This window comes from Ochotona princeps, chromosome 1 (genome assembly GCF_030435755.1).
Source record: "Ochotona princeps isolate mOchPri1 chromosome 1, mOchPri1.hap1, whole genome shotgun sequence".
Classification (NCBI taxonomy): Eukaryota; Metazoa; Chordata; class Mammalia; order Lagomorpha; family Ochotonidae; genus Ochotona; species Ochotona princeps.
The window spans coordinates 8,477,749-9,054,464 of record NC_080832.1 but is presented as its reverse complement, the minus strand read 5'-3'; the positions used below and the strand labels follow the sequence as shown (position 1 = coordinate 9,054,464).

Genomic DNA, 576,716 nt, shown 5'->3' with positions numbered 1-576,716 from the left:
AGGCACAAGTGATGCTCACTCAATAATGATGAGATGTCAGGGATTATGGGAGATGGATGCGCCAAAGAGCTTACCGTCGAGTAGTATGTAAAATGTGTTCCGGATCACAACCGATGTTTTCAAATCAAAGTGATGTCTTTGAAAAAGTATTCAGCATGTGAAACTGATGCACATTTGAGATAAAAGAAAAGCGCTGTTAGTCTGATTTACGATCGGTTTAAAAGGAATCCTGTAACTGGGTTTGCACTGCGGCTAACACTGTAAATATGGTCACCAGAGCTGGAGCCGTGAGGGGAGGGTTAGAAAAGTCTTCTTGATTATTTATGACGTTATCTATTGGCCTGAATTCTAAAGAGTCAGATCAAAAAAATAATTCTTGGCAGAAGCGCCGAACACATTTCTATACAGCTACTCAAAAACCAAGAGATGGCTTGCAGACACAGGTGGATGGCTTCTCTGAGCTTTCATACCTAACCCCTCGTGGTTCTCACAACATCCCTGCAGGATGAAAGCTCTTCTTCACCACAGTGTCAGGTGAGGGTGAGCAAGATCAAGTGGTGTGCACTACACAAGTGATAGGGGACTAATATCCAGCATTTACAGAGTTTCAGAAACCCAGGGACAGGGGGAAAAAAAAAAAGAACAACCCTGTGAAAAAAATGGGCAAAGGAAATGAACAGATGTTTTTCAAAAGAACAGATTCAAATGGCTAACAGACATATGAAAAGATGCTCAGGCTCCCTAGCCATCAGAGAGATACAAATGAAAACTACATTGAGGTACCACTTAACTCCAGTGAGACTGGCCTACATTCAGAACTCGACTAGCAACACCTGCTGGCGTGGATGTGCGGAGAAAGGTACCCTCCTTCACTGCTGGTGGGAGTGTAGGCTAGTACAACCACTGTGGAAATCAGTATGGAGAGTGCTTGGAGAATTGCAAAGAAACCTGCCATATGACCCAGCTATCCCTCTCCTAAGAATACACCCAATAGAAATGAAACCTGCATATGAGAAGGGGATCTGTAATCCTATATTTGCAGCAGCACAATCTACAATAGCAAAGACATGGAAACAATCCAGATGTGCTTCCAAAGAAGAATGGTTAAAGAAACTGTGGTACATCTACTGCATGGAATATTACTCAGCTATTAAGAGGAATGAATTTATACTATTTACAACTAGGTGGTCCTAACTAAATACCATTTTGCTCAGTGAAATGAGTCAAACACAAATGAATAAATACCATATGTTCTCTCTCATATAAGAAAACCAGCATGGAAAGTGTAACTCAATAACCCAATCCATAATGGTTTTTTGTTTTTGTTTTTGTTTTGGGGAGGCTGCATCCCATGTGTTTTGATGTTTTCTATTTCAGCTTTATTTATTCCAAATACTTTCTTTTCTCTTGTCAAAATCATCACTGGCTCATGGATTACACGGTGGCATCATTTTTCCCAAGAGACTTTTGTGTTTCCTTGTTGTCACCCATATGTTGGTTACTCAGTGGTGCGTTATTCCATGGTGTTGTAATTTGTTGTGGTGGTGGTGGTGGTGGCCATTGTTCTAACGCATGTCAGTTGTTGACCTCGTTTCATGGCTTCTCATTTATGGAAATGTATAGTCTACCATATCCGGATGTGGGGGTACAATGCAACAAGCATTCCTGCTTCCCAACAAAAGATGAACTCCCAATGAAACTGTTGGAAATATGTAGACAATGGAATACTGGACTGACACTGTCTGTACCAACAATGTCAGGGCACACTTTAAAAAGAGACTGATGGAATTATGGCTCCTTATGAAGGACTATATTATTGTAGTAGTGTGGGGAAAACCTGTCAGGGGGTGGGAGTTTGGGTGGAGAAATCCCAAATAAAATTCAATTGAATAAAAATAGAATAAGTGATGTCTTCACTCACACAGCTGGGGAGCAGCACATCCGAGACAAAGATCTATGTGACCCCTTACACCTGTGTCACTGCCTTTGTCAGGGCAACACGGTGGCTGGGCCAAGAGCAAGCTGCTGAGAGATATTCCTGGACTGCACACTGCCACTGCAGTGGAGAGGAAGAAGAGCTCTGGGGCATAGACTTGTGCCAGACTCCCTGTTTTCACAGCAGCCTCTGTCCCCAAAGCTAGGCTCTCTTGGTCTCTGCAGATTAGGAGGGAGAGAAGGAACCACTGCCTCACAGTGAAACAGGGAGGGTCAGGAAGCATTCACGAGAACACTTGGAGCCAAGCCCCTGTTTTCCCACGCACCTGCTCTGCCAGGAGGCTGCTGGGATCTTGGTTCCTGAGCTTCCCTGGTTTGTGACGGGAAGCATCCTGCCAGCAGGCCTCCTCCTGATCAGCTCAGGCTTGGCTTTTCCTCTTCTGCATGGTCAGTGGCCAACAGCCACCCCACTCAGAGCCACCCCATTGTGACTGCTTATGGTGCGCATGCTCTCTTACTCTCTCTCTCTCTGTAGGGCTGTGGCATTTTTATTCCTTTATTGTGTTACTACAGTTTTCAGAGGAACCAGCTATAAACATGTTTGCTCAACCCATCATTCTTGATTGGCTCTTGTGAAACAAAAAATACATCTCAATGGACCAAATGCGCACCTAAGTTGTTGACGTGAGCTGAGAGCTCTGCACAAATTCTAACTTCAACATGGAAAACACTAGCGCCCACAAGCCTACCTGCAGGCATGTCCCCACCTGTAATCACACAATCCCTTTCGTCAAGCACGGAGAAAGAAGCAGAAGAGCCCGCTCCTGCCATCCTTGATTGCTCGCCTGCCCGATAACTAAGCCATCACAGGCAGCAAGAACTGGACTGTTTGTCACAAAAGTCCTGCCACCATTCTCTCAGCCCAAGACCATGAAGTGCTGCAGGCTGCTAAATTGTACCACTCAGAGCTCACGCCACTTTGCAACTTACAGTTCCAAACACAAACATAAAAACAGGAACAATATTTCATTTGAAAAGAGAACGGATGTGGTTTCTTGCCATAGTCCTCTAACACTGACGTCAGCTCCCACAGGTGTCTGGCATGGGTCTCTAGCTCACCTTGAGACAACTTCACTAATTCCTGACATTACCTGGAGGAGTAGTAGCTGCAGGTGATCCGGCTCCCTGGCTTCAGTGCTAAGTAACACATGAAAGTCCGCACAAGGCATGATTTCCTGGCCTTTACCCGCAACACTCACCAGAAAGCAAGCAAAATCTACACAACACCACTTTGCTTGCCCACCTTAGCAGGCTCCTGGAGAGCTATGCCTGAGAGGCCTTCGCCCCCTTACCACATGTCAGTTCTTCCTTTATCTGCAGTTACAGGATCTACTCCATTTCTCTCCCTGAAATAAATGTGCAACAACTACCACAAAGCATACGAATAGGACCGAAAGCTGTTCTGTGACTTTGTGAGAACATGCTTTCTCCTCCTAGGAGCTGAGACATGCTTGCTAATTTGCAGTGTTTTCACTGCAGAAAGAGAAAGCCCACATCCAGGCATGGTGGAGCAGGAAGAAAAAGCGACAAATAGGTGTTATTCCTGCGGCCAGCTCAGGTCCACAAAGAAGAGAGGAAAGACATTCCGCATCAGGTGCCACCGGAGAACTGCAAATTAAAACAACAATGAAGTGTCACTTCCACAGCTGTGAGAATGGCTGACATCCAGAACTCCACCAACGCCAAACACAGGCCAAGGTGTAGAGCCACAGGAACTCTCACTGACTGCTGGTGGGAACGCAAAATGGTACAGCCCCTTTGGAAGACAGCTTGGCAGGTTTTTACAAAGCTAAGCAAACTCTCACCACATGATCCAGCAGTCATGTTCCTCGCTGTTTACCCAAGTGAACTGAACACTTACACTCACACGAGAACCTGCAATATATATTTATAGCAGCTTTATTCATAGTTGCAAAAACTTTTAAGCAACCAAAATACCCTTCAGTAGGTGAATGGATAAATAAACTGTGATACATTCAGACAAGGGAATATTATTCAGCACTAAAAATAAGCCATCATGCCATAAAAACATAGAGAGGAACCTCAAATAAATTAATGTTAACTACATGAAGAGGGTCATCGGAAAAGGCTATAGAATGAATGATACCAAATACATGAATTTTCAAAAAAAAAAGCAAAATGATGAGTGTAATACATAGATCAAGGGCTGGCATGGTGATTTCGGTCTCTAGGGTTACTGAATCGTCTCCTCGGTGAATCATAAATGCAACATATTGGTGTAGGGCCCGGCGAGAAGGCAGTCTCTTCTAAGCTTAAATGTGTCCATGGGGGAAGGGTAGGAGAGACAATAAATGCTCTGGTGACTTCTGGCAATTCCACAACCCAGTAGGAATGACCAGAGAGCGTGTTTACTAGGCAAACAGGAGTAGTATTTTGGAAATGAGTCAAGCAGTTTTCTTTCTACCTTCGCTATCACAGCCCTGTCACCTACTCCATTGGATGAATTCTGACTGGAGCAAGGCTAGGATGTGTTACCAGAAGAGTGTTGCACACGTACACACACACACACACACGTGAGCTCTTCAGCAAGAAAATAATCTGCTAAGATGTGACTCTGTGTTCCTTAACTCCCAGAGCTAGCATGAGGGGCAGTTTGGTGACAGATACCAAAATTATGGGCTGAGAGATGCTGTGCCATCCTGGAACGCTTTGCAGCAGGAGGAAGTGAGCCCACGACAAAGTCTGGTAGAAGCTCAGGGCCTGCAGGTGGGTTGGAGGTTGTGGCTGAGGGCAGCAGGAGCCACGACTGCCAGGGACATCACTATAAACACCACACAGGCTGTTGCCCACTGCACCAGGGCATTGCCCTCTCACTGGAAATCAAGTCTTTGACGGCAAAGACACCGATTCTTCCAGCTGCCCTGAGCTTTATACACCCTGCCTTCCACCAACCCTGCCCTCCAGCCACCATGCCCTCCACCCAGCATGTCCTTCACCCACCCATGTACTGGACACTCTCTTCCAGAGAGAAGTTACAGGCCCGATGCGCTGCCCTGCTGCCTGAGGTCCTTGCCTTGCAGGCACCGGGATTCCAGGTGGGTGCTACCTCCTGTCCCCGCTCTTCCATTGGCTTCCAGCTCCCTGCTTGTGACCTCGGAAGGCAGTTGAGGATGGCCTAAAGCCTTGGGACCCTGGACCCATGTGAAAGACCCAGAAGAAGCTCCTGGCTCCTGGCTTCAGATCAGCTTAGCTCCAGCCATTGCAGCTACTTGGGGACTAAATCAGCAGATGGAAGATCTTTCTCTATATGTTTCATTTTCTCTGTGTATCTGCCTCTCCAACAAAAATAAGTAAATCTTTGAGGGAGAGAGAGAGAGAGAGAAGTTATAAAGGGAGGCTGAGAAATGATTACATGGGCCTGGTACAATAGCTTAGTGCCTAAAATCCCCTCCTTGAGCACGCTGGGATGCCATATGGGCACCGGTTCGAATCCCGGCAGCTCCACTTCCCATCCAGCTCCCTGCTTGTGGCCTGGGAAAGCAGTAGAGAACAGCCCAAAGCCTTGGGTCTCTACCTGCATGGGAGACCCCGAAGAAGCTCCTGGCTCCTGGCTTAGGATCAGCTCAGCCCCTGATATTGTGACCACTTGGAGAGTGAACCAGCAGATGGAAGATATTTTATATATCCATCTCTCTCTCTAAATCTGCACTTCCAATTTAAAAAAATCTTAAAAGGAAGTGACTGTGTAAAGTTTGTTCCCATTTAGGTTAAATAAAATGAACTCCTGAAAAAATATTTTCTCTACATATATACATACAGTATGTAAGTTCCTCAAAATACACATGAAGATGAAGAGCTCACACTCACAGGGCGTGGGGCCAGGACCCAGCTCAGGATGGGAAACTCCTTCAGAAGACACAGGCCTTTGAGCCTGGAATAGAATCAAAATTCCATTTACACATAGTCATCACGGAATTCTAAATACACATTCTCGGGCCACGAGCCAGCACCTTAGGCATTAGCAGTAGTTCCAGCAGTTTCTCTGCAGGAGAACCAACACCCACCTGCATACCTCCAACCCCAGACCTTCCCAACTCAACTTTGTCAACAACGAAAATGAGGTGTGAGCCACACGTGAAAGGTCTTGGGGACTGCCCAAATAGAGGACCCGCACTCTGCCTCTACCAGACATGAGCTCTAAAGGGCTTGGTCTGGATCTTCTCTGATTAGCTGCTGCATGAATGAAGGAGGCCAACAAGGAAGAAATGACAGATGTATAACTTGTTTACTCCTTAGCAGGAACCTGTCACGGTATCAAAGCATTAGGGGTCTTCCCTTGTTCCCTGCTCCTATACGTCTCAGGAGGAGAAATCAAATTATTTCTGCCTTCTTAAGGCGCTGACCCTGAGTAAGTACCTCACTTCCATCCAGCACCGACCCGGCCCGCTGCCAAGTGCACTGAGTCAAAAGTCCTTGCAAAGCTTAGAACCAGACAGGAAACGGTCAGCGGGGATGCACTTATACCTCACTGGGTGGGACACAAAGATTAGTTACTCCTCACTGGGGTATGGAAGATTTCTCTGCACACCCCTCCTAAACATGCTCACCTAAACTGTTGACATATATCCTGTTAGAATTATAGAGTTAGACCACCCGAAAAACAGCCAGGTTCAGCGAAATCATGCTTCAATGCTATAAACTGCTAAAGACTAAAATTAAAATAGGCATGAGACAGCTGAATAGCAATCTAAGCCATTTTAAGATGTATAGAATATGGTTGAATGTAAACCAAAATTGAAATGTCTATGAAGAAGTCACAGGTTGTGGTTGAGAACCTGCATTTTCCTATTAACATATTGGTTAATCAATACCATGTCAATTAATGCCATAATGTTGTAAATGGTTGGAAATATTATGTTGGGACTTTTAATTGATTGGGATGATACTCTGCCGCCTCTACCTTCAGACCAGAGATGGTCTCACCAAGAAGCCATTGAACTTACCAGGACAATAAGCTGCTGGACTTTATGCTTGGTAAATACCTCCAATGAAAGAATGTCAACTGAATTTGAACTATGGAAATGCAACAAGGTGGAGCAATCCACCGTGGGGGGAGGGTTTTTGGAGGGGCGGGGTGAATCCCAGTGCATAAAAAAATGTATCACATTATGCAATGTAATTAGTTTTAAAAAAAGGAAATGCAATAAAAATATATGTTAAAAAATTTCAAATTATCGAACTATCACCAAAAAACAAAAAACCACAAATAAAGCATTTTTCAACTTTGAAAAAAAAAAAAAGTCCTTGCAAAGTCACAACCATCTCCCCTCACCTGCAGCCTAGGTGCTCACTAAGTACTCATTGCCCAGAGGCCTCAGGTAACGCCCTTTCCTGACAGAATGTGCCTAACTAACCTCATCTCTGAGTACAAAGTGCCAACTGTGCTTGTCAAGTGCCATGGGAATGGTCCCCAAATATGAACTTGACCCTGAAGGACTCCTAAAAAGATCTGGAGATGATACAACTTCACCAACTACTCCTGTGCACACTGAATGAGGGGTGGTTTGTGTTGAAGCAGGTTTGGAAGAACACGAGGGGCTAGCAGTGTGCTGTCACAGGTCAAGTCACCACCTAAAACACCAGCATCCCATCTGAGCACCAGTTTAAGTCCTGGCTGCTCCACCTCCAATCCAGTTCCCTTCTAATGCACCTTGTCCTAGGTAGTGCCAGTGCTCAGGCCTCCGTACTCCAGGGAGACCAGGAAGAAGCTCCTGGCAGCTGGCTTCTGTCTGCCCCAGATACTGTGGCCATCTGTGGCATAAATCAGCAGATATAAGATCTCTCACTCTCTGTAACTCCACCTTTCAAATAAATAAAAATAAATCTTTACAAGAAAGACAGTAAGTGATGCTAAGTTGGTATTTGGCATCCACTTGCTCCCAGCGTAAAGAGTGTGTCTGTCTAACCTTGATTATGTCACACCTGCAGCAACTTGTGCCTGAGGAGCCCACATTCACAGCCTTGGTCTTCCCCCTCCAGCCACCAAAGGACGCTACTGGAAGAGGGGGAGAAAGAGACGAGGGTGGCATAACAGAACTGGGCACGGATTTAGGCTCAGTTCTGCCAGCAAGGGCAAAACTGTCAGGTGCAGAAGAAAGGGAAAGACAAAGCCACTCCTGCATGTGGAAAGCAAACGTGTGGCACTGGTGGCGACTTCATTGACCACACTCACTGTGATGCAAACGGGTAGCAGAGCGGGCAGCAGGCCAGCAGGAGCAGCAAGCACCCACCGCCCTCAGCACGTGTCAAATGCAGTTCACGTGGAGCAAAATTAATGCTGCAAACCGGAGACAAAGTTCACTTCTGAGCAAGTCTCTAATGGGCAATTACCTCTCCTCGTTGCTTTCACGCCATCTCCTTTTCCCCTCTAGCATTGAGGTAGAGTGGGCAATAGAGGGTACGAAGCTGACTGCCGTTGGATTTTGTCTGGCTCAGAAGGCAGCTTCTATGAATTTTCTGAGGTGTGTATAATTACAGGTGCAGTTAATGTGCTTCAAAGCTTAGGGGGAGGCAATTGCATATGAAAGATAACTTCCTAACAGACAGCTCTATTGTAGCCAGGTTGGCAGTGCAGAGCTACAAGACTGTGCACACCACACATGCCACACACACACACACACACACACACACAGAATATGCCCTCACCAAGCTTGGTCCTGGCAGAACACAGGGACCTCTGGAACAGTTAGACTGGGCATGCAGCTGGTTTCCCACCGTCGCACACAGAGCTAATGCTTGTCCTCAGGTCTTATAGAGTTCCCCGAGAAAGAGAAGAAGCCCAGACAGGCAGGTAACTGAGCCGTCTGGGTACCATGGGGAGGCACCTTCAGGGCAGAGCAGAAGCTCCCCTGGAGCCACCTTCAAGCAAAGAGGAAGAGGCGACTGCAGCAGCAGATGCTGCTCGAGGCAGTACAAAGCAGGCTGAGTCAGCCGGGCAGTGCCCCCACAACGTCCCACTCAAGTCCTAGGCAGAGCATTTAGGGACAGCTGCTGCTTGCTTCTCTCCAATGTCCCTTCTCCCTAGGGCCACATGAGCACATGAGGAGCACTCCGTTTGCCAGGAACCTGAGTGCAGGGGAAAGAATCTTGGATCCCATTAAGGAAAGTGATATTGGCTAGGCTCTTTCTGGGGGCCGGATACAGGGAGCCAGTCAACTGGGAGGCAGCAACAAGATGAAGGGGCAGGAAGAGTGAGACAGGAAAGCTGAAAGCACAGAAAACCAGTCCCCATGCGCACACACACACACACACACACACACGCACGCACGGGAGGGGTATCAAACAGCCACAGAGCAGAGACAAAGGCAGAGAAAGGTTTACTCAGATACAAACCAAAAGACACACAGGCAAAAGCCTCATCTTGAACTTCTTTCAGCCTTTAGACAGCAGGATGGCCGATGTTCTCTTTGTTTCTTTTTTAAGAGCAGGTCAGTAGTGTTTTGTGAATGTACATATGATTAATAATATCATCTCTGCATACTCACTTCATGTTCTGGGAAAAATGGACTTGGAAGAAACAACTGGCCAAGAAGTAGACTAAATGTGGTGGTTTATCATCAGTGTTTTCCAGTGATGGCTTTGTCCCCTCCTCCCCTCTACCCAATTTTGTATTTATTAGAAAGGCAGAATGGCAGAGAAGGAGATGGAGAGTGCTACCAGAAAAGCTCAGTGGATTCTTTCCTCAATTGCAGACAGAGTTTTATTTGCAAAGTGACCAGCTGAACATGAAAGAAGAGGCAAGCCGAAAGTACCTCTGAGGAGAGAAGCCAGAGATGGGGTGCTTCTTGAAAGGAGAGAGAGAGAGACATCGAAGGTTTAGAAGAGTCTTGGGATTTTAAACATTCCCTGACTCCTCCTTGTCTGGGCGGGAACCAGGAACCTGCAGGTAAGACATTCACCATTGGTGGTTTCTTAACCAGTTAGGGAGTGGCTGGGAAACTCTGTGCTACCCACCCGAAGGTGTGGGCAAGATTTCAACTGGCTTGGATGGTCTCAGAGAGGGAGAGAGATCCTCCATGTGCTGGGTCACTCCCCAATGTCCACAGCACACAAGCCTGAACCAGGCTGAAGCCAGCATCCAGAAGCTCCGACTGGGTCTCCCACATGGGTTCAGAGATCCAAGCACTTGGGCCAGCATCTGCTGCCTTCACCGGCACACCAACAGGGAGCCAGACCAGAAGCAGCATGGCCAGGACTCAAACTGCAACACAAGCAGCAGCTTGACCCACAGTGCCACCATGTCAGCCACACAATACCTATAAGCCTTATTTGAAATAATAACAATACATCTTTGGTCAAATATGTTTGGGACACTGGGCTAAGAGGAAGAATCCACAGTGAGCACCTGTCATGTTCATAACTTCAAAACAAGCAGAAGAAAAAATTCCAAGTTTATTTGCCAGTGGAATCCTAGACATAAGGTGATTTGAGATTACAAAGTATCCCAAGGAGCATACTTGTGGAAAATATCAACAGAAATTAATGAAATATGTCAAGACAGCTTTTAAATCCATCATGAGCAACTTGTAAGCATACATAATGACTGTATCCATATAAATATATGCATGTTAAGTGTATGTTGTATTGTTTTACAGAGGATATATATGTTTTATAAAGTACATACAAGTTTCAAGTTATATACTTGAAATTAATGTCATATATTATATGGTAAATTATAAGGAGCATAATTTGGAAAAAAATCAGAGAAAAGTTACAGCGTATGTCAAGATAGCTTTTGAATCAACAGTGTACAATTTTAAAACATTTATACAATGAGTTTATAGATATAAAAATATATGGATATCTAACACATAAGGTATATTTTATATGGAATATACTTTCATGATATATATGAGAACTTCAAACAACATGCATGAAATTTAAATTATATAAATTACATAAATGTATCATTTTATAGGCTATATTTTAAACCATATATTGAATTCCATATTAAGTTTATATGTCTTAAATGATATGATGGATAATGCAACTTAAATATTACATATCATGTATATGCAAATTTCAGCTATATGCTGGCTGCATGTCTGGACTAACCCTTCTGAAATCATTACTTTATCATGATATCTCATGATATCAATGTGCACAATGCCACTGGTACTAAAGCACATTCTAAAGTCAAACATAACTACTTCAGGAGATTCCACTTATAATAATACAATAATTTGGACAGAAGTGACTATCAACTAATGTGTCTTTGTACTTCTTACTTCTCTTCAACCTATTTGACATGGAAGGCAGCGCTGACATGTCAGAGGAGCCCATGACCAAGCTCTTTGTCTCTATTAAATGGAATAAACCTGAAAACCTTTGCCTTAAAAATATGTCTTCAGATGCAGATAATGCATAGCTGGACCTACAATAAGACCAACAAGTGCAATAAGAGCTAAAATTGACCTGGGAATTAGAAACCAGAGAGGTGAGGTTGTCTGCTGGGCTGGAGTCACCTGAATAAACCAGCCAACTGGGGTTTTAATGCCTCACAGGCACAGTCAGTGAGATCTCAAACCCAAATAAAACTGAGAACTATAACTATGCCCCGGGTGGAAACAGAGCCTCACATGCAGTAATTCTGAGCTCAAGCTCAGCGAATAGAATGATTCAACAGCAAACTAGACATGGTTGAGGAAGGGAACTGGTGAATTATAAGATGCTTCTGGGAAAATTAGCCAGAACTGATCACAGAGAAATAAAGAAATGAAAAATGTTTTAATCTGAGAAACACTGGGGGTGAAATGAGAATATCCAACAGAATTCTAAAGGAAGACACAGAGAGAAAAAATACAGAGGAAAAAGCAATGCACCAGAACTGAGGAAAGACAGAAATCACACGAACATCAGGCTTGGTGAATGAAAATCAGTGCACATTTAACACCTTGTAAGAGAAAAACTGCAGATACTACAAAGGAAAAGAAAAATACGGCTGAGGTATAAACACAACGGACCCACAAAAAAGCCACATGATGGACAACAGACTTTTCAACTATAATAATAGAAGCCAGAAAAGAGTGGGAAGTGCTTTCAGAGAGAAAAAGTTCTTTTAGATTTCTAAAGCAAAATAAACTCTCTGAATGAGAACATACAGATATTCTCAAAGTAAGATAGTCTTAATTAATAAACTTATACGTTGAAATATTAATAAAATATTACTTCAATAAGAAAACTTGAATATACAAAAATTGAAATGCAAGTTAAGCAAGGAAATTGGGAAATGTGTATTTATAAAGAATATATAACTACTATAAAGTGACATATGAGGTTGAAACAAGTAAAAGTAAAATACTGGACATCAGTATGAAAGATAAGAAAAGTAGCTAGAGGCTGGCTTTGTGACACAGCAGATGAACTTGTTACCTGTGACACCAGCATCCTATGCAAGTACCAGTATTCCCAGATTATCCACTCTCAAGCCAGATCCCTGCCAATGTGTCTGGGAAGGCAGAAGAAATTGGCCCAATTTCACCCACATGGGAGACCCAGATGGATTTCCAGGCTCCTGGCTTTCGCCTGGCCTAAAGCAGCCATTGTAGCCATTTGAGTAATTAACCAGTAACACAAAAGATCAATATATATCTGTATCTCCTCTCTCTCCCTCTAATATATGCATCTTTTTTAAAAAACTGTTTTAAAATAAATAAATAAAATTAGTTGAGATTAAAACAGCCTAAGGTATTAGCAAATATTTTTAGGATACATATAAATAATGTTTAATAATAAGAAATATTACACTTTCAGAATAATCAGAAAAACAGCAGAAACAGGATGCATAACTCCCGATTAAAATGAAGCACATTTTAATTGATCGGGATGATACTCTGCCAGCTCTACTTTCAGACCAGAGATGGTCTCCCCAGTAAGCCGTTGAACTTATCTGAACAATAAGATGCTGGACTCTATGTTTGGTATATGCTTGCAATGAAAGAATCTCAGGTGAACTTGAACTGTGGTAATGCAACAAGGTGGAGGAACCCATCATGGGGGGAGAGTTTGGGGAGGGGATGGGGGAATCCCAGTACCTATAAAACTGTGTCACATAACGCAATGTAATTAATAATAATAATAATAAAGAGAGAGAGAAAAATGAAGCACAGAAAGGAAAAAAATAAGAACACGAAATTAAACAACAAAAATAGAAGATAGGAAAATTAACATGCAGAGTAAGTGAAAATGAGAAAAGTTGATCATAGATCAACACATGTACAAACTACCAAGTAAAAGAAAAATTCCAGGATTACTTTTTAAACCCTGCATTTGGTACGTGTTTATTAGAAATATGCCTAAAATTATGCTATGACAGAAATTTACACAAAGCGTTAAAAAAATACATTCCCAAAAAAATACAAACCAAAATAAGTAAAATTGCTAGAATTATAAGGACAGATAGACAAATACAGAAACACTGTGGGATAGTCAAGCATACATCCCAAGGGCTTGGGAGACCCAGCAGAACAGGAAGTACCAAGGAGGTAGAAGGTCCATAGGGTAGGATGCAAAAGTCTGTTACCAAGGGGGGAACGTATGGGGATCCTGCAGAAAGTTCATAGAAATAACAGAATGGACAGGTAAGTTCACTTTGATAGAAAAACACATCTTAAATTCTGAAAGAAATACACACAATTCTCAAGTACATGGAAACCATTCTTTCCATATTCATGCTGGTGAACAATACAACCAGGTCATAAAAACTGTGGGATTTTGAGGAGCTTCTCCCTCTTTTAACAGCATGGCCAGATTCTCCCAAGGAGCATCATATTCTGTCAGAGACAGAGAACGACAATGCCAAGGAGGCCACCCAACACGACAAGAAGCACTTGAAGGTTTACAATGGACTCCTTCGCATCGAGCCAGTGGACATGAGGATTTTCAAGAATCTAAGATGAAATTTTATTTACACTCCAGAACAACGTTACAGGCTATGAGAAGAGTTTTCTCAAGAGCACTCTTTAGCAAAGTAGGCACAAGTCAAAATGAGAGAGATGTGAGAGGAGGATACAGAAACACGACTCAGAACAGCAGCCTTGCAGTCTTGGATTTGCGGTGTCGCTGGAAGCCAGTCAGGAACCACCTTCCTTTCGCTCATTTGCCTCCACACACCCGTTCCCTCCTCCTCTCTGCAGACCACTCTCCTGTGTGCAGCCTTCGGTCTACTGTGGCCCCAAGACCGCCCCTGTAGACTCTGAAGTTTGTGTGGCTGTCACGCTGGCAGAACTCTTATTTTCATAATTTTGAATTCCTGGACAAGAGTCAAGCTCTGCAGGACCTAAGTCCCTAGACAGCATGGAGCCAGGCGTCCACCCCTGCCCGCTCACCCAAGGTCAGGAAAAGTGGTAGATGCTAATGGTGCATGACCACTTAGCCCAAGCAACGCTGTAAGCAAAGACCTACTCTAGATGTTGAGTAATGCTCGTAGCTGTACTCAATTTCTAAGAAGTAAATAAGGATGTAATTTGCATTAAGACATTAAGATGGATAAATGAGAAGTTACTCAGTGAAGGAATCGTGGTCACTTTGATATTCATTCAAGGGTTTATCGGACACTTACCCAGTGCCAGGAACTGACCCAGGAAGTAATGAGACAAAAGGTGGAGACTCTGACTGCAGAGAACTCCCAATGCAGTGGCAGGTGCTATCCAGAAAAGCCATGCCCTTACCTCCTCAAGGAAAGGTGAAGATGAAGCCTTCCCAAGAACTTAGGACACATTGTGGTCCAAGGCACTCCAATTGTCCTTCCGAGTCCCCTTAAGATGAAAGCCACCCCACACTTGCGTGACACTCCATACACTCGCTACACCTGAGCCTATCTCTCCTCTCAGCAAACCACTTCTAGCAAGGCAGTTGAAAGCAAATCAAGCACCTCGTGTTGTGTTTGTTTTAACCAAGTTCATGGACCATCCGGTCACTTTTCTCGTACAGGGTGGACAGCTAGGGTTACCAGCATGCATAAGCAGAAACAGACAGGGTATCTTCAGCAACGTATTCATTTTTACTGCTCTGGCCATTTGTTCTGCAGGCATGGTGCTGCTGGGTTTGCACGGTAGCCTCTCTTTCTGGGTTGCTCAGAGAACACTGTAAATATATTGGCCCTGATGCACTACTAAGTTTCTACAAGGAAATAAAATATTATGTCCTGGTGGAAAAGTAAAACACTGTAAATTAACTCACTGCACAGCATTAGTGAGAGGAGAATTCTAAGCTCCCCCACTCTCAGACTCAGAAGCAGAAACCCACAGCCCAGTCCCTGGCGCTCTGCGACACAACTTCAGCGTCACTGGCTTCTAGCTGGCTCTGTGAAGGAAATGAGCTACTTAGCAAGATCAGAGTCAGAACAAAACCTGGGAAAGGTGAAGTTAAATTTATTTTTCTGGAAGCAGTCTGAAGGGCACACAGAGTGCTGGTGCTGTGGGGACAGTCAACTCCTCTCAGTCCCTCTTGTCAGTACCTCTGTATAGCCCTGGTCAGAACCCAGCTCCCGCAGGGCTGACTGAGGCTCCTGGCCACAGAGCCCCCTCCAAGGGATCTGGTTAAATTCTGAGTCTTTTTGATTGGTTGACAAGGGTCAAGGTGGTTAATGGAGCTGGAGAAGAAATACAAATTCACTGGGGCTTTGGGCGATCAGCCCATTATACTGTGAAATGCGATCTCTTCTGGCCCCTGATTGGAAGACCTCCAGGGCATATTTTGGTGTCAGCCAGCCCTGTCCAGGGACCTGAGATCAGCCAGAAAACAAGCCCTGAGCGAGGGCTCCACGGAACAGTCCCTGAGAATGACCCTCCCAGAGTGGGCAATTCTGACAATGACTCTGCTCCCACCATCCATTTCCTAAAACTGGTCGTTTTTCGAAAATATAAAGGGATCAGACTGGGAGCAGCATTACATCAAACACAGTCCATTGTGCTGTCTGATGACTGCTTTCTAGGTAGCATGGCCTGCGACTCTTTCACATCAGGTCCCCACTGCACATCGGCACTGGCTAGCTGTAAAACCTGGGGAAAATATTGTGGGGTTTTTTTTTAAGATTTATTTTTATCGTAAAGGCAAATTTACAAAGAGAAGACAGACAGAGAAAGATCTTTCTGGTTCACACTCCATGTAGCCACAAAAACCGGAGCTGAGCCAATCTAAAACCAGGAACCCCTCAGCTTCTTCTGGGTCTCCCACATGGTTGCAGGGTCTCAAGGCTTTGGGCTGTCCTCAATTGCTTTATCAGACCACAGCAAGGAGCAGGATGGGCAGTAGAGCAGTCAGGACACAAACTAGCATGCATATGGAACCCTCGTGGTGGCAAAGCAAAGACTTTAGCCACTAGCCACTACTCCAGACCTGAAAATAATGTATTTTATGTAAGCTTGTTTCCCCACATGTAATGTAAAGACTCTCAGATGCTTCCCAACACCTCCTGATTGTGAAGATTAAAGCAGGGAATGGCAACCACCACGGCAATCCTTGTTTGAAGCAAGGAATCCCCAACAAGTGCTAGAACTAGTGGAGAAGCAGCGATGAGAAAAAAGATATTTATACAGTCAGATGCAAGTCCCAGATCCACCTCCAATTCCAGATTTCCACTAATCCTCACCCTTGACGGCATCAAGCGAAGGGTCAAATCCTTGGGTCCCCACCTCCAAGGTGGGAGACGTGGATTACATTTGAGAATCCAGGCTTCAGCCTGTGCCACGCTAGTTATTGCATCCATTTATATACACAGCTTTCATGCATATGTCCAGAGAAATAAGAAAAGAGAGTCTTCAAAGAAGGGAGAGAGAAAATTCAGATAATTTTTCAAATCTCCTGGAAACTAAAATTTTAACTATAGATAATAGCTTCAAAAAGAATAAGACATATAGAAGCTTCATTTCACTGCATAGGAACATTTAGGCAGCAACAAACCTATACACTGAAATGTGTATACTACCAAAGGGAATTTTTAAATATATGAATAAATTGTAAGCTATCCTGTGTTCATGGATTGGAAGACTTAAGGTTGCTCAGCCATCTTTGCTACTCAAACAACGCATAGATTCAATGCAACCACCACCAAAATCCAAAAATAAACAAACTGCTTTTCAGAAATAGAAAATCCTATCATAAAATTCGCAGGGAGGCCAGCATTGGAGTGTATCAAGGAAAGCCACCACCTGGGACACCAGTGTGCCATGTGGGTTCCAGCTCAAGTCCCAGCTCTTCCATTTCAATACAACTTTCTGAGAATGGCCCAGAAGAAACACTGAAGGATGAGCCAAACCCTTGAGTCCCTGCTGCCCACACATGGAGACCCACAGGAAGCACATCGGGGATCTGGGATGGGTGGGAGCCTGGGTGGGGCTTTTCCCTTTGTTTCTCCCCTGAACTCAGATACAGTGGAAAAAATGATGATATTAGTGTGGAAACAATGGCATTACCCACTTTCCTGTAGCCCTTAACCCTTTGTACCGTAATTAACTAAGTAAGATTATTAAAAAAATTGACATGAAATGCAGAAAAATAACAAGTAGTCAAAGCAATCTTGGAAAAGGACAAGAGAGAGGATTCACATTTCCTGATTTTAAACCTTAACACAAAGTCAGATGAGAAGAGTGCTATTGGCATAAAGACAAACGCGGAAGAGAAAGTCCAGAACAAGCCACCACAAAAATGGTCGATAGATTATTTTTAAGAGTTTTTTAATTGGAAAGTCAGACATACAGAGAGGAAGAGACAGAGAGGAAAATCTTCCATTCATTGAATCACTCCACAAGCGGCTGCAATAGCTGGAGCTGAGCCAATCTGAAGCCAGGAGCCAGGAGCTTCTTCCATGTCTCCCACGTGGGTGCAGGGTCCAAAGGCTTTGGGCCATCCTCAACTGCTTTCCCAGGTCACAAGCAGGGAGCTGGATGGGAAGTGGGGCCTCCGGGATTAGAACCAGCACCCATATGGGATCCCGGAGTGTACAAAGTAAGGACTTTAGCTGCTAGGCTACCATGCCAGGCCCAGTTGATGAATTTTTGAGAAAGGTACCTAGACAGCTCAATGCAGAGAGGATGGTCACTTAACACACAAGAACAAGGCTAGACCCTACACCAGGCACTGCATGCAAAACTTCCTCAAAACAGATCAAGAGCTTTAAAAAACTTTAAAACTCTTAAAACACAGGGAGAAATCCCCATGAGATTGTACTTGGCAATGACTTTTTGGATATGACAACAAAGCACAAACAACAAAAGAAAAACCATACAAATTGGGTTTTGCCAAAATTAAAAACTTTTGTGCATCAAAGCATGCTATAAACAGAGAGAAATGGCAGCCCAAACACGAGAGAAAATGATTGCAAATCATGCGAGTGGTCTTCAAAACGTTCATGGAGATGTGTATTTTGAAAAAAAAATACGAATTTCAAAAATTCATAAGCTTAACTTTTCATTTCACTCTTTCTACAAACTTTTTGGAAGTGCCCTCGCTGTGTAAAAGAGAGTCACGCAGGACATATCACAAACCCCAACAACTCACAAATAACAAGCAACCGGCACAAAAGCAGGCAACAGACAGCCCCCCCAAACCTTAGGGAGACGCAGAGCCAAAGCACAGGATACCACTTCACAGCTAGCACGAGGATCCAGGGAAAACAGAAGTGCTGGTGACGATGTGAAGAAGCTGGGACCCTTGTGCAGTGCTGGTGGAAGGTACAATAATGCAGCTACTGTGTAAAGCTGCCTGATGCTTCCCCAAGCGCTAGCCATGGGGTTATCATGTGAACCAACAGTTGCGCTCCTCAAAAGGAAATGAAAGCAGTAGATGCCTGTGTTCATAGCAGCATGTTTCACCATAGCCAGCAGGTGGAAACAACCCAAATATCCATCAAAAATAAAACAACAAATAGCAGGGCTTATACAGAAAAAGGAATATTACTCAGCAATAAAAACTACTGAAATTGTGGTATATGCCCAACATGGATGAAATTTGAAAATACTGTGTTATGTAAAATCAGCCAGATGCAAAAGAACAAATTGTGTCTTGTTCTTTGAGGAGGTGCTAAAAAAAATAGCCATCTTCATAGAGACAAAAACTGGAACACAGGTTAGCAAGGACTTCAGGGTAGGGAGAACAGGAAGTTGGTGTTTGGGTACAAGGTTTCTATTTAGGCTGAGAAAAAAGCTCCAAAATAGATAGTTATTGACTGTACACTATTCTGGTTATCCTTGATGCCCCCGAATTGTATGCTCACAAGTGCATTGAAATGATAAATTGTTTTGTAGTTTTCACCACAGTAGAGGGTTAACAGACAAAATCACAGCCATCTTTAAGAGAACAAAAGACCTAAGTGGCAGAAACTAAGGAAAAAATAAGAAGCAAGAATTACTATGGGAGGGCAGTATCTGTTCTAGTACATGTTCTCACGCAAACAGGAACCAACAGAATGCAGGTTCAGGCAACACAAGCGGAGATCTAGATTGGGGCCAGTGGTGCAACGCAGCCTGTTAAGATACCACATGGAACACCAATTTTCCATGTGTACACAAGTTCAACTAGCAGCTTCTCTCCGTGCAAAGAAGCGGATGACGCAGCTCTCTGTGCAAAGAAGCAGATGACGGCCCACGTTCTAAAGCCCCTGCTGCACACACAGGAGATCTGGCTGGAGTTCCAGGCTCCTGGCTTCAGCCTGGTCCAGCCCTGGCCATTGCAGTCATTTGGGGAGTGAACCAGCAGATGAAAGATTTCAGTTTCCCCGCCCCTCTCTGTAAAGTACCATTCCAAGAAATACATGATGCTTTAAAAAGAAAAGAAATTTACTGTGGGAATTAACACATTCAAATAGGTTACCCCAAATTGAAGGACACAAATTTCTGCATTAAAAGAATCCACCAAACGCTGGCAAGCTGACTATAAATAGACACACTGCACCAAGGTTTGTCACTGAGAAACTTCAGATCCCGAAGGGCAAGGAGATTGAGGAGCTGAGGGATCCAGGGACAGAGTCTCCACGGAGCCCCTGGCAACGACGACAGAAACAGTGCTGGGGAGCTGAGCTGTGGGCTCCATGCTGCTCAGTGCCTGGCACACTCCACAGGGCCTCTCTGTAGAGAGCATGGATGAACAAGCGGTGGGGTAAGTTGTCAGCCGCCTTGGAACACACAGGAGTCACGGGAGAGGGGTCACCAACCCCACGAGGCTAGGTCACCTCAATACATATTTGGTTGAAAGGTAGCTAATGCAATGGATAGAATTTCAGTTAGTACCGACTAGGCAGTGGTATGAATAGAGGCATGATGGGCAAAAAGCAGTGGCAAGCCTAGAAACCCTAATCAGTCCACAACTGCTCAGGTGGGCAACAAGAGCACTGCCATACACCTGTGCCCTGGGCTGGTCACTGCAGAGGAAGGCAGAGCATAAAAACCAGACAGGTCACCCAGATCCTACCCAACCGGCTCAGGTTTCAATATCGTGTGTGTGTGTGTGTGTGTGTGTGTGTGTGTGTGTACACAAACTCCTGAATCAAACACCATGTAAGGACATCTGTGACTAATACATGGTTCTCAACCTGGGCATTTAGGTTCTAGAAAGGAACGGAGACATCCTTTTCCATGTGAGAACGCACCAGAGCCAGGAGGAGGAGCGACGGCAGACAAGGGTTGAGTAACAGCCTGGCATCCTTGGCACAGAACATAGATGATGGTAAGGACATACTGATTCCTAGAAGCAGAAAGCAAATTGGCTGCACTAAAGAAAGATCACCTGTAAGTCCCAGCATGGGCGGGGCCGTGGACTATGCCCAATTTCTGTTACAAAATATTCTGTAAACTGAGGAGAAAATAAAAGGCAGGGCCGTGGAGGGGGCAGGATGGACTCCCTTCGCTCTCCTGGCAGACTACAAGTGTGTTAGCTCCTTTACAGGGCTCAGCACACCAAAGGCGTTGGCACTGGTGTTTCTGAGAACCATACAGATCATAAAATGTGTACGCGCCACTCAGTCAGTGCCTTGCCTCGAGACACCAGCACCTCTTGACTGGGCTAGATCAACTGCCGTCTATTAGCTCAACAATTCTCATCCCATCAAAATGAAAATATAAACAGATTTTGCCATGACTAATGAGCTACTCTGCCCCATGGGACCATAATCTGCAGTTGCAAGCATCTAAATCCACATGAACAGGGTAAACCAAACCTCACTGCTCTGGCTAGTACTGACTTTGGGGATAATTAATGGGAATTTCTCAAATTGTCGGAATCTCTATTTAAATGATTTATAGGGAAGACCTTCAGAGTTGCCGGTACAATCGATCACATTGTAATGAAGTAACTTAGGTGTGTTTATGATCAATTGATAGAGACGATGGCACGTTGCGAGTGATAAAACTTTGCTCTCCTTTGGTTTCCCTACAGTTCCAACACTCTGCGATTGGAACAAGCAGGACGCCTCTCACCACGTGAGATCCGTGTTGCCTGGAGCCAACAGGAGTCTGATTTTGGGTGCTGGCCAGGCCCTTATGATTTACGACATTATTTCATAACAAATTGCTATAAGGACAACCATTGTTCACCCACAAGAGGCTGTGCATTAACTCATAAATTTTCGGAAGGAACAAGACAGTGTATGTGCTGGGAATGCTAGATAACTGTTTACTTTCCCCAACCCCCCATCCAACCTCTGGTTCTCCTAAAACAACTCGGGAAATTGGAGATGGAGCTTGAGAAAGGAAGAGTAATCCAAGCCAGTATTTGTGTGTCTCCACAAGAACAGGCCAGAAGGGAGAGCGTGTCCCACCTCTCTGGATCCTGCAGGAGATCGACACTAAGGCAACAGTTTGGAAGAAGCATACGCCGCTCACTTGCGTCCTAAGCCGAGGGAGCGCCAGGCCTGCGATGATAAGGGCTTGAGGTCCTCTAGACCCATCCACAGCCCAGCTTTCCCTCCATTAGCCTGGGCAACCACAGATGTTGCTAGAATCGTCTGCATGATTCTAAATCTCACATGTGCTGCTATGCTTCTTAGTCTGTTCATTTTCTTTTAAAATTTTATTATTATTGGAAAGCCGGATATACAGAGAGGAGGAGAGACAGAGAGGAAGATCTTCCATCCGATGATTCACTCCCCAAGTGAGCCGCAACGGGCCGATGCGCGCAGATCCGAAGCCGGGAACCAGAAACCTCTTCCAGGTCTCCCACACAGGTGCAGTGTCCCAAAGCCTTGAGCCGTCCTCGACTGCTTTCCCAGGCCACAAGCAGGGAGCTGGATGGGAAGTGGAGCTGCCGGGATTAGAACCGGCGCCCATATGGGATCCTGGGGCGTTCAAGGTGAGGACTTTAACCGCTAGGTCATGGCCGCCGGGCCCAGTCTGTTCATTTTGATTGCTGAATCATATTCCACATGCTGGTTATTTCATCTATTATGTATCTGTGTACAAGCTGATGGAAAATTAAAGTTATCTCCAGGTTTGGCTGGTGTGATTAAAACTGCTGTGAACATGTTAGTACGGACTCATGTCTTCATTCCTGGCGGGTGAATACCTAAGAGTGGAAATGCTTGATCCTGCAGCCTTGCATGTTCGGTTCTTCAAGACACTATTAAGCACATTTCCGAAGTAACTAGAAGCAGTCTATACTCCCAAAAGCCGCGTCCTACACAGCCTTGCCAGCTCTGGACCCTGACAGGTTTTTTTCTTTCATTTTCACAATCCAGTGGGCAAACAATGACGGCTAATCCCAGAAATCCTCTTTTGGTTGCCTGTTTTTGTTGGCAGATCCACTTGCCTTCTTTTGAAAATGTTCAAATATTTTGTTTTGGGCTGTTCTTTGGTATTTCAATCATAAAGGATTTCTATACTCTTCATGACAACATTTTCTTAGTTAGACTTCTAGAAAATATTTTCTTCTTGGTACTCTTCATGGTAACTTTGTGGGAGAGAACAATTTTAATTTTGGCCAAGTTTATTATTTTTCTTGAATGCTTCTGATTTTTTAGGTAATAAAATTCCCACCAGGCTTTTTTTTTAAATTTTACTTCTTTTTACTATTATAATTTTATGATACAGTTCCATAGGCCCTGGGATTTCCCATATATCCCCCCTCCCCCCTCACTGAATTCCCTATATCATTACTGTAGTATAGTTCTTCATACACAGTCTTATGTCCATCATTGCGGGCATGGACAATGGGAGAGTCCAGCATCCTATTGTCAAGATATAGTAAACAGTTTCATTGGGAGTCCAACTTTAGAGTCCATCTTTGGAAACAGAGATGAATACTGCATTATATCCTCACATCTGGATATGGTAACCTCCATTACACAGTTACTGTACATCCCCTTAATTGAAAAACCACAATACAAAATCAACAACAGATAGAAAAATAAAAATTTACAATGCCATGAAGTTAAATAATATGCTGCTAGATATGACAGTCTCCATTACACAGTTACTAAACATCCATTTAAATGAAAAGCCACAAAACAAAATCAACAGCAGGAAGGAAAAAAAGAAATTAACAACACTATGAAGTTAAATAACATGCTACTGAATGTGACATGCTACTGACTAATGTGTTGCTGAAGAAATGAAAATCAAGAACCTTCTTGAAGAAAATGATGCTACTCTGTGATCTGTGAGTCACTGAATAATTTAATCAGAAGAAAATGTTTTTGTTTTTTCTTTTAAAGATTAATTTATTTTTATTACAAAGTCAGATATACAGAGAGGAGGAGAGACAGAGAGGAAGATCTTCTGTCCGATGTTTCACTCCCCAAGTGAGCGCAGCGGTCGGTTCTGTGCCAATCCGAAGCCAGGAACCAGGAACCTTCTTTCAGGTCTCCCACATAGGTGCAGTGTCCCAAAGCCTTGAGCCGTCCTCGACTGCTTTCCCAGGCCACAAGCAGAGAGCTGGATGGGAAGTGGAGCTGCCGGGATTAGAACCGGCGCCCATATTATGGATCCCGGGGCGTTCAAGGCAAGGACTTTAGCCACTAGGCCACGCTGCCGGGCCCAGAAGAAAATGTTTTGAAGAAATGAAACTAACAAAAAATTCAAACTCCATGAGATAAAGTTTCTACTAACCTTTGTTGGTGAAATGTATCTCCTGTAGGCAACAAATAGATGAATTTTGTTTTTTAATCCAGTCTACTAATCCATGACATTTCATAGATGAGTTTAGGCCATTTACATTCAGGTTTAATATGAATAGGTAGTAATTTGGTCCTGTCATTTTAGCAATGGGTTAATTTTTGATTTAGTTTTCTGTTGTTATTTTACTGGGATGTTCTTCGCATTTGCCTTTGGTTTTGTTGGGTGCTATTCCTTTTCTCTGTCAAGAGAGTATCTTCAGAGCATCATTTGTAGGGCAGGTTTGGAAGAAGCAAATTCTTTTAACTTTTCTTGACTGTGGAAGAATTGTATTTCATTTTCAAAGACAAAAGAAAGCTTTGCTGGGTACGTTATCCTAGGCAGACAATTTTTTGCTTTTAGAATCTGGAATATGTCATTCCATTCTCGTCTTGCCTGTAGAGTTTCCTGTAAGAGGTCTCCTGGAATTTAATTGATATTCCTTTATATGTCAATTGATTTTTTTCACATGCACATTTAAGGATCTTTTCCTTATGTTCAGTTGAAGAGAGCTTGATCATGTGTTGTGGTGGAGATCACTTTTGGTCAAGCCTGTTGGGAGTTCTGTGCCCCTCCTGGATCTTGTTTCCCAATTCTTTCTCCAGAGTAGGGAAATTTTCCTTTATTATTTTATTAAACACATTTATAAACTCAGCTTCTCTTTCTGCACCTTCTGGGACTCCCATAACTCTTAGATTTGGCCTCTTCATAGTGTCTTTCAATTCTTGAATACTTTTTTTGGTCTGATCCAGCTCTGCTTCCAGCTTGTTGTTTGTTTCCCCCTGATGACAGGAAATATCTTCCAATTCTGAGATTCTTTCTTCTGCTCCTTCATTCTATTTTGGAGACTCTCTACTCTACTTTGAATTTGCTCCACTGTATTCTTCATTTCTAATGTTTCAGTTTTCATTTGATTCATTTCCTGTGTGACATATTTCTTAAATTCCTTGAACATCTGCTTTACGTGCTTCCAGCTTATTGATAAGAAGTTTTATAACAAGAGTTTTGAATTGTGTATCCCCATTTTCTCAATGTCTTCTTCAGTTAACTCTGAGGTTGGCATAGGGTTTTGCTCCTTTGCAGGAGTTTTCGGTAATATTCATTGTTTCTCTGTCTTTTCTTTTGCTCCTGGTCATTGTACTTCTGGTTATCAGAGTCTTCTCCTTGGTGTACAGTTCTATTTTACTTATTGTGGTTGGCACATGACTCTTTGTCTGCAGTCACTTGTGCTGCCACCTCCAGTGAGTTCCAGGTCTGGGTTCTTATGTTAGATTTCCACCGTGGTCTCCACAGCCCCAGCTCCTGGCCCACCACTCTCCATCTCCTGTGATCCTATGTTGAGGTTGCACCGTTGTCTCTGCAACCTTTCTCCCACTTCTGGTTGGAGCAGATCCCAGGACTAAGGAGACACCAGGAGTCCTATTTAGCCAGGTTGTTAGTGGTGGTAACCTTGCAGGAATCTGTTGGATGTTAGGTCTGGGTGCCACACAGACCCATTTTGACCCGTACGATGTCATAGTTGGTATTATTTGCCTGCGGGACCAGTGCATTCATGGAACTCAGCGAGTTCTCTCGAGCTCAGCACATGTCATTTCACTGTTGTCCCTGCAGTCTTAAAGCTATTGCCACAGTGCGCAAAATGGCACCTGATATGCCACTAGTAGAGTTCTTGATCTGCTGGCAGTCAGGTCTGAGGGCTACCCAGACCTGTCTTGGGTGGAACCTGTAAAATGCCACATTGATGCAGTTCACTGAGTCAGAAATGAGCTCACTCCCAGCTCAGCGTATGCTCAGTCCTTTCTCTTGCCTTTGCCTCCTTATGCAAAATGGCACCTAATTCAGCTCTAGGGGGCTGACTGGGCTGTGAAATCCACACTGTTCTCATACTGCCCATCTGTGATCTGCTGCTCTGTCTCTGCTCCTGGTCAAATCAAATGGACCAGCAAGATGGGCGGTTCTTTGGGTTCACCTCTTGAGCTCCCAGTGAAAGTCACTTCCCACCTGGTTGCTGGTATAGTTCTGGCTGCTGGTGCAATTCGGTTCATCATTCACTGAATGCCACTGGGGCATCAGTCACTGCAACACCACACCGCTGTGTCTGCTGCTTTCCTGTGTCTGTCAGTCTCCAGGTGCTCCTCTGCTGTTGTTCTGTACTCTCCGATTTCCTGGTAAGTGCCCTCTCTGCTTCACCCTGGCTAACATTTCTCCATCTGTTTAAATGTATCCTTACCCTATTCCACCATCTTGATTCATCTCTGCTTCTGCTTTTTTGTGTCCTGAGATATCTTTGCTGTCCCAAAGAACACAAAGGATTTTCCTGTGTTTTGCCTGCTTTAGGAGTTTTTCTAGCTTGTTAAGCCCATGATCCACGTGGAGGCTCTGTGTTACTTGTGGTGCTATCTTCGGGTATGTTTCATCTGCTATGAAAGTGACCACTGAGTCAGGTGTAGCTTGGAAGTTATTCTCCCTCAGTTCTTTGCAGAGAGTCCATCTCCTGGCATCAGATACTGCAGATGAAAACTGCCCTCAGGCCCAGCACACTGGTGACTAAATCCTCACCTTGCAACTGCCGTGATCTCATGTAGGTGCCAGTTTGTGTCCATTTCCCACCCAGCTCCCTGCCTGTGGTCTAGGAAAGCAATAGAGAAAGGCCCAAAGCCTTAGGACCCTGCATCCAGATGAGAGACCCAGAAGAAGCTCCTGGCTCCTGGCTTCAGATTGGCTCAGCTCTGGCCATTGCAGCCACTTGGGGAGTGAACCAACGGATGGAAGAAATTTCTCTGTCTCTCCTTCTTTCTATCCATCTGACTTTCCAAGAAAAAAAAAATCTTTAAAAAAAAAAAGTAACCTTCCACCACCATCATTTTGCTCCTTTGTAAGCAGTCCGCACTTCTCTCTGATGCCTGTTAATTTCTGTCTTCTCCCTGGCCTTCCTGCAATTTCACAAAGATGTGTCTAGGCTTGGGAATTTTGCTGAGTAATTATCAAGACTCTGTTCTCACGCCAGACGTCATGTCCACCTTTAATTCCAGAAAAGTGTTAGCCATTTCTTTTGCATTTTTAAGATTTATTTTTTTATTGGGAAGTTAGCTTTGCAGAGAGAAGGAGAGACAAAGAGAAAAAGAGACACACAGAGAGAGAGATTCCAAATGCTGGTTTACTCAGGAGCCAGGAACCTGCTCTGGATCTCCCAGACGGGTGCAGGGCCCAGGGCTTTGGGCTGGCCTCCACTGCTTTCCCAGGCCACCAGTAGGGAACTGGATGGGAAGTGGAGGAGCTGGGACACAAACTGGTGCCCTTATGGGATCCCAGAGGTCATAAGGCCAGAACTTTAGCCACTGAGCCCAGTTTATTAGCCAAGCATTAGCATTTCTTTTCAAACCTCCTCTCCTGTGGTCTTTTAAAATATCTATTGTGTGAGGTCCTTCAAAAAGTTCATAGAAGCCAGAATTAAAAGGAAATTTATTTTGGCACACACAAAAATTTCAAACCCTATAGCTTTTTTTTTCCCCAAAAAAGCACTTTCAAGTAACTTTTTGGTACCATTGCATATGCATGGATTTCAAAATTTATGTACTAAAACAAATACCTTCTAAATCCATTTTCCATGGATTTTTGAAGCACCCTCATAACAGCTCGTAATTTCTCACCTTGCCTGCCATGTCTCTGTCTTTTCCTTTACAATTTCAGCTCTTTCTCAACATGCAATTCCAAGTGATTTGCACTTACATACATATCCCACCTTACATCTCAAGTTCTTCAACTATGCGAGTGAATCATTCCGTTTGTAAGGGATACTTGTTCATTGGGGTAACTATAATCATCATTTCCAAGATTTCTGGTTGTTGCTTGCATCACCTAATTTAGACACAATTATACACTTAATTCATGCTTGTCATTATTGTTGCTATATACTACTTGAGATCATAATTTATTTTAAAGTAATTTTCAAATTCTTCAATTTTGAGAGTTCATACTGCATGGGCCTTGCTACCTCACAGCCGTTCCACATTTCTTTGTTAAGTCACAGTTGTGTCATGAGTGGCGAAGTGCCCAGCCAATAGATGGTGACTGTCCTAACGCTGCTGGGTCCTTTTGTTCCCCTTTGCCAGACATTCGGCTTCTCAGGGACTCTGAAATCCTGGGAGCCCCAGCTCCGTCTAACAATATTCAAGGGAGATTCTACTTGGCAGGGCTTAAGTTCTCATGGAGAGGACAGGAGTCGCGATGGCTGGTACTGCAGCAGCCGTCTGACAGCCCAAGGCCACAGGCCCAACTCAACAGAGCAGAGATTATTTCTGCTTAGCTGCTGCCGAGCTGTCAGAGCACTCTGAGGCAGCTGGCTGCCAGTGTTCTTATAAATTATAAAGGCAATGTCTTTTACAAACATTTGCAGCTAAGCCCATTCCCAGTGGCCAGCACTGCACTGCAGTGGGTTAAGCTGCAACTTTCCACATTGGCATCCCACATCAGAGTGTGGGTTGGAGTCCCATAACTGCTTCTGATCCAGCCCTCTGCAGAGGCAGAGGATGCCCAAGTGCTTGGCCCCTGCTACCCACATGGGAGACCAGGACAAAGATACTGACTGGTGGTTTCAGCCTGGCCCAGCCCTGGCTGTTGCGGCCACTTGGGAAGTGAACCAGCAAGTGGAAGATATCTCTCACTGTCACTCTGTCTGTAACACTGCCTTTCAAAGAAATTCATAAGCCTTTCAAATCATTCCTGGCCAATACAGAGGGTTTTTTTTTCCGCTCCTCTGCCTAGGATGCACTTGCCCGCTCCCCAGAGGTCCTCAGCTCACAAGAACAACCTTGCCCTACTGGGTCATCCTTGCCCATGACCCGAAGCCAGGGCACAACTTGGAATACTTCCTAGTCACCTAGGTACTGCTCCATTTACCCTCTGTCTCAGGTGGGTAGCGTGCTACCTGCCAGAACCCCAGGTGAATGAGGGGTTTACCCAGCTTCCATTCACATGAGCAGGAGCCCTCTGCCCAAGCCAGCCAGCCTCATGAGAAGAGTCTAGAGTGACATTCAGCGCTTGCCAGCCTTGTTGTGCATTCCCACGGTAATCCAGAGCCCAAAGCAGCTGCCCTCTGCCCACCTCAGCCCTCAAGGCCCCAGCCCCAAGCAACAGCCTCCACCATGGGACTCCGCTGGATCGTGCCACACATCTTCCTCTTTGCTCTAGCACAGTAACAGCATTTCATGTAGCCCCTGATTACTGAGTACATGGAACAGGAGAAGTTTCTGCAGTCACACATTTTGACAACTTCCCTGAAATCTTTTCCAGGGCATTTTTCTTAATACTTATTTTATTGTCTTCAAACAGCAAGGCAGGGACCTCCCATCAATTCGGTCAGTTCCCAAATGCCTGCAACAGCCAGGCTGGACAAGGCCAAAGCCAGAAGCCAGTGACCCAATCTGGGTCTCCCACAGGGTGGCAGGGCTCCACCTCTCTAAGCTGTCACCTGCTGCCTCCTAGGCTGCACATTAATGAAAGCTGGAACCAGGGGCAAAGTCAGGATCCAAACCAGGCCCTCCACGAGGGACACAGGTGTCTCAAGTGTGTCCAAACCCTGCACCACAGGTTGCTCCCAATGCATTTTTTAAGTCGCAGTTATTTGTTTCTGCATGAAAATTGGAAACAGAAAAGCAATGCAAAACTATGGACTGAAGGCATAGTAACTGGCATCTTAATCACCAGATCAAACACCCAGTCAACACTGTGATGCATCTCTTAGTCTTTTTGTTGTTTTTGTTTTTTAAAAGGCCGAGACTGGAAGAGAGATCTCCCATCCACGGGTTTGCTCTCGAGTGCCCACAACAGCAGGTGCTGGGCCAGGCCAATTCAGGAGCCTGGAACTCCAGGTCTCCCCACTAAGTGACGCAAGCGCTTGCACCACCAGACACAGCCATCCCAATCAGCATCTCAATGACTACGCCAAACACCTGCTCATTTTCAGTTCTTTTTTGTACTCGTATCTACAGACATGCTGTTTACAAAATGGCAGAGCTAATGTAGTAGACATGGCTTTACTTTTCTTGTTTATTTTATGATATTTTCTTACAGATATCTTCCATTCAGCCATTATAATTTCCCTACTCCCCTATGATGGAGATTTTGTTGTTTTTAATTTACAGCTACTACACATAATGTTGCATTATAAATATTTCCGTATTTCCCTAGGATAAAGTCCTAGAAGTGGCATTGCTGAGACAAAAAGTATAAACACTTTAAATATATAATATATATACGTGTGTGTGTATGTGTATGTATTGCCAAAGTACTCTCCCAACAAATGTTCATCCTCATAAACTTTGAGTATAATAATGTTTTAAATTTGCCAATTTGATAGACAAAAATGTCTCAGTGTTCTTTCAATTTACATTTCCTTGATACTGCTAAGTTTGAACATTTTTCATATGTTAATTAGCCATTTGTCTTTCCTCCTGGTGCATTTTAAATAAGATTGTATTTACTTACAACTTCACAGAAACAGTTATTTCACAAATCAAATCAAGATATCTGTTATGCATAGTTAAGTATTTAAAGCAACCTCGTGTGGATATGTTCTCTATACTAGATATCTGTCTTTCACAGTTTGAAATACTGTCTTCATTTTACTTCAGGCCCATGTGCTAACTGGACTCAGATCATTTCTCAAGGGTGGAATGCAGACAACACACGCACGTAAGTGCAAGCATGTGCTGCGAGCCACAAACGTCACAAATAATTCATAGATAAACACAAGTATAGATGATTTTTTTGAATCATAAACTTCAATGTAATTAAATATTTTGATAACCCCCTAGATGTGTACAATTTTTCTTTGAAATTTATTGAATATTGAAGTTGACAACTCCCATCTGAAAGTGTTACCACTTTGTTTCATAAAACACAAATTAAACCTACAATATTAGCTTGGAATGAGCTGAAGTCAGGCGCTATGTGGCTGATTTAAAAAATAAATAAATAAACTCACCCCTTCAGTGACATTCACAGTGACGCCTGGTTGGGATGGTATGGGGGGATGGGCAGGGACCAGGGCCACTGGAAGGCAGCGGGGCCATGGAGGAAAAGCCCTTGGCCACAGAGGAGTGTCAGAGCACTGCATGATGCAGGGCAGCCTTTTCTAGGCTCCTGGGGCTGACTTGATGCAAGCTAAACAAGCGTTCTGTGTCTCATTGGGCAGGATAGGATAATGATCACTACCAGATCCAGGTAGGGATCCGGGCAGGTACCCTTGGGCTCGCTGTGTCTCCTATGTCATGCTCTGGAGTGACAGCAATAGTAACAGTGTCCATGTCCTTAAGGCAGGCGGATCACATCTCTGAATCAAGGCAGGCAGATTACAGTTTTTTATCACAAAACTGGGCCCTCACCTGAGCTGCTCTGATTGTGGGATACCAGCTTCTCGGATGGGACCTGCTTCCTAAAGTTCCCTGATTTCCAAATGTCAAGACACCTGTTTCTTTCAAAGTATGGGTCCACTACATCAGTGCCTGGGAGAATGCTTAGAGTCACGAGGGCCACAAATGTAATGGGTTTTAGAAGTCTTTCCAAGTGGGCAGGAAAACCCAGCTACATAAATCCAGTACTCAAGTCTGACAGTCCCACTTGCCAAATTCAGGCAGTAGCCATGTAATAACTCAGAATAGGAAAAAAAAATAGCTTGCTAATAATCCTTCCATACACAAAATTTGCCCATCTATAGCATTAACCAACTACAGTCAAAATAACATTGTATATGAAGTGGACAGTTGGCCGAGCAGTTGAGACCGTGGTTAGCATGTCCACATCCCATAGTGGAGGGCCTGGTTCAAGGCCCAGCTCTATTCCCACTTCTCTCCCTCTGCTAATGTGTACCCCGGGAGGCAGCAGATGATGGCTCAAGCAGTTAACTCCTGCCACCCCCATGGCCGCATCAAGTTCCTGACTCGCAACTTTGTTTTGGCCTGGCCCTGGCTGCTGTGGCCATTGGAGGAGTGAACCAGATGATGGAAGAACTCTGTCGCTCCCTCTCTCCTTATAACTCTACTTTTCAAATAATTTCTTTAAGCTTAAAAAAATGCTTTTTAAGTAAAGTATATGGGATGATGTTCTTAGATTAACCAGAGGTTGGGGCCCTCTTCTCTGCCAAGGGCCATTTGGGTATTTATAATATCATTCATAGGGCAAACAAAGTCATCAACCTGAATGTTAGCCTGCCACACATTTATTGAATTTCAAGCCCTGCTGGTAGCTGCTGTGGCCTGGCCAAAGCACGTGCATTCATGGACCTCATATGGCGTGCAGGCAGATATTTCCCCACCCCGTGACCCACACACTGTGCTGTTTATATGAGAAACTTGAATATTTGTGGATTTTAATACCCATGGAAGATCCTGGAACCAACTCCCATGGGCCAATGGAGAACTGGTTTAAAACAATCTGTTGCTATCTTTTCTTGTTTAATCTGAAAGGCCTAACGAGAGAGAGAGAGAGAGAGAGAGAGAGCGCATTCTACCTGCTTTTCCAGTCGCAATAGCAGGGAGCTGAGTCAGAAGGAGAGCAGCCAAGACTTGCACTGGCACTTCAGTGTGGGATGATAGTGATTTCATCCTCTATGCTACAGCATTGGCCCCTAAATTAACTAGGATTATACACAAATACACACACATACACACACACAGAGATACTTCAAAAAGTTCATGGAAAGTGGAAGTGAAAATGAATTGGTTAGGGTAAAAACTTGCTGAAATCCATGCATGGTTTTACCAAACAAACCATTTTCCACATATCTTTGGAATATCCCTTGTATTCATAGGTTTCAGAAATATTTGCCACAAGACAAATACATCTCTTTCTTGAAGATTTACTTATTTGATCTGAAAGTCAAAGTCACATAGAAAGAGGGAGAGTCTGAGAAACAAATTTTCCATCTACTGGTCCACTTCACAGGTGGCCTCAATGGCCAAACCCAAGAGCCAGGAGCTACACCACCCCTGGGTACCAAGAACATTTCAGACAGGCTAGAGCAAGCCAGGTCTGAACTGGCCGTGCACGCAAGGGGCCCAGGGCTGGGCTCACAGCATAGAATGAGTACAGGAGGTAGGGGGCTTAAGAAGCTCTGGTACACAGAGCCCAAAGTCTGAACATGAGCGCCAACCAGAAGGATGGCTTTATTTAAAGATCCAGACCCAGCCACTCCTAAAGAGCTGCTTCAGTTGGAGAATAGTGGGTGTTCCGAGGGAGTTCAGGTAGGCAGGCAGCTGGTATCAACAGAGACAGCCCAGATCAGGCCAGGAGTGCTGGGTCCTGCAGCTGCTGGGGATGGGACATGACTCAGGGCCTGGGGGTCCCCACATGCCCAAGGTCATCACTTGAGCATCAACGCCAGGGCTCCTCAGGGGCCCCTAGAGTGAGGACAATGAGTGGTTCAGAGGTGACACCTCCAGCATCCAGGCTCTGTAGGACACTGCATGATGTGCTCCACACCCAAGTCAGGCCTGATCTTTGCAGCTTGCATGGTGTCATGGAGGTGTTCCCTCTGAGCAGGCCTAGCCTGGGTCCTGACAGGTGGAGCAAGGCAGACCCTTCCTTTGCCCGAGCAAGCAACCTTACTGATGGGGTAGACAATTGGTTCTCCCAGAGGCTCTACACCAGCATCATAACCAGAAGGGAATGGAGGAGGGGAACCCCCAGCACACATAAGCTTGATGATGGAAGTGACCACAAAACTCATTTGAGGTCCCTGTGCTTGCTTTGCCTCCTAAAACCACCTTGTCGTCACCTGGTAAGAACAGGGCTAAATAACGGGGCTTCTGTGGCCTACCTCTGAAGCTAGGCATGACCCAGGCTTGTCCACTGCATCCTCTCTACCACAGGGCCTGGCATTCAGGAATTCCTACTCTGTGCGATGCTTCATTTGGCTCTTTATTCTCATCTTGCGCTTAGATGTTTTCACCTGCATGGATGGCAGCCACTGTTTGCTTCACCTCATAGGCTTCAACCACACAGAACTGACATCTGGCTTTTTAACTACAGTCAGATTCAACTGGAGTCTTGGTGCTCAAGATTTTGACAAGTTGGCTGCCCTTGCTTGACCTTGAATCTCTGTAAATGCAAGGTCTATTGGAAATCCGGAGTCGTCACTTTTCTCCCCTGGGCAATCAACGCTACAGTCACAAGGAACGCTCACGCCTGCCATGACGGTAGCTCTCAGAACACAATGCCACGTAACTCCGCTGAACAAAAAGGAAACACAAGAGGACACTCCCGGGGCTCCTCAGCGGCCACGAGCGTCCGAGGACACAGGGAGGTGATGGGTATTAGCAGCCTGGGCCAAAGCACGTTAGTCAACTGTGTTCTTACATGCCTCAACCCAGCTCTTTGGAAAATGAAAACAAAACCAAGCAATGCTCCATCTAACATCCTCACGGCAGTCTGTATTGAAGAAAATCTGCTGACTTGGTGACCTTCGCTTGGGCAGGGCAGGGGAGGGCGGGTGGCTGCACGGGGATCTCAGGCAGGTCCTGGCAGCCAGGCTTTCCAGGCCTCTTCACATTTTCTTCCAGACCTGCCATTTGGCCACTGCAGCCAGAACTGTCAGTTTGCAGGAATAATGGGCTGTGATGGGATGTCACAGGAAGTCAACAATCAATACGCGAAAAACTGGGTGGGGTGGAGGAACTCTTCACTGCTGACATGGCAGCACCAGGAACACAGTGGCCTTCTTCTGTTAGGAAAAAAAAAAGTCAAGAAATTCTGTGCTGTATTTCTCTTTCTGAGATTAGGATAGCTTTTGATCCCTGATGACTGAGCCGTCTGCCCCTCCAGCACTTTAAATCTGGCTATCCCAAAATACAGATTCTCGTTTCTAAATAAAGACTTTACAATGCGGTTAAAATGGTAATTTGTGTCATGCATTGTAGCTATGTCTAGCTGGAAGATGGAACTAGATGGGGATGTCTGCTGAAACAGAGGAATGGAGAGAAATGATGGGAAAGGGCCTGGGCCACCTCTTGGAGGGAAAGCTGGTTTAAACCCCAGTGTGGTGTGGCACGAGCCTGGCATTACAGCAACATTCAGCATCCCGCCGCCTCCACGAGGAGCTTGCCAGTTCGACCGCAGTTTACATCAAGGGCCAGAAATCTCATTGAAAACGCTTCTTACTAATCATTCAGGGGAACAGTGCTGTGGTGCTCAAGTCAGAATGCAAGAGCCCAATGTACCTCATGGATTGTTGTATTCAAATATCGTATCAGGCAGCGCCTCAAGGAAAGAACCTGACCACAAGCAAACGCAACACGGTGCGTGGGACAAAGCACCTGCTAAACGGGTTTGTTGTGCCTCTCTGTGTGAGTGATGCCTACACCAGGCATTCCGAAAGTAGCTTTTGGAATAATCGGATGGTTATTCCCAGTGACTTTCTACAACACAAGCGTTGCAGCAAAGCTCGGAGAGTAAGGTCTGGAATCGCATTCACTTTGTAAATACAAACCTACATACATCAAGTTTCCTTAATTCCACCTCTATTCATCTTTCTTGTTAAAATTTAAAAAAAAAAAAACTACTTACAGAGAACTAAGAGGGCAGAAAGTGTCTAAAGTTTTAGTAAAACGAGCGGAAGCCTTGCAAGACCCCGTCCCCACCTGTGCTCATCCTTACATCTCACATCCGAGCACCACAATCCTACAGCCCAGTGGCTGCCTTCACTTTCTCTAGAATAGAGGCTTACTAGGCACATGTGGTATTAATGATTAGATTCAAATAACATAACAAGTTCTTTGTTCTAAAGTCATCCTTTGAAAAGATGACATTGATACACTCTTCCTATTTCTCCCACTAATTACAATAAAAAAAAAAAACCCTGGACACGGCATGAATGTTATCTACATAAATTAAACAAAATAAAGCTGAATACTGGCGAGAAAGAGTCAGACTAGAGAGGGACCTGCGGATTCGACACAACGAAGCGCTGAGTTCCCTGAGTTTCCTTTTGTCTCATACAGCCCAGACTGGCAACCAAAGCAGCTAGCAACAATGAAAGGCCAATGGGTACTGACAAACACGGTCCCAACCAAAGCCTGCTGTCTCCATCACAGGACCAGAAAAGGGCCAGGGAGACTTCAACACACTCCACTCCAGCACAGAAAACATGACAGTGCCACCGGGGCCAGCCCTAGAGAAGCGGGAACCTGTCAAGCTGGCCCTAAGCAACCCAACTCCCTGCCCACATCAGGGCTGTGCCAAAGAAGACTGACAAGCGAGTCAGGGCATTCGTTCCCCCTCACCCTGCCCCCCGCCAATGATAAACACCCTCAAAACCAACTGACAGTCAGAGAACCTCAGCAAAAACACAACGCAATATGACGCAACACACACAGAACTGGCAGCTTAGGAGGGAACCACTTGTTCCACAAACAGAAGCCATTATACCTCACCTAATATGAAGGGATAATTTGAAGAGCTCTGTAACTATTCAAGGAATTTAATTCATAAATTTTAAATTCAATGAATACAGATAGCTCTTCACTGAAAAACTGTACTAAACATTTAAAGAATTAACACTCGTTCTACATAATCTCTACCAGAAAATAGTTTATTTTATGCAAGTACCAAAAAAGAAAATTATAGAAAAATCATATTAGCAAATTAGGGCAAGCATTTGGCCTACGGATAAAGGTTCCCACATCTCATAAGAGTCTGTTGTTGCAAAACCTATCTCCAGGGCCCAGTACCGTGGCATAGTAGATCAAGCCACCGTATGCAATTCCAGCATCCATTACGGGTGTAGATTCAAGTCCTGGCAGCTCCCAAGGAGAGCAGTGGAAGCTGACTCAAGCACGTGGGTTCCTGTCCACAGGTGGGAGGCCGTGATGGAGTTGTCAGCTCCTGGCTTTAGCCTGGCTTAACCCCAGATGATGGAAGTGAACCAGCAAATGGCAGCACAAGCTCACACTCCCCTCCTTCTCCCTACCTCCAGCCTTCCCTCCCGCTCTCTCTTTCTGTAACCTCTGCCTTTCAAATGAATACATAGATCTTTAAAAATAACAACCTATCTCCAGCTCCTGAATCCAACATTCCTCTTACTGCACACGCTCGGAGGCAGAGTGTTATTTTACATGGGAGAACTTCCCTGAGTTCCCAGCTCCCAACAATGGCTTGTACCAGCCCCAGCCAGTTTGGCAATTTGTGGAAAGAACCAGCAGATGGGAGCATTCTCTAATCACTGCCCCCACCCGGCACTCGACATCTCTATTTGAAAGGCAGAGCAACAAAAAGGGAAGGCGGGACAGAGCTTCCCCGCCCCTGGCTCACCCTCTGCTGGCCACCACGGCCCCTCTGCACTCCAGGACGGGTTCTCCCCAGCAGAAGTGCCTGGGGAAGGGTTGATTCTGAAGCTCAGTCTAAGCAGAACGTGAATCCCGGCCCCAGTTGCAGGGTGTCTTGCCACTCTGTATATGATTAAACATTTTCCCCACTCCTTGGAGTTCACAAGATTTACTGTTCAGGAGAATCAAGATGGCGGAATAGGGTAAGGACACGTTTAACGGACAGAAAAACATTTAATCAGGATGAAGCAGAGAGGACATATTTCAGGAAATATGAAAGGATAGAACAACAGCAGAGGGGCACCTGGAGACTGACAGACACAGGAAAGCAGCCAACACAACGGTGTGGTGTTGCAGTGACTGATGCCCCAATGGCATTCAGCTAACAGCAATCTGAACTCCACCAGCAGCTGAAACTCCACCAGCAACCAGGTGGGAAGTGACTTTCACTGGGAGCTCAAGAGGTAAACCCAGACAAAGAATTGTCCGTCCTGCCAGTCTGTTTGATTTGACCAGGAGCAGAGACAGAGCAACAGATCACAGACGGGCAGTACGAGAACAGCGTGGATTTCACAGCCCAGTCAGCCCCCTAGAGCTGAATCAGGTGCCATTTTGCATAAGGAGGCAAAAGTAAGGGAAAGCACTGAACCTACGCTGAGCTGGGAGTGAACTCATTTCTGACGCAGTGAACTGCATCAACGTGGCATTTTACAGGTTCCACCCAAGATAGGTCTGGGTAGCCCTCAGACCTGACTGCCAGCAGATCAAGAACTCTAGTAGTGGCATATCAGGTGCCATTTTGCGCACTGTGGCAATAGCTTTAGGACTGCAGGGGACAACAGTGAGATGACATGTGCTGAACTCGCGAGAACTCACTGAGTTCCGTGAATGCACTGATCCCGCAGGAAAATAATACCAACACTAGCATTGTATGGGTCAAAATAGGTCCATGTGGCACCCAGACCTAACAACCAACAGGTTCCAACAAGATCAGCACCACCAACAAGCTAATTAAATAGGACACCTGGTGTCCTCTAATCCTGGGACCTGCTCCAACCAGAAGTGGGAGAAAGGTTGCAGAGACAACGGTGCAGCCTCACCACGGTGTCACAGGAGGTGGAGAGTGGTGAGCTAGGAGCTGGGGCTGTGAAGACCACGGTGGAAATCTAACATAAGAACCCAGACCTGGAACTCACTGGAGGTGGTAGCACAAGTGACTGCAAACAAAGAGTTGTGTACCAACTGCAATAAGTAAAATCGAACTGTAGACCTGTGGGTGATGGAGCTTAGAAACCTGCCCCAAGGAGAAGACTCTGCTAACCAGAAGTACACTGACCAAGAGCAAAAGAAGAGACACAGGCACAAAGAATATTACCAAAAACTCTCCTCCAAAGGAGCAAAACCCTATGCCAATCTCAGAGTTAACTGAGGAAGACATTAAGAAAATGGGGAATACAGAATTTATAAAACTCATTTTAAAGCTTCTGATTAAAAACGAGAAACTCATGCGAGAGTTCAAAGGATTTAAGGAAGCAATAAAGCAAATCAAGGCTGATATATCAGAAATTAAAAACACAGTAGAGCAAATTAAAAGTACAATGGAGAGTCTCCAAAATAGAATGAAGGAGCAGAAGAAAGAATCTCAGAATTGGAAGATATTTTCTGTCACCAGGGGGAAACAAACAACAAGCTGGAAGCAGAGCTGGATCAGACCAAAAAAAGTATTCAAGAATTGAAAGACACTATGAAGAGGCCAAATCTAAGAGTTATGGGAGTCCCAGAAGGTGCAGAAAGAGAAGCTGAGTTTATAAATGTGTTTAATGAAATAATAAGGGAAATTTTCCCTAATCTGGAGAAAGAATTGGGAAACAAGATCCAGGAGGGGCACAGAACTCCCAACAGGCTTGATCAAAAGCAATCTTCACCACGACACATGATCTTCAAGCTCTCTTCAATCAAACATAAGGAAAAGATCCTTAAATGGGCACGTGAAAAAAATCAATTGACATATAAAGGAATATCAATTAAACTCACAGGAGATCTCTCATAGGAAACTCTACAGGCAAGACGAGAATGGAGTGACATTCCAGATTCTAAAAGAAAAAAATTGTTGGCCTAGGATAACATATCCAGCAAAGCTTTCTTTTGTCTTTGAAAATGAAATAAAATTCTTCCACAGTCAAGAAAAGTTAAAAGAATTTGATTCTTTCAAACCTGACCTACAAATGATACTTCAACATGTTCTCTTCACAAACCCAAAGGCAAATGCGAAGAACATCACAGTAAAATGACAACAGAAGACTAAACCAATGAACAACACATTCCTAAAATGACAGGACCAACGTACCATCCGTACATATTAAACCCTGAATGTAAATGGCTTAAGCTCAACCAAATGTCATAAATTAGTAGACTGGATTAAAAAACAAAACAACATCTGTTTATTGTCTAGAAAAGACACACTTCACCAACAAAAATCTGCAAAAACTATATTGCATGGGTTTTGTTGTTTTCTGTTAATTTCATCTCTTCAAAACACTTTCTTCTGATTAAATCATTCAATGACTCATAAATCATACAGTGGCATCATTTTCTTCAAGAAGGTTCTTGATTTTCATCTCTTCAGCTACACATTATTCATTTAATGGCATGTTATTTAACTTCATGGTATTGTTAATTTCTTTTTTCTCCCTGATGTTGATTTTGTTTTGAGGCTTTTCATTTAAGGGGATGTATAGTAGCTATATAATGGAGACTGTCACATCTAGTAACATGTCATTTAACTTCATGGCATTGTAAATTTCTATTTTTCTTTTTATTGTTGATTTTGTATTATGACTTTTCATTTAAGGGGATGTACAGTAGCTGTGAAATGGAGACTAACATATCCAGATGTGAGGATTCAATGTAGTATGCATTTCTACTTCCAGACAAAGATGGATTTACAATGAAACTGTTCAGTATAGCTTGACAATAGGATGCTGGACTCTCTGCCATTGTCCATGCCCGCCATGATGGACATATGACTGTGTATGAAGAACTATATGTTAGTAATGATATAGAGTAACTGGGCGGGGAAGGGAATTGGAGAGGGGATAAGGGAATATGGAACTGTATCATAAAATGATAACAATAATAAAGTATAAAAAAAATAAAGCTTTTTTAAAAATTTGAAAAAAATTAATTTACATCTTGCAATTAAAAAAAGAAAAAGATGATAGCTGAAAAAAAAAGATTTACTGTTTAGTCATGTAAGGCATATTGGTGTGTATGTTGTACATGCTCAAACAGTACTGAAGGGACAAGTAGCTGTTGGTACCATGGTCTAGAAGACCTGAAAGAACATATACACAGTCACACACACACACACAAACACTACACATATACACACAGTCACACACACACATACACACTACACATATACACACTCACACACATATACACAGTCACACACACACACACAGTCACACACATACACAAACACTACACATATACACACTCACACATATACACACTCACACACATACACAAACACTACACACATACACACAGTCACACACACACAAACACTACACACATACACACTCACACACACAAACACTACACACATACACACTCATACACATACACACACACTACACACATACACACTCACACACATACACACTCACACACATACACAAACACTACACACATACACACTCACACACATACACACAAACACTACACATATACACACTCACACACATACACACTCACACACGTACACAAACACTACACACATACACACTCACACACATACACACTCACACACATACACACAAACACTACACATATGCACACTCACACACATACACACACTACACACATACACACTCACACACATACACACTCACACACATACACACTCACACACATACACACTCACACACATACACACAAACACTACACATATACACACTCACACACATACACACTCACACACGTACACAAACACTACACACATACACACTCACACACATACACACTCACACACATACACACTCACACACATACACACAAACACTACACATATGCACACTCACACACATACACACTCACACACATACACACTCACACACATACACACTCACACACATACACACTCACACACATACACATACTCCAAACCTCAAAGTTAGAATTGGAAAAATTTATTTTTAATAATTAATGTAAGGAAAAGAAAATCGCAAAATGTCACAAACAAAAACAATTCTAGAAAATGAAGTAAGAGATGACACCAAACCGACATCAGGAATGTTGTCAACAACTCGCGCATCATGTTGTCATGCCTGCATTGGAACAGGGGACAAGGTCTTGGGACCCTGCAAGCCTAACGGAATCTCCTATATAAAACTGGGAGCCTGGAATATTTTTCCTGGACTATGAAACTGAATTTAGGAACTCGGTGCATTGGTTTGAGGAATCAGCAAGGAAGCCTACAGCTTAGGACAAGACACAGTGAAGATTCCGCCAGGGGTCACTGGAGCTCCCACAGCCGTACAGATGCTGTGGGGTTCACACCTGCATACCCAAACATCGAGAGAACGCAACCGAGAAATAGTACACACTCAGAGAAACACAAAGTGGGATTAGAAGAGGGAGATAGGTATGGAGTCTCAACTTGGCAAGTTAAAATTTCTAGCCACTGGTGTATATAGTTAACACCACTGAACTATACACTTAAAAATTAAGATGGTAAATTTGTGTTATGCATACAGCATAAAGTGAAAACACTGAGATCAAACCACTGTAATCCATTGGGATCCAGAATAGCAAGTGGAAAACAAAACAGCAACAAAGAGAAATTTATATCTAGAAAAAAAAAAAAAAACAGGAAGAGGGCTCATTCCTCCTGAAATGAGCTCACACGCAAAGATGGCAGACAGGAGTCAGCCATGATTAAATGATCAACAGAGGCAGCAAACGAACAGCTTTGTTCTCCAAGGGATAGAAAAGGTAGAGTAACATAAGACGGTACAAAGCAAATACTCCCGTCCAAAATATTACCTCAAAAGCATATTGAAAATTCAGAAACTAAGCATACTAGGACAAGAAGGAAGAGGTAGCACTAAAAAATAAAAGCCAACTCAACAGGCTAGAAATAGGCAAATAACTGATTCTAATTTTTTTAAATCACTGGTCAAATTGATATCATTAATGAATTCAGAGCAGAGAATAAAACATTTTATTTAGGCCATAACCTTTCCTCCAGCAATTACATGATTAATGGGCCATGATACAATACCCATTCTACAGTCAGACACAAAATAACATCAGACATCTTTCCTGTTCATGTTCAAATGATCAAACTGTGAGTCAAGCACATTTTTTTAGCCCTAGAGACACACTTAGAAATAATACCAACAATGGAGAGTTTGTTTTCCAGAAAACAAAATCATAGATAATTTCAGATGTTAACAAAAATAATGAAAAAAGAAAAACAATCTAGAGCAATGAGAGTCAGGAGAGTCTGGTGTCGGTAGGACCACGGTAGACGAGGTTATTCAGAAAAGGCATCTTGGTAGCACTGGCAGATAAGCTGAGCTTGGATGAGAAAGTGCCACCCAAGATAAGATCTTTGAGAAGACTATCTAAGGGGAAGAAAGCAAAGAAACAAATACCTTGGGGTGATCCCTTACACTAGCTTGAGCAGAAAGAAGGGTCAATAATGTTTACCTTCAGCCGTGCTATAGAAATGCCATGGTATACTTGGGCCAGATGAGGGTCCAAGTGCTTGGGTCCCTGCCACCCATGTGGGAAACCTGAATGGAATGACAGCGTCCATGAGATCCAGCCTCAGCTGTTGAGAGCATTTGGGAAGTGAGCCAGCAGATGGACAACAGATCACTCTGTCAGTCTCTCTCTCTCGCTCTCTCTCTCTCTCTGCCTTTCATATAAAACATTAAAATTAATAATAAAGGGGCTCAGCAGCGTGGCCTAGTGGCTAAGGTCCTCGCCTTGATCCCATATGGCCGCTGGTTCTAATCCCGGCAGCTCCACTTCCTCTCTATCTCTCCTCCTCCTCTCAGTATATCTGACTTTGTAATAAAAATAAAATAAATCTTTAAAAAAAATTAATAATAAAAAAATGCCAAGATTCACCTTGTTGCTTACATTGCCAGATCACTGTTGAGCATGCTGTGAAATACACTTCCCTGAGCCCTGGCAAATTATTCCTAAAACTCTTAGAGTCTCCCAAAGTGATGCCTTTTTATGTAAAAAAATGAGTTGATTGGTGTCCAGAAACACCAATAGTTTCAAAGTGGAAATTGGACATAGGAGAGACCAAGAGATGATCAGAATGTTAGGACATTTCAGACACTTTGCCCACTAACTTCCAGAAAGAAAAGAGGGGCTGAATGTTAAGATGACCACTAATGGCCAGTGATTTAACCAACCGTGACTACATACTGAGGTTTCCATAAAAACCCAAGAAGAAATGAGTTCCGAAAAGCTTCCAGAGAGCTGAAAACGAGGAAGTTCCTGGCAGGTGGCTACCTAGGAAAGGCATGGAGGCAAACCCTGCACTGCTTCCCATTACCCTACTCCACACACATCTTCCATCTAGCTAGCTATCTGCCTCCACTGCAATATCCTTTCAAATAAACCAGAGATGTCAATAAGGATTTAACCCAAGTTCTATCTAGCAAGTTAACTGAACCCAAGTAAGGGGCCATAGCAACATCAATGTGTGGTCAATTATGCTTACAACTGACATCTAGAGTGGAGGCAGTCTTGGGACTGAGCCCTCAACCCATGGGTTCTGACACTATCCCCAGGTAGACAGTGACAGAGTGACATTAGAGGACATGTCACTGTGTTCACTTCTGAACTGCTTGCTCTGTGTGTGTGTGTGTGTGTGTGTGTGTGTGCTGAGGGAGGGGAGGCCTGGCAAGGCCTGAGCACCAATGATGCCGGGTGAAGCCCTTGGGCTGCCCGGCAGTACACTCTGGGAACTTGGAGATGTGGACTTAGATTTGTTCTGAGGGGTGGCACAAGTGAGAGCAAGCAGGAACCTGAGGGTTCATGTCCAGTGAGGAATGACTTCTGAGGGCCTTCCACGCACAAGGCCACTGTACTTGCAAGGCTAGGTCATAGAATCCACCAGTGAGATCTGGAACCGGGAGAAAGGTAATATGAGGCTGATCCATGACACTAGGCAGCAGCTGAGTGAATTAGGTCTGTGGATAAAATCTGTAGGGGCATATGTGGGCTCACCCATGTGGAACAGCAATCTCATTTGGCACGGGCAAGATCTGTGGCTGGGAGCAGGCCTAGCTGGGGAGCTAAGGGGATGTCCTGGCTGGGTTGGGATTCCCACTGGGAACACACAAGCCAGAATGGGGGTAACAGACTGGGCTGGACATGGCTGCAGTCTCCCCTGGCATGTGTGGGGACTGGGTCTGGGAGTGCCAGACTGGGCTAGACTCCAGCACCCACTGGTACTCATGAGAGCCAGGGTGAGTATAAAACAGGCTAGGCTAGGTCTCGTCGCCAGCTGAACCACATGAGGAACTGTGTCTGGGCATGGACAGGTGTGACTGGGCTGCAACACCCAACAGTAAGAACCAGACTGGGTATGGGCCAGTTGGGCAAGGACACAGTTCCTAACAGAACAAAAGGTAGACAAAGTCAACCTGGGCCAATGACCCACCAGTGTGCGCAAAATCTGCCACAGGGAGGTGACCTGATAGAAAAGTTTCAGGATGCAGTCCCTGCAGGTGAGCACAAGAACCAAGGCAGAGAACAGTCCAAACCAGGCTAGGATACAGTACCCAGCAGCACTCATGTGGGTAAGGTCTGGGGGGTGGGCCAGACGGGGCCAGTTTATGACATCCACTGACAGACCTGAGAACAATGACAGGGTGCAGGAGGAGCCAAGTGGGGCCATAACCAGCCAGTTCACACTAGAGCCAGGAGAGAGGGCTGGCTGAGCCAGGCCAGGCTACAGCACACACCAGTAGAGCTGGAACTGGAAGCAGACTGAACCGAGCCAGGCTGAAGCACCCACTGGTGGATGTCAAAGTGAGGCAAACCATGCCAGTCTGAGGGTTGTGGGTGGCTGGAGCGAGGGTTGGGGGTGCCTGGCGGGTCCAGGTTGCCTGGCCTGGGTCCTTGGGCCCACCTATGTGGTGGGTGCCAGGTTCATGGGTCCCAGGGTTGGAGGTCCAGCATGGTCCAGGATGCCTGGCCTGGGTCCTTGGGCCTGCCTCATGGGTAGATGTCTGGTCCGTAAGCCCCAGCGGTGGCAGGGCCCAGTGGGGTCCAGGTTGCCCAGTTCAGGGTCCTTAGGCCTGAATGTGCAGGAGGTCTGGTGAGCAGCCCAGGTGCTTGGGTCTGCCTGTGAGAACTAGTCCTCCTCAGTGAGAAACAGAATAGTGGACAGCTGGCTCAGATCCACATAGAGGACATGGCAGCCCATTGTGGCCTCCAGAAGACATCTGTTACCATAGTAGAGAAAGAAGAACAGAACAGACTGACAACTACATTAGCCCAAATATGACCACAAGTATCAGTGGATGGAGACTCTAGACTATGTCAGCCAGAAGACATTGAAAGTGTTCTCTCATCCTTGGATTGGCAAGATCAACATTTCAGAATTATCGTGACCACCTGGGCAGAGCCCTCAGAGTATATACCATATCAGGACTCGGTCAATACTGGGTGGCCAATCCCCATTCCCAACGACTGAGGCGGTTGGGAGGCTGGGTGTGGCTTCTCCCCTTGTCTCACTCCTCCCCTCAGATACAGGAAAAAGAAATGGAAAACTTGGAAACAATGATCACACCCACTTTTCCCTGACCCCCAATCCCAACCCTGATCAATTATGTAAGTAAGCATCTCTAAAATAAAAATTATAAATAAACATATACATGTATATTCTTTCAGAGGTACATGAGTGACCTTTAGACTTCTTATAGCCTGTGTATAGAAACAAATGAATGAACGCTAAGTTTCTCTGACATCTGCTGCAGCCAAGTTTGGGCCAGGCTGAAAGCTGGGGCGAAGAGCTCAAGCCAAGTCCCCCATGTGGGTGGCAGAATCCAAGTACATGAGCTACGACCTGATGCCTCCTAGGGTATACAGAAGCAGAAAGCTGGATAGTTCTAAGCCGCAAGCATCCCACGCCATGACTTAGTCACTGCACCACAACATCTGTCCCTAGCCACATTGCTCCTTCAAGCCAAAGGAACCCTGGCTCCGTAAACGATCAGATGTAGACAGCTGTGCTCCCTCTGGTGTGGAAGCACCTTCCAAGATCCGGCTGGATGCCTTAAGCTTCAGACCACATCAAACCCCACAAACTATGATATTTTCCTGCACATACCCGCCTATGACTAAGTTTAACTTGTAAATTAGCAACAGTAAGAGTGAAAAAAGAAAAAAACTAGCAACAAAAGGTGTGTGCAGGTGGTCTCTTTCAAAATATCTCCTAGGGGCCAGCCGTGCAGTGAGTTAGGCTGTCGCCTAGAATACCTAATTCAAGACCTTGGGTGCTTCACTTCCCATATACCTCTGTTAGTGGCCTGAGGAAGCAGCAGACAGGCCAAGGACTTGGAACATGCGCTCACATAGAAGACCGAGAAGAATTGCTGGGCACCTGGCTTTGACCTGGCACAACCCTAGCTACTTAAGTCAATAAATGAAGTCTCTTCTGTCCTCTCTCTCCAACTCCTTCAAAGCAAATAAATAGTTTTTTAAAGATTTATTTTATTTTTATTGAAAAGGCAGATATACAGAGAAGAGGAGAGACAGAAATATTTTCCATCCGATGGTTCACTCCCCAAGTGAATGGCTAAGAGCTGAGCCAATCTGAAGCCAGGAACCTAGAGTTTCTTCCGGGTCTCCCACGCGGGTGCAGGGTCCCAGCGACGTGGGTCGTCCTCAACTGCTGTCCCAGGCCACAGCAGGGAGCTGGATGGGAAGCAGGGGCAGCTGGGATTAGAACCAGCACCCATATGGGATCCCGGAGCGTTCAAGGCTAGGTCTTTAGCCACTAGGTCATCACACTGTGCCCATCAATACATTTTTCTTAAAGCTATTTTAATATTCTGTACTTGCCCTTGTTCTGGTGACGATGTGAGATGATACAATAACTACATGATTATGTCATTAGAGGAAGCTGGGTGAACAACACAAGCCAAGTGACACAGTGTCAAGTGACCAGACCTCTGAAAGTCAGTGGGAAGGAGCATCACGTGCTTCAGGTGATCTGGGTCGTCAAGCCATGGTGACGTCACTAGCTGGATGTCAGGAGCAGATGATGTAGGTGACTGGATTTACTGAAGTGCTAAAGATTTAGTTGGAGGACGGAAATTGATGAGAAAAGGAAATCCCTAATCCTAGGGAATTATGTCATAAAATAATTCAAAAAAGAGAGAGATCTGTCTGACATTGTCTTTACCAACAATGTTGGGGCACACTTAAATAAGAGACTGACAGAATTATGATTCCTTATGAAGGACTACACTATTGTAGTAAAATGGGAAAATCTGACGGGGGTGGGAGTTTGGGGGAGAATCCCAGCCTATACAAAATTGTATCACATAATTCAAAATTCAAATTAAAAATATATTTTAAAAAAGAGAGAGATGAAGTTTGGTTTTATTTTTTGGTGTTGTTGTTGTTGTTTTGTTTTGTTTCATTTTGTTTTGTTTTGTTTTGCCAAAATCCTTTGGAAGGTCAAGCATGGCCACGAGCAGTTGTTGCCGCTTTCCATACCTTCAGTGCTGCAACATATGTCATACACTGTGGTGGTGACATGTGTGGCTTTAATGCCATGTTCCATCTAGGGCTTGCATTTCATAATTTTGTCCTTTACTGTCTGTGCACTTTTAACACTTTGGCAAATTTTGGTAACATCCAGACACTGATTCTGCTTCAGTTTCTTAATCATCTTCCTCCTCCTTTGTAGATGACTCAGCAAGCTTTTTCACTTCTCGCTGGTTAATGCTTCCTAAGGCCTTCAGTGCGATTTCCGTTTATGCTTTTTGAAAAGAAAAAAGTCCTATTTATTTTTATTTGAAAGGCAAATTTACAGAGAAAAGATAAAGTAAGAATGTTTCCCAAATGGCCACATGGCCAGAGATGAGCTGATCCAAAGCCAGGAGCTTCTTCCAGATCTCCTATACAGGTGCAGGGACTCAAGGACTTGAGCCATCCTCTACTGCTTTCCCAGGCCAAAAGCAGGAGCTGGATGGAAAGTAGAATAGCTAGGACGTGAACCAGTGTCCATATGGGATGTCGGCTTCACAGGGTAGAGAATTAGCCTGCTGAGTTCCAGCGTCGGCCCCATGTTCTTCTCTTTTTCATCAAGCACATCGACAAATGCTTCCCCACCAACTTGTCTTTCTGCATGAGGGATTTTCCAAACTTTTAAATCAAATCCCAGGAAGCCTTTGCAATGGTTCACAACTTCATTTCAGTTCTTCCATCAGGTAATTACAGCTTCTGGTTTGATTCATCCACTTCACCTCTGAGGAATGTTACTGCATCAGCAATGGTGAATGACTCTCAGCACAGCCTTCTATCAATTAGGGCCCGCATCGGCTGCTGCCTGAATGCCATCCAATGCCAGGTGGGTGTGTGTGGCCCGGACAAACTAAACGACGCCCTTGCAATGAGATGCTATTGGAGGTAAAACTGCAACATGACATTTTTCTTTCCATAGCAAAAGATTCAGAATGGCTAACTGTATTACCTGTTATTATTGAGCGTTAAATTCCTATTTTTCCTTCTCAGATATTTGTTAACTTCTGAGGTGAGATGATGGCTGCCACCCACGTTTTCTGATTGTGTTACCAGGGACCAGGTTGTTTGCTTTGAGGACACATCCATTCTTCACTCTTCACACCGCTGTTGTCTTCACCACTTGTCCAGGCAACATGGCCACACAGTGCCAGGCAGCCCATCCCTCTGTGTTTTACGTACCACTGCCTCCTTTGCACTTTCATGAACGTAATTTCTCAGGCGTCTTCCTCCAGAAGACTCAAGTTTCATGGCAATCAAAGACTTGTTTGGGGCGGGGCTGGGGGTGGGCAGCATTGTGGCACAGCAAGTTAAGCCACTGCTTACAGTGGTGACATCCAATTCACGAACCACCAGCTAGATTTCACCGCCATTCCACTTCCCATCTAGTTCCCACGAAGGAGAGCAGTGGAAGATGTCCTAAGAGTTTGGGTCCTTTCACCCATGTGGGAGACCAAGATGGAGTTCTTCGGCCTGATGCAGCCCCACATAGCATGGCCGTTTGGGGACTTCATTAGCACATGGAAACCTCTTTCTCTGTGTGTCACACCCCCTTTCAAATAAAACTAAAATAATTCTTTTTTTTTTAAGATTTTTATTATTATTGGAAAGCCAGGATATACAGAGAGGAGGAGAGACAGAGAGGAAGATCTTCCATCCGATGTTTCACTCCCCAAGTGAGCCGCAACGGGCCGATGCGCGCCGATCCGATGCCGGGAACCTGGAACCACTTCCAGGTCTCCCACGCTGGTGCAGGGTCCCAAAGCTTTGGGCCGGCCTCGACTGCTTTTCCAGGCCACAAGCAGGGAGCTGGATGGGAAGTGGAGCTGCCAGGATTAAAACCGGCACCCATATGGGATCCCGGGGCGTTCAAGGCAAGGACTTCAGCCGCTAGGTCACTCCCCTGGGCCCTAAAATAATTCTTAAAAAAAAAAACAAAAAACAAAAAAAAAACACCTGTTTGTGCGTGTGTCCTTCCTCCTGAATCACCTTCCTCAGCTCTTGCCAGAAATGTGGCAGCAGCTTCTTCATCAACAGATGCAACCCCTCCAGTAAATTTCAGATTTTTCAGCCCAAGCCCATTCCTGAATCTGCATAACTGTCCGTCACTTGCAGTAAATGCCTCAATACCACTCGTTTCCGAGAATGCCTTGCTGCAGTCTTCATGCAGGCTCAAGGCTTTCTGGCAAAACACATTGCCATCAATCAGAACCTGTTTCCTGTGCACGTCTTCCATTTGTGAATTTAATGCCTTTTCCATCTTAACTAAGCACTTACCACACAACCTGACTGTAACTCGTGCAGGCTGAGGTGTGACCAAGGAAAAACAGCAGGGATTTCTTTTTTGCTTCTGCACAATTCCATGGATAAAAGATTCATTCTTACAGGTCTTAGCAACCTCCATCTACAATTGTCCATCTTGACTTACTAACTCCAGAACTTTCATTTGAAAGAAACACTTCATGACCTCTCTTGGGCGTAGCTCAATGTCCAGCAATACTATTCTTATGCATTGAAGCCATTATTAAGTCAAATAGGGTAACCTGAACACAAGCACTACGGCACCTTCATGACCCACCTGCCAGCCAAAGGGACTTCCACGTGACTCTCAGGCAGGCAGCACATCCAGTGTGCACATGAGGATGGGAGGAGGGGATGCAGACCTGTTGTCACGTGACTCAAAAGGATACATACACACAGTGCTTGTTTTAAAAATTTTCCATTTCCTATTTTCAGACCATGATTGAACAAGGCTAATTGAAACTACACAAGGCCAAATTGTGGATAAGAAGGGGCTGGAACGTTGATTGTGATCCCATCAAATAGGCTGATGTCTTGCCATTTCACTGTAAAATTTTTCCATGTTGGAGAGGGGGGACTAACGTAATTCAGACTTGGATGATCACATCGCCTCTGTTGCAAGCACTCAGCCCTATTATTACAGTGCAAAAGCAGACAAAGACAATGTGTAACTAAATAGCCGTTGCTGTGTTCCAACACTACAGTCAAGAAAGCAGGCAGTGGTTTGACAAGCCCTGTTCTAACACAAGTCTTCCACGTGGACTACAGCCACAATGATGAGCCTTGGGTGGGTTTAGGAAAAAAAATGTTAGATCTTTCATTTTTGCTTTTTATTCTCAAAAAAAATACAAAGCAAATAAAGTTGACACTGATGCCCTCTTGCAAGTGCTTGTCAGAGGATGAAGTCACGTGATGCCGAAGGAGCTGCAAGGCAGGAAGGGGAAGCCAAAACACAGTGTGGGCAGGGGACCTTCAGTCTCCCCGCTCATCTTTAAGACATCCTAGTACACATGGGCCACATGCAACACTGATGATAGACAAGAAGCTCAAGAGACGTCCACAAGGAGACCTCAGAGAGAAGATAGTGCCACTAAATGCAAATGAATAGCAAAAATATGGCAGGACCAAACCTGTTGCACGGTCTTGTTGGTTATGTAAGACAAAAGTGAAAAAAAGTGAATCACATTTGAAAAGTGGTCAGCAACATTCAAATACATGTTAGTGATCTAGCTCTATGCAACAAATCACTCAAAACTCACAACAAAAATTAATAGTCAGACCCAGGTGGCTAAACCTTTGAATTGCACACCCAGAATCCCATATGGAATCATGTCCTGCCTGCTCCACTTACAATCCAGTTCCCTGTTTATGTCCTGGGAAAGCAACAGAAGACGACCCGATGCCTTGGGACCCTGCATCCACGTGGAAGACCTGGAAGAAGCTCTTGGCTCCCAGCTCCAGACCAGCTCAGCCCAGCAATTGCGGCCACTTGGGGAGAGAGCCAGCAGATAGAATTTTTTCCCTGTCTCTCCTTATCTTTGTAAATCTGCCTTTCCAAGAAAAATAAATGAGTCTTTCTTTAATTACTAGTCCTGGGGAAGACTGTTTCTGCAACGAGCATGTACAAACGTTTTCTTGCCATTCCTTGCACAGTGCAGGACAATACTAACTTACACAGCTGTTATGCTGTGTTGGGTATTTAAGTAGTCCAAAGATTACCGAAGGTGTTTAGGAAGCTTTGGGTAGCTGACATGCATCCTATATCATTTCATATGAAGAACTTTAGCATCCCTGGATGGATTTGGGCAGCAGAAAGCAGTTCTGCAGCAATGAAGTAGAAGTTGGTGTGTCACACAGTGATTTCGGTCACAACTTCAAAGTGTAGTTTTTCAGAATGATCTCAGCTGAGGGGTTCACAAGCAGCTATAGGCAAAATGTTGGCCACACGAGGATCATCTGAAGCCTTGGCTGGGCTGAAGGAGCTTTTTCCAAGATATTCACTCGGCTGGCTAGCAAGCTAGTGGCTGTTTGGGGAAAAAAGTCCTCCTTCTTCATTAGGTGGGCCTTCCCACGTTGTAAGAGCTTTCAACAGCACACACTGTTTGCCCCAGGTGGAGTGACCCAAGAGAGCAAGGCGAAAGTGCTTCGTCCTAACTTTAGAAGCCATGTACCACCACTTCCACCACATTCTCTTGGTCGCAGAACAGCAACCTCAGTACGGTGTGCGAAGCAACTAAACAAGGCTCGACTACCTAGTGGTAAGTGTCACTGGGGTGTGCTTGGGGGCTGGCTATCACAGTCCACTGACCCCTAACAACTCACATCGATCTACATACACAGCATGCTCACTCCCTCTCAAGTGCCCTGCAGATCTCATCCATACAGCCTCCAAATGCAGATGCTCATCATCTGTGTGAATACAGGTGCGAGGCCAAAGGCCAGGGGACGTTGCTCTACTGATACCCGGGCTCACAGACGTTTGCTGAGCTCAAAATTATTCCCACCACTACACTAGTCAGGCTTTGATGAGAGAGGGACAGGAAAGGAAAGGGAGAGCAGGAGAGACAAGGGAGAGGGAGAGACAGAGATGTTTTAAGGACTTGGTTCACACCATTATAGAAGCTGAGAAGTCTCATGACATGCCTCACGCAACCTACAGACACAAGTCCAGTGGTGAATTCAGTCCCTGCCATAAGGCCCAAGACCCAGGAGCATCAGTGGTGTGAGTCCCAGTCCAAAGGCAGGCAAGAACCAACATTCCAGCGCAAGAAGACAAACAAGAGCAAAATTTCCCTCACTCCACCTCTTGTGCTATGAAGCCTCCCCACTGAACCTGATAATCCGCCTTCTAGATTACAGTGACTCAAATGGGACCCTCCCTCCCAGAAGCCCCCACAGGAGCACTCAGAACAATGCTCAATCAGGTATCCAGGCATTCAATGTATCAACTAAGTCGACACCAAAAATGAATCATTACAACCATTAAAATAAGACAAAACAAGATACGGCTTAAATATTATTTATTTCACATTTCTCATACCTTTTAGTTTATATTGTGAACACATTTCAGGCTTTCTGTATTACAGGTATGCCTAAGAGCCTTTATATGCAATATATAAAAAACACACACACACACACATACTCCTATACGTGGTGTAAATGCAGTCCTATTGTTAATAGAATTGACAATGGCACAAGAACAAAACACACTAGGTGACAACTGGCATAAAAAGCCAGAAAGGTAGAAGGAAACTGTCCCCTCTGAGTTTCTATTTTCAGGGATGGCTAGGCAGGGCATCTATCTGGCGGTTGGTAAGTACCATCAAAATACAGTTACTAGTCTGGCTGCCTGATGGGAAGTGGCAGAGATGGCGTGGTTTTTGAGGGAAAGCAAATGTAAAAATCACATCAAGGAATAAGAGGCGGTAGCTGCGGCAAGCATTTAGCTTCTGCTGGAAGACAAACAGAATATTTATAATCAAGGACAAATTCCCCTTTCACAAACCAGTAAATACGTGACCCATTTACAAGACCAAAGCAACACATACTAAGAAGGAAGACTCTAAGGGGAAAAGCTTATTTTTTCTTGGGGGAAAAAAGTGTCATTTTTAAGGGGAAGGGAGAGTGTAGATACTTGGTACGAAGGCAGGCAGGCAGAGCAAGGAGAAGGGGAAAGGGGGAATTATCTGTGTCCACCATCCCACCTGCCAGTCACATCCACCAGTCAAGGCACTCCCTTCTCCCTTCCTGCTTCCTGTCAATGAAACTCTGTTTACAGAATCAAAGATCACAAGAGCCATCACAATCCATTTTCCGTTGCTACAACAGAATATCATGGGTTGACGCAGCTCATGGTTCTGAGGGGTGGGAGTTCAAGACTTAGCCACTACATCTGGTGGGGTCCCCTGTTCAGAGTCCCAGGGCAGTGTGGAGTTCAACCCTGTGACAGTTCAACCACCCACCTCATCCAGACTTCACAGATACCACAAGAACCCCACTGTTGTGAACTATGCATCTATCAAGCCACTGTGGACCAATGCAACACCTCAATGATATGGTCCCTCCAAAGGCTATCTTGCCACCAAGAAGGCTAACAGTACATCGCACAACTAGTAGGGGAAGCTACATGTTACCACAGAGAGGTGTATATAATCCAAAATGACTTAGGCAAGTTGTTGTTGCTAAGAATTACAATATATAAGTATAAGCCACAATATCTTCCACCTACTGATCCCTGCTTTTGAGCCAAGCCCTCTGCAGACATGATTTTCACACTATGTCATTTTACCTTCCCTATAAGCTTGGGAAGGAGGGAGATTTGCCTACAATTTCCATTACGGAACGTGAAACCCCAGCTTATGTAATTTGTCACAGGCTAAATCCAGTGGCAGAACAGACCCTGACTTCAGGGCTTGCCCTCTCAAATCCTTTGCCAGCGGTTCTCCAGCTTGGATTGATGTAAGAACTTCAGAAAACCCGGCACAAACTATACATCCCAGGCCCTACTTCAAAGATCCTGATTCAGCAGGCCTGAGGTTTACTCTAGGGATTTGTTGGGATTCTTTGGGGTTTTGATGGTTCATAATATAACCGAGGTGATGTTGATTCCAGTAGCCTAGCAGTCTTCTGGGTCACATAATTGTGTTACAAATTGGCATTCTTCAGGACTGGGGCAGCACAGTGCTTTAAATCATCACCTGAGATGCCAGCATCCTGTATCAGAGCACCAGTTGGAGTCCCAGCGGCTCTACTTCTAATCCAGCTCCCTGCTGATGTGCTTGGGAAGGTAGTGGAAGCTGGCTCTGCATAACCAAATAAGCCACAATGCATCTTAGTAGTTAAGGACAACTTTGCAAGTCTCTATCCTCCCTGATGTTGTGAAATGAGAAGCAAGATCTGAACCTACACTCAGACTTGCAAACTCTGAACACAAGAAGTGATAATTTGCATTGTTAAAATTATTCTCCAGTTTACTAAAATATTCTTTAAAGTGAGTCCTCTAGAAGAAGCACATCTGAATCCGGGAGCCAAAAACACCACTGCCCATAAACTGAACAGAAAACATTCGAATACTAAAGTCAACAACAGAAAAAACAAAGAAAAGAAAGAAAAAAATAAGAGAATACCCAGTGCCCAGAAAACACCTAGACAAGTGCCTGAAACGTAAGCTATTTTGACTTTCTGGGAGTTGTACCCCTTACCTGCTCTTGAGGCAGAGCTGACAACCAAGCAATTGTGCAAGAAAACACTTCAGGAAGCACTGACCGTGTTGCACTGAGCCTGACTGAAGGCTCTCTACCTAGGATGCATTCTGCACCGGCGTGGCATCATCACACACTACAGGGATGTGGTCCCCACTTGCTACCATCCCATGGAACACGTCTATTATGGATTTGTCCTGGGAAACACATCAAGAGTTCCTGGTACTCGGCCTTCTGAACAAGTTACTGCACAACTAACCTTGCTCCCTTGCAGCATGGTGCTACTCACTGTTTTGGCAACATACCTCCCATAAACACACTTATTATGGGAGCTAGCATAAGAGAGAAAGGCCATCTCTCGCTGCTAGTCAAGACCATTGATTTGGTAGTCATTGTCCAGTAGCAAAGCAGTAGAGATTCCAACGCAGGGGAGCCCGTGGTGCTGTGAAGGGGAGTCACTGAGGAGGGCTCTTGCCCTGAGCTCCTGTGTCGTCACCTCAGCTCTGCAGGAGAACAAGTGACATCTCTCAGCAAAGAACAGGAAGATTAGTGGGAGGGCCCCAACGTGCCATGTTGGTAAAGCCTAGTGGCTACATCCTTGTATTGCACACCCAGGTTCCCATATGGGATGATGTCCTGCCTGCCCCGCTTCCCATCCAGCTCCCTGCTTATGTTCTGGGAAAGCAGTAGAGAATGACCCAAAGCCTTGGGACCCTGAACCCATGTGGGTAAAGAGGCTCCAGGGATGACTAAATCAAGATTCTAGTTGGAAATGAAGAGACTGAAGTTTCACTTCTGGATAGCCAGCCTGAAAAACCAATTACATGCCAAGTGAAACAGCTCAAAGGGATGGCTCAGGAGCAAGGGCAGGATCTTGAGCAAAACAAGGCAGGAAGCCCCAAGAGGGTCAGTGGGACATGGGAATGTGAGAACAGACGGGAGCAGGGCCTCTGCACCCAAAGGAGGTGCAACCCCACCACAGATTGTCTACTTCTCACCCTCAATGTCACCAACCACCTGGCCCTGAGCCAGTCTCCCCATGCTTATAGACGGCTGCCATTGGATCGCTGCATCGCCACTCTTGTAAGGTCCCCTGTGCTTGCTAGAACCTGCCTTCTCCTCCCATCCAGACGGATGACAAATCTGCCACCATCTTTCCCATTCTCTACATCCTGGGTGAACCTGTCCAAAGGATGTGGGCTGGCATGGATGGACATTCAGAACTCCTGACAGGTGCTCCTGGGAAGCGTCAGCTTGAGCTGACAGAAAACAACAGACACATTTGGGGTAAGCTTCTGCGGGGAAAAGGGAGTTGGGAGGGACCGGCCAACTCCCCTGCTTCCAGGGACCTGCCCCCTTCCCTGGGCAGTCCTGGGACATGCGCATGATGGGAAACCATGCTGCAGACACAGTGGTATGTACAACTTTAATGTGTTCAACATAAGAACGCCAACATCATCAGGGTTGCCTTACTGTTGTGTGGTTCTTAGGACTACAGTTGTTTGTCACTTCAAGCAACACTAGCAAACTCATCTTAAACACTTTCTAAGCACCATGCATCATGCTAAGCCTTTCATGTCCACAACTTTATTTCTCATGTCAGCCCAAGGTGGTAGGCAACACAGAAATGCCTCTTTTGTAGGTTAAAAAAAAAATGAAGGCTGGAAAAAATTAAAACAACTCATGCCAACTCAGAGGGAGCAGCGACCTGCAGCTGCCCTGGCCTGTTCCACAACATAGCATAACCCGCGCATGCAGTGAGGCGCCCAGACACTGCGATGAGGTTACACCATGCTTCTGGATGTGATCGAAGAAAGTGACTGTGCAGCAAACATTGCGGTTAGACTGCTATTCAGAATGGCAAAAAGGTAAACTTTGGTGCTTGGAGAAGTGAAGGTCAGAGTGGTGGGCAATGCAGGATGCTGGAAACGAGGCGTTACCATCTCAGCAGCAGGCAATGGAGGTGCATGAGGAGGTTAACCACAGGAGCCAAGCCCAGTGGCCGGACAGCCTCCTGCAGAAGGCGAATCACAGAAACACTTGGCAAGCTTCAGCTCGACTGGCCCGACCTGTTTCCCTCCCCTCTGCACATCAGGATGGGGTGATGGAAAGCCTGCCATGTGTACCAGGTAACGTATTTATTGCTTCCAACAAATCCGTGGCTATTTTCCTCTAATTCTGAATCCGATGACTCGGGGCTTCTCTCTACCTTGGTATCGCCAGCATTCGAAAAAGATATAAGCGCTGCAACCTTTGTGCATGGCGCAAGGCTATTGTAAAAGCAAACTGACTCTCCTTGTCTGCTATATTTATGCTGTGCAGCAGAAAACCAATAAGTGCATGACCTTGTTCCACACGCAGATATGTTCTTTGAAAGGCTTCTCCTTTAAGGCAGCGAGTCAGCACTGTGAGAGAGAACAGAATGAAATTTCCTTTTCAGAAAGGTGCAAGACCAGTACCCTTCCCACCCCCCGCCACCCAGTCTTTTATTTTCTTGGTTTCACAAAACATACTTGTAAACGCATAATCCTTAATTCATGTGACAATATTGGCAAAACCATCATGCTCACAGCACTGCCTCCGGGGCTTGGCTTTCTTCTCTGGGGCAGGAGAAGGAGCCCAGCCCGAGCTCTGTGCAGTTCAGGCTCTTATCAGTGGTGTTCGAGGAGCCATATTTTTGGCTGTGCTCCTCTCGGACCTACCGACTATCTTAGACATGTGGATATATGGAAGGATAGAAAGACAAAAATGAGATGCCCGGTCAATAACATGCTTTCAAACCAACACTATAATTAAGAAAGCACTGGTTTGATTTTCCTCCTTCTACATAACTCTCATTTGGGGTTGAGCAAAGTCAAGACTGATTTATGCCACAGAACACTTTGAATAAAGCTTTCCAAGCAGAAAAGCACAGCCACAAAAGTTGCATTTAACTCCCAGAGCTGTTAATAAGTGCTCAGCTTCGTGCCACAGCCCCTGTGTGATGCATGGGTTTGAGCATGTGGTCAGCATGCTGGTTCCTCCGCATAGCAGATACGTCATGTGCCAGGCCTTCCAAGGGAGAGAAAGGAAGGAACAATATACCTGGTGGGACAAGGCCCCTCAATGAGTACTAGTGAGGACCACTGGTTCCCACTGCCTGAGCCTGCGCTTCAGTTTCAGCTAGAAAACTACCCTTCCCTCCCTCCACTCATGCTCCAGTCGAGAACAAAAGGAAATGACTTGGACTTGCTTCTTTTTCCCCAAGCATCTTGGAAAGCGCTAAAGAGAAGAGGGCTTTATTGCAAAAAGAACCACCCTGTATGGCTTTGATAAAGAGAGAGAGAGAAGAGAGAGAGAGAGAGAGAGAGAGAGAAAAGAGCCAGTGCCAAGCACAGCACTTGAAGGCTCTCTACAGGAAAGGGGTGTTCCACACTCGCTGCCGTGGGCAACAACAGATCTAGTCAGAAGCACTACACACACGCCCTCTGGGAGAAGGCAACTCCAACAAAGCTGGGGTTCTCCATTTCTCTTCTTCAATTCAACACAGAGCCCTACTGAGCATAAGATATTCTCACAGCTCTGTTGTCCTCCGAAAAGGAAAAGAAAACACAGGACTCATCACTCAGGCAAACCACGATTCCCAGTGAATCCCAAACACATCCAGCACTCTTCTCCCCACCTCGCAGGGCTGTGTGGCATGGAAGAGGTCTGCAGGTCAGAGCACCTGTGCCCCTGCAACATCTCTCCTCTTAAGCCCAGGACTGCAGAGCCAAATCCCCCCCGCACCTGCCCCTGGCCTCCTCCTGCACTGGGCCCTTCCACCTCCTCATTACAGAGACTCGGTCTGCAAAGACCCACAGGGGCATGGCAGGACCAGGGACTGCTGCTGTCCCTTCCCAAGGTGCACTGCATCCTCCAGGCTCTGGGGCCAAGGTCACCTGCACGGGGCCCTGTTCCTCCATCTCATGGGCTCCAGAAGCAGTGCTACTTTCAGGTGAGAATTGTAAACACTGGGAGAGGAGGCACAGTCTGGCTCACAGAGGTTTCTCTCTTGTGCTGGAAATCAGAAGACAAATGAGAGAGAAGGAAGAAGAATGCTGGGTAGTAGAAGGCCAAAGCAAAGACACTCAATCCCGCAGGATTGCCTTTATAAGCTCCCCAATGGATTTGCTGGGTTTTTTTCCAACATTGATTTATTTTTCTTGAAAAGACAGATTTACAGGAAAAGGAGACACAGAAAGAAAGATCTTCTGTCTACTGATTCACTCCCCAAGTGGCCACAACAGCCAGAGCTGAGCTGATCCAAACCCAGGAGCCAGAAGCTTTTTCCAGGACACCCATGTGGGTGCAGGGTCCCAAGGCTTTGAACCGTCCTCTGCTGCTTTTCCAGGCAACAAGAAGGGAGCTGGATGGGAAGTGGAACACAAACCAATGCTCACATGGGATCTTGGCATGCATAAGGCGAGGATTTAGCTGCTGGGCCATCATGCCAGGCTCAATGGGTCTGCTTTAAACATCACTCCACTCTGTCTCAGTTCTCTCTTGACAATCCACAAGCAATCTCATAACACTAGCTAATAATTATTAAGCACTCACTACAGACCAGGTACGCTTCTCAATGCTGGCCTGGCTTTTGTCCTTCATTTCTCTTAGCACCCTGCAACATCAAAGTTAGCATGATCCCCCCCCCCGACAAGGAAGCAGTCTCGGGGGTATAAACCCCACCCAATGTAACCCACCCAGCAAGGATCAGAGCCAGGTTTCACACCCACTCATCTGAACTCAACATCTACATTCCTAACTCATATGCCCATGCTATGCTTTCAGAAACTTCCAGAAGATTTCATAAATTGCTAAAATATGAAAATACAAGGCTGGATTCCATCGACACTATAAAGAGAAAATACTTCTCAGCGGTGTCCCTTACATAGCAGGTGCCAGCAGATAAGGAATATAGAAATTAAATTTGTGATCGTGCACCACAATTGGGCTAGTAAATCTCCCTCCTCTACCATCCACTCTGAGAAGGCTCCTGGAACGGTAGAAGCCACCACCAGCACGAGGACCCACACTAGCCAGTCCGGCTCCTCTCAGGACAGTTCTTGACCTCCTGTTGCTTCACTTCCACCAGCTCCTGGCAACGCCGGCCTCCTCCCTCAGACCTGCGTCCCTCCCTGACTGCAGTACCCGGGCCTTCCTGCAGGGGCTGCCTTCATTGCTTCCCTCACAACTGCAATTCCTCCTTTCCTCTTTCATTTCCTCCTGCCATTTCATTCCATCTTCCACACCTAAGCCCTTCTCTCTTCTATTTCCTTTGCCCCACACTCAGTCTTTTCTACTCTGCTAACCAACCAAGGCCATCCTCTCTTTTAATCAATACAGGAAATAAACAAATACGCATCACCCATTTCCCTCCCTGGAGCAAAGTTTGGGAAGCTGGCTGAGTCACAGGAGTCACATGAGGCCCTTGTGAACCACACAGATTCCCAAGCACTGCCCCTAGACCTGCAGGTTTAAGAGGAGACATGACCCTTCCCACCTCCACCATCAAGGGCTCCCTGGGTCTCCACGCCCACTGAACACATGGGCCACGCTCACCACCTGTCCTTGTCACTCGCTCTGGTTTATTCTAAAGCTCCCCCACCGTGAAGCTTTTGCATGTGGGTTTTATGCAATGAGGCCACACAGCAGAACTAATGACAGATCTGGGAGTTTCCTAACAGGCATAGTTCTGGCTCCAGGACTGGCTGCAAGAGAAAACAGCAGACTCTTTGAGGCAAGGAGGGCTCCAAGCAGTAGCAGCTCATTGGCTTGGGGTGTTAGCCTTGGGTCACCCTTGGGGCCTGGCTCCTCCTAGAACCTCCCTGGTCCTGGGCCAAGCTCTGTTCAGTTCCTCCTTCTACAGATCACGCATGTCATTGAGGGCTGCGGTTGCAAGACACAGCCATGACAATGGCCTGTCCTTGGGAGTTCTGTTCATCCTCACAGGTTCCACTTAGGTCTATACATTATTCCATGACTTAGAACAATGCCCAGCCTCTCAGTAAACACAAAAGCAAAAGTCTTCCATGGATTTCAGCACTAGCTCCCCAAATGCATGTGTTCAACTGCTACAGGAAATCCCCTATGCCTGTCACTCACACTGGTTCTGCTTCTCTGGTCAAATCCCTAACTGATGCAAGTATTAGTTCTGGCAGTGGTTTCAGAGGAAGAGAAATCTGAAGATGGGTTCTTTGACTTGGAACTAGTTCATCTACAACTGGATCAGATTAGATTTAGAGACATTAATGGTCCTGTCACCAGTGGCAAAGGGAATATTGGTAGCCTGTGGCACACAATGGCAAAATATCCACTAAATTGTCACTTGCAATCAGGCATCTAAAAGATAAGGCTTTGGGTGACCAAGTTCTTGCTGCTATAACACATTTGGTGAAAATAAAGAGTATAATGGAGTTGGTTGCTTAAAGGACTAGAGAAAGTAGCAAATGAAAGTGATGAGCTTGGAGCTTGTAACTTCCAGCTCAGGATCTGGGGAAAGGGCCACAAAATTTGTGGACTGTCCCCAGAGGACCTCTTGTATTGAACAGCTAAGATTTCTGACAATAAGCCCCTAAATGTCATGCTAAGGCATGCTGAATCACAAAGTACACTAGAGTCACAACCTTGCAGGATCTCTTACACAAAAACCAGGGCATTTGGGGTGGATGCTTGAAACCATGATAAAGACTCCGCTTGCAATGCCTGCATACTATACTAGAATGCCTGGGTTTAAATCCTGTCTCTGCTTCCAATCTGGCTCCCGAATATTGCACAGCCTGGAGACACTGGTAATGACTGAACTACTTGAGTCCCCTCTACCCATATGGGAGACCCAGATGGAATTCCGGGTTCTTAAGCCTGGCCCAACCCTGGCTGAAGTAGGCATTTGGAGAGTAAGTCAACAAATGAATCTCTATTTTTCTCCCTCTCTTTCAAATAAAATAAAGATAATATCAATATAAGTTGGGCACTGATTGGGTAACTGAGAACTGAGTGAGTTCCAACAAAGCCTTTTTTGTCAGTGGAAGTAGCACTTTCCCCTCACCCCAGCTTCCTCCTTCCCGTTCTTTCTGCTCCTGGGGAAAGCTGTCATGATCTCTACTGACCTAGCAAAGGGTAGCATCGATCCTTCCCATAGGCCTCTCACTGCTTCCAGAGCTATGGCCAGGCTCAAGCCCTGCCAGGCCCTGGGAGCGAAGCATCAGGTATGATCATCCACACCCAAAGAACACAAAGGCCTGTGAACTTTATCGACAGCATCTCGGGAAGCATTCACTAAATGGAACTAAGTATGGCCTGCAGTTGCCTCTGAATCTAATGAACTGTGACCTCACCTGATACACAGCCAAGTCACATTAGCCAAGCATCAGACAACCCTAGGAGCCACTGTCCACACCAAACAACAGTCAGACTGACTCTGGCCTTTGTGTGAGCTGTCTATCCATCATTTCCTTCTCTCTGGCTATAAATACAGCTTGCACGTGTGGTGGGACAGAGCATTCTGAATCACTTTTATCCAATTCCAGGATTGAAAATAAAAGCCAACTGCAGGGGAAGTCAGCCAACAGTTGTGATGTTCTCATGCCATAGGAAAGTGCCTAGTTCGAGTCTCAGCTCTGCTCCAAGCTCCAGCTTCCTACAAATGCACACCTTGCCTGGCACCAGCTTGAGCTCAAGCAGGTGAGTCCCTGCTGCCCACATGGGAAACTAAGATCGAGTTCCTGGCTCTCAGCTTTGGCCAAGCCCCGTTTCTGGCTGTTTCGGGATTTGGGGAATGGACCCAGCCAATGGAAGCTTACTCAGCTCTCACTCACTTCCTATCTTTCTCTACCTCTCAAATAAGCTATTTTTTGAGAAATCAGCTGAGACCTGCCAAATTAGCTTTGCTGTCATTTTTTTAACACACATGAAGAATGAATCCTATGTGTGTTGAATCAAAGTGGAAGAAATACATTGGATTGGACCAAATTGGATGATATGGGTGCACCAAGCAGACTGGAGTCAATGTGTGAATCTGAGCAGTCTCAAGTGACTTTAAAAGTCTGTGCATTTGGTTTTCTGAAATGGAGAGTCTAGGCAAGCTAGGGTGTCTGAATCAAAATGCATGACCATTTTGTAAATGACCTCCAGCGGCTTGGGGGATTAAAGGCATAGAGCTCACCTGTTCACCCATCCCCACCTGTATCTGCCAGCAGGTCTGAGGCTCCCACTTCACCAAGGCTGGAAGGAAGAATGACAGAGGGGAGCCAGGGCACCTGTGGTGAGCTGTAGGCCTGGATCAACAGTGGGAACTGCCTCTTAGGACAGGAGTGCCGGGTTGGCACAGTCACTGAAACGGGCAGCAGAGCCAAAGCAGCCATCAGAATGTCTGACCACAGAGGTCTTTGGTGTTTCCAGAAGGACCACGGCTGCCCCTCTGGCTAAAGGGTAGTGAATCCAAATCTAACTGGGATCCCCCAGCACAGGGCTGCAGAGCCTCAGCCCACTCCGAGATGCGAGCTGGTGCACAGAGTCCCTCGAATGAAAGCAGGCTGGGGCCCCTGGAGAAAAGTCACAGCCCCACAGCTAGCAGTGACAGACACAGCTCCACAAGTCCACTGTGACTGTACCTGCCTTTCCTGGACGTGTCCGATCCTGGCATCCCTGGCCCTGGGTGTTTCTGCTGCTTCTGCTCCTGTGACAATCCTCTTTTTCTTTCTAGGTCATAAGCTGAAAAAAAATCAATAAACATTTCCCCTGGTTCCTTTTCTCTACTCATTTCCTAAAACATTCACTTCCTTACTTCCAAATGCCAAATTCTCCTCCAGGTGGACTCTGAATGTCCCCATCACAACCCAGCTTTGGATATCGCCCCTGCTTCTCTATTGGTCACCACATTTTCATATCCATTACATAACACATTTCCAACCAGACTCCATGGCGAGAGAATGCCCCACACACCCCACAGCACTCCACTTGCCTGTGGTGCCTCCCGCCTCACGTGTTCACTTCTTCCATAAACACCACTAAACAGCTCCCACGTGCAAGGCCCTGCCAGGCAGAAGGAATTCCACCGGGAACAATGTGGTTGGGTTCCCTTGGGTGGCTTAGAACTTGGCCTGCTGAAATCCCAAGAGTCCCGCAGGCCTCACCCAGATGGTGCCACCTCCATGGGCTCCCCCTTCACAGTGTGGCAGAAGTGCCAGCCTGATCATGGTGCTCTCTCCCGTCCTCATGTCTGTCAAGGCCAGATGCTTGTCCGTCAGCACTCAGAGTCATTGTGACAGCTGTACTCCTTCTTAGAATGCCCACCCCCAGATTCCCTCAGGCAGCCACTCAGAAGTCATCTTCAGGGCCGACAGGGTGGCACCACAGGCATGCCATATGGATGCCAGTTCATGGCCCAGCTGCTCCACTTCCCAGCCAGCTTTCAGCTGTGATCTTGGAAAGCAGTGAAGGACGGCTCAAGTCCTTGGGACCCTGCAACTCACCTGGACACCTGGAAGAAGCTCCTGTCTCCTGGCCTCAGGTTGGTTCAGCTCCAGTCACTGCAGCCATTGGGGAGTGAACCAGAGGATGGGAAGTGAAGAGCGCTCTCGCTTTCTCTCTCCCCATCTCCCCGTTTCCTTCTCTCTGTAACTCTGCTGCTACAATAAACATAAACAAATCTTTCAAAAATTGTAATTTTTTTAAAAAAGTCATCTTCACAAAGGCCTGCCTCAGGCATCCCACCTAAAATATCTTCCAGCTTTTCCTGTTGCTTCATTTTCTCCTTTGAAATGATCAGGACACACAGAGAAATGTGTGTGTGTGTGTGTGAGAGAGAGAGAGAGAGAGAGAGAGAGAGAGAAGTGAGAAGAGAGGGAGATGCATCTTCAACAGACTTCACACCCTGGGAGAACAGGGCATGCTGCATGCTCAAACCATCTTTTAGAAAGCAGAATCGTCTTTGCTCTTAACTTCACAAAGAACAGAGAACTATGAAATTGTAGCTTATACGTTCTTTGGGCCACATCAAATTCTTAGAGAGGCTTTCTTCACACAATACTTATTACCACAAGCAGAAAGGGAAAGAGAAATGTACTTATCTGTTCAACTCACAGCTTTTGATGTGTGTGTGTGTGTGTGTGTGTGTGTGTGTGTGTGTGTGTGTGTGTGTTCTGGTTACATCTAAAACCACCACTGTCTTTTCCCCAAGCCCAGAGGAATCTACGGTGAGAACCTGACAAACATCTCTATGAATCCCCCTTTCCAAGAAACAACCTTGTATGCATCTTCCATACTTCCATATCTTCCAGGTGCCCGGAAATACTGACGTTGCCAACTATTGACCACAGTTATCCAGTAGGGCAGCTGCCTTCAACAGGGGCTGCCCCCGTCCCTCCCCACAGGACAGCCAAGTGCAGAACACCTTAGAGGCCAGCCCCAATGAACCCAGCACCACATGTGCCTGGCTGTAAGACAGGTGTCCCCGTGGCTCTACGAGGAAGGTGCCGTGAGGATGCAGCTCCCTCCTGACACCTGGAGTCTCAGGGGACTATATACTTCCATTCTCCCCTTCCCTGCAAGTCAGCATTTTTTTTTTGAAGCCCACTGGCTGGATCCAAGGGCTATTTGGAGTCTCAGCTGTCCTAAGCAGCAGTGGCAGCTTGCTCTTTCATGATGGATCATCTGAGGATGCAGCAGGCAGGAGTAAGGGTTACTCAATTCCTGCTTTTCTCCTAACAGGGTCCTGAGCAGCTACAAGCAAGTCTGATAGGAAGCCACCCTCAACCAACCCCCGCGAGACCAAACTCCGAGAGACCCCCCTGGGGGAAGAAAGCACCCACAGAGCTGGCCAGACCTGGTAAAGACAGCAAGCTGTATGATAAAGGCTCTGCAGGAAGTCGCCACAGCAGGCTCATGCCCTGTCCAGTCCCATAGTGTCAATTCGCCACAGGCATCAGGCCAACCCACACAGCTTCTCTGCAGCCTTGTGACACATTTCTGCAGGTGGTACCCACCTATGGCTTCCAGACAAACCACTCCGCATCCCTGGGCCTGCTGCAGGAGCTAGTGGCTCTAATCCTGGCTGCCTTCGGAACCAACTGGGGAACTTTAATACACTTCTTCCCAGGCCAATTAAGTTGAAACGGAGGGGGATGGGACGGCAAAGCCAGTACTTTTTTCAGCGCTACTCAGGGAACCCTAATGCTAGCCCACCCTGGGAACCACCACACTCCTGGGTGGCAGACCCCATAGGCCTCGACTGGTCCCCACCACGTGCTGGGGGCAGGAAGAGTCGGGTCAGTGGCTGGCATTGGCGGGACTGTGCTGTGAGGGGCATCCCTAGCAGTGGCCCAGACTGAAAGAAAGGCACAGGGGTAGACTCTCTCAGGCACGCCCAGCGTCTACAGCAAAAGGTCTCCACTGCCATCAAAATGGCCGTGCAGAGGCCAATGGTGTCCACTGAGAACGCAGCATCTAGGCTCTGCAGGCTCTGCCCAAGCCCTTTAACTCACCAGCAGTGCCCCAAGGGACTCAACCACACAGTGAAAGGAGCCTGCTCCCACACAGCCAGCCTCTGAGGCCCACCTACCTCCACAGCCTCTATCCACCCAGTCATCACACCTCAGTTAAGTACCTGCTGATTCACTGAGGCATTGTGCTGGGCACCTGCAGGATCAGTTAGTAAACAAATGCACCACAATGGAGAAGAAAGCATGGGGAACCGCAGAGGTGAGACTGCAAACAGGGGTTTAGGCTCAAGCCCCTCAACAAGGTGAAACCTGGGCAAGAACTTGAACCTGTCCCACTTAAACCTGCTCAGCAGCCCCCTGTGGAGGACCCAGAGGAGGTCCCTGGCTCCTGGCTTCAGCCTGGCCCAGCCCCTGCCTTTGTGGGCAGCTGGGAAGTGAACCAGTAAATGAACGACTCTGCCTCTCTGTCTCTCTGCCTCCCTGCCTCCCTGCCTCCCTGCCTCCCTGCCTCCCTGCCTCCTCTGCCTCCCTGCCTCCCTGCCTCCCTCCCTCTCTGCCTCCCTGCCTCCCTGCCTCCCTGCCTCTCTGCCTCCCTGCCTCCCTGCCTCCCTGCCTCTCTGCCTCTCTGCCTCCCTGCCTCCCTGCCTCCCTGCCTCTCTGCCTCCCTGCCTCTCTGCCTCCCTGCCTCCCTGCCTCTCCTCTTCCCCCAACGCCCAGCCAATGCCAACTTTGCCTTTCAAATAAATAAATTTTACTCAAAAAAATAATAATAAAGCTTAAGAAGGAAACACTTGGTCTGGCAATTAAAACCCCTGGTTAAGGGTCCAGCGCAGTGGCCTAGCAGCTAAAGTCCTCGCCTTGAACACACCGGGATTCCACATGGTCGCTGGTTCTTATCCCGGCTGCCCCGCTTCCCATCCAGCTCTCCGCTTGTGGCCTGGGAAAGTAGTCGAGGATGGCCTAAAGCCTTGGGATCCTGCATCTGCATGGGAGACCTGGAAGAGCTCCTGGCTTCGGATCAGCACAGCACCGGCCATTGCAGTCACTTGGAGAGTGAATCATCGGACAGAAGATCTTTCTGTCTGTCTCTCCTCCTCTCTGTATATCTGACTTTGTAATAAAAATAAATCTTTTTTTAAAAAAAAAAGGATTAAGGCATCTGTATCCCACATTGGAGGAGCCAGGTCAGACCCCTGGCTCACCCCCTGCCAGTGCAGACCCTCGGAGGCAGTGGTGAGGGCTCCAGTTCTCGGGTCCCCGCCACCCACGTGGGAGCCCTACACCGGGTCCCTGGCTCCTGGCTCTGGGCCCAGCCGTCAGGAGCATCTGAGGAGTGACTCAGCAGATAGGTGCTCTATGTGAGTCTCAAATAAATAAGACCTGTATTCAAATGATTCATTAAAAAAAAAAAAGCCTGGGGAGGAGAGGGGGCGCAGAAATAAGGCCAAAAGGAATGTCTGATGCTATCTGCTATACAAAACCTCCCTCTGTCATGCACATGTCCAAGAGGTTTTTGGTTCCAATTTCACATCAAATGGGTTTCACCTGATAGCATCACAGCAGTTTGACTTGAAAGAGACCTTCTAAACTACCGACTCTGAATCCCTCATTTTCTGGGCGAGGGGCCTGTGGCCCGAGAACCGGGATGCTCTGACGTGAGTGAATGGCAGGCACTCCTCCAGAAGGTCACACTGTGGCTGAATGAGCTGTCACTGCCATTTGGGATGCCAGGAGCTGTGGCGCCAGCCAGGGCCACCCCTCACCCACTCAGTGACTGCTCCCAGGAGGCTAACACTGAGGTGCAAGGTCCAGGGGGCCGAGGGGAAGCTCCCGTGCACCTGACTGCCCCAGGACCCCCATGGCTCTCCACCCCCATGGCTCTCCACCATGTCCCTCTAGCAGCCAGCGTTTGGCCAGATCAGTTTCTGGAACAGAGAGTCTTTTCAGCACACTGTGTGTTCTGCAATAAACCTGTTCGCAGCTGGTCTTCTGTCTTAGAGAAGCCATCATGGAAAGCTCAGTTTCGCATGAGCAGTGAATTCCTAACGCAACAGAAACCTACACACGCTCTTCTGCCTTCCTCCAGCGTGCCCTTTGTGACAAGTCGGTGATCAGCTGTGTTACCAAACCAACCACCAACCACAGTGAAACTCCAAACAGTAAGATCAGAACACATTTTCACCGTGAAACATTACAGGAACTTGAAAACCATGTAACCTTGGTTTGAACAACAAGCTGGCCTCTTACTTGGTTGCCAACTTGTTCAGGAGGAAATTTTTTTTTCATTTTCCAATTATAAAATATCATAACATTGACAGAACTTTCCCAAAGCTGCCCAGGGACTTGTTATTGGGTGTCGGCAGGAGAAGGCAAGGCTGCATTTTGAATTCTGACAACCTACAGTCCAGGGATGCCAGAAAGCACAGCGGTTTTTAGATGGAGAGTCTGCCTTGGAATTGAGCTCTGGTTTTTAATTCAGATAATGGGGGTACTTGGCAGGGGGAGCCCTGTGAAGTCTGCACAATTTGCCTCTGCGATGACGAGCTCTGTGACCTCAGAGTGATCCCCAAGAACGCTGGGACGTCACAGGGTCTGTCCTCCACACCAACTCTCACCAGAGCAGACGAAAGATGAGCAGACACTGAATACCGCGGCTGTGTCTCACTCTGTGCAAGGCTTACAACAGGAACCTCCAATAACAGCTGGACCAGGGAACAGGCAGAGATCTGAAGTGAGGCCTGTGGAGAGGCATCACAATACTGTTGAGGAGTGAGCACGACAAAAATTTGCAAACTTGGCCAATGAGAACACTGCACTGAGCTGAGCCTGGGACAACACTGTCGTCCCACGCGTGCGGACATCATTGCCAGACCATGTTTACTCTGAGACCCATCAGGCACCATGGAAGCTCCAGGATCTTCTCCACGCCCCATCAGCTACTCCACTGTGTTCCTGCTGCATGGTTTGTATTCTGGTGCTCAGGTTCAGGGTTAACCTGAAGTCCTTGGTCCCAGGGTTGGAAGCTCCTGACTTCTGGCTCCAACTTGAGGAAAGCTGGTGCTACAGAGAGTGGACTAGGGAGTCTTTCTTGCTCCGGAGAGACATATCATCCCAAGAACCCAGGAAGCCACAAGACGACCAGTGGACAGCCGAGCATCCCATGAGGGCTTTGGACAGAGAGCAGAGGAGAGACTCAGGCCCCACCGCCCCGGCCAAAAGCGACATGGAGCTTGCGAGGACATGGCCCTCACTGCAGGGGCCCTGCGTCAAACACGTGCACAGGAGACATACAGATCGATGTGATTCTCACGACAAAGCCACATAAGAACTAGAGCGCTCATCTGAACACAGTTTTCTGACAATTAAGGTGGTTGTCAGAGGTCATTTGAACTGAGCTTTTCAACAATTAAGGTACTTGTCAGAGGTACAAAAAAAAAAAAAAAAAAAAAAAAAAAACAGACATCAGGCTTCTAGTCCAACAGGGAAGTATCTTAAAGTCACAACCCCAGGGACAGCATTAAGCCACTGCTCATAACACTGACATCCAACATTGGCGCACCGGTTCAAGTCCTGGCTGCTGCTCCACTTGTGATCCAGCTCCCTGCTAATGTACCACAGCACACAGAGGAGGGAAGCCTGAGGACTCAGCTCCCTGTCACCTGCGTGGCAGACCCCCAGGATGGGGGCGTCATCCAGACCCAAACCTGGCCACCTGGGAGTGAACCAACAGATGGAGAATTAGATCTCTCTCGCTCTCTCTTGCCCTTCCTTTCCTTCTCTGTCGCTTTGCATTTCAGATACATGAAATAAATCATTTAAAAAAACCTAAACAGACTGGAGAATCAACACCTCCGCCAGAACACTGAGGTGGCAAACTGCTGACCCACTGGAGGACCCAAGGAGGAGAGAGCCACAGCCTCTCAGGGCACAAGCCTCCTGGGAGCAGCGTCAGGGCAGCTAGACCTCAGGGTGGAAAATTCCAGGGGAGCCTGGTCAGGTGAATCCCCCGCCTCTGAGAGCACTGCCAGGTCCTCACCGGGAACCTCAGAGGAAAATCTCCTGGGCTTCCAGCAGAGGGAGGAAAAGCAGAAGCAAAGATACCTGTGTCTGCGTGCCCCTGCCAGAGCCTAGAGGTGGGGGAAGGGACGCCGACTCTGGCTAGCTCAAAACCATCCTCTCCCCCAACCTGGGCGGGGGCCGGGGCGGAGCAGGGTGAAGAACAGAGCAAAAGGGGCTGGGAGAGGCAGTGTGTCACAACCAACTTAAACAACAAGGAAAAACTTGCACAGCTTACTATGTGGGGAAATAAAACCACTGATTAAATCAGCACCTGAACAAGTACCAGATAAGTCAGGGATGTTGGCAAGACAAAAATGGGTTAAAAAAAAAAAAACTATGATTAATAAAAGGGCCTTCAAGAAGCTCCTGAGAATGAAAAGATAGAAGTATATTTTAGTGCAAAGAGTTTTTCCATGCATGTTCCATGAGCTTTTTGAAAACCACACCAATGCTAAAGAATACAATGGGAAACGTAGACAGCGTGCAAGAACACGATGCACGATGGAAATCCTAAGGAAGAACTGCCGGAAAACGTTGGACATCAAAAGCGCTGTACCTAGAAGGCTTTTGGTGGACCCTCAAGTAGACTGCACATGGCTGAGAAAAGGGTGCAAAAACAGAAGCATCGCAGTGGGCCTCGCCGTACAGCAGGCTAAGCAGCCCCTAGGGAGATCCCAGCACCAGCTCAAGTCCCCCAGCTGCCCAGCTCTCCAGCCCAGGTCCTAGCTAGTGTGCCTGGGAAGCAGCCATGATGCTGTTTGTACTTGGGCCCCTCCCAACCATGGGGAAGAGCTGGGGGGAGCTCCAGTCGCCTGGGTTCAGCCTGGCTCCATCCTGGCCGTCAGGACATTTAAGGAGTGAATCCTCAGATGGAAGATTTCTCCCTGCCGCTCTGTGTGTGTGTGTGTGTGTGTGTCCCTCTCTGTGCATCGCTCAGAGCTTGCAAAGACAAAAGGGATAGGATCAAATATCCAGAAACTATAGTACAAGGACCAAAGGTGCTGTGACAGACACAAGAAGAGAAAAAGCAGGAGAGAAAAAGAGAGACGTCATTGTAATATCTGAAGCGATCACAGCTGGGAATTGCCCAAACTGATGACAGACACACCACAGCTGCCCAGGAGGTTCAGCAAACAGCAGAATGAATACATGAAGACAGAAAGAAGGACAAGCACCTCGTTTATTCAAAATAATAATAGTAACAGTAAAACTGATTATGGATGCTTTTGCATGTTTGCGTATCTACGCATTTATCCAGGAGTACCACCAATGACAGCTCTGAGAATTGCAGCAGGCTGGCCCTGGATGCGAGGCCGAGCCAGGCCTACAGAGGCACCCTGAGCTGTGACCTCACTGTTGCCGCAGATGCCTGACACCTGCCTGTGTTTTGACTGTAACGGGTCATGTGAAGTCAGGCATGGCATTATTTATTTATGGCCTAATGCCACTAATAAAATTGTTTCAGATTTTGGATTTCAAATTTAACATGCTTAATTTGTGTTTAAGACCTATTGAATCTGATACTGCTTCTTTGGATTTGATCTTTTGTTGCTATTTTTGTCTTATACGGGTTTTTGTTTGTTTTTGTTTTGGGGTTTTTTATTTTTATTTATTTATTTATTTTGCCTTTGGTGGTTTTAATTGAGCATTTTATGATTCCATTTTCGTGGGACATCAATAACGCTTCCCTTTTTAACTGGGTTGCCTTAGAGTTCAAAGTACATCTACAACTAATCCAAGTCCATTCTCAACACTGGACCAGGACAGCCACCGGAGTAGTGGCCAGGACGCTGCCTGTGACCCCTGCATCCCCCAGCAGAGAGCACGGCCTGAGTCCTGGCCCTACTCTCATCTTCAGCTCCCCCCTGACACGCACCTTGGCAGGAAGCAGGTGATGGGTCAACAGGCTATATCCCTGCTACCCACATGGGAGACCCAGGTTAAGTTTCTGGCTTGAAGGGTTTGGCTCAGTTCCACTTTGGCTGTTGGGAGACATTTGGAGAATAAACCAATAGTTGGGAGATAGCTCTCTCTGCCTTTCAAGAAAAGTCAATAAAAATTAAAACATTAGATAAGATTTTTTAATTCACAAATAGTGTATCTTACAGCAGTAAAATATTCCTAGCTTAGAGCAAAATACTCCTCTGACAAGAGTAACCCAGAAAGAAGACAAGAAGACACATAACTGCATTATCACCAATGACCAGAGGACCAACTGGCAGCTCCCGCATACAATAAGAGGATAATAAAGAAATAATATGAGCACTTCCTTCCTGCAAATTTCATAAACTAATTAAATTAGAGTTATATAAATTCTTTTTTAAATATACATTTTATTTATTTGAAAGGTAGAGTTACAGAGAGGGAGAACAAGATAGAAATCTTCCATCCACTGGTTCACTCCCCAATATGTGAAATTTAAAATTAAAGGGGCAGATCACAAGCAAATCTAGGCCGAAGGCTCAGGTGCTTTGTTCCCTGGGCTGTGTGGCTGTGGCCACCCAGCCCAGATCCTAGGAACCATCTGTGTGGTAGGTGTCGAATCCATTAGCCCCAGGGATGGGGGTCCAGCAGGGCCCAGGTCGCATGGCCCAGGGCCTCAGGCCTGTCCGTCCCGTGGGTGCTGGGTCTAAGAGCCCCACGGATGGGGGTTCTGGCAGGGCTCAGATCAGCTGGCTAGGTCCTCAGGTCTACCTGTATGGTGGCTGCTGGATCCATGAGCTCCAGGGGTAGGGGGTCTGGTGGGGTTTAGATCACCTGCCCCGAGTTCTTGGGCAATATGAGAACTGGTCCTCCTCAGTGTAAAGGATAGAGTGCTGGAAGGCAAACCATGGTGCACATAGAGGATATGGTAGCCCACTGAGGCCTACAGAGGACATCTGGTCCCATAGCAGAGAATGGAGAACAGAACATATGGACAACTACCCCAACCAAATGATGACAGCAACTCTACGGTTGACTGTGTCAGCTAACAGACATTGGAAAGGATTCCTTATCCAAAGATGGTGAGATCAACAGCACTTCAGAACTATAGTATCTATCTGGGCAGAACCCTTGGAGTATGTGCTACATTGTGACCGTAGGTTGATATTGAGCAGCTGTTCCCCATCCTCAGGTACTGGGATGGTTGGGAGGCTGGGTATGGCCTATCCCCTTATCTCCCCTTTACCCATAGAAATGGGAAGAAGAAACAGAAAGTTTGGAAACAACTTCTCCCTAACCCTAGAGCCTTCCCACCCTAATCAACTATATAAACATCATCTAAAATAACAAAAAAGAGTAAAAAAAAAGAAATTAAAAACACATCACCACTTACATTACCCTCCCCAAATATGAAATGCTTATGTATAAATACAATGAAAAAAAAAAAAAAGGTACAAGATCTGTACATGCCAGTTGTGGCTCGCAGGAACCCTGTGATGGTATAGAACATTGTGCATGTATTGGGGACTGGTTATACGGGAACTCTCTATAGTTTGGGCTTGAATTTTTTTTTTGTGAATCTAAAACTGCTCTAAAAATACAGAGTACCAATTTTCTAAAAACAAATAGATGTCAGCACTAGAATTTGATCTCAGGTAGACTCTACTCACACATCTCTGCTCATCTTGGTAAGAGCAACAATAGTCTTCTAAGATTAACGTTATCAAGTCTCCAGCACTTGATCGAACCCTATGAAACTGTTTCTTCAATACTGTCCTCGTAAGCATCCCAGTTTCAACCTACAATAGCCAGGGGGAATCACACAGAGATCACACATTGGAAGCTGCATTTCAAGGAGATATATACTGTAAGCAGGCAAAATCTGCTAAGAAAATCCTGTACTTCCACTAACCAGAACAATATTCCAATATTGACTGGTTGCCTATTGCTGTGCAAAAAAACACCCCAACACCTAGTGGCTTCAAACAGCAACAACTTATTGCTATGGCTCTGTGGGTTGGCCAGACAGTTCTTGTCCTTTCCTGGGCTGACCCACACAGGTGCTACCAGCTGCGGTTGATGGGCCAGATGGGGTCTGTGCTGTGGTGAGATGACCCCAAAGACTGGGCCTCTTTCTCTGTATGGTTTTATTTGGCATTTTTCACAGAACAATGATCTTTAAGCTCAAGGCAACAAAAACAAAAATCCAAGCCACATGGGCCTCAGAAACTGCACACTGTTACTTCTGTTACACGCCATTGCTAAGAACAAGACTAGAACACCAGCCTATACTCAAGAAAAGAAAATCAGACCCGATTTTTTAGCATCATCACACTGCCAAGAGGCATGAAGATCAGAAGGCATGTTTAACTGGGGAGCTGTTACTATCATTGAACACGTTAGTGCACCACCATCTTCTCTCGGGCCGCAGTGACTGACACCTGCTTCGCATGCAAACCCCCGAAGTCTTATTCAATCCAATTGCAGCGTCAGGCTTGGAGTACGTGGTCTTGTGCAGACCACTAAGTCCAGATTTAGATGAGGTTGCTTAAGCATGGCTGTTTGGTGCAGCAACTCTGAATCTGGGGATCTGTGGAGTTGAAAAGGCAATGCAAACACAGGGGTAAGAAAACTAGTAGAAATTCCCATTACAAAATGAAGGCAACAGGAGGCATAGAACCACGAACCCAACTGTGGCACTTCTGAAATCCAGCTGGCCACCTGGTCCACGCTTTGTCCTCAGGGGAGCAAGAAAGATCCTTCTCTGGGAACCAGCGCTGCTCCCCAAGGTTGGCTTGTTCCTGTTCTTCTCAGCTCTTGGCTCTGCCCCGGGCTTGCACCTTTACCCTCTGAGACATCCTTGGTTTGCCATCACAAATGGTCATGTTTGGAACGGCCACACTTTTCTCCATCTTTCTGGCCTTAGAAGCCTGGGAGCCCACAGGGCTCTTAAATTTCAGACTCTCTGCCTTCCTCTCAGTGCAAGTTAACAGTGCTCTCATAAATGCAGAAACTCCAAGTTTCCTGTGGGTTTTATGCGTTCTGCTCCATGCCCCCCAGGCACATCTGTACATGCCCTGTTCTACATGCCCCCACCCTGGACATGCCTGCTGCGGAACAGCAGCCTCAAGATTCTCACACACAGTTCGGATGTGTGTCTGTGAGTCTATGAGGCACCACTTTCGCTTCTTCTAAAACCCTGACAAAGGTCTTAAGGTCACAGCATTGGTTAAATGTTTACTTTGAAGCCTTTGCTTATTTGAAGAATCTTTTGTCAATGTGAAAGACTAAAAATGTTAGGCTTTTCTTTTTTAATGTTCTAATCCAATAAATCCTGGTTCTCCTATCAAACCTATAAATTTTAATGACAAACTAAACTTTTCTTCAATTTTTTTAGGGGGGTGCACTCATTTCTCTCTCCCCCTCAAAAAAAAAAAAAAAGCCAATGATCATTTTCACCAATTTGCCTGGAAAGCTAATTTAGCCAAGCTCGTTAGGTACACTTTCTGGGCACTAGGTAATGGCACTTATGAGTGTGCCCGGTGCCCAGGACACTCTCCACAGCTTCTTGCTGCTTTGCCAGGCTCTGCTCGGGAGTCAGTGCTTCCCTTGTGGCCCTGGCTGCCACCCCCTCCCCAAGCCAATGGCACATGGTTTAGAGTTTTCTTTGTTGACAACCATTTCCAGATACCAATTTCTGTAATGATTACTTATTACCATACCAAAAAATTCCCCCAAACTTTGTCATTTAAAATAACCACAATAGTACCTTCCATCCTCCCATCCAATTAGCAAGTATTTATTTTACGCACCAAAATAAGCTTATCTTCTAATTCCATTTTTCCACAAGCTCTTTGTATATAGTGCTTATGTGTAGATTTTTTTACTTTTGAGTTTGGAATCCTGATGGGCACTTTACCAGTTCATGTAAATAAACGGAGTTGAGCCATAACACTTTATGATCCTCAGCTAGAGAATACCTGTAGTCTGGCTGGCAAAAATAATGAATTCTTAGTGAGTTGAGAGTTGCCTCGAACTCCTGACGATAAAATGTTTCCCCTGAAATAAAATGATATAGCATAGGAATTTTTGTGGAAATTATGGGGTTTATGCAGTGAAAATTGATGAGGTTCCTCTGTCTTTAGTGTAACCTATAAAAAACTGAGTTCTAAGAGTGCAGGCCTCTGTCAAGTCACTCTGGTCAAAGTGACATCACAGTGAAAGCAGACAGTAACAGCCTATATTTTCCCATTATAGAGATCATTTTTATTGCAATGTGCAATTTAAATTAATTAAATTTTCACATGGATAACTTGGCATAAAATTATTTATTATCTAAGTGTCTGTACTCTGTGAAAAAAAAATTTTACAGAGGTTTGGGACAATATAAGCTATAGTTTCCTATCTACTTTTCAGTCATTATTTAAATTAGGAAATTTTTATACATTGGAGTGTAAAGTATTGCTTCTCAGATAGTGTTATTGAAACAAAATATAATTTTTATAATCTTTAAAATGTATAAAATGAATGATTAAAAATACATCAGAGCAGGCCCGGCGTAATGGCTCAGTGGCTAAATCTTCAACCTGCACGTGCTGGGAGCCCATGTGGGTGCCAGTTTGTGTCCCAGCTACTTTGTTTCCCATCCAGCTTTCTGCTTATGACCTGGAAAAGCAGTAGAGGATGGCCCAAAGCCTTTGGTACCCTGTACCAGCATGGGAAACCCAGAGAAAGTTTATGGCTCCTGGCTTCAGATTGGTTCAGCTCCGGCCATTGTGGCCATTTGAGAAATGAATCAGTGGATGAAAGATCTTTTTCTCTATAAACCTGATCTGCCATTCCGATGAAAATAAATAAATCTTTTTTAAAAAACACATCAGGGCAAGCATGATGCAACAGCAGGCTAAGCTGACACTGGGACGCCTGCATCCCGTATCAGAGCTTCCGGCCCGGCTGCTCTGCTTGTTATCCAGCTTCCTGATAAGGTGCACCCTGCAGGCGGCAGGTGAGTCAAACTCCTTGGTCCCTATCACCCGTGCAGGAGCCAGACGGAGTTTTAGACTCTACTTTCAGAGCAGCATAAGCACGCCTGCTGCAGGCATTTGAGGAATGAACCAGCACAAAACATGGAAGATTCCTCTCCCCACCCTTCTCTCCCTGCCGCTCTTCCCCAGGCCCAGAGCAAAAAGTTCACTTATTTATTTGAAAAAGTAACAAGGTATTTATTGGTTCACTCCTCAAATATCCGCAGTGGCTGGCTAGCCAGGACCCCGATCAGGGTCTCACACACGAGTGGCAGTAACACAATCACTTGCACCTGGAGCCTGCACTGGGGACACGAACCAGCCAGAAACTGAGCTACTCAATGTGGAGCGTGGGCATCTCCACCACTGGGCTCAATGCCTACTTCTGGGTTTGCATTTTTAAATGGTTGAAATGAAGCCAAAAGAATTATTACATTGGGGCCACATGAACATTATATACAATGCAAATTTCAATAAGTAATTTTATTGGAATAGAGCCAGGCTCATTTGCTTACATATCGTCAGTGACTTTTTTCTCATATTCAACAGAACTATGCAATTAAGACAGAAACCACAGCACCAACAAAGCTTAAAATATTTACTATCTTTACAGGAATAGTCTGCTGACCCTATGTAGTTTCCATAATATATTCAAAACTAACTTGATGTATCGAGACTATCAAGTTACACTGTGTGTCTTTTGGCATTGACTTGAGCATTATTTGGGAGTTTAAGAAAAGCTCTAGAATTTTATTCACATTTTGTAACAATACTACAGTGCTGTCTCCCCAGCATCTTCCACATACCCATCCAGCCCATATCCAAGGTCAACCAAAAACATGGTAGTTGAGATCCTGCTTGGGAGGCCAAAATCGCAAACCAAAGGGTCTGTGTTTCAGTTCTAGTCCCGCCCCAACTCCAGCTCCACACTAAGGCACACGCTGAGAAGGAGCATGTGACAGTTCAAGCACTTAGGGACCCAGACACCGGCCAGCCTGGCTCAGCCCTGGCTATTACAGGTGTTGGAAGCACCTGTGAGCAAATGGCAGCTCGCTCACTCACTCACTCTCTCTCTACTTTTTCAATAAATTTGATTAATTATTTTAAGTAAAAGAGGAGAATGTTGATTTCCAGGAGATAGAGGGAAAGAAGAGGAAGATGCTGGAGATGCAACATGGTTGCTGGCTGCCCAACAATGTAAATGTACTTAATGCCACTGAACAATATTCTTAAAATGGTTAAAATTATATATTTTACATTTTATATGTCACTGACATAAGAATATATAAAATGAAATTAAAATACTGCCACCAAAAACTAAATGAAAGCATCTTAGGACTTATTGGAACTCATAAGAGACTTTGGCCGGGTAACAGGATACAAAATTAATGAACACAAGTCAATGGCACTAGCGTATACAAATAATTCCATGGATGAGAAAGAAATTGTAAGTACAGTCCCCTTGAAAATAGAGGAGAGGAATCTTAAATACCTAAGAATTAAGCTAACTAAATATGTGGAAGACCTCTATGACGAAAACTATAAAACATTTAAAAAGGAAATAGAAGAAGACCTTGAAAAATGGAGAAACTTACCACGTTCCTGGATTAACATTATCAAAATTTCCATATTACCAAAAGTAATGTACAGATTCAATGCAATCCCAATCAAAATGCCAACAACATTCCTCTCAGAAATAGAAAAGATGAAACAAGAGTTCATTTGGAATCACAAAAGACCACGAATAACCAAAGCTATCCTGAATAAAAGAAATCAAGCTGAAAGAATCACAACTCCAGACCTCAAGACATACTACAGAGCAGTGGTCATCAAAACAGTCTGGTACTGGTACAGAAACAGAGAAGATCAATGGAACAGAACAGAAACACCAGAAGGGAGCCCACACATGTATAGACAACTAATCCTTGACAAGAAAACTGGAAACAATCCAGGGGAAAACCCTGGTCTATTCAACAAGTGCTGTTGGAACAACTGGATAGCAGCTTCCAGAATTAAAAAGCAAGACCCACACCTGTCACTTTATATGAAAATCAGCCCTAAATGGATCAAGGACCTAAATCTACACCCAGAAACTACCGAACTATTAAAAGAAAACATAGGAAGCACACTCCAAGATATAGGAATTGGGAAATCTTAGAAAGGATGCCAAAAGCACAGGCAAAGGCAAAATGAACAAGTGGGACTACATCAAACTGAAAAGCTTCTGTACAGCAAAGGAAGCAATTAACAAAGTGAAGAAGCAACCAACAGAATGGGAGAAAAATTTTGCACACTACACAAGTGATAGAGGACTAATATCCAGCACTTACAAAGAGTTTCAGAAACTCAGGGACAGAAAAAAAAAAAAACCCTATTAAAAAATAGGCAAAGGAAATGAACAGACCTTTTTCAAAAGAACAGATTCAAATGCCTAACAGACATAAGAAAAGATGCTCAGGCTCCCTAGCCATCAGAGAGATACAAATGAAAACTACATTAAGGTACCACTTAACTCCAGTGAGACTGGCCTACATTCAGAACTCGACTAGCAACACCTGCTGGCGTGGATGTGGGGAGAAAGGTACCCTCCTTCACTGCTGGTGGGAGTGTAGGCTAGTATAACCACTGTGGAAATCAGTATGGAGAGTGCTTGGAGAATTGCAAAGAAACCTGCCATATGACCCAGCTATCCCGCTCCTAGGAATATACCCAATAGAAATGAAACCTGCATATGAGAAGGGGATCTGTAATCCTATATTTGCAGCAGCACAATCTACAATAGCTAAGACATGGAAACAATCCTGATGTTCATCCAATGAGTAGTTAAAGAAACTGTGGTACATCTACTGCATGGAATATTACTCAGCTATTAAGAAGAATGAAATTGTACTATTTACAACTAGGTGGTCCCAACTAGAGACCATTATGCTCAGTGAAATGAGTCAAGTGCAAATGAACAAATACCGTATGTTTTTATATAAGGAAACCAGCATGGAAAGTGTAACTTCAATCATCAAATCCCTACTGGGTTTTTGTTCTTGTTTCTATTTTCTTGGGGGGCTGCATCCCATGTGTTTTTATGTTTTTTACTTCATCTTTATTTATTCCAAATACTTTCTTTTCTCTTGTCGAATTAATCGCTGGCTCATGGATTACACGGTGGCATCATTTCCCCAAAGAGACTTTTGTGTTTCCTTGTTGTCACCCATATGTTGGTTACTCAATGGCACGTTTTCCCGTGGTGCTGTAATCTGTTGTTTTGTTGTTGTTGTTGTTGCTGTTGTTCTAACTCATACCAGTTGTTGACCCTGTTTCATGGCTTCTCATTTATGGAAATACATAGTGATGGAGGACTGGGGTCTACCATATCCAGATGTGCGGGTATAATGCAACTTTCATCCCTGCTTCCAGATGAAAGATGGATTCCCAATGAAACTGTTGGAAATGTGTAGACAATGGGATGCTGGACTGTCTGACATTGCCTGTACCAGCAGTGTTCGGTACACTTAGATAAGAGACTGATGGAATTATGGCTCCTTATGAAGGACTATACCATTGTGGCAAAATGGGGAGAATCCCAGCTTGTACCACATAATTTCAAAAATTCAAAATAAAAAAAAGAATATCTACAGTTACAAAAGGTGGGCAATATTATAACATACAACCAACACCAATGACACCGAGATACAACCACTAAAGTAAAAGAGAAATTTAAAAAATCACAGTTCTAAAAAGGCAGCTGCTACAAGACAGATGAAAGTGCACCTGAGAAGCCATGAGATGCAGAAGCAGCCAGGCTGACATGCAGACAAGTGCGGCACTCCTACCTGGCAGTGCTGCTCAGAGCTTCAAAGGTCCCTGGCTCGGAGATGAGTCATTCAACTCACATCCTAAGAGAGTAAGGACCATCTCGAGCATCTCTGTGTCTAGGTGTCTTTAAGAAATGCATGGCAAGATCTTAACCTCCACTCGACTCAGAAGTCTTCCCCCTCTTGGCATGTTTTCCCAGGATGATTCTCCACCATTTTTCTCAGTCTGTTTTTTCCATTCTTTGACGGCTCCTTACAGCGTTCCCTCACCCCTGTTTCCCACCTGTGTTCCATCGGAGTGCCTCTGGCTTCTTCCAGCAAGCATGAAGCTGTCAGAAGCTCCTTTTCCTCACCAACATACCTGAGCCCCTTAGCACAGTGTGGCCTCACGGAAAAGTGCATGTTTGTTGACCGTACAAATGAACAAAGAGTCCAATGCAACACACAGACCACTTCCTGAAGAGGTCCCGATTTCAAAAGGTAGATTGTTCTGGGGACCCAATTGTCTAACTGGAATCCAGTAGTGGAAGCCACTGCAGAGTTGGCACCAATAAAATCAGAGATAGTGCAGTGAGGAGCTGCAATGCAACTTCAGTACCATGAGAAGCTACTACAATGCCCAAGTAGCATGTTCTAGAAAGCTGCTGTAACTACTGTATCCGGAATACAATGTTTAAAGGGCCTGCAAAGAGGAGCTGACCCATCTGTTCATGAAAAATGTTTTCCACTGGGCTTGCTGAATGTACGCACAAAGGTACTTCAAATAGTTCATGGACAAATGGCATGAGAAGTATAAGCTTATTTTGGTGCAAAAATACTGTTCCATAAAATATGAAAGATGCACAGTATGAAAAAAAATGTATAGACTGCACAAAAATGAACTCATACTTTTAATTCTATATGTTTAAGTACTTTCATATATTAATATATCAACCAAATTGATTGGCTTTGTCTTTTACCTATGTAAACAATTTGTTGTAAATGTAGAGAAAACGAGGAATTAAAGATATTGTCAGAACCTTTCCACCAAGGACAGAGGCTAATCCTGGGATGCACCAAGTCCCCTGCTCTGGGTTAGGTGTGGTTTGTACCCCAACAGCCCTGGTATCAGAAGCTTGGACCTCAGGTGGCAAAACTGAGAAGAGATGTGGGTCTTTAAGGGGTGGGGCCTTTGAGATGTCACAAGGTCCTGTATGTACCCCCCTCTAGAAAATTCTGAGGCTATTGTCAAAGGACCTATACCCTTAAACAAGTCAAGCTGACCCCTGGATCACTCTCAGCTGCCTGTCTGCCACACACTCCTAACACTGAGCCCCATCCAGCAGCACGCCCTCACTTAGGCCAACCCAATGCTGATGCCACGTCCTCGAACTGCCAGGAGCGCAGGTTCAACAACCAACCCAGCCTTAGGCATCTCACCATGGTCAGAAAAAAACAGAATAACAGCTCACCCACCTCTCATCTTCCATATTCCATGCACCCACCTTTCTCTTCTCCATCTCTGTCTCTACCTTTACATTGCCATCATTAATGTTTTCTTAAGTTATGGTATTCAGTTTTTAAAATAGGTTGCTAAAGTATATGATTTCTCTTTCAAAAATTCAAACTAAATACTAAATAAAGTTGCACCTTGCCTATACGAAAAAGGCAGCTGATTTTCTGCCCTAACTCCTTTTTCTTCAGACCTCAAGCCTGTGATGAAAGCAAAGCCTCCGGTAACCACTCCAGCCCTTTTAAGCAAATCTTATGGCACGGGAAAATCCAGCTCCAGATGAAAAACATTTAGTTTCAACTAAGCATCTAGGATGCTGACTGTATCACAAATGAAAACCTGTGTTTTCTGACTGGCCACTTATTGACATTAAATTCAATGATAAATCACTTCTTGACCTTTTGGCTAAGTTCAAGTGTAAATTCAATGAGCTATTCAACCTACTCATGTGAGTAGCTCCTAACCTGGTAGACGCTCATCCTAGCATTTTGAAAATCCCAGGAAAGGTAGAACTACCTAAAAAGAAATGCTGAAAATAAAATTCTCTATAAACAACATGCCATTCAAACCCTAGGCTTTTTTTCTCCTACCAGTATTTTTGTAGAAAATGAACAGTAGTTTCATTTAACAACAAACAGGTCAACAGTCATTACTCTAGGGTACAACCCTCAATGCACGAGCAGCCTCCCTTGCACAAGCAAAGTGTCTTTGGTCCCCCCCTTGGACCCTGAACCCCTAAAAAAGGGCTTACAGAATTCTTCAGCTTTGTGTTTCCAGCAACCAGCTTAACAGCCTCACGAATAAGGGCTGACAGCTATTGGATATGAGGAAGACTAACCATGCAAGAGGAAGGGGAAAAGCCGCTGGCTCAATTCATTTATGTTCGGCCGACAACAGGGTTTGGTACCTACTGTGAAAATTCAGATGACTGATAAAAGCTCCTGCTTGTTTGATATACTTACTACTGTTTCACCCCTCACAGCTCTGCAGATCAACTGTGCTTGGTTGGGCTGTTGGCCCATGAGATCTGACACACAATGGCTGTCAGAAAGCAGCTGCTGCTGGAGGCAGCAAAGGGTCAACACAACGGGACATCCAAGGTGGCTCAATGTGATCTCATGTCACCTGCTGGCCGGAAGCGTACCGTGGGAGGCAGGCATGCCCACTCCCATGTGACCTCACCTGTAAGATAATCAATCCCTCACCCGGGAGGGAATGTCCCGAAAGCGAGCACTGCAGGAGAGGAGGTGGAAGCAGCCAGGAGGCTGCAATCCGGTCCTGAAAGAAGCAGAGTGCCTCTTCCGCCCGGAGGACTACTCGGGGTGCACCCAAGGACAACCGTGCTCGGAGGTCTCCGGACAAAGGATCAGATACAGAGGCGTTCTGTGACGTGATTTTACACGGTATTTCACTTACATAGCATCGCACATATTTTATACAGTAGATAATTGATTATAGTACATATATACACATATATGTTGACATTTTTACTTAAATTATTTCATTCACAAAAGTGAATGCTGATGGACAGGCACAGGAATCTACATTTCACCAACAAGACATCTGAACGTCATCCAAGCAAAACCCCTCGACAGGAGCCTCCCAGCAACCCCCTTCCTCTCCAAAATCCAAGCGCCATTCACCAAGGCGTTCATGCAACTCTCTCCTACCGCCCACGTTCCAAGTTGGTTCTAAGGAAACACAAACTACAGCAGCTACAAGCCTCCCCTGCGAGCCCCGCCCTCGAGGATTTTATTATCTCATGAAAATGCTCACAGGGAACGCATTCATTTTGCCAGATTCTCTTGTGTCTAAACTACTGCAGTTAAACACAGTCCTGGGAAAACTCGAGGGAAGGTTTGCATGATCTGTCTATGTTCTTTAAGAGAGGCGGGGGGGGGGGGGGGGAAACGAGAATAAAGAAATTCAGGTTAAGAGCTAACACGCAGTAGCCCACCGGGGAGACCCTGAAGGCCACCGGAAGCCCCAGTCCACGCGCCCAGACTGCCTCGCCAAAATGAACTTCTCTTAAAGCAAAAACACGGAACCACCATCGATTCCTTCCCAAATAGCCACACAACAGGACGCCTATTTCTGTACTTGTGTCAGAGTAGGTTTCGAAAAGCCTTTTTTGCTTTCCCACTGCATTTACTGGATGCTCGTAAAACCCTCAACCATTTTATCACATTCTTGGTCACTTTCCCTACCTACAGGGCAATAATTTTCCACTCTGTAACCCAATCAATACACTATTTACCACTGTTAACTCCTCTTGGTACCATTCTCAACCTCATAGTTACCAATCTTTTTTTTTTTAATTGTAGCTTTTTAAAAACTTTTTAAAAACTGTCACTTAAGTCTGTGGAATCTCTCAAGGGCATTCAGTTTGTGCCATATTTAAGAATATACAGATATTCTCAGCTTCCACTGCTAAAAGCCCCAAGAGTGGAGTTTTAAGAACTTGCTTCACCGTTTACCTTATTTGTCCCCTAGCGATCCGCTCCCGCAGCCCTAGGCGTTCTGTATAATGCATGAGTGAGCCCCGCTCAGAAACAGAAATGCATTTTCCCTAAGTATTTATTATGTTGTTCCGAGCATACAGCTTTAAATTTGCCCGCTGTAGCTTGAAGCATTACACAAACTGTGGGTCTGCTGACTGCCTCTCTGGCAGCCACACACACAGAAAATAGATGGCTAAGGGTTTTTCCCCCTCCTCCTCCCTCTCTCCTTCCCTCTCCTCTTAAAAACACCATCGAGAACATTTTTTTTTTCATCTTGTGGCGTTTTTGCACCCACACGTATTGCTTTCCAAGACCTACGATCCTCTATCGATCCCCATTAAAATGCCTTTCTTTTCTGGGCCCCCTCTGCTGATCGAATTTCAGATGAGCCCCGGGATTCGCGGCTAACCTTCCGGCCCTGCCGGGCCCGCCGCGCCCGGGGATCAAAAGGCCTGACGCGTTCATTAAACACGCCCCGCGCCGGCCGCGAGCGCTAATGGAAGCTCGCTCTCGGCCTCGCCGTTTCTCCTCTCTCTTTCTGTCTGCACCCACCCCCAACACACACACCCCCAAAAAAGATGTTTTTCGCCTTTGATCGCCAGGGCGGGGTGAAGGGGGGAGGGAAGAGGGAAGATGAGAACAAAAGAGACCTATCTTCTCTGCCGGGCTGACGTCAGTTTGATTTTCCTGACAACTATTCGAGCGTGTGGGGCAGTTGGAGGGCGGCCCCCCGCCTCCCCCACCACCACACACACTTACAAACATCCCACTTTGGGGGAGAAAACCAGACTTTCCGCCGCCCCAGAGACGCGACCTGAAAATGGCCCTCCCGCCTGCTCGGCCAAGGGCATTCGAGGCGTATTTGTGTGGCACGCTCTTTACTGGGGCGGAAAACACGCGGCGGGGGAGGAGCGGGTGCAGCCGGGCGGGGACGGCCAGGAATGCGCCTTCCCGGCCGCGAGGCGCGGACGCGGCCAGAGAACATGGCTCCCCGCTCGCTCGCCCCGGGTCGGGCCTGCGGGGCGCGCGGGGTCCGGGCCCCGGCGCCTCCGGGCGGCTCCGGGCGGGGAGGCGGCGCGAGCGTTCCGGCCGAGCCGCGGGCGCGCCTGCGCGCTGCGCTCCCCGCGCCCCGGCCGCGGCGGCCTCGGCGGCGCCAGCCTCGGGCTCGGCGAGGGGCGGGCGGCAAAACCCGGGCCGGAGTCGGGTGCGGAGCGGGCGCAGCGCGGGAGGAGCGCGCACCGGAGCACCCAGCCTCTGCTCTCCCGGCGGGGCCTGCAGGCCGAGGTGTGGGGCGAGGAAGTGAAGCCAGTTAGGATCCCCGAAAGCCGCGGCCTTCAGTCGCCAGAAACCTTGAAAATCTATGAGTGAGCAAAACCATTTCTGGAAAAAAGTCATATTTTCCAGGCTTTCGTGAAATAGCCATTTACTTCTAAATCTGGAGGCGAGTGTGCATCTATTTCAGGGAGGAAAAATGTGGAAAGTAGACTGGGCTCCTGGAAACGCAGGCGGTGGTGGATTTGGACCTGCGCCTGGAGTGCACCCCGGGGCCCCTGCGCCACTTGCACGAGGCTAGTTTGGGGCCAGGATCGGCTAAGGCCCCTCTGGGGCAAAATCGGGAGCAGCATGAATCCTGGCTCAGGAGCTCGATTTGGAGGGAGGAAAAGAAAAACTCCCGCCTAGCACTCCCCTCCCACCGGGGCAGCTCTCATCTGGCCTCCAGGGGGGCAGCTTCCTAGGGGCTGGGCACCAAGGCCATTTGTTGGCTCTAACAGCCCCTGCTCCCCGGAGCACACCATGGGTGCTGGGTGGATTTTTGCCTGGGTCCAATCCCAGGGGAGAGAACGATCCAAAGCAAAGGGGTGGGGCCACGGAGAAGGAAGCCAGAAAGGCTGGCTTTGGCACCCCTGGCTGGGGCAGGGAGCAAGCAGCCAGGCTCCGGGCACCTCACAAGGTGTCCTGTGCAGCTATTCTAGAATACAGACATGCAGATTTAGAACACATACTGCAAGAGCGTCAACAGAAAGACAGCAAGTGTGAAAAAGGATGGTTTATAGGGAAATTTCAAGAGGAGGGGGGAACCCTGACCAAGGCTCTGGGGACAGAACAGCCTAACAGCATTTCCGGGAGTGTATGGAAGGAGGAGGGGGTGCGATGGAACCAAAGTTCTGATTCAAGGTTTCTGACGAAGACCCCGCCTCCTTGCCGATCTCCTGCAATGGCCCGGAACACCAGAAGAGACAGCATTATAGAGAAATGGAAATCAGAATAACAAGAAGACAGGATACACTGAAAACAGCCTTGGTGAAAACTACAAGACAAGTTCTAATAAATTGCAGCAGAAGCATTCAATAGAATATTACATAATCAGTTTTTTTAAAAGCCATGTCTTCATTGGAAAATGCTCATAAAATATTGATAAGTGGGCCCAGCATGATGGCTCAGTAGCTAAACCTTCCCCTTGCATATTCTGGGATCCCCTGTGGGTGCCAGTTGGTGTCCCAGCTGCTCCCCTTCCCATCCACCTCCCTGCTTATGACCTGAGAAAGCAGGAGAGGACAGCCCAAAGCCTTGGGACCCTGCACCCACGTGGGAGACCCAGATGAGGCTCCTGACTCCATTCTTCAAATCAGCTGAGCTCCAGCAGTCGTAGCCACTGGGGGAGTGAACCAGCAGATGGAGGGTCTTTCGATCTCCTTTTTCTCCCTGTAAATCTGCCTTTCCAATAAAATAATCTTTGAAAAATACACACTGCTTTGTGAAGAAGCAAAGTAAAGGCATGTACAGAGAGATGTTTGCAAAATGAGCAGTCACTCTCACTAGGCATTTCCTTGCTGGTGGCTCATCAGTCTCCTGCTTCCTTGACTCATGTGAGTGTTTACGAAAAGACAATGAAGACTATGCAATCCCAGCACAGGCACTCCGTGGAGAGAGCCAAGTTGTAATCTGCTGAGAGCGCCTGGGGTTCTTTTGTTGTGAAACTGAAGTGATGCCTGTGGCACTGGGAATTCTCAGCCATCGGACAGAAACATGCAGGTCAGACTGACCTGCGGGCTGCACAGGTATCTGCTTACACCCTGTGACATCTGGCCCAAGCTCCTGGAAGACCTTAGCAGGCGCTGGGCAGCCATGTGGAGGACGCCTATATCCAGTGTCAGCTGCCAGAGTTCAAGGCCTGCCCTGCTCCAATTCCAGCTTCGCAAAAATGCGTGCTAGGCAGCAGGTGGCTGCTCCAGTGCTGGAGCCCTGCCTCCCACAAGGGAGACCGGGATTGAGACCCAGGCCCTGGCTCTGGCCTCAGCCAGCCCTACATGTTGCGAGCATCTGGGGAGTGAACCAGAACATCTCTATCTGGATCCCTCTCAATAAACACATAAAAATTCTAAAATTTTTAAAGACAACTTTCCTAGCCTTCAATAATGGTCTCTGTGCAATAATAATAATAATACTATCTAGATACCAGGCTGCTGTGAGAATCAGAAATACCACCTACGGAAGGTTCAGGCCTCAGCAAGTGGAAACTCACAAGGGAGGGAAAGCACAAAATGCTTTTCTTATTAGATCCTTCCTCTGTCGCTGCGGTGGTCATGTCAGCTGCCCAGAAAGCTTCCTTCTGTGCTGCTCACATGGTGGGTTCATACTTTGGCACCTGCTGGAGGTTAGCAGTGACCATGTGATGGCTCTGGCTGCAGCAGGAGCAGCAGGAACATGCCACTGGCAGCCACTTTGCCATGTTCCCAGGATACCAGCAGTGCCCACATAGTATCTGCCCGAGTCCCAGCTTGTGGACAAGGCAGAGCCTCTAGGGACCTTGAGCTTGTGTGCATAAGAGAAGGAGGAAGCTTTACGCTCACAAGCTACTAAGATTCTGAGACTTCTGTTTAACTCCATCTGACTGACAGCCCCGCAGGAGCAGTGTGACTTTGAGACAGTCACCCACACTCAATGACCATCTCTTCCTCCTTGAAATGTGGCTGTTCCCATTCGCACTCCAGAAACTGAGTGGAGAGTATGAATGTCTCCAGTGCTCACACTACGGGGCTGTGTCATCCCAGCCTTCTGGCTTCTAACCCCAGCTATTAAATGAAGCAGGTCTCAAGGCCAGAAGAGGTCATCCATGCTCCCATCTGTCTTGCCACCATCAGGTATGCTCGTGCGACAGCAGTTGAAACAGATATTCACACCTGAATAAGAGAAACCAGTCAGTGAGAGCAGGACAATCTTTTTCAGTCTTTGAAGAAATGCCCAATGTTCCAATCCTGGTGGAGTTGGCAGCCATGGAGCCAAGGCGATGTGTCTCTGCTATGACAGGCGAGGGAATCCTCTACTTAACACTAGAAGGTTCCAAGCATTCTCAAGGTTCTAGAGGTGGCTAGAAAGATAGAACCTAGGGCCCGGCGGCGTGGCCTAGCGGCTAAAGTCCTCGCCTTGAACGCCCCGGGATCCCATATGGGCGCCGGTTCTAATCCTGGCAGCTCCACTTCCCATCCAGCTCCCTGCTTGTGGCCTGGGAAAGCAGTTGAGGACGGCCCAATGCATTGGGACACTGCACCCGCATGGGAGACCTGGAAGAGGTTCCTGGTTCCCGGCTTCGGATCGGCGCAGCACCGGCCCGTTGCGGCTCACTTGGGGAGTGAAACATCGGATGGAAGATCTTCCTCTCTGTCTCTCCTCCTCTCTGTATATCCGGCTTTCCAATAATAATAAAATCTTTAAAAAAAAAAAAAAAAGAAAGATAGAACCTACCAGTTTCTTCTGGCATATGTCGAAAGCATAGATGGTCTCTAAGCTAATAAGAGAGAAAAGGAAGGAAGACTGAAGGGAGAGAGGAAAAGAGAAAATGTTGTGTCTGGGTTTTCCAATCATCTGTGAGCTTCCCTGCTGTGACTAGGGAGGGAATAGCAGGTGGCAATAAGAAATCTGGTGTCCATAACAAGCATCCCACATGAGCCCCAGCTGCTCCACTTCCAATCCAGCTCCCTGCTAAGGCACCTGACAAAGCAGTGAAGGCTGACCTAACTGCTACACCAACATAGGAGACCTGGGAGAAGCTCCTGATTCCTGGTTTCACTCCAGCCCAGCCATCCCTGGCTGGTGTAACTATTTGGGAAATCAACCAGCAGAAGGAAGTGTGCCCTCTCTCGCACACTCTCTAGCCCTGATGTTCAAATAAATCAATAAATTTTTTGCTTAGGATGTCTGTATCCCATATGGAGTGCCTGGGTTCAAGCTCCGTGTCTACTTCCAATCCGCCTTCTACCCGTGTGCACCCTGGGAGGTGACAGGTGGTGGATCAAGTTCCTGGATCCCTGAACCCAGGTGGAAGAGCCAGACTGGCTTCCAAGCTCTTGGCTCCAGCATAGTCCAGTTTCACCTGGTATGGGCATTTGGGAGGCAAACCAGTGAATGGAAGATACATACACTTTTTTTAAAAATCTGGTGTTTAAGGCATAGGAACGCTTTGTTTCCATTGCTAAATAATCAGGATAGCTCACGATTGTGCCACAAAATGAACAGTCCTCTAAGCACATGTGGGCACCTCAGAGAATGCCGAGGGAGTGTGAAGAGGGGTGAGTAGGGGCGCAGCAGGGAGCGCTGCAGCACTGTCCCACTTTGGAGAGGGGTGTGAGTCCGAGGAAGTCTCAACAGTGCTCCCTGGCTGGATTCCGGTTCCTCAAGGATGCCACTCAATGGGGCACTCCGAACCCTCCTGACGGACTCTGGGTGAGTGGCACACAGGAGCAGAGGCATGAGTGGCGAACAGTCACATTCTCACATCCGCGGGTGCCTTACACCTGACCACCGTCGCCCCTTTCATCCTGACAATGCAAGATCAGCCAGGCCACAGAGACGTTTTGCCCCCACTATAGCTCTACTTGAACTCACTGAAAAGCATTCCGTCTTTCCAGAGATAGCAAGGAAGGCTGGGAATTCGCTCTGGGATCTACAGCCGCTGAGAGGAAGCTCATGGGCCCACAATCCAGAGGCCCTGTGGACGCGCCGTTCTTGCTTGCCCCACAGCCGGCCCTCACCCGCTCCTCCAGCTCCAACACCACACCCCAGCCATGCTAATGACCACATCAGGACAGTGGGCTCTGCGCGTGCCCTGCTCCACATCGCAGCCCAGCTCCTCTTCCTAAGCGCCACTTCCACCATGCCACATGCTCCCCGGAGTACAGCAGCCCCCCACCCCTGCCCGTAACTGTATAAGCGCTGTGCACTGAGCCCACCCTGTCAGTTCTTCATTTAGTCAGAAGTCCATGCCCAGGTTGCCTTCACCCTTGCTGACACGCCCTTCCTCCTTGCTATCACTCAAAATTTTACGCACAAACCCAGGAAGCGTCATATCCTCCGTGAAAATGCAGTCGACAACTCCACATGACAAAGGATCTTCCACATCCTGAATACCATGGCAGGGAGTCCACAGTTTTGACCCAGTTCCTCCGGCTGACCTCCCTAAGGGGCTCCCAGACAGGATATTTTGAAGGAGAACAATATGCCAATCTTCAAATACTTGCTTTTGAGTTCACTGTCCCTGTCCTACTTTCACACTGGCTCTGCGTCAAATGACACTCCACAAAGCAGCGGAGGATGGCCCAGTTCCTTGGGCCCCTGCACTGCTGCAGGAGACCAACCTAGAGGAAGGCCCTGGCCCCCCACTTGGAATCAGCTCTGCTCCAGCTGGTGTGACCATTTGGGTAGTGAACCAGCAGGTAGAAGATCTCTCTCTCTCTCTAACTCTGCTTTCCGAATTAAAATAAATCTTTCTTTTAAATCATCTGGACATCCACCAAGAAAAAAATACAAAATATTTGTGTGGGTGTAGAGAGGTGAACAGATGTAAGAACCAGGTGCCCATTCCCTACAGCTACGCTAAGAAGGTATCAAGAACCATGGGGCAACACAACCATACTGCACTCCAGACCCAGAGGCTGGGAGCTCAAAGCCAAGGTGCCCGCTAAGGTGGTTCCACTACGCTGTAAGGGCAAAGCTGTTGCAGGCCTGCTTTCTGGCAGCTGACGGCAATCTCCCCACATCCCTGCTTAATTCATCCCCCTTCACCAGCATTGCTTTCTGCGTCCAGTGTCTCCATTTTAGAAAGTGGATTGGAATCCATCCCCAATGACGTCATCTTAACGACAATAGGTCATTTGCCATGACCCGATTTCCAAACACGGCCACTTTGGGAAATGCTGGGAACTGAGGCCCCAAAGAACAAATCTACACAGGGCACGATTCGATATGGTTTAGGCCACAATCGTTTGAGAGTCTGGTGATTGTATGATTTAAAAAACAAAATCAAAGGAAGATGTAATAAAGTTCTCAGCTGACAGATTATTAGAGGCACTTTACAGACTTTTCTTTGAAGGGTAAAGAACATACTTCCATCTGCTGTTTCACTCCCCAAATGGCTCCGACAGCTGGAGTGGGGCCTGGCCAAGGCCTCAAGTCCGTCATTTGATCCAGACTGCCCGGAAGGGTGGCAGAGATCCAGGTACTAGAGCCATGACCTCCCGCTTCTCAAGCATCACACTAGCAGGAAACTGGATTAAAACCAAAGCCAGAGGGCCTGGCGTGCTAGCCTGGTGGCTAAAGTCCTTGCCTCGTATTAGTTTATGTCTCCTTCTCTCTGTAAATCTACCTTTCTGATATAAATAAATCCTAAAAAAAAAAAGCCAGGACTCACACCCAGTGTGGGATGCAGGCATCTTAGCCGCTGAGCCAGATGCCTACCCCTAATACATTTGTATTGTCAGTATATAATTATATATTTATATATAATATCAATAATATCATCAATATAATCATGATAAAGGGTTACCATGTAGTTTGGAACAAATAAATCAAGAATTCTAAAGACTAAAAGATATTTTTGTAGCAAAATATTTTATTTATAAAATATTTTATTTATAAAAACAAGAACTAAAAAATCTCATTTTCTAACAAATGAAAATAGAAATAAGTGATGCCATCTACGTGTCATTCCGATGAGTAATTCATCTGCTATCGTAAAATATTTGAAAAGCAAAAAGTATCATATTGTTGAAAAATGTTTCCAATGAAACTTCACTTTTTATGTTTAAATTATCAAAGTTTGAAATTCTTTCATGTTGTTTTGATTAGCTGTGTAACATTAGTCATTGAAAGCACACAGAACCTATGGTCCCAGGAGTCTTCACGTGTACACATTTTATTGCAATGGGATGTTCTAGAAGATCTTGTATGATGATAATATTACATCAGCATGAAACTCTGCAGGGGAAGTGGAACAGGAATACAATTTCCAGGAGAGAGCAGAGCGCACACTTTGCTTGCTGAAGAGCAGCCTGCTTGTGTACTTCCTCAACGGACGATGGTGGAAGTAAACTATGATGGCATTTAGATTCCATTTAGACACATTTAAAAGAGTGATGGCACAGCTTTATTTTAAAATGTCAATATTTACAAGATGCTAGAAATTACATTCTTTGCAACTATTTAAATTTATGATAAAATTATAGATATCCATTTTAAAATGTGCAATGAAGAGCATAATCTTCTAAACTATTTTTGGCTCCGTGAGCAAAAACATTGAAAACTGCTACTACGGCTTGGATATTAGCTCAAATGGTAAATGTCCCCCGAAAGGCCTCTGTGTTCTTGGTTTGATCCCCAAAGTCCTCTAACAGAGCGTAAACCTAACCCAACGATGGTGTCTGAAGGTGGGACCATTGGGATGTCACTCAACCACAAGATTGCTAGGGGGGGTAACCTCCTCATCAAGCCACACTGGCTTCCTAAGGACAGGTGCAGAAACACCCCCTCCCTCGGTGCTGCCCTGGACTGCCTGGGACTCTGCCAGCAGGAACAACATCAGTAGATGAGATGTGAGGGGAATGAGCCTCCTTCCTTCCTGGTCTGCCTTGGGTGTTTTGTTGTAAGGCAATGCTGTGAGAATCAACTTCCATGCTTCCACAGAGAGTGACACACTTGTGTTCTTGAGTTCTCTGCGTGCCTTAGAGAATATTCAGAATACAGGTTCCTGTAGTCCCTGGGATTCCAGGAACTAAATTCAATTCTTGACTAAGTGTCAGCATTTATACTCAGAACTGGAATGAAGGAACTGGATTCATGCTTTAAATCAATTCCTTTATGAGCTACAACATGGTGGCAGAAAAAGGAAGTGATATCAAAACCAGTATGCAATGCCACTTGACTGCTTTCAGGGTATGGGGGAGGGGAGAAGGGAATGCGGGAGGGTGGAAAGAAGGATCTTGGGATATTTGCACATCACGTTCATGTCGGTATTATACATAACAGTCAAGACGGGGGAACAGTTCATTCATCTACCAGCAAGACAGAGAAATGCACAGCCCAAGTAATAGCCGAACAACAGATTACTCTGCCCTGAAAAGGTAGGAGCTTCTGATGTGGACTCAAACACAACAGGCCTTGAAGCCATCAGGGAAACAAGTCACAGAGGTGCCTTGAATAGTCAAACTCAAAAACACAGAAGAGAGGGTGGGCAGCCACTAGCCGGGCCTGGCTGGTGAGGAAATGACAGGTTATTATCTCACACACACAGAGTTCCATCTTACAAGATGTCAAAAATCCTGGAGCTGGATGGTGGTGACAGATGCCCAAGGCAGATTCCCTAATGGCACCTTAACCATCAGAGGGATACATTCATGTATCTCTATTCTGCTTCAACTTTTTCAAGGAATGGTCTTTCAATTCAGAGAGACTGAAGTTCAAATCCAACATCAGCTAGATATGTGACTTCCACAGGTTATCTAAACTCCCTGAGCGTATTTCCTGCTGTCCACAGGAAGTAAAACCGCCCCACTTGAAAGAGTGTTATGACAACAAATTGTGATGGACCTGTTATGGCTGCTGTGTTACCAGGTCCTCCTTCAGGACTGAGGCACCCTGACCCCTGCCACCCTCAGTCACACAGCAATCCTGCAACAGCTCCCAGGAACTGCCCTGCCCAAACTCATCACAGCAATGTGTGGGTGCCAGCTCACAAGGACCTGGTCTTTGCCTATATGGAGAAAAAGGAAAAGACTCCTTGCTATCTCAGAGTCTCCAGGAAAAATATCTGGGACCACTAGGGTCGCTGTGGAGGTCACACTCCATCCCTCGCTGCCTGGCCCTGCCATGCACACACTCACAGTCCTGGGCAGACACGTGTCCTTCAATCAGCTGTCCACCTCAGAGTCCAGTACTTGAAAACCTGAGATGCCTATCACTTTCTTTTTTTAAGATTTATTTCTTTTTATCAGAGAGGCAGATAGATTTATGGAGAGCAGGAGAGACAAAGAACTTGCATCCATTGGTTCACTCCCCAAAATGGCCACAACGGCAAGAGCTGAGCTGATCCGATCCAAAGCCAGGAGCCAGGGGCGTCTGCCACACAGGTGCAAGGTCCCAGGGCCATCCTCTATTGTCTTCTCAGGCCGTAAGCAGGGAGCTGGATGGGAAGTGGAGCAGCCAGAACATGAACCAGTGTCCAAATGGGATCCCGGTGCATGCAAGGCAAGGATTTAGCCACTGAGCAATCACGCCAGGCCCACTTATCACTTTCTGCAAGGCCCCACTTGGCTTGGCCCATGGCTCTTCTGCCCTTCTCTGCTCTTCCCACCCCGGTCCAGCCACCCTGGCCTTGGATACTAAAGCTCCTTTCACCTTCTCACCTGCTGTTCCCTCTGCTCAGACACTTGTCCTCCAGGGCTTCAGCTGATCCACTTCATTCCTCTAGGTGACGTCCTCAGAGAGACCCGGGATGAAATCCTCTCTCTCTCTGTACCACAATCCCTCCTCTTAACCTGCTTTGTTATCATTGCCTCAAAAGATACATATAACAAACCCATTAGCTTTAAGCACTAGAATCTTCCTTAAGGTCAAGGACTTCCTATCCTTTGTGTCCTGTGGTCCTCCTAGCAGCTAGAATGCCTGGCACTTAATAGGCACTTAAGAAACAATTGGGAAGAGAATTTACAAATTCCACATAATGTGCAAACCTAGTGAACACCGTACATCAGACCGGTGGCTGACTGTCCATACTATGAGTCTATTTTATTCCTGGCTGACTGTCCATACTATGAGTCTATTTTATTCCTGGCCCAACTCTCCGAGTGAATGTCACACACACTCCTTTTGTATCCCTCTCTGTAGTGTTAGGCATAAAATCATTCAAGCTAATTCTTCAGCAGACTTGACTTCTTCTAAAGCCAATGATGAGAAAGAACAGAGACCATTTTTGTTCACACTGACTGCTTGGTTCTACTTCATTTGAATGGCCAAGATTCTATCACAGCACATCATGCGTCTATTAAAATCCATCCAGCTACGCTTGCAATGGGGGAATCTCAACTGAACTTGAGCTGTGGTTATGCAACAAGGTGGAGGAATCCACCATGGTGGGAGGGTTTGGGGAGGGGTGGGGAGAATCCAAGTATCTATGTAACTGTGTCACATAATACAATGTAATTAATGAAGTTAAATAATAAATAAATTTTAAAAAATAAAATAAAATAAATAAATCTTTAAAAAAAAAAAAATCCATCCAGCTCCCTGCTTGCGGCCTGGGAAAGCAGTCGAGGACGGCCCCAGAGCTTTAGGACCCTGCATCCACGTGGGAGACTTGTAAGAGGTTCCAGGTTCCCGGCTTCGGATCAGTGCAGCACCAGCCGTTGCAGTCACTTGGGGAGTGAATCATCGGACGAAAGATCTTCCTCTCTGTCTCTCCTCTCTGTATATCTGACTTTGTAATAAAAATAAATAAATCTTTATAAAAAAATTCATTATGATCAGACTCCATCCAGCACTTTTGAGCAGGAGAAGCTGGCAGAGGCTTCGCTCCAAAGTCGCCCTGGCTGCTTGCTGGGGCAGCTGCTGAGGCGCTACGTGACCTTTCTTAACTCTAATCAGCAGGCATTTTAAACTATCACCTCATCATCTTTTAGAAACTACCAAAGAGAGGGAATAGATGTGATTTCTGCCCCCAAATCACTCAGAGTTGAACCGTGTCAGAGCAGAGGGGAGTCCACATTACTCTGCACCTGTTCCCTAAGCTGCTCCCACAGTCCTAGGCGAGTTCCCCTTCTCTGCCTTCAGCTCCGCTGGCAGGCTGACCTGATGTTCCTGCTGCTTGACACCCATGCTCTTGGCTCTGTCCAGACAGTGCACTCCATGAGCCCTATAGGAGGCAGCAGCTCTTACCTAGCTCCTGCTTGGCCTAGTGCAGAAGCAAACCTGAACTACACCCGAAAGAGAAGGAAAGGCGTTGCGGCACACCAGCTTAAGCCGCAGCTTGGGAAGCCTGCAGGCCACATCAGAGTGTCTGTTCAAGTCCCAGATACTCTGCCTCTGATCCAGCTTCTAGAAAACACATCTGGGAGGCAGAGAATAATGACCTCAGCATACGTCATTTCCTGCCACCCCCATGAGTGAGCCACATGCAGGTCCTGGCCCCTGGCTGTGGCCTGCCCCAGCTCTGGTCAGGAGATTGAACCAGCAGATGAAAAATCAATCTCTCTCTCTCTCTCTCTCTCTCCTTCTTTTATCTCTCTCTCAAATTGAAAAAAAAATTAATGGAAGAATGAAATTAAATAACTTCTTTCATGCAAAATTTTCTTTCAATCTAAGCATAGTTTTCGGACAGTATGAATGCTCTAGGCACACTTTCTTTTCATCTTTAGTAATTTATTTGGAAGACATTCACAAGTTCACTCTCCAAATGCCTGCAGCAGCAGGCTGAGCTGCCCAGAGCAGACGAGAAAAACTCAACCCAGGTCCCCTGCATGACACAGGCCCCATGACTCAAGCCATCCCTGCTGCCTCGGTACACATGAGCAGGAAGCTGGATCAGCACCTCGGCACTAGGATGCAGAACAAACCATCTCAAGTAGCTGATTAACCTGCAGGCCAAATGTCCACCCCTCCCTGAAGCCTTCAGTCACACTCAGTGCCCTGTTCCCTCGCTGCCACGGATCTCTGTCTGGTGACATGAGCCTTCTGAATACTCAGTAGGAGTTGATGATAATTATTTCCTCACCAAAGTTTCTACGGGTGTTCAAAGCCTGGAAAAGGGAAGCCTCTTATTTAAAACGCTCCCAAAGCCGGGGAGGATGGCAAAGCCGGGGAGGATGGCAAAGCCGGGTGTGGGCTCAGGGCTAGATAAACTCACACTCAGGTTGAAGTTTAATCCGTGTCTTGATACTCTGAACTATCTGATACTATCCTCAATTCACATATAAAGAAAGAGGCTAAAGAGATTAAATAAGGCACCTTCAGACACACACACATAAATAATGGATCAGAATTTCAACTGTGATTCTTCGGGGTCCAACATCTAAGAACAAGCCACACTGTGATCTCGGGCTGGTGACTGACTTCCTTGGCCAACAGCTATCCTGCTGAATACTCCTGCTCTGCCCGAGACACTGTATCTCCACAAACAGATAGATGGATGAAAGTGTGCATGTTTACAAACAGAAAAAGACAACCATAAAAAACTGGGGGCCAGCATTGTGTACAATATGTAAAGCTGCCACCTGCCATCTGGTATTCCGTATCGCCGGCTCATGTCCCAACTATTCCACATCTGATCCAGCTCCCTGCTCATGGCCGGGGCGTGGGGCGTGGGGAGGGAGGGAAACAGTAGAACACAGCCAAAGTATTTGTGTCCCCGGCACCCCAAGGGAGCCCTGGCTGACTGCTGCCTGAGACTGCACCAACGGACACAAGATTTCTCTCCCCCTCTCTCTGCTTCTGGCCCCTCTTGTATTTCCTTCTTTCTATCACTGATTTTCAAATAAATAAATAAATATTTTTAAAAATTGAACTATCATATTAAAAAGAATTATCAGTCTAGAATAATTAAAATAATAAGTGGTGAAACATTAGAGTTCAGAAATAAATGTGGATCTATCACACATGAAAGTGCTCAAATCAGTTTCCAAATACTGCTGGTCCTATGAGCAGCACCAGAAAAGCTGGTCCACGAAACAGTTAGTGTGACGCCAAGAAAGTGTGTGCAAGCTGTCGGTTGTGACAGGAGATGACACAAGTCCTCCAGCTTCTACAGTGACCGCTGGGCAAAGCTTGGCTGGCTGTTTGAACTCTGGGATCTTTGCTGCACTGCATCTGCCGTGTCTGACCGTCTCCAACAACATCTTCACATTTTCAAAGTGCTCTGACTCCCTCATCAGTGCAGGGTCAGCTGGCGTGGCAGATGAAACAAACCCACACTTAGCAAATTCCTTGCCCAGCCATCTTAGGAGCAGACTCTAGCTGATCCCTCTCCACTCCTACCCTCACACCACACAATTTAACAACAGAGACCAAATCACACCACATGTGAACATAAGCGCCACCACTGTGTTCATGGCTGTATGTCGCTGTCCCGCAGCGATGGCCTTGGTGCACGGAGCCGATAATAACACGCCTGGACTCCGACTGATGGTCAATAGCCGAAGTTTATTAGTGGCATCAGACTGTATACACTGAGGCTCATAAGAGACAAGGGAGAAGGTATTGAGCTTATCAACAAAACCCATCAACTGTTTCTATACTCTTATCTGGAACTCCTTTTGTCTTGTATATTCTACCAAGTATTCTCACTCACATGCTGTCCACTCAACTGTTATACAAATGACATCCAATCAGGTATAGAAAAGTATCCATTTGCTTGTTATCATACAAATATCATCCAACCAATTGTAATCCTGTGCTCTCTGACCTTCTAGGGTCACAATGTCCTCTATAGCTGTATTCCCAGTCAGCCACAGCACACAAGCTGTACATGATGACTGTACTATTTGTGGACCAGTTTTTCCATGTGAAATGGTATTTGAAGTCACCAAAACTGCTTATGGCTTTCATGGAAATAACAACACCTTTCCTGTCCGCCCCCCCCAAATATGCCTCTTCCTTGTTAGCACCTTCCATGTAATAACCACCAGTAATCCAACTGCTCTTAAAAAAAAAAAAAAAAAACAGATTTTATTTATTTTTATTGGGAAGATTTACAGAAAGAAGGACAGAGAAAGGTCTTCCATCCACTGCTTCACTCCCTAGATGGCCTCAACAGCCAGAAGTGGGCCACACCAAAGCCAGGAGCCAGGAGCCAACAACTTCTTCCGGGTCTCCCACGTGGGTGCAGGACCCCACGGCTTTAGGCCATCCTCCATTGCTTTCCCAGGTCATAAGCAGGAAGCTGGATGGGAAGTAGAGCATCCAGGACATGAGTCAGTGCTTGCAAGGGGAGGATTAGCCAGCTGCACCATCATGCCAGGCCCTCTTTTTTTTTTGTTGTTAAGTTTTAGCTATTTGAAAGGTGCAGTTACAGAGAAAGGGGGATACACACACACACACACACACAGATTGGTGCACTTCCCAAGTGGTTGCAAATTCAGCATCCTGACATTCCACCCGGGTCTCCCACATGGATTACAGGGACCCACGCTCTTGAGCCAGTCTCTACTGCTCTCCTAGGCACATTAATAGGAAGCTGGATCAAAAATGGAGCAACCAGGACTTGAACCAGTGTCCAGATGGGATGCTGCTATTGTAGGTGGCAGCTTCACCAGCAGCACCACAGTGCTAGCCCTGGGTCAACTCTTCTTACTGAATTGCTCTTCCTTGAGTAAGTGGGTTCCGTTCTGTACCATTTAACAGGCAGCTATGTCTGTCTCTCCCTGACAAGAAGTAATGATATTTGTAAAAGCTGTTTGGTTCTCTTTGCTTTCCGGAGTCCTTTGCCCCAGTATAGCCAGGAGCTGCTCTTGGACAGGCTCTCGCCCAGGCAGGCGTAGGCAGCATAAGGAGGCATCTGTTACCCTTGGGGGTTTACAACCATGGCACTCCTGTGAAGGATTCACTCCTCATTCCTTTTTTAACCTGTGGCTTCCCAATTTAGCTTCCCCAGGACAGTCATCACTAAAACCATGATTCACCCCATGGTTTCCTCCCTGGCCAGGAAGAAACTGCAAACTGAACATTTTCATCACCATTATGTGTACAGGATGACTCATGGAGAACAGACTGCTTCGAGCATTAAATAAGCTGTTGTTTTCAATTGTCCACATCATCTGTTAAGGAAGAGAGGCACTTTACATGCTTAATGGGCTCCTCTCACCGTTTCAGAAAATGGGAAGGGCCTCGTGGGAAACTATCCGTGCTTCACTGGGCTCTGTGTGGAAAACAGAAGAAAAGAGAGATGTGGAGAAAGATGCAGTTTTCACCTGAGCCCATCCCCAATGCTCCATCCACTAGGTTCAGTTTAGTACACTTAAAACAAGGAAATGCATTATCTGGACAGCAGAGGGGCGTTTGGCCACGGTCAGCACTGCGGTGTAGGAGGTTGGTCTACTACCTCGGCCAGCCTTCGCCTGGGGTCAAGATGCTGCCCGTGCAGCTGACAAGCACCCTGGGAGGCAGCAGGTTAAGGCTCGACTGCTCAGGCTCCTGCCACCCACAGGAGGCCCGGATGGAGTTCCTGCCTCCTGGCCCGCCCCGCCATGGCCGCCATTTGGAAAGCAGGCCAGCAAATGAAACATTCTCCATCTCATTCTGTCAGATTTTTGTTCAATAAATTTTTTTTTAAAGTCAACTTTTTTAAAAAAAGATTTATTTCTCTTTATTGGAAAAGCAGATCAGATTTACAGTGAGAAGGAGAGACAGCAAGATCTTCCATCCACTGGTTCACTCTCCAAATGGCCGCAACAGCCTGAACTAAGCTGCTCCAAAGCCGGGAACCAAGGGATTCATCCAGGCCTCGCATGTGGGTGGCAAGTGCCCAGGTACCTGGATCATCTTCCACCTCCTCCCTAGGCCACAAGCAGGGAGCTGGATGGAAAGTGGAGCAGCTGGGACACGAACCAGCACTCATATGGGATGCCGGCACATGCAAAGCAAAGATTTAGCCACTGAGCCTTTGTGCCAGGCCCAAAAAACCCAACTTTCAAGAATCATCCAATAAGGGGCCTGGTGCGATAGCCTAGTGGCTAAATCCTCACCTTGCAAGCATCGGGATCCTGCTCCCTGCTTGTGAAGGCAGCAGAGGATGGCCCAGAGCTTCGGGACCTGGAAGGAGCTCCTAGCTTCTACCTTTGGACCAGCTCAGCCCTGGGGAAATGAACTAGCGGATCATTTTCTCTGTCTCTCCTCTCTGTAGATTTGACTTTCCAATAAAAATAAATCTTACCAAAAAGGAAAGCATGCAACAAAAAAAGAAAAGAATAAAGAAAACCAACCCATCAAAAACCATTGACTGAAGCCCGCTCCAGCTCTGAGCAGCCTGGGAGGCAGGCGAGCAGTCTCCACTCTCACCAAGTTGATTCTTTCAGTCGTCTGGCAAACAAACACACCGCCAAGAGGTGCCACCAATGGCAGGCGTGACATTTACGTTCGTGCTGATCAGGTTATGACTGTAACGCACTTCCACTTAAAATGGACACAAAAAGGCTTTGGAATAGTAACACACAGTTTGGCAACACACTATCGGACATTTCATCGTAATAAAGGGAAAGAACGAGAATTATTTCCTAAGAACTTACTCTACCCACCTACAAGTCCAACTACTTTCTTTTCTACCATCAGAGAGACTTCTAGAAAAGATGTCCTAATTTCACTGGAAGAACAAGGAAAGAAAGAACACAAATGTACAATTTAGCACATCCGGGGCCTTGATGCTGCAGTCAAGCACGCTTGCATTTTGACACTGTGGTGAGGGTGGGCTTTGCCAGGAGTTGAGCGGCATGGTAGCTGTAATTCAGTCGGGAAGCAGGCGTCGACCTGAACAAAACCTCTGATAGCAACAAGCCAAGTCGCTGGCATTGTCACAAGCCGTGATTTCGCCGTATTGATCGTCCCCAGTGATACATGAAGCTCTTTATTTGAGTCATTTGTATAGGTGTCATATCGGGTTAATTGCAAAGCAATAGGGTTTAATAATAATATAACAGTGCACCCATGTACATCGATTGCTAGAATTGTGAGATGTGAATTGCACTTGATCATGAGGTTGTGCTTCCTGATGCTACAAGACGAGTAAGTCCCAGGCTAATTGTGTACATTGAAGCCGCCTAGGGTGAACTTCAACTTACATGCCGCTTTGAATTGTTCCTGCAGATACTCTGTAGGTCTGGAATATGGCTGGTTCTCAATGGGGAAACCTTGACCCAGAATTGTTTTTAAAATGATAGCTCCTATGTGCAGTTAACAGAATGCCATTAAGATCCGTTCAAATGTAAACACAGAAAACGCAGGCTTTCCATTTGGCCATGCTTGCTTGCATATTTCATAGCTGCTGAAATTATATCATTTCCAAGTAAATTGTTTTTTCTTAGTTAATACATTAAATAAGGAATCTAAGCAAGATGGTTCTCTGGGCACAAATTTCCTTAAAAACAAGAATGCATGCCTAATAAAACAATCAATGACAGAGTTAATGATTTCATAACATCTGAAGAAACAACATACAGATTTTTGTAGCTATTTTTATCTTTCAAATTGATGAGTCTGAGGTACCAAATTAAGCTGTCTCCTACAGTGCTGGCATCTTGTATGAACACAGGTTCAAGACCCAGCTGCTCCACTTCCAAGCCAGCTCCCTGCTAATGTGCTTGGCAAAAAAGCGGAGGCTGGCCCACGTCCTGGGGTCCCTGCCCCCACACGGGAGATCTGGAAGAAGCCCCTGCCTCCTGACTTTGCCCTGGCTCAGCCCTGCTCATTGCAACCGTCTGAGGTATGAACCGGTGAATGGAAGAGCTCCATCTGGTTCTCCCTCTCTCTAACTCTGCCTTCCAAATAAATAAAATAAATCTTAAAATAAAATTGAAGCCTATTTTCTACTTATCCAGTTGCAGGCTCTTCTTTTCCAAAAAGGATGAAGCAAGAAAAAAAATCTATTTTCACGGGAAAATTCCACATCCAAATGTTAAAACAGAAAATATAAGGGGGAAAAATCAAGATAAATCTGAACAGAAAAATGTAAGAAGTGTTAGACAAGAGGGAGGGGGAGGCACAGACGAGGATCGGTGAGCAGCACAGTGACTCCTGCCCAGCACAACGCAGGCACTGAATGTCTTAAAGCGCTGATTCAACTAACCCCACAAAACAAAACAAAATGCAAAACAGTTGGTAACTGCTAAGATATACTGACGACTCTTCTATATGTCAAAATAGAAATGATATGTAATGCTTAGGCCAAACTTTGCTATAGGAATTTACATGAAAAAGTTGCGGTGACCATGTATATTTACTCGGTCCACTGTTTTTAAATGCCATAATAGTTCTAACAGTTTATTGATGTCATGTTCGAATTAGAGAAGTCCCTGAAAGAATCACTAACTTCATCCAAATGCAGAAAGAATATAAAATCACTTGCCCAAGCCAGGTCTGTGGGCACCAGGTACTTTTCATTTCCCTTCCAACCTGGTGATACTCTCTCCTTTCTCATCAACGCAAAGACTGTTTTTCCTAAATGAAAAACCAAACTCATTGTACCTTGTGTACTTACCTATGGAGACACTGGCTGTGTGTGTGAGTTCCCTCCAGGTCAGCCTTCTGTGGGAACACAGCACAATCTTTCCCAGCATCGTGTGCACGTGGCTGGCTCTTGGAGGGTGTGACCATGTGTTCGCAGCCACCGCAGGACAGGATGGACAGCTGAATCACCTGGCCGCAACGGCACGCAGAGAAAGAAGCTGCCTTTATCATGTGCAGATCCTTGCTTTAACTTCAATGGTGTAGTGATAACACTGCAGACGTGGCTCTCTGGGAATCCAGGAGCTTCGAAGAGAACAAATGCAACAAGAGAAAGAACTGCGTTCACAGAGCAAGTTCAACATGGCATTTTACAGTGTGACCAAGAACACCTCGGTCCCAGCCACACTCTTTGGCCTTGTGCTTGCCCATGTGGACACCAGACAATGGGTTTTCTCAGTCAAAGCAACACTGTAATTAAGTCAAAACAAGAATATGAAGAGCTGTAAGAATCAGCCAAAAAAATGCAGCATTAACACAATGAGGATGGCCTTACTATGCAAATATTTACACTACTCCTCATAAACACCTCAGTTTTATTTAGAATTGAGGCCCAAGAAAAGTCACAGATGCCAGAATAATCTCATCTAAGGATTCTTTGAGTAAACGGATGCTATTTACATTTTATGTGTTCTACAGGCAACTGTCTCTTTGTCCATACCCTTCTAGTCATCCTCTGGAGAAAGAAAATATTGGAACCCTATGTGCAAGGCCAGCATTGGGGCACAGTAATTCAAGCTGCTATTGAGACAGTAGCCTCCCACACGGTTTCTGGGTCAAGTCCAGCTGCTCCAGTTCTGATCCAGCTCCCTGCTACTGGGCCTAGGGAAAGCAGAAGGTGGTCCAAATCATTAGGCCCCTATGGCCACATGGGAGACCCAGAAGAAGCTTCTGACTCTTGGCTTCAGTCTCAGTCAACCCTGACCCCCCATTTGGGGAGTGAACCAGCAGAGGGAAGATATCTTTCTGTGTGTCTCTGTCCCTTTGTACCTCTGTTATGGTTTTTTTTTTTTAAAGATTTATTTATTTTTATTACAAAGTCAGATATACAGAGAGGAGGAGAGACAGAGAGGAAGATCTTCCGTCCAATGATTCACTCCCCAAGTGAGCACAACGGCTCGTGCTGTGCCGATCTGGAGCCAGGAGCCACGAACCTCCTCCAGGTCTCCCACATGGGTGCAGGATCCCAAAGCTTTGGTCCGTCCTCGACTGCTTTCCCAGGCCACAAGCAGGGAGCTGGATGGGAAGTGGAGCTGCCGGGATTAGAACCAGCGCCCATATGGGATCCCGGAGCGTTCAAGGTGAGGCCTTTAGCCAGGCCCTTGTACCTCTGTTTTGAATAAAACAAACGAATCTTAAGATAAAAACCTTCCTTGTCCTTAGATCATTCTATTCCCTTTGCTGAATGGATTTCGATCTCCTCACCATTGCAACAGCAGAGGAAAACCAGATACTTACAGTATCAGTGTAATCTCACCCAACTGCTGCAGCCTCCAAAACCCATGTCCTGTGGCCCAGGGCAGAGCCTGGCCTACACACGAGACTGCTGGCAGGAGTGGGGAGTAGAGTGGGAAGGACAGATCTTGCGGAATGTGACCTGGTAACCTCAACTGGGAATGGTTGGGAACAGTGCTGGGGTCTCTCTTGGGCTCAAGCTTCCTTCTTATAAAGGTTTGTACTTCTTATCTTGCCACAGAACAAACGGACCTGTGACTCTTGTTTCCTGCTCCAGATGTTCAGGTGCAGCGGCTGATTGCAGGTGACTGGGTCCATGGCATTTCCAGCAGTTGCAGATGCTTCTCCCTCGGGGACACCAGGCTCTTGGGTTGGTCTGTTGTGGAGGGAAAGGACTTTAGAACAAGAAGAACAGCTGGAGATGGGCGGGTAGGAGGTGACACACTGATGGCTTGGCCACCTTCCTTCCACGTCTGCGTTTTGTTCACACTGACCATCTCAGACCCAGAAGCAAGCACCTGCTCTAGTAATTACGCCCACTCACAGGACTATAGACGCGTCCCTGAAGATGAAGATCATATGGTAGCCGTGCTGTCAGCATTTCTGACCAGCCATTCATTATAAGCATCTACCCCATTCCCTAGGCTCTCAACCCAATGAGTCCCTTCAAGAAAGTTTAACTATTCCAGCATGGCATGCCTCTTCTGAACTAATCATTTTTATGATCCAAAAAAGTGAAAAATGAGAAGCCCTGGTTGATTCCCCAAATGACCTCAACTGCAAGGTGAGGGCCATGCTGAAGCCAGGAGCCAGGAGCTCCATTTCAGACAAGAGGAGGAGAGGCAGGAGCCCAAGGACTTAGGCTGTCTCCCCCTGCATTCCCAGGCATTGGGCAGGAAGCTGGATCGGAAATGCAGCAGCTGGGACTGGAACCTGCACCCTGCAATGGGATGCCAGCATCGCAAGCGGTTGCTTACACCTGTGCTTCCATGCCACTCCTCCCGGCTTTCTTAATTTCATTTTAGAGTTGCTTTGTGTGAGTTGACAGAAATACAAATAAATTGATCCTTATCCTTTAAAAAGTCTAAAGATAAAGTTAAATGATTAAAGAGATAATCCTTAGTGACTTTATTTCAGCAATTATAAATGACGATATAGATTAGAGAACAAGTTATCTAAAGATCGTCTTGTGACAAGTTTTGAAGTAATAAACCGGGACAGGAAGGTCAGAGTGGCGCTCAGCAGCCACAGCAGCCCTCTGCAGACACGGCCACGTGGCCTCTCACCTGCTTGTGTGCTTGTTCCTTCTCTGTATGCTTTATGTACAAAGTCATGCCACTCTCAAGTTTGGGCAGATCAAGTGTGACGCCTTCCTTCTGCCACCGCCACTACTGCAACATCACTGGCATGTTCCATATATGGTCATCTTGTTTGTGCTTGAATAATACTCATCTGGACATTTTAATTTTTAAAATTTCTATTTGTTTATCGGAAAGCCAGAAAGGCAGGAACCAAAAGAGAGAAACACAGCGAGATGTTCTCTCCACTGGTTCACTCCCCAAACGCTCACCAACAGCCAGGACTGAGCTGGGCCGGAGCCAGGAGCCAGGAGCTTCCTCCACATCTCCTTCCTGGGAGGCAGGGGTTCAAGTTCTTGAACCAACAACTGCTGGCTCAATACACTGCCAGAGGAAGTTGAGGCAGGACTCAACTCCAGACTCTCCAATGCACAACACAAGGCCCCCAAGCAGCACTTTGTTTTTTTAATTTTTATTTATTTGTTTTAAAGACACAATTACAGAGAAAGAACAGAAGCCAGAGAGAGGTTAAAAAAAAAAAAAAAAAAAAAAAAAAAAAAAAAAAAAAAAAAAACCTTTCATACGTTTGAGCCAAGCTGAAGTCAGAAGCCTGGAATTCCATCCAGGTCCCCCATATGGAGGGTAGGGGCCAAAGCAATCTCCACCCAGCTTGGGCTGCTTTCCCAGCAGTGTTGGCAGGAAGCTGGATTGAAAATGGAGCAGCTGGGACTTGAACCCCTGCTCATGTGGGATGTCAGCACTGCAGGTGGCATCCTAACCTCCTGAGCCACTACTCTCCCTCCTAACCCATGCAACACCTTAATCACTGCGGCCAGATGTCCACCTCCGAACTGAATATTTCTAACACTGATGCCGGCATTGTCAGAAAGTATATCCCTATAGTGAGCCAAAATTTGATTGAGTACCTCTAACTTCTACAATTTGTTGCACCTATATTCTCTAACAGAATTTTTTCTTAATCTCTTCTTTTTTTTCAATGTTTTCCATGGAAACCACGTATGTACAACTTTTGGTTTTTCTTTCCAATGGTTCTTTCAGGCATCTCAGGCGGTTCTCATTCTGAACACTGACTAGCCTTCCAGCACTGCTGCGTGCTGTCTATAACAAAGAGCAAAAGCAGCCTGGCTCGCGCTCTCCTGGATCTCAGAGTTAAGGCGGGGAAGCCGGGCATCTATCAGGTCACCACACTAACACGCGGTAAGAAAAGCTCAGCTGAGTGTATGCAGTCAACAACACACCTGGAGAGGACCTAAGAACATGTCTCAGCGCAAGAGACAAGAAAATTGAGACAAGAAGACACGGCAAGAAGGACAGGCAGGACAGAGAGACCGCCACCAGCACCTGCTGGCCTGGTCAGCGTTGGGGAAGTCCTGCAGGGGTAACTACATGGCTGCTGGCTTCACTGCTTCCAGGGCCCCTCCTCCTGGGGGGATTGCACTTGGTCTCCCTGGGAAACCCAGAAGGGATGCTGCAGAGGCTGCTTTAACCAAGGAAATGAGGACAGCAGTGAAGCCTCAAGGGCCACCCTGTGTGTCACCCTTGTCCCTTTTCCCTCGACACAGCGACATCTGACCGCCAGGGTTCCACAGTGAAGTTCCACGGAGACAGCCTCCAGAAGCGAGCAGGGAACGGTGCTTGGCTTCTGAAAGCTAATGAGCTGCCTGAGGTTGCTGTCCCAGCCCTGCCTAACCCCTAGCCTGACACACACAGCAGGGTTTATGGAGCCCCAGGGATCATGACTGGACCTATCAACAGCAAAGTGTAGCTCACAATTCTAGGTGGCAGGAAGCCCGATACCAAAGTGATGGCCTAGCAAGTGCCTGGTGAGGGCCCCTTGCTGGTCCCACGATGCCTGACTGCTCGCTGCTCCCCAGCGCAATGCAGAGGAAGTCAGGTATGTCTTCCTGCAAAGGGCACCAACAGCATTCTTGGGGTTCACACTCAAGAGCTAATTATCACCCAAAAGATTCCCATCTCCAAATCCTATCAAATTAGGGGTTGGGTTGTGGAGGAGGGGACACAGAAACACTCAGTGCAAAGCAGGGATGAAATACGTGTTTTGAAAAGATGAGTAACTTCTCTCCAGAAAGTAGACCAAAAGGAAACCACAGGTGGTTTTCGAAAGCAGCTTAGTCAGTTACACTACTGCAAGTACAGGATCATGGTAAATCGCTGCTGCAAAAGATGCAGCTATATCCCAGAAGCTATGCAGGACGAAAAATTTTCAGAGCAAAGCGATATGTTTGGTTTCCTTTGTAGAGAAAGGACTGTATTGGGGTGTGTGGCTTTGTCCCCAAGCACCCTCTGTGGTGGCAGTCTGGTGCAGTCAGCAGATAAGGGAACCCAGTGGAGGTCAGTGGGGGTCTCTGGTCACTGCAAGCATGTGGTAGTTTTCTTGTGGGCTCTGTGTGATCTGAGTTCCCACTAGAGGATGCTCCAAAAGGAGCAAGCCTGGCCCCACTTTGCTCCCTCTCTGTTCCTCTTCAAAAAGTGACCGCTTGGGCCCGGCGGCGTGGCCTAGCGGCTAAAGGCCTCGCCTTGAAAGCCCCGGGATCCCATATGGGCGCTGGTTCTAATCCTGGCAGCTCCACTTCCCATCCAGCTCCCTGCTTGTGGCCTGGGAAAGCAGTCAAGGACGGCCCAATGCATTGGGACCCTGCACCCGCATGGGAGACCCGGAGGAGGTTCCTGGCACCTGGTTCCAGATCGGCACAGCACCAGCCATTGCGGCTCACTTGGGAATCACTGGATGGAAGATCTTCCTCTCTGTCTCTCCTCCTCTCTGTATATCTGCCTTTCCAGTAAAAATAAATAAATCTTTAAAAAAAAAAAGTGACCGCTTCCTCCCGCCAGTGCAAATGCCAATCACTGCAGTTCCCCTCCAGAACTGACACCACAGGCTCCTGCCCTGGAACCTGCAAAATTTTTTTGAAGTTAGCTGCCCCACGTACTTCAGTGCAGTACTGCAATAAAGCATGCATGTGGAGGGTGATGCCAAGGCTTCTGGCTAGGTTCCGGGCACACGCTGATGACTTGGAGTGACGTAGGCAGAGGTCAGCACTGGAAGGAAAGGAGCTTGTAGTTAGGATAAGACGCATGGGATCTGAACTGTCTGCGAGACGGCCGGAAGATCATGAGCAGGCAGTGGGCCACAGGTCAAAGCCTCAAAGGCAGGGTCAGGGGACATACAAAGCCTTAGTTATCATTGATGAGACATGATAACTTGTGAGCGAGAGGGAGAGGTGTAGGGAAGGAAGAGACAGAGAGAAACGGAGAGATGGAGAATGATGTAACGATTAACACTGATGTACACAACAGTTTAACATCTGGGTGGTAAGCCCACTCGTGACATTGGCTTGAGGTAGACATTGTGGCACTGCTGGTTGTTTATGGCTTGGGGGGCCTTCAGTCCATATCAGAGTGCCAGCCTGGATCCCCGTTCCTCTACTTTGGACCTAACTTTCTGATAACACACTGGGGAGGCAGCGATGATGGCCCAGGTGAAGCCCCTGGTTCCTGGCTTCTCCCTGACCCCAAGCCAGTTATTGGGAGTATTTGAAGAGTGAACCAATAGATAGAAGTTCTATCACTGAGCCATTCAAACAGATGAATGATAAAAATAAATCTTTTCTTCTAAGATTCATTAATTTTAATCAGAGGGGCAGATTTATAGAGAAGGGAGACAGAGAGATAGATCTATTGGTTTATTCCCCAAATAGCTGCAACAGCTAGAACTCATCTGAAGCCAGGAGCCAAGAGCTTCTTCCGGGTCTCCCACATGGGTACAGGGACCCAAGGCTTTGGGCTGTCCTCAGCTGCTTTTCCAGGCCACAGGCAAGGAAGCTGGATGGGAAGTGGAGCAGCCAGGATACGAACTGACAACACCAATATGGGATCCCGAGGTGTGCAAGGCAAGGACTTTGGCCACTAGGCTATTGCGCCGGGCCCTTTTTGTCTTTTTACAAAACGCTTTGTTGGATGAATCCGCCTTTTGACCTACTATATAGACCTGACCTGTCCTTTCTACTCATTCCCACCGCCCCACATGCAATGACATCGCCTCACGAGCGCCAGCCTGCTGGAATCCCGTTCCTAACAGCCGATGCAGCCTGTCTCTGCCTGCGCAAGAAGCTGCAAAGGCTCTATTTCCCATTGCATGAAGCATAAAGCTCTCCACTAAGGACACAGTGTTTCCACAAGCAGTCCCCGTGACTCACTCCACTGCTGTAGCCCCTCCCCAAAACAAACACCCCACCTATGCTTGGATTTCAAACACAATTTTTACCAAAATAAGAATCTTCTGACTCCACTTTCCCATGAACTGCCTGAAGATCGCCTTGATTTGGCTCTTCTCCCGGCTTTGGTATCTACTTCGCCCGTCTGCAATGCCCCCGGCCACTCTCTCCACCTAACCAAACCCCACCCTTCTCAGGGCCCAGCAAGAAAAAGCTGAACATAAAACCACCTGCCTTCTCAAAGGAACCTACCAGGACAAAACTCACTTTGCAGAGATGTTTGCTGTGCATTACACTTTCCATGAGCTCTCTCCTTTAATACTAACTATAGTCCTTTGAAGTAAGTAAAATTTTTTTGCATGGCAAGTCAGATTTAGCTAATTCACAAAGGCAAGTTTTGAAAAAGCTTGGGAAAATGAAATTTAAGAAGCTCATTTTAGTGCCAAAACACCGGAATCCTATGCATGTCTTTTTAATAATACACAGTCTTCATCAACTCAACTATGCTGATGTAAAAACAAAAACAAAAAAACGCACCTATAACAGCACATGTCCCTAATAGATTCCTGCCACGCTGGCCGTCCTAATGCTTAGCAGAGGAATGGAGGAGCCCAGGTCCTCAGAGGAAAGCAGAAGAGATAGAATTCAAAGCCTGGCTTTCCAGCCTCCTCACTGTCTCGCCAAGGACAGGAAGGCTCTGCACCTTGCCAAACTTGTGTAACTGATACTGTCAATGTAGATTTCTGCTGAATTTCTTAGCAACTACAGTGCGTCTTCTATTCTGCCCTGCACTTGACGGTTTCTTCTTTATTTTGGTTTTCTCTCTACAGCTGGAATAAAGACCAGTGGTGTGTTCATCAGGGTTTAACAACCGATGCTCAATGCTTTCTGATTTCAGTGATTTGAATAATCCTACCACGGCCAATTTCAAAATATCAAAGTGTAGTCAACCAACCCAAAATCCCTGACAGTCCAACACTCAGTTCTTGCCACATAGTGCGAGCTCGCTGCAGCTCCTTCACTGTCTTTTCCTGGGTCATGTTTAGTCCCAAGCACACTGCTGAGCAAATAGGATACATGACCACATATCTGAAGCTTCCATTTACTTACTCTACTTCCTAAAATCCCACTGAAATGATGACACACCAAAAAATAATACATCCGTAAGACTCAATCAACAAGAAAGGGTGCCAACAGCCAATTTGGAAATTTGAAAAATTTATAAGCAGTTGGACTCCTGCTGATGGGTAAGCCAGGGAAGCCGGTAACTGGAAGCAACAAAGCGAGGGCTGCGGTGAGGATGCAGGTCGTTCTTAGGCTTCGCAGCTCAGCAGGTCAGGGAGCCGTGATGGACAAGGTACCTGACCAACCCTCTCTCATCTTCCTATTCTGTGTCTCATCTCCTCAGCCAGAGCTCTGAACTGCTTGTGGGGGGCTGGAGAAACAGCGCACCAGCGCTAGTTCCGACCTTCCACTCGGGGAAATGACCGCAGATCTAGTGTCCCGCTGAAGTCCGCTGTTTTCCCCTGCAGACCCAGGCCCTGGCGTCAGCCTGGCATGAAGCAGGCATTCAAAAATATCTGCTGAGTAAATAAATGAATCTTACAATGTGTGAACAATGTGACTCCTGAGCAACCTGGCAGGCCAAGCAACTGCACAGACATCCCGGGTTGTAAAAATCCAGCAAAGTGGAGGGAAATTTCCAAGTGACACAGACGAAAAGAAATGTCAAAGACAAGGACAACAGCCAGGCTGGGCAGCCCAGCATCTCTGCGGCCGGTGCTGCAGCCGTGAGGCAGCCCAGGCCAGTAAGACGCCAGCAGAAGGAGGGTTTTTGGGAAAGGTTGGTTTTTCTGACAAAGAGGCCACCCCTTCCATGGCTTTCTTCCCCTTCCCTACCCAAACCTCTGTGTCCCTAAGGCTGGAAGCTGAGCAGCTGACTCCCCAGAAGGGAGAAAGCTGCACCTGGAGGATGGAGGCAGGGAGGAAGATACGGGCACTTGAAGAGAAGGGCGTGGGAAACAGGATCTCTGTCCTGCTCTGTCTGCATCCAATCTCTTCTCATGCTAGGATAACAAAAACTTACTAAAGTGGTGCAGTATAGTAAGGTTGAGGTGTATCCCTAAATGAACTATTTTATGTCTAGAAACATGGGTGAGAAAAAGACCTACCTAAGAAACAGCAGGTTCAGGCCTGAGATACACCTCCATATGGCATCTGAATTTACAAACCTGGTTGATTTAGGTAACGAAAGTTGAGCCATTAAATGAAATTTAAAATCAAATCAGGACATTGACGATCTCCAGGATCCCAGCAGTAAAAAGGAACACTTACTCCACCCACGTTTCACAACCCCTAGGAAGAGAAAAACAAAAATAAGCTGAAAAAAAATTACAAGCCCTGACTGCGTGTTGTGGCGCAGCCAGTAGAGCCACATAGGATCAGGTCCCAGGGTTAAGTCCTGGGAAGGCACTTGGCAGGCAACAGGTAATGACCCAAGAGCCCGGATTCTGCCAGCCGTGTGGAAAGCACAGACGGAGCTCCTGACCCCTGACTTTGGCTGGCCCAGCCCCAGCTGTCAGGAACATTTGGAAAATGAAACAGTAGATGGAAGATCTCTCTCTATATATATACCATTCTGCCTTTCAAACAAATTAATTAATTAAATTGTTTTTTAATTACAAGGCCTATGGAAAAATAAACTGCCATGCAGTGGTATCTCAAATACAGTAAATGGGAGGATCAGCACTTAGACAACCTCATATAAACCTCATCGTCTTGGAAGGAGATCATGAAATAACTACAAAGTGACTACAGATATAAACACAGGCATATGAAGTACAAGGAAGACAAAATGTTTTTGAAAAAGAACTAAACTTGGTTTCTATAAATGAAAAACATGACTAAACTAAAAACTCATTGAGTAGGACCATGTCTAGACAAAGCAAAAGTGAAGAAAGAACTATGAATGAAAAGACAGGTTTGAGGAAATATTTCAGAATGCCGAGCACAAATGGTAAGTTGGAGTTATGACAAGTTGGTCAAGACGTTTGGAATACAGATGTAGAGGGCTCAGTATGTACCACCTAGATATTCTAGATAGAACAAAGAACAGAGAAAGGGGATAAAGTGATAATATTTCACAAAAATCACAGATGCGCATTTTCTAGAACTAAAGAAAAATAAATAAATCCTCTAATTTTAGAAGAATATGATGGCCTTACTACAAAAATTAAAATTTCACAAAATCTGGTATGCGACAGCGAAATGTAAGAACGTCAATGCCAAAGAGAAACCTCTCCAAAGCAATTAACGACAAAAGCATCGCTTCTAACAATAAACAAATACACAAAAATAAAAAATCTAGTTACACCATTGGCAAACTTGTCGCCAACAGTCACAACACACAGCTGTGAGAAATGAAAGACATCTTCTCTCAGTGCTCCAGGAAGAGTATGCCTCCTCATTTTATACCTAGCTAAATTTCCATTCAAACCTGACAGTGAAACAGATATTTCAAACCAACAACTTTGACAGTTACCATTCAACAACCATCTCATTAAAACAAACAAACAAAAAGACTCCAGAAGTATGGGATGAACCTAAATGTAGATTAAGAAAATCTGCAGCCAAGCTATCAAAACGAAGTAACAATTGACTGTCAAGATTATCAGGGCAAGCACTTGGCACGGTGGTAAACTTTCCACTTGCAGCGTGTCAGTGCAGGCCCTGATTCAGCTTTCTACTAGTACACAGCTTGGGAGGCAAAAAGTGATGCCTCAGATACTTGGATCCTTGTCAGCCACGTGGGGGACCTAGATGAAGCTTCAGCCTCCCAATGCCAGCATGTCCTAGCATAGCGATTGTGCACTTTTGAGCCGCCCATGATATACTCCTGTATAATTTCTAAAACTGAAGAGGAAAATGATGGCAGTAAAAAATTTTTAAATATTAATAATAAAATTTACAAATGAAGAGGATGAGAAAATACCCAGCAATACAAAATGTAAAATTTGTAGAGGCTGGTGTCATGGTGTGACAGTGGTACTGGTTCAAGTCCCAGCTGCTCCACTACTGATCCAGCTCCCTGCTAATAAGTCTGGGAAAGCAGCAGAGGACAACCCCAGTGCTCAGAACCCTGCACCCACATGGAGACCCAGACGAAGCTCCCAGCGCCTGGCTTGAGCTCCAGCTATTGCACACATTTGGGGAGTGAACCAGCACATGGAAGATCTCACTTTGTCTCTCCCTTTCTCTCTGTAACTGTGCCTTTCAAATAGATAAGGCTTCAGCAAAAAAATTACAAATAAAACTAAATTGAAAACCTAAAAAATCATATTGAATGATATATAAGTAAGAATTTACATGGATATTTCACAACACAAATCAATATCAATTATTTCAATGGACAAAGAATAAAAATCCAAAATATGAATGGGAGAATCAGTATGTTCAGAAAGTGACTGCCTTGAGAAGCGTAAAAGGGTTCCATGCAGCCTCACATTTTTTTCCAGTGCTGAGAAACAAGAAGAAGAATCAATGAGCCGTTCAATGCAACAAGAGCCATCGCAGACACATAGGCAACACAGCAAAACCGCCCTCTCAACAAATTAGAAAGCACAGAGAAAAAGATAAGGCATGAAAAAACACGAAATAAGACTCTGAATGATGATCGGAAAACAGTTCTGTCTTCCGTTACTGGTGTGGTATTAGCAGTCCACCTGCAGAGGCTTCCGGGAGAGAAAGTGGATTTGATTTGGAGCAGTAAAGATGGATAGTAAACTGAAGAAAGGATTGCGTGACGGAGGATTCTTTAAAATACTTGATTGCGTATTGTACAGACTCTAGAAAACTTGTAGTCTTGTAGTATTTGTTAGCTAAAATTGTTACAAATAATTCCACTAATTTAATTTTTTACAATCTTTTATCAGAGGCAAAACAGTACATAACATCACTAGTTTTCTGATTCGTTGGTCTGTAAATCTGGGGTAAAAAAAACCTGCAACTGATTTGGGGCAAGCGAAAGTCCCCTGGGGATGTTCCTGAACAAAAGTCTAAGCTAAGGAAGTCTGAGCAACCCTGATGCTGCTGTTCCAGGGGAAGGGAGGGGAGGAGCAAGAGGTCCTAGAAAGAGATCAGTACCAACTTGTTCCCCATCATTCCTCACTCAGGCAAAGACTTGGATGTGAAGAGAACTGGGATCAATGTCAAACGTCATTGTTTTCCACATTTCCTCCTCTCAATTTTTCAGATAGTTGGCCTGCCTCGTCTTGGCCAGAGTAAAAAGACGGTGGAATATAATTACATCTTTTTCAATTCAAGCTGGACATTGAGACAGGATCAGTGAGAAAATTAGCTCCTGGTTTTTACGGTTGAGTTTGGCAACTAAAAATAGTGCACCTATTCTCTTCTTGCAAGACAACGGAGCAAGATTTTAGCCCAGACACAAAGACCCGTAGGTGATACATCCTGGCCGATCCTACAGAAGCCCCTCACTGACACCGAGAGCCCCCCACTCCACCCAGAGGGTAACTGTGAATGTCACTCTTCCTCAAGACTTTTGGTAACTGACATATAATTTATACATTATAAAATGCACTTGCTTTAAATATACAATTCTATGACTCCTAATGAAACCTTACATGCATCTCAAGATACAGTGTTCGGTGGTACTTTAAGGGAAGTTAATATCTGGATAAACCTAAGAGTAGTGAAGCCGAGTAACTTCTTCTATTTCCATTTCTAGTATCTGGAATCTTGGAAATAGCACTCAAGATGGGAGCTAATGAGATGCGGGGTAGTGAACAGCACACTTCACCCCATCAACAAGAAGAGTTCTATTTTCCATCGCCACTTTAGATAAGGAACAGTAAATGCTATAAATCACTGCAAAGTGATGTGTATTTTTAAGTACACATCTTAACATTTATATGCTGAAAAGTGATTAATCATACTTTATTTTCCCTCAGAATTTTCTTACACTGCTGCATGAATAAGCCAATACATCTTATCTGTGGCCTATCTGAAAAATCTGGATTAACAGGCTCAGCGGAATTCCATTCAGACGAGGGCAGTCTGGGCTACAAATAGTTCTCTTTAAAGGGAAAATAACAACAAATATGAGAACACCTCACTCTAAAGCTCCTTTATTTTGGTTTAAACCTCTCTTAACAGGCTCTTTTCAAGTCTTCGGAGCATTATGAAATGATCCCACTATTGATTTTCTACGCTTAGTACTGGTGAAAACGGAGTGACTCGCAGCCCTAATGACTGCAGCCCACTCGCTCTCTAAGGGACAGGTACAAAGGCAGAGAAAGCACTTGGAGTTCGTCCCTACAACCATCCTCATAACTCAAATCACAGGGCCTGGAAATAGGACAGGTGGGAATAGGACGCGGAGGCAACCCATCTCTCTTACTTCCTCACGGCACTGCCACCATTCTGTCACTTCTCTTGTGAAATTTTGTAAGTATTAGTGTATTCTGCTATCCAGCATGAAGCTGCATGCCTCATTTCCACCTTTGAAATCCTAGTTCCCAAGTAATCATTTTTGAGGAAGCATTCCTCTATTTTCAGCTTCATTCTCCATGGACCATTGATTTGTGCTGTTGAGTCATTGAGTAACCAGAGGTTACAGGAAGAATTCGTCATGCCAGTTCCCATCTCAAAAAGAAAAGCCTTCAAGAAAAAAAACAAACCATTTTTTTTACATGGGTGAAAGAAATGAACAGGCCTTCACTTAAGAGGAAAAGAATAGTCTCATAAATTCAACCTCACAAATAATCAGAAAAAGTGCAAATTAAAGCCTTACAAAACACCATTTCACACCCCATGACATTAGCAAAAATTTGTAGTCTGACAATACTAAGTGTTGATGAGAATGCAAAACTATAGAAACCCTCGTACAAACTGGTGGGGTGAGGGGAGCAGATCTGAATAAAGTATCTTAAAAATCAAATTGTGTCACCTAGCAAAATTAACCTACAGACCCTGCACCCCAGGTACTCTAGAGCAGACACACATACACTCATACAATGCATTACATGTCAAGGGATATTAAGTTTGTGACAGTTTTCTTCAGTGTGATCATTCTGAAGCAATTCAGAGATGTTATGATGTGCACAACTTTAAAACAGTTCCGCAAACACATACACACGGAGAGAGAATCCCAAAGCAAGCGTGGTGAGACAGTAGGAGGAGCCAGGCAGGCTCTGGGGCCTGGGCCTGCAAGGCAGAATCATGGCTCTGCCACATATGGAGAGCAATCCCGATTACGTATTCAAGCGCTCTCAATGCAACCCGGAGTGGGAGCAACGGGGTGTGAACTTGGTAAGAGCTGTGAGCGTTAAAGAAAGTAATTCCCATCAACCACTAAGAGACGCACTGCTTTGTCCTGCATCTTCCTAAGTGCTGGTCATTGCCTCTGTCAGCCACCTTCTGCAGAGACTCAGCTGGGTGAGGTGCTTGGTTGGGTCACAGGACTGGCAGAGCAGGAGCTGCGGGGACACCTCTCCATCACTCTGTGGAAGCACACGCCCAGCGATGCGCGCACTGTGTGAGCTGTTTGTGCAACAGCGCACCGAAGACTACAACAGGTAACAAAATCATGTTACATTTCTCTAACAGAAGGCTATACAACTAGAGAAAGGAATAATAAAAGGTATTAACAGGAAACATATACAAATGTAAGGCTTTTATTTTATCCTGAAAGATTTTAGCTGCTCCAGCAACAAAAATACTACTTTAAGCCACTAAAACTCCAAAAGCAAGATGAATCAGTTCCGGTTCTTCCTACCACTACCCTGCCCCCAGATGAAGTCACCTAGCCACGGCTGCCTATGGCTTCCTAAGAAGATAGGCAGAGACCAGACCAGAAACCTCACCAGCACCTGCACCATGCTCCTGGACTCACCATAACCACGAGCCAAACAAGTCCCTTTTCTTTTAAACACAGGTTGTTTAAAAGAAATGTGTTTAAACACATTTCCTTATAGTAATGAAAAGCTAAGAGTATAAATACATACCATACTTGGTCACACGTGCACATATATGCCTATTATACAAATGAATGCATTCCTGTATACAGAAATAATGCATTTATTTGTGTAGGTACATAATTCCAGGTAATATAGGTGTTCATTGGAAGTCTTTAAAAAAAATGTTTTTAGTTGAGAGGCAGATTCCCACAGAAAAGAAGAAAGAGCGATCTTCCATCTGCTGGTTTACTCCCCAACTGGCTGCAATGGCTGGAGCTGAGCCCACCCGAAGCCCGGAGTGAGGAACATCTTCCAGACCTCCCATGTGGGTGCAGGGGCCCAAAACCTTGTACCATCTTCCCATTTCCCAGGCACATCCGCAGGGAGCTGGACTGAAAGTGGAGCAGCCAGGATTTGAACTGGGTGCATAGTGAATGTCCAGCACCACAGTCTGAGCACCACGCCCAACAATATATTCTTTGTATGTATGCATACATGGTAACTGTACTTACATACATGTCACATATCACACAATATGAACGGATGTTTACACATCAAAAAAAAGTTACAAGCAGCTTTCTCCCACTGGAAAGATGGAGCATGGACAAGATTTTCCCCACATCGCCAGATCAGATTTCCAGAGAGAGAAAGATTCCCCATCCACAGAGTCATTCCCCAAATTAACACAACAGTAAGAGCTGCGCCGATCCAAAGCCAGCACCAGGAGCTTCTTCCAGCTCTCCCACACACAGTCCCAAGGCTCTGGGCACTCCTCCAGTGCTTTCAGGCAAGTGCAGCAGCAGGACAAGAGTCCACATGATCTGCCCGCTCTTGCAGGGTGAGGGTTTCTCCACTGAGCCATTGCTCTGGGCCCAACATGTTTTATTTCTATAGAATAATCGTGAGACTGGTCATCAGGAATGCAATCTGGAAGCATCTAACAAAGCTGTATGTTTTATTCTTCACCTCGTGAAATGTCCTGCTCATGCGTTGAGTCTTCACATGCGGCCCATGCTTTGTTTCCAATAGAGAAAAATCCAGAAACAGGCCACATCCAATACGAGAAGCACGGCTCTCCAGGGCCCTGACACGCAGGCAGCACTTTTTAAAGGAAGGAGCCAGGCTTGCCGCGGCCACTGCGGTACATTACAAGCGGGCAGGGTGATCGGACAGGCCGGCCAACGGCTGAGATCCACGTGCGGAGTGACACGGCTTCTAGAAGGACTGAAGACACGCAGGAGTAAAGTGTACATAAGCAGGCGGTTTAGAAAGTGTGCTTCGTGTGCCGGAATGATAAATACAAAACCCAGAATGAACCTCACCGGTGGGATGTGAGGAAGCCAACAGGAAGAGGAAGGGAGGGAAGCGCACGGGGCGGCAGGGGGCTTCCCATACAGCTGCAACATTTTATCTCTGGGGCTGGGCGGTGGAGCACAGATGCTTACTATCGAATTCTCTGTGGGGCTGTTTTTTTTTTAGTAGGTATGCATGAAATGTTTCCTCCTAAAAATGTGCTATTCGCATAACGAAACAAAAATTCATAATTAAGGGTGTCTCTAGACATGTAATTAACTGAAGGTGCTACTCATGAACTTTGGAATGATTTTTTAAAAAATATTTTAGCCTTTTTCTTTCTGGCAGAAACTGGATTTCCCAACCAGAACGTTTAATTTCTTCCAAACAGAAACTACTTTAATGAGAATATTTAATTATAACTATTACTCAAGTTTAAAAAAAAAAAGCTATCTGCTTCGGAGAGAACACTGCACATACTACCTCTAAAAAAAAATATTTAAAAGATGGGGGCATTTGAAAAACAGGCGGGGACACTGACCCTATGGAAGGTGGCAGTCGTTTTACTCCCTCAACATAGACTCAATTGAGATGGAAAGCACGGCTCGTGGCCTGGGCCTGCAGGTCAGCACGCTCCCACTCGGGCACGTGGCGGAACAGTCGTCAGGTTTAACACGCAGGGGAAAAAAATACATTCAGCTGTTGCCCCGTTTTGCCCTTGTAGCTTCAAGTCAGGCGGCGCGCTGTGCTCGTCAGCGTTCCAAAACCCTATTTAAACCCTGCCCCAGAGAATTGAGGGGCGCCAGCGCCCCCCACTCCGCCGCTGGTCCACCGCTGCGAGGGCCCCAGCTCAGCAGGTGCCGGAAGCGCCCTCCCACCCCGGGCCTGGAAGGCTTGGAGCCGGGGGGCGGGTAGCATTCTCGTCCTTTCTGTCGCCCACCCACCACAATCCTGGGGTTAAACGCTCTAGTTTCAGAAAACAAAGCCAGTCTACGCCGTAACCGCAGGATGCCGGCAGTTCCGGCCGTGCCGGGGGACGTGGGATTACAGGGGCGGAAGAGGGCGTCCGAGAGGAGGGCTGAGGGGAAGAGAGGAAAGGCCGGTCGGGGCTCCGGGCCTGAAAGCTAATCCCGGCCTCGGAGGGCGGGCTCCTGGCGAGGGGCCTCTCCGCCCGCGGCCGGCCGAGCGCACCGGGGGCTCCCTCCGCGCCTCGAGGACACCACCTGACTGGCAACCTGACTGGCAACAACTTTGTTTACCCGCCGCGCGCCGGGGGGGTGGGGCGGGGGGTGGAGCACGCGCCAGCGCCGCGTTCTAGACGCTTCCTCCGCGGAGCGCCGCGCCGGTTGCTCAACCTCGAGCCTCGCCCCAGCCGGCGGGAGGAGGCGCTGGGGACGGCAGAAACTAGTTCATGTGTCAGGCACCCGAGGGCTGGGCCGCCGCGGCCCCGCGCCAGACGGCGGAGGAGCCTGTGCAAACCGCGGCAGCTGCCGGCGCTCCCCGAGCGTCCGTGTGCGTGTGTGATCGGCCCCTGTGAGGGTCGGGTGCGTGTGTGATCGGCCCCTGTGAGGGCCGGGGGCGTGTGTGATCGGCCCCTGTGAGGACCGGGGGGTCGCCAGGGCCCACACGGACACATGTGCACACACGGAGGGACGGCTAGAGAGGACCTGTAAGGAACAGGTGATTTGCAAACCATACACACACACACAAGTCAAAGACTTGTGAGCAACAAATGATTAAAAATCTTAACACACATGCACATGGCAGGTCATGTATGCGCACGCACATACACACGAACAGTCTCACACGTGCGCATCGCACAGAGTCCGTGGAAATAGCTACTGGATGCTCCACCTTTCCGTGGAAACTTCTTGGTAGCCGAATCACCCAAAGGCAGTCTAGATCCTGCTGACTGGACCCTTCTGGAAGAATCTGGAGCCTTTGACTTCCACACAGGAGGGCAAGTCCACTCCTCTGCTTTCGCTCAGCCAAAATTCCTCTCTTCCTGCCTTTTGGCCTGGCTTTGCCTGTGACTTTAAGGGTTTCATCTGCCATTAAAGATTACCACGTGGCCCTCCGGTCCCTCAGATGGGCATCTTAGTTTGAGAACAGCCTGCAACACGCCCTGCGACAAAGCTTGGTGCTCAGCAGGGCTGTGTCCCTAGTAAAGGAAAAAAAGACTTGTGGGAGTTAAGCTCTCCGAGTTACCTTCATTTGTAAAACAGAACGGGCGTCACCCTTGACCCACTGTTTTTCTCTCCCACCTTTCTCTTGAGCCATTTTTCATTTCCTCCTTCTCCGGCTTTCCCTTCCGCATCCTGCCACCCTGTTTTCTAGATTCTGGGAGGCCGGAGAGTAGGGAGGATTAAAGGCCTGTGTGCAGCGGGGAAAAGCTAGCCAGGAGAGTAGGACCCAGGCGAAGCTGAGCGGGGACTTCCGTGGCCCCCGCCGAGTTAATATGCTACAAGAACCAGCTAGGCCGGGTCTGGACACGCCTTTCTGTGGTGCAGCTCCCAGAGGATTTGTGTGTGTGTTTGTGTCACTTTAATTTGAGCGCTCATTGGTGCCCCTGAAGCCTGGCAGCACACCTGATCATAAACCTTCAGATGAGTTGAGTTCAAAGTTTAATTTTCAGCTTTTAAAGCCCTCAATAAATTAGGGCAAAGGTAGTTGGAGAGCAGCCTCCTGCCCTGGCGTTCCTCCGGGGCTGGCAAGGTTGGCTGAACCATCCGCTCTTGAGAAACCAGGTGTAACGAGACCAGGGAGGCAGGATCAGGGGTTGTTTGTGGAACCTCTTCTCTGTGGGCTATGCCAACCGTCTCCCAGGAGCAGGCCTGCACACTTGCCACCAGAGCTGCTTGGGTGTCTGCCTTTGTTTTGCAAGTCACCAACACAAAGCTTCCTAGCCAAGAATTCCTGGCTTGGGCCATGAATGCGGAAGTGGGCCAATTCAAGTTCTGGGCGGTGGGTTTGCTCGACCTCCTCTCGGTCCTGGCTGTGTTACCCGCACCTTGCTTCAGAGGTAGCCCAGAGGGACAGCTTCAGAGCATGCTGAAGATTAAAACAATAGAGTCAAAACAAGCACCCTGAACCAGTCTTTAAGTTGGGCCTAAAGAAAGCAGTTTATTCTCACTGTCCTCTCTTCTGTGATCTCATGGAACCATATTTTGCCCTGGCTCTGTAAGGCTTTTTCATTCCTGACAGAGCAGTTATTTCTTTTGAAGAAATTTAACCGTGACAGTATCTAGGCAGTCATTTGGCCTGGTAGTTAAGATGCCCACATCCTGGGCCTGGTATGACAGCCTAGTGGTTAAATCCTTGCCGTGCTTGTGCTGAGATCCCGTATGGGCACGGGTTCATGTCCCAGCTGCTCCACTTCCTATCCTGTTCCCTGCTTGTGTCCTGGGAAAGCAGTCAAGGATGGCACAAAGCCTTGGGACTCTGCACCCACATGTGAGATATGGAGGAAGCTCCTGGCTCCTGGCTTCGGATCAGCTCAGCTCTAGGTATTGCGACCATTTGGGGGAGTGATTCAGCAGACAGAAGATCTTTCTGGGCCCAGTGCAGTAGCCTACTGGCTAAAGTCCTTATCTTGCATGTGTGTGTGCACACACCTACCCACGCACACACGTGTTTTCAGAAAAAAAAAACAGTGAAATGTTTTCCAAAGATAAAGGACATCTTCACCGTTTCGCTTCCTAAAGGGACCTAAACCATGTGCAGGTGAGACCCAGGAGAACTAAACAAACATCAGTGAATGAGAATGCCTTGCTGTCAGCTCCGTGACGTTTCAGAGAAACTGAGGAATGGACTCAGAAATGAATTCCAGACAGTTGCAGAGGTGGGTCAGTGGCGTTTGTGGTAATGTCAGCGGCCCCCTCCCCAGGCCTGTCCCGGAGTGTGCTCTGCACAAGGCCAGGGAGTCCTCTGCCCTCACTCCCATTGAGTGGTCATTTGTTCAAGAGTATTTAGGAAACAGCTAGACTCCCCTCTGCTGCTCTCCTCCCGACGTGTCCACAGCAGCCTGGGTGGGGCCAGTCTGTAGCCACGAGGGGGAAGTCGGGTCCCTTCAGGTGGGAGGCAGAGACCCTGTCACGAAGCCATCACCTCTGCATCCTAGAAATGCATCAGCAAGCACTGGGGACAGGATTTAAACCTGCACACTCAGGTGGGACGTGGGCATCATAACCAGCGTCTCAGGCCAGTCACCCACCCTGAGTAATCATTTACGTAGGTTGTTATCTCACAAGTTCCCTAAGCATATTGTTGAAGAGTCAAATCTACCTACTTTTACAGAAAAATACAGACTTTTAAGAAACTGGCTTGAAAAAGATTTTTTGGTGGGCCAGAAAAATATGCCCTTTATTTCGCTTAGTCTCTCAGAAACATAGTAGACCCATGTAAATGGTCAGGGGACCCTGAGAAATTTTACCCTTGCTTCATTGCCAAGTCAGCATGGAAGGTCAGCGAGACTCCAGATAGGGCAGCCAGTACATTCATCCTTACTCACCAACATTGACACCTGTTCGGAAGAACTAAAATCAACTTTTAGTTTCTAAATTACGGTGCAAAAAATAATTTGTTAGAATGACCTAACCAAATTGCCATTCAAAGAATAAGAGAGAAAGAAGTTGGACTACAGGGAACTGTGAGGAATTCATGTAAGTTTCTGATTGTTCCTTTTCTCGAAATTCTTTATGGCGAAGATTAAATATGTCAAATAGCTATCCATTTTATTTATTGTTTAAAAGATTTATTTATTTTAATTGGAAAAGCAGATATACAGAGAAAGAGACAGAAAAATCTTCTATCTGCTGGTTCATTTCCCGTTAGCCACGATGGACGGAGCTAAGCCGATCCGAAGCCAGGAGCCAGGAGCTTCCTCTGTGTCTCACATGTCGGTGCAGTGTCCCAAGGCTTTAGGCCATCCTCCCCTGCTTTCCCAGGCAACAAGCAAAGAGCTGGATGGGAAGTGGAACAGCCGGGACGTGACCGGAACCTATATGGGATCTTGGTGCATGCACGGCAAGGATTTAGCCACTAGGTTAAAGTGGGCCCAGCTATCCATTGTATAATGATAACATTGCCAAACTTGTTTTATTAAACATATCCCTCCTCTTACAACTGTCTAAAGAGGATCTTCCCACTTAGCATTCTGTCAATCCAAAGTTACAACGATGCCACAACTTGAGAGTCTACTAATTTATCAAATATTGTTTATGTAGTTATTAAAGTATTATTTAGTAATTTGTATAGGGACTCAGCAAAATTTGTAGTGCGAGAAAAAATGTTTTTTCTAGGCTTGTAATTTTTTTTGCTGGAACAACTTTGACAATGAGATATCTTAAGTGTATTTTGAAAGTACAGCATTTAAGGGGCTGGTGTTGTGGCATAGTAATAAAAGCTGCCGCCTGCCATGCTGGCATCACATATTGATGTTGGCTCCTATCTGGTTGCTCCATTCTGATCCAGCTCCCAGCTAAAGGCTTGGGAAAAGAAGCAAAAGATGGCCCAAGTGTTTGGCCCCATGTCACCCAAACGTAAAACCCAGATGAAGCTCCTGAACCTGAAAATGGGAAAAAAAAAAATCCTAGATGCTGATCTTCTTATAAACCTAGAACACTAAACCCTGGGCTGGATGCAAAGACATGACAGTAGCCTGTCTTGGATATGTACAGTCAGATCACAGGAAGTTCGTGCGGTTTTTAAGCAATATGAAAATGCACTCCAATGCCATGTGCATGTGCTTTGTTCCCTATGTGATTCACGTTTCTTTAAGCATCAGAATGCACTGGTTTAAGCTAAGCTGGAGTTGTTTGTTTAGGAACCTATTGAGATTTCAGGAGAAATAATAGAGAGGAATTTGCTATGAACCAAATTGATGGACTAATTTCTGTTTGGTTTTTTGGCAGCTGTATTTCTGCAGGGAATATCGACTCCCATGATGTCAGCCGTGTGCACCTATTCATGTGTACAAGCTCATTGCATGCTTTTCCACATTAGGACATGTAAATGTCAGGGCAGCGACCGCAGCTTCAGCCTGGGAGATGAGCGCGTGGGTGGGCCGGTGTGGCCACCCAGCCAGGCCGACAGTGCCCCATGATGCCTCGCCTTTGGAGACTTACACAGCTTCCGGTATGGTTGGCCAACTGTGGGCTGCTTGTCTCTGTAAAAATGTCTAGGGTTACTTCAGGCTATGATAGTCTTTTTCTTTTTCCTCCTCCCTTCCCTTCTCTTCCCTTCCCTTCCCTTTTCTCTTCCTTCCTTCCTTTTTTCTTTCTTTCTTAGATTTATTTATTCTCATTAGGTATATTTACAGAGAGGAGAAAGAAAGACAAAGATCTTCCATCCACTGGTTTATTCCCCAAGTGACTGCACCAGCCAGAGCTGAACCAATCCGAAGCCAGGAGCCAGGAGCCAGGAGCTTCCTCCATGTCTCACATGTGGGTGCAGAGTTCCAAGGTTTTGCGCTGTCTTCCACTGCTTTCCCAGGCCACAAGCAGAGAGCTGGATGGGAAGTGGAGCAGCTGGGACACGAACCAGCGCCCATGTGGGATCCCAGCACTTGCAAGGCGAGGATTTAGCCACCGAGCCATTGCGCTGAGCCTGACATAGTATTTTCTATCCAGTTTATTCAGATCACGTTAACCAGAATGGTCTAGATTTTCAAATTGTACTATCCCTACAAAATTTTAAGTTTCCTCAGAATACAGCAAACAGGGAAAGAAAAGTGCTCTTTTTGTTTTACACTATCCTTGCACAGCCTACCTCACAGGCATGGTGTTAGCATCAAATACATTTTAGAATTGCAAAGGAGGTGACAGCCTGAAGACCTACTCTCATCCACTGATACTCTGGTCAAAGAACTTTGGCTTGCATGTCAGCATTGACACGAACATGCAAAGTGTGGGCCACCATCTCAACCCACTCCCATGAAAACAGGGCATTGGTGTTGTTTCTTTAGTGGTGTTATGCAAGTGGCATTTACAAGCCCCAAATCTGCTCGTTCTAAGGATGCAACTCGATGATTCCTTGTAAGCATATATGTGCATGCATCACCAAAATCCAGTTTTTGAACATTTCCATTACCCTAAAAAGTTCCTTAAAAAGTTCCTAAAAAGTTCCTTGATGCTCAGTTTATTAATCCCTGCTCTCATCCCCAGCTCCAGAAAATTACTGCTGTGCCTTCTGCCACCATAGGTGTGTCTTTCCCGGATGTTGCATACAAATGGAATCAAATGAATGCAGGCTTCACCTCTGGCGTCTGTGACTTAGTGTACAGTTTCAAATTCATGTTTGTTGTAACTTGTATCTGTCCTGGTTCCTCTCATTTCTAAATGGTATTTCATGGTATGACTGTGGCAACTTTTATTTGTTTGTTAACCAGCTTATGGATATTTTGACCGTTTTTGAGTTTTTGGTTGTAATGACCAATGTTGCTATAAGTTTCATACAGACACAAACACACACACATATATATGCATACACATATATTTGTTAGGATACGTGTTCTTATTTCTCTTAAATGGAAGTGAGTTGTTAGGCTTATGTTTTATATAAGTTTATGTTTCAATTTTTTTTAAGATTTATTTTCTTTGTTTGGGAGGCAGTAGCATACACACACAAGAGTTCAGCAGCATCTAGTAGTCGGTCCCCAGTACCATGCCAGAACAGGAACCTAGAACTCTGGGTCTCCCACGTGGGGCCAGGGGCCCAAGTACTTGCACCATCTTCTGCTGCTTCCCTGGGTCCATTAGTAGGCAGCTGGGTGGGAAGTAGAGCAGATGAGACTCAGAGTAGTGCTTCAGTGTGTGATGCCAGCGTCATAGGCAGTACTTCCCTGTCTGTGTCACAATGCCAGCTTCTTGCTCTAATGTTTAAGAAACTTGCCATCTGCCGTCCAAAGTGGTTGTACCGCTTTATTTTCTCACCAGCAACGTCGGCAGGCGCCAGACTCCTCACATCCTCCGAGACTTGATATTGTGTCTTTTTGACAATAGCCATCCTAGTGGGAATTTGTGTTTCCCTAATGACTACTAATGTCTTGCATGTTCTCACATACTTACCAGCCTTTACACTGATGCCTTGATAACCACAGAGGACTGGTTCCAGGACCCCCAAGGAGTCCAAAATCTGAGAAAAGAGCACAGTGACTGCGTATAGACCCTGCACATCCTCCTGTGTGCTTCTCTTGCTCACTTAAACTACCTAACACAATGTAAACTACAGAGACAAATATTACACTGTACTGTTTAGAGAATGATAATCAAAAACAAGGCTGCACCTGTTCAGTACAACTGTGATTTTTTTAAAAGTGTTTTTGACCTGAGGTTGGTTCTGTGGACATGGAGCCCAATGGATATGTCCCCAGCTTTGTGGTTTCTGACACTCATGAGGGAGACTTTGACTGACTCACAAGCTCCTGGTTTTAGACTCGCACACTGTGGCTGTTACACATATTTGGAGAGTGAACTAGAGAAAGATCATTCGAAAATCTATGAAAATAGAGGACTTGCTGTGGGTTATTTTGATTAAAACATCCAAATATTTTGCCTGTTATTAAAATTGTGTACATCACCTTACTATTATTACTTTTTTTTTTTTTGCTATGAATCACAACTTCACCTTGCAATGATGTATGACCTACTTTATTTTGTTGTCCTTCACTGTTGCTAAGGTTCTCGGGACAAGCACTGAGGCATGGTGAGATGTAAGGCCCGGCTTGGTCCATCTGGCACGCAGGATGGATCACTGTCTCCACTTGCATCAAGCTTGCTGCTCCTGTGCACCCAAAGGGCAGTAGGTGATGGCTCATGTACTTGGCATCAGATGGTGTTCCTGGCAGCTGGCTTCTGGCCCAGCCCCAGTTGCTGTGGGTTTTGGGGAAGTGAACCAGTGGGTGAAAGATCTCTCTTGCGCACTCTCCTTCAAAATCAATAAACGAGTAAGTAAACTGCTATATTGTTATTTAACATCTAATGTACATGTAATATCCTTTTTCAAATTTGATTTCTAAACCTCCCAACTGCACCACTGGGCTCAAAACTCTAATCACAGGGAAAATCACAGGATCTATGGAGTGCTTGTGTCAGAACTGGGCCTCCTCAGTTGCTGAAGCCTGTGCAGTGGACGGCATACCCAGACCATCGGTGGGGACAGGACAGAGCAATGAGGCCTACAGAGAGCATCTTGTACCATAGAGGGCAGAACAAATTGGACAACTCTCCCGGCCAAACTTTGACAGCAAGTATCTGGGTTAGTGGAGACTCTAAGGTGGACTATGTCAGCCAATGGACCTTGGAAGGATTTCCTCAACCTTGGAACAACGAAATCAACACCTCAGAACTACTGAAACTGCTTAAGCAGTTCCCTGAGAGCATTCTCCACATCAGACCCTAGGATGGCACCGAGTGGCGGGTACTGAGGAACTGACGGTTTATTTACTCAGGCTGCTAGGAGCAACCCTCTCCCCTTCTCTTCTCCCTTCCTCCAGATACAGGAAGAAAAAAAAATGGAAACCATTGTCTTACCCACTTTCCCCAATTCTTTGACTGTTCCCACTCTCATCGGTGATCCACATGAGTGTCCATCCTCTCAACTATGTAAAATCATCAAAAATAAACTAAAATTAAATTCAATTTAAAAGAGAACTTTTACCCTGTTCTTTAACATACTCACCCTAACAAGATATGTTCAAAATAATAGAACTTCAAAAAAAAAAAAAAGAAAAGAAAATAATACAACTTCAATAAGTATTTATTACATAATAAACTTCATCTTTAGGTAGATACTGTCAACACACATAGTGTGATCATTTAGTGAGTTGCAATGCATTTTGTTGTTTCTTGTGTATATAAAAGGTCTTAGTTTTGAAACTCTTCAAAATGATGAAGAAATGTCTCTGAACGAACATCAGAAAATCAGCAGGAATTTTAAGAAAATATTAATTGCATGCTAATTAGTATGCTCACAGTAAAGGCATCCCCGTGTTTTGAGGACCTCAGCCACAATAGCAGCAACATAGTTGTTTGCAAAAGCAGCTCTTACAGGGACGGACGGTGTGCAGTCAGCAACCTGCACCTGGCACTGCGGCTTTGGACCCAGAACAATGATTTCAGGCTATAAAAATAAACTTTCTTATGTGTAATCCTGAATGTCAAACAAAACCAGCTTTCCTTATTACTAGTAAATAACAGGGAGAAAAAAAAACTTTTAAGCCACACCTGGAAGAATGCCAAAGATATACACTTGAGAATATTTTAAGGTAATTAGCATTTTTGTCTCTGTGTCATTTAAAATAGGCTTTTGCCTGCTGCTCATTTTCTTTGGGTTACTGAGACCATTGTATGAATGAAGGGCTGTGAAAGGCCGTTTATATTGTGCAAACAGAGGCACAAACCAGAGAGGGCATGTTAATAAGGAAGGGGGCTTGTGAGTGCTCAATTATGAGCCCAGAACCTGTTTCTATTTTAGAGGGATAGAAAACACATCAATCTTGCTTTTAGAATATTTTCAATTAAAATGAACAGCACATGGCACATTAAGAACCAGCAAAGGCTGCGGCCACATGGAGTTTGAATAATTCGTATATGCCAACTTAGCATCACAACCGATATACATATAATGGACCGAAATATAATTTGAGATCCCAGAAGACCCAGGTCCCTGAGCTGCATAAGAAATTCGAAAGGAAAAATATATATATATATATATATACATATAAAACTGGACCATCTGTTTCCCTTTTCAACATGCAACCTTTAGAGTAGAAAATTTGGAAAGAGGATGCTGTTTAAAACCTGAATGTGGTACATATTCTCACAACATATCATTAACTTCCTCCCTCCTAAGCATAATCAATAGCGTCTGCAAGCCTAGTTCTGCATGTTAAAAACAAAGCACCGTATTAGCAGCATTCCCGTCTCCTCCCCGCACCAGACAATAGTGCGGAGATTACACTCAGGCCCTGGGCAGCGCCTCCCGTTGGACAGAAATAAGCACAGGGAAGCATTCGCTCCGCCCAGGCAATATGAGGGAGAGTCTAATGCTGGGGTGTGTCGGCAACTATACGCACGAGCCTAGTTTCGCCCCTGGTTTATCGCCTGCTTCTGATGGCCCAATATCATGTTTTTGATGCATACTTAGGAACACACTGCAAGATAACATTGCAAGCCTCCCTCTGCCCTTTGTGAAACATCTGTTTTAGAAATATAGTTAACCACATGGCCAGTGTGCATATAATGTTTTATTAAGTTTCATTTTATTTTTATTATAAAGGTAGATTTACAGAGAGAAAGAGAGACAGAAAGAGCTTCCATTGGCTGTTTCATTCCCCAAGTGACTGAAATGACCGTAACTGAGTTGATCCAAAGCTAGGTGCCACTTCTGGGTCTGCACATGGGTGTGCAGGGTCCCAAGGATATGGCTCATCCTTCACTGCTTTCACAGGTCATAAGCAGAGAGCTAGATGGGAAGTGGTCAGCAGGTACACGAACCGGTTCCCGTATGGGATACTGGCACTTCAAAGTGGAGGATTAGCCTGCTGAACCATGGCATCGGCCCTCAAATAATGTTTATATAATAAACATGCATTGAGAAAACACAGTAAGGGGTGACAAAACACAAAGGCCTTTAGTCCCCGGCGAGAAAAGCACTGTCCCTCAATGTTATTATATGAGCTGAATGCTGACTTCTGCAAACCAAGATCTTTGGACTTTTCCAAGTGATGTTAGTCCTCTGCTAAAATCTTTGTTGAAGTGCTCTTTAAAGGAAGGCAAGGAAATGAGTTGTAGGAGGCGTGGTGAGTCACTTGTCAATGCATCCATTTTTAAGCTCACTGGGGAGAAAGACTTGGAGTGATGGGATCGCTGGCTTTCTTTTGAATTTGTCTGCTACCACCTTGAATCTTTCTTCAAAGGAGATATGTACGGCTTGTATCTGAGATATATCTGTATATGTTTATTTAAGAGTTATTTATTCTTATTGGAAAATCCTACAAAGAGGAGAGACAGAGAGAAACATCTTCAGTCCGCTGGTTCATTCCTCATTGGCCACAATAGACGGAGCTGAGCTGATCTGCAGCCAGGACCCAGGTGCTTCTTTTTGGTTTCCCATGCAGGTGCAGGATCCCAAGGCTTTAGGCCGTCCTCCATGACTTTCCCAGACCACAAACAGGGAGCTGGAAGGGAAGTGGAGCAGGCGGGACACGAACCGGCACCCATACGGAATGCTAGTGCTTGAAGGGGGAGAATTAGCCAATTGAATCATTGTATCAGGCCCAAATTCATGTGTTTTGTGGGATAAATTCAAAACCATATCCAGCATAGGCATCCAACATTAGAGAAAGATCATCAAAACTTTTGTCATGGGCCTGGCACGGTAGCTTAGTGGTCCCACTTCCCATGCAGCTTCCTGCTTATGGCCTGGGAAAGCAGTTGAGGACTGCCCAAAGCCTTGGGACCCTGCAGCCTCATGGGAGACCCAGAAGAGGCTCCTGGCTCCTGGCTTTGGATGGACTCAGCTTTGGCCGTTGCGGCCACTTGGAGAGTAAACCAGTGGATGGAAGATCTTTTTCTCTGTCTCCTTCTCTCTGTAAATCTGACCTTCCAATAAAAATAAGTAAATCTTTATAAAAATTTGTCACATTGTATGTTCTGAGAAGGTATTTTGCATGCTAAGATCTAAAGAAGCCTCTTACTGTGAAAGTGAATTGCATGGACATCAGTGATTGCAATTGTCGTTAGCTCTGTCTCTATGTTCACGTCCGCGTTGTGACTCTCAGTTCTGCTTGTTGCCACCACAGGAGCGCTGTGCTCTGGCGTGTCCTGCAAGGCTCCTTTCTTGGTGAACAATGTCAACATCTTTTGACAGGTACGATGGATGCTCTGCTGCTCATGAGTCCCAAACTGTCCGAGATGGAAAGGTGAAGGCTACCCTGATGGGCCAATATGGGCTTTTCCAGAATAATGAAACAATTGCTCAAACCCAACATACACATTTCAATGCTATACCTTTCTATTAAACAGTGGAAAGTGTTGTGCGCTTCATTCTTTCCCACTCAAATATTGCAGAGTGCCAACTCTTAGGCTGTGTAGAAAGAAGCAGGAAATACAGTGGTCAGACATGAATCTAGAGTCAGACCACCCAGCTCTGATGTTTACACATTGTGTGAGTTAGGCAGGCTTTTTAAGCTGCCCTGGCTGGTCCTGCTTCTGTGACACTGGAGAGGGTAGTAGTGCCTGCTTTGTGGAGTTGAGATCGTTCTGGCAGTGGACATGACTCCCGCAGTATTCAGTAAGTGTTGGATGTTGTTCAACTTCTTCATCATCCCACAAGTTTCACCCTTCCTTTTCTTGTGAAGAGGCAATCACTTCCCTTAACTCAGAAGACTAGAAATGGATAGATTCTGGGACAGTTTGGAAATAGTCCTAAGAACCGTGCAGGGAGGGGAAGCCAGCATCGAGAGGCAGCGTGTTAAGTGACCACCAGCATTGCTGACTTCCCATATAAGAGATCCGATTCTAGTCCTTACTGCTCCACTTCTGATCCAGCATCCTGCTAATGTGCCTGGGAAAGCAGTGGAAGATGGCCCAGGTACTTAGGCCCCTGCCATCCACCTGGGAGACTCAATTGGAGTTCCTAACTTCAACTAGGACCAGCCCCAGGCATTGAGGCCTCTCTCTCTCTTTCTCTCCGTCCTTTCCCGTCACTCTCTCCTTCAAATAAACACATAACTCTTTCATCAATAATACTAAGAATACAGACAACAGCGTCCCCACACCTATGAGGACCCTGTTGTCCTCAGTCTATAATAACTACAATTCCTTTTCTGCCTCCTATTCTGCCAAAATTTCCATTTGGGTTCTACTCAAAATAAATGTAAAAACTCCAACCCAGCAATTGCAACCACCAGCTGATCATGGCGATGGACTGTGCTGGGCCCGGTGCTTGCTGGAACATGCGGGAATCTGATCTGGGAATACCTCAAAGTTTCTTTGGTGATCTCCCCAATCGGACTGCTGGACTCAGAACCCTAGCCAGGAGAGGACAGAGGACAGAACAGATCGATCAACCACCTCAACTAAATGTTGGGCAGCGAAATACTGGGCAAATGAAGACTCTATGATGGACTGTGACAATCAGTGGATTCTTCAATGACCTCATCGAGCTGGGAGTGGTGGGACTGGCAGCGATCCATAGCTAGAGAACTGTTAAAACCACTTGAGCAAGTATCTCAAAGCATGCCCCACATCCGGGACTTTGGGCGGGTGGGAAACTGGGTAGGGCTTCTCCCTCAATATCCCCCTTCACCTCAGATACATAAATAGTATAATAAAATATATAATAAAAAAATAAAATAAATAAATAAATGTAAAAACTGTTGGCCTGGGTGTGCATATTTCACACACATCCCAAAATTCTGTTTCCATCAACTATATCCTGCACACGGACAGTCTTTATACGAAGGTACCAGCTCATATATTTTGAAATGCAGAAAGAGACTTAGAGTATTGTTGATGACTAGCCCCTCCATATGCAAGGTTTATCAGTGTCCCAACTTTAATATGCATACATATAAAGGGAGACCATTTTTTGACCAATATGTCAAGTGTCAGCTCGGATGCAAAGCCATTGGCACCACTTGGTATGGATTCACAGCCAATAAATCCATTCTTGGTATGTCTTTTTAATCATGAGATAATTTTTTAATGACTAGTCAACCTTACTACAAATGAATAGAATTTTTGGCTCTTTCAACATTTTTTTTAAAGGCTTTTATTTGCATATTGTATCTACTGAGGTCAAATTCCCTATAAATATTACCTAATTTATTTTCATAACGTCTCTAAGAGATAGGATGAATTTGTCTTTAGTATTAGCATCTGTTGTTAGGAGCTTCACATTTATTTGTTGGAAATCACCAGGAATAAATCTCCTGCAGACACTAATGGAAGGTATAATAGGAAATAAATACAGGTATGTCTGCAAATGAAGATTTTTTTTCCATGTTTCATATCTGTTGACTAAAAAGATAAAAAGTGGAACAACTTATGATGATTGAATAGTAATAAAAAGCAGCATTTAATCTAAATCTCTCCTTCCCATGATTACAGCATGCTAAATATTACTCAATACTAGGGAGTCTGCTGATGAGCTATGTAAATGTTTTTCAATAAAATTAAAGACATTAGGTTTGGACTGCTAATATTCTGAAGGCTTTTAAGGAGTCTTCTTTTTAAAACTTCTCTGAAACTATGAACTTGAGACTGTCTCCTTGTCATCATAAACCTGGTGGAGTGGCTGTCATCATTCCACGTGGGTAGACCAGGCAGGGGCAGCCACGACACCATCCAAGTTCTTGGCATCTGTGAGTCCTGACTGTGAATGCTCTGGGTGTATTTTGCCTGCTGCTTTGTTGTGCTTGTCAAAGTTTGTTACTGAGACAAGACTAAGATCATCTTGCTTCGACAGTTGCAGGCTGACTTGGCATGACGCACCGTGAGGTGAGTCTAATTGCTGTTAATATTGGGAGGAAGAATAATCCCATTAAAAAGAAGAGCAGTTATAAAAAAAAAAGTACTTGGAGGCAAGTCTAGATTACATGATAAAAGGACAGCTTGATAAGGAAACCCATTGACCTGAAAGGAGACGGTGTTGGCCTCTTGTTTAGCAGGACAGCATTCACACGAAAACCAAGTGGAAGCAAGTTCTCTGATCCATTTATACACCTCACAATCCTATTGTAGTTTTTGTTAATAGAATATCCAAATGGCACTGTTGGGTAGGCAAATGGGAAAACCTTGTTCCTTAGGTATAGCTAACAAGCCAGAACTGCCTGTCAGGGTTGGAAGTTGGACACCCCAAACCATGATATCTCAAATGTGTCACGTTCCCCAGGAGCTCGGGCCACAACAGGGCCTCACCAAGCCACTCTGGGGTGAGCAGAGGACCTGCACTGGAGAAGCTCCCAGAAGATTCCTGCCCTGCTGACTCGGGATTTCCTTTGTGAAGCCAGGCTCCAGGCAGCGACTTTATCAAGAGCCCCACAGGAATACAGTGTGGCTTGTTTTGTCAAACTCAGGGATCAATAAAAGCTCATGGCCACACCAAGACTCTGTGATCTCACAGACGACCAGGGCCACCCCGGCGTTGCATGGGGCAGACCTCTAAGACAGTGCCACCACCCGGGAGTTTCTCCCTCTACCAATGCCAAGTTCACTGGTGCTGGGCTTATCACTTTGAGAAATTGAATGACATCAGTGAAACAAACCCCAAACCATTGCTCTGCAGATGGAAATGAAGAAAAAACAAATTGCAAAGACTCGAGGCAGGAATTTGTGTAGCCCTGAAGCCATCACTTGGCATTCCCACATCTCATTTGGAGTGCCTAGGTGTGACTCCCAGCTCTGCTTGCTCTTCCAGCGTCCTGCACACCCTGGGAGGTGACAGGGAACAGCTGAGATCCTGAAGTTCCTGCTCTTCCTCCCCCAACACTGAAGATCCAGAGTGAGTCCCAGGCTCCTGCCTGGTCTGGCCAGTTGCGGCAAGCATTTGAGGAGTGAAGCAGCAGATGGGAGATCTCTATTTGTCTGTCTGCCTTTCTAAAATAAATAAAACATGTTTTTGAAATGTCAAGGGTCTTGAAGGTCAGCCAGAGCTACCAGCAGAACAGATAGGTGCAAGTTGCCACCTGCACTAGCTGCATTCCATATGCTCTCTGATGTGTGTCTTGGCGGCTCCACTGCCAATCCAGCTCCCTGCTACTGGCCTGGGAAAGCAGTGGAGGATGGCTCAACTCCGTGGGCCCCTGCACCCGCACAGAGGACCTGGATGAGGCTTCCGGCTTCTAGCTTCAGCCCAGCTCAACTGCTGCAGCCATTTGGGGAGTGAACCAGCAGATGAAAATTCCTCTCTCTCTCTCTCTAACTCTGGTTCTCAAATAAATGCATAAATCTTTTTTTTTTAAAGGCAAAGTAAAAAGCAGAGTGGAAAGACTGGAAGTCTCCTGTCACCCTGGAGCTGGCACCTCCTTAGTGACCGCCTTGTGTCCCTTGATTCTTGTGGTCAGAGTTAGTGGGCAGCGGCAGGACCCAAGAAGACACTCTGCCCATCTGACAGACTCCCCTGCAGGAAGTCCAGTTGTCTCAGGAGGTGAAAGCTGGTGCCAGTGCTTCTGTCCAACAGCCTCCCACAGACAGGCGAGCGAGAACACGGTACGATGGCATGGTGCGTGCAGGGCATGCGCCTGGCTGCTGGGTACAATCTGGTGAGCTCATCTGACGCCCTCAGCGTGAGGTCTGGTGCGGTGGGCTCTTGAATGCATTAGTTTTAATCAAAGCTCAGATAGATGAATAAGAAGGAGAACATTGAGTTACTCTGCATAATTAAGGCTGCCTTTGAGTCAGGAGAGCTTCGGAGACTTGACTGCATGTTAAGCAGTCTGAATTTGGGGTGATCACAATCATTTATCACTTCTCTGGGACGTGTGCAGGAACAGCATAAGCCTAAAACACAGGCTTACTTGAACAAATGATAGGACAGCGAAACAGCCCTATCAACAGTGTGGGCATGAAAGGTGGTTGAACACATTGGTTACTTCCCACTTGGATTAGAAGCACCGAGGTGAGAGGTTTATTGTTTTCCAAGTTCTACACAAAAAGACTAGCTGTGTGTAAAGCTGTGAGTCTGGGTCACATTGCTGTTCTTAGATCTGAAACTAAGATCCTTGATCATTGTTTTGTGACACTAGTGAAGGCTGATTATTCTAAAAATAATTAACTTTGCCTCCCGTAAAAAAAGCCTTTTAAAAATTGGTTGTGACAAACTTAGTAACTACTAATTCAAGAATCTGTTTGGTCCTACTCTAAAAGACAAACTCACAGCGTGTCGGAGATGCCTCCAGCCCTCCTTGGCTGTGCTAGGTAAAATGACAGTGACAAGTTCCTTTCCACTACGATGAATGGGGTGAGGGACAAAGTCACAACAGGCTCCACCAATTTCAGAAACAAGGAAACCAACGCTGGGGCGTCTGGCGTTGCGGCACAGCTAGTCAGGCTGCAGCTCGTGATGCCGGCCAGTTCAAGTCCCTGCTTCACTTCCCATTCAGCTTCCTGCAAAGCAACAAATGATGGCTCAACTACCCATGTAGCAGAGCCAGATGGAGTTCCTGACTTCAGGCCCAGGCCTGAACCAGACTAGATTTGGCTGTTGCTTCCATCTGGGGAGAGAACCAGAGACGGAAAATCAATCCTTTCTCTCCGCCTTCTAAGTAAACAAATGTCTGTTAAAAAATCATAAGAAAAAAATTAAAAATCAAAAGGACAGCCACAACAGGCAGTAGGGGCTCATGGAGTTTTGGGATTCTTGGACAGAAAGATGGACAGGAAAGGGTCAGACCCAAAGCAGGTGATGAGACCTTGCACTTGATGGACACAGAGCTTGCAACCAGCTCAGCATCAGGTCCAGGGCCTCCAGGAGCGCAGAAGACTACTCACCAGAAGCAACAAGGAAGCTGGCTCTTCCTGAGCCCCAAAGAGGCAATGGAGGAGAAAAGCACCACCCGGGAGCTGATGGGTGGGGCCGTGGATCGAAACATCTGCAGGGATAGGATTTAGGAGGGTAGTCTAAGCACAGAAAAGTGGGTCCAGAGCCTTGGAACCCCTGGGGACAGAAGTGCTCCATGAGTTCCACATCCAAGGGTTAGCATTTGGTTGGATACCATGACCGGACATCACAGACCATGTGACTTAAATAATAGAAATCATTCATTGTTCCAGAAGTGAGGAAAGAGCAGCGAGTCGGCAGCCTTGGTGTTTCCTGAGGACTCTCAACTGTGTCAAAGAAGCTGTATTTCTGGTCTCTTTTCCTCTACGCTTGCACATCTCTGGGGTCTCTCTCGTTCTCTTTCTTTCTTTCCTTTTTATTTATTTATTTGTTTTTTATGATTTGTTAGCTTTTACTTAAAAAGCAGAGCTACAGAGAGAGAGCCTGTCTTCCATTTACTGGGTCACTCCCCAAATGGCCTCAATAGCTGGAGCTGAGCCAGTTTGAAACCAGGAACTTGGAGCTTCCTCCAGGCCTCCCGCATGGGTGCAGGGATCCAAAGACTTAAGCCATCTTCTGCTGCTTTCCCACACCAAGAGGGAGAGGGACCGGAAGTGGAGCAGCCACAGTTTGAGCCAGCTCCCAGATGGCCATGGCAGCCCCTCTTTCTCCTTTAACCCAACAGTCAACTGGAGTAGCAGCTCATTCTCAGGTTCTCCTTGTACCTTAAAAATAAATATGCTTTCTAAAGTAAGGACCTGTATCTTCTTATTAAAAAGGAGAGGTCCAGGTGTAAAATTCAAAATTCTGGCACCAAAATAACTTTCTTTTTCTATGGACTTTGCATATGCATGGAAAGAAACTTACTGGGAGGTGTAGGCCTGTGATTCTGGAGGCTGGCAGTCCCGTGATCTGCCACCTGTAAGCTGGAGACCCAAAAGGCCACAGCTGTGACCTGAGAAGGGCCTGAGGAGGGCCTGACAGCTGCAGAGAGCGCCTGCTGAGGTTCTAATCCATGGCTGCAGACCTGCGCAAACCAGGATCACCAAGGGCAGGACACTGGTACCCCAGCTCAAGCAGCCAGACGGAGGGAGGACAACCTTCCCCATCTTTTTGTCCCATTCAGGCCCTCAGTGCCTGAATGATGTCCACCTACGTTCAAGAGTGCAATATGCTTGATTCAATCCACCACCATCATGGAAGCAGTCTCATGGACACAAATAATGCATCCTGTGGCCCAAACTGTCACATAAAGTTAGCCATCCGGTGTTGTGGCATCATAGGTTAAGCCTTTGCCAGCAATGCTGCCATCCTATACAGGAATTCTGGTTTCAGTCCCAGCTGTTCTACTTCCTATCCACTTTCCTGTTGGGTCACTACATTACATGAGAAACCAGGACAAGCTCCTGGTTCTTTGCTTTGGCCTGACCAAAATATGTGATCGTTTGGGAAGTGACCCAGCACATGGAAAATCTCTCTCTCTCTCTCTTTCTCTGCCTTCCAAGTAAATAAACTAGTGGAAAGTAGGAGACCTGGTTTGGGTTCTTGGCTCCATGCGTGGCTTCCAGCCTATCCTGGCCTATTCCCTGTTGTACACATTTGAGGACTAAATCACTGGATGAGAGTTTATTATTGCTCTCTATTTCATTGTCTCTCTGCCTCCCAAATAAAGAAAATTAGAGACAAATTTTCTTTAATAGAATGCAAGAGTCCAAAATGCAAAGAGATACACTCATTCCCAAACAATAAAAGCAAATATTAGGATATGTCCAGTTTGAGAAAAAAACAATTTCCAAGTTTTCACAAAGGAAATCATGAACAGGGGCCATGTTGTGGCACAGCAGTTTAAGCTTCTTCTTCTTCTTCTTTAGATTTATTTATTTTTATTACAAAGTCAGATATACAGAGAGGAGGAGAGACAGAGAGGAAGATCTTGCATCTGATGATTCACTCCCCAAGTGATCACAACGGCCAGTGCTACGCCAATCTGTAGCCAGGAGACAGGAACTCTTCCGGGTCTCCAACGCGGGTGCAGGGTCCCAAGGCCTTGGGTCGTCCTTGACTGCTTTCCCAGGCCACAAGCAGGGAGCTGGATGGGAAGCAGGGCCACCGGGATTAGAACTGGCACCCATATGGGATCCCGGTGCGTGCAAGACAAGGACCTTAACCACTACGCCATCGCATCGGGCCCTAAGCTTCTAATTTTGATGCCAACACTGCATATTGGAGCTCCGGCTGCTCTACTTCAAGGCAACAGCTGCGGTTTGCCTAGGGAAACAGAGGATGGCCCGAGGCTCGGAGCTCTCTCCCCACGCGGGAGACAGATGGCTTCATTCTGGCCTACCCCAGCTATTTCAACCAGCCGGGAAGGTGAACCAGTGGATCAAATACTCTCCCTCTCTTACTCTGCCTCTCAAATAAAGAAATCATTTTAAGTCACAATAAACAACAAAGAATTGGTTTCATATATAGTACATTCTCTGGTCATACTGCAGAAAAAATATAAACTAACAAAAATAGTAGCTGTTAGGGAAGTGAAAATTGTTACGGTACCCATACAAAGAATGTGACAAACGCAAGCTAGTCAGATGGTCCCTGACCTGTCTTTTCAGCTTCGTGGTAGGTTTGCTTAGTTGTCACCTGTTCTGTACTGAAGGACATCTGTACTGAAGCGTGAATTGAAACTTAAATATTTCAATGCATACTGGAAAACAAATGTTGAGGTATTTCATACACGAGAATACTTCAAAAAGCTCACAGAAAATAAAATTTAAACATAAGCTTACTTTGGTGGAAGAAGTTTGAAATCCATGCATAGTTTTTCCATATGTATTTCCTAGGAACTTATCATGTATAGTTGCCCCTAATTATTTCTGATTTTCAAGAGCAAACGATTGTCATTGGCCTTGTAAATATTTCTGAGACTATTCTATGGGTTTGTTCTGATCTTGGTAGCCAAAGACTCTAGTTTGTAAAGTGCTTTCACATACATTTAGTGATCATTTAACTTACCCCTTTGTGGTGATGTAAATGAGACGCATTTGTGACATCTTTAGCTTAACTAGCATGCAAATCACTCAACAATATGCAAATGAACAAATACTGCTAGAGTCAGAAATTTCTTGCCAACTGATTTTTTTACTTCCTGTTACAGCATCCAGAGACCATCCCAGTGTGCCAGGTGAGCAGAATCGTACAGTGGAAAATTACTGGCGCGGAGGATTAAGAGCTTCAAGACAGTATTTTCCCACTAACATTAAGTGCCAGAAATACGTTCAAGTAGATTTCTTGTTTAATTAATATAAGCAAAAATCCCTCTGGGCCAGGTGTTCAGCCTGGCAGTTAGGATAGAGGCTGAGACGCCTGTACCCACATGAGAGTGCTCAGCTTTGATTCCTCCACCTGGCTCCTCACCCCAGTCTCCAGCCGACGCCGACCGAAGGAGGCAGAGGTGATGGCTGGAGTCCTTGGCTTCCTGCTGCCTACATGGCAGATCTGGACAGTGTTTCTAGCCCTTGGATCCTGCCTAGGCACTGGGGAACTAAACCAGCAGATGAGGGCACTCTGTTTTTCCCGCAGCTGAAAAACAGTAATAAGCATAGGCCAGTGTTGTGGTAGAGTGGACTAAGCCTCCACCTGTAGCGCCGGCATCCCATATGGATGCTGGTTCTAGTCCTGGGTGCTCCACTTCTGATCCGCCTCCCTGCTTATGGCCTGGGAAAGCAGCAGAAGATGACTCAAGTCTTTAAGGTCCTGTACCCATGTGGGAGATCTTAAAAGAAGCTCCTGGCTCACAAATTCAGACAGGCCCATATCTGGAAACTGAACCAGCAGAAGGAAAACATCTCTCTCTTTCTCTCTGCTTTCAAATAAAATTTTTTTTTGAATTTTTTTTTAAAAAATGATTTTGAAAAAAGGAAGAGGTCCCTCTGAATACCCTACAGTATTGATTGATGGAGCGTAGCACAGTGTGTTACAAGAGCTGTTTTCCTTCAAAAGCCTTAACTATGAAAATTAAGCAGACTTTTGCAAGTCGATATCATTTTTTTTTTAAATCTTCACTAGTTTGAGCATGCACCTGAAAATTTCGATGTTAAAGCCTGAAGTTTCTATGAAGGATTATGTTCATGTAGTTTCTCGAACAGGAGACACATCCGGGACAAATTTCATGCCTGGACACGTCTGTGGTGAGTTTTAGTTGCTCTTCCCGATAGCAGACAGAGAGTCGTAAGAAATGTGCTGCTTATACTTATTACAATAAGGTTTAATTGTTTTAAAAAAAAAAGGAAGGGAGGAAGGAAAAAAAGAAAGAGAAAGAAAGAAAGAAAGAAAGAAAGAAAGAAAGAAAGAAAGAAAGAAAGAAAGACAGAAAGAAGGAAAGAAAGAAAGAAAGAAAAAGATATTCCGCTGCTTTCGCCTTTATTTTGTGGCATATGTTACTGAAGCACCTGCTGTCATTTGCATCTTTGTTGAACTGGATGATTCTACGTGGAGCCAGCAGTGGCACAAACAGTTTCTGTCCCCAGGCTCCCACAGGACGTCCCATTAGCCCTGTGTCCTTCAAGATTTACTTGAGATCAGTGGGTTAAGTTCCAGGCCACACAAACCTTTACCCTCAAACCTCTTTTTTTTTTTTTTTTTTTTTTGGCCACCTCTCTTCTTTTCCCAGCCATCAGATCTGAGGTCATGGTCCCTGACTACTGCTCAGTTCACCTGGACAGTAAATTGTCACTTCCTCCAGGGCGCCCTCCAAGGGGAGCAGACTGACTGCTCGTCCTTCACCCCTCACCTGACAAGCAGGGCCTTTCTGCCACCAAGGCTTGTCCCACCTAATGCCAGCTTCTACAACGGCGGCCCTCCAACAGCAACCAGGACTCCATGCAGCAAGGATCACTACACATGAAAATAAATCCTTTAACAAACTACCAGTACTGACATTTCTTCCCCCCGAAGAGCCATCTTTGTCTTATGACCACACTAAAATGTTAAAATAGAGTCATTTTTTTAAGAAATATGATAATCTAGCAACAGAACAGGTATATTTTCAATCTGTTAACAGACACTGAGTAAATCTTCAATTTATTTTTGGGTGGATGGACCATTAGGATTAAATCCCTTTGGAGGTGAGGTTTCTAGTCTTTGTCTTTAATATTTTATTTATTTGAAAGAGAGAAACAGAGAGAGATCTTCTGTCTGCTGGTTCACTCCTCCAGTGCCTGCAAAGGCCAAGGCCATGTCAGGCCGGGCTGGGGCTCTGTCTGGGCCGCAGGGGTCCAAGCCCTTGGTCTCCTGTGTTTCACCAGCAGTTAGGAAGGAGCTGGACGGCGGTGAACAGCCAGGACTCAAGGCATGTTGATGTCTCATGGCCGGCCCTTGAACTGTGGCTTCTCAGTGAAGAACTAAGGGTTTTAGAGAGTGTCAGTATCTGTTGACTTTTATTTCCAATGTTTTTAAAAAATGTGTATGTTTATTTATTTATATCTACTTGAAAGGCGGGTGGGGGGTTGTGCAGTTCCCTCCCACAAGTGGCTTCTAGAAGCGGGATTACAAAGTACCCCACTTGTGGCTGACTGACATCTGCCCCTTAAACACTTTTTAATGCCATTCTTATCCAAATGAATCTCATCAGGAGCTCCAAAACGAGTCATTTAATGTCTGTATGTTCATGGTCTGTATACAGCATGACTTCAGGAAAAGCCTTGGACCAAAAGTTTGACTCATTTGATACATCCATTTTCCCTTTACTTAGTCAAAAGCAAAATACCTTGTCTTCCCAATAATAAAAGAGCATAACACTTCATAATAAATCTACTCCGAACTAGCAAATAAAATATTTTAAATGACCTTACTTCTTTTATACTTAGAAATAAATTGAAAGAGTAACCTAACGACATATTCCTTTCTCTGTCTTTAATTAGCTCACATTTTAATCTAGTCACTTCATTACTATGCCTGCAATTGCATACCATCTTTACTTTGAGGAATTATCTGCTATCTTAAGCCAGCCAATGAATTATAATTAATTAATGGATTTGAAATAAGCCAGGGGTGGGCGTTTGCTGCCTAGCGCTAAGAAGCTGCTTGGACTGCGGGGGGCTCCCACCCGCATCCCATAGCCAAATGCTTGAGTGGGGTCCCTGCTGGACTCCTGCTCCCAGTTTCCTGCTAACGTACCCTGGGAGGCAGCAGTCATCCCTGGGTTCAGAATGGCTCAGCTCTAGGCATGCGGAATGACCCAGTAGATGGGAGGTCTCCTGCCTCTCTCCCTTTCAAAGGAAAAGAACTTAACATGTCTAAAAAATTTTTTTAAAGTTGGAACCGACATTTTTGGTATAGCCATCCTCCCACACAGACACCTGTTTGTGTCCCAGGTTGCTCCCTTCTGATCAACTCCCTGCTAACGGCCTCGGGAAAACAGCAAAAAAAAAAAAAAAAAGGCTCAAGCACTTAGGGCCCTGCACCCACATGCGAGACACTACTTGTTCTCTCCAGCCTGGCCCACTGCTGAACGCTGTGGCCATCTGGGGATCAAGTCCACAGGTGGAACATCTCTTCTCTCTCTCTCCCTCCCTCTCTGCAATTCAGACTTTCGAAATAAATCATTTTTTTAAGTGAACCACTGGCAGAGCCCATCACAGTGCTACAGAAATGTCACTGACAGACTCAGAGCCCTGAGCTCACCAACACCTGAGTTTTAATCTGACTTCAGACTCTCCAAAGTGTTATTTCTGAGGAAATCTGAATGGGGAAATCATGCTGCTAGATGAGATACTAAATTCTTGGTTATATAAATAAAGATTCTTCATTTTTAAAGATTCTGACACTATGTTTATGATTTTGTTCCTAAAATCATATGAATTTAAGACTCTGGGATTTTATATAAAAATAACTACTTATGTTTACAAACCAACTTTCAGATTCCAAATCATTTTAGGTGCTCAACACTTTATTTTAAAAACTTAATTAGTGGGCCCAGTGCAGTAGCCTAGTGACTAAAGTCCTCGCCTTGCACATGCCAGGATCCCATATGAGCACTGGTTCGTGTCCTGGTGGTCCCATTTCCCATCCAGCTCCCTGCTTGTGGCCTGCGAAAGCAGTAGAGGATGGCCCAAAGCCTTGGGACCCAGTGCCCTCATGGGTAGACCCAGAAGTTCCTGGCTTCGGATCAGCTCAGCTCTGGCTGTTGCAGCCACTTGGGGAGTGAGCAAGCAGACAGATCTTCCTCTCTGTCTCTCTTCCTCTCTGTATATCTTGCTCCGCAATTAAAAACATATAAATCTTTAAAAAAACAAAAGTGTAATTACTATGTGAAAGGCAGAGAGGAAGAAAGTGGTTTCATATCTTCTGGTTCTGCAGCAACTAGGGCTGGATTGTGGAAGATAGGTGCCTGGGACTCGAACGGGGATTCTCTTGTGGGTGGCAGGGAGCCAAGAACTTGATCATCATCCACTGCTTTCCAGGGTTCACATGAGGAGGGAGCTGGAATTGGAAAGCGCTGCGACTCGACAGGGACAGCCCAAGTGGCTTCTAGAATGTTCTACCAGATGCCTGCCTTCCCACCCAGGCATTGACTTGGAAGTCTCAACAAGGATCAAGTCACAATGAGACAATTCGGGAGAGAGTATGGCTGAAGACTGGGATTACTGAATATATTTGCCAAAGAGGAAATTACAATGGGATGACAAAGAAAACTATTTGGCTAAGTTAAGATCAAGTTCTGAGCAAGGCTCGAGTCCCCCTAAAATGTCCTATCCCTGCTATTCTTAACTTGTTTTATTCCCAGGGTTTCATGAAATGTGAAGATGATTTTGGCCTTTCTTGTTCTTCCCTAAATTTCTTTTCTTTTTAAAATTCAAATCTGCTTTTGAGGTAGCAACTATGTACGAAAGTTACATTAGACAACAATCTTAAGGTTAAATGAAACAGAAGCAGGTATGGTCTTTGGAAAATGTTATTAAATCCAGTCTTCTTAAGGAGAGATTTATATAGAAATGATTCTAAATCAAATACATAATGGATAAAGGTGTTTATTGGTAAAATTAGGAATATTCTCATAAGAAAAATATTGATTATATTTTCTTGGAAAAACATTTCCATAAGTATGATAAGGCACGAATTACCTTCATATTCTACTGCTCTTGCTCATGTTAATAAAAAGGTAAACAATTCAATTTATTTATTTATTAAAGATTTTTTTTTTTTTTTATTACAAAGTCAGATATACTGAGAGTAGGAGAGATAGAGAGGAAGTGGAGCTGCCAGGATTAGAACCAGCGGCCATATGGGATCAAGGCGAGGAACTTAGCCACTAGGCTACGCTGCCAAGCCCAACAATTCAATTTAGAAACAACGGTTTTAGGAATAGGTGTTGGCCTGGCCAGTGAGAAGCTGCGAAAGGGGCCAGTGCAGGGGAGTGCCAGGCTCCTGCATCCCATATGGGTTTTGTTCAAGTCCTGGTAGCTCCACTTTTGATCCAGCTCCTTGCTGATGGACTTAAAAAGTAGTGGAGAATGGCCCAAGTCCTTGGACCCTTGCCACTCGGTGGGAGACCCAGAAGAGTCTCCTGGTTTTCGTCTTTGGATTGGCTCAACTCGGGTCATTGCAGCCATTTTGAGAGTGAACCAGCAGATGGAAAACATCTCTATCTGTCTGTAACTCTGACTTTCAAGTAAAATAATTAAAAGATAAAGCTGTCATGAATGCCTGCCTACCACCTTGAATAGTTTGAATTCCCTTCCCGGTTTCCTGATGATGTACATGGTATGAGACAACGGGTGATGGCCCAAGTACTGCAATCCCGGACACATGTGTGGGAGATCAGGTTGAGATCTAGTTTCTGACTGGGACCTGGCCTGGCCCCTGCAGCTGTGAGCTATTGAGGAATGCAAGAGTGGGTGGAAGACATCTCTCTCACTCTCTTGCACTCCCACTCTCTGTTTCTTTGCTTTATTAATCAATAAAGCTAATCAATCAATTAAAGAAATTATTTGCAAGAGGAAAGAACCATAGGCAAAATCCAAGCTCACTTACAATGGAAGCAATGAAAATTTCTGCAACCGCAAAATGAATGTTCCTCTTTTATAACAGCAGAGAGGAAAACATGTGTTGTGGGTTGGAAATGTGCCTCCTCAGGTACCATTCTAGGCGGGTAAATGGATACAACCTTTTAAGAGTGAGATTTGGCAGGATGTATTAAACTTTAACACACATACATTTTACTTTTAAATTTAAGGAACATATCCTTTGATCTTCCAACTCCATTTTGGAATTTATCTGACAGTTTTTTAAAAAAACACTTTGGAACTAGAAGAGTCCCCTGCCATCTTGTTTGTAAATAGCCAGAAATCAAAAAACCCATGCACAAGAATCTAGTCTCTTCTATGCGGTCATGTTGGAGTTTGCAGCAGGTGCGATGGTGCGGGCAGCAAAGCTCTATGTGCTTGTAGGAAAACCAGGAAGAGGTGTTTTGTGCAAAAACAGGAGTGTTGTAAAATGATTTATAATCTGTTCCTGCTGGTGTAAAATGCATATTTTCCTGGGATGTGAAAAAGCAAGAAGGACTTTTGCTTTGTATTTTTTCTGTCCTGTATCTTTTCAAGTTCTCTTGTTCCATTTCTTAACTTGCTGCTGTTGCCATGTATTGCTTTTGTTGTAATTTATGCCTAATGCTGAAAGTGTTTCTCGCAGGTAGCCAACATTTTACAGCAGTGTCTCTCAGGCGTCATGGAACCACACCAGGAGCGAGATGGGGAATCGGATTAGTCCCTTTCTTTGTCTTGTAGTATCCCTAGGGTCTCTAGTACTTGACTAAAGAGGTAAATTTGCCTCTGAGGTCAAAGAGGATGAGACAAGAAAATTGGCATCGCTGGATCTGAGGACCAAAGTGGACTTTAAGAAAGAGAAGTGAAATGTGCTTCCGGAAAAGTCTGTTCACACAAGGCACTTTTTCACTCCTTTCAAACTGTCTCAGTGAACTTCCATCAATTACAACTAAGGCAAGGCAGCGAGGAATAAAAGGCCCAAAATGAGGAAAATATTATGAAGCTTTCTTTTGTAGAGCAGATCCAATGCTAAAAAACTCTTTCAATTCCAAAACAGCGGCAGCAACATCAACCTAGAGTATTTTGCTCACATCCCGGAGACGTCAGTGACATGTTGAAAGAAAAAAAGGATTCATGTTGTAAGAAAGTTACTTTCACAGACTAAAAACGAACTGTGAAATACTTAGAAACAATTGTTTCAATGGGATTTTCTGTTATTGGACTCAAGCCACTGCTGGAAAAAAAGCTATGTGAAACAGAAGGAGAGAAATGAATTGTTCACATAGCTATTTTAATTATTTCTCTTATTTTTCTATTTGATTAAATGGTCTTGCAAGCCTCTTTGCAGATTAAAATTTATTTTAGTAGGCAATACCTTGGTTGACGCTGCTTTTCAATGAGGTGGAGAATGGATGAAACTGGCCTGTTCCTAATTGCTTTGTGTAGCTCTGCTTCCCCCTAATCTCACTGTAGTTTCTTAAGAAACGAGGCACTTACATATCCCAGGGGTTTCAGTGGAGATTTCTGCTGCACAGGGCAAGCAAGGAGTTTGCTGCATTAATCATTGAACAGCATCCATCATGCATCCACTTGGGCAGTTAAATTTCTGTTGAACAAAATACACAAGTACCTGGGGACTGTCTCCCTCTTCGTCAGTGGTATCGGTCAACAGCTGTCATGAAGGCCTTGTAAAAATAGATTTTCAGATGCAAACAAAGTCATTTTAATGTAGCGTGATGATGGGCACATAGTAGATAATATTCTACATAAAAAACATTGAGTAAATAAATTCCAAAATAAATTACTGCGTCAATTCCCTATGCAAAGTCTTCATTACTTCCTTATGACAAGCTTGTCTGTAAGAACTCTTTTTGAAGCATCACTTTTCATTTCAGAAGCTCTTGCAAGGACTCTAGCAGGTCCAAATTTCTGCTCGTATAAGATTGATCTTCCGATCCATGCTGCAAGGTTTTCTGACAATGCAGTCCTTTTCCCATTTCTGTTTCTCAAATGCTCAACCCTTCACTTTCTTGTCAGTGACGTGCAGTGTGAGTTGCCTTGGGGTCTGCTTTTCTCTGTCCCAGAGCCACTCCTGACACCTGAGGGGCTCCGCTCCCTCCCCTTCATAATTCCAGAACAATTCGCTTCTGTTCTGTCATCATCTGGCCTTCTAATCAACCTTATCGAATTCAAGCATGCTGCAGTTACTGATAGCAATAACATGACAGACAGCTTTCTTTTGCACACAGCTTCACTTCAACTCAATGCAACTGTCGTTAACTTGGGTGGACTACAAGCTTGTAAAAGGAGGGACCTCAGTAGCTTTCTCTTCCTCGCCAAAATGATTCGGCTGCACAAGGGGCTTCATGTTCTAGCCCTGTTTAAGGGTTTGATAACATCTCAGAACAAGATCAAAGTGACTTTATTTGAAATTGGCAAGTTATTCTCAAAGTCTGATGAAATTGATTTCAAAGTCTCAATGGCAATGGATTTGTTATTGGCTGCTTTGTTTAAACATCTAAGAAAGCATTCTAAAATTCATCTCAAGTGATGAGTTCATATTCACAAGAAAATAAGTGTTAAATTTGAGGAGGAAGATAAAAATGAGACACAAATGAAAGTACTAGTGGGAAATGTAGGCAAATATTTTATGTTTAAGAGGAGAGAGCTTTTTCTCGGAGGACAGCTTCACAGGCTGAGGTAAAGGAAGTAGACAACAGAAAAGGAAGGCTTCCAAAAAGAAATCAAGGGGAGAGAATTTTTGACAGATGATACCAAAAAGCAGACAGAAAGCAAAATCCTTATAACAATTTTAAATTCTGCACTAAGATGATATAAACTTAATCAGCAAGAATGACTTGGTCGGGGCCCGGCGCGTTAGCATAGTGGTTAAGGTCCTTGCCTTGCACGCCCCGGGATCCCATATGGGTGCCAGTTCTAGTCCCGGCAGCTCCACTTCCCATCCAGCTCCCTGCTTGTGGCCTGGGAAAGCAGTCAAGGACGGACCAAAGCTTTGGGACCCTGCCCCCATGTGGGAGACCTGGAAAGAAGCTCCTGGCTCCTGGCTTCAGATTGGCTCAGCCCCAGCTGTTGCGGCTGCTTGGGTAGTGAATCATTGGACAGAAGATCTTCCTCTCTGTCTTTCCTCCTCTCTATATATCTGACTTTCCAATAAAGATTTAAAAAAAAAAAAAGAAAGAAAGAAAAGAATGAATTGCCAGGGAAAAAATTTGTAATACATGGGCCTGGTGCAATGGCTCAGTGGCTAAACACTCGCCTTGCATGCACCAGGATCACTTATGGTCACTGGTTCATGTCCCAGCAGCCCCACTTCCCACCCAACTCCCTGCTTGTGCCCTGGGAAAGCAATTGAGGACAGCCCAAAGCCTTGAGACCCTGCACCTGTTTGGGAAACCCAGGAGAAGCTCCTGGCTCCTGGCTTCCAGTCGCCTCCTGGCTTAGTTCTGGCTGTTGCGGTTATTTGGGGAGTGAACCAGCTGATGGAAAATCTTCATCTCTCCTCCTCTCTGTAAATCTGCCTTTCCAATAAAAATACATCTTTTAAAAAGAAATACATAATTGGCAGGGAATTTGAGACATCAACATGTGGATGAAAAAACATAAATGACAAGTCAGTGCAGGTGGGTGCTCGGCTCGCCCTTCTCATGCCACCGGAGGCCATGCTGCACCAAAGGCCTGCCTCCCGCCCAGCTCCTCCGCCTCCTATCCAGCTGCCTGTGGCCGAGCACCCTGCAGAGCCCCAGAAAGTAGCACAAGTGCCTGCGTTCCTGCCACCCACCTGGGAGATGCCTGGCTTTGGCCTGGCACAGCCCTGGCTGTTACGGGCATTTCTGAAGTGAAACAACACATAGACGATCTCCGTCTCTATTTTTCAATAAATGGGAATAAATAATTAATATTTTATTGGGTATCCAGATGTGAAGATACAGTGCAGTAATGCATCTCTACTTCCAAATCAAAAACAGACTCCCAGTGAAACTGCAAAGCATATCTTGACAATAGGATGCTGGGCTCTCTCTGCCATTGTCCATGCCTACAAATTCAGGATACACTTAAATAGCAGATTGATGGACTTGTGACTGTTTATGAAGGATTATACTATTGTAATGACATCGGGGAAATCAGCGTCTGGGACAGAGTTGGGGAGGGAGAAAGGGAAATTCCAGACCCTATGACACAGTATCATAAAATAATAAAATAAATAAATTCAATTTAAAAAGATAAAAAACAAATAACTCAATCGTGTTTCTTTCTGTACTTCTCATCCAAAAAATGTAATCATATTTTTGGTGTACTTCTTTTAAAAAACAAGTTTTTACTTCTTTTTTACAGACACACACACACACACACACACACACACAAAGCTCTCCCATCCACTGGTTCACTCCTTGGATGGCTGCATTCGGCCAGCACAGAGACAGGCCAAAGTCAGGAAACAGGAACTCTATCCAGGTCTCCTACATGGTGACAGGAATCCAAGGACACGGGTCATCTTCTGTTGCTTTTCCCAGGACATTAACAGGCTGCTGGATCAGAAAGGGAACAGCTGGGCCCTGACTGGTGTCTCACGTGGTGGCTTAACTTGCTATACCACAACACCAGACCCTGATCTATTTCATGGTCAATGAATGGAAAACAGAGTAGCTAGTGCTGCATTTACACTTTCCTTTTTAGAAAGGCATAAAGTGAAGAAATCTTACAGTCAAACTTGATGATACATCTCAAAAGTTTTCTCAAGTCTCTACCTTTGACTTATACACCCCTTTACAGGAAGCAGGGAAATGCATGCATATAGAAATAATTACAGCAGATGGTCTTTATAGCAAAGTATTTGAGGAACATTCATTATTTGGGAAATCCACAAATAATTATAGTTTAAATAAGGTAGACGTTTTTCCCTTGACTTTTCCCAAGTCCCCAGATAAGCACTTCATAGAGAATATAGCAAGTTCATGACCAGCAGTGGTTCTAGTTCCTTCTGTCTTGTGTCTATAATCTTTTGAACCTGCAGATTCTACCTTGTAGAGCAAGAGCATTATTTTATTTCCAAACATCCTATTCATTCTCTAGCCCATAGGCAGAACAGAAAGAAGAAAGGCATAGCTTTTAAAGTTTATTTTCTGAAAGTTGCACGTAATATCTCAAATTAGTCACATGACCTCATCCAACTGCAAAGAGAACTGAGAACTAATGCTACTCCAGAAAACCACTGTCAACTGAAAGCCAGGATTCTTTTGCCCGCTAAGGAAGAAAAGAAAGCATAGGAGCAGACAGTTGGCCATCTCCACTCTCAGCCAAAATGTTGACCACAAAAACAAATTGTGGTAGAAACAGTGAAATACTATACAGCTGTTAAAGGAGGATGTGGATCCATAGCTACTGACATAATGATGGCTGCATAGCATATCACTGGACGTAAAAAGCAGTTCATGAACTTGTTTTTTATCTTGTTGACCTCTCAGATTTCATATATACACCAATCTTGCCATCTAATTTGACATGCTTTTTAGCTTCTAAAATGATAGAGTTTTGGTGTTTTAAAATTTCTGACTGTATTGCATTGCGTAAGAAGGACACCTTGGTCTTTGTGGATGTGTTTGCTGCGATTAGACCGTGGTCACTACTAAATTATCTGTTCTCTCTAATTATTCAGGGGAAGATTCTGCATGTGTCAAGTAGAATGAGCTTGTGCTGTTCAAGATATTTTATATTTTTAAACTGCTTGTTGTCTTACTATATTAGAGAGATGTATTTTAAAAAAAATACCTGTCCTGGAGCAAGTATTTGGCCTGGCAGATAAGACGTTATTAAGATGATTGTCCCCCAGATCATGGAGCAGGGTTGGATTTCCAGCCCTAACTCCCAGTTCCCATTTTCTGTCAGTGCTGACCCTGAGAGGCATCAGGTGACGGTTGAGGTAGCTAAGCTCCTAACATCCACTTGGGAGAATGACTGAACTCCTAGTTGCTGGCTCTCATCCTGGGCTCAACCCTGGCCATTGGAGACATCATGTGCAGTAAACCAGCTGTGCTTCCTGTCTCTGGCTCTCAGTCCAGCCCACCATGGACACGAAATGATGATCTCTTTCAGGACGCCTCTCATTTTTTTTTTTTGTCTTGATGCATTTTTGAGGCTTTGTTATTGCGTGCATGCAAGCTCAGGATTGTTACATTTTCTATTAAATTTTTTTTTTTTTTTAAAGATTTATTTTATTTTTATTACAAAGTCAGATATACTGAGAGGAGGAGAGATAGAGAGGAAGTGGAGCTGCCGGGATTAGAACCAGCGGCCATATGGGATCAAGGCAAAGACCTTAGCCACTAGGCCACACTGCCAAGCCCCATTTTCTATTAAATTATGATCATCTTCATGCCAAATATGATGGTCTTAACTTCCATGTCATGTAGTCAATATTGCCTTGCTACCTTTATCTCGTTAGTATTTTTCTGAAAAATTTTTCCATGGTTTACTTCAACTTAGACACAATGTTATATTATGTTCCTGGAGAGTATAAGCTACATCTATAGATTTTGTATTTCAACTCAGATAACATTCTTTGTAACAGATAAATCTAATATTCATATTTAGTAAGATTACTGATGTTAGATTTATTTCTACTACTTTATTTTATGATTCCTAGTTATCATATATTTTTTTCTTATAAGTTGCTCTTTTTCCCCTTGCTATCTACTGGATTGCTTTAGTTTATTCTTTTCCCCCTCCAGTATTTTGAAATAGGTGTATTTTCCTTCTAGAAGTTACTCAGGTTTTGAATTTGCCAAACTCCACTTACTGCCTGGAGTTGAGCCATCACTCTCTGCTGTTTCATGTGCTGCGTTAGCTTCCATCAGACTCACAGGGTAGCCCATATACAGTCTCTCATTCTTCTGTTGACTTTGGAATCTGCATGGAATAAAAATGGGAAAAGCAGAAAGTTTAGAGTTGAAAATCAAAATATCATACCAACTTTATCTCAAATGAGAGTGACTCAAGAGATTTTTAGTTTGTGGCCAGATGGGCTCACCAATGCTTGATTCTCAAGTTGATGGACTCATCCTGTGAGGGTGGGAAAGCCGCAAGGGTCCCCGGAAGGCTGGTTGCATATCACCTGGACACCGCCCACAATAAGGAGCCTTTCCAGACAGCAGGCAGATCTGAAAGTGAAAGGACAAGTGGGACTGAGCCGAGCACACACGGAGGCCTTTCTCCAAAACTGCTCAGTTCCCCTGCCTTGCACAGGAATGCTTAAAGGAACAGAGCCAAGCTCAGAACATCTTCCTTTTAGTATTACCTACGGGATTGCACTAGAACCTGTCTTCCCACAGATGTAGTAGTGAGAAATAATGTGTCCTTATTTATTGTTGCTGTTCCTGCCAGAGTCAGAATGAGCAATGGGCTAATGATTCAGCTTCAGGGGTCTTAAGTTACAAGGGTGATACCCCAAGGACTTGTCGCCCCAGGAAAATTAAAGGAGCAGAGTTGTGCTGGCCTGTAAACCATCCTTGAGCGGTCCTGGAGCTGCAGGTGAGTAGAGCACTTTGGGCACCTGTCCCCAGAGACTGCCTGCACTTGATGAGCCCCCTGGACGCTCAGTGTCTCCTCCAAGGACGAGAATTTGGCAGAGGCATTGCTCTGCAACCAGCCTAAGGCTCATGTGACTTGGCTTCCTGGTCATCTTGGCACACGCAGCACTGCTGAGCACAGCCCTGGCAAGGTAGGATGTGGGAGGGAAACTGGGTGTGGCGAAACCTAGTTGACCTTGACCAGCCTGCTGGGACACGAGATCAAAGAGCTGGAGTTGTCTGAGGACTCCCCCACTATCAATAACCAATTGTGAAGCTACTATAAACTTTCTTCAACAATATTTAATGAAAAAAGGACAAATTTAACCAACTCCGTGAGAAGACTAATTTACCCTTGCAAGCTTCGACTGGATTTGTACTTTCTTCATGTAAGATGACACTCAGAAGTCATTGTCCTATAAAGAGATGATCAAAGAATCAGTCATTTAAAAAAGTAAGAATAAATGTGCTACAGAGAGACAACTGTAGTGAAAGTGACTAATAATTGTATCATGTCTCTGTATTTTGCAACGTTTTATGGCCTTCTGCTATAATACAAAAATTTCTGTATTGTAATTTCTACTCTCATTCTAAATAAGACTAAGATTTTTTTCCCAAATGTCTATTAATAGATGTGTATTTTATTCTTAAAAAGTGGGTTTCCTACGTTATTAGAAATTTAGATCCCTCCTTGTAACTTTAGTTTTACAAAAGCTTAGCAAGCCATCTTAACCGTGTTCCTTGTCTCTCTCAGTGTTCCTCTGGGTCTAATTTCCTTCTCAACCAAGTCTTTATTTTTGTAGCTTATCTAAAGAAAGTCTGTTAATGATAAACTCTGTTAGGGTCATTATTTAACCCTCACTCTTCTTTGTGATGTTTTATTTGTTTTTATTTTTCTGAAAGGCAAAACTATGGAGAGAGAGAAAGAGAGAAAGAGAAAGATCTTCCATTCACTGGCTCAGACCCAAATGTCTGCTTCAGCCAGGGCTGGGTTGGGCTGCAACTAGGACCCTGGAACTCCACCCAGACCTCCCATGTGGGGAGCAGGACCTGAGTACTTGACCTGCCACCTGCTGCCCCCCCAGAGTGCGCACAGCACGCAGCTAGACCAGAGTAGAGCAGAGGTTTGAACCCAGGCATGCTGATACAGGATGTGGGTTCCCCAAGTGACAACTCTCCCAAACCTGCAAGGAGATCTGGGGACACTTTATCATCTGAAGATGTATATTATTTTTCAATCCTAGAAACCCATTACTCCTTAGCATTCTGCTTTTTTTATTGTTCTTAAGAAATAATGATATATAGATATATATACATATTTATAACTTATATAAAGAAAATTGGCAGTTTAGACTAGTAACAGAAACGTCCATGTCTCATATAAGAGTAGCTGGGTCCACTCATGGATCTAGTGCTTCCTGGCAATGCAGACCCTGGGAGACCACAGTGATGGTTTCAGTGGTTAGGTACCTGCCACATACATGGGACACTAGGGTTGTGTTCCCAGCTGCCAGCCCTGGACCTGCACTTAAAATTATGTTCTTATTTATACACATTACTATGTAGTATTTCACTACCTATATTTTATTCATTCTACTGTCAAAGAACATTGGCTTGCTTCCAGATTTTTAAAAAAGATTTATTTATTGTACTTGAAAATCAAGATATAGAGAGAGGGGAAGTGAGAGAGGGAGAGCTCTTTCATTCACTAGTTCACTCGCAAAATGGCCACCAGAGGCATCTCTGGGCTGGTCAGAAGCAGGGAGCCAGGAGCTTCTTTCGATTCGCCAACATGGGCACAGGGGCTCAAAGCTTGGGCCATCCTCCACTGCTTTCCTCAAGGCATTGGCAGAGAGCTGGATCAGAAATGGAGCAGCCAGGGCACTAACTGGAGCCTCTACAGGATGCTGGCTCCAAGGCAGGAGACTAGCCTGATACGCCACCCTGCAGGTCCCTGCGTCTAGATTTTTACTGGGAATGCTGCTGCATAAGTGCCTCCTGGGGCAGACAATCTCTCCAGAGTTTGTATCTAGAAGTAGATCGCTGGATCGTAGACTATGGGCATCTTTATAAAGCAAAATTGGTCTCCAAAGTGATTGTACTAGTTCACATCCCCACCGGCAGGATATGGGAAATTGGCTTGCTCCACATTCCTGCCAGTGCGTGACAATGCAATGGCAGATTTCAATTTTTGTCAATTTTATGGGCTTGTAACAGTACTTCAGAGCAGAATTAATTTGTTATTTTCCTAATTGGTAATGAGATAAAGAGACATTTTGTACATCTGTTGGCAGTTTATATTTTCTTTTTTATAAAATCATTACACTACTATTATTTTTGAACCTGTTATGGGGTGCAGCCAGTGATAGCCAGCACCCACTGACAGTGAGCAAGTGAAATGTGGCTGTGTCCTCTACCCTCTGTCCTGAAGGTGGGTCCTAACAGCAACGCAATGTTAATTCCATCCTCAACCAACCCCCTCACCACATCCTAAATTAGCCAGGATATTGGAAGTCCAATTAGTCTAGGTGTTTTTAGCTACAAGCCCAGTTCCTGTTCCTGCCCATCCCAAAGAGCACTAATCAACTCCTTAGCCCACAACACTTAGGTATTCACTCCTGCCCACCTGTGACTCACCTATCAACTGAGAGGGGACGGTATTGCATTGTTGTGTAACCACTCCCCTCACAAGCCCCTCTAAAAGGCCCATGAAGCAGGGGCTCACTCTCTTTCTGGCCAGGTGCCTCCATTACTCTGGCACGTCGACTGTTGCCTGGCCCAGAATAGGTAATCCCCTGAGCATGGTCCCTGTGTACTGCTTAGATGGGACAATGGATATAATAGTGTTGTTTCTGGTTTGTGTGCTGTCAGGAGTTCCAGGAGGGGTGAGGCCTAGCAGTGATGGAATGTGGGCAGAGAAGCCAGGGAAAGGTGAATGACTGCAGCTTTGTAAGTGTGTCCAGGTTATTCATTGCATGTCGCTTAGAATAGCTTATGTTGTTGGGGAAGCTGGGACATAGGTCTTCAGCTTAACGGATTGACTTGAGGGAAATGAACATTTGTTACTCTTGGAATTATGTTTGGTTGGATTATGATTGGTTGGATTGCCATATGGACTTGTGACTTGCTATTTCTAGTGTGCTCTGTTATCACCAAACTTGGTTAATAAAGACTCCTTAATAAACCTCAGACGTGTCTGGTATGATCTCGCTCGCACCCTGTAACAAACCCTCTGCAAAAATTGGTTTGGGAAAGGCCCTTGGCAGACTAAGTTGCTGTGCATTCCAAACTGGGGTGCCTGTGTTCAAGTCATGTCTCCCCTCTCCCTTGCAGCTTCCTGCTGATGCTCATCCTGGGAGGCAACAGGTGCTAGCGCCAGGGGCTGCGGCCTTGCCACCCACCTGGGCGACCTGCATTGCGTTTGCAGCTCCTGCTTTGCACTTGGCCCAGCCCTGGTGGCGGTGAACATTTGGATGCGAACTGGTGGGTGGCAGATCTGTCTGCCCCTCTCTGTTTCAAAGAAAAATGAATACATGAGGTTAAGAATTAGTATTTTTTATTGATCTGTAAAAATTCTTCACATGTTGAAGACGTGAATCCCTTGGCAATTATATATTTAGTAAGTATCTCATTCTGTGGTTGGCATTTCAGTCTCACTATAATGTCTTCTGAAAAAAGTTTGTTGTTACCTTTAATGTAGCCCAATTTGTTGGTTTTCCCTTTATGGACTTTCATTTTTATTCTTTACTAAGGAAATGCCTGTATCCCTAAGATCATGTAAGTATTCTCACTTCCTGACTTCTAGGAATTTGTGGTCTTTTGTATTTCATATATAGCTCAACTTTTTTTTGGTATGGTATGTCTTATTAGTATAATTTCTAATTATCGTTGCATTTCTAATCTATTTTTCATATGACTATGTTCATATCTACCAGCTCACTCATAAAAATAATATTACAAAATACAGAATACATCACGAAAGATAACTTGTGAGATTTAGCAAAATGGTACTCTGAGAAAAATGTATAGACTTCACTCTCCAGAGTCTGAAGTATAAGATGCTAACTCTCCAGATTTGAAAGTTAAAGAACGTTGGAGTGGAACTTGAGCACCATATGTTTTGAATGTTATATGTTGTGTATAAACTAAAATTGAAGTATAGGTGAGGTGGTCACAGAAGGTGGCTGGGAACTTGCATTTATCTTTAACATATTGGTTACTCATTACTATGTCAATTAATTCCATAATGATGTAAATTTTTGCTGATGGTATGTTGGAGCTTTCAATTGACTGGGATGATACTCTGCTGGCTCTGTCTTCAGACCAGAGAGGGTATACCTAAGAAGCCGTTGAACTTGACTGGACAATAAGATGTTGGACTCTATGTTTGGTATACGCTTGCAATGGGGGAATCTCAACTGAACTTGAGCTGTGGTTATGCAACAAGGTGGAGGAATCCACCATGGTGGGAGGGTTTGGGGAGGGGTGGGGAGAACCCAAGTATCTATGTAACTGTGTCACATAATACAATGTAATTAATGAAGTTAAATAATAAATAATTAAAAAAAAAAGAGAAAAAAAAAAAAAGTTAAAGAACGGGCAAGAGCAAGACCATAAAGGAAAGAGGAGAAGGACACGGGAGCAGAAACCAGTTAACTCACCATCGCTCTTGAAAGCAATATAAGCCAGGTAAACCATGGTGATGCGAGTGCTCAAGGACAGCACAAATAAATATTGCCAACGTGATAAAGGTGTCATCGATTTAGATGTGGCACAGATTAGAGATAGAGAACTTGTTTAGCCAACGTTGTGTCCAACAGACTTAAAATTTGGGGGAAAACACACACATTTCCAGGAAGAGACACATTGATTTTGCTGAAGGTTCTTGCTAATATTAGTAATTTTTTGTGGAAATCTTGAGTTTTCCACGTCAAAGAACCATCTAAAACATGAACGGGAGCAGTGGGTTCCGTCGTTTGCATTGCCCTCTGCCCATATTGTCCTTTGGCCCAGGAAGATTTCCATGTAGTCTTTTTCCTAACACAGTGATGGTGATAGCCTCTTTCAGGGTGCTCAATCAGCTGTCATTCTTGGGGTGCTGTTTTGTTGACCACAAGTCTTTGGGTTCTTGCTTTTCTCTTCACACGGCATGTACCTTTTTGCTGTGAGTGCGTCCTGGGCAGCAGTTACCTGTTCTGCAGACATCCTGTGAGCCTTAGGCAGTGCTCACGGTTCCAGGATACTCACGGGCTTTGGTTCAATTTGTCTTTCTTGCCAAATTTTTTGTTAGTTAATTAGGATTTGCAAGTTGTAAAGCAGCATTCAGGCATGAGGCTTTAATTTCTCAGATGCGTCATTTTCCTCATTCTTAAAATCTTAAATGTCACTAGGTCCCTCACTCCTTTTCTTTGCTGGAGTCCTTTTTCTCACGCCATTATAATAAACTAAGCCACGTGACAAGACCCTCTGTTTCATTCAGCCTCTTGTTTGCAAGTATTCATCATAGACCAAAAGCTGTGTCCGTGTTCCTGTGAGATAAACCCCAACTCCAAGTCTCCAAGTGCCGGCTCCATCACCCCACCTTCCTGTTCTGGTTACCGAGACCTGCCTCTTCTTTTCCATCTTAGCTTAGTAATTGATCTACTTTCAAAAACACAACTCTCTTGTGTATTAGTAATTGATTTTATTGTATGTGATGCAAACTATCTGTATTTTTAGCATAAGAAGTGTCTGAACTGGCTGGCCTTGTTGCTGGAACCAAATGTTGACACAGTCTTGATTATACTCAGATTAATTCTCCATGGGGAAGGCCTACAGGTGATTTTGATTTTTCTAGTAAAGTCTTAGTTTTACTGTTTGGACTTTATGCAGTGAATATGTAATACGTCTCTGAAAATATAAAATGGTCTCAATTTAAAAAGTTTAATGAAAACTGAATCAGGATATCATATCATCTGGCTGTGGAAGCGTTTTACTCTCAGCAAGTCGCTGTTTAAAAAGAGGAGGCTCAGGCTTGGCAGCGTGGCCTAGTGGCTAAGGTCCTCGCCTTGATCCCATGTGGCCGCTGGTTCTAATCCCGGCAACTCCACTTCCTCTCTATCTATCCTCCTCTCAGTATATCTGGCTTTGTAATAAAAATAAAATAAATCTTAAAAAAAAAAAGAGGAGGCTCTATAAAGTTCTAACTTGTTGTATATTTGACTTGAGAATGCATTGCAGTGAAGCCCTGCCAACTCAGACGAAATGAGGCGAATGCCTCTAAGTGAGCTGAAAGCCTAAATATTTCTAATGTTTTTAAATTTCTTCAGATAAAGCCCATAAATGAAATGAAAATGTGTCCATTAGAAAGTTCTCATAATAAATAAATATAACATGTTCTTATCTGTTTCTAACTAGGAAGAAAATAAGTCCCTTCCCCACGTCTCCCCTCAGTCTTTCTGTGTACCGGTCACTGTTATGTCCAAGTGACCCTGAAGTGCTTGGGCTGATGGCTTCGTCAGTGTTCGTGGCTGCAGTTTCTGGGGAATGTTTGCCTCTGGGAGTGTCAGGTGGGGTGAGTTCTGGGAGAGAGGGTCTGTGTGTACTTTTATGTCTCTTTTTATTTATATGTCTCAATTTATTTGTATTGTGAGTGTGAGGATGTCTGTACCTCATGACTGCTCACTGTCTCCCACTGTCCATCAACACATTAGTATTGTCCCTGTTCAAGCAGTCATTATTTCTGCATATTTGAAGTTTAAAGGATGTCTTTCTGTAAGTCATCTTTTTTTTAAGATTTATTTATTTTTATTGGAAAGGCAGATTTACGGAAAGAAGGAGAGAAGGGGAGAAAGATCTTCCATCTGTTGGTTCACTCAAGTGGCTACAAAGTGCAAGTGCTTAGCCTTTTTGCTCCGCAGATCCCAGTCCTTTTTTTTTTTTAACATATATTTTTATTGCATTTCCTTTTTTTAAAACTAACTACATTGCAGTATGTGATACATTTTTTTATGCACTGGGATTCACCCCGCCCCTCCAAAAACCCTCCCCCCACGGTGGATTGCTCCACCTTGTTGCATTTCCATAGTTCAAATTCAGTTGACATTCTTTCATTGGAGGTATTTACCAAGCATAAAGTCCAGCATCTTATTGTCCTGGTAAGTTCAACGGTTTCTTGGTCAGACCATCTCTGGTCTGAAGGTAGAGCCGGCAGAGTATCATTCCAATCAATTAAAAGTCCCAACATAATATTTCCAACCATTTACAACATTATGGCATTAATTGACATAGTATTGATTAACCAATATGTTAATAGGAAAATGCAGGTTCTCAACCACAACCTGTGACTTCTTCATAGACATTTCAATTTTGGTTTACATTCAACCGTATTCTATACACCTTAAAATGGCTTAGATTGCTATTCAGCTTCTCATGCCTATTTTAATTTTAGTCTTTAGCAGTTTATAGCATTGAAGCATGATTTCGCTGAACCTGGCTGTTTTTCGGGTGGTCTAACTCTATAATTCTAACAGGATATATGTCAACAGTTTAGGTGAGCATGTTTAGGAGGGGTGTGCAGAGAAATCTTCCATACCCCAGTTAGGAGTAACTAATCTTTGTGTCCCACCCAGTGAGGTATAAGTGCATCCCCGCTGACCGTTTCCTGTCTGGTTCTAAGCTTTCCTTGTTGTTCTCTGTCTAGCAGATCCCAGTCCTAACGAGGGGTGTACACATCCAGTTGATGACAGTGGTGACAGCAGAGAGGGGGCCCAGACCCTGAAGAGGGTGCTGAGCAAGAGTCAACAGCCACAACTCAGTCCCAGCAAACAAGACAGGGATGCGCTGAGTAAAGCCAGTGGACAAGGTGAAGTCTGGGTCTTGGCACAGCAGGACGTGAGGGAATGGGGAAGAAGGAGTGGCCAGTCTCCAAGGCTCCAGCCAGAGCCAGAGCTTTAGAAATCCCCTCCCTGTCACCCTGCCCAACCTCAACTAGGAGAAACCAGGGGAGGAAGGCTGGCATTGCTGCAGTTGCAACTTTGTTTCTTTATTTAGGATATATGCTAGAATATTTACATGCTTCAAAAGTCAAACACGACCAAGAAAGATGGGCACAGAAAGTTCTACTTCTACTTTTCTCCATTTTCCTCCCAGGATAGGTCACACCTCAATAGATGGTTACTCAGCTAGTGTATTTCTTAAACAAATAACAGCAAACATATGTTTATTCCCTCTGCCTTTCTACAAAAGATCATACACCTTGATATTTTTTACTTGACATTATTGTATCATTTTCTTAAAAGCAAAACTATTTACTTACTTATTTGTAAGGCAGAGTTACAGAGAAATAGTGTGAAAGACAGAGTCTTCCATCTGTTGGTTCACTCCCCAAATGGTCCTAGGGGCCTGGCACTCCACCTGGGTCTCCCATGTTGGATCCAGGGACCCAAGGACTTGGCCGTCTTTTGCTGGTCTTCCAGGTACATTAGCAGGTAGCTGGATTAGAAGAGGAGCAACTGGGAGTCAAATCAGCTCCCATATGGGATGTTGGTGTCACCTGGCAGCTTAGCGTGCTGTGTCACAACCCCAGGTCTAAGGATGTATCTTGAAGAGATCTTGGCTCTATTTTGCAGCTGCATAGCACTCCTCTGTATGGATGTGAACAACCTATTGTTATCCTGAACAAGGTCTATATCACTGAATACTTGAGTTACATTTGATCTTTTGTTGTTGCAAATAATATCACTAGACAGGACCCAGGACCTGCGTTATTTAGCCTTTTTGCAAGGTACAGTAGGGTAAATGCATAGGAATGGAGTGGTTTGATCAAAGGGTCAATTTGTAATAGCTTTTGAGTTATCATCAAACCTCTCCAAAAGAGTGGTTCCTTCCCCATCCTGTTGACTGTGGTCCTCAACACTTGTTTCTGTGGCCTCACCAACAGAGGGTGTCAACCCATGGGTTGCTGCTGAGCTGGTGGGCAGGTTGTCATTTTGAAGTCTTTCAAAAGGCAAGTGAACTTTCATAAGTGTCCCCACCCAATAAAGCTCTTGGCTATCTTCACTGTGGAGTTTTCATATGGAAGATGCAAGTATAGTTTCCCCTAAAAGTTTTAAACTGAAAGCTGAAAAAAAAAATCAGACCTTCACATAATAATATCATGTCAAGACTGCATGCCCCATAACAGCATATCATACTTGAATGAAAAAAAAATCAGATGTTATTCCAAAGTATTTAGAACATATAACTCTGCTATGAGTAGCTTAATTTTAGGTACATTTTAGATCTCTAGTGTAGAGATTTGTCTAATGTCTATATCTCATTTAATAACCTTGAGCTCTTAAACGTTCAGAAAGGAAGCCTTGGCAGCAGTATTTCTCCCCTACAGAGGCTTTCTTTTGATACAGTGGACACAAACCTTTGTGCTCCTATGTTCCATATGATCATCTTCAAAGAGGTAGAAGAAGCATTCAATAAAATCCAACACCACTTTGTGCTAAAATACCCTAAACAAGTTAGGCGTGGAAAGAACATTCCACAACACAATCAAAGCAATATATGAAAAACCCAACACCAGCATCATACTGAACAGGCAAAGCTAGAATCTTTCCCGCGAAGATCTGGAATCAGAAAAAGATCTCCACTTGCACCAATGCTATTCGACATAGTACTGTTAGTACTATGAGAATGCAAATTGAAAACAGTGAAGTCAAATGATCTCTGACAACATGATTCTATATATAGGAGAACAAACAACACAACAAAGATTGCTGAAACTCGCGAGAGAGTTTGGCAAGGTAATTGGATGCAAAATCAATAAACATAAATCGATAGCCTTAGTACACACAAGCAACTCTGTGGCTGAGAACGAACTTGTAAGATAAGCCCCATTCAAAATAGCAGAAAAGAAACTTAAACACGTTGGAATAAACCTAACCAAAGATGCAAAGGGTCTTTGCGATGAAAACAACAAAACATAGAAGAACAAAATAGAAGAAGACATTAAATGTAGGAGAAGTTTGGCATGTTTGTGGATTGGTAACACCAACATAATCAAAATGTCCATAATACAGAAAGTAATATCCAGATTCAGCATGATCTCAATCAAAACTCCAACAACATTCTTCTTAGAGCTAGACAAGATGATACAAAAATTCATATGAAAACCTATGAGATTCTGAATAGTCAAGGCTATCTTAAACAATAAAAATTGTTAATTGTTAATTGATATTGGATGAATCACAAAACCAGATTTCAAGACATACTACAGGGCAATGGTAATCAAAACAGTCTGGTACTGGTACAAAAACAGGGAAGATCAATGGAATAGAACAGCAATGTCAAAATTGAACCCACACATCTACAGTCAATTAATCTTCAACAAAATAAATGAAAACAACCCGAGGAGAAAAGACAATCTCTTTAACAAATGTTGCAGGAAAAATTGGATATTCACTTGCAGAAGTAAGGCCCCTACCTCTCACTATCTGGAAAAAAAAATCAGCTCTAATTAGATCAAGGATCTAAATCTATGCTCAGACGCCATCAAACTACTAGGGGAAAATGTAGGGAACACCCTGCAAGGAACAGACATAGGCAAAGAATTCTTAGAAAAATATACCAATAGCACAGGCAATTAAAGCCAAAATAAACAAATGGGACTACATCAAACTAAGAAGCTTCTGTACAGCAAGGAAAATGGTCAATAAAGTGAGAAGGCAAGCAATGGAAGGTGAGAAAACCTTTGAACTCAACCTTTGACAGCTAGGGAACTAATATCCAAGATCTACAAAAGCTCTAGAAATTAAACAATAGCAAAACAAACAACCCTGCTAAGAAATGGACAAAGGACATGAACAGATATTTCTCAAAAGATAAAATTTACAAAACTAATAGCCATATGAAAAAGTGCTCAGGTTCCCTAGCTGTTCTGGAAAAGCAAATTACAGTGAGGTTCCACCTATTCCAGTGAGATTGGCTTACGTACAGAAATCAACAAACAACTGTTGGTGAGGATGTGTGCGAAAAAGTACTTTGATCCACAGTTAGCGGGAATGTAAGCTAGTACAACCGCTTTGAATGTCCATATGAAGAGTGCTCAGAGAGCAGAGAACTGATCTACCATATGACCCAGACAGCCTACTGCTAGGAATATATCCAAAGGAAATGGAATCTACACTCAGGAGAGCAATTTGCAACCTTATATTTAGAACAACACAGTGTACAATAGCAAAGACATGGAGTTAGTCCAGATGCCCATCGACAGAGCGATGGATTAAAAAACTGGGTGCATCTGCACAAAGGAATACTACTCAGCCGTAAAGGGAAACGGAAGGTTACCATTTGCAGTCAAATGGCTCCAGTAGAGACCATTATTTTGAGTGAAGTAAGCAAGCCCCAAATGGACAAACATGTTCTCACTGATGTAAGACAACCAATATGCAAAGTACAATATATGTGTGTAAACATAAATGTTAATATATAGGAGCTATATAAGGGAGACTAGCATATCGGGAAGTAAAGGCACTATGCAGCATGTGTCTCTAATTCTAAATAAAATTAAGACTCCCAGTGAAACTTTTAAATATGTCTCTAAAATATGATGCTAAGTTTTCTATCTTAGCCTGTACTTATCGTGTAATACAACACTTAAATGTCAGAAAGTTCAACTCATAACTGGTACTAAGGGGCTCTACTATTGTAATAATACAGGGGGAAAATGGAGGGAGGAGAAAATGGGGAGACAGGAAGACGAGGGGGGAACATGAATCCTTGTATCTACAATAAAAAGTAAATTTTAAAAATGTAAAGTAGAAGCTAATGTGGGATAGGCATTTGGGCTAGCAGCTGTGACATCACTTAGGACTCGTGTCCCACAGCATGGGGGCTGCTCCAGCTCCTGACTTCAGTGTTCAGCTAGTGCAGACCCTGGGAGGTGGTGTGTTGACACACTTAGTCGGCTTTCTGCCAACCACGAGGGATGCCTGCATTGCCCCTGGCCAACCTTTCCTAGTGGGAGTGCTTGCTCTCTGTTTCTCTCATTGCCTCTAAAACAAATAAAAAACAAGTTTTTGGGAAAAAGCAACATGAACCTTTCACATTCAGAAGAGGGTTCAACTGACTTGATAATAAATGTATCAAAAGGTAATTTGTAATTGGACACATTGTTATTTTCTGGCCCCAGGACTGTTTCCAGCAGTAGTATCTAGTTGTCCTGTTATCCTGCTATGTCAATCCCACCCTCTTCTCTTCCATTCCAGTTCCTCCTTCTTGCCCCTGCTTGTAGCATCCAGGTTAGCTAAGGCAGACTGTCCTCCCCATGTCCAGTCCATCTGTGCAGCCAAAGGAACCTCCGCCACCTGCCCAGCGGGCCACGGGTTCCAGAGCCTCAAGGTCAGCAGCTTCCTTTCCTAGCTCATCGCTCCTATTCCAATACCGATTCTCTTCTGTAGGCAGGAGACTCACAGGGTTTCACTGGCACCTTGAAAGTGCCCATGTTGTACCTGAATCATCATCCGATCGAGCTGCAGGATCACAGCCCTAACCTGGGCCCGCTTGGCACCAGGCCCTGTTCTTGGTGTTGGCCTGCACCTACAAGGGCTTAGCACCACATGATCAGCTGTGTGCCTGGGAATGGGAGAGGGGCCACGAGACCGAGCGCCCTTTAGTAGGAAATGGAGGCTGTGTCAATGTCTGGGGCTGTGTCTGAGGGGCTGTTGTGCAGAGAATAGAATTTGCTTCCAGTACAGCAGCCTCGGCGTTCATGGACCACCTCTCCTCTCTGGGGCCCATATGAGTTCTCCTGTCCTCTTTTCCCACATCAAAGCCCGTTTTCTGGAATGCAGCCAAAATACAGGCACAAGGTGTGAATGGCTGATAAAAGTTTAAGGTATTGCTTGTTTGAAGCCCATTTGCAGAGAAAGGATCCCACGAAGGCATCTTCCTTGAGGAAATCTTAATGACGTGCCAGGAAAAAGTGTGGGGCTCAGTGGCGGGGATCCTAAATTTTCCAAATTCATATGGCAGATATTCCTAGGAATAGGCATAGGCACAAAACCTTCTCACCTGTGAAATTTCAGCCATGGGTTCCACGCTTTATACTTGCTCATTTCACTCACTCTGTCCCCGCTTTCCTTCAGCCTGATGAAGGAGACAGCTCAGTTTCTCACAAGGTCAAGAATGTGGTTCAAAGGCACACTGCGTTTACATGAGGAGCAGGCACGTTGATCCCAGCTCTCAGAGTCTTTGGGGGAGACATTCTCTTATCTCCCAGCCCCAACCCTGTGGCTTAGTATGGAATATACAGAACTTCAAAAATCTAAGCCATTCTAAAAACTTGCTAAAAAAAAAAAAAAATCGTTGTGTTTCCCTGGGCTCCCCAGAGCATGTGTGTTGTGTCATCCTATTAATGATGTGCCCAGAACGAAACAGTGTCCTGGTCTATTTTCACTTTTCAGCCTATGCTGGATACACAAAATAAACAGCATATGGTGAAAAGTTAATGAGATTAAAAAAATAAGTTCACTTAAAATAATCCATGGGCCTTTCTACATGTGTTTTTGGGCTGGTTTCAAAAACCACAGGAGTTTTACAATGCCTTAGAGAAGACTGAATCTGTTGCGTTGTTTCTGTTGAGGTCAACGGGAAACCACTCTTGTAGAAGCAGCACTTATAATCATGTTGTTTACAAACAAATGCCACACCACAGTAGTATAGACCAAGATGCAATGTGATGTGGCTGAGCACCAGCATGTTCAAGCAACTTGGTCGTTCTCTCTTCATTTATGAATCTCACGTCCACAAGACGCTTTGGCTGGTCAAGAAAGAAGAATCTTCCAAGAGGTGAAAATGGGTAGTCAGGTTCTGGGATGAGGAACCCCCTGAACAAAGTTTAGAGCTTTCCTTTTTTTTTTTTTTTCTAAAGAGCTATTTATTTTTACTGGAGAGGCAGCATTACACAGAGAGAAGAAGAGATAGAAAGATTTTCCATCTGCTGATTTATTCCTCAAATGGCCACAATGGTTGGAACTCGGTCAGTCTGAAGCTGGGAGCCAGGAACTTCTTTTGGGTCTGTGTGTGCAGGGGAACATTCTTGGAGTGCAAGGGTACAAGGCCTTGGCCCATCCTCTGTTGCTTTCCCAGGATATTAGCAGGGAGCTGGATCAGAACTGGAGCAGTCTCGCCTGGAACAGTATCCACACGGGACACTGGCACTGTAACCGTAGGCTGAGTGTGGTAGGCCACTGCACCAACTCCAGCTTAGATTTTTTTTTTCAAAAAGATAAATAAATCTTTTATTGCAAAGTCAGATATACAGAGAGGAGGAGAAACTGAGAGGAAGATCTTCTGTCTGCTGATTCATTCCCCAAATGACTGCCATGGTCAGAGCTGAGCTTGATCGGAAGCCAGGAGCCAGGAACTTCTTCCGGGTCTCCCACATGTGTGCAGGGTCCCAAGGTCTTAGGGCCGTCCTCAACTGCTTTCCCAGGCCACAAGCAGGGAGCTGGGTGAGAAGTGGAGCTGCCGGGGTTAGAACCGGAGCCCATATGGGATCCCGGTGTGTTAAGGGTGAGGACTTTAGCTGCTAGGCCACTGCGCAGGACCCAGTCCTGTGATTTTTTTAAGCGAATAAAAAAAAAGTTGGGGTGGCTGGCTTTGTGGTACAGTGGGTAAAGCTGCCACGTGTGACAGTAGCATCTCTTTGGCACCGTGGCTGCTCCACTTCTGATCCAGCTTCCTGTCAAGGCGTCTGTAAAGGCAGCAGATGGTCTAAGTGCTCACTTGGGTCTCTGCTGCCTGTGTGGAAGACCAGGATGGAATTCCTGATTCCTGGATTTGTCCTGACAGACTAGACTGCTGCAGCCACATGGAGGGAGTGAACCGTGGAAGGAAGATCTGTGTGCCGCCCTTCCTTTTAAGTAAATAAACATACCTATTTTATGTATTATCTAATATAAATAGTATAACAAGATCAGCTATATGGAAATTCATTGTTGCTTAAGCTACGTGGGTTTTCTACATCCAGAGAAATAGTTGGCCAGTCCTCGCAATCTTTTCACTTGTCAATTTGCGTTCAGTCATAAAGCTCTCTTGAAAATTAGGTGCTCAGGGCCCACAGTGGGGCCAGGGTTGTTCTGAGTGTGGTGGCAGATATAACGGAAACTGAAGACAGGCCCTTGAGCCTTGAGGAACTGATACTCCGGCTAGAGATGTCAAGACAGTCATTAGCCCTTGGTCGTGCCAGGCGCCATACTAACAGCCCTGCGGGAATCGCTTCGCATCCGGTGAAATAGTCGTCACCACGATGTGTGTTTCATGCAGAGGGAGGTCAAGCAATGAGCTGGCCTCTCTCAAAGCCTGCCTGAGGATCATCTGAGAACCTACGATGCGCTGCAGAGGTTAGCTTGACATTGCATTTCCACCTAAAAGTAGATGGCAGTAAAAGGAAAACAACAACAAAGCAAAACAAATGCAAGCACCACATGCAGAGTCGCCACGCAGGTCTTTACTTGCAGGGTTACCGACGGCTGCGCCAAGAAGCAGAGGCAAAGGGCAAAGGGAGCATGCTTTTATAGCAGAGAGCCGGGCACTGGGAGTACAGGGCTGCGGGGCATTGGTAGACGTGACAGCAGGCGGGGCCAGGGATGCGGGGCCGCAAAGGATTGGTGGATGGGGCATGATTGGTCAGCCATGAGGCTACAGCGGATTGGTGGAGATAAAGTTTGAATCTAAAAGAGCGCGGATTTTTTTTTTTAAGGAAACTGAAACTGAAGCTTTAAGGGAACCGGAATGGGCATCTAAAAGGGCGCTGGGTGTCTCATCGGTCTTCATGGCCATGACTCGTGCAGCTCCTCACAGCAATCAGTAGGTTAAGCAAAATGAAAGTCTGTTTCTTCCATAAACGAGGCTTGGAAGTGCACAGTCCCAGATAGTCAACTTTTAAACACGCCAAGGCTGCTATTGCCAGGGAATCTTGAAAATACAGCTTTCACAAAAAACAAAAACAAGCAAAACCAATAGAGATGCCCAGCTAAGCATTAGAGCTTCTATTTCTAAAGTTGGGAGGAACACATATTGGGCTACGCAGCCTGCTTCTCTGTCATGTGTGTACAGGAGCAATACCTGTAGGGCCCCACAGCTCATCAGCGGGCTGCTTGGCTGCTTGAGTTGGTCAATTTTCACTTTTCTCGGCTTGGGCACAGGAAAGTGCTAGGTGCTCCCAGTCCACAGGGCACATCAATCGCTGAGCCCACCTCTCCCTCTTTCTCCAGGGATGGCAACTGATTTATCTGAAGTTTCTGCACATGCATAGTTCCTTTTTTCTCATGCGTCCTTGCAGGGTCTGTTGATGTCAGCTCTGGCCTCTGGCAAAAAGGAAGAGGCAGGGCAGCCCACTGTGCCTAAGCCCAGGGAGGGGACAGTCACTGCACAGGGCTTTCAGCGACAGCAGGTAAGATGTACTATCAGCCACCTTCCTGCGAACAGGTGGCCCTGGCGGGCAGGTCCACTGCAAGCCCAGGGTAGGTGTCGTGATCTGTTTGATCAATTTGCTTTTGTGATTGTTACTCTTCTTAATAACAATTACTTATTTTCATTGCAAAGGCAGATTGACAAGAAAGAAGGAGAGACAGAACTTCCATCCGCTGATTCACTTCCCAGATGGCCACAATGGCTGGAGATGAGCCAATCGGAAGCTGGGAACAAGAGCACATAGGTGCAGGGTCCCAAGGCTTTGGACCATCCATTGCTTCTTTCTCAGGCCCACAACACAAAGCTGGATGCAACATGGAGTAGCTGGGACATGACCAGTACTCACATGTGATGCGGCACTTGGAGATAGAGGATTAGCCAGTTGAGACAATTCACCAGCCCCAGTCCATTTGCTTTGCGAAATTCCCCACGGATCGTCTTGATTGCACAGATTTGTAGGTAAGAGAGAAGGGTCTCCAGGCGCAAAATATTTGCATTGTATGTAGTTGTGGAGTTGTCTTCAGATTCTGAAACGTCTAAGCTTTCTTTATGTTTAAGCGTCTAATGGAAGTAACTGGTTTATCAGAGCACGAGGGCGTTGCGTAGGGGTAACATAGAGTGTAGTCAGACCAGTTGGGACCTGGTGTTGTGGTGTAGCATGAAGAGCCTCTGCCTGCAGCACCAGCATCCTGTATGGGCATGGGTTCAAGTCCTGGCTGCTCCACTTCTGATTTAGCTTGCTGCTTTATGGCTTGGGAAAGTAGTAGATGATGGCTCAACTCCTTGGGCCTCTGCACCTGCATGGGAGACCTGGAAGAAACTCCTGGCTTTGGACTAGCCGGGTCTAGTCTTTGTGAGCCATCAGATGGAAGATTTGTAACTCTCTGTAATTTTTTTGTAACTCTGGATTTCAAATAAATAAATAAAATTTAAAAACAGCAAAATAAGATGGACTGGGTGAAGCAGACTGGATGGGGTAGAGATGGAAGCCACCACCTCCAGCTGCTTCTTATCTGTTAAGTATGTTTGGATCAGGAAAAGAAAGTGAGAGGCCAGGCCTGATCCTTCCATTCCTCACCTGTGTATCTAATCTATCCCCAAGCCCTTCAGTCACCCTCCTCACTGTCTCTCTCAGGGTGTGCCTCCTGTGAATGAGGTACTCTGCCTAAGGGAGGCCTGCACTGTGGCTCAGGTGTCCCGGCTGCTCCACTTCCAACCCCGCTCCTACTAGTGTACCTGGGAATGCACTGAAGATGCCCAATGGTAGGAATTTGGGGAGCGAACACATGGATTGGACTTATTGTTTGTTTCTCTGCCTTTCAAATAAGTAAACTTAATTTGAAAAATGAAATACCACGAATTTTTATGGCTCCCTTTATTTCCTAATATCACAATGCCCTGGGAGACTTCACCCCAGAGGCCTGAGCTGGGACTTTTGGGAACTGATCCCCACTCTAACTCCCACCACTCCTCCACCAATGCGCTATTTCCCGCAGTCAGCAGGTGCTTGTGCTAAGCCAAGTGTGGTGTCAGCCCCAAGCTTCCTCCCAGCAGTTAACGGAGCACTGCTTTAGTTGACCCAGTAGGCCCAGCCCAGGGCCCCTGAACACTTTGTCCTAAGTCCCACTGTGTGAGACCTTCCACCCATCTTGTCAGGGTTAGTTTTCACCTTTTAATTGGGCATTCCAAATTTTGTTTTCCTTAGCACCTAGTCTGTGCTGGGTCCTTTGTGATTTTCCTGGGAGAGCCCTATGTCTTTCCTTCAGGCTTGTTATCTCTGTCATTATACATTTATTGGAGTGACCATTTGATGAATTTTTAGCAAGTACACTGCATGGAGATACTATCACTTCCTTTTAAGGCTCCCTGATGTGGCCAGCCAAGGGCAGGGTAGCACAGGGCTAGAACTCAGAAATTCTTTGGGGATGAGCCAAGAAATCCCGCTTGCACAGAAGTTCTCCTTGTGGGGTGGGCCCTGGGAGGGGGCTGTTGAGAGCACAGCAACTGTGAGAAGTCACTTAGATGCAGAGGAGTTCACTGAAGAGAGAAGGGCCAGGGGATGCCTCAATGGTTAGTTGTGTGTGTGTGAAAGGTAGAGTTGCCGAGACAGAGGGATCTTCCATCTGCTGTTCCACTCTCCAAATGGCAGTAGTGGCTGGAGTGACACCTATCCGAACCTTGGAGCCAGGAGCCTCTTCCTGGTCCCACATGTGGGTTCAGGGGCTCCAGCACCCGGACCATTCTCTGCTGCTTTTCCCAAGCGATTAGAAAGCAGCTTGGTCAGATATAGAGCTAAATGAGAAAAAGTCAAGTTGTGTGAGAAAAGCATATAACCAATCTTCTGGCCTTGACTACAACAATGAGACAACATTCCATCATTTATGCTTAATGGTGCCCACTGGTCTTATAAGGCATTAGGGAAAAAGCAATTTTAAGATTGGGTTGAAGTGAAAATAGGAATGCACTACATTCCTGCACAGGAGATTCCACGGCTTGGGCTTCTGGTGTTCAGGAAAGAGTGTCACATTTCCAAAGCCTCCATGTGCCATGATGCAATGAGTCCATTGTGGCTGAACTTTCTAGAAAACAGAGGCGATCAGACCTCCAGAGGATTCCCTTTTGTGTCCCCGATTATTCCACATGATCTCAATTTCAAATAGTTTTACCATTCAAGTATTCACTTTTGAGGATCCAGGATGGAGTTAACTATGGTTGGTGCCATGTGGATGATGATGGCCCTTGACGTAGGAGAAGCCAGAAGCACTGGTGAGGTTCCCCCAAGGCACTTCCTGGAACAGCAACAAGACTAGAAACAAAGGGAGCGAAGGGCCATTGCATGTATGTACACACACACACACACACCGAGTACACACGTGACAGGCTGCGTGAAAAACTATTCATAACACATAATTCAAACCAAGAACAGCCCAGGACAAGACAAAAAGCACAAGGCTTTAAGCTGTAGTGAAGTACTACTTCTTGAATTTCACTGTTCTTACTCTATTTCTGGTGATCCCAGTCATTCTGAAGTGACGTTTGACTTGGGAGTTCTGGAAGTTTCGCCTCTACCTTGGGTGAGGGGTCCTTGTGGTTCAAGTCCTGGGTGTGGGGTTTCAGGATTAGAGATGCGTGCTTGCTGACGGCAGCCAGCAGGGTCCAGTTTGCTTCTTTGCCAGCCAAATGCTCCATGGTATTGGCAGACAGACCTTGGCACATTTTAGTGGGTTAATTGTCTCTCCCAGTACAGACAGGAACAAGGTGATATTTTTTATGTAAGGATGGCACAAAGTAGATTTTGGGTGGATTTGTTGATGGATTAAATGTAGTCTATTCCCATCTGGTTTATTGTCCACACTCCCGTTTTGTTAGTAAGCAGAATAGTGGTACTGCTTGCCATTGTTACCAAATGGATTTAATTTTAGATCTAAGTTTTTTTTTTTAATCCTGGTTAATTTTTTTCCTTTCTTTCATGAACTCATAGGCTACTGATCATTTGCATAGTTGCTTCAGATTAAATACTGTATCCCATCTCTTGCATTGAGTCAGAGTTATTCACTGCTAACATCTAAATCGGAGAAGTGAAAAGGACAATTGTTTAGTGCTTTTTAAAGTCCCTGACCAAGATCAGTAGGGAAATCCCATTAGCTCCATTCATCGCATTTCTCACAAATCTAAAAGGAAAGCAAGTATCCAAAGCCTTATTCTTTAATAGTTCTTATTTGTAAAACCTTGACAAGGCTTTATTCTAAATTGCTTCCAAATTACATAAAGAATACTGAGAAAATATGATGGGCAGTGAGTCGTAATACTTTCAGCCATGGAATAAATAAGTAGAACAGTTAAAGGGGGGCTAATCAGAAAGCAAACAGACTATGATGGGTGAGCAGGAGGTGACCAGCACAGAACTGTGGAATTCTTGAGCTACCATCTGGCTCAGCGCTCTTCAAGTAAGCAAGTTGAAGAGCCTTTTATTCAGGGTCCAACAACTTATTCAAAAGGAGCAGCATTTGAATATTAATATTTCCATATAGCAAAAAAAAAAAAAAAAAAGCCGGCCCTTTTATAACCAAAAAGGAATGTTTAACAAAATAATGGGTAATCCTCTGGCCAAACACTGAGCCCCCTGTGGGTGGGAGGTGGTCTCCCCGCCTCTGGCTTAGGGAAAACTGCTCAAGTTGTCACTGCAGTTTGAAATTCAGATCAGAGGTGTAAAATGCAGGACCTCTACAGGAAAAATAGTCCTCAGCTCCTGGGGAAGCGAGGGAAGGGGCACACAGAAATGCTGGCCTCAGCCTCGGCGTGGCTGTTGTGAAATGGGAACCTATTTCGTCTCCTCACCAACCCCTGCCAATGTCCACTCTGTTTATGAAGTCTTGGACGCTGCATGCAACCCGCGGCTGCTGAAACAGGAGCTCCCTGTTATCTCCTCAGCGAAGGTGTTTTAGGAACAGGTATCTTAGCCTGCCCTGGGGTTTAAGAGGCAAAACCAAGTCCTGCGGCTCTGTTGTGCTTCTCTCACAAGGCTGCTTTAGGGTGTGGCAGCTGCTACATGGGTCGCCTTTTAGAGCAGGCCTGACTCAGGGTGCAGGGTGGCCTCCCCTTGCCAGTGTCCTGGTCCCAGCCTTCTTGCTACATCTACTGATGCAGAGGGAATTCACAGAGGCTGTGACTTACATGTCTAAGTTTTGTGAAATGGTTGGAGCTGAACTTGGTGACTCACCTACTCTGTTAGGATTAGTTGTGAAAATGAAAACACAACCTACAGCTAAACTTGTAGGAACTGACTTTGACCTAGCTTATCAAATGTGAGAAAAAGCACCTTGTGTTGATATGAGGATGTTTAGTTTGATTACAACTGTCTGAAGCATAAACATGTGATTTGAGAATATATGGGTACAAAACATTTATACTTGCAGATGAAAACTTCATGTGGTTAATGTGGATAACTGGTGTGTATTTGAATGAAGGGACAAAATCCAGGGGGAAAAACATCAAAAAGGCACACTAACGAAGATGTAGCATTCTCTCGGTCAACACCAACGAGTGATTTCACCTTCTGGCTCTCCTGTGCTCTCTTAGCCACGGTGATAAGCCCAGTTTTCGGTTGCTTGGACAGAACAGCAACTTGTTGTTTTTATTCCAAATGACCCCTTGATGTGCACCTGGCTACCCCTCCCCACCCCTACAAATCACCATTCTCTCTTTAGTCATGTAATATGTTTGCACTTGGCCAAGCAAACATAATGAGTCCATCTGAAATACAGAATAAAGTGGTTTTGGAAAACGACATATCTATGGTTTCTGCCAGCATGACCTCCGGAAGGCTCTGATTTCCTGTCTCTCCAGGAAAGCCCAGCCTACTCTAGCCCAAGCCAGCCTACTCTAGCCCAAGCGAGCGTCGCTTAGCTTAGCATAGCAAGCACTAGTTGGTAAACTCACAGTGCCAGCACTCAGGCCAAGCTGGAAAGGATTAGAAACTGTATAAGGCTTTTGCCTTAAGATTACACAGTTCTGTTATCCATCCTGTATCTATTAAACTACAACATTTATTTAGTTTTATTTCACAGAGACAAACGCTTGTGGAGAGGGGTAACTGTGCCCATTAACCTCTGAAACATGATGAAAGGTGTTGAATAGACTTACAGGGATGGGGGAATTAAGCCTGAGCTGTCTGTGGCTCTCATGACGCCAATGGTGACATCTGCCTGGGAAAAGTAATGTTGGGAGAACAGCGAGGCCACACGCCTCTTTGAGAGAAGGTGCTGTTCCTGTGGGTGAAGTTTTCACATAGATATTTAGAATGCTTTAAAAACAGCCACATACACCATATCTCCTGGGGCAGGTGCAGTCAGCTGTAACTCTGGGTTGAGTGCCTGCTGCGTACCCAGGGCATGGGGTGGGGTGGGTGAGCATAGTTACTCTTTGAATGTTGCTAACCTTCCCTCAGAACCCTTTCCTTAATTCTGCACTTGGAAGAAGTTGTGGGAATCCCGTCGACGGCCCACAATCAAGGCAGAGGCCCACGTTCTGAAAGATTGCATAACTCCTAGGAGAGAAACGGCGCTTTTGTAGACTGCCTAAATATTTTTTCTCCGTGGACTCCTCCATAACCTCTGGGGCTCGCAGACAACTTTGTACCCCCTCCAACCTCCCACCCCCAGCCCTTCTCCCTCTTTTGCCTGCTCGTCAGACTCGTTTTGCACCTTTGTATTGTTCCTTTTTAGACATGAAAACAAACACGCGGGTGCCCGGTTGGCAAGGAGACGGAGGCACGAGGGGAAAGTGCAGCTCCAGCCGGCCCACGCTGTCGCACTCCAAGCGGCCGCCTGGCCAGCCTCAGCCCCTGGCCCTGAGGTTTCTCAGGGCCCTGGCCCCCCAACCCTGGCCCTGTGACACAGCGCCGGGAGGGGCGGGCGGCGGCCCCGGCCGAGTCCAGTCCACGTTTTGCGAGTGCACCCGAGTAATCAGAAAGACAGAAGTGGATAATAGTTGTTGGAGCTCGCTCGGCTCCCCTTCTCATGCCATGCTGGGCCCGACAGGTTCAACCCGTCCGTGTATTTACCCATATCCGGGTTAGAGAGGAAAAGAGAAAAGTTTCACTTAAAACCTGAACTTAAAAACTTTCACCATGAAAGCACACAGCAGGAGCAGGCCCAGACCGTAAGGCGTACCCGGGGCCCGACGCTCTGGCGGGGCCTGCGGAGGGGGAGGGGGTCGGCGGCTTCCCGGTGCGCCATGTGGATGCGCACAGGAGGGGCCGCGGCCTGAAAAGTGGGGGGTTATTCTCTCCCACACGCTCCCCCGGCCCCCAACGCCCGGCCTCCCCACGCCGCGGCGATCATGGCCGCTCGGGCAGCCGCGGCGACGCGGGCGCCCCCCGGGCCGCGGCCGGCGCCCGGGGCCCGAGACCTGGAGGCGGGGGCACGCGGCACGGCGGCACCGGGACCCATGCTGGGGGGCGGCGGCGGCCAGAATAATGTGCACCACCACCCCCCGCACCCCCGTCACGAACTGAACATGGCCCATAACGTGAGCGCCGCAGCCGCTGCCGCCAGCACTGGCAGCGCCAAGAGCGGCGGCTCCGAGGCGGCTCTCAGGGAGGCTGCAAGCGCCGCCGCGCTGTCCTCCTCCTCCTCCTCCTCCTTCGCGGCGGCAGCGGCAGCGTCCTCCTCTTCCTCCTCGTCGGGCCCGGGCTCGGCCATGGAGACGGGGCTGCTCCCCAACCACAAACTGAAAGCCGTTGGCGAGGCCCCCGCCGCACCGCCCCACCACCACCACCACCTCCACCACCACCACCACCATGCCCACCACCACCACCACCATGCCCACCACCTCCACCACCACCACCACGCACTACAGCAGCAGCTAAACCAGTTCCAGCAGCAGCAGGAGCAGCAGCAGGAGCAGCAGCAGCAAGCACAGCAGCAGCGGCAGCACCAACAACATCCCATTTCCAACAACAACGGCCTGGGCGGCGCGCCCCAGCCGGGCCCCGACATGGAGCAGCCGCAACATGGAGGCGCCAAGGACAGTGCCGCGGGCAGCCAGGCCGACCCCTCGGGCCAGCCTCTGCTGAGCAAGCCGGGCGACGAGGACGACGCGCCGCCCAAGATGGGGGAGCCGGCGGGCGGCCGCTACGAGCACCCGGGCCTGGGCGCCCTGGGCGCGCAGCAGTCTCAGGCCGCCGTGCCCGGGGGCGGCGGTGGCAGCGGCCCGGCGGCCGTCTCGGAGTTTAATAATTACTATGGCAGCGCTGCCCCTGCTAGCGGCGGCCCCGGCGGCCGCGCTGGGCCTTGCTTTGATCAACATGGCGGACAACAAAGCCCCGGGATGGGGATGATGCATTCCGCCTCAGCCGCCGCCGGGGCCCCCAACAGCATGGACCCCCTGCAGAACTCCCACGAAGGGTACCCCAACAGCCAGTACAACCATTATCCGGGCTACAGTCGGCCCGGCGCGGGCGGCGGCGGCGGCGGCGGCGGCGGCGGAGGAGGAGGAGGAGGAGGCAGCGGAGGAGGAGGAGGAGGAGGAGGAGGAGGAGGAGGAGCAGGAGCTGGAGCAGGAGCGGGAGCTGTGGCGGCGGCGGCCGCGGCGGCGGCAGCAGCAGCAGCAGGAGGCGGCGGCGGCGGCGGTGGCGGCGGCGGCTATGGGGGCTCGTCCTCGGGGTATGGGGTGCTGAGCTCCCCCCGGCAGCAGGGCGGCGGCATGATGATGGGCCCCGGGGGCGGCGGGGCCGCGAGCCTCAGCAAGGCGGCCGCCGGCGCGGCGGCTGGGGGCTTCCAGCGTTTCGCCGGGCAGAACCAGCACCCGTCGGGGGCCACCCCGACCCTCAACCAGCTGCTCACCTCGCCCAGCCCCATGATGCGGAGCTACGGCGGCAGCTACTCCGACTACAGCAGCCCCAGCGCGCCGCCGCCGCCGCCGTCGCAGCCCCAGTCCCAGGCGGCGGCGGCGGCGGGCGGCCAGCAGGCGGCCGCGGGCATGGGCTTGGGCAAGGACATGAGCGCCCAGTATGCCGCTGCCAGCCCGGCCTGGGCGGCCGCGCAACAAAGGAGTCACCCGGCGATGAGTCCCGGCACCCCTGGACCGACCATGGGCAGATCCCAGGTAACCCCCGCGCCGGCCGGGGCCTGCTTCCGCCCGGCGGCCTCGCAGCGCCGCGAGCCCGAGTTTCTTTCTTTGCCGCCTACTTTTTCCCAGTTTTCTCGTGGGGGGGCGGCGGGGCCGCGGCGCCCAGGGCCATCTTAGCGGGCGGCCACCTCCCGCCGAGGCCCGGCTCGGCCGCCTTTGGCCGCGGAGCCCGGGCCGCGCCGTGGCGGGCCCGCGCAGGGCTTCGGCCGCGGATGGGCCGGGCCGGGCCGGGCCGGGCGCTCCGGCTGCCCTGTGGAGCCGCAGCCTCGTTCCGCACGCCGGCCTCTCAGGCGCTGAGGCGCGCAGGAGATTCCGAGACACCACCCCGCGGGGGGAAGGCTTTTGGGGGGCTCGGGGTGTGGTGGGGGGCCGATTCGGGGGAGAGCTTTTGTGATTAGAAATCGGCTCTTCCCGGCCCGCGAGGTCTGGTGGGGGTGGGGGGCTCTGTGGACCCCATCTGCCCCCGGGTAGTGCCCACAGGGCGCCCTAACTGGGCACAGAAGGAGGAAGTTTGTCCCACCTTCAACCTCGCAGCTTCCCAGGTAACAAGGCAGAGAAAATAGGTTCGCTGGGTGATGACCGAGGGCTGTTTTTCCTAGTTGGGTCGAGCCACTGGGAGATGGTCGATGCGGGTTTCGAGTTTGAATGTTTACTACCCAAGGAGGGGAAAAATTGAGAAAAAAAAAAAAAAACCGGAAAAGCCACGATTTTTTAGCACGGCGAGGAGGTCAAATAGCTGAGAGGTATCGATTCTTTCCTAAGAATAGCCGGGGAGACCCATGCTTGGGCTTAGGGCTGCCTGCGAGGAGTCACCTTCAGCACACTGGAGCACGTTCCCGACCAATTGAACTTATTTGATCACGGGTTAGGCATACGTTTCGCCCAGCAGATCCCGTCAGACGGCAGGCCTGTGAAAATGGACCGTTTCGGGTGGCGTTTCTCGGGGTTTTCTTTCTCTTTGCCGTCGCCCAGGGCCGCCGGCGCTGTTAGGAAGCCTCCCGCGCTCTGGCTGTGTGTTGCTCGGAGGCTGAGCCTAAAGACCGACTCGATCTCCTTTGCAAGGTTTGGAATTTGAATTGTGGAGGTAAACTGGCTGTAATAGTCTCCAGACAGCTGCCTCCTAGTTGACATCTAATCTGCCATCTGATTGGCTCCGCTCTCACCATTGGGCATTTAGCACTGCTGATGTAAATACAAGTGCTGAGCGTACAGTCACAAAAATTCTTGCCACAAATAATAACCCGACTCTATTGCAAGCAGATGTAAGGTCGGGTATTATTCAAAGCCGAAATTATTAGGAAGCACAGTTATTAATAAGGATTAAGTACAGAAAAAACATTACATCTGTGTTCAGTGCTGGACATCTGAAAAATTGAGGTCTTTGATGACCATCTTACAATATGGAGTTGACCTATATCATGGACTGAAACTGTGGGCGGAAGATAGGGCCAGTGACAAATAGTTCCGCGCAGATTTTACCGATTATTGGGTTTGTTAAGGTTTTATAAAAAAAAAATTAGTCTTCCCTTTACTAATTCAGTTATAAAAAATGTGATTTGTGTCAGCGCTTGTAGTTTAAAACAACATTAAAATTTTTGAGAATCTTGATGGCCAACAAATATTAGGGTGACATTTAGCCTTTCAGCAAGATTAAAGCTATATATTTCTAGTGTTTTGCATTCTGGCTGTCTTAAGATGTTAGTGGAGTATTAAAATTGGCATATTAAAAAAGATGCAAACGACTTCTTGCTGAGAACAATTAATTAAAAGGGAAACAGTGAGTATTTCTGTGTGAAGAGGTAAAAATCATTTTATATGTTCTTCCCTGGAGAATACAAAAATGCTGCAGAATTTTTTTTGTCTCTTGATTATTTTGTTAGGGTGTGTAACATAAGGCTGATTCAAATTGCTCACACAATGAATTAATCAAACTGGATTACAGACGAGCTGGGCTGAGTGTGTTCCAAATAGCTCTCCTTAGGTACACGTCTTGATGCTATAGAAGTTTTAAAAATACTTTTCTGGCTGAAGGGCATCACGGTGGCTGCGTGTGTGTTTTTATTTAGTTCATTTATTTTGAGGGAGTTGTGTTTTAATAATAATTGTCCCTTTGAAGAGAGACTTGTCAGGGTGGGTGCAGGTCTGAGTTGAACATAGCCTGTCCATCTTGGCTTGAGGTGTTGAGGGCCACTGCCTCAGAGCGTTGCTGAATGGAGTTTTACTTTTAATGGAAATAGGTTTTCCTGTTCATCATGGGAAACTTGTGATTGCAGTTTTTGTTTCTGATTCATACAAGTATAAACATTATAAACCTCCTGTAAACCCATGTGATTAATTTTAAAAAGATTTGTGTTGTCAGCTTGCTTTTTTAAAGGGGGCAGTTTAAAATTCACGTTTTGTAAAGTAAAAACGAAGTTAGAGGCAGCTCTGGGCGTCTGTTATTGAAGATAATTATTTCTTAGTGGTGCTACTTATTTTCTTGGAGTGCGAACGAATCTATTAGGTCTTCAGTGACCCTGGAGAATCGCGCTTTTCTTGTTTTTATTTTTGAAGGATGGTGGCCGGAGAATGACTGACGTGCCACCTAGGCTCCAGGATCTCTTTGAGGTGTCTTTCTGTGTAACACGTGGAATGTGCTGTGTCAGTTTTACTTACTTTTTTGCCCCTTTTCATTTCTGGAGGCTTGTACTATTTTGTGTTTTTGCAATAATCACACTAAGCAACAGTCATTTGTCTAAAATATTAAATTATTACTTGACTATAGATCATAAAATATTAAATCACGTTCAGTGATGACTTTGGCTTCTAACATGTTTAGTTTCATTTTTGATTTTAGGAAATGATTTACATTGGGTAGCACGTGCTTTTGTAATTGGGAACAAAGCATAGACATGAATTGTAGGGGAGGGCCTTGCTAAAAAGTGCGATAAGCCGTTTTAGGGTTCCGTTGGTTACTGTATTTTTTTTTTTTTATAAGTATTCAGCTAGAGCAGTCTCAAACGGAATACTGAGGGCTGCTCGTACACACGAGACTTTCTGATGCCCATGTTTCTGCTGGGTTCCATTAATGCTGTTTTAACTTTGGCTTTATGGAATGTAACACAGTGTGATTAAAAAAAAAAAAGCCTTGCTTACCACGCAAAGTGACTCCTGGCTGCCGCCTCACTGAGCGGGCAGCTGTGGGGTGGCTGCTAGCACCTTCCCATGTGTCACCAGAGTGTACCCAGAGAGGACTCCTCCTCCTGGGCGGGGGGCGGCCCCGTGACAGCTGACACTGGCTCAGCGTCCCCATTTTGTCAGGGCATTTTTGTGGCGTTCCTAGATTCAGTGGCTTTGGAAGAGCTGGACTTGGTGACTGTAATTTATGCAGGAAGTTCATCATTGGAGAAGCAAGAAAATAGAACAAAAATCTCTGCAGTGTTGTGTTTTTGTAAAGTTATCGGGAATGAAGTCATGCGTGGCTTACAGTTGCTTTCAGTGGAAACCCTGTTTTTCTTTTTTGGTTTCTTTTCATTTTGACAGCTTTTTTTTGTTTTTTGTTTTTTTGTACAGTAACCCACTTGATTAAGATAGCTATAACTTAAATTTATGTTTTTGTTACTACTAAATCATGTCTGTTCCAGGGAACAACGTGTCTTACCTTGGATGTAAGATGGGAAACCTTAACCCTTTTTTGTTTCTTTAGTTCTGTTTATCTGTATTTAGGAATGAATTTTTTTTGGCAAGGCTTTTTGTACTGTTTCCTTTTTTTCCCCCTGCATTTGATTATTCTATCAGAATTATGGGTAGGGATATAATCTAGTTCACATTTGGATATTTACATTACTATCCTTGAGCTCAAGATGGTTGTGCTGTTACTGGGTTGAAGAGCGTTAATATCTTTATGCCTGCAGAACAGGAGCATTGTATAGCCAGCTTTTAAAGAAAACAGGTGTACCCGAATCGATGGGGGTCTATGGTTCCGTTTCTTACTAAATGGACTTTATAATTTAGGGCAGGGCTATTTAAAAAGATGACGTCTGCTGTTGTAGGCACACACTGGCTTCCCTGGCATGCATACCAGCCTCCCAGGCCACCCGATGAGATGACCTGTCTCTGTCCTAGCAGGAGAGTGTTGGGAAGGCGGGCAGGGGCTCTGGGTGAGCTGGCTCCGGCAGCCGCCTGCGCTGTCCTGGGCGCGGGCTGGCTGGGCTGGCTGGGCTGGCTCGGCCCGGCGCTGCCCGACGCTGCTCAGCTCGGGGCTGCGCGCTGGGAGCCGGCGCGTGCAAAAGGCGCTGCGATTTCGCTCGCGTCACTTTCATTTCGGCCTGGTGTGTTCGCTTTGTAAATTGGAGGCTGATAATTTGTGTTTGGTAGGATCGTCCTGTGCTCCTTTTAAAACAATAGGATTACGGAAAGAATGAAAATGAATGTTAATAAACTCAAGTCCATTGGATCTTTTTTTTTTTTTTGCGCAATATGTAGATTTTGAAAACGCACGTTCTAAAACTTGAGGAGGATCCACAATGATGTTTGTAGTGATGGAGTCGCGAGCTGCCCACCGGCCCCTGGGATCCGAGTGCCCGCCCTTAGTGTGCCAGATGGGGTGTGCGGGAGGGTGTGGGTGGGGGTGTGTGCGCGCCCCTGCGGAGGGGGATCCCCAGCTGGAGCGGGGGTGGGGCAGCTGGCACCACTGCTCCTCCACCAGGATCAATTGATCTGCTCAACAGGGCTGCCTCTCTGCTGTCGAAAGTTACTGGCATAAGACTAAGTGGCCTTTTTGGATTTTAGTTGTGGGACTTGAGTACATTAATTCTAAGCTAAGAACTTGGTAAACTGTAGACTTTTTCTCTCAGAAATTTGAACAAAACATTTGGTTAAAAGAAGTGTCTTAGGTCTTGTGGAGTTACTTTTGTCTGCCGTCCCTAACTCTTGTTTTACCAGTGCTTCCATCTGGGTGAGTGGAACTGCTGGTACATACACTGTGTGGTACATACACTGTGCTGGTTTTTGTTTTACTCTGAAACGGTTCACTTTGAGAGAGTGAGTTTATCTTGTGTTTTTTTCACAGAGTTTTTGTCAAATATGTTTTATTTTTGAAGCCTTTCACTAGCAGTAATTCTGATCCAGTAGGCAGTTTCCAAACCCACATCTGTGTGGAGCAGTGCTCAGGATATTTGCAGGCTGCAGGGCTTGGCAGGTGAACCAGTGGCAAACTTCGTTTGTTTCTTGAATGACACTGTCAGGAGGAGCCTTCGGCCTTGGTTGTGAGCCTGCCTGATAATGACCCCCTCAGGTGGATGGGACTGGCCGAGCACCCCAGGCCACGGGCAGGAGCTGAGGTGGGGCCTCGGGGCCATCTGTAGAGGTGAGCTTGGAGCTGAGTCTTCCTAGGCGCAGGGTAAATCAGCCCTTGGGAGGCGCCTTGGGAGGGAAGCCCCGTGTGAGGGAATCTTGAAGAGTGAAGACTCCTAGGTTCCATGACAACTGTTTTTCTTGATAATTAGATGCCAAAATATACATATGTGTACAGGCCTGTTTCTTTACAGCAGGTAGCCATGCAGCAGTGTCCTCAGGCGGAGGCCATGGCTGCTGCTGTGTGGCCAGCCCACCGTGCGTGGCCAGCGCTGTTCCATCTTTCCAGACTGAATTCAGAGCTTCCCTCTTCCACTCTTTTCCTCATACCAACCTTGAAAATTGTGAGCTTTTAATTTGTATTGTAAATAAAATCTTGCAGTCAGTCCTGTCAGCTTTTCCACTTCCTAGTTTATTGGTAAATTCTGTTTGCTTTTCCACTTCTGGTTTATTGGTAAATTCTTACCTGGATGTGCTGTTGGAATACTGCTGTTCTTGTTTATTAATTTGATTCTTCTTCTAACTCTTAACTTTGGGGTAATTCTAATCGAGTTGTTGTTTTTTTGCCAGTTATGGCAGTAAAAGTTCAGAGCTGCTTTTAGGATCCTTTCTAGAGTATACAGGTTTTTGGGGGGGGGATTTTGCAGACAAACCTGGAACTTTCAGATACTCGTGCCAGAATATTGGGTGAGTGCCATGTTTGTCTCCCCCTTTAAGGTTGCCTTACGCTTTGTCTTTTCAGCCTCTTTTTCGGCCCCTGCTGTTTGCCCCCCCCTGCTGTCGGGAGTTGGGGCACAGCCTGTGGAGGGCTTTCCTTGTCTTCTTGCTGTGCCCTGCTCTTCCGGCCCAGAGAGGCGTTCCCTTCGCGGCGTGCTCAGTGCTTTCGCCTGCCTCGCATGGTAGCTCTCGAAAAGGCAGAGCATCGTAGGTGGGAAAACTACTACACTAAGATGATTGCCTTTAATGAACTTTTCGAGGCAGTTGTGGAAGGGATGCTTCTCAGATCCTGGTTAGTCTTTGGACTGGCCTTTTCTGCGGAAAGTGTTCTTGTGTTTTAACTGCCGTTGATGCTGGTACTCACATCCTCATACAGGCAGTTCTGTGCTTTTAACACCACTCTCTGCAGAGGGCACGAGGAGAGAGCCTGCTGACTGGAAGCAACAGTCCTGCATGCTCTGCATTTGAGTACCCTCCTGCCGGTGAGCTGAACGGCTGCTGAAGGCAATCCCCTGGCTAGCAGTTACTGGGCGTGGGTTTTCTTTTTCACCTTGAAGGACTTCGATGTTCTAGAGAGGGAGAGACAGAGTTGCACCCTAGGTTGGCTCACTCCTGGCTGCGGTTTTCTCAGCCCTGTACCCCCACAGCGTGAGCTGGGCTCTGGGAACTTGCTCCCATCGTCCCCGGATTGTGGTGGCTTTGTCGTCATGGCTTTGTCGTCATGGCTGAATGAATGTGCAAGCAGCAAGCTGTGGGTCCGCCGGCCTGCCTCCATGGGTGAGACAGAGAGGGATTTGGTAAAGCAAGGTTGTGATGTGGTTGTGACCTAGTAACTCTTCTATTTCTGTCAATTAGAAATTCTGGTTGTGCCGTAGACTCACTTCCGGGAGACCAGTAACGAAGAGCAGGAAGATAGACTCACCTTGAAATTGGTGTAGGATGGTCTCATCTCTTTTCCTCAGTTTTCTACATTAGCTAGACTCAGAAAAAGAAAAGTTAAAACAGTCTGCTCAGATTTAGGAAGAGACGTAGATCGCTGTGGTATTTTTGGGAGCTGTTTAGATAATGTATGCTGGCTGAGGAGTAAATTCAGCTACTGCTCTGAGTCCCAAAATAAACCTTCCGCAGAGTGAGGCGCTGGTGATCTGTGGAGGCAGCTCGGAATGCTCACAGCACCTCCTGGCTCCTTCCCTGTGGGTGTCCCAGCAGGCTGACCGCACTTCACAGCCCTGGCATTGACTGGTAATCCCAAGGGACATCGAAAACGTGGCACCTAGGTTTTGAAATTTTGAAGAATCAGGTTTTAAGACTTAGTAGATACTTATTAACCCATAAACCCATTTTTCTGTCCTTTATGTTTTCTTTCCCAGATTGTAATTTTTGTAATAATTTTACTTTACCCAATGAATTCTAAATGACCTTGGAAGCAGAAATGTAAAACACTGCTATGTTTCTGCGGCGTGTTTGTTTTTGGAGGCACGCTGGTGTGACAGGGAAAGCGGGGCGTGGGGTCGGGCAGCTGGTCACAGCTCTAGGCTTCAGCATTCGTGGTCTCTGTCACCCAGCACGGGCTCATTTCCCTTTTCTGTAGCATTGGTTGTAGGGCAAAGTTGTTGAAAGTCTTCACTGAGGTCATTGGCATAAATCCTCCGTCTATGCCCCTCTCCTGACCCAACTGCCTTGGGACTGTGGGGCGTGGTTAAGGACAGAACCCTGGTCTCCATCCACGGGGGAGCCTGACTGTCCTGGGCTCCAAATTTTGTGCTACTTTGAATCTTTAAACAAATGGCTAATGCTTAATCAGCTTGCCCCACTGAACTGCTTCTGCAGCTCACTGCATTCCAGAAGTGTTCTGAAAACGCCAGCGGACCTGTGCAGGCAGCACATCGTGTGCATTCCGCGGGAGCTCAGTGGTGGAACTCTTGCTCAGTAGCTGTGTGAGTTGGTTTGATTTACTGACAGAGCCTGCGGAGGGGCTACTGTCACCATCTACCCTATTCAATAACAAATTCTGTTTTCTGACCAAGAATCACTCCTTTTACACCTCTTAGACACTTCCCACTTCCATGACATGCAAAAATGACTGACTTTTTGGGGAGCTCCTGTTTGTGCAGAGGAGTGGCATTTCAGAAGTGTAGAGCTGGGCTCTTGGAGCTGGTGGGTGCTGCGTGTGGGTTTCTCGTTATGTCCAGTGACTGCTGTTTCTGCTTTGCCCTTGCTGAATGTACCGCTCAGATCTGCTCCTTGGCGGAATTACAGTGTTTCTTCATGGAGGCAAGGACTACTCAGGTTGTCAAAACAGGGCAGAAAAACAAAAAAATTTGGGGGAGAGAGAGAGAGAGAGAGAGAGAGAGAGAGAGCGAGAGCTCTCATCCCCTGACTCATTCTCCAAATGTCTGCAAAAGCTGGGACTGGGCGTGGCTGAAGTCAGGAGTCAGGAGTTCGGTCTGTGTCTCTCCTGGGTGGTGGGTGTTCACGAACTTGAACCACCACCTGCTGCCTCCCTGATGTGCAGGTGGAAGCTGAAATTCAGAACCCCAGCCTTCTGATAGGCGTGGGCGCCCCAAGTGTTGGCTTGGACACTAGACCAAACTCTTGCCTTCAGACACTTTTACTTTATACGAGATGGTAAAGCTATAGGGGAACAAATATTTAATGAGTACCACCTTGGTACTTAAGATGCAGAGTAAATATAACAGTTTCTTCCAAGAATTACCATAAACTGTAGGTGCTTCACAAAATAAAAACAAAAGGGTATGGCTACATTACTGGTCTGAAATTTTTATGCAGAAAGACTGTATGCCTCAAAATATTCGAGTAGTTGATAAGATATCAGAAGCAAACATTTCTCTTTGGGTACATTTCTCATCTCCAATAACAGGCTTGAGAACTCTGCTCCTTCTGGGTTCAGTGCTGCAGCTGCAAGACGGGGATCTGGGACTTAGCGATGGTCCCTTGGTGCAGTGGCAGTGGTGAGAAAGGGAGCCTGCTTTGTTTCGGATGTCGTTCACGCAGTGATTTTTCTGCTCTAGAAATGACTCTGTCATGAGGATTCAGTATTCAGGTCGCTGGACTTGATGTCATCTGCCGTGTTCTGGACGTCAGGGCTTTGGGGCTGAAGGTGGATACCGTCCTACCCAGAGCACGGGCCTGAAGCATGCGTTGGTGGGGACGTTCTTGTGCACTGGCCAGACTGAAACTCTGAGCTGGGAACTCAACCCAGGGCTCCCACAAGGCTGGCGGGAACCCCGTTACGGGAATTTTCACCACTGCTTTCCCAGGTTGCCCAACATGCAGGAAGTTGGAGTCTGGAGCCCCAGGCAGGCATTGAAGCCAGGCACTGCCTTGTGGATTGCTGTGGTCCTAACCAGTGTCTTAACTGCCATCCCAGACACCTGGCCTGGGTGGGTTATGTGGTGTTGGAGAGGCAGGGCACTGTTATCTAAGACACTGGGGCTGGTGGTAGGAGCAGAATACAATAAACTGAGGCTGGGCGCTTGGCAGTGGTTAGCCAGAGGAAGAGATGGAGGGGTGAGGACGAGCCAGAGTGGACAACTTAGAGAACCGTGGCCTTTGGCAGCAAGTTCCTTGACCTCTTAGGGTTGTGGTTCTGCCCTTCCTGAATGAATGGGGGGGCAGGAAGAGTCATGTGTCACGGGAGGATTGGACTTCAGAAGGTCCTGGTTTATCGCACCGAAGGGGCTGTTTTAGTGGAGTGGTAAAGGATTGTGGTTTTTCATGGTACACAGTTCAGATGAGTTAGCTGTGGTTCTCTATTGGTTAGCACCCTGTCAGTCTTTCCTTTTGGAGCATGCATTAATGTTTGTGTCTTATTTCCAATCCAAACTATATCAGTTTTTTTTTCCCCCTGCTAGATAAGTGTATTTGCCATGTGTCTTGGAAAAGTAGGTTATTGAGCAGCTCTGAAATAGAACGTCTGCTGTGGTTTGCCTGGTTGTTACTGGTTGTATTTTTTTTTAACTTAGGAAAAAATGCCTTCAGAGATAGATACCTGAGGACTTGAACAGAGGGTGACCTTGGCCTGTGGGCTCAGCACCAGGCTTCTAGGAAGTCATAGGGCATTGCGGATCGTTACATGTTGTGTTCCTGGCTTATAGAGGAATGTCTTTAGATTCCTGAGCAATTAACAGTGGTTAAATAATCAGATCATTTGTGAGATGTTTTAATTTTATTTGCTTTCCCGTTTAATCAGAAGTGTCGCTCTGACCTCCCCAGCAATCTGCACTGTGAGCTCTGGGAAGTTGGTGGTAGGCAGATAACTTCTAGTTGGTGGCATGCATCTCCTGCTTCTTGTCTGTTTTCTCCACGTATGAAAATATTGTCCTTCCCGCCAGCCGAGTGCCAGCTCCCTCCTCTGTCATCTGGCTGGTAGAGTGACCTAAAGGTGCCCTGCTTACAGCAGGCAGGGGCCTCTGAAAACCTTGCCTCTCCCCTTCACCTGGTGTCCTTTGTGTGTGGCAGGGCTTTCTCTCTCCTCCGTGTGGAATTGGGTCAGAATTGCTTTACTTTCATTCCAAAATTAATTAGTAAGGGTGGGGCAAAGAGCTGTGTGGTTTGTGCTTGAGCTTATTATAAGTTTCCATTTTTTGTGTTTTTAGGAAGGAAACAGAGGAACCAGGAGGGAAGTAGAGATGGATTTTATTTGGGCAATTTAAGAGAAGTATGCTTTTTCACCCGTTCCTGGTCTAAGTGGTTTCATGCGTCAGTGGAGAACTAATGCGAAGAAGTTGTAATCAGCTGTTGAGCCAACTGCTTGTCAGTGTGTTCAAGTTTTTATTCTGGGTGCATCTAGAAATTCCATATAAATAAATACGTTTTATGACTAGGAAAGTGCACTAGCATGAATAAACTGGCAGAGTTGAATGCTGGATCTGATTTGCATATGTGGTATTTTGTTAGGGACTCTCCAAGTTTCACACTTGAAATGAACTAGGTAGTGTGCATGGCATCACGTGATCAAAATATTTTTCCCCTTGCTGCTGCCAGAAGCTATCTATTGCTTTTCAACAATCTTCCTTGTTGGGCATCACGCCAGGATGTTTAAGACAACCCCTTACGTGAGCTGTTCCATTCTTAACCTCTCCTGCTGCAGTGCCGTGACCTTCACATATGTAGATTAGCCATGTGCTCTGTGAATTGAAACTTGCTGCCTCAGGAAGAAAGGGTTTTTCTTTTTATTCCACTGGGAATTTGACAGCCATTCATCCCTGACCTGGGCAGAGGTGATGCAAGGAAATTGGATTCAAAGGGAACGCGGACAGCTAGGTTCAGGAGAGTGGCGTGTGCGCCCTGCCTTCCCCCCTGCTCCGGGACGGGGGCCGGCAGCGCCACAGCGTGTGTCCAGGCTGCCTCCTCCTCCAGAGAATGAGCTCTGACTAGGCTCTGCTCTTCCTTTCCAGTCTAATTTTTTTTTAAAGATTTGCTTATCTTCATTGGAAAGTCATATATGCAGAGAGGAAAATCTGCTGTCCACTGATTCACTCCCCAAGTGGCCACAAGAACCGGAATTGAGCCAATCCGAAGCCAGGAGCCTGGAGCTTCTTTCGGATCACCCACCCAGGTGCAGAGTCCCAAGACTTTGGGCCATCCTTGACTGCTTTCCCAGGCCACAGGCAGGGACCTGGATGGGAAGCAGGACATGAACCAGTGCCCATATGGGTTCATGGCACTTGCAAGGTGAGGGCTTTAGCCACTAGGCTATTGTGCTGGACCCTCTAGTCTAAATTTCTGAAGTCTTTTGTATTTTTATTTCCTCATGTCACTTGAGAATTAAACATTTTTTTAATATTGGGAGAAGTTGCAAGCTTAAACACATTTAGCTTAGATTTCAAAAGTTGGCGTCATTGAGGCCGACACAGTAGCATAGTAGGCTAGTCCCCCTTTCTGCAGCACTAGCATCCCATGCAGACACTGGTTTGAGTCCTGCCTGCTCCACTTCCAACCAGATCCCCTGCTTGAGGCCTGGGAAAGCAGCGGAGGATGGTTCAAGGCTTTGGGCCTCTGCACTCACATGGGAGACCCAGAAGCAGCTCCTAGTTTCTGATCAGCTCCACCATGGCTACTGTGGCAATCTGGGGAGTGAACTGGCAGATAGAAGATCTCTCTGTCTGTCCTTTTTCTCTTTGTAAATCTTTCATTATTGTTTTCTTCAAAGTGCCTGTTATTGCAGACCCGAGGAGGCGAATGTGTGTCCTTACTTGAGGCCATCTGGCTGTGAGCTGCTGTACGTGTTCGAACTACCCGTAGTTAGGAGAGTTGGCAAACAGTGAGTTTCTGGATTTTCATTAGACAAAACAAGTTTCGGAGAATGTTCATCTCTGCCTTGTTAATAAACAGCTACAGTAAAATTCAGGCTCTGGTGAGTTGATGTGACGGTGGATTCAGCAGCAAAGGTTTCTTTGTAAGAACAATAGGGCTGAAGTGGCGCTCCAGCTGGTTTCCAAGCGAGGGAGGGGTGACTGGGCTAGTCTGAAATTTCCGAGTGCTTTTGTGTAGCTTTCCAGGCTGAACTTTTCCTGTGTACATTAGGGTGGTTGAAATATTCTGGGTCAGAGCAGCCATCGGAGGCGCTGTGGGAGGCCTTGGAGAGGCTGTTTGCGTGGAGTGCAAAGGACTGGCTGCCCAAGACCCCTGGGAGGAGAATGGTAGGCCACGCAGCAGCAGAAGCACCTTTGACCTGACGAAGTCTTCACTCTGGTTCGCGTGAGGACTGATGGGTGAGGCTTTTGTGAGTGTCATTGGGATGTTGGGATGCTAGGGCTCAGAGCACAGCACTTACTTGCAAGTGGGAAGCTGGAGCTGGAAGCCCACCCAAAAATTAGATTAATGAAACGGTGGAGGTGAGGAGACATGGCCAGCACTACGAAGACAAAGTGCTTTTGCGATTGGAGAAGTAGCGAGGCGGGCATACCATTACGCCCAGAGTGGGATCCTGGGAGTGCCAGGAGCAAAGGGAGTAGGGTGGCAGCCGGGTGGAGACGGGGAGGATGCTGGGGTGTGAGTGATTCGGCAGCTCAGCCTGGCTTTTTTTTCCCTTTCATTTATTTATTTTTTATTAGTCAGAGAGAGCAGTCTGTCTGCTAGTTAGTCGCTTCAAGTCTGCACTAGCCAGGCTGGCCCCCGGCTGCCACCAAGAGCTAGGAACTCCGTTCTGGTCCACAGGTAGGTGGCAGGGGCCCTGACAGCCAGGCCGTCTGCTGCTGCTCTCCCAGGCTCGTCAACTGGGAGCTTGGGTCGGAGATGAGTTCCTGGTCTAATGGGCACTGCGGTGTGCGGTGCTGGTGTCCCAAGTGGTGACTGAATGCACAGTGCCTGATTTTTTTTTTTAATGGATGACTTACGTAGGGCTACATGGGGGGTGTGTTTGTTCTCATCGGGAGTGAATGGCAGAACTGTTAAAACACACTTCTCATTCTTGGCTTCTCAAAGATGTGCAGGTTTATAGCAAGGCTTAGGGGAGTGACAGTGCCAGTTGTGGTAGCTTTGATACCGGCAGCCCATGTGGGTACTGGTTCATGTCCTGGGCTTCTCCACTGCGATCCAGCTCTCCACTAATCATCTAGGAAAGCAACAGAAGGTGGTTCCAGTACGTGGGACCCTGCCGTCCATGTGGGTGAGCCAGATGGAGTTCTAGGCCCCGTCTCAGCACTGACTGTTGTGGCTATTTGGATGAATGACCAGTCTCTGTGTCTCCCTTGTATAACTGTCTTTCAAATAAGTAAGTCTTAATAAAAGAAGGCTTCAAATAAGAATGGTACAATAAGAAGCAATATTAATAATAATAGCTCCTGTTATTGGATACTTATGTGTATAAGGCCAAGCTCATTGCACATGAGGGTAGCTAAAAATTTTTGATGAAAATTGAGTTGAAGGTTAGTTTATTTAGGTGCAAAAAAATCTTTGAAATATGAATGAGTCATTAAAATTTATGACACATGGGACTGGTATTGTGGCTCAGTGGCCTGGGTCACACTGGTGCCAGGTGGTGCCCTGGCTGCTTCATTTCCGATCCAGTTCCCTGCAAATGCACGTGAGAAAGCCCCGCCCCCTGCGTGGAGCCGCAGGTAGAGTTTCATGCTGCTGCTTCAGTCTGGCCCACCTGGGCTGTTGCTGCTCTCAGGGGAGTGAGCCAGCCATTGGAAGATCGGTCTCTTCCTCTTGTTTCTTCTCTGGAACTCTGTTTTTAAATAAATAAATACGTCTTTTGGAAAAAATCATGAAAATGTGTATTATGAGAAGACAGCATAAATTTCAAAAATTCTGAACTTTTTAAAGTTTCCTTTATTTGTATCTGACGGTCAGAGTTATAGAGAGAGATTTGCCACCTGCTGATTTACTCTCCAGACAGCCGCATTGACTGCAGCTGAGCCAGTCCAAGGCCAGGAGCCTGGAGTTTCTTGCAGGTCTTTAACCTGGGCGCAGGGGCCCAAGGATTTGGGCAGTGGTTTGCCACTTTCCCAGGCATATCAGCAGGGAGCTCAATCAGAAATAGAGTAGCTGGAACTTGAACCTGTGCCCATGTGGGATGCTGGTACCAACAGGAATCACTGTGCCGTAGTGTCAGCCCTGAAATATCCTTAAAGTGTATTTTTCATGAACATTTGAAAATGTCAACTACAATCCTTTTTGCAATAATTTATGAATGAAAGGCAAAGCCACAGAGAGCAAGACAGATCTTCCATCTGCTAATTCATTCCCCGGATGATCACATTAACCAGGACTGGGTCATGTGGAAGCCAGGAATTCCACCGGGGAATCTTATGGGAGTGACTGGACTCAGCTTCTCGAGCTTGCACCTGCAGAGCAGCCAGAGTGTGCCATGGGGTGCTAGGATGGCATGTGGCAGTGCGGTTCGCTTGCAGTCCTTCAAAGCCATCTTGTGAGGCATTGTCATTATTTCCTATTTTATAGACAAGTTTGTGTAATACCCAGGTTTATCTGGCGCTAAAACAATCGTCTTTCTGTTGGTCACACCCCTGCAAGGGCGGGGAGGGCAAGGGTGCCCCAGTGCTCCGGGCTTGAGATGCCATGATGCTGTTCTGCGGGTGGAAGTCCCCACCTTGCTGCCCCTCAGAGGTCGGGGAAGAGTTAGAGGTAGCCTTGGTTCTTACCAAAACAAGTGAAATAGCAGTCTTGGAATGAGATGCTTTTGGTGTGTTTTGTCTCTGTAGCCATTATCTGACATCCAAGAGGAAGGAGTCTGCTGTGAAGGCATGGCGGTAGCTGTGGGAGTTCTCTGGTGTCACGACAGGTGACCTGCTTTTGCCTGCCAGGGCACTCGGCATCGCGCCCAGGGTCCCTGTGTGGAGTTGTTGGGAGGCTGAGAAGTTGTGTGTGGGTGTTGGATTGTCTGCTGTCTGTGCATGTTTCCCTGTGGGTGGGGCCGAAGCTTTAGGGAGCAGGGCCGTGTCCAGCATCCAGAGAGGCAGATAGCAGTGGCCCACACCACAGTGTCTCCCAAGTGGTGGGAGTCGAAGGAAGTGGGAAGAGAGGATCAGGAAAGGTGTGGGGGGGAGTCAGGAGAGTGAATGTAGGCCCTCCAAGATGGGGAATTTGAGAGTAAGAAACCGACAAAGTAAAATTGACGTTGATTATGTGCCCAGTGTGGGTGTTTCTTCAGGAATCAAGACAGTGCTGTCGAGTGAGGTAACGCATGCAAGGCAGAAATGCCACCCGTTCTTGGTTGAGGTTATTTTGTGCCATGCAGGTGGTGATTTCAGTCTGTGCTGTTGTCCTGTGGCCACGTGAGAGCCAGAGACTGAGGTCGCGGAGGGTGGGCGTGACTGCAGAGCGCCTTCTGGCCTTCTTGTTGCAGCGAGAGCTCCCAGAGCAGCACTGGGAAGGTTTGCCCTTTATGTCCCCAACTGTTCTTGCCTTTTAGAATTGTCAGTAAAGCCAGGTCTTACAATAGCTTTTAAGCAAATCAGTTGGCTCCTAACCTTGTCTTAGACAAGCGACTGTAAGTTAAATTCCGCCTCCCCAGTGCTGCCGGCGTGCCTGAGCAGTGTCCCCACAGATCCCTGCATCCTGTCTGCTGGGTGGCTTTTAGCTCGGGTTCTTCACCTCTGCTGATCTTATTTCCACATGACATCCTCTGCCGTGCCGTTTTCACCTTAGAATTAAAGAAGTTCCTGTTTTTGGTTTCTTGCTTTATCGTAGTGTTTTATTTTTGTGTGGTTGTTTAGACCAGTATTTCACTACTACTTTAACTGTGTGGTAGCAAAACTACCCATCCACATGGAGGTGTGCACTTCATTATAGGAGCAAACAGTAGTCCCAGGGAATTCACAGGAATTGAATAGTTTCAAACACTGGTATCTTGTGTGTAAGGAACTGTCAGTTACTCCAGGGGTCCCACCGATGTCCAGGTGGGCTTTCTGTTGCAGGACAGTTGTCAGATGCCACGTGGGGGCCCTGAGGTGGGGATTCCAATGGGAAGGCACGCCTGGCCTTGGGTCACCATGCTTAGTACCAGCCTGTGGGTCTGGATGCTCAACGCTCAGTGGAGACACCGAGTGGGAGAGAGAATATGGGGAATGATACAGAGGATACTGACTCAGGTGTGGTCTGCATCTCCTCCGAGGTGCCAGTGTGGAGTGGGGGTTTGTGTGTGTGCCCATGGCAGTGGGTGCTAGTGGATTCAGGGAATGGCGGAGGCTCCTGGAAGGAGATCATGCCCTGTGAAGGGATGCTGACGCTGTGGCCATTTGGTCACTGATAACCATGGAGGAGGTATCAGGATGTTGGCAAGTCGTGGTAGGAATGACTGGGAAATGAGGCATCAAGATGGGGTGAAGACAATTTTTGGTTTGCTTTTAAAATTTTTAATTTAACTGGAAGAGAAGGGTGAAGAACTTGGGCTTACTGTTGGTCCTCTTTGAACTCAGGCTTCCACACCCTCCAAAGTCCCAGGGACCCCATTCTCTCCAGCTGACAAGGGCTGTTTAGGTGGGATGGCGTTTAGGTGCCTGGCGTTGTGTGTGGCACACGGTGGGACTCTATACTGTACAAAGACAGGGACAGAAAGACATAGACATATTCCATGTCTGGATCATTCCGCAAATGTCTCCAACAGCCAGGCCTGGACCAGGCGAAAGCCAGGAGCCCAGCAGTGTCCAGCTGTCCCCTGTGGGTGTCAGGGACCCCAGCACTGGAGGATTCCTTTGCTGCCTCCCAGGATGTGCGTCCGCAGGCAGCAGGATGAGGCAGTGGCACTCAGCCCCGGGCCCTGCAGTAGTGCAAGTGCCAACAACGGGCTTCATTGTGGTGCCACATGCCTGCCCCAAGTGCTCTCCCTATCCCTGCAGCAATCCCAGGTGACAGTTTTTGCTGTCCCGCTTTTATAGATTTTAAGGAAACGTTGTTGGCCAAAGACAGGATGCATGCTTTGAGCCATTGAGTGGGGTTACCAGGAGTCCAGCGGAGTCACTTAACCCCGAAGCACATCTGTGCTGCTGTTTTATTTTTTTTTAAGATTTATTTATTTTTATTGGAAAGACAGATATGCAGAGAGAAAAGGAGAGACAGAGAGAAAGATCTTCTGCCCGCTGGTTAACTCCCCAAGTGACTGCAATGGCCAGAACTTAGCCAATCTGAAGCTAGGAGTTTCTTCCTGGTCTCCCACGCAGGTTCAGGGTCCCAAGGCTTTGGGCAAGTCTCGACTGCTTTCCCAGGCCACAGGCAGGGAGCTGGATGGGAAGTGGGGCTGCTGGGATATGAACTGGCACCCGTGTGGAATCCCGGCACATGCAAGGCGAGGACTTCAGCCGCTAGGCTGCCGTACCAGGCCCTTTGCTGCTTTTAGAGTGAAGATGTTTCACCTGATTTGGAGACTGAAGGGATGGAGCTTTGTTTACAGATTTTCCAGAAAACAGGTTTTGTGATAGAGTTGATGACCTGTGCTTTGGGTATACTTGATTGCTTCGTTAAAATGGATTGTCACTTTGGAAGTAGTCAGCTGGTCTGGAGGAGACTTGCTCTGCCAGCACGGAAGTTTGTAGAAACATGAGAGAGAGATGAGTTGAAGAGCGAGCTTTGCTTGTCATTGCTGCTTTTCTGGCAGTGTGCTTGGGTTAAAGCAGTTGTCATGTTTTCTCATTTCCATCTCTGAAACTTTTTGTTGGAGAGCTGTCATTCAGGCTTGGGCAGCAAGTGTCTTGGCAATTCTGAAACAGTTTTCTCTGAGTCTAGGTTAGAGGTTATTTGTTAAAATTGTTTGTAACAGGTATGTATTTTCTACCCTGTATTTATAATAAAACCATTCTATAAATTACAGCCCACACACATGTCCCCTTTCAAGTGTTATTAGATTACAGGTTAAAGTCCCTCCTGCTACTTGGGACCTCAAAGGGAAATCATTGTTTGCTGTGGTTTTGAGATAGTAAGTGTTGAATAATTAATAATGTAATCCCACGTGTTGAACAAATCCTAGATACCAAGCACTGTCTTAAGCTCCACGTGCATCATTTGTGAGGTGCGTCCTGTTATGCTGGGTTTCTCAAGGTACACCCAGCGGCTCAGAGGCCCAGCACTGGTCCTGGAAGGGGACTGGGCGCAGGTGGAAGCCAGGCAGTTGAATACCTGCTCTTTGAAATGTTAGGCTGCATTTGTTTCTTCAGGAGTGATTGCAATGAGCAGAGCTGGACAAATTATCTTTGTGGAAGTTGTCATTATGGTAGGGTTTTTCTCTTTTTCTTTTTTTTTTTTTTACATTTATTTTTACTGGTTTGAAAGGCTGAGTGACACAGAGGAAAAAAGAGAGAGAGGATGAGAGAGAGAGAGAGTGTGCCAGACAGAGCCATCTGCTGGTTTCCCAAATGGCTGCAGTGGATGGGGCTGGAGCAGACAAAAGCTAGGAGCTCCACCCTGGTCTCCAGCATGGGTGGCAGGGACCCAAGCACTTGGACTTTTTCTATTGCCTCCTCAGGCATGTTAGGAGGGAGCTGGACTGCAAGCAGAGCAGCTTGAACTTGAACCTACTGTGCCACCACACTAGCCCCCCCAATTATTTCTGTGGTCTTAGGAGACGGGGTGCTAAAGTACCTACCAGGACTCGCCTGTTCCCCCAGACATTTATGGGATGTACTTCTCCCACCCCAGGCAGAAGGATGATGTAAAGGGAGTGATAAAAAATGATTTACTTGAAAGTTGGACACAGAGAGATCTTCTGTCATCCTGGTTCATTCCCCGGATGCCTGCAACAGCCACGGCTGTGTCAGGTGGAAGCCAGGATCCAGGAACTGCATCTAGACCTCCCACATGTGGGGCAGGAGCCCAGGTGTTTGAGCCATCATCTGCTGTCCTCCCAGGCACAGCAACAGGAAGCCAGATCAGAAGCAAAACAGCCTGGCCCTGAATAGGAGACAGGTATTTCGTGTGGTAGGTTGACTTGCAACACACTGGCCCCAAAGAAGATCCTTATGCTTGGTCTAATTTTTGTTCTTGTTACGCTGCATAAATGGAAAGAATCAGGATATGTATAAAGTGATCAAAATTTTTTCTAGCATTTTTTTTCCTTTAAAGTATTAAAAGTACGCAGTGGAGTTAGTTACTCATCAGCCTCGTGTTTTGGTTGAAACGATAGATTCAGTGCCTGGAGCCTGCTGTCAGTACCTCGTGGCATGGAGTGCAGGTGGATGAGCTGGGCCACTGGCTGTGGCTGGGGGTTCCGTGGCACTGCCCTCCAGAGACTGGCAACCCTGTGCACTGCCCTTAGGAAGAGCACCGGGGAGTGGCCGGGTTGTGGACGGCTGTGACTAGCATATGCCCTCAAATCATGATTCTGGTTGGAATTATGTTCAATATGATAAAAAATGCAAACATCTGAACTTTAAGAGTCACAAGGGGAAGCAGAGAGCCAGTATTGTGAGATGGAGTTCCTCTGTTTTGAAGCCTTTTGTTTAGGTTCTGCCATTTGTCTTGGCTGGTACAATCAGGGTGGTATCTGTGTTATGTATGTGTTTGAAAAGAGAAAAGAAAAATTCTTCGGAGGCCAGGAGAGGAGACAAAGAATGAGCTGGAATTCTCATCCACCGTATGGCTCCTCAGGTGCCCACAGTGGCTGGGGTTGGGCTGTAGGAACTCAGTCCAGGCTCATGTGGTGACAGGAGCCCTGTCCTGGAGCCTCACTGCTGCCTCCTGGGGCCTGCTCAGAGGGAAATGGGAGTCCGGAGCTGAGAGGTGGCCCCTGGCTTGATGGAGGATGTGGGTGTCTAACCGCTGGGCTGACTGCCTGCTTCCTTCTCCACATCCTTCCCAGGGCCTAAAGCGCTGCTGCTGTTTGGAACCCAACCTGCAGAAAGACAGTCACTTGATTTTGTTTGTATCTGCCGGAAAAAAATCCGTAACACTGAGGGTGATTTTTTTTCCTTTTCCTTCTACAACAACTGAAAGACATTGTCGTACTTGAATTCTGTGTCATCGTTGAACTCTGACTGGTGGCCTGTTCATTGGACTAGTTGATTATGCATTTGCTGTGGTGAAACATCACATTGCTTTTTCCAGATTGACTAAAGTAGTTTAACTCTTTGTAGCAAATATGGCATGAAGCCAACGGTCCGGAGGACAGAGACAGGGAAGGTGAGAGCTGAGTACATCTGTGTGAGGACTGCAGGATTCTGCCGGACTCGTCTACACCCGGGGCCCTTGGTCCGTGTTAGAAAGATCCCAGCCCTGTGAAATGGCTGGGGAGTCCTGGAGGCTTTGGATCAGAAGGCCCGCACTCCCATTGGCCAGCGGTTCACGTCCTGTCCCTGTCAGATGAAACACGAAGATGTTTTTCATGTTTCCAAAAGCCTGATGAAGTGTGTGGTGTGTTTTCTGTGTGTCATTCTTCTCCGTATAATGTGCTGCTTTTTAGGATTTAGGAGTCTTAACAATAATACTTGAATGGAAAGGTAATGAGTTGTTTAAATCATAGTTAAAAATTATTTTTTTCAAATTTCAAGTGTTAATGGGTAAAGGTTTAATAGGGAGCCCTTTGCATTTTTGGCTACTTTGCTGTAAACTTTGAAACTTCTATTTATGGGCTTAAGTTAGAATTTTTTTAGATGCAGCAAATAAAAGGCTACTGCTCTACGAGTCCACCGGGGCTTTTAATGTCAAATATAAGCCAAAATGGTCAAGAAGCTGTTGTGCCACAGTGTGAGGGGAGGAACTGTAAAGGAGAACGCTTACCAGTTGGCTGTGTGTGTGCAGCTAAGATGAGAAGGGACTGGTGTTTTTCTAAGTGTCATAAGGTCTCATAAACAAAGGGTGTCTGTGTGTGTGTGTGTGTGTGTGTGTGTTCTGATGAGTCTGTCCTGTGTGGATGTGCATGATACAAGTTATAGTCAATGAAGTTTTGTTACAATCACAAGAATGAAAAATAAGGAAAAAGCATAAATCTGCCACAATCTAGCTGATAATTCTTTTCCGCCTTTCTGCATGGCTGTTATTGCTGATGGGTGAGTGAGAAGGGACACTCCACCCTGTAGGTGTGCGTAAGGAGTCTAAGAAGTTGGTCAGCCAGCCTCTAAGCAGCTGCGCGGCCTTTCTGTAAAACTGGCTCTAAGTCCTTGACGATTTTGAAGCTTCTCAATGACAATCTAAAAGCCAACATTGTATTTGTGGAATGCATTCCACATTTATAAATGAGGTGGCAGGGAGTGCATGCGTGTTTCTTGCAAGGGGACGTGAGTGCTACTTGCCTTTTGAAGAGCAGGCCAGACTCTTCCTCTCTGGGCTCAGTCTGGCCTTCAAGCTGGCTGCATTTGTTCTCTTTGCTGTTCTGTGTCTTTGTCTTATATTTACCCAAACTTAAAATTTAGCATTGTTTTTGCATTTATTTATGATTCTTTACCGTTCTATTCAAGTGAATGCTCTGCATTTTCCTTTCTTGTTAGTATTTTATGTTTTTCCTGTTTCTTTTTTTTTCAGATTTATTTTGTTTATTTGAAAGAATTAGAAAGGCGGAGAGATTAACAGAGCAAGAGCTTCTCCAGCCTCTGGTTGACTTCCTAAGTGATCACAACAGCTGGGGCTTGGCAAGACCTGTTCCAGGAGCCAGGAGTTGCATCTGGGCCTTCCCCCACTTGGGGGTAGGAACCCTTAGCCTCTGGGCCATATTCTACTACTTTCCCAGACACATTAGTAGGGAGTTACCTTGGAAATGTAGCAGCCACTACTTAAATCAGTGTTCATATGGGATGCCACAATGCCTGACCCTGAATGTTTCCTTGTTAGAAATAATTAATTGGAGGCTGGTATGGTGGCTCAACAGGCTAATCTGTCACTTTTTTGTTTGTTTTTTAACGATTTATGCCTTTTTATTGCAAAGTCAGATGTATATAGAGAGGAAGAGAGACAGAGAGAAATATCTTATGTCCATTGATTCAGTCCCCAAGTGACTGCAATGGCTGGTGCTGTACCGATCTGAAGCCAGGAGCCAGGAACTCTTCGTGTCTCCCATGTGGGTACAGGGTCCCAAGGCTTTGGGCCATCCTCAGCTGCTTTCCCAGGCCAGAAGCAGGGAGCTGGGTGGGAAGTGGGGCTGCAGGAATTAGAACTGGCCCCATATGGGATCCCGGGGCTTTCAAGGCGAGGACTTTAGCCACTAGGCCACTGCGCCGGGCCCTGATCTGTCACTTGTGGCACCAGCGTCCCACAGATCTTGGTCTTGGCTGCTCTGCTTCTGATGCAGCTTCCCTGCTGATGGCTTGGGGAAGCCGCGGAGGATGGGCTCCTGCACTAATGGGGGCTCACAGTGGCCATGGTTGGGTAGGCCACGCTGGGAACTCAGAAGTCAGTCCAGGTGTCCATTGTCTGTGGCCATTCAGATAACTCGAGGCCTCTTAGCGTGTGCATTAGCTGGCAGTTGGAGTCAGGTGCTGAACCCTGGGCACCCTGATGTGGGACATGGGTGCCACGTACTTTGTCCCCCGGCACTCTCCAGCTGGTTTGCCTTTTCCTGATCCAGTTTTCTCTGCTCCTCCACTACTGTCTATTTTTTTATGCCTTTTTTTTTATTGTATTTTTGACAAATCTTTACATAGTTAATTAGGGTAAAAACGTTCAAGGGCTATAGGAAAGTGGGTAAGACTATTATTTCCATATTGATTATTTCCTTCATGTATCTGAGGTAAAGGGGGTTTTAAGGGAGAAGCCCCCACCCCACAACTGTATATTTTGACTGGTTCTTATCTGAGCTTCAAACTCTGCATCCCACCCGTGCTGTGTCTGCTGTTGCATTTTGCCAACACAGACAGTTCGGTCTCTTTTCACCCTATTTTCTAAGTACTTACTCTCATTTTCCTCATTGGCAAAAACTGCATAACAGAGCTTAATTGATGAGGGTTAAACTAGCAAGTGTCTGTACAGTGTATAGCACATGATAGAACAAGTATCCAGTAGGTGAAGTGGTGGGTAGTGATCAGGTGAAATTCCCTGAGCTGATGGAACGTGATTGAGGACGGAATTGAGAACCAGAGCTGTAGAACTGAAAGAGTTGTGTACTTGGAGATGGAGTCTGAGGGAGCTGGAAGCTGCTGAGGCCGAGTCTTGCCAGGAGATGGGAGATCTGGTCCTCACCCCCTTGTCTTCATGGCCTTGGTACTTTTCCCACCCAACGTGCAATCTGACCAATTCCTGGTGTTTACGAAGTGTAACACATGTAAGCATCTTGCAGAAGTTTGGTACCCTACTCACCAATTCATGACTGTCTAGGCTGTAATTACTTGCTGCTAACTGTAAACAAGAGGACTTTCAAGGACTCATGGAAAATAAAGTTAATTTGTGGAAAGTGAAATTAAGAGATAAAAAAGCTCTGTGAAGTTGAAGACAAGTTGTAAATCATAATGCCAGCCATGTACTTCATTGCAAGGAACTGAGAGGGTCCTAGGAATTTAACTGTGACTTACTGGAGAAAAGAGAAAACCTTTAAAAAGTTTTTACACTTCAGAAACAAAAGCCCAAAAAGCAGCAGCTCAGGGTTCAGGGCCCCAGCCTTGGGCCAGCTTCTGCGTCTTTTCCAGTGCATCAGCAGGAAGCTGGATAGGGAGGTAGAGCAGCGCCAGGTAGGACGTTAGCGTTGCAGGCAGTGGCTTACCCTACGCACCACAGCGCTGGTCCTGGAATGTTCTGTATTGCATCAGTGATCTCGCCCTTCTTGCACTTAAGCTTCTTCATCAGTTTGATGTTTGTTCTTGCTTCAATTTTGACAGAGTTCAGGTTGACCTGACAGGGGCTTTGTTGCCAGAGTGATGTCTTAGTCCTCTTGGTGCCTCACGCTGGATCCTCTTGGTGCCTCACACTGGATCCTCTTGGTGCCTCACGCTGGATCCTCTTGGTGCCTCACGCTGGATCCTCTTGGTGCCTCACGCTGGATCCTCTTGGTGCCTCACGCTGGATCCTCTTGGTGCTGGATCCTCTTAGTGCCTCACGCTGGATCCTCTTGGTTCCTCACGCTGGATCCTCTTGGTTCCTCACGCTGGATCCTCTTGGTTCCTCACGCTGGATCCTCTTGGTTCCTCACGCTGGATCCTCTTGGTGCCTCACACTGGATCCTCTTGGTGCCTCACGCTGGATCCTCTTGGTGCCTCGCGCTGGATCCTCTTGGTGCCTCACGCTGGATCCTCTTGGTGCTGGATCCTCTTGGTGCCTCACGCTGGATCCCCTTGGTGCCTCATGCTGGATCTTGGTTCCTCACGCTGGATCCTCTTAGTGCCTCACGCTGGATCCTCTTGGTTCCTCACGCTGGATCCTCTTGGTTCCTCATGCTGGATCCTCTTGGTGCCTCATGCTGGATCCTCTTGGTGCCTCACGCTGGATCCCCTTGGTGCCTCACGCTGGATCCTCTTGGTTCCTCACGCTGGATCCTCTTGGTTCCTCATGCTGGATCCTCTTGGTGCCTCATGCTGGATCCTCTTGGTGCCTCACGCTGGATCCCCTTGGTGCCTCATGCTGGATCTTGGTGCCTCACGCTGGATCCTCTTTAGATGCATTGTAATGGATTTTATTTTGGTGCTGAAGGAAAGCAAAGCGGAAATCGCCCAGTCCGTGCGTAGGTTTTCATCATATCCATCCTCCATGAACGTTTTGAAGACTCCTTGAACTTGTCTGCTTATCCCGCCCAGACTAGAACACAAGCTTGCTTTTCCCTGGGTGTGCCAGGCCTCCGTAGGTGGTTGTGGAGTGTGAACTCCACGGTTGGGGTTTGAGTCTTTGGGCAGATCTGGCCCAGGTGCTCTGGCTGCGCCATAGGAGGGGGAAGGAGAGGAAGCAGGCCGGATGAGCACGGGGTGTGGTCTGGAGCTGCTGCTCCAGCACACAGGTTTTGCACAGGGGTTGGGTGTTTAGTGAGGTAGTGAAGTGTTGGCCCTTAGCATCATTACTGTTCTTAGCATCATTACTCAGTCCTGGTTCTGCTTGTCGCACTGCGGTGAGACTGTTGCTGACACCGGCCTGGTGGGAGGTTGATTTTGTTTTGTTTGATTTTAAGATTTGTTTGTTTAGTTGTTTTTTTGAAAGGTTGGATGATAGAGGGAGAGCCTGAGATAATTTCTATCCACCAGTTCATTCTCCTGATGACTGTAGTAGGCAGGCTGGGACCAGGCTAAAGCCAGCAGCCCTGAACTCCACCTGGGCTTCCCACATAGATGCAGCGGCCTAGGCGGTTAGGCCATCTTCCACTGCCTCTGCCGGTGCATTAGCAGGGCGCTAGACCAGAAGCAGAGCGAGACTTGAACTGCCTCTTATAGGAGATGTTAGCATTGTAGGTGGTGCAGTGCCATAATGCCATCTCATGAAGTAGGTTATTTATCATTGCAAAAGGCAGAGCAGGGTGCACAGGTGCCCAGGCTCCCTAAGGAATAAGGTAAGGATCTTACAGGTTCCGGCTGTGGTTGACACGAGTGTGCCTGGCCTGTATGCCGGTCCCTGGCTGGTCTGAAGGACTTGTGGTCTTCCTTTGACTAGTTAGTGATAGGAAGGCTGCTGCCTGTGCTCTTTTAGAAATTAAAATATACATATGTTTGCTTATTTTTATTTGAAAGGCATATTTTACGGAGAGAAGAAAGAGAGATAGAGATAGAAATGGCCTCAATAGTCAGAGCTGAGCAGATTCAAAGCTAGGAGCCAGGAGCTTCTGCGGGGTTTCTTGGGTGGGTGCCAGGTCCCAAGGACGTGGACCACCTTCTACTGCTTTCCCAGCTCATCAGTAGGCACTGGATGGGAAGCGGAACAACCGGGACTTGAACCAGTGCGCCTATGAGTTGTTGGCATCAGAGCAGAAACTTATCCTGCTGTCCCAGCATGCTGACCCCTCTAGAGATGCTTGACCTTCTGAGTCCTGTGATCCAGGACCCTGAGGGGCTGGCTGTTCCAAAAGCACCCAGCTCTCAACTCGGCAAGGTAGTCTGCCTGAGAGGAAAGGCAGATGTACAGAGAGGACAGACAGACAGAAAGACCTTCTGTCCACTGCTTCACTCCCCAAGTGGCTGCAACAACCAAGGCTTTGGACTGTCCTTGACTGTTTTCTCAGGCCACGAGCAGGGAGCTGGAACGAAAGTGGAGCAGCTGGAATATGAACTGGCGAGGACTTTAGCCACTAAGCTATCACGCTGGGCTCAGTCATCAAAAACTTTAAGCCAAGAGCAGACTCACCTCATAAGCCTTGTCCTAGGAAACTAGCAGCTGTGTACTTTGTCCAGAGACACTCTGTTAGAAGACCTACAGAAAGTTTCTTCTATCCAGAGGTCACCTTTGTTTTTATTTCCTTGCCATAAGTAGAAGAAAGAAAACAGGAAGAGTTAAGTACGTTTGGCAGCTTTGAAACCCTGTAATTTTTTTTTTTTTCTGGTTAGAAAGTTGACGCCTAGTTACATCACGGCCACTTCTCCTCCACACCTCCACTGAGTTAGGTTTTGGGCTCTGTCCTCAGATCTCAGCTGTCAGTGCCATTGGGATGTGTTTTCTCGTCTGAGCAAGGTGGGTTGAGTGAGGGCAGCGTGGGGCACTGCCTTGGTCCTCCTCTGTGCGTGATTAACATTAATGCACACTGCATGGAGCGAAAACCTTGAAGGCCTTTAGAAAAGGCCAAGATGGGCCCAGTGCAATAGCCTAGTGGCTAAATCCTCTTATTGCATCCACCTGGATCCCATTTGGGCACTGGTTCATGTTCCAGCTGCTCCACTTCCCATCCAGCTCCCTGCTTATGGCCTGGGAAAGCAGTAGATAAAGGATGACCCAAAGCCTTGGGACCCTGCACCTGTGTGGGAGTCCCAGAAGAGGCTCCTGGCTCCTGGCTTCAGATCAGCTCAGCTCCAGCTATTGTGGCCACTTGGGGAATGAGGATCCTTCTCTCTTTCTTCTCTCTGTATATTTGTCTTTCCAATAAAAAAAAAAAAACTTGTTTTTTTTCAAGGTGAAGGCCCTGGCCTTCAGGAAGCCCTCTCAGCCACTCCCTTTGGACCAGTTGCAGGGCAGGGTCAGCCTCTGCTCTCCCAAGTCCATCAGAGCTGGGTTTGGTTGTGGGGATGGGCAAGTTCCTGCTTTCCTCTTGGTCTGCTCAAACGTGTTTCCATCAGAATTTGCGCGGGAATGTTTGCCCTTACTTTCTAGTCATGCTTGACAGATCCCTCAGTTCAGAGTGCTGTGTGCTCTCGCTTGGCGGTCGCCTTGGGAGGTGCGGTTACTGACGATCCTTCGTCTTCACCTGCGGAAGGTGACGCGCAGGGTCTTCTGGAAGGACACGAAGTGGAAACCTAAGCCCCTGCGTGCAGGTTGGACAAGGACAAGGACACAGCGTGTAGATTGTCTCTGTGAGATGGCCTGGTGATTCTTTGCCTTGAAGACAGGTTGGGCGTTTGGATCAGGGATACAGAAACTACCTGCACAGGGCCAGGAAGTAAATATTTAAAGCCCCTGCGTGGTGCTGTTTGGAGTATTCAGCTGTGCCGCTGTAGGGCCAAGGCAGTGTGGACCGACCGTAAGAGAATGGGGGATTTCATATGCTGTGAGCAGCTGTTCCTCCTCTGATCCCTGCACGGTTAAAGGAAGCAGAAAGCGTCGTAGCTTGTTGGTCATGCAAAGGTAACAAATCGGCCGGAGGACCAGACTTCCTTCCAGATCTTGCATCCTGCTACCAGCGAGGTGTCTGTGTTCGTAGCACCTCATATTCCCTGATCCCATGTCACCTGGCTTGCATGTCCCTGGGAATGGGACCGAGGAAGAGCCTGGGCCCCAGAGGAAGGGAGGGCGACATCACCCAGTAAATGCAGAGCTCCCGCGAGCCGGAGGCTCATGTACTAAACCAGGCTGCTTGGTTCTCTACACAGTCATCTTTTTGTGTCTTAACTTTTACTGCCTACCATTTACATGAGTTTCTGTCACTTTCTTAATGCCCACCTTCAAATGTAGAGGTTTTTTGGGTTTCCATTTTATTTTTGTTTGTCTTGCCCCTGAAGGTTTAGTTACTTATTTGAAAGAGAGCTAGAGGAGGGAAGAACCAGACTGATTTCCGCTGGGGCTCCCTCTGCGCGTGCCGGACAGCCTAGGCAGGCCGCGGCCAGGGCGAGAGCTCCGTCTCACTTGCCCCTGTGCGGCAGGAATGCTCATCCCTGGGCCGTCCTTGGAAGCCTCCCAGTGCGTTAGAACAAAGCTGGATGGGAAGTGCAAAGTGGCCAGCGCGTAAACTGGCACCCAGGTGGGCTCCAAGCAGCTTCAGCATGCACTGTCCCAACACCGAACCCCAAATGCTTTTATGCTTAAGGTTTTCTTTCTTTCCTTTTTCATGACAAGCATAATATGTAAATTTGTTTTCTTTTTAAGATTTTGCTTATTTGAGAAGTAGAAGGAGACCCTACTCGTTCACTCCCTGCTGCTCTGTGGACGGGCTGGGGTGGAAAATGCAATTCAGGGTCTCCCACATGGCACGCAGGGCCCCAGTGCTTGCCAGGCTCTACATTCACAGGAAGTTGGAGTTGAGAGCCACAGCTGGGAATCAGAGTTCTCTAATAAGGTGTGGAAACGTCTTAACCATTAGACTTAAGCACATGGCCCTGTTTGTTTAGTGGAAGGTGGGAGTGCTCCAGTTTGCTGTTCCTTCCCCAGATGCGTACCTACAGCTGGGGTTGCTTGAGGCTGAGTCAAGAACTTAAGCCAGGTCTTCCTCCCTCACAGGGTCTCCGCTAGCAAGACTGGAGCTGGAACCCAAAGCCAGAAACTCTAATATGGGATGCCAACTTCCCAACTTGCAGCCAAATGCCTGCCCCTCTATTTCCATTATACAGGGTTCAAACATTGAAAGTCCCTTTTGGGCTTTGGCCATCTGATGTTGTGGTTAAGATGCTGCTTGGGATGCCACATCCTCTACTGCCTGAGTTCCTGGCTTCACCCCCAATTCCAGCTCCCTGCTGATGCATGGTCTGGGAGCACGGGTGTTGGCCCAAGTCCTAGGGTCATTGCCAAGCCTGTGCACTTCTAGCTGTTATATGTGGGGAATAAGCTAGCAGATGAAAGATCTCTCTTTTTCTGTCTCTGCTTTTCAAATAAACAAAATCAAATAGAAATTCTAAAAATTGCTTTTGCTATTTCCTCTTTCCAGAGATATCCACTGTGAGTTAAATTTGTTTTGCTGTACTTGTTTCTGTATTTTGAGATTCTGCATGTGAATATATGCACACATCCGTGAGCCTGAGTGGCCACACAGAAACCCGTAATTGCACTCATACGAGTGTGCTCTTCGGCTATTCTCCTCCCTGGGGCCTTTTTACTTCAGATTTATCTCAGCAGTTCTATTTTTTCTCTTTGGATGGTTTTTATGGGTGCAGAGAAGAGAGGGTCTCAGTGTCCCAAGCAGAAGCCAACCAAAGAGACGACATCCTACCACGTGTTTGTGCTGTGGGTCCCTGAGTCACACAGAGTGGCACTGTCTTCTGCAGGCAGTTGGCAAGAGGACTGGGGACAACTGGACAGGGACTTGGGTCTGGACCCTCTGGAGTGGCCGGTTCTGGCGACCCCCGAGGCAGCCCAAGGCCTCCCGTGTGTCCCTGCCACCTTCCAAGAGTTGTGCTAGGAAGATGCAGCCTGCCCAGGACCGTGTAGCCGCGGATGTGCCAGTCATGTTCTGTCCCAGAGCCGAGGTTGGGGTCGTTATTTCAAAGCGATTAAAATTTGTAATTGAAATTTAAAAGTAATTGAGGGAAGATGAGAACATTTCCTATTCAGAAGGTGGCAGCTGGGTTTTTAAATTTTTCCTGAAGTTATTTTCATTGTATCTAGCTAGGAACAGTGGAGTGGTTGAATGTAGATTTTGAAATATGTCAGTCTCTTGCTGTTTTAGGTGCGATGCTATGTGGCTGTGACTTTCTGCTGTGACACCTGCTCAAGAGGGGCACCTTGCTTACGCTCTTGGCCATCCAGCATGTGCTGCTGGCTGTCTGTGTGGGCTGAGTGTAAACTGGCTGTGAGTCAGAACTGCCCCGTGGCTGAAGTCCTCACTCTGCGAGCACATACTTCCTGCGAGTCACACCCGTTCCCGCTCCTCGTCTTGTTTTTAATGGTCATTTTTATTTACTTTCATTCCTTCATCTTCAGTTTCAAGAAACAGCTGTGGATAGTTCAGCTCTCCATCATTACAGAACTCTCCTAATCTGTATTCCCCCATGAAAACTGAATATAAAAACACCTGTGTTATCTGTTAATAAGGGCTTACTCACTAATTGTGCAGATTCTTTGTCTCTGTGGTTTAAGACATAATCAATATCCTGCTCTGTTCTCTTGGTTTGCCTGAATAGTGCAAGGCAGCTCGAAAGAAAGAAGTGAACATTTTCAACAGAACCCAAATGCTTGATTAAAAACAGTGTCAAGAATTTCTATTTCTTTGGGATTTGGGGAGAAATGTTTTCAAGTTTGTACATATGAATTTGTTTTATCTGAATGACTCTTATTAAAATTAATCACAGTCACATGGCTAAATACAACTCTGAAATAGCACATTTTGGTGATTTTTATTTATTGCGTCTGTTTTAGTTTATTTGCTGTTATTCTTTTGAAAGTTAAAACCCAACCACCTAATTCAGTACATTATCAGACGTCTTATTTTTGGCCTCCTTGGCATTGCTTACTCTTTATGTCCCAGTTGGCACATGAGCGTCCCGTCTGTGTGAGCTCTGGGGCTGCTGAACCATGCCGCACTATGACCAACCTCCTGATTCAAACGGAAGCAGCACATGATGGCCACATTGGGTCCATTGGCCTTTGCCTCAGATACTTTGTGAAAAATGTGGTCATTTCTTGCGCCGTGTCTTCTCATAGGATGCTTACGGTTTACCAGTCCAGGAGCCTGTGTATAAGTTAAGTTGCTTTTCTTCTTAAAAAGAAATTTTCTAGTTGTAAAATTTAGCCCAGTTTTAATTTTGGTATTTAGATGAAATTTAATCCTTAGAGTTTTCTTTTCACTGTATAATCTTTTCATGTGATACCTGATTTAGTTGGAAACAGGTTAGTAACTGTATGCTTAAAAGAAGCAATTTAATAAACAGGATTTTATTTTAGAGAAGCCTAATAAGAGTTGTAAAATTGTACTAGTGAGTCAATTGCATTATGTTGGAGGACTAGGTTAGATGGAGCGTTGAGATAAGTGTGGGCACATCTGGGCTGCTGCTGCAGGGCCGTCTGACGGGTCTGCCTTTCTGGGGCCGCGAAGCTCATCCCGTATCCGTGTGCCTTGGTGCACACCCTCGCTCAGCTCCCAGGTCCAGTTCCTGCAATGACAAAGGCCGCAGTGATGGCTCAGGTGATCGGGCCCCTGCCACCTGCGTGAGAAGCTGGATTGAACTCCTAGGCTCTGTCCTTAGTCCTGGGGGGGTAGTGGTGGACTGATAAGGGGGGGAGGGGAGAGGCAGGTAGCAGGGATCTCAAAGAAACATGTAATGTATAAAAATATTTGCCTTAAATAGGAAGGTCTGGCAGTGGGAGGCAAGTGTGTTTTTCTTTGGGTTTCTTGGTTTATTTTTAAATGAATAAAAAAGTAGTTTCCTCAACTCACAGGGGAGCGGGAGGACCCCAGTGTGTCCTCACCCACCTCGTGTGGTGCCTAGGCTGAATCAAGGAGGCCCAGCCTTCCTCAGTGTTCTACCTTTCCATGGGCCTTTGCTCCAGCTACAGTCACGTGGCCAGGAGCCAGGGGTGGCAGTGAAGGGGAAGAGCAGAGCTTCAACCAAAGGATTTGGCAAGGTGGGGATGGAGGGCATGGTTCAGCTCATGGCAGCTTGAAAGAAGAGTCTTGTGGTTATTGGAACGGCCTTGTAGGGGATGCAGGGACAGTCCTCCAAGAGCTTTGGCCCCACCTGGGGCTGTGCTGACGCTCGTGCCTCACTGTGCCCCTGGGCGGGTTACCAGCTCGCAGAGATCATCCCCTTCGAGGCAGGTGGTGGTTGACAAGGGAGGTACTTCATTGGTCCTGTCTTGAATGTGTCACCCACAGAGTGTTAAGTGCACAGTAGGCACTGCATGAATGGTGGTGGTTGTGACATTTGTACATTGAGATATATGCGTGTTTTCTCGTTTTGTGTTATCAACTTCAGTGGCAGTCTCCCCCTGAGCCTTTCCCTGCCTTGGACTCAGAGGGCCCGTTCCTCTTTCCCGTGGCATGTGTAAGCTCGTGTAGGCTGTGTATTGCCTCTGTGTCTCTTCATTCCTCTGTACCAGTGCTTGCTTCGTAGATTTGCAGACCATCTCAGACCTGCACTTACCTTCCCTGGAACTTTGTGTATTAATATTTGCTTGGTTCAAGCAAGGCTGAGTGCATGAATAAGTGAACAGACATGGCCTCTAAGGTAACGTGATTCTGCTTTTGTTTAACTCTTTGTTTCTAAGTACTGACTTCCTTGGATAAAAGTCAATCTCCTCATACCCCTTCCCGCCTTCAGATAGTTTCCCAGGGGACCAGGGCCCCGTAGCTCTTGCCTCCCTTGAAAAGACGGAAGCTAAACTCCTGGACATCCCCCGCAACCGGGATTGTTTTATCGAGCTCCACCTTACAGCGTATGTTAGAAAAAGGCCAGTTTCCCTCCTTTCCCTGAGTAGACAGTCAGACTCATGCTGTGCATTTTCAGTTGCATCTCTGTGCTAACCCCCATTCCTGTGTATGTCACCTCTGAAAGTCACTGCTGTAGCCCCTTGCTGATGTGTTGTGAACTTGTCGCAGGTGGGAGTGGAGTGAGCGTTAAGTGTCTGGGTGCAGTGTTATGTCCTCAACCCTTGCACTTGTGCCTTCCCTCGATAGAATGCTTTTGATGCAGTTAAATTGATATGCATTTGGATTTGTGAAGCCTGTTCTTTGATGACAGTCTCTGTAGCCTAAGAGGTGACCCTGGATATGTGTTATACTTTCATAATGCCCTTTGCTTCTGAACTGAATGCACTTGGTAGAAATTGGCTTGTCAGCTCCCAGGGCAGCCCCGGGAGTACTCTACTCTGCAGTGGTGTGATGTGAGGCACAGAGATTGGGGGGCTGCCCTGCACCCTGAGCCCCTGGCTAATGCAGTCTGGACCTTTACATTCAGTGGCCATGAGTTTGCCGTGAGCTGGCCGTAGGGAAGTGGGTGCAAGCATCAGCAAATAAAATACTACTGGTCACCAGATTTAAAGTTGTAAGGTGAGCTTTTCTATTTTCAAGGGATTCTGCTGATCACAGCTTGGAGCCCTGACTGGTCCCCAGACTAGGTCCCCCTGTGAATCCCAGGGATCCGTTGCGGGAAACCTTATTCAGAACTGGAGTTGTTTGAAATCAGCCCCCTGCCCTTTTGTGCCCTGGGTGTTCCTTTATGCCTTAGACCACTGCTTGGCTTGGCATGTGAGCCCTAGGAAGGTGGAAGAACACAGGTGGAACTGGGACCCAGAACTTGGGCAGAGCCGGACACTGTCTCAGAAAAGTGATTAAGTAGCGACATTGCTGCCTTGGTTCCATGTTGTGTCCATGGAGACATTATGCAATATGGCGACATGGCGACACAGGTAAAATGGTCTCACTTCGCAGGAGTATCCAGGAAAGGAACAAGTGGGGGGAGGGAGAGAAGAAGGAATGAAAGATGGAAGGAAACAGTCAGGATTCAGTTTTTTGATTTACAATGTAAAAATAAAACCAAACAAACAAAAACTCTCACGGTAGTACTTACAGATGTAAAATGTATTCATTAGTTGCAATAGACTAGTAGTGAACAGCAAGAAATTAAATATAAAAGCATTGTAAGGTAATAATAATATATACATGTGATTTGAGAGGACTGAATGTATGCCTTTTTTTGAGGCTGCTCAAAATGGTTATGTTTTGGTATCTTATGTTTTGGTATCTATGTTTGGTATCTAGAAAGTTTCTGGTCTTGCTTGCCATTTTATTAGAAAATTTAAGACAAGAATAGGATGGGAAATTGAGAAGGCTGGCACTGGGTTCATCTCTGCTAGTCCTGCTGGAGATAATGGAGATGTTGCAGCTTGAGTTTGGGCTTGACTCAAATGGAGGGACCCGTGTTTGTATTCTGGTAAATATTGTAAGAGGACAAAAACCCCTCACACCTGCGTCCGTGGGGTGTGTACTGATTCATGTAGCAGAAGCCAGTTGATACCCAGTGTAATTGCTATGAAACTCGAGCTTTTTTGCAGGCTGAAGGGGTCCTGTGACATGTGTGGTTCCCCCTCACCCACTTTTAAAATAGCAGTGCTTATCCTACTGTCAGAATCCCGTGTTGTGACACCCTGCTGCGGAGTTATGACAGCACCTGCCTCCTGAGCTTCAATCAGGCAATTAATTTTGTAAATGAAATGCTGATTATACAAAGCTTCACAAGTGAGGCCCAGTGATTAAAATCAATTTAACAAATTGTTTCAGGTGGGACTTGATTAATAATTTGCCATAAATGCTCAGGATATATGACCAGCATACCATGGTTACTGCTGCTATCCAGTGTACGTGAAGGGGCGCAGGGAGAGAAGCCGCATCTCCATCTCTGGATGTTTCTGCTTGTTATTTACGCTTCAGCTGCTTATCCAGTCCTAGGCAGCAAGGAAATGGAACAACACATCCTCACGTTTGCGTATCATCCTAGTTCATGTTCCCTCTGCTTGCAGTGTGTTTATCTGGACAGGTTTGAATTCAACCCAGTTGAGCCAGGTCTTTTTCCACAAAGGACTCTTGGAACATTTCCCGTGTAGCATCTAGCGTTCATCTTTCAGAGTAGCACATGTTTTTAGTTACCGTAGCTACGACAGCAGCAGCTTGCAGAGCATTCTGAGAACGTGAGCAGTAGTGACGTTAGACCTTGGATTGCGGAGCTGCCTTGCCCTGGAGCTTTGCACTAAGTGGAGTCTGAGAAAAATCCGGCTTGCAGCAGGGGACACTCTCACCCTGAACATTCACTCGGCTTCTCTTTTTTTTTTTTTTTTTAAGATTTTTTAATTTATTTTTTTATTGGAAAGGCCTAGATACACAGAGAGGAGGAGAGACAGAGAGGAAGATCTTCCGTCCGATGATTCACTCCCCAAGTGAGCGCAATGGCCAGTGCTGTGCCAATTCGAAGCCAGGAGCCAGGAACTTCCTCCGAGTCTCCCACACGGGTGCAGGGTCCCAAGGCGTTGGGCCATCCTCGACTGTTTTCCCAGGCCGCAATCAGGGAGCGGGATGGGAAGTGGAGCTGCCAGGATTAGAACCTGCGCCCGTATAGGATCCTGGCGCATTCAAGGTGAGGCCCTTAACCATTACTCTACCACGCGGGCCCCACTCAGCTTCTCTTACAAGCCAGATTGCCTATCAGGTTGTATAGCGTGTATTACTTCTAGTGGATGCATCTGGGAAGGCTTGTGCGATTTAGAGAGGGTAGCTTGGAGAGAGGTAATGGTTTATTTTACTGCATTTCTTTCATTTACTTGCGTATTATTAAGGAAATAATAACAGTGACTATCCACTATGTGTCAGGAAATGAGACTACAAGGAGAGTTGAGTTGAGGAAGCCAGCGTTCCGAGCTTGAGTTTCCCGCCTGCTGAGAGAGGCGAAGCAAGCATTCATTCGACTGTGGAAACACCTGGTGTCTGTTAAGGGAGAGCTGTGCTGAGGGGGCGCTGAGGGGGCACTGAGGGGGCGCTGAGGTTGTTTGTGGGCTCTGGGAGAGCTGTGGGGTTCACAGGGAAGCTGGGGGTGAGGCTGGTCCAGCGGTGGCAGTGGGGGGGGTCGTCACAGGTGAGCCTTGCGAATCTGGCTGTGTTGGCTAGAAAGACTTTGACAGAGCACAAGGCAGAGAGGAGAGATCTCACGGTCCACATTCGGTGTGATCTCCGTGGCTGGAGATTGTGCAGGGAAGAGGGGGCATGCCAGGGCTGTACACTGACAGCACCAGCCAGACTCCATCTTGGAGCCCCTTCTGTCTCGTGGGCGGGGGCAGAAGGTGTGGCAGAGGGCATGGAGCGGTGCTGGGCTTTGACACTTGAGTCTGAGACATTATCTCAGCATTTGCCATTGTGCGATTTGATGCTTACACCAGGGGATGAAGGTGTGCTAACTTTCACTTTCTCATTTGTTTAATGATTTATTTAATCAGTGGTTTATTTGGCAATGTCTGAGAAAATGTATTTGAGAAGTAGCGAGTCGAGAGGGAGGCAGGCGAGAGAAGGAGTGTGCTTCTACCAGTGCTTCACTCGCAGATGTCCGCAGTGGCCTTGGGGTCTAAGCTAGGAGGCAGGGTCTCGATTCAGCTGGTGGCAGGCAGGAGGGACTCAAGCACATGGGCCATCTGCTGCCTAGCAAGTGGTACAGGAGCAGGAAGCTGCAGTCCGGAGCATGGCCTGGGCTGGAACCTGGGCATATCTGGTGTTAGCTGGAGGCCAAGTGACGACCCCTATCCTGCCTCCAGAGGAGGAAGTTGAGAGAAACCAAGATGAGCCATGGGCGAGCCCAGTGTCACCAGCATCTGAGTGGCTCCACAGCCCCAAGCTTGGTTGATGTCCTCTGGCTGGAGCTGAGAGATGAGCGGCCACCACAGCAGGCGCTCTGACTGTCCCGGGACCCTCCTCTTCCCCTGACTGAGGCACTTCTAAAATTTATACTGAATGTTGAAAACCTCCTGTGCTCTGTTCCTTGTGCCAGACTGCGCATACCCAGGACACGAGTCCACATCTCACTCACTCTTGGGCTGCAGAGAGCCAAGCTCTGATGGGAGAACTTTTTTTTTTTTTTTTTTAGATTTATAAAAATAAGAATTCTGGGACAAAAGATGATACATTTTACATCTGTAAGTACTACCGTGAGAGTTTTTGTTTGGTTTTATTTTTACATTGTAGATCAAAAAACTGAATCCTGACTGTTTCCTTTCCATCTTTCACTCCTTCTTCTCTCCCTCCCCCCTTGTTCCTTTCCTGGATACTTTCAGGGGAAGGACTGTTTCTCCCTGAGTTAGAGCCCCTGTTCTAGTCTCTGCTGCCTTCTCCCTCTTTTCCTCTTGCTCTCCTCCTTCCTTTTTTAAAAAGGGTAGAATTAGCCCAAGCTCTCAGTGCCTTGGCTCAGCTGTTGTGGCTGTCCCCCATGCGGGGTGAGACCACTTGCAGCCATCATGGCTGTCCCCCATTTGGGCTGTGGGACCACCTGCAGCTGTCGTGGCTGTCCCCCATGTGGGCTGTGGGACCACCTGCAGCCATCATGGCTGTCCCCCATTTGGGCTGTGGGACCACCTTCAGCTGTCGTGGCTGTCCCCCATGTGGGCTGTGGGACCACCTGCAGCCATCATGGCTGTCCCCCATGTGGGCTGTGGGACCACCTGCAGCTTTCGTGGCTGTCCACCATGTGGGCTGTGGGACCACCTGCAGCTGTCGTGGCTGTCCCCCATGCGGGATGAGACCACCTGCAGCCCTTGTGGCTGTCCCCCATGCGGGATGAGACCACCTGCAGCCGTTGTGGCTGTCCCCCATGCGGGATGAGACCACCTGTAGCCGTTGTGGCTGTCTACCATGTGTGCTGTGGGACCACCTGCAGCCATGGTGGCTGCCCCCCATGTGTGCTGTGGGACCACCTGCAGCCATTGTGGCTGCCCCCCATGTGTGCTGTGGGACCACCTGCAGCTGTTGTGGCTGACCCCCATGTGGGCTGTGGGACCACCTGCAGAAGTGACAGGTAGTAGTCACTATGCTATTCTTGACTTTCCTTTGGCATTTGGCCTCTTTTAAAATTGGCTTTAATTTTTTTTTAAGTGGTGAGGAGTGTTTGGCCTGGGTTCAGTGCCCGTTTGAGGCCCGCATCTCAAATTGGTGTGCCTCAGTTTGCGTCTCGGCCGTGTTCCAGTCCAGCCTTCTGACAGGGCATCCTGGGCGTGGGGAGGTTCAGGTGGTTGGGTCCCTGGCAGCTGGGGGCAGACCTACATTAAGTTCCTGGCTTCTGGCATTGACCTGGCCTGGCCTTTAAAATGACTCTGGTTTTGCTGTTCTGGGGAATTTGGTGAGTAAATTGGTGGATAGGAGACCTTTCTGTTTATCTGTGCCTTTGAAATAAATAAAAGTAAAAACTTAAAATTGTTAGAGCAGACAGCCATAGCCGCAGACAGTGCACTGTGATCTGCTGGCTCGTTTTGAGGTGTGCGTGATGGCCAGGACTGGACCAAGGCCAGTGCTGAAAGCCTGCAACCCCAGGTCTTCTCTGTGGGCGGCAGGAACCAGCTCCTTGAGCCATCCTAGGGTCTGCATGAGCAGGAAGTGGAGCAGGAGCCTTGGAGCCCAGTGCTCCAGTGTGGGTGCAGGCATCCTAACCAGCGACTTACTGCGTAATCCAAATGCTCTTCCCTCGTTTTTTTTTTTGTTTGTTTGTTTTTCAGATTTTTTTTTTTTAATTGCAAAGTCAAATACACAGAGAGGAGGAGAGACAGAGAGGAAGATCTTCCGTCCAATGATTCACTCCCCAAGCGGCTGCTATGACCAGAACTGAGCTGATCTGAAGCCAGGAGCCCAGATCTTCTTCCAAGTCTCCCACGTGGGTGCAGGGTCTCAAGGCTTTGGATTGTCCTAGTCTGCTTTCCCAGACCACAAGCAGGAAACTGGATGAGAAGCTGGGTTGCTGGGATTAGAACCTGCGCCCATATGGGATCCTGGCGCATTCAACGCAAGGACTTAAGCTGCTAGGCTACTGTACTAGGCCCTTTTCCCTCTTTTTTAAAAAAAATTAGATTTCCTGATATTTGTTTATTCTGTGGGGTGCAGCACAGTGTTCAGCAGGGGTACACAGCACGTCCTGATCTGTTTTCTTTTGTGTGTATTTATTTTTTTTCGTAATAGATTTATTTCTGATGATGTTTACATAGTTGAGAAAGACGCATACCCATGTGAAGCACCGATTTGGATGGGAAGGGTCAAGGAATGGGGGAGAGTGGATGAGGCCACTGCTCCCAATCTTACTTCCTGCTCTTCCTGTTTCTGGGGTAAGATAAGGAGAGTGCCACTCCCAGCAGCCACGCCAGCACCTGAGGATGTGGGCTGGCCACGCACTGTCCTCCTGGGGCCCACTCCCAGCAGCCACGCCAGCACCTGAGGATGTGGGCTGGCCACGCACTGTCCTCCTGGGGCCCACTCCCAGCAGCCACGCCAGCACCTGAGGATGTGGGCTGGCCACGCACTGTCCTCCTGGGGCCCACTCCCAGCAGCCACGCCAGCACCTGAGGATGTGGGCTGGCCACGCACTGTCCTCCTGGGGCCCACTCCCAGCAGCCACGCCAGCACCTGAGGATGTGGGCTGGCCACGCACTGTCCTCCTGGGGCCCACTCCCAGCAGCCACGCCAGCACCTGAGGATGTGGGCTGGCCACTCAATGTCCTCCTGGGGCCCACTCCCAGCAGCCACGCCAGCACCTGAGGATGTGGGCTGGCCACTCAATGTCCTAGGGTCCGCGACATCGAGTGTGTATATTTGGAGTCTGCCATCCCTGTGGTTACAGATCGCTACGCCATGATACACAGTTGTGTTGGAGCTGCAGAACACTAGAGCTCTCTGCCTCTGTTCTGTCACCTGTTCAGTCTCCAGCCTCCCTCCGTCACCTTCCCTCCATGCCATTCAGACTGGCCCCTTCCTAACTTCCACACACGAAGGAGAACGGGCAATACTTGTCTTTCCGTATCTGGCTTGTTTCGATTAACATAAAGACCCCAGTTCCACCCCATTTTGTTGCTGATGTTAGTATTTCATTCTGTTTTATGGCTGAATAATATTCCATTGTGTGTATTAACCATATTCATGATGGATGCCCCGGTTGATTCCTGTCCTAGCCACAACATCAACACAATCCAGTTAAGGAGTGGCTAAAGGATCTATACAGACATTGCTTGGAAGAAGGTGTATTAATGGCTGATAAATATATGACACATTAGCCATTAGGCCAAATGTAGATGAGATCCACAAGGATGTAGTATCTCATGCCACTTAGATGGCTCCTACCAAAAAGACGAAACAGAAACCAACTGGCCAAACACAGACATGAATGTGGAGAACAGCATAATCTTGTTAGTACTTTGTTAGTGGGAATACAAACTGTTATAGCCAGTGTGGAGAACATAACATCCACCTCCCATGCGATACCGCTGGTGGAATATGGTAAAGGAAATGAAATCAGGAAATGAAATCAGATTTCTTTAGCTTTTATTTTGAAGTGTTTTCAGATTTATAAGAAAGTTACAAGAACAATGTAGAGAAATTCCGAACACTTCAAATCGTACCGTTTTGGCATTAGCATTTTGTTTTATTACACTGTTGGCTGATCTGTTTCATTGCTTGTCCACCCATCCATTAATATATTTTCTCAAATCATTTGAGAGCAGATAGTATGCATCATGTCCCTCAATCCTCAGTACTAAAGTGGGTATTTCCTGGGAACAAGTGACTACACCATGCCTCAGGGCAGTTATCACGGTCAGGAAGTTGAATTTTGATTGAGCATTTTGACCTACAGTTTAGGTCCTAATTTTGTTCTCGTCCTAGTAGTGGCTCCCCCAGTCTTCCTTGTAGGCTTACGTGCTAAGGGTTAGTTGCTTTCCTAGAGTGTGAGATGGGACTGTAGCAGTCACGCTAAGGGTCGTTTTGTTTTGAAGAACTAAATTACATAAGAATTAGCATGCAAGTATACTTGAAAGAATTTGTGAACAGTTGAATTGAAAGGTAACTTGAGTGTTCCGCCTGGCCTAGCAGGTACGATGTGTATCTCATATTGGAGTATCTGGGTTCCAGCCTGGACTCTGGCTGCTGCCTGCAGCTTCCTGTAAATACAGATCTTGGGAAACACTGATAATGGCTCCAAACTGCCTGCGAGGGCCAGGCCTGCAGCTGGACCCACACAGGGACCCAGCTCCTGGCTTCCGACTTGGTCCAGGGCCTTGCAGGTGTTTTGGGGTGTGAACCAGTGAATGGGGCCACTAATACTCTCTCTCTCTTTATCTGTCTCTCACATTTTAAAAAAAGGTCAGCTTCTTTTCATGCAAAAAATGTCTGCCATCTCTGAATAATTTTTTTCCCAAACACATTTTTCATGAACTTTAAGAAATCTGTTGTACTTGGGAGAGCAGGAGTGGGGAGAGGGAGGGAGACATGCCTTCCATCTGCTGGTTTATTCCTCAGATGTCTGCAGTGGGGCTGGACCAGGCAATAGCCAGGAGCCCTGAATTCCACTCGAGTGTCCTTGGTAGGTGGCAGGGACAGGGTATGTCAGCAGGAAGCTGGATCTGCAGTGAATGTGGGACTCGAACCTGCGATAGGGATGCCTTGTCCCAAGTGGCATCTTAGCCACTGTGCCTATTGCTTGCCCACTTGGGAACTTTCGGTGACTGCTCATATGCATGGATTAAAGAAAACCAAAACCCACCCTTTTAATTCCATTTTCCACAAACTTTTTGGAGTTTCCTTATATATTGTCCCTTACCAATATCTGTGAAAAGAAGATACCTGGTAAGGCCCTGTCCAGTGACAGCTGAGTCAACTGACAGTTGATATAACTTTATTTGTATTTTTTTCCTTATAATTTAAAACTGCTGATTTAATTGGTACAGCAGTCTGGTAGATGTGGAGACAACATGAGGATTGCTGGGGCAAACAGTGACTCCTCTTTGTCTTTAGACACCTGCGAGTAGTTTTTGCAGGCAAGCCGCCACCATCCCCGAGGGAGCGCTGCTGTCTCCACTGGAAGGTGGGGAGGCCGGGGCTTGGCGTCCTTGGGTAACTTGCCCAGCATCTCACGGTCAGGCAGAGTGTGGGCCACTTTGGTCACCTGCGGGTCTGCTCATGGAGAGTGGCCGCCTACAGCTCGCCAGGGCAGAGTCCTGTGGCCTCTGGCCTGGGGATGGGTAATGTTCACACCACTGATCCAGGCCTGCGTGCTGCCTGTGTGCTGGTGGGAGGTATCCAGGCCTCGTAACCGTGGTTGAGGAAGGACACCGCTGAACAATAATGAGGGCAAAATCTATCTTTATTGTCTCACTCTGGTAGGAGCTCTGAGTGTCAGTGTAAGATCTTAGTGGGCAGAGGAATTCAGTGAAATACAGAGAAGTTAGTTGGTGGGACTGACATTAACGTGTTCTCACAGAAACATCAGAGCTGTGTTGATACAAGATACGGACCCTATTCTGTCCCTCTTTAAGGAAGGGCCTCGCACCGGCTGTCAGCATTGGCACGTCAGTGTGGTCCCCTTGGCTACTTGGAGCTGTAAATACTGCAAGTGCAAAGGTTGTGCTGAAAGCTTTATAATTTTGCATGGCAAGAATCACAAATTTGAGGGAAAGTATATTCCATTTCCACTTTGATACTCCTTTTAGATCCAATTTACTCCTGAAATAATATATACATTTGAGTTTGTTCATAAAATCATCACATTTCCTAAATTAAATTTGAAAGTGGTTTAGTAAGTAATTTACTCACTGAATTGACTTGTAAGCTGCTGAGCTTTGAGGGATTAAATTAATAACAAATTTTGTCAGTTGGTACAAATTGGGCCCAAAATGGAGAACCAGAGTAGTCTCACTGCCTCGGCTCAGTCTAGCCACCCAGCGACAGCTGGCTGGGGTGTGTGTTAGCTCTGGGAATGCAGCAATCCTGCTCTAAGGGGACCTGGTCCCCAGGGGGCTGGCCTTAGGTGGCCTCTGGTGGCTGTCGCTGCAGCTGCAGGCCTGCATGAGCCCTGTGGAGGGCAGCACGGTGTTTTCTGAGGGGAGCTGCCAGAACTGGGGATGGGGAGCAGCTTCGGAAGGCCCCCTGCAGGGAGAGCGCAGTTTATGCGCAGCCCTTTTGGCCAGTGTGGTCAGTGCTGTTGGGGTCCAGCTGTCCTGCCTGGGCAGGCTTGTCTGGTGGAGAGGACGTGAGCCCAGGCAGGAGAAACAGCCACCGGGGATGCGTTTGGGGATGTGGCTTGGGAGGACCTGCAGTGATGGGCACGCCTTCACCTCTTGCACGAGGACTTCCAGCGAGAGCCCTGAGCTTCCAGTCGCCTTGTGGTATTAAGGAAGCCATTCTTCCTCAAATAAAAAATGTAAGATGAGACTTGAACTTTTAACACTCTGCTGGTGAGACAGGAAAAACAGTTACTGAGTAATTTTGCTCCGACTTCAGTTAGGTCATTTGTTAGGAGGAGGAAAGCGGGAGCCCCTCCGGCGTGACAGCGCGTGCTCTCCCAGCAGCACTAGGAGGGATGTGTGTGTGGCTGTGCTCTGCCTTAGCCCGCCTGACTGCCTGGCCCCGCGCTTAGCCACTTGTTCAGACTGACTCTAACCCTCTGGCGTTTCCCACACCCCCTTGCCTCAGTCCTGTATTTCTAAACTTGGACTGTGCTAGCGAACTTGGAGGAAGGCAGTTGTTGGCCTTGCTTCCCCGGGAGGAGCCCTGGGCCCCGTGGGCAGGTCCCGGGGCACCAAGAGCAAGGGTCTTCCTCGGGAAGGCTGGTGCCTGAGACCCCGTCAGACTGCAGGAGTGACCCAGCGCTCCCCTGGGCGCTGCAGTGTTGTCATCCGGCTCGGGATGCTGATGTCATTTGTGGATGATGTCCAGCTAGAAAATGCAGCTCATACATTAGACGTCTGAATCAGGATCTGGGAAAAAAAGGTGTCAGCAGGGTGGAGCTGTGACCGGAGGCTAGCAATTCGAGAATAGACAGAGATGCAGACAGACCAGCCCCCGAAGCAGGGGTCAGTGCTCAGCAGTCGTCTCCCCTGGTGTGGGCACAGGGCTGCTGGGAGGACCCAAGACTGCCGGCTGTGCTCCTGTGGGGGTGAGGAGGCACCTGAGTGGCCTGGGGGGCACGTGCCTCGGCTGAGGGGAAGAGCGAGTGGCCGTGCAGCACTTCGCAGAGAACCACTCAGAGTAGGTTTGTCTTTCTGACACCGAGGACAGAACTACCATTCCTGGGGCTGACGCTTCTAGTGATTCTTGCACACACGGGTAGCAACTGCTGAGTGCCTTCCCAGCTCTGAGGTTCTTTTCCTTGCCGAGTCCTTGGTCAGGCTGGGGATTGTGACCTCAGGAGAATGTTACAGCACTTTGGAAATGTGGCAGGTGTTGGGAGGGGGTCTGAGTGGGTTTCCAGAGGTGGAGCTTCTGTGAACCTCCAATACATTTCTTAAATGCTAACATTTGCAATGCTAAGCACATTCTGAGTAGTTCAGAATCCCAGATGTAGTCAGTTTTATTTATAGAAGTTACTTTATACAAAGGTACGGTGTGGCTAGTAGACTTGTGAAAAAGAAGTCCTATGGTATTTTATAGTTTTAAAAAAATATGTAAGACAAATGCAAAATGTATGAAATCCTGCATAGTTTTTTCATGAACTTAAACATTTATATTTCATTTTGCTTGAAAGACAGCATGAGATCACACGGGGCTGGGCCAAGCCACAGCCAGGAGCAGCGGCTGGAGCTCCGTCGGAGTCTCCCACCTGAGCCAGCGCCTCCCAGGCCATGCAGTAACCGGAAGCTGGAAAAGGAGCAGATCTGGTCCTCTGGGCTGGAGTCTCGCGCAAGCGGAGTGAGTGCAGTGGTCAGCATCATTTCTGCTATATTCCGTGTAAGACCTAGCAACTGCTGAGCACAGGAATGGCCATAGGAGTCCATTTGGGAGATGAGGAGTCACGTGCAGAAAAAAAAAAGATAGCACAGGAGGGAGTTAACAGCATGAGGCAACTCACGGTCTCCCAGGGAAGTACATGGGAAGCCCTGGGCAGGTCTCACGGAGGTGATGCAGGGCTCGCTGGGAGTGGGCAGCGTGGGGAGCAGGGGCTGTCCCTGAGGCAGGTGCCCCTCTGCCCGGTCAGGGCAGGGCTGTGTGCAGCTCCGGGAAGAGCTGTATCAGACATCATCCCTGAGAAGCCAGCGCAGATGACGTCACAGGATGATGCGTTCTGTTTCCCACAGTCTGTGGTGCACCAATCCTTATCAGCAAGTTTCTTTTTTTTTTTTTTTAAGATTTATTTATTTATTACAAAGTCAGATATACAGAGAGGAGGAGAGACAGAGAGGAAGATTTTCCGTCCGATGATTCACTCCCCAAGTGAGCCGCAACGGGCCGATGCGCGCCGATCCGAAGCCGGGAACCTGGAACCTCTTCCGGGTCTCCCGTGCGGGGGCAGGATCCCAAAGCCTTGGGCCATCCTCGACTGCTTTCCCAGGCCACAAGCAGGGAGCTGGATGGGAAGTGGAGCTGCCGGGATTAGAACCGGCGCCCATATGGGATCCCGGTGCGTTCAAGGCGAGGACTTCAGCCGCTAGGCCCCGAGCCGGGCCCACCAGCAAGTTTCAAGCAGCTATAATTTGCATCAGTTTAAAACTTGTAACAGTTTATTTGTCTTTTCTATGCTTCTGTGTTTCCCTCTATATGGATATATTATTATTTTTCCTGTAGGTCTTTTGCAAAGTGTTTCTCCAATTTATAGTTTAAGGAATTGGTCTGAAAACATAAATCTCTAGTTAACTTAGTGTTTGGGAGTAAATAGTAACATGGATATCTCGACACTGAGCACGTGAGGGCAGGCACTGCGAAGTACAGTGAGTAACATGTGTCTATGAAAAGTGTGTGAGTTTTCTTGGACTTGATTAATCTTAGTAAAGATAGCAGGATTCTGATGCGGTAGCCTGGTGGCTAAAGTCCTCACCTTGCATGCCTGGGATCCCGTATGGGCACTGATTCTAATCCCAGCGACCCATCTTTCCATCCAGCTCCCTGCTTGTGGTCTGGGAAAGCAGGAGAGGATGGCCCAAGACCTTGGGACCCTGCACCCGCATGGGAGACCTGGAAGAGGCACCTGGCTCCTGGCTTCGGATTGGCTCAACTCTGGCCATTGCGGCCATAAAAAAAAAAGATAGCAGGATTCCTATTCTGGCCGCTGAAAGCCTGTTACTGTAAACTACAACTAAATTGTGCTGCCAGTATACTTAAATTCTTACACAAAACATTTTTTTTTTTACATTGTTTCTTCAGTAGTTAATGGGAAGGTATTAGCAGCAGCTGTCTCCCAGTAGCCTTCGACCAGGGGCTGTGTAGGTGTGTGTGTGTCACAGAGGGGCAAAACTCATGCATTATATATCCAAAAGCATGTCTGAATAAGGAGGAATTACAGGGAAATCTTGTCAGATGATAAAATAAGTAACTCCAACCAGACTGGTCAGGCTAAGAACTCTGCAAATGGTGTTACGTGCTGTGGCCTCCAGAGCCTGGTCAGTTAAAGCGCTGACGTGCAGACAGCTGTGACTGTAGCCTGCTGTCGGGGAGAAGAGGCTGGAGGTGACCTATTTAGGGGCAGATTTGAGGCCAGTGCTTCATGAGGGTGGTGTCCCTGATACAGTGGACGTTCCATGAGACAGGCAGGCGGTCTCTCTTGAAGTGTATCAGTAGAGAACTAGATGATTAATAAACAGAAAATTGTTCTGCATTGTATGTGAATGTGAGAAGCAACTTGGTGTTTATGGTTTTCAGTAGTCTTAACGTTGGCTTGATTTTTGGTTTTTTTAAGGAGATGGTGAGAAGCAGGGTTTGAGATACTGCAGTTGCACATATTTAATGTTAAAAATAGCAAGAGTACACAGCGGGACGAATCTGGATTGTGGATGAGTATTTAGGAATTGCTGTAAGCAGAGAAGGTTAAAATTCAAGAATTTGCGCTGTAGGAGTATCTGTTTTCAAATCTAAAGCCTCATGGAAAGATATTTGATGCATTTTGAGAGGTACAGATAATCTGTGTATTTCATGCTTTTGATTTTCAGAAATCTCAGGGTTAAGCTAACATTTGACATGGGTACAAATTAGCTGAATTTTAAGTAGGCCTGTGAGAGCTGGTGGCAGTGACAAGACAGGTATTACAAAACAATTTAAGTCACTGAGAAGATGAATTTGTTGTAGTATTATCCATAGCATGAAAAGATAGACATTGCAATCATTTTCCCCTTTATGGTTTCTGCTTTAATTAACCGCCTTCTGGTCCGTCCTTATTTTGAGGGAGACCAGTAGGCCTCGGCGGCACCCTGGGCTGTTGAACTGCCAGTGTTGGAAACTCCACCTGAAATCTGATTCATTCATTCTCTGTGGGTTGTTCATTGACCTGGCTAGTTTTGAAATCACCAGCTCAGCTTGATTTTCACAGTTCTGGAGAAAGTTTCTTTTTAATATTTTGAAGGAAAATAGTTGTATCTTACTTTCCTTGGTTATAAATAGTAATTTAAGTAATTTTGAGGAGTTTCACCTTGTGATTCAGATGCCAATTAAGATGCTTGGGTCCCCCATCAGCGCTCCAGAGTCGGAGGCTCAGCTGCAGCCCCTGCTTCCAGCTTCATGCCGGCTCAGACCTGGGCAGGCAGCTGTGAAAGCGTGCCTGATGCAGGGCACCTGGCTCAAGTTGCTGGCCTCTGCCTGGCCTGGGTCAGTCCCATTCATAGTGGACACCTGGGGAGGAGACCAGGGGATAAGAGGTTTGTTAATGGTAATTTAAGAAATTCGATTTTCTGTCCTAGTATGTTTAATTGTGAAGCCAGCCCACTGCTGTAACAAATAGCTTCTTCTCATTCAGCTTCTGTCATTTGAGGTACAAACGTTTTCTTGGTTGATGAAACTAGGAGAGGTTGAGATTCCGTGAAGTTGGGACTTTGAGTAGGACCGTCCTTGGTAGCGTGGGGCCAGGGCACAAGCACCCTGTTGTCTCCCCACATGCCACGCAGTGTGAGGTGCTGGGAGCTCCTGGCTGATTCCTGTGAGTCCCTCTGGGCTGGGCTCAGGTGCTTCCTCCAGGGAGCCCGTGTGTGACCCCCGCCCGCCATTCTTTCAGGGCCATGTTGTCCCTTAGCATGTCTGCTGGCCTGCCGTGAGGTCTCTGCTGAGCCCAAGGCTCTCAAGGACAGCCGCTGGGACCCGCTCTGTCCTTGGTGATGTGCTGTGAGTGCATGAGTCTCTAGAATCGAGAAGGAAGCAGGGCAGGTGACCATGGAGTGCAGCTGAGAGGACCTGCTGGGTTTGGGGGCTCCCCTCATGGCTCCCCCTTTTGCCTCCTTCCTACCTTAGTTCCTCATCTGTGGGTTTCTCATCTCTGTCGTGAGACTCCTTGCCAAGCTCAGCAGTCACCTGCTAATCAGGTGTGGCTGCAGCTTGTTCTGTTGCCGTCTGTGAACCATTCTCTGTAACGGCACACTCGGAGCACGGCTCACGGCAGATCCTGACCATTGTTTGGGCCTCTGTGGGCTCCATGGATTGCTCTCCTTGAAAGGTTCTTCCTATGATGCAGTCCTCTACCCCTTGTTTTCGCATATGTTCTTGATGCTGCCGTGGGCTTCCCTTGCTTCCTACTGTTAGTCACCGAGTGTGCATTGGGCACTTAGGGTGTGTCCAGTCTGGCACCCCAGCTTCCCAGTGCAATCGTGCTGGGTGTGCTCACTTCCCTGCTTGCTTTGCCAGGCCAGACCCCAGTCCCAAGCTCACAGTGTGTCTCTTCCTTCTGTGTGTTTCCACCTGGGTTTCCTGTTGGGACCACCCCACGCCCCCATGTAGAACACGAGTGACTGCCATGCAGTGTGGGGTGGGGAGGTAGCAGGTGACGGCGACTCCCCCGCATGTCCTATCCATCAGGTCATCCAGGGCCTATGTTGCGTCACTGTGCAGCCTTCCAGCCCTGCTCCATTCTCCTCCTGAGTGTGACAGAATCTGGGCTTGCCCTCTGCCACTGCTGCTGCTAATGTAGGACCTCAGCCCCCGCCCCTGCCCTGTGGCAGCCTGTCCTGGCTTCTAGCCCCTGCCAGAGAGCCACGCTCCTGATGGATGGTTGTGACAACAGCACTTGGTGGGCCGTCCGTAAGAGTGGCCTGAAGCCTCGAGATGACCCGGGAGCTGCACCCTGCTCCCCCTGTCGCAACCGCTTGCTGGCACACTCTGGCTTCACCTCGCCTTAGCCAGCCTCAACTTCCTGGTGCACACCCGACAGCCTGTGCCTGTGTGCTTGGGTTGTAGCTGCCACTGTTCCTCAAACCTCTTCCTCCTATTGACTGGGAGTCCTCCAGCAACTCCTGGTGCTCTTGGCTTGGTGGGAATGTGGCAGCTGGCACTGAGCAGGGATCTGTCAGTGGTTTGGGAAGGAGGGCAGGTCCTCAGGAGTGCAGCTGCTCACTGCTGTAGCTCTGAGGCTGGCCTGCGCTGCTCTGCCCTCGGCCAAACCCAAGGGTGTGAAAGCCCCACCCAGGCTCCGCTCTCACTGCGGGTTCCTATGGTCTGGCCTGCACTGACTCAGTGAAGCAGAAATCAAATTCAGAGTCTAATTTTGAACCGGTTATGTTTTGTTAAGGTGACTCAGGCCTGGAGTGTTCATCCCTGGACACTTCTGATGGGTGAAAATTTTCACCCTAAACATTTTTGCATAATCTAAAATCTATCCATTCACTTTTTAATGAACACTCTGAGATGCACTAATATTTAACCAGGACTTGCAGACTCAAGTCTAAAATCAAATCATTATTCTAAACCTACCTTGAAGTCAGAAAGTGTTGCTAATTACCCAGTATCCTATGCCCTTTTTACAAGTAAGTAAAAAGGAGCTGGATGAGATGAAGTATCATGTTCATTTCCTACAAGCATAATAGAATTTTGGATGCAGGTGTATTCTCTCTGCTTAGGATACTAAGTCTTTCTCTGTATTGTTTACTCTGTATCCCTCTTGATGGTTAAGCACCTTCCCAGAAGTTAAAAATAGAATGTCCTTTATCCATCTAGGTTTTTTCCTTAATGTCCTTCCGGGTTCCTGTAAGGTTATTGTTTTTAATATTTTCCAAGTTAAGGATTGTTGTGTTTTTAATGCACAGATTAGTGCAACAGATATTTCTGCCTGTGTAATAAACAGTGAGTTAATAGACCCACTTCTTTTATGTCTCCCCAGGGCAGCCCGATGGATCCGATGGTGATGAAGAGACCTCAGTTGTATGGGATGGGCAGTAACCCCCATTCGCAGCCGCAGCAGAGCAGTCCCTACCCAGGAGGCTCCTACGGTCCCCCAGGCCCTCAGCGGTACCCTGTTGGCATCCAGGGGCGGACCCCCGGAGCTATGGGCGGGATGCAGTACCCGCAGCAGCAGGTTGGTGCTGGCTTCATCTTTTGCTGTCTACCGAAAGAATGGTGTTGAGAGAGGAGGAGTTGGCGGGGAGAGCCCACTGATTTTTCTACTTGAAGTTTTCATTATTTCTTTAAAAAGAACAGAGTGGACAGGTGACCTGTTTGCCCGGGAGGCCAGTGAGTAGTACGAGCTGTGTTTGGAAGGTGGACTCTGTTGTACTTCAGCAATAGAGTGTATATATGTATCTAAGGTCTGAAGTGAACTTGGCGTTCTAACACTTCCATGTCAGATAATCAGCTTTTGAGCTATGGATAGTCAAGCTGCTTAAATATCTATCCTTGAATGTGGCATTATTTTAAAGTGTTATCTTTGTTTTTGTTGCTTACCTGATTTTTCCGTGGGGACTGTTTGAAGCTTGTGTATTACGTCTGCAGTGGTTTGATGCTGTCTGTTGTCTTGACGAGTTTTGTGCTTCTGTTTGAACTGAAAGATACTTCCTGCTCAGTCATTTTCTTCTTTTCCTTTGGAGTAAGAGGGAGTTACCTTAACTGACCACAGTCAGCCTGCAGCCTTTGGAAACCTGGAGTACGCTGTTGTGCTGGAGCATGGAAGTTGGAAAAGACTAGGCACAACAGAATGGCAAGTTCATCAGTTGCCATACCTTGTTGTCAGCCGGGGAGTGCGTGACTGCCTGCCATCCGAGGGTCTTCATCATGCCACACAGCCACTCTCCCAGGGTCTGGGCACGTTCTTTCCTGTGTTTGCCCAGAGTGTTTCTAGGGAGGTGGTGGTGGACGGAGCTGTTGCTCTCTGAAGTGCATGTGTGGAATCCTTTACGTGATGTATAGTCATTATGAAGCCCCAATGATAGTTTGTCTCTGAGCTTTCTTTTTCATAAACCGAGTGTTGTCTTTCCTGTGTATGTTTAAGGCAGCTATGCAGGAAAGATAGGAGTAGTTCAGGCTTTGAATCTTAGCCTTGATGCCTTTAAATAGCTTTTGCTACTGGAAGAAATCTCACCCCTCGGTGATTGAAAATGAGCCATTGAAACGTCAAGTTCCCTGGCAATAAGGGAAATCCAAATTAAAACATCAATGAGGTACCACCTGACGCCAGTAAGACTGGCCCACATGAATAAAAGCACCAACAACACTTGCTGGCGAGGTTGCGGAACCCTACTCCACTGCTGGTGGGGCTGCAGGCTGGTGCAGCCTCTATGGAAATCAGTATGGAGAACATTCAAACAACTCAAATTCAACATACCATATGATCCAGCAATAGCACTCCTAGGAATATATCCAGAACAATTGTTTTATGAGAAACCAACATGCACTCCTATGTTCATAGCAGCACAATCAGTAATTGCAAAAACATGGAAGCAGCCAAAATACCCATCAGCAGAGGATTGGATAAGAAAGCTATGGTTCATCTACTCCATGGAATACTACTCAGCTATTAAAAAACACAAAATGCAGTTCTTTGTGGCCAAATGGGCCAAACTGGAAACCATAATGCTAAGGGAAATGAGCCAATCCCAAAAGGTTAAATACCAGATATGATGTTATGTATAACATGTTATGTTATGTATGTTATATGTTGTGTATAAACTAAAATTGAAATGTCAATGAGGTGGTCACAAAAGGTGTTTAAGAACTAGCGTTTATTTTTAACGTATTGGCTACTCATTACTATGTCAATTAATTCCATAATGATGTAAATTTTTACTGATGGTATGTTGGAGCTTTTAATTGACTGGGATGATACTCTGCTGGCTCTGTCTTCAAACCAGAGAGGGTATACCTAAGAAGCCTTTGAACTTGACTGGACAATAAGATGCTGGACTCTATGTTTGGTATATGCTTGCAATGAGGGAATCTCAACTGAACTTGAACTGTGGTTATGCAACAAGGTGGAGGAATCCACCATGGTGGGAGGGTTTGGGGAGGGGTGGGGAGAATCGCAGTACCTATGAAACTGTGTCACATAATACAATGTAATTAATGAAAAAAAAAAAAGAAAACGAGCCGTTGAAACTTGCAGCAGTTGGCATGCTGACGGTTTTCCTACGTTGCTCTGTTCTCCCAGCTCTGCTCCCTAGGTGGGGAGTGTGTATAGTTGAGGCCATGAGAGGAAGGTATGAGAAGCAGCGAGCCTGCAGAGGGGCCAGGAGAAGGGGACCTTCACTCTGCGCCTTCGCTATGCTTTCCTGAAGGCCGGTTTGCGGCAAGCACCTTATTTCTTTCTGATAGAGAGCAAGTTTTTTTTTGTTTTTGTTATGAAAGACAGATATCCCACCTGTTACTTCATGCTGCCAATGGCTGTAGCAGCCAGGTCTGGGCCCTCCAAAGGCAGGAGAGCCAAATACTGGTCTCCCACGTGGCTGGCAGGGCCCTTAACCCCAGCAGGGAGCTGGGTCGGAAGCAGAGTAGCTGAAATTTTTTTTTTCCTTCAGATCTGGAGATCTTTTTATTAGAAGTTCTAGATACGGACTTAGTTTCCATGTCAAAGAGAGTCAAACACATGGAGAGGGTGTGCAAAGACCATAGGCACTGCCGGGGGACAAAAGCCAAGAGGTCCTTTGGAGCGCCTGACCCTCAAAGTCCCCGCGCACTGAGCAAGTTTGTTCCATTATTAATTTTCCCAAATGTGTATAGCTAGAAGTAAAGGAAATGTATAAATATTCTCTTTTCTTAGCTTCCTGGTTTTATGTAATTCCCGTGTAGCTAAAATTTTTTTTTTTTGTTTGTTTGTTTGTTTGTTTTTAAGATTTATTTTATTTTCATTACAAAGTCAGATATACTGAGAGGAGGAGAGACAGACAGGAAGCGGAGCCGCCGGGATCAGAACCAGCAGCCATATGGGATCAAGGCGAGGACCTTAGCCACTAGGCCACGCTGCCAAGCCCGTAGCTGAAATATTTTTAAAAAATCTAATAATCCTTACATTTATTTGAGGGGATAAATTGATGAAGATTCCCAACAAGTATTTGAGCAAATTTTTAATTAAGATTTTAGATTAGGTATTTTACTTCTAAGCAAAAGAAATGCCCAATTCTAATTAAGCAGAAATCTTTGAGATAATGAAAGGAAAATAGTGTATCTAATAAGAAACTGAATATCCTGGGTGCAGAGATATCAAACCTTCATATTGGATTAATCATAGTCGAGGGTGTAAACAATCTGTATTGGTTTCACCTCATTTAGTTGTAAAGCAGCTTTGAAATACAGTATTTTTTTCAAAATTGAAAAGACTAAAAATAGCTGTGAACACATTTTGGAAGTTGTGTAACTTTTTAAAAAATATAACTTGTTATTTATTTGGCAAGTCAGAGATACAGAGAAAGAGGGAGAGAGTAAAAGTGACAGTGAGTGAATGAAAGAGAGAGAGACACCTTCCATCCCTTGGTTTATTTTTTAGATGGATACAGTGGCCAACACTGGGCTAGGCTGAAGCCAGGAGCTTCGTTTGGGTCTTCCATGTGAATGACAGGGGCCTAAACATGTCTAAATGCTGGGGCTGTCTTCCAGCGCTTTTCTCAGGCATTAGCAGGGACCTGAATTGGAGGTGGAGCAGCCAGGCGGAGCAGCTGGCGTTCAAGGCGGCTGGCGTTCAAGGCAGCAGCTTTACCTACTGTGCCACAATGCCAGCCCCAAGTGTGTAATATTTTAAAGGAGACAGAGTTTTCCAAGTTCATGCATGTGAACAGTTATTAATAGTTTTGAGAGGAAAAAGAAGGAGTGAACGTTTTGAGCAAAGGTTATTGGAACACTTAACCTTTGTTTTGTTATTTTTAGTCTGTTCTTTGGAACAGATTTTTCAATGAGTTTTCTTGTTAGCAAATTTTGGAAATTGTGAATTTGCCCACAAACAACACTGTGATTGGCTGCTGATTCTGTCCATCTTTCAGGATTAATGTAATTGGCTGAACATTGTTGTCCTCCCTGGCTCCTGTGGTTCTTCAGGGAAAAAGAAGTTGGGAGATAATTATGACATTGAGTGTCTATGGAGTGGACGTCACCGCCTAGGCATGGCTTTGCTTTGGAGGACTTCCAAAGCTTTCCGTTTGGTTTGTGAGCCTCTAATGAGCTGAATCCAGCTCATTTAATATTGCTCATATATTTCTGCAAAGGATTAAAATGCAGGAATTCAGATTTGTAAATTGAGTTGCCCACTTACCAGCTGCGTGGTAAGTTGTCTTTGGCTCCGGGGTCACAGTTTGATTTCTGGCTGGCCTTCCTCTCGTGTGACAGGAATTTTAAATGCGCGTTGGGTTAGAAAGCACTGCAGTGCCTGGCGAGGGGGCCTGTGGACGGTCTCACGGCCTGCAGAGGCAGGAGGGCCTGGCCTGCAGTGTCTGCTTTTGGTATTAACCTGGTGAATCTTGATTTGTATGCTGATAATTTTGTTTTTGAAATGTCCTCGTGACCGAGTCTTTGAAGCATGACGCGGTAACAGTCCTTCATTTTAGTCTTTATTAACTGGAACTGGGTTTGTGAGCTTCTGCTTGCTGACTCTCACAGCATCAGGCAATACATGGCTAAACAGATTAGCTTTGCACGGTGTCCCTAAAACCTAGTCTCTACTTGGGTATTGATTGAGCTGAGAGGGGAAATGAATTTTCTATGCCTCTGTGGAGAATGTTCTGCCTTCAAGGCTCCTGGATTTCAAGCCTGGGGAGGCTTACCAGAAGCACAGTTACCACCGAGCACAGGAGCACAGATAATGTGTGGCTCAGGCCCTGTCCTGCGTGCCGGTCACCGCGGGCCAGGCACAGGCTTGGCCACTTTGGTCCTGAATGCACACAGGCATTTGCCAACTTGATTTAAAGAAAATTTTTGCATAAAGTAAGTAGCACTTGGGAAAAATAAGCTACAAAAGCCAAGTTATATATTTACATGTCAAGCAAATTTCAGTCTGAGTTTTTTTTTTCCCCCTGGTTTTGGGTTATTGGGTTGATAACTCTCCTTGTCTTGTCGCAGATGTTTGATTGTACAGTGCCTGTTAGAATTATAAAGCTGGGGGTAGGGGAAGAAAGCAAAATGAAAGATTGAAGTTCATGACTGTACTCACAGTGGAAAATGCAACTGGTAGTGTGAAGCCTTTACAGCAAGAGCATGGCGTGTGCTTGTTGCTTGAAAGCGGCAAAGTTAATGAGAAATTAGTTATTTTCAAGGTGATTCATCTGAGCTTACCACTTTCATTCAAGTTAAAAACAGGTCTTTTGAAGACGGCTTTGTAAAGCCATAGATACTCTAATTTGTGTCTTTAGTTTCTCTTTTACGCTCCTTTGGCTGTGTCGGTTTTCTTGCATGTTTTTTGACTAAAATATTTATTTCAGAACATAAGCATTTTATTTGGTACCATCTTAACAGCCAAAACACTTCTTCCAATGCAAATGTTTATTTTGGCAGCAGATGTTTCTAAAAAAGAGACAAACATTACATTGTTTGGCTAAAATAAATGTTTTCTCTGGGGTTATTAAGGCAGCCAAGCAGTTTCTAGGATTCCCACCTGTGTTACTTTGCATTTTTGTCTATTCTGATATATTTTCCCCCCCTACGTTTAAAGTATAATTAAAACAACATTTTGCTGTAGTTTGAAAAATAATCTGTGAAAACTAAGGATGTATAGGAGGGGGAAGGGGAAGTTCTGGTTAAAAACTGAAAAAATTCCAGAGCTTTTTGATATGAAATGTTTGTTTACATTCCTAAATGCGAATGCAATAGTAAGGTCCTGATTTGGGTTTTGTCCGCAGGCGGCTTAGCTCTTCTGTCCAGAGGGGTGTGGTAGGACGAGAAAGGCAGCGTGGATGTAGTGTCACTAACAGGAGCGGCTGTGGTGGCGGGTGGCTGCTTTTGGATGTAGAGATGGCCTCTGGCCTCTGGCCTCAGTGCACATGCGTTCATACACACACATGCCTGGGGCAGTTACGTACTCCTGCGAGGAACTCGGGTGTGTTTACACTACATCATAGGAGCATGCTTCAGAAACTCGTGGAAAAAACTGTTTGAAATGCAAATGTGGTTTCTATAATATGCATTTTCCATAAACCCTTTGAAGACCCCTTGTATGTGAAACATAGCGTCTGTATAGCTAGACCCCTGTCTGAGCCCACGGGTCTGACGGAGGGCAGTAGTTCGGGCCAGGAGAGCGCTCCAGTGCCGTGGGGTTTCCTTGCTGTGTGTTGGTGCTGTGTATATCCACTCGTGTTCAGCTTGTACACCTGATGTATTTGGAGCCCTTTCAGTGACTGCAGATTTTTATAAATAATAGCTTTTTGTTGGCCCCATTTTGTCTTGGTTTCCTCAGTTATTCTTCGGCAGTGAATATGAATTTATTTAAAATTTACCAACAAAATACATTTCCACTTCAATTTCTGCTTCCAAGCTGATAGCAGATGCTACTAGCTTTGATGCCAGCGTTCCATGTAGAGTTTTGTACCAAGAAAATAGTTGTGAAGGATTTTAAGATATGGTAATTTTTGTTTGCTCCTTAAAATTTAAAATTCTAGAATGCTTAACTGATTTTAGTTAGTCTTTATAGTATAGTTGGGATTTAACCAGTTTGACATTCTTCAATAGATTTCTGTTAGAAGAGATCATGTTTTGAGCTAAACATAGACTTTAAAATCTTTAGCCCTTTTCCTCAAAGTGAGATACAGTCACAAGATCTTTGAAGGTTTAAGAAGATGTGAGATGATTTTACTTTTAGTTTTAAAAGTTACCTTCTTATAAGGAAGCTTATGTTAATACATTTTTTTGTCTGACCATTTATGTATAGGTATACCCAAGACCGCGTACAATGTAGTGTCTGCCCTGCTCATAGTTTACACTGCTTCCTCTTACTCAGATAAATTCTGTGTATGTTTTTAAGAAAATTGATCTATTTTTATTTGAAGGGCAGATTTCAGAGAGAGAGAGTGAAGGAGAGACAGAGAAAGAATGTCTTCCATCCAGTGGTTCACCACCCATTGGTCACAATGGACAGAGCTAAGCTGATCCAAAGCTAAGAGCCAGGGAGCTTCTGCCAGGTCTCCCATGTGGGTGCAGGGGCCCAAGATCTTGGACCTTTCTCTGCTGCTTTCCCAGGCCAAAAGCAGGGAGCTAGATAGGAGGTAGAGTAGCCAGGACATGAACCAGGGCCCGTATGGAATGCCAGCACTGGTAGGTGGAGAATTAGCCTGCTAGGCCATGCGCTGGCCCCAATTCTGTGTATTTTACATATATGAACTTTAAAATACATTAGGCTTTTTTGTTATTTTTAAAATTTTTTTGTGATGTGAACCTTATCTTTTAGGTAGCATTAAAATTACTTGAGAGTTTTAAAAATAAGCTCAGGAGTTAGTCCTTTGGCTCAGCTGGTCCAGCCCAGGAGTACTGATTCAGTCCTGTCCCCTCTGCTTCTGCTCCAGCTGCTTGCTTGAGCCGTGGCAGGAGCTGCTGCGGCTGGGGCACAACCACAGGAGCTGTGATCCTCGCCTGGGACCTCCCAGGCTGTGCATCAGCAGGAAGCTGGAGCGGGCACTGGGGTGTAGGACGCGGGGATCTGAACTGGCGTGTTAGCTACTAGGTGGAGCGTGCTCCCAGCCGCGTGTGTCTGGGCAGTGTGTGCTGGCAGCCTGTGCTTCCCCGAACGAGCGTTCACTCACCCCGACATTCCAGTTCCCAGAGAAGCCCTAGTTCCCTTGCTGCTTCCAGCCCCAGGGCTGAATCTGCTCTTCAGGTGCTGGGAAAACTTGAAGGCCTGAGCCATGATGCTAGCTGAGTAGCTTGGTTTTTTTTTTCTTCTTTTTAAAGATTTATTTATTTTTATTGGAAAGTCAGATATGTGGAGAGGATGAGAGACAGAGAGGAAGATCTTGCATCTGCTGATTCACTGACCAAGTGGCCACAGGCCAGAGCAGTTGGAGCTGCACCCATCTGAAGCCAGGATACTAGGAGCTTCTTCCAGGTCTCCCACGCAGGTACAGGGAAGCAAGGCTTTGGGCCGTCCTCCACTGCTTTTCCAGGCCATAAGCAGGAAGCTGAATGGGAAGCGGGTCACCAGGACACGAACTGATGCCCATATGGGATCCTGGCGCGTATAAGGCGAGGACTTTAGTCACTAGACTACTGCGCTGGTCCCCCAAGTCGTTTTCTGTCTTGCCCATTTGAGCACGTCATGTCTGGGGTGTTCTCTTCTGATCTGACCTCCAGTGCTTGAGACACACCTGCCTGCCTTTGTGGCCTGCCAAGTTTCTAGGGATACTGGATGTGGTGTGCCTGAGCTCAGCTCTTCACTCTAACAGGGCTAACTGAGGAAGGTCTCCCCACCCCACGCCCGGAGAGGCTGGCTACTGGTCCTACAAGCTGAGTGGGGATGAGGGTGGTACCACGCCCTGCGGGGAGGTGCCACTCGGTTTCCCTTGCCAGCCCCGGAAGGGTTCCTCATGGACAGACACTTTCAAGGAGTGTTCTAATTCTCCATTGCTGGAGAGTTTAAGCCGCCACTCCTACATGAAATCCTTGCACGTGCCTTGCAGAAAGGGTGCGAGGCAGACGGGCGCAGCCCGTGGCTCAGAGCAGGTCCCGGCTGCGCCTGAGCCAGAGTGGCCTGGGTGTTGCTGACTTCCTGCGCGCTGGCTCAGGCTGCGGTTTCTGGGCAGTTTGCGTAGGCGGACCTCTTCCACCCTCCCCAAGCTTCTGCCTCAGCCCTGGTAGGTGGCCGCATACTGGTACCTTCCTGTCCTTGGGAAGGAGGTGAGAGACTGTTGCCAGGTGACTGATCATCATAGCCTCTGTGTCAGTTTTTTTTAAAAGATTTATTTATTTTTATTGGAATGATAGATGATATTTACCAAAAAAGGAGAACCAGAGGGAAAGATCTCCTACCAACTGGCTGACACTCCAAAAGGCACAATGGCCAGACCTGAGCCAGTCAGGATCCAGGAATTTCTTCTGGGACTCCCACGTGGGTGCAGGGTCACGATTCTTTGAACCATCCTCTACTGCTTTTCTAGACTATAGTAAGCAGGGAGCCGGATGGGAAGTGGAGCAGCCAGGACACGAACCGGTATGCATAAGGGACCCTGGCACTTACAAGGTGGGCCCCTCTGTGCCAGCTCCTGGTTGCGTGCTGTCCCCCTGGGTACTCCTGTCTGGTGCTCAGCATGCTTCTGTTTATGTCCGTTTTGTGAGCAGTAGTAACTAATGTCTGTTTGCGGCTTACTCTGGTTTTATTGGCTTGATGTGGGTTAGTGCAGTCCTTGCCGTGGCCTACTGAAGTAGATGCTGTTGAGCCCTTGCGCTGGACACCTGGGGGAGAGGGTTCCAGGCCGCTGAGCCCCATGTCTGGCTCAGAGGCTGCACCCAGTGTCAGGTCCTCTGCACTTGACCTCAGCCCCGCTAGCACTGCCACTGTTCAGTACTGGCAAACCTGGAATACTCCCCTCAGTGAGTGGATGCAGTTTTATTTTTAAATAAGACTGATTATAATTAGAGTAGACCCATCTTGCATTGAAATTAGCTTTATGAAAAGTTCTTGTGACATCTACAAAATTGAAATTTAAATATCACCCACTGTGTCTAACACTGGGGGAAACTTTTCCTTGAGGTGAGCCTCACATGGTTAAAATTAGTTGTTTTAAAGCGTACAGCCAGGTACAGTGTTGTGTGCGGTCTGGGTCATGTTCCTGCTAGGTGTGACTCCGTGGCAGTCTTCCCCCATGCCAGGCAGCTCCTGGCCTGCCTGCCTCTGTGTCTCCTCCTCTGGATGTTTGTATTGCTAGAACCATGTGATAGGAGAGGTTTTGTGTCCCTCTTTCACATCATATATTTATTTTAAGATTTGCTTATTTATTTGAAAAAGCAGATTTTACAGAGGAAGAAGGGGAGAGAAAGAGCTTCCACCTACTGGTTCACTCCCCAAATGACTGCGATGACCAGAGCTGAGCTGAGCTGAAGCCAGAAGCTTCTTCTTTACCTCCTGTGTGGAGGCAGGGTCCCTGGGACTTGGGCCTTCCTCTACTGCTTCCCCAGGCCCTTAACACAGGGAGCTGGATGGGAGATGGATCAGCCAGGGCTGATGCTGACATGGGATTCTGGCACTACAGGATGAAGGATTGGCATGCTGTACCACTGTTCCAGCCCCACACTTCAAATTTTTAAGGTTAGTTCTAGTAACCTGTCAGTATTTCCTTGGTTTTTATGGTTGAATAGCATTCCCTCGTATGGATACACCATGTTTTGTGTGCTTGTTCATCTACTTGTGAACGGTCAGGTTTCATGTTTTTGTTGTGAATAGTGCTATTGGGAACATTAATATTCAAGTAACTGAATATACGTTTTTCAGTTGTTTAGGAGTGGAATTGCTGCGTGTTTTCCTTTGGAGTCGGCCGCTTTCTGTTGGAACCATAGTGTGTTAGCACTAGGCTTTGGTGGACAGACTCTCCTGACGGCAGGGCATCTTCTTGTAAGCCATTTCCGCACATCACTGCTTGTAACCTCTGCAGATCCGTCACACTAGTGGCACTTCTTTGATGGTGGAAAAATATAGATTGGCTACTTGAGGTCATGCAGTCTGCAAGCAGAGCATTGTGCTTTTCTGACACATGGTCTTGACTATCCAGGGACCAGCACGATGGCACATAGGGTTAAGTTAGTATCTGCAGTGCCAGCGTCCCAAAGAGGGTGCCAGTTTGAGTCCTAGCTGCTCCACTTTCAATACAGCTTCCAGCCAGTGCTCCTGGGAAAGCAGTGGAAAATGGCCCAAGCACCTGGGCTTCTGTACGCATGTGGCAGACCTGGTTGAACATTCTTGCTTCAGTAGCCACTGTGGCCACTGAGTAATGAAAGCAGTGAATGGGAGAGCTCTCCCTCTCCTTGTAACCCTGCCTTTCATATATAAATGGAGAGAGAGAGTTTTTAAAAGACTCTGCAGCCTTGTGTTTCTCAGTACATGTATTACACTCCCCTGGGATTATTCAGGTCAGCTGGTAACAGCACAGCATCACATCGCAGTGGAGTATATAGCAGCTCCATCACCTTCCCGACGGGAGCCTGTTGGAAGTAGCAGCTCATACAAGGTCCTGGTGCTTCACAGTGGCTTCCTTCCTGTGCTCTTTCTCAAGGACAGGCCTCAGTAAGTGCTTCTCAGATGTCAAAAGACAGCTAGAATGCAATCATAATGTGTTACCTTCATGGGATTACCTCTGGTACTCTCTTATGGTAGTAAACACAGAGTTCTTTCAAAATAGTTGCAGTTTGAATGTTCAGAAGTGATTCAGCTCAAGCCAAGCCCTGTGATGGTAGCATCCCCTGTTGCTCTCTGCTGCTCATCCGGATCTCTGCTCACGTGCCTGGAAGGGAGCAGATGACACAAGGACTTTTGGGCTCCTGACATCCATATGGGAGACCAAGCTACTTTTCCTGGCTCCTGGCTTTTCCCTGGCCCAGTCCTGCCTGTTGGGGCCACTAGGGAATAAACCAGCAGATGGAAAATATCTTTCTCTGCAGCTCCGTTAGTCTCTGCCCGTCAAAGAAAAAATATAAAACTAAGGGTGATTCACTCTGCAGGAAAGCAGTCGTGCTCTTAGGCTGAGGTCCTTTGCGTCTGACTCAGCACCCTGTGCCTGGTGCTCCCTGTGCTCTGGCCTGTACTGGTCACTGAGAAGTCACCGATGGGAATGCAGCCAGGCCTTTGCTCCTGAGGGCCTGGCGGACAACCACTGTACGGGCAGCAGAGCTGGGTGAGTAGAATGCAGGCCCCGGTGTTTGCCTGGCACCGTGACCGCGGGGAGGAACACTTTGTGGGAGAAGCCAGGGCACGCAGGGGAGTGGAATCCAGACTGATTTCAAGTATAACATGTCCCTAGTGAATTCTGGTAATTGATCTTTTGCATTCAGGAAATTCCATGATCTGATATATCAATTTGCTTTGCTGTTGTTTCCGGGTTATTGAATTGACAAGTATTATTAAGGTCTCCGGTGGTGGTTTACAGAGTTGTCATTTAGACATGGATTAGTAATCGTTGGTGAGCTTGATGAGGCTCGGGTGCCTAGAATGCAGCGAGGTGAGCGCCTTGGGATTGGAGCATGCTGTGGAGCTTGGGTTCTGCTTCCCATCGGGTTAGCCAGGAACCAGCAATTCCATCAGGGTCTCCCACGTGGAAGGCAGGAACCCAGATACCTGACCTGGATTCTCCTGCCTGCTGGGTGTCTGAGCAGGAAGGCGGCGCATCAAGGGAAGGTAGGACTTGATCCCAGGGACTCTGATATGGGCTAAGGCGTCCCCTGTGGCAGCTTCACTTGCTGTGCCACAATATCCCCCCCACCCCCTAAGCTACATTTTGAATAAAAACTTACCTCTTGGCTTGTATTTCCTTTACTACTATAGTCCTTAACTTCTGGCTAAATTAGCATTCACTGTTTACAGTAAAATGACTCAACTGTGTTGTTGAGTCACAAACAATGAAATGTATTTCCTTAAGGTATAAGTTATTGTCATCCTGGAGTTGATAAGCATCTCACTGTTTTACTTTTCCAGGAGTGTGTACGTTACCAGTTTATCTGAGGCCTCTGTGGGTGTGTGCCTCAGTAGGCTGGCACCAGCCACTGACTGCAGCTCCAGTAGGATTCCATGTTCATGGAAGGCTCTCATATTGCAAATAGCCTTTGTGTGTTTAGGGAACCACCCAAGCTGACAACTCTGATTCCCAGCAGGTGATGGCTCAAGCCCCTGGGCCCATGTACCCTCCTGGCTTCGGGCCGGCCCGGCCCTGGCCTGGTGGGCCTCTGGGGAGTTTACCACTGAATAGAAGATGTGTCTCTGTGTGCACATGTGCATTTCTGTCTCTCCCTCTATCTTTCCAACAGTAAAAATAAAGAAAGAAGAATTTAAAAGCTCTACCTCGGAGATGTAAAATTCGTAACTCTTATTCCCAGCGTCTCTTGTGGCTGGGATTCCTTCAGTTGACTTACATTCTTTGAGTTAGGCCGGCCGGAGTGGATTTTGATTGGGAAGCCGGCACGTTGCCTCTTGCCTGTTTCGGATTCTTGTGGCTTTTGCCAGCAGTGGTAAGTCCTTGGTCAAGCTGGAGGCCACCTGGGGACCCCGACTCATCCTCTTCATTACTGTGTGGCAGAATGTCCCCTGATTGTCATTTCTGGAATTGGGTTGACCTCAGATCCTATTTTCCTAGTCTGTGTCTTCTTTGTGGGATGCTTCTCCAGCGACTTGTTGGGAAGGCTCCAGGGAAGGCCGGGGTCCCTGCGGATCAGAAAGGCACCTTTCCAGCCTTAGCCTGCATTGGGAGGCTAGCTGCCGAGTGTAGAATTCTATATTGGATGCGATTTTCTCTCTAAAGTTGTCGTTCCCCGTTGTCACCTGAGCTCGCAGCATTTCTGTTCACGTGTCCAGGGCCTTGGCCATTGTCTGCTGTCTGGAGACTGAAGAAGTTGTATTTCTGTGATTTCTAAAATGTTGATGAACCTCTGAGTTGGTAGTTTTCCATTCATTTTGCCAAGATTATCCAGTGTTAAACTTAGGGGTGTGTGTGTGTGTGTGTGTGTACACGTGTGTACATGCAGGGCTATTCTTTGATAATATTCTCATCCTGATTTTCTATGTTCTCACTATCTGGAAATTTTATTAGTTGGCTGTAATAAATCCTGGATTAATCCTTTGACTGTTAGATCTGGTTGTCTTCATTCCGTTTTCGTGTTTTTGTTCCCTTTCCTGCCAGACATTCTTACGTTGTTTTTCAGCTCCTCCGGTGAATTTCTCTTTCTCATAGCTTTATTTCCATGAATTTGTTTTTGTTCATCAAATTTCCCCCTTTTTTACATTGTCTTATTTTTATGTCACAGATACAGTAGTCTGTCTCATGGAACATAGCGTTAGGAAGTTTTTAACCAGAGGCCTTGCATACCCAGGATCCTTGGCTTTCTGCGGGGGTGGCAGGCAGCTCTGTGTGCCCTGGTGGCCTGTAATGGGGAGGGCCTGAGGCTGTCTTTTGAAAAGACCCCAGCATCTCCTGTCTGTGCCCGCCCCGCCCACGTGCTCGCCAGGGATTTACTCTCCCACTGGAGGACCGGGGGATGGGGGATGGGCCTTCCTACCCCCTTGTCCTTGGACTCTCGTGTTGGGGGTCCCCTTGGCTGATGGTAGCGTTGAAGTGAGGGTTGGGGTTGGGGGGCTCTGCATTGCCCTCTGTAGCCGGCCCTGCTACCCTCGGATTCCTGTCTTTGGGGTTTCTGCTCTTTAATTAGTTTGCTGCTTATCCTCTCACCTAGAACAAATTAAAATTTTAATTATCACTTGTCTGTCTGCTTTTCTCCTTCCAAAAATGTTTTTGACCTCTTATCTGCCATCCTCCCACCTTCTATTTTCTTTGTCCTTATGGATTTGCGCTTTCTCTTCTTTTACTGTCATTTTAGTGGGATTCTGCCAGAAAATAGAGATAAACATGTAGCTGTTCCTAGAAGTTGCTACACCAATGGTTTTAATAAAGTTTTTTCTTTTTCCATCCACCTCTTGGATACACAGTAAGTTTCTACACTGTAATACCTGGTAACATACTGGAGTTCTCCCAGCTCAAGCAATGTGTAGACTCAGAATAAACCTATGAATAAATGAAGTAAGCAGTACAACTGGCGTGGCTCTGATTGGCAGGGTGCCCAGCCTGAGGAGGCTGTGGGAGTCAAGGCGGGTGGCCTCTGTTTGGATTAGCCAGGAAAGCCTCCTGGAAGCCAGGAAGTGCTGCTCCAGGGAAGTGGTTCCCTGGCTGTGTGGCAGACCCAGCAGAAGAGGAGGTGTGGGGGCTAGACTGAGAGGGCCTGGGCAGGGGTCTCCACGGGGTGCAGGTGAGGGGGTAGGCAGGAAGGGTAGTGTTGAGGATGATGTCTGGGTTCTACCCTTTGGGGCTCACTGGGTATGCTGAATCCTAATACACTTCTTCATGCATGTCCACAGGTGGACGTGAGGTTTCTGGCCACCCTCTGTGCTTCACAGACAAAAGGAGACAAGTCAAGTAAAAATGTTTTCAGCATGTATTTAGTCAGAAAAGGACTTTTTTGTTCGTAGTCCCAGGTCTGCGAGGGCTTTGTGCGCTCCCTGCCGAAGCTGTGTGCTCTTCTCAGTTCTCCCTGCCTCTACCCTGGAACACCTGGAACACCTGGAACACGCCTCCCCCTTCCCCACCCAGTCAGGACAGCAGGGGAGGAGGGAGGGGGCGCCCGTGGCCAGGGCTGCACCTGGCCGTCACTGTCCAGCTCTGCTTCCACAGCGGCGTAGCTACGGTATGGAGGTTCTGCCAGTATCCAGTCCTTGTGGAAAAAAGAAATGGGGTCACTTGTGGCAGGATAATTTACTATCTGTTTACTGAAGCATAATTTACTTGTTTTAAAAGTTTATTTCAAAGGTGAGATCACGGTCACACGGTGGAGTGTGACGGGGGTAGAGAGGATCAGTGGTGGGTGGGTGGGTGGGTGAGGGAGAAGTGTTTCTGCCCTCCATTCTGTGCCCGCAGGAAGAGCGCCATGATCTTGGGAAGGGGAGTGTCCGGTCCCTGGTGAGAGGAGTTACTTCCTGGGGGAGGGGTCGTTGATTGGTAGAAAGGTGTGTGGGAATCACAAAGAGAAGGGGAACTGTGGCTTTCAATTTTTAAAAAGATTTTATTTAATTTTATTGGAAAGGCGGATATACAGAGAGGAGGAGAGACAGAGAGGAAGATCTTCCGTGCTATGGTTCACACCCCAAACGGCCGTAACGGCTGGAGCTGATCCGGAGCCAGGAGCCAGGAGCTTCTGAGTCTCCCGCGTGTGTGCAGGGTCCCAAAGCTTTGGACTGTCCTTGACTGCTTTCCCAGGCTACAGGCAGGGAGCTGGGTGGGAAGTGGAGTAGCTGGGATTAGAACTGGCGCCCACATGGGATCCTGGTGTGTTCAAGGTGAGGACTTTAACCACTATGCTATCACACCGGGCCCTGTGGCTTTCATTCTAAGCTAGATACTACCTGTCCTGTATTGTTCTCCTCCTCAGAGATTTCTGACTCTTAGGGTTACTGAAGGGTTCAGTTACATCACATCTTCTGTGATTACTTCCTGCTGATTAGAGACATGGGGCTTACCTCTCCTGGTTCTGAACTCACTTTCCATTTCATTTAATGGATCCCTTTAATGAACTGGAGAACTTCCATTTAGTGCCAATATCTGTGTCCCCCACAGCTTCATATTACTCTGAGGCATGGTTGACTTCTTCCCATAGGAGTCAGTAACATAGGCTAGATGGTCGAATCACGCAACGTCTGAGCTGAGGCCAGGCCACACACCCGCACGTTCTGGTTTCTGAGATCGGAGGACCTGAGCGAGTCTGAGGCCATCCTCAGGTGAAAGGACATGCTGCTTGCTGACGCCCATTGCTATTGGTGGGCCGCCCCTGATAGCAGGTGGAATGACCTGGCCCTGGGAGGTCCTCTAGGACTCAAGCCTGGCCTCTCCCCAGCCCTGGCTCTTGACCATGTCACAGCCCTGGACCAGCAGGGACCATGACCTAGCCCAGGGAGGCCCATGGCTGCCGATCTGCCTACATCAAAAGCCCTAAGAGATCCCAAGCCCAGCCAGTGTACCTTGGAAAGCATGGGTGGCAGTGGTCTACTTGCCTCCCCACTCCTTACAAAGCTAACATTAAAGAACAGGGAAATATGCAGGCACACTGGTATGGTGAACATGGAGTTAGTATGAACCAAGCCAGAATGCCAGCCAGCTATTAACACTTGCCTAGGTAGAAGGCAACCCACGCAGCCTACAGCTGGGGTAAAGCGTAATTTCCAGCAGTGAGAGATGAAAGGAGAAGAGCTTTGTAGAGACTAGCCCAGAATATTTATCATGGTGGCCTAGGCCTTGAACTCTTGCGTGTTTGCTTGCAAACCACAGTTGCTGAGTTTGAGCTTGCTGTAAGGTAGCAGCTTCGTACTATCTGTGTGTGGCCCTATGCCAGGACCAGAGTGGGATGAAAAACAACAGCAGCAACTGTTCGAGCAGTTGTAATGAGGAAGTCGAGTTTGTAGTCGTATGAAGCCTTATGTGTCAGAATGAAAACGAAAAGACCAATTTGTGAGCCGAGTTTGGTGTTCCCATTGCTGTTGACATAACTGCACATATGGTCTGTGAAAGGGATCGTGCTCTTTCGGAATGAAACCTCTGCCTTCGTCCGTGTTAGGATACCCGTCGAGCAGAACCCCTACCTGCAGCCCGCCGTCCTGACTGAGGCTTGTCACCGCGCCCTGGCATTGGCTCAGTGTGTGGTCTTGCCAGCTGGCTTCAGGCCAGGTTTTTTATAGCCTTGTCTAGCCTGGGAATGGAGCTGGGGGGAGGGAAGGGCACAGGGGCTTCTCTGGTATCCTAGGGCACAGTGTGGGGGAGGCCCTGCTGCCTTGCTGAATCTTAGCTCCGTCCTCAAGAGGAAAATGCAGCGGTCGTTTGATGCTAGCCCTTTCTCTGATGGCTTTTGGTGAGATATTTAGTAGAATAATGAAGAAGACAACTTCCAGTCAATTTTACCATTATTTCCAAAGCCTGTTGTACCATCTGCTAGGGAGAAACTTCACTGCCTAAGTACATATACTTCAATTAATTAAGCACCAGGTTCCTGCAGAAACATATTTACTAAATGTCAACAACGTGAGGACATTCAGTCTCCAGTTTGGTCTTCTGTGTCCAGTGGCATATTTCCTAACTTGGGTCCAGGAATGCCTTGGAATTGTGCATATGCTGTTTACCCCAAGGTGCTACTCAGCTTCTTTTGAAGCTGTGTTGGTGTTGTTCTTGCTCCTCCCCAATAGGACCCAGGGGAGCACTGTGGTCTCTCTCACTTCCCCTGACCCCTGTCTTATTTTATATACCAGCACCATAGTAACATATGCAGCTTCTTTGTTTTGTTATTAAACATTGATAAGGCATGTGGGTAAAGTAAGGTGAATGTTAGAATTTTCAGTACCAGTCCCAGTAGTTTTCTGCAGTCAGTCCAGTGCCGAGATAGGTGGCTTGGTGCTCAGACTTGCAGTTCTCCCCGGTAGAATGTCGGTCAGCTCACGGGGGGCTGGTTTGCATTCGTGTGGTCTAGAGGAGGCAGAACCCAACACCTCCTCCTATCGAGCACTCGTGTTTCCAGCGTGCCTCTGTCCAGAAGAGCAGGTGCGCATGCTGATTCGCTGCCTCCTCCTCCATCTCCATTGATGGAAAAGGAGAAAGCAGAAGGCAAATATTTGTGTGGGAATTTTTGGGGGGAGGGCATTTTTTTAATTTATAGTTTTGTGTTCTTAAAGCTCTTAAGGAGCGTAGTTGGTAAGCCAATTGTCACACTTGGTAGAGCCCCAGGAAGGGAAACCGTGTCATTGGCCTGACACTGATTCTGGCTGGCCAGTTGTTGAGGCTCTCCTCAGCCTCACATGCAGGAGTGTCTGCCACGAGACTCGGCCTGTGACTCTCCGGTGAGCGGTTTGACCAGGGTTATGTCTCCGTGTGATTATCAGGTAGCCCTGGACACGAGTGAGTGAGTACAGAGTGGCATGCCGTGAGGCTTCCCACTGCCGGAGTGTAGCTTGCATGTGTTTGGGTTACTGTGCAGTAAGCTGGGCAAGGGTCTGCCTTGCTCCGTGCAGTTACCATGTTTGCATCGGAAGCCATCCCTGCATTTTCTGACAGTAAGAGAGGGACCCGACAAGAGTAGTGGGAAGTTGTGAGGATGCCAAAAGAGCTTGTGCTCAGACACTTTGGGACTGGTCCAAACTAGTCTTTGTGATGGTGTTCCAGGTGAATTGGAGTTCAAGTGCCTCGAACTAAGTGGCTTTTTATAAATTGTGATTTTTTTAAAAAATTATGGCAACAGTGTTAAGGCCACTTGTAAATCTTATTACACATGATACCTTTTTTTTTTTCTAATGAGGTACAATAGCTACAAACATGTATTTCATTTCCAGGTTAAGTAAGAGCTCCACGTTTGTTGGGGAACAGAAAAGTTGTGCTTTTTCCCTTTTCTGACTGCAAAGTGCCACAGTCACATCATACAGTGAATGACAGTTTGCTCAGTGCTGACCCCGTGGCTAGTGGTGGTCCCATGAGCTTAAGTCACCAAGTGGTGTTCCACTAGGTGGTTGGTTAGGTGTACTCCATGGCGTTTGCATGGCAATGACATTGGCCAGCTGCGCCCAGCTTAGAAAGTGTGTCCCTGTCATTACGGGGCTCGTGTCTCTGCTGGTAGAAGATTTGAAAATATGGCAGCAAGTCAAGGTCTCCATCCTCCAAAATCCTGCTTCTCAGAGACAAGTGTGGCGTGTGCGCTTCTGTATGCAGCTGTAAATGGTGCAGCTTAAGACGATAATTTGTTCTACAGCCTGTTTGCTTGACTAACACAAGATGGGCATTTTGCATACCTTCCCATTATCCACATTTACATAATGCTTTATAATATTCCTTTGAATGGATCCTAGCTAATTTAATTAAGTGGATTTCTGATCATGGAGTGTTTGATTGCAGTAGTTGTCTGTTTGAAATGGTACTCAGGGGAGTGCTGTCCAACAGTTGTGAATGTTTCTTTTTTTTTTTTTTTTTTTTTTTAATTATTTATTATTTAACTTCAGTAATTGTATTATGTGACACAGTTACATAGATACGTGGGTTGAATGTTTCTTTATTGTAAACGTGTGGAAGTAAATTTGGTGTTCTTGTCGGATTCAGGACTGTCAATCAAGTAATTGGAGGGGTGAAAAATCAAAATGCGATTAACCAATATTATTTTGTCCTATGTCTTTTAACCTGCCCAGCTCTGGTGTTGTAGCCTTGTGAGCAGTGAGCCAGTGGGTGGAGGGTCCCGCTGTAACTCTGACTTCCAAATAAATAAATAAATATCTTTGAAAAAATAATCTTCTGATATTCTATATCATAAAAATTGATAAACTGCAAATTGGGAAAATCTCAGCATTACTTTTTGGAATAGAAATTTTTGTCATGTAATTTGCTCATTTAGTTTTGATCTGTTGACAAACCTTTATACAAAAGCTTTTTTTTTTTTTAAAGTTTTTATTATTATTGGAAAGCCGGATATACAGAGAGGAGGAGAGACAGAGAGGAAGATCTTCCATCTGATGATTCACTCCCCAAGTGAGCCGCAACGGCCGGTGCTGTGCCGATCTGATGCCGGAAACCTGGAACCTCTTCCGGGTCTCCCACGCGGGTGCAGTGTCCCAATGCATTGGGCCGTCCTCGACTGCTTTCCCAGGCCATAAGCAGGGAGCTGGATGGGAAGTGGAGCTGCCGGGATTAGAACCGGCGCCCATATGGGATCCCGGTGCGTTCAAGGCGAGGACTTTAGCTGCTAGGCCACGCCGCCGGGCCCTATACAAAAGCTTTTAAACTACATTGTGAGAATTTTATATAGGATGCTTGATAAAATGATACACACAGCCCCTTTGGTGTGAACATTGTTTCCTCCTATTTTGTAATCTGTGCTGCCCACTCTAAATGCTAAGGAGCTTCTTGGAGCTTATTCTTTGCCTTTGAGTTATTTTTGTTTTATATAGTTGAACCTGTGACTAAATTAAAATCCCAAAAGCAGATGATGTGCACTGCCTGGTGATTCATGTGTCGAGTGTCCCTTGGAAGCTGGGGTCCCTTTGGAGTTCTGGGACCTAAGCGCCACAGGCATGCATAGCTGAGGCAGGACGTGGCCAGTGGAGGCCACTCATTCCTGCTGTTGAACTTCACCAGACACGTGTTGACGGGCACGGGCTGCCTCCTCATGGTGAATGGAATGCTGTAGGTGAACATGAGATGCATGAGAAGCTCCTAATTGTTTCACCTGGAGAGTTGGAATTAGACCTACTGTCATCTCAGAATTCCTTCTAGGCAGGAGATTTTACATACTAAAATTCAGCCAACGTCTTCAAGACCACTGACTGGATTGAATTTGCTAAACATGTTTATCATCCTTTTTTGAAATCACATTGAATTAAAAGAGAAAATGGCTTGTGGATTTTTTTTTTCCTGATGGAGAGTATGTATTTCCCATGAAACCTCCAGATTTCTCTGAGCACTCATTCCTGCTGGGCCCTGGAAAGTCGGTGAGGAGAAGGGAAAGGTGCATGCCCTTGGGCTGTGCACATGGACTTGCCCGGAGGGGGCAGGACTGTGACTTGGAGGAGGGCACACCGTGCCTGTTCTCCGGATGACGCCCACCCTGGAAGGGTTCAGCTGGTCCTTGTTCTTTGTTTCACAGCTTTCATTTTTCTGGTGTGTTTCTGCCGTGCCTCTACTTGATTGTATTTTTGGGGAATAAACAGCAAGACTTTTAAAGTGTGAATTTTTTTGTTGTTGCAGTTGTCTTTGGAAGAGATTTCCTCCTTTTTAAAACAATTTTTAAAATACTCTTTACTTACTTGAGGAGCACGAAGAGAAAACACCCATCCACTGGTTTACTTGCTGGATGTTCTGCCAGGTACCCCGTGTGGGTGGCAGAAACCAGTCCCTTGAAGCATCCCTGCTGCCATGCAAGCTCTGCTTTACCAGTGAGGCTGGCGCTGGGGAGAACCCCAGAGACGCCCCAATGGGACATTGGAGTCGTAACTGCTAGGCCTAACACTGCCCCATTTCTCTCTTAGAGACAGTTGAAATAGTCTCCCGTAGGCCCTGCTCTGTGTACTGCCTTGCTGAAGCCAGAACTGTCCAAGTGTTAGGCTATTTCAGACCTGGCCCGTCTTGTACTTTTCAAGTTCCAAAGGTAATTTATAGCTGTAGGGTGTGAGGAGTGGCTCTGAGCCGGGCCTGCACAGTGCAACATGGACATTTATAAAGCTTGTTAAAATTATTGCTCTTGTGTTCAGATATCTTAAGTACAGTATACTTCTTAGTGGCACAGTTAATTTATTTGAATATTGATTGATCATGTGCTTCACGTGGAAAACTGCAATAATGAAAAGCCCAGGGTGTGTGCAGAGCTGGCTCAGATTTTTGGGAGATTTCTAGGTGTGACAATAGATAGCTAAATGGTCTTTAGCAAAATTGGCTGGTGGGAAATGAATCATGGATCGTTCCTGACTGTGTGGCTTGAGTTGGTAGCTTATTTAAAGGTGTTACTGAGACGCTGTTATCTCCATGTTGGGCTGGTCTAGAAAGTGGATACCTAAGCTATGCAAATGCTAATCGTTTACATATTTCTTTCCTCATTGGGCAAAGTTACATTTCTGTTCATCTTCTGGCAGAAGCATCTAGGGACTTTGAATCAGAACATTTAGTTCAAATTGCAGTAGCCTTTATAAATGAAGTTTGGTTCTGTATTTATGTCTCTGACGAATGAGCCAGTGATTTGGCCCTTCATTAGTGCAGAATTTTTATAAGAGCTGATTTCCTAAGATTTGACTTCTCCAGCCAAAAGGATATAATTACCCCTCCCATCTGAACCCCCAACTTTTGCCATTAGCAATTGTTTTCCCACTGCTGACCACCATGGAGCATGTCGTGTCTGACCCAGGGGATGGAAGGTTATGCTGGAATTGACTCTGCCTCTATTCCTAGCTAATGACTTGTGTTGTATTTCCCCTTGCCTGTGAGTTACGCTGTTTTAGGTGTAAACAATATGATCCCAACACAAGGTTGGACATAAGATCCTTTTATTTTTAATGTAGTTTTAACGCTTTATGCTGCTTCTTCCCTCATTTAATTGGGGGTGGAGGGAACAAGACAGGTTTGAAAACCAAACTTTTTCTATGGTTTCTTACAGTGGAATAGAGCCACGGTAACATTGCTGACAAGGATAGGGAGTTTGAGATAACGTTTGGAAACTGCTTCCTTAAGGAGTGTGCGCTGTGCGTCATTTGCATGTAAGACAATCTGACTGGTGGATTTACCCATAATCTCACAGTGTTTAAGGACTGGATTAGGCACTGGAGCTTCAGGATTCTAGGCTTACATTTGTACTTTAAATCTTAATTAATACATGGGAACTACAGTGCTTGAGTATGCCTCTTTGGAAATGTATTGCGTCACTCTTTAAAGCAGTCTGGTCATTTTTCCTTCGGAGTCTTGGGCGGTCCTGAGGGGGAGCGTTGTTTCCGTGGTGGGCTTGGTGGCACTAGTGACACTGGGTCCTGTTGCTCAGTTAGGGCCTGGTCTGTCCTTGCAGGAGGTTGTTTACAACCTGCGGGGTGCTTCTCTTTTCTACTTTCTTGGTGGCGTTTTGTGGGGTGCAGGCTCTGTCACCCCTGGTTGCTGACTTGGCTCTAGCTGTGTGTTGTTGCCTCTCTGACAGCATACTGCTCTCCAGGTGCTTCTCAGCTCCGGGTCAGCCTTCCCTTTTGGTGCTGTTTCTGCATCTCGGATGGAGCTGACCTGCCTCCGCAGGTTTTATGAGGTTAAAATGAGTGGTTCTTACCAGATTTGATCTTGATAGGCTATATTGTACTTTTTCCTCACTCTTTTTATGGTCCTGAAAGACTTCCCTGCACTCCCTCCCCATTATGGATTAACATAGCGTATTGAGGGTATAGCAGGTTTTACAGTTTTTCGATGTGATTGAATTTGAACTGTAATACTGCATCAAGGTGGAGGAATCCACCAGGGGGGAGGGGCGTGAGGAGGGGTGGGGGGATTCCCAGAGCCTATGAAACTATCACATAATGCGAAATAATTAATAAAAAAATGAGTGGTTCTTGTAAAGACTGCAATAGCGCAGCTTAGTGAAAGCCATAATTTTTGTGTGTAAAACCATTATGAATGTTTTAACAAAACATGTTGCTGAGAGTTGTGAATTGTAACATTAACAAGTTTATTTTGAGCCAAAGCTAGCTAGCTAGCGTCAGTTCCTCTCCCATTATTATTATTATTATTATTATTATTATTATTGGGTGGAATGAGGTAAGACTTGAACACAGTTGTCAGGATGAGCTGAAATGAGCTTGAAACTGATTTTCTTTGGATCCAAGTGATTATTGGCTTGTTTTTAGGAATTTTCTATGGAGTTCAGAAGATTGAGGTTTCTCCCTTCTGATCCTTAATCTTAGTCTAGGCAGTCTTCAGGGGGAATAGGGAAGATGGGGACAGGGCAGCCCTTGGCGAGTGAGAGGCAGGGACCCGAGAGGTCAGGTGGGATGCAGTCATGGAGCAGGGGAACAGGGACAGAGTACAAGGTCTGGTTTATTCCTCTAGGTTCTAAGACACAGGGCGGTTTGGGGCTGCTCTTAAAAGTGATAAAATTGCCTCAGAACCAAGAAAACCCAGGCCGTCCCGTGATGCTTGAGAGCGTATTTGTGTGCACCATTGAGGGAAACTCCCCCTTTGCCCACCCCACGCCATTCCCGTGGAATTGTGTCTGACTCTGGGTGTCACTCACCATGGGACATACGTCTGTTATGTTTGAATACATAGGCCAAGTGAAAGGTTGGGAAAGTGATAATTACCACCGATAATTAAAACAACGTGAGCATCAGAATACAGGAACCAAAACAAGGTGTTGGGTTGTCACATGGGCTTCTGTTTGACCTCTCTGTCCTCTCAACTTTCAGCTAAATCCAGGGAGGTGCAATGGCCCATTTGTGACTCCGAGTTCAGAGCAGTTGGTTGTGTGTAGGCGGATGTTTAATAAGAGGATGTCTTCCAGTGAAAGTGATGATGTTGTAATGATGTCACCAATGTCAGTTCATGAGGAGGTAAATGAATACACAGAGACTGGAAATGATGTCCAGTTTTGAGAGATAAACTTTATAATGTCATTATCTCAGTTATTTTTTAAAAAGAACTGGCAGTCAATTTTTGAAGAAACAGGGATGATGTTTTTAAAGCCATATTGCTTTTTGCTTCTCAAAAGCTTGGAAATTGGCCATAGTTTGCACCAAGGGTTGCCTTCAACTGCAAAATCTGATTGTACTCTAGCTTGTGCTGATTTTCCTTGTGTAGTATTCAGGTGTGTCTTGTGGAAGGGTGTGCTGAAGTGCAGCCACCTGAGGAAGGGCACCTGCCTGGCAGGTGTGTGACATGTTCCATCAGACAACACGCAGGTGTTTCTTTGTAATTTCTGCTTTGTGTTAAGCCAGGAGTGGAAGGTCTCTGCCTTTTTCTGTTTCTCAAATGAAAACAAGAAATCCCACAGCTGGAGGTGGGAATGTACAATCCATTGATATGTCTCAGGGAAATTATCTCTCTTGTTTGTGAGAGCTGCAGAGCTGCCATAGTGCTCATATGAGGCAGTGGCTGAAGCATCGACTCAAGGGTCAAGATTTGTGGTGGTTTGTTCTCTGTGCCCAAAGTTTTAAGGTGCAGTTTGGTCAAGTAAAAACCTGCTGTGTTCATGGAAGCTGGTTGTAGTTAGTGCGTATGAAGGTGGTCCTGGCGTGGACTGGATCTCTGCTGCGTACAGGGCATTTATAGGAACTGAACATGTTCTTTTTTGGGTTCTTGGAGTGAAGCCGAGTGAACACCTGGTAAGTGTTGCATGACACCCAGACAAACTCACAGCATGTGTGTGCAGACAGACCTATACAGTGTGCAATGTGCAGTGCCGTGTGTGTGGGGGGGCACGCATGAGGAAGGGTACTCTGTGTGTGTGTGTGTGGGTGGTGCATGGGGAAGGGTACTGTGTGTGTGTGTGTGGCGCATGGGGAAGGGTACTGTGTGTGTGTGTGTGGCGCATGGGGAAGGGTACTGTGTGTGTGTGTGTGTGTGTGTGGCGCATGGGGAAGGGTACTGTGTGTGTGTGGGTGGTGCATGGGGAAGGGTACTGTGTGTGTGTGTGTGGCGCATGGGGAAGGGTACTACTCTGTGTGTGTGTGTGGAAGGGTACTCTGTGTGTGTGTGTGTGTGTGTGGTGCATGGGGAAGGGTACTCTGTGTGTGTGTGTGTGGTGCATGGGGAAGGGTACTGTGTGTGTGTGTGTGTGTATGTGTGTGGCACATGGGGAAGGGTACTCTGTGTGTGTGTGTGTGGTGCATGGGGAAGGGTACTCTGTGTGTGTGTGTGGCGCATGGGGAAGGGTACTCTGTGTGTGTGTGTGTGTGGTGCATGGGGAAGGGTACTGTGTGTGTGTGTGTATGTGTGTGGCGCATGGGGAAGGGTACTCGCCTCTTCTCACTGTGCTGCATGCTAGTGTGAACATTTGTCAGGCATCAACTCAGTCATCTTCCAAGCAGTTCTGTGAAGGGTGGGCTCTCACCTCGTTTTAGCAACCATGGGAAGAGGGCGTGTGGGAGGTGAAGTGATTTTCCTAGGTGCTCTGGTGGAGAAGGTGGACTTGCAGCCCATTGGATTGGCTCCTGACTGTTCCCACCACCAGACGCTCTGCCTGGTGGCCACTGAATGCTGTGTTCTGTTTGTGCAGCTCTCCTCCGTCCGCGCCCGCTTGAATACATTATCACAGCCAGTTTGTTGCTGTGTGCATGCATCATCACCCACACAAACACATATAAATATGACAGCTTTTGAAAATGCTTAAGTGCTTATGTCTGGAAAATCCATTGCACTTGCCTAATTACAAAATGTATCAATCATATTTTGTTGATGCCATGGCATAAAATGTAAGAAGAAACTTGGAGAAAAAGCTAGAGAAGTGGTGTACACAATATCTAAACAGAGCAGTTGCGAGGTCCAGGGGCTGGGTTCCAAGTTCAGGCGAGCTCCCTGACAGAGAGTCCTGGGACTGGCTCTACCTGTGAGTGGACAGAAAGGTTGTGTTTGTCACACTTGGCATATGAACCTGGCAAGAGCTGGGTTCTCGTTTGCTGGGTGCTCGGAAGTCCATGATCTTGCGTGCAGCACACAGCAGTCCTGTTAAATGGCACCAGGAGTGTTGCTGTTTTTCAGATGAGGAAATTGTCCCTTCTGTGAGGGTATTCCCCAGAGTTTTGAAGTATGAAAAGCTGAAGCTTGGTTTTTCTGTGTCACGCTCCATTGGAGGAGCACACCAGGGCTCCAGGCTTCTGCTCTACAGGGCAGTCCTTGGCTGCCAGGCAGCCACAGTGCCAGGGGATAGCTGCGGGACACAGCGGCTGGGGGGGGAGGGGGGGCCCTGCTGTGGCTTCAGCAGCTCCGGGATCTGTTCCTGCTGCACGGGCTGCTGTAGTTTGCTGGCTTTACCTTGAACTCTGAATGTGAACTGAGACTAGGAGAGAAGCTGGTCACCCACCTGGCACCATTTCCACTGCTCTGTTCTCCTTTGTCTGGGATAGACGTTAGTGACCAGGCCCTTTCTGTCCCTACCCTTAATGGTAGTCGGTTGTGCATCCGAACTCTAAGTCAGTAATGTATTCCCTTCCCATTATCCGCTGAACGTTTGGGCTCTACTCCCACATAGTTCTGCCCAGGAGAGTAGTGCTGGTGTTAATGCCCTTGGCACAGCCGCCCACTGCTTGAAGGCACAGACAAACCTGAACAGTTGGTATTCCCAATTTGGTGATTTATGTAATAGTTAGATTTTGTTTTAAAAATACCTTTTTTAAAAAAAATGTTCTAGTGCTTACTAGCATGTTGTATAAATATGAGAAGGAAACTGTTAAAATTTTAATTATTTTATAATTTATAAACCAGTGTTTTATGTGGAGCAATGCTTATGTCACCTTCCTTTTCTGTGTTAATTGGCACTAAAACTTTTCTTGTTCAGAAACTGTAGGTTATGTCTTTTTTTTTTTTTTTTTTGCATATGCAGTTATTTCTTTATCACTGAGCTGTCCTTCCAAGCCTGGTCTAAATCCGCATCTGGTTCCTACAGTTTGGAGAGGGTGTAAAAACACTGCCACTCTGATAGGTTCGTTCAAATGTCCACACCCTTTTTGCCTAGTTACATAATTGCATGTAACAGAGTTATGCCCACCATTTAGGCTTCTTATTTTGGGGGTGGAAGAGATTGAGGGAGAGGGAGACAGGCACCTGCACACTAAATTATGATGAACTTTGCAACCTTTAAAATTGTAGCTCGTTCTTCAGCAAGTTAGGTAGATCTAGTTTGCGATATGAGTGAAGGAAACATCCTATACTTACGCATGCTTTAAATGTCCCTCTTTAAAACATAGAAACTAATCTATTTGGTATCTTTTCAACTTACTATTTTCTGTATTGTTTTTTGAGATAACTTACTTTTTAGTTTATATTAAAGACAATGCTCCAGTAAACAAAGAATTCACTGGATAAAAAGCCAGAGGGTGACAGTTAAGCAGGAAAGCAGATAAGGGCCATACAAAATAATCCAGTGAAAAGATGTCAGCCTCACTCATAGAAGTGAAACAGTTCCATTTCAGTCTTGATTAAACTCAGTGGCCACAATAGAATTTGGAAATGAAACATGAGGGAAACCCGCGAGTGTCAATTGCCCCAAACACTAAGTCAGGGGCCTGCAGGCCAAGAAAGGGCGGTTCATGCCAGGGAAAAGGCAGCCAGGCAAGACTGCTGGCAGGGCTATTGTCCCCTAGAGCTGGGGATCTTGACCTTCTACATGTTGGTTAGCAGGTGTGCGTTCCGGCCAAAGATGATCGTTGTTCCTGTACTTAGGGCTGTGATCATGAGAAGAAAAGGATTTTTGGTTTTTAGTTGGCAGAATGGTGGTTGTGACTTCTTATTAATGGACTCTTCAGTAATGGCCATAAAATATTATTTACAAAATCAGTTGATTTTCAGGGAACAACCTTCTGTATTTTTCATGAGAATGAAGAAATGCAGCAAAGCTAAACGCCCTGTCTGCCTGCTATTGTTTGAGAAAATCTGGATCTTCTTAAAAAAAAAAAAGCCTTTGGTCTATTTAAGCTTTCCCTTTGTGTTACTTGCATTTTGTGCAGCCAACATTTTTAGAATTTCTCTAATGTAATGAAAAGTCAGTTTGAAAAAAGAGACACTGTACTCTCTGAGAACAGTAGGAGAGCCCCATGACCGGCATGACAGCAGTCCGCAGTGCCATCACGAGCGAGTGACGGGCTGGCAAGAGCTCTAGGACCCAGGTCACAGGTGAGGGAGAGACAGACAAAGGTGGACCTATAAGCTTTCCTGGAAAGGTGGGTGATGTCCAAATTAGGATTTAATGGTGGGGGGCAGGCTTTTGACAGGGAACAGTTTATGTTCATTTTATAATCCTTGTGTGGTGTGCTGAACCTGGAGCATGTTCTAGGGGCTTGGATTAGGCAAGCAGACTGGGACAGGTTGTGAATATAATCTTACGCCATCCCAAGGAATCTGAACATTGTCATGGCTAAATGGGAATCCTTTCTGTTTCCGTTCAGAGTTTGAAGTTGAGAGAGTGGCTACGAAGCTGAAGGGAATAGGGAGAGTGGTCTGGATAGGCAAATGGGAAGAAAGTAAATTGTAAGAGAATAAGTTACGGTGCCTGAAATGGCCACAGTGGTGGGACTGGGCAGGCAGGATCTGAATGAAGGAGCCTTTCCTAGTTTACACATGTGATCTTAGTAACCAACTGGGAATACCGTGAAGTGAGCAGGAATTTTGAAGTTACTGACCTGACAGAAATCCAGAAGGAGGTCTGAGGGAGGACAAGGAGTTGATTGTGAACACAATGAAGGAGGCAGAAGTATTCCTTGGGCAGCTGGTAAAACGAGTCAGGTGGTGCCCCATTTTACCCTGACCTCACATCTTCCCAGGATGGATTGTGATTGCTGGGTTGATCATTGATGTTGCATTATTGAGGTGTGTGTGTGTGGTGGGGAGCACTGTTCAGAAGTGCACCACATAGCATGTTGAAGATGGACCCTTGAAGTCTCATTCTTGAGTTACTATGTGCTACAGACAAGCTGAGTCCTGGCTTCCCTTTAGAATCAACTGAGGAGGGACCGACACAATGGCTCAACTGGCAAAATCCTCACCTTGCAAGCACCAGAATCCCATATGGGTGCTGGTTCGTATCTTGACTGCTCCACTTCCCATCCAGATTTCCTGCTTGTGGCCTGGGAAAGCAGCAGAGGATGGCCCAGAGCCTTGGGAACCTGCACCCATGTGGGAGGCTTCAGTGTCCTGGCTTTGGATCAGCTCAGCTCTGGCCATTGTGGCCGCTTGGGGAGTGAACCAGTGGATGGGAGAGCATTCTCGTTGTCTCTACTTTTCTCCATAAATATGATCTATCTTTCCAATAACAATAAATGAAATCTTAAAAATAATTATGATGAAGAGCTTTAGCAGGTATCCATGGCAAATGCTTCCCAAGACATCTTAGTTTACTTGGTCTGTGGTAGGTCCTGGTGCCTGTGTGACCAGATTTGAGAATTATAATTGGGAGTCTGTAGTGGAAAGCTGTGGGGAGCTTGTGTACTGCTGTGGAAGAAGCAGGAAGGAGAGGGAATCTTCGAAGTCAACCATCTAAGGGGTGGATGATGACAGGCATGATAGGGAGCACTGAGAGGAAAATCACACGGGAGTGACGCCTTTAGAGAGATGGCTGTGGGTTATTGCAAGGGAGCCCGAGTGGCAGGAGTGCTGGCCGTCACGGCATGGACAGCAGAGGGGCTGCGTCAAGTGAAGACCAAAGGCCGCAGAGAGGTTTCTGTGATGTGCTGGCTGAATGCAGTGGCTTGAGGAGTGAGTGAGCGCAGTTCAGGGCCCGTGAATGCAGGCTGTTCTTTGAGGTCCATGCTTTCACTGTGCTAAGAGTTTCCTCTGACGGCTCTTTATCGTGCTTTCTCAGTCTCGTCTTTTGCAGTTCACTCCTTAAATGGTTAAGTGCTAAGGTTCCCATCCTTGAGTCAGAATCATCTAAAGAAAAAAAAGTAAATAAATAAAAAGGAAGGTAGGGAGAGTAAATAATTTGGGTAGAGAAGTGATGCATGATGTCCGCCTTGAGGGATGCAGGGAGGTGTACCACGTTGCCTGGACGGTAGCACTGGAGAAGGTGCCGGGTGAGGGAGAACTTGAGGACAAAGTTGGGAAACTTGACTTAGTTCCTGTGAGCCTCAAGGAGTTTGTGCTGGCATTTTAGGCAGGTCTCTCTCTGACAGCTGCATGTAAGGTAGTGAGTGCTTGAGGAGAGAAACCAGAGGTAGAACATTCCGTGTTCTCTTCTGAAACTAGGTCTGCAAAGCTCAGGAAAGATGGGAGCCCACAGTGTAGAGGTAAGTGGTCAGGGTAAGAAGGGGAGGTAGCTTCCAGTCTGTTAGTGAAATGGACTAGGTAGGAGCTCAAGGTTGGAGGCATTAGGGTAAGAAAGGAGGAGTCCCGGGTCACCCCAGACCTCGTGGGTTGGCTGGAAGAGAACACCGTGAGCCCGTCAGCAGAGGGCCTGCGGTTTTCAGCTGAGGATGAGTTCGATTTGGGGTGTTTAGAGTTGAAGTCTTTGTACTAGTTGTGTGCACAGAGGGCTCCTGAGTTAGAATAGTTCTGTCTTGTGATTTTTCTACTTACCACAGTGCCAACACAGCCCTGTACAGCCAGTTGGACCAGTCGGTGTGCCCTAGGTTATGTAAGCTTGGGGTTGGATGCTTTGTCCCATTGTAGACTACTGAGAGTACATCTAAGGTAGCCTAGGCTGAGCTGTGCTGTTTACTAGGTTAGTGTGGCAAATACATTTGGGGGGGGTACAGAAGGTTTATCACTGTGTGACCATCATTGTGAGTCGATGTGTGTCTGTCCTTGAGGGCTGTAGAGAGAACGTTTTGTGCTGCTGTTTTTTCCTTTAAAAGCCTTCAGAGCAGTGTATCCACTCCATGCTTATCAACTTCTATGTGACATAGAGGGTAGGTGTCTCTCTACAGGGAGGGAAACTGAAGTGAATAGAATATTAAGAGGCTTCCCTAAAGTCTAAAGCAGCAAGTGGGAGCCAGGTTGATGAGTACTCCAGGTCTGTGTTGTTGTTCATGAAGTGCTTGCAAAGGTGTGTTTTCATTTGTGGGCTGTATACTGCTGCTGTGCCCAGCCCCTTAGCAGCCTGCTTGGGCCCTGGTCCGCTCTGAGCCCAGGCACGGTGGGCAGGGGGCCTCTTGACCTGGTGGCTCCATCAACGTGTGTTTCTAGACCTGCAGGAAAGAAACAACAGTGTTCAACCCTTGACCATGATTGATTACTGGCCTTTTTTAAAAAAAAAAAAAATAGAGAATGTAAAATTATGTCTATAGAACATGATAGCCGGAAACTGCTTGTGAGATCTAGGTTTATATTTTCTTAAAACTAATCTTCTCCTCACAGCAAAGCCCTATGTACTCAAAGTAATTGAATGGGCTGCAGGGTATACTGGGAATTGTAGTTTCTCTCTCCTTTGTGTTCTGAAGATTAATAATCTTGCAGGCCTCTGAGGGAGATAAGGAGAGGACGCTCACTGACAAATTGTTATCTTGTCTTTCAGAAGTGTGCTTTGAGCAGTGAATATACCCTCGACCTCTCCCTCGGGCATTCAGCTTCATTCTAAGTCATGATAATGTAGAAAGGATGGCTTTTACATTTTTTTTTGGCTTATGATACTGTACTTCCTTTCCACTAGACATCTTTAATCTTTTCTTTTAGCCCAGTTTTGAAAAAGTTTTTATCTGTGTGAAGGTTACATGTATCAGCAGCTTACAAAGTCGTGCTTGCCCAGGTTCCATCAGAGACACCCTCCTCGTGGGCGCCCCTTCTCATCCCCCATGCTCCCGGGACAGCGCTCTGAGCTCGCCTCGCCAGTCATCCCGACCTTGATTTGCTACTCCCCACCTGGGGTTTTATCTGCTGCCGAGTTACTGTACCCTCCTTGAGCTAATGGTGCGGTACCCCATTTTACCCTAACCTCGCATCTTCCCGGGATGGATTGTGATTGCTGGGTTGCTCAGTGATGCTGCGTTGTTGAGGTGCGTGTGCATGGTGCAGAGCACTGTTCAGGAGCGCCCGGAGCAGACTGCACCTGTGCTCTCCAGCAGAGCTCTTTGTTTTTCCTGGCGTAAATAATTGGCTTGTTTTCCTTTAATCTTCTGCATGTGACCCTCTGTTTGTGTAGATTCATCAGGCTGTCCCCTAATTTTGTCTTTGAGGGCAGTCTCTAAGTCTTTCTGGCCAGCTCCAGTTGTCCCAAGTATCACTTGGGACACCAAGTTTGCTGTACACCTGCAGCCCTAGGACCTTCCTTTCTTGGCACCCTGGAGTTCCCCTGCACCTTTTTCCCCACGTTGGATGTTTGGTTTCCAGTTTTTCATCCTTGTTTTGGATGAAGTGCGTCCTCTAGTAGCTTTCTCCAAAGTGGTGCAGTGGCCTAAGACGTTTTGACATTACTACTGTAGTGGCTGTGGTGAAGTCTTGGCTCCTGAAGTTTTGCACACAACCACTCTGTAGCTGTGGGGCCAGCTCTCTCCTCCGCGCCTTGAAGCTGCATCTCCGTCCGGTGCTGCCCATCCTGGGAAAGAGCTGAACCTATGCTCTCTCCCAGGTGATATTGGCTCTCCTCAGAACTCTCTGCACCTGCTGCAGTTTCAGCACATGTTACGTTGTTACTTTCCCACTGCTTTCCTTGTCTTTCCCTTTTGTTTGCTTTTCTGGAGGAGCCCTCTGTTTCTCTAACTGTAGCTTTTAATTTCCATGAGCTCTTCCTGGTTCTTTCAGTCTCCACCCCGCTCCCTCCTCGTCACCCACCTTCCTCCATTTCCATTTGAGTGCAATAGAATCCTGTCTGCTCCTTTTGGGGCAGGTTATTTTCTGTTATCTCTTTGAGATGTTGGTTACTGCACCTTTTGGACAGAATTTCATTGTCTCCTCACTTTGGGTTTCCTTCTTTGTGTTGAGGGCTTTGCTGAACTCCCATGCCCCTGCCTCCCCATTGGTCATCTGCGTGCCAGGCAGGAGTTGCTAAGGGTAAGCTGTGCTGTGGTACACCTGGGCAGGCAGTCTTCCCACCCTCACTCCAAGCCAGGTTCGATTTCTCCTGTTGGGCTGGCCTCAGATGCACTGCAGCAGGGAGGGCTGAAGGAGGGGCCTCTGCTGCAGTGCTTCTACCAGGAGGAACTGGTCCCTGGGCTCTGCCAGGGTGGTGAGAGCCATGTTTGGGGCAGGACAGACTGTTTCTTAGGTAAAAGGCAGGGTTGAACTGGTCCTCCTTGGTTTAGACACCAGCCTCTGACACACCCCCTTCACCACAGCTGGGCCCTAAAGGAGTCTGATAGCACTACCTTCTCCACGTTCTCAGGCTTGGGAAGATCCAGCCTGGTCAGCTGGCCCTCGAGTGGAGTTACTGCTTGTCCGTCTGTGTCCAGCTTGCAGGGTTTTGTTGCCGTTGTTCGTGTCCCTGTGGGTTTGTGAGACAAAGGCACACAAAAGGCAGTGGGAGTGTTGCGGTCTGCTTAGCAAGGACGCTACCAGGTGTAAATGTGGAGTCGGCTTCCTTAGTTGAGACCTCTCTCTTTGGATTATAAATATGCAAGTCATAAAATTAAGACAGCTTGGCTGCATCTACGTTTGTAGGTCTGATGGATGTAGTGCGCTACTTTATAAATGCTGCAGTAATTTATGTGCATATGTACACAGCTGGGTTACAGTCTGTCCAATGATAAACAATTCTCACAAACAGTAAAATGTAATTCACAACTGTAAGAATGGCCTGCCCTCTGTGATCTCTTCTAAGTGGTTTATATTTTTTGTGAAAGTTGAAAATTCAGTTGTTTTGTAGATATCAGAGAAGTGACTTCATTTCAGTGTGACTTAATGCTTTTAATTTTTTGTGTAGAAATCTGAGGCTTGCTTATGAGCACAGTCCACCACTGCAAGAAATAGTTCATTTAACAGCGCCTGGCGCAGGGCTTACTTACTAACTAGAATGCTGTTTGTTTCAGAAATGTTTTCCTTAGAAAACACACCCATGTACCCATGTACCCGTGTGTCCTTAGAAAACTCACCCATGTACCCATGTACCCGTGTGTCCTTAGAAAACACACCCATGTACCCATGTACCTGTGTGTCCTTAGAAAACACATCCATGTACCTGTGTGTCCTTGAAAATACACCCATGTACCCATGTACCCGTGTGTCCTTAGAAAACATCCATGTAGCCATGTACCTGTGTGTCCTTGCACATTATATATACCTGAATCACACGCCCATGCTTCCATGCTGGGAGGGGGTCATACTCGGGCAGAGGAGGGCGTGTGGCTCACTGGCCTGTGTCTGTGCGGGGACACACACACACACACACACACCTGCTTGCTTTCCCGCCAGCCTCAGCATGGTTACTGTCCTGCAGTGTGACCAGGGATCTACTGTGACCTTGGCTGCTATTTAGTCTGCACTCATACAGTTTGGACCTTTGATGCCCCAACAAAGGTGGACCAATGGTATTTCTGGACCGACTGAAGAATGCCGAAGGAGATGATCTTGCTGGTTATTAAATTGTGAGGTTTAAGGTGGCCTAAAATGCCTTCCTGAGAAACCTCTGGAAGCACTGGTCCCGTGGGGACTGCCTGGGAGGACAGGACCAGCATCCGTCAGATAATAGCTGGAAGAAGCTTCATTGCTCAAAAGTGTGGCTGCATGTTAGGAATCATTGTATTATCTGAATTTAAAATAATGCTTTTTTTTTCCCTTTAGACTTTTTAAACGTCTTTCCAGATCAAGATTTGGGAAAAGGGGGCCATGGTACTAGTGCAGCACCCTAAGCCACTGCATGTGACCCCAGCATGCCATGTGAGTGCTGGCTGTGCACTGGTTGCCCCACTTCTGAATCGACTCCCTGCTCATGTGCCTGCGAAGGCACTGCCGGATCATCCAGGTGCTGGGACCAGGATATGGGATGAAGTTACTGGCTCCTGGCGTCAGCCTCACCCAGCCTGTGCGTTTTGGCCTTTGGGAAATGGAACACTGGGTAGATTTGCCTCTTTTCTTACTGCCTTTCAAGTGAGTTAAAAAAAAAAAAAACAAAACCTTAAAACAACAACAAAACCCAGGAAAGTTTGCTTTCAGTGTGACTTTATTTTATTTTATTTTTATTGGAAAAGCAGACATACAGAGAGAAGGAGGCAGAAAAAGAGAGGAAGATCCTCTGTCTGCTGGCTCACCGTCCTAGTGGCCACAATGGCTGGAGCTGAGCCAGTTCCAAGCCAGGCGCCTCCTCCTGGTCTCCCAGGTCGGAGCAGGCCCAAGCACTGGGCCGTCCTCCTCCGCCCTCCTAGCACACAAACAGGGAGTTGGATGGGAAGTGGGGCAGCCAGGACAGGAAGCAGCATCCATATGGGACCCTGGTGGCTGCAAGGTGAGGATCTAGCCACCTGGCTATTGCACTGGGGCCCTTGGTGTGACTTTTTAAAAAGACATTGATACATCTTTGCAGTTGTCTGGCAGATCTCACACCTTCCTTTACAAACCCCCTCTTTAGGTGTCACCCTCCTTACTGGAGTCCAGTTGTCCAGCTCTGCTGCAGACCAGGCAAGCTTTTATAAAAGGCAGATGCAAGGAAGTAAACATGTTTAACAAAGCAGTTTGTTGTCCCAAACAGGCCACCGTGTTGGTTTTGGGTACCTTACTCGGTTACTGTTGACCGTCCCGCTGCAGCTCACAGCTGTTGCGTGGCCCAGGGTTCCGCGGTCAGCACAGGGGCCTTGCCCATCCCTGGTCTCTGCGTCAGGGGCCCTCTGGAGCAAGCTGCCACGTGAATGCTTGCGTCAGCATGGAGGGCTCTGTGAAGGGCGATTTACATCAGTTCTCCACATGCTCATTGCTAGTTGTTAGACCCTGGGAAAATTGTAGCTTAGAGGACACACTTGGCCCTTGTCTATCCCTGGAGAGAGCTCAAGGAACTGTTCCCTTCGCATTTTGTTATCCATGTTTGTGGGTCCTTTACTTGTGCCATTATGTCATGAAGGTATATATCAAGTATCCAAAACTGACATAGTGGAGAAATGGCTTTAGGAAATAAACCCAGAAAGGGCTTGTTTTAATCTGAGCTGCCGCAAGGAAAATACTGTGAAGTGGGTGGCTGATAAACTACGTGGAGTGTGGGGAGCCTGGGGTCAAGGTGTTGGGAAGGCCTGCTTTGTCCTTCACATGCTGCCTTCCTGCCTTACTAGCTCCCCCAAGCTCCCCACCTGCCCTGAAGCCAACTCTCAAGTGTCCACGGCCACAGGGACAGGGTTCTGCTGAAGATGAGAGCCGTGAAATCCCCTGGGCCTCCCAGGTGAGGGCGGGGACCCAGTAAGGCACCACTGCCTGCCGGGCCCTGTTGTCATCTGTAAGCAGATGGGTGATTCTGCATCTGGGTCCTCCAAAGTGGGATGCGGGGATGCTTATGGCAAGACGAAGCATCTGCCTCATGTACCCACAGCTTTGTGATAATCCATAGGCTATGTTCTGTTTCACCAGTGGGAAGTCAGGCACAGGAACACGGAGATATCCGTGCTGAAGTATGACACACTGGTAGTTTGTAAAGCTTTGATCATTAGAAATATACATTTAATCTTTTCACCTCTGCTGTCTGAAATCATCAGCAGGAAATCTTGATTTTGTTTTCCATATTGTGTACACGCTGTGTTTACTTTTCAAAAATAATTTAAAAGTTTGGAAGTCCATTTTCAGAATTGTGTCCAAAGTGGCAAAATTTTCAGGTTTAATAATTCTAGTTCTTCTTATTAATGATACTTCTTTGAATGACAAGAAGCTTACAAATATTTTCATTGTCTGTCTTGTAAATCATCGTTTTCTACTGTAGTTAATTCATATGCCTCCTCAGCATCTGTAAAAAAAAAAGAATAACATTGTTTTTTAATATGAAATTTATACCTTGAGTTTGAGGTGGAAAAATCTGTGCGTCTGATGATAAATACTGAAGACTACATTTGTCTTGTAAATGTTGCAAACGCTTCATATTCAGCTTAATGAGTTTAGAAGTTGTTAGTCTGCACTAATTTGATTTACCCGAAATAAGAAATTAAGGAAAAAGTATAAGGAACTTTATTAGTAACTCCTTAGGAGTTGGGACATGTAAATAATTAATTTTATTCTGTTTTCCTTTATACTAATTTAGTAGACTGGCAGGCATGCAAGATAAATTCACCATGAGTTAATACAGATGCCGGATAGTGTGTGGAGAGATGAATTTGTCTAGAGTGAGCTATAAAGTGAATTTCTGTATATCAGATTTTATTTGCCCATTGAGATTCTTTAAGGAAAAAGAGGAATGCGTTCCTGTGGGGAAGAATTGGTTCTGAGAGCTAGTAGTAAAGTCACAGTTTACAACTTGAGACATCTGTTAAGAATAAGTGTTGAAAAGTATTATTTTCAGTGATGTTTTAATCTTCATAGCAACAAAATAGAGCAGTGGGTAGTCCCAGACCTTGTGCCTGGGGAGCCATGGTCTGCCCTCCAGGGCACATGGTCTGCCCTCCAGGGCACGCGGTCAGGCTCTTCCCCATGGGGTGGGCCTCTTGAGCTCCTGCCCTTCACACTGGCCGTCTCCCTTCCAGACAGAGCTGCTTCTCTAGCACTCTGCTTGCAGCTGTCTCTGAAGGAGGAAGAGAAAAACCAGTGGTCCAGGCGCCCCTCCTGGTCTGGCTGGCCAGTAGAGGTGGCTGTCCTGCATTCCACCTGGAGAATTGGCTGTGTCCCCCTTCCCGTCTCCCCAGGTATCTCGGCGTGCTGGCAGGTCCCCTGGCTGAGGTGGAGCTCCCGCTGCGTACAGCCACAACCTGCCTTCCCCCAATTCAACATCACTCTGGGACAGGGATACCGGCAACGCCCTAAACTTCCCGGGCCTGGCATGGCATGGACCAGATATATTTACCATCTAAGAAATTATTTAGGTTTTAAATTTCATTCATTGACTTTCACATGTTTATGATTTAAAAATTGTCCTGTTTTAGTGGCAGTGTTTGCTTAGAATTAAGGTTTAGTGGATGATTGAATCTGTGTGGTAACCGAGAACCAGTGAAGAAGTGTGTGTTCTGTATTTGCTGGGAAAACAAGGACTTTTAAAGCAACACTTAAAGTGTAGCATAGACCTCTGTAAGTAGGGATATGAACTGCCAAGTTTGTTGTAGTGGAACATTAAGTATGTGTTTACAGTTAAGAAATTATGTCACCCTGGGCTCGAGGCATAATCAGAATTAGCTTACAGCAGTACTTGGTAATAATTCTGCACACAGAATACTGCAGGAGCTCGTGGCACACAGCCATGCTGAAGGGGCATATGTGTATATTTGGGTTTTCATTCTTGTTTTCCAAGACCTAGAACCTTGGGTTTGCTAGCATTATTCCTGGAGGGGCTTTAATGTTTATCTCAGCAAGTTCTGTAATAGAATTAAGTGCGTTTTCTCTCCCTTGTCGTTAATCTGGACAAAGAAATATCACTCATTGACGGAGCTGTACAATCAAGGTTTGAAGCAAGGCAGTTTTCATAGTTTCTTACTCATGGCACAGACTGTGTTGTTATGTGCCTTACATAGAGCACAGGTCCGTCTAGGGCGTTGAACAGTGAAGTGTGCGGTGGGCATTAACTCTGTCAGTCAGCACAGCCTCTGCCTGGCATGCAGCATGTGACAAGTAAATATGGGTTAAACAAAGGAATCTACAGATTGCTGAGAGAACCCTATGGAAAGGTCTTGCTCACGTATGCAATGGGAAGTGTAAGAAATGATCTTTTTAAAAAAAGATTGATTGATTTTTTTATTATAAAGGCAGATTTACATGGAGAAGGAGATATAGAGAGAAAGATCTTCATCTGCTGGTTCACTCCCTAAGTGACTTAATGGTCAGAGCTGAGCTGATCCAAAACCAGGAGCCTGGAGCCTCTTCTGGGTCTCATGTGGGTGCAGGGTCCCAAGGCTTTGGCCTGTCCTCTCCTGCTTTCCCAGGCCACAAGCCAGGGATCTCGGATAGGAACTGGTGCCCATATGGGGTGCCAGTGCCAACAGGGTGAGGACTTAGCCAGTGAGCCATCATATCAGGCCCAAGAAATGGTCTCTGGTAGACTGCAGATCTGGTCTCTCGACCAACCCATTTGGATTTTTTAATAGATGTATAGAGAAAGCTGGGTGCATATGGGAGCCCATGGCTGTCAGAGCGATTCCTTTGTCTAGGGCTAGGTCATTACTAAGGCGCACCCAGGATTGGAATTCTGGTCTGAGGAATGCAAGTTCTGTTGCAGTTAGCTGGTGTTTATCTTACTTTAGTGAATGTGTGAATGCAAGGATAGCCAACTGTACGGGCAGTGACTACTGTGAAGATGTGGGCAGGTGCGTGTGCTGTGTAAAAGGCTGGCTGCTTCCAGAATCTCTTGGGGGGAGCATTTCCTTTCTCTCTCTCTCTCTCTCTCTCTCTCTCTCTCTCTCTCTCTCTCTCTCTCTCTCTCCCCCTCTCCCTCTCCCTCTCCCTCTCCCTCTTTCTCTCTTTCCTGATGGTTTCGGGGTTTGAACAGCTTATGTATACTTTGTAGGAGACTTAGTTTTCCTAGTTTCTCTGTTTCACTATATTTTTTTAGCCTTACAAATGGTTAATGAATTAATACATGCATCATGCCTACACAGTGTGGCACGGTGGTGTCTGTGGATGACCCTGAAGGCACCTGGACTTTGTCCACAGTTACAGTTGCATCTTTGTGAGAGGGAGAGAGAAGCAGGAGCACCTGCACACACCTGCACCCTCAACTCCCTGGATGACTGCAGCCACCAGGGCTGAGCCTGACCCAAGAGCTGAATCTCTCGTGGCAGGCACCCACACGCTTGGGCTGTCTCCCCTTCCTCCCAGGACTTAAGCCAACACTCTAAAAAGGATGTGGAAGTCCCACAAGTCCCACTGCATCACAGCAGTTTTCTGTCTGTAGGATAGAATGAAAGCAGCAAGCATTCAGGAGAGGAACAGTGTCAGGAGAGGAAAGTTTTCAATTTGGCTCTTTTCTGGGCTTGTTGTGTGGCCTCAGCCGCTTGCGATGCTTGATTCCATCATACTGGGCTCAATGGGCATTGAATGGGCATTGGGCAGTGGCTGCAACTGCAGCGTGTTGTGCTGCACCCTGTGTGGGGGAGGGGAGGGCAGGGCTCAGGATGCACTTCTGCTTTGATTGTTTTCAGTTTATTTTGGCTCATCGGGATGAAACCCCATTCTAGCTCCAGGAAGCCCTGTGCATCTTTGAAATTCTGGAACAGTGCATTTGGGACCTGCAAACAACCTGCTTTGGTGTAGTTTGCATTTTTAGCTCATTTGCACCATTAGGGCTGTGATGCACAATGCAGATTGCTTAGCAAGGCCAAAAGATCCCATGCAGTGCGTTACTAGAGCAGGTGCTGTAAGGACTTGGCATCATGTGGCATGGTGGGCCAGCCTGGTCCTTTCCCCTGCTTGTCTCTGCTCAGATAGTGAGGTGATCAGTAACTTCAGGCGTATCCTGTGGGCGAGGAGGAAGGGCCGTGGGGAGTGATTCCTGGAGTTTGCCCTCCAGCCAGTCTCTCTCCCAGCTAGCTGCAGGGTTGTATTTGAGTTTGCCTTCTCTCTGAATTTTCCCAGTTTGATTCATTTTTACACGCGAGAGTGGGGCCCTGGCTTTGTGAACTCCTAGTTTGCACCCTAACCTCGCTGTTTAGCAGGTGTGTGGTGGGAGTCGCTAACCTACAGAATGGGGTTCTGGTTCCTTCTCTCATCATTTTAAGCCATAGTACTCTGGTGTCACGCATTCCGGCCCCCTGACTCGTTCTGCGTGGCCGCTCCTTGCACAGCCGACTTTGCAGGGCCCAACCTCACCCTTCCTGTCCTTTTTCTGCATTCCTCTTCCGCATGTGGTGCTCTTTTCTGCACTCTGAATTGTGGCCTGGAAACTCTGACCTGTGCAACCGGGTCTCTTATGTGGTGAGCTCTAGTCCTCCCCTGAGAGCCACTCCCATGTCCCGTGCTCCCAGGGGAAACCTGGTGCCCGAGTGCTTCACTGTAGCCACGCTGGAAACAGATTCTTTGCTACGTTAAGGCACTTAAGAACTGGAACCCATCCTGATGGCATCGATGTGGCATCAGACAGATGAACCCAGCCACCTACAGGAACTGATCAATCATGTATCTGCGGTCAGTTATAATACTATTTCTGTTTTTATCTCCTGAAGTTTCCTGTGTTATTTCAAAGACCATCTTTAAATTGCCTGTTTGAATTTATGCATTAAGAGGAGTACTCGGGAGCTGACATTGTGGCACAGAGGATTAAACTGCCTCCTGCAATGCCTGTATCCTCGATGGCCTCTGGTTCAGGCCCCAGCTACTCTAATTCTGATCCAGCTTCCTGTGAATGCACTTGGGAAAGCAACGGAGGTTGGCCCAAGGGGTTGGGCCTCTGCATCCATGTGGAGACCTGAAAGAAGCTTCCAGCTTCCGCACAGCACAGGCTTGAATAGTGTGACTGTCTGGGAGTAACCAGCAGATGAAGAGCGAATCCCCACAACTCCTGTAACTCTACCTTTCAAACAAACAGACTTTTTTTAAAAAGAGCATTACTCAGACTAGGTAATCCTTGTGGCCAGTTGGTCGTTTCATTACACTGGTGGTGTACCATTGGGCCAGTGTGATACGCAGCGGATCATTCAGGGAAGGAAAGGACTTCTTGGCCTTACAGGAAATGACCATATCGGATAATAATGTTGAGAGCTTTTTACAAATTACTAATTTGAGTACTGTAAGCCTTCCCAGCGTCTGCCCAGCTTTTGGTCCAGTTACATTTTGTTCGCTCTCAGAATGTAAAGCAGTTTGTCATTTACTCCAAATTAATTCCATTTGTAATACTCAAAGCTAAAAGCTAAGTGAGGTGAGAGAGATGTGTATGGGCAGTTACGTTTTATTCTGAATTAATGTTTGTTATTTTTAGCTCACATCCTAGATTGTAGCTTGGGAATGATAGAACCTTGACATTCTTTCAGGCTTTCTCCTTGCCAGCTTCTCTCACGAAGTCGAGATAGCAGGCTGTGTGCTGGTGTAAGCAGGGGTGTGCTCTTGCCAGTGCGCTGTTGTTTGAAATGAGTTCTTTTGCAAAAAAAGTCACAAAGAAAGCTGTCCTTACTGAGTGTGTTTTCTTTCCTTAGTAGAAGGATGGCTTACCACCATGCTTTGTTTTTTAATACCATGGAGGTTTTACTGCAGCTCTCTTGGTGATTATAAGAGTGCTACATTTTGGCTAACAAATGTAGCAAATGTGATGAAAATCCCCTATGTTGTACATTTCTCTGAATAACATGTTTATATAATATGCTAAATACTTCTGTTAAAGAGTTGCTTTCCCAAAACTGCAAATTCCATTCCAGATTTTAGTGTTGCTAAAGTGTACTGTTGAAAACTTGGGTTCCAAACTATATGGGTACTTGAAAAGCATCTGTAGAGTTTTTCTGTATTACCATGTTGTTTGAAGTTGAGCCTTTCAAAAAAAATTTCAAGTATATCTGGATAGTATTGTTGATTTTCTTCTGATAAAAATTTTAATTGGGTATTTATTTGAAAGTTATCTACCTGTGTGTGCACATACGTGTACACACACACACACAAAATCTCCCAATTGCTGGTTCATTCTCCATATGCCAGCAGGACCAGGCTGGGCTAGGCCAGAGCTAGAAGCTCAGAACTCAGTGTGGACCTCCATATGCTGGCAGGGACCCAGACACTTGAGCCATCCTATGCTGCCTTCCAGGGTGGAAATGGAATCAGGATTCAAACCCCAGCACACACAGCCCAAAAGGTGTCTGGACTGCTGTATCAAATGCCCAGCCCAGGACTGCTGGTTTCTGTGTACCCATTAGGACCTGAACAGACTTATTGGGGAAATTTGCACAGGCAGGAGAGGGCATGGGTATGGACATGCAGACAACTCCCACTCACAGAGTAAGGTGCTTGCATTTATATTTGTGGATGATGATGTGGTAGTGTTCTGATCCTGGGCCGTGGCTTGGTTATCTAGCCTTACCCTTACTGGCCCTTGGACTTGCAGATTGGGTCCTAGCTTTCCCCTGTGCACTTGGTTCTGACCCAGCCCTCTGAAGTCCACATAGCTTCTGCTTTCCCACCTCAGCATCAGTCATCCCACCGTGCACCACAACTATCTCAGCTTGAGGTTCTGGGTGTCCCACCTGCAGGTGTCATGTGAGCATGGCACTGTTAGGTCCCCTCACAAGTCTGAGGTCATTCCCCCTCCTCATGAACTCCATCCCCTCAATTGCTTATGGCTGGGGAGCCGTGGCCAGTTGGTACAGGCCGCAGCCTCTCCAGCAGAGTGTGGGCAGCTGTCTCTCTCTATTCTTAGATTATTTTGAAAGTGAGACCTGTGGAGCCTTGAGTGTTCACAGATGGACTTCAGGAGTCTGTGACTCTTTTGAAGAATTAAACAGGAAATAGAAGGGATTTCTATGAATGTGTGTAGAAGTGTTTTTTTCTGGCCATTGTATTTCCAAAGATTCTGCAAATCCTAAATGTTTAAGAACTGGTATTGTCTACCTATTCATTCACATAGAGCTTATGTGGTAATCATGTTACCATGTAAATCTGACACGTGACTCCCTTAAAGTTCTTTGGTGAATGGTTAACCTATCCACACAAAAGCTGAACTTTTCCGCTTGAAGCATGGCTTTCCCAGCCTTCCAGCTTCTGCCCCTTCAGCCTGAACCTACCGAAATGGCTGCTTGCGCCGCGCATTATGCCCTGCCCTGTTCCATGCGTCACTGCCACCTTCCCTCTAGCTGAGCTGCATGCCCGCTCCTGTTCCCTTTCCCAGTTTTCTTGAGTGTTCCTCTCTGCCCCATTGTCACTGTCCCCTGGTTCCTGTCTGCATAGTCAACCTCTGTTTCAGTTAGCATTGGTCCTCCTGGGTTGAATGTACTCATTGTCTCTGCGTGTGTGTGTACTGTGTGCGCTTGCCAGGCCTCAGGGAATGCTAGGATGCCAGGGGGACAGCCCCACCAGGACAGCCTGCCCCTGGCCGGTGGGCTTCCCACAGAGCCACAGGTACCCGTGGCTTGCAATCACCTACCTGTAAGCATTTGAAGGGCTGTTGCTTCTCTCCCTCTGTCCTACACACAGGTGCGACACGGTTCACACTTGGTGCACAGTTGCCCTTCAAGCTGTTGACATTGGGGTGTTTTTGTCTTCTGTTTCTGCTCTGTTGAGCTGTATGTTTTGCAGTTTTCTCTACTCATTTTCCTACCTTTTCAAAGACTGTTTTCAAAACAGCCAGATTTCCTAGTTGAAACCTGAACTTGGACAGTTTAATCCTAAGAGGAGTTAGGGACAGACTCTCGGGTTACTTACAGGGTTGCAGGGAAGGCTGAGAAAGGGAGGAGCAGAGGAAGCTCTTGCTGTGAGAGCTGCAGGCACCAGGTGGGCATCCCTGCCACTGGCACTGAGCGCAGGAGGCCGCAGTGGGACTCCCGTTGGCAGCCTTGGTGCGCATTAGTCCAGTAGTAGAAAAACTCTTTCCAACGCCGTTTCTTTGTGTTGCCTGCTAATGAGTGAAAGACCCAGATGCATGCAATGGGTTGGCTGGGTAGCTGCCAGTGCCCTTGTTGCAAGTGGGCTTTGGAAACCAGCGACTGGCCTTCTCAGCCTCTCCTGTCTGACCCAAGGTTTCTGAGGAGTGTGTGACATACCAGGAGAGGGTTCCAAGCCGGGCAGCCAAAGGGATTGGGACGTGGTCACCATAGCTGCTGCGTGGCCTGCAGAGCTTGTGCCTTTATTGGCGTCTTATCTTCCTGTGGTTTACTGGGGATGACATGGTTCCACACCAGCCTCTCGCTAAGGTGGTGGAGGAAGCATTGCAATACCATTTTGTCAGTGGAGAGGTGAGAAAACTGCAGCCTCACACAGAAATGGTCAGCAACCAGGAACATGCTGTGGGCTGCCCCCCGGGCACCAGCCGTCCGTCCTCTGCCACCTGCAGGCCGTGGGCTTTCAGCAAGGCTTGTTCACACCAGGCCTGTGTACACAATCCACGTGCGAGGGTCTGAACTGCATCCTTGCGTATCTGGTTCTGCAAGGCATAATTGGGTATTTTGTATTCGTGTCCTGTCTACTGGCTTTGTTTGATGTTGTACCACCTCTCCGGATGACTGAAGCCATATGTCATTCAGATGGAACCTGTGCTTTGGCTTTGGCCTGACAGTCACTTGGCTATGGCACACAGCAGTAAAAATTATGAAAACTGTATCTGTTCATTAGACTCGTGGAAGTGACAAGCACTTGTGTGGTGTGCACCCTGGCAAATGAGTGCAGTAAATTAAGCCTTCCCCCCCACCCCCCCCCCGCTCCCCCTGAATTGTGTATTTGCAGAGTTCTGTAATAGCCAGATAGATGAGCACTTTAGAAATTGTGGTGATAAAACGGTGTCTGGGGAGCGAACTGCCTCACAACAAGCGTTAGAAAAGATATTGTTTAGGATTCTTTTTTATATCACATGAAATACTTTGCAAACTTGAGAATTGTATTTTAAGAGTATTTTCTTAAATAGAAAGGCAGTTTTTGTGATACAGCAACAGGTTTGTATCTGTGGTTTTTGCAAACTGGCTTGAACTCTTGCTGTGAATTATACAGACACGGGGTGTGCGTGCATGTATGTGTGGAGATGAGTGTGCGTGTTGGTGAGCTTAGCACCTGTGTTGCTCAGACCAGAGACCTTTCCTGTCTGGTAGGAAAGCCATGAGTCGGTTCTTTCATGGAGTAGGAGAAAAGCAAATTAAAAACTGCAGCAACCCAAGCTGCCCCCTCCGCAGTAGCAGATGGCAAACTGCAGTCAGAGAAGGCCCTTCCAGCGTGAGAGTCCGGAAGTCTGTTGGAGCTGGGCTGTGGGCTTCTGGGAGCCCAGCTGCCCCTCCGGATGTAGGGCTGAGCTGCCAGGAGGCAGGACAGTTGGTAAGGAGATGTAGGTTAATGTCACTGGGGATGTGGCTTGGTGCAGAAAGAGATCTTTTCTGGGGGAGGACGACAGTGTGAGAAGGTGTGGGAGTCAGAGGGGTTGGAGGAGGGAAGAGAGGAGAACACGCAGTGTGCTGCTAATGCATGGGCAAAGACCACAAGGGGTGCGATGAGAGAAGGGCAACTCCAAGGCAGGTGTAGGGTAAGAGAAAATGGTGCTTAGAGTAGCACACAAACCTGTGTGTAGGTTAAGAAATGTTTCAGATTCCTTAGAAATTGTAGAAGTTGTGCCTAAGGAGAACAAATTGATTGCTTTTGGTGAATGGTAGTTGTATTGTTTTGGAAAATATTTGTTAATTTTCTATAGCGAACAAGAGCTCTAAAGTTGAAAGCAGTCTGTATTGTCCTTTTGTTATTTCCGGAGAACAGAGATGCAGGGACAAGCATGGGTCAGTCCTATTGGCTTGACAGTTGACGGAAGAGCTGTTTCTGCGGAGTTCCCTGGCTCTGCCAGGTGCCTTTTCGTTCAGATCCTGCTTGCTGTTAGTCAGGGCTCCCCTGGCTGCGGGGTGGGAGTAGGGGTGGTGGGGTGTGCACTTCTGTGCTGGGAGAACCCTCAAGGTGCTGACCTAGACCCAGACTGAGTGCTTGTTTGTGGCATCTGAATGTTTTTGGCAGGGCTGAAGTTCTGGTGTAGTCGTTGTCCCCTCCCCCCAAAAGTTTGGAAATTTATCCTTTTGAGGTGCTTGTTCATACGCAGGCACCCACATATGTCCGTACATGATGCCGCGTGTGCTGCCTTCAGCAGCCTCCCCTTCGGGCGAGCGCATGTGGTGCTGTGTTTCAGAGTGGCAGCCTTTCCTTTTCAGGACTGGATAGGTTCTTGACCCTCAGTACTTGACTGCCTCCTCTGCTCAGTACCGGAGTTTGGGTTTCTGTCTCATGGTCGGGTCCCTGTTGAAGGAAGCAGTCACATATTTCTTAAGGATTTCTCCTGCTCCAGAATGCAGTGTTTAATTTCAAGGGGTAGCGCGCGCACCTGCCTCTGTGGCTGATGTGGGTCCCTGTTGCTGTGTGCGTGTCACTGAGAGGCCCTGGGAGGAGGCAGACCTGAAGCTGTGCACAGGTAGGGGCTGAGCCCTGGCATTCGCTTCTCGGCTAACATTTGATATTGTTGCCCAGATAACTCATATTTTTGTGTTTCAGGTGGCCATCGGTACAGCTGACGTAGATTTCTTTAAGTGCCTGCTACATGCAGGTGTGACCCTGGGAGTTGTTCAGAGCGCTGTGCCGTTGCCTCAAGTGTGCCTAGTATTCCTGCATCTTTAGCTCCTGGCTGTGTTCCTCACTGCTGTCTGGGTAGCTGTTGCTAACAGATAGCTCTTACCCTTCCCTGCTAGGCCCCTCCTGGCTGTGCCGGCCCCTCTGTGTGAAGCTCGCTCCCTGATCCTCCAGGACTCCCGCCCAGCGCCAGCCTGCTCCCATCTTGGCTGTGCTGGTCTGCTGCTGCAGTCTCTGTGACTGAGTTGGAAGCTTGTAGTCTCACCTCTCGACTGCTGCTACCCAAGCAGTTGATGTTCAGGGATTTTATGCTTTCTGCAGGACCACGATGGTTCTGTTAACACCTGTCAGTACGTGTGGCCTAATGGGAGGTTATTTGGGAAAGCAGAGCTTCGGCACAGATACTGGCCCCAAGGGAGTCTCACAGGGCCGTGCTGCCCGTCAGGGCTGCACCTGGTTTGAATCAAGAGCGCAGAGATCTAACCATGATTCTGTCATCTGTGCGTGGACCTGCGGTCTCAGACATTAAGATTGTTTTCTGCCAGTTGATACCAATTCTTTCCTTTTCCATGGGATTGTCACAGGATACATGAGATGGCAAGTGGTTTAAAATGTTCAAAAGTTCTATGTAAAGTTTAGGGATCTTCAAAAAGGTCATAAAAATGTATATATTTTTTAAGATTTATTTTATTTTTTTTATTACAAAGTCAGATATACTGAGAGGAGGAGAGATAGAGAGGAAGTGGAGCCGCCGGGATTAGAACCAGCAGCCACATGGGATCAAGGCGAGGACCTTAGCCACTAGGCCACGCTGCCGAGCCCGAAATGTATATGTTTTTAAAAACTATGTATGGTTCTCACAAAATCTCTTTTGCACCAAAACCTCTTTCTCCTTCCCTCCCTCCCTTCCTCTCTTTTTAAACTAAGTTAGTCATCGGAGAAAGACAGCAATGGACATCCACTGGTTCTCTTTTCAGATGTTTAGTTGCAATTGGATTCGGCCAAAGCAGTGACCCAGAGCTCACTTGTGTTCCCCATGTGGGTGACAGGGACACAAGTCCTTGAGCCATCACCTGCTGCCTGCCGGGATGTGCACTGTCCAGAAGCCGGATTGGCAGTGGAGGAGTCAGGGCCTGCACCCGATGTGGGATGCAGGTCTTCACTGGTCTTCCACTCGCTCCTCTACGGACTTCTCCAGAGTGCTGTTGTCGTGAGTGTGGCTTTTTCTTGGGAGAAGTGAGGGTGTTACAGTAAGTGTGTTACACCAAGGTGTACCTTGTAGTAAACCTTTGTGGAAGAGTCAGTACTTTGATTAGCTTTGTACTATATTGTATGGCACACTGGATTTTATTCTGCATTTGTCAGAGTGGAGGACAAAATGTGGTATGGCAACATCTAATGAGAGGAAGCTCAAGAAAAGGGGAGTCCTGTGGCTTAGGCTGCACGTGCTGAGGGCGAGCTCCCAGTTCCCACGGCTGCCCAGCCCTTTTTCTGCTGTGAGCTGGTGGGCACTGAGTCTGCCTGAGTTGGAGTTCCATGCCAGGTGGCTGTGCCTGTGCCCGCCTGTCTCAGGAGTGTTCTGTTGCCCAATTTACTCTTTGCAGCAGTGTCACTGCTAATCGTGAGGAGTACTTAGAGATAGTTTTCTAATTATTTTTCCCTGTGTAGTTATTTGCCTGATTATTGATGTAAGCCTTATACAGAAGCCATGGTTGGGGAGCCTCAAGGTTACCCCTGGGACTTGGTGGTTAGGCCTCCATGGTCAAAGTCCTCTACATGCAAGGACAAGTAGGCCACCTTGTCCTTGGGAGGCTTTGCTGTTCTTTTACGGTCTCTAGAAAATACAAGAAATTGTAGTCCTTCCTTTCTTTCATTTTTTGATTTGGAATCTGACTTCCATCTGTTCCGCCTTGCCCTGCCAGCTCTGGAACTCCACCCGCTCTGTGCTGTCTTTTCCCAGGCACTTGTTTCTTGCCTACCCTGTGGGGCCTCCTGCTCCCTCCTGCTGGTCCCTGCTCACCTGCCTATGGATAGGCTCTTGGTCCCTGCTGGGGCTTGGGGCTCTTCCTCCCTGATGGGCAGTAGCTCCTGGAGGTGGGCACTTCCTTTGTCCCGTGGGACTTCGTGTCTTTGTATCACATGGGTGATTGTTTCCTGCTCAGCCTCTTAACCTTCCCATGAATCTGAAGTCCCTAACCTTAGCACTTTGTATCTGTGGCATCTGCAGGCCACAGAGAGCCGTTGCTGAGTCAGTGGACTCTGATGTTTTCTGACATGGTATATACTTGGGGGAGAACCATGCTCCGATTCAGTGGTCCATTTATGGGAGCATGAAAGTAATGTACTAGATCATAATCAGAATTATTTTTGAAAGAGGAGGGAATTTGATACATAGAATAGGACACTGAATACACAGCCTTTCACAGTTGCCTTGTCTTGCGTTCCACACTCACACCAGGTGGGCACGATGCCCCAAGGAGGTGTCAGAGTGACTGACGTCTAGGTCTACTGGGCGACTGGCAGCATCATGGAGAGTAGAGTAGTCCAGTGGCCTGACCTGTAAGCACCATCCAGTGACCAGCGTTTCTCCCTAAGTGGCTGCAGCATCTCTGCTTAGAAAATATGACCATACTTTGCCAATTCTGTCTTGACCCCAGAGAAATCCTTCTTGAGCACGCTGTTGTTTTATTTATTACTGCTGGGAAAGATTTTCACTGTTCTTGTAAATAATATTTTTGAAAGCAAACTGTCCAATGAGCAGTTAGAGATCTTATTTCCCCAATCATATCCACACTACATCTTAAATGTAGGGGGTTTATTGAAGTGAAAGTCATGTGAGGTGCTGTTTGAAGCCTGAATTGCTTTCCAGTGGTACATAAGGAATTGTTTTCAGAGTTAGAAATGGCGTAGTGTGAGAAGATGGTTTCTGTAGAGTCTCGGCTCTCCCCTTGTCTGTCTTTGAGGGGCAGGGTGCCTGTTCACCTCCCAGCAGAGCAGGTGAAAGGCTTTTTTGAAATCCTGCTTACCTCAAAGATTCTTAAACTGGAAAATCTGGGGTGACATCCACAGTGAAACATTCTTTTCAGGAAGATAAAGCTGTTTTGATGATTATTGATTTTTTACTACAAATAGTTTATAATGCTGAATATTGATGTGTTGTTAATGTAAGTGGAAGAGAAAGTGGAAGAAAGGAGATACTTTGTTGAAACTTTCAAGTAAAAAAAAAAAAAAATCAGTAAATCTTTTCTTCTTCTCCCAGCTGCCCTCAGGAGTCTTTCTGTAATTGTGTACCAGTACCAGCATCCTGTGCTTATCCCCACTGTTCTGGGGAATCTTTGGTGTGTTATTGTTCCTGGAGTCTTTCTGTAATTGTGTACAAGCACCAGCATCCTGTGCTTATCCACACTGTTCTGGGGAAATCTTTGGTGTATTATTGTTCCTGGTGACGTTGTTCGAAGTTGCAGCTAGCTTTTCTCAAAGGAAATCAGTCGGTTATTTTCATTTTCTGTAAATTCTGACATGTGTAGATATTTCATCGGCAGTGTTTCTTCATCCTAGCTCAGTGTTACCCAATAAGAGTTTATTGTAGGTGTTACTAATGCATTCTGTGACAAGAAAGAAGCCAGCTCTGACCCTACTCCAGCCTGAGTGTCATGCCTGTGTGGGTGAGTTTTGTATCTTGACACATTCTTAGTTCATTTAAACCATGTAGATTGTGAAAGCTTCTATATTTAAAATAAAAAGTCTGTGTTTCTCCTTTTCTGCCTTTGTCCTGCATAGCCCCTCTGCCCCATGTCCTTTGGTGCCCCTGTGAACTGTCCATCCCATCTCCACGGGCTCCCGTAGTCCGCCCATTGGATATCCACAGGTGAATGCTTGTGTTTGTGACTGCGGAAATCTCTCCCAATTCTAAGCAGGCAGCAGCGTGGTCCACAGTCGGGTGGAGTCAGACTTGGCTTTCCCAGGGTGCAACAATGGGTGCACTGCTGTTCAAAACAAGAGTCTTTTGATCCAGTGCTCGGTGGGCCGTGTGCACTGGATGTGACTTGGGTCTGTGCTTCCCTCTCCTCCTGTCACAACTCAAGCTGTGGTGAGGAATAAAGCCCACCTAGGAAGTTGTTCAGCGACACCCACAGGGTTCAGGGAGGCACGTGTGCCTGTGAGAGGGCTGGCCAGTGACAGAAACTTCTTCTGATGCAAATGGACTCTGGATTCATACAGTGTTCACTTGTTAGAGTGCGGTCTGCAGGTCAGGGTGAGACAGCAGGATTAACTCCGCTGGACGCAGGCCACACAGCCTCTGTACTCTGCCTGCTGAGTCCCTGTGCATGTCCCCACTTGTGCTGAGGGACAGGCGGCGCAGTGAAACCCCAGGACTCCATCTTGCCATAGGAGAACCCGATGCTAATGCTCCTCCGCCTGCTTGGTTTTCAGAATTCACAGGAAGAGATTTGGAGCCAGGGTTGGGTCATGGCCACAGTCTGTGGAGAGGCCTATGGTATTACTACTATTTTCCCCAATCCTTTGTTTTCCACCACATACATCATTTAAATGTAGAGTCAGAGTAATGAGTACCAATATGTAGGACTCTGAGAATATATTTGTAAAAATTATTTCCAAATAATGCAGTTTTGGGGTCCAGTGTGGTGACATAGAGAGCTATTTGTCTCCCTGCAGCACTACCAATCCCATAAGGGCGCTGGTTCGTGTCCTGGCTGCTCCACTTCCCATCCAGCTCCCTGTGTGTGGCCTGGGAAAGCACTGGAGGATGGCTTAAAGTCCTGGGTCCCTGCATCTTCCGTGGGAGACCCGGGGGAGCCTCCTGGCTTCAACTCATCTCTGGCTGTTGTAGCCATTTGAGAGTGAACAGGTGGATGGACTATCTTTCTACCTCTTCTTCTCTCTGCAAATCTACATTTCAAGCAAAAATAAATATTTAAAAATACAATGCAGTTTTGAATTTTTCATTTTGGGGGAATTGGTAGTTTTTTCTCCTCATGTTTAATCAGCCTCATTTCCAAAGTCTTTCCACCTCTTTCTTCCATTGTTCAGTTTTAAAAATACATGTTGCATTTTTGTAAAAACCTATTTATTTCAAAGTGTTATACACAACGACCAGGGTGGGCAAGGCAGAAGCCAGGGACCTGTATCGTCATCTTGGTTTCCCATGTGAGTGGCAGGGAAGTGCTTGGACCCCCTGTGGCAGCACCCAGAAGGGAAGCCAGTTTTGAAGGGTTGGACCTTATCCACTAGGCTCCCCCCACCACATTCTTCCTATTTTAAGAGCATCGAAAGTCTCACCTCTGGTGGAAGGGCTATCCAAAGGACTTTAGATAGCTCCCAGTCAAATCCACAGTGCCCCCCACCACGCCTTCGTGCCCCTGTGAATCCCCAGGGAGAGTTTGGTTTGCTCTGTATAGTCCGTCCTGCTTCCCACCGCCAGGCACCCGTTTCTTGCTCTGCTCTGGCAGGGACTCCCTTTCCCAGGCCTCCTCCTGTGTGCTGTGTCTTCAGGATAGCAGCCTCCCTAGTCCTGCATCTGCAGCCTCAGCAGAGGTAAGCCCTGAAATCCTGCCTTGGCACAACGGCCTGGGCAGCTGGGAAAGCTCCTGGCTCCTCTTTCTGTGCTTATGAAAGCAGCCTCTGACTGGTAGAGCAGATTAGGTGGGAAGCCTGCAGGGTCTGGCCTTGGTGCCTCTCCTCCCCGCCTCTACAGCCCCAGGTGTCCTCGCCACACTCCCCCAGAGCCAAGTGGGCATTCTCAGAAACAAGAACAGCTCTAGCCTGCTGTGGATCTTAAGGTCCTGTGTGAAGACCCGCCTCTCCTAAGATGTGTGGAAAGTACTGCTTTGACTTTGGATTCTGTAATCTATTCTCATTTTAAAGAAATTGAAACAACTGAAAGGTTGCATTCACAGATGCCAAATTACCTGTTACAGGGTGGATAATAATATAACAAAGATGGAAAGTCCAAATTGCTTTCCAGCGAGCCATGTTTGTTGTCACACAAATGGCACCACGTGTGTGCTTTCCTGGACCCAAGGCCAGCAGTGTCGCCTTCCGGTCAGCCTTATGTTCTCGGGGCTGCTGCCCTCCCTGCGTTGGCTTCCCGCTGGCCCTGGGAGCTCCAGGCGCGGGCCTCCTGGTGCCTTCCAGTGGCAGGATTTCTCTTGCCTATGAGTGACTGCCCAAGTTTGGAATGGAAACTGCCCTTTGTTGGATGTTTTTAATATAAATCTTGGTATCCTGGATGTCAAAGCTTCCACGTTACCAGTCCGCACGATTCGTCTGACGGTTGAGTTTCTGCTGCTTCTGGACTGATACGTGCATGATCAGGCAGCTGCGTGCGGGAGTTTTCTGCCACTCCGAGATTAGACCACTCTTGTGGATGCTGGTTCTTTTTTCCTCACAAATAAGGTAGTGTGAGTTAACAGTCGTTTGGTGTTAGGCACCCCTCTTCATGCCAAATTAGTGTACATTGGAAATTATTGTCTATCTTTTGTAGCTTAAAATTCTGTAATAAGACCCATCATTCTATTTATTACACATGTGCTTTTCTCTGTGAGACTGCAGATTTTTTTTCCTGTTATTGCTTCTATTTAAGAAAGAAATAGACTGCCAATTGTACAGATTTGTGGTACTGAATGCCCTGGATGGGTCCTTGGGAAGAAAGAGTTTTAAAGTGCATAATTAGGGCACTTGAGCATAAAACTACAATTATGTCCTTGTGTGTTAATTTTGCGTACTGTAGGAGTTTCGTTCTTTGCTAGTGGTAAGTGGGAGGAAGCATTGTGCAGCCAGGGAATGCCGTCACTTCATGAATATTTCAATAGCGTCTCCTTTAATTGGCTGACCTGGAAAGGAAGATGAAACATCTGTAGCTAGGTGGTACAGAATACAAAGGGTGTACTAGACCCTTCTTTATAAAGGTAACTAAAAAAGTAATCTTCTTTTGTGCAGTGCTGCTTTCTGTGCCTTTGCCATGGTTCGTGCTGTTTTAGCTCCTGTTTAATTAACAGTAAAGAGGAACAGAGTCAAAGCAGTTTGAGTAATCCAAGGAAAGAAATCAAGAAGCCGAGTGGTCTGCCTAGCCTTTGATATGGCATTTGATCAGCAAAAGAAAGGCATTGGCAGAGAGGGTTGATTTGCTTGGTTGACCTGTACAAACGTGGGCTACTGTGTATAGTGTCCCAGCACCCTCCAGAAGCTTAGAGTTAATTCTATGAAAACTAAAAGATGTGCCACTTTACAAAATGGGTAATAATGTTGTAGGACTTGTTGCTCTAAAGAGGCAGCATGAACTGGAAATATAAATTAAGAGTATAAATAAATTCATGGCTAATAGATTCATAATGGTTATTAGCAAGAAATGAAGGCTGTTCAGGATCCATCTCTGCCTTTTTGAAATTGAGGTCAGGAGAAACACTCCCATTTAGTTCCCACAGCTTTTACACAATATTCACGCTGCAGAACATTGGTCTGACCTACTATTTGCTTAAGCTGTGATTTGCTAAATATAGAGCAGTTGCATTTAGAATAAGCAGTGAAATTTTTCAGGCCATTAATAATTGTAAAGAAATTTAAGCAAGATCATAGTTGTATTCTTTTATCATGTTTATGTCTGTCTTTTTTTTTCTTTTTAGTAGTGACATGTTTTCTGACCTGGTGATGATGTTTTACTTGTTTATTTTTGAATTTTCATCCATTTGAAATAAAGAGGGGGGCAAAGAGGAAGGGCTGGGCCAGACAGAAGCCAGGATCTCGAAGTTAGTATCAGAGTTTCTAGTGCAGGTGACAAGGGCCCAGGGAGCCATCATCAGCTGTTCCTCGGGGTGCATTAGCAACAAGCTAGATCAGAAGCAGGGCAGCAGGGGCTTGAACTGGCACTCTGATATGGATGTGGGCATTGTAAGTGGTGGTTCATACTGTCCGTCATGTGGTACCTGCCCCATGTTTATGTCTTCATAATTTTCATTATGTGCACTCTGTTAAACCAGGCTGATAAAACAGTTTTGCCATGAAGAGAAGAACTCTGAGAACTTTACAACTTTCCCAAATTGAAAGAGGTGAATTTGTTTCCTTATAGGCAGTTTTAGGCATTTCTAAGCTTAATGGTGAAGGGTTAGCTTATTCTAGATATGTTCTTTTCAATCTGTTAGAAAACAGCTCTGCTTTCCCTGCAAGTTTCTGATAGGAAGTAAAGCATAGATAAAAATGGAAGTCGGTGCTATAGCCCCATGAGCTCTGTGCAACTAACTGGGTGTGTAGTTAGCCACTGTAACCAGCTAGTTCGCTGATCCTTCGATACTTCAATAGCTTCATCACTGTGGGCTATATTTTCTGTTTATTCGACGCTGGGCAGAAAAGAAGCTTTCTAGCTTTAGCGTGTGTGATGCATACAGAAAGTGTTCAGTAAAGAGCTGACTGCTCTTTAATTTTTTAGGCCTAATATATGCCAAGTTGTTAGATTGGTTTTGTCTTTAGAGAAGCCTAAGGACAACACTTGCTTTCCTGTTCAGCAGGAGAGCGTGGAGGGGCCGTCATGCCTGAGCTGTGGAGAAGCCTCCCTGGGCTGTGCATTGGAGCAGTGGCAGATCTTGCTTGGTCTTGCAAAGTTGATGTTTTACTTTCTGGCACGTTAGTTTTGCCTGAACTTGTTGGCATGTTCAAATCTTCTTATGCAGTCGGCTCAGTCATGCATTAGCTTAGCATCTGAACTCCTTGCTGAGGGGAGTTTTCAGTCCGTCTCTGATTCATGGCACATGGTGTCTGATCCTTGTGTGAAATCAGAAGCCAGCAGAATTTACTGCATTCGAGTGGATCTGGGGAGCTTCTTGTATCTTTTTGCCTTGCTATTTGGTAGAGTTTACCTGGAAGGGCTCTACTGTATGAGAAGCCAGCAAAAATTACAGAGCTCTGTGCTGTTCAGGATAAATTGTTATATACTTTTTGATAACCCTTAGAAAACAGCAACAAATAATCCAAAATAAATTGTGTTTTGTCCTAGATTCATGAGAAACATTGAGTCATTTAAGACATAACAGCAATTGCTGTGTGTTCTTTCAGGCTGTTCTCCATACATACTAAACACAATTTTCATGTTCAGAAAGAACATAGTATTTATTATATGAAGTTTTGTAACCTTTTGTCCATTAAGATCCAGTCCAGTAATCGCAGTGCAAATATTTTGCAGTTAACCACATGTGCATGTATGTGGAGCATGAGAATATTTTTAATGATTCCAGATTGTTTTATTGAACCACTCTGGACTTAGACATGTGGGACATTTTCATATATTTGAAAAAATTAATTCATTTATTTGAAAGACAGAATGACACGGGGAGACACCAACAGATAGGCAGAGATCTCTCTACTGGTCACTCTTGATGCCAGGAAAGGCAGGGATGGGCCAGGCTGAAGTCAGGTGCCAACTGGGTATCCCCCATGTGCTCAGGTCTTCCTCACGTCCTTTCTAGGCACTTCCACAGAAAGCTGGGTCGGAAGTGGGGAGTCAGGATTCGAATCGACATTTCAAGTGGCAGCCTAAGCTGATGCACCGCAACACTTGTCCCTCTGTGTTTTTGAGTGTGATTGTGCTGAACCCCTTGCTGCAGAGATCTTTGCATACTTGTTTTATATATTTTTAAGATAAACCCCCTACATAAAACTCTGGGTCCTGTGGGTGTTTCTGTAACTTGGATACTCACTTGAACTTGCCTACTCACTGTAGTAATTTCAGCAAGCCCAAGTGCTCTGTGACATCCTGAATTAATGTCAAGTAAAAATACGAATACTCATTGTTAAATATCCAGGAAGAGTTGTTATTTAATTATGTTAGGCATGGATAAGACAGGAGTGGTTTAAGGATAAATATGTTCTGGAACTATAAGAAAATGAGAACGTAGCAGCTTCTGCACTTCTTCCGGATGAAGCGTATTCACATTCTGCCTTTATTCTTGAGGTACACTGTGTGTACAGCACAGTGCCCAGGTCTTTATGCACAGTTCAGTCAGTGTTCACAAACATATACACCTGTGAAAGCACTACCCAGGTAAGGGGTGGACTCTGACCCAGTGCCTCAGGCCTCTTCTCAGCCAGGCACTTATCCTCACAGTAAGGTAACGTAAATAGCTCATAGGGTATGTATATGTTTAATAGTTCTTAAAAATGCAATTCTGGAGGAAAATGTAGATACTATAGAACTTAAAACAGATCTGAGGTTGATGGGAAACTTATACTAAAAATAACAGGTCTTTCAAAAGAATGAAGTTGGGGAGAGCAGGTGTGGTGTCTTAGTGGATCAGGCTGCCATTTGGGACACGGGCATCCCACATTGGATCCCTGGTTTGAATCTTAGCTGCAAAAGATGGCATGAGCACACAGGTCTCTGCTGCCCATGTGGGAGAGCCAACTGGGGCACTGGGCTCCTGGCTGTGGCCTGTTGGTCCCATGCTGGCAATTGTGGTCATTTGGCCAGTGGACATGGGGACAGAAGCTCAGTATCTCTCTCCCCTTATCTCTGTCTTTGTTTCTCCCTAAGTCACTTTGCCTTCCAAATAAATAAGTAAATAAATCTGTAAAAAGGGGAAAGAAATTGGATCCTTTACTTTATGCTGTGTAATATGAAAATGAGCTCTGAATGAATCACATATCCCCAGAATGGGGGAGAACAATAAGGGTTTATGGCTAATAGATGCAGCTTGGGGGGCGTGATGAAACGGACACTGTGGGTGGTGGGGATCGATTCCAATAGTGGGCATAGACTCAGTTCTGCCACTGCCCTCTGCTTCTTCAGGGGTGAAAGGGTGTGTTTTATGTAATTTTGAGAGATTGATGAAAGGGGGGAGAGGGCAGATTCCATTGCCCAGCACAAACTCAGCCTGGGAGGATCAGGGAGGCAGGCGCGTTCGCCTCGTCGGGTACACTGGGGTCCGCTCAGGGTCCAGCCCAGTGCTCTCATTCATAACTGCCGGCAAGGCCACTAGATTGAGGTGACGGAGGGCTGGCAGCCCCACGATGTAGTTGCTGTGTTGCCGTGTGATAACTTAGATCAGGAAGGGTTATGATACTGCCCTGTCATGTTTATGAGCTGTTGTGAGATGCAGTTGGGGGTGGACCCTTGTTTAGCCCTTACATTATACTGTATATGCGGACTCCGTATGCTAATATGCCAACTCCACGGGATTCACTGGGCAGGTAACTGTTGGCGTTTCAGGTCCAGCTTTCTGAGGACAATGACTGCTTCACTGAGCAGGTCCTGTCCTGTGCAGTTGACATTGCAAAATGGATCTGGGAGGTTTTTTTGTGTGAAAAGTTGTGTGGTGAGCAGGGTTGCACAGGTCCTTTAGTGTGCGGACGGAGCAGTGTCATTTCATAGCATGCTGGCCCGTGGGATTGTTTACTCTGTGAGGTGTCTTGCACAGTTAGCAGGCCTTGCAGGAGCCCTGGGAAATGCTGGCCTGGAGTCTTTCCTGTTGGGGTTCAGTCCTTCCTCCTGGCCCTGCCGGCGGCGGGGCTGGTCTATAGTCAGCCTAGGGATCTCTAGAGCAGAGACCTAACAGAGCCTGCTCAAGGACAGAGGACATGGACACTGGCCTAGGTGGCCTCTCCTGGAGGACCCTCCTCCTTCTGTGGGGAGAGGTGGCCTGGGGTGGAGCCAAGGCCTTTGTTTTAGAATGTAACATTATGAAATCAATAAGCATGCAAGAAAGTACAGAAACAAATACAACACGCAGGTTTGCAACCAAGCCCAGATGATGGGTGTTAGCATGTGAAGCTGACATGTTAGCCCTGGTGTCCCCCCAGGCTGAGTGTGGACTTACTGGAGTGTTAGCCCAGGTGTTCCCCCTGGCTGAGTGTGGACTTACTGGAGTGTTAGCCCTGATGTCCCCCCAGGCAGAGTGTGGACTTACTGGAGTGTTAGCCCTGGTGTCCCCCCAGGCTGAGTGTGGACTTACTGGAGTGTTAGCCCAGGTGTTCCCCCTGGCTGAGTGTGGACTTACTAGAATGTTAGTCCAGGTGTCCCTCTCTCCCCAGGCTGAGTGTGGACTTACTGGAGTGTTAGCCCTGGTGTCCCCCCAGGCTGAGTGTGGACCTACTGTAGTGTTAGCCTGGTGCAACCCCCCCCCACAGGCTAAGTGTGAACTTACCTTTGGGTGTGCGTACCTCTGAGTGTAAGTGCGTTCATAGACTTGGCAAGTACGTACAAGTGATGTGATATGGGCAAGCTTTCATCACCGTAATACAACCTAGGAAAAACACTAGCTTGAAAATAAGGTTTGAGTTACTTTTTTTTTCTTTAAAGATTCATTTATTTATTTGAAAGTCAGTGCTACACACAGAGAGGAAGAGACAGAGATCTTTAACATGCTGGATCACCCTCCAGGTGGCCACAGCGGCCAGAGCCAGGAGCCACAAGTTTCATCCAGATCTCCCCTGTGGGGAGATACTGTACCATCTTGTGGAACTCCAGCCCGGTGTCCATGTGGGATGCTTGCGTCTCAGCTGGCGGCTTCACCCACTCCAGTACGACGCTAGCTCCCATTAGGACCATTTCGGTGTGGGGTCTGGATCCTTTGTACTGCTGTGCAGAGTTGAATTGTGAGACTGCCGCCAAGTTACTGTTCCTGCTTCCTCCTCGTTTTGGAGTCAGAGTGTCCTCTTCGTGGTGACTGTAAACAGAGCTGCACTGAACATCCTTCCTGGTGCACACGAGTGCCTCGTGGGCATGCACTTCCAAGACACACCGCGGGGCTCTGGGCTCAGTACATTTCCATCATTTCACAATGTGGGGTCTGGCGAGATGAAAACCTGGAGTCTAGGATTAGGCTCATTTAGCACAGTGCAGAGCTGTGAACGTTAATACATGTGTCCTTACAGGGATTACTTCCTAAAATAAATACCTAAAGGGAGGGAATCATTTTTAGCTATACTTTCCCTCTCCAAAGTACTTGGATGCATTTGCATTGCTTTGAAAAGTGGAATCACTTTTCTATTATTGTGCGTGTTCCTGCACCACTTAAGGATTCTCTTAATTTAGAAAGGAGTGAAGTAAATTCTTTTTCTTTTTTTTTTTTTTTTTAAGTCACTGAAGTTCTGATTGCAGGCATTTCTGGAGATTCCCACTTAGTCTAACTTAGTGGTACTAGTGTATTTGTTTAGATCGAGGGCCCAGAACAGCTGCCGCAAGATGGAGGCTCCCTGGGGTTAGGGCACTGTGCTGGGGGTGCTGCGTGCAGGGTTTTCCCATGTGAGATGAAACCAAACGTGCACCTGCTTGGGGTGGTACAGATGATTTCGGTTTTCCATGTGCTTTGTTCTGTCTTGCTTTGTGATCCATTGAACTACATTCGTCCACTTTGACTCGGAAATCCTTCTCCAGGAGGCATCCTTGAGTGTGGGAGTTGTGTGGTAGTGATGAGGACAGATGACCAACCAGTGAGCACAGAACGGTGGGGGTCAATGACGTTGCCTAAGGCAGGTGATAAAACAGGCAAGCACATGAGGAAGATGTCCGCTTACCGCAGCTCCCCCGGCAGCACAGGAACTGTGGGCTACAGTCACTAGCATGCCAGGGTCTGGTGATCGTAGTTATCCTGAAATGATGACAAACTGGGATATGGGTTAAAAACAAAGCAACAGCTCCCAGTTGACCAATTAGGTTCCACATAGCTAAGTTGCTGCATGAGAGAATCATATAGCCAGTAAAATACCTGCCTCTCCTCCCAGCCTGGTGCTGGCACAGGGCAGCATCTCAGGCCCCGGCACGGGAGCAGGCTGAGCCAACAGGAGGGGCTTCCCTGCTGGGCTGCTGGCTGCCATGATGTTTGTACTGCCCATTTATGTTTCATGATCATGATGTTTTGATTCAAGAAGTCTAAGAAGTACAGATCTCTAAATGTCTTGCATATAGATTGTTTAAAACATAGCCAATAATAATGACTGTTTAAAAAGCAGGCCTTAGTTTCAGGCAGGTGGATTATATTGAGAAAGTGGGTTTTAAAGTTAACACTGAAAGAGCGTTAATAGCTTAGGGGTGGGAAACGCTGTAACTTGCAGTGGAGTCTAAAGTACTAGCTGTGTTTGTACAACTTCCAGGGAAGGGGGCAGTGTTTCTGCTGACAGTGCCAATGTAAATGAATAGAGGAGATAGCCCCATTTTACAGTTGGAGATGTGAGACCTGTGCAGTCATGTGGTCAACTGCATTCACACACCCTGGGTGGGGCAGGAGCTGGGCTCAGAGTTCAGGAACCACTGGGGCTGCTGCTGGGGGTTGGCAGACACAAGGGTAGCCTGACACACCAGCCTCTGTGGCACACACAGGGTGCATCTGGAAGAATGGCAGGTGGGCTGTGAGTGGACACATGTTTAGGCTGGTGTCCCCTCAAAAGGCTCTCCTGAAATCTGTCACTGTACCCTGCTCTGCCCCCTGCCTGTTAATGGATTACAGAAAATGGTTCTGGAAGTTAGAGTCTGCCGTCGAGTTTAGCGATTCCTACAACATGTCCTGTTGTTGTCTAACTTAGGCAAGAGGCATCCCTTCCCCAAATAACACTTACATTGTTGTGCATGAGGGTTTCCATAAATGAGAAAGCCAGCACAGTGAAATGCAGTTCCTAGGGGAGTTGCTGGCTGTGTTGACTGAGCTTTGCAGTCATTTTAACACTGGCAGGAAGTGTTAGCCTAACTGCTTCAAATCAAACTGCAGAGATGCTGGTGTGAGAGATAGTATTAGATATCAAATAGAACATATGGGTGTTTAGCGGGAGGGAGTGTGTGGTGGTGGTATGCGGGATTCCAGCATGTGGAACTGTATTTTGTGGAAATTCTTTGACTTGGCTTATGGCAGGGACATACATTCATTATGAAATATCAAACTGTAAAATAAATAAAAGCAAAGAATTCAACTGTGGTGCAAAATGGTTTTCAATGCAGACGCAAATGATCTGGCGGCAGAGGTGAGTTGACTGGCCCCGGCTCTGGGGTTGGTGCTGGGCCAGGGAAGCCGGAGCTAGGCCTTCTGGCCTGCTGCTGTTGGTGGATACTGTGCTCTCAGAGTGGGAGGTCTTGGTTTCTCCCCACCGTGAGTTCCATGGTCAGGTGGCAGGCCGGTCTCCCCTCACCCTTGGGTGTGTGGACTCCTGGGGCCCAGTTCCTGCAGTCCTCAGCTGGGCCTGCTGTGCTGTGCCCAGGGAGCTGCACCGCTCACAGCTGCGCACGGCTCCCTGCTGTCCTCGTCTAGCTGACTTCCTGTTTCTTTACTACTCCCTCTCTCCCATCAGGGATATAGAATGTTCATAAAATTCTCATTTTCTTTTCTTTTTAAATATTCATTTATTATTTTTATTGGAAAGTCAGATTTACGAAGAGAAGGAGAGACAGAAAGATCAACTGTCTGGTGGTATACCCCCCCCAGGTGGCCGCAATGTCCAGAACTGATCCAATCCGAAACCAGGAGCCAGGAGCTTCTGCCAGGTCTCCCACATGGGTGCAGCGTGCCAAGGGTTTGAGCCATCCTTGACTGCTCTTGGAGGGAACTGGATGGATGCGAAGTGGAGCAGCTAGCATGCAAACTGGCACCTATATGGGATCCTGGTGCATGAAAGGCAAGACCTTTAGCTACTAGACTACTGCGCTGGGCCCTGGAGTTCTCATTCTCAAAAAAATTTTTAAAAGATTCATTCATTTTTTACTTGAAGAGCAGGTTTATAGAGAGAGAAAGCAATTTCTATTCACTGGTTCACTCCCCAAAGAGCCACTCTGAAGCCAGAAGCCTTTTCTGGGTCTCCCAAGTGGATGTAGGGGCCAAAGGACTTGGGTTATGCTCCACTGCTTTCCCAGACCACAAGCAGGGAGCCGGATGGGATGTGGAGCTGCCGGGACTCGAACCAGTGCGCATATGGGATGAGAGCGCTACAGGCAGAGGATTAGCCAGTTGAGTCTGTGTACTGGCCCTCATTTTCAAAATTTTTGAAACATGATCAGTGAATGATGTATCTGTTACGTGACAGAAGATTTTCCTCCAATGGTGCCTTTGAGGTCTCCTGCCTCCCATGAGAGGTGGGGAAAGCTGAGTAGCCTGTTCTGTGTATGTCTGGTGTTTGCAAGGCACGTCACGTGTGCTGTTGCTTGCTTTGCCGACTGAGACGACAGTAACAGTGCTTTACTAGAAAGCTCGTGTTGGTGGCTGGGTTGTTTGGTGTATATGATATTTATAAAGGAAAGAAAGTATCTTTAGCAAAAATGTGAATACAGTTGCTAATGTTTCTGGCATGCATCTGCTATAAATGTCCTGACAGCCTTCCACGGTCGCTTTGACCTGTGGAACCAACAGCACAGTCATCCTACAGAGTGTTAGTGAGCTGACTTCTGGGGCCTCTCCTCAGCCGAGGCAGTTCCTGGGGGTGCCCCGAGCAGGAGGCGCCTCCGCCCCGGTTGCTTTTTAGGATGTTATCAATGCTTAACATTTCACAAAACGTGATTATTATTAAGGCAGAGCCATGTTATCTTTGACTTCTGTGACTGTGTTAGTAGAAGACTGCATGCCAGTTTATCTGACAAAGAGGATGAAAATATTCCGTTCAGTTGCTTAGCAAGAACTCACTCTGTGCTACTGCCTTAAAACTGCTTGATTTCCCTTTCTTGCATGTTTTAATTTCCTCATTTTCTTTGCTTGACTTTTTGACAGATGCCACCTCAGTATGGACAGCAAGGCGTGAGCGGTTACTGCCAGCAGGGCCAGCAGCCTTACTACAACCAGCAGCCGCCGCCGCACCTCCCGCCGCAGGCGCAGTACCTCCCGGCCCAGTCCCAGCAGAGGTACCAGCCTCAGCAGGTGAGCACAGCCCACTGCTCCCAGGTTCTGTTATCTCCTGCAGGTCTGTGTGCAGAGGCAGCCCGGGGCCCAAAAATCTGCACCCCTGTTAAGAGTGGTGGTCCTTGGTGGGTAAAAATTGTGGTTTTAATACAATGCAAAACCAGAGCCTCATCTGCCCCCTCTCCCTCCCTTCCACTGTCTCCCGTCCTCCCCCACTTGGCCCTCTCTGTGGGTGGAGGCGGGCGAGAATGGCGAGCGTTAGAGCTGCCTGCTTGCTAGCCGGTGATGAGGAAGGCTCCGGTGAGTGCAGGCTCATTGTCGTTTGTGGTCTGAATCTTGCGACATGGAGCTTGGCCGCTTTGTGAGGGAGTGTTCAGGAGAAAGTCTTCATCCTTGTACTGTGTTTGCTTCTGAGCTGGTCTAACTTGTGTGTCAGTGGGTAAGTGTATCGCCTCAAGCTGTGTTGCCCTTGACACTGTTGCTGTCCTTCGATAAGCCCCAGTCACCTCCACTCCAGTGCATTAAGGGGCTAGGAGAAACAGAGTTGTCAGCTGTGTCATGCCGTTTCGGCCTAAGTGCGCCTCATTAAATACTCTGAGGTTATTAGGACATATATATTTCAGTGAATGTGGTTCATGGGAAAATAGTGCCTCTGTACGTTTATTATAGAGATTTAGATTGAGTTTTAGAGGGTGACTCGTGACGTGGAACAGAGGCCTGGTTAAGCAACACTTGCTGGGAACTCAGGTAAATGCTGGGGTGCGTGACCGGCCAGAGCATCCTCACTGCATTCCGTCTTGATTGTTTTCTCTTGCTCTGTGGAGAGTGAGCCTGGTGAAGCCGGGAAAGACACAGGTGGTTTTAACTTTTCATTTTGAACAAAGTCAATAAATGTATCGGCCTTAATTTGATCAGTTCGGCTGACTTCGTAAGTGTTGGCTTGGGTTTGCTGAGGTCTACTCTCCTAGGACTACCTAAAGACCGTGTGTGACATGAAGTTGACCATGTTGAAGCAGCGACCAGAGTTCAAAGTTTCGAAGCTTCTTGCCTTTCCTGTGTAGGTTTCCAGAATGTTGACATGTGTGGGGTTTGTGCAAGTGAGAATGCACGTTGTTTCAGAGTGAGCTGACCTAGTGCTTTATTAGAGTGTGTGAAAACTTAAAACCACTTTGAGTATCAGTTCTTTCAAGAGAGAGGTGTTATCTGGGTTTGTGATAAAATTACCAGCTTTTCCAAGCAGCATGCAAAACTTTTCCGAACTTCTCTGTGGACGTGGAATGTTGTGAGGACTCCTGCCCAAGAACCCATTGTTCATTTTACTCTAGTGTATGAAATGAATCTCTGATTATAAAACAAGTTTGATTAAGGATTCACAATGCCTGTCATTTCTTTCAGGACCAAGTTCAAAATTTACTTCCTTTTATGAAGCCTTTACTGAGACTTCCAGCACTTGGCAATTAGTTATTTAACATCCTTCACATTTAAATATTTCAAGTGCACTGCAGGTGGAATGTTATTTTAGTGAATGCTATTTTATGTGCTTACTTGAGGGATATCTAATGTTTTGATGATATATTATTTGAACAGTTTGGATATGACAAGTTACATGTTAAGAAAAACTACATAGCCATGATTCTTCAGTGTAAGTGTGATCACTGGAGACTGTTCTGAGTGAAAGTAGACACTCCTTCAGGGTAATATTGCAGAATTTTTCCTTGTTCAGACTGCCTAGCTTTAGAGTGAAGGGCCTGTTGGGGTTTCGTTCGAGTCGTTGTGGGACAGAAGGGTGGAGTTTGAGACAGGTTTCCTAGCCAGGCAGTCTGGTTTGACAAGAACAGTCCCGGCTTTTAGAGTTTGTTGGCCTGACACTTTTACAAAAGTTTGTCTAACAGTGATAAAATCCCCCTAAATCAATCCCAAAAGGAAAGGTTTTCAAGAGAGTATTATCAAAATCAAGCCAGACTGTAATAAAAATTTATAACACTACATTCACATACTTTTAAAGACCCAAGAATCGTGACTCTTCAATCAGAGCATTCCTTCTGATATGCTTGCTTGATTATTAAAATTTATATATTTGACAGAGGGAGAACAAGAGCAAGTGAGTGAGTGAGCTTCTGCCCACAGACCCATTTCCTGGGTACCTAAGCCCTCGCCTCTGCCTCACTGTGTCCGCATTGCCAGGAAGCTGGAGTCAGCAGCTCCAGGTGTGTCTGGGCAGTTCACCTGGCCACTCTGGATTTTATCCAAGGCTGTCAGACAGCAAATACACTTTGTATCTTAATGTGATTGGTTCCTCCTCACTGTTTGAAATTTTAAAAGGGGAGCATCCGGAGAGAAGTCTCTTCTCAATCTTAGCTGCCCTTGCCCACGTCACTGCCTACCCTCCGATTTGCCAGGAAAGCCACTTTGCTTTCCTTTGTTGTGTGTTTTTCTGGAGTGTCCTTTATAGAAAGGAGTACAATATCATATTGAACATTTTGCCCTATTTTGTACAAATGACGGCGCAGTATGGTACACTACCATACATACACTACAGATTATTCTTTTTTTTTCCCCCTCTCCAACTCACTTAGATGCTACTTCCCAGAGAACTCTGCTGAGAAGTCCATATAGGGCTCCTCTGATCTGTTTTACAGTTGTATCCCATTTTGTGGAGTAGCATTCTGTGCTTAACTGATTCTTTGGGTTGCAAATGACACATGCTGCTATGATACACATTGTTGTGTCTGTGTCACTCTATAGGCAGCAACAATGTCTGTAGGGAAGCTTCCTGGCAGCAGTACCCCGAGGCAGAGGCTGTGTGCCTCTGCCGTTGAGGAGAGAGTACACTTAACTCTTCACAGGTGATACACCATCTGCATTCCTGCCACCTGTGTGAGAGGGCTGCTTCCCCACACATGACAGTGGCATGGTTTTGCCAAGGTTCTGGATTTGTGCAGATCTCGTCACAAATGTTTTAGTACACATTTGTCTTGTTAGAAGTGATGCGGAGCATTGCACTTATTTTAAAAGCATTTGGGTTTTCTTTTTTTTTTTTCAGACTGTACACTGACACTTTTAAAAAAAGATTTATTTATTTGCATTGAAAAGGCGGTTTTATAGAGAGGAGATTCAGAAAGAAAGATCTTCTGTCTGCTGGCCTACTGTCCAAGAGGCACCAAAAGCTAGAGTGATGCCGATCTAAAACCAGGAGCCAGAAGCTTCTTTCCGTGTCTCCCACGCGGATGCAGGGTCCCAAGACTTTGGGCTGTCCTCTACTGCATTCCCAGGCCACAAGCAGGGAGCTGGATGGGAAGTGGAGCAGGTGCCCACATGGGATCCCGGTGCATGCAAGGCAAGGATTTAGCCTTTAGGCAATTGTGTCAGACTGATACTTTTTTTTATATTGCATTTTTGTTTAGTCTTTGCCTTTTAAAAGTTAATATGTTATCTGGGCCAGGAAGCCCCACTTCCCATCCAGCTCCCTGTCTGTGGCCTGGGAAAGCAGTCGAGGATGACCCAAAGCCTTGGGTTCCTGTACCTGTGTGGCAGACCTGGAGGAAGCTCCGCTGTTGCGGGCACTTGGGGGGTGAATCATCAGACGGAAATTCTTCCTCTCTATCTCTCCTGCTCTCTGTATATCTGACTTTGCAATAAAAATAAATAAGTCTTTTTAAAAAAGTTAATATGTATTCTGACAGTTATTATAGGTTTCATACCATGCATAATTAAAAAAATTGTTAGAATTACCGATCTCTTGTGATTTCTGGATTTCTCTCTAGTGGGTGTTTGAAAGACCCTTTGGTACTGCCAGGTTGTAAAGGAACTCTCCTGTTTTATTTATAATATTTTTCTATCTGTGGAGAGAGGCAGAGATATGAGCAAATGTAATTGGAATATTTCAATGCATTTTCTTACAGGCTCTTGTATTAGTCAGTGTTTTGTAACAGAGCTTCTTCCAGGTCTCCCAAGTTGGCGCAGGGCCCCAAGGCCTTGGGCCATCCTCAGCTGCTCTCCCAGGCCACAGGCAGGGAGCTGGATGGGAAGCAGAGCATCTGGAACTTAAACTGGCACCAGTGTTGGATACCAGCCCTGCTGGTAGATGACTGCCTTGCTACAGCACCACACCAGTCCCTCTGTGTGCGTGTCTGTGTGTGTGTTTCCAGGAAACAGGCAATACTAACAACGCATAATGATAAAGCAAGCAGAAGTCTCTTGCTTGAACAGTTGGAGTTTGGGTGGATCACAGTGGTCAGACCAGCAGCCTATTTGTTGTGGCAGCAGCAGCTGGACTTGGGACAGGGAGGGAACATCGTACGGTGTCCTATCCCACCTTGGAGTGGTAGGACGAAGGGCTGTGTGCTACAGATTCCCAAAAGGGATTAGGGAGCTGAGGGTCAGGACTCAGGGTTTTGTAAGTAATTAGCTATTTTGATGTTTAGGGGTTTGGTGTGGACAGAGTTACCTTGGTAAGTGCTAGCCACCGAGACAAAGCATGCTAGACTGACCTGGGGTATGGGAATCTGTTGTTGGAGAGGGTGTTGTCTCCTTGCAGGGGGTTCGGCTTGTTGTTGGAACAAGGATCTGCTAGTTTGCTTAGAGGTTGTTTTTATTTTGTAAGAGAATTCTTTTTAAAGATTTTTTTTTATTTATTTTATTTTATTTTTATTATAAAGTCAGATGGTGCTATGCCCATCTGAAGCCAGGATCCAGGAACTTCTTTCAGGTCTCCCACACAAGTAGAGTCCCATGGCTTTGGGCCGTCCTACTTTCCCAGGCCACAAGCAGGGAGCTGGATGGGAAGTGGAGCTGCCGGGATTAGAACCGGCGACCATATGGGATCCCGGGGTGTTCAAGGCGAGGACTTTAGCCGCTAGGCCACAGCGCCGGGCCCAGCTTAGAGGTTTTTATCATGAATGGAATCTGGATCTTCTCTTACTTTTTGTCAAATAAGATGGTCACTTTATTTTCTTGCCCTTTTAAAATAAAAAGTATTAACTTAAACTTGTATTTGGAAGTATTTCTAGTCTCTTACTATATTACTTTTTATGTATCATTGAACTCAGTTTACTAACTGCTTAGGTTTCTTGAATGAGTGTTCATGAATGAGAGTATTCTATGATGAACTCTGTGAGGTTTTTAAGCATTTATGTAATTTATGCAAGTCAGAGGAAGAGACAGAGATCTCCCCAGATGTCTGCAGCAGCCAAAGCTGGGCCGGTCTGAGGCTGGCAGCAAGAGCTTCTTCCAGGTCTCCCACATGGGTGCAGGGTCCCAAGGCCTTGGGCCATCCTTTAATGCTTTTCCAGGACATTTGTAGGGAACTTGGTTGGAAGTGGAACAACCTAGACATGAACTGGTGTCCATATGGGATGCCAGCACTGCAATCAGATTAGCCTGCTATGCCACTGTACCATCCCTCTTTGTGAAGTTTTGAGCATTGTAAGATAAATCGAGAATCATCTCTTAAAAATAATCAGTGTGTGAGGGAGTAAATTTATTTTATTTGAATAGAGAGAGACAAAGAGAGCTCTTTCATCTACTGGCTCACTCCGCAAATGCCAACAGCAGCCAGCGTGGGCCATGCTGATGCCGTGAGCCTGGAAGTAAGGCCAGTTCTGCCACGTGGATGAGAGGGACCCGAGCACATGAGCCGTCACCTTCTACCTGCCTGAGTGGCCTCGGGCAGGGCGGGGAGAAGAGCTAGCTTGGGTGGGTCTCTGGTTTAGGAGTCTGGGCAGCAAGGGGCACCTCAGCTCTTCTGCCTGCTGACCGCCCAGAGTGGAGGAGGCGGGCTGAAGAATCACGTGGCCTTTAAAGAGCTGTGAAGCAGAGCTTTTGGCCTGTCGTCATTGTCACCTTGGTGCCGTTTCTATTGTGAATGTTGTTTCTAATCAAGTTAGCAAATTCTTGTAAAGTCACTTCTGCGTACAAAAGGGTGCTTCATAAAGCTTAATGAAAATGGAATCGAGAAACAGCATTATTGGGGTGCAAATTTTTTTAAACTCAAATATATGAATTTTCAGAGATTTCACAGAAGACATAGATACTTGAGAAAACTAATTTTGGAAATTTTAAAATTTTTCCTTTAATTCCATTTCCTATGAACTTCTGGAAGTGCTCTAAATTTTTATTACTACAATTTAGGAATTTATTGATTTCATCTAACTTTTCAGCCTTAGTAACAAAGTATATACTATTCCTTATTAGTCTAATATCTCTGTGATATTCACACATAAACCATTTTATTATTATTTTTTTTCTTGCTAGACACCTTTCTGAAATGTCTTTGATTTTCTGGTTCTGTTGCTTGTCTGCGCTGACCATGTCTGTATCCTGTTTGCTTCTTTATTGATACATATATCCCACTTGCTTTTTGTTTTAATCCCCGCTCCAGTGAATCCTTAGTTAAATGTTGTTTGCTTTAGCGCTGGCATTGTGGTGTGGTGGATAAAGCCGCCGCCTGCAATGCTGACTGCTCCACTTCTGAGTCAGCTCCTTGCTTGTGGCCCAGGAAAAGCAGCAGAGGGTGGCTCAGGTGTCTGGGCGCCTGCCCCCACAGGGGGGAAACCCAGAAGCAGCTCCTGGCTCCTGGCATCCACCTGGCCCTGCCCTTGCTCATGAGCCAGCAATTGGAAGCTCTCTATGCCTTCCTCTCCCACTGTTTAACTATTGACCGTTTTTTCTTAAAAATAAAAAAAGGAGATTATTTTTATTGGAGAGTCAGATAAATTGAGAAGAGGAGAGACAAAGAAGATGTTTTGTCCACTGATTCACTCCCCAAGTGACCGCAACAGCCGGTGCTGAGCCAATCCGAAGCCAGAAGCCAGGAGCTCTTCCAGGTCTCCCATGCAGGTGCAGGGTCCCAAGGCTTTGGGCCGTCCTCCACTGCTTTCCCAGGCCACAAGCAGGGAGCTGAATGGGAAGCGAGGATGCCGGGATTAGAACTGGTTCCCAAATGGGATCCATTCAAGGCGAGGATGTAAACCACTAGGTTACCAGCTGGGTCCTCCGTCCTTATTTTAGAAGATTGGCTTTTCAGTTTGTGTGTGCTAAGGGACTAGTTTGCCTTCACTTTGTGGGTGGCCTCCGGGTCCTGTCTGCTGGAAGCCCTGTGGGGTGCTGTTTGGCTGTTCTTCACTTGCAGGTAAGCACAGGCTGCTGTAGTGGGTGCTCCGGGGCTAGTGCCTCCCTCCTCACTGCTGGGTTCTGGCCGTATTTGCTTCCTTACCTCATCTCCCTGCGGCGCCGCCTCTTCCTTCAGTGCCTTTAGTAAATCCCAGCTACACGTTGCATTTTCAAATATTTCCGTATAAGTGCTGCAAAGGCATTTTTTTCTTATGCTCTGTCCTCGCAATGTGCAGTGTGATTCTTGCCTTCTGCTCACCTGGCCAAGTTCACTTATCTCCTGCTGACCTAGAATGTCTTTATAGCCTGTTTGGAGCAGATTTTAAGCAGGGTCAGTGCATTGGTCTGGTTGTTTTCTCCTCCACATGGCCTGCACATTAACCTGTTTACTCTCTGGGTTATGTCCACTGGCTTGCAGGTGTGGTTCTAGAGTGAGGTTGTTATAAATTATTTATTTTAGAAAAATAAAATAAATTATGTCCCCAAATTTTGGGCACTGATCTCTTGGAGTGGAGAGGCCCTGACCCTGCATTAGAGTTTAGGACCTCCGCATGGTTCTGGCCCCCTGCGTCTTGGGACCCTCAGCTGCTGGCCTTCTGTCTGAGGCTGCAGGGACATCTAGTTTTCCCTGACACAAACATCTCTCCCACCGTTTGGTTGGGGTCACACATGGGGAGTTGAGGCTCCGTTGGAGTGGTCTTCTTTCCGTCATTACTGACTGAGTTGGTAGGAAACCTCTTCTGTAAGAAGGTCACGCCGTGTGCTGCGCCCACAGCAGCAGCGTGAGCTTGGGTCAGTGGGTTCAGGTGTGGACAGCCTCTGAGCCCCCTCTCTCAAGGTCTGCAGGGTTCATCTTGGCCAGATAGGCCCACAGTTGGCTGACTGTGGTTGAGCCGTGTTTTTTAATTCCTCCTACTTTGGAGTACTAAGTTCCACCTAGGCATTCCCGTTTCTCTTCTCTGAGACTGCATAGTCGCAGACGTCGACGGAGAGGAATTGTCTGATAGTTTACTTTCTTCTGGAAGGTTCTGAACTCTCGTGTTTTTCCTGTTCCAAGCCATCACACGGAAATGTTGAAGTCCTTGGCTAAGTCAGCTCCACTGCTCCCTTGCTCTCTGTGATGTTGGTGTCACTCACATTTATGCCATGTCTACAATTCATCTAAAAAGAATTAGAACAGGTATTTTATCTAGTGGTTTAGAGCTTTCAATCAGAGCCTTTTAAGAATATCAATTCTGCCTATGCTGTTCCTATTCTAGTTGTCTTGTTAACGTCTTTTACACAGCTTAATGGTATATAGACATGTAATGTTTATCATAGCCCACTTAGAGCATGCAGGTAATATTTTCTCATTTGTAATGAATCTGTCCTAATGCCTATTTTATTATGTTAAAGTCAAGTTCATACAAAGGATGAGCTGCCTGCCTGTAGAATTTTCAAATAACTTGGAATAATGTACTTGGAACATTGAAAGGAAGGTTGTATATAATAGAAAAGTATTCATAAAACATTCTCAGGAATGATCACGTTACAAGATGTGTGAAACAGGTGCTTGATGTACAAGTGGATCACTGAATTAAGTGATATAAGGAGACCAATGCAGCAAGGTTGTATAGCTGTTACCTTTTAGAGTAGCATGCAACTCTTGATAAACTTCAGAACAAAATGAGGTCTAGTCTGCCTTCCATGTGCATGGTAATTGCATTCAGTGAAAAATTCAGTCATGATGAAATGATTGTAAGATGATGTTGTCCTAGGGAAGATGGTGTGTGGCTGAATGTGAAGATGCTAGTTCAGACGGCCTGTGTGCTATTGGAGCACCCAGGCTCACGTGCAACCCCTGCTCCTGTCTCCGGCTTCCCGCTAGTGAAGGCTCTTGGTTCCACTACCCATCCAGGGACCTCACTGGAGTGTTTGCTACTGACTTTGCTCTGGCCTCATCTCAGTCATTGTAGCTTGGGGACCTCTCGTTTTGTCGACCTGTCTCTCTGCTTTTCAAGTAAATCGTTACAGATATAAGGTAAAGAATAATTGCTTTGTTGTGTTCAATAGAGTTGGATTCTGGACTCCTATAAGTGAACTTTATGAACGTCTTTCTATTACAGTGCAAATCAGTTATAGAAAGGGATCTTTTGTGGTCACGGTGGTTGAGGCTGGGCCACACTGAAGCCAGAAAGCAAAAACTGCTTCCAGGTCTCTCACGTGGGAAGCAGGGCCAAGAAGTTGGGCATCTCATACTGCTTTTCCCAGGACCTTAAGAGGGAGCTGGGTTGGAAGTGGAACAGCTGGAAGAAGCCAGCACCTATCTGTAATGTGGGTGTTACAGGCAGCAACTTTACTTGGTGCACCACAACACTGTCCCCCTGATATTGAGGCTTTTTTCATAAACTACATATTTATTTATTTGCGTGGTATATACACACACAGAGAGCACCCCCATGTACTAGCCAGCTCCCAGATGCCTGCAGCAGCTGAGACTGAATGGGTCCAGAGCCAAAGCCAGGAGCAGAGAGTTCAGTGCAGGTTGTCCTCCTAGGTGGCGGTGCCCAGCTCCTGAGAGCTCCTTCTGACGTATACTTCCTAGCTTGGCTGGTAGGTTTGTATGCAGCTGCTGTGGACAGCAAGATGCTCCGAGCTGTAGACCTGGAGGAATGACACAGAAGCTGGCTAGCTAGCATATTCATTACCTCACAGTTACCATCTTTGTGGTGACCACACTATTTGTTCTGGCTCGGCATTTTTGAAGGGTGCAGGATCATTAACTACACATCGCACGTTGTACAATAAATCTCTCCAACACATCCCTCCTCTGAAGTGCTATAAGCAAGGTCTCCCCTCTGCCTAGTCAGGCCAGCCTGGGAGACTGAGCTGCGCCCTTCCGAGTGGCAGCCCACGGGCCCCTGTCACCCCGCCTCCCTCACCTGTTAGGCTGCATGTGGTGTGGTCTAACTTTGCTGGCTGGATTCCTAGGACCTCACCCTTCCTGGCCTTGCCTGAACACAGCATCCCAGCCGCCTTCTCCCGGCTCCTTTTCCAGTGGCTCCCTCACAGGATCACTGTGACATGCCCTATGAGGAAACAAGCTTTGTGAGAGTAAGGAGGTGGTTTTGTTGTAGCCCCAGTGCCTGTGTCCGCCCTGACCCACAAGGGAAATCCTGCTGGCTTACTGAAGCCTCTGCTGGTCTTTCAGAGTATTCCATTTGTTTGGACATAGCAAGCAGACGTTACAGTGTTGGAGAAGGGAAATAGGTACTTCTGGGTGTGGAGGTTTTATCACTTACTGATGCTGCCAGCAGGACTTGGTTGGACCCTGCTAAGTGCAGGGCTCTGTGCCCATATGAACAGCCACGCGGATCGACCAGTGCCAGCCTGAGCACGTCTGAGGTACTTGGGGTCTTTTACCAACCTCCACTCCTGGGTCTCCCATTTGTATGTTTTAGCAACGTTTTCAGTGGTCCTTATTGTGTTAGGTTTTATCTTTCGCTAGGATTTTGTTTTCTGATTTCCACAATGTTAGTGACGTCACAGACTGCATGGTCCAGGCTCAGAACTGTCATTGCATCATGGAGATCTCACTGCATAGGGAGCTGGCACAGTTGAGCCTGGTTGCTGTTCCCATGGAGACTCCACCGTCACCACAATCCTCAATGGTTTCCTTTTTCGTTACTCTTTGTCGCTTCTCTGCTGTTGCTTTTCAGGGCAGAGGTGGGCAGCCGTGTAGGAGGGCAGGGCAGCACTGTTGTGGTGCCACCTGGCCCACATGAGGATTCCCCAAGCTAGTTCCTCACTCAGGATCCTGGCACCCTGTTCCTCGCAAATGCTTTTTTAAGGCCTTCTTGAAGTTGCTGTTTGAAATAGTTGCTGCCGTTTAAAGGAGTTTGCTTCCTAAGCTCACTTCCCCAGACTGTCTTACTCCATATTACATATTACTAGTTTAGTGCACTAGGGAAGCCCTCCTTTGATGGCACGCATTTCAGTTTTTTTCGCCTCTCATTTCAGCATTTTTGCATCACGACTTAGCTTGTGCAGGTTTGTTTCCTGGTTCTCCAAGCCTCATTCTGTCCTGTAGGCCCACATGTCCCTGCTATTTCTTCCAGTTTCTCCTTCGTCTCCGAAATACTGGAGAGCCTCTTCCTGTGGGGGTGCACTCCTTGGTACCACTGTCCTGCAGGGTGATCTGGTGACCGTTCTCAGTTCCTCTCCCAGGGACAGCCATGTAATGCCTCACATGCAGCCTTGCTTGTAGGACTGGGCAGGTGGCAGCCTTGTGGGGCTCTGCTCTTGTCCCATGGCTTTGGGTGACACTGTTGCTTTCATTGCCAGAAAAGGCTCTCATTCCTCAGAGAAGAGTGGCAGGAAGCCACTCCATATAAGGAATGTCACAATTTAATTAGACAGGATGGGTCTCTCCCTGCTGCCCTGAATTGGGGGGACAGCTGTCTGGCACAGTCAGTTAAGCCACCGCCTTCAAGAAAGGCATTCCATATGTGTGCTGGTCTGTCTTGGTTGTTCCACTTCTGATTCAGCGCCCTGCTAATGTGCCAGGCAAAGCAGAGGTTGATATGCTAAGCCGTGGAAAACACATGTGGCTCAATGTGTTGCACTAGTCCCACCAGGAAAGTAATACTTCCATGGCGTTTTCCAGAACCATCCAAGATAGGTTCAGATTACACCTTACTGCCAGCAGATTCCAACAAGAGAAGGAAATCCATGTAAGGGGTGCTGCTAATAGCCCCGTGATCTAGTTTAAAGTGACAGTTGGTATCTTCGTCATCCCAGGGATTGTTGGAACTGTGACTGGGAGAAAGGCTGAGCAGACAACAGTGTAGCCCTGACATAGGATGACAGAGACTGAAAATTGCCTGAAGGAGTATAGTGGTGTGAGTGGTTCAAATGGAAAGCTGGGCAACGAACAGGATCAGTAACATTGACCTGTAGATTTGTGGATGACACAGATTAAAAGCTGGCTTCAAGGAGAAGAGTCTGCAGTGGTCACAGACAAAAAGAAGAGACACAGGCACAATGAATGAGGTTACTCACACCTGCCCCTCAAAGTAGCAGAAGACTGTGTCAACCTCAGAATTAACTGAGGAAGACATCTAGGAATTGGTAGCTAAATAATTTTTTAAAAAATCGTTATAAAGTTTCTTAAAGACAATGAGAAGTTCAAAGAATACTTTGTGTAAATACTTGTGTAAAGGAATACTTTACACAAGAAATAGCAACATTGAAACAAAACAAACTGGATTATTTGAAATGAAGGATACAATACAGAACGTTAAAAATTAAATGGAAATCTTCAATAATAGAATGAGTGAGGCAGAAGAAAGAATTTCAAAACATAACACACCTCCTGCAAAAATGCTGAAACAGGAAGCTGGGAGAGGAACTGAGTAAAGCTAAGAAAAGCATTCACGAATTCAATGACTCCATCAAAAGGCCAAACATAAGAGTAATGGGAATTGCTGAAGGCTTGGAAAGAGAAGCTGGGCTAAAACATGTATTCAATGAAAATAACAAATGAAAACTTCCCTAACATGGAGAAAAAAAATGGGAAACAAAATACAGGAAGGGCATAGGACCCCTCACCACAACACCTCACAATCATGCTCCATTTGGTAGAACATAAAGAAAAGGTACTTAAATATGCACTTGAAAAAATTCAATTAAGTTATAGAGGGACTCCAATCAGACTCACAGCTGACCTCTCGGAGGAAACCCTAAAGACCAGAAGAGAATGAGTAACATATTCCAGATTCTAAAAGAAAAAGAAATTGTCAGAATAGCATACCCAGCAAAGCATTAATGCAATAAAATACTTGCAAAGCAAACGTTAGTGTCTCAGATGTGCTCTACAAATGTTGCTTAAAGATGTGTTACTGAGAAAAAGAGTAACTCCTACCAAATCCAAACGCACACCTGAAGAACATCTCAATAAAGCCACAAAAGAAACCTAAATCAATGAGAAACCCTGCTAAAATGACAGGACCAAATCACTTACCTGTGAATGTTAACTCTGAATGTACATGGCTTAAACTCATCAATCAAAAGTTGTTGATTAGTGGACTGGCTCAATAAACAGGACCCATCCATCTGTTGCCTACAGGAGACATGTCTCACCAACAAAGATAGATGGAACTGAAAGGGAAAGGATGAAAAAGGATGTTTAGCTACTGTCTGACCCAGTGGTAAGGCTGCCGGGTGAATGGGAGGTCAACAGTGCTGTGGAGAGGCCTGGTGCTGTGCGACACAGGGAGACAATCTGAGTCCAAGTGTCCCCGAGGAGTTCGTGCAGAAGAGTAAGAGACTGCTGGTGAGACAAGCAGACATGATCTGGGGCAGGATGAACTCTGTTGGTGAGAATAGAAGTACTGCCCCGCCCTGAGTCGTGCTGACCTGTGACAGTCAAGGTTGTTGTGAAGAGACATGCTCATTTTGCTGAGAACTGATGGATTATATTGCTTTTTCCTCAGAAAATAAAAGTGAAATGAAAGGTCAGTGTTGAGGTATATTTTAAAAACAAAGTAGTACTAGATTGGCAGCACTCCTAAGAGTTTCCAACAGCAGGCCACTTGGTGGCTGAACCAGATTGATGCCAATGTCATCTTATAAATGAGAAGGTGGAAGGCACAGGTTTTTCAATTCTGTTTTCTAAAATGCCTTTATTTAGACCTTTGGATGGTCAACAGTTTCCAGATGGGCATGTCATGATCCAAAACTGTTTTGGAAATTGACCATTTATTTTAAAAAAGAAGGAGACAGCATTGGAACGTGAGGGTGAAATACTTTGTAATTATTTAATGTAAAATATCCATCACAATCCATATCCCAAATCGAATAATCTAAAGAAATCTAACTTAGAAAAAAAAGAATACTTGTGTAAAAGTTGAAAATGAGGTTGAATATATTTCTGAGTTCAAGCTTGTAGTGACATGCCACTCAAGTTCGTCCCTGGAGGATTTCAGAAGTCATGCAGTCAAGGGCCTGGTGCGATAATGTAGTGGTTGAAGTCCTCGCCTTGAATGCACCAGGATCCCATCTGGGCGCTGGTTCTAATCCCGGCATCCCCGCTTCCCATCCAGCTCCCTGCTTGTGGCCTGGGAAAGCAATTGACGATGGCCAAAGGCTTTGGGACCCTGCAACCACGTGGGAGACCTGGAAGAAGCTCCTGGCTCCTGGCATCATATTGGCTCAGCTCCAGTCATTGCAGCCGCTTGAAGAGTGAATGATCGGATGGAAGATCTTCCTCTCTGTATATCTGCCTTTCCAATAAAAAATAAATAAATCTTAGGGGGAAAAAAAAGTCATGCTGGAGTAATCATTCTCTGTTGTTACTGTCTTAATTATTTCAATCCAGGGGTTTTATTATTGATATGACCGAGTAAGCTATTCCTGCGCAAGCAGCTCACCCTAGGAGTGTGCTCCTGTTGAGCTACTGCAGGACTCCTGTGCTTTGTTTTCTAGTATTTTGGAGCAAGGCAAGTTGAGGATCCACACTGTTGGCAGTGTGACCTTTAATTTTCAAGGAAGTGACCCCTGAAGCCCTGGGACAGTGAGGGGTAGCTTCGTGGGTTTGGCTTCCCTTTATTCTGGTGTATACTGTATTGTCTTTGGGTTTGGACCATTGTTGCGGGATATTTCTGAGAGCAGGTGAAGGAAACACTTCAGTGGCTTTGAGAGTGACTCAAGAGCACTCCTGATCTGGCCTCTGCCTGCTGAGCTGGGGACTATGTGACCTAGTCCCCAGTTCCTAGAGCCCCTGGCCTGCTTGGGCCAGTCTTAGTAGAGGAAAGTGGTCAGGAGGGTCAGATGAAAAAAGTGCACACTTCCCTCACTGTGCCAATAGATGGTGTCAGTTCACAGTTTGAATTTAGATAGCACCTGTTACCTTAACACTTTCCATTTGTGTGGAGAGAGAGAGAGTGTGTGTGTGTGTGTGTATTTTAGTTGTTATTCCTGAAAACTTCCTCTGTGTGTGGGTATTTTAGCTGTTATTCCTGAAAACTTCCTCTGTGTGTGGGTATTTTAGCTGTTTTTCCTGAAAACTTCCTTAACAAGAAAATAGGAGAAAAAAAGAAACTATTGAAGAAAGTAGAGAAATGTGAGAATGGTAAAATGTTGGCATGATGTTTTTTCTTAATTGCTATAGAAACCAGAGTGATTTTGTGATCAGCTGCAAGAATGAGGGCACTTGAGGAAATTCATGGCAAATGGAATTAAAAGATAAGATTTTTTTGGTAGAGAGAGTTTTGTAGTTCTTTGCATAGGTTTTCATAGTTCATCTCCGTAAACTCTTGGGGGACCAGGTGTGTCTGCCTGCACTGTTCCTTGTACTGCAGGGGACAAGAGGAAGAGCACCTGCAGGAGTTAGCCAAATGGATCTTCCCCAGCATGGGGAGTGTTTTTGACTTTTAATGGAAAACTTTCAGTTGTCACTCTTGCGTGCTGTGAGTAGAAGTGGGACTTTTGAACTGGAGTAGAATTTAAAAATGCTATTCATTGCTTAGAATATTTTCAAAATCTTTCTTTGTAAATCTCTGGTACCAGAATCAAAGGTGAATAGAAGCAGGGAGCGAGGATTTATGTAGTTATCACTCTATTATTAAGGCTTAGTTTACCTTAGAAAGGTGGTGGAAGTTGTCTAGGAGCCAGCTTGGTCTGGACCCCATGCAGGCTGCCCCAGCCTCGAGCTGCACTGGCCCCCGCTGGGGCCCTGTTTGGCTCCTTCAGCCCCTCCCCACCTCGCCAGGACTGCCCTGCCCTGCCCTGCCCTGCCCTGCTGGTGGGAGGGATGCTGCTGGCAAGTGCACAGGGCACGCAGTCACCAGCAACTCACTGTATTTATCCCACAGCTCTCTCCTTTTCCCTTGACACTAGTGTTCTGCCACAAGGGAGATTGGGGAGCGATGTTTATCTAGACTCCCAACCCCCCAGTTGCTTTCATTTGCCTTTAAAATGCTCATTTCAACATGTGAAAGTGTGAAAGTGCTGTAAAATGATTTGTATATGTTAAAAATTCTCCATCATTTGCCTTGATTGTAGAAATTCTAGAGTAACGAGCTCTGTGTATACTGTCTTACCAGAAGACGCAGGTCTGAAATGACGCTCCTTTCCCGAGCTGCAGTGTGGGCAGTGACCCCCCTGTGTTTAGAGGGGGTTCTGAATGGAAGAGAACAGAGAACCGAATAAGCCCCAGTTCACTGACAAATTTTCCCAGAAGTCTAGTTTTGGAGGTTGGGGGTTGGTGTATGTGTCTTCATACCAGTCTTAGGAAGAGAAGCATGATGAGCCCAGCAGTAGCGTGAGGAGCAGCTGTTGCGTGCAGGAACAGTTAGGTTTGTGTTAAGGGAGGGACCGTAGGGTTTCTTGCTCTCCAGCTGGTCTCTTTGGGGCAGTTTGGGTGTTCATCCAAGCCAAGAGCCAGCGGTGCACACAGATGCTGGCCTGTGTTTTCTCTGTTGTTCCCATAGCCTCGTTCATGGGCATTTTCTCATTTTCTAAGAGCGACTCTGAGAGGTCCCAGCAAGACCTGCCCAGAGCTGGTGGCACTTGGGTTTGGTTGCAGTTCTGTTTTTAGTGCAGCAGCTTCTCTGCCGGCTTTGTTACTCTCTACAATGAAGACGCCTCTTGGAGCAGAGAAGGGCTCATGATCAGGTCGGAAGGCCAAAGGGGAGGCCTGTCCGTTTGTTAAAACAATGGTCTTCCTGTGTTCTTCAAACTTTCCTGTGCACTAGTATAACCCGGGAGAATTGTGAATGGACAGGCTGTTGGATCTACACCTTAGTTTCAGATACTGTAGCCTGGGGCATGGCCTGGTAATGTTCGTTGCTAGTAAGTTCCCCTGGTGCTGGTCTTCCTGTGAGCACAGACCCTTCCCTGGAGGCTGTCTGTGTCCTGCCACTCCGTTCTCTCCTGGGATGCAGGGCAGAATCCTGCTAGGACTGCGTGTGGGTCCTGCAAGTATGTTCTGGTCACTGGCAGCCAAGTGCTCGAGGTGCATGCCTGCCTCACTTTGGAGCCACGGCTCTTGCTCCTCCCCTGCGAGAGGGGCTCAGTGTGCTTGGGAAGGTGAGCTCTGTGGCCATGAAATGGACACGGAAATAGTTTACTTTAGATTTTATGTCATTGAGGGAAACCTGTGAATTTCTGAAATTTCCTTTTTATCTCCAAGTAAACTTTGAGTCTTTAGAGACAGTATCTTTTGCTGAAATCAGAGCAGTACCTCACTAGAATGTTTTTATTTTTCAAAACTAAAGGAAACTCAGAAAATCAGATTTTGTGCTCTTTCTTAGTAAAGAGATGTCTGTGGCCTGCTTGTATGGAAGGTGTGCTAAGCTGATGACAATTGATGCTAAAGTAAGTGTGTGTGTGTGTTTCATGGTGTGTGTGTGTGTTTCATGGTATGTGTGTGTGTGTGTTTCATGGTCTCTACAGTGAAAGTTAGAGTGCAGAGAGTTAATTTCACAAAAATCAGATGGTCCATTTTAGCCTTTAAAGTTTATAAATTTTGTAACTTTTAACTTTTTGAAAGCTATAAATGATTAAGTGTTGTGATTATGTTAAATAAGTTTCAACAGAATCCTTTTGGCTTCAATTCCAGTGCAGATGGCTGGCTCTGAGTGTCCCCTGACTTTCTGCTCTGAAGTCTCTGGCTCCACAGGCAGTTCAGGGGCATCAGAGGTCTGTAAAGAAGTTTACTATATGATTTTTAATAAGATGTTATAGGTATGTTGGGAAAGTATTTCGTTGGTATGTTTGGAAATTTTTTAACTAATTTTTTGTTTATCTCAGTTATTTAGATAAAGCTCATAATGTCAAAAGCAGTTGTTTGTGGATCATCTGATTTTTAAAATCTGTGAGATTATGGCATTCTCAATAGTGGTGAATCTTGTTACTAATATTATCTGTCTGAATTCTTACTCTTTAAACTTTACCTGAAGTCTTTGAGAATCTGCTAAAACCCTTGCATCTTCCAGAAAAACACCCATGTCCTTAAGCTAGCTGTAATCTTGGGGTAGTGGCCAGCTCCGTGGAGTGTAAGTCAGGAGGTGCAGTCCCTGGGGTCCCCTTTCCTGAATGAAGGGGTGCGGAGTTCTGCGGCCAGAACTGGTGCTTCCAGGGCACCTGATGCCGCCAGTGCCATGGCAGGCCTGCTGCCTGGCCGGGCTGAGACTCATCCTTTCCTGCTGTCCCTGCAACCCCCACCGGACCGAGAGTCAAGAGTTGGCCCTGGCCTTCGTGGGACTGGGGGACTGGGGGCAACAGGCCAGGCTCTCAGCCCCTGTGCCCCACTTGCTCCTGTCGTGGGGTCTGTTGAAGGGCTCAGAGCTGATTGAACAAGGACAGCCTTAGGAGAACTGCTGGTGTGTCACAGGGCTGTTAGCTGCTGGCGTCCTCCTCAGAGTCCTAGCGAATGTGTCTTGAAATAAGGTGAAGTGTCAGCACTGACACGCACTGAGCTCACACAGCTTCCAAACACCTGCTGCAGCTTCAGAAGGCAGCTCCTGTGTCCTGGGTTTTTGAATGAGCAAAGGAATTGTTTGGTTAGTAAGCTGTGGAGCTGAGACTCTTCTGCAGATTTTAAAAGTTAGTATTGTTATGTGGACAGCTTTGTCCCTGGAATAAGCACAGATACCTGAACATTTCCCATGGCAAAAAAAAAGGCTTCATTTTGCTGTTAGCAGTTGAATATCTTCAGCTTTCTCCCTGGCATTTTAGTGCAGTCCTGTGGTTCCCCTCTTACTCTGGGGCCACAGGAAATAATGGAGATATGGAAAACAGACCAGGAAGCTTTGCCAAAGTGTGACGGCAGAGGGGCCTGCCTGGGGCCTCTGCATTGGCCAAGGGTGCCCGCTGACTTCCACGTGGATGGGTGCTCTCCAACAAGCCCTTGAGAACTTCACCTTCCTCACTGTGCTCAGGCAGCGTTCCTGCTGGTGGCCTTTGTTTTGTAGTGTGCGTCCCTCTGTCAGTGTTGTTGGGTGTCATCAGAAAGTGTCCTGACCTGGTGGGCATTGGCTGGTGAAGAGGCCCACATCTTCGGTTGGAGGACCCAGGTTTGAATCCCAAGTGTGCTCAAAGTTCCAGGTTCTCCGTAATGCAAACAGATAGTTGACTCCTTGCTACCCATTAACACATCCCCAGCCACACAGGTACTCTGGCTTAGATGAAAACAGCATGGCCAAAATTCCACTGGTTTCACACTTCAGTGATTCCATAGGTGGAGTGAAAGCTCAGATAAGTCACTGTTAAAATTTTATTTTTTAGTGTAGCTATTTGTATATAGCTCTTTTTTTTTTTAAAGATTTTATTATTATTGGAAAGCCGGATATACAGAGAGGAGGAGAGACAGAGAGGAAGATCTTCCGACCGATGATTCACTCCCCAAGTGAGCCGCAACGGGCCGGCGCGCACCGATCCGAAGCCGGGAACCTGGAACCTCTTCCAGGTCTCCCACGCGGGTGCAGTGTCCCAATGCATTGGGCCATCCTCAACTGCCTTCCCAGGCCACAAGCAGGGAGCTGGATGGGAAGTGGAGCTGCCGGGAGTAGAACCGGCGCCCATATGGGATGCCGGGGCTTTCAAGGCGAGGACTTTAACCACTAGGCCACGCCGCCGGGCCCGTATATAGCTCTTTGAAATGCAGAATGACAGAGAGGGCAAGCTCCCACTAGTTGGTTCACGCCTCATGCCTAGGATGTTTTGGAATGGGCCTAGTCAAAGCCAAAGTCTGGAACTCTGTCCGAGTCGCCCACATGGCTTCAGAGGCCCAAAAACTCACTCTGTTGCAGTGTTTTCCCAGGCACAATAGCAGGGCTGGATTAGAAGTGGAACAGCTAGAACTCAAACCAGCATTTATACAACATGTTTATGTCACAGACATTCGCTTAACCCACAGTATCACCATGCTACCCTGCATACCTTTTTTAAAGTAATATGGAATAGCCTGTGTAAGCTTGAGATTTTATAAAGATTTTTGTTTTAAAGTGTGGAAATAATTCTTCCTATAGACCAATAGGAAATAAGTATTATTCTGCATAGCTTGTCTTCAGAGTCCTCACTGTATGTGGTGAATTCGAGGAACTGTGGCTTTCATCTGAGCTGTGGCTCCACCTCCTGGGTCGCTGGAAGTGTGATGCCACTGGAGCATTGCCATGCCGCTGTCATCTAAGCTGGGGTATCTGGGCGGCTGGGGGCATGTCAGTGTGGACTTGGAAGAAGGCAGCTGACCATCACCAGAAGCGGTGCTGACAATGCTGTGTGAGCACCCAGGTTCAGGTGAGGGTTCGCCCCTCACAGCCTGTCCAGGGGCATAGGAAAGGGGACTGTTGGGGGATGGTAAAGATGGACACTGGACTTTGAATGTGGGTTTAGGTTTATGCTAAGGGTCAAAGCCTTGAGGAGACACCTGTGGCTGCACAAAGCTTTCCGGAGTCTGATACGGGAAACTAGAACCTTTAGGGAGGACTAAGAGGGTCAGATTTGGGCTTGGAGGATGTCTTGAGCTGTAGAACCACAAAGGAGTAGTAGCATGGAGTAGGTTTCACTTTGGGAATCCAGGGGGGAAAAGTTGGATAATGTCCATTTTTGCCTCAGCTAAGCATTAGGATTAAATAGAGTAGCAGACATGTTAGGAGCACTAAGTAGTCAAAAGATATCTATGCTTAATGTATTTTCACAGGAAAATGGGTTCAAGGCAATTAGGAAATTCTTACAAGTTTTAAAGTAGCTTTTCGGATGAAAACTGGAGTCTGCCAGGCTCCACTTTTGGAATCCTGAAGTGGCAGTTTCCAGAAAGCAGGTAGACAGGAGAATGGTGATCTCTGTCCACAGCTGCATGGCCAGTCTCATGTCATCCTCTCCACCTCTCTTCTTTACTCCCATCCTCTACCCAGAAATTAAAGCACTTCATCTGTAGATAGTCCAGAATGTACCTTTGCAAGGTAAAGGAGCTTTTTGTTTTTTCCCCCGACTGAAAGGATGGAGTTGATTCACTCAAGCACCCAGTATTCAGCTTTGCAGCAGCCTGTAACTGGAACAGGTCTGTGATTTCCAGGGTGGTTTGTGTCAGGATCTGAGTCAGACCTTGTCTTCCGCTGCTGTCTTCCTCTCTTCCTTTCTAGGATTTCCCCCTCTCCTCCTCTTCCGCGTCCTTTCCCGCTACAGCCATTTGTTGATGAGGTTGGGTCTAATTTGCTGTGCTTAACATATTCTTTACTTCTTTTTATTTCCTGGTAGTTTGGTACATGGGTCTGTCAAGCTCCTGACAGTTTTTGGAGATTCCGTAGCTGATGTGAACCTGGGGAGGCGTGGCGTGTCCCGGCGCACCCCCTCCCCCAGCCTCGCCAGCGCCATCTGCGCAGCCCGTGTCCTTTCTCCTCCTGCTGAGGGTCCACTGCATTTTGACCACATTCTTTTTCTTTTTAAGATTTATTTATGTTTATTGCAAAGTCAGATAAATACAAAGAGGAAGAGAGACAGAGAGAAATATCTTCCGTCTGATGATGCACTCCCCAAGTGACCACAACGGCCAGTGCTGAGCCGATCGGAAGCCGGGATATCAGATCCTCTTCTGGGTCTCCCATGCGGGTGCAGGGTCCCAAGACTTTGGGTTGTCCTTAACTGCTTTCCCAGGCCTCAAGCAGGGAGCTGGATGGGAAGTGATTGGGGTATGAACCGGTGCCCATACAGGAACCTGGCGTGTGTAAGGTGAGGATTTAGCCATTAGGTTATCGCACTAGGCCTAGATCACAACTTTTAAAAAATTATATTTTATTTTATTTATTTGAAATTTATTTTATTGGAGATTGGTCATCCATCTGCTGGTTCACTCCCAAGTGGCTGCAGTGGCCGGGGCTGGGCCAGACTGAAGCCAGGAGCTTCTTTCTGGTCTCATCTGGATGCAAGAGTGCAAGCACTTGGGCCATCCTCCACGGCTTTCCCAGATGCATTAGCAGGTAGGTGCATCAGAAGTAGAGCAGCTGGGACTCAAACCAGTGTCCATGTGGGATGCTGGCACTGTGGTGTATATAGCAGGTAAAGCACCAGCCCCAAGATTTTAGTTGTGGACGGGGAAGTGTGGGGATTTTATTAAAGCTCCTGGTTGTGTGTTTGAAGTGCTGTTACTGTGGCAGTGAAGATGTGCCCATTGCTGCAGACCCTCTATCCCAGCACAGTGGCCATTCCTAGCCGTGCAAGTTACTAGAGCTTTTGGTTTGTTAGAGATAACAGCAGGATAGCAGGAAACATCCCCTGAGGTGGTGTTGAGCTGAACTGTGCACAGCCTTGTCACGGCACCTCTCGGAAATGTTGAGGGTTTTCTGCTAAGATTTCCACCGGGGCGCTCATGATGGTGGGGGGTACAGAAGTGTGCCATTATTCTGTAGGTATATACTCCCTCCTTTTAGAAAGGGCATTTTAAATGTGTCAATGCATACCTAGAAACCTGAGGGGAACCCAGCTGCACACTCATTTTCTCTCGCCCAGGGCTGGTTTCCCAGGCCAGGGCAGCCTGTAGTCACCAGCCATCTTCTCTGGGGCTGTGGCTGCTCTCCTGCAGTCTCAAAGGCAGGCCAGGCCCTCCTTTTCCGTCATCCTAGAAACTGAAGATCCCTCTTTCCCGAGCTGGAGTTCCTTGACTGAGGCTCGCTCCCTGCCCCTCAGCCCGGGTACTGCAAGGGGCATCTCCCCTCCCTTCCTGGCACAGCAGCACACACATCACACACGTTCCAGACCAGGGCCCATGTGGCTGGCGCCTGTTGGTCCAGGTCCCACCTGAAGCTGTGTGTTGGACTGTTAAAAGAACTGATTTTGTTTGCAAACCCTCTGGTCACATCCTTGACTGCTTCGTACCTCTGCTATCTGTGGAAAGCTGAGGTGTCCCTCTGGTCTGTCCCTTCATCTCCCTTTGGTTGATACTGCTTCTGCTCTTGAATCCTAGTTTTCGGTCTTTCTGTGGTGCTGACACAAACATCTGGGATAAGCTTGTTCCATTCCAAAAGGACGGGCTGTGAGTGTAAAATGATAGTCTTTTGTTTTTTGGGTTTTTCAAAATATTTATTTATTTTTATTGGAAAGTCAGATGTACAGAGAGGAGGAGAGACAGAGAGAAGATCATCCATTCAATCATTCACTCCTCAAGTGAGCGCAATGGTCAGTGCTGTGCCTATCCGGGAACCAGGAACTTCTTCCAGGTCTCCCACACGAGTGCAGGATCCCAAAGCATTGGGCTGTCCTCAACTGCTTTCCCAGGCCACAGGCAGGGAGCTGGATGGGAAGCAGGGCTGCCGGGATTAGAACTGGTGCCCATATGGGATCCAGGCGCGTTCTAGGTGAGGACTTTAGCCACTAGGCCACTGCATCAGGCCCTATAGTCTTTTGTTAAGAGCACTTTCCAGTATCAAAATTTTTAAAAGGCCAGCTATTTGGCAGAAATTCCACTAGGAAAACTGTATGCTACTGAAATCTTTCCCATGAGGCAGTGTACATAAGGATATTTACTGAAATGTATGAAGTGGGAGGACAGCAGCCTAAATGGCATCAATAAGGGATGGGTTAGATAAGTTACAACATAATGAAGGCAATTAAAATAAAAGGGTAAAGGTAAATGTTTAGTTGCAAGTATAGAATGGGTCCTACAATTCCTGTGTGTTGCTGTGGCTCCTAAGTTGTGCTATTTTCACAAAATGTGCTCCATTTTTGTGTAAAGAAAAAAGGTTTAAATTCACATTCACACTTGGTGACACTTTAAAAACTTTGGGAAAGATGCGTAAAAGCCTGTTGGCGGTCGTCACCTCCGTGGGGAAATGCCAGGCAGGCAGTTCCGTCTTTCCACGGTTGATCTCTCTTTAGGATTTACACTATAGGAATCATTTCTCTTTAAATATTTTTTATTAAGTGTCATTAATAGGTTTAGTTCTGTGAGTTCTTCAATGCTTGTATTGCAATCAGTGTTCATGTCGTGTAGAAGGAAATAGAATCAGTCATGCTCCTGGTCTTTATGCTAGACGCTTGTCATTGTTCCTGTCCTGTGGGGGCACCCAGGTGCTCCTGTGCAGGCGTGTGTGTGCACGGCGCGCACACACACACACACACATCGCGATTACTACCTAGCATGTTCAAATGTGCAACAAAGCAGGAGACCTTGATGGGCGCCCAGCTTACTGCACTTGTTAACAGCTGCTTCAGACCCTTCTCACATTGGGCTGTCCTTTTGCCTTTGACTCGTGACATATGGAAGGTGAATAACAGAGCCCGTCAGTGATTGGAGGTTTACCTAGGAGGGGTAGAACAGTAATGCTTAATAGAGAATGCTGCAAGCTTATTTGGTTCTTTGGCATTGCAGTGCTATTACAAAATGGTATTCTTTTATATTTATGGCAGATAAATATGATTATTTGTGTACGTATGCTAATATGCTCACTACTGTACATTAATCAGAGCTTAAAAATAATCACACAAGATGGTAAGGATACTTTCAAATGTGCCACAGGGGCTGGCTCTGAGGTGTCAGCATCCCGTTTGAGTGCTCATCCAGGTTCCTGCTAACAGCCTGGCAAGGCAGTGGAGGAGGCTCCTACAGCCTTCAGATCAGCTCTGCTCCAACCACTGAAGCCTTTTTGGTGTGAGCCATTGGGTGGAAGATCTCTCTATAGAACACTGTCTTTCAAATATAAGTAAATAAATCTTTTTTTTTTATTTGCTGCAATAACTATTTTCTTCTTCTTCTTCTTATATAATTCCATAGGCTCTGGGACTTCCCCCTTCCCTCCCCGAATCACCTCCCCCTACCAATTTCCCCCATACTATTACAATTGTATAGCCCTTTATTACCAGTCATAAGTTCATCATTCTTTACTTCCCTCTTTACTATTAAATTGGTTGTTTATACTTGTATTTATTCTTCTTATAAGGGAAATAAGGTTGCTTTTCAGGATGCAAAAGCGTGTTTGCTGTGGTTTGCGATGCATCTTTGCCGAGTAGGTGAATCCTAGACCTGGCTGGCCAGTGTTACAGATTCAGGGCGGTGCTGTCTCCCTGCATGCTCTGTCAGCTGCATTAGGGTGGTGCTGTCTCCCTGCGTGCTCTGTCAGCTGCAGTAGCCTTTGATTCAAGCACACACTGCAGTTGACAAAGTCCCTTTTCTGGGTTTCTCAATGAATTGCATCTTGGTTTGGTTTCCAACTGTATTGAATAATTGAAAGTTTTCTGTGGTCAGGAACAGTATTTGAGATTTTTGCTAGAGCTTCCCAAACCTCAAAAAGTGACATGTGAAGTCATGTACGTTTCCCTGGTAGTTTTCAGAAGCGATGGTGTCTGCCCTGAAATCCGTCTATACCCTGGCTGCAAAGCTCTTCCGCTTGTGGAAAAGTGTCGGTGTAGCTGTGGCAGACCCGATGGCAGTACCATCTGTAACAGCCAAGCTGTGCACTGTGTGGCACATGTACGTGCAGAGGCGGCCTGGCCCGGCCTGCTCACTTGTCCATTGTGAGGCTGACCTCACCTCTGTGCTGTTTTTGTAACAGTGTGCCTCTGAATGGAGGCCTTGTGTTCCCCTTGATTTGAAATCTTTGTAATCACTCTAAAGGAACCAGCAGGCCCCCAGTGGGAAGTCCCTGCAATGAGTGGAACCTGGGGCCTGGAAGAAATGGGCCCTTGCTGAGGGCAGAGCAGGGCAGCTAGCACGTGTGATCACTGTCATCTTCGGGTCTTCGCCTGCTTTCACCCTGTGCAGCCTTCTGGGTACCCTTGGGTTCCAAGTGCCTATGCTCCTCTCACCCTGTACTGCCACCGAGGAAAGTCTGGCCAGCCAGATTGGCTTCTCCTACAAAGCAGCTGCTGGCCGAGTGTGGAACCTGCCTGGTGGAGTTCAATGCCTGAAACTGACTCGGGCAGCTGGTGCCTGTGAGACTGCCCAGCCATTGGTTGGTGCACTTCTTCATTCCACAACTTGCTTGAAGGCGGGACCGCCCCTGCCCAGCCACTTCAGTCTGCTTTGGTCAGTGCTTGATTTTGTAGTACCGCTGTTGGTTGAGTGACTTGGCTAAAGTCACTCAAAAGAAGTCTGTGAGTTTAATTGTGTGCTGTGCGAGAAAGGTGGGGCAGCAGGTTTTTAGAGGATTCCACTGGTATTAATTTCCTAAATTATAGAGATTTAAAAAAGTGGAACTTGCATATGATGTTTCCTTAGTACTAACTCTTACTTGTGCTCACACACTCAAACACATAGAATGTTGTTTTAAAGCAATACTTTCCCCCCCCCCCCAGTTAGAAACTGGTTCTTCAACTTTCAGTGCCATCTGAGACATGCTATGCTAAGTATTTAGAATCCTGTCTTGTGACTTGACATTGCATGTGAATGATGGCAGAGGGTTGAGTAGGCGAGCAGGCCTGGCGAAGCAGCCCTGGATATGGTGTGCAATAATGTGTTGTGAGATGGGATTGGGTTATGTAACATCGTGTCGGCACAGACCTGAGGCCTGCTGGAATCTCCCTGAAAGCATGTTCTGCAAGATGCCACGAAGGCCACTGGGCATGCTCCTCTCCCTGGGCAGGCTGCAGGCGGTCAGCTCTGTCCCCACTGTTTTCTCTGTGTGTTCTCTGAAAACAGTGCTGTATGACACATGGAGGCCTGTACACAAGTGTTTATTGCATTTGTGGAAGCTCCAGGATGTTGTGAGCTTACTAACAGTTTATGCTGTTTTGTGAACAATCAACCATACATATTAAGATTCAGTTAGCAGCGAAGTTCTCATTGTTTCAAGCTTTCGAGGTAATGTTAAAGGCAGTTTGCCCAAAGTGTAAATTAGATACTATAACCAAAATCGGAAGTAAGGAATAAAAAAGGTGTTTGGCTTGCTCTGGTGTAGACAACTGGGCTGACTGCCCCCTCCTGCTCCGTCTTCTAGTGAACCTAGAGTGGACCTAGAGTGGACAATCTGAAGAAATTCAATTGCTTCTTTCATTTATAAATAGTTTAGCTGTCCTTCTGCTGTTGGTGATGAGCTTTGGTTTGGTTTGGAATAAGTGATAAAGCAACAGCTATCGTGTACTTATGTGTCTGTTACAATGTAACGTTAGTCCATGATTGTGATGAGCCTCCGTCTTGGTTGCTGCAGAGGCTGAGGACTTGCTCACATACTTAGGAAGTGCTCTACTTCTTGTGTTCTTCCAGGACATGTCTCAGGAAGGCTACGGAACTAGGTCCCAGCCTGCTCTGGCCCCTGGAAAGCCTAACCACGAAGACTTGAACCTAATCCAACAAGAAAGACCATCAAGCTTACCAGTAAGACATTCATATGCTAATGTGGAAGTGGAATGAGTTAAACAATTTGGAAAAGAGCTGTTGTCTTGTTTGTTCTGTTGTATGTTATAACATTTTGGTTTTTTGGAAAGACTGAAGTGTTTGATTCCCAGGGCTCTGTGGTCCTGGGTGAGCCTGTCTCCGTGGGTGGTGGCTGTGGGGTCCAGCCGCCCCTGGAAGGTTTGTTGACTGGCTTTGTGTGCAGGCAGCTAACTGCTTTCTTCAGCTTGCTGCTTTTGCTCGGATTGCAGAATAGGTGTGCACAGAGAGTTTACACGTAAAGGAAATTCTCACTTTGATGAGATAAAGCATAGATAGCAGTTTGAATTTCTTGTGAGACTTCATGTATATAATGGGAAATCACCAAGAATATTTTATTTTAGAATTTGATGAAGCAGCTTGCAAAGTATTTCTACCAACACCTAATATCTGATGACTGAGCTATGTTGGTAAGAGGGTGACTGTAGTATAAGATGCCCACAAGGATTTATTTGTATGTAATGGGTTGCTTACAGGGGAACCTAACTTAAATGAAATTTGCTTTATTATCTAAAAGGATACGTGTCTGCAAACCAGCATTTTTATATTTGTTTTCTTGTTCACATGTTTCTGTTTGAAGAATTATTGTTCTTGTTTAATCACTGTTAGGAAGGTTTAAGATGGGAGTTCAGGATAGTTCTAGTTGTAACTTCACCCTCAGATCTATTTGCATTACATAAGATTTATGGCATTAAATGCAAACATTTGAGAAGGAGCGTGTGTAGTGAAAGTCACACATCCATGTGGCGTGCCTGGCATACTCCCTGTATGTTATTCACAGCGGTGGGAAAGAGGGTAAATGCTGGTTGCAGGACCCACTGTCTCTCAATCTGGTGGATGTTTTTGAAACCCTTAGTTTTACAGCTCTATTTTCGTGATGGGAGTAGGTGAAATTCTGGTGTGTGTGTTTGTGCGCACTTTAGAAAATTGTGTTGGCATATTTACTGCCTAGTTACTGTTGAAAGAATGAAAAGAGAAATGACTTCTGTGTTTGGTGCTGTAAGTTTGTTTCTTGAGCAGCTACTTCACAGTGTGGTGAGCATGTTGTGTGTGTGTGTGTGTATGACATGCATATGCACTGTTGTAAATGTAGCTTTTGCCAGATTATTATTATGTGGAAGCAGATTTGCAGTTTTATGAACTGTACGTCAACTTGGCCAAACAGGAGTGGGCCGTGGATCCCCATATCCCTGCCCACTGGTGTCTCAGTGTTTGGGGAGAAGGCTGCAGGGTGCTGAAAGGTGCACCTGTGCCCGTGCCTGCTGCTTTGGGGTGTGGCACAGGTGGGGAATTTTGCCTTGGATTGCTGCTGTGTGTCTGCTGAGCTGCAGGAGTCACCTGCAGGCACTGCCTCTTCTGTGCCCCTTGGGAGCTCAGGCCTCCCCCTGAGGGTGTGCCCCTCCTCGTGGCATAAACAGGGGTGGGAAGAAGAGCTGTGGAAGTGAGAAGAAGTTCATTCTGAATTGTTCTGTTTGTGCACCTTTGTAGTTTTATCATGGTATATACTCTATTGATTACTTTGTCCACTTCCTGCAGGAATTTAAGATTGCCCATGGTACAGATTTTTCTGTGAAGATGTTGAAAAAGAAAGAATTTAATTGATATTTGCTTTGCATTTTGATAACCCAACAATAAATGGGATGCTAATTGACTCCTTCTCCCTCATAGCACACTTCATGGCCCATTATGAGAACAGAGTTTCTGTATTTTATGTTCAGTGTGCAGAAATCTTGATTACAGATAAAAGGACAAAACGTGGATCAGCCTGTATACCTCAGCCCCCTGGCCTGGTGGGGTGGACACTGGTTTCCTTCTGTAAAGTTTAGTGCGCTCCTTTTGTTGGACCGGAGTCCTGCATGTGCCAAGCATTTCTCTAGTAGGTTTGTACATCTGATTTGTTGATATGGATACTTCATCCTTAAGATGTTGTGTAAGTCAGCTTTTTGTTGAAAGGGATTCTTTAGTCTTTAGAGAGGAGCTAGTGGGGTTCATCATGGGGCTCCATCCTCACAACCTGACCCAGCCCAGTGGCTTCCCAGAGACCCACCATCCTAATCTGCCCATCCCATTCATCCACTAATGTCTACTTTAGTTTGGGAAGCTAGATGCTATTCAGCCTCTTAGTTGTACACGCTGAGAGTTAATTATGAGTTCAGGAAACAATGTGTTGGTCATTTGTTATGACTCTACTATTCTGAGTTTTCAATGCCAGCTTTGATGAGTAATTTAGCCCTCTACCCAAGCTGAACTGTTGGGACTTAGGCAGATGTGTTTGTTACCATGTCTGGGTGACTTTGCTGTTGGATCTGTCACAACTTCACTGTGAAGAAAGGCTGGACTTTCCAATTGTTAATGACTTAAAATTGACTTTGCTAGAAGTTAAAGACAGTCCATATTACTGTAATAATTTCTAGTTTTGTAATTTGGAACTAAGTAAATTGTGACTCTCATCTGTACCTTTAAAAAAAGTAGTGGTCTTATTCCCATGATAATTGTTAATAACCATTATTTTGCTTCCATTGAGATAGATTTTTTTGTAGCTTCTGTGTTAATATTGTATTTTTCTTCAGCATGTCTGTTACTGCAGTTAACAACTTTCCATTGTAGGAAGTCAAGGCATTTCCAATATCCTTATTCTAAATCAGTAATTTGATCCCTCAGGAAGTTGTCCTCTTACCTTTGTTTGAACTGGTATTTGTCTGCATTTGCATGTCATTAAATTCTTGGTGTTCTTTAATAACTAATGCAGTTGCTTTTTCCAGCTGGCTTAGATCGTCAAATCATCCACAGAAAACTGCAACTGAAAAATTAATATTTGTTCTTGTGTTATCTTGGGACCATAACCAGTAATATTTACTTTTTCTGTAATGCATTCACACTTAAGTCAGAGCAAATTCCCCATAATAGTATCCACTTATTTCTATGTTTCTTAATCATGCAGCTTTTTTTTTTTTAAAGAGTTATTTTCCTACTTGAAATCCGAGTTACAGAGAAAACAGAGAGCGGTCTTCCACCTGCTGCTTCACTTGCCAAGTTGTATGCAATGCCTACGGCTGGGGAGGGCAGAAGCCAGAGGTCAGGAGCCAGGGGTCACCCTTGTGCCCACGAGGGTGGAGGGTCCCAGGTTTCTTTACCACATTGTGCTTTTCCTGGGGCTTTAGCAAGGAGCTGGGCAGGAGGTGGACCTGAAGCAGCACCCATCCGGATGCCAGCAGTGCGGGCAGAGGCTGTGCCAGTCATGCCACAGGGCTGGCGCCAGCACAACCTTTTCTTCTGTGAAGAATTACTGTGTGTGTCTTCATAATAACCTTCTTGATACATTTTAGCATATAGAAAATTATATATAAATGGCAGGAAGAAGTCTTTCCTCTTAAAATATTATCATTCAAAATTGGAATACATTTTGGTTTTCTCTACCCAAGATACTGATATGAATGAGACCAGCTTTTAACCAAAAAGTCTAAAAGAAATTGCTGTTTTATTAATTTAGTTCGTAAACAGTGAGTTTGTATCAATTTATATTCTACAGTAAATCCCCAAATAAAATTTAGTACACATTCTATTGAATGTTTTGTTAAATTTCCTTCTCTTGCGGTATCTACTATTGATCTTTTTTTTTTTTAAGATTTATTCATTTTATTACAGCCAGATATACAGAGAGGAGGAGAGACAGAGAGGAAGATCTTCCGTCCGATGATTCACTCCCCAAGTGAACCGCAACGGGCCGGCGCGCGCCGATCCGAAGCCAGGAACCTGGAACCTCTTCCGGGTCTCCCACGCAGGTGCAGTGTCCCAATGCATTGGGCCGTCCTCGACTGCTTTCCCAGGCCACAAGCAGGGAGCTGGATGGGAAGTGGAGCTGCCGGGAGTAGAACCGGCGCCCATATGGGATGCCGGGGCTTTCAAGGCGAGGACTTTAGCCGCTAGGCCATGGCACCAAGCCCTGATCTTTTTATTATAATTATTTTGTAATTATCTTGTCTCCTCTGTTAGAGTATTTTCATCATGCTTATCATGCTTTATTCAATGAATGTTTTCCTAAAATGATTTACATATAAGCCTAGTTTTAAACAAGTTCTCCGGTTTCAGAATTTCTGGGTGAAGGGGTGCTTACTCTGTGATGTAGTAGGGAGGCCTCACTGCCAGCAGCACCTGCATCTTGTATGGATGCATTTTTTAAAAAGATTTATTTATCTTTTTATTGGAAAGGCAGATTTATACAGAGAGGAGGAGAGACAGAGGAAGATCTTCCATCCGATGATTCACTCCCCAAGTGGCCACAACAGCTGGAGCTAAGCCAATCCGAAGTCAGGAGCTAGGAGCCTCTTCCAGGTCTCCCACGCGGGTGCAGGGTCCCAAGGCTTTGGGCCGTCTTTGACTGCTTTCCCAGGCCACCAGCAGGGAGCGGGATGGGAAGCGGGGTCGCCAGGATTGGAGCTGGTGGCCATACGGGATCCCGGCACGTTCAATGGGAAGACTTTACTGCACCAGGCTTGTGTAAGAAGCATTTGAGTCCTGGCTTCTTCACCTTTCATTCAGCTCCATGCTGATGTGCCTGGGAAGGCAGTGTAAGGTCCTGCTCAACCCCAGTCCTTGCAAGGATTGTGGGAGTGAGCCAGCAGATGGGTTCTCTCTGTAGCTCTGCCTTTGAAAGAAATAAAAATGAGTTTTGTTTTTAAGAAAGTGTTTTTCATGATGAGCTCGCATCAGGAGAGTTGTCTTCACGTGCTGCTGATGCTCACGTGCTGCTGATGCTCACGTGCTGCTGATGCTCAGGGCCTAAGCAGGTGTAGCCTCTGTTTTGGTTCTGTGGTGTTATTCTTAGAACCAGTTTGCTTCATCTAATGGCATCTGCATTTTACTTTGGTAACCCTGAGGTTCCAAAAAAATAAGTGGGCAATTTGGATAATTAAGCTAAAGTAGAGTGAAAATACTGTTTTCTTAGCTGTTTATACATACATATTATTTGTTTATGATTACTGCTTCAGTAATTATACTGTGGTAGATACATTTTCAAGAAAATATTTTTAAACATGTTTAAGAGGATGGATAACACCGAAATAAAAATTTGATCATTTTCCTTATTCAGCAAAATTGAACTTTCGCCTCCAGGAATTGGGGGAGTTGTTAACATTCCCAGGTTTCCAAGTAAGGAGTTACAGCCCTTGCCTTGTGCTTCTGTTTACCTGAGATGCAGAACCCCAGGGAGCACCTGTGAACAGGCTCTGAACAGGCGCTGTGAAATGTGTCTAAAGCTACTGGCCGCTGAGGCCATCACGCCATGCAGTCCTGTTTCCGGGCCCTGTCCTCGTCCCCTCAGAGGCACCTGAGCAGGGTGGTGTGGAGCAGCGTGGAGCTTCCCGGGTTAACTGCATAGCCCTTCGTGTGTGAAATCTGTCTGTCTTCCTCTCTGTATATCTGACTTCCCAATAAAAAATAAATCTTTAAAAAAAAAAAGAAGTATTTAGTTACATGTAGGTTGGTTGGGGTTGAGGACAGATGTTTGGGAAGCACATTTGGATGTTGGTGATTTGGAGTGGCATTCAGTGGTGTGGGTTGGTGATTTGGTTGCTGGGCACGCCAGGTAAAGCCAGTTTCTCGCTGGCTTCTGCTTTTCGCCAACTTCTCATCCCTCAGCTGCAAATATGAATTCTTTAGCCTGTCTTAACTTCTCATTTGGCGGGATTTTACACGAGTCACAATCTAATGGCTAAGAATTCGGCATATGCCTGCTGAATGAGCTCTTTTGAAACTCTTCTATCTGCAGCTTGACTTTGTTTTAAACAGCACTCTGCCTCCCACTGATCCTGTCCAAGCGTCTCCCATCAGCATCCAGTGTGGATGCTTTGGGGCTTCTGGAAGTGCTTAGCCGAGTTTGCCGAGGTTTGGAGAGGTAGTAGGAGGAATCTTCAAAAATCCATGGAAAATGATGAACAAACTTATGCATGAATTTCAATTTTTTTGCACTAAAATAGATTTAAGAAAGATTTTTTTAATTATCTGAAAACCAGAGTTGCAGAGAGGGGAGATAAACACCCACACTCACAGAGAAAGAGAAAACCTTCCATCTGCTGATTCATTTTGCAGATGACCTCAGCAGGCAAGGCTGCACAGCTTCATCGAGGTCTCCTGTGTGGTGGCTTTGAAGCACCTTGTGCCAGTACCTGGGCCGTTGGGAGTGAGCTGGTCAGAAGCGGGAGCAGCCTGGACTGGAACTGGTGCCCCTATGGTATGCTGGCATCACAGGCAGCTTAACCTGCTTCAACACAATACCAACCCCCAAGTCAGTTTTCCACAGAGCCTTCTGAAGTACCCTGGTTCTTCACAAACTGAGATCTCTCCGTGGCAGGAGAGGAGCCTCTGAGAACTGGTTTCTGATCAGGTGTTTGCAGGTAGCTTAGTGACTTGCATGGTTGGGACTTGAAGGTAGAGCATTTATTTTGATGTCTTAGGGAGTTTTGAAAGGGAACACAGGATAGCTTAATGTTTTACCTAGGATATATCATGTTCTCTTACATAATTCTTTCAATGGTTTATTTATTTAGTTGAAAGTGTTACAGAGAGAGAGAGTGAGCCATCTGCTGGTTCACTCCCCAAATGGCTGAAATGGTCTGGGCTGGGACAGGTGCAGGTGATGATTTAGCAGGCTTCTGTTGGTTGGGTTTGAAGTGAACAACTTCCAAAAGTTACAAACTGATGAGCTATAGGGCGGTGAATCTTATCTAACACCTGGTACCTCCTTTCTGAGGAGTGGTCTGCCTATGTAACCAGGTGTCCTGCCGGGTGTCACATAGACTGTCAGGCCTGGAGTTCACACAGCCCCCAGCCAAGCCTAATGGCAGAACCACTAAAGCAGAAAACATCTAGGTTCTTCACAGGCAGGAGCCAGGAACTTTTTCCAGATCTTCCACATGGGTGGCAGAGGTCCATGGACTTTGGACCATCTTCTGCTGCTTTCCCAGGTGCCTTAGCAGGGAGCTGGATCAGAAGTGGAGCAGCTGAGATAGACCTGGCACTGGTATGTAATATGGGTGCTGTAGGTGTCAACTTTGCCTATTCCAATTGTTTAAAAATTGTTTATTTATATGACACGTTGGTAGACTGGCCAACAAGCCAGCAGACAAACTGCGTTTACATGTGCTGGTTCATCATCCACAGATGTGCAGTGGCCTGGCCTGAGCCAGGCTGAACTAAGGAACCAGGAACTCAGTACCAGTCTTCCAAAGGAACCAGTCACTTGAGCCAACACCATTGCTTCCCAGAGTAGGAAACTCAAGTTGTGAACCGAAGCCCGGGTTTGAACCCAGTGTGTCATGTGAATTCCTCGACTGCTAGGCCAAATGCCCACTTGTTTAATATAATTTTCATGAATGGTCTGTTCTATATGGAGATGTCAATTATTTGCAGATTGAGGTTGAGGAAATCATGTTAGGATTACTTGAAAGTCCTAATTTACAGAAAGTGGCATTAACTCTGAAAAAATGTTTTTCAGTAGAGATTATTTCTTTATGATGCAATACACTGAAATTTTATTTTCTAGGATATTTTCATGATAGTAATAGTTATTTTGAAAGTAGAGGATAGCACTTGATCTTGAGTGAGGAGGGAAGATGGAAGGTATGTTTCTTTTCCAAAGCAGTCTTCTTCCAGTTAAATATTTATTTTGCAAATTAAAACCTAGCAAAACCTCAACAGTTTGTAGTTATTCCAGAGGAAAAGAGACTAAATAAAATGAAAAGTTTGACTAAATGAGCATTTGAAAATAACTATAATGTGCTTTTAAATAAGTCCTGGATTATATAATGGACATCTTATTCTTGTTGAAATTAATGACTAATTCTAAATTCATTATAGCTGTGGTATTTGCTTAGTGGAAAATGTGTTAATTTTAAAAATTCACTTAATTTTTAAAATTAGCACATTTTCACAAACTTTTGTCCTTCACAAACTTTTTCCATATGATATGTTGATGATTTCCATGTAAAATGTGGGGGAAATGAATTTCAGCCTATTTCTTGGGACTGTCAACTCATTTCTAAAAAATTAATGAAGGAGTATGAAGGAGTACCATAAAAAATTGGACAAAATTGGAAGCTAAGAAAGGCTGAAACATAACTGATTTACAGGATATTGGTTTTGATAATAGAGGGATAGAATGATCTACAGTTGATGAATGAGGCTCATTAAGCAGAGGCTGATAAATGCAGATATTCCTGGCTAACAGGAAAGTCAGCACACAGTTTTTGCTAAGGCAAATGGAGGGTTGGCAGGCCCTGACCCCCTCCCCCGCCCTTAGCCCTTCTGCTGCCCAGCGTGGCCTGGCCTGCTAGCAGGGAAGAAGAGGTGGGGTGTAAGCAGCGTAGGAAGGCTCCTCATACCAGGTGGGCGAGTCCATCAGCAGTGAGGACCATCCAATGTTTTCATTGGTTCAGTTGAATTTGTTCTCCTCTGCTTCAAAGGCAGAGGAGGCTGAGAGAGGTCTTCCACCCACTGGTTTGCTTCCAAAGACTGACAGCTTTCAAGATATTGAGTTAGAGGATAGTACTTGAACTTTAGCAAGGTAAAAATTTCAGCCTTTTGGCTTATATATTTGTCTTGTAAATGAAGCTGGGTGCCTGGGGACCAGACACCCCACCTGGGTTTCCCATGGAGGTGGAGGGCCTAGCACTTCATTGGCTGCCTGCCCTCATGAGTGGCCTTGTTGGCTGCCTGCCAGGGGCACTAGCAGAGTGGAGTCACAATAGCACTGGCCTTGGCACTCCTCTATGGGATGCGGGCATTCCAAACAGCGCCATAGTGCCCATGCTGCGTCTTTTATTTTTTATGCCAGACATACTGAAATAGCATTGATGTTCTGGGGTGCTCTTTCTCCCCCTGACCTGCTACCCTTTCCCCAAGCTGAGCCTAGCGTGTCAGCTGGAGTGATACCTCCCTTAGTCCTTCAAACGTGGCAGCTCCCCGTGCCCTCCACGCAGCTGCCTGCGCCCCTCCAGCCCCCGCAGACACTGGCCTGTGAGGCCGCAAATGCATGTGACTTGGGGTTATCAAGTGAGGTGGGAAATCACTTTTAATTTGCAGATTTTCCCTTCGCAGGTGACTCTGAAGACCCACATCACATGTGTTTTATATAACAAGGGATATATAACCAGCAGGAGCTCATGGTAGCACTTCTGGACTGGTTATTTGCTTTTCTATTTCTTTGGGACTGGAAGTAACTATTTTTAATATTAACTGTCGGTTTCGGAGAGGAAATAAATGCATGCAGTGAAGGTTCTACCTGAGCCAACATTTTCTATTCTTTTCTCACAATGTAGAATTTTAGAGGTGTCTTTCTCTTTCTCATCTTTTTCTTTTACCTTCTGTAAATTGTTGTAAAATAACTGAATGGTCTTGTTTTCCTTTGTTTGGGTCAAGAAATTTTAGCTGAAAATTGTTACTGTGTGAAAGAAGATTATTGACTCAACAAGCCTTCAATTTTCCGTGAATAACACTCCTACCCCCTAGCTTCAGGAACATGCCGTGCGTGCATTCTATTTTAAAATACAGACTGTAATTTAAAACAGGCAGTTTGATGCCCCACTGAACTTTGTTTAAGCCTGGAATAAAAGAAGGAAAAAAGCTTTAAGCCACAAAAAAGTGACTAAGCTTTCTCAACTACTTTTCTATTAAAAAAAGAAAAAGGCACTACATTGTTGCTTGTAGAGGACCTACGTTTCACGCGATTTCAGATTGTGGCACGTACAGCTTTTCACCTCATTTCATTATTGGGCAATTTTTGGATTTTTTGGTAAGTGCTCAGGATAATCCTCACTTGCAGTGGAGGCTGCGTGCACGTGTGCATATTGTCCACATTTGTCCAATAATTAATTTGAATGCTTAAGTTTTAGCATTCAGCTATTGATAACCTAATTTTCTAGAATTCTTGCTGATTGAAATACTTTTGGAGTATCAGATTGCAAAGAATTAAATATTTAACTGCAATATTATTTGCTATCATTACAGAAATGCATCTTTGAGAGTAGTTTATGTGTCACTTGCCTTTCCCGCCCTCCTGCCAGGAGCAAAAACACAAAGCTTACATGAACTTGAATGGAAGGCCAGGGCTTGAACTGTTCTGATAAAGCAAGGCTTGTTGGTGGGTAGACCTGTTGCAGTAATGTTGGCGTGGCAGCCTGTGGCAGCTCACAGCTCAGGTTCCAGTGGTGAGCAGTTCCTGTCCTCTCAGAATGTGTGTGTGTGGGGGGGGGGCTTATTTTATGTTTAGAGAACCATCCATGTATAGTGGTAGAATGCATATTTTTAGGATGTATAATTTAACAAAAACAGTGAGTGAGAGTTCGTGTAATCGTAAGGTCTTGGGAACAGTCATGGCTGTATCGACATTGTTGTTGGCCACATTCTTCTAAGGCATCGGGATGGCATTCGGTGCCCGTGCTCGGAGCAGGTGGCTGCGGGGGGAGGAGAAAAGTGCCGGGCAGCACTTGGGCAGACGCCTGGCAGATCCAGGGCAGTGGCGGCCACTCTCTTGAGGGACTTCTGATGGTCTCATTGTTTTCACTGACTTAACTGTATTTTCTGGTTTTTTATAGCGGTGAAACAAAATGTGAGCATTCTAGCTATCTTCAAAACAGCTCTAGCCTGCTTTGTGTGTTCATATTATTGAAACAATGCCTAATTGAAAGAGCAAGTGGGGAGAGAAGGGGGGATGAGAAAGGCGGGTTAGGATTGACAGGGCATTCCCTGTCCGTGTAGTTTCATGGCCTGAACCGTTGGCGTTTATGTGAGAAGGCCTACCCGGAAACCTCCCTGACGTGCGTCGTGCTTGGCACATACATAGTATAGGTGCCATGCATTAGCTGCCAGGATCTGTGGTGTGGTGCGTGCCGCGCTTCCCTGAGTCCTCCTGCCCTGGCCTAGCGCCCGGGCCCGGCAGGCCGCGGTGGACCAGGACTCACGTGGGAGCAGGTTTCAGCTTTCTCCTACGTTTTTGGACTGTCCTTTAGCACATTATACTCATTACCAGCTTTACGTTTGAATTTACCTAGAAACCTAATTTCTCATGAAAACTTTGAAGCTATTTAAAGTAGTGCATAGTTAATAATGCAATTTAGTCTCTCCAATGATTTTTTTTTTAATTTTGTGCCAGAGCATTTGGGAAATCAGCTGTTTCTGTTCCTCTGCCTTTCAAATAAATAAATCTCAAAACATTAATATTGTGGTGTTGTGATATAAAGTATAACCCAGGTAGATACTCTTTATACTAATGATAAAAATTTGAAAAATCAACTGCATAATAAATGTGTTTAAAAACAGCTTTGTAGGGGGCCCGGAACAATAGTGAAACACTCTAATCCTCCACCCAGGATGCTATATGGGTGCCAGTTTGTGTCCCAGCTACTCCACTTCGCACCTAGCCCCTTGCTTATGTCCTAGGAACCAAAAAGCAGTAGGCACAGCCCAAAACCTTGGGCCCGAAGCCTTGGGAGACAGGAAGAAGTTCCTGGCTCCTGGCTCCAGATCAGCTTTTCTCATTTGATGAGTGAACCAGTGGATGGAAGATCTTTTTCTCTCTTATTCTTTTTGTAAAAAATCTGCCTTTCCAATAAGAATAAATAAATCTCAAAAAAAAAAAAAAAAACAACCAATGGGGAGAAACAGCCTTAGGGGGACATTTCCAACATTTCAAAGTATTTGCTTTGTAAAAAGTGACTATCGGTGAGTGAAGGGCCCTGCTCTCCAAACACATGGATTCCCTGGATGTTAAATGTCAATTACACATATAATACTTGTGGATTACTAATTGTTTTCAAGTAAAACTATAAAAAAAAGAGCAAAGCAAATCAACCATGTCCCTCCAGCTACCATGACTAACCACCAGATTTAAGGCTGCATTCTTGACTTTTCCCCAATTTACGGCCAAATTGAAGTTGCTTAATTATTAATATAGAGGGAAACACGTCACTTCTTAAAATACTGTGAAAATAATAATGAGACCAAAATAATGGGTCTTTTCAAATTCAGTATTTAAAAAGTTATTTTATGGTTTTTTTTGGGATAAGTGTCCAAGACCTAAATTAGGCATCCTGTCACATGAATGGATGGATGTTCTTTTTTTCTCACTTAATTGTCAGAATTAAAAATCTACTCATTCTGTCCAATTAAGTAGCTTACTGCGTGTACTTTCAATTGACATTAATTTAAAAAATTATAAAGTAGTAGGATGAAAACTCACTTAATAAGGAAATATTGTGAAGAGCTTTTTTGCAGGAAACAGGTATAATTCTGTTTGTCTTGAGGACTCAGCATCTGTGTCACATTGGTTCACAGTGCGGCAGGTCCTGTTTGTGTTTATGAGAGATGGTTGCTGACCTGGGGCTGTGAGATCCTGGCTTGGGATGAACTGTGGGCAGTAGAGCCGCATCTAAAGAGAAATGCCTAAACTCTTAGCCACAGCTGCTGAGCTGGGGTCCACCCTGCCCACACTGCTGCCCGGCATGTGGAGGCCTGCCCCTGTTGGAGAAGGCAGCGCAGCCTCGGCTCCGGCTGCAGCCACAGCTCAGGGAAGAGGCGCCCATATTTGCCATGTTTAGACTTACAACACCTATGTTCATGACGGGGGTGGGGTCAGAGACGACGAGCCCTGCTCCTGGGCTAACTCTCCTTGCCCACTCCTGGGACAGACTGGCTCCGCCCTGGTCCTTTCTAGGTCCCTGCCCCTGGGAGGGCACTGGCTCCCCCACGTAGTGCAGCTGCGCCCGGCGTCAGGGACTGCGTCTTCCAGGGCAGTGGCCTATCCCTTACGTGTTTTTTCAAGGCACAAAAACTTACACATTGGCAAATTTTCCCTTCGGAGGACTTCTAAAGCTCCTTGTCACCTTGTGCGTGGGGATTAGATTGGGGTGGGGGAACAGGCCAGCAGAGGCCACGCAGCTCCCTGCGGCCCACATGTGGACTGATAGTGCATTCTCAGCAAGAACTTTCAGGAACACAGAAGTGGCACTCACAGGGGTGGCCCTGTACGTGTTGGAACATTCTTTGTGGATCTTCAACCAATTAATTTGAATGAGAAAGGAAGCGATAGAAACTATTTTTGTTTTCCTCCGGGAGTAAGAGATAGGGAAGGCCGAACTGTGAACCTTGTAATTTTTTTAAAGGACTCCATTGAGATTCTCTTGTTTACTTTTTGCTTTACTCTTGCTGTGTTGGAGGAGTGTGACTCTTCCCCCAGGAATAGAAAATGTGGTACAGTCCGCCTCATAACCTTCCGGGGTATTTTTATAATTTATCATCAGCTGACACCGCCTGGGTAGAATATTCTTACCACTCCCTCTGGCTGCTGGAAGTCTGAAATTACATCTTTGTCTTTGAAGTCAGGCATACTGTTAGCGTTGCTATGGTGACAGGGCGGGTAATGGCCTCCACAGACAGGAGATTGGTATTTAGCGTTTAAATGTGGTTGTACACAAGGCCTTGATTTTTAGAGTGCTTGGTGAACTATCCCCTTTTAGTAAATGTTTAAAAATTACATTTTTACATGGCCTTACTAGATTAATAGTCATGGTTTATTTCATTTTAACTGCAAGGATAAAGGCATTATTCCACTAAATGGGTAGCTTTTTTTCTCTTTGGGTTTATGCATTATTAACACGGCCTTTCCTGTTTTGCTTGTAACATTTTATAGGCTTTTCCAAACATGCAGTCAGATCGGCTCTGTTGCTTCTTTATTTTTTGGACTTAACCCATTAGCTACTTGATCTTAACACGGTCTCAGAGGAAGTAAAGTTCTAAATAACCAAACTTTACACATTTAAAAATGAAGATATACTTTCCTACTGTGTGTGTGCTAATGTTGATGGATTGTTGAGTCTTTCCTGATGAATTACAGTAATAACTTCCTGTTATGGTGTTTCTGTTTCCAGTTCCTGCTTAGCCACTTTCTTGTAACCATTACAAGAGCCGCTAAAGAAGCGAGGGTTTGTAGCTGCAGGGAAGCGTGGGGGCCTGTTGAAAGGTGTTAGCATGTGAAGCCTGGGACCCTCTTTCTCTCCCTGAATCTGTGTGCTGTGAGGTCATTTCCTTGCGCATACATGCAGGTTTTAAATTGGTGATAATTTTGTCATTGGAATAACAGTGACTATTTTTTTTTCTTGAAAAAGATTTTTTTTTTTTTTTTGGTCAAAAGGCAAAATTAGAGAAAGACTGAGATCTTTCATCCACTGTTTGCTCCCCCAAAGATCTCAGTGGCACGGGCTGAGCTGATCCAAAGGCAGGGGCCCCAGGACCAGGGTTACCCTCTGCTGCTTTCCCAGTTCATAGGAAGGGAGCTGAACCACAGCTGGAACAGCCAGGACTAGAAGTGGGGCCCATGTGGGATGCTGGCACCACGGGAGGAGGGTTAGCCTACCATGCTACTATTTTGGCACTTCTGGAATAATGTTGGATCTTACATTCTTGAAAGCATATAGGTATTCCTGCCAGCCTGGTATATAAATTGTTTAGAAAATTTGGGTTTTGAATGCTTTGTGACATGAAACCTTCCATCTCATCATATGTTGGTGTTATTAATGAAATGACTTTATATACTTGAAATTTGGAGGGAGATCTGAGTTCTACATTTGCTTCATTGTTATTGTTATTTAGATTTTAAAAGTGTATTTGAAAGGCAGTTTCAGAGAAAGGAGGAGAGATATAGAGAGAACCCTCCATCTACTGGTTCACTTCCAAATTGGCTATAATGGCTGAAGCTGGACCAGGCCAAAGGAGCCTGGAGCTTCATCTGGGTCTCCCACACTGGGGCCATCTGGTGATGCTTTCCCAGGCACATCATTAGGAAAGTGGGGCATTCGGGGACTCGAGCCATCAGCTGTAAGGATTCTGGTGTCTCAGGAGGAGGCTTAGCCTTCTACATCACATAGGTGCAGTTTTGAACCTTACAACAGAAATCAAAATATCTCTGTTCTGTGGGATATCTATTGAGATATTTGAAGGTCATTTTCATTAGCTCAGTAAGTTTCCTTAACCATTCTATTTTTAACTTATTTGATGTTCTTTATGAGCACCTCTAAAAATGGTAGCCCCCCCCCCGCCCCAAGAAGAATCCCTCAGAGGTGTGCCTGCTGGAACTCACTCCCCCACCGCCCTTTCTCTGGATGCACAAGACCAGTCAAGAAGGCAGTCATTCTGGGCTGTGGCTCTCACAGAGACCTCCTCACACCTGTGGGCACTTGCCTTAAGGTGCTGGAGTCAAGTCTGCAGTCTCACCCTTCCTGAACACCTCTCACTTGTTCAGATCAGTGTTCAAACTTGCTAACCTGTGTCTGAATCTGGCACCTATTATATTTTGTGTAATAACAGTAGTCATCTTTAAGTTGTTTGTACCTTTGTATCTCATAATAACTCTTAAAAGTTTAGGTCAGCTGAGTCTAGGATGCATTGGCCTTCTGGTTGGTTGCTGCTGCCTGCCAAATTCGATACGCCTGGAGCTGCTGTGTGTGCTGGGGCCAGGCCTTACTCCATCCTCAGGCTTCTGTCCGGGCTGTGTGGGGATCCAGGGTAGTTAGGACTGTGTTCCTGTTTTTTCTGAGTTGTAGTGCTATTTTCCAGAACTTTCCATTGTGCATCAAGCATAACTTTTCTGATGAAAGAGTAAGCATAAAAGTTGTATGTTTCTCATTGAAAGTTTACATACCTTGTTGCTCATTTTGACTTTGTCACACCAAGTTTTGTGAGAGAAGCAAGTCTGCTTTGTAAGCTGGCCCATGTTGAGACACCTCTGCCACTTGCTTGTACCCCAGAGGAAGAGCCAAGATGAACCTCAAGAAAAGGGTGAGGAGGACTCAACCCACCCATCAGGACAGGGACACCGAGCTGAGTGGCCTAGGGTCAAGGCAGAAGACCTTGCCACTTGTTCATGGGATCTAGAAAGAGGCTGATTCTGTGGAAAGGCCTCCCATTTCAGAGCAGAGGACTGGCGGCCACAGGCGCCTACAGCCTGCCCTGCTAGGATGAGTCTCCAGGCAGCAGGTGCACATGTGAGACATGCCCTGTTCATCATCATCCATCACCAGCTGCCCTGAGAACCAAGACCCTGAGGGTCTGGGCACAGGGGTGTGCCAGTTGGCCTGCTGCTCTCTAGGGAGCTGAAGCCTGCGGGAGGCAGGCACCAGGTACCTGGGAATGGGAATGGAGTGGGGCCTGCTTGCTGACCCCTGCCTCTGAGGGAAGGGCAGGGCAGAACAGATGGCCACCCCTCCCACCGTCCCTCCCTCTTTTCCCTCTCTCCCCTTTCTGTTCCTACCTTCCTCCCTCTCTCTAATTGGCCAGTGGTTTTGCTTCAGATTTGTTTTTGAGCTGAGCTGATCCAAAGCCAGAGGCTTCCTTCGGGTCTCCCACACGGGTGTAGGGTCCCAAGGCTTTGAGCCATCCTCTCCTGCCTCCCTAGGTCATTAGCAGGGAGCTGGATGGGAAGTGGAGCAGTTGGAATGCAAACTGGTGCCCACATGGAATCCCAGCGTGTACAAAGCAAGGATTTAGCTACTGAGCCATTGTGCTAGGCCATTTGCTTCAATTTGGAGAGAGACATGGGCAGCTTTGCACTCCACTGAAGTCTTAAAGCTATTGCCATTCAGTGTATCTGACATCTCCCCCAGAAGGGACCATGTAGAAGTGAGTTGTGCTGCTGAGTGTTGCTGTGTTGGTTTGTCCAAAGCAGCGACCAGTTGTCCCACAGGCCACGCCAGCTTGACTCCAGGACACCCTCCCTACAAATGCCCACACCTGGGGACGCTCAAGTCCAGCACATAAATGGCTTCATATGTATGTGTAGTCCATGTACACCCTCTTGTATGCTAAAAACCATCGAGAGACCATTTATAATACCTAATGCCAAGTGAATGCTGTGTAGATCGGTATCATTGGCTACTGATTAGGGAATAATGACGAAGGAAAATGCCTGTACTCATTCAGGGCAGATAGACCCTTCATCCCAAGTGCTTTTAATGTGTGACTGGTGAGCCCACGGAAGCGGGGCCTGTGTGTGGAGGCCAGCTGGGTGTTATGGGGACTTAGAGATTCTCTAAATGAGCATTGTCCAGGAGGGAGGGCTCTGCAATGAGGAACATACTCTTTCTGGCCAGTGTGTTAGGCAGTTGCCATATGTTGCTGTATAGCACTTGGAATATGCCTGTAGCAGGAACTGGATTTTAAAATTTAATTAAATCTAAATAGGCACATGTGGCCAGTGACCATATTGGACCATGCTGTTCTGGTGTACGGGTCCTGTAGGGTCCAACACACGGCTTCTGGGGAAAACAGCCTTGTATTTACTTAGATTAAAACTTGAGAGATCTTGGCACAGCACGGGCTGATTTACAGTGCATTCTCAGTTAGCATTTAAACTTACACATGTGTATGGGAAACTACAGGGACACAGATATGTGAAACTTAGACTGTTGTGTGAGATTCTGGTGCAGCACCAAAAAGTAAGACTGCAAGAGTAAGTCAGATCAGGTTACACCTTCTGCAAGTGAGTGCAGTAGGCCCGGGGAGTTTGTACAAGTTAGAAAGGTCCAGTGCTGGCATGTTTTCCTGGGTGTTGGGGCATCTGGACTCCCTGGAAGCAGTTAGCAGAGAGATGGGTACCCTGAGAACCTCTTCTACACCTCTGCCCCTGCACATACGCGTACGGATACCAGACTCAGACTGCAGGTCCTGCAGTGGTCTGCCAGGCCAAGCACAGCGCTTGGAGTGTGCGGCATCAAGTGGGCAGCACCCTGTACAGGTGTCAGCTGCTGGGGCTGTAAGGGCATGAAGGGCAAAACCCTTGGTGTTTTTCTCATGACCAGTCATCATCTGAGAAATAGGTTAGATTGATTGGGAACCTGTGTTTCTGGATTAAGTAGATGTTGTTCTGTTGTAAGAGACACTGAAAGCATTTCCTCTTAGGAGCGGTGGGAGGGTGGGGATCATTGGCGGTTTGGGGGTGATGTAGCAGACTGTATGCCTGACTCTGTGGGGTCAAAGCCCCTGTGGCCAGCTGAGAAGGGACTCCAGCTACAGAGCTGGTGCCTGAGTCTGACTCCTTGCCCCCACGGCCAGCCTCCAGAACACTGCCTCCCGTGGCGCCGTGTGTTCTTGGGTTGTTTTGCCTTTGTGTCATGGATAGAAACTGCCACTTGACTCCCTTTTTTAGTGTTCTGCATGTTTAGAATTTCTGTAAGAACTCTATTTTATGGTTGAAATAATGTAGTCAGGGCATTTGAATAAAATGTCAAAAGATTTCCTAGTCTTTTGTCGCTCATCTTCAAGATTTGGCTCAGGGCCTGCTCATTTGCCCCTCACGATGCGGTCCATGTGGTCCCTGTCCACTCCCTAATATCAGAGCCACAGAGACTGGTGTGTTCTTCTAGTTGTCACTGGGCCACACCTGGGGACAGCTTTTACATGTTGAAGCTGTACCTCCCTCCCCCTTAGAAGCACCAGGGGTGACTAATGGTGACCTCTCAGCATTTGCTTGATTCTGCGCTCATGCTGTTCGCTTCAGCATGCTTAGAGCTAGATGGAGGGGTCCTCATTGCTCGCTGCTCTGACTCACTCCGTCTGGAAACCTGATTCAGTTTGTTTATGACTCGGGAAGGGGAAGCGTATGAATTCATCTGTCTGAGCAGATCTCAGACCTCATAAGCTGGCTGCTTTCCTGGCTTAAAGCCCTTGGGGACCTGAGGCTAGGGGCTTTTCAGCAAAGGCTTTTTGCTGCGGGGTCCGTTTGGCCATCTTGCTGGGGAACATTTCCACATCCTCAAATGTCTTGTCAGTCCTGCATTAAATGCATGTGGCGTTGTAGTCCGGAATAGCTTTCCTCTTATGTGAAATTGTTGTTTTCTTCCTTTTCTTTCCTTTTTTTTTTTTTTTTTAAATCAGTAGTCTGAGTAACTTGGGTTTTAAAAGCACTATTAAACCAAGGAGGGATTGTAGTTGAGTTAATGAGGCAAAGCAAAAAGAAATCTATGGGATGGAGGAGGTGACAGGGAGGAGCAGGCCAGGGTGGGTTCCCTTAAGAAGCAAAAGGACTTTTGGAACTCAGGAAAGCTGCAGAATCCCCTTCCCTTAATTCTAGCCTGGTTCTTAGCTGAGATCTTAAATGAAAAGTCTATGTGCTCAGTGTAAACATGAAAATCTCAGTGTTCAGTTGTCATGCTTTTGCTAATAAGATGACTTACAGGTTATTAAATGAATCTATAGGACTTAAGTATAAACTATATAATACAAAATGAACTGTTTCCTCTTGGGAAGATGACCGGCCATGTGATTGTTTTTAGATGGGTGAGCACAGCGTTCTGCTGTGTAGGCTCTAGGAAGGATCAACATGACCAAAATACCCTTCACTCTGTTAGAAAGGTCTTACTTAATCTGAGTTGTTTGTTGTTAGCATATATACGAGTTTTTGTTCTTAGAATCTCTTATAAAATGAACTTAATAGTGTTATTAAAATAGTTTTGAGTTTTCTGCATCTCACATTGACGCGCCTGGGAAGTGCTGCCTCTGCTTTGAGTCCGGCTTCCTGCTGACGTGCCTGGCAGGCAGCAGAGGACGGCCTGAGTAAAGGGTTCTTGTGGCCCGTGTGAGAGAGAACTGGCCGGCTGTTAAGGCTGAGATGAAAAGATGACAACTTGGAAGATAGTACCTGTATATTGTAATATTAGTGCAATCTCTAACAACCTGTATCCAATGCAATAAGATAATGCGATATAATCTATAAACCAACAATTAACGTCAGAATACTCAAGATCTACATCGAAAAACTGTAAAACCTACTATACCCTCAATACTCTATGTTAACCTGTGATGGGGAGGGAGTGCAGGGAAATCTTTCAGGACCATAAAAAGAGTGAGAAAAAAGTACAATATAGCCTATCAAGATCAAATCTGATAATTCATAGACAACAGACTCAAAGCGGCACTAAACAACAATAAAACTACTATACCAATGCATGAGGAGGGAATCGGGTGCGATCCTGACAACCTCTTAACAGGAGGTCATGTGTGTGGAGCAGGGGGGCACTCCAGAGTGGAGCAGGTGGTAAGGAGGAAGCTTGGATCCCAACCATGAAGACTATCAGACCTTCACCACAAACTATTAGTACGAGCAACAAGGACTATATCCCAACTGCCAAGGAGGCCACAGGGAATTGGATGCCCTCGGAGGCCGAGTACTCTGAGGTCACCCACCCCCAACTGGAGCTTCCGCAGGGGATGGAAGAAGTCCAAACACTACCGCGCAGAAACCAACGTCATTGGAAAGACAACCAGAAGCCCTGAGCGGTCCGCAGAAACAGAAGAACAATAGATGTCCTTCGGGACCAGGGAGGAGAGCTTTCTCTGGTCCGAGCCTGGCTCCAACTCTGGACCCCCGCACTCCCTCGCAATGACCATCGGGATTGCTTCGAAAACCCCTCACAACAAACAAACAATCATACAAACTAAAGAAAACCTAAAATAAATAGACAAACAACAGAAAGTAGAACTTGGAATCTGACAGGAAAGAGCTGGCGTGGATTGGCTCATGCCTCGCTGGGTGGGACACACAAAGATTCGTTACTCCTCACCATGGTGTTGAGGATTTTCCTGCACACACCCCCCCAAAAAAAATGTGTTCTGCACCTTAAATGTCGACAAATGTCTTGTTAGAGTTACAAGCCAGTCTAGATTATCCTAAAATCTGCCAAGATCAGCAAAATTATACTTCAACACAACAAATCGCTAAATACTAAAATGAAATAGACACGAGACAGCTGAATGGTACCTTATAGCCATTTTAAGGTATATAGCAGCCGGTCCTGAATATAAACTAAAATTGAAATGTCAATGAGCTAATCATAGGTTGTGGTTAGGACTTGCTTTTTTTTTTTTTTTTTAACATACTGGTTACTCAAAACCATGTCAATTCCATAATATTGCAAATTGCTGTTGATGTTATACTGGGACTCTTAATTGACTGGGATGATATTCTACCAGCTCTAACTTCGGACCAGAAATGGTCTCCCCAAGAAACTGTTCAACCCATCTGGACAATAAGTAGCTGGACTCTATGCTTGGTATATGTTTGCAAGGAAAGAATCTTGATTGAATTTGAATTGTAATACTGCATCAAGGTGGAGGAATCCACCAGGGGGGAGGGGTGGGGGATTCCCAGAGCCTATGAAACTGTCACATAATGCAAAGTAATTAAAAAAAAAAAAAAAGAAGAACTGGCTGGCTGTTGCAGGCATTTCAAAGGATGAGCCAGTGGCTAGGTCTCTTTCTCTTGCTGTCTCTGTTTCTCTGTCATCCTTTCTTTAATAAAAATAAATATCTTTGGTTTTAAAAAATGGATCCTGGCACCAGTACTGAGGCATAGCAGACAAAACTGCCACCTGTAGTGCTGGCATCCCTTATTGACGCCAGTTCGCTTCCCAGCTGCTCTGCTTCTGATCCAACTTCCCACTTCTGTGCCTGGCAGAGCATCAGAAGAAACCCCACGTGCTTGGGACCATGTCCCCGTATGGGAGATCTGAAAAACAGATTTACAGAGAGAAACAGGGAGAGGGAGTAAGAGATTCTTTCATTCACTGTTCACTCCCCAAATGACTGCTCAGGAGCCGGGAGGCAGGAGCCTGTTTGGGGTCTCCCACGTGTGTGCAGGGAGCCAAGCCCTTGAGCCATCCTCCGCTGTGTTTCTAGGTCATAAGCAGGAAGCTGGATTAGATTTGAAAACAAAACAAGTTTTGGATTTTGGTAGAGATTTGTGCATATGTGTGTACGGTGTCATGTATGGCCAGTGTCTGTTGGTTTTCCTGAATGTTGCTATCACAGAATTATTATTCTTAAATACTTTGTCCTCATTCATAGTAAACTAAAAGTATACTTCCACTTGGTAATTATGTTAGTTCAATGAGCAAGAAATAATGTGCATAAACGTTGCTTTCTTGACAAAGTTCTACTGTGAAAAGTTGTATGTTTTTTCATGAGCAGATCTGTTCAGTTCCTGTGCAATTGTTTGGGGGGCATATTCCTTTGAGCCATTTCCCTCAAAATAGCTGTTTGCTAAGGACTTAAATAGGAAAGCAACACTTTTATTACTAGTCTTTATATTAAAACCCTTGTGTCCTTAGCTGGGGGATTTGTCAAATGAGGGAGAACCCGAAATTAGTCTCTGGAGAGAAAAATACCCGACTGATAAGCTGGAGTAGAACTCGGGCTTGGTGGAGTCGTGGGCCTTTCGGGTGTTGGGCAGTTGGGCAGTTGGGCCTGTGCGTTTTGAGGCATGAGTTTAGAGGTTGACTGTTGCTGAAGCAGCAGCATTACTCAACGAGCATCTCAGGCAGACGGCAGGCTGTCCTCAGTACACAGTGCTCTGTGTTTCTGGGCAGATACTGGTGGTGTTTTCAAGACGCGTCGCATAGTGATCCTTCTTTTGGACTGGGTTGAAAATGAGAAAGTGATTTTATCAGTTCCACTGAATCCTGGCTTTAAGCTTGATGGTTTGTGACTTCCTATGGAAAAAGAAAGAAATCAGTCACCCTCTTAGCAGAGATAGAAGCAAACCCCCAAACTCCAAACCCTTAAGTCTTTGCAAAGGCATGTAGTGTCCTTCGGATTCTGTGATTGTCATTCCTTGTGGCCTGTTGGGGCAATTTCATAAACAGCGAGTACTGGAGCACTTGTTAAACCTGATCAGCGTCCTCCATCAGGTACCAGGCCTTTGTGCAAATTGTTGAGATGGCATTTTGGATCTGTGATGCTCCTCCCAGACAGCAGGAGGTGATGAGAAGTACGGGCCCTATCCAGGACAGTCTGCATGCAGGGGTGGCCAACACGGGTGGCTCTCCGACCCATGTCCTCTTCCGTGTGCTGTTGAAACATCATCAGTATGTTGCTAGACCAGAACATGGACGGGCCACTCGCCTGGTCCTGCTCCCTGCCTTCACACCAGCGACTGCTCAGGTGGCCACTCGACAGGAGCTTCCTGTGCTGCAGTGGGGATGTTGGAGGACTAGGCCAGAGGGCAGAGGACCCTGGGGAGTGTGGGATTGATGCCCAGGAGGGGTTTGCTGATTGTATCTTGAGGCAGAGCTAGATGTGTACCCATGGCTGAAAAACGTCCCTGTCCTGTCGTACTCAGGACTGCTGTTTATAAAAGAGTGTAGTCTTTAAAGGAAAATTGGTGTCAAAGACATCCTCCTACCTTTGTAAAGGTGTGTTTATTTGAAAGTCATCAGAAAGAGGGGATGGGAGAGAGAGCAGTTTGATCTGTTGATTCCCTCTCCTGATTGCCACAAGAACTGGTACTGGGCCTGCTGGAAGCCAGCATCCAGGAGCTGCATCATCCAGTGAGAGTGGCCTAAACACTTGGCCATCTGCTGCTGCGTTTGCAGGCCATTGGCAGGGAGCAGCCAACCTGACCCCCGTGGGATGCCTCTGGTTGCAGGTGTTGTAACAGGCAGCTTGGCCTCCTGTGCCACAACACTGGTCCAGAATTGCTCTTTCAGGATGAGGAACAGCCTGGTGGGTCTTCTTCCCTGGGAGGGTGTCAACTGCACATGGCACTAATCCTGTTTCATAAGAAGGAATGAGCCAATTTCGTGGAATATTTTTATATATACACAGCTGTTGAGAATACTATAAAAATTCAGCAGTAAATTCAGATTTTTTTCTGCCTTGAAATAGTTATTTCTAAAACTTCAAAATAAAATCTCAGTGTTTTAAAATGTTCTTTAAAAAAATGTAGAAAGTAGGGTTTTTTTTTTTTTTTTTAGAAAATTGTTCCTGTATCTGTCTCTTTAGAAATATTGTGTAGTTGCTATAATTTATTTTGGTAGACTGTGCTTATTTTAGTGGCTTAAAAATAAGTTTGTTTTACCTACACTGTATTTGGTTATATTGCACTCTTGCACCAAATAAATAATTTAGAATTAGATTAGGAAATCAGAAAGAAACCAGTGGTGACAGTTTTCTCTTTTTAAAAATAGCTTTGCCAGGAGCTGATGTTGGGGAACACTGGGTTAAGCTGCTGATCTCGACTCTGGTTACCCTGCATCTGATCCAGCTGCCTGTTTTTGTGCGCCTGGGAGGGCAGTGGATGAGGGCCCAAGCACCGGGCTCCACTGCCCATGTGCATCATGGTAGCCTGGGAGGAGTTCTAGGCTCTGGCCTAGTGCTCATGTTAGATGTGAACCAGCAGGTGTAAGATCTCTTTCTATCTGTGTCACTCTGGCTTTCAAACAAATAAAAGTAATCTTTAAAAAATAATAAGATTCTATAACATCCATGTGTAATAAGCCTGTTTATGAAAATAATAATCACAAACATACCACAGAATTAAGTATATTCACTTATTTTCATTTTATTAGAAAGACAGTATATAGGTTTCTATTGCTGGTCCAGTCTCCAGACCCTGTAGCACGCTGGGCCAGCCCAGGCCAAAGCCAGGCACCTGGAATCCATCGGGGTTTCTCCTGTGCATAACAGTGACCCAAGTCCCTGAGCCATCACCTGCTGCCTTCCACTGTGTCCATTAGCAGGCAGCTGGAACGGAGGTCGAGGGGATGGGATGTGAACCACACACTATGGAATAGAATGTGGGCATCCCAGGAGGCAACAGCCACTTCACCACATGTCCACTAGTCTCGTATTTTTGAGGAGGGAGGGAGGAAGGGTTCGATCCCCAAATGACCCCAACAGCCAGAGCCGTTCTGGTCTGAATCAGGGATCTAGGAGCTTCTGCCAGGTCTCCCACATGGGCGCAGGGGCCCGAGCACTTGGTTGGTTCTCTGCTACTTTCCCAGGTGCATTGGAAGTGAAGCAGCCAGGGACTCAGTCCTGTAATTATATGGAATGCCACTGTGCCAGCCCCTACATTGATTCTTACTGTCAAAAATGACATTTAATCATTATTTTAAAAACACAGTGCTAAGATTGATTAAATATTACTTTAAAATGTTAAAACAATTAAAAGTTTGCTTTATTTACAAGTAAGATTTCAAACTAAACAAAATGTTTCTTATGCCATTTATTTGAAATTCTGTGTATGGAAATTGTATAATGTTTATTGTTTGCAACAGATTTTCAGTGTGCGTATAAGGTGGCCTGTGGGAGGGAAGACAGAGTAATCTGTAGCAGAAACAATGTCTGGCAGAGTTTGCATTCTGGAAGCATTTTCTGTTGTTTGATATAAATATGGGCTAACTAGTTATGGAAAGAAACTGGATGCTATCACTCGAAGGAGAAATGGTTCCACGCTGCTTTTGGGTTCTACTTGATAATCTCTCGGTTACTCTCAGAGCTGTCGGAAGGCTGCCGGCCCTGCCTGGGCACTGGTATGGACGCGGCTCCGGGCGCTCCCCTGTCGGAAGGCTGCGGGCCCTGCCTGGGCACTGGTGTGGACGCGGCTCCGGGCGCTCCCCTGTCGGAAGGCTGCGGGCCCTGCCTGGGCACTGGTGTGGACCGGGCTCCGGGCGCTCCCCTGTCGGAAGGCTGCGGGCCCTGCCTGGGCACTGGTGTGGACGCGGCTCCGGGCGCTCCCCACAACGCTGAGCCACGTGCCTGATGAACTCCCTGTAGTTGCCGGGACATCAGTGATGTGTGACTGGAATGGATGGTCGCCCGTGCTGAATCAGCTTTTCTGTTCCCTTCAACATCAGCAAAACAGGTGCTAAGCCTCATTTGGAGGATTTATTGATGTTGGTGACACTTTAGAGGCCATTCTGCTTATTGGGCTAATACCAAATGGAAGCTAATAGCCTGTTTTTGCATTTGAAGCCTCAAATCCTGCTAATTTCTTCCCTGAACCTCCCCCTCCCTGCCCCCAGTCTCATCATGCTCACATGCTGGGGCTTCAGACAGGCTAAGTTGATGCTTAGGTCAGTGTATATGTGTAAAATTTTTAACTTTATAATTGCTAGTGATTTTATATAAAAAGATTTTGATATCCTCTTTTTGGACTGCTTAGCCTTAGTATGATATGCCTTTTTTTTCTTTTTCTTTATTTTTTAAAGATTTATTTATTTCTTTTTTTGGAAAGACAGATTTACAGAGAGAAAGATCTTCCATTTACTGGTTCACTCGACAGATGGCTGCAGGGACCAGAGCTGAGCTGATCTGAAGCCAGGAGTCGAGAGCTTCTCCAGGTCTCCCACTTGGGTGCAGGGTCTGAAGCTTTGGTCATATTCCCCAGCTTTTCCAAGCCACAGGCAGGGAGCATGGTGGAAGTAGAGCAGCGGGCCACGAAGTGGGCCCATGGGGGCTGCTGGCACTGCAAGGCAGAGGATTAGCCAGTTCAGCCATTGTGTTGTGCCTGACCTGCCTCTTTTTTTTTTCTAGGAAAGGCTTATTTCATAAATATGTTAGGGTGATTTGTAAGGTTATGGTTAATTTTTTTGTGGTCCCTGAAGGTTTTGTTTTGGCTATTTGGGAGGAGTCATCCTTTGGTTCCTTTTCTTTTAATTTGTAGGAAATGAAAACTATGTAAACACTCTAAGTATGTAAGCATAGTCGAGGTGCTAAATAATTTGCAGTAAGCACCAGAGGACATCGGGATGTGTTCATCTCCAAGCTGCCCGACGATTCTTGTGTTGTGAAAGGTTAGCTTTTTAGTTGTAAGACTTAATTACTTTTTAAATGAATATTTCATAGCAGTTATTTTTTTCATTGACTATTCAGTTTATGTACACGTTCCATTCCCATGTGGTAGACATAGAACAGCTGGGACCACGAGTTTGTGCTTTCTGTGTTTTAATAATACGTTTAAAGGTTCAAGATGGTAGAGCAGCTCAGCGCTGCCCTTCCGGCCGCTGCCTGCTTGGTTCTCGTGGCTGCTTTGCGTTGTTCGTCCCTGCAGTGTGCAGGGCTCATGGCTCGCGTCCTGCAGGACCTCTGTCTTCCGGTTGGTTTCCCTTGGGTTTATCTCAACAGTGTGTGCACAGGGTGTCATTTAAGAAAATGGCTGTAGGGGCCTGGTGCCATGGCCTAGCGGCTAGCATCCTCGCCTTGAACACACCGGGATCCCATATGGGCACCGGTTCTAATCCCGGCAGCCCCGCTTCCCATCCAACTCCTTGTTTGTGGCCTGGGAAAGCAGTCAAAGACAGCCCAAAACCTTGGGACCCTACACCTGCATGGGAGGACTGGAAGAGCTCCTGGCTTCAGATTGTCAAAGCACCAGCCGTTGCAGTCACTTAGGGATTGAATCATCGGATGGATGATATTAAAAAAAAAAAAAAAGAAAAATGACTGTAGATGATTTCAATGACGCTTTGCCCAGTTTGGCAGAGGTTAATGGAGCAAACTAAATCTACATTCTGTTCACAAAAAAGTATTCACAGTTGTATAAAGCATAGATAAAATTTCTATTGAGTTTAATAAATAATAGTGGTTTCAAGTTAGAGGAAGAATCACTAAAATACTAGTAGGAGTGACCTTGGTAACATCTGCCCTGTTGTTCCTTGATGTTAAATTCAAGTATTGTACTTTGCTCATAATTTGGAAGAGGAGTAAAATTTTTACTGCCAATTGGTTCATCGAAAATCTCATTTAAATTCACATTTGTTTTTTAATACATACCATGGAAAATCATTGTGCTAAATTTGAGAATTTGGGGGTGAGACTTTAAAATATTCATCTTTAAAATGTAGGCAGTACATATTCAAACTTTGTCATGTAAGTTATATGCACTTTGCACTTGTTTTTTCTGTTAGTGAGGTTCTAGCGTTAACACAGGGAGCACTTGTCACAGAAATTGCACATTTAGGATGTGCTGGCTTTTTCTTTTTTTTTCCTCCAGTTAACTGTGTGTACTGGGAATTGGCACACAACTACCTAAGACCACAGGCAAATAAATTTCTTGATTAATCGGAAATTAACATTATAATTTTACAGTTGCATGGTATTGCTACTTGTCTGTCCGCAGTATACTAAAATTAAATAATATATATACATTAACATCTGGCTCGTTTGCTTATTTTGTTAGTACAAGCTTTGAAAATTATTTTTATTTCTTGAATGTGGCATAGCTCTTCCACTTGATTCCACTTGCTGGTTCACTGCCTCAATGCTGCAGCAACCAGGGCTGGGCCAGGCAGAAGCCAGACGCCCCACAGCTGGAATTCATGTCTCCCGCTTGCTTTGCAAAGGAGCCGAGTGCTGGAGCCGTCCCCTGTTGCCTTGTTTGGCGCGTGCTGGCAGGAGGCGCGATAGGAAGCGGGGGAGCAGAGGCTGGCCCCCGGGGTTGTGGGTGTCCTGTGCTGCGTGCCAACAGCTGCATTGGGTGCCCACCGTCCAAACGCTTAGGAGGAGTGGTCTGAGTTCTGGAAAATGGTGTGACATAGACTTTCAATAGCTACTTTTCTAGCTCTTCAAATCCTTCAATCCGTTTCCTTTTTTTCTGCCTTTGTTCTCTATTAATATTGACAATATTTGGCTTAATTGCCTTGATAAAGAATTTCATCTGTATCATCATGAGACATGTAAAGCTGATGTTTGGGGGTTCCGAAATGTTCGCAGTTTTGCTGGCATTCAGAATCCCCCTTCTGGGTAAATAGCGTGAGGTGTGTACACATGTGTACATACACATGTTCTGATTAGGAATATTAACTGACATTAAGACTCAAATCATCATAGGAAGTGTCGTTAAATAGTTATGAAAAAGTTATGAAGATGAATCAGCCGTCACCTATCAAGTTAATGAATAACTTGGAAATGATATTTTCCTACTGGTGCTTCCTCCCTTTGACGGAGTTCCACAGGTCCGTGAATGATGAGTCAGAGGCAGGAGGGAGGACAGAGAAAGTGTGCATATTTGTATTTCCTGTGTATAATGTTTTAAAATGTGAGGCACTAACTTCCTGTGTATCCTATTTAAAAAGAAGAGTTCTGGTCTGCTGTTATGGATGAAGTCATAAGTCACATGCATTCTTGATTTCAGCACTCTGAGTTGTAAACGTTTATGTTTTAGCTTTTTTGATGTATGTAAAATTGTTTGGTCACATAGTTGAAAGTACTCTTAGATCTTAATCGTTCCTATCTGAGTCAGATACTGGATCAGCCTACCACGAATGTGGAGATAAGATTGACAGGAATCTTAGATTTGTCTAAGAGATAGCTCTGTTTCAAAATTTAATTTTTTCTCAGATGAATGTGAAGTTGAGGCACATGCAAATTTTTAGACTATGAATTTCTTTCTTGTTCTTTGTGACCTGGCAACTCCTGTCCTGATGTTGGCCTTGAGTTGCCAGAATGGCCTTCCTCAGTCCCTGTTCATGGTCTAGGGCTGCTCCATGCGAGTGCTTGGTGGCCTTGGGGCCAAGGCCAAGGCCACACCTGCTGACTGGTCTTCCCACTCCTCACAGTCGCCACTATCCCTGGGTTTGGCAGGCACCATACGCACTGCCAAATACAATATTGTACATTACTACAGACTCTTGTGTGTTGGTCCCCTCTCCAAGTGCTGGGCTGGCCCTGGCTGGAGCCAGGATTGGAAACTGTCCAGGATTCGCAGGCGCCCAGGTGCCTGAGCCATGACCCGCTTGCTCCCAGGAAGCTGCATCAGGTGCTGGAACTGAGTCTGGAAGCCCGGCATGCCTGTGGCTGCTGCGCAGGGATCGCTTTCTGTTCTTATTCTGTTCATCATGCACGGTAGCCAGTGTTTTAAGTTTGTATTTATTTTGTTAATATGATAAGCAGAGAGGTGGGTGTGGAGAGAAAAAGAGAGGTTTTCCAGTGTCTGATTCACTCCCTGCTTGTGGCCAGGCTGCAGCCAGAAACAGGGAAGTCATTTCAGGCGTCACAGATGGGGAATGAAAACTCAGGGGCTTGGACCCAGGCTCGTGTCCCAAGCGGCAGGCGGCCTGACCCCGACGCCAAACATTTGTCCTGTAGCCAGTGTTTTAATTTTAGGATTGTGGGTTCATAACAGATACTTGAATATGTTGTTCATTCTGCAATTGTTTTTTATGAAGTGGGGGACTTGGGAATATCAGAGTGATGTTATCAATGTCGAGAAACCTCTGCCTGAAGAGTGTAGTACTAAGAAGTGAAACATTTGGAGAATCTTTTGTCATAATTGACTGTTCGCTGCTGGAATTGAATCCTCACTGTGGTGATGGGAAGCGTCTGCTCTCCTCCTTCACCCTGGTCCGTCTGTCGTCTGTCAGTGTCTTCTGGGGACAGCCCCACCTGGTCCTGGCTGCCGAGCTTCTGCTCTGTGGGCGTGGGCGTGTTACAGCCATCTCCAACCTGCCGGCCCTCAGCACCACCTCTGTTTCTGTGTTTGGAGCGATTTCTCAGTGGGAGTCGGCGTTCCTTCCTCCCAGGCCTGTGGTCAGTGGGTTTGACCCTGCACATTTTCTCATTTCTGTTGTTAGATGCCACTTGGAGTGAAGCCTGCAGCTCCCGGGAGCAGGTCCCTGGTGTCTTGGATGGGGAAATTCGCTTCTGGTCAGATTGGTACAGTGAGCTAAAGTGCTTTGTAGGCTATGTGTTTAATTTGGACTCAGTCTGCTTCTAGAAATTTTCATTCTGGATTCCAAACAGTGTGACTTGAGTAGTACAGGTTATTTGTAAATGATTTGGAGAATGACCGCTGGGTAGAAGCATGCCCTGCTATTCAGATCTCAGTTGGTTTACTGTATTTGTGTACGAGTAAACACACCAGTCCAGAAAGAATTCCACATAATTGTGAATCTCTGTTTAAAGTCAGTCTGACCACGCAGGGGGCGGTCGTGCCCCGCTGCCCTGGGGTGGTGCTGAACAGGCACTGCACCTGCTCCCTGCAGTGCTGCTGCTGTTGGCTTTCAAGCAGCGGACTGGAGAAGGGTCCAGATAACCTGAGCTCACCTGGTAGGCAGGGAAATGGAACGCTTCCGCGCTTCCAAAGAGATGTCGGGAAAATTGAGGGCTTCGTGGTGGTGGGACAGAGGGCTTACATCCCGCAGTTAGCCAAAAGCCAGAATGATTAACCACATCAGCCTACTGCTGCAGTGCTAGTAACTGAGCTGTAATTGAGCTTCTTGTGGCTAGGGAAACCTAGACTGCTGTAGAAATTGAAATGTGAAAACATTGTGTTCTGATTTTCTAGAGAAAATACACCAATGCTTTCCATTTGTTTACTTCCATCTGTAAAATTTTTATTCTGCACTGAAGTTAGACAAACCAACTCCAGATTACAGTAACCTACCCCTGTGAAGTAATGGCTACCCTTTCAGTGTTAATTAGTGAACTGCAGGTTACAGAGTTTTGTGTGTAATGATTACTAGGAGTGAAATCTTTGACCTTTTAGATCAGAATTTTTAAAATAAAAGTTGCGTTGGACAGTGATCTGTCAAAATATTAGCATTTTAGTCTCTTTCATCACATCTAAAATGTGTCTTGATTATTTTTGCTTAAATTGTTCAGTGAGTCTACCATGATTCCTTACATCTGCTTGTCTTAGGAACAGCTTGTTGACGGCCATTGGAATCCTGTGTGGTGAACGCTGTGACTGTTTTTGTGATTAGTAAGTTCACTAAGGGATGTCCTTGTCCTGTGTTCCCCTGGGCGTGCCTCTCGTGCCCAGCCCTGTGCTGCTGCTGTGGCCTCTGGTTATCTCCCCAGCTCTCCAGTAAACTCTGATTCTATCTCTGCTTGTTCTTTGTGTAAGAAATAGGACTGATTTTTTTCCACGTCCTGAGTTTTCTCCTTGATTATTCTGTGTAACTTTTATATGGGGTGGATCGAGTTTCATTCTTTGTGTCAGATTTTGTTGTTGTTTCCTACTGGAACAATTTCTACAGCTTTTTTTGTTTTTTTGTTTTTAACTGATTTAGGGGTGATTTCCCTAAGAGCACCTCACTGAAAACGTGATTGTATTCATTCAGGAACTGACAATGCCCAGGATTTTAGGAAAACAAGAAGAGAAAGTTTGAGGGGAATGCAGAAAACTGGAACATTTGGAATTGGAATTTTGTGGTTATGTTTCGCTTACATATGTATACATTTGCTATTTCTAATAGCCTGAACAGTTGTGCAGTCGCATTCAGCTGGCCAGGAGTCCGGGATTTAAAACCTGTGAACGCCCCAGGGGCGCTGGCCATGTGCGCGTGGGCTCGCGCAGCTGTCCGCAGCTGTCCCGCAGGCTGGAGTCTTTCCTCAGGTGTCTTCACTTCCCCCGCGCTGCAGTGCCTTTGTAGCATTTTGAATGTTAAAACACACTGATTTAGGAGTATCAGATGGTTTTACTGATCTAGTCATTGACTAATCGTGATGGCCAGTGTTCCTCAAAGGCTAATTATGTAAAGGTAGAGAGGAAATTGTTGTAATTTTTTGTAAGACTGAAAAGGATGAAAATTAAGTTGTTAATGTATGCAACAAAAACTCACCCTGAATGTGTAAACAGCATCACTGTGTCAGTGAAATTGAGGTAATTGAAAACCCAGGTTAAAAGCATATTGCCCACCTTTTTTTTTCTTTTTTTTTTCTTTTAATTATTTATTATTTTACTTCATTAATTACATTGTATTATGTGACACAGTTACATAGGTACTTGGGTTCTCCCCACCCCTCCTCAAACCCTCCCACCATGGTGGATTCCTCCAGCTTGTTGCATAACCACAGCTCAAGTTCAGTTGAGATTCCCCCATTGCAAGCGTATACCAAACATAGAGTCCAGCATCTTATTGTCCAGTCAAGTTCAACTCGCCCACCTTTTTTAAACTTTGTTAACTGCTGGGCTGTTTTCACTGGTGGGTTGCACCGCCTACCTGCACGTGTTTTGGCTGAACTTCTCCCATTCTGCCTTCCAGTTTCTTACAGTGCTAGTTTCACAGAAGGACTGTAGCATACTTCAAGCTCCCCTCTCCCCCACCCCCTTTTTTTAAACTGCTGTATATGTAATTCCCAATATGTTATAAATTCACTATACTTTTAGTTTGATCCACTTTAGTTACTTTTTGAGCTTTTTGGTTATTATGAGTAGTTGAGCCAGGGATAGCCATGTGTGTATAAATATTTCTATAGATGTAATTTTTAAAAAGATTTATTTATTTTACTTAGTAAGAGGGGGAGAGATAGGGATCTTCAACCGCTGGATTCACTCCCCAGCTGGCTGCAACATCCAGAGCTGAGCCAATCTGAAGCCAGGAGCCACGAGCTTCTTCCAGGTCTGCCACGCAGGTGCAGGTACCCAGGTGCTTGGGGCGTCCTTTGCTGCTCTCCCAGGCCATAAGCAGGGAACTGGGTGAGAAGTGGAGCAGCCGGTACATGAAACGGAGTTCCTAAGGGATGCTGGCATTGGCTAGCAGAGGATTAGCCTGTTATGCCAGCACACCCTCCCCAGATGTCGTGTTTTCATCTGAGGTGTAGATACCTAGATGTGAAATTGGCTGGTGTATGACAGTGTGCTGCCAATCTCTTAGGAATCTCCCTGTAGCTGGTGTTCTTCTGCAGTGCCAGCATCCCTTACTGGAGCAGTGGTTCAAATCCCTGCTGCTCTGCTTCTAATCCAGCTGCCTGTATCTGCATCTGGGGAGACAGCAGAGGGTGGCCCAGGTGCCTGGATCCATGCACCCAGTCTGAGACCTGGGTGGAGTTCTTGGACAGGCTTTTTCCTGTCTTGGTCTTGCCTATTGCAACTATTTTGGGAGAATCAGTGGATAGAAGATCTCTCCCTCGCACCACCACCACCCTCTGTGTGTGTTTCTCTGCCTTTCAAGTAGAATTTTAAAAATACATTGTTTTAAAGCAAGAAAGCAAAACTGCCAAGTGGTTGCCCAGCCATCGAATCCCTTTTAGCATTGTGCCTTTGTATTCCCTCTTTTGTCCTTTGCGGCACAGCCTGCTGGGGAGTGTCACTGGGATTTAAGTTTGTATTTCTCTAGTAACCTCTTACATTGCACATATTCTAATGCAGGCATTGGCCATTTGTGTGCTTGCTTTGATGAAATGTCTATTTGACATCTTCAGTCCATTTTAAAATTTAATTATTTTGCCCTCCTGAGTTTTAATGGTTCTTTCCACACTATTTTTGCAAACCTTTTTATCTGTGTGGTTTGTCACGTGGGTGTGGGTGGCCAGCCCTCAGTTGCCAGAGCCCTCACGGCTGCCTTCCAGGGTACAGGTTGACAGAAAGCCGGGCGTGGGAGAAAAGCAGGGACGTGAACCCGCAGCGCCTCATCCAGAGTGTGGGCTTGCAGGCTGGAGGATTGTCCTTCTGCTCTGTTTCTCTGTTTTCTGCTGAAGATGCTTTGAGGTGGGCGGAGCTCCCATCAGTAAATGCCCGCTGGGACCCGTTGTGGGGTAGGAAAGACAACCACATGCTTCCTCTTAACACCACACACTAGAGAGTCTTGCATTTCTGTTTTTATTCATAATCAATCAAAGTGAAACATGTCAACAATGGCTCTAGAAATATTTTAAAGCAAATCTGACGCTGTAAATTTTTCAAAAATGACTTTATTTATAAAGCAGAGTGATGGGACTGTTAAAAGAGGGAAAGGAAGTGGGGGAAGGGAACACTCCCCAAACATCTTTACAACTGGCCATGCTAGGAGCAGGGAGCTAACTCGAGGTCTCCTGCATGGGTGACAGGGTTCTGGCTACTTGAATTGGGCATCCAGTGTCTGCGTGTTGGGAGGCTAGCATTAGGAGCTGGGGCTGGGTCAGGCATGCTCTGATAGACAAACATTGTAAATCACACTGAGCCAAAGATACATGCGTGGCTTGTGGGGTTAAGCAGCTGCCTGCAACTCCAGCATCCCGTGTGGTGCCGCTTGGAGTCCTGGCTCTTCTGCTGCTTGTCCACCTGCCTGCAATCGTCCCGAGAAAGCAGCAGAAGATGGCTCCTGTCTCCTGCATGGGTGACCCTCCCCGGACCTGGCTACTGGAGCCAGTGACTGGCTCATCGCCCTCCCTGTCACACCCTTTCTTTCTGTCTGCCTAACTGTGCATTTCAAATAAATAAATGCATTTTTAAAAACATACAAGCCTGTGTACAGATGCATACCTGCATATGTGTATGGGAGTATGTGTGTTGGGAGGGGGTGGGAAGTCACTCAAGACAAAGCAAATTTCACTTTTCCTGATGGCAGGAATGGTTTGGGAAGCTGTAAATTAAATTAAAATGTTAAATATTTATTCTAACTTCCATTTAATAGTGGGAAATCACAGTTAAGTTCTGTTTAAGCAGCAGTCAGTCAGTTTCATTATCTGAAAGTAGGGCGATACCTATAGGAAGAGCAATGTAGAAACGTGCAAGTGAAATGATCTTACTTATGCTGTTAAAATGTGTTTACAAGTAATTTACGGGAACCGGTAAAGCACAGGATTTGAGACTCAGCGATGCCAAAGAGCATTTATTCGAGAGAGTGGCTTTAAAACCACATTTGCTTGCAGCAGCAGCTCTGAAAAACTCACTGTGAAAATAGACACATTAAGCCCCTGCTGTCCATCAGGATTGCCACTAGCCACTAGCTATTTAGACTTGAAGTCATCAGTATTGAATACATTTAAAATTTAGCCCCTTAGTCGTTATAATGACATGCTAAGTGTTGTAATAGTAGATCCTGGTTCCTGTACTGCACAGCCCAAAGTCTTAGACACGTCACTCTCACTGGGCTAACAGAAGGATGAGGCTAATGATGTGTTATACAGCGTGATTGTTAGGTTGTCTGTAAGAAGCCTCATCTCTTGGCTCTAACGTGAGAATAGTCAACTACGCTCAACAAACAGCTATTAACAGATTTTGACCAAATAAAATCTCACCTATTTATATGACTTTTCTGTATACTTCTTCAGAGGAATAAAAAAGACAAAGAGCTTCAGAGCTTAAAGTCTCAGCTTCAAATATTTTCATTGTCCCTGCCTCTGAAAATTCCAGTTACATAGATGTAGGTTTCCTGAAGTTTTCTTTTCTCCCCGTTTTTTTTTTTTCTTTCTGTGCTCTGTTGAAATTTTCTAGATTTTTCTTTTGTATTATTTGCAATCAGCCATTAACTACGTCCAGTGCTTTGTTCACAGGAGACATTGACGTTTTTGTTTGTACACTTTCAAGTTGGATTATTTTACACAGTTTCCATATCTCTTGAAGCGTATCTTTCTTTTACCTTTTTGAACATACAGCATTGTACTAGCTGGCTTAATATTTTTGTTACCAATTCTGTCATCTTTGTTATTTGCTTGTGCCTTTTGATTGAATCATTCCTTCAGTTGGGGTGTGTTTTCCTGCCTTGGTGTTTCTGCTGGTTTCTGACCAGGTACTGAGCAATGTGGAATCTGCTTTGACTGTTGGATTTTTTTTTCCTTGGAGTCCTCTAAGTGACCTTGGACTTTGGTTTTATTACTTGGGAACAGCTTGATGCTTCGGGGTCTGTCTTTGAAGAGCGAGGGCCAAGGGCGCAGTAGTGGTCTCACCTTTCCACGGCAGATTCTTCGCAGCATCTCCATGCAGCTTGCCTTCTCTGGCTGCCAGGAGTTGGCACTGTCCTGGGCACACAGGGGCCTCTCCTTCCTAATCCTCCTGCAGAAGCCTTCTCCTCCCTCAGCTGAGCTGTTCACACACAGGGCCAAGTATTTTCGGGGGAACACTCTGCTCCTATGCAAAACATTGGGGAACTTCCTCCTCACCCTGTTAGCTCAAGGAGAAGTCTGGGGTGCTGGCTTCCCTTCCCCTCCCTACGCTGTAGGAAGCTCCTGCAGGTGGAGAGCGAGGGTGGTCCCTGGCCCTTCTTCTTTCCTTGGCTCTTGTTTAATGCCTTGAAGACGGTTGCATTGTTTGCCTTGTCCAGGTTGGCTGGTTTATTTAAAAGGGAAGGTAAATACAGTAGAAGTAATAATGGAATCCCTTTATATGGTATGGAATCCATCCTGCCACCCTCCAAAACCCTTTTTATATGTTAGAATGTTAAATTCTTGTATATCATTAAGTAAAAATTACCTTTAATATTTTGTTAGGTGAATGTTTAAAATCTTATTTTTCTGTGGTAGAAATATCTATACATTTAATTCAAAAGAGACTGTAACTCCTGGATTCTATTATTGCAAAAGAAGAATTTTGTTTGGAAAAATCCTAACTTTCGCTTCCAGTTGTCTGGGCTTCCTTATAACAGAAGCAAACTGTGTTAATTTATTTGATCCAAATTTCTCTGCATTTTTCATCCATATGGCATCTGACTTAATTAAGTGTATATGATAATACGTTTACATTTTAAATGTTAAAAGTAATAAACTCATTTTAATGTTATTGAAATGCTTAATGAGTGAGGTAAGATTTGAATGTGTCCCCAGGTGCTTCTGTTTCTGTTGAAGGAATAAGGCAAACACCCCAGCTCTGCCTGGGCGCCCTATATGGCATCTATACTGTATCGAGATGGAGTGATAGAATTCTAAGGGAATGCTGACATGCCAACTAGGAAACTAGCCTTTCTGGGTCAGGTTCCAGTGAATCCTGTTCCCTTTAACAGAATATGCTGTTAAGCAACTGACTCAGCTTTCAACTCTCCTTCTCCCGCCCTGGGAAGCGACCCTCCTGTGACAGGTGGGAGATGGTGGGAGGACACAGGAGTGCTGGAGGGGGCCAGTAGGGTGTGGGTGTGTGTGTGTGTGTGTGTGTGTGTGTGTGTGTGTGCGTGTGCAAGCGACCCTCCTGTGACGGGTGGGAGGACACAGCAGTGCTGGAGGGGGCCAGTAGGGTGTGTGTGTGTGTGTGCGTGTGCGTGTGCAAGCGACTCTCCTGTGACGGGTGGGAGAGGGTGGGAGGACGCAGCAGTGCTGGAGGGGGCCAGTAGGGTGTGTGTGTGTGTGTGTGCGTGTGTGTGTGTTTTATTTTGCCAAAGGTATTGGAAATCACTGTCTGCTTTACCCGAATTTGAGGTTAGCAGTGGTCTTAAGTCAAAAGACTTGTAAAAAGAATCTGTAAAAATTTAGTTTTTCACACAAGTTTTACACAATAATTTAATCATTCATCAGAATTTCTTATAAGCCCAGTTCCATAATCACAGAGTTGTTAAAAATGTGGTTAATAAATCTGGAAACTAATGCTGGCCACCTTTGTGCATCCCCAGCAGTGCTGGCTGTAGACAGGTGCAGTGCACGTGCTGCCTGGGGAGCCTCCAGGTGAGAGACAAGGGCTGCACAGCGGCCGTGCCATCCACCTGCTGCCCAGGAGGGGCCTCTGGGGGCCTGCACCTAGGCGCATGGAAAGAGTTGTCACAAAGGCACGCATGCATGGACACAGCTTATGCTTTTACAAGCAACCCCTCTTTATTAATTTAGGAGAAGCTGTTTGGGAGAAATAATTTCGATTCATTGAAGGAAAAAAATCCCCCGATAAATGATTCAAATAATATTTATTTTTGTGCTTTTCAGAATAGACATCTCTGTCATCTTGGCAATTGAGTGAAGCCACTGGTTTTGTTTAATTCATGACGCAACAATAACTGGGAGAGTATCATCTAATTTTTGGATAATTCTGTAGACACGCTGTCTTGTTTGAATCCTGAGTGACCAGTGCTGCACTGATTGGTGGGAAGCAGTAAATTGGTTTCTGCATAAGATTATGCAGCAGGTCCAGCAAAGTAGCCTAGTGGCTAAAGTTCTCACTTTGCATGCTTTGGGATCCCATATGGACACTACTTCGTGTCTTGGCTGCTCCACTTCCCTTCCCTGCTTATGGCCTGGGAAAGGAGTACAGGACATCCCAGAGCCTTGGGACCCTGCATCTGTGTGGCAGACCCAGAAGAAGCTCCTGGCTCGTGGCTTCAGATCAGATCTATTCAGCTCCGGCCACTTGGGGAGTGAACAAACTAGTGAATGGAAGGTCTTTGTTTATCCTTTCTGTGAATCTGACTTTCCAATAAAAATAAATAAGTCTTTAAAAAATTTGTTTAAAAGGGCCCGGCACAATGACCTAGCAGCCCCACTTCCCATCCAGCTCCCTGCCTGTGGCCTGGGAAAGCAGTCAAGGACAGCCCAAAGCCTTGGGATCCGGCACCCGTGTGGGAGACCTGGAGGAAGTTCCTGGCTCCTGGCTTCAGATCGGCACAGCACCGGCTATTGTGATCACTTGGGGAGTGAACCATCGGACGGAAGGTCTTCCTCTCTGTCTCCTCCTCTCTGTATATCGGCCTTTCGAGGCCTGCCTCTGCTGGGAGGCGGCGGGCAGGAGGGCAGGCATTGGGGTTACTGATGTCCACATGGGAGCAGGGTTTCATCCAGCTCTGGCTGGTGCATGTTTATGTACAGTAAACCTACGCATAGAAGTTCTGTTTCTCTGACTTTCAAAAATGAGTGAGTGAATAAGCTGGAAAAAAGTTGATAATGCAAACACCCTACCTGTGGACAGAATGAGCACTCGAGTTGGAAGTGAGGCTTGTATAACTGCTGAGTTGGCTGATGAAGGAAACGTGACCTGTGCCTGCCTCACCTCAAGCATGAGAAAACAAACCGTCAGCCACGTGTCCGTCCCTTTCTCCTGGGATACATTCTGACCCGGGTAAATCTAAGAAGATGCTTTTTCAAATGAAGTTATCTTCCTTATATCTAATTTATGTTTTAAAGTGTATTTACATATTCATGAACTAGAAGCTATGTTTGTTTGGTTTTTTTTAAAGATTTTTAAAATTTTTATTGGAAAGGCAGATACACAGAGAGGACAGGCAGAGAGGAAGATCTTCCATCAGATGATTCACTCCCTAAGCAGCCACAATGGCCAGAGCTGAGCTGAGCCGAAGCCAGGAGCCCGGAGGCTTTTCCGGGTCTCCCACACGGGTGCAGGGTCCCAAGGCTTTGGGCCATCCTTGACTGCTTTCTCAGGCCACCAGCAGGGAGCTGGATGGGAGGCAGGGTTGCCGGGATTAGAACCGGTGCTCATATGGGATCCCGGCGCGTTCAAGGTAAGGACTTTAGCCACTAGGCTATCACACCGCGTTCTGTATTTATTTTCAAAATTCTTCAACATGGTATCGTTTCCTAGGTTCGTATTGAATGCCGATTTAGCTCACTGTGGTACCTTCTGTTTCCCATTCGTGACTGTCCTGTCAGTGGACTCATATTTCAACTTTTGGTTAAGACTGCAATACTGTCTTCATTCTTACCCATTTTGTAAAGTAGTATTCTTCGTACTCAGCTGAGAGTCACCATGCCATCATCAGGTGTTCTTTCATCTTGACAGGAGTTAGCGACTGCTTCGTGGGCTCCACATGCCTTACTTTTCTCTGATGCTGCAACAGTTAGACAGTTCGCTGCTTCCTGCCGTCACACCTTTCCGCTGAACTGTCTTGGCCTCCTGTTCTTATCTGGAATGGCTCCTAACCTTTAAATGAACTCTGCTGCTGCCCTAGGATGCCCATTCATTATCGTTATTCTCATTTTCATTTCATGAGACGGATTCTTCAGAAAATTCAAAAGGTGTTTATTATGAAAGAAACTATGCATGGATTTGAAAAGCTTCTTGCACCAACATTAGTTTTGTCTCTTTGAAAAAGAATCAGGGACTGGCATTGTGCCCTAGTGGTTAAAGCTGCTGTGTGTCCTGTCATATCCCAGATGGAGAGTTAAAGAGGCTCTTCCATCCACTGAGTCACTCCCAACTTGGCCATAGCGGCCAGAGCTGAGCCAATCTGAAGCTAGGAGCCAGGAGCCTCTTCCAAGTGTCCCACATGGGTGCAGGGGCCAACACTGTCTGCTGCTACTTCTGCAGACCACACGCAGGAAGCGAGATGGGAAGCAGAGCATGGAGGACATGAACTGGCATCCATACAGGCGCACCACAGGACGGAGGATTAGCCTGCTGAGCCATGGTGCCAGTGCCTCAGGATTTTTGAAATGGAACTTTCTCACTTGTGTTACTGCTGCCAACCAGTGGTTCACCGAGAAGCTCAGGGCCCTGAATGGTGGTACTTCCTGTGCACGGGAGCTGCTCCCCTGTCCGTGGTGGCAGCCCACCAGAGTCCCCAAGCACACGCCAGTGGACTAATAGTTCAAGTCTTGGTTAAGTTCTGAACAGAAGGTACCACAGTGAGCTAAAATTGACGTTAAATATGAACCTATGTGTGGACTGCCACCTGTGATCTTCTGGCATTTAAGCCCAATTTTCACGAGTCCTTTTTTGGTTCCTCACTGTTCTAGACACTCAACTGGAACTGTTAACTCGCTTCTGGGCTGTTATAATATTGTTACCTCTGCTTATTCGGGAATTCCTAGATGTTGGTATGCTGGGTGGATCTTTTCATGACTGTGTCCAAAACTTTTTTACTATTAACTAGTCTTTTTGCTTTTTTTCCCATTATTGTTAGCGGCATAGCAGATAACCTTGGCCTTATTGGCTACTTTTACTCTTAAAGTATTTCCTTTCTAACATTTTTTTAATTTCCAAAATTTTTCTTTATGCTTTGTGAAATAGAATGCTAGTTTTTAAAAACTATCTGATTGTTTCTTTGTCTTGTGTCTGCTGCTTCTGAATTCCTCTTTTCGGCAGTCTTGTTTCTGCCAGGATGGTACCTGGCTGTGACTGTTCCTGTTGAAGGATGAAGTGCGTGGACATGTTGGTTGGAAGCCTGGTGTGTGCTTGTGGACTCCTGGCTGGCCGTGTGTGAGCACTCATTCTCTGGAGCAGGCTGTTTCCGTTGGAGGAGACACATTGACCCTCAGCGCCAGAGCCTGGCTGCTGCCAGCTTGCAGCTGCACCAGGGAGCGGGTACTGGGGGTGCGGCACTCCGTGGTCATTTCCAGGGAGTGCTTCGCCCTTTCTCACGTCACTCAGCCCTGGTCCTGTGTCTGCACAGAAGGAAGAGCTGGTAGTCTGATGCCCTGTTTTTGTTTTTGAAGATTTTTTTTTTATTAGAAAGGCCATCTGCTGGTTCACCCCCCAAGTGGCTGCAGTGACCAGAGCTGAGCTGATCCAAAGCCAGGGGCCTGCTCTGTGTGTCCCACGCGGGTGCAGGGTCCCAAGAATTTGGACTGTCCTCTACTGTGTTCCCAGGCCACGGGCAGGGAGCTGGGTGGGAAGTGAAGCAGCCGGGACACAGACCATCGCCAGTATGGGATCCCAGCACCTGAAAGGGAAGATACACCAATTGAGCCACGGCGCCAGGTCCTACTGCGCAGGTTTTACAACTACAACCTGGTCATGTCCACTGCTTGAGTTCTCGGGCTCTCTGTTGCTGGGCTCCTGTGTGTGCCCCTCACACAGCTGGGACTGGCCTTCTTGCAAGAGCTTCCTCGTCCCTCCATTTGCTTTCCCATTTGTGTGCAGATGGTGACGGTGCTTTAGTTACAGGTTGCCTCAACACTTCATTTTGCTATAATGCTCCTTCTCTTTCTTGTGTCTTTGAATCATGGAATTTGAGGAAGTTGAGTTTCTTTTGGGGATTTTCCTGTGGGTATAGCTGGCAAGCTGGAGCACACAGTGGCATGGATTGCCTGATGGTGCCCCTGGTATCATGGAAAACTTGGCCACACCTGGGTCATTCAGAAGTTCATGGAAAAATACATTATCTTTTCTTTCTGTTTGCCCACAGACTTGTTGAGGCTGTAGGCTTGGGGTGAGCCTCACAAGATGGGCCTGTTGGCTTAATTAATGATCATGGTACTTCCATTTACTTGTCTTAGGAAACTGGAAACTTCGTTTTGTCTTCCGGTCCTTTCTCCATGCTCTGTGGAGGCAGCTGAGTATCCTGGTCCCCAGGGAGCCCAAGAGCAGGGTTGGGTCTCCTGAAGACATATTGTGTGTGCTGACTTATTGGATAAACGACTTGGAAATTTTGGAAGGCTGTAGTTGAGACCCGTTTTCCCTGGAGTGCAAAAGCACCTTGAGAAGTGCTTTGGAACAGTGTGGCCAGTGCCATAGCAGCGAGGTGGGACCGCAGAGCCTGAGGAGGTGGCCAGCATTACTTTCAGAAGGAGGCTGTGTCTTTTCCAAAGAAGCATGGGATGTTAATGTGTATCTTTTTTTTTTTTTTTTTTGAAGTGCTCAGGATAGGAAGCTTCTGTACCCGCGGACCCTGGGTGCTTTCTCCCAGGCTGTTTCTCTGGGAGCAGCATTGGTCCCAAAGCCCCAGAATCCTGGGGGGCATGGCTGCCATGTGGGGTCCTGCTGAGACTGGGAGGAGCTTTCTAGGTGTCCCCTCTTGAAGTCTACAAGGTAAAGGCTCCTGCTTTGATAGGCAGAGCTGGCAACGACCTTTGCATTTAGCATTTTGTCTAGAGTGCAAAGGAAGGTTTTTAATTCAGAGAAAATGTTCATGTACAATATTCAAATCTGGGAGAAGTAAATCTTTAAACTCTAATTGCAAGGCTGTCTGCTCATATATAATTGGCACACATTTAAACATCGGTTGTTACAGATCATTTGCCATTTAACTGACATTAAAGACCTCACTTAACTCGTTGTTATATTACATTGGCTGTTTATTTTTTTGTTAATTTCTTTCTAGTTTTCAGCTTCCCATACATTGGAAGTGTTTTTTTTATAAGCAACTATCGTATTTTCAATCTCGTTTTTATTATTGAAACTTTCATACAGCAATGGGCTTAATTGCATGCATTTTTATAACCCGCAAAAATGTAAACAATATTGATAGTAAAAGTTAAACATCTGTACGTGATTGCAGAACTCAGTTCTGCCGGAGAAAACCTACCTAACGAACGTAATACTGCCAGTTCAGTTCTGTGAGGTTATAGTGTGCCCTGCCTGGTTCACCTTGTCCAGGCCACAGGAACTGGTAACAATTCTCCCTGGATTTATTCTATTCCAGTTGAAATAGAGTCTCTACGAGTTTTATTTTGAGGTGAGCTGTCTCCGTTGCATTGGTGGTTTTCACTATTTGTATCCTCACCTCCTGCTGGTTCTCTATCCATTTTTGTTAATTTTGGGCAGATGTCTTGACGGATTCTTTCTCTGCTCTCTCAGGATGTACAGGGGTAAGAAGGAGATCTTAGAAGCTTGGAGTCACGAGATGCGGGTGCGGGACAAATGACTTTTGGGGAGGTGGTCTTTGTAACAGCTGCCTTCAGGATGCTCAGCGTTCACTGCATGGAGAAGCCACTCCAGGGAGATCTGACATGGAAAATTCAGGGTTCTCGACCCTGTTTCGGGTCTGAAGGTGGAGGTATTATTGCCCAAAGATTTAGCAGCAGTTGTAGTGGGTCCTGAGGGCATGAAGAGAGAAAGGGTACTTAACTGGTATAAAAATAAATAAGCAAAGTAATGTAAGCCCTAGAACTAGTGATTTAGTCTACCTATGCGCACTTTGTGTAGTACTTCAAAGTGACACTCTTTGCATTAAATAAGGAGATTCACTGCTAAATTTTTCAAAACTTTGAAAGAGGTACACAGAGAGACAAGGAGAGAGAATCTTCCACTTGCTGGTTCAGTTCCCAGATGCCTGCAATTGTCAGGACTAGGTCAGGTTGAAGTCAGGAGCCAGGAGCTTCATCTGGGTTTCCCACTTGGGTGGCAGGGAGTTAAACACTTGGGCCATCTGCTGCTGCTTTTCCAGGCCGTTAGCCGGGAGCTGGACTGGGAGTGGAGCAGCTGGGATTGAACTAGCACCCAGTTGTGATGCTGATATCACACGCAGAGACTCAGTCACTGTGCCACAGTAGCGGTCACAGGATTCCCATTTTGCACTGTCTTCATTCTTGCGGGGAGGGGCAGTACCGAGGCACCTTGCTGTCCTTCCTCTTCTCTGTCTTACCCTTCCTGCCTGGGTTTCCATGGGGCAGCACACTGTCTTGTCTGCCAGCAAGTGCACTGTTGTACTAGCAAGTGGAGCCCTCCCAGCTGCCAGCCCTGTGGGTCTGAATGCTGGCCAAGCTCGTGGCTTCTGATGCTGGATTGTCCTGCTGCAGTGTGATGGTGAGATGTGCCTCACACCGCGGCGTGCAGACTCGTCTGATGGGGCGGGCGCTGCTGATTGACTGACTCATCCCTGGGCGTGGGGGTTTGATATTACTCAGCTCCAGTTGACCAGTCTCACACTCCCAACTCCCGTTAGAGAAAAACAGTCCCATGGTGACAGACCTGCTCCCTCCCTCCTGTGTATTCTGCTCCAGCACCCCTCACCTGTGGCTGTGGAAGGGCTGTGCTTCCCAGGGATCTGTAGCTGGCTGTCTCCGTACTTCCTGTTTTGGGTCTGTCCCCCCCCCCCCCCCCCCCGCCAGCCCCCAGCAGCCTAGCTTGGCCATGCCTTTTCTCTGCTCCTTCCTGTCCTGTACTAAGCACTGCTCTGGGAGCTTCTCACACTCACATCCCTGGTGTTTGTGCTGCAGAGGGTCGCCCCGCACCCTGCTGGCCAAGGTGAAGTGTGAGGACCAAGATCCCAACAAGGGGAAAGACAGTGATTGATTGTAACAGTTGCAGGATAATGCACGATCTTCAACAACCACAAACCGTGGAAGCCGCTGAGCATGTGCTCTGCAGAGCAGGGTGAGGATTTTCTCAGGTTTTATGTCCTTAGAGTCAGGAGTCTGAGGACACACACACACACACCTGGATTTTAGGTCCTTAAAGTCAGGAGTCTGAGGGCTTAATCCTGAAGCTGTGTCCCCGCATACTCACACACATAAACTCTCTCTCTCTCTCTCTCTCTCTCTCTCTCTCTCATATGCCCTCACTTGGATTTTAATCCTGACAGCTGTGTCCCCGCATACTCACACACATAAACTCTCTCTCTCTCTCTCTCTCTCTCTCTCTCTCTCTCTCTCTCTCTCTCTCTCATGCCCTCACTTGGATTTTAATCCTGACACCTGTGTCCCCGCATACTCACACACATAAACACTCTCTCTCTCTCTCTCTCTCTGTCTCTCTCTCTCTCTCTCATGCCCTCACTTGGATTTTAATCCTGACAGCTGTGTCCCTGTGCCCAAAATACTTACCTGGCCTGTGAGTTGGGAGTGGCGAGCTCCAGGCAGCCTGAGGCGCCCACGATCTGCTGTGTGCTCTTCCACTGATGGGGCTGTGCCGGGAAATGGGCTCCGTGTGACAGGGAGCGGCAGGAATTGTGGCTGTTATTTCTCATGCAGTAGGATCCTCTCTTTGCTGTTGTGTAGATGGAAAAAGATCCGGAAGAGAGGTCTAATACCATTTCTTATATGAAATGTACTTAGCTCAGGAAGCCTTTTAGGGGAGTGCATGCCATCCAGCCAGGCACCACACTTACCCTCTGGGAATGCAGACATGAGGAGGGGGTGCTTAGAGGGTGGGTTTCCTTAACTTTGGATTTTATTTTATATTATTTCTCTATTGCACTTACCATAATTAGGTATCATAAATGACTTGTCATGGCTGATATTTCAAAGCTGGTATGATTAATAATTACAGCCATAAGAGTAATAACAGCTGGGGCCCAGCACAGTAGCTTACCAGCTAAAGTCCTCGCCTTGCACGCACCAGGATCCCATGTGGGCGCCGGTTCTAATCCCAGCAGCCCCACTTCCCATCCAGCTCCCTGCTTGTGGCCTTGGGAAAGCAACAGTTGAGGACGGCCCAAAGCCTTGGGACCCTGCACGCACATGGGAGACCTGGAAGAAGCTCTTGACTCCTGGCTTCGAATCTACTCAGCTCCAGCCATTACAGCCACTTGGGAAGTGAATCACTGGGTGGAAGATCTTTCTCTCTGTCTCTTCTCCTCCTCTCTGTATATCTGACTTTCCAATAAAAATAAATCAATCTCTTTTAAGAAAAGAGTAATAACAGCTGATATTGATGAAGGGTTTACAGATGAATCAGTTATTTTTTGGAACCATTGACTTGTACTAATGTATTTAATTTTCACCACAGTGTGGAGCACTGCCAACTGCCCTCCTTTCCCAGGAGGTTCTGAGGAACAGTCCTAGCCAGCCAGGCCTTCCTGGAGACTGCTGACCCGTCAGTTGTGGTCACAGAAAGTGGGACACAGCCACAGTTTAATCTCATATTATGTACCACATGGCACCAGCTTAGAATTAGAGAAATATTTTAGAGGAAAAGTCCATGCTTATATATTTCTGGGTAACTTTTCAAGGACATTTGATGAAGTGATTTAGTTTAATTAGGAGTAATAGAAACAATATGATTCATAAACATTAATACAATGATAAACTGTTCTAGGTGTTTTATTCCCCCAATGTATTTTGATCCTTCCAAACTTATATTGGAATTACCTGCATTATTTGTAAACCAATCTTTAGTTTTATACTTTCTCTTCTTAAGGATGTTTATTATATATACATATATATATACACATATATGTTTATTATATATACATATGTTTATTATATATACATATATATATACACACACACACACGTATGTATAAATTTCTTAATCTTGAAATTAGCCAAAATAAATACTGAGGTTGTAATCCTTTGCTGATAACAAATAAAGCAATATTTTTTAAAAGCCTACAAAGTTACAAATAACAGGAACAATAACCTTGAACTTAGGCCATTCTCTTTCTGGTGAAAGTGTTTTTTACATAATGTGGCAAATATGTACTATAATGTATAATGTATAGTAAGTGCAAGCGTGACATATTAGTAAGTGGATATTGACTGTAGCTTCTTGGTTTCAGTATTTCCTGCTCTAAGCTAGTACCTGCTCAGGGACGTGGGCCTAGGCTGCCTGGGCTGGCCGAAGTCCTCCAGCCAGGAAAGCTGTTCCCGTTGAACTTCTGAGTGTCCAGGGCTCATGAGAGAAACCCAGGCAGACAACAGCGAAGTGTTAAGGATTTCATCGTGGCTGCAGAACTCCTTCAAGCGATTGATGCCCATAAGGGATGCAAACCACTGTTGCATTATTTCATCATACCCTTTGTATTTAGAAGGTGGTTAGTTTGTTTTCAGATTCCACAGCTTTGTCCTACATGTGTGTTTTCTGTTTTGACATATCTCTGTGAGTTCTCTGTCTATTTCCCTTATCAGAAAGGGCACCAGGGATCAAGGGCAAGAGGCTGACATGCCCAGGGCCAGCCCTTGCAGAGCAGGTGGTGTTACGAAAGGCCTGTGTGCTGACGAAGCTTCGAGCTGCTGATTTCAGGCAGCTGTGGCTTGAGAGACTGTGTTGAGGCAGGTCAGCCAGAAGGACCGTCACAGTCCTTGAGGCGGGAAGGACAGGGCAAGAGAAAGATACGTGAGGCTCCTGTACCAACCAGAGTGGCCAGAGAGACCAGAAGCTGCCCCAGCCTGCCTCTGGTGACACGCCACTCTGGTGACACGCCACTCTGGTGACACGCCACTCTCAGTGCCCACTAAGAGTATTGAGGTGGTGAGAAGGAAAGAGTATCTTCTCATGGAGGAAGAACTCGTTAGAAATCAGGAACAAATGAAACTGCTAGAAGAAAAGCCTGAGAGGAGAGATCAAAGGTGGGTGTCCTGAAGGGCCCCCGGGGTGAGTAGGAACCTTGGAGGAGATCTGTGCTGACCGCCATACCAGTGTGTGCCAGTGTGGAGTCAGCATGGGCACAACAGGGCTTGCTCTGTGGAGCAGGATTGCCGGAGCTCAGCCGCTCAGCCACAGGGCCGGCTGCCATGGGGACGACGCAGGTCTCAGTGATGGAGGTGGACAGGCACCTCAGGAGACCCGTGCTGACCCTGGACAAGTGGGCGCCCAAACTCAAAGGGAAGGAACCTGTGGAGCTTCCTCTCATCCGCTCAGACTATCACAAAGGACAAGGCTAAAGTGCCCCACTGGGTCATTGTCTGTGGGCCACCTGGCACAGGTAGACCTTATTGGCTGAAGCAGTGGCAAACCAAACCACAGCCACTTTCTTAAGCGTGACTAGCTCTGAACATACCCTGAGCAGCCCAGGCAACAGGCCAGAGCTGCAGGGGGAAGGTTGCACATGGCCTAAGAACGTGGCCCATCCATCATGTTTACTGATAGAATTGCTGCTCTTGCAACAGAGATAGGACCCGAATTGTGGTGGTTACAGAGTGACTCAGCAAACAGTGCTGGAACTACTGAACCAACTGGGCAGATTTGATTCCAGTGGAGACAGGAGAAGTGTCATAGCCACACACTAAGTAGAAACATTGAATCCAGCGCTTGTCAGACCAGGATCTAGTTGCTCCTGCCAGCCACCTTTGGAGGGACGTGGCAGGATGACACTAGCCCATGACGCAGCCATGGGCGACTGGCTGTGGTACTGGCATCAAGGCTATCTGTCCAGAAACTAGCCCAATGGCCTGGAGAGAAATGTAGAATGGAAGTAACGAAGGAAGACTTCAGGGTATCTGAAGAGCAGGTGCCTCATGAAACAGAAGAGGACTTCCACATAGGGCTCCCCTTCCGCTGGCCACAGCTGCCCCAGGATAGCAGCTGAAAGAAAGGCAGCTGGGGAACCCGTGTTCCAGTGGATTTTTATTAGTAAGCATCCTGTGGTATGTCTTTTTGGAGATTTATTTTGCTTATTTGAGAGGCAGAGTTAGAGAGAGAGAGAGAGCCAGAGCGCTCGTCAGCTGCTGGTTCACTACCCAGACGGTCACAGCAACCAGGGTTGGGGTGACCAAAGCCAGGCCAGAAGCTTCATCTGGGTCTCCCATGTGAGTGCTGGGTGTCAAGCTCTTGGGCCGTCCTCTGCTGCTTTCCCAAGTGCATTAGCAGGGAACCGCATCGGAAGTGAAGCAGCTGGGATTTGAACTGATGCCCGTATGGGATGTCAGTGTTATAGGGTAATTGAGCCCAAACAGCGGCTCATTCTGTGTGCTTTGATCACTACTCACTCTGCTTCCCTATAAAACATGCAAAAACAAAATAACTTGACGCAAACAAAAAGTTGGTTCTCTGGGGGTGGAAGTGGCTGTGCAGTGACTCTGTTAGGCCTAGGGCCCAGGGGGGGTGGTGCCCCCAGCTGCAGAGCAGGTTATGGAGAGCAGCAGTGAAGAGGCATTCCTGCAGTAAGAAAGAAAATCCACTGTGATAAGTAAAATAAGATTCAGTGAATGAAAAGATAGACCTTGCTAATAGATCTAATTCAGATACTTTTTGTGGGGTTAAATCTTTATCATTTCACTACATTATGTTAATCATTCTGTGCATGGATGAGAGAGAGGTGAAGAGTGGGGGTAAGAGGACAGGCCGACAAATTGAAATACTCCTTGGTGGGCGTTCAGCGGAGTGTGTTAGGCACACAGTGTGGGGACTCTGAGCACAGACACTTATCTACTCTGGGAGGTGTTGGTGTGCTTTTGTTTGTTGTTAGTTGATAGATATATGTGATGGTTGCATACAGACTGTGTTAGATCTGTCAGGCCATAGTGTTAACATTTTTGTAAAACACTGGCCCTTCAGAGTGGCTCTTGTGAAGTTGTATCCCTAAGGACAGTGCCAGAGCTAATTCATTTTGAGTATTCCAATTTCACCGTTTCCTGAAGACAAGAGAAATCGTTATTTCATCAACAAGCATAGGTTAGAACGATTGCTCCTAGGTGAAGTTCAGAAACAAGACCGTCTTGTTTCTTTTGGAGATAATCTGTTGGCTTGCTACTATTGACTTTGAAATTTCTCTTGATAAGTATGGGCAGTGCACCCCAAAGTTTGTAAACCCAAATATAAATTTCAAATGTTGTCTGCTTGTAGGATATTTAGTGTTTTAAAACATATTCCTGAGTAGTCAGTGTACTATTTCTCGAAGTGTAAAGTCAGTACTGGCTGCCGTGCCGTCAGACGAGCTAGTGCAGCAGTGCATGTGGAAGTCAAGGTGCATGGGTAGACGTTTGGCAGTTACTTTGTTCAGAGATCGCTGTTTGCTTTTCCAGAAGCATTGTTGGGGGGGTATCCGACACAGTGACAGTAGACACCGTGACTGCCGGGTGTCCTCAGGAGTCAGTTGGTGTGGAGGGACACCTGAGCTCGCCAGCTGGCAGAAACGGAGGACACGTGGAGCATGCCCACCAGCTTCGCTGCTAGTTTCTGTTTTCGTCATGTCTGCCCAGGGAGTCCGTGCGGGGTGCTCTGAGGCAGGAAACTCGGAAGCTTCTTCCCTGGGCAGTCCGTACGCACCCCCCTCCGTCACCCTGACCATTTGCTCCTTCAGGAGTTGGTGATGAACCTTGTCCTTTTCAAAGGAAGAAATGATGTTTAAACAAACTTAGAAAGGAGAAGTGGCTTTGATGAAGCTCTTTCTCCAGTGGAAACCAGTACTCATTCTTAAATAATCAGAAGCAGCTTTGGTTGTTTTTTAAGATGTTTTAAGGATGCAAATATGTAGGACAGGCCTGTGTGCATTCCCTCCTATGACTTCTGTGGTTGGCTTCCTGTTCCGGGTCACCTGAAGTATGCGGGCTCGGCCTCTGGCTCAGGTTCCCAGACTGCAGAGCCATGGCCAGCTGCCCATTGTTGTCAGAAGAGGCAGATCCCAGGCCACAACCACCCAGGGTTGGCGTCTAGCAGTTCCTCTCTTCATCGCTCTGCCTCTGGTTTTTGCTCTCTGGGGAGTGCTTGGAGAGGCTGTCGCCCTGAGCACTGCACCCCTGTCTTCCCACACGGTACTCAGGGCACACAAGCCTGGGCCTGTGTGTGCTGTCCTAGTCGGCCGTGAAGTCAGGGCCCTTCCTGATCATTAACATTGCAGTGATCCTCTGGGCCACTCCCCTAGGCAGGTCTGTCCCAGCTGACTTCCTGTCTACAAGGAGCCCCGGAAGTTCCCAATAGGTGGGGTTTGCCCTGTTGTCCAGGTGCACCTGTGGGCTGTCAGGGCAGGCACTGATTGCCTGCGGGGGTTTCAGAGATGAAATACATCTCTGAAAAGTGAATAATTTTCTTTTCTTCCTTTCTGCTTTCTTTGTTAGCATGAAGAACCACATTTATGCATAAGCTATAGAATGAGCCAAGGGAATGAGAAGAAATTTAAATAAGTAGGAAACCTGTTTCTTATTTTTAAAATGAACTCATTATGTATCCCAGCTGAACACTCAGTAGATTAGAATTCTTTTATGGACAGAGCTTGTCCTCAGAAGTAGCAAAGTATTGGTAACTATTTGGAGCAGGCTGTGTTCCAGCAATAAGGATTTATTGGCAACAGAACCTGGTTATTTAGTGCAATATAAGTATTGAGCACTGGGCCAGCATCCAGGGCCCAGTATTGGGCACTGCGTGGCTTGGCAACCTCACTAGCCCTTCTCAGTTCCAGTCCTGACCCATGTGCAAAATTCATGAGACGCAGTGCTCAACAGTAGCACGGCACCAGCTGCTATAATACTATTTTAGCTCCTGTGAAGTTAACACCAGATTAGTTGAAGAATCCACCCTAGTAATGCATTGTATCACTGATTTGAAAGTAGCATTACCAAATAAATTGAAGGTACCTCATAAAGTTTCAGTTTCAGATAAACAAGGAATAGCTTTGTAGTACAAACGTGTCTGATATATTGCATGGACCACATTACGTAGAACATGGGGAGGGATTCACTGTGGTGATGGACATGGGCCTACCTGCCTGGGAGACAGGCTGCAGGAAACCCCACGGTCCCCACTTGGGTCCCTGTGTGTGATGGGTGTACCTTGTACACCGGCTCTCAGACCTCCCGTCAGCTAGGGGGCGTGTTCTCCGTCGTGGAGCATGTGTCTGCTGGGTGGTCTTGCCCGGGCCGAGCTGAAGGATGGGCCTCTGCCTGTAGCCAGGCTGGCTCCGCACTGGACCCTTCGGCAGCTGGAGGGACTGAGCATTGCAGGATGTCCCTGGTGCCTCTGAACCTCATGTCAAACAGCCCCGCCTTCCTGGGGTGCCTGCATAGACTTGGGGGTATCACATAGGAAGAAGCACTATGCTACTTCGAGCCACACAGCTGAGTCCTGCCATGGAGCTGCCCTGGGCCCCAGTCTGCTATTCTGTAAAGTGGGGTTCCATATGTCCTTGCGTTGTTAGGAAAATCTAAATTAGTAACAAATTGAGGCTTGCAAAAGTGTTTTGTGAATTATAGTGTAGTTCAGAGATGGGAAAGAGGCTACGAGCTTCACTGTTATGCCTCGGTTTGTTCTTTGAAAGTTTCACCAGGTGTTGGCTTTCTTTTTAGTGAATTTTGAATTTTATCAATGGCTTCTATTGAGTGAGACTTTTTTGGCAGTTGGACCTACAGTTTTATAATTGTATTAGTGTTCAAGTCAAATCAGTATTTTGATTGGTGTCTATTTATTTATTTATTTAACCATATATTTTAAATGAAAAATTTTCCTTTAGTATCCATGTTAGGAGTTAAACCTTACAATCTGTTAGGCTGACTTCAATATTATAGTGAAAGGACTGACAGCAGCATCCCATATGGGCGCTGGTTCAAGTCCCAGCTGCTCCACCTCTGATCTAACTCCCTGCTAGTGCACCAGGGAAAGCAGTGTGCTTGAGTCCCTGTACCCACATGGGAGACACAGGGGCAGCTCTGGACTCCTGACTTAAGCACTGGGCCAAGGGGCATCTGGAGAGTGAGCTGGTGGACGGAAGGCGGCTTTCTCTTTTCCTTTCCCTCTCTCCCATCTCTTTCTATCTATATGTGTGTAAATTCTGCCTTTCAAATGATAAATTTCTTAAGTTTTATTTTTATTGGAAAGTCAGATACAGAGAGAAGAGACAGAGAGGAAGATCTTCTGTGCGATGATTCACTCCCCAAGTGGCCACAGCATCCAGAGCTGCGTCAATCCAAAGCCAGGAGCTTTTCCAGGTCTCCCACGCGGGTACAGGGTCCCAAGGCCTTAGACTGTCCTCAGGTGCATTCCCAGGCCACAAACAGGGAGCTGGATGGGAAGTGGAGCTGCCGGGATCAGAACTGGCGCCCATATGGGATCCCAGCACATGCAAGGTGAGGACTTTAGTCACTAGGCTACTGCACTGGGCCCTAAAATATCTTAAACATTACCATGAAAATGTGGTGACAGTACATTAGGAGGATGGAAAAAGAAATCTGTTTTTTTAATAGAGAATTTGTGATGTGAAGGTAACATCCTTCCAGAATTGGTTTAGCATTCCATATGACTGTTAAATTCTTGCGATTCGGGGAGCTCAGGATCACTTGTAAGTGTACTGTTTACATAAGCACATGTGAATTGGCATTGTCTGTGGGAAACATCGAAGTAGGTATCGAGTTGATGTTCTTTAGAATTGATTTACTACACACATGACATTAGTCATCCATACAGCACGATATGTCCCCTTTGAGTGACTCAGAGGTTGGATATGAACTGCACCTGAACTTGCCTGGGAGCATGTGTTACGGGTTCCTCTTGTCTGTGTGCAAAGAGCTGTGCAGTCTGTGTTCTTCAGTTTAGTCCCTGCTCTATAAATCTAAGCATTGGAACTGTACACTTGGCCTCGCTTTGACTGGAATTGCAGATCGTTACCACTGCTGTTGTCAGGAATTCTTACCTTCATAGCCCTTTATGGCTTTGGGGATTTTTGGCTTTTTAAGTCTCATTAACTATTTATAATTACCAGGAGATAAACACGACCAGCGTGTTCACCCTTTGTGGCACAGCTGGCATTTCTGCCGTGACTTCTCACTCATTTTTCTACCATGCCATCATCTTCCCCACAAGAACTTGTCATTTTTGGTAAAAGGCGAAATATTTATGTGATCTGAAGAGAACCCAGAGTTTGAGCTTGTCATTTTTGGAACTTTACACTTGGGCTTACATTAGCATAAGGAATTCCTTTGAAAATCTAAAATTCTCTTGCAAAACTGGCATGAAGCTATTTGTCTCTAAATGTATTATTTCCAAAAGGTTTTAGTATAATATTGTAATTATACAAAATAAACATAAACATAAAGGATGTCATATCCCAGGAAATTGCTCAACTGAAATTATGAATGTAAGAAAAATCTTTTAGTGTAATGGATGTAACTAAATTCTTTTATTAGAATTCAGTATTTTTTAAAGAAATTAATTAATTAACTAATTTATTTATTTATTTATTTGCCAGAGTAAAGGAGAGATGGGAGAGAAAGAGATCATGTGTTGTTTCATTCCCCAAATAACCAGCACAGCCTGGACGGGGCTAGGCAGAAGCCAAGAACCCAGCATTCCTTCTGGAGCCCCCTAAGTGTGGCGGGGGCTCTAGCATGTGGGCTTTATGCTGCTCCTTTGGAAGGCAGCTGAGGAAGGTCAGGGAGCCAGAAGGGAGTGGGGCAGGAGGCTGTGCTGCCCTCCTGTTGGGGAGGATTGGTCCTTCACGTCCCCTGCTGAGTGGAAGCTGGGCCAGCCCCCAGTCAGCCTCTTCAGGTTCTCCTGCCTTCCTCCTGGTTAAAATAGTAACTCCAAGGTGTATTGAGGCCCTGGGAGGGAGTACCCTCAGGTGGGGGCCAGCTCCCCAGGGTTCTCTCTAGCATCCCTGGCAGGGTCCTGGTCCACGCAGTGTGTCTCCCCCCCCCCCCCCGGGAGGGGGCGGTTCAGACCACAGGCTGGCCCAGCCTAAGGCATTTGATGTTACTATGTCTGTAGATTTCAAGGTCTCTGCTGTAACCTGTGGATCTAAAAGCTTTCTAGGCTCTAGGAGTACTAAAAAAACCTCCATGTTTAGTTTGTAGTTATACAAAGCTGACAAGAGCCTGCTTTACAGAGGCAGAAAGAAGACTCTGCACTCCCCCCACACACACACTCCCACCATTGTACATGAAACAGGTTCCTGGTTCTTAAGGCCTCAGTTCTCATTGCTGATAATGTATTTTATGGTTGTGCTAAATTTGTCTGTGGGACACACTTTTTAAAACTTTATAATGATTTCGGGCCTGGCAGCGTGGCCTAGCGGCTAAAGTCCTCGCCTTGAACGCGCCGGGATCCCATATGGGTGCCGGTTCTAATCCCATCCAGCTCCACTTCCCATCCAGCTCCCTGCTTGTGGCCTGGGAAAGCAGTCAAGGACGGCCCAAAGCCTTGAGACCCTGCACCCTTGTGGGAGATCCGGAAGAAGTTCCTGGTTCCCGGCTTCAAATCGGAGCAGCACCGGCCGTTGCACTCACTTGGGGAATGAATCATCAGACGGAAGATCTTCTCTCTGTCTCTCCTCCTCTCTTTGTAATAAAATAAATAAATCTTAAAAACTTTATAATGATTTCTTAGGATTGTAAAGTGGTAAAAGTATTTTAATTTTGTCTTCATGAGAGTATTATTTGGTGTTTTTTTTAAGCATCAGCTGTGTTGTAATCTACAGGAAGGAGCAGGACACAAACCTGCCGTCCCAGGGAGGGGGCTGTGTGTTGATAACAGCATTGCATTAAAGATGAGCACAGGCTTGGCTTTGAAAAGATGCTAATGTTTTCCTCAAAGAAGACAAGACAAAGGAGGTGGAAGTGCCCAGGCTGTGGGCCAGGCCTGGCAAGCAGGGCAGAGTCAGGGAAGGTGGCAGAGGGCTGCGAGGATGGTGTGGGTAAGATGGGGCTGCACCCTCCGGGGCCTGGATCCAGAGACCACTGGAAAGCACTGGAGGGATATTTCAGTTTTCTCCACAATGGAGCTGGACACCGGATTGCAGGGGACCCATGTAGGCTGAGGTCCTCTGGGGAGGACAGGGTGGGATGTGTGTGTCAGCAGGTGAAAGCCCCACTCCCAGCAGGCGGGCAGCATCCCGTGATGGCTTTGCCGCAGGAGGAATGGGAGGAGTTTGGAACTGAGGCTTTGGCGGCTTGGGTTAGGCAGTGACGGTGGACTTGAAGAAGAGCAGCAGTCAGAGTCGTCAGAACATTCACAGGCCTTACACGGGAGGGCTGCAAGAACGCAAGCGTGCAGGGAGGCAAACAGGTCCGTTTCCCTTCCTGTGGTTTTGACGCCTTTCACTGAGGTGTCAATCACCACAGTCACTCAACAGTGGCAGCTGCGGTGGGTAAGAAGATGGCTTCTCTCTTGGCTCCACCTTTGATCAACCCAAATCTGAGGCAGAAGGACATATCCTTGATGCTTTCCCTGGCAGTGCCTCCAGCTTGATACGCTAAGTATACACCCAGAAGAACTTGAGCTCTAGTCCTGCCTTGTAAATTATATGTTTGTTAAGTATTTAGCAAGTGCAATCATTTTACAGCCCCTAGAATGTTCAGTGATGTCATTTTGCTCCTCCTGTGAACACATTAGAAACACAGATCTAAGTGATAGAAGACCATACTCTTACTTGATTTCGCGACGTGTGATTTCTTTTTTTTTCTTTTTTTTTTAAATGCAAGTTCTTTTTTTTTTTTAAAGATTTATTTATTTTATTACAGTCAGATATACAGAGAGGAGGAGAGACAGAGAGGAAGATCTTCCGTCCGATGATTCACTCCCCAAGTGAACCGCAACGGCCGGTGCTGTGCCGATCCAAAGCCGGAAACCAGGAACCTCTTCCAGGTCTCCCACACGGGTGCAGGGTCCCAAAGCTTTGGGCCGTCCTTGACTGCTTTCCCAGGCCACAAGCAGGGAGCTGGATGGGAAGTGGAGCTGCCAGGATTAGAACCGGCGCCCATCTGGGATCCCGGGGTGTTCAAGGCGAGAACTTTAGCCACTAGGCCACGCCGCCGGGCCCAACGACGTGTGATTTCTTGACATAAAGGCTCAAAGGAACACTGCAGCCAAGTGAAGAGATCAAATATTAATTTCATTTCAAAGATTTTGAAATTTTAAACAAATTGTAATATAAAAGCTAAATGTATATATATATGTAAGTCCGCAGGAAAATGATGGTTACCTTCAGTTTAGGAAAGGCTTTAGAGTTGCTGGGTGCTGACTGTGGCTTTGTGCAGGAGCACCTGGTGCTCTTGCGAGAATCCCCTGGTTGCGTGGGGAGCGAGTGTGGCAGAAGTGCGTGCTTGTGCAGCGTGTGGCTTGCAGGGTATGTTGACTCTCAGCCACCAGTGTCAGTCTCATTGGCTCAAAGGATGGGGGGACGGTATCTGTGAAACAGTAAAGTCTGCTTTGACCCGGCCTTGTGTAGATTTTTAAAACTTAGTGGTATTTCTAATGCAGTAGATTTTTTTTAACATAAAGAAGAAATACTTAATACTAAAACAACTTAAGTTGTAACTAACAGTGTACGTCCCGTCTGGACCAGTCTGCTGCCCACACCGTCATGCGCGGAACCAGGACTGGGGGCAGGTCTGGTGGAAGTCACTGGGGGTCACTCCGACTGAGTTACAGTTCCTGCTGGTGTATGTGATGGCAGAATATGTTGTGGGCAGGATTGGACTGGGCTGTAACATCCATCGGTTTGTCTAAGAGATCAGACTGGAGGCACAGCTGTTCCAGCAACTGCATCAATGTGTATGTAGGCTGGTGTGGGCGACAGAGCCAGACCCCGTCCTGGCTAGCGCACGAGAGAGTCAGGTCCTGGATCAGGACAGATGAGGTTTCTTTGGGGACACCCCTCAACCACCATCAACAACAACTGAACTCCAACACAGGGAGAATCGTGGGATCTATGATTTGACCACGGAGTGCATGTGTCAGAACTGGGCCTCCTCAGTTGCTGAAGCCTGTGCAGGGGACGGCATGCCCAGATGCATGTCGGGAATATGGCAGTCCATTGGGACCTGGAGAGGACTTCTGGCACCATATCAGATGATGGAGGGCAAAACGACAACTCTCCCAGCCAAACGCTGACAGCAAGTGTCTGGGCAGATGGAATCTTAAGATGGGCTATGTCAACCAATGGAGCTTTGAAGGATCTCCTCATTCTTGAAGCAATGAAATCAGTAGCATTTCAGAACTGTTGAAACCACTTGAACAGAACCCTCAGAGCATGCTCCGCATCGGGGTCGTCGGGATGCTGTTGGGTGGCCGTCCCCATGCCGGGGTAGTAATGTGGTTAGGATGCAGGGCGTGGCTTCTGGCCTTCTCTTCCCTCTTCCCCACATACAGGAATAAGAAAAAGAAAACTGGAAACAATACTCTCATCCACTTTCCCCTAATCCTCAGTCTTTCTCGCCCTGATCAGTGGCCCACAAGGGCATGCATCATCACAAATAAAATTTTAAAACAAAGCCCAGTGTAATCCCTAGGACAGGAGAGGAAGGACGCAGGCTTGTTACACCTCTGCTCACAGAACCTACACTGGCACTTTGTTCTTGCACTTGAAGGGAGTCCTAGCCGTTCTTTCCCTGACTTTTCCCTTACTTGCACGTCCCGAAGTCGGAAATTTCATGAGCGCACAAAGTTAACATTATGCATTTTACATTCATAAATTCACCAAATAACTAGCTGTTTCCACAACATTGTCCCCAATGTAGGCCTGTCTTTCAGCCTGTCTTCTGCCTCTTAACTCACAGAATCTAAAACCTTGGGGTCTTTCTACCTCCCGAGCTTTAGTCTGATGTCTTATGCTTTGGTCTGGGAAGCTGTGTTACAGCCACCTTTCCCCCACTTATTAAAGTTTTCCTTCCCACTTGCTTCTGTTCTCCGCCCTCACTCCACCTGCGTCCCCGTGGAAAGATCCAGACATAGCAGCCTCTTTGCCCTTCGTATTGAGTGAACAGTGGGGAAACCTGGTCTTGTTATGATTTAAAGCACGTTGTGGTGCAAGAGAGCCTCTGAGCTCAGTGGCCTGATGTAAGACCCCGGGGAGCCACAGCCATTGGATAGCAGTTAACAGGAGCATGCGTTAGTAACAACCCATGCATGATCTATATCAGAACATCAGTATGTTGCAAGGCTTTTTATGCAGAATTCCTTAGGGTATGTTGGTTGATACCTCCTCTACCTCCGTGGGAAAGAAAATGCCATTCCCAGGAAAGAAACCCCCCTAAGGGGGACTGAGCAGAGGGCCAAAATTGTGTTCTTTCACAGAGCAGCACAGAGATGCCACTGGGAAGGAGTGGCGATTTCAGTTCCTATTAAGAAGCCAGCCTTTGACGAGGCCCAGGAGAACGTGTTTAGTTACTAACAAGTTTCTAATGCTGGTTTTATTTTTCAGTTATTCATCATTAGGAAACATTTACATTTTTAACGCTGAAATTATGTTTATCAGAAGAAAAAATACTTCGTTAAATATACCCAGAGCCACATACAGCATTTCTAAAAGCAAACGGAGAACCAGAGCTAGTGATGTTGGTTCATGAAGAAATGCGCCCCACACAGCTCTGATTTCTGCATTGAACAATTTTGCTTGAGGATGGAAACTTGAGTCACAAGAAAGTCAATTTACCAGATATTCGGGGATCTTTTTTCATAAGGAAGTAGTCTTAAATTTCTCTTCCTTAATGAACATAGTCTGCTATCTAAGGAAGATTGTGCATGCTAGGTGCATGTGTGTACAGACACACACAGAGTCTGTCAGGGACCATAGAAACGATCGTTTGCTTTATGGATCCACTTCTGAGAATGTTTTATAAATAAATAATGCAAAATGTTGGGTACAGGGGACAGCTAGGCTACTGCACCAGGCCCAATTTTGCCTATTTTTTTTTTTTAAAGTTTCTGTATTTGCACTTGTGCTGCTTCTGTAAAGAAGATAAAGAATCCCATTTTCAGACAAGGGTTTGCTTTTCAGTTGCTTAGCAGAGGCCACCAGACCCGAGTGGGGATTTTAGGTTCTCTGAAGCATTCGTTTGCTATGCACACGTGCATGATTTCTGTATATTCTGGAAAAGTTTTGGTAATCTGAAATAAGCCATTTAGGTGCTGTAATGTATTTTGATAAAAACATGCTAAATTATAGGGAGGGGCGCTAGAATTTCAAGTATGAAAGTACTTTAGAAGTGAAGAGTTCTGGAGTAGACCTTGTGCAGTGGGTTAAGCCAGCCCACTTGGGGTCCCTGCTTTCCTGGGCACAGTGCCTTTTGCTTCTGATCCAGCTTCCTGCTAGTGTGCTGGGAGGGTGCAGGGAGGGCACAGGGAGCGGCTCCCTGCCACCCTTCCATGAGGATTGTGTCTTTGTTTTCGTCTTGGTGGATTTGGGGTTGTGCTGATAAATCTAGCCCAGCGCCCTTGGCCTGCGTCTCAGCTTTGTGGACGCTCCTCTGCGGTGCAGTTGAGCAGTTGAGGAAAGTGGTCAGCACCTGTGCACCCTGGAACATAATCTGGATTTAGGTCCATTTAAGAGATTTAAAAACCTGTTTTGTCGTCCTGATCTATTCAGATTAATGCAGGATTTTCTGACAAAGGCACTTGATCACTGTGATAACGGACTTTAAAATTTCTGTAATCGTGCTAGTAGGAAGATTTTACCCAAAATGTGTGACTTTGCATTCCATAGAAAATGGAAAAGACGTGCCCGGCGGCGTGGCCTAGCAGCTAAAGTCCTTGCCTTGAACGCCCCGGGATCCCATATGGGCGCCGGTTCTAATCCCAGCAGCTCCACTTCCCATCCAGCTCCCTGCTTGTGGCCTGGGAAAGCAGTTGAGGACGGCCCAAAGCTTTGGGACCCTGCACCCGCGTGGGAGACCTGGAAGAGGTTCCAGGTTCCCGGCTTCGGATCGGCGCGCACCGGCCGGTTGCGGTTCACTTGGGGAGTGAATCATCGGACAGAAGATCTTCCTCTCTGTCTCTCCTCCTGTCTGTATATCTGGCTGTAATAAAATGAATAAATCTTTAAAAAAAAAAAAGAAAATGGAAGAGACCTCTATATTCTGTGTCACTCTCAGAGATGCCAGCGTGTGCCTGTCCTTCACGGTCACCCTGCCAGCAGAGGATGCCTCAAAGCCTTGGGCCTCTGCATGCACTTGGAAAACCAAGAGGAAGCCCCTGGCTCTTGGCTTCAGATCAGGTCAACTCTGACCATTGTGGCCATTTAGAGAGTGAACCAGTGGATAGAAGATCTCTGTCAAATCTGCCTTTCAAATAAAAATTCTATATATAATTATATAATTTTCTTTTAGACTATAGTTTGCTTATACCCACTGAATAGTGGATTCATGAGCTAGGGCTCATTTGAATCTAAAACTGGCTTATGTAGTGAAATTTTTGACTTCTCTGTCAGTGGAATGATTGAGGTCAGGAGGCCAGTGAGGAAGCAGGGACAGCAGTTGGAAAACTGGCCTTCGGTTACTTACGAACCTGAGAATGGTGGTCTAGGGAAAGGGATTCTGGTTAGTGGTGGTGGTCAACAAGTGTGTGTTGTATGTTACCATTCAGGCGAAGAAGCTTAAGTCAGCACCACTTACATAGACGTTATGGTTGTTGATTATGCAGTGAAAGGATCATCAGCAAAAAGAAAAGAAAGGAAGAAAGACGTTTCATTAGTGTATATTCCATCTCTTGCAGTTTCCCATGATGCAGGTACCCTTCCCACTGCACCCTGATGCAGTGGTGGAAACAAGGGACAGCTTCCTCCTGGTGGGCTGGGGTTTTTACCAAGGCCGCGGCCACAGGCACAGCCTGTACTTTGGCTCCAGCTCATGAGTAAAGAATGCCACAGGATATGCGTCCTGTCCTCCAGGGTTCTGCCAAGGACAGGGATGGTCTGCTCCGGAGTCATTCGTGGAGCATTCCGTCAGTGATTCCTGGCGCTTCTCACAGAAGGGGACTAGAGAGGCCGGGCTGCCTCAGCAGGTCTGGAGTTGCATTAGGAGGGTGGCGTGCGGATGTCCACACACCTGGGAGATCACCTTCCTGGCTTTACCTCGGGCAGTTCCGGTTCTCCCTCCATCTTTAGGTAACTTTGAAGAGAGCCACATTATTCTTTAGTGATCAGAATAGAATCAACACTAGTAATTTCATGAATGTCCGTGTAGTTCAGCCTCGTTACCTGTAAAAATAACCATTCTAATGCAGCACACCTTCCTATCAGTTTAAGCAAAGCAGCTTTGTGCCAGTGTATCTAAATGGAAATTGTGCTTGTGGAAAATCGGAAAATCTTTGCTCAGGGTGCTTGAGTTGCTAATGTGAGGAAATGAATATTACCTCTTGTTTTTAACTATGGAATTGCCACTTCACTAATTCTAGTTCTCTAGGAGATCTATAGGTTGAGGTCAGCCATAATGTTGCTGTAGAAAATGCATTGATGTAATTTTAACTATGAAAAAGCGAGAGCATTGTGGTTCTCAGCTGGCATACAGAAACTGAATAAGAGTCTAAAGCAGGATATCACTTGAGTTTCCAAATATTTTCTGCCATGAAACAAATGTTGATTTTTCCGAGTTTGCTTTATGGAAACATATAGAATGGGAAAGTGGATATTGAAACCACTTTCTACTTTTCTTTTGCTCTTTTACCTTTTCTTAGTACAAGTTTGTAAACTCTTGGTGCAGGTTTAGCAAGCCCAGGATTTATGTGTTTGTGTCATTACAGCTCGTATATAGCATCAATACATAATTGGAAATACCAATATTTATAAGATAGTTAGATTTATATTTGAGCATTTTGAAAATTGGTCTCTGATTAATTGTGCAAAATATTGTAGCTCAGTCTCTAATTTCTTTCTATAGAAATTTTGCACCTTTATTTAGTAGTTGAATAAAAAGCAAATTATGTAGTAATTGTGATTTCTTTACTTGAAAGGCAAGAGATGGAGAAAGAGGCAGAGAGGAAGAGAGATCTTTGGATCAGCTCAGCTCTAGCTCTTGCAACTCTTTGGAGAGTGAACCAGTGAGTGGATGGAAGATTTCTCTCTCTCTCTCTCTCTCTCTTTCTCTCTCTCTCTCTCTCCCCCTCCCCCTCCCCCTCCCTCCCTCCCTCCATCCCTCCCTTCTTCCTTCTCTCCCTCTCTGTATGTTGTGCCTTTCAAATGAAAATACATGCATGTTTGATACAAAAAATAAAAATGGGGGAGCAACAGAGGGAGACTGTATGGAGAAATGTCTAGACTATCCAGTGAAGCCAGATTACTAGGTCTTGTGCTGAAGCTGCAAGAATTATAACGTCTGAGAACCTTGCTTTGGGGGCTTGGAAGCCATGACTGTTGGAATTGGTGGCAGTAATATTCCCCCAGGATGGAGAAATGGGACCAGGGAAGCCTTTGGGTTGAACAGATGCTGGATTAGTTAGCATTTTGTTGCCATAGCTGAAAGTCTGAGGCAGTCTGGGTTTATTTTGCGCACCATTACAGAGGACGGAAGTCCACAGGCATGAAGCCAACTCTGGTAAAGGTCTTGTGGTAGAAGCAGAGTGGGTGAGCGTGTGCAGGTAGGGCACCTGCCAAGCCAGGATGCAGAGGGAATAGCTGGGAACACCCCGTCTCAAGAACTCTGTCCCCAGAGCATGACCCTGAGCACATGAGGACCAGACCTCACCTTGTAAAGTGTACAGTGCTTTCCGGAAGCTGCACCCTAGTGAGGAAGCTGAGGGCCAAAGCGGAGCAAACCTGCAGCATTCCTGAGCCCACCTTGCATGGCGGCACACACAGAATGGCACCTGGGACCACAGAAACACCTGGATGGGATGCCTCTGCTCTCCATCCTGGGAGGTGTCCTGGAGGGTGGATCTCCCAGGTGTGGCCTTCCTGGGCAGGTTGACACGCTGCTGTCTGGGTCCTCTGACTGTCCACGCTGATCACCCTGCAGCCTTGCCTGTCCTCCAGTGGAGTCCACCTCCCACACCAAGTGAGCTCGTTCCTGTGCTTTTGTGTAACTGAAGGCTTCGTTTGTAAGAGCTCCTGTTTTCATAGGCCTGGTGCAATGACACATGTTTGGAAATATGTAAAATTCCGTTAATATATTGTTTATATTGATTACATGTTTAAAATGCATTTTGTTATCTGGAGTCAAATAATACATGTTATTAGAATTAATTTCACCTTTTTGTTCTTCCTATTATGATTCCTAGAAAATGTTTAATTATGCCAACGACAGTTGTGCTTATGTTTCCACTGGATAGCACGAGGATAGCAAGTTCATTAAGCAAATTTCTTCACCTTTAGCAGTGATTCTTGATCTTATTTGAAAAGTGGAATTACCTGACAGCTTTAAAAAATCTTCATACTCAGATAACACCATGAAACAGTTATTTGGAATCTCTGGGAATGGTACCCAGATATCGGTTAACGACCATATGACTTCTTTAGGCAATTGTAAACCAGTGACTCCTGCACCCCCACATTGTTCTTTGTTGTCATAGTTAAGTGCGTTAATTGAATAACCCTGGCTATGTTTAACTATTTGTATTGCAGTTGAATCTAACTTGACACATTCTTCCTTTTACTTAAAAAATACACATTTGAAATAGATTTAGAAAGATCTCCTGTGTACTGGTTTACTCTCCTAAATGATGCATTCCCACACCGGGGCTGTGACAGGTTGAAACCAGCAGCCCAGAATTCCATCCAGATCTTTCAGGTGGATGGCAGAGAGCGGAGCACGTTGACCATTACCTGTTGACTCCCAGGGAGCCCGTTGGCTGGAAGTTGGAATGCAGAGCACAGGAGGGACTCAGCCCCAGTAACTTTGAGATGAGATATAGTTGTCCCAGGTTGTGGCTTCACTGCCGCACCAAAGGCCCACCCAGTGTTGGGGATTCCACAAGGTAGTTAGTATTTTCTTGAAAGGGAGGAAATATTTCATTCAAGTTGAAGGTGATTCAGGATTTCAAGTCATGGTGCATCAAGGAGCTTCCATGGGAATTGACCACAGCGAGCAGGGCTGGGATGAAGATAGTTATTTTAGCTTATGGTTGGTCCCAATGCAGAGGAGTCCCTGCTTTTGCTTATAACCAGCAGGTGGTGGTATCCTGCCTCTAGGGGAGGTGGCCCATGCCAAGGAGCTCCCCAAAGGTTGTGTGGGGACACAGAGATGAATTAGGGGGCTCCCTTCTCAGTAGGCAAGAGCATATGTGAGCATGCTTGGGTATGGTGATGGATAGATACATGGATGTATTGGAGGCTGACTGAGGACTGCTTGTGTGGACAGGTTGCTGACACTCAGTGGTCCTCGTTGCCAGAGATCGAAGGCAACTGTAAATTAAGCAGTCATTGTTTTTAACCTGCACCGTGGCTCAGCAAATTGAACTGCTGCCTGTGATGCCAGCATCCGTTATCCAAGCTTTTCTTCGGCTCCTGACTCCTTTATTTCTGAGCAGCCTTGGTAGAGATGCGGATGACGTTCCAGGCTCTTGCCTTCAAACTGAGCCAGTCCAGGCCATTGAAGTTGTTTGGAAGTTAACACTGGATGGAAGCTTGCTTGCTCATCTGCCCACTGCTGCCAGTCTCTCTCTACCTCCCTCCCTCGGTTTGTTTCTTTCTTTTTTTCTTTTTGTTAAATCATCCTGCCTTTCAAATAAATATTTAAAGAAGACATGATTGAAACGACACAGTACAGTAGTACAGTACAAAGAGCAACAACAAGATGAGTCCAAGAGAATCTGGTTTTCGTTTGATTTTCTCACACAGCCATATGACTTTAGGTCACATGCCTGACCTCTATGACTTCCATTTCCCTGCTCGCTGTGGTCAATTTATAAGACATTAGGCTCTCTATTATCCACAATTCTTGTCTACAAGTATCACTACAAAATGAGGTGATCAGTGTGCCTAAGCAATATATGGAGCCTGATTGTGTTTAAGTAGGGTAAGAAGATGGTGAGCTATTTGTGTGCTGCCTTGACACCGTCTAAAGCACACACAGCGTCGTGGGGGTTCTCTGTGCCTTCAAAGCTCGACTCCACCTTAACCCGCTCATCACCTCAAGACTTACATTCTGCAGTATGCTGACTCAGTGTTACTGATCTTTGGGTGGTGAATGATGGAGGACAGGAAAAGATGCGATACTGAAGCTTCTGCACCTCGGATTTGAAGCGTCAGCCCAGTATATAACAGTGAAAAGAAGCTACTGAGTGCCCTTGCTGCTTCCCATCTGCCAGTTGGTGCTGAAGGTAGAAGCTGTCAGGAGCCAAGAATCTCAGTGTGGATTTCCTCCGAGTGAACCTGTGATCCAACACTTAGATTGAATATGTTGTCTGCAGCTTTGCAGGATTGTGCATCGGAGGTAGAGGGGTTCCTGCACAGAATCTCTGACTAGCAAATGACTGCACTGTAGCAACACTGCAGAGGAGTTCAGTGGCAGACCTGAACAGGCCAAAGTTACAAGTGAGAATCAACGAGCGCTCTCAGCCATTTGGGTGCAGACAGTAATACTACGAGGGCTGGCACTGTGGGAACCTCACCCTCAGCGCTTAGTTAAAGATCACTGCCTTGGGGAATTCTTGATGACAAATTCGAATATTTGAATGTTAAAGTTTTGCTTTCTTTTTCATAGCACACCTTTTAATAGATCTGCGTCTTTCAGGGACAAAAGATGTTGAGGGATCTGTGACCCGGGATTGGCCCTCAGGAGCTCTTGCCTCTGCGTAATGTTGGGAATCTAGTGACATGGTCAGCATTGTGCGTCTGTTACTGAATGATGATTGGTGACTTCCTGGGCAAATTGGTTCCTTTGACTCATCTCCCTTGGTTCTCCCATGGTGGTCTTGCAGTCCTGGTTCTCCACAAACCAGTATTCTCTCGTGGAACTCCATCCCTCAATAACTTAGATAAACTCCATTTCTGTGTTTTCTAAGAATTCTGGTAAGCAGCTGGTAAGCCTCACAAGATGAGAGGTGCTCTGTGACTCACTAGTAGTTTGGGTTCTGCCTGTAAGTGATAAGAGATTATCTCAATATTTACGTAGTTCAACACTTTGAAATGACATTGTTCTTGAATAGAAGTACTTTATTGGAAACCATCTTGTTTCGGGTGGATGCCAAGATGCCGCCTGTGAAGCCCACGTCTAACAGAATGCCACTTGCTATCCTGACTGACCTGCTTTCAACCTGGCTTCCTGCTCACATGCCTGCAAGTCCCTGCGTCTGTGCCAGCCAGGCTCAGCTGGGTCAAACCATAGTTGGTGTGGGCACTCTGCAAGTGACCCAAAATAGGATCTCTGCCTCTCTTACTCTTGAAGAGATAAATAGGCTTTAAGAAAAACAAAAACAACCTCACCTGATATACTATTAGGTTTTATAAATGTAAATCTTTGCATATTTAAGTTCCTGGATTTCACGCAGGCACCATGTATAATAACAGTACAAGGTGCTGGTGACACTGAGTTAGTTTTATGATATAAAGGTGATCACCTGAATTGTAACATGGAGCAACACGTTTATTTTCAGTCATGTGAAACTTTACATCAGAACTGGCTATGTTAGCTGCTCTCTGAAACTTTCAGTAAATAAACCTTTTTATTTTTAAAAAAAGTGCCTTTATTATAAATGTAAACCTCAGCACATAAATCCAAATTGCTGAGGTTCACACGCCCTTCCCCCAAGGTATCTAGACTTTCTCCAGTGGGACAGTTCTGAACTTGAACCATGGCTAATCCAATTTGAAATATGCTGTGAGTATACAATACACATTGAGTTTTAAAGAAACAGTATGGGGAAAAGAAGTAAAAGAATCATAACTGAAATGTGTATTTCATCACATATACTCGAGAGAATGTAATGATTACTGTCGGCATACTAAAATCCTAGCATCTGTGCCCTGCCAGGATGCCATCCCTGTCTTCTGGGAAGGAACATGTAGGCTAATGTGGAAAACACATAATCAGATCATTGTCATTCAGTATTTGAAAGCAGCTCGCTGTCCTGCCAGACAGTACTGGACTCAGAGGAGACGACGTTCGATCCCAGGCACATCTGTATCCAGCGTATTTCACACAGTGATGGGTGCTTGGAAAACGTTTGCAGAATAAATACTTACAGAATAAATTTGAGCTATACCTTGAAGAATAACAGGACCGATAAGGACCTGAATTAAAGAAGGTGATGGGAAGATAGAGAAGATGAGATCTTTGATGGAGTAATAAAAGGAGGCACGTAGGAACCCCAACATTTGAGCTCAGGTGGGATGGTAGATGGTTTCTCACTCATTGACAAACTGGAAATCAGTGGAGCCGTACGAGGAGATTAGGAGGCTGTGCAGGCAACGCCGTGAGAATGTGTGTGGTAGATGCAGAGAGAGTTCTTCCCAGTTGACATTTCTGGAGCTGATGAGGGTTGTTCTAAACCAGACCCAAGCCTCCCCCTCCCCTAGTCAGATTCAGGCACTAGCAACAGCCTGTTTCTTTTGGAGCAGGTGGTTCTCCTGAGTGTCCCAGGTGCTGGCTGTGTAACTGCACTTGAGCTGTCATTCTCTTCCCTTTATTCCTGGCATGATAATAAAAGTGTAAGAAATGTTCTGCCGTCCTTATTGTGCCAATCACAGCAGTGCTCACACCCCAGAGCCACAGCTCTCCCTCCCCTCAGAGAGAGGGAGGCGCCTGCGTCCTGATTGCCTTCCAACACCCAGAACAGCCTGAGACTGACTCACAGCCTCTCGATGGGGCTGTCAGGGATTGTTAAGGGAGATGCCTTCTCATAAAAGAAAACTTTTTTTGCTTTGGTCGAGGAGAGGATGTGTACAAGTGCTTCTTTGCCACCTGTCTCTGGGAAGACACAGGATGAATTTAAGGTCGCAAGCCATACATTGCAGTTAGTGCCATTTCTGCATTATCACAGAGGGGTTGGTGTTCCTCTTCATAGAGTCCCTCTGATGCCTTGCACTTTATTTCCATATCAATAAGTTAATCACCAATACCCCAGGACAGTGATGTTTCTAGTAACATTTGACGGGTGTTACTTCATGGGGCTGGCAGAGGGCACTGAGCACAGATGTACCCTTTGCCACTGGTTCCTGTTCTGGCTATTCCACCCCAATCCAGGTCACTGCTAATGGCAGAAGATGACCCCAGGTCTTGGTCCCTGCCACCTACATGTAGCTTTCAGTTGAGTGACCTGACTCCTGGCTTTGGCCTAGCTTAGCCCTGGGCTGCAGCCATCTCAGGGAGTGAACCAACATCTGGAAGGGATACATTCTCCCTCCCTCCCTCTCTGCAGCTCTTTCAAACACATAAATAATCTCTTTATATAAAAATTCCCTTTTAAGCACAAACCCAGGAGTTGTTCACCCTCCCCAGCCCAGACAGTGGGACAGCCGAGCACTGGAACTGAGACCAGTCCAATCTGAAATTTGCTACAAGTATAAAATACATGTTGGATTTTGAAAACAGTCTGAAGAAAAGAAGTAAAATACTGCCTTTCATAATAAAGGTTGAAATGATCAAGTTTTGAATACATCAGGTGAACTAAAATGTATTATGAAAATATCTCACCCTTTTTAAACTTAATGTGCATACTAGAAAGTAGCAAGTTATATATGTGGTGGCATTCTATTTCTGTTATTGTTGTAAACAGATGGCACCTTTCGCCCAGCTGGCCTCTATTCATGACTGATAACTCCTGTTCCGAGAAAGACGATCCATCCACTGGTTCACTCCCTGAATACTTACCTGCAAGTGGCAGGGCTGGGTTGGGGCTGCAGCCAGGAGCCACAAACTCAAAAGTCTCCCACCAGGGTGGCAGGCTACCGCCCAGGGTCTGCACCAGCAGGGACAGGATCTGTGCCTGAAGCTGGCAATGAGACAGAGCTGGAACGTGGGCTGTGAACATCTTCCTAACAAGAGGCCCTGTCTTCCCTGCTCGCCCTTGTCTCCCAGGCCCAGCTCCTCACCCAGCTGCCTGGAGACACAGACCCGGTACTCAGGTTCCTGGCCCCTGCCCTAGCCAGCCCCGGCCAAGCAGCACACTGGGGGAGTGACCTGGGCAGTGGGCTGTCCATGCACTTGCCAGAGCACGGGCCCTCTTGCAGTTAAATGAAAATGTAGGCTAAGCTACTTGTTAAGAAAATAATTTGGGTGAAAATAAGCTTTGGATGCTTCCCTTTTTGGTGAAGAATGGACTTAGAATGTGTTTATTTTTACTTTTAAACCTTGGGCCGTAACACCATTGTCTATATGCCACAAGCTGAGTGCTATATAAGGAATAGTATCTAATTCTAAAAACAAAAACTATGAGGGGCAAGTATTTTTATTGGGAAAATGTATGACTGTGTTTATAAATTGTTACCTTAAAAAGTAAATATTCGACAAATTTAATGAAAGTAGAAAGACTGACTTCTTGTGAGCTTTTTTGGGCAAATGTTGTCTTCTCACTCCTATGCCATATTGCGTATTTTCCTGTTACTGATGTTGTTTGTGGCTAGCTTAGCAGTTTCTCCTATTTAAATGGATTCTAAATAGTAAATAAGAGGTAGTTTAAAGTGCCCTAAAAGTTACTAATTTCCTCAGCATTATTGTCCTTTTTATTTGTTTTTCCCCTTCGTTTCTCTCAGAGCTTTGTTGCCTCTCCCATAGTTATAACTCAGTATTTTTTTTCTAATTAGTGAGACATGAGGTTTTGCTGTAAATACTTTCCTGATTTACTTCATCCCCTAATTTTCTTATTAAAAGAAAAATCACCGGGGATTTGTGGCTGTAAATGGCAAACTGCAAGTAAGCTTAACGATTAGTGGGCCCGAATGCTGCTTATTTGCAGCTTTTGGTCGTTAATGGGGCCGGCCATAAGCCTTGGCTCTCCTATGGCGTCACAGCCTTGCTCCTGGGTCCCCACCCGACCAGAGGGCCTTCAGAGGACCCGGCCCGGGGCGGCCGAGGACCCCCTCATGGGCGGCCGAGGACCTCTCTGGGCCCCGGCCCTCAGGGCGCGCGGCCGAGGCGCCACCCGCCGGGGCGCGAGCACACTCCCGGCAGGCACCGCGCCCCGCGGCCCCGCACCCAGGCCCGGGCGGCGGGAGGCGGCCCCGGCCACCCCATCCTCAGCTCTCCCTCCTCAGCCTCGGCTTCCCAGGGCGGCGGCGGCCCGGCACGCGCGCCACATGTTTGTAGAGTTTTTGCTGACACAGCCCTCGGCCAGCGGGATTCGGAGGCCGCCAGGGCTGTCGGCCGGCCAGGAACCGTGGCATTTACTTCTTCCTACTTCCTGTGGTCCGCCTCCCGGACGCCCCTTTCTAGAACCCAGCCGCCGCCCACGCGCCCTGCCCAGCCGAGCTGCGAGCTGCGACCCGCCCTGCTTACCGAGACGGGCCGAGGGCGTCGCTGGGTGGGTGCCTTGTGTGTAGCCCGGCTCCTGCGCCCAGGGCGCCCTTGGCAGGCAAACGAGCCGCAGATTTTTCTGAAAGCTTCAGCTTGGAGAGGAGCTTCAGCAGGGGAAGTGGGTCTCCCTCCCTTACGTTCCCGTCTTGAATTGGGGGGCGCTGCCCTTCAGGACTGTGAATGAATTAGGGTCATTGGGGCCTCTCCCCCCCCCCTCCGTCTCTGTAGATGATTTAACTAGCAATTCATGAGAGGTCTCAGAACTTTTCAGCCTAGCTAACAGGTTGCATAGCAAGTCAATGGAGGGGGGGATATTCTGTCTGCCTTTCAGATAGTTCAAATAATCATAAAATCAATCAAATTTAATAGCACATATGGATCTGGATAGCCGCAATCAGGTAGTTCCACTTTGGTGTTTTAAAGCAACTTCGCTCGCACTCCGCAGGCCGCATCTGTGGCCTCCTTGGTGGATACCACCCAGGCAGTTTTCTTGTCTGTTGCGTGTGAGCCCAAATCCCATCATACTCAACCTAATTTCGGAATTCTGGAAATTTAATTCATGATCTTACAGTAATGTAGTTTACAGTTGTCCGTGTTGATACAGGAACAAAAATATGAGAAATGAGTGTTTTGGAAAATGTAAGAGAAATGACGTTGAGGAGGAATTGTTAACATTTTTGTTTGCTCGCTGCCTCATCTTTGTTTAGTGTGCGGGTCAGTCTGCACCATCTTGCCATGGCTGTTTCTGGACCTGTGAAGTTGTGGTCTAGACGTTAATAACCTGGATCATCACTGCCCACTTGTGACCTTTGTAGTTAACTGTGTGTCTTGAACGAGGAGGTGGGCGTGGGCCAGGGTAAGCGGGTGAGCTCAGCTCCTCTCTGCCTGAGTACAGGTGGCATAGTAAAGGCATCCTCCTGGCGCGGTGCTCACCGATTGTCATCGCTGCGGCTCTCCCGTCTTTGAGGCCATCTTGGATGAAAGTGCTGAAATTGGTGCAGCTCAGTCTGGGTGGGCAGGCTTTCCGCTCACCCCGTCCTTGTGAATGTTGAATTGATGTGACTCTCAGAAGGAATACATGTAATCAGGAATGGAAACAACGGAGTCTTCTATACAAGCGTACAGTTTGAGAGCAGTATAACATGAATTGAAATAGTTGCCTCCTCAACTTCCCAGAACATACTTATAATGGTCCCCAGTGCCAAGAACAGCGCTGAAGTTACAGGTGTGTCAAATAGGAGCATTGATTTTAATAAAGAGTTATGTATTTTTATTGAAAAGATTTCACAGGAGAGAGGCCTTCATCTGCTGGTTTGCTCACCAAGTTGCCTGAGCTAAGCTGATCAGGAGCCAGATACTTTTGGCATTGTTGCTGAACCACCCTCATCTGCTTTTAGGTCCTAAACAGGGAGCTGGATCAAAACTAGAGCAGCCAGTACACAATCTGGAGCCCATTTAGGATTCCTACACTGTAGGCTGAGGGTTAGCTTGCTACACCACTGTGGCTGCTCCCAGGAGTCGGCGGCTTAGGATGGTGTGGAAGATCTTAGACTCCACAGTTGTACTGCAGTACAAAGTAACTCACAAGACGTCTGTGACTTCCATGTCCAGGAGTGTGGCCCTTGTTCTTTGTACATTGCATTCGGAAGCTAATTCCATGGAGTTTCCTGCTGAGAGGGAGATCTCTGTCAAGGGGTTCTTAAATAATTGTCGTCAAGGAAGATAGCAAGCAAACGTATATCTTGACCAGCTCTTGTTATCGGTGGTTAATTTTACTTTTATCTTCCTTGTAATCCGCTAAATTAAAGTTTGTGTGGGGCCCGGTGCAGTGGCCTAGTGGCTAAGTTCTTCACCTTGAACGCCCCGGGATCCCATATGGGCACAGGTTCTAATCCTGGCAGCCCTGCTAATCCAGCTCCCTGCTTGTGGCCTGAGAAAGCAGTTGAGGACGGCCCAAAACCTAGGGATCCTGCACCCGTGTGGGAGACCTGGAGGAGGTTCGTGGCTCCTGGCTCTGGATCGGCACAGCACCAGCCGTTGTGCTCACTTGGGGAGTGAATCATCGGATGGAAGATCTTCCTCTCTGTCTCTCCTCCTCTATATATATCTAAATTTACGATAAAAAAAATAATTTTTTTAAAAAAAAACAGCTTCGTGTTTTATAAAGACTGTGGCTACTCCAGTGATCACTTTGGCCATTGGTGGAGAAGTTATCCAGGTGTTCTTCACAAGCTTTTTCTTTTTAAGACTTGAGGTTGAAATGAACATTAAAGTTAACCAGAGTTAGGTGTCATTTCGACCTGCAGGTTTCATGTTTTCTGTTTTAATATTCTTTTAAAGATTTATTCATTTTTTATTACAAAGTCCGACATACAGAGAGGAGGAGAGACAGAGAGGAAGATCTTCTGTCCGATGATTCACTCCCCAAGTGAGCCACAACGGCCGCTGCTGTGCTGATCCGAAGCTGGGAACCAGGAACCTCTTCCAGGTCTCCCACGCGGGTGCAGGGTCCCAAAGCTTTGGGCCATCCTTGACTATTTCCCAGGCCACAAGCAGGGAGCTGGATGGGAAGTGAAACTGCCGGGATTAGACCCGGCGCCCATATAGGATCCCAGGGCATTCAAGGTAAGGACTTTTAGCCGCTAGGCCACGCCGCCGGGCCCTGTTTTAATATTAAACATGAAATTCTTACAAATTATATTGAAGAACATAGAGTTGCATTGTATCCTTTTGTAACTTCAGAAACAACCTGTAGTTATTTTTGAGTATCAAATATTAAAAATCGCTTTCTTCCGCAGAAGAAAAATGTAGGAATTCTCAAACCATGGAGAAATACCTAGAAATTAAGAACCACAAGCTTTAATTCTATATTCTAGAGCATTTTATCAGGAAAGATTTGATACTCACTCAGCAGCTGACCCTGGAAGGCCAGCTGGGTTGAGTTTGGGCCACGGCTTTGGGTTCATCCCCAGCCCAGGCCATTGAGAGCATCCGAGTAGTGAAGTGTGGAGAGAGTACCATCCTCCCCCACCTCTCTAATAAATTTGGCAAACTTTGTTAATGACTTCTCGAGGCTGTGTTGTGCCTATCAGAGTGCTAGTTCTAATCCTGGCTCCAAGACTTCGGATCCAGCTTCCTGGTAATGCACCCTGGACGTTATCAGCAGATGGGAATATTACGTTGCCAGGTGGGCAATTCAGGTGGCGTTCCTAGCGTCGGTTGCTGCGGGTGATTAGGGAATGGACCAGTGGATGGAAGATTTGCTCTTTATCTGTATCCCTCTCTGTGCCTGTTATATCTGCTGTCAAGTAGGTGAGAATAAATGAAGACACTCACATCAAGTTTCTTCTTTCACTGGGATGCGCCCCGAGTCCCCCAGGGCATGCCTGATCCTGCCCACAGATTGTACTGCATCTGCAGTCCATGTGGGCAGCCAGGTGATTGACCTCCCAGGTGGGGCGGAGTGAGCAGTGGACATCATCAAACTTGGGTTTATTTCTAGAATTTTCCATTTAACATTTTCAACTCTTGGTTAATGGTGGGTAACTGAAGTCACAGAATGGGGAACTGCCCCTGGCAGGTGACTGGTGTCTTGGTACTGCTGTGCTCGATCCGGAAGGCCCTGTACACGATTCCTTCCTCAAGGGAGTGCTACACTCGTATGTCCCTAGTGTTTGCAAAAATGATGTTATTTAATGTCAAGATGTGCTTCAAGATTTGAAGTAGCTTTTATTTTTTTTTATAAAGCAGCTACAGATCCAGAGCACTTCTCAATACGCGCACCCTGACAGCGGAGGTGCTGCCCTGCCTGTGGGCCAGCCTCAGCCTGCAGCTCCGTAGCTTTCAGGTTTCTGCCCATTGCTTCCAGTCTTCCCCTGGCCTTGGGAGCTGCAGACACTGGCTGACCCTTCTCTGCAATGACTCGTATTCCTGGATTGTTCCTGCCTAGAGGTTCTTTAGAGATCGGATGTGTAAGGCTCTTTGGTCAGGAGGATTCTTCGTGAGTCAACTTAGTAGTAAAGCATTTCCACACAGCTGGTACCTCTTTTTGAAGACATCTTTTTTTTCTGTATGGTTTGTGTGTACACAACATGCATGTTCTGGAGGGGACTGACGGCCACTGCTGCCTGGAGAATGTCAGCTTCTCTCTGAATTTTCCTCTTGCAGAGCATCAGGCCAAGCTTCAGTTTCCCCGTGGATCATGGGCGTGTTTTCTAATTATTGTTGCTACCGGCTGGAAGGCCATGTTCCGTAGCTTACAGGAGAAGAGGCGAGGAGCTGGCATGATTGCTGTGGCGCCAGGGCAGGGAAGATTCTTTGGACAAATAGGACTTCAGAGAATTCAGAACAGAATTGAAAATGATCTCCTTCCCTTGATAATTGTTAGGTGACATCGTTAAACAGTTCCGTTCTCCAAAACAAGTCCTTTCTATAACAAAGCATTGATTATAAGATAAAAGGTAAAACTTAGCGTCCTTTTTCCAAAAGATTATTTGTTAATTTTTCTGTTTGAAAACCACATTTACACAGAGAGAGAGAGAGGCAGACAGATTTTGATGTGCTGATTGGCTTTCCAAATCAGTGCCTATGATGTCTGGGGTTCAGCCATGCCAAAGCCAAGAGCCCAGACCTCCATCCACATTGCTAATGTGCATGCAGGGCCCCAAGCCCTCGGGCCATCTTCCACTGCTTTCCCAGGTGCATTAACAGGTAGCTGGATTGGAGGTGGAGAAGCCGGGACTCGAACTGGCATCCATGTGGGGTGCCAGCCTCTGTGGTTCAATTTAGCTGTACTTAATTTTACTTTTTATATCTTGGATTGAGTTCTCTTTACGTCCTGATTCGATCATCTAGGAGTCCTGTGCATTCTAATTTATACTTTGAAAGGACATAGGGTGCTGTGTAGTCTTCCCTTGTGTCTTCTGTTCCAGTACTTTTAAAACACACCTGTTTTAGTAGAATATTTTAGGACAAGAAGGAAATTTTCCCTCATGTGTCATTTTTTTCTCACATCTAGACTCAGATAAAAGAGCTAGAGGACCAGGCATGTTTGAAAAGAAGACAGGTAACAAAAAGAAAAACCAATGGACAAGCTCATTGTGTCACAGTAGGTGTTAAGGCCCTGGTCATGACAGCGGCATCGTGTTTTAGATCTGAAGTCTTGGCTCTGTGTCTCTGATGAGCATCTTCCGTGCAGCAGCAGGTGGTGGCCAGCAGCGTGGTCCTTGGGAGATCTGGGCTGAATTCCAGCTGGGCCAACCCAGCCACGAACATGGGGAAGGAAAGCATGGGTGGGAGTTCTCTGTCTTGTGCTCTGTGTTTTATCTCTGCGGCCCTTTCTGCCTCTCAGTAAGTAAAAAGAAAAAAATAATAATACCTTTTATCATTTTCTGGCAGGGACAATACCTTCTTTGATGGAAAATGGGATTATTTGTAAAAAAAAAAAACCTTTTCATGCCCGTGTTATCAAGTAAAGTCGTCTTCATGAGGGCATTAGCTTATACACACCTTGCACAGTGGCGCTCCAGCCTGCCCACCAGTGTCTCTTTTGTGTAATGATTTCATAACAACTTCCCACCTGATTGTCTGAGCTGACCTCAGTTGTTTGAGTATGGATGACTAGTACTTAATTGATTGATTCAGGTGTGTCTGTCTACATAATTATCCTTTTAATGAAATATAATTTGAAAAGTTATTGGTCTGTTTTGCTGAAATCATTGAAGTAATCAAACAGCGCTGCAGTAAGTTGGATAAACTGTATGTTTAGGTAAGTGATTGGGTAAGCAGGGCTGTGTGAAAGTAGCATTGGATTAGGAGCAGATCACACAATGCAAGATAGATGTTTTCTAAATGACTAAATATTTTCTCACTTTTATAAAGTTTAGATAAGCTACTGCCCAGGTAGCATTCAGAAGCCTTTAACACCCTCTCCCTACAAGTCTGTAGCTTTTATTTTCCTGCATCAAACCTTCTAGAATGATTTAGCATAGAAAATCTTAAAAAGAAAGTCAAAATTTTTCTTAAAGTATACAGAAAAAGCAATTGCATAGAAATAAAGCAATGAGTAAAAATAGTGTCATATAAATATGTTTTCTACTATGGGATGTGGGACAAACTGGACTAGTCTGCTGTACGTACTGACAAACACGGGAACCAGGGCAGGGGGCATGGTGGGGTTTATTGCAGGTCGCTCTGACTAGGCTGCAGCATGAGGGCCAAGTGCGTGGTGGGCAGGATCAGGCTGGAGTGCAACACCCATTGATTTGTGTAGAAGACAGGGCTGGAGACAGAATTGGCCCAACAATGAAAGCTACCAGTGTGCGACAGACCGTGCCAGACCCTGTATTGGCAAGCACACACAAGAATCAGGTTTCAGATGAAGTTTCTTTTGGGATCTCCCCAACTGAGCTGCTGGACTCAGAACCCCAACCATGGAGAGCATTGCAGGTTCCATGGTCTGACTGTGGAGTGCATGTGTCAGAGCTGGACCTCCTCAGTGGCTTAGATGGAGCAGTGAACAGCATATCCAGGTGTACATGGAGGATATGGCAGTACATCAGAACCTGCAAAGGACACCTGGTACCACGACAGAGGACGTAGGACAGAACAAGTTGACCAACTAACCCAGCCAAGTGTTGGCAGTGAATATTTGGGCAAACGGAGACTTTAAGGCGGTCTGTATGAACCAGTGGATTCTGAAGAGATTTCATTGTGCTTGGAGTGGTGAGATCAGCAGTAATTCGGAAACTGTTGAACTATCAAAACCTCATGAGCAGGACCTTAAGAGCATACCCTACAGTGGAGACCATGGGGTGATATCGGGTGGCTGTCCTCTATCCCAGGGTACAGGGGCTTTTGGGGAGGCTGAATGTGGCTTCTCCCCTTATTTCTCCGCTTCGCCGCAATACAGGAAGGAAAAAAGAGTGTGGAAATAATGATCTCACCTAACTTCTTGTAGCCCTTGACCCTTTGTGGAAATAAAATATTTCATTTATATACGCATATGTTGAATATACATGTTTTTGGTCCACACTTTTTATGACTCCATAGCTATATTTCTTCACTTGCTCTTAGCCAAAAGGCCAAGAAGCAGTAGGTAAACTTCTGGGCAAGCACTGGGGCGATGCACATGACAGACTTTATAAAAATTAAGGTTGCAGTTGGCTATGCACAATACATTTTTTTCATTGGATGTTTCCTGTAACTTAACTGAAGTAAACTTTCATACAACAGAAATGTAAGAGATAATATTCAGTTGCATCTTAATTCAAGGTGATGGAAAACATCTAACTTTGAGCCACTGGTTTCTCTCACTGCCGTGAATTTGTAATGCCTAATCCTCTTATAGGATTTTAAAATTCACTCTTGGCAAGAGAGCCAGAGAAACCAAATGCGGGTATATATCATTGTTACATAGAGGGAAGCTGATTTTCGGCCTCCTTTGGGCTATGTTTTAAATATAATTTTTACCCTGTGCTTTTAATGGAGGTTAGACCCAAAATTCATCACTTTCCCGGTTGGTATTTAGAAGGTGGAAGCATACTCTGTAGTGTTTAGGAAGGAACTAAGATTAGGTCTTAGACCGACATGGACAGAGACACACATAACTTTAGCCACTGTTCGTCGTTCAAGGAGGCCCTGGCTAGAGCCTGCCATGCCAGCCAGGCACCTTGTACCTCCAAAACCACAAGCCAGAGTAAGCCTCTGCTCTACAAGGTAGCCTGCCTCACACATTTTGTCACAATAATTAAACCTTACTAACAGAGCTTCATTTCGTTTTTGATTACATTGGTTTGTGGTGCAGAAATATCCCACCAGCCAAATGGCTCCCAACGCTTGGAACTATATAATTGTATTAGGTGTGGCATGTTTGTAGCTCTTGTTGTGCCTACCGCTTTGTCATAATCATCTCTGACATTTTGGTCTCCTACATACGTTGGGGGTCTTCAGACATCCAAGGTTCATGCTGCGGATACTCACTGAGCCTCCTGCTCTGCTCCCAGCTCTGACAGGATCTCGGGTCTAGCGAAGTTTGTGTCCTAGTAAAGGAAGGAACACTTCACGTAGCGATACAGGAGAAGCTGCTGTATTACTGCTTCAGGTGAGCGCTGAGTCACCTGAAGGGGCCAGGGAGAGGGAGCAGGTGGCCGGCATTTGGGAAGAGTGAAGGTGCACCTTGAACAGAGGGCTGGCCAAAGCCTTGTAGCCTGAGGGTCAGTGAGGCAAAGCAGGACCACACTCCTTGACTTCTTAGGGATTATGGTGAAGAGTTAAAGTTTGATCTTTATGGTTTTGGAAACTTCTGGAAGGTTTTGAGTAGAAAATGGAGATGGAAGACAAGTTTGGCTGCTGGGATGTCACAGGTGCTTTCAGGAGGCCTTTCTGTAGATCTGTGGGGTGTATCAGTTAACTCTAGCTGTGTGACAAGCCAACTCAGTGCTTAGAACAAGCCATTTATTTGTCTTGTGATTCTACAACTTAGCAATTTGGCCTGGGCCCAGGTGGCTGATCCTTCTGGCTTCTGCTTGTCAGGGTACCTGGCTTAATCCGGGCCTTGGTCACATGGTGAGCATGGTCATAGGGAGTGATGGATTCCAAGTCTGCCTTGCCTGGCACTGCACAGAGTGGCTGCTGGGGCTGTAGCTAACTAGCGCGTTGGTGGAAGGGGCTGTGAGTGACAGTGCGGAGTGGCGGCTCTGCTCTGGGCTGTCCCATGAGTTCTTTCATGACTGAAGTCCTCAGTGAAGGACCACTCCCACCAAGAGGGTGCCCAGGAGGAAGCGCTTGACCACAATGCTGCTGCCACTGTTTTAGTGTGAACAACAGCCTAGGATGTGAACACAGCGAACATCCTTGTGCTGGACGTAGCGTGCGCACATCCCCATTGTGAAAAATGTAATTAGAGGCCAGCTCTGCAGTGCTAGCATCCCATATGGGCAGCAGTTCAAGTCCCGCTCCAGTTGTAGCTCAGCTCCCTGCTCATGTGCCTTGCAGAGCAGAGGATGGCCCAGGTGCTGGGCCCCTGCAATCATGTGGGAGACAGAAAAGAAGCTCCTGGCTTCTGGCTTCGGCCTGGCCCAGCTCTGCCTGTTTGGGCCATTTGAAAAGTGAACTAGCAGGTAGAAGCCATCTCTCTGTCCCTCTTTCAAATAAATAAGTAAATCTTAGAATAGCGTAATTGGCCCAACTGTCATGAAATCATGTATCAGAGCATTAAGTCTAACTGAGGTGTTTTTGTGTGGCAAGGATATGTATTTATCAATGCTTATTGGATCCTTGTTAAGCTTGTAGTTGACTTTTAATAAAATACTGAGAATGGTTGACGCATTTAACACTATGAAGTCTCATTGTGTCTTTCTGTTGCCAGCTAACCAAACACTGAGCGATTTCAGTAAGCCATGGCCTTGAGCGATCCTGTGGTCTGTACATGCTAATAAGAAGATTGAGAGTTAACAACAGAGAGGCTAGCAAGATTTCACATGTTTTCTTTTTAAGGATTCTACTTTTCAAATGGATTGCAAAATGTCAAAAAGTTGCTAAAACCGTAATAATAAAGACAGGCTTGTTAGAAATTAAGATTTTACAACCCAGTGGTAGCTGTGTATGTGTGTGTGTGTGTGTGACAGAGAGAGAGAGAGAGAGAGACAGAGAGAGAGAGAGAGAGACAGAGAGACAGAGAGAGAGAGACAGAGAGAGAGAGAGAGACAGAGAGAGAGACAGAGAGAGAGACAGAGAGACAGAGAGAGAGAGGAATAGAAACAGATGGCCACCCTGCAGCCTTCGGTTGGGACCAGGTGTTGGAGAGTCTGTTCACTGGGACTCCTTCTTAAAGCAGACCAAGTCTGATCGGTGAAACCGTTCTTAGTTACATTTCTTCTATTGGTTATATTTTAGGTTTGTGTTTGACCTGACCACAGGAGACAGATTTAAGCAAATAATTTAAGTACTGTTTTTTGACCTTAGGTACCAAAATAGGCAAAAGCTGTTATCCAATAATGTTCTAGATCTGTGTCTGGCACACTGCAGGGAAAGGTTATATGGCTGGAACTTCAGCCGGATTCCGTTGGTGGTTTCCTCATGTCCCTTTGGATTCAAATGGTTCAACGGGTAACTTTGCCTTTCCTCCTGCTTCCTGGAATTGCAGACAAATTTTGCTTTTATCATTTTAATGTTTAATTATGATCAAGATGGGCTGTCTTCCATCGCTCAAGAGCATAAAGATTGTTCTTCATCACAGTTATCTGATTGGAAAATTAAAACTGAGACACCTTCTACCCTTCTTATTTTAAAATAAATTACAGATGGACCCAGTATTTAAATAAGTATTTAAATGGGTTGAAAGAAAACATGAATGTTTTAAAATCCTGGAATGGAGAAGAGTTTTTCTAGGTGTGGCATAAATCATACCAGGTTGAAAAAGGAGCAAATGGATAGATTTGAATGTTTAAAATGTTGCATTTCCTATTTTATTTCCTGCTTTTAAATTTTGACACAATGAAGTTTTTTCCCGTGTTACAAAATGTTTCTTAAAAGCTTAGTTTAAAAAAAAAAAAAGCTTAGTTTTTAGCAGTCATGTCATGTTCACGTGCATGTGCCCATCCTTTACTGAACCACGCCAACTGTTTTCTGATGTGTAGTGCACCTGTTTACTGTAAACGGAGGGTCACTGGCCGCTTCCGTAGCAGGGGCCTCTGTAGCAGACAGGCTGCTGGGAAAGCAGGCATGAATGTGTGTGAGGCTCTTGAGGGATATGGAGCAGATGTATCTGGTTTATATTCACATCACGAGTGTCTGCGAGTCTGGGTGGACCCACAGCCTTGACCACTCTAATTCTTGGGTCTGGTGCAATAGCCTACTGGCTAAAGTCTTCACCTTGCATGCACCGGTTCATGTCCAGCTGCTCCACTTTCCATCCAGCTCCCTGCTTGTGGCCTAAGAAAGCAGTAGAGGGCAGTCCAAAGCTTTGGGACCCTGCACCCATGTGGGACACCTGGAAGAAGCTCCTGGCTCCTGGCTTTGGATCAGCACAGCTCTGGCCATTGCAACCACTTGGGGAGTGAACCAACAGATGGAAGATCTTTCTCACTGTCTCTCTCTTGAAATCTGACTTTCCAGTAGAAATAAATAAATAAATTGTGAAAAGAAAACTTCTTACTAGTTTGAAACAAGGGAGATGCTTGCCTAGATTTTCACGACTGTGTGGACACTGAAGTTTTCTTTTGCTAGTGGCTTTATTAACTAACTACTTTAAAACTGCACAGGAAGCACTTGGTGGAAATTTTTTACATTGTGAGACGAAATACACTTGAAAAATCAGTGTGTGTGCCTGGAGGCCACTTCCTGTGTGGTAGCTGACCATGCACACTGTTGGGGCTGTCCTCACAGCAGCACAGGACTCTCCTCTTACCTGTCGGTATGCCCGTCCAGTCAGGCGGCCAGCACTCCCCTGGTGATGGACAGCCGGCTCTTCACTGCCAGCTTCTGCCCGCGTGGAGCCGTGTGTGCGTTTGGTGGGTCCTACCAAGGCCCACTTAATTCCAGTGTGTATTCTCATCAGTACCTCGTGGCCGTGTGGGAGATTGCCCAGGCCTTTGTCAATGCTGTTATCGCCTCGTGTTTTTAATTCTTTGTAATCTATGAGGTTGTCACGAGAAAAATGGAATAAGGTCGTTTGAAAATTTGTATTGTTTTAATTATTGCTAAGGTATTTTATGATTATAAGCAGGCATTACTTCCATTTGTCATGTAATGACAGCCTGATCCTGATTTTAGAATTTTTTAAATTAAAATGTTGCATACTTTTATCACCATTTCTGTAATTAATATTTTCATAAATTGTAATGTATAATTTACATATGAAAGTCAAAGAAATAAGGCAAGAATAACCAGTTTTACGTCCAAATTTATGAAATCCTGTTTTCCCAGTTTTCTTGGTGGCTGTTGGAAATTCAGATGATTTTTGTGATTTTTAGGCATAGCAGAGGCAGGTGGTTGTGGTCCTACTGCTTCGGCTGTTGGGGCTCTGGCGGGTCTGGCTGTGGCCGCAGGGCCACTGGGGCTCTGGTGGGTCTGGCTGTGGCCGCTGGGGCTCTGGTGGGTCTGGCTGTGGCTGCAGGGCTCCTGGCGGGTCTGGCTGTGGCCGCAGGGCTCCTGGCGGGTCTGGCTGTGGCTGTTGGGGCTCTGGTGGGTCTTGCTGTGGCCACTGGGGCTCCTGGTGGGTCTGGCTGTGGCCGCAGGGCCACTGGGGCTCTGGCGGGTCTGGCTGTGGCTGTTGGGGCTCTGGCAGGTCTGGCTGTGGCCGCAGGGCCACTGGGGCTCTGGCGGGTCTGGCTGTGGCTGTTGGGGCTCTGGCAGGTCTGGCTGTGGCCGCAGGGCCACTGGGGCTCTGGCGGGTCTGGCTGTGGCCGCTGGGGCTCTGGTGGGTCTGGCTGTGGCCGCAGGGCTCCTGGCGGGTCTGGCTGTGGCCACTGGGGCTCCTGGCAGGTCTGGCTGTGGCTGCTGGGCCACTGGGGCTCTGGAGGGTCTGGCTGTGGCCATCAGGGCTCCTGGCGGGTCTGGCTGTGGCTGCTGGGCTCTGGCGGGTCTGGCTGTGGCCGCAGGGCTCCTGGCGGGTCTGGCTGTGGCCGCTGGGCTCTGGTGGGTCTGGCTGTGGTCGCAGGGCTCCTGGCGGGTCTGGCTGTGGCTGCTGGGCCACTGGGGCTCTGGCAGGTCTGGCTGTGGCTGCTGGGGCTCTGGCGGGTCTAACTGTGGCCGCAGGGCTCCTGGCGGGTCTGGCTGTGGCTGCTGGGCCACTGGGGCTCTGGAGGGTCTGGCTGTGGCTGCTGGGGCTCTGGAGGGTCTGGCTGTGGCCACTGGGCTCTGGCGGGTCTGGCTGTGGCCACTGAGGCTCTGGCGGGTCTGGCTGTGGCCGCAGGGCTCCTGGCGGGTCTGGCTGTGGCCACTGGGGCTCCTGGCAGGTCTGGCTGTGGCTGCTGGGCCACTGGGGCTCTGGAGGGTCTGGCTGTGGCCATCAGGGCTCCTGGCGGGTCTGGCTGTGGCTGCTGGGCTCTGGCGGGTCTGGCTGTGGCCGCAGGGCTCCTGGCGGGTCTGGCTGTGGCCGCTGGGCTCTGGTGGGTCTGGCTGTGGTCGCAGGGCTCCTGGCGGGTCTGGCTGTGGCTGCTGGGCCACTGGGGCTCTGGCAGGTCTGGCTGTGGCTGCTGGGGCTCTGGCGGGTCTAACTGTGGCCGCAGGGCTCCTGGCGGGTCTGGCTGTGGCTGCTGGGCCACTGGGGCTCTGGAGGGTCTGGCTGTGGCTGCTGGGGCTCTGGAGGGTCTGGCTGTGGCCACTGGGCTCTGGCGGGTCTGGCTGTGGCCACTGAGGCTCTGGCGGGTCTGGCTGTGGCCGCTGGGCTCTGGCGGGTCTGCCAAGCTCACTGTACAGGGACTCCTTTCAGGCACTGTGCTTGTAGCATCCTCCAGAAGGTGACTTTGTGAAGAGGCTCAACTTTGGAGCTGTGTCTTGAGCCTGTCACTTCAGGTCTTTGTACCTCGGGAACCCTTGAGAAGTTGTCTCTGCTCTGAAGATCAGGTGTGTTCCCCAGTGTTCAGATTTAGCTTTGCGTTTGCTGGAGCCTCTGGGAGGATGGCAGCGTTAGTGATCATCACATTCTTGCATTTGGTGAAACCTGGGACCTTTCTTCTTGATGAGTTGTGTTTTTGTTTGTTTATTTATTTTGAAGGGAAAGCGAGAGAAAGGGAGAGACACAGATCTACCATCTGCTAGCTCATTATTGAATGCCCACAACAGTGAGGCTGAACCAGGCAGGAGCCAAGAACTCCATGTGGGTTCCCCTGCTGATGGCCAGAGCCCAGGCACTTGGGCCATGAACTGCAAGCACATTAGCACCAAGCTCTATCCTAACCGCGGGATTCTAAGCAGGCATTCCAGTCATTAACGCAGGTCTCCCAGGCAGTGACTAACCCACCCCGCCACAACCACCCGCCCTTGACAATTTCCTATACTGCTAGTCTTAGGTTTCCCCAAATTGAAGTTTAGAAACTGGTTTCTGATATATTAAAAAGAATTTAAAGAAAAATGAGGCCAGAGTTACGGCATCGTGGGTAACGCCACCACCTACATTGTGACATCCTGTATGGCTGTTCCCCCTCCGACCAGCTTCCTGCTGAGAAAGCAGTGCCAGATGGTTCAAGTGCTTGGGTCCCAGCCACCCTTGCCGGAGGCCCAGAAGTTCCAAGGCCATGGCCCTGCCTACCCCAGCCCTGGCTGTTGCGTCCATCAGGGGAGTGAGCCAGCAGGGAGAAGTTCTCCATTCTAACCTCTTATTCTGCCTCTCAAATAAATAAATACAAATCTTAAACAAAATGACACTGTAATCAGCTTCATTTTGTCTTTTCTAATAGTAAATGTGTGTGTTTATGTGTATATACATACATATACATATTACTATGTTTAATTATGAGGATTTTAAAAAGGTTTGTGGCAAATGTGAGCCATGAACAGCTGTGCATGAATTTCCCAATTCTTAGCACAAACATAAACTTCTCTTCTAATCCCAGTTAGCTACAGCATTGTTGCAGTACCCTTGTACATTTCAATCTTCAGACCTGATGTAAATTTGTCACCTGAATTATTTTAGGGCACCAGTGTGCAAATATTCATGTAATAAATAATTTCCAGAAGGTATTTGTTCATGAATGAATAGTTTGAGAAATTTAAATCAGATAAGTGCAACGTATGGTGAATGCAGGGAACTTGAGTTTTTTATCAGTGCTTTTATATAACATTTTTATAGCAATACCATTTCTTGCTAATATAGTAACAACTGTTTCCGTCTAGAATATACTGTTGTTTCCACTTGTGCCTCCTTGTTCTAACTTTAAAATTGTGATTTATGTATAGTCTAACAATTTTGATAATGTTTACTAGTTAATACCCCAAATTCCATCAGATTTGCACACATTCACTCATTTCATAGGAGGATACAGGCAATATAACTACTTTTGGCTTATGTCATACAAAATAATTTTCAAATTTCTTAAAAAGTTGTTTTGTGCTTTGAGAGAGAATGGCAGGTGGGGAAGGAAATCTTACACCTATGCGTTCACAGCCCCGGAGCCTGGGCCTGGCCTGAGCAAGGGGCCAGAGCCAGTACAGGCCTTGGGGCCAGGTGGGTGGCAGGAACCCAGGCACTGAGCTGACACCTGCTTCTTCTCTGGTTGCTCGTTAGCAGGAAGCTGGCATTGAAAACAGGGACTTTGATGTGGGTGTTCCGCTTGGCATCTTACCAGCTACGCCTTGCTTTCTGCCAGTCGCTATTCTCTGTTTTATAATTTAAGTTTCTGACCAAACGGCATGGCTGATTTCTGTTGGCAAGAATGCTGACCTGGCAGTTCCATGTGGAGCTTGAAATACCCTGTTCGCCCACTAGAGGGCGATTCCTTCCAGCCTCTGTAAAGGCAGCTCTGCAGGAAAGCTGCATGTGGCTTTGACGGTCCCTCAGTATTGAACTAGGGACACGCGCGTGTTCCTCAGAGTCAGCGATTTCCTGTAGTAAAATTCTCACAGCCGCGGGATGTGAAGGACATTGAACGACAGTGTTTATGTTTCAAATCACTGCTTTTGAACAACCCATGGCATTTTGTGAAGTTGCTGTAACTAAATTGGTTTCATGGCAGAGTTTCCAGCCCCTCACCTGCCCTGGGGGTCGGGGGTGAGGATGGCTCCTCACTGGTGTCCTGAGGTTATCACACGGCAAAGCAGGATCTTCATACAGATTTCTGTTGTTTCTGCTGCTTAGATGTTAAAACATGGAGAACTCACTCTGGAAATGGCTTTTTTGCACATTGGAGCTTTAATACATTGTGATGTAGTGACATGCTTGTGGGCATACCCCACATGTGTGAACAGTGTCCTGGTGCATATGGTCTCTGTATGACTCATCACACATGTTCTAGATGTTCTCCACACTGAAGACTCAGCAAGTTTGCTGTCCATGTTTCTTTGTTAACTGAAACCTACAATGTGCGTTAGAGGTTGTCATGTGAAACACACTGGAAGTTTGGTAACCCTGTGTTGGGAAAGGCAGGACCTGGGAAACACACACATGTGAAGTACAGACAGCTGTTTTCCGCCTTAAGCCCCAAGTCTGTCACCAGGCCCACGGCTGAATCTGACAGCAGGAGCGCTGACTGTGAATCATAGGATGGGGCTTCTCCAGCCCAGCTTGCTCCTGGCTGGAGCCGGCAGTCGACAGGCATGTGTGAAGTGTGTACCTGCCCACCCGGCCGCCCCCTGCAGCCCCCACCAGACAGCAGCTGCAGGTGCTGCTTGGTCCCCTCATTGCTGTCCTGCCATCTTCCTGCCAGAATGCTCGGGCTCTCTGCAGGAGAACAGTATGCTTGGTTTTATAGCCAGGGAGCCTTTGCCAACTCACTGGAAGCCAGGCACTGTCCAGTCTCCTTGCCCCCGCTGGCATATCGCCCACAGACACTGAACTCACCCCACAGGTTGTCTCCTCCTTTCCTCGCCCGTTGCCGGCATGTGCTGCTACTTGGTGGTAAAGTTTTATACTGCAGACTGAGTAACTTTTTAAAAGCAGTAGTTGCTGGCACGTGTCATGTCCACACAGCTTTTCACATTTCTGTTCCTGCACAGTGTTGGTTCACTGTCCCCTCACCATGTGCTGTGTGGCCGTGGCCAAGTGCGCCTGCATCTGGTGTAAGGTGAGGGGCACCTTGAGGAGCAGCTGCAAAAGCCCGACAGAAACGGACACCCCTCCCACGGCTCTGCTGCCTCCACACCTGTGCTTCCGTTGGCGTGCGATGCAGGGAGGTGGTCCACGGCGCCTAAAGTGTTTTTTTCCTTGTGCTTTCAGGTTGAAGTCCTGGCCCCGGAGGACGCAGCCTTTGGACTCAAGGTGTGTGGGCTGATGGGGGCTTCCCCTCGGTCAAACAGGCCCTCTGTAGAGTAGACTTGTGTTTTTAAGCAAATGTGGAGGTTTTTAAATCCTCACAAGTTTGTACTTTCCCTTTCATTGCTACTTTGTTGTGGAGGATATATATATATTTAAAAAAAAAAAGTACAGGAAACCAAGTATTTCATTGAGCATTGAGTAGTCATTGATTTTGGAATTAGCCAGAGAGCAAAACTTGCTGGAATGTTCCAGCTGAATGCCTTCAGATGGCCTCATCACTTGAGCTGCAGCTATGTTAGTCTGTTTGCTTACTCAGCATCCCTGTTTCAAAGGAAACCCACGTGGACTAGGCAGGCACCCCGCTGGAGTTAAACCCAGGTCCCTCCCTTCAGGAATTCCCAGGCCTCCACAGGGCAGCCCTACCCTGGTTGTGGCCCTGCAGGCTGCCTCCTGGGGGCTGGGAGGCTCATGGGGGGAGCTTTCCAGGAGGTGGATCCCCTGGCTTAGGGCCAGGGCCTGCTCTGTACTGAGCAAAGAGGAAGAAGGGCAGCCACGGGGGGCCTTCTCCTGGCCAGTACCAGAGGAAACTGAAAGTAGTCAGGTGTGGCATTGGGGCCAAAACCTGAGGTCGGGAGGTTCCCAGGTATCTTAAAGAGAATGGGAGAGTGGATTAGCCAGAGATGAGATCAAAGGCTGTTGGATGGGCTGAGAGTGAGCAGGGTGTACCTGAGTGAGCCCCATGGAGGGACTGTCAGAAGTTGGGGTCCTCTGGAAGGCCTGCGCAGGGCTCCTGGAGAGGAGTTCCGGGGCGACCCGGGAGGATGAGCTGCACACAGGCAGAGGGCGCAATGCAAACGCTGCAGTCCTTAGGATTGTAATCTAGGCCTCTGTCCTGTGTCGGATTGTCGGGGAATCTCCGAACCCGCGGAAGAAAACCCAACGCTGAGTGAATGTGTAGGAACTCTTTATTCCACCAGGCAGCATGCAAACAGGAAAGCCGTCTGCTCCTTCTTTCTCTCCCCTCCTTTCTCTCCCCCCTCTCCAGGACCCAACTTGCTTAAATAGAACACCTAGCCAATCAGGCAAAAGGTCACCCCTGCATGTGGGAAGCGACCAATCAGCTAAAAGGTCACTCCCGCAGGCAGGACACGCAGCCATGCCCCAAGGGGAAGACACTTCCTGAACTTGTTTACCGCTGCCCTCGTCAGGGCGTTGGTCTGCGGTGCTGTCCTAGACAGCCCCATAGATCGTTAGGCGCTCTCAACATCGGATGGCCCTTTTTGTTGCCTGTCTTAGGTGTCCCAATAGCACTCTACTTACCCGTCATGGGCTGACCGCGCGGCCGTGGACGCGGCGCCTGTCTTAGGTTGGTAGAGCCCATATCAGATACTTACCCGTCTTTGACTACCGGTCCAGCATGTTCAGCCATACCTTGGGGGACTCTCATCTATGGAGCACAAGCACCGCTTGCACTAGCACCTGCTGTTGGGTTTAATGGCGCCACACGCGAATTAGGGGATGCGGCCAATCCAGAGCATATGAATGACAAGGAGCAGACCAACGCTGGTTAGATCAGCCCACTGGCGAGCAAATGAAAGGCCTCTCAAGACCCAATCGGGCCACTGCTCTACTGAAGCTACTCTTACCCCTGTGGCATTGATGGAAAGAATTTGCGTGCGGAGCTCTCTGGTTAAATTTTCGAACCTCAAGGACCAGCTGCCGTTATCAGCACAGCAGTGCCTAACCCATTCCAACATTGGGACAAGCTACCCCCATATTCACTACAATTCAAATAAGAAACATTGAACCAGTGGGAAACCAAAAACATAAATGGTGGGGAAACACATGCCAAGGCAGGGGGTGCAGAGACATTACTCTTACAGGTCACATTTACATTTTCTTCCCAACTGCGTGAGTTATTATAGATATAGGCACAGTTCTGTATCACTGTCCCATGAACCAAAGCGAATGCCGATATATCTGAGCGGCCACCATTGCTGGTACACAGTACTCAGGCATTCCAAGGTTGAGCGAACACTGAGCAGGATCACCATATGAATAATTATACCCAAAAAAGGTTGAGTTGGAAAAGATGGAAAACAAATTTGTCACAGCAAAACCTGAGGCCACTCTTCTGGGTGTCACAGTACTTTGACATCCCGTCCATTCCGGGGGCCATCTCCAAACACCAGCACAGCATGGCAGTATCTGACGTACTCTGGTCACAGAGGCATTGCCACATTCAGCTTGCGGGCAGAGTCTAGGAACAGTGGCAGTCATGGTCATAGCTACTGCATCAGTTCGGTTATCCTGAAACCTCCCTATGGTCCGATCCGCCATAGGATCTCGAACCACCTTAGGAAAACACAGTGGAACTTCCTTGCAGAACTGTACCTAGGGATGAGAGGGATAATGAGTATCAAATTGCAAGGAAAAACAAGACAACAAAATAGCCCAGATGTCCAAGGTCTGGCACAAACTCGCAATAATTTCCTTAGAGTAAGGGGTGACACACAAGCTAGGATATATGCCAAAGGCCTCCCGGGCTCGCTCCATTGCTTTGAGAATCACCTGACCCATAAGTTCAGGAAACGTGGCAAGCACTTTGGCTGGCTGCATGGGGAGATACACCCAGACCAGCGGCCCACCTTGCCACAGCAATGCGGCTGGGATGCTTTCAGGAATTATCAAGACCGATAAAGGCTGTGAGGGATCACAGCGCTCAACCTGAGCCTCCTGAAGTCTCTGCTGAACCAGGTCAAGGGGTTTGCGCCCTTCTGAAGTAAGCGCCCCGGGTGAATCTAATGCAGGGTCGCCATGGAGGATCTGAAACAATGGTTCTAAATCGTTGGGAGTTAACCGAAGATATGGGCGTATCCAATCGATATGTCCTAACACCTGTTGAAAATCATTAAGGGTCTTTAAGCCATCCATTCTAATCTTAACCTATAGAGGAGCTACCTGTCGGGCTGTCATCTGCAATCCCAAATATTTCACGGTGGGGCCTTCCTGAATCTTTTTGGGGGCAATACCCAGCCCCCGTTGTTACAAATCCTGCTTCAAGCACACAAGAGCAGCTTGCACTTCCGCTTTCTGTCTTCCTGCCACAAGAATGTCATCCATATAGTGATAAATACGAAGACTTTGAAATTTACCTCTGACAGGCAACAAGGCTTGGGCCACATATAACTGGCATATAGTAGGGCTATTCATCATGCCCTGAGGAAGCACTGCCCACTGATATCTTGAATCAGGGCCTGAATGATTAATAGTGGGTAGGGTAAAAGCAAAGCGTTCTGAATCCTGGGGGTGCAAAGGTATAGAGAAAAAACAATCTTTAATATCAATCACTACGAGATACCAATCTCGGTGCACAACTGTGGCCAATGGGATACCAGGCTGGACTGCATCCATAGGCTGCATAGTGGCATTGATGGCATGAAGATCATGCAGAAGGCGCCACTTTCCTGATTTCTTTTTGATGACAAAGATAGGGGTGTTCCAAGGAGAAACAGAGGGCACAATATGTCCTAGAGACAATTGCTCCAAGATTAATTCGTTTGCGGCCATTAAATTTTCAGAGGTCAGGGGCCACTGTGACACCCATACGGGAGTATCATTTTTCCACTTAATCTTTAATGGCTGATTCTTCACAGTGGCCCCGGGTGAAAACCCAGACCTGCTCTTCCACGACAGGGTTCAATGGGAATAGGGTCCAGCCGTCCTTGATCGGATTTACCCAGACCTGTTCCTGCATAACCCATACGTTCCATAATATTCCAAGTCTGAAGGCTGCCTTTCCGATAGGCCGCATTGCTTAAACGAAGTCCCATGGCACTCAAAACCTCCCGTCCCCACAGGGTGACTGGAATATTACAGACATATGGCTGAAAGGAACTCTTGTGACCCTCACTATCACTCCAAGGAATGACACTTTCACTTTGTTGTGGTTGGCTGGCCACGCCTAATCCACGCAAGGTTTGGCTCGACTGCTCCAAAGGCCAATCTTTTGGCCAATCAGATTGCCTAATGATGCTGACATCTGCTCCAGTGTCCAATAGGCCCTCAAACGGGACACCACGCAACACGAGTGTGGCCAATGGCCGATTATGAAGAGACACGGACAGATTCACTAGGGCGTCTCCGGAGGAACCAAATCCTCTGTCCTCTCGAGGTTTCCCATGACTGCGCCACCGATTATGACAGCTAGGCAAGATCAACAATCGGGCAACGCGTTCTCCAGGAACAATGACAGCTATGCCTTTTGGGGAGGAGATCATAACTTTCACTTTGCCAAGAAAATCCGAATCAATGACTCCCAGGTGCACGATTAGACCTTGCATGGTTTTGGAACTGCGGCCTAATACCAATCCCAGAGTATCCTTTGGGAGGGGACCTTGAAAATCGGTCTCTAAGGCCTATGGACCCATTTCTGGAGTTAATACCAGGTGGGAGATGGCACAGAGGTCCAGACCTGCACTTCCTGGGGTGGCTCTGCGTACTGATTGGAATGCTGCCCCATCTGAGTCTGATGCACCTCGTACACTCTGTGGGGGCCCCGAGGTGCTGGGCCCCTCTGCCCGTTTTTTGGCCTGTTAACGTCTATCAGTGGTCGCCCGGAGATGTCTCGTACCGAGCGACACTCACTTGCCCAATGGTTTCCTTTCCCACAGCGGGGACATAATTTAGGTTGTGGGTGTGAGGGCCAAGGCAGCTCTTTCTGGCGACAGTCCCTTTTTAAATGCCCAGGTTTTCCACATCTAAAACATGTTTGACTCTTGCTAGGGGGTCTGTGCTCCTGCCGCATAGCATTCATGATAACTCTGGCTTGTTCCTTAGCTTAGACACACCTGCGACCACATTATCATGTACATCACGGCAGATCTTTATCCAGCTATCTAAGGTCTTATGCCTCCAAGGCCGAATCGCCTCTCTGCACCACTTGTTGGCATTCTCATAGGCCAGTTGTACTAGGGGCATAGCTTGTTCAACATCCGGGAACACTCTCCCTGCCACCTCCATCAGCCGACTGACAAAATCAGGATAGGGCTCATTAGGCCCCTGAACCACCTTTGAGATCGAGAACTTCAGGTCCCCTTTGGTCTGTATTGCCTTCCAGGCGTTTCTAGCCATAGTGCTTATTTGGGAATACACTGGTTCAAGATAATCTAATTGATTTTCCTGCCCTGTTCTTGCTCCTTCACCCAGGAGCATGTCGACATCCCAAGCAGGGTTTCCGGCATGTGTGTTACGCCGAGCTGTATCAATAGCGAACTCCCTGCAAGCTGATCTCCAAACCAAATACTGCCCTGGGGAGAGGCAGGCCCTAGCAACATTCCTCCGTTAGGGCCATATTAGATATGTGCTCAAGAGTGGCCAATGTGAAGGGTGCCTGAGTCCCATAAGCCTCTACCTCGCTTTTCAACTCTTTCATTAACTTGAAATCTAGTGGGACCCAGGAGCGTACAGGGGGATTTTGGGTTCGGTCCTCCTGTACGGGAAAGACCTGCCCAGGGCCACGCAATTCTCTCCAGCCCTGCCTTTCCTCCACATTGAGGTCGCGTGGCCGGACCCCTAATACATCCCAATCACCAGTCCAGGGAGGAGTCGTAGGCGCCAAGGGCGGGTCTCCTGGTGGGGGTCTAGGTACCCAGGATTTCTTTGAATGACTCACCGACGCAGTTTCTAGTCTTTCCACCAGCTCATCCAATTCACTCCCTGAGGCTTCCTCTTTCTCCTCTGAATCTGATCCTCCTGACTCACTAGTTGCTCCTTTGGAAGAAGCTTCCTCTTGCATTTCTCGCAACAGCTCTTCCCCTTCCTGCAAGATTTCCTTAAACTTGTCTGACGGTTCAATAAGACATGACTGAACCAAGGTCCAGAAACCAACGGTTCCTGGCGGTAACGGACTCTTCCGCTCCTCCCGCAGAAGGTCTCTCCCGAGGCGCTCCCATTCGGGCAGAGTCAGAAGACCTGCATTTAAGAACCAAGAGGAAACCCTACCCGCTGTCTGCAAAAATGCAAGCACCGTCTTCGCCTTCACCGGAGTACCATGTTTTTTCAACAGTTTCCATAACAGCTCCTGCGTACGCATACTAGAAGACAGATTCCCCATAGTGTTGAACGATATTATTCCCTAACCAAAGGCTGTCTCATCGCTAACCCACGATCCTTTCTTGTCGCTAACTCGCGAACCTCTCTCTCGTCACTAACCCGTGAACCTCTCGTCGCTGCCCTGCGAACCGCTCCTCACTACCCTGCAAACCTCTCGTCACTACCCTGCGAACCTGACGTGCGCGTCCCTGCAAAAGTGGCTTCCTGAGCCTATGCTCAGCTACTTACCTTTTTCCCGCGTGTGTGGTTTCCTGAGCTGTGCACTCAGTTGCTTACCTTGTCCCGTGTTTTGCGGCTTACCGGCTGAAGTGGATCCGAGTCACGGCACCAGATGTTGGGGAATCTCCGAACCCGCGGAAGAAAACCCAACGCTGAGTGAATGTGTAGGAACTCTTTATTCCACCAGGCAGCATGCAAACAGGAAAGCCGTCTGCTCCTTCTTTCTCTCCCCTCCTTTCTCTCCCCCCTCTCCAGGACCCAACCTGCTTAAATAGAACACCTAGCCAATCAGGCAAAAGGTCACCCCTGCATGTGGGAAGCGACCAATCAGCTAAAAGGTCACTCCCGCAGGCAGGACACGCAGCCATGCCCCAAGGGGAAGACACTTCCTGAACTTGTTTACCGCTGCCCTCGTCAGGGCGTTGGTCTGCGGTGCTGTCCTAGACAGCCCCATAGATCGTTAGGCGCTCTCAACATCGGATGGCCTGGTTTCCTGTGTATTTCTGAGATGTGTACACCTTGTGAGTAAGCTAGGAGGCAGTGTGGGGTGTTGAGCTGCATTCTCGCGTGGAGGTGTCTGGTCGGGTTGAAAGTGGGGGCGAGTAGGAGTGGGAGGCAAGCAGCGACTTCAGTGCTGACTCCATGGGAGGTCACTCTGACCTGCCTCCTTAGCTTAAAACTGGGAACGGACTGTTTGTTTTCGTTGTTCCACTTTCCATTATGCAATAATGACAGGTAAAATGACATTGTAATACAAGCAAAGTAAAACGTGTTCTGTGGCTACAAACCTAACTAGATTTTACATCTCAAATGGCTGTAAATTAAGAGACAGGTAAATTCATACTTTATAAATAGTTGGTCCCACCTTGTTTCTAACTTTAATATCTTTAAATTTCTGTATGCTAAAGGAAATTGTTATTTCTTAGTAAAGCTAATTTAATATTATTCCAGTCATTAACACAGTTGCTTCCTGTGTTTTCCTGTTTGTCTTTAATGCCTCGCTTGCATGTGGGATTCTCATCATATGTTTGATAAGCTGTAGGCTCCATCCTGGCAGACACATCTTCATTCTGCCCGCTGCTGAGTGCACGTGCCGTCGCTGGGCCAGCCGCGTCCCCGTCTGCCCCCGTGGAAGCACTGCATTGTTTGATGACTAATCAAGTGGAGTGCTTCTGTAGCCTTCCATTCAGTTCATGGAAACAACAGTTCAAGACTTGTGTTGAATTCCTCAACAGTGCAGTGTTCTTCAAAGAACTAACTGCTTCTTTACTTTTGCTGTTCTATATCAGAATGTTTATACAGCAACTAAAAATGAAATATTTGAAATCTGTGTTGTTATCTAAAAAAGTAAAGGTGTTCAGCACTAGTCAGGTTTTGTTTTTGTTTTTTAAGATTTATTTTCATTGGAAAATCAGAAATAGAGGAGGAAAGACAGAGAGGAAGATTTTCCGTCCGTTGATTGACTCCCCAAATGACCACAATGGCCGGAGCTACGCCGATCCAAAGCCAGGAGCCAGGAGCCTCTTCCAGGTCTCCCGTGTCCATGCAGGGTCTCAAAGCTTTGGGCCATCCTTGACTGCTTTCTCAGGCCACAAGCAGGGAGCTAGATGGAAAGTGGAGCTGCCAGGATTAGAACCGGCGCCCATATGGGATCCTGGTGCATGCGAAGCAAGGACTTTAGTCACTAGGCTACTATGCCAGCTCCCCCTGCCTTTTTTAAAAGATTTACTTATTCTTATTGGAAAGTCAGATATATAGAGAGAAGGAGAGACAAGGAAGACGATCTTCCATTAACCCATTACTCCCCAAGGGGCCGCAATAGCCAGAGCTGGGCTGATCCAAAAGCCAGGAGCCAGGAGCTTCTTCTGGGTCTCCCACATGGGTGCAGGGTCCCAAGGCTTTAGGCTGTCTTCGCTGCCTTCCCAGGGCACAAGCAGGGAGATGGCTGCCAGGACACAAACTAGTGTCCTGTATTAGAACTCTGTAGAGCCCACCTGAAGGAATCATTACAGAAACTATTAATTGGTTATATTTGACAGCCCCAGGGCAGGGCGGTCGTTACTGTCACTTCATTCTTTTCCATTCCACTGCTTTGCACCGAAACGTCGGCGGCTCACGAGTGTTGTAAGTCAGGTACCGGGACTGCCTGGGAACGAATACTGTTGCACTCCAGATGCAGCTTTGGGCTGGTCTTACCCCAGGGAGAAGTCCAAGAAGATATGCACATTATATAATTGACTTAACTGAATATTTATTGCATTCTACAAAATGGAGTAGGATTCCAATCTGACTTATAAAAATTATAAATAATAAAGGAACCACTCATAAATTGTATGTATAAATATAATTTCAAGGTGTGTACTTCTTAAAATAAGGTTGTTTAGTTATCTGTTTATTTTTGAGAAACAAGAGAGCTCCTCTCTGCACTCGAGGTCACTGGCAGGATGCCCACGGTGGCTGGAGCTGGGCCAGGCTGCAGCTGGAGCCAGGGCTCGTGGTGGAACCTCGCCCTGGTGGCCCAGTGCCTGCTTCCCAGCCAGTATAGGGAGCTGGAGGCAGATGCTGGAGCCGGGATTTGACTTCGGGCACTTTGGTGTGGGGCTCCAGGATCCTTTTCTCGTTAATATGTAGTTGTTTATTATTATTATTATTACCATCATCATCATTATTATTATTATCATTTACGATACAGTTCCATAGACTCAGGGATCTCCCTACCCACTCTCCCCATGCCCTCCCCCAGTTGTTTCCCACGTATTTGTTTCCCAGGCCAGTGGTTTGTGCGCACTAGTCCTCTCACAGAGGAAGTTGAACGTGCCCTTTTCACAGCTGAAGAATGGTGTAGGGTGCACATCCTGCCTCTTGAGACACCTGCATCCCATGTCAGGGTATGTTTGAGCCCAGACTGTTCCACTTCCCACTCAGCTTCCTGCTAGTGAACACTGGGAGGCATCAGGCGATGGCTCAAGAACTAGGTCCTCTGCGTCAGACCCTGGTGGGGCTTCCACTCCTGCCCTCGGCCAGCCCAGGCCTGCATGTTGTGCTCAGGAGGTGAATTAGAAAGCAAAGGGAATTCTTTCCCTCTCTCTGTCTCTGTCTTTCAAGTAGATGTAAATGAATAAATACAAACATTAGAAAATTTTCATTTCTTAAAAGATTTATTTACTCTGTTGGAAGGGCAGATTTACAGAGAAGGGGAGAGGGTGAAAGATCATCTATCCAGATTCCCTCTCCAAATGAATCATTGTATCATTGTAATCACATGAAAGCATATGTTTATTTACATAGTCTTTTCCTTGTGAAGTTGCCTTAACTGTTGTTCTCAGGAATTAAATTATTCAACTTTGTTCAATGAATGTGACTGTAATGTAACTGATAAGTATATTTAAAGTGACAGTGTCATTGATGTGAGAGAAGAGTATATTTAGTTTTGGAGGTTAACTCATTGCTTTAAATAAGAAGGATTTTTTTGTATTTTTAAGTTTTTATTGTCAGAAGCTTTTGGCAAAATAGTGGAGCAAGTGTATTCTTCACTGTTGCAGCTGTCGAGTAGGTGCGCATCACAGGCACGTACTGGCTGCAAAACGTGCTGCTTCTCTGTCACAGAGCAAAGGGGGACAGGCTGCACAGCCTCCAGGCCTGGCTTGGGATCCGTGTTAGAGAATTTCTTAGCTCCTGCCACCTGCTGGTGACTCAGGCACTTTCTTAATAGGCTTTAAGGCAAATTTGCCTTAGTCTTACCAGAAATTTTATTTTTTCTACAATGTTTTATTTATATTCACTTGTACTATTCTGGCACATTTTTGTGCTTGTTGTATTTAGTGGTCTTTTTAAAGGATAGTTCAGCTTCTTTTCTATCTCCATCTTGACACATGAATGTAAAACTAGAACAAGACTGTGAAGGCCCAGGCTAATGAAGAGGCAGACGCAGCGGGGAGAGGCGTGGTGGGAGAGCTGCAGGCTCAGACCCACCTGGTGCACCGGCATGAGCACAGGTGACCCCACCTGCTGCCTTAGGGCAGGCATGTGTTTCACTTAGCTGGGAGTGGGCGTTTGCGACGTTGATTTGAGGTGTCTCCAAGCTTCTCCCCTCCCCTAGCTCTGATGGGCTTTGCTGGGCATGCTGCTTTATTCTTCTGCTGACTTCTTCCTGCCAGTATCCACTAATCTCACGTCTCTTAAATGCTTTGGGGAAAACTAAAAGTAGTTTTTGTCCTCCCATCAAATAAAGCCAGGCCAAAAAAAAAAAAAAACATTTAAAGAGACAAAAAAGTTGGACTTTCTGCCGCCTTCACTCCCTTTCCGTGTTCCCTGTAGAGCTCCTGGCACTGGCTCTTCAGTCTTGCTGAATTACTTTACCTTCTCAGAAAGGAAAAGTAACCCACAATGTTGATCAGCTTGATGTTTTTTTTCCACAAAGATGAAGTGGACAAACATTTGGAGTGACACATTTTAGACCACGTTTATTGGCCGCAAGCAGAGAGGTGGATGGAAAGTGGAGCAGCCAGAACACAAACCCATACCTACATGGGCTGCTAGCACTTTGAAGTAGAAGATGAGCCTGTTGAGCCACAGCATTGGCCCCTAGAACATTTTTTTTTTTTCAAATGATCTAACATTGACAGTTTATTGTGGTCAAACCCAATGTGTTTAAGAGTTTCTTACATTGCTTGATCATATTTATTCTTTTTAGAATGGATATGTGCATATCTTCTGATATTAGGTGATCACAGGCAGTTTAAGTGGCCTGATAGAAGAGCTAGTGTTGTGACTTACAAAGTAAAACTACCACTACGTGCTAGTATCCCACATAGGCACCTGTGCGAGTCCAATCCAGTTCTCAGCTAATACACATGGGAGAACAGAACGTTGCCCAAATGCTTGGCCTCTCCACCCATATGGGAGACCTAGGAAAAGCTGCCAGCCAGTGTGGCCATTTGAGATATATCAGTCTCTCTCTCTTCCCCTCTTTGTACCACCCCCTCCCAAGCACCTATACTTTTTTTTCTGTCTCTCCTCTATCTGTAACTGTCTCTTTCCCATTAGCTAAGTCTTTTCAACAAATGAATTGACCTGATAGTACCCAGTGTGCTGCAGGCCAGGTGAAGAATCTACTGTCTTACCAACATGCACTTTTTTTTTAGTGTTTATCATATATTTGAAAGGCAGAATGACACAAGAAGAAAACAAGAAGTGGAAGCAGGAAGGTGGGATGTTAGTTTGAACCTCCATCTTCTGATTCGGTTCCCCATGTGCCCACAACAGCCAGGTGTGGTCCCGGTGAAGCCAGGAGCCATGGACTGCATCTGGGCCTGCCGCTTGGGTTGCAGTAGCCCCATAGCTTGCACCATCTTCTGTTGGCTTCCCAGGCTATTAGCAGGGAGCTGGATCCAGATGCCTAATAGCCAAAACCAGTACTGCTAGGATGTCAACATCCCAATTGGCAGCTTAACACCCCTGGGCTACAGTGCTAACCCCAGAGATAAATCTATTTTCTTAAAAGGCTTATTTTTTGTTTATTTTAAAGGCAGAGTTGTGGGATAGGGGTCTTCCATCCCCTGGCTCACTTCCCAAATGGTCCCAGCAGCCAGAACTGGGCCAGACCAAAGCCAAGAGTCTAGAGCTTTCCAATTTCCCATGTGGGTACCGAGTCCAAGCACCATCCTTTAGGAAAAGTGCCGTCCTGCACTGCTCTCCCAGGTGTGTTAACAGGGAGCTGCATGGGAAGGGAGATGGCCAGGGTTGAATTGGTACTCAACCGGATGTCAATGTTGCAGGCAGAGGCTCCCCTTCCCTGAGTTGAATCTTGACCATCTGTGGCAGAGTCCATTCTTCTAGACCAGATCTGCAGTCGGAACAGTGGCAGTCTCTGGACTGACTTCATGGCATCTGTCCCGAGGTCCAGCAGGTGCACTGCGCAGGATTGCCTGCATTGCCTGCATTGCCGTAACAGCACCATGTAAATGGAGGGGCCCATGGTTTGGTACAGTTCACGCTGGCTTTTCTCATCGTGTTCGTTTTTGTTGAGGATGTTAGGAATTCAGCATGGCTTGGAGTGCTGTGCAACTCAAAGACCGTTTTCTACAAGAGCAAGGACTCGCACTGGGAGCAGTCTTATTTACCTGTGTAATTCGGAATTTGACGACCATTTTCTCTGGCGACATTATTTTGGCAGTATTTTTGAGGTCTTAATTCTGCAGTAATAAAAAAAAAAATATCCTCCTACCTCGACCCTCCAAACACTTGTTCATCCGGGATGTGCATATATAATTAGAGGCATTGTTTCTGGGTGGGGCTGTAAAATTCCTTTGCATGGAGTCACTGAGAACATATTAATAATCACCAGGCGGCCAAGGATTCTGTTAGGAGGAAGCAAAGAAAACAGCACCGGGAAGATGGAACTGATTGTGGTTGTGTGTCTTCAGTTCTCTCCAGTGCCAAATTTTAAAACCAGCTCTGTTTCTTGCGATAATAAAAGCCTGCCTCCTTTCCTCCTCCTGCCTTGAATTTGGCTGCTTCCCAAGCCATGTCAGTTTTTGCGAGTCAGTTGAGAATGTCAAAGTGGTTGGTGCTGAAAGAGCCAATATGTTGGAAGATACTTAAAGCCAAGGAGAGCATTTATGTGAATTAAAGAATATATTAGGGGATGATTTTCCAAATCAGATTTGTAAAGAAGAAAATCTGCTGAATTAATACTTAATATACCAGATGAATCACTGGCAAATACTAGTAAAAGATATTCCCAAATAAACGATAAAATTACCATTCACAACTGAAGCACTGGGTCCTGGGGGTATATATGCGAAGATGTGCCAAAAAAATACAAGTTGAGTTCTTGATGTGGCGCCACAAATAGAACATTTCTTCTTGTAACTTAGGATCAGCCACTTTGGAAGTAAGAGAAAGTGTGAGAGACTGTTGTGTCTGCATTCTGCTCTTACCCTGGTCCCTTTGAGCAGTTGGCTTTTGATGCTAAGTCATTGCTTCCTTGTGTTCTTCCATCAGAGAACGGAATTGCTGGACAGAATTGCGGTTGAAAATCTCACATATTCTACAGAATAATGATGATACATGCCATATTTGTTTTGTTTCCCTAACGACCTACGTTCCTACTTCCCTGACTTCTCATGGTGTTGAATTCCTAACCGTAGGCTATGCCATGCAGAGTTAAATCACCCGTGCCCCGTGCCAGGCCTGCCCGGCCCACTGCACAGGTCACTGGGACTCCCTGAACACCAAGGCCACACTGCTGCTGCTGCTGCAGGACTCAGGCCAAGGGGCATGAGGTCTCCTCCCTGCTCACTGGCCAGTCTTCTGCTTGCTATGAAAAGGAATGATGCAGATGAGTGAGGGATGAGGAAGTAGCGTGCAGGCTGTGTGTGATGGGGTCTGAGGTCCTGCAGAACGTGCTGTTTGCTAGCTACACATGGTCATGGCGAGCACTTGACTGGCGAGTCTGTGAGGAGCCACACACGTGTTCCTAAGCAGAGGACCTGTTTACCTGAGCAGGATTGTTGTGGTGGCCTGGAGAGAGGGAGGTGAGGAACAGAGTAGCAAGTGCAAGCAGCGAGTACTGAGCTTGAGCTTAGAGACGGCTGAGTGCTAAATTCAGTAAAGTTTTAAGTATTCTAAGAGTTTCAAAGAAAATTGCCAAGTTTTATTTTGAAACTTTTGTGTCTTAAACTCACAGTAAGCTTTTTCTTCCAGATTTCTCACATTTCTATTATTGCCTTATTTGATTTTTGATTTCCTTTTAAAATAGAAGCTTTTTCCAGTCTAATCTTAATATAATAACTTGTACTTAATGTCACCACAGCTTTTAAAACCTTAGTACAATTTACAAATAATAGCAGATATTCAAGTTAAAGAATATTACTCATCATAAATTTGGTAATTTGGGAATAAACTACGAGACCCTGAATTTCTTTATCCTGTAAGTACCTACAGGCTTCAATTTTGGTAGTAAATAAGTAGTGTGCACAAAAACAGTATTTTGTTTTATCTGAATATGAGCCATGAAATAGGGCCGTGGCTTCCTTTGTTTTCAGATCGACAGTGGAAACTTTGATGATGTTCTGCTTAGTAGCTCGCACCAACATCTCAGGCGCAAGTGCTAGGAGACACGTGCACGGGCGCAGCTCCTAGTAAACAGGCCCGTTCGTCCGCGTGTGCATGCTCCCCCTTGACGTAGCGTGTGCGAAGTTGACCTCCGAGAAGGGTAAGTTCTAGAAGGAAGGAAATGGAGATGTGCCAGGCTTGTTGGCTCGAGTCACGGACGAGACCACGGCCTGTCTGCACTGCCACTCAGTCTTTCTTCTGCGCATTTGCAGGGCTGGTGATTAGAGTGGCTTTCGCCCAATTATGCTGTGATTATTCTGCTGCACTGTAATTGACTGGGGAGATATGCTAATACCTGTCATTTGGGATGATAAAAGATGAGCGGGGGACGCAGTGCATTATTTAGCTGGCTGTGTGATAGATGAGGGATGCGCAGAGTGCCTTAATTGCGGAGAAGAGAGGTTAAGCTGAACGAACGGATGAATTAGAAATGAGTTTTTTTATGGCTCGTGGAAAAGTGAAATAAAGGAAAATGTGCCTTAAACTGAAGCAGCAGATAGAAATGAGCAGAATGAAACCAGATCTCGCAGGCAGCCTGCTCCGTCAGCTTAAATACTAACGAGAAATGCAGTTTAGCATTCAGTAAACAGTCATTGGAACCAGACTCTACAATAGATTCTCACATTAGGCAAAACGAACCATTTTTATTTTAGATGACAGTATTTGTGATTTGTAACCTCTTAAAATCACACTGTATTTTAATTTATGCTGAAATGTAATATGTAACAGTTGGGAATTTCATACTTCCTATATTTGGATCGTTGGCCTAGAGGTATCTGGATCGCTTGTGCCTATGTAGATTTTCACAAATTTAGGCAGAGGAAGGCAAAAAAAAAAAAAAAAAAAAACCACAGACAATGATAGAGTGTACTAATTCTGCAGGGACAGGATCTGGGCCGTGTACTAGTAGGGTTTCAGGTACAGAGATTTCTAGGGAAGAAAATTAAGGAAAGAGTGCTGTTTGCCTTTTTTCAGAAATAGTTTTGCTTTGTACATTGTAATATTGCCTCCATGTTTCACCAAAGGGGCCATCTGCGTGCTGACTCCTATGATTTGCTGCTGGTCTCTGTCATTCAGTTTTGCACAGAGCAGGTGATTGTTTTGAAACTGCAGTAGAACAGAGATTGGCAAAAAAAAAAAAAAAAAAAGAGCTGTGAAAAACCTGTGATCCAGACCTTGTGCCTGCTGCCAGCTTCCAGTCCCCTCACCATCAGTTTTCCAAATAATGATGTAGGGAAGCTGTCCCCAGCTGGGCTGTTTTGTCTTGCAGATGAAGCAGTGGAAGTGCTGGGTGTATGACAGAAACTGGCTTTTTTGTGAGATGAAAAAAGTGACCCCTTCATAGATTGTTGAATTATCTCCAGACATTCAGGCTTCTCAAAGCCAGTATGACTCATCCAGTAAAGCAGAATTGATCATGGAATAGCTTTCAGCAAGGCTATTGATCGGTAATGGATCTGTCTGGAACCAAACATGCCTGTTGGACTGCAAGTTGGCTGTAGACAGATGCTGCACTCGGCTACTCAAAGAACTCCCCCCACCACCCCATTAACTAGCATTTTTTGCGTGTTCCTTCCATATTCCAAGTGAAGTTCCCTCCAGATATTTTCTGTCAAAGCAGCCTGTGTAGCTATGGGACTCAGACGGATGTGATTGGAAGGGCCGCCTACTCTGGACATTTGACACAGGTTAAGAAGGAAAGCAGGAAGCTTTAAGTGGACACAGCCAACCAGCTGTGTCAAACCGCAGCTCCCGCGAGCAGGTCTTACCACAGCTCGTGTTATCCCAGCCTAGAATCACTGCCGTGAGACAGAGCAGCACGCTCTGCAAGTGTGTCAGCAAGACCCTTAGAACTCACCTTGGCTTTGGCTTAGATGTTCAGGAGGGCAGTGGTGTGAGTAGGGAATTGTATCTGCGCATTTCTGTTTATGTGATGCAGTAAGTGTCATTGGAAATGTCATTTATGATAGCGTGAAATTGTTCTTTTCACAGTTGGATGGCTTGAAACATTATGATGGCATCATACTTTGCTTCACATTAAGTTTTTTCCCTTGGAAATGCTCTTAATATTTTTTTTAAAGATTTATTTATTTTATTACAAAGTCAGATATACAGAGAGGAGAGACAGAGAGGAAGATCTTCCGTCCGATGATTCACTCCCCAAGTGAGCCACAACGGCTGATGCGCGCCGGTCCGAAGCCGGGAACCAGGAACCTCTTCCAGGTCTCCCACGCGGGTGCAGGGTCCCAAAGCCTTGGGCTGTCCTCGACTGCTTTCCCAGGCCACAAGCAGGGAGCTGGATGGGAAGTGGAGCTTCCGGGATTAGAACCGGCGCCCATATGGGATCCCGGTGCATTCAAGGCAAGGACTTTAGCCGCTAGGCCACGCCGCCAGGCCCAATGCTCTTAATATTTTAACTTGTCACAAGAGGCAGCAGAAATCTAAGTTCCTTAAATTTCCCTAGCCTCCTTTAGTGCCCTGGCCACCCACCCAATTAAATCTTGCTTTTTTGGTTTTTTGCTTTTAACATGGCGTGTTAAATTTTTAAAAAATAATTTGGTCATATAATGAAAATATAAGTCTCACAAGATTTCTAGCTGCAGGGACCTGAGAATGATGAAGTCGTTTCCTCGTAGGAGGAGACTGGGTGGGACTCCAGCTCCTTCGAGGACAGCCAGACCGGTAAAGGTTTGTTTTTTTCTGCCCATGCAAGTGATTTTTCATTAACGATTTATTGATTTATTTGAGAGGGAGAATGGGGCATACTAAAAGGGAGTGGGGAGTGGTTTAAAAGAGATCTCCCACATGGCCACAACATCCTATACCTGCCAGGCTGAAGCCAGGAGTCTGGGACTCCCTGGGGGTCTCCCCCGGGGCATTGGAGGGTCCTGAGCACTTGGGCCACCTTCTGCTGCTCCCTCTATCCCCACCCCTGTGGGAGCAAATCTTGCTTAATGAGCAAGTGTGAGCAACAGACCAATTAGACCAAATGAACTGTAAAAGGGAGAAAAAGCACAGCCCAGGCAGGCTTGTCTGGTGTCAACCAGTAGAGTGGCGGATGGTCCGGCTGGTCGAAGCAGAAGGCATTAAAAAACAATGCAAGTACTGCACACTTTACTGTAACATGTAGTCCTTGCCTCCTTTGTCTGTCTTTACACCCTAAACCCTGGAGCTGTGCTTTGGTAGTTCGCTCATCCTCCCTTGGGAGGACCTCCTTGCACCCTCATGAGTATTGTTTGTGTGTTTTATGCAATTGCGTAACTGGAGCGTCATGGCCCCTAGCATGGGCCAGGAGGGTGGGCTTTCTCAAGGGGTCTTCTGGCATTGCTGGCCCTTCTGCTTCACAATACTGTTTCCTGTGATAACCACGCATAATTACCTTTTCATCCACAACGTACCACTGTCTGTTAACTAGGAAAAATCATTAGTTTGCCAGCTTTTTCTATAGTTTAAATTTTTCCTCTGCCCAGAAAAATACTATTTCTGTGTTTGTGCCTTAAATTCACCTGTAGAGCTTGCACAAAGTATCCATTAGAAAGGCTACTTAGAAGTTTTGCTTTAAGAAGAGCCAGCCCTGTGGTATAGTGTTAGACCACTGCCTCCAACACCAGCATCCTGTATGGGTGCCAGTTCAAGGCCAGCAGCTCTGTTTCTGATCCAGCCCCCTCCTAAAGCTCCTGGGAAAGCAGTGGAGGACGGCCCAAGTGGGTCCCTTCGCTCATGTAGGAGACACACATGAAGCACTTGACCTGAGCTGTCCCAGTCCTGACTGTTGGCGCCGGCTGGGGAATGAACAAGTGGATGGAAGACCTCTGTGTCTCCTGTCTCTGATTCTGCCTAATAAATAAATAAATAAATAAATAAAGTTTTAACAAGTGCATTGTTTCTGGTGCCACCATCTGAAACTGCCACAGAGTACAGAGGATGTCAGGTGCACACGTGCCCAGCGGCCCTGTGAGCCTCCCAGGGAGCGGTGCTTCCGCAGGGCTTTGGTTTTTCACACAGAAGGTCGCTGCCAAGCAATTCTGCTTACTTTGGAAGGCAGGAGATGCTAGGGAAAAGATGCACTTCATGTTTTCAGAAGTCACTCTTCAAGTTCACTTCTGACTAATCATTTTTAGAACCTTAAAAAAATGGCAAAGTATTGCGTTTTGTCTTAATTTCAACATAATTAAATATCTCTTACAAATTTTGTGAATCAGCTCGACATAGTACTGTACGTTCAAACAAAAAAACACTCAAACTTTATTTTAAAAATTGAATCTTTTTTTTTTAAAGATTTATTTTTATTACAAAGTCAGATACACTGAGAGGAGGAGAGATAGAGAGAGGAAGTGGAGCTGCCGGGATTAGAACCAGCGGTCATATGGGATCAAGGCGAGGACCTTAGCCACTAGGCCACGCTGCCAAGCCCAAAAATTGAATCTTAATAGAGCAGTTCAGTGCTGTACTTAAGCTGTTTCTTGGGCTCCCTCCATCCATATGGGAGAGCCCCAGTTAGAGGCCCAGCTTCCTGGAGAGGCGTAGGTGATGGCTTGAGGAACCAGGTCCCTGCCACCAGGCACATGGGGCCAGAGGAAATTCTAGAGTCCTGCCCTGGGTCAGGCTCAACCCCACCCATCTGGGGGCAAGTCACAGAAAGAAAAGCTCCGTGCCTTTCAAACACTGGTTAAGAACATTCACTGTCACTTTAAAATTTTTTTTAATTTATCTTCTTTTCTAAATTAATTACATTGCATTATGTGACACAGTTTCATAGGCTCTGGGATTCCCCCAACCCCTCCCCATACCCTCCCCCCATCGTGGTTTCCTCCACCTTTTTGCAGTATTACAGTTCAAATCCAGTCCATATTCTTTCATTGCAAGCATATACCAAGCATAGAGTCCAGCATCTTATTGTCCAGCTAAACAGTTTCTTGGGGAGACCATCTCTGGTCTCAAGGTAGAACTGGCAGAATATCATCCCGATCAATTAAAAGCCCCAACACAACTTCAACTAAATTTATCTTTTACCAACACCTGATTACTTCCACTGTTAGAGAAAAAGAATATATTTAAATAGAATGTCTGTGTACCTGGTTTCAGGAATTTTTGTGGAGAAATTCCATAGAGCCAGACCTTTAAGGAATTAGACGAAACAAGTTTGATAGGATTTTTTGGTTGTTACTGTTGTTCTCTAGATTTTAAGCGTGTCGTAAATTGTAGCAGGTAACTGCATGTTTTGTAGAGCAAGCTTAGCAGGGCAGGTTTTAGATAGGGTGGCAATGCTGGCAGCCCATTCTGTCGCTAGAGTGGAGTGGCTTTATGCTCTGGAGGAGTAACTGCTGTTGCTCATTTGTTTTGTTTCATTTGTAGAACTTAAGGAGTATTGATTACCTGATGGGTTCATACCATCGTGGAGGTTTGTCGCTCCACAGTGGACCGTACGGTAGCGTGATGGAATTGTAGGTGGGAAGTCACGGTTCTAGTCCTCGCGCCTCCCCAGCACCAGCAACCCTTCATGTCACCTCCACTGGGCTAAGCAGTTAATATGCAAGGCTGTTCCCGAATGACCTCAGGCCTTTTCTTCTCAGCAGCCATCCCTCGAGCTCTCGTCTGACTCATGCTGCTTTATTTCCCATGTCAGAGATGGTCCCCGCCCACTCCCCTACCCACTCCCCACCCACGGTGTAGCGCCTGGCCTGGTAATCCAGGAGGAGAGCGCTTCACCCTGTGCCCAGTGCTGTGATGCGGTGATGCCCTAGCCATGGTCCCAGGGAAGGCTGGGGCTGGGTAGCTCCCGACAGTTCCCATGACCCCTGAGGAGTTCCTCGTGAGACAGCGTGGCATTGACCTAGCTTGGATGTAGAGGACAGTACCCTCATGGACTGGCAGGAGCATTCAGACCCGTGTGCCCCAAGCAGACAGCTTTTGCAAGAAAAGCTTGGAATAAGAGAGTTAGCCTGTGCATTTCAATGGGATGTGTTATAGCAGAGTTTTTGTTTGTTTTTAAGTATGTAACAGTGTAATAATTTGTCAACAGCATGTGATACCTGCTGGTGCTAGAAAAGCCTTTGGAAGCAATAAATTGATTAGTTATACTTCTTTAAATTTCAGAATCAAATGTGAAAATGCTAGGAAAATAAATTGTTGTATAAATGAGGGATTTACCTGATTGTTTATATAATTTTGTTATATCTTAGATTTATGGAAAGTCAGGAATAAAAGAAACTGGTGAAAGTAACCCATTAACTCAGAATCAGCCAAACCAAGTCAGTGCTTCAGAGAGCACAGAAGTTCCTGGTTTGTGGTTTGTTTCCTCGCCTGAAACCTTTATTACAGTGACTTTGTAAATATTCAGTAGTATGCTGTAGAAAATGAGATTTGTTGAAAGGTAGTCTGATTAGTTTAATGGAAATGAATCCATTGGTGAGTGAAAGAAATGTTTATTTGCAAATCATTTTCTGGGTTTGCCAGCAAAGTTGGCAATTTCTGGTGTTGCCAGCAAAGTTGAAAGACCAGTTCGTTGAGCCTTTGGCTTCTTGCCTGTGCTCTAGGGTGCCTGCAGCACTCTGGTTCTCTGCTTAGAGAGAAGGGACCCCTGCTTTCCTTAGCACCCCAGTCCTCTAGCCTGGGTGGGCCTGCTGCCCTCCAAGCAGCACGTTTTTGAATTTCACAACTCTGCAATTGCATTTTTTACAACTTCTGAAATGCTGTCTGTGAAGTTAAGTGAGATAGAATACATTTTGTTTTAGGGTGAACAAGGAAGAGAGAAATTTATTTCACTGCTTCTAGCTTAATCAACATCTACACTGCCACTTCACATCAGCTCTGTCCTTTCCACACGAATTAGTTCTTGTGGGCAGCCGTCAGGAGGAAGTGTATTGTTCCTGGCAGGGCACTTGAATTTCTAATTACCAGATTCCTGACTTAATTGCAATTACCTGGACACCCAGGCAGAGTGAACTTTTAGAAAAGAATGTAATTAGTGAAACAGGAACTTCGCTGCCAACTCCATGTCTAGATAGCAGCACTAAAGAGAGCCTGGGCAGGTCCCCGGCTGTCAAGATAGTTGATCGACATCTCAGAGTAAATGACGGGCAGAGCTTGGCCGGGGCCGTGCTGGCGAGGATTTGCTTTGGGATAGGGTGCAGTGAGTGCATGTGTGTCCTTCATTGCATCATTATCAGGAGTAGAAATAATTACTAGCTGAACACAAATATTACAGAGTTTGACTTAAAAACCATAAAAATTGCAAGGGTATTGTTATTGCAAGACGCAAATCATTTTCCAATATTCAATTGTTACACCAATTTTTAGCTACTATTTTTAATCGAAAACATGCCATTGTGACGGCATAATGGATTAAGCCACCACCTGCAAGGCTGACCTCTCACATTGAGTCCCCATTGCTTTGCTTCAGATCCCGCTGCTTGTCAGTGCTTCTGGGAAAGCAGCAGCAGACGGCTCCTGTCCCCGTGGGGAAAGCGGGCTGAGGTTCCTGGATCCTGGCTTAGACCTGGCCCAGGCCTGGCCGTGAGGGGAGTGAGCCTGCTGGCAGAAAATACTTATACTCTGTCTCTCTGTCTCTCTTTCCCTAACTCTTTCAAATAAATTATTTTTTAAGAAAGCAGATTCATAGTGTTTCAACCTGTTTACACGGTTTTAAACCTATACTAAAAGAAGTTTAATGTCTATAAAACAAAATCTGAAACAGGCACTTTCCATTTCTCTCATTTTCTCCTCACGTGCGCGAAGCCTGCCTGCTCTCCAAGGGCAGAGCCACCACGCGACGTGACCATCTGCCACGCGTTCATTTTCCACGTTTGGAATTCTGTCCTTCTCTCCTGCTCAGCCTCTCTGAGTTCTGTCCTTCCTTTCCAACTCAGCAGATTCCTTGTCCACACCAAGGTTAATTTTGTCCGTCTATGGTTAGTTAACTCACAAATGATCTCTTACAGCAGGTTCCCCATGGAGCTCCTGGGCTGTTTCGTTTTCAGCCCTCTCAAGAAACATGACGGAGCACAGTCCTCTGCCCGTGTCCCCGCCGAGGGCAGCACAAGCTTCCGCCTGGGCAGGGCTCTGTGCCCCCTGCTCTGGACACTACGCAGGGCCCCTCGAGTGAGAGATGCTCGCTCTGTGCTTCAGTTCCCCTAATTATTAGGAAGGCTATCTCCTATTTGTGTTTCATTTTATATAATGTTATAGTACTTCCGGTTTTTTAAAGATTTATTTATTTTTATTGCAAAGTCAGATATACAGAGAGGAGGAGAGACAGAGAGGAAGATCATCCATCCGATGATTCACTCCCCAAGTGAGCGCAACGGCTGGTGCTGTGCTGATCTGGAGCCAGGAGCCCAGATCCTCTTCCAGGTCTCCCACACGGGTGCAGAGTCCCAAGGCTTTGGGCCATCCTTGACTGCCTTCCCAGGCCACAAGCAGGGAGCTGGATGGGAAGTGGAGCTGGACGGGAGCCTATATGGGATCCTGGCGCATCCAAGGTGAGGACGTTAGCTGCTAGGCCACGCCACACTGGGCCCTGTACTTCAGTTTTGATGACGGTAAATGTGGCATCCAGAGCCTGGCTGTGTGCAAAGGCACGTGTTGGCAAAGTAGAGGAATGAAGTTGCAATGGTGGAACAGTGGCAGCGTGCTGTACGCTGCTTGCGCACGGCACTTAGAGCACTGCCTGTGCTGCTGGGCCCTGTCTGCGGCCGTCCCCTCGTGATATCACCCCGCCCGTGGGACAGCTGGGTGTTGAACTTGCCAGACTTAGGGGAAAATACTGATTGCCCAGTCAATGTTGAATAAAATATTAGTGTAAATTACAAAATTAGATGACATACACTTACTAGAAATTATTTGTTGCCTCTTTGAAATACGAATTTAACTGAGTTCCAATTTAGGTGTTTTGGTGACCATCCATGCGGAGTGCTTGCTGTGATCTAGTCCTTGGAAGATCAGAAAGGGGGAGCACGAATCCCAGCCTGCCTTTGTCTGTCACAACATTAAAAAGAGAGGACCACAATTTTTGTTTTTCACAGTCCAATTAAACTGAAGCGTCTGTTATCATCTCCCCAAACATGCATCATGTTGCCGGTGGAAAGTCATCCGTTTATGGGAGGAATACCGTGGTATATTTTTCCAGCAGTCAAGTTTGCAGCGGGAAAGTCAAGCAGTAACTATGGAAGGAATTAAAGATAGCCCAAGCATCCTGCCACCTTTGGGAGGTAATAAAATATCTGATGGTCGTTCAGGCTCAGCTGACTCTGCTCTTCAGGTGCCTAGCGAAAGCACCGCAGTCATTCAGTCCCTCAGCTTCTCTTTCCATAATTGCTGCAAGTTGCTGTAGACGTGAGGTCGCTCTTAAAACTTTGTTGTACGTTCCCAGAAACAGAGGCAGGTGTGCCATGGGAAGTTGATGATGGTTCTCTAGTGAGGAATCTCCTCCTCCTGCTGTTACTGTGATGCTGTTTTATACAAAGCATCTATTAATCTGACACTGTCTTAAAATACACTGTAAAGACGTCAGTAACATATCGGAATGAGATGACCGAGTCCAGCTGGGCTGTCTGCACTGCGGGTTTGCAGAGTGTTAAAAGGGCCTTCATACAATGGCATATCCTTTCTTCTGGATTTGTGAATCATTACAGTCAAACACCAAGAGACAGATGAGCAGGCTGCCAGTCCTTTTTCTGTGAGTGTGAAATGTTGGCTAAGAGGGGATAGAGGCAAGGAACCAGCATTGACTAAGCAGCGGGTAAATACCAGGCACTTTGCAGAGAGCTTTGAAGCACTTTGTCTTTGAAAAGGCAGGTGTCACTTTCCCATTTTTACCAATGAGGAAGGCTCCTCTGAGGGTGAGTACTGATACCATGACACATGGCTAGAAAAACAAAACACTGCTTCTTCAATCTTCAGGCTGGAAGAGGCATTTTTAGGTGGTTCTGCCAGTAGTTGATTTACCTGTTGCAACTGAATTTAATTTCATTATACAGTGTGAATTGGGTCTATGAAAGAACAATATTTTAGCTTATCATATACATGTTGTTAAAATGCATATTAAGTGTAGAACTCTTAAGAAATACTCTTCTAAATGGCAGGTTTCCATTGCTTGTGAAAATACTGCCAGTGGGTATATTTCTTGCAAAACTTTCAGGGTGTTATCAGGAAGAAATGTCTTTCTCTGTGACTAATCACGGGGTGACATTACTTGATCAAATGTTCTGAAGACCAGGGTCTGGCTGTGTTGTACAAGACTTAGAAGCACTTTAACTGGGAGAATACCAAGAACCTGGCGGACCTTCTCGAGAAGAGTCAGTGGGACAAGCGGTCTCCTCTGGGCAGAAGAGGGTGTTTGGTTTTGGTGAGGATGGCAGCAGCGTGCAGTGATGGCCAGGGGGGCTGGGCCCCTGCAGTCCCACAGCACCAATGCCGCGCTCTCAGGAGTGCCTGGGGTCCCTCCGTGGGGCTGCATCTCTGTGGCAGGTTTGCCTGAGCTCCTTCAGGATGTGCAGCATGCTGTTAGGAAGGGACTAGCTGCAGGCTGGCCTTGCAGTGTAGGGTCACTTTGCGGGGTTCTGTGGAACAGGAAGGATTGTCTTCCACGTGTTTATAAACACTGATGCGCGGAAGCCCATGGCTCAGGAAGCTTGTCCAGCTGTGTCGTTTGTAATATTAAAGAGCCAGAGAAAGTGCTAGGAGGCTGTCCTTCGTTTCCTGGCAGGGAAGCCTTCTCTGTGGTGTTACCCATTTGAACAGTGCAAACTTTTGGAAAATCTTAACTTTTACTTTTCCGGCCCTGCTTATTTATGAACACTTCCAACTTAAGTCCTGGCTGGGTTCATAGGAAAAACTTCCAGATGCTTCCTTAGAGACCATTAGCCTGAGGAAGGTCATGTTGGACCATCCTGCCATCATCTCCTAACCAGTCTGAATGGAACGCGCCTCCCAGAAGTGACCATGGCCTTGCCTTACCCCTACAGCAAGTCCCGCGTCTAGGTCATGATCACACTGTCATCATCACATCAGTGTGTGTCCTCTTCTCTCTTCCTCTTTCATCTTGGATTCTCTCTCCTCCAACCATCCCTATTTCTGCTCTCTCCTCTTGGGGAACCTCCCACCTTGTTTCCATAAGCAGAAGAGGCAGTTGCATGTCCCTTGTTCTGTAACTGAGAATTGAGTAAAGCTCTAGAAAAGTGCCCAGTGTTCAAGTACAGATAGAAGTCCTATATCAGTTTCAATCAGAAGTTTATGCTACCTGAAAAATGATTGTTTACAACTAGTTCTATTTATGCATTTGACTGAAAAGAAGTGATGTTATAACAGTAAGGATGACTAACACAAGGGCCAGTGTGGTAGCACAGCATGCTAATCCCTCCTCCCTGTGGCACTGGCGTCCTGTTTGAGCACCATCATGACCTGGCTGCTCCACTGTGATCCAGCTCTCTGAGGCAGTGGAGGATAGCCCAAGCCGTTGGGACCCTGCACCCATTTGGGAGACCAAGAGGAAGTTCCTGGCTCCCACCTTTGGGTCAGCTCAGCTCTGGCTGTTGCAGCCATCTAGAGAGTGAATTAGTAGGTGCAAGGCTTCTCGGCCACTCCTTCTCTCTGTGACCCAGGCCAGAGAAAAAGGTGGATTTCCCTTTGCAGGTTTCTGCTTAGCCCATTGTAGTAGTGCTGGTCAAAATTCTGAGGAATTCAAGTTAAAAGTTCAGATTAATGAAAATTTGAAATCCAGGAAACAAATGGAAAATACCCTCAAATACCTACTACTGCAGATAATGGTGGTGGCAGAATGTTGTCTGCTTTTTGTAGGCTGGAGTTACATCGACTCTGAGTTTGTTGATTCCTCAACCAGACTGTATCACTCTGTGCCTGAATGCCTGTGAATCTGCTGATGTAAATACTGATTCTATTATGGCATATGCTTTTATGTCAGATTCAGACCCTTGTAACTGAGGAGCTAAGGTTGTAGGAGGCATGCCTACCACAGGAGTAGATGAAACCCTACTCGGCTCCTTGCTTTTCTGGGCACAGGTCGTGTTCTGGGCAAGGGTGCTGCAGAGTGCCTCAGCATTGGGTATGCTGCCCTGGCAGGCCGAAACAGCCAGAAGGACTTGGAAGGTGGCTGGCTTGTTTGTTCCCTTGTCTTGACACGTAATGATATCATTTTTGTCCAGGAGACCATTTTTCCAGTGTATCGTTGTAGTAGGCTAAGGGACACACAGGGGCATGCGTGCTGAGCTTGTAAGGGCACATCCTGTGGAATCAGTGCTCATTCAGATCTCCAACAGGGCCCCCAGAAGTGCCACTGTGGCCCCTCATTGCCCACTGAGCTCTCAGCAAGGGCAGACAGAGGCCGGAGGGTAGGTCCATGCATGTCAGAGCTCAGCGGTCGCTAATGACGAGCCCTCCTTCACTTGGTCACCCTCCAGAGAGCGGTTCTTATTCTTACCCTTCCACAACTATTCAGTGTTATATAAGGAAAATGAGTATTTCCTGTCACTCTTACTGTTTTATGTATCTCTTAGAAGAAATTTCAGACATGCGGGAATCTCACGGAAAAGAGTGTCCTTTCTTTTGAAATGGAAACTAATCGCATAGGAGTTACCCTTAAAATGGTAGAAAGGAAGGAAACTTACAGTTCAGTTCCCTCCAATTTGGTTTCTCCTGTCCACCCTTCTATAATTACCATGTATAATTTTGGATGTTAAATTGTCTTGTGACAATTGAATAATATACAGTGCATATTAGTCCTGAGTATCTTCCACTAAATCTGCAAATATCTTCACGAAGGAAGCCCTAACGTTGATGGCATCTCTGGACTGATACGCCGTGCTGCCTCCATGGTGATCACATGACCTTTAGATCACATGACCTTTAACATGTAGTTGATGTCTCAGTCCCTGCTGAGCTGATTTTCTAAAGAATGAATCCAACTTAGGCCTAAATTTTTTTTTGACAGTGTTGGTGTTTTGTCCTTTTCTTCCCAGTAGAATATCTAGAAATCGATTGCAATAGTGGAAATTTTAATTTTCCAATAAAGCAAAATAATTTTGTTTACACTTTTTTTTAATTTTATTCTTTACAACTTTTTTTAGCTTTTTGCAACATTTGCTTCAAACTGTAGCTATTATTACATACAAAATATACTCTTTTTTGAAAACAGATATATTAATGTCACAGTGAGAGACCCATGACAGTGACTGTGACGTGAGGTGAGGAGGTGAACATTATCATTTGCATGGTATGCTTTAGTGAAGGAATGCTTTTGACAGCCACATGATTTTCATATTCTGCATATTTACCTTCCACAAATAAGAGGAAATGTGATATTTCACTCCCCTTTAAATAGAGACGGATGAACAAATAGCTCTCCTATCCACTGGTTCACACCCTAGATGCCTACAACAGCCGGGATTGAGCTAGGTCAGTTCCAGAATCCAGAACCCACTCCACAGCACCCATGTTCCTGGCAAAGACCCAAGTCCTTGAACCATCGCCTGCAGCCTCTCTGGGGGCACCTTCACAGGCAGCTGGAATTGAAAGCAGAGAATTAAACCTGAGCACACCCATATGGGAGGATGGGAGGTGAGCACCCTATGCAGTGGCCTCCTCTTCTGCACCAAACGCTTGCCCCAAACCTAATTTTGTCCCTTTTTTTCAAATAGTAGAGGAAAAATACACTTGGGTTATTCAGTGAGGTTTTGTTTTAGGAAAACAGTGGGACTCCCGGAAAGTTCCAATAGAGTACCCATCTCTCCTGTAGAAGGGTTGGAGGAACTCAAGTCTTAGGTGAGTGGACTCTGAAACTTTGAGAGCAGAGAGCAGGACTGGAGTCGAAGCATTGCATCCCAGCCCTGCATCCCTGAAACCTGTTTATGCAGCTGGCTGTTCTTCCTGAGATGGCTGGCAGGATTAAATGACATTACAAGTGCTTTGGATAAAAAGATACAATAGCGGCTATTATTTATTACATGCTCCCCATTTGTCAAGCAGTTTTCCAAGTGCTGTCCTTTATATAGTTGCAAGTATAAACAAAGACTTCACAGCACTCTGTGCAGCTTATCAGTGAAAAGATCAAGGCCTGGAGAGTTGAGTAACGTGCTGGAAACTGAGTGACTGGTAATTTCTAGAAGTGGGACTCGGAAACCACCTTCAGAACACAAAGCTCAGACTGCCACGCTAAGCCGTCCCCTGGCCATGCACGGATGCAACGGGCGCCTTCAGAGAGGTGCCTCTGGTGTTACTTTCTTGAGAGCCAGTAGGGTTTGGAACACAGCCTGTGCCCTGTGCCGTGGCAGAGGCTCCCTGCTGGCCCCTACCCTGGAGGGGATGGCTTTTCCTTCCCAGAGGCACCATGGCTTCCCTTCTTGCCATGGAGCCTCCCACACCCATGTGCATGGAGAGCGCTTTGCATACGCTGCGTTTTGCACTGTTGTCCAAAAAGCATCTAAGTTCTTACTGCACACATCATCCAGTGCTTGAGGTTTTCTGTGTTTTGTTACCGTTCCCTGTTTTCTTCCAGACCCTTTCCTCTTCCTCGTCCCCTGTGTATGGAGTTGATTACTCCGGGCTGGCTTTCCCACAGGTACAGTTAACTCCACGTTGACCCGGCTCAGGAACGCAGTTCAGTGTGTGCCTCATCCCATATGCTTAAGGCTTAAAATAATTGCAGATTCATTTGAACTGCATCAGATAGACTACTGACCGCATCACACCGCACCCAGATCCACAGTGGGCTGAAGCGAGTGCCAACTCGCAGATGGCAGGCTTGTGGATTTCACACAACAGTCTGCCTTTACAGTTTTCTTCTCACTTGTGGATCCTGAGGGAGTCCGTGGACACGGGGGGAAATGACTGCTTTATCAGTTCATGCAGAATTATTAGCTCTCATTATAAAACACATTTAGCTTTCGCTATTTGGATTCGCTCAAGTTTAATTATGGACTCCTTTGTTACAGTGGAGATGGGTGTCCGTCCCACATCGGCCATGTGTGCTAAGGTGCCTGCACATGTCCACTGGCCGTGGGCGTAGCTGTGCTCTCGCGCTTTGTAAGTCTGTATGACAGCTGTAGGACTCGCCCATTATCCCGTCCCATTGTTGAGGAACATGTGCGATACATCAAAGGGTCAGAATTAGGAAACGGGGTCTGTTTGCAGCTACCCAAGGACCTGTGAGACTCTTCCGTTGGCACGTATGCTGTGACAGTACCTGCCACGCTTTGCATTTCACTGAGCTGTGGCCTAGTATTTTTGAAATAAGGCTATATAGTCTTGTCCTTTATACATGATATGAAGTCACACCCTGAATAGAAAATGCTTCAACTGGCAGTGCGGATGCCCCACACATCCCTCGTAGGGAGCCACAGTCTGTGCCCTTGGGACCAGGATGTCTTTTTAAGTTTAAGTGACATAGCCTGCTTGAGTGGCACGTTCTGAAACTACAGTGAGCAGCGACTGTGGCTTGCTTTCAGTTCTAGAAGCTCTGTACAGTTTCCAGCACCCAGTTGTTTCTCTTACAAGGGAGCGAGGCTGAGCGGCGCTCAGCAGGGTGTCTGGGAGCCTGCAGCATGGTTCTTGTATTTGTCGTGAGCACCCTGACATCTGATTAGGTTAATGCTGGCATGGGTGGGGCAGATCTCAAGACAGCTCTGCTTATTTTTTAATATTTACTTATTCCCCCTCCCTTTTAAAAAAATACGAAAGAGAACTGCCATCATCTGGTTTGCTTCCCAAACGCCCACAGAAGCAGCCAGGAATAGGCCAGCCCACAGCCAGTAACTCCTGTTTCCATCTGGTTCTTCCACATGGGTGACAAGAGCCCAAGTATTTGAGGTGTCACCTGTTGTCACGCAGCATGTGAATGAGCAGGAAGCTTGACTCAGAAGCAGAGGCAGGACTTGAACCCAGGCCCTCTGAAATGGGATGTAGACGTCCAGGCACCACCTGGCCTGCGCTTACTTTTTCGGTAAACTATCCATCACCTGTGTATCAGATATGAGAACATTTGGCTTTTGTTGTTTATTGCTGTTGACAAAATACACAGTAGCAAGTTTCTGAAGGTTGTCTGTGGCCCAGCATCATCAGCCACAGGTTACTCACTGTTTGCAACCCGTTCCAACACCTGATTTCTCAAAGGCAAATTGACAGGTATTACAATCACTTAGCACTTCAGGACTGTTCTGTAGCCAAATGCGCAGCAAGGTGTGCTTGTGGAATTCCTTTGCATTTACTCCGTGGTGGAGTGTGGCCCTCTGGATTCTTAGCAGTCTCCAACATTCAAACGCCCTTATCCGGCACTATTCATGTTCCTAGTACCAGTCTGGTTCCATTGCTCAAGGACAATCCTGTTTGGATGCTGAGAACACAAACCAATTGCCAGGGTCTAAAGCAAACATGGACAGTTTTCTCACGAAGAAGTCAGCGTCAGCTTGAGTCTAAGGATGAGGAGCCAGGTCCTGAGTGACCACGAGCCAGTGCGAAGCTGCTCCACAAGCCCAGCTTGCTGTGTGGGCGCACACAACAGCTCAGCCTCTGGGCGGCTGAGACCACACGGACACCACTGCGGCGCGCTCCCCCAGGGGCCAACATTTTGCCTCAGAAGCTTGAGTGTTTCTCTGAAAGGGATGACATAATTCACCATTGCACAGCAAAGTCACACAGATTATAAATGTGAAAATCGTGTGGGAAATCAAAGGGTTGCCGACCGGAGCATGGCAAGTAGGTCAGTTGGTGTCCTGTGCGGAAAGCCCCTCTGTCACACTGTGCAGTGTGCGTGCTCTGCTTAAGGAAGTGACGTCCCCTTCCGCTTCAGAGCCAGGTCTGGAAGGAGGATCAGCAGCAGGAGAGCACGCTCACCCTCAAGAGTGCCACACATTTTTTTCCTTGTTTTGTTTTCTAGTGTGTTTTTCTTGTTTTTTAAACATCAGTTGCTATGGTACTTAAAGTTTTTCATTGCTTTTTAAAGAAAGCAGATGATATGAATTATATGTGTTGTAGAAAAATATGTTGTTTCTTTGAGTTAGTGATAAATGAAATTAAGTGACTAACTCTTCTCATTTGAATAAAATCTGTGTAAGTATTGCTTGTGCTGTTCTTCAAATAACATAAAATCGAGAAAGCTGAGATTTGCTTTTTTTTGGTATTACAAAAATAAGTCTTCTGTTAAGAGATGTTACCAGCTCAAAGATTCACCTTATGCGAAAGATTATTATCTGTCTTTAGAGACCCAGTAACACATTCCTATTTTTTATTGTTGAAAATCAGCTACCCTTCATATTGCTAATATACTTATATCTTGGTGGGGTTTTTTCTTCTTGTTTTTTCGTGGCCAGTTAGAAATCTTCAGTAAAATAAAGTTAACAGTAAATGTCACTTCCTAATTGCAGTAATGACCACACAGCTGTGCTTTGCTCCGTTTATAACGCATGTCAGCATCAGTTTAGGAGCTTGGCTTCATTTGCTGCCCAGATAGCATTCTGCAGATTGGCACCGCGGTGAGAAGCCGAGCGTCTTGTCGGCCACGGCTGCGGGTGATGGGGCAGGGCCGGCCGGCGTCAGGCTGCCGCCACGTGGGGTGTGCGGGGTGTGCGGCGCTAGCTCTGCCACTTGGCAGGGCTTCCGTCCTTCCGTGTTTATTTACTCGCTTGCTTATGTTCTTCCCGAGTTCTGCAGCATTCCTCTTTGTTAGGTTAAGAATCATTTTATTTATGAGCATGTGAATTTTCAGGGAGGAACTCTTACACTTAAATGAACCTGTAAGAGACCCATAGAAAAGCAAGTGCCTGCAGCGCTAATAATGAGAACTGACAAGGCAGCCCTGCTGGGTTTATTTATGACCTTCTGCCTTTGTTAGCGCTTGTGAGAAATTCCTTTCTAACCATAACAATATTGTTGGAGTTTGGCACTGTGCAGAGAAGTCCTGCCGAGCCCCGAGGCCCACAAGCTGGCACTCACTGAGTTTGTAACACATTGCTGGGCCTGTTTCCTTCGCTCCGCTCCTATTTAATGCTTGGGTATGTCTTCACCAATTTTTCTATACATGGTTTTAAAGAACATGCCCCTTTTATACTCAGAGCCAAGTCGGCTTTGTCCTTGAGTACGATGTCTTACCTACCTAGCAAGCAGTATAAAATTCCCAAGAGGAATGGCCTTGGAAAGGCCAGGTGTCTGTCACACAGGACAGATCCAGGGAAGCCGAGCCACAGCCCTCCTCCTGTGGACTGTTACAGCGCTTCTGAACAATCTCATGCGTGGGTATGCATTCTAAGAGAAAAAGTAAGCTCAGCAGAACAAATTGACCTCAGGTTATAACTTTATAATACTCTGGCTGTTATTTCAATGCTACATTAATACTTAAAGGCTGTAGAGTAAACCATACAAGATAGAAAGAAACAGTTTTCAAATGAAACAGGTACGTTAAAAGCATCAGTTCACAGAGAGAATTGCCTCAAAAATTGTAATTTTCTTTGGAAGCAGAAGAAAATTGCAGATGTTAAACACGCAGCTAGCTATTGGGGTGAGACCACAGTCGAGATTGCTTGTTACAGAGCTATTGGGAGCTTGGGAGCACCACGTCCCGTGACAACTGGCTCTGCTCCACCAACGAAAAGCCAGAGCGAAGATGTGTGTTGAGTTCTGTGTAAAGCACTTGCTGATGGCTGTGTGACTGCTGGGTCTACTGAGAATCTCCAGTTCCAGGCTTGGGATGCCAGCTTCCGTGAGGAACAGGCCACAACTGGGAAGGGCCGAGCCTGTACCCCCGCCCTACTCATGTGGGAAGGTGGGGCTGTTACACTGACGGTCTGACAATTTGTTACTGTTAGAGTCAGCAGACATAGCCGTGTTTCTGTCAACTTGGTTGAAACCTGACTTTGATAAGTTGTTCTTAGCTAGCTTATTCAAGTGTGGGATACACTTGCTAGTGGGACCCATGAAGAAAATTTTATTAGTAATTTTCTCTTTCTCAAACTTAATCTTGTCATTTCATTCCTATGTTCTTTTACATTAAGTTGTAGCATCTCCTCTAAAAACATGAGTGTGATTTCGTGCTACTCAGCTGTTTTCCCTCTTTTAAACTTTTTGTCTCATTTCTTTGAAAGGCAGAGCCCCATCCGCTGGTTCATTCCAGATTCCCCTGGCCAGTGGCTAGAACCAGACTGGGCCACTGCCAGGAACTGGGATTACCGTCTAAGCTTCCCACTGGAGATAAGAACCCAACTTGAGCCTCCTAAGGCTGCCTCCTAAGGTGCACAGCAGTGGGAAGCTGGCATCCAGAGCAGAGCCAACACACGGCGTGCAGGCATCCCAAGCAGGGCCTTGTTGGCCATGCCACCTGTCCTCCCTACCCTGTCCATTGTTGAAATCAGCATTTACCATCTGCCATAACATGAACATAAATTAATCAGTTCTCTCTTTTTTCTTTTTTTAAGCAATAAGCATAATTGCAAGATTTGCGAAGAGAATATACCTAGCCATGCAGGTGGGCATCTCAGCCAACAACTAAGAGCCACAATAGTTCAGTTAGTTGTGCTGTGGCTGTGTAGCAAAACCTCCAGGATTTCAGTGCTTTTACTTAAAAAAGCCTCAGTATTGTTTAATTGATAACTTTTGAAGTACGAAGAGGAAAGTAAAAATAAACTCAGATCTAATCATGCAATAAAATCCAAGTTAACACATTTTACTGAGCCGTGGTATATACCTCTTGGGCATTTCAAATAAGAGGTGAGAGTGGCATTTGGCATGGGGGAGGCCTGGACTGAGTGCCCAGCTTCAGCCTGGCCCGCACATGAAGGATCTGTCTGCATGTTTCCCTCTCTTTTCTTTCTCTATAATTCTGTATTTCAAATAGGTCTTTAGGGAAAAAAAAGTAACTCATTGTCTAATGTATATACCTGGTAAATATTCATTGCGGAATGGAAGGGTGTTGCTGTGCCACTTGTATTTGCTCATTCATTGAAGAAGTGGGATATGTCTCTGGAGGTCACTTGCAAATGCTTCATCCGGTACTCAAATGTATTTCCCATGATAAACAGTCCTGTAGAGGACCACTCTGGATTGAGCATTTACTGTGTGTGCAACATTGCGTGTTGGCAATTACACCCGTGTTTCATCCTCATATAGTCCTCGCTGCAGTGCTGACGGAACAGAAGCTTGGTTAAGTCACCGGCCCCAGGAATGACAGAGCCGTGATGCAAGTTCCAACTCGCTGTGGCAGCCGTGCCGGAGGAGTGCGCTGCCAGGCCCCTGCCCTTCATGACAGCACAGTGTTCAGGGGGCACATACTCTGGGCCATTCGTTGGGCTTGGTGCTGCTTGCTCTGCAGCTACTCCATCCTTCATGTAGAAGACAGGTGTCGTGTGTGGAGTGACAATATCCTGGGGGCCTCAGGTCCTGTCCCCACCCACCCCATTGATAAAACAGCACCTCCATGAGAGAATGCTGATGTTACAGGGAAATCTACAAGGGCTGCTGAGAAGCAGGTGTCTGTGCAGGAGGACAGTAAAGTTCAGGTGAGGTTCCACTAGGCCTCCCTGGGCCTTAGGGATCCTAAGCCAGAGTTCGAGGTCAGCTGTTCCAGGAACTTCATGATTTCCTGGAGAAGAGAGGAACAGGGCAGCGCAGGGTGCTCACAACCAGGCCCCTTAAGTCTCTTGCTCACAGACATCCGGGTGCAAGCAAAGTGAGAGCTTGCTCTTATTCCCACTGGAGTCTTGCCTGCTGCCGTCACCCTCGTAGTAAATCAGAGTGATGTTCCTGTGGCCCCAGAGCAGGCTACAGTGTCACTGCACCAGCTGCAGTACTGGGATAGGGGATGCATGCATGCACAGCTCTCCCATGCCCGTTGTTAAATGGTGAACACCGACCACCCACCTGCTGGTGGAATAATATCAGCAAGTTGTCCTTAGTTGTAATGGAAGCTTTATTGGAAAATCCACTCCTGGGCCCCCTTTGCACAGAACAGAAGGAAGATGGAGACAAAAAGGGCAGCTGAGATACGTGTCCGGGAGTTCATACTGCTCTAGACACACAGGCTGGCAAAGGGCGGTCTGTGCCCCAATTATGTAAGGAATGTCCATTCAGGTGTGCCATTGGTTGGCTGGAATCCCACCAGGCTGGTGACTTAACTGGCTCCTGTGGCCCCTCCCGTTCCACACTGAAGCCTGGAAGACATGCCGGCTCTGGAGCAGATCCAGCCCCTCCTCCGTGGCCAAGGAGGCCTAGGGCACACTCTCACGGATCTCAGTATTGACGTAGTTACCCTCATTGTCATTGCTATTGTTATGGGCTATTCCTGTCTGAAACCCAGAATAACCACCGCCTTTGGAGAAACAGGTTTCAAAGTAATGTTATAAAATGGTTACATGCTCTTAGGGAAAATTATCATGTGAAATTTCACTCAAGTGCTAGCACTTGAGGTGTTAAGTGACCAGCTGCCCCTGTGCAAAATTGAAAAACAACTCACTTTGGAAACCTCTTATCTAATTAGGCGAGCCCATGAATCATAATAGAAAATAAGAAAAATGCATGTTTTTAGCTGTGACATTGGGGATGTACTGTATGTGTTGTTTCATTTTCAAGTATGAAACGGTCTTTCTGACATCATTTCTATGTGCAATGTTAGTTAAACCTAACATCTCAAAAGTTTCTGAATTTCTACTTTTTTCTAATCAATTATTACAAAATGGTTTATTTGGAAATTTCAGTTTTCTCTTGTTTTGATGCCATTAAGTTGTAATTTTTTGGTTTTAGCAATAATTTTAAATGATCTTTAAATCCTGAAGAATCAAGTGACTAGTTCTAAGATTGGGGAGGGAGAATTATTTTAAAGAGAGATGGGTGCTTAAGGAAGGAAATTTGATTTTGGAATAATACAATCTTAGCTCTTGTTTTTGCATTGTTACTCTGCTTCCAAGCTACTCTTTAACAGACGTGATTTGAATTCTGCTTCTAGTAGATGATTTACCACCAGGAATAATATCATAAAAGTGATGTGCTTGGCATTGTTCGATAATTCATTGTGTCGATCCAGGAAGAGAATACACATTGGGATCCCCATTTCACCATTTAATCACAAGTGCGTCCTCTTGCGCCCTGCTGATCAAAGGCAGGAGCAAACTTCAAAGCTTCCCTCTTCCCGCCCCCTTCCCATCTATCTGTATGGTCATGTTTTGTTATGTAATGGTTTGTGTTCTTGAGGAATGAGTCATTAAGACTGTGTTTGTCTCTTGCTAGCAACCTTCCAGTACTGGAATATTTGTTATAAGTTGCATTTATAGAACTGAAAGCATCGTTGAGAATCTTGTTCTTAAGTGTAGCATAGTCAGGACTTGTCTTGCTCAGGAAGGAGCTTAGGAATGAGCAGCCTAGTCAGGACACCTGAAACCTTCCCAGCAGCATGCATACCTCTGCTCTAATCTGGGAAGTCCCCCGGGAAGAGGGGTGGGGAAAGAGGCAGGGAGCCATTGGTCTTCCTTTTCTACCCTCCGGCCTGCTGATACTGCTGCCTTGTGCACTGGTCCCCAGCTTCACAAATCTCCAGGCCTCTGATCGTAGCCTTTCACTCCCAGCTAGCAGTGGCACTAAGCCATTGTCTGAATCATTAGTGCACTAACAGTTTTGTTTATATCTTGCTTCTCACAGTAATCATTTTCAGTAGGTAATGCAATAAACCCTCTCCCATCTCCCATCTTATAGATGATGAAAGTGAAATACAGACAGTTCAAGTGACTTGACCAGGTTGAAGTAATCAGGAAGTGGCAAAGATGGAGTTCTCCGGAAGGTCTGACTGCCAAGTTTGTGTGGTTGCAGGTGCATTAGTACTCAGTGTGAGCACTCAGTGAGCAGTTAGTATTAAGTGTGAGCACACAGCACAGTTAGTACACAGTTAGTACTCGGTGTGAGCAGCCTCTGGACAGCCCCGAGTGATACAGTCCCGAGAGGAAGCGGTGCAGCTGGCTCTATGCTGGAGGTATCAGGGAAGACCTGGCCAGGAAGGTGTGGATGGCTCTTGGAGGAAGTGGCTCTCCGTGGCAGGGTAGGCATCGTTTCAGTTAAACCAGGCGGCGCAAGGCTGAGTTCCAGACCACACGTGCTGGGTTATGGTTAGGACCACACAATTATTCTATCTTGTGTCTTTTTTTCCTGTATTTCTTAGAGTGTGCAGTGCTCCTTGCCCCTCTCGTTGGTTCTTCTCATCTCTGCTGTAGACTTTTAACCCTGCACCATTGTGATCATGGGCCTTTTCTCCTAAAGGTACAGACCCTCTGTTTTGCTTCTCATCAGCAGTGTGGGAGTCTTAATAATGTTTTTGTCCATTTGATTTCACTATTGTATAATATTCCATTCCATCTGAATTTATTCATTTTGTATTATTGAAAGTGTGTCTCAAAATTCTTATTGCTGCAGCACCAAGCCAACGCTGCTTCAGTGCTTGAGTGTTTCCGTGTGGACTCTAGCAGTGTAAACCTAGTGGCAGAAGTGCTGAGTCACTAAGTAAACGCATCCTCTGCTTGACAATCTGCTGCTGATGATATTAATTTGCTGCGCCGTGATGATATTAATTTGGATTCTGCAGTTGTTTATGCAGTAGTAAGAAATACAAAATATTTTTCCTGTTTCCAGTGTTGGTTGGATAGCCATGCTGTCTCGGTTGGAAGTATTAGTATTGTTCAGTTTTGATGAAAATAGTGCCTTATTATCTTATAAGCAAACTGAGGTAGCATGCATACCAAACAATCATAGAAGAGAAATATTTGTCTTGATCATGTAAAACCAGAAAGGGGGCAGCTCTTCTTTACAAATTCTGAAAGCTCAGAGAATGGGAGGGAAATAGAAAATCACCGTGTGTGTCCCAAGTAGTAGTCCTTGGCGCAAGCGAGATGCATTGGTGAACACGTAAGCTTTGCGGGGAAGGAGACGTCCTATTTCCCCAGAAGTGTGCTCCTGCCCAGTGCTCACATCCACAGTGGTCTGGTAGTCTTTGTGCTGGAACTGGAGCTGGAATTCCCTCCCTTTTGGGTGGACTGCACTCTGTGAATCCCCTCACGAGTATCGTCTGGACTGGGGAGAAGTGTCCCTTCAGAGAACCTGGCAGGTGATAGAATTATGGCCTGCCCCCAGGGAGTTGGTGTCAATGTCTCTGACCAGACCTGATGAGAAAGATTCTGCCTACCTGCGGTATTCCCAAAAGGTCTCATCCAAGTCTAATCATGGGAGGACACTAAAGAATGGCAAACAGAAGGCAGTTCTACCATGAGCCTGGCCCTCTAACATGGCAAGGTCATGAAAACCACAGAAAGATTGGAAAAGTGACCTAGACCCAGGAAGTAAGGGAGTTGTGGCAAACCAGCCCAGCAGGTGTCCTGCATCGGAAAGGGACATTGGAGAGCTGGGAAAGCACCAGGCATGGCTGCGGCTTAGTTCCGGAATTGTATGTTAATTTCATAGTTTTGGTAATACAGCATGGCTGTGTAGAATGTTCTAAGCAGGGTGATGTGTGAACAGGAATTTTGGTGCTGTATTTGCCACTTTGTCAAAGTCTGAAGTCATTGCACAGTGCAGTTTTTGAAAATCTGAAGGATGTCGCTCAGATGTGGACGTTCATATGGTTCCCATGCGCCAGGTGAATGTGGAAAAGTGCGGTCAGCAAGCTTTGGTGCTGTGCGCAAACACAGCGCCCCTCCCTGCAGTGTGGGCGCAGGGCAGTTTGTCAGTTGCGAGTGTCTCTGTTACTGTTTTTTATAAATTGTTAATTTATTCGCAATTCTATAGGTTTACTGTTTTTGACGAATTTCATTGCTGTACTCCTGAAGAAATAAATGCCTCATGAGGGTTCATGCCTTTTTAATTTTAAGTTTTGTTTTCAGAATGTCTACGTGCTAAGCATTGTACTTAAGATAAATAGTGAATTTTTACTATGAGAGATGCAAGAGGTGATATTGATGGCTTTTCTGTCTTGAAGATTTACGGTATGCTTTCAGCAGTAAAAGCAGAAATTGGTAGACAAAGTCTGACTCTTATATGTTTACAGATCTTGTTAGTTTGTCAATTCACTTTGAAAGCACATGGGTCATTAATATTTATAGGTTTCTACCTGCTATGATGTTTGTGAAGCACCGGCCCATAAACCCGTCCGCTGCTCACAGCCTTGAGCCCTTTTCCCGTTATAGCTGACTGCCCAGGGAGGCGACACCAACAACTGGGCAGTGGAATGTGTAGTTAGAGGCTATAACCTGTTAAAGGCACATGTTCCTCAGAACCAGGTCTAGATGCTGAGGAACTATTTTAAGGTTAAAACAGCTATTTTCCACCTCTTTATCCATTGACTGCAAATAGAAGGTGAGTGTGTAGATTAAGGAAGTTACTGCATTCAGGCCAAGCCCACGGCTATTTAACCTTGACTCCAGGTATTTAGGCACTTAGACACAAACTTTGTGCTGTCACAAAGTAAACCTTATTTGCTTATTTGTTTAATTTTATGTAATTCAAATAAGTGTAGGGATTAAAAATATTTAGTGTTATTCATAAACACTTAAGGGTATGGTTTTCTTTCTTTTTTCAGAATTTGAACATTTCTTCTTGACACATACATGTTCTTTGCTCTTCTCTGCTAGCACAGAGCCCGGTGGGCCCGCTGGCTCTCTCCTTCCTCCGAGCCGCAGACTGTCTGCTGCACGCCTGGCTTTTCTCCCACTGAGCTCGCTTCTCTGCTCTCGCTGGCCTGGGCTGGCCCAGCCCCTGGGGAAGTGTCCCGCTCTGCCTTCCGGAGCTGATCTGTGCTTTCTCATCATTTACGTCATGGATATTTGATGCTGAGCATATATAGGTCTGCCTCTGGGGGCCACCTCACATCTAAAGGATGGAAATCACGGGTTTCTCTGGCTGCATCCCCCCGCCCCCCGCGCCCAGCCTGGGCCACAGCTCCAGCTGCAGGCCTTTGATGGTGTGTGCCAGGGACTCTCCCCAAGCTGAACGCTCTTCCTCACTTTGCTTTGCTATAATTCGTTTGCAAATTTGAGCAGTTAACTTCACACAAGAGACATGCTTAATGGTCAGCGCTGACGTGGGCCTTCCTTGCCTTGAGACTGAAAAGGGTTTTAACTGTTGGACAATTAAATAAGAAGAAAAGCTACTTTTCCTGCTAGCACAAGATGGAATATAGGTTCCTTACAAGAAAATGTGCACAGCAATATTACTGGCACTTTGAGGTGCTAAGCCACTTGGGAAGGTAGGCATTGAGCGAGTCCTCGCTGTCCTGGTCACCATGGTCATCTGCAGGGCTGGGCGTGGGGGCCAAGAGGGCAGCGTTCTTCCCAGTTGGCAGTTAATTCCATACAACCGAAGCAAATCTATAAATGAATTTTCTTACCTGATTATTCCTAAGCATTGTCTGTATTGTGGTAAATGGCCTTTTTTTCAGTCTACTTCTCAAAGCCATTGGTTGATAGTGGAAAAAGTGAGTATTTCAAGCAGAATTTGAAAATGGAGTATTTTAAGAAGCCCCTGCGCAATGGAAACAAATGTCCTTGTATGATGCGTATTTCGTACTTGTGTTGTTTACCGTGTCTAACTTTAGAAAGACAGTATATATTTTTAAAGATTTATTTTTTTTCATTGGAAAGTCAGATAAACAGAGAGGAGGAGAGACGGAGAGGAAGATCTTCCATCTGATGATTCACTCGCCAAGTGGCCGCAATGGCTGGAACTGAGCCGATCCAAAACCAGGAGCTTCTTTGGATCTCCCATGTGGGTGCAGGGTCCCAAGGCTTTGGGCCATCCTCGACCACTTTCCCGGGCTGCAAGCAGGGAGCTGGATGGGAAGCAGGGCCACTGGGGTACAAACTGGAACCCTTATAGGATCCCAGCGTGTGCCAGGTGAGGATTTTAGCTGCTAGGCTACCATGCCTGACCCAAGACAATATATTTTTTATCAGCAGTTTTAACCCTGGGATCTTTGAATCAAAAGAGCTGTTATTTTAGGTGCTGATTGAAAAGGAAATAAAGATATCATGATATATTTGTCTGGGGCCCTATATTTAGCTTTGAGTCTTTCTTTTATAAAGTGTCAGTTCAGCTGATTATCCTATGAATGTCCCTTTAAAACAGGTTATATCTGTAATGAAATTTTTGTCTGAGAAAGAATGGAAAATGAATAAGGTAGAAATCATTTCCCCAAAGAGGGTTCTTGACTGCTCTGACTAAATTGATTTTTCTTGCATTGTCTTTGGCTTTGGTTACAGTTTGGGCCTTTGTGGAACTTGTGGCTATTTTTAAGTTCTCCAGTTGATCTCATCCATCTGAAGGCTATGTGTTGTGTGCTTTGTCACAAGTAATGAGGATATAAATATGTATATGAAGCACTTTAAATAAAAATTGAGGCATGAATGTGCATAGCTTTAGAGAATGCTTTTAAGGCTGAAGCTAGTGCTTGGAAGGAGTCTGTCTTCCTGGTGCCTTTGGGTTTTTTGGTTGATTTGTTGTGCAGACAAATGTGAGCAGCAGGTACCTTAGAGGGACCTTGACAGGTTACAGCACAGGCGAGAAGATGCCTGTAAACATGGCAGTTAGAGACGCGCTGCGCGGGTTTCCACTGTGTGTGTGAGAGCAGGAGAGTCAGCTTACTGGCTCCAGCTTCATCCGAGGGTCACATGTCCAAAACAATCATTCCCAAGTAAGGGTGGAAGGTAGGAAGTGATTTTGTACGTGTGTCTACAAAGCTGAGACGTTAATGAGGCTCGATACTTGACCTCTGTGATGTTAACTGGTAGCAGAGGACCGAGCATTCATTGCTAAATTTTAATAGCTGGGTCAGATAGCTTCTAACAGAGCGTTTATGGCAAATATTTATAAATATCTACATGTGCAGGATTGCTCTGTGTGATGCTTCAGCTCTATTTCACTGTGAAAGCTTATGAGTTTGTTGATACTTACAAATGACATCAGATCTCTCTTACTAATACTGATATTAGGGTGTCACTGCCCTTGAGAATGTTAAGATCGAGTCAAAGAGAGAATTCAGAAAAAGTACAGGCCTGTATTTCATACTTAATATTCTAACAAGGATAAGAGACACCACAACTGCTTTTGAAGATGGCTAGCAGACTTTTGTAGACCATTGAACTGGCATTTTAACCTGTGCTTTAGCCCCATGGGGAGTCCTGGTAAGAAATCATTAACTGTGTCCTATTAAAATCCTCGAGCAAGATCCCTGAACTAGTCTCATTGATTGAAATATCGTCTCCATTTCTAATTCAGTGTTTATCCTCATGCTCTCCCGGGCCCTTCTGAGCAGGAGAGGCCCAAATGTGCACTGTGCCACCAGCTAATTGTTTTGAGAACCATAGCTAAGAGTAGCTTGAACTTCATTTGCTTTTTCAAAGATCTGCTGGTTTAAAATTAAGCATGGGAGTAAAATTTTCTCACTTATTCCCAGTTCTTTAAGATAGTAAAACATTACCAGTATTGACTGAATTTATCTTTGTGTAAGTAAGCTGCCTGCGGCTGAATTGAATACCCTCAGCGCCAGTGATGCTCGGATGCAGAGTTGTCATGCATGGAGGCAAATAGGATCCTGTGCAGTGAAGAAGCCTGAATGCATCAACTTCATGTCTTGTATCTACTTTATCTGTATGTGGATCTTTAAAAACTGGCCTGTGTGCCTGTCCCATCACTGCCCTTCCCAGGCCTTGCCAGCAAACTGGGTCAGGAGTATGTGTGTGCTGTGTCAGTTCATGAATGTCCCTCTTGTCGGGATCCGACAGGATTGTGGTTTCCATCTGGTGGCATTTCATTCTGAGCACAGTGACACCTTTTGTACTTGTCACTGGGTTGGATGAGAACCTTAGCTGGGCGGAGAGTGGGCGCAGGGATGGTGGCTGCAGGGAAAGTCTTTTTTGCCTTCAGTTAAGCTTCAAAGGATAAGAAGGTTTCATTCTGTTAGTTTTTGATGCAGTGATCTTTTTTAAAATAAAATAACCACTGTTGGTATCTTGGTAAGTGTTAGGTTATTTTGGCTTGCTGAAAAGTATTCCACATTCTGAGTGACGTCAGATGTTAAACCCAACTTGATAGCAATATTTGACCAAAACAAATTTTTTTAAAGATTTATTTATTTTATTACAGTCGATATACAGAGAGGAGGAGAGACAGAGAGGAAGAGCTTCCATCCGATGTTTCACTCCCCAAGTGAGCCGCAACGGGCTGGTACGCCAATCCGATGCCGGGAACCAGGAACCTCTTCCGGGTCTCCCACGTGGGTGCAGGGTCCCAAAGCTTTGGGCTGTCCTCACCTGCTTTCCCAGGCCACAAGCAGGGAGCTGGATGGGAAGTGGAGCTGCCGGGACCAGAACTGGCACCCATATGGGATCCCGGGGGGGGGGGGGCAGCGTTCAAGGCGAGGACCTTAGCCGCTAGGCCACGCCGCCGGGCCCGACCAAAACAAATTTGATGACAAAATTGTCATTGTCCGGTGTCATGAGCCCATGAAGTCCTCCGTGGGAGAAGGACAGAGCTAAGGGACGCTGCGGGGCAGAAGGCCTTGTCTGCCTGCTGCTTGACAGAAGGGGCCTTGGTGAGGACACTGCAGATCTGGCGGTGCTCAGACAAGACGGACAGGAGCCCTGCTGAGGAGCCCGTCCTCGGAGAAGCATCAGTTACAGAGCTGCCTGCTTAACCAGGCTGAGTGCCGACTCTCTACAGATACCTCAGGAATCCACAGGGTGGAACTGTTTCTGTATAATTTACAAGTAAAAGTTACCTGCATGCATAACTGTAATATAAAGGTTGTATCATTTTATTGTCCTCCCGTTACCCGGAGGACCTGCCGGCACCAGTGTCTTGATGGCTGCGTGTGTTTCTCTCCTGGTATTTTGTCCATCCGCTTGTTGAATAATAAGGGAAATGTTTCTGAGGCCTTTGCAGCTTGAATGAAGATCTCTTCACACTCCTCTTTGTCACCCTTCCATCCTAACGTGGAATTTCTAGGGAGGCTGGGGAAGAAATTTGTTGGGCGTAAAGAGAATTATAAAAACTTCAATGTAATGTTTTGGATTTTTAATGGACAAATATTTGTATAAAATGTGATGCTATTTAAAAGTTAAATCTATGTTTCGTCCCTGTGTTTAACTCCATAGGTGGTATACTAGAAAGTAGGTGTGTATCTGATTATCAGCCATTGTTTTTCCCTCTGAAAAGGCATGAAAATATATTTCCCTTCCAACCAACTCCTGCCTAAGCACCACTTGCGTAGTGGCAATTACCCACTTGTTAGGTAGAATGTAGGTCTCTCACCCTCATGGAGCCACCACTAACATGCAAAGGGGACAGAGTCACCTCTGTTCGCAGTGTTTTTCTTGAGGCTACAGTAATGAGATAAGTTCCTGTTCTTGGTGTGGTTTGGGCAAATCAAGATCTACCTATATAGTAAGATCTGTGCAGTTCACCTGAGGCCTGTCCTAAGGCGTATTTTCCTTAAGAAGGGGCGAATCAGTAGGGGCAATGACAGTATTCTTGGTTCCCTCAATTCAGGACTAAGCACTTTTCCCGTAAGAGTCCTGGGGTTGAATATGTACAGCATGGTGGCCACATGAACCCTATGCATGCCCTGTGTCCCACAGCCAAGAGCTGCCGTGCGGAGTACCTAACGGAGTATATGTGGCTACATCCCAGTAAAACATTTGAATTTCGTATTTTTCTGTATGTCACAAATTAATCCCTTGATTTCTCAAACAATGAACTATGTAGCTTAGGTTGAGCACCCATAGGATCCCGGGGCTCACTGGCAGTGCCCCGTGCTGGGAGTGCCTTGCACAGGTATCCCCCTGAGCTCACACACCACACACTCCGAGCTGGGCAGCAAAGGCCTTGGGAGCAAACACTGCCCAAGTGATCTGAGGTGCCGCCCTTTTTTCCCCCACCTCCCACCCCGAGCCAAGGTCAGCACCCAGCCATGGTCAGTGTGCGTGCGTGGGCATCCAATGGGCCCCCTAGGTTCTGTTTGAGGAGTACCCCTGATGCCCTGGGCTGCTGAAGTTTGACCCCTCTGCACGGACTCCACAGCTGGCTTGGGTAATCCGCCTCTGTCTGCCTTCACAAAAAGTGTGTTCTGTTCAACCGGCCTGAATGGAACATTCAGATGAGAACAGTGTGCAGGCTGGGTACAAAGGCTTACCAGCTGAACATGTCTGAATTCATGTGTCTCACATGCCCCGAACAGGACTATTTATCAACTTTGTCACTGGTTTCTGAAAAGTTTATCCCATTTGATTTGGGAGGTTTGATGAAACTTTCTCTTGAGGTGATGCTTTCTGCCTGTCCTGTTCAGCTGTGGCACTTTCCATAAGCACAGTTGTTCTGTGGCATTCGTCTTCTTGCGCAGTTCCCATCAACTATGCTTTAGAATGTGTTGTTGATAGTCATTGACAAATTAGCTGTTTGTAACTACGGTCTGTAATGGGTGATGGGTTTCCCTGGCCAGGGGAGGGAGCTCTTCATCCTAGACCCTGCAGACCTCTGACCAGCTCTGCTTTTTTTATTAATTTTTTTCTTCCATTTTGTCCTTGCTGATGTAGATTCTGTTCTAACATGCGAAGCTCTTCATCTACCAATTTGCAAAAGCCTTAGTTTGAGAAGTCTCTATAGTAAGCAGTAGGGAAAATCCAACAGAATTACAGCTCTGTGAGCTGGCATCCAGTTGCCTTCTGTCCAGGGCCTCAGCTTTTAGCACTGACCGGTTCCCAAGCTCTCAGTCAGCCTGAGCCTTGAGTGCTGGAGGCCATGGGGCCTCATCTTCCCTTCGTCCTCCTCCACACTGTCACCTTCCCCTGCAGCTGTGGCCTGCTGAGCATCAGTCCTCCGGGTCTGCCAAGTGCAGATGTTCATAGCTGTCGCCGAGGGCATCACGACTAAATTGGATGCCAGTAAGCAGCACAGAACTGTTGTAAAAAATAAAGTATAACAGTAGGACAACTCACTGCTGCCCATATAACTTTAGAGGACTTTATTTTCATGATCTCACAGAAAATGCCATTTTGTAGTAATGGCACGTTGCAGTTATTTGAAAAGGTCTCAATTCCTCATCATCGTGTTTGCTTAACACTGGCTCCTAGTCCGTGAGAAGGTCCTAGTCGCCCCCCCACACTGAAGCCTGAAGGACAGGGCCCAGGCTCGGAGGACCCTAGCTCTGGGCCTGCTGGGGGTCATGGAAGGTGGCTCTCGGTTTGCAAGGCGCCGTGAGTAGGTCTGCCCGAGGCCCCGAGAAGGTGTCCGGCTTAACTGCTTCCTCAGGAGACAGCCTAGAACCTGCTGGTATCCGGTGAGCATGTTCGATGAGGTCCTCCCAGAAGAAGTGGCCAGCGGCCAGCTCCGAGTTTGGCATGTCACCCAGAAGCCCTCTGTCTCAGGAAGACACATCCTTGGGCTTTTCTGATCGTACTTTGACAAGGTGTGGTCCAGATGTTTTCTCTCTAAGTGAATGTGTTTTCTTTCGTTCTCTCTCAGGACCTGTCTGGCTCCATCGATGACCTCCCCACAGGAACAGAGGCAGCTCTGAGCTCGGCGGTCAGTGCCTCAGGGTCCACGAGCAGCCAGGGGGACCAGAGCAACCCGGCCCAGTCACCTTTCTCGCCACATGCATCCCCCCACCTCTCCAGCATCCCCGGTGGCCCGTCGCCTTCTCCCGTGGGCTCTCCTGTCGGCAGCAACCAGTCACGATCGGGGCCCATTTCTCCTGCGAGTATTCCAGGTACTCTAAGTGATACTTCTTCTCCTCGGGAGGGAAGGTAGATCTGGTGTTCGTCAGCTCAGCTCACACTCCATTGCTGTAACCATTTAAAAACCTCGTGACGGGACCACACGTGAGTGCTGGAACTGGACTCTGAGCAAAGCCTAAGGGAGTCCCAGTTCCTGAAGACACACCCAGTTCCTCACACACACGTGAGGACAACCACCTGTTTGCTCAGTGACAGGTCACTCTGATAGATTCTGTTGGCGCATTGAGCATAACTTACTCCAGAAGCATGCAGCCGTGGACTGGCAGGTTTTGTAATTGTTCCATTCGGGGAGATCTTCCGGTGAGTGATGCTGACCAGCTCTGGCCTCGCTTTGCCTGGCAATCTGCTTGCGTTCAGTCACCGTTTGGGGCCAGAGCACATTCAGGGCGTTCGTACCTTTCTGCTGATCCAAAGGTTCATGTTCTGCTTCGTTCTCAGGTTCAGGGCCGCAGTCGGCATGTGTCTTCTCTACCTTGTGCCTTTCTGGCATCCTTGGAGGTATTTGTTGGTTCATTTGGTTGTTAGCTTGTGAGCTGCTTTACCCCCTCCTCACCCAGCTCTCTTAGGTCAAATTCCAACTCACTCGGACAGCAAAGCAGCCAGCTCTCTTCTGTCACTGAGCTAGAGGCTGAATTGCTAAACTTAGGATAATTCGTTGCATCCCCTCAATTCTGGGTGGCACTTTGCCTCCTTTTTTTAATCACTTTACTCATTTCACTGTTTATATGTGTAAAATACTAACCATGGCGTTACAGCTGATCTGAACCCAGGAGCATGTTACATCAATGATGAAGTGCAAGGCCAGGGAAGGTCCGAGAAGGTGACTGTAGCAGTTTTACTGAAAGAACAGAGAGCCACCACTCCCGCTAGCTGGGAAGGGAAAGAGCTTTGCATTATGGTGGCAGGCATCGGTGCGTGTAAAGCATCAAGACTTTTCTCACAGTTCACGGAAGGAGCTTTGTCTGAGAACACGTCACATCGGGGGGTAGTCAGTCCTCACCATACTCCCCACGGCGGTCACACACGCGGTTACCACGAGCTAGCCAGCTGGCCAGCAGCGGCAGCCTTGGCCCCAGCAATGCCTTGTCCCGACTCATCGACGAAGCCCTTTATGTTAAAGGCAAGGCCCTTCAGTTTCCTTCCTACCTAACATTTGCCCACTCTGACTCCCCTCATTGACATCTCTGTTTGTTCTTGTGTGTGTGCGAGTACACGCACACACACACAGAACAGGTAAATCCTGCTACGGAGTGTAACTTCCACCTGAGTGTGCATTCGTGAGCTCACTGTGCAGCCTGAGCATGACTCATGCTGGTGATCGGCTGCCGAATCTGCACCTCCCCGCTGCAAGCGTTCTTGCAGTCTTTTGGTTTTTTTTTTTTTTATACCATCGAGTTTTTATAGGGCATGTTCATTTATTTTTATTTATCTATGTATTTTTGTTTTTATTGTATTTATTTGAGAGACATGCAGGCAGATGAAGAAAAATCTACGTACTTGGTTCACTTTTCCAAATGTCTGCAACAGCATGGCTGGGCCAGGCCCAAGCCAGGAAGCGGCAGAAACTCTACCTGGATCTCCCCCGTGCATGGCAGGGACTCAGGCACCTGCAGCCTGCTAGGAATCAGGAGCAGAGACAAGACTGGAACCCTGGCACTCCGGTACAGGATGCCAGAGTCCCAGCTGAGGTTTGGCTGTGCTGGCCACCCGCCCCGTGGCCTCCTCTGTGTACAGTTCTGGTGCTGGTATTCATACACTAAATACTTTTAGTTTAATTTGGTTCCTAGACTTACAGGGATGTATCATATTTCTCATAACTTTGTCATTGTTCATCCAAGATGAGACAGTTTAAGCAAATAGGGTGCTATTAATTTTTTTTTTAGATTTATTTTATTTTTATTACAAAGTCAGATATACTGAGAAGAGGAGAGATAGAGAGGAAGTGGAGCTGCCGGGATTAGAACCAGCGGCCATATGGGATCAAGGCGAGGACCTTAGCCACTAGGCCACGCTGCCGAGCCCAAGGTGCTATTAATTATTATCAAACAAGTATGTCAGGAGCATGCTGGGAAAATTGGAGCATGTGGGCACCCCAATTATAGTATGATTGGCCACAACTAGCTGTTTGGACAAAATGTTATGTTTCCACAGCTCAGCCATAATGTGGATATAGCTATTTTGGGTGTTTTTTCTTTTTTTAATGTACTTAAAAGGTGGAGTGACAGATACTGGGGAAGACTGAGACAAAAAGAGAGAGAACTTGTGTCCACTGGTTCATGCCACCAGTACCTACGATAGCTAGAGCCGTGCCAGGCTGCAGTGAGACACCAGGAACTGCATCTAAATCTCCCACATGGGTAACATCACCCCAAATACTTGGACCATCAGCAGCAGGAAGCTGGATCTGAAGCGAAGTAACCAAAAGTTAAACCCGCACTGCAGCTTAGAACGTGGCCATCAGGAACAGCAGTTGACCCACTGTGAGGTAACACCTCTTCCCTGATCCTGATTTAATGAAGGCGGTGTACTGTTAGCTTTCTTTCAGAAATATTTGTCCCTATAGTAGTTGTAATGAAACACATATTTGCCTTTTTTGAAAACAGTTTTAGGAGCTGGTGTTGTGGCATCACAGGTAAAGCTGCTGATTCTAAGCCTAGTGCCATAGCCTAGCGGCTAAAGTCCTTGCCTTGAATGCGCCAGGATCCCACCCACATGGGTGCTGGTTCTAATCCCAGTTCAGCTCCACTTCCCATCCAGCTCCCTGCTTGTGGCCTGGGAAAACAGCTGAGGACAGCTCCGGCCATTGCAGTCACTCGGGGAGTGAATCATGGGACAGAGGATCTTCCTCTCTGTCTCTCCTCCTCTCTGTATATGTGCCTTTCCAATACACATAAAATAAATCTTAAAAAAAAAAATAGCTACTGATTCCACTCCTGGTATCCCACTTAGACAATCAGGCTCAAGTCCCAGTTGCCATGCTTCCAATCCAGCTCCCAATTAATGTGCCTGGGAAAGCAGTGGAGGGCGGCCCCACTCTGGCTCATACTGCCAACTGGGGAGTGAACCAGTGGGTAGAAAAATCTCAATTTCTCTCTCTCCCTCCCACTCTCTCCGTCCCTCTCTCTCTCCCTCCCTCCCTTCCTCTCTCTCCCTCTTCCCCTCCCTCCCTCTCTCTCTCTTCCCCTCCCTCCCTCTCTTCCTCTTCTTCTCCCTCCCTCCCCCCAGCTTCCCCAGGATCACTGGCAAATGGGCTCTGTGATGTGCATATACTAGCGTGGTATTTCACACAGGTGTGGCTCAAAATCCTGTCTTCCTTCTGCCTTTGTAAAACAGCATCAGCTGTGAGCCGCCCTCCCAGGGTGCTGGCTCAGGCTTGCCGCAGTCATATTCCCGTGGCTTGCTCGCTGCACAGGATGTGGTCCCAGGGCTGGCTGGGAGTTGGCCTTTGTCCTGCTCCTCCCCGGGAGCTGGGGTGCTCTCAGCAGCCTCACCACCAGGCCTTTCCCTGTCACCTGCCTTCATTCCCCAGCTAGCCCAGGTGTGTCCAAATATAAGCCTTTGAGAAGTGTTCAAGTTTTACATGGTGCTGTCTTAAGGTCTTTGTTAAAGAATGTTTTTGTTGAAAAAAATTATGATCTTCCAAGAAGGATCTTCAGAGAAGTCCATGGAAATGCATTATCATGGAAAGGAAAGGGAAGAAAACTCCATGGATTTCAAACCTTTTGCCCTAAAATCAACTTATTTTTGAATTCTCTTTTTCAAGAACTTCTTGAAGTGTCCTCATGTTTCCCTTCTCTTTCTCCTCATTTTTTCTTTTCCCTTTCTTCCTCCCCAATGTTTTCTTAACATTGTGTCCTTATTCTCTGATATATATTAAATATGTTGAGTTATTCGTATTATGTGCTTGATGAACTTGGGCACAGGACATAAAGCAAACTTTCGAAGTAAAGTAAATTTTTTTTTTATTTTTCATTTGTTGAATGCAAATATAAGTCCATGTCCCTGTGGGTTTTTTTTTTTTTAAAAGGTTAATTTGAAAGGGAGAAAAGGAGGGAGGGAGGGAGAAAAAGAGAGACAAAGTTCCTCCATCCACTTACCTGCTTCTCAAATGACCACAGTAACCAGTACTGGGTCAGTCCCTGCCTGCAGCCAGGAGACAGGAATGTCATACATGCCTCCCCACATGGATAACAGGGATCCAGGTATCTTCCATTGCTTTCTTGGCATATTAGCAGGGAGCTAGATTGAAAGTGGAGCAGCCAGGACTCCAGTCAATGTCCATGTGGAATGCCAGCCCCCAGCTTGCTTTAGAAAATAGTTTGACATCTCTGGTGTGTTCATATTTGGTTGATCTGGACATGTGTGCACTGAGTCTGCGCCAGTGGAGTGCAAGCACGTGCCGAGACTAGCCCCTGCTGCAGGAACCGCTCGTGCGTGCCCTTCGCTGTCCCAGTGCCGGAGCTTTTGCTGTCCGTTCCTCCTCCGTCCTCTCCGGTCCACCCCTGCCTTGTTTTTTCTGACCCGCCTTCTCCCATTACCTCCTGCATCTCGCTTCTGCCTCTCTCTGGTCACAGATTGGATCTGTGAATCATTGTTGTTCCAGCAAGTCGTTGTATGAAGTGCAGCTGCCGTGCAGCTGATAGCTGGGAGGAGGTCAAGCCGGAGTGTTGTAGGCGGTTCCTCCCGGTGCTTCTGTCCCTGGCCGCGTTGGAAAGGGGCTGTCGTTTTTCTCCATCTCTACCCCGGTAAAGGGCATTGGCAGCTAACGAGAGCGTGCACAGAAAGCATCAGGGCTGGTTCTGTCTCCTGCCTGTCACGTGGTTCCTCCACCCCTGCACTTTGACCCTCTTGTCCTGTTGCCTCGGGAGTGTACTGGGCGTCAAGGGAATGAGGAGCCTGATGCCCAGGCACAGTGCTGCCCCCCGTCCTAGCTCAGGGGGGCTCTTCAGCCCCCTTTGGAGAGCAGGAGGTTGGCGCCGGTGGTAGCCTTTGGCTCCTCCCGTTTGCACGTTCCCTGGCTCCAGCAGAACAGCTGTCTACTGTCAGAAGGCACAGGGCGCAGCCCGACGTGTTTAAGCTGAAGAAATTTGGAACAGAGCAGCCTGTTGACTAAACCTTTACACCCTAGTGCCTTTACACATTGTCTTGTTTTCACTTTCCATTTTTTCTTGTAATTCCTCTCTTTCTCATGGTATTTGTGTTTAGACACAGGAGTGAGTGTCTCCGTCTTTCTGGTTGGTAGTGAGATCTTGTGTCAGGTACAGTTAATTCTGAGGTGTTCGATATGAAACACTGTTTTCTTCTAAGAAACAACCACATCGCGTTTGCACTTAGCTGTTTATTGTTCTACAGCCTGATGTTTCCATGCTTTGGTTTAGGTACATACTAATGTATTGTACAGCTCTTCCTGCAGCCCCTCCTCCCCTGCTCCTTCGTGGAGGGGAAGCTGACTCCGCACCACGCCGGAATCAGAGCTGCTGCCGGAAGCGTCTGTGCCTGCTCATTCCACTCGTCCTGCCCCTAGAGCCAACCCTTGTAGTGTACTTACAAAGAAAAATGTAAATAAGCCCAGCTTCCTACAGGTTTGATTTTATTGGCCAGAGGCTCTGTCAGCCCTTTCCTCTGAGTACTGTAAGCAGCAGCCGTTAGCAGGGCTGAAATATTAAGAAGGGGGAACCAGTGCAAGAGGGGGTGAGCAGCCAGACGCTAACTGTTCGTAGTGGTGCACGCTTCTGCTCATCAAACTTTAAGTGTTCACACTGATGATTCAGGAGTTAATGAGGGCCTAGGAAGAAATTCTGTTGCCCGCATGTATGTCTCTTTCTGGCCTTTGCATCCAGTCTCATTTTAGATAGAACTATGTCACTGTCATCTGATAGCTAAGGAACACTGATGATAGCAGATTCAGACCAAAACTACAAAACTAGACATCCGGTTCACACCACAGCACATAGTCATTTACTCCTGGCACTGCCGCCCCTCCCCCGTCACAGGGAGAGTCTCCTGGTATACTTCAGAGTCCCTCTTCTTCCAGTTTGTCATACTTTGCTGCCAAGGGGCCCCTGCCCAGGCTACTCTTTTGCCTCTCTCCTCCCGGAGCTCCAGCCCACTGACCCCCATACTTCTGCACAGGGCACAGCAGGTGGCGCCCTGCACCCTGTAGCTGGGTGACTTGAGTTGCTTTCCTTTGCAGAGTGCTGGGTGTTCTGAGCTTGTAGGTGTGGCCCAGCCCCGGGGGTAGCCCTGGCCGTCATAGGCCCCACTGCTTCATAGCTGAACCTGGCAGGGCTTTCGCATGCTGGTATTAGATGGCAAGCCAAGCCCTGCGCACACCGGCCAGCCACCACGTATCTCTGATCCCAGGACAAGCTTGGGCACCTCAAGCACCAGATCCAGAGAAGGTGGCCAGAGGTGTATTAAATGTGGGCACCAACTTTGGGTGGCAGTTTGGAACCTGGGTCGAGCCGACCTGTGCAGATGCCCCACCCACAGCCCCCACTAGCAAGGGAGAGTTCAGTAGGTGAGCCCATGCAACTGGAGATGCAAACAAGAAGCTATTCTGGTCACAAAAAAAGAAAAAACTAATTTTCTTGCTTAATTTGACATTCAGACAAGCAGATTCTGGACAGATGCTATAATGGGAAAGAGAAAAATGACTTGCAGTAAGGAGTTAGTCATAGGGCAGAGTGAACAGGAAGGATTTCGGTGAGAGGAAATGATAGTTCCTGGTCTAATTTGTCAAGATTAGTACCTGTAAAATGAGCAGTGGAGGTTGGGAACCAGCATCGCTCTTCCATTTCCCCCACTCTGCATTTCTGGAGCTCTTGGGGCACAAGCCTGGCCCGTTATGAAATTATCTCTCCTACACCTTAATTTTTCTGTACTTAAAAACCCAGGGGACATGGGAAGTGTATTTCTACGGGTAAATGGTCTTGAGCCACTTTCATGATAACCTTGGCTGCCTCTTAAATGGGCATTTTGGTTTCAAAGTCTGCATAGTCACCCTCCCCGACGTTCTTGTTTTCAAGTTCCAGCCAGTGTCCCTTTGGTCTGGAGGCAAGAGTCGTGCAGCAGCTTGTTGCAAAGAAGAGGCATACTGCTTGTTGGCAAACAGAGCAGTGGAAAGAAATTAACATAAAATGCCGCTGATGGTTCCATGTTTTTAATTCATGGCAGCATGAAAACATCAATTCAGCAGTATACAAACCAAAAAGAATTTAGATGGGGTTTGGTCCTCCTCCCCCCCTTACAAAGTAAAATGTCTGTTACACAGAACAATAATTTCCACTCCTTTCCAAATGACACTTCAGCAGCAGTTAAGGAACAACAGTGTGTTTTGGCTGTGAGAGATGGGATGGCAGCTGTATGTCTTGGGTGTCGGTCACATGACACCAAGCCTCTTCCTTTAAGAGATGGATTTACAGTGCATCCCAAGAACTTAGACTCTGGGCCTGGAGAATCCTCAGGGCTGTGTCTGGAGGACGGTGTCCCACTGCTGCCCGCAGCCAGAGCCTGGCCACTCCTGCGCTGCTGCCCTCCCAGCTCGGCCAGTTCTGATACTCGGGCAATGAACACAGTAAGCACAGAGCTTTTCATTTCTTCCAAACAACAAATTTCAAATGAAGCTTTTCCTCTTCCTTTTTCCCACATTTCAGAAATAGAATAACATTAGGAATTGCTCAAAACATACATTTCCCATTGATTTTGCTTCCCATCTTAATTAAAAGTCCACCTGTGGCATCGTGGGGTAGCCTTTAAAGCTGCTGCCTGTGACACCAGCATTCCTTGTGAATACTTACTCGAGTCTAGCTGTTCCACTTCTAACCCATCTCCCTGCTGATATGCCTGGGAAAGCAACAGCAGATGGTTCAAGTGCTTGGGAACCTATACACACATGGGAGACCTGGAAGATGCCCATGGCCGTGGCCTGCCTCATGTTTGTCTCTCTCTCTCTCCCCTGTGTGTGTATGTGTGTGAATATATGAGTAAGTCTCAAACAAAAAAAAACTGGCCATCCCATTTGGTTTAAACTGCCCTGTGAGCTTCCGTGCGAGTTCTCCAGTGTAAGACCCCTGAGCCCTGGGAAAGCCCCTGTGGCTGAGGCCGCCGTGTGCTCTCCTGGCTCTCGTGTGCCTGTGTGGCTGGCCCGACAGTCCACTCTCACTTACACGTGATTGTTTTGTACCTTTCACAGAAGTGCTCGAACACCTTCCTCATTGCCATGTTCCTTCTGCGCTGGGCCGATGCTCAGAGCTGCCAACGTGTGCTTGACTGAGAGGTTCTGCATCTCCAGCCAGTGGTGGCTTGTCTTTGAAGCACTGTTGGCACTGGCCTGCTGGGATTTTGTTTTCACTGAGAAAGGATTCGGAGTGGAGGGTTGTTCCCACGCTGCATACCCGCATGTTAGCCTAGAAAGGACATGCTTAGAAACTCATCTGACTGCATTTTGGAAAATGATAATAAAGTGAGAAGTGTTTATAGTCAAGATGTTCGTAAATTTAATTTCAAAAACTTCTGCTATGTCACTGGGTTTTCTAAAAGGAAGTAAGAAGCAATGTGAGGAACAAAACCATTTTACCAAGAGTGTTGTGTTTCTTTCGCCATCTTCTGATAACCCTAGAGCCGGGGTTATGATGATGTGTTGATTGATCATGCCCATTAAGTCTCCCACTAATCAGTCGCATCACTTCTTCTTCATCCTCGCACTTGCACCTTTGATTTCGCTCCCATAGCAGGTGATACGGACTGTCAGTGACTAATGAACAGCAGAATTGGTTTCGGCATGAGACAAACGGAATGCCGACACCAATCCTAAAATGCATTAATCTTTAATAATCCACATCTGCATGTTTATAAATGATAGAACCAGGAATTGTTAATGTTGATATTCTGCCTTCCAAACGGAAAGTGACATAGGCATTTGTATTTGCAAGCCATATTTAATGCGTATAGCTCAAGGCCAAGTGTGACCTTGATGAGTATGCCCCATGTACTGCTTCATTCAGTGGCTTTAGAACGAGACGCACTGCATTTTAAAATTGCTGCTGGGTATGTCACGTGACAGTCCTGTAGGAGATTGGCCCAGTTGCTCCTTTTTCTTCCTTAATTTATCCATTTCTCCTTCATTCACTCAGCATGAATGTATACCGAATGTGCAATTGATGTGCTTTAGGCACCTTTCTAGAAACTGGGAAAAATGCATTAAAGGCAAATGGTCTAGGGGCTGTCCTCATGACAGGTACCTTCTTAGGAGAAAGACAGGAAATACACAAATGTACATTCTTTCTTGTCAGGTGTCATTAGAAATTGGGTTGCTTCTGTAGGTAGCCGTGGTTAAGGAAGATGCTTCCCAGAAACTGGCCCTAGAACAAGCCCTTTGAGTGTTGGGCAAAGGGGATCCGGGCAGAGAGAACCCAGTGCTGTTTGCTGGGGAGTGTACCAGGAATCCAGGGCCTGGAGCACGGTGGGTGGTGGAGACGGTCAGCCACGGGGTAGACAGGCCAGTGTACACAGGGTGTCGCTGTCCACGGTTTTCCTCATGGTCAGTCATTGTCTAAAAATATGGAGCCGAAAATTCCAAAAATAAGTATACTTCACATCTTCCTTTGACACCATTCTAGACCACGTATTAAAGTCATCCCACCCAACACATGAATTACCCCTCTGTCCAGTGTGTCCACGGTGTGCACGCAGCCTGCCCATTCGTCACTTGCCTGTCATGTTGTAAGGTCAGCTGTTGTAGTGCGGTGGTGCTGGCAGTCAGTCATGCCACGGTGAAGACAGTGCTTCCTGCTCGTGAAAAGGTGAAGGCACTTGAGCAAATGAGGAAAGGAAAGCCCTGCATGTGGAATCTGCTAAGACAATACGCACGAGTCCATCAGGTTGTGAAGAAGGAAAAAGAAACTCAGGCTAATTTTTTGCGTCCCACTTCTGTCGGCAAAAGTTGCAGCCAGATTATGTGATAAGCGCTTAGTTAAAATGGAAAAAGCATTACATTTGTAAGTAGAAGACATGAACAGCAAACAAATTCCAATTGACAGCAGGTTGTTATAGAAGAAAGCACTGAGCCTGCAGCAGAACACCCGCAAGGGATCCTGTGAGGGGAGTGACAAAGCCACTTACTGCAACTGTGGGACCATTCCATGGATCCAGGAAAAGGTCTGAACTAAAAATGTAGGAACGACCAGCGAGGCGCTGTCTGCCCAGCAAGAAGCTAGGAGAGTTGAAGAAGCTGGTGAGGAGGAAGGACACCATCCAAAAGCCAGTTCTGACAGATGATGCCCACTACGGCCTGCGCTCCTGAACACCAAAGGAGGTACCAGCACAGAAGACCTGGAAGGACAGGCGGGACCCTGATGCCATGTGGTCGTGGTGCAGGAGGGTAGGAGAAAAAGGCAAGATGGTATCCAGAGTGAAGAATCCAAGATTTCCCAAAAGCAAGAACAAAATTGTTGTATTTTGAGGGGGAACATACACACATAATTTTTATTATACTGTTCTGGTTGTCCTGTTTGACCATTGTTAATCTGTTATGCGTGATTTATAAATTAAACTGTTCTAGGCATGCTATATGGAAAACCAGTGTATAGTGAATAGAATAGAAATATCTGTGGTTTCAGGCATCCACTGGGCTTCTTGAAATGGATCCTCTGAGACATGTGGGACTTAGTAGGTTATGATTAGGTTTTAAGAATTTACTCAACTATGATTGGAAACCACCTGAAGGTTGAGAGGGCAGGGAATGGCTTGGTCCAATCCTGGTTGTTAAAAGCTGTTTCTTGCTCTAAGTGAAGAGTATGCCTTAGGGGCAAGAGCAAAAGAAGGAGGCCTGAAGACAAGCACGGTGGTAGTGGGGCAGGCAGCCCTTGACATGGCCGGACACACACAGCAGCACATGGGCAGAACATTTTTGGCTGAGGAAACTGGCAAATGGCGGATCTCCAATGGAAACAAAGCAGCAAGCTGTTGAAGAGGCAGTCAAGGGTTTTAATAAATTATGTTTCAGGTTCCTTTGGGGTCCAAATGGGAATTTGTTTTGTTTTGTTTTGTTTTGGGAAGATTTATTTGTGTTACCGGAAAAATGGAAGGGATAGAAAGATAGAGTCATCTTACATCTGTTGCTTCACTCCCCCAGACAGGCACGAGTGGCATAGATGCCAGACCAAAGCCAGGAGCTTCTTTCAGGTTTCCCACGTGGGTGACAGCGCTCCATACACTTGGGCTGTTTGCCGCTGCTTTCTCAGGCCACCAGCACAAAGCTAGATCCAAAGTGAAGCAGTCGGGACATGAAGCAGCACCCGTACGGGATGCTGGCACTGAAGGCAGTAGCTTTGCCAGCTACACCACAATTCCAGTCCCGAGAGCTTTTCAATAAGCAATGGAATATAAGCAGCTGGAGAGGACTTGACTTTCTTCCTCCTTAAAACCAGAGCCTGGAGGACTTGTGGTGTAAGGGTTTTTTCAGTCAGCACCAGACCTTTACATAGGAAGGACCCTGCCTGATTCTTATCCATCATGAAGGCTGAAATTGTGGCACATACACATTGTGGCAAATTCTGGAACTATCTAAATCCAAGCTATTTTGTTGCTGAAGGACTTTTTGAGTTAATGTGTGTCTGTAGTTACTTAGAGCCAGATGGACTGTGAGGAGAGATTTGTCCTTGCCTGGATCCAGTCGGCATGAGTGGAATTTGGGCTTCACCAGCATGCATTCAGAATAAGCTCTTGACGTTTGAAAGTGATGGGTGCGTGGAAAAATGTTCCTCTTCCTCAAAAAGCTGTTCTCCAAAAGTGCACTAGCTGCATGTAAAGTGACGCCAGAGAGAAGAACCCGAGGCAAGCCCGCGAGATGCTGCCCAGTCTGTCTGGCCTCTGTCTCCCCTCAGTGGCGCCACCTGCTCATCCTGCGGCTCCTGGCCCGTTAGCTTCACCTTGGCTGCAGCGCGCTCCCCAGGGGCGTCATCACCCCTCTAGGACGTGTCCCAAGCTGCCTGGTGCTGCACAGCTTGGTCCTCCCGGAGACCAGCTTCGTCCAAATGGAGCACTTCTGTGGGCAGAATCGTTTCCTTGTTCAGCTTGCGATGTGTGTTTGATTACCCACTGATATGGGCGCTTAATTCAAGCAAGTTAAGTGTGTGCTTATTACCTTCAAATACAAAAAGCTATACCCTTATGGGGAGGGAACTTATTTATTTTTTGAAAGGCAAAGTTACAGAGAGAGGTAGGGCACTGGAGATCTACCTGCCGATTCTCTACTCAAATAACCACAGTGTGCAGGACTGGGCTAGGTTGAAGCCAGGAGCGCTTGAGCTCCTGGATCAGAGGCAGGATCAGAAATGGAGCAACCAGGACATGACCCAGTGCCCATATGGGATGCCAGAGTCTCAAGTGGTGGCTTAACGTGCTGTACCATGATTCTGGCCTCGCACTGTCCCCTTATGTCTTGGCTATTTCAGTCTGAAGCCTAGGGATTTTTTTTTTCAGTCTAGTACAGTGTTTTGACTTTCTAGATTTACATTAAAACGTTTAAGTCTAACTTTTCTGTAGTGGTACAGAACTCTTGCTTTTACAACAAAAATAAGCTCTCGTGTGTAGCATGTATATAAAGACAGTGATGTTGTTCCATATCTAAGTAGAAACCCAAAAAATAGTTGCTTGCGATGCCACCGTGGTATCAAGCATGCCCTGCTTTCTCTGCATTCCCCAGGCTCCCAGTGTACCCAAACAGCGCAGAGTCAGCACGGGGCTTCTGTTAACCCCTCACCTTCAGGTGTGAAAACCATGACAAATCTCTATGGCTACACAGGAGTGCGCTGCAGGCGTGGCATTGGTCCTTGGCTGCCCAGGCTAGCATGTAGAGGTGTAAGCAGGTGTTGGGGCCCACAGTGAGAACCCCAAAGCACTGGGTACTGTGGTTGTGGAAGGCCCACCCCGTCAGGTCTGGGCCATGACCACGTGGAGAAAAAGGGGCAGGCCGCGCCGCCACTAACCTTTCTCCTGGGGGCCCAGGTGGACAAATTGGCAACCCTGTTCACAGCTTTTCTTCTGCACCCCTTTGTATCGTAAGAGCTGCTAATCGGATCCGTGCTGCTGCAACTGTGGCTGGTTATTAGCAGAATAAAAGCAGATTTCTTCAAAAGAGCGGGTGGGGGAAATGACTCTACAAAATTGCAAGGTTGTTAGACTCTTAAATGCACAGCAGTCGATTTCCCCCTTACTCTGAATTATCCGATGAATACAAGTCTTTCATCTGTCACTATACCCATTTCTTCAGAAGGCAGGCAAATATTAAGCTTCTCAAACAAAAAAGGATCTTAGAAAGAGGAAAAATATTGAGGAGGAATAAGAATGGGAAAAGAGAAGGGGAAATTTAGGTTTTGTTTTTATTAATTTGTCCTGGTGAGAGATGTATAAACGGCCCTCTCCATTGGGCGTCCCCTCCCCACCTGGTCCCTGACATCAAAGCGGGGATTAGAGCAGGGTTAGCTGGCAGCAGTCCCCTCTCCAGGGCCGTTCCTGCAGCAGTGGTCAGCCCTGAGACCTGCCCCTTCTCCGCCGGACAGCGGGGCCCCGTGGATCCAGACTTCCGGGTGAGCAGGTGTACTTAGGCAGGGGCTTCAGAGAGCCTGGGGAATGCTCCTAACAGAAAAGAAACTGGCGAATTTTTGAAAATGTAGCTCACTTTCACCAGCCATTTAGCAGAAACGTACCCTCATGCACTTCCCCATCACACCTGGATTCTCCCAGACTCACACCTTGGAACTTGGGCTTAGAAATTGTCAAATTGCATCTAATTTTATTTGAAAGAGAGAAGCTCGGACTGTGTTTCATTCTTCTGCTGGTTCAGTCCCCCTGATGCCTGCCACAGCCAGGGCTGGGCTAGGACTCAGCTGGGAGCTGGAACGCAGTCCCAGTCTCGTGTGGGTGATGAGGACCCAAGCACCTGAGCCATCTGCCGCCTCCCAGGGCGCATTGGCAGGAAGTTGGAGCCAGGACTTGAACCAGGTGCTCCAGCGTGGGCTGTTGGTGTGTTGGTGTCCCAGACACACTTAGCCGATGTGCTGCATTCCTTCCTTCCCCTCGCTTTACAGCTCTTGTTCAGGTATGTCTTGATAAGAAGAGCAGACTTCAGTGCAATAGTTTCCAACCCTCGGTGTGCCTCTGATACGCACCAGGGATACCCTTGGACTTCTCAACACTCCTCCAAGTAGAACTAGCTCCTGCTGCCAGCCAGGCCACAGCTCCTGTCTCCCATTTGTGGCTTTACACGTAAAACTGATAAACTTTCCTTTGGATTTTTTTGTCTTTTATTTAATGGTTAACTTTTCCACAAAGGAACAGGTTTTTTTTGGCTTTGTTGTTTATTTTCATCTACTTGAAAGGCAGAGAGAACAGTAGGGTTCATCTGCCGAATCGTTCGCCAAGTGCTTGTAATAGCTAGAGCTGAATCAAGTCAAAGGCGAGAGAGTTCGAAGCTCCACCTGAGTCTCCGTGTGAGTACAGGGCCTGGCCCCCACCTGCTGCCTCCCAGCACGCATTAGCAGAATGCCGAGGTGGAGACTCCCCCAAGCACTCAGATGGGGGAGCTGATGTCCCCAGCACAGATTCACCCACTTTCACCCCGATACCCACACCAGAGACAATCTGTTTATTTCATCAGCGCCTCAGGCGAGTAGAGAACATGTGAACCCACAGAACTGGAGGGAGCTGGCACGCCAAGTGGGCCACGGATTTGGCCGTGCTGCTGCTCACGCCACCTGGCGGTCAGGGCAGCTTCAGACTTGGGGGAGTCCTATGCTGCCCTTTGCCTCCCCGGGCCAGAACAGTGAGCCAGGCTGAGAAGTTCTGTTGGGGGCAGAGATGCTGCCGTCCATGTTTTGAGAATGCATTTGTTTTCACTGGAAGCTCGTAGTGACCCGTGTGAGTCAGTTCTGCCTTTTACGTTCTCCTGTGTAACTTGCCTGGTGCCTTTGGGAGCCCATTGTAAGTTCTGTGCCTCTAGTCCTCTGGAATGGTGGCTACCCAAAGGGCCTGCATGGGAAAGACAGCAGTTTGGACACTGCTGCTTGATAAAAGAGCAATCGGGAAAGTTTTAGTTCGAATCTAGTAAATTAAATGAACAATATTTAAAGCAAGTTGTTCTTTTAAACCTAAGACACACCCACACAAAGCACAGAGCCCTCCACCTGTGTTTTTAAGTTGACAGACCCTTGGTTGAAACCAGAGGAAGCGGACTGGTTGAGCACCTTGGTCTGCAAGGAGTGTGCTTGATGTGAATGGAGGTGCGGCACTCCCGTTAGGCTGTGGGGTCCCCGTGCTGTCTGTCACATTCAGGAAGCCGGTCATGTCCTCACTCCCTTGATGACTTGGTAATACAAGTACCATGTGCCTGTGGAGGACTGGTTTGTCTGTGTTCTTAGCACCAAATGGCACACCAGTGGTGTCTATATCTTGAGTAAGGATTTGGGAAAACCTACTCCTGTTTTGAGTGAGCTTCTGAGCCATTTGATCTGGAAGGCTTGTCTCCCAAGACAAGGGTTGACTTGAAAGTTGGAAGGCGATGGTGTGCTTTGCCACGGTCCTGCTTGGAGGGTGGAGAGGGAGATAAGGTCACAGTCAAGAACTCTGTTGACAGCTGACTCCCAGCCCTCTGTACCACCTACCATGCCTTCTGAAAGGATGAGAGTCTGTTTAAAATATGCAGACATGCCAGTCGCACACCCCACACTGACCAGTGAGTCCGCTTCATAAACTGCAAGCTCCCAGCTGCTGAGCTGAGACCTAAGCAGATCCAGGTGAAGTTGGTGTCAGTGGGCTTGTGTTGGTTGCTGTAAGGTATTTTTATTGTTGTTCCTTTCAGCAAATGAAGTTGAAGACACGGGACAGAAAGGTGCTGTATCAAAATCTGCCGATTTTCTAACCCGTCTAAATATATGCATCAGACTCATTTCGTTCCACCCCGTTAGGCAATGCACAGATGGTTAAAGATGTGGCCAGTGAAATCCTTCACCCCATCGCACTGTAGGGTTTGATACTAACTCAAACAGGTGTTGAGTGTTTCCCACAGGTGTGGCAAGTCCACTCACAAACATTTAAGGCTTACTTATTTATTTGAAAAGTAAAGTTTAAGAGGAAGAGAGAGAGAGAAGTCTTATATTTGCTCTCTGACTCACACAATAGCTGCACCAGCCAGGGCTGGGCCAGGCCTGATCCAGGCCCTTGGGCTGGTCTCCCACAAGAGAGCAGGGCCTAGGGAGCTGGGACCATCTCCTACTGCTTTTCCCAAGTGCATCAGCAGGGTGTTGGATCAGAGGTAGAGCAGCTGGGACTCAAACTGGCACTCATGTGTGTTGCTAGCGCTGCAGGCTTAGCCCATTACTCCACAACACCAACTCCTATACTATTTGCTATTTGTAATGGTAAAATAAAAGATACTGTGTAGAAATTAAAGGAGTAATGAAATGCAGCCGTAGTAAAAAGTTGCAGTTTCCTTACCAGTGAAGTTAGCAGAATTAAGAAATGTTTCCTCCAGATGGTCCCTATTGTCACGTGGTAGCAGGTGAAACCCATTTTTGCTCTGAAGCTTTGAGCGGGAGCCAACTTCTTTGAGGATATATTAGCATAAAGCAACCCAGTGGCCTAGTTTTGGATGCTGCAGAATTAAATAACTGGCAGAAGTGCAAGAGGCATCAATATTTAGTAGCAGTAGTTCCTACAATGTGTCTTCTTAACTCCTCACCGAAGTTACCAAGAATCCTTGAAGAGGATAGAGTGGTGTTTGAGATTGCTGGTTGTTGAAAACCCTGAAATGCATGTTGATCTTACGACACCGGTTCAGGGAAAGGACTCGGCCGTGGCATTAACTGTTTGCAAAGTGCCTGCAAGTACTCCTCATTTAGCAAGATTCACTAACAGCCACTACAAGTGTTTTAATTCATGTGAAATCACCAACCCTTGCTTTTCCTAATAGGCCTGTCTCCTCTCACTTCCAAGGAGTTTGTTAACATTTCTTTGTCTGCACAGCTCCCCATATGTCCTAAAGATCCTTGAAGGAGACTGGGCAGCAAACTGTCCGCGTTTCCTGGAACTTGTCATCTCGGTTTCCTAACTCCCAAATGCACAGGAGCAGAGAGGACACTGTCCTGCACATGCTCCGTGTGGCTCTGGCTTCCTGGAGCTTGTCCGTACCACACAGCTGCACTTCAGCCGAGAGCGTGTGACACACAAGACGTGTGCTGTGAGTGATGTTGTTCTCTATCCTTTTCTTGACTCACTGTTGTCCAACGTCAGTTAACCTCGGAAAATCAGAAGGGACAGTGAATTTCTCACAGCGAAGTAATGTCAGTCATCAGGCTTGAGCCTGTTGTGTTGATTAGTTGTGTCAGTATCCAGGTAACCGAACCCATCTTAGGCTGATTGGCTTTGCACTGTAAATCTGTGAAAGAAGAAATGCTTCTTTTCTGCCCTCTACAACTTCAGGAAATTGGAACTTCTGGATATTTCTGTGCCTGTTGGCATGGCGTGGATATAGCACAGCATTGCTCAGAAAGCCGTAGTGCTTTGTTTGCCAGAGGCTGTTGTTTGTTCAGTTATTACGATTAGCCCAGAGATATTCAGCCACACGAAAGGATTAAAGTGGGGATCTTGTTCACTTGGTTTTTTTTAATCTTCCATTGCGGCACAATAGTGGTCAAGTGTAACTGCGCAGTTGCATCTGATCATTTTTAATTTTGATTTGTTTTGAAAAAATAAGACTACAAGTAGTAGTGTAGGGTAAAATTTACCTGCCTGTTAAGTCTTATGCCTGTCTTTGCTTTTATTGCTCAAGAGCCCAGTGCATCGTGCACTGTATCTGGCTTGGAGAGCACATTAACCATGCTCTGTCATTGACATCTGTTTGTATAAGCTTCCGTATCAAACACAGGGAATGTGTCGGGTTTATATTCACTGGTGTCTTTAGGAAATACTGTTTGATGTTTATTGGGTTTCTGGGTGCTGTTTCCTTACTGATGTTACCATTTAGAATAAGGGCCAGAAAAGAACAGCTCAGGAGCCAACTCCAGCCAATCACCTGTTGCTTTAAATAAAGTTTACTTACACAGTTTTGTTTCTATATCATCCATGACTTACCATAGCTGACTTGAGTAGCTGGGACAGAGAACATGTGGCCTACAGTCTCTCATTTGACAGAAAAAGTTAAGTCTTGATCCAGAAAAAGAAGAAGAAAAACATAATATTAGGACCGGTATCATGGTTCAGCAGGTTAAGACCGTGCTTGCCACAGCATCCTGTATCTGAGAGCTGGTTCAATTCCCAGCCTGCTCTACTTCAAATCCAGTTTTCTTCTAATGTGCCGCTTACATTCCTGCCACCTGTATGGGCAGTCAGGAGGGAGTTCCTTGATCCTGACCTAACCCTGGTTCACTCTGGCTGTGGCAGCCATTCTGAGAGTGAGCCAGCAGGTGGAAGGTCTCTCTGCCTTTCAGATGAACATAGAGGTAAATCTTCGAAAGAGTAATAATTACGTGATTATTGATGCACTTACAGTCAGAATGGCATCGTAGGAAGAGCCATATCAACAGTGAGTGGACCGAGAGGTGTGTGATGCCCTGGGCTGCCCAGCCGACGAGAGCCTTCCACCGAACACTAAGCAGTTCTCCTCAGAAGGGGAGTCTGAGAAGAGACTAACAGAAATAAGGAAAGACAAGGCATTGAAATCCAAAGGAGGCCTTTAGATAAGTTCCTGCTCTAGATCGTTGTAGATGTTACCATTAGGGGTTGGGCCTAGGGATATGAGGTTAAACAAAAAGAAACAAAAAATTAAGCTTAGGCTCAGGCGGATGGTTTGTAAACCTGCAAGGTTAGATGCTTGCTGTCAGTTTATGTCCCCAACATTTTGTATGATGTTGTTTATACAGTCCTTGGAGAATAAATGCATGGGTGTCAAATGGCAAAATTCATCCTTCACAACATGACTTTTTTCCTGGTTGTAGCAATTTTTTTCCGTTTGTGCTTGCGTCATTATAAACACAAGGGAGAAATGTGGAATTTTTAAAACTCAGTTTCACTATTAAATATTTTCTCTGAAGTTAGACTTGTTCACTGTGCTTGGCAATGTTCTTTCAAAGTAATCAGTGAACTTTGAAGGGCTTTGCTGGCAACTGACGTGAGTAGTACAGAATGCGTAACTTTGGACATGTTCACTCAGTGCAGTTGGCCTGGAGGGCCCTCAGCACAGGGAGCTTGCTGTGTTGTTCTCATCTGTGTCCTAGTCATCAAACATCACACCTGTGCTCCCACCTGCCTCCGTGTCGGAGACGGCGTTGCTTCGTAGTTATTTAGCAGTTAGGAAACTATGGCTAGAGAGACAGCGGCAGGAAATTTGAACTGGCTTGGATATATCTGTCTTTATTTGAAAAGGCAGAATGAACTTGATACATATATGTCTGTCTCAGTCTTTCACTAGACAACAGATGGTGCTGTGTGGCTGTGGCAGTGTTTTGTGAATCGGGATGGCTTTCTTAACAGCCTCTTTTATTTGCTCTTGAAGTACTGCATAGGAGAGCCGTGCCTCGGGGCATGCACGGAGTTAACACAGAATCACTGTTGGTGTTTCCTGTCATGAGTCTGTGAATCCAGCCTGTCACACAGGAGTGAGCGTTGCAGTGCCAGCACTGACTGTCCCCGTGCAGCTGGTTCCCCTGTGATGTCATTCAAATCAGTCTAAGCTGCTGAAGGCCTGAAACGTCTAGGTGGACTGTACCGGGCCATTCATAAACAGCATGTGACCGCACAGTGGACAGGCAGCCATGCTTGTCCGTCTGAGCCATGTCACTCAGCAGCCCTTAGCCGTGGAGTTGTTTTTGTCCACAATGTTGTTGTTTTTTTTTAATCTGTGTTTAATTATTTGGTACTCATTTACTGTAAATGACACTCAATGAATAGTTAAACTGGTACTGTTTTTCCTAATTGCAGCTCTAAACTACGAGCAACTCCTAGTGGTCTCACAATGCATAATTCTCCATATGTGTAAATTAAGGTCTTTGGTTTCCACTCTGTCTGAGCATGGGAGTGGATGCTGAACACCCAATAACATCCAGAAATACACCGCAAAGATTTCCTTCCCCCACAAGGGGAGAGGCCCGACTCCTGAAAGCAGTTGGAGAGTTATTTCATGCTGCTGTCTCCAGTTATTTATACCCTTCGCCTAAACTGGAAACCATCTTCCCAGCTCTCTGGCTGTCACAGATTCAACTATTAATAGAGCTGGTAACGAGCACGCGTCCTGAGTGTCTCGGACTGCACTCCTCCTGGCGGCATGACCGAGGAGCCACCTCGCACCTTCTGCATCATGGGCACCAGGCTTTGTGTCCTGTGCGTCATGACCTTCACGGGCTGAATTGGTGCTGGTTGGCAGGGTGTCCATTTCCTCTCTACTCAGTTGGGATTCTTAATTTATTTATTTTTATTTTTTTTTTTATTTTTATTACAAAGTCAGATATACTGAGAGGAGGAGAGACAGAGAGGAAGTGGAGCTGCCGGGATTAGAACCAGCGGCCATATGGGATCAAGGCGAGGACCTTAGCCACTAGGCCACTCTGCCGAGCCCCGAGTTGGGATTCTTGTTAACAGCAGACGTAACTGGGAGAGTAGGGCCTGCAGGGTCGGAGCAGTTAGCCTGATGCAGCAGAGCCACAGGACTGCCCACCAGCGACCCTTGCAGTGTGTATTTATGTACGTGTGTGTGTGTGTGCTTCGTGTGATTTACTGTGGCAAAGGCACAAAGTAGAAAGTGAAATACCATGCCCTGAGAACTGGTGCCTTAGGGATTGTGCTAAATTCAACTGCCTTTCTAACTCTGCTGTATTTTTAGTCTTAGAAACGCATCTCGACCTGAGTCAGAAACCACTGCCTCCAGTGATTCAGCCCCTGTCCCTTGCCTTCCACGAAGCCCTTGTTCTCTCCTGTAGATGACAGTTCTTTTCCTTTAACTCATTCTTGGATTATGATTTACTAAGTGTCTGTCATGCTAACAGGAATTAAAAAAGCAAAGGGTACAATTCCTGACCCTTATATTATCCTCAAAAGATATATTAATGGAAATGAAATAGATGCCATTGCTATATTAGCAATATCGATTTAAAAAGAGACACGGGGGCCCGGCGGCGTGGCCTAGTGGCTAAAGTCCTCGCCTTGAACGCCCCGGGATCCCATATGGGCGCTGGTTCTAATCCCGGCAGCTCCACTTCCCATCCAGCTCCCTGCTTGTGGCCTGGGAAAGCAGTCGAGGACGGCCCAATGCATTGGGACCCTGCACCCGCGTGGGAGACCCGGAAGAGGTTCCTGGTCCCGGCTTCGGATTGGCGTGTTCCGGCCCGTTGCGGCTCACTTGGGGAGTGAATCATCGGACGGAAGATCTTCCTCTCTGTCTCTCCTCTGTGTATATCTGGCTGTAATAAAATGAATAAATCTTTAAAAAAAAAAAAAGGAGAGACACGAGCACTCCTTTTCTGATTCATCGTGTGGGCAAACAGCACGTAATGACAGCAGTGCGGTCAGTACTGTACAGGCCTTCCAGCTTTGCATTGCATCCCTGACTAGTTGTGAAGCTGCCTTCGGAATCTGTTGAGGACTGTGGCTGTGGCTGTTCTCAGCGACTAGTTGTTGGCACCTGACGCTGCCTCGGTAGGTGCCTAGTGTCCTCCTCTGGGGGAGCCTTGGATCTGGTTAAGTACATGGCAGGCAGATTTCAACTATAGATCAACACCCCTGTGAGTTTGGGTTCTATAGTAACAAATTGAACTTTTCAGCAGGTGTTTGCTAAATATGCTGATTCATGTTTCCTCCTCATTCCTCAGGGGGAAAAGATTAAATATTTTACTGTCTGAACTATGTCTTTGTGTGGAGCCGACCTTTAAAAAAATGTAGTTGTATCTTGGTTTTGCATAATTGCGGTATTAATGCAAAGGGTTCCCATGCCCCTTTTCCTCCTGTGTTTTACAGGCAGTCAGATGCCTCCTCAGCCAGCTGGGAGCCAATCAGAATCCAGTTCCCATCCTGCCTTGAGCCAGTCTCCAATGCCACAGGAAAGAGGTTAGTCTTCATTGCATCTAAAGTACCTCTCACACTCTGTCCTTGCAAGGCCTCCAAGTGGGCGCACCCTTGTGCTTCCTCCAAGGCTTGTTACAAGGGATTTGTATTCCCTTGTCACATGTCAGAGATACACAAGTCAACTTGTAACACCAAATACGGAGAAAGGAGAACGGCGTTCTTGCAGACTGTCCACACAGCACCAGGCACGTAGTTTAGAGAGGACTGGGCATCATTTAATTTGTATACCATCCCTAATCAAGTAAAACATAATGTGTCTATATCTGGTTGTTCTGTAATATTTAATAGTAAAAGATTAAACCTTATACTACATCATTGAGATCTTAGACCTGGAGCTGACTGGGCATATCAGAGAACCAGCAGGACCACTGAGGTCATAGGAGGATGTGACCAGCTGCTGACCCACACCGCAGACTGTGGGACCAGGGTGCTCGGCTAGAGTCTGCCCGTTCACCTGCAATGTGCTGGCTGGCTGATGCCTTGGTGGAAACCTTAGGCCTTCATTTGTCTCTCTCTGACCTCTTCATCCCCTTGAGTCATTAAGCAGCTCTTGGTGGTGGTAATGGTCTAATTTTAATCCAGATCAGTTCGGACCAAGGATTTCTTGTACCACCTGGGGCTGTGCCTGCGGGTCAAGGCTCGTGCAAGTACCCTGAGTCCCAGGGCTGTGCTGTTCCTTCACACTGGCCCTGCCCGGAGGCTGCTGGGTAAAGGGTTCTTCCAGAGCCCTTGTGTTCATGACTGTCTCCGTAGCAGTTGTAGTGGGGATAACTGACTTTGGGTTTAAGCTCTGTTATGTGTTAGAAACTCAGAAGCATGTTATTCAGGAAGGAACACCAAATGAAAAATGGATTGATCCTGTCTACACATGTTTATGCTGAAATGAATGTTTACTGGGAGTGTTGAGATGAATGTTTACTGGCGGTAAAATGAATTTTTCAATTTCTGAAAACCTTTATGCATTTTCTATATTGAACTTCAAGGCTGCAGATTTCAGTAGTGGAGCCTCCTGGTTTTTAATCTTCTGAGGACATGCGAATCACCTGGAGGACTTGTTAAAACAGATTGCAGAGGCCTGCCCCCTAGGGTGCCAATTCCCAGGCTTAGGGTGGTGCTTCAAAGCTGTGCCCAGGACCAGTCCCCCAGCCCTGCTGGTGCTGACGGGCTGAGACGCACCCTGGAAGCCGCAGCCCCGTGCCAGTGGCTGATGGAGACTCCCCACTGCCACTGAGGCTGGTTCTGTGCTGGCTGCTCCTCCAGCCCCAGTCCCGTGGCCAAGAGGGAAGTGTGCATAGCGCCCACTGGTGCCCAGCAGGCACACGGGCATTCTCACTTTCCTTCTGAGTTTTGTGTCTGCTGGGCTGCTGGATCAGGGAGGCGGAGGACAAAGGAAAGAAAGGGGCAGGTGTTTTGCCCTAAGTGCCTCCTCAGTCCAGGCCCCAAACAAAGGTGGAGACGTTTGTGACTGAGTTTGACCCTCACCATTGCCCCGAAGTCTCGCTCTGACCAGTGGGAGTGAGTCCATGCTGCAGACTCTGAAGGGGCACCAGTCCCTAATCTGGAAGTCCTGCCATTTTCACCTTTATTACTCAGCAGAGAGAAGAGGCAGTCCCTGCCAGACCCTTGAAAAGTGTTCCCATCCCTTTCCATCTGATGCGTGTTTAAGTAATCTTAAAATGCAGCAAGTGAAATGTGATGACAATGAGGCCAGCGGCTTCAGCTGGACTTGGTCATTTAAACAGACTGGTCTACGTCATGGGCCTTCTCCATGGTGAAACCGGTGCAGCCTCTCACAGCCTCTGCTGGCAGGCAGTGCTCTAGCAGGTCAGGGGTCTGCACGGTCCGGGGCTGTCATGACCGAGCACTCGGGGGTGTTCCGAGTCTGTGCCGGTTTCTAGCAGCCTGCCGTTCCTCCCCTCTTCCTCTCCTGGTGGAAAGCACCGGGGCTGTGGTGTGCACCTCTTTCATGGGTTGTGCGGGCAAAGCAAACCTCAGATTCTGAAATGACCGGGGAGCTAGAGGACATTTCCCAGCCTGTAAATGGGAGTACCTGAGATTTTTTTAGGAAGTGGCTTTATTAATGTGTTTTAAAATTGAGGCACAAGGGTTAGTTGATGCCTACTAATATTTCATCAGGTGTTTCGCTGGCAGATGACAGTCACCTTAATGCAATAGTAAAAATATATGTGCATGTTTGTCTATAATCCTCTGCTGTGCTACCAACTGCACACACAGTGTAAGATAATTCCAACAAAACTTGTGCTAGAAGATTCCTCAAGGTGATTCCCGTGTATTGAAAATTTAATTTGGCTTCAATTATAACCCTACATTTACCATATGTTCCCTGTATTTAGGAATAAAAGAAACCCTAGCCGCTGACAGGCGAGGTAAGAACCAATATGCTGCAGTGGCCATGATGCCAGACAGTTCCTTTTGTACTTACTTGCTCTAGATAAGTGAGGCTAAGCCAGACTAGCAAATCCTATAGCCCGTGCACAGGCCGCAGTGTCCCTTAGGGGATCCTCCCTCTTGAAGACACACTTTGAGGAACAGGTGCACCAGCCAGAGAAGAGGCAGCTTCCCTCCGTGTGGGGTCCCCTTTACCCTGATGCTTTCTCAGAGGACAGCAGTCGCCTCCCCACTCCCCGACGATGTCCATGGACGGCAGTAATCGGGCAGCTCTCGCGCTGATCCGTGGGAGTCCCTTAGGAGCACGGTCCCAGCGTGGAGCCAAGGGGGACTGCCCTGCTCGGCAGCCTCCTTCCTTCCTCTCATAGCATCATCCCCTCGTCTGCATTGTCGTCTGTTCTCCAGGTAAAACTCGATTTTCCGCTGCACTACTGGGATTTCTTACTGAGTAAAGAAAATTAGTTCTAATTCTTTGGTCTTACCTTCATTACTAACATAAATTTAAAAGGGAAAAGGTCAAAACTTTGGTATTCTGTAGTGACACACTTGCTATTAGTTTTTATTTTAAACTCTTCTCTCTACAGACTTTATGTTCAAATAGAAAAGCTATTAAATTACCATGCCAGAAAAAAAAAACCTGAAAAAAAGAAAAAAAAGTAGGCTCCCTCAGGCACTGGAAGAAGATCTATGAGAGCCCGAAAGTAGCAAAACTAAAATGTGCAAGACAATTGCAGGAGGACCAGATCAGTTTTTTCCCTAATGCGTAATCTTTACCATATGTATCTTAAATTCAAGGAGATAATAGCACATGCTTATTAATGTGCCACTCTGCTTTCCTAGAGGGCTTGGAGAGTGCGGAGATAAAGAAGAAGATTTATTAACATTAAACGGTCACATTTTAGCCCCTATAACGTGTTAAGCTTAATGAAACTAGCAAATGTCCTTCTAGCTTATTGGATTAGCAATTAGGTGATAACATTGAAAGAAGGCTTATTTATTTGGACAGATGTAGAGAGGTCAGAATTAATTTTTTGAAAACCTTTTAATTGAATTCCCTTTTAATTTTCACAGTGGTGCCTGGTTAAATATTCATGCCCATGCTGGTGGCCTCCTGAAGGCCCGAGCCAGCGCTGGGGTCTCCAGATCAACAGAGGTTATTTAACCCTTTCATCTGGCGTGCCAGCAGGGACTTCCCAAGTGTAATCCCATAGTGTTTGAATAATTAGCAGGTAGTGATGAGGATTTAATTAGTCCTTGATATCTGAGGAAAAGAACCCCTAAGAACTTTCCATCTTGCACACGGGTTGCAAGCCGAATGGGTAGTGCGCAGGTCTGTGATGAGTCTGATGTATCTATCCTGTGGCCGGAGGCAGCTCTTTGGGACTTCTGTGGCCGTCAGATTTGTGCAGAAGGCATGCTGGGCGACATCTTCCAAAGTCAGTGAGCAGCAGCCTCCACCCCCTCGGCCTTCCTTTGTGTCCACCTAGCTCACCCACCCATACAAGGCCCTTCCGACCCTGTGCCTTCCCACTGCTTACAAAGAGGAGCTGCAGCCAGAGCACACGAGTTCCTCAGCACACAAATCAGAGGGGCAGGATGAGGCGTGTGCTTGCAGCTGCACAGCCAGAGAGCTATATAACAACATCGTTGAGTTTCATAGGATCCACTCAAGTGTCCTGTCCCGACTTGCCCGGGGGTCAGCAGGAACCCGGGAAGCTGGTCTTGCCCGTGATGCTCATAGTTGCTCGGCAGCAGCCCACGTTGTGCGGGGCAGCTGGCCCGAGTGGCTGCCCATGAGACCAGCTCACGGCTTCTGTCCTCAGAGGCTGAGCTTTGGGCTCCCCACGCTGCATCTACGCCCGCGAACAGTCTTCATCTTCGTTATGCCTGTGCCTTTAGTCTGTTGTAGCCGCCTTGCTGCAGTTTTATTCCCACTAATTAATGATGCATTTTAGTTTCGTCTGAGTAGAATTCAGAAATCTGAAATATTTCTGGTTATATTCTATTTGCTTAGGGTAACCTTTTTCTGATTTTTTATGCCCTGGCAGGGAAGGAGATGTCACAATGAAGCCAGGGCCCTCATATGAGTCAGAGGGCACAGCGGGGTCTTTAGCGTCCAGGGGCATTTAGCTGGGCAAAATGCTACCAACTGGTTTCTTGGTGATGTTTATAACAAGAGTTAGTTTTTGGAATTTGAAAAATTGCTCTGGAATCTGTTAATTCAGCTGAATCCTTGCATGTCAGGAACAGCTCAACAAGTCAGTATTCAAATGAAGGAGACCACTGGGATGATTGTTAGGGAATCTCAAGAGGGATTTTGCTTTTTTGTTTGCTTCCCATGTGTGTCAACCTTGCACTTACGTGACAGGTGCTGCTGTGCCACGGGGTCTACTGGTCATCAGAAAGGGCTCTCCCACCACAGCCCCTGCGTTGCCTCCTGCCTGCTGTGCGCAGCGCGAGCAGAGCCCTTCGCAGTGGGGAGCCTGCTCTGAGGGTAGGAATCCTTTGGATGGTCTGTACAAAGAAGATTAAATGGGAGATTTTATATCTGAACTTCATGGTAGGAAGTTGCTTCTGATTTCTTCAGCTCAGAACTCTTCTGTGGGTCTGGATATGGACCAAACCAGAGCCGATCCGCCATGAAGGAAGTAAGCCTGCTATCCAGAAATATGGACTCAAAACAAAAAAAGTACAACAAACAAACAAACCAGAACAGGGAAAAAAATATCACATACCATAAGTCAATGTTTATTTTAGGGAAATCCTGTCTGAATTTTAGTGTATTTTAAACGAACCATCATTATGTTACCTTTCTTGCACACAGTAATTGTTCTTGAGAGTTGCCAATTAGAAGGTACTTTGAGTAGCATTCACTTGTTATTCTCAGTGCAGGTGTTTGGGAACACCTGAGTCTTAGCCCCCATCTGCTTCACTGGTCTCCCTGGCCACACCATCTCACAGCCTCCTGACTTGCTAAGCCTCTGCAGGATCTTTACATAAACTCTGTGATGGGAACACGCCTCCCACCCATACTGCCTCCATCACATCCCACTGGGGAATGCCTCAGGCCCGGGGAGCCCCACACACGTAGTAGGTACCCTGGTCAGGGTTGGTTGCCCAGAGCCAGGCATGCCCTGGCACGGTGCTGCCTCCTAGAGGCCAGGTGCCCTCTGGCCCATCCTGCAGTCTTTAGGGCCCATTCCCAGGCAGGTTGACAGCTGGGCTCCCAGTCAGAGCTCCATGAGTACAGTCTCCCAGTGCCACGGCTCAGTGTAAGTGAGCTTCTCATCTCGGTCTTCAGGTGGTATGGGTGCAGGCTTACCACTAACTGGTTTTGTGACCTTGGGTGATGAATTAAACCTGTGCTTACTCGGGTATAAAATGTGGACTCGAGTGTCCTGTGGGTTTACAGCACAGATCCAACAGCATCCTTATCCACAGTGAGAAGCACCAGGGTCAGTGGGAAAATGCCCAAGCACCAGGCATGGGTGACTTTCCACACACGGCGACGTGTGTGCACTGCCATCGCCCTCAGCACCACCACTGACCTTTGTCCCTGCAGTGGAAAAGATTTGTAGAAGGAAAGGCTGGATATTTTTGTCCCTATTTGCCACCTGGAGGGTCTGGTCCCTCCCCAATTCCGGTTCTCCCAGTGATGGATGATGACGTTTCAAGGCAAGTCAGCAGCTGACAGCATCCTGGGGGTAGCTGGGACAGAAGAGGTGATTCTGCTACTGAACCTAACAGCACAGCTGGTAGAACAACATGGGGGCTCAGGTTAAAGCCCCCAGTAGGTCATCAGCTCCTGCCTTGTTTCAAGTACCACATATGTGAAAGAAGCAGACAGGCAAACATGGAAAACACTAAAATGTAACAGTATATTTTCTAAAATTATTTTTGCTCTCCCCCTGGGAACCTGCCACCTGTTTGTAGAGAAAAGCAGCTCTGTCTTTGGGTGTCACTGTCATTTCACGTGTCACCATCACCGTGAGCTGGTCTGAAGAAGCAAAGCGGTTATTCTGTGGTGCCAGCATGCAAAAGCGTGGTCTAAGGGCCGAGAAGGCCAATGGGTCCCATGCATCTGTTGACTGCTTGCTGTGGACCCTTGATGGAGATGCCAGGCACAGGTGCAGGTGGTTCTGTGCCATCCTGTGTAACCCAGGAACACTCCCTTTGCTGGTTCCTCTCCCAGGCGGGCTGAAACTCCACTTTTTCTGTCAGGATTTAGAGCTTCTCTTACGTAGGTTGTAGCATCCACGTGCTGCCCCAGGAGGAAGGGACCAGGATCCGTGTCCAAGTTTTTTTCATTTAATTTCCTGTCTCTGTCTCCCATTATTTACTTGCCTTTCTTTCTAAATGAGCTTTAACCACGTCCTCCCCCGCAGAAGTCCCTGCTCATTGGCGGATGCCTGGATCCAATCAGTGACTGACACACTGGGAGCTTTGACAACTTTAGGGTCACGGAGCTTCCCGTGTCACCTGCCCCTGAGTGCAGGCAAGGCCTGTGTGCTTTGTGAGTCAGATACAGTGCATTTCTGAGAATATCTACAGTGCCTCTGAAGACAGGCTGGGTCTCTGTCTCGTATAAAGAGTTTTCCTGGATTTCTATATAAAAATAGTCTACATTCAGTTCAATCTTTCACATGGAAAATGTGATTTGTTTGTATCAGTTATTTAGTCTATTTTTGTCTGCTAAAGTTTAAATAGTAACTATGGAAGTTTCCTGTAAGGATTTTCTTGTTTCTAAGTAAGAGAATCCAAGATGACTTTTTTAAGCTAGGGAAGAAATCCAGTAATCAAAGCACACATAGGACATTGTCGAAGAAAATGTGCAAAGTCTGAAAAATGCTCCATGTGTTAAGCCAGATTTCCAAAGCATCAGTGACAGAAAAATGTCTCTGAGCTTACAGACTGAAGTTGCGTTTTTCCTAGACTTCCACTTAGCGTTCGCTAATGCAGCCATGAAGCAGGAGTCAGCTGCTTGCTCAGGTTGCGGCTTCCACAGGAGGGGGAGCCTCGAGAAGCAGTAGCTTCAGAATGCAGTCTGCACGGCCCTGGGGCCAGGTCCCAGCAGCCCATCAGTGGTCTCCTGGCTGTGTCCACTGGAGAATTCCCAGACCTGTGCAGTGGTGGGCAGACATCTGAGCTTAGGACTTACACAAGACAGCAAGTACACAGCCGCACACCCAGCCCTGCACCAAGGAGTCAGTGCTGTTCCTGAAAACTAGGGAAAGTGACCTCCTGTTCCAGATTCTGGTCTTCCTTTAAACCCCACGGGAGACCCAGGGGGCTGAGTGGGCTGTTCCAGGACCACTTGTCGAGCTGGGCTTTGTTTTTGTTTTTGTTTTAAAGATTTTATTTTTATTACAAAGTCAGATATACAGAGAGGAGGAGAGACAGAGAGGAAGATTTTCCGTCCGATGATTCACTCCCCAAGTGAGCCGCAACGGGCCGGTGTGCCGATCTGATGCCGGGAACCAGGAACCTCTTCCGGGTCTCCCACGCGGGTGCAGTGTCCCAATGCATTGGGCCGTCCTCGACTGCTTTCCCAGGCCACAAGCAGGGAGCTGGATGGGAAGTGGAGCTGCCGGGATTAGAACCGGCGCTCATATGGGATCCCGGTGCGTTCAAGGCGAGGACTTTAGCTGCTAGGCCTCGCCGCCGGGCCCCGAGCTGGGTTTTTTCACAGGTGCTTGGGGGACGACTGCCAGCCATTGGCAGGAATGGTGAGATGCCCTGTCTGTCCACTGTCCTACCCAGTCAGCATGTGTATCTTACCCACCCAGAGCCATGCACCGGGCATGGGTGATGTTTCTGGATGGGGAGCTCTGGCTGCCTGTGTGTGGCCGGCTCTGATGGAGGAGGTATGAGACAGGCAGGACCCCCAAGCCAGGCCCTGAGCCTCTGAGAAGTGGTCATCATCCAGGAACTCGACTGGCAGGGACATGCCAGAGAAGCTAGTCTGGGAACTTGGAGCCATTGTGACAGGAAACTAATGCAGGGTTGCATTGAAGACATTCTGAGTCGCAGTACCTGTCCCTTCATGAGCCTCTGGTCTGTGTGCAGGCACTGAGTTTGGGCGCTCCACGCCATTTGTTTATCTTAGGAGGTATGGTTGGTTGTCAGGCCCCCATTTCTCAGGGCAAGAAACTGAGGCTGAGTATTAACCAGCTGCAGTCCAATCATTCAGCATGGCTGCGTGATCTGCCTGCAGCAGCCGTGGGGACAGAAGAGCGGTACACCGGGCCAGCCTGAAGGGATCGGGACTGCAGTGCTGGGCTTGTTAGCTGTCTCCTCTCTTCCTTTGCTTGCTGTCCCCCTCCCACTGTACCTTATGTCTACTTGTCTGTTCCCAAATGGTTTCAGCAGCCAAAGCCGGGTCAGGCTGAAGCCAGGAGGCTGGAACTCAGCCTGGAGCTGGCAGGTGGGTGGCAGGCACTCAGTCCCTGGAGCAATCCCCCGCCTTCGTGGTGTGTGCATTAACAGGAAGCTGGAATCTGTAGTCAGAACTAGAACCCAGACCCTCGTTCCCCTACAGGCATATCAGTTGCCACAGCAAGTGCCTACTGCCTTCAGGTGGATTTTGAGCACAGAACATGCCCATTAAGTGCCAGCGGCTGTAAGACCAGGGAGCAGCAGCCAGTCAGTGCTGGCTGAATGACAGGATGTGAGGAGAGCCACGGCTTGGAACCTGCACAGCGACTGTGGGTACTCACCGCACCTGTGTGACGCTGGGAGGAGAGAGATGGCTTGTGGGAAATCCGGCCATTGTTCTGTGAGGCACCAGGAGTCCCTGAAGAGTTCTCACACAAGCACCATTGACCTGACAAAGACAATAGAAGTCAGGGTTCAGAGCCAAGGGAAGAGCCAGAGACAAAAGCAAAAGATTGCCAGGGAAGTTGTCTCGTGGCCATTGATGCAGTTGCCAAGAGGGCAGAGGTAGGCATGGGCCTGCTTCTCCTTTGGTCTGTACGGTCAGTGTTGACATTAGAAGCTGGGCAAGGGGGCATGTGGAGAAGAGTGGGAAGGCTGAACTATGCTTGAAAAGAACTGGCCACGTCAAGGGTACCTCAGGGCCTCCAGGGCTCAGCTAAGTGTGGGAGATTGCCGCTGCAGGACACACGGGGCATCGAGCTGTCCCTGCACATTGCTCAGGTCTCAGCTTAGACAGGATCTCTTCACGCAGCGCTTCCTGCACTGCGAGGTAGTCCTCCCAGGAGCTGCCCGGCACCTGACCCGTGCTGCGCTCAGCCCTCAGACTTCGTGGTGTTGGCTGGAAGCCTGTCTGCCTTGGGGGGATAGAAGCCCGCAGGACAGACCCAGTGTCTATTTTGCTCATTGCTTAGGTCTCCCCTCTTGGCACTTTTACAGGAGAGGGAGAGGAAGTGGTCCAGTTGTCTGAGATGTTGAAGTTTTTTATATGAGATTATAGGTTGCTCTGTCAGTTTATCACTTTCCCCTGTTAATAACTTTTATTTCCTATTTGACTAAGCTTTAAGTTCATCAAAGACAAGGATTCTTTAAAAAACAGGTCTTGGTTCCAGTGCGGTAGCCTAGCGGCTAAAGTCCTCACCTTGAACATGTCAGAATCCCATATAGGCGCCAGTTCTAATCCCAACAGCCCCGCTTCCCATCCAGCTCCCTGCTTGTGGCCTGGGAAAGCAGTCGAGGACAGCACATAACCTTGGGACCCTACCCCTGCGTGGGAGACCTGGAAGAAGTTCCTGGCTCCTGGCTTTGGATCAGCTCAGCTCCAGCCATTGTGGTCATTTGGGAATGAATCAGTGGGCAGAAGATCTTCCTCTCTTGTCTCCTCTCTGTATTTCTGATTTTGAATAAAAATAAGTAAATCTTTAAAAAAAAATAATTCCCTTAGGTATAAGCGTTTAGGTTACTGGTGAAGACACACATCGGAGTACCCAGGTTTGATTCCTGCCTCCTGTTCTTGGAAGCAGTGACTCGAGTGGCTGGGTTCCTGCAGAAGACCTGGCCAGCCCAGCCCAGCCCAGCCCAGCCCAGCTGTTGCAGTCATTTAAGGAGTGAGCCAGGGGTTGACTCTGCATTTCAAATAAGGAAGTAAATATTTTTGTAAGATTTATTTATTTTATTGGAAGTGTAAATTTGCAGAGGAAAGGAGAGACAGAGAAAAACCTTCCATCTGTGGGTTCACTACTCAGTTGGCTACAGTGGCCGGAGCTGAGCTGATCCAAAGCCAGGAGCTGCTTCTGAGTCGCTCATGCAGGTGCAGAGTCCCAAAGCCTTGGGCCACCCTATACCCTTTCCCAGGCCACAAACAGGGAGCTATATGGGAAATGGAGCAGCCAGGACATGAGAGATCCCGCCTGTTGTGAGGCGAGAGCTTAGCCACTGAGCTATCACACCGGACCTGGAAGTAAATCTTAGCAAATAAAAGTTGTCATCCTTTCCACAACTCCATGAATGCTATAGTAAAATAGAGGCATCCTAATATGAGATTTGTGTAACATTATCGTGTATTGAAGCACCAGTTTGATAGCTTGGGAGAGAACTTGCCATGAATCAAGGGCTCATAGAATTCCTCTAGTGGCCCTCACGGTGCCTTTGAATCACATTTTCACAGCATTTTTTGTATTTTTTTTTCACTTGACTCTTGGGGTTACCCTGTAAGCAAGGACTAGAAGCAGGAAACCCCTGGGCCCCATGGGCATGGTACAGGTGGCCTCTCGCCCACCTGGGTTCCACGTGAAGCACGGACGGCCACAGGTCACTCCTGTCCCACCATGCCAACGTCTCCGTGCGCATCACTTTAACTCAGGATTGAATTTGCCTGCTAAAGTGCAGGTCTGGTTCTTCCTGTCGGATCTGTGTCTCCGCCCTTGGAATGGATAACACAGAAGCATGTGAATTTGTGTGTAGTCACTGGACAGAAATAGTAAGTTCACTTTCAAACCCGCCCCCCACCTAGATGTATGTCGTGGATGAAACACATATTTTCATAGAAAGTATTTAAGAAGCTTGGTCCTGGGCCCAATGTGATAGCTCAACAGCTGAAGTCCTCACCTTGAACGCTCCAGGATCCCAGATGAACGCTGGTTCTAATCCTGGTTGCTCCACTTGCCTTCCAGCTCTCTACTTGTGGCCTGGGAAAGCAGTTGAGGATGGCCCAAAACCTTGGGACCTTGCACCCGTGTGGGAGACCCAGAACAGGCTTCTGGCTCCCGGCTTTGGACTGGTTCAGCTGCATCCATTGCAGCCACTTAGGGAGTGAACCATTGGATGGAAGATCTTCCTCTGTCTCTCCTCCTCTCTGTATATATCTGCTTTTCCAATATAAATTAATAAATCTTTAAAAATAAAAAAAGAAACTTGGTTCTATATAACGCAAGTAATAATTACCTAGTTTAGCACTCTGAAGTTTGGGTTTTGCCATGGTATTTATCTACTTGATGCATGTAATCCCACAGTACATCAGCTAACTCATTGTACTTTTATATTACATAGGAAATTCATTTTACACTTTGTACATTTCCCTTACTAGAAAGTTTGATTCTCTATACTTTGTAACTAGAAACATTTCACACCTTTATAAAAAGGCAGTCCTGTTCTCTCAGCTGTCAAGTTTTCTATTCTCAAACTGTTACAAGCTGCCATTTTGTAACAGCCTTCTTAAAAAATACAACTGAGTAACTATGTGCAATGACTTAGACATTCTTTAAATTCTTATTTATCTGAGAGGCAAAGGGACAGAGGTGATGGACAGTAAATTCCTGCCCACTGGCTCATCCCACAGGTGCGGGGAAGGCTGAGCTGTCCTGAAGCCAGTAGCCAGGGTTTGAGATTTCCACATCTCAGCCACTCACGACATCCTTTGCTTCTCAGGGTGTGTGTTAGCAGGAGGCTCGACTTGGGAGGGAAGTCAGAGCTGCACCATGGTGCTCCCGTATGAGATGCAGGCATTCCAACCAGGGGCTTAAGGCTGTCTTAGCATTTGCCTTAATCAAATATTTAAAAACCAAAATAAGGCTACCCACTGATCAATGTATATGGAAGATAGAGACCCAACTCTGACTCTTCTAAGGGAGAAGAAAAAGTTTACACTCCACAGCGACCCAGAACTGGAAGTGTCGCTACGACTGTTACACGGCTGCCGCCTGTCTTAGCAGTTGAGGAAACCGAGGTCAGATAGGGTGTGCTCACAGACACCTCCGGCAGGCAGCGGGTGCCTGGTCAGGGTGCGTCCTGGCTCGGTGGTCCAGCAGGCAGCCTGTCTTGCTTCCCCCTGTGTATAGAATAGAGGCCAAGAGTGACATGTGATGACGACTTGCTGTGTACCTGGCTCTGTCATAGATTAAAAATAAATCAGTTCCTTAATCTTATTCAATCTGTACAACATCCCCAGAAGGAGCTAGCACTGCCTCAATTTTTCAGTTCAGCAAACAAATGATAGACTCTCTCTCCCGAGAACACCTAGGCTTTCAGCTGTCCTTTTAGGCAATATTCAGTAACCTCTAAACATAGTATCTGTAGCAGCATCCTTTCCTAGTGGGATCCCTGCCAGCACACCTTGTGGCTTTCTAAGCTCCAACCTTCAAACCTTCAGGCCCTTCCTCCTGCTACAGACTCCAGTGAACTTGGCTTAGGAGATGCGGTCAGGTCCCGTCACATCCCGTATCGGAGTGCCGGTTCAAGTCCTGGCTCCCCGTTTGTGATCCAGCTCCCTGCCGATGAGCCCAAGGAGCAGCTAGAGGAAGGCCGTTCACTTGAAGACGAGGAACTGAGGCCCGGAGCAGTTCCAGCTGCCTGAAGGCCGCATGGCTGGCTGCATCCACACCTGCCTTCCCTGCTGGCTCTCAGCCGGCGACACCCTGTTGGTCGCCCGGCCACCTCCTCCTGCGCCAGGCACCCGCGTGTGCAGGACCGACCTCCTTTCCCTCTGATTTCTCTGTGACGAGGTCGAGTCCTTCCCCGGAGAACTTGTCTCCATGTGAGTTAAGACATGGGATTTAGCAGCTGAGCACGTGATTACAAACAAAGTAGTAGCTTGCCAAGTTTGGAAGTCTCTGAGCGCATTGGAATAAACCTTAAGCCTAGAGTGGGTGTCCCAGACCCCAGTAGCCCAGGGCTGTAGTGTGCGGGGGAGGCTCTGAGTCCTTGGGCCTGGACACCTGTGTGGGTGAAGTGAGTCAGTGCTAGTTAGGGGACCTGGGGGACCTGTGCGATTGTCCCCGACTCATGAGGAGAGCCATGGGGACGGGGTGGGGCTGGTGGCAGGGGGACCCGCTGAATCTGTGTGGTGCTGAATTCTGTCAGAAACGCTCAAGGATTTCCGAGTTAAGTTTAGATAAAGATTTCATGCAACATCTTTAAGACGCAATCATTTCTAATCATTTTAGTGCTCTGATTTCTGTTTGTTTTCAAATTTGAAAAAGCAAATATTTTCTGTGATCTGGGAGCTGCCAATTGAGCCCAATTTCTTTATAAATTAAATATAATAATAAGGAATTGCTGTGGTTACTTATGTCTCTTTACATAGAAGCAGTGTTACAAAATTATCTTTTCCTTGTTGCAATATAATCATGGTATTTGTACATTTGCTACTCTATCTAGCCTTCTAAGTGTATTTTTTTTTTAACTTACTTACTTATTTGAAAGGCAGAGCTCAGCAGTGGGAGGGTAGGGACAGCACGCTTCCATCTGTGGTTCATTGTCCAAATGACTGTAACGGCCAGGGTTGAGCATGCCAGGAGCCAGGAACAGCAGGGGCCAAGCTGTCCCATGGGTCATCCCCGCTGCTCTCCCAGAATGGACATGAAACTGCTGGGACTAGAACTGGTGCTCAGATGGGATGCTGGTGTTGCAGGCAGCAACGCAGCCCACTGTGCCTCAATGCTGGCTGGCCCCTGGCCGCCTACGTTTAACATGGCATTGGATCTAGACATTGTCTTGGGCCCTGGCTGCCCTGTAGACTTGCAGTGGAAGCTGCTGCCCACTGTTAGGGCCTCCAGCTGTTCATGGGGCACTTGCCACCGCAGTCTCCCAGGTTCTGAGAGCTGCTTTTCCCACTGTCCTTCCTAAGTGTGCTAATTTGATAGTGTTAGTGTGTATCTAGGTGCATGTCCTGGTGCAGGATTCTCTTGGCCAAGTCAGCATGTCATGGCTCATGTCACACACTCATAAAGGTTCGCTGTGTGTGTGTGTGTGTGAACCACAGGACAACCCTGTGGAACTTAAACACACGTTTCCTTTTCTTTTTACAGATGCAGTTATACTTACTCACTTTTCAGTAGTTTAGATCCTTGAGAGACATGGTAACACATGGCTTCTGCTTTACTTTATACACTAAGTCCATCTCTTGCCGAAGTAGAATTCAGTTTCACTTGGAGCGTAAGCCTTTGTTCCTGAGATCTCACATAGCAGAAGTGGGCTTGCACCAGGTCTTCCAGACACGGTTGCCTCCCAGAAGTCCTGTTCCCAGCCGGCTGCCACAGGCTTCTGGATGCTGGAGAGAGAGGATGTCCTTGCTTCATGCATTTGGAGGTTCTCCCACCTGCCACCTGCCAGGTGGTGCTGAACATTCTGTCGGTACATGGAAAATTGTAACGTCCTCTCACTAAATTAGTAATAGTTCCGACCTTGGCCATTGGCACCTGCTCTGCTGAGCCCAGAGCAGTCTTGCCCTCACGGGATCATGAGCTCACAGGGACAGTGATGATCAGGGAGTCAGATTATATGCACGGCTTGCAGGTTATGACCAATGCCAGGAAGACGAGTGAGTGAAAAGCAGCAAGGTGGGTCCAGCTTCAACCCGAGTATCAGGAAAACTGACCCAGAGGACCAGAGGGAAGCAACAGTGTGGGAAGCAGGCACATGAAAGCCACTTTAGGAAGAGTGACAGGGCAAGAATCAGCCCTGGCTTTCTCTTCCGGGACCCCTCCCAAGGCTGGTGGGGGGCAGAGGGAGAGCAAGCTGGGGGCGAGGAGCTCAGCTGCAGGAAGTCTGACCAGGCTAGCCAGATGTTGGCGTTTCATTCCCAGCATGGCGGGGAGCCTCGGGTGGTTTAAGCAGGGTAGAGAGACGCTGCAGTCGATCCTTTTTGATTCCTGGAAGAGAATCTGGTGGTTCTGTAAATAGTGAGTGGCAGGTGGAGTGTGCGAGAACAGTAGATTCCCACAGGTGGTCAAGAAAAGGGGCTCCTGGCACGTGGCCCCTGTGGACAGGGCAGTGAAGAGGAGGCGCAGCTCCAGGGGCAGAGGCCTCAGGCTGTGCTATGAGCTGCTTGAGCAGAGAGGAAGGAGGGACAAGGCAGGGTCCCAAGCATTTAAGGTTTCTAAGGGGCATTGGGGTGAGAGGCTGGGGGTGGGGGAGGGCCTCTGATTTGGACCTGCACGACAGAGCTCAGCACTCTTGCTGGTTACAGACACACACTGTCCCCAGCTGCCTGCAAGTCTGGCTGTGGAAGGTCAGGGGGCAGTGTAGCTTGTGCAGGAGAGAGGTGGTGCTGCGTAGGTGAGAGAGAAGGTTGAGAGTTTGATCCTGTATCACAGAGCCAAGGAGGTGAGCAAAGGCTGTTTAGGGAGAGAGGAAGGCTTCCAGAGAAGTGGTTCCTGGCACTTGCTGTTGAATCATGAAGGGGCTTCATCTGTAAGAGAGGTCAAAGCTACTTGTCTTTTCTCCACCTTAGCCCTACTTAGTTCAATCAAGTGCACTGTCCATTGAGTTCCTGGAGCCTCAGCGAGTGGATGGTTACATCCAGATGCCTTTGGGGGGTTCTCTAAGGGAGTTTCACAGCGCCGGGCCTCTCACCTCCACCTTCTGGTACTCCCTATGCATTTTTGTGATGAGGTTATGCAATGCCTGCGTTGATGTGTTTCCATTTGTTTCCACTTAGGTTTTATGGCAGGCACACAAAGAAACCCTCAGATGTCTCAGTATGGACCTCAGCAGACAGGACCATCTATGTCGCCTCATCCGTCTCCTGGGGGCCAGATGCATCCTGGAATCGGTAGCTTTCAGCAGAGTAACTCCAGTGGGGCTTACGGTCCACAGATGAGTCAGTATGGACCACAAGGTAAAGAACAAGTTTGTCCAAAGTGCATCCCAGTAGGTGGAAGAAGTGTCGTTCATTCACTGGTCCTTCAAGGCCCAAAGAAACATCTTTCAAGTTTCATTATTTGTTGATGCAAACTTGCAGTGCCCAGTTGTTTGGGATGGGGGAGGAATAAGCATTACTTGATAAGCGTGGTCACAGGAGACGCTGTAAGTGCTCCTCCCACAGGTGTCACTAATGGGGACCAGGTGTCAGTCTCAGAGTCGCCCAGTGGGTTGGAGAGAACAGGGGAATGTTTTTGATTTAGAATTTGGCTGCATCATGGTGGGTTCCGATCCCGCCCCTCCGTGTGGTAATGCCTGTTGGCACCATGAGCTCCTGGCTCAGGTGTTGCTGGCACACATGCCTCGCCCATCTGCATGGTGCTCAGGAAAGAGCTGTGGGGCTCTCCAGGAGGAAGAGGAGGACAGACCAGAGGAATGGGAAGCCAGGCCTGGAGTGCACTGTTGATACTCCAGCATCCCAGAAGCTCGTGTGGGTTTTGTCTAATACACGTGGAATCCTTTCATCAAGGTTTTCTGACCTGATCTATATTGTTTTTTCTGAGTCGCCTTTGGCACTAGGGCATTTGGATGTAGCACCTTGTTTATGTTTTGCTTATTTCAATCAGACATGAATGTATAATTTAGAGCGAATGAGACAGTCTGACACAGTTCCCAAAATAACTCAGTTCTGCAAATACCATAACAGGAATTTTGCAGGCAAGAAGGGTGTGTGCCTACCAGGAAGCCATGGGTACATGATTGCTGCCCGTCCCCAAGGTGGAGCACCGGTGGGATGCCCTGAGCCTTCCCAGCCTGTGAGTCCAGAGGCCCCGCTCCTCCTCGGCATCTCCCCTAGTGTTTTCCGTGCTGCGGAGTTGGAAGTTCGGGGTCTCGGTGTCGTGTCGGTCTCCTACCAGGGTTGCATCGTTGCCTTGGCTCATATCACTGTGTGTTTTGACATTCCAGCTCTTTCTGGTGTCAGGAATGACCCAAACAGCTCTGTTCATACATGTCCTTTTCTGCCCGTGGCCTCACCATGAGCCACGGGGGACAGACTTGGAGTTAGGCTTGCCTGCCTTAGAGTGGATGCTACGCGGTTTCCATGCTGTCAGTTGCAGTGGGCCTGAGGAATAGAGGTCCCCGGGGACCATGCCAGGCTGCCTGTGGAAACCCTGCTGGTCCCAGGCAATTGTGGCCATTAGCAGACTGTTGCTAAGCCAAGGCTGAACTGCAGGTCCCCTGCTTTGCAAGCCCACCGGGTGAGTGTGGTGAGCCTCCTCCGGATATGTTTCCTTGCTTGTGGTGGAAAGAGGAAAACTCGAAGGACAGTTGGAAATGGCACCTGCTGGTTGTGGTGGGCACTGTATGTGAAGACAGGTAGGACCTCTGAACTCAGGGTGGCTACTGCTTAAAACTAGTACTACTTTGTGTAATCTTGTAAGTCCCCATGCTGTTGGGTAATTCCACCTGGACCACTTCCTGCGCTCAGAGTGAAGGTGGGACTACAGCATGTGAGACGTCTTCCTCCAGCGGCTAAGGAAGCTGGAGTGGGGTGGGGGGCAGTTAGTTTTGTAGAATGGGTTTCACCTTGAAATGAATCCTCAGTTTCTTATAACTACACCCCAGAAAGACCCTGATTTCTTTTTTTTTTTTTTAAGATTTATTTATTTTATTACAGTGAGATATACAGAGAGGAGGAGAGACAGAGAGGAAGATCTTCCGTCTGATGATTCACTCCCTAAGTGAGCCGCAATGGCCGGTGCGCACCGATCCGATGCCGGGAACCAGGAACCTCTTCCGGGTCTCCCACGCGGGTGCAGGGTCCCAAAGCTTTGGGCCATCCTCGACTGCTTTCCCAGGCCACAAGCAGGGAGCTGGATGGGAAGTGGAGCTGCCGGGATTAGAACCGGCGCCCATATGGGATCCCGTTGCGTTCAAGGCGAGGACTTTAGCCGCTAGGCCACGCTGCCGGGCCCGACCCTGATTTCAGAGCCCCGAGGCTGGGAGAGCTGTTCCCCCAGCTCTGTGAGTGGCTGTTCATCAGGGAATGAGGAAGTTGGAGCCCATTGCTTCTGATCTAATGCTGTGGAAATGCAAGCAGCGCCCTGAGTCCCCTGTGGCACTGAGTGTGGGTGGATGGTGGAAGCCATGTGGGGCAAAGCCCGGGCTCAGCGTGCTCCAGAAACGCTCCACAGCTCACTCAGAAGCCTGGGCCCCAGCGTCCTGCTCAGCCAGCGCTGGAAACCAGTTCCTGGTCCACTCAAGTTCAACACCTTCTCCGTGGAGTCTCCTTTCCTCACAAACACTCAGTGACAGAAAGTTACGCTGGATGGTTCAGCTCAGCAGTGTTTTTAACTTCACTTTTCTTTCTTGGTTGGTCCTTTTTAAACAGGGACCATAGTGAAGTTTTCTTTTTTCTTTTTTTTCTTTTTTTTTCCTGCTTCTGGTTAAGTCCCACCTTTGTTGCTCAAATCACCGGCTTGTGAGGCTCCCGCGCAGTTAGGTCATGAGCCCCATCCTGTACTTCTGTCCCGAACTAGAAGGCTTTCTTTGGCTTCGTCGTCTTTTTCAAGAGCTCTCTGTAGGACCTGCTTCCCTGCCTTCCACCCAGTTCACCCTCCAGGGCAGCTGTTTCAGGGTTGTTATTAAACGGGTCCATGTTGCTGTGCTAGCTCATTTGATCTGCCAGCCTGCTGGTGCTAGGTGCTTCCTGGAGGAGCATGGTGAGGGTAGGAGCCAAATCCAGACTGATGAGCCATCCCCCTGACGGGACGCCTGTGAGGGTACCGCTGTTCTGCAAAACACAAAATCAAAGCCTTGGACCCACTCCCACAGCAGTGGGAGAGAAGGCTGCGCATCACTCAGGCGCTCCACGGGAGCCTCAGCCTGGCTTAGCTGTGCTTCTCCCTCCTTCCACCCAGCCTGGAGCAGCTGGCGGCACAGAACCAGAGGCACAGGCCACCTGCCTTAGCCTGGGTCCTGGTGGTGGACTAGAGCAGTAGCACAGGGGAGCAGGGAGAGGAGGCCCCTAAAGGCAGAAGGTGGGTCTAGGAAGGGGCGGAGCCTTCTCAGGCAGTGGGCAGGGCCAAGTGTGAGTCCTGTACACTTTCTGATAGGGCACATTCCTGCCTTGTAGCTAACACCCCAATAACCACTGTTCCATGTGCTGGCGGGATGGGGTGTGTGCCAGCACAGGCTTCAGTAAATAGAGAGCACCGTGTCCCCAACGTGTTAATTCCTCAGCACAGCGTTTGTATGGGACAGAGACAGCTGACATCAGTTTTATCGTCTTCACCTTTTAAAAAAGCATTACTTAAGGACAAAGGCTTGGTCTTTTATATCTTTTAAAAAGTGTCTCTCGGGCCTGGCGGCGTGGCCTAGCAGCTAAAGTCCTTGTCTTGAACGCTCCAGGATCCCATGTGGGCACCGGTTCTAATCCTGGTATCCCCGCTTCCCATCCAGCTCCCTGCTTGTGGCCTGGGAAAGCAGTAGAGGACGGCCCAAAACTTTGGGACTCTGCACCCGCGTGGGAGACCCAGGAGAAGCTCCTGGCTCCTGGCTTTGAATCAGCTCAGCTTCAGCCATTGCAGTCACTCTGGAAGTCGAACATTTCCAGAAGCTGGGTCTTATTACTTGAAGAAGTCCTCTCTGAGACACGTCTGCCTCTTTTTGGAACACTCTTCTGCACGCCGGGCTGGGGACAAGGTCTTGGGTTTTCGCTCTCCATGGGCCACTTTCTGTGTGGGTCACACTCCTTTCAGTTCACTGCTTTTCTTTTTTCTGGAAACACATCAGAATGGGTTGGTAGGGTGATTGCATCTTGATAGCTTAAGCTTGTTTCCTATTAAAACCAGCAGTGCAAGACAAAAATGGAATAATCTTATTTTATTTCTTAAAATATTTTAAATCTGTCTTGCCAGTATTAGGAAAACCAACTTGGTATCCCGTTGCAATAGGTGGGCTGATGCAGTTAGGTCTTCTTGTGATGTCTTCAAGCTACAAAGCTGAAGCACGAATTCTTAAACTGGTAATGATCATGGCTTCCATGTAAACCTAGGAATCAGGAGGGGAGGTTCGGGCTTTGTACAGCACACATGGGAAAAGAAGAAGGTTACACAAAGCACCTCTCACCAGTGTGAGGCTGACTCGAATTTGGTAATTAAATGCACAGGGTCTCAAAGACGGGACACACGCCTGTCCCCAGGCTGCATGACACAGCACTTTGTCCCTCCGCACCAGGTGACTTTGCTGTAGGTCTTGATTGTGGTAGTCCAGGGTAGCTAGTCAGAGCAGGTGGACACTCGTCTCCTTGCACATCTGAAGGGCCCATGCGGGTGGCCTCCGAGCAGCCAGTGAGGCAGAGGTGTCCTCTCCCTGTGGGAGTTTAATTTAATAAACTTAGTTTAAAAGGAGCCACAGGCTTGGGACAGTTTCAGTGTTCTGGAGTCAGGTGCAGAATTACTTAGGGTTCTCCTGAGGTGCTACTGAGAACTTGAACACTCTGCTCCTGCTCCTTCTCGCTGGTGTGGGAATTCCCTGAGGAGTGGGAATCTGAATTCATTTGGTGATCGTTTTCCAGAACTGGAGAGCCAAGATGAACCCACTTGAAAACCATGGGCTCTTGGACTTGGCTCCAAGAGCAGCCCAGCTGAGGTGGGTTGGCCCAGCATCTGCCGCCTTCATTGTGCTTAATGCTGCGTCCTTCTGTGTTCTGTCAGAGCCGGTGCCAACCAATTACTAATCTATTGCAGAGACATGGAGGAAGATCACGCTACTCCTGCCTGGCTTTTCCTCCCCCAGTGCACTCGGCGTCTCTGTTTGGTCCTTGTTTATTCAGGGGAGAAAGGTGTGCTGTGGGCAGGGAAACCTTTTCTTTTTTACTCTGTGTACTCGTTTTTAATAGGCGGCAGTGCAGGTGACCTTGCTGGTGGTGGTCTGCTGCTCGGGGCTGGGGTGAGCAGCCCTGTGCCTGGCCTTGTCCTGTCCCTGTGCTGCCCCACCCCCACTCTCCGGGGGCCACCAGGCATGCCTTCAAGTGTCAGCACAGACCCAGCCTCTGCCGCCGCTTAAGCCGTTTTAAGCCTTTATGAGCCATTTTTATCCAAGCATGTGAGTTTAATGAGGAAAGTCTTTAAAGTTTCAAGGAAAAGAAAAGGGAACTTTGTGTTTCTTCTCTGGAATAGAAGTCTTTATAATTAGAACATATCCCTTGACACGTGCTCTGAGTGCCAGTCCACAGAGTCAGCCCAACTGAGTGGAGGAAACTAGATGGTGATGCCGGTATTTTGTGTGCAAGTGCGTGCCCAGCTGTGCCTGGCTTCAGGCTCCAGCACACACCCTGCCACCGCCCACAGCCCACTGCAGTAGGCCCACCTGGACTGTTGAGGCCCAACTCCTCTCTCTTTGGGATAGCCAGGCATCTCTGACATTTTTTTTTTCTTTTCGCATTCATTGCAACAGAGCCCTTGACTGCCCAAGAAACCCACGGTCCAAGGCTTTAGGCTGTGGCTTCTCCCCAGTCCCTGGAGGCAGAGTTCAACAAGATGGGTCACCTGTTCTCCCCAGTACAGCTGCTCCGAGGGCATCCTCTGTAGTCCCCATGACTGAATGCTTGTTTTCTAAAACAAGATTAAAGTGTTATTTCATTTCCTTCGAAAGCAAAGGGCACATATGTTTCCACGGAAAAAGGCTTCTTAGCAAATGAATCACTAATCCAGTGTTGGGGGATGGTGGGAAGGGGGCCTGGAGTAATGGCACAAATATGTGAATTAATTGTTTGTGCATGCAAAGTATGAATGAATATGTTTATTTTTAATAAGTGCGCTAGCCGGAAAGGAGCAGTGGGTTTCACAGCTCCGCTTGGCTCGTCTGGAGGCGAGGGGATGTGAGGTCAGGGATGCGGGGACCGCTGCCTGCTGGCAGAGAGGAGTGTGGGAAGAACCTGGCACAGCCTGGCCCACTCCGGGGGCGCTGCCGGAGAAGCGTGACAGAGAGCAGACGGGAGCCCACGGGTGCCCTGCGGGATGGGAGCTACAGAAGGCAGCTTTCAAGTGCTTGGTAAAGAACTTCCTGGAGCCCACGAGCGGTTTCCCATGCTCTAGATTTTTGGTTTGCTTGGTTTTGCACCTCTTACATGAGGACAATGCACACATGACTCTCTGTGCAGTCCCTTACCATGCCCAGCAGTGACGTTTAGGGAACTGGCCATGGAGGCCCGGCTGGCATGCTCCTGAGGGCTCCTGCGGCAATCACCTTTCGGCCTCACAAATGGGCGGGTATCATGAGCCAACTCCCAGCCTACGTGGGCCTTCCTGGTTTGTAAGGCTTGCTGATGCCGCACACCCCTTTTGCAGAGGCAGCAGTTAGGTGAGGCAGACTTGCTGCCCACAGTGTCTTCTCTGGCCCTCGACAGAAAGTGTGCTAGGCTGCCATCCATAGACCACCACCGTGCTCTGACTGCCACCGTATGGAGTGCTGCCCTTGGGAGTCAGATCCAAGTACTCGGTGGGCACCCGGGAGTTGTCGAGAGCCTGTTGTAGCATTCCTTGCAGATTTGTGCGTGTGAGTTAAAGAAACCCAAGTTTAAGTGATACTTTGGGGCAACAAACTTTGTATTATGCATGAGAGGCCGCAGAGGCTGGTGTAGAGGCCCAGCCTGCACGCAGCAGAGCTCAAGGACCAAGAGCTAAGTGAGGCGCTCCATAGTGAGAGTTGTGGAGCTGTAAGCCCCATGTGAGGACGATGGGGTGCGGGGACTGAGGAGGACCTTAGCACTTACCATGTGGAAAGTGGCGCTGGGTCACTGCTGTTGCTCCTCGTTCAAGCCTATTTCTGCTGGAAGCCCTGGAGACGCTCCTTCAGGAGAAACCCCAAGCTCAGCTCATGGGCACAGAAGCCATGCCAGACGCGACCTCCTCCCTGTCCTACCCCATGGCTGTCTGGAGCGAGTCTGCTCATGGTTCCATTGCTGTGTCCGCAGACTGTCCTGCAGTGCTGTTCTCTGCTTCTGTCTGACCCACCATCCCGCAGTAGAACTCAGCACATCACCCCCAGGACACAGCATCTGCAGGGACTGTCTCCTCCAGGTGGACAGCCTCTGAAAGGATTGTCTTTGTTTTACAGAGAAGAGAATGGAACTAGGAGAAGTGACAGCCAGTAGTTACCAAGGGCCCTCAAGCAGTAGGCACAGAACCCCTTCAGCTGCAGGGCTCCTGGCCCAGAGCCTGCAGGATGATTTTCCAAGAAATCACCCCTAAGCACCTGCCACAGCTACCCGTACTGCTCAGTCCCAGACAGTAATCCCGAATCTAGAACAGGTCCCGGCATACAGTGAACACACAGCCATGTGCGTGTGTGGGGCTCCTGAGCAGCAGTGGCTGAGAAACCCTCACCCTCATTCCACAGATATGGGTCCTTCTGTGTTTCTTGGGGTCAGCATGTTTGACTCCTTTTCCAGGTGCAGTTTACTTAAACCTTCCCGATCTGTATCTTGGCTTTTCTCATTTGCAAATGGAGTCTTGGTGGTATCTGTAGGTCATGGTAATCTAGAGAAAGGAATGAGTCCATAGGGGCAAGCTCGTGCGCATCTGTGGCGCACACTGAGCTGACCTCAGCTGCTGTTTGTTGAACTGGCATCTTGTGTTTCTGCATGCAGTCCAGCTCCAAGATGGGGAAGAAGAGGAATCAGAGACACTTGCAACCCTTGTCAGGGCCAGTCTCCTCCATGAACATGCCATGGGGCGAACACAGGCAGGAAAGAGCCATGGTCCTTCATCTCTGCCTTCAGCCCTGCCCACCACCCCTTGGGCCAGGCACCATCGCTCTGTGCCAGGAGCCTTGCCAGTGCGAGGAGCTCTTGCTCACAGACATGGAACCAGCATAAACCAGCCACTGAGCTGGTGTGCAATCAAAACCTGTGTTGACCTTGACTCAGGTTCCCCCACTGCAGCCTCCTGCAGGACCAGGAATGGCGACCAGGGCTCTCAGTGCCTCTGTCTTCTCAGGTGTCATGTGGAGCCCCTCGTCTCTGCTGTGTCAAGGGACACAGCGGTGCCATCTCAGCTGTCCTCACCTGCAGACTGGGAGCGGGAGTGTGTTTACAACAGGAGCGTGTGAGGTGTCGGACGTGCAGCAACAGCACTCGCTGCTGGTATCCCTGGCCTGGTCAGCAGCCCTGGCTTGTGTTTAGCTTGGACTTCTCCTGGGTACTGCAGAGCTTCTGCGGGGTACTCTGCCATGGGCTTGTCCTGCGGGGCCTGTGAGGCACACAGGGAAAATGTGAGCTGAGACTGCCAGCCTCAGCAGCTCCCACCAGAGGGCTGGGATAGGTCATGATGATCAGTGTTGGACAAAAAGTATTTCCATTGACTGTGTTCATGACTACAAAGATGAAATAAAAGGCCTTAATTTGTGTTTGCTTTTTGTTTAGGTAACTACTCCAGACCCCCAACGTATAGTGGGGTGCCCAGTGCAAGCTACAGCGGCCCAGGGCCCGGTATGGGTATCAATGCCAACAACCAGATGCATGGACAAGGGCCAAGCCAGCCATGTGGTGCTGTGCCCCTGGGACGAATGCCAGCGGCTGGGATGCAGAACAGACCATTTCCTGGAAATATGAGCAGCATGACCCCCAGTTCTCCTGGCATGTCTCAGCAGGGAGGGCCAGGAATGGGGCCGCCCATGCCGACCGTGAACCGGAAGGCGCAGGAGGCGGCTGCAGCGGTGATGCAGGCAGCTGCAAACTCAGCACAAAGCAGGTATGCCACTGAGGAGCAGCCCACAGGGTTCCGTGTGTTTTCATGTGACGTGTGGTGAGCCCAGGCTGCACTGCCACCCCAGCTTAGGCCACAGGAGCAGCATCTACCCGTGCTTGGCCGTGCCTGTGGTGTGAAGGGAGTGACCAGCTGTGTGTGGTGATGTGTCCAGAAAGGCAGCTGAATGGAGGGCACATTGCTGGGGAGGTGACCCGAGCATTCTGAGCGGTCCTTGCTGCAGCAGACCAGAGCTGTTGCCGATCGGGGGCCAAGTGGTTTTGTTTAAACCATGAGTGTTAGTCAGGCAACAATAAAGCCTGAAACACTGGAAAGTCTCTCTCTCTCTCTCTCTCCCCCTCTCTCTCTCTCTTCACCCCCTTTTCTTATCCTGCTCTATGAAGGAGAAGCTGTGAATGGGTACAGATGTGTATTGTGTGTTTGTCTAAGTGTGTGCATTTGACTTATTTACTTCCTGCTTCTGGTGTTCCCAAAGTAGACTGTGGTTCATAAAGCAAAGATACACATTCTAGAAGAGCTTAGCCCGTGAAGCAAGATTTTATCTACAGTTAGTTATTTAATCCTGATTTTTTAATATTAGCTTCTTTTAAAAACTTGACCTGTATAAAATAACTGAATTAAGCAATTGATGAGTCAGAGGTGAAATGGTTTCAAAATAAGTGCATGTGAATCTGTTGTAAAACAAAGCACGTTGAAAAATGTGTCTTCATGATGTCTTCAGAAAAAAAGTAGAAGTTTCTTTTGTCGAAGGAGAATTACAGCTACTGTGTTTGCGTATGCATGTGTGTGTGTGTCCATATGTGTGTAAGTGTGGCTGTTTGTACCTTTTCTTCTGAAACGGCTGCTGTTTTGAGAACATAGGGACCCCCTGTATCTTCGCTATTTGCTCCAAACTAGTTTTTCTGAGAAATTCAAATGAAGATCACCCATTATCTCCCACCCTGTGCATCCCCAGTACAGCTGCTTAGAGCTGCCCCCGCCCCCCGCTGTCCTTGCACCCCCCACCTACACAGGCATGAGGGAATGTCCCAATAGACCCACATGGGGAGACGGGTCTGGCTCTTCCCGTCCAAATTCTAATTTAGGTCCACACGTATCATGCAGCATTGCAGGTCACTCAACGCAAGCTGCTTTATTTTCTGTTGAATTGGTAGGTACTTGATTGACTTGGCTCTAAGCCCTTGGTAGTGATGTGACAGGAAGATAACCAGCAGGTCCAGGCTGGCTGCGTGTCGTGAGGAAGTCTCTTTGTGTGACCGTCTGGGTCGCTTGCTGGACATCTTCCAGGGACCAGTGGACAAGTTCACCTGCATGAGTCACGTTTCCTGCGTGTCACTGGCAGGCTGCCCCCAAGCCTTGCCTCTATGCATCACCTGCCTCTACTCCAGCCATTTAGATGAGACTGTATATTCTAGTATTTGTCTTGTTTTTCAAAACTGTAGACTTACAGACTTGACCCCAGATTCTTTCTTGAGGTGTTTTGTTCAGTGCCCCTGCTGGCAGGCACTCCACGATGGGAGATTGGCTCAGCTTGTCCGTTCCTGCGGGGTCGCATGTGGACAAGGCTCATCCTGTGCTAAGGGACAGAAGGCAGGCGTTCTGTTCTGCTTGAGGCTGCCATACATTAGGCCACCTGCTTGTCCCAGCCCGCCTGGCTCTGGCAGACACCACGTCTGGCAGCCCCCAGCTCCACTGCCACAGCAGCCCACCCAGAATGGGGAGGTAGCAATTCACCTGGACTGGCTGAGACCCGCCTCTTCCGGAAAGCTGCATGCCGACTCATCCGGTCACCAGAGGAGCACCGCACTGAGGAAGCCTGCGACCTGGCAGGAAGCTTGTCTCCAGGGGGGTTGTTCCTGCTGAAGGCACTCGGCTGCACACCTGCATGTCACCCTGCAGGGTCTGCCTACACGGGGCCTCTAACCCAGCTGCTGTCCTTCATGTTCGATCGGGGAATGCCTCAGGCCCCATGGCATGCTCCTCATAGGTCCAGGAGCCTGTGTCCTCAGCATTCTGCAATTGCATTCCGGCCATAAGACTACTGCCCCCCCGCCCACTCCCTCACCCCCAAGTTCAGAGTACAGCCCCTCCTGGGCCAGGAGAGTTCCACACCAGCAAAGTGGAAGTGCCTTGGAGGGACACTGGCACATCACCAAGCCAAAGATGGTCTCCAGAGCTGTGCTGCTCCCTGTCCCATGAGACCAGAGCGTGGAAGCCCAGCAGAGGTGTTCAAGCCAGAACATACTTTGTTAGCATGACCTCGCACTGTGATCCCATGTCAGCACAAGAATTATACGCAGCAGCAGTACCTCCTGTTTGCCACTACCTAACTGGCAGCAGGCTCTGCCATGTGCTCCAGGTGCCCACATGCTCCTAAAGCACATTGCTGTTGGTTGAGTTGCCAGACAGAAGAATGTACTTGTGATAGGACCATCCTCTGCCGGCCTGATGGTGCTGGATCGTTTCAGGAGGGACGTCCCCCATCTCCAGGTGCAGCAGGGACCGGGCGGCCACTGAAGCAGTCAGCCTCCAGCACCGTGCTCCAGCTGCTTACAGGGAGCTGCTTCTGGGTTGCCTCTTCAGCACATGCTTACTCAAACAGCAAGAACAAATGAGAATGCTCGTGTAAACATAAAGCAAGACATACAGAGCCCTGTGACCAGTCCTTCAGCTGAGCTCACAGATGCACTCTGGGTCCTAAGACACTGACTTGGGCTGGCTGCTGCCGGCCCTTCCAGGTCTGTCCAGGAGCCACGGGGAACACAGCCATGTGAGAGCAAGCATTTGTCATCAGTTCTTGTCCTCTGCCAGCTCGGGAGTCCTGTTCAGTCCACAAAGCTGGTTTGGCTGTGCCTTGCCAAGACACATTAAGCAGCTGTGTAAAATGAATATAAATGGCACATGTCAGAGTCAAGTCTTCTTCCCTGGGACAGAAGATCAGCGTGAGCTCCCCAGCACGGGAAGGCCAGCAGCCAGCAGCCAGCAGCACGACACAGCTCCCTGAGGTGTGGCCCTCCTCCTCCCTGAAAAACCAGGAAAAGAACAGTGCTGGGGTTCTCTGGGTGCATCTTAGAAACATGCCGTGCCTGTTAGCTGGGCCTCGTGCCCTGCCTGTCCACAGTGGCCTTTCTGCACGAGAGGATGAAATTCAGTTTCGTTCTAGGTTAAATCTCTCTTCTGGTCCACTCTGCAAGTCACATGACCTGTTGTCTTTTTTTGTGTGTGTGTGAGTTTTTTTTGTTTGCTTGCATGGTTGGTGTTTGTTCTTTTTTCGTTTGTTTGCTTGTTAAGGCAGGGGCTTGGATGTGAGGAAACATGTGTTCCATGTCTTGGAACAGGGTTGATTCTGAAGCGTTTGCCTGATTGGCCCATTGCATGACTCCATGTTTTTGGACTTGTTTTGGTCTCTGCCCCCATTGATACAGCTCTGTTAGGTGACAGCCAGTTAGTCACTCACCAGGTGTCAGATTCTCTTCTGGAAAGAAAAGTGGCGGCCCAGACCAGCTGGAGCCTGGTGCTCCTGGAGCTCTTCCCTCCTGGGGAGAGAATCTGAAACATACAAATGAATGACAAGGGTGCAGAGTGAGTGTGTGTCTATGGTGAATGTGTGTACGTGTCTATAGTGAGTGAGTGTGTCTACAGTGAATATCTACAGTGAGTGAGTGTGTGTCTATGGTGAATGTGTGTACGTGTCTATAGTGAGTGAGTGTGTCTACAGTGGATATCTACAGTGAGTGAGTGTGTGTCTATGGTGAATGTCTGTACATGTCTATAGTGAGTGAGTGTGTCTATAGTGGATATCTACAGTGAGTGAGTGTGTGTCTACAGTGAGTATGAGTGTGTCCACAGTGAGGTGTGTTTGCAGTATATCCATGTGTGTCTACAGTGAGTGTGTGTAGTGTGTGTGTCAACAATGAATTTGTGTTCTACAGTGAGTGTGTCTACAGTGGATATCTACAGTGAGTGAATGTGTCTACAGTGAGGTGAGTGCAGTATGTGAATGTGTGTGTCTACAATGAGTGTGTATACAGTAAATGAGTGTGTTCTACAGTGTGTCTACAGTGGGTGTATGTCTACAATAAGTGTGTGTAGTGAGTGGATGTGTGTCTACACTGAGATGAGCATGTCATAGCATTAGAGGATGACGCATGCGTCTGGCTCAAAGGGAGCCATAAGGAGTTTTTTAAGCATGGTCCTACACAGGTGACAGCCGCCTGTTATGTCTTGTAGTTAGAGAACCTAGGGTAATGGGGTCAGTGTCTTACTTTTTGAGTAAAGGAGTTTTTCATTTTAGTTATCACAGTGTACACAGAAAGGGGTAGGTTGTTACTGTTCAGGGACTACTGGGTCAGCTATGCCAAAATGCGCAGTCCTATAGAGAGTGGAACCACCACATCTTCCCAGAGTGCCCCTTTTATGTGGAAGAGGCATTGCTGTGTCGATGTGGGGTTCTGAAGGCAGGAGGACTACAGGGTTCTGGGATCTGGGTGCTCTGAGCACGCTCTGAGTGCTGTGTGTGCTGAGACCTCAGCTGAGAAGGCTGAGGGCCGTCAGAAGCCTAGGAGAGGCCGGGCCTGCTGCTTCCTGGGGCTGCGGCAGAGCCCCGTGCTCTTGGGGAGGGGGTGCTGGATCGTTGCTGTAGCCTTTGTGGTTAAAGCATGCACACACACCCACGACGTACATCGCCCACCCCTCTTGTGTGCTTCCTGTGTATGCGCACAGTGGTCCTTGGCACCTGCCCCTGCTGGCGGTTGGTGTCTGCCACAGTGTGGCCTCCACAGGAGGGTGTGCTGCAGGACAGACTCGGAGCTGGAAGGACTTGAGAAGTCTGCCAGCATCTGCTGCTTGCTATTAGGTGGTGAAGCCAAGATCCAGCTGCAACACACTCAGGATCCTGTGGCAGCTCCACGCCGCTGGCTGGGCTGCGTCTGCTTCTCTCAGGCCTCCTTCAAGCCTGAGGGCAGCCTTGCTACAGGGAGCCAAGAGATGCCACTGAGGATGTCAGTGCCCTCTGCGTCAGAGGCCACCCATGTGCCCCGAGGGGCAGGGCATCTCGTGGGAAGTGCAGACTCCCAGGAGGATTTCATGGCCTATACCCGCATGGCTCTTGCTTGGACGGGAAGCATACAGGCTGCGTAGTACTGGCCTTGACCCCAAGGACACCTCTCACTCACCATCAGACTCTAGTTCTTCTAAATAAGAGAAACCATTGGCCATGTGTCTCCGGCTCAACTAAAAGGATGTCTTTAATAGCAAATATTGCAAGCCTGTTAATGTTGATGTCTCATAAAAACTAAGGTCATAGATATGAATTTTAAAACATTTTTATCATGTAAGGAATTGGAAGTTTAGCTAACATTGCTTAGAATTTCAGCCCCTCGAGAGCAGGGTGAATGGAACCCGTGTAAGGCGTCCAGGTCAGAAGCAGCACCACACTCCAGAGAGTGAGGTCTCGACTGCACCCGCAGGGCCAGGGGATTGCTGGGGCTGCGTGCGGGGCCCACTCCACCTGCAGCCTTACTGTCCAGGGGTGCAGTTTCCAGGAAGGCACCCTTCCGTGTTGATCTCTGAAGCCATTGTGGCACAGTTGTGCTGGACTAGGAGCCCCTGAAGTGGCAGTGTGGGAAAGCAGGCCATGCGTTAGCAGGAGGAAGAGAGGGCAAGGACCTGTGCATGCGACACGCCCAGGCTTGGGGTCCCCATGCCGAGCGCAGTGAGCGGCCAGGGGGAGCCAAGATGCAGCCCTCTGCGTTTTGGACAATTAGGTTTTAATGAAATAGCTGTGATTGGAAAAGTCAAGTTACTGAAAGGCAAAGAGAAAAGATTTCAAAGGCTTAGGCCCCTTTTCCCACCCCTCGTGTTTGGTGCTGCTTGACTGCCCGCGGCCTCTCCTGTGTCTGATGCAGCCTCGCTCTGTGCGCAGCTCCACATCTGTCCCTTCTCTGGCAGTCTCCCCGGACACGGCTCAGCTCTGCCTGCTCTGCCCCAGGTGTGCTCCTGGCTCCGCGCTGTGCCCCTCATGGTGGTTGGTGCCATTCCCCCTACTGAGAACCCCAGGGCTCTCCCTGTTGCCCTCAGAAGACGGGAAGCCTCGCAGAGGCACCAGTCCTGGCCCCAGTGCCCCTTTGCTCCCTGCAGGAGGCCACAGCACCTGGACATGCACAGTGTCTCCATGACCCTTGGTCTGAGCGGGGACGGAGGCATCCCTGTTCACCGTTGCCTCGCACACACACCTGCCTGCCCTCTAAGCTGCATGCCTAGCGGCAGCCTCAAAACCCACTGCTCTGTTTATCTTATTTCTTTTTCATTTTGGCCACTATTGGATATCACTTTTTCTGCTTTGATTGATTGGTTGATTGGAAAGGTAGGGAGAAACCTTCCATCCAGTGGTCCACTGCCCAAGTAGTCACAACCAAGGCTGGACCAGGCCAAAGCTAGAAGAGGAGCTTCTTCCAGGCCTCCCACATGGGAGCAGAGGCCCAATCACTTGCGACGTTTTGTGTTGTCTTCCCAGGCACGTTAGCGGGGAGGTGGGTGGGAAGCAGAGCAGCCAGATCTCAGAGTGGCATCCTGATAAGAGAGCCTAGCATTGCAGATGGTGTCCTAACTCAGCATGCCACAACACTGGGATATCGGGCACCTTTCACACACGAGCACATGCATGCCCTTCCCAATCTAGAATACCCATCCCGGAAGCCACAGAGGGCTCTGACTCCCTGAAGAGAAGGGAAAACTAGCTCAAGACTGTGTATTTCTGCATGATGTGTCATTTCTGATCATCTTCTGTCTTGTGTTGAATGCTGCAAATGCCTCCTGGCCCTGGCAGGGCTGGTTCCTAGCCTGCCTGGGTACCTGGAGTGACGGATTAGCCTCAGCAGCCGTGGACAAGGGCCTGACAGCCTCATTTCTGTCAGTCATTTTGATTGTGGTATTGGGGGGGGGGGGCCACACATAGTGTTTTTCCTTCCTTACATACTAGTTTTAAAAGAACCAAGACGTAACTAAGTTTTTCTTAGTACTACTGTGGAAGTGTTTCCGTGTAATTCTGGTGGGAAGACTTCTCACCAGTGGTGCTGGGTTCGCTTGTAAAAGCAGTTTGTGTTTCAGATGAGGCATTTTCCGCAGGGTATCCCGAGTGCTGCTGTGCACACAGCTGCAGCTGCAGGCAGATGCAGCCACTCGCTTGGAGCTAGGCGCTGCACACGGCCCTTCCCGGGCTCCCAGATGCAGTTCTGAGAACATGCGTTAAGGAATCAGGTGCCCTGGATTTCAGGGCTGGCCTGGTGTGCCTTATCCGCAGCCCTCTCTCCTGGCTCCCTAGCTCACGCTGATCCCTGTGGCGGGCCTGGTAGAGACAGACATGTGTACTTGGCAGGCGAGCTCATCCTCCCAAGCAGGCATGCATAGCAGTGTGTTCATTCTAAGCATGATTCAGGAGTGATGTTGGTAGGAAGACTGGGGAAGGTCCTCTGTGTGTTGTTACCATGGGCACACTGTTTCCAGAATACTTCTGGAAGTGCTCCAGAGAGCCACACCCCAAGCCCAGTGCTTCATAAGGGGACCCCTACCCACTAACTCGCTCCCCAAATGCATGTAGCATTTGTGACCAGAAGCCAGGACTCCAAGCACTTAAGCCAGCAGCACTGCCTCCCAGAGCCCACAGCAGCAGAAAGCAGGAGTCCGGAGCCTGAGTCTGGCAGCCAGCGCAGGCACTCAGCTGTGGGCCGTGGGTATCTTAGCCAGGCCAAGCAACCCCCAGGCATTCTTCCCTAAGGTAGATCACATGTAAACTTTTTTTTAAATGCATTTCCATTTTGTTTGAAAGAGTGGAACTGCAAGGGCTTCCATCTACTGGTACACTGGCCCACCAAGTGCCCACAGCAGCAGCCAGGGCTGGGCCGGGCCCCATTGGGAGCCTGGCACTCCCTCTGGTCTCATGTGGCTAACACACTCAAGCACACAAGCCACCCACTGCCTCCCAGGGCACTCAGTTGCAAGAAGCTAGATGGCAGCAGAGGGGCAGGGACTGGGCATGCAAGGGGATTGTGGGCATTCCAGAGCAGCACCTTGACCCCTGCACCAAGCGCCCAGCTCTGTTATACATTTGCTACAGTTGGGCAAGTCACTTAGCCTCTCTGGTCCTTACCTTCTTTATCTGTAAGCGTAATTCTGCCCGCAATTCCCCAAGAATTCTAAAAAGTCAAATGTGTGAAGTACCTTGATAAAGCACTATAGGTTTGTAAGTTGTTAGTAAAGTATTACTACAGTTACCCATTATTAACCCTCCATGTTCAGATGTAAAAACAAACAAAAAGACACCCCAAGAATGTGGTTTCAGTAATAGAGGAGAGAAGTCGGGCTAGTGACAGAGCTGACCCCAACTTTCTAAGCTGAGAGGTGGGAGGTGTGACCAGCACCTGACGCCCAGAACACGGACTTTCATGTCTTTGATTTTTGTTTTTATTTTAAGGTGATTTTTTTAATGTGTAGTGGCAGCTTCATTATCTTGCAGTGATAATGAAGTGGTGTCTAGCAGCTGCTGGGCAATGCTGACCTGGGGGAGAAGTCAGAGGTTAGGGTTGACTGCTTACATCATTTAGTCATCTACCCGTGGGGTTGCTATTCTGTTAGTATAAGCACATGTGTCAAGGAACCATTAGTTGCACACACGTTGTCTATACTGGCATGAAACTGGGCTGGGTAGAAGCTTAACAAGATAGCTGTCCTTTAGCATAACTTTTTGCAGTGGTAAAAAAAAAAAGTTTGTTTTTTTTTTTTTTTAAAGGCCTATTTATTTGAAAGGCAGAATGACAGAGAGAACATTAACATCCATCCTCTGGTACATTCCTCAACTTCCCTCAGCAGCCCCAGCTAAGCCAGGTTGAGGCCAGCGTCCAGGAATTCCAGCCAGATCTCCCACGTGGGTGTCAGGGCCCCAAGACCCAGGGTCCTTCTCTGCCACTTTCCCAGGCACATTGGCAGAGAGCTGAGTCAGAAGTGGAGCAGTTGGGTCTCAAGCCAACTCCAATATGGGCACGTGCCAGACAGCAGCCCACCTGCCCACGTGTGTCCCGGTTAAGCAGTGTTGGTGAGGAGCTGTCTAGTGAGAGATTTGCCGCGGTCCCACCCTCCTCTCAGGAGGCTTACACACTGAGCATTCGGTACAGGAGCCACACACCTCCCTGAGACAGCAGTGGGGCTGCCAGAGGAGATCTGGAGGCTGGGTCACCATTGACTGTGACTGGAGTTAGAAGCAGTACCCAGTTTGCAAGCAGTCTTCCAGAAAACATGACCTCTTCATAAGCTAAGAGTGTTTTTTAGTTAACTTTTCTGCTAGGAAATTGGAAAAGGCAGTTGCTCAGTTGTATGAAAGCAGCTCAGAAAAGAGCCTCCAATGCTCCCGTTCAGTGTTACCAGAACTCAGGATGGCATAAGGTGCAGAGCCACGCAGGAACGTGCAGATGGCTGCTGTGCAGTGGGTGTGCAAGCCGCAGACTGTCCCGCGGTCCAGCAGAACTGATCCAGCCTCGCGCATCTGTTCCCAGGGAACTGCAGTGGGTACCTGATACCTATACAGTCACGGGTGCTGGGAATTGACACTCAGACCCTCAGTCTTCCCAGCCATCGCTGGTTGTTCTCTCGCACAGCATTTCTCTGAACTGTTTTGTGGCACATTTAAAAGAAAGAAGAGATTTAACCCCTTACTGTTCAAGTGGGTCATGTTTGAACTTTTTCAACAAGCCATCAAGCTGAGTCCACAGAAGGTAGATACACAAAAGGAGCGCTCAGCTGACGCTGTGCTCCGAGAGCCACACAGGGCTTGAGGGGGCAGGGGCTGCGGTTGTAACTGACTTGGGGCAGGTGCACACAGTGAGCATTCCCTTAGAAGCTTCACTCCAAGATGGAGCATCGGCAGCTAGAGCCTGGAGTTCCTTAAAGAGATGCCCTGCCTGGGAAAGTTAGATGCCAGCAGGCTCCTGTTAGCTTTCGACACTTGGGTCATCCCCTCTTACACTATTGTCCCTCTTTCTTCTGGGTGACAACTGTCTCCTTCAGGTCAAGAAATACTGTTGTAGGGGTCTACATGGTGGTGTAACAAGTGACTCTTCCTGAGGGGGCCAACATACCACATAGGCACTGCTGCAGGTCCCAACTGCTCCACTTCGGATCCAGCTCCCTGCTTATGACCTGGGATTGAAGCAGAGGATGACCCACAGCCTTAAGACCTGGAACAAACTCCTGGCTCCTTGTTAAAATCAACTCAACTCAAGCCATTGAGGCCATCTGGGGAGTGAACCAGTGGATGGAAGATCTCTGTCTCTCCTCTTTGCAAATCTTGAAAGTGTGTGTGTGTGTGTGTGTGTGTGTGTGTGTGTGCACAAAGAAGTAGAAGAAGAAAAGATGTATCTTCCTGCAAAGCTAAAGGGATCTTGACTATCAGAAGCAGCAATATCACCCAAAGATGACATGTCATGTCTGCACCATGGGGTGGGAGGACTCATCGTGTTCCCAAGCCCTGGCCCCTCCTAAGCAGGAGTGCCTGCCAGCCGGAAGTGTCCCATCTGATGTCTGTGACAGAGCTGTAAGAGAGGTAGCCCTGTAGTGTTAATAGAACCTGATCTCAAAAAGTTAAATAATAAGATTGATGGAAGTCTTGGAATTGCCTTGTCCGATCTTCACTGTATCAGAAAATTGAAGAATTTCTTTAAAAGTAACATTTCCACATTGCCCGTTTGTTTTTCGTTTCCTGACAGCTACTTTGGGATATAAGGATGCCTAGTGGAGCCAGCAGAGTCAGACCTTGACCATTGAGAATGATCTTGCTTGCTTTTGTAATTCCTGTTCTCGTTTCCCGTTCCCCCTCTCATGCTCATATTTCTTTATAGAAATAACAATGCCGAAGAGTTGACATGATTAAAAATGTGTAATTTACTTATGGAACTTACATTAGTTAGATTGTGAAAGTGGTGTATTAAGTAATTACCTAGCAATAGAGTTCAACCCCTCTCCAGGAAATCATCTATTTAAAAAAAAACATGAAAATTAGCAGCCCCACCCCGGACGTTAAATGCATTAATGAGCAGCGAGTCCCAGGACAGGCTGCTGCGGGTTCACTGTCAGGATGTGTGTGTGCTGTGCTCTCTCCGGCCAGGCAAGGCAGTTTCCCCGGCATGAACCAGAGCGGCCTCATGGCTTCCGGCTCTCCGTACAGCCAGCCCATGAACAACAGCTCCGGCCTCATGAACGCGCAGGCGCCGCAGTACAGCATGACGCCGTCCGTGGTGAACAGCTCCGCAGGTAACCACTCGCTCCTTCCCCTACCCAGACCTCCTTGCAGGAGCAGCTCAGGCGGCCGCTCGTTCCGCCGAGTGGGGAGGTGCTGGGACCTCGGAGGCTCTGTGTCCTGGGAATTCTCAGGCCCCACAGCCGAGTTGGTGCTTTGGTGGTGCTTTGGTAGTGCTGGACGTGTGCACGTAGAATTCGACTAAGGCAGAGTGCAGTCCAGTTTTCACTTAGGGGAACTCCTTTGAAAGTGGGTGTAAAAGCAGTTGACTTGCTGGGGAAGTGTGCGAAGTGCAGCCTCGTGTTAGGTTCTTATAACCCACACACATTACTGCCTCAGCTCTGCCTCCACGCATGGTGCAGTGGACATGTGCCGTCAGTTCATAGGGACCATCAGGAACACGTGTGAGGAAGACCACACGTTCCCCGCATTAACCCACTCGCGGCCCAATTCAAGCCTTCACTTCAGGCTCGCTGCCTTCTCGGAAACTGGCAGCGCTGTGTCTCCCAGCAGCAGGTGCACAAGCTGTGGCCTTGTGCCCGCATTGGGATGGCACAGCCCTGCTGGTGGGCCCGCTCCCTTGGGTAATGGAGTGGCATATAAGGCCTTGAAACAGGTCAGAGGGCAGTCGGAGCCGGCTCGTTCCCTCACCTGTTAGCACGTCCCCTGCAGCCCTCTCCTGCCTGCCTGACCTCCCTGTCCCAGGAGAGCCTGGCCTTCTGCCAGCGAGGTTTCTGGGGTTTGCTCCCAGAGCAGCATTGCTTTATCATTTGTCCCCAAAGGCTTGTCAAAGATGAACAGATGGAAGTCCAAGTACCACCTTGGTGATGAACATGGCAGCCCTGTGGGCGCTGGCCACCTCTGCCCCGTCTGAGTGCCCTGTGTGTGAGTGCTCCTTGGGCATGGTCTGTGGCCCTGGGAGTGCCCTGTGGGCATGGTCTGTGGCCCTGGGAGTGCCCCGTGGGCGTGGTCTGTGGCCCTGGGAGTGCCCTGTGGGCATGGTCTGTGGCCCCATCTGTGAGTGCCCTGTGGGCATGGGCAGTGCTCCATCTGTCTGGACAAGCTTTCTGAAACACAAGCAGCCACACAGTAAATACTCACCTGCTACTAGCAAGGCCCATTTTTCCCTTCTGGGCCCCAGAGCCAGAAAAATGCCCAGCCCAGGGCCATCTGTCCTGAGGACTAAGACACACGGAGTGTCTTTTTGTTATCACTATTCAGATAACTCAGCTTTCAGTATTTCCCACTGAAAAAATCTCCATGAAAGGCCATTTATCCTTACAGTATTTGCTGTGGAGTGGTGGTTTTTTATTGCAGTGTGCACTTTGAAATACTGAACTTTTACTCATTGGAATATGTGTCAGGTTTTGCCCTCCACATTTATATCATTTTATTCTGGAATCATTAACTCCAAGGCAGCCTGGATTCACGTAGCAGCTCGAGGAGGCGATCACTCTGTGTTCACTCGGTTTCCGCTGATAGGCACATGGCACTGCTGTTGCCACACCACAGCCCTGAGCGGGGACAGGAACCTCCCGGGCACTGACACCGTCGTCCCTGCTGAGAGCTGGGGTCTCGGGGCGCACACTCGGCTGTCGGTCGAGCTCGTGGAGGTGATTACTGGCGACAGCAGGGCAGCATTTCTCTCAAAGTCACGCTTGGAGAAAGGGAGGATAATGCAGACGCGGGGCTTCCCAGGCCGAGGCAGCCAGTGCAGCTGGCACTCTGGTCACTGAGCCCAAGCAGTTGTGCTGTAGGTGGTGTTCTGAGCCCAATAAATAAATAAATCCTCCCGTGTAGTGATCAGTGAGCAAGTATTGGTTTAAATACAGTCAGGGCAGTGTGCCTGTAGCAGCTGCTGCTTCTAGGAAAGGTAGGGTGGAAGCAAAGGGCACACTTCCTTCTAAAAGGGGCATTTTGGCGGACCGCCATTCTGTTTCAGCTGTTTGGGGGAGGGGTAAAGGCTTAGGACCAGGTGTTGCTATGGGCACAACTGGCAAGCACGTGTGACCATACAGTTCCTGTATTGTTTGTTGGGTTTTATTTTCATGGAGTCTGACAAGGCCCAGCAGCCCTACACATGCCCACCTTAAGCCAGCATCTTACAGTGCGTGTCCAGACGCACCAAACAACGCCTTGCCCAGGCAGCCCAGCCACGCTCAGCTGCACGCCCGCTGCCCCAGACCTGCTGAGCACTCTGTTAGCACCCTTCCTGAGCAGGAAGCAGCTCCAGAGCCACTCACGTGCCTCCGGAGGTGGGAGCCGCCACGTCAAGCTCTCCTGGGGTGCATTGGCATGGGGAGTTGCCACAGGGTCACACTGCAGGTTGTGGATGCTAACACAGGGATACTTGGCTCACAGCATCCTGCCACACCTGCTGCCTGCCGTGTGTGACATTAGCTATTTCCCAGAGTTTACTCTCAGTGATGCTAGCAGGGCAGCAGAGGAGGGTGAGGAGGGGCTGTATCATTGGCACCACTGCTGGGTGGCACGGTTCATACCTTTTGGGGGTTTTCCTGTTCCTCTGCTGGTTTTAAGGCAGTGGGTCCAGGTGGGCTGCCGCTCCCCTCCCCACCACCACCTCCAAATACAAAGGACTCCACATGTAGAAACAATGAAAACCAGGCCTTAGATGGGACCTCTTTGGAAGGGGGACTGCATCCCGCAGGGGCAGGGCACCCCGGCTCTTCCAGGAGTATCAAGGATTCTCTCCCACGTCTTCTGTATGTGCTTCACGTCTGCCACGCACAAGCTGTCGTACACACCCACAGGTGCACACTTGCGGACAACCCCAAGTGGGGCAGGTGGTCAGGAAGAGCAGGGCACTGCGTGTACCCATCTCACCTGCCTTCGTGTCCTCTGGGTGGTGACTGTGCAGCCTCATCAGGACACGGAAGGGAGCGGGAAGAAGCAGGAGTGAAGGCTTCAGTTCCTGTTCCCCTGCCGGTGCTCTGTCCTTTGTGAATGTCTTGAAAGCACGGAGTCACTGCCTTAGGAGCCTGACCTCCCCCAAGGGACCTTTACTACCCTTGCCACACTGGGCACCGATGTCAGCAGTGGAAAGCACAGTGCCCCGGTGTAACAGCCTCAGGAGCGTAGGGGGTATATCTGAAGAAGAAGAAACGAGGACCCTGGAGTCCATCGCCCTGGGGGGCATGTGCGCTTGGTGCTGATTCTTGAGAATTCTGCTAAGAAAACAAAAGCGTGTGGTGCCAGGAGCCATGACAAGGACATCTCGGGCCCATCTAGGACGAAACCATCGGCCTCTGCCCAAGCCCCAGCCTTGTGTATCTCAAGGCAGCAGCACAGTGCAACATGGGCACCTTCCTGGCGTGTCCACAATGCCAGTTTTGAGAACGGAGACATGAGGCATTTCAAGGCAGCACGTGGTCACACGCATGTAGATCTTGTTCTGTGTGGATGGTCACCAATCACCGTAATTATACACTGGCCTCGTTCTTTCTATTTGGACGTTAACACAGCAAACATGTAGAGTGGACACTGAGCGACTCAGACATAGCATAACGACAAAACGCCAGGTTTCCAGCATTGGGGGGCAGCCCCTGTGCGCTTCTCTCTAGAGCACAAAGCCGCTGGCCGCTGTTCCTGCCAGCCTGCAGGGCCAGCCAGCGTACAGGGCTGTTCGCACACACGCCCTGCTTTGTTAGCCTGCTTTTCTTCCAAAAAGGCTGTTTTCTGATGGGCAGGTTTACGAATTCATTTCTTGTTGGACCCCAGAGGTAAATCCGCACCAAAGCAGCCGCCACTCTGAGCAAGGCGGTCTTGGTGCTGTAATCTCTCTCAGCTGCTTTTTTGAGGTTTCACACATTCACAGAAATAACAGCATTTTTAGCTGATCCCAATAGATTTTTCTCTGCAGCTGCATCACTTGAAAAAGCTTTTTGTTCCAGTTCTTAAAGTCTAAGTATTGAAAGTAATTTGGAAAAAAAAATCCCAATTATGATTTGTGTGTGTTGTGATGACTTTAAGGGCTGGCTGGGCTGCAAATGGGCTTTGCAAACCCAGCGAGCCCAGAGGAAACACAGGACTTCCACATGCATTGCGGAGGGTGTTGCTGCAGCCGCACGGCACGTGGCCGGGTAGGCCGTTTTGGCAGGACCTGTGGTCTCAACCTGCGGTGATCCTAACGATATTAGCAAATTAGCACCACAGAGCTTGCCAGCCAATTCACCAGAGCCTGCTCTCGCTCTCACTGCTGTGATTAAAACTAATTATTTTCTAAAACTTAGTAATACATGGATATGTGCAGTAATCATTTTGTAGTGGGCAATCTGTGGGGCCTTGTTTAAGCATCAGCCCCCACCCCCACCCCACTGGCACATTGCGCTCTGTGTCCTGCCCGGCTGGGACAGCACTTTGTTCTGCAGAATGTGAAGACACTTTTGGGGAAACCTCAGTTGGTTTTCCTTTAGCCTGGCAGTGTTTTCTGGCTCGCCCTCGTGTCCCCCGCCCTCTCCCTCACTCGGACTCTTCACACATCTGTTTGCTGTGGCTCCCGCCCCCGCAGCCCAGCACTGTGCAGGTGGGTGCACAGCGGGGCTCTGTGGGGGGCTCAGCTGTGCGTTCCCAGGGTAACTGCACCATTCCCTCTTGTAGCCTGGTGCTTCCTCCAGAAAGTACCCCAAAGCCCTTTTTTTTATCCCTAGCTGTCTGTGAGACCTGCAGTAACGGCTGCCCCATCAGCGGTGCCATGGTGAACCTCGCACTCTGCAGTCTGGCTGCAGTGGGCTGCCCGAGCCGGGACCCAGGCCACTGAGGGCCGACCCTCAGCTCTGTGCTGGACTGCAACATCATCACCCCCCTGGGAAATAACTAGAGACCCCTTCTTCTAGAAATAGGGCTTTTGAAGAGCGCCTTTGTTTTTCTAAGTCATCTACTGTGCTTGTCTTGCCTTATCCCAAGACTAGACCACATTGCGATAGATAAGACTTTCAAAAGAAACCACATGAAATGCCAGGTACTTTTGCAAAGCAGAGATTTATCTGGGTTTAGGAAGTGAGGAAGACGCAAAGCCCCCTAGCGGCCAGGTGAAGGATGTGTGCAGCCAGGGCCTGTCCTGCAGGTCCCTGGGAGGGGAGGGCTTACAGCTGGCTTCCTGCTACGCGTTGCCCACCCTTCTGAAGCTGTGTTGACCTTGTTCAGTGGTTTGGGTCCTGCATGTACAGACTGACTTCCAGGATGGGGTGCTGTTCAGATTTCAGAAACCAGTTTGCTCCAGGTTTCAGTCTTTTTTCTTTCCCTTCTTCAAGGAAGATTCAAGTGTCCCATGCCTCCTGCACTGTGACACCCCCACACATGTAACCCTAAATTCTTTTCTCCTGTTTTCGATTAGCATCTATGGGTCTTGCAGATATCATGTCGCCTGGTGAATCCAAACTGCCCATGGCTCTGAAAGCAGATGGCAAAGAAGAAGGCCCTGCACCGCCTGAGAGCAAGGCAAAGGTACTCTGTGCCCCGCATGCCCGTGCCCTGCCTGGGAGCCAATCGTCTGCCACCCTCCTCTCTGTGTCCCACACGCCCATGCCCTGCCTGGCAGCCAATCGTATGCCACCCTCCTCTCTGTGCCCCACACGCCCATGCCCTTCCTGGCAAACAGCTGCCTCCCGCCCTCCTCTCTGTGCCCCGCATGCCCGTGCCCTGCCTGGCAGCCAGCCGTCTGCCACCCTCCTCTCTGTGGCCTGCACACCCACAGCCTGTGCCCCACACGCCCGTGCCTTGCCTGGCAGCCTGCCGCCTGCCACCCTCCTCTCTGCCACTGGCTGCACTTGTGTTTGGCTCTGCTCTGCTCCCTCCTACATGCCTTCATTTTGTGCCTCATGTGTGTGGTCTTCTTGTCTTTCCCCCGACCCCCTTCATGGTGTGGATCTGAACGTTACTGGTTCTGATGGCATTAACAGGGTGGGGGGACGGAGCAGGGGGGCAAGACCCCCTAAGAGCTGGGGGGGGAGCGGGAGGGGGCGGCCTGGTTGGACGCTTGAGCCATTTCTCTGCCTTCAGCTTGTAGCTGCCTGTTTCGGTCGCCTCGGCGGCTACAGCATACTTAGTAATTTGCTTTCCTGCCTATTTGCTAAATAAGGTGAGCCGCTCTTTTCTCCTTCCTTGCTCTCATAAGCAGTAACCCACACTGAGCAGTCCATGTCGGCTTGAAGGAGGCACGGTGGCTCTAGGCTCCAGCATGCCACAACCCTTCCAGATCCTACTAATCCAGGGCCGTGTTGTCACCTCTTTATCCGCGTGTCTGTCTGTACTTGTCTGTGCATAGTGTCTAAGAATTAGTCTGTTAAACTGGATGTGCTTTCTGTTGTTTCAAACAAAGTTTGCCCTACCTTTGTCATTTTTCTTATTCATCTACCACAGGATAGCTACGGCTCTCAGGGTATTTCTCAGCCCCCGACCCCTGGCAACCTGCCCGTCCCTTCCCCAATGTCCCCCAGCTCTGCTAGCATCTCCTCCTTCCACGGGGATGAGAGTGACAGCATTAGCAGTCCAGGCTGGCCAAAGACTCCATCCAGCCCTGTAAGTGGCTCTGGTGCTCCTTGTTTCTGTTTGTATTTATTCGTTTATTTGGTTTGGGTTTTTGGGTAGTTAATGAATTCTGTTTGAATGCTTGCTTGTTGGTTTGTTCTGCTTTGTTATTTATCCTCAAATGGGTTTTATGTGTATGAGTGACTGTATCAGTAGTAGGACGCGGGAAGGAACTGTGCATCACGGGAGTTTGTCTGCAGGGAGAATGGCCACAGTGGCCTCTGTGCAAAGCAGAGCTGTGCTGCCGGGCCAGGCGCCCACGAGGGCCATGCCCACTGACTGAAGCCCACGCGCTGCCTGCCGAGCTGCTGCTCCGTGTACCCGAGCCCCAGCCTGGCCCCTGCTGTCTCCAGGGCCGCTCCTAACACCTTGCATTCGAGAGCAAGCAGCTCAGCGTCATGATGCAAGCGCCTGCCAGGGGACCCAGCACCAGCCCTGCTTTGTTTTAAGATTCTTCCTCTGAGATTCACAAGACAGCTGAAGAAATGGTGGTGCAGGTGAACTATGAGGTTAATAATGTATACCTTCACTAAAATGAGCTGAAATCGGGAAATTGTATTCCGAGCAGAACTGCTGGTCATCTGGAAATGAAGCATTGCTGTCCATGTTGATGCACAAGTGACAGAAAGGTTCATGCACCTGCCCGGGGATGTTCAGCCAGAATGTCCATCTGACAGAGTCAGGCCTTTATTTTTCTACTGAAGAAATCATTCTGTGCCATTTAAAAAAACGCTGCAATGATGCTATAGTAACATTTATTTTATATTCATATGAGGAATCAAAATTATCTTTTTTAAAAAAGACAGAAACGCAAGGTACAGTGACTGGCCGAGAGGGCTTAATTAACGTAGCAGGGCTGTAAGGCAATGAGCAGAGGGCCAGGAGAAGCAGGCTGCGCATGGTGAGTCCGCCCTCATCAGGTGCACGGGCTGGCGCGTCAGCCATGCTTGCAGCCCTTCCTGGGGCAGAAGGCACCGCTCAGCCTCTGTCCTGGCCCGCAGCACCCTCACACTTTAGGGGTGGGAGGACGAGCGCCTGGAGTGCTATTTGCTTGGAGTCTCAGAAGGCAGCCAACAGTGTGGGTTTTTCCCTCCAGTAGTCTACCCTGGGTTTTTGTCTGCTTTCTTTCTTTTCTACTCGGAGAAAGCACGTTTGAACCCCTAGCACTCTGAAGTTGGCAGATAGAGTCAAGTAACTTGAAAGACCTTCAGATGTTGGCTCAGAGAGCTCTAACAGGTTGAAAACAGCGATCCTAAGACTGAGGTGTTACTTACTAAACATGAAAACTATGAACAGACTACCAGGACACTTCAAAACGGCAGTGGGAAAGTGGAATTAGATTTCAGTTTATTTTGGTGGAAAGGATTACTGAAATCCATGCATACATTTTTCCCATCAAACATTTCCACAAACCTTCTGAAGACCTCTTAGCGAAGAAGCGAGTGAAAACCCTGTCCTGCTGGTCGTCTCATCCGTTACCTCCACCCAGTGAGGCCTGTAGGAAACTCTTCACCCAAAGTCTCCCACAAATGTAAGGGGAAGTCAAACCAAGTCATTGAGTGCCTGATCTGATGACAGCATAATTACAGTTAGATTTCAATCTTAATTTTCTTTTATTTTTTTTTTCCCTGAATATGCCCACACCTCTTCCTATAGCATGCACTGCTCTCTGAGTTTACAAATAGGGCAGTGTTGGGCACAAGGAGTGAGACTCCACCCAGGACACCTGCATCCCACATCAAGGTGCCTGTGTTAAAAGTTCCAGCTGCACCTGCTTTCCAGCTTTGGGCTGGTGCACCCCGTGAGAGGCAGTGGTGAATGCCCAGGCTGTGCCCCTTGCCACCCATGGAGTCCTGGATTGAGTTCTGGGCTCCTGACTTCCATGTCTGGTCCATCTCTCTGTCGTGGGCATTTTCAGAAGTGAGCCAGCCGATGAGAGGTTCTCTCTCCCTCCCTCCCTTTTCTCCCCACCCCCTTGCTTTCTCCTTCTCCTCCTCCCTCTCTTTCTCATCCCCCTCTGTCAGATAAATGAAAATTAATAAAGTTTCAAAAGTGGTTTATAAGCAGACAGGCAGCCCCCACAGTACATAAGGCCAGGAGAGGCTGTGGTTTGCTGTAGCAGGCCACTGCGGGTGGAGAAGGCAGCCGCCCTTCTGAATGAGACGCTAATTCAGGAAGGTGGGAGAAGTGGAGTGGAGTGAGGGACTGCACCGTCTCGGCCATCAGGTCGCCACACACCTGCCTCCGGGAGCTGTCAGTCGCTGCTGAGACGCCACGTGCCTCTCAGGAGTGTCCCCTGTACCGCCTGTGCCAGCAGGCCTGGAAGGGCTGGTTGGAGACGCTCTGTGCTTTGACATGTCCTATTGCACCACCCTTGTCTTGTTACAGAACATTCTGAAATAAAAATACACATTTGCCCATGCACAGACACAGCACCAGGCATATGGTAGCAACTGTTGACGTGTAAATCTGCCTGTGAGACTTGAGGGACGCGTCCTTAACAAGCTGAATTAAACTCTAAGCAAGGAACATACTGGTGGCACCCTGAGAGTGTTTTGCAGCAACTTCTCAGTAATGTCTAGTTCTCCTTCCTGCCTCCAGTCAGTCTCTGAGTGGTTGGGTGCATCCTGGGTAGTCCTGCGAGACCCGTGGAAGTTAGCCCTTTCTCGGAAGCACCATCGTGCTTGCCTACTGTCACAGGGTGGGGCATCAGGATGCTCTTTGGCAGTAACACTGAGGCTGTGTGTGCTGTCCATCCATCGAGCCTTTTCTATTCACTGATTGGTGAGCTAGCGAGGCTGAGTGGAGATGGTGGGTGCTGGCGATGGGCACACCACTTTCCCAGCCCTCAGCAGCACCAGGCATGGCCATGTTCCCATCACACCTTGCTCACTGGAATGCTGTGCAGAAATGCTGGCATCAAATGTCATTCTTAGTTGAATGCTGCCAGACTTTACCATCTTTTTCATACATTTCAGCATTTGTAGAACAAATCCCCCTCAAAGACTTGGGTGTGCAGAACCTTGTTTAACTATAGGCAATTCAGATCCACCCCTTCACATACCAAACACACTGTCCCATAAAAACAACTGCAAAGAAGAAGCTGTGTGATGTTAAAATAAAACTGAGTTAGTTTAGTGAGCAGTTCATACAGGTGTTAGCAGCCAAGCTGAGGCTTAACCTCAGGTGTATTATCCTGAACCATGGTGGCAGGGTATGCTTTTGAAGCTCTAAACATTATAAAACTTATTCCAAAAACTGTTACCCTCTTTAAATGTTTCTAATTTTAGGAGAATAAATTAAGATGGCTAAGGTTTAACAGCAGAAGATGAAAATATATATATGGGTAAACTGAATGAGTCGCTTTTTTTAGCCATGTTTTAAGTTCTAACAATTGAGTCCTTTCAGAAATAGAGGCAATATTTTTGCACCCCAGTGTATGGCCATCCTTTTTTATCTCATTTTTTATTAAGTCAAATATTTTGAAAACCGTTTAGTTTAATTTTGTAGTACCTTTCCAAAAGAAAATGGAAGAAAAAAATAGGAACCTCCAGAAAGGGTGAAGCATTGGAGTTCAAGGTGCTGCTCAGGATACCTGCATCTCGTCTTGGGATGACTGGATCAAGTCCAGCTCTGCTTCTGACCCCAGCTCCCTGCTCCTACTCAAGTGTTTGGTTCCCTGCCACTCCTAAGGGAGACTCAGATTGAGTTCCTGCCTTTGACCTGGCCCAGCCCTGGCTGTTGGAAGAAGTATAAAAAGATTGATGTATCCCCCTCTTCCGTCTGTCTCTCTCTGTCTCTCTCTCTCTCTCTCTCTCTCTCTCTCTCTCTCTCTCCCCCTTCCTCCCTCCCTCCCTGCCTTTCAAATAATTTTTAAAGGAATCTCTAGAAAATGCCAATTCTACTTCTGACGGCCTTGCTTCAGTAAGGTTAGCAGTGCAAGGTTCTGAGAAGTGTGTGTTGGACTGCGTCCTCCTCTAGTCAGACTGGAAAAAACATGTTAAAGCCTTGCCACTTGGTGTGCACTGTTTTCCATTTTTGAGTGTGTGTATATGGGTATACACACGTGCATATATAATGCTAAGCTCTCTCCAAAGTCATTTTCATTTTGGGGGAGGGAGGGGCTTCCATCTGCTGATCTCACCCTCCAAATGTTTACAGTAGCCAGGACTGGGCCAAGGCCAAAACTGGGATCTGGGGTGATAGGAGCTCAGTTGCTGGAGTTGGGAGTTGGGCCAGGACCCAACTCAGGCGCTCCAGTGTGGGATCCATGGGTGTCAGCCTCCAAGACCAACTGGCACTCATAATTTTTAACCAACCTAGAGCTTAACCTTAGCACCCAAGTAAATCCTAAAAAGAGCTTATGCTACTTTCTTTATCTGCCATTCTCCATTTGTTATTTCTATCAGTTGTACTGCCCACTTTTGTGTATCTGTTTTAAAGAATCCACCTTGGGAATTCTAAGGCTGAGGACTTAAGATTTCAACCTAGAGAGTGGTAAGATGGGCAGACAGGTTCCAGGGATTTGTTCTCAGCCCCTCTTGCAGGTCAGGCTGGTGAACAAGGTGGCACCTCACCTCCATGGCCAAGTTGGCATCAGCCTGTCAGATTTGGGCAGTGCATTTAACATGTTAGGCTTAGTAAAGAGAAAGGGGGGAAACTTAGAGTGTTCTGTCTAAAATAGTGGATGTATATTGCAAGCAATAGCCTCATGCCAATCACAAGTGCATGTCAAGGAAGTCTTTAGTGAGAACTTAGAAACAGTGCTGCCCAGAAACCCTGGCGTTATGAGTACTGTCATAGACACAGGTAGGTAAGCTCAAGGGAGGAGGTACAGTTAGGCTATTGAGGGTCAGACGCAGTTGCGTGCCTGGGTCACAGGACCCTGGAGGGCAGGCCACACATCAATGTGCAGTGGTGGTGGCCCTGGCACCCTAGCATCCATTGTGGTCTAAGAGTAGTAGTGGCAGCCTGAGCCGCGCCAGCACAAGTGTGTATCCCTTGTGAGTGCGAGATTGAAAGCAGCACAGACTGAGTCAAGTGTTAGACCTTCACTTTGATGGTGAAGTTCAAGAAGAATTAATAGGAGAAGCTGCTCATGCCAAGCGCGCCAGGACTGCAGTTGCCTGGTGGCCGGCAGAGCCCCGTGCGGGCCTTGGAACAGTTGGTGGCCGCCTTGGGTTTGCCCAGCTGGCGCAGTGGGTTGGCTTCTTCCCCGTGAGGTTCAGGGTTTTAGTAGAAAACCTCCCCTCAACCTCGACTTCCTAGGTGAGCGTCACCTGGGCCCCGTGACCCTCCTCCTGTGATGTTTGTGACTCAATATCACGGCTCCGAGAGCTAGGGCCCTTCCACTCTGAAAAGCACATGAGTGTCTGGAGTCTTGCCTTCTGGGATTCAACGCACCAACCAAGGGCAAAAGGTTTCTGTTAGAGTACATAAAGGGGTGTTGGGGCTCTTGATATAAAGTTGAGGTAAATTCTTAATAAGAAAATGTCCAGTTTGTGCCTGAATTAGTAGCCCTCCTTCCATGTTATTGTGTGATACAGGAGTTTGAGTCTCTCCTTCTCTCATGTCTGATGACTCATTACTTGTCTCTCACCTCTTCCCTTCGCTCCATCCCCGATGCCCTCCCTCGCCTGCTCCTCCCGGGCACCAGAAGTCCAGCTCGTCCACCACCACGGGGGAGAAGATCACCAAGGTGTATGAGTTGGGGAATGAGCCCGAGCGGAAGCTGTGGGTCGACAGGTACCTCACTTTCATGGAGGAGCGGGGCTCCCCGGTCTCCAGCCTGCCTGCGGTGGGCAAGAAGCCCCTGGACCTGTTCCGGCTGTACGTGTGCGTCAAAGAGATCGGGGGCTTGGCACAGGTGAGTGGGCAAGTTGGGGCTCAGGGAAAAGGATACCACGGAGAGAAAGTGAAGCCCGTGGACAGGCAGCTTCCCAGGGCCCAGGAGTGGTGCTGTGATAGGAGCATAGGCAAGCCCTAACTCTGCCACCAGCTCCCCGAGCAGCCCCCTGACTCAACTTCCTCACCTGCAAAGGGAGATCATTAGGCTGCATTTCCCTACAGGGTCTCCCAAAGCTCTGGAAGGTTCCAAAAAGTGATAGTAAATGCCCCAGAAAAATTTTGCAAATACCCACCTTGTCCAAACATTGAAACCACTCTTGAATAACGCCTCGTGCCAGCCCTGGGCCTCTGGCAGGCTGGGCCTGGAGAGGACAGCGGTGGCATCAGGGGTGCCTGCCTTCTGGCTGGGGCTTACCTACCTCTCAACAATGAGGCCTTCTCAGGCTCATGCTGTGAGCCTCATGCCCTCCTCATACCCTTGGCAGGAATCTGCCTGCCACAGAATGAGGGAGAGCCTAGAGACCTGGGAGACTGTGGCCTATGGCTGCCTGAAAACCCACCAGATGCAGGGGCACCAGCCCCTGAGGACGGAGGGGGCACTCCTGTGTAGAGTACACAGAGGGACCCAGAACCACGGGCAGGTTCCCTTCCTGTCTTCCCAGCTGCTGACCACAGCTGGAGGGAGCTCACAGTATGTCTGTCCCCACCCCGGGTCAGTACAATGAGCCTGGACCTGGGTGGCAGCCAAGGCACCCTGTGTTCCACCAAGGTGGCATGGTCACCATGTATCCAGGAGTGAAGTGCTAGTGTCCAGGTCTGCCTGGTACCCAGCTGGGTATGCCAAAGCTGAATAATGGGGTGCAAACCACAGGAGAGTGGCTACCTTCAAGCCTCTGAGGTGCCTCTCTTCCCCACCCCTGGTTCCCAGCCTCCCTGACCTACCCCCCACCACCACCGCAGCTTTCAGGAGTCCCCAAGGCTGCACCAGGACCAGGCATCACTGTTTCCTCCATGCATGCAGTGCAGGGGTTGTCTGGCTGTAGGACACGCCACAGGTTGGATCAGTTCTCTGGAGCTGTTTGCCTTAACCATCAAGGTTTCCTTGAGTTTGGCTGGGTGGCCCTGTACTGCATGCCCCATCCCACCCTGTGCTGCGTGGGCGTCAGGTGCTGCGCCCACACCACACTCAGCCAAAGGCCTTGAGGCACAGATGGCGCAAGCGGCACCTTCTTCACCATTTCTAAAGCTAATGCAGCCTTCATCAGCCACCAGGCGGCATGGCCGTGCCTGTCCTCCAGCTGTTTACTGTGCATCAATAAATGGGCACAAGGAGCTATGAGAATGCGAGGCTCCCACAATTCTGTGTTTCCCTAAACCCCCCTGATGGCAGAGGCAGCGTGCCTCCCGGCACCATCACAGGCTTTCCCCGCCCTCTTCTCTTCCTTCTGTATTCTGTCATGTCCAGCCTCCATGGGAACAGTGACACCTGCCACACAGGTGGCCTCTTGCTCTGGGGGCCAAGCTGGTGACTCAGCGAAGCCCTGGCAGACAGCAGAGACATCATGTCAAGCTAATGAGCTTGAGTTTGTGGTCAGGGGACTCCATCTGCCCTTGTCCTGGGTCCCGCCTATGTCTGGCACCCAGAAGGACCCCCAGCGAGAAGTCAGAGTTGCTTCTGGAAGCTCAGAACTGTTGGAAGAAAACATTGCTTTTCATATCAATGTCAATTGATAAACAGTGCTGCTCCTGTTGGTTTGTGAATTGTTTTAGACTGGCATTGTTTTTCTTGGTCGCAGGTGGCGAGAGGTGAGTGTGAGCAGGAGTGTCTGTTGGCTTAGAGAAGTCACAGGCTCTGGAAGGGCCGGGCCAAGCGGCAGGAGGTGCTATGACGGTCGCCTTGGCGAGCCGGGCTGCTTGTGGCTATCGCGGGTTCCTCACTGGCTTTATGGCTGTAAATACTGTCCCTGAACTACTGGGTAGGAGTAATGAACATTAGTTAAAACAAGCAAATGAAAAATAAAATAAACCAAGACATTAGGTGCTGTCTGGTTTTTTGTTGTTGTTGTTTGGTTTGGTTTGGTTTGGTTTCCTGGCTTTAAACAAGCCATTTAGGTGCAAACCAGTGATCCTGCCTTTTTTTTTTTTTTTTTTTTTTTTTTTGGCCAGGTTAATAAAAACAAGAAGTGGCGTGAGCTGGCAACCAACCTAAATGTTGGCACCTCGAGCAGTGCAGCGAGCTCCCTGAAAAAGCAGTATATCCAGTACCTGTTTGCCTTTGAGTGCAAGATCGAGCGAGGGGAGGAGCCCCCACCAGAAGTCTTTAGCACCGGTGACACCAAGAAGCAGCCCAAGCTGCAGCCGCCATCTCCTGGTAAGTGGCAGCGCTGCAGCCATCAGCCCGACCGGAAGCCCAGGCCCTCGGGCTGCTGGGCCAGGCAGTTCCAGGGAAGCAGCCTGTGGCAGCGCTGCAGCTGGAAGCCCAGGCCCTCGGGCTGCTGAGCCAGGCACTTCCGGGAGCAGCCTGATCCTGGGGGAGGTTGCTTTGCTAATTTCACTGCAAGGGAATAAAGTAAAATCTAGGCTGTCTCCATTTCTGGCAGGACTTAAGAACCAATTCTCTTGCTCTCCCTTATTTAGTCCAGTAGATTTGGAGCTCTGAGCATTAATCCTGACACAACTGTTTTGCAGTATTCCCTCTCAGTGCACAATAGATGCCCACACACACCTGTTTCCATCCCTCTGCACTAGGAAGGCCACCTTCCCCAGGCATCAGGCAGCTCCTGCTCTGCTGGGGTCCACTCATATATGGTCTGTGTTGCTGCGGTGCCCGGGAGCTCCCTTCTAATCACCCTGCTGGCCAGGCTTCCTGTGGTCACGTGGGGAAGTCTGTAACCAAAACCCCATCCATCTTGCTGGCAGGTGGCAGACTGAATTTCTATTCTTAGCTGACAGGTGATGTCACAAAACCTGTCACGGATCCAGCTAGGGAATCCTCAATGGAAGATAAATGGGAACGGGGCTCGAATATAAACAGGTGCCCTGGGGTTGACCTCCAGCCGCTGCCGTCCAGACACACCGGCTGCTCTGCCTCTCACCATCCTGCTCTGGAAGCCCACTCCCACCAGGTTGGCTGTGTCAGTGAGTTTCTCAGGCCGGAGCCTGGCTGTGTAGTCTACAGTGTGTGGATGCACTTAACCTGCAGTAACCTTTCCCTTGTTTACTTTAGAGGACACGTTTGTAGCTTCTGGCAGAAGGTAGGGATCTCCCAGAGAGCCTGCCAGCCTCTTCTGGGAATAGAGTTGCAATGGCCCTCATTCATCTTTTTTTTTTCTTTCTTGAAAGAAAAAGGGGGAAAAAACACTGGCAAGGAAGAATTTTTCCATTTTTTTAATTAGCTGCAAATGTGAATACTTAGAAATAGGGTCGTTGAGAAATTCCCACCTGGTGGGAGCTGCCTGTGAGGCACCCTTGCGGTGTGCAGGAGGTCCGTGGCCCACAGGGTTCCCCTGGCCTGGCTGGGAAAGCCACTGTCAATCGGCCATCACCATGTGCGTTGCCAGGTCACCTCCCAGTTCCCTTTGTAAGCGTGAGTTAATACACTTTTCTCTAAAGAGATCTCAATCAGTAGTCAGCCCTTCTGCATTCCAAGCATTTGTCCGGTTCACCGTACAGGACACTGGCCCCAGGCACGGCCTGGCTGATGACAGGAAACGCATGTGCTTGGTTAAGACTTCCCACCTGGAAGTGATGTCCCGACCCCTGTGCAGGTTACCCCAAAGCCTCTTGTGACGTACTTCAGCTCCACTTCCTCTGCAGTAAGAGGTGAGCAAAGATCCCAGCAGTGTTGGCCTTGAGAACTCCCTGGAAAGGACGCTCTGTGGCCTGGACCAGCCTGGCAGACAGGCAGCCCTGAGCCCGGTGTTTGCTTAATGAATGAATGAAACCAGGACAGACTGAGCACCTCGCATGCAAACAACTAGGCTAGACCATCATGCAGGAGCTCAGAAAATACTTTCTCTGACAAGGTGAGGTTCATTAATTTCTTCCAGAGTTCTACTTACTAAGACAAGAGTTCTCAGTTCTGAGCTCCCAGGTACAGTGTCATAGTCAGAGCCAAGTCTCAGAACTCTGGCAACAGTTCATCAGCACACAGGTCTTCAAAAAGTGTGAGAGACCATGTTAGGAAAAAGCTTGACACGCACACGTGGACTGCCAAGGATTTCTCTTCACCAGAGCAAGCCAGTTTTGGATGTCAGCTTTCCACAGACTTTTTGAAGTACCCTGTGTGTCTTGCACTTTTCACTATCAAATCAGATGGTTCCAAAAGTGACCGTTGTCAGCGACAGCCTAGACACATCTGAATTCTGAGATGCTAATAGAATGACTTTAGGCTCATTCCTAATTTGCGGCATTGGTTTTCTTTTTTTTTTTTTTAAAGATTTTTTTATTATTATTGGAAAGCCAGATATCCAGAGAGGAGGAGAGACAGAGAGGAAGATCTTCCATCCAATGTTTCACTCCCCAAGTGAGCCGCAACGGGCCGGTGCACGCCAATCCGATGCCGGGAACCAGGAACCTCTTCTGGGTCTCCCACGCGGGTGCAGGGTCCTTGCAATGGGGAAATCTCAACTGAACTTGAGCTGTGGTTATGCAACAAGGTGGAGGAATCCACCATGGTGGGAGGGTTTGGGGAGGGGTGGGGAGAACCCAAGTATCTATGTAATTGTGTCACATAATACAATGTAATTACTGAAGTTAAACAATAAATAATTTAAAAAAAAAAAAAAAAAAAAAAGAAAGATATTTGCACTCCAAAAAAAAAAAAAAAAAAGCTATTTATTTTTTTAAATTTGGAAATCCTTGCACCAAAGATTTTGTTTTTTTAAGATCTGTTTTACTCGCTTGGAAGGCATTGTTGCATAGGTAGGCAGTGAGAGAACTCTTAACCACTGGTGACCACAGCAACTGGAGCAGGCCAAAGGCAGGAGCTTCTCCCAGGTCTCCTACTGGGCTGGACTGGAAGTGGCACCTGTAGGGGATGCTGGCATCATAAATAGCACTTTTACCCACTGTACCACAATGAGGGCCCCAAAATAGCTGTTTGGAAACAGTCCCTCAGAAATAGACGGATAGCACTGAAATGAGCATTCTTCTACCCAAAGCCTGCCTTTCACCAGATTCTTGGAATAAATACCCAGGAAAGCAGTTACTCAAGGTGTGCTGGGCGCTAGGGCTCACATGTGAAGCACATTGCCAGGTCTTCTGCTCCCCAAGTCCCCCTGAGTCTCACGAGAAGCAGTGTGCCACGTCAGCGACACATGGAGATGTCACTGTTTCAGCCACGACACAAGCTCGGCCACTGTCTGATACAGCTAGCAGGAAGGCGCCCACTAACTTCTCCTTTCTCCCTATTTTTGCATGGCACGATGTCCATCAGCTAACTCAGGATCCTTGCAAGGCCCTCAGACCCCCCAGTCAACCGGCAGCAACTCCATGGCAGAGGTGCCTGGGGACCTGAAGCCACCGACCCCGGCCTCCACGCCTCACGGGCAGCTGACCCCCATGCCAGGCGGCAGGTACGTGCGGAGAATGCTGTGGGCCGGGCCAAGGCGGCTTTCTTGAGCTTTCCGTTTCTGGAGCAAACTTCCTAGAAGGAAGAGATGATTTTTTTCCCCCAAGGATCTACAAATGATGGCTGGTACAAGTTCTAGCCAAGGAGTGGTGTTGGGGTGCCTTCAGGGTCGGTTTCATTTCGGAGCACCGGGCTGGAGATGTGCCCTGCTGGGTCATTAACCGTGGGTCTCGCATCTCTCCAGAAGCAGTACAATCAGCGTGCACGACCCGTTCTCAGATGTGAGCGACTCAGCCTTCCCCAAACGGAACTCGATGACTCCGAACGCCCCCTACCAGCAGGGCATGAGCATGCCAGACATGATGGGCAGGATGCCCTATGAACCCAACAAGGACCCCTTTGGTGGAATAAGAAAAGGTACGTGCAGGGGGCGCCCAGCTGTGCCTCTCCACGGGCAAAAAGCAGCTTGTCTAGGACACAGCCAAGTGAGCCGGTGGCCTTTAGTATCTCTGGACCCTACTTTCTGCCTCTATAAAGTGGGAACGTGGTAGGGTCTGCCCCAGAGGGCATCATGAAGATTAGTGAAGGGGTCGCAGGGAGAACCTGTGCCACGGCGCTGCCCCTCTGGTGGGCAGGCAGGCTGGGTGCTGTCTGTGTGGCGTTATCACTTCAGCATGAAGGTGCACGGCGCCAGGAACGTCATAGCACAGCGGTCATTCCCACACAGCCCCTGCTTTCCCGGAATTGACGGACTGTCGGGGGAAGTCACACAAACACTGAGATACACCATGGCTGTGTAATGATTGGTGAAAGGAGGGAAAGTGAAGGAAGACAGGGTGCCGATTGCACCGACGACAGTGGGGGCGGGGAAAGGACGGCTGCTCGGAGGTGGGAGGTGGTCAGAGGGCCTGCTGGCTCACAGCATGCATGCTGGGGCTGTGATCGTGTTCCGGCATGACTGTCAGTGGGACACACGTGGCTGCTGTCATCCCGTGGTGTGACAGGTGTGTAGGAAGAAGCTCAGTCCTCTCTACTCGCCTTCCTGCCCACCTGCGCCACCTGTCGATTCCCTAACTGCAGATGGCTGAGTGCACTGTTCCCCTGGGAACGCCTGTTCCTCTGCCTGAGCAGGCAGACCCTCACTGCTGTGGTGGAGACCCGTTGCTTTGGAACATTTGGCTATGATAAGCAGTGACGCAGTAGTGGTTGATGTGCAGCTAGCTTCCTGGAAGTAAAATTGTCCATTTAAAAACTGGCAACTCAGTCATCTTTTAATAGCACACCAGCCCAAAATTTAGTGGCTTTCACCACCAGCTCTGGTGGACAGGGTGGCTCCTGGCTCAGTATGTTGTAGGCTGTTGGCCCCAGCCAGCTGGGTTGGAAGCTAAGGGCTCAAGTGTCTCTTGAGTATCTGTGTCGGCAGGTAACCTGCCACAGTGGCCAGCTGGCGCCTCCGCCCTGGGCCTTGTCCACTAGCATCCTGCGTGCCCGTGGCCTGGGGGTGGGTCTGAGAAGCAGCACTCTGAGGGACCCAACCCCGGGGACAGCACCCCTTGCTCATGCTGGCTTCCCATGGTGCTGGTCGTGTGACAAGCCCAGAGCCATGGCGGGTGAGCACTGTGTAGACCGAGTCCCAGGTTGTACCCCAGAGCTGTCAGCAGTGCAAGTCGTGCCTGTGTGATTTTAATATTTGCCATATTATACCCCAAAAATTCTGATTTCTTTTCATTTTGACTTAATTAACTAATAATGAGATCATACGCCTTTTACTGTGTTGATTGGCTGTTTATTTTTCTGCTTGAATGTCTACTTACATATTTGCTGATTTTTTTTTAGTTGTCTTTTTTCTGTTGATTTTCAAGAACTCTGTGATATTAGGGAATTTAGCGTGCTTGAGTTCATGCCATTTGATTTGTCTGTTTTCGTATCTGCACGATGGAAAACAGCCACGAAGGCTGAGGAGTCAAACAAAGCAGGTGTAGGTGTAGTCCGCACTGAAGTCCTCGTGGCCACTGGCTGGGCGGTGGCTCCTGTCCCGAGCCCTGCCACCATCATGAGCTCACAAAACATTAGCCAGCTTTTGCCTCACGTAGCACAAAAGTAACCATCATTGGATGAAGAAAGAGGAGATACCTTGGAATAGATGGTGCCTGGAGGCTGCCCCTGGACCTGCCCGGCATCCTGCAGGCTCAGAACTGATGCTGGTGTGCCTGCGCCCGCCCACTGCCCCTGCAGCCTGGCTTAGAAGCAGTTGCATCTCCCCATGTTAAGTCACCCACAACTTCCCAGCAGCTTTCTCTACCAGATGCAGGAGCGAGTGGCCAGCCCGTGGCTATGATGTTAATGGCTCTGCCTTTTCTTGCTGTCAGGGAAGGGAACTAACTTTGTGTGCATGTTTCTTGTCAGTCTCACAGCGATTTCTTGAGAAGGTCTTACTGACACTTGGAAGCTAGTGACTAAGAGAAAGCACTGCGTCTGGGCCCACATTTGCCTTCTGTACTGCCGCATAGCAAGTTGGCACCACGTACAGCCCGCTTGGGCCCGGCACAGCACGGGTGCTGTCCTTGTAGAGTCTGGCTCCAAGCCTGGCTCCAACGGCCTCTTGGGCTGGAAGCAGGATGCTGCCCAGGACTGCGGGCTGCTGGAAAGCAGGGATCCCTTGCAAGGGCATGCAACTAGTTGGTAGAACTCAGATCCTGGTGGCGGGGGCACCGAGAGGGACCGCACCCTGCTCATGGCTGGTGCACAATTCTCCAGGTCCCTGGGAGATACCTCAGCCTTGGTTGGTTCTCTGACCTCAGACCCAGATGCACAAGGTTCTCAGAATAAGCTCCCTGACTAACTCAAATCCAGCTTATTAAGAGCTATAACTGACTCCAGGAAATGTGGGAATATCTCATCACTGCCCTCCAAGCTTCAGTCCTCCTCTGTCCTCCTGCTGCCCAGGTGTGGGGTTCCCTAAGGCACCCCCGGGTAGAAGGGTAGGTCTCGGGCCCCATCTGGCTCCCAGCCTGTGCTCCTGCATAGTAAGGACCAGACACGGAGGCAGCAGAAGTTCCCAGAGGGGCTGTGTGGCCTTGCACATGCTCACAGGATGTATACCTTTTGTCTAACCCCTGCAGTGCCTGGGAGTGGCGAGCCCTTCATGACGCAAGGCCAGATGCCCAACAGCAGCATGCAGGACATGTACAACCAAAGTCCCTCTGGAGCCATGGCCAGCCTGGGCATGGGGCAGCGACAGCAGTTTCCCTATGGAGGTGGCTATGATCGAAGGTGAGCTGTTTATGAAGGTCACGAGCAACACTGCTCTGCTGGCAACACGCACTGCAGGCCTTGAGGCGGAGCCTGAGGACAGCACGACAGCCACCCATCCCCAGTACGGGCAGCCATCGTGGAGGGCTGGGGGCGGGAGCATGTCCCTAAGTGACCAGCTGGCTCTGTTTGCAGCTGAGTTCTCAGAAGCGCTGGTTTCTTAGACTGCACAGCCATCCAGGCTCAGCGGGAAGGTGCTTCCTCAGTGTAACTGAAAAATAAATGTATTTGTTTGCTTTTGAAGAGGTGATGGGTACACACGGAAGTCAGCCTGTCATCTTTTCTGTGGCCGTTGAGGACACAGGAGTCTGCCACCTGGAGCAGCTGCAGGCTCTGAGGTTCTTGAGGTCAGCGCCTCTGGAACCCTTAGAAATCCTGTGTTTGTAACGAGAAAGTGAAAAGCAGTAGGAGCGCTGCCCATGTTCTTACTTCTAGAAACACCCCGTGTGAGGCTTGGATTGTACCTGCAGGTCCTCGTGTGGGCGGATGCCTCCCGTCACCACGCGACCTGACTCCCCAGGCAGGTCTTATGCCTCAAAGGCTTCAACAAACTTAACAGGGCCCCTGCCTGTCCAACCAGTCTCCTCTCTTGTTAACCCACTCTCCCAAGCAGGAGTTTGGCGCTGTTTCCAGAGCCTGAGCTGTCGCACCTCCAGCTGGGCATTCCCGCTGAGGGCCGCAGCCGCCAGCAATTCTGCCATGGAAGTTCCTTTCTGTGTGCCTTACGTGCTCTGTAAGTGACGTTTCCTTTACCCCATTGCAGGCATGAACCCTACGGGCAGCAGTACCCAGGGCAAGGTCCTCCCTCGGGCCAGCCGCCGTACGGAGGGCACCAGCCTGGCCTCTACCCACAGCAGCCGGTGAGTGGCATGGGCAGGGCCTGCCAGGCTTCCCATTCCTCTCCTGGAGAGTAAAACTCAACCCCAGTTCCCTCTGCAGCTCTCTGGGAAGCGAAGCCGAAGGGCTCGGCAGTCGCTGAGTGTCTGGCTGTGGTTCCTGCTCGCAGGCACTCCTGGGGTTCTGGAGTGGGCATACGGAAGCAGCTCATGAGATGGTGTCCTGAGACACACATGCACGTTGTAGGACATTGGATGCTTCTGTGCTTGTATGCAGCAGCCCTGTGCCAGCTGAGAGTGTCTGGCATTGTGCGCTGTCTGCCCTCCACATCCGTGGGTCCCACATCTGCCACTCCACCAATAATGGATCGAAAGTATTCAGGAAAAAAAAACTGTCCTTCTACTGAGCCTATTGAGGCCTTTCTTCTCATGATTCCCTACACAGTGCAGCGTTTTCTTGATGCAGGAACAGGTTTTCTAAGTGCACGGGAGGAGGTGCGGGTCTGTGCAAGCAGTGTGCTGTTTTATGCGAGGGGCCAGAGCATCCTCGGATCCTCGGATGCTGGTATCTGGGGAGGAGTGGCTTTAAAGCCTCTTTGAACCACAAAGTCATTTTTAAGCATTTAGTGTTGAAACCAATTGGTTTTAAACATTCTGCCAGTAAAGCCAAGAGGACCCTGAAAGCCTCAGCACTTCCTGGCCTTCTGTCAGGAGACACCCTGCACAGCCTCTCCCCCCACTCAACGTCGTCCCCATAGAGTCCCCAAGAGGCAAGTTTAGGGTCAGGATGGGAGCCGAGGCTGGAGCCAGTGCCCAGCCTGGGCATTGCCTGCTTAGAGACCGAGCCAGCTGCTTACGCGCTGCGTTCCAGGGGACCGATCCCTCGGGCTGCCTGCGACCTCGCCCACCATCCCTGGATTGCAGCCAGCAGACGGGACTTTGCTCTGTTGTCCTCAGCAAACTCCAAGGGCAGGGAGACGAGCTCCGGAAGAGCCACGTGTATGTGTACTCTGTAGACCACCCAGTGTCAGTGTTATGCAGGCTTCCCACACCCACATTCGTTTCAGCCACAGTGGGGATGGGGTGACGCTTCTTGCTCTACATTGCAGAATTACAAGCGCCACATGGACGGCATGTACGGGCCGCCAGCCAAGCGCCACGAGAGCGACATGTACAACATGCAGTACAGTGCCCAGCAGCAGGAGATGTACAACCAGTATGGGAGCTCCTACTCCGGCCCCGACAGGAGGCCCATGCAGGGCCAGTACCCGTACCCCTACAACCGCGAGCGGATGCAGGGCCCTGGCCAGCTGCAGCCGCACGGCATCCCCCCTCAGATGATGGGGGGCCCCATGCAGCCGTCCTCTGGCGAGGGGCCTCAGCAGAACATGTGGGCAGCACGCAACGATATGCCTTATCCCTACCAGAACAGGCAGGGCCCCGGCGGCCCCGGCCAGGCCCCCCCATACCCGGCCATGGGCCGCACGGATGACATGATGGTCCCCGATCAAAGGATCAACCACGAGAGCCAGTGGCCTTCTCACGTCAGCCAGCGTCAGCCTTACATGGCATCTGCAGCCTCCATGCAGCCCATCACGCGCCCGCCGCAGTCCTCCTACCAGACGCCACCGTCACTGCCAAACCACATCTCCAGGGCGCCCAGCCCAGCCTCCTTCCCGCGCTCCCTGGAAAACCGCATGTCCCCCAGCAAGTCTCCCTTCCTGCCGTCGATGAAAATGCAGAAGGTCATGCCCAGCGTGCCCACGGCCCAGGTGGCCGGGCCGCCCCCCCAGCCTCCTCCCATCAGACGAGAGATCACCTTCCCGCCCGGCTCAGTGGAGGCCTCACAGCCCGTGCTGAAACAAAGGCGAAAGATTACCTCAAAAGATATCGGTAAGAGTTCCTGGGAGGAATTGGATTGAAGTGCAGGTGTGGGTCTCGTGGGTCCCAAGGGGTAAGGGAATTGGGACCACAGACTTCCAGGAGCAGTGGTTGGCGTCCACCCCCCTGAGCTGAGAAACAGCGCTGGAGGAGAGCTGGGATCTTGATAGCACGTTTGTGCCAGAGTGAAGCTCCAAGTGAGAGACCCAGAAGTGCTTAGTGATTATCACACTGTGTTTGGGGCTTAAAGGTTTGGCCTTGCCCTGGCCATTTAGTGTGCAACACACACTTACAGACCCTCTGAGGAGCTAGCAAAAAATCAAGGGTGACCAGCAAATGTGTGGTTGGTCAGAACATCCAGGAGCTGCCCTGAGGAGAACTAGAAGCCTGGGTGGGAGTAGCTGACACAATCCGGTGGCTGAGCAGAATGATTGAAGCCACGCGGCGCCGGCAGCACAGGGCCAGGCACCTGCTGAACTGACAGCGGTGCGTGTGCCACGAAGGGACTGGAACGGAGAGCAGTACGTCAGGCTGGCTACATTATTTCTCTGCAGTGCTTTTAACACAGCAAGGGAAATAGTACATCTTGGTTATGTAAGAAGAAAGCTTTTCTAAAACCTCAAAAGCACTTGACTTTAAATCATTTGTACTACATAAAATAGTAAAGCTATTAGCTATAATCAAAATGTTTTCAACATTGGGCCTTAAGGTGACAGAAAAACAAGGAATTTTTTTATATTGCAGGTGGTCATAGGGGAAAGACATATGATAGACACCTTTTAATAAATATATGCCTATGGTTTGTGTGTCCCAAGTCTCTTGAAATGTTTTTAGCTTCTTAGTATATGTTAGATGGCCAGTATTTGTCCAACCTAGAAATTTGTGTCCCTTAGCTTAGAAACAAAGTTTGACTCTTTGATTACAAAAAGTATTAGGTGCCTATTTAGGAAAAAATTTAAATACACATCATTAAAACAGAAGTGGAAGAATCATGGTGCCTAGACCCCGCCCCCCCACCAGAGCTGCCGATCACCCTCCCTGGCCACAAACCCTGCCAGGACTGGCTGGCTCAGGACCTTGCCCCAGGGGTGTCCGTCTCCTGAGCAGTCTCTGTCAGACCCTTAGGTGCACACCAAGTCTGGTTGCCCAGCCCAATTTATGGCAGATCTTCAACTTTTTGCCTAATCACTCTGTCTTCTTCATTAGCAGGAATAAGAAAAACCAAATAGACAGCTCTCCTTTGCCCCATGCATGGCTCTGGCCACCCCTCACAAGCCGCAGAGCCATGCAGTAGCATGGGCAGAGCGGCCTTGCAGCTCAGCGTGTGCTGTTGTGGAACCGAATGTCTCTTATACCCTGCACACGCACCCTCCCTCCATGCCCTGTGAACGGAGAAGGCCGAGGAGAGCATCCCCACTTCTGCTAAATTGCCGGTGCTTACGCTCATTCTCTGCCACATGTCTGGAGATGAGACAGCATGTGTGTGCTCAGCTCTTTCTGTCCTTGGAAGCTCTCTGGCTCATTCACTGAGCGAAGCCAGAGGACCGTAAACAGCCCACTGCACCATGCTGCTCATCCCTGCCATTGCAGTCTGCACACAATCGCATCCAGCTGCCCTCGGTGGGCTTGCCGCACCAGTGCTTAGCTTCGGCCTGCTGTCACTTCCTGCTCTGCTAACGACACCCTTGTCTTCTCTCGTTGCCAGTTACCCCCGAGGCGTGGCGTGTGATGATGTCCCTTAAGTCTGGTCTTTTGGCTGAGAGCACCTGGGCTTTGGACACCATCAATATTCTTCTCTATGATGACAGCACCGTTGCTACTTTCAATCTTTCCCAGGTGAGCTGGCGCCGACCAGGTTCAAGTCAAAGGTCAAGCTTGAGCTCGGCTGTGGGGACTGCAGAGCAGCACAGTGGCTCTCAGTAGCCATCTGTCAGATGCTGGGCACATGTGGGGCTGGGGGTGTGGGTGTGCACGCATGTGCTGGGCAGCTGGAGTTCTTCTGAATGTTATAATGCAAAGTCAGGCTTGTGGCCAGTGTTGGAAGTAGCCTACTCTTTTCAGAGGACTTGACATATTTATTTTAAAAGAAACTTAAAATTAGAGATGCCTCTGACCCAGCAGGAGGTGTGGAAAATGCACAGGAGTGGACAGTGTAGGGAGGCCCAGCTCCATGACAAGGAGCTCGGGGCCAGCTTGTCCCCAGTGCCACCCCACCCCTCCTGCCTTTCTCTCGCTGTCATGTTGAAGCAGTTGCTTAAATACCTATTTATTTCTCTCTCGCTGTTTGTTAAGATTTATTTATTTTTATTGAAAAGAAAAATTTACAGAGAGAAGGAAAGACAGATCTTCTGTCCTCTGGTTCACTCCCCAAGTGGCCACAATGGCCAGAGCTAAGCTGGTCCGAAGTTAGGAGCCAGGAACTTCTTCCAGGTCTCCCACATGGATGCAGAGTCTCCAGGCTTTGGGCCATCGTCTGGTGCTTTCCCAGACCACAGACCACAGGCAGGGAGCTGGATGGGAAGTGGAGCCACCAGGACACAAACGGGCACCCATATGGGATCCCAGCGTATGCAAGGCAAGGATTTAGCTACCGAGCCATCGCACCAGGCCCTAAACACTTACTTTTGAGGAACTTAAAGCCGTCCTTGGTTCAGAGCTGGGCTTAAAGTAACAAGCAGCTGGACTATGAATTTCTTTTTAAGTATTTAGGAATAAAAATGAGTAATGATTCTTTTTCTGATTTTTGGTGGAAAAAAACCTAAAACACCTAACTTCCTTGCTTCTGCCACATTCTTTTTGTCTTCTCTCCATTAAAGCCCCAGTGTAGCCCAGACAGGCAGTTTTTCCGTCAACAGGAAGTGTATTAATAACATCATAAACATTGTACTAGCTCTGTGTTTTCAGAAATTAAGTGTTTTTAAAAACGTATGCTCCCTTAGCTGAAATAATCGACTTTCATCCTTGGTTGGATGAACTGCTGCTCATCACACATTCCTAAGCAGAACTGCTTAAATAACGTTCCCTTTTTCCCGGAAAAAAAGATCAACTTTGAGGGTGAGGACAGGTCATCCAGACTTCGCTTGAACAAAGGAGCCTTCCAAACCATCCGCGCAAGTACTGCAGAGCAGTGACAAGGCCTCCCCTCCTCCCAGCGGCATCCCTGGATGGGCACCCTGCTCAGCCATGGCGCTGCCCATCACGGGGGCTGCACGTCCTGTCTCCAGGCGGACGCTTGCCCCGGGCAATGGTGTCGCCTGCTTGGCTTTTGTCTGCAACTGGAGTTGTGAATAACTAAAATGGGAAATTGCATTTTATGAAACATTCTAATTCATTTATCAGGGACTAAATTGATTTGTTTTTAATTTTCTGTGTTTATGAGCTACTACATTGCTGAAATTATCTTCTCCAAGAGATATATAGAGAATGTAAATTGGGGTAACCTGTGGCACCTGAGATAAAAATAACCATTAAACCCTGAGAATAATAACCATTCAAAGCCCAGCAAGCAAGGCTCAGATAAGTACTAGAGAACAGTCACTATGGCTGAAGGCATGTAGAAAACCCACACCCTCTCTCTGCTAATAATGAACGCCGTCACTTCTAAGTCAGAAAGAAGGGGAGTGAGGTGCAAAGCCCCCCTCACTGCTAACACGAGATAAACAAGCTGGTTGCTCCTTGGGGAATCCCAGAGAGTGCATAGCGAATAAGGATGTTGCTGGGTGTTGGGCTAGCAGGTGCCGCCTGCAGGCCAAATGGGAGGCTGAGAGCCCAGGACACGGGGATTCCGGGCATGTCCGTGGTTCTCAGGGCGTCTCCATCACGTCTCATGTTGTGACCGTGTACCTCTTCTGCTTCCTCTCCATCCCCTCTCCAGTTGTCTGGATTCCTCGAACTCTTAGTCGAGTACTTTAGAAAATGTCTGATTGACATTTTTGGAATCCTCATGGAATATGAAGTGGGAGATCCCAGCCAAAAAGCACTTGATCACCACGCAGCAAAGAAAGAGGACGGCCAGTCCCCAGCAGATGATTCTGGGAAAGAGGACGAGGCCGAAAGCCTCGACGAGGAGGAGGAGGAGGAAGACGAGGACGAGGAGGAGGCTGAGAAGCCAGAGACAGAGGCCAAGGGCAGTGCAGCTCCGCCACCAGATGCCACCGCAGACCCAAAGGAGAAGCCCAAGCAAGCCAGCAAGTTCGACAAGCTGCCAATCAAGATCGTCAAAAAGAACAAGCTGTTTGTGGTGGACCGGTCAGACCGGCTCGGGCGCGTGCAGGAGTTCACCAGCGGGCTTCTGCACTGGCAGCTGGGCGGCGGCGACACCACGGAGCACATCCAGACCCACTTTGAGAGCAAGATGGAGATCCCGCCCCGCAGGCGCCCAGCACCACCCCCGAGCACCACGGGCAGGAAGAAGGAGCCGGAAGGCAGAGGGGACAGCGAGGAGCAGCCAGAGAAGAGCATCATTGCCACCATCGACGATGTCCTGTCTGCTCGGCCTGGGGCGCTCCCTGAAGACGCCAACCCTGGGCCTCAGGCCGAGAGCAACAAGTTCCCCTTTGGCATACAGCAAGCCAAAAGCCACCGGAATATCAGGCTGCTGGAGGACGAGCCCAGGAGCCGCGACGAGACGCCACTGTGCACCATCGCGCACTGGCAGGACTCACTGGCCAAGCGCTGCATCTGTGTGTCCAACATCGTGCGCAGCTTGTCCTTCGTGCCTGGCAACGATGCCGAGATGTCCAAACATCCGGGCTTGGTGCTGATCCTGGGAAAGCTGATCCTGCTTCACCACGAGCATCCCGAGAGGAAACGGGCACCACAGACCTACGAGAAAGAGGAGGATGAGGACAAGGGGGTGGCCTGCAGCAAGGACGCGTGGTGGTGGGACTGCCTCGAGGTCCTGCGGGACAACACGCTGGTCACGTTGGCCAACATTTCCGGGCAGCTAGACTTGTCTGCCTACACGGAAAGCATCTGCTTGCCCATCCTGGATGGCTTGCTGCACTGGATGGTGTGCCCTTCTGCCGAGGCACAAGACCCCTTCCCCACGGTGGGACCCAACTCGGTCCTGTCGCCACAGAGGCTCGTGCTGGAGACCCTCTGCAAACTCAGTATCCAGGACAATAACGTGGACCTCATCCTGGCCACTCCTCCATTTAGCCGTCAGGAGAAATTCTATGCTACGTTAGTTAGGTACGTGGGGGATCGCAAAAACCCAGTCTGTCGAGAAATGTCCATGGCGCTGTTGTCGAACCTTGCCCAAGGGGACACGCTAGCAGCAAGGGCCATAGCTGTGCAGAAGGGGAGCATTGGAAACTTGATAAGCTTCCTGGAGGACGGGGTCACTATGGCCCAGTACCAGCAGAGCCAGCATAACCTCCTGCACATGCAGCCCCCACCTCTGGAACCACCTAGCGTAGACATGATGTGCAGGGCGGCCAAGGCCTTGCTGGCCATGGCCAGAGTGGACGAAAACCGCTCAGAATTCCTTTTGCACGAGGGCCGGTTGCTGGATATCTCAATATCGGCTGTCCTGAACTCGCTGGTCGCATCTGTCATCTGTGATGTACTGTTTCAGATTGGGCAGTTATGACATAAAGTGAGAAGGCACGCACGTGTGAGTGAAGACTAGAGGGTCGCATATAACTGGCTGTTTTTCTGTTCTCGTTTATCCAGCGTAGGAAGAAGGAAAAGAAAACCTTTGCTCCTCTGCCCCATTCACTATTTACCAATTGGGAATTAAAGAAATAATTAATTCGAACAGTTATGAAATCAATACTTGCTGTCTGTGTGTATAAGTACATGCTTTTGGGATTTTTTTTTTATTTCTTTTTTTTTTTAACCAAAGTTGCTGTCTAGTGCATTCAAAGGTCACTTTTTGTTTTTTCACAGAATTTATTTCTAATGTTCTTTTCCATGTTGTGTTGCATTTTTTGGGGGGAAGCAATTTGACTTTAAAGACAAAGTTTTGTTAAAAGATGCTAAGATGGGAAAATTTCAGCACACCGAGGCAAAAAGGGTGAAAAATGATCAATTTGCCATGCGTTTTATCATTCAAAGAGAAGAATTCAAAAAACAAACAAAAACTGCATCCCGTCGCCCAAAGCTCCTTGCAATAGGAACTCGCAGGATTTAGGTACAGGGGTTCACGGTGTCCGTCAGCCGTCAAGGCTGAGTCTGCTGTCCGGGGAAGGTGTTCCGTCAGGCTAGCAGCAAAGCACGGCTGTCCGAGCTGGATTCAGACACCTCCCCGGCAGCGACCGACAAGGCTTGCTCTCTCCTCACCACTACGTCATGCCTGCTGTCTGCCGTCTGAGCTTCCACACGACAGTGCTTCACAATTCCTTTAATCATTTTTAAAAAAAATTTTTTTTTACTGCCTCTGGGCTGTGATGTATATAGAAGTTGTACATTAAACATACCCTCATTTTTTTCTTTTCTTTTTCTTTTTTTTTTTTTTTTTTTTTTAGTACAAAGTTTTTAGTTTCTTTTTCATGATGTGGTAACTACAAAGTGATGGTAGATTTAAATAATTTTTTATTTTTATTTTATATATTTTTTCATTAGGGCCATATCTCCAAAAAAAATAAAAAATAAAAAATACAAAAAACAAAAACAAAAAAAAAAAACCACACAAAAAAAGAGGGTAATGTACAAGTTTCTGTATGTATAAGGTTGTGCTCTGTTCGGGAGAGCAGCTCACCACAATTTGTTTCATGAATCAAGGTGTACGAATGGTTGCGTATGGACTGACTTAGCAAATGGTTACCAGGACAGGAAAAAAAAAAAAAGAAAGAAAAAATACAACTAACAGGAAGAAACACAACTTCAAAGATTTTTCAGTGACAAGAATCCACATTTGTATTTCAAGATAATGTAGTTTAAAAAAAAAAAGAAAAAGAAAAAAACTTGATGTAAATTCCTCCTTTTCCTCTGGCTTAATGAATATCATTTATTCAGTATAAAATCTTTATATGTTCCACATGTTAAGAATAAATGTACATTAAATCTTGTTAAGCACTGTGATGGGTATTCTTGGATACTGTTCTAGTTTCCTGAAAGGGGTCTCCCGGGGACCCAGGTGTTTACTGCAAACGGGGCAGCGCAACAGTCCCCCAGGGGCGACTTCCTTCGAGCTGGGATCCCCGGTCTCCCTGTGGAGTGACCGGGTGTGTGTGGCCAGGGCAGGGACTGCCAGCTGGCTGAGGGTGCTGGCCTGCACATGGAACAGCCCGCCTTTCTGAGTAACTCCATCTTGATTTTCACCAAGATTCACTCTGGTGCTGTGTCTTCTGTGTGCCTCAAAGCATATGATATTTATACCGTGCAATGCGGAAGAGTGAGCTCTGTTGTATGTGGTGCCAAGAGGCATGCCCTGGCACTCCCCGTCCTCGCCTGGGGCATGGCAGCTGTAACACCAGGCCCTGGGAAGGAGGACACGGCTGTGTGGCGACCCACTTGGAAGCTGCTGCAGACCCCTCCTCAGGCTGACTACCTCGCAGCCCCTGCAGCCCCACGGGACGCCCCTCAGCTCCCTGTCCTCAGCTGTGCTGGTTCCCATCAAGGACACACAGTCCTAGACACGACCCTTCAGTGTCTCATCGCTATCAACAGTCATCTTACATAACAGTGCAACCAGATACTTAATGAAAAGACCCATTTGCTTGCTAATAACAAGCTTAAGATATGGAGTTAGACGGAATTCAGTGTTACTCTAATTTCCCTCTTACAGAGAATGAAAAGGTATGTATAAATCCTTGATGTGACTAATACCCCAATTCCTCTGTCAACCGCAAAAGTAAAATCCTTCCGAAAAACTTATCCTGCTTTGCACTGTAACCTGTTCCCGGAGTGTGACCACGAAGCAGCAAGTTCTAGACGCTGCTGCACCCCGCAATGTGAGTGATTTTGGAAGGTCTTAGCCCAGACCCAGCACTCAGAGAAGCCTTGGAGGGTTCCCAGCCTGCTTGAGGGGACCTTGCCTGTGACCAGAGTTCTTGCTTTGTCCTAAAAGCTAGTCTGATTTTTTTTTTCTTTTTCTATGAGGCTTTGTAGAAATTTACAGGATGGCCCTACTTTAAATATGTACAAAAGATAAAAATAAAGGTGCAACATTTAGTATTTTGGAATGGTGTTATAAAATTGAATCTGATTTTTTTGTTTGTTTGTGTGTTTGTTTGTTTTTTGTTATGTCCTAAGATGTTGCTGGGTGCCTTTACTCAGAATTACCAATTCAGAATGTTTTGTGAGGGGGTAAGAGCGTCACAGACGCTCTGACTGGTGCAGGTGGCCTGTGCAGACACAAGGAGGCTGGCTGCTGAGGTCAGAACAGGGGCAGGGGCTAAGGATGCATAACTGTTGAAATTCTTCATTTCGTGCTACCCCACATAATGGCTCTGAAATCTGTGGTCCTAATGGGTGCGTCCCCATTAGGCCCCCAGGCGAAATCATTTGCCCCTGCCAAGGCATCCACCATTGGGACTCAAAATACAGTCTTATCTACAGCAAGTGAACTCATTGAACTTGGTCATTTGGTACACTGCTTAGTGATGCAATAACTAGATGGCCCTGGGCAGAAACGGGGTCCTCCACCCCTGTGAGAAAGTATTTCAGTGCTGGAAGTGATGAGAGCCCAGAGCCTGGGAGGACCTGGCAGGGCTGCGTTCCTGGTGCAGGTGTGACCTGCGGGCTGCCAGCCCTGCCAGCTGTGGCCACAGGTGGTCATGGAAGCAGACGGCCCCCACGCCCAGGGCCAGGGCCTTGAGGACACCCCAGCAGTTTGCACCTTGCTGCTGAATCAAACAAGGTTCTGGGTGTTGCAAATACCACACCAAAGAGGAGTTCTGCCTGGGGCACCAGGAGCACTCACCTGTGAGCCCTTCAGGCCCCGGGCTGTGGCCCACCTGTGTGCCCTTCAGGCCCCGGGCTGTGGCCCACCTGTGTGCCCTTCAGGCCCTGGGCTGTGGCCCAGCCTTGCTTGCTGCTCGGCCTGGCCATGGTGGGGGCCCCAGGCTACATGCTCTGCCCCCAGAAATGCTCGACCTGTGATGGTGAGCCCAGCTGCAGGTACCCACGGGACTTCATAGACTATAGGAAACTAAGATTTCCCCTAGCAGCATTAACCAAACTCTAGTTTCTTGGGATTTGGGGCTTTTTGTTGATGATGCATCCGTTTATTTGGAAGGCAGACTTAAAGGGGATGAGATGCAAAGCCAGAGTATCCATCCATTGGCTTACTCCCCAAAAGCCTGGCTCTTCATTCAGGTTCCACAAGTGAGTGTGGGGTCCCAAATACCTGGACCATCTTCTGCTGCATGTTCAAGTGCATTAGCAGGGAGCTAGATCAGAATGGAGCAGCGAGGACTCCCTCTCCACAACACCAGGGCGTGCAGGGAGTAAGCCCTCCAACAGGCTTTAACCTGGCCCTCAGCCTGCCATGTGGGTCCCCGGGGAGGCAGGCTTATTTAAGGCCATCAGTGTCCTTTGTTCAGCATGTGGCCACCTCATACCTCCTTTCCAATAACACTAAGGGGTTTAACCTCATATTTTCTTCACTTTCCCAGTTCCCTCTCCACTTACCCACTGGGACCCCAAAGGAAGGACAAGGGAATTTTGGCTCCCGGCTTCGGAGACAGGATGCACACCAGAGTGTGCCGGGAGGAGAGCTGGGCGGTGGGGGGATATCTTACCACTAGGATAAATCTATTTGGCATTTTCTGTAGCTCACCTGTAAGTGCACACTGCTGTTGATTCTGCGGGTTTCTCACCAAATGACCAGCCCGCCTCTCAGCTGAGTACCAACCAGGGACAACATGGCGGCCAGTCTCAATGGCAACGGATGTCAGCTGCACAGCCAACAGGCGGCCCGGAAGAAGATGTTCGCCTATGTGGTCCTGTTTCTGAAAGTGGAACCTTTGTCATGGCTGATCCCAGGGCGCCGCAGCGGGCCAGGCGTCTGCTGCCTAGCTGTGGCTGGAGGCTGCTGTGTCACAGAGGCCGTCATGGCTGATCCCAGAGCGCCACGGCGGGCCAGGCGTCTGCTGCCTAGCTGTGGCTGGAGGCTGCTGTGTCACAGAGGCCGTCATGGCTGATCCCAGAGCGCCACGGCGGGCCAGGCGTCTGCTGCCTAGCTGTGGCTGGAGGCTGCTGTGTCACAGAGGCCGTCATGGCTGATCCCAGAGCGCCACGGCGGGCCAGGCGTCTGCTGCCTAGCTGTGGCTGGAGGCTGCTGTGTCACAGAGGCCGTCATGGCTGATCCCAGAGCGCCACGGTGGGCCAGGCGTCTGCTGCCTAGCTGTGGCTGGAGGCTGCTGTGTCACAGAGGCCGTCATGGCTGATCCCAGAGCGCCACGGTGGGCCAGGCGTCTGCTGCCTAGCTGTGGCTGGAGGCTGCTGTGTCACAGAGGCCGTCATGGCTGATCCCAGAGCGCCACGGTGGGCCAGGCGTCTGCTGCCTAGCTGTGGCTGGAGGCTGCTGTGTCACAGAGGCCGTCATGGCTGATCCCAGAGCGCCACGGCGGGCCAGGCGTCTGCTGCCTAGCTGTGGCTGGAGGCTGCTGTGTCACAGAGGCCGTCATGGCTGATCCCAGAGCGCCACGGCGGGCCAGGCGTCTGCTGCCTAGCTGTGGCTGGAGGCTGCTGTGTCACAGAGGCCGTGAAGATGCCATTCCAAGAGCACTTGTGGCACCATCACCTGTCTGGGGGGGCCACTGTCAGGTGTACAGGTAAGCGCCGTCCCAGCATCCTGCAGGTGGAGGTGGGTTGAGGCTGGGGGAGTGTGTGTGTGTGTGTGTGTGTGTGTGTGTGGCGGGAGGAGAGCTGCTGGCCCTGGAGGGAGCAGGTTCAAGGCTCCCCAGGTCCAGAGCCTATGAGGGCTGGGCTGGCCGCAGTGTGGAGGTCAGGGGGCTGAGCCTGGGCCTCGGGGCCAGAAGCCACGACCCCCAGCGGCTGCCAGGACTGGGTGAGCCTCGAACCTACCCCGTCCAGGGGCTCCGCTCCCTGGGCTCTGTCTGCTGTGGCCCTCCCGCAAAAGAGTAACGTGGTGAGCCCTGTTCTTTCCTGGGTTCCTTGGCTGTCCAGCGCACCACGTCCCGGAGGTCAGTGTTGAACGTGGGGAAAGGTTCAGCTTCTCGACCCCCTGCGCTGGGTCTGTTCCGCAGCTGCCTCCTGTCCTTGGACGGGACTGCGACACTGTCTCGGTTGGAAGTGCGTTCATTCCCTGCTTTGCTTAGTACCTCATCCCGGGTTGTGCTGGGTCTTCTCCTGCACCCCGCCGTCCCTTCCGATTCCCCGCGGCTCAGATCCTCTCATATGTGTTGTGCCCTGGCTGTCTCAGCACAGCTACTGCTGAGCTGCACAGAAAAGGGGTCATGTCTTACTTCCAACATGTTGAGGTCTCAGACGGCTCCCTTCCCGAGGTGTCATCTCGTCCCAGGTTTCTTTGAGAATACAGAAGTTTCTTCCATGTCTTGCAGAAAATTGATTAAATGGGTAGATATTTGCTGTAATTCCTCTCCTAAAATCTCTTACTGTTTCTGAATTATGTGTCTGGCTATTTTTGTCCATAGTCCATTGGATTTGAGATGGATTTCGCTGGAAAGGATCAGAGTCACAGGAAGGAAACTTTGCCTGATCCTTGTGTGAATTTTGTTTCACTGGAGGTGCTGTGGAGGGGTGGCGTTACCATGGAAACAGCACAGCCATAGCCTGTGCAAGGAATGCCCCTGGGAGTGTGCTGAGGCCGGCGACAGCAACAGGGGCTTCAGGCCTGTCCCTGCGCCCATGGGGAGCTTTGCACTAAGGAATTTGAGGGCCTGAGCGACTTTGTGGGGTGGGAGTCCAGGGAGAGGGAGGGAATCTGGGGTTGTGGGTGTAGGTGTAGGGGTGCAGTTGGTATGTGTGGACAGGAGGTGTGGGCGTGAGGGGAGGCAGGTGTCTGTGCAGGGACCTGCTTGCTCCAGCAATAGCCTCATCATGGCATCCGAGGCGGGACACGGGCCTTGGAGCAGTGCGTGGCAACTGTCACGTGACGGCAGCCCCTGCTTGCTGACCTGGCTCCCTTCTCTGGAGGACCTGCCCTGGGGCTCCCACATCCTCCCCAGCGGGATTAGGGAGAGCCAGGCCCTGCCCTCTTGCAGGCTCCCCGAGGCTCACCCTGACCGTAAGCCGCGTCCCCAACCCACTCCATCCACCAATGAAGCAGTGTCCCATGTGCTCTAGTTGCCATCTTTCTAATCCCAGCGGCAATGGTTTTGCATTTTAACAGTTTACTGGTAGGCAAACAATGTGGACTCAAGTCCCTCTCTCTCTTTTTAAATATTTGTTTATTTATTTAATAAGCAGAGAAAAGGTGAAAGAGATCCCCCTACCAGCTGACCCACCCCTCAAATGCCCGTGACAGCCAGGACTGCTCCAGACCAAAGCCAGGAGCCAGGAACCCGAAGCAGATCTCCCACAGTGGTGGCAGGGCCCAGCAGCTAGGGTAAGCAGCAGGAGGAAAGTGGAGTTGGGAGCCACACCTCACGTCAGTGGGAATGCCACCTGCGTTTATACCCTGAGCTAAGGGAGCACCTGCAAGGCCGAGCAGAGGCCGCGCTGTCACCGTGGCTCGCCTGCTCCTCCTGCTGTCCCTGATCCTCGGGTGGCCCACTCCTGCCTCCTGCACTGAGCTCTGTGTGTGAAGCGGGGCCTTGGGGGCGTCATGGGTCTGAGTTCTCTCACTGACTGCCAGCTCACTGCCGATTTTCCTGTTTCACCCACACTCACTCACTCCATGGCTGAGTGGGCCACAGTTCCCACCTGTGCCCACAAAAAGCAGCAGGACCCCCTGCCGGGGAGGACCCTTCTCTTGCAAGACCTGTGGAGTTCCTGGGCCCTGCAAGGAGTCAAGACAGGGGCCAGCTGCTGCTGGGGGAATGTGCCACCACAGCCACAGGTGGAGAAAAGATATTCCCCTGAGTGGAGTGGAACCATGTGCTTGTCACGGAGGCTCGGTGACCCCTTTCCTGGCTTCCCGATTTCTCATTTCTGCTAAATCTCAAATGACCCTTCAGGAGCGACCTTTCCAGCCGAGAGACCTGAAGAGAAGTCATGGTATCTGTGGGCTTCCCTGTGCCTCTTTGAGAGAAGACTGATAAAAGCAATTAGAAGTTTCTGGAATTCCCTGGAGCCAAGAAGGCCAGCTGGGGCTGAAGAGGAGGGAGAGAGAGGGCAGTACAGAGCAGGCCCGAATGACCAGGAGCCACGTGGCCACAGCTGGGTCCTGCTCTCTGCTTTAACCGGGCGGAGAAGCACATGAAGGTGGGAAAGAGGGGAGGGCAGCCCTTTCCCCACCCCCCCACTGGCTTGGTGGAGGGCGGGGCTTGGCTCATAGAGACCGCGGGGGAGGGGGCAGCACCTTGGCGCAGGTGGCAGTCTCAGCTAACAGCACTTTAGCAAGGCCTTGGACCCCTGGGCGTTGGTTACAGCATGGCTGGGAATGCTCTGACAGGAGGGAGGGCTTTTGAGGGACTCCGAGAGCATGGGGCATGGGGCATGGGGCAGGACAGCATGGGGCAGGGTCCCTAGGCAGGACAGCTGGCTGCAGTCCTCAGAGGCAGAGGGGTGGTGGCCTGGGCTGCTCCGGCCCCGGGTGGGGCGGGGCAAGAGTTACCATCTCTTCCCTTCCAAGAGTGAGCAGGAACTGAGAATACCCTGGATGTGGGATTAAAGCAGAGACAAACCTTTCCAGGCAAGGAAGAGAGAGGCTCGTGAGAGGGGCCAGCACCCTGAGCCCTTCGGGCAGGGGCCCCTGTCCCTCAAACACAGGACAGCCTCCTGAAAGCCTTGCGCAGCCACCCGGAGCCCGGGACTAGCTAGCTTCAACCCAGGCTCTCTGCTACAACTTCCCCAGGAACCAAGCTTTTAGAGGGCTGAAGATGACATGCCGCAAGGACCGGCCGGGCTGCTGTTGCTGGTGACTCTCAGGGTCCAGTGTGCCTCCTCATGGAGCCTGGCCAGCCCTGAGTCTGTGCTGCCCTGGGCAGTCTTGGCAGTGATGTCCTTGGGTTCCCGTGGGGCTCAGACTCTGAGACCACGGGACACGCTCAGCGCCATGTCAGTCAGGCGCCCTGGCCCTGGCCCGCGTGCCACCCTGGCCCTGCAGTGAGCTCTACGGGCCTCTCTAGTGGAGGGATCTTGGAAGGCCCAGCTTGTTGTCACTTCCTTCCTATCATTTCCTCTCAGGGCTCTTGCTGAGCCCATTCAACAGCAGAGCCGCCCATCTGTCCACCTGCCCTTGGCAAAGCTGACTTGTGGGACAGCCCTGGGGACTGGAAGCTGACCTTGAGTGGCAGGAATGGTGGGGGAGGGGCTGTGGCTGCTGCGCACTGCGGGGATGGGAGCTGCGGCGTTGGGGAAACAGAACTCGGCCACCCAGGAGCGAGGCGATCTGAAGTAGCAGGGAGGTGGGTCCAAAGTCCAGCACCGGATCCACCCAGTCGGTGCCTTACTATTTGGGCCAGGTGCAAGCAGGTGGCTACAGGCAGCCCTCGACATCTTCTAGCAGGATCTGCAGCGGGCTGGACCCCAAGCCCCCACCTGCTCCAGCCCAGGCCTTGGCCCACCCAGTGCATGCCAGAGCCTTCAAGAATGCCAGAAAGCTGTGAGCACCAGCCTTGACCAAGACCCTGAGCTGAGAGCTGCAGGCAGAGCGGAAGCTGGGAATCGGCGAACTCTCAGCCATGTGGTTTCTCTCCTTCGCTGTGCATTCTTCCTGCATCCGTGATCCCCTCCTTCAAAGGCTCCATCTTCTAAGGAAACTTTAAAATTGGTGTTATTATGAGCACCTTCATTCATTTTTCTTGGAGCTGAGCCTAGTGGCTGCCGGGACCTCCATTTATCTCACCAGTCTGTGATTGCTGGACATTTCTGTCCTTCCCACATTTTTACATCATAAAGAATGTTACAGGGACCATCCTGAAGATCAATCTTTGTGACTATCTGAAATTAATTCATTAAGGTAAACCCCTAGCAGTGCAAACAGTATAGGAGATGTAAGGAATGTTGGTGAAGAGCCCGGGAGCTGGACCTCTGCCTCCCCTGTTTCCCTTGGGACCCTCCCATCATTGCAAAATGCTACACTTGATCTTAGCCAGCGATGCAAAATGCTAACAGGTGAGCCGGCCTCTGGCTCCCCAAGCCCCTCCTGCCGCACCAGGCGTGTGGCCCTAGTGGGCTGAGGACCACCTTGCTGCTGACTCCATTTCTTTGTCCGCGACATTGGCCACGGCGATGCGCCCTTGACCCGTTCCAGTTCATCTCCGGTAATTTTCCATGTGTATTCTCTGTTGAGTTTTTCATCAGTCTTTAATCATACATGATTGTGGGTGCAGAATTTTCATTTATTTTTCTATTTCTGTATTTTAATTGGATAGTCAGATATACAGAGAGGAGGAGAGACAGAGAGGAAGATCTTCCACCTGATGATTCACTCCCCAAGTGGCCACAATGGCCAGAGCTGAGTTGATCTGAAGCCAGGAGCCAGGAACTTCTTCCAGGTCTCCCATGTGGGTGCAGGGTCCTAAGGCTTTGGGCTGTCCTCAGCTGCTTTCCCAGCCCACAAGCAGGGAGCTGGATAGGAAGCGGGATCGCTGGGATTAGAATTGGTGCCCATGTGGGATCCAGATGCATGCAAGGCGAGGACTTTAACCACTAGGCTATGGCACAGGGCCCTCCACTTATTTTTAAACAGGGTCCATTACTTTCACCTGAACATGGAAGGAAAGAGGTGTGTATTCTTTAAGCCTGTCTCCCTTCTTTCCTGCCCCCACCACCTTGGGGCCGTGCTTGAGGATTCACCTGACTGCTAGTCCAGCTCCGGAAAGTCAGAAGCTGCAAAAGCCTGCCTGGGTAGCTTTACACTCAGTTCCCCAGTGTGAGTGGGACCTGTCCCTCCCTAGAAAGGTTCAGAAACAGGGCTAGAGCTGCCCAGGGGCTGTGTGTGCCTGCTCTGAGTGAGGGAAATCATTTGTTCTCTGGAGCTCCCATATGGATGAGCTGCCACCTCCTGACGACCCTGCTGGGATGCCCCTGGCACTTGGCCTGCCCGTTAGAGCTCACCCAGCTCCTCAGGGTGGTGGCTGCTGCATGCCTCCCCTTGTGTTCTCTGGGCTCGACCACGTGGTGCCCGCCGGCCTCTCGGTCGGCCCTACCCATTGCCTCTGCGACACTGCACACCGCCTCCTCCCTGGGTCTGCTGGCCATTGGTCTGGTCGTCATGGCAACGAGCGTCTGCCGGATGTGCTGCACCCACAAGGTCAGGCCTCCAAGCTGAGACTTGTCACCTCCCTGCTTGAAGTGTCCCTCCCCCAGCCCCCTCTAACTCCAATCTCCAGCGCCCACTGAGGGTCCGGCCTGGTTCTTCAAGATGCTCTCCCCTCTTCTGGATGCCTGGGGACAGGTCCTCCATCTTAGTTCTTGTGAGCACATTCTGAGTCTGTCCCTGTGACTGAGCGACATGTGACTGAATCTCGAAGATGCTTTCCTCGAAGCCCTTGGAGACCTGCCCTGCGCTAACGGGGTCGCTGCTGGAGACCTGCACAGTCAGGGACAGCGGGGCTGTGTCATGTCATTCCACATTCCTCTGTGAGAGCATCTCAAGAAGCCCCTGGAGCCCGGGCAGGCACCTGTGTGCACCCAGGCCTGGGCAGAGCTGGACAGCACGTGCCAAGGCCCGGAGGTGCAGAGGAACACCGCCTTGGGCCAGGCAGGCCCGTGGGACTGGATGGCAGGGCTGGAGTGTCCGCAGCCTTGGGCCATGACAGAAGCAGCCTGGCAACAATGAGTAGGTGTTGAACAAGTTGTTGCTATCTCACTCAATGATTGATCATTACAGCCTATAGGCCGGTGAGAGTCTGGCAACTGCTGGCCAACTCGTCCCCATAGAGGGCCTAGTAGGCCCAGCACGCGGGCTCCGGCTCCTCACCCCAGCTGCCTGTCAGTGCAGACCCTGGTGCAGACCTTAGGGGAATTAGCCGGCAGATAGCAATTAGCTCCCTCCTTCTCTCTCCGACTCTCAAATTTACCAAAAAGCAAAAACAAAGTTGCAGAACAATATCTGAAATCCCTAATTTTCTATTAAAAGCTGACAAGTCAGGCAGGACCCATCATGAGCACTGCTGTAGGAGAGCTACGAAGCACAGATGCGGATCAGCAGGTGGACAGCCCCGCGGCCGCCAGGGGGCTGGGCAGGCACCTGCCTCCCAGGAGGACTGTTCTCCTCACCTGTAAGATAGACAGAATGGCATCCCATGGCACTGGCATGAGGCCCAGTGACACCATGGGCGACAGCCACGTGACCCGTGGGGGATGGTGGGACTGGGTGACAGCCACGTGACCCGTGGGGGATGGTGGGACTGGGTGGCTGTCGGAATCCGCAGCCATCCACATTACCTGGTGCTTCACCTGCAAGGGAAGGCGTGCAAGTGGAGTTCCGCCAGGAGCCCCGGGGTCTCTGCCAGCCTCACTGTTCAGCACAGGTGGGAGGAGGCGGGGGCAGAGGCCTCCGCTCCAGGGCCTGGGACTGCGGGAGCTCAGCTCCTGAAGGGTGTCAGTGGGCGGCGCTGCAGGGAGTGGTAACTGTGCCCCTTGCGACCAGTTTTGTGTTGAGGGTAAGCTGTGGTGAGTCACAGGCCCCTGACAGTGACGACTGCGAGGGCCTTCTCGCACTGGGGCACCTGTTCCCAGTGCGGCGTCGCACACGGTGGCCCTGGCCCTGGCTTCAGTGCCACTTTATTTATTTTCGTTTTTCATGTTTGAACTTCAAAGTCAGAGAAACAGAGATGCAGAAAGGTCTCCCATCTGCTGCTTCACATCCCAAATGCCCAGAGGGAGCTGGGCCGGCCTGAGCTTAATCCATGTCTCCTGCACGGCTGACAGGGACCCAAGTCCTTGAACCACTGTCTGCCACCTCCCAGAGTATCCATTAGCAGGCAGGTGGACTGGAAGTGGGGTAGGGGGACAGTGGGGATGCACTCCACTGAGTCTCAGTCTCTACACTCAACACCCCACCCCCGCTTCACCTGTCATGAGCGTCATGATTTGGGGGCTGCGGTAACACTGTCCACCACACTGGCCGTGCCATGGATGCAGTGAGATGCCCGTGCCAGCATGCTGAACCAGGGCCTGGGGCCAGGACCCAACCCTCCTGGTAGCCCAGAGTGGGGCCCCATGGCCACGTGGGCACCCCCACAAGACAGGAGTCTGGTCCTGCCCCAATCATCACCGAGCCAGAGGCCCTACATCCTGTGCCCCCAGTCCCCAGCGCCCAGAAACCATCGTGGGCCAAGGACCCCTTCCATGCACTGTCCTTCTGAAACTGGGTGGGGCGGAGCCTCAGAACCAGCGCCTTCTAGAACACTCTGCTGCCACACCAGGAGAGAACTAGGTCTTGTTTCTTGCTGTGCCTCCAAAAAAAACTTTTAGTTTTAAATTACAGCATGTCCAGCGCTCATATTTGTGGTTACTACCTGCAACGTAAATCTCTTTTAGAGATGTGTGAGAACAGCATACATAATGAAACATCCACATGACGCTTGATTTAAAGTGCCTTTTCATTAATATAGCAAATGAAGTGGGCCAAAATTCGAAAGTATATTCCTTTGGGCCTAATTAAAACACTGAGCAAAATACATGTAACATGTATATTTTAAATGAAGACATTCAGTGGCTAGAATTAACTACAAATTTTTAACTCAAACTGAAAAGTGTATTTTGAATCACTGTTGTTATTAACAGTACTGGTTTCCTCCCAGGGATCCTGTGCACCTGACTTGGGGCCCGCCAGCCTTGACGGGGAGGCTCCCCAGCGGGCCCCTGCAGTCCATCGGCTGCCTTTGGTCCAAGGAGAATTTCCCGCTCCTGTGGGAGCCGGGGCGCCCGCCCTGCACGTGGGGAAGAGACGGATCCTGTTGATGGACTCAGGGACTGGGACATAGCACTCAGGTGGCCAGGACACACATGGAGAAGACGAGACACATGACAGCTGGAGTAGCATGAAGGACAGGGAGCCATAGGGAAGCCCGGGCAATATCACTGCCAAGGAAAAGACAAGGACTGGACATGGAGTGCACCCTGCGTCCCAAGGACTGTGCCCCACACCCCAGGATGGCCTGGCCCAAGGCAGGGCTGCAGGAGCCCATGTCCCCCAGGCCTGGGGGTGGCACAACCACAAACATTCCTCTGGTCCCTGACCCAAGAGACCCAACCCTGCAGCCACTTGGGAATGGGACTGCGGTGTGGGTTTCAGGCTCAAGGGCGTTTTTGTTGTGTTTTTTATTTTGTTAAGAAGGAGAGAGTGTTTGTGAACTAGCAGGAGCCTGAGCCAGGTAGAAGCCAAGAGCCCCTTGGCTGTCCGGGACTCAACGCCCTGGGTCACCACCATTGTCTCCCAGAGCGTGCCTGAGTGTGGGGCTGGGACTTCAGCCCACAGACGCAGATGGGATGCTGGTATCGACTGCCTCTGGATCGCAGCTCAGCCTCTGCACCAGCAACCCTGTCAGACACTCCAGGGACCGTTAGCAGGAGGAGAGGAGCCACCCTCCCAACAGGCAGGGAGGCCTGAAGGCCAGCCTTCCAACCCCGTGGTCCTCACCTGGCACTGGGGGCACTGGCAGAGCAGGTGTGATGGTGGAATTAAACACTTCCTGGGGGGACCCCCCCGAGGGCACGGAGAGTGCCTGGCCAGAAGTTCTGGTTCTTGCTCTCCGGCTAAGTTGCCAGCTGGCGGTGCAGCCCCGTTCCGGGCCTGGTGGCAGGTAGAACACAGTGACACTACCTGTGCAGTGCTCCGGATCCCAAGGCATTACCCGAGCTGCCAGCAACTGTGGGCCTCCTCCTTGTCTTCAGTGGGGAGATCACTTCTGGGAAAGGGGCAGTCTACACAGCCACTGTAGACAGGGTCCCAAATCCAGTCTGAAACTCCTCCTCCTCCTGTGCTTCCAACCTGGGATGAGGGGAAGGATCCCTTGGCAGATCTCCCCTAAGGCTGAGGCAGAAGAAATAAGGCCGGGTGGGCAGGTGCGAACTGTCAGCGGCGAGTCTGACCGGGACTGGCTGCCCCAGAACGCTTCGGTCTGACCAGCAGCCAACTACATTGCAAGCTGCACCCTTGCAGCTCCGGTTTCCATGGTGATGGAAGAACCCAAAGTCTTGGGTTAGCTCACTCCATGTCTGGCTGATTTGTAGTCGAAAGGCTGGTAGCTGCTCCCCAAACCTCCACACTTAGCTGGAAACTGTTGCCAGGCACATAGGAAGGAACTCTGATGTCTTGAGTCGGCATGATGAGGTCTTTGGCGTTCAGAGATGACAAAGCACCACCCAGTCAGGCCCTTCCTCAGGGTGGCTCTAAGGAGAGGCCTCGCCAGGCATGGAGGGAAGTGTTCACACACCTAGTGACTGCTGCTGCTCTGTGAAACTACACGTGAGCATGCCCGCAGACAGGCCCGAGCCGTGGCCCACCTGCCCACCTGCTAGCTTTGCAACAGCAAAGGGACGTTCTGCTCGCAGCCCGGGTTGTAAGCCTGCAGGAGGTCAAGGTCAGCAGTGGGTTTATATGAGGGTGATGGAGCACAGGCTGGGCAGCTTGCGGGTTTGGGGTTTTGGAAGCCGAGGTGGGGAAGGTGTTGGGGCTTTTTCTGTAGGGCCTACTCCCTGTTTCCCAAGGCTGAGCAGGGCAGAGGCTTGTTCACCCACAGCAAAGCAGCTGCAGGATGGGAACCTGCACACTGGCCTTCCACTTCACCCTCCCTGGTCTCGTGGGTCCGAGCTACAAGTCCAGGAGAGGACAGGCAACACCTGGAGCAGATAGGATTTGTGTCAAGAGGAGCAAGATCTAAAGAATGCAGTCATTGCCTGGGGGAACTTGGGGTTATGGCACGCATGCAGGGGGTGCCCCCTTCCTCCCACTACAAGGATGGGCCTGTCGGATAAGCAACACCACCGCTGTACTGCAAACAGCCAAGTCACCGGGAGAATGCGCTTCCCCTGCTGGGTCCGGGGTGTTCCACGGCGCAGCACCTCGTAGCCCAGGCCACCGGCCCAGGCTGAGCGCAGCCAGGACAGCAGCTGTACAGTGCGCCCTGTCCCAGTGGCCTGCCGGAGGTCAACGGCCCCGCACGCTGGCGGGGCGACTACGGATAACGCGGCCTCACGCGTGCCGGTTCCACCTCCAGCCAGTGCCCGCTGCGGGTCCACGGGCGCCTCTCCCGCCAAAGGCGACCCCCGCGTGCCCCTGCACACGTTCTGGGCTTGCTTCCTTCCTCAGAAGAAGTTGAAGGACCTGGCAGGTCCCCGGGCCCCGCCCAGGGGAGACGTCCGTGTGCGCCCGAGCGGGAGGGGCCTGGGCACACTGAGTCTCCTCGGGGCACGCAGAGTGGCGTCCTGGGGGCCGGACAGCAAGTGGGCGTGAAGGACGAGAAAGTCGATTTTGTAAAGTAAATGCCAAGGTCCGGAGCCGCAAGCCCAGCCCCGTTTCAAAGCGCCAACTTGAAAGGTTTGTGCAGCTCCAACAGGGTCAACTCTTTGAAAAACACTTTGAGGGCTTCAGTGCCGGCCGCCAGTGGCCCATCTGCGAAACCATCTCTTGGTTTTTAATCCAAGAGAAATGCTTCTGGCAAAATATGTTGGAGGTTTGTTGTGTGTGAGTAGAATTTTCTTTTTAAAGTGCAGGTGACTTTGGGAGGAGCAGAAGGGGAAGTGGCCAGCAGGCTGGGCATCGGGTCCAGAGACTGTCATGGCCGGAGACGCCCAGCATCCTCTCAGGCAAGGACACTGACAAGGTCATGACCTAACACCTCTCTGTCACCTGCAGTGACCTCACAGAGCACCCAGCTGCAGCCTGCCAAGATCTGCACCCCCCCAGTCTGCCCAGGGCCAGCCTTCAAGACCTGGGCAGCCTGCCTGGCTCTGACTGGAGTGGGCAGTCAGCCGGGCACCTGGGGGCAAGCTTGGAGCCACAGGATCAGGACGTCCCGGCTGGGATTCCTGCTCTGCCCCTTGTCATCTGGGGACCTCTCGAACCCTCGGTGGGTCAGAAGGGTGACTCTGGGTGTTTATGAAGTGTTCAGCACAAGCCCCGGAGAAGACGGTGGTGACAGTGAGGATGGTGGCAGTGGGGGGCCCAATGTCATCTGTCCTCAGACGATTGTGCTACCTACTGTCGGTGCCATGGTGTGTCACCAGCTACCTCGTTTGTCACCCCCAAGGGTGGCTGTGTGTTCCCTGGGCCACACTCCTCACAGCTGGAACCAGCCTCTGGGTGTAGCAGTGGCCCTAGCAACCTTGCAGGAGGTGACCTCTGTGGCCAGGCTGCCTGGGCTGTTTGCACAGCAGCTGGGGGAGTCTGGAGCTTGGCCCTGTGTGTGCAAGACCTGGAGGAGAAGGTCTGAGTGTTGCGCTGTTCTTAGAGCTGGATACGCCAGAAGACAACTCCTAGGGGTTCCTGGTTTCTTTCCAGGGGGACAGAAAGTACTAGTGACAGGCCCTGCGGGTGTGCCAGATCCAATAAGGCCATTTCCCACCCTCCACCCCTTCTCTGCAGTTCTTTGAACTCCCCACCCCCTCCTGGAATTGTCAGCCCCTCCTCTTTATTCCAAGACTTGGTGGGATGCCAGTTCCTGGCTTGGTTTGTGTGCACGAGCCATATTTAATTCCTCCCTCCCTCCCCACGAGCCCTCTACCCGCCACTGTGGTCCCTGTGCCCCAGTTACCACTTAGGCTTCCTGTGTGATCTCCTGAAGTGAGACAGCAAAGAACCACAGCTTGACACACACAGCCATGCCTCACCAGAACCGACCAGGTGTCTACTCACCCCGTCCGATCCAGAGCAGACTACTTGTAAACAGCCCCGGTGTGTACCCAGAACCGTGTGCCCAGTCGCACAGACTGTCCTGGGGAGGGGGAGTGAGCGGCACCACTCCTGGAAGGTGTGATGTGCCAGAGGAGCCACAGCACCTGTGCAAGAACACTGAGCCGACAAACCACAGTGCCGCACACGGGGGAGGGGGAGGATGGGAGGACGCAGCCGGACACTGGGAGGGACAGCCACACCTCCCCATGAGAGCCTCTGGTCCATGGCCCTTAGCACCATACTACGTGTCTCCATTCAGGCTTATCCACCTGGCAGTTTCTGGGATGTTCAAGATCAGGACTGCAAGCCGCTCTCTCAAGCATGGCTCCCCAGAGCCTCGCCCTGCACGTGGCACACACGGGCCAGTGTTGCTGGCAAGACAGCGGCGAACAGTGCACGTCCCCTTCGCAGAGCGCTCAGGGTCCTCCTTCCGCGCTTGCTCAGTGCTGGAGGCTGTGAACGTGTCCTGGCCACAGCACCTGCAGGTCCACACAGCCAAGGCTGCTGGCTGTCCCTCTCTCAGCAGCAAACCAGAGTGTAAGCACTCCATATTATCAGGGTGTGCGTGTCTAACGAATTCTTCGTCTAGTCAGCATCCCAACCAGGAAGTCCTGGCTTTCCCTGGGACGGGCTGCAGGGCTACAGGCACAGGGCATGGGCAGAGAAGGCAGCTGGTGCGCTGTCATCTCCCTCCATTACCAAAATGGACGCGGGGACTGCCGCAGCTAGTCAGCAGCGGGCTCTGGGTAGGCAGGCACGGTGTTCAAGCGCTGGCCCTGGGCGTCTCCCGCCTGGCCCCTCCTCCCAACCTGCTAATGTCTGCTACAGGGGCCAGCGTGGGCTCACAGGACTTCCCGCAGCCAGCCAGCCCCTGGCGGATCCATCCTTGGGCACGAAGGGCCCGGCCTCTTCAGGTTCAAGGGACCCTGACTTGGTACGCTCCACTGCAAAGGGAGGATGCTGGAGGCAAAATGTGCTCATCTCCAGCTGGGTGCGACCCTCAGAACAGAAAACTGCGCCTCTCCACCCCACACCCCCTATTTCAGGCCCTCCCAGCAGGGTAGCCTGGGCCCCTTAAGGCTCCTAATGGCTCACCTCCGCCAAGAACAGTGACCCCTCCCACTGTCCCCACCAGGTGCGCCTCTCAGCAGGTGTAGCTACAGTGTCCTGAAAGGGGAGAGTCCCCCAGCTCAGGAAACATGGTCACAGTTTCATTTGCTTTACAGGGCAGGCCCTTGTAACAAATGAGCTCCACAAATGTGCTGAGCCAACAGCTCGCCGGCATCAATATGCGGGGGGGCTGTTTATTGCCTCATAAACTCGGAAGCAAGTGATATTGTCTCTTAAATCAGTGGCTGCCTGGACAGCCCAGGCGCCGCGGGAGGATGGTGCATCCAACCCGTGCTGGCACCAAGATGAATGGCTGGAGTGCCGACAGAAGGGTACTCACTCACTCCCCGGGGGATCAGGAGCTGTTTGGCGGGGCGGGGGAGGTGCGGAGAGAGGAGAACAGCCAAGGACCTCGCTGTGCCTGGGTGATGGGTGAACCTCACCCATGCGCTGGACCGGGAAGGATGGGCACACAGACCTGAACTGGAGGGAGGAGAGGATCTGTGCCACCCCTCAGCACACCCTGGTCTGCCCCCCCTCCAGGCAGCTCCAGCTTTGGGTAAGACAGGTGCTAGGCACAAACACCGGTGCTGGGAAGCATGTGTGGGGTTAAGACTGCAAGCACTCGAGCACCTGGGGACACAGGCACCTGCCAGGACCATTTGGGAAGTACCTGCCCCACCCCAGCCCCGTGTTCCCTGTGGCCCCTTGACTGGCAGTCCCCCAAGGATATGCCTGTAACGTAACCATGTTGCCCATGGCTGGGTCTGTATTTGCCCCTTTTTTGTCAAATGAACCTTTTGGGAAAGAAAGGGGTTTATTTAGCTCAGAGTGGGAATTACACGATCCTACTCCCTCAACCCTCCCTCGCCTCCCGCAGGTCCAGTGTCGGGGGAGGCTGTAACAGGTGTGTGGATGACGGTCACGCGGCAGGGTGAGACAGCAAGCAGAAATAATTGAACCTTTGTTCAAGGCACAACCCCAGAAGCCCAAAAGCCTCCTGCCGGCACCATGTCTCTGCTGCCATCAGCCTACACCCGGAATCCCTCAGCCGTGACCTGGGAGACCGCGGAGTTTGGAGAAGGCACTCCTTACTGCGCTCTCAATACCCTTAACCTGATTTGAAGCAGGAACCCGCCTAGAGCTGAGAAAGCGAAGGGTCCTGATGGGGGAGCTAGATTAGGTCATCTGGGTGGGTCTTAACCCAGTGACAAGGGTCCTTACAGAAGAGGTGGAAGGGCAGGTGACAGGAACTCAAGTGGAGATGCAGGGATTTAGGATGGCCCTGTGAGGACAGAGCTGGGAGGAGTGCGTGGCTTCCGGCCAGGGGCTGCTGAGGCGCGCCCTGGGCCTCAGGCCTCCAGCCGCCCAGGTTGTGGTCATTCGTGAGAGGGATGACCACACAGCAGCAGGGATCCAGCACTTCTGGGTGGTTGCTCTTCCATCTTGGGGACAAACCAGGGTTCGGGGGTGTGGGAGGGACAGCCTGGCTTGGCAGACGCTGGAGGAGCTGCGGGCCTGACCGGCGCTTGCTTTCTCTCCAGCTCTGCAGCAGCCCTTGTCACAGCTGCAGTCAAAGCCCCGGTGGTTGGGTAAGTGTGTGTTAGTGACCCTGCTTAGGCACACAGCAATTCTGGCCAGATCAAAGGGCTATTAAAGCAGCGTTTGGGCCCGGTGGCGTGGCCTAGCGACTAAGGTCCTCACCTTGAACGCCCCAGGATCCCATATGGGCGCCGGTTCTAATCCCGGCAGCTCCACTTCCTATCCAGCTCCCTGCTTGTGGCCTGGGAAAGCAGTCGAGGACGGCCCAATGCCTTGGGACCCTGCACCTGCGTGGGAGACCCGGAAGAGGTTCCAGGTTCCCGGCTTCGGATCGGCGCAGTACCGGCTGTTGCGGCTCACTTGGGAGTGAATCATCGGATGGAAGATCTTCCTCTCTGTCTCTCCTCCTCTCTCTGTATATCTGACTTTGTAATAAAAATAAATCTTTAAAAAAACAAAAAAGCAGCATTTGGCACTAGGAGTTTACAGTCAAAATTGGAATTTGGGATGGCATTTGGTACCTCAGCAGTCACCTGCAGCTTAGACCATGGGCCCTGAGCTCAAGGCCTTGTTCGGTTCCTGTCTCCAGCTTCCTGCTGATGCATTCCCTGGGAGGCAGCAGGTGGTGGCCCCTGACCTTGGGAGCTTGCCACCCCCTGGCTCCGGGCTTTGACCTTGCCCAGTCCAGCCTCAGCTGCTGCTGGCATCTGGGGGAATGAACCAGCGCATGGGAGTCAGCCTCTGACTATAGATAAATAAACTTGAAAACATGCCAGTGTGTTGTGCTAAAAGCAAGCTGGACCCAGGGACAAGTGCTGGAACCGTGGTGCCCCAGGTGTGGCCTGCCTCCAGGTAGCACAGGTGGCCTGGGGGCTTCCTTACAGTTGTGGAGTCAAACGGTTTCTCCTGCAGCCTCTGCCGCAGCCAGCTGTGCCTGAAGTTCTCGCTTGCTTTTCCTTCCGCAGCCAAGGGTCCAGGTCACGTTGCGATCCCGTTACAAGTGGTTGAGTGAAGAGTGTATGATAAACGAAAGATGAGCCATCTGCAAAAAATCTGTATGTGGCACTCAGCTAATTCTTTTTTTAATGAAGATTTATTGATTGATTTGAAAGGCAGAATTACGGAGAGGAAGAGATTGTGAGAAATCTTTCATCCACTGGTTCACTCCCCGGATGGCCGCAACAGCCAGGGCTGGGCTGGTCCAGTACAGGGGCCCAAGGACTGGGCTGTCCTCGCTGCTTTCCCAGGTGCATTAGGGAGCTGGATGGGAAGTGCAGAAGCAGGGACTTGAAGTGGTGCCTGTATGGGATGTCAGCCTACAGGCAGCAGCTTTACTGATACACCATATCGCCAGCCCCATGGCCAATTCTGAATGTGGTTCAGTGTTCAGTCTGGACCACCCAGAGAAACGGGTCTTCCCTTTGCAATGAGCTCCTGGGCTGCAGCGTGGCGGCCCCTTAACCACAGCAGGGGAGAGTCAGACTTCCCGCGTGAAAGGTTCTGCACCCCCAGAAATGGCAGGTTCAGGGGGCCAACGTTCATCTCGCCACAGTGATCTGGGCGACCGCAGTGGTTCCCCGCAGGTCCTATCCGCGAGAAGCTCAATGATAAACTAAAAGGGCCTATATGAGCCAGGAACCAGAGCGAGGCTCCTGAGCTGTCATCTGCAGCCAACCTGGCCCTCCCAGCTCGGCCTTGACGTCCCCTTGTTGGACAAACACAAGGTCACTGAACCAGGTCTCTCCGTGACCCGGATGGATAAACTCCTAGTAATGTCTGAACACAGAAAACCACAAGAATGCCTCACTGCCACCGGGTAGGTCCAGCCAAGGCCTCCCTCCACCCCTCCATGCCCTAGAGAAAAGATGGTACGACCCACTGTACTCCACTTGAGTGTTCCGATGCCCCATCTGTGGCCAGTGCCCCAGACCAGCCCATCTAACATAAGCCTCAATCCCAGGACGGTGACACCCTAAGAATCGCGCTAGTGTGTAGGCTCTGTTGTGGCATGGACCCAGAAACCCAACTGTGTTCAACTCCCCATGTGTTCTTGGCATCCTTGGCTGCTAAGGATTGATAATGACCTTGGGCCCTGCCAGCCTGCCCTGGCCATCTCTGCACTACCAGCTTCACCTCCCTCTGCCATCACCATCAGCCCCACCAGTACCACCAGCACAATCATACCCACCAGTAACACCTCTCCCACTCACTCCCACCATCTCTGAGACCGCTGTGCCACCCAGCTACATGACACACACATGTCATCTTTCTTCTCCCTCTGAGTTCTCCAATGAGGCTACAGTCTCCCCAGAGCTGCTGTAGACTGAATGGCTCTGTCCCTCCCCCACGATTCGTAAGTTGAGCCCATAAACTTGCATGTGATGGCATGGGGGTGGGGGTGGGGAACCTGCAGGAGGTGTTTAGGCAAGAGGGGTGGGGCTCTCAGAGGGAAATTAGGGCCCTAATGATACTGCCAACCACGAGCACTCCTGCCCTCCTCATCCCCTGAGGACAGCAGGAGCCAGCTGTGAGGCCCTCAGCAGACCCTGGCCCTGTGGCACCCTGAGCTTGGATTCCAAGCTGCCCGGCCTGTGGTCCTTAGGTGTCATAGCACCTCAAACTGACTCAGCAGGAGGCTAAGTCCTTGGCTCAAGGTCACACACCTGGAGCAATGGTGTGGGTGTGCCCTAACCTAAACTGACACACTGCTGCTTCCCCCAGAGAACACAGCCCCATCCCATCCGCTCTGTCCCGCCCTCTTCCTCCACCTCCAGCGGCCAGCAGGTGCCTCCCTGCCTGCCTGCCTGCCTGCCTGCCTCCCTGCCTGCCTGCCTGCCTGCCTCCTCCCCGGGCTCCCCTGGCCTGCTCATGACTGTGCTTCTCGAAGGGTTCGTGTGGTCTCTGTGGTCTCATGTGTGTGAATTTCACAATTTACTGTGTGCGGGAAGAGTTAAATTCTTCCACAACCACATTCTTGGGCCCATCCCCCATCCCCCTGCTGCTGCCCAGTGCAGTGGACACATCAGCTCCTTCCAGAGCCGGGAGGAGAAGCCAGGATGGATGGGCTCTGACCTGCGACAGTAACCAGCAGGACCACTTGCTCCTCAGGGCATTTGTCTCATGGCTAAATATATATATATATATATTCATGAATGGTACCTTTTCAACATGCACCGTAAAGGGACCAATGCAAAGTTTTAGATCCAGTTAATTTGGACTCCAGGCACACCGGGACTGCAGAGACATCAGGGCTCCAGGCACACCAGGGCTCCAGGCACACCAGGGCTCCAGGCACACCGGGACTGCAGAGACACCAGGGTTGCAGAGACACCAAACCCCTGCAAAAGATGCTTGGTAAGTGCCTGAATGCGTCCAAAGCAGCTAAAGGATTGAATAAAATCCTTTTTTTTAATTTTTTTTTTTTTTTTTTACTTTTTAGGGAAAACCAAAAAAATCATTCATTTCTGGACCAAGAGGGTTGAGTGTAATGGATTTTCACACAAAAGCAGCATCTGGAGAGAGCAGATGTGGCTGTGAAACCTGGGGCGGCTGCATCGGTGAGGCAGCCTGGTCCCCAGCCACGCCGGTCAGGTGGCTGTTGGGCCACCAGGGACACAGCCTCAGGTGGGCTGTCAGCTGGCTGCTCCTTCTCACGATGGACAAAGCTGCCATCACCCTCCTATTGAAATGCCGCAAGCCCTTTGCAACCTGTGAGAAAAAGAGCGGGGGCTTTCCTACAAGGGGATGCCCCAGAAAATGCATCCCTGGAGATGGAGCTGGCAGCCCACTCCCGGAACCCCAAGGGCACAACAGCACAGCCAAGTGCAGCTGAAAAAGGGAGGTTCAGGCTGTTGTATCCCTCAGCTGGGGAGCCCCCGGCACCTGCTCTTAGGCCGGGAAGGCATCAACCAGTCTGCCAACTACCAGCTCCGCACAAGGCTGTGCACTTGTCTTGCTTGAGAAAAAAAACTTTATTATTTTTATTATATTTATTTTATTTGTATTGGAAAGTCAGATGTACAGAGAGGAGGAGAGACAGAAGGGAAGATCCTCTGCCCGATGATCCACTCCCCAAGCAGTCACAACAGCCAGAATTGCGCCGATCTGAAGCCAGGAGCCCCAAGCTTCTTCCGGGTCTCCCACATGGATGCAGGGTCCCAAGGCTTTCCCAGGCCACAAGCAGGGAGCTGGACGGGAAGCGGGGCTGCCAGGATTAGAACCGACGCCCATATGGGATCTCGGCATGTGCAAGGCAAGAAGTTTAACCGCTAGGCTACCGCATCAGGGCCCAAAAACATGAACGTTTAAATCAAGTCCAAGGGTCCCTAGTGCCCGATGGAACAGGGAGGTCATAGTGCATCATACAAAAAGCAACCAAGAGCCACCCTTAGGTGCTTGTCTAGACAACCCCTCTCTCTAAAAGACAAAAACAGCACCATCACCCCAGCTCTGCGGTGGCCTTGTGTAGAAAGGAAGGCATCAGAGCCCCCCATCTCAGGAGCCCCCACCTATCCTGTCCTGCATGGGGGTCTTGTCATTCCTGGTACAAGTGGCAGGCAACTAGCAGGGGCTCATGTGTCCTGGGAAATATCCCACCATGGAGGTTCAGGAGCCAGGGGACACGCAGCCCCTCTGCACACACCCCTACACCTCACCTTGTGCCCCTGTCTGCTCTCGGCACCCTGCACCCATGGGTCCTAGTTGTCCCCTGGATCCTGACCCCTCCTGCTCCTTTCATACTGCTGTCCCTGTCTTGCTAACCCTGGGCCTACCAGTATGGGGGCCCCAGAACCTGTCGGGGGAGAAGGAAGGCACTTCTGGGGCTTGTGGGGCAAGGGAAAGCTGGTGCCCAGGCTCCAGGGCTCTGCTCTGCCTCCATCTGCAGCTGTCCAGGGGCTGCGCCAGGACAGATGTGTGCCGCTGCAGTGGGTCATGCATCCACTCATCTTGTTAAGCCACAGGCCAGACAATTTAAAATAATTGCTGGCGTGGTCCTCGCATTTCTTCCCACCAAGTGTTGGTGAATCTGGCCTCATTTTCAGAACTTGGTCTGGAAGCTGTATTCATCCACACCTGGGCTTGAGAGAGTCAAGGCCGGGGGAGCGGCCGGCGAGGGGGCTGGAGCCGATCAGGTTTCTGTAGAGTGATAGGACCATGTGCAGTGCAAGAGGGAGCAGGGACTGATGCTCCACCCCCAGCCAGCCCTAAACGCATCTCTCTCTGCTGCCCACACGGAGTGGTTAAAGACCCATGGGTAGAGACCAGGCACACACCTGCCCATGGAACACTTTGCTGCCTGCTAGCACAGCCAGTGAGTGGAGTGGAATGAGATGGGTCTGGAACCCAGCTCTGCCCCATACTTGCTGTGTGGCCTTAGGTAAGTCACTCAACTCCTCTGAAGGACACTCAAACCACGGCTAAGAGTTGGCTACGAAGCGTTGCTGCAGAGACTGAGCGGCCCCATCAGAAAATCCTTAGAAGAGGATTTGACTATTAGGTGATTAACAAACACAGTTTTGTTTACTCTCATCATTTTCTGTTATTTTCAGTAAGCTAATTATTTATGTGCCCAAGTCTAGAGCTATTGTGAAGCTACATTTGAAGCCAGTTTTTTTTTTTAAAAAAAGATTTATTTTATTTTATTGGAAAGTCAGATATACGGAGAGGAGGAGAGACAGAGAGGAAGATCTTCCATCCAATGATTCACTCCTCAAATGGCCACAATGGCCGGAGCTACACCAATCTGAAGCCAAAAGCCAGAAGGAGCCTGTTCTGATCCCATGCGGGTGCAGGGTCCCAGGGCTTTGGGCCTTGCTCTACTGCTTTCCCAGGACACAAGCAGGGAGCTGGATGCAAGGCAGGGCTGCTGGGATTAGAACCGGCGCCTATATGGGATCCTGGCATGGGCAAGGCGAGGACTTTAACCGCTAGGCTACTGTGCTGGGCCCCTTCATGGCATTTTTAATTTCTTTTTTTCTTCCTGTTATTGATTTTGTTTTGTGGCTTTTCATTTAAGAGGATGTACAGTAGCTGTGTAATGGAGACTATCATATCCAAATGTGAGGATACAATGCAGTATGCATCTTTACTTCCAGATCAAAGATGGACTCCCCATGAAACTGTTTACTATATCTTGACAATAGGATGCTGGACTCTCTGCCGTTGTCCATGCCCACGATGTCAGGATACACTTTAACATCGGAATGATGGACTTACGACTATTTATGAAGAACCACACTATTGTAATAATAGAGAGGAAATCAGTGGGGAATGGGATTTGGGGAAGGGATAAGGGAAATCCCAGAGCTATTGAACTGTATCACAAAATAATAAAAAAATGAAAAGAAAAATGCTGTGTTCCAGATGCAGGTCTTTGTCAAAGTTTCTCCACATCTGTGGCACACTCTTTATTCTCTTACCATTGTCTTTTGAAATGTTATGTTTCTAATCTTGATGAAGCCCATATTTATCTCCTCTCACGGGTGGATCACGCTGCTCAGTGTCAAAGTTGAGACATCCCGACCTAGACTGGACCACAGCGCAAGGTCGTGTGGTGTTAGACCACCTTGCTGCCCATGAGCAGCCAACTTCTGCAGATGGCTCAGGATGCGGGTGGAGGCCCCGGAATTGCAGTCACATGCCCTTTGCCCTGCCCCAGGGAGGTCCCGCCACGACCTGTGTGCCGTGGCATCCAATCGGGACCAAGGCTCAGTCCTGCACTGCGTTCCGCCTTCGTCCCCTGAACTGCTGCCAAGTGCCCTCCAGACACAGCTCCTGTCCCCATGGACACTGTGTCTCGCTGTGTTACAGCCACCCACAGGCGCCACTGCTCGGGGCCGTGACGTGGTGCAAAGCTGGCTGGTGTGGTATAATGGGCAAAGCCACCACCTGCAACTCCAGTATCCCAAGTGGGAGCCAGTTCTTACCAACGCTGCTCCACTTGGGATCCAGCTCCCTGGGCAATGTCCTGAAAAAAGCAGTGTAACATGGCCCACGAGCTTGGGTCTCTGCTGCCCATGTGGGAGACCTGGAAGTAGCTCCTGGTTCCTGGCTTCTCTCTGGCCCAACGTCGGCCATTGCAGCCATTCGTGGAGTGAACTAGCAGATGGAAGACCCCTCTCACTCTGCCTCTCCCTCCCTGTAATTGCTGAAAAAAGCACATCTTTATTATTGTTATTAATAAGAAAATGGCTTCTAGAAAACTCTGTATGATTTTATCCTCTCCTATTCTATGGTAAGCCTTAGCATAAGCATACAGGGAACATGAGACCATGAGAAGTTGGGGTGAGCCCAGGCTCCCGCTCACTCTGCCCTGCATTCTTGGGGCATTCAAGGCAACATTGTTCTCCTCCAGGCAGAGCTGAGTTAGCCGCCCTGGCACCCACAGAGCCAGAAGAGGCCCAGAGTCCCACACGCACGCACACCCTGCTGATAATGCAGTTTCTAGGTTTTTCCTCTGTCAGTTTACCTAAGAGCTTCATTTTCTCTAAATATCATGGTTAAGTGAAAACTAATTTTTCCCCCAGCGCTATTCCTTTTGCATTGTAGCTCTGTCCTTCTCTCCAAACTCCTGTTTGAGACCAGGAACTGGCTATGCAAGACTCGGCCTTTCTGGAGGGACGGGCCACAAAATTTCGGAAGATGACCACGAAAACTGTCTGCCCTCAGAGAACCAAGGCTCCTCAGCTGCCCCGGTTG

General features: G+C 47.5%; 1 protein-coding gene across 8 annotated transcripts; it reads left to right on the top strand.

The window, feature by feature from the left end:
- The first annotated feature begins 180,350 nt into the window (after window positions 1-180,350).
- Window positions 180,351-550,498, top strand: ARID1B (AT-rich interaction domain 1B). 8 transcript variants are annotated; one of them, XM_058662090.1, is made up of 21 exons: window positions 180,352-182,002; window positions 232,471-232,665; window positions 297,355-297,501; window positions 324,767-324,877; window positions 413,601-413,642; window positions 460,572-460,815; window positions 482,846-482,935; window positions 499,230-499,409; window positions 507,861-508,188; window positions 519,356-519,501; window positions 524,841-524,950; window positions 525,866-526,024; window positions 531,690-531,899; window positions 534,047-534,251; window positions 537,318-537,456; window positions 537,697-537,869; window positions 540,575-540,725; window positions 541,528-541,624; window positions 542,710-543,493; window positions 545,187-545,317; window positions 547,356-550,498. In XM_058662090.1, exons 1-21 carry the CDS (start codon window positions 180,413-180,415, stop codon window positions 549,072-549,074), a joined length of 6,951 nt encoding a protein of 2,316 aa, XP_058518073.1. In that variant the 5' UTR covers window positions 180,352-180,412; the 3' UTR covers window positions 549,075-550,498. The 8 variants fall into 8 exon arrangements, with proteins under 8 accessions (XP_058518242.1, XP_058518073.1, XP_058518186.1 ...); XM_058662203.1 differs by having other exon boundaries at window positions 524,859-524,950; window positions 547,356-549,318; XM_058662154.1 differs by having other exon boundaries at window positions 537,700-537,869; window positions 547,356-549,318.
- The last annotated feature ends 26,218 nt before the right edge of the window (window positions 550,499-576,716 follow it).

Bases quoted from the DNA above. Each gene is read 5' to 3' on its own strand.
- ARID1B (XM_058662090.1), top strand. From the start codon at position 180,413: ATGGCCCATAACGTGAGCGCCGCAGCCGCTGCCGCCAGCACTGGCAGC. The intron at 531,900-534,046 runs GTGAGTGGGCAA...TTTTTTGGCCAG, and splicing joins AGATCGGGGGCTTGGCACAG to GTTAATAAAAACAAGAAGTG. The intron at 537,457-537,696 runs GTACGTGCGGAG...GCATCTCTCCAG, and splicing joins ACCCCCATGCCAGGCGGCAG to AAGCAGTACAATCAGCGTGC.